Source organism: Colletotrichum aenigma (assembly GCF_013390185.1).
Source record: "Colletotrichum aenigma strain Cg56 chromosome Unknown KSG_Cg56_contig09, whole genome shotgun sequence".
Lineage (NCBI taxonomy): Eukaryota > Fungi > Ascomycota > Sordariomycetes > Glomerellales > Glomerellaceae > Colletotrichum > Colletotrichum aenigma.
Genome location: NW_023500915.1, coordinates 2,730,721 through 3,272,881, shown reverse-complemented (window position 1 = coordinate 3,272,881; position 542,161 = coordinate 2,730,721). Strand labels below are relative to the sequence as shown.

The window sequence follows — 542,161 nt, the reverse complement described above, 5'->3', positions numbered from 1 at the left end:
GTACAGGCCTACGAGGCGAGGACCCCTGGAAGCGCGGCCTTCGTGTGGAAGAGCATTTACAAGGAGGTTGGCAGGATTAGGGAAGAGGTAAGACCGAAGCTCATGATTTTAGAAGCACGCCTGACTGAGAACTTTTGGGTGATAGTACGATTCCTTCAGTCGCGAAGAGCTCGTATCAGCTGGGCAAGCTATGACAATATACGTACTGTTGCAAGTGAAGGACCAAGACTCCATCCCCCACAACGATATTGACCTCCTAGTATCAACCCCTGTTGTGAGAAGCTCGCGTTTCCTGGAGTTAGAATATGCATGCTGATGTATAAGAACAGCTATTGGCAAGGAAGCTTTATTTTCAGATGGATTATACCTCCAATTTCATCAACGGCGCCAGCCTTGACCGGCGAGAATGGGCGCTGAGGGAGAGTGTTCGCAGGTTCGTCTTCGATATATCATCGTAGATGCATATTGCTAACTGTAGGTTGTCACAGAAACGTCTGTCTGAACTTTGGGTTCGAGCTGCTCGTCGACGCAGACTTCAGCGGAGGGAAAGCAGCTACCTGTGGTTATGACAAGGTGGCAGTCCCGACAGGAAGGTATCTTTGGGAGCCTGTGTCAAATGTCGAGTGGTCTGCGCGCTACAAGAAGATGGAAGCAGAGATTCGGAAGAAGCCCTTGAGTATCCAAGATTTGCGACGGGTGAGACGTGCTACGGGGAACGGAACTGGAACCGAGGTGGAGGAAGGGGAGATGACATCTCGTGTGTCCGACTGGTGTGATGGGTTAGATGAGTTTGGGATGTTGGTGTGGATGGCGGTGATGATGGAGTGAATGGGATGCAGCGCTGCCTTTGGGTCTCTACGCTGGGAGAAGACGTTGGGTGCGTTGATAGACTGATGTGTATCGTGAATGTCGAAAGTCTTCAAAACGACTTTACGATCAAGTCTCAACACACAAGCCGGTAGTCGGTTACTATTTCAATATAATTGAGTGACCGTTGGCAGAAGATTATGCTGGTATTTATTATCCTGATTGCCATGTTGATGATCTCGAATCGGCATGCAAATATCACCAGCCGTTCACCGTAGTGAGGGCTGTGCATGTTAGCTGCATGGTTACGTTACGGCGCCTGGGTGGCTTGCAGGTGATAACCATAGTACAGCTTCTTGAGTGGTCAGCATGCTGAGGGAACTTTCCTCACTTCAGTCACTCTTCCCCTCACAAACGTCCCAATCCCATCGTCAAGTTCAACTTTTAGCCTGACCTCTTCATTCGACCATCTCTAACATCATACACTGTTCGACCATGAGGGCGCAGACACCACGTGGCTTTCCCATGTCTATGGGCGTCGCAAACGCAGAAAACGTAGGGGAAATTTCCAATTATGAAAATACAGAAGGTCCAATACGAAAACCTAATACTTCTTCGGCATCTTCAACTTTGAGGGCCAGACCCTCTCGTGGCGCTCTGAGATACTGGCCCCTAAGACAGGACAAGCGGGAGATTAGACATCTACTTGTCGATACCATGGAATTTGCTGTTAACACAGTTCATGTGTCTATGGAAATCGTATCATTGGATGACCAACCCGAATACAATGCGTTGTCTTATGTTCGGGGTCCTTCGTCACCGCCCCGGGGAGAGCGCAGAAAGCTTTACGTCGATGGCCACATGCTCGACGTAACTCAAACACTGTTCCAAGCTCTTCGATCCATCCGAAGCTACCCAAAGACACATTCACGACGCATTTGGGTCGATGCTGTCTGTATCAACCAACAAGATCACCAGGAAAAGTCTTGGCAAATGTTGTTGATGGCCAGCATCTACAGGCTCGCCTCCACGACATATATATTCACGAACGATAATCTTCAAGGTATCCGAGCTGCATCGCAACTTGATGCCCGAAAGTTCCGAGCAGACATGAACCACTTCCAGAGAACTGCTGGCGACCAGAATGCAGACAGACCTCAGCCCGAATTGAAACAAGACAACATTCATGTCGTTGTTTGGCGTGACAGCTCTCAAACATCGAAACGCTGGAGGGCTATTAAGTTGCTTCTCAGTCACCCTTGGTGGGGACGGAGATGGGTGATACAAGAAGCCTTCTTCTCCAGAAATCCGGTTCTCATTTGCGGTCCAGCCTCAGACTTATTACCGTTGGACAAGATCGCCCAAATAGCTGTCTGGCACCAGAGATTTGCCTCGTCAGCCCATACAGTGCCTGAGTTCATTCGAATGCTTTTCGACTCGTGCCCTTTCTATCCGCTCCTCAGGGAGTGGAAATCATATCGAACAGACTCTGACGTCTATAGGGCTCCTCTTCCAAGATGGATGACACTAGCAAAGGGCTTCACACAGAGTCTATCCAGAGACATAGTCTTTGGTCTGTTATCCTTGGCATCACCTGAAGACCAGTTGAGGGTCAAGCCTGACTTGACTACTATCATTCAGACGAAACTGTGTTCACGTCCATTTTTGCGTATCTAACGAAGACTTACGGCATAAACCCGGTCCGATTTTGATAATTATAGTTTAACAAGCCTCTTTCTTCATGGTGTGGTATTTGGGGACCGAGGTATCAAGCGCAGGCAGGTTCGATATTGCATTTCGCAGCCCGTCGGGGCAGGAAATCGTTCAAAGTCGGAGCTAGAACGAAACGAGTTGCTCGGTTTTTGGAGGACCATGCGGCAGCTGGGCGTGGAGAAAGAAACGAGAGGGTCGAGGGTGCAGGGCCCATAGATAACTCGGTCCTGGGGCATCGAGGTATCTACTTTGACGAAGTCGCTGTAGCGATACCGAGCGGTATCACCGCAAAGACCATTCGCACCTCGAGCATGGCCTCTATTGAAGAGAGCTTTCAACTTGCCATTCGGTGTTGGCAAAAACGTTGGTCTGGCCTCAAGAATGACCCATACGGCAGTGGCAACGACTTTCCTTGGGATCTCTGTAGAACGTTATTAGGGGACTGGACGGAGGTGCTGACGGACGAGGAGTGGTTGGCCCACTATCAACTATGGTTGAAGGGAGTTAGCTGCTGGCAGGCGCCAAAGTGCAAAAGAGGCTTACTTTGGAGCCCGTAGATGCCCTGAGACTGGGTTGAATGATATGGTGGGAAGGGAAGACTGCTTTTATAGGAGCTCGAGGATCTGCTGCTACAACCGGTCTCTCACGATCACAGTATGAGGCTTGCGCCACTCGACACCAGGGTAGGGGATACAATTTCGGTGTTCTACGGGTCTTTGATACCCCTGGTTCTGAGACGAAATGGCGATGGTGAGATGTATAGTTTGGTCGGCGAGACCTACGTTCACGGCATCATGTATGGGGAGGCGGTTGAAACCAAGGACGAGAGTTGCCCCGAGCGAGAATTTCTATTGACCTGATTGTATTCACGCCGGTGTCGCGTTATATATCGAATTAATCAAGAGTAATACAGCACGTTGCCTTCAAATAGCCTCCGTGCCGTTCTCGTCACAACGCATCTATCAACAGTGATGCCCTCGGCATCCTGGCGTGTGTGAGCCTCTACGTCCATTATACCACTGCCGTGCTCGATGCGCAAAGTTCGACCTGTGCCGTGACTCTGAGATAAAATGTCGTCCGTAAGCCCTTTTGTAACAACTCCGGCAATCATGTCTGATGGACTCGGTGTCCTCCTGGGCGTGGGAATTCCTTCTGTAAGTACCGTGGCCTGGTGGTCTGCGAGGCGATGCGCCACGGTTCCTTCCATGATCATGGCGCTTGCCAAAGTAACTCCTCCTGTAAGCTGTAGACTCGGATGTGGTTTTCCCATGCTGTATGCCTGAACTCGTATATCTGCCGTCTGCTTGAATAAGCCGCCCGAGGTAGGTGGTGACAGATAGGCGAGCTTCGGCGTCCCCCTGACCTGACTGGCTCGCTCGAGATTATCAGCAAGACCCATGAGAACGGCGCCTTGCCATCTAATTGCCTCCGCAACCTCCAAAGACAGGGGTGAGTCTGGCGGCTCGATGGTGAGTTGGGCCGGGAGAGTCTGAGAGTCGACCAACACGAAAGGGTTCGCGGAGTCTATCAACGTTGCTTCAACTACAAACAGTCCGAGAGCAGGAACCTCCTCGACAAGGATACTCTCAGCACGACGCCCACTGGGGAAGAGCTTCCCGGTCATGCTTCCCACCGGCTCGATAAAAGCAACCTTGATCTCGCTTCCAGGACCCTTGACTCCTGGAATGAGACAGTCGCCATCCTCTTCTACGTTGCCATCCTCATCAACGTAGACCGTTTCCACAATGACCTTCGAGGTGTTGGTGTTGAATATTCTCACATCGACGGACCTAGCGCCCGGCAGCGGTGTGACCAATCTCTCTTGAACTGCAAACGGCCCGACTCCGGAGCAGATGTTTCCGCAATTGCCGCTGAGGTCGACAGTCTCGCTGCCCACGGCAACTTGTACGAAGGTGTACTCGACGTCGACGCCTGGTCTGTCCGATGGGGCGACGACTGCAACTTTGGAGGTGACGCTGGTCCCGCCGCCTACACCGTCGATCTGGCGAGCGTCGTTGTTCTTGGAACCCATGGCTGCAAGCAGGGGCGTGGCCCAGTCATCTAATGAGGGCGGCAGATGTGAGCGGTGGATGAAGAGCCCCTTTGACGTCCCGGCTCGCATCAGGACCGCCGGGAGCGAGTGCCTGACTCGGCGTTTCGACATTGCTGGCGTTACTGCCATGATTGCGATGGGGAATGGTGTCGGATTATGATGCGACAGCTGGTGAATGTATCTTCGTATTGCGGTATGTTTTTGTAAGACTTTTGATCGTGAAAGCATTTGGAAACAGTCTTCAGAGATCTGAGACCCAGGTTGAGGATCTTAGGGGCGTTGAAGTGAAAGCACTAGGGGTCTCTAAGGCGCAACAAGACGGAAAGAGTTCATAAATGCTTTTCATTACCATCACTCGATGATAAGTGACGACATTTTTATGAATATGCTGTTAAAGACTGTGAATATCGTCAGGTGTGCATGGGCGGCAAACCCGCGGGAGTCATGCTCACCCGCGGGACTGATCTTGCACTTCCGGCCGGGCTCCCGGAACCACAACGGACAGGGGTCCGACACCGCATCGGACGGGTAGTAGTAGCACGACTGAATACTTGATGTGATGATGTGACGTATTGTTCATCAGAAAAAGCTATCAAGAGCGGATCCATTGAATCCAAAGAGCAAGTCATCGAATGAGGCAGCGCCGGCATCAGCCTCTGGCAGCCCCTGAATCCATGACGGGTTGCCGATGCCACTCCCCGAGTCCCCGCCGGAATGCTGAGTACTCATAGCTTGAGGCATTATCTGGAGTTGCGCCTCTGTTTGTCCCATTTCCGTCGGCACTGAGTTGATATCTTGTCCGCGGACGAAGCTCTGTATGATACCATCAATGTCAGACCAGCCCATTGACGGGGATCCGTCCTCCAACGATGGTGGATGTGGTCTTTGATGCACCACGCGGCCACGTTCCCCAAGGCCACTCGTTTGTCTTCTTCCGGGACGATTCCGCGCACTCTCCGGGCTGGTGTCCGCCATATCGGAGACCTGGCTATTGCTAACTTGGATATTGCCATTATCGTGAGAAAGGCCAACGCCCAATCTTGTCATTAGACCTTCAACTATTGCTTTAGCCCTTCTGACAGCCCAATTTGTTTCTTGGTTCTCTCTGAAGGCGGCCATACACGTCTCCAAGCACTCGCGAGCTCCCGACTCAATGCTACGCTTTGCCGCAATGCGAACATGAATGGTTGCTGCCACGTACGTAGCATATAATATCAGATAAGGTGCATGCCGTACCGAGAATACCTTGTCGTACACTCGGAGCACGCCTACTATGCTATCGGCGGCCGAGGCACATGTAATAAACGAGTTTATTGATAGGAAGCGAGACGTATTGTAAAGATGACCGTCAGCAACAAAAGGACGGTGCAAGAGGATCGTGAGGACATGGTACATTGCACTTGCGGATTATTAGACTGCAAATCATTTGATTCGGGTGTCGGTGAAACGAACTGACTTACTGTAGGCTGAGCACATGCGGGGGAGGAACTCTGGTGCTGCTTTTGGGGTCGAATATTAGGTGGGCTGGCAGGGCATCTTTCCACGCTGCGAGCTTTGAGCTGAGATTCTCAAGCATGGTAGATAGCTCTTGGGGGCTTTTGTCAAAAGCTCGCTCTGTGTAGATGCAACTCAAAATGTCGCTCATGACAACTGACAGCCTACACAGATGGGTGAAGGTCGATACACTGTAGGCAGGCGAACCAGGATAGCTGTTGTTCTGAGCTGAGTAGGCGAACGGCGCCCAATTCTCGAACTCTTCGAAGGTGTCGAGAAACTTGATGGGAACTAGAGTGTCAGACTCTTTCAACGAAGCAGGGCGACCTTGATAGAGGCTTTGGATCTTGTCGACAACTGGAGAACGAATTAATTGCCAAACAATGCATACCAAGAATAACAGTATCATACCAAAAGCTCCCCAGAAGACCCTACGCCGTATTTCGAGATCCTCATCAGAGAATTTCCGTGTGATACCAAGACCCGGCGCATCTACATGCATACCCAAGTCGATGATCATGCGAAACGCCAGCCCTGCGTATAACCAAGCAGCGCTTCTCTCATCACCGAGCGCAAACAGCGAGTTTGTCATAACCAGCAACGCTTGAATTGTGGTTATGTCACTACTGTCCAGCGCATCGCCGAGTAATTTGCGGACGCGCTCGCGGAATGCCCAGCCGGCCGTCCGCACATCGTTGGGGTCCCTTCGGACCTCTCGACGAGGGCTGAACTTGGACGCACCAAAGTAGATGGCATTCAGCAGTATCTTCGAGAAGTAAGGCCCGCCACACGCCATGTCTCTCATGAAAGCCGGACGGTACGTCAGCAGGAACGAGTGATGCTGGCGGTTCCAATGCAGAGAGAGTAGATGCATCCCCAACTCGGGATCTACACCGTCAAAGTCTAGCGTACCAGCGCGGTAGTTGAAGTCCTCGAGTTGACCTAACGTCAAGTCAACACCCAATGATCACCCTCAAGAGTATCATCAACCCACGTTGTTTGGCTGCCTCGGCGACTAGTCCTTTTTCTATCCATTCGTCCGGCATCCGCGGGCGCAAGTCCGCGACAGACGTCCTCTCCTGCAGGCTTTCCTCAAAAAGGGCACTGGTACGGCCATGGTAACTCGAAACACCGTTGGCAGAGACCACAATACGTGACACACCTGCTCGATGGGAGGGAGTCTGGTCTACCCGTGTTTCCTCCCGCTGGGTTTGCTGACCTCGACCCGGCAGGCTTGCTGGAGCTTCCACATTGCCAGGTACATGTGATGGCGTATCTTGACGGGTCTCGCCGCCGCTGTCATCTTGGCGTTCTGGCCCCGATGGAGGATGGGACCATTGCCGGGAATCCCTCGGTGTAGTCCGCCGCCGGCGCTCGGTCTGACGACGAGCCGAAGTCGAGGCAGGAGGCGGATTGTTAGGAGGGGCAGACAAGGGTTCGTAGACACAATCCTTGCCGTAAGTATTACAATTGGCACATGTGGGCTGCTCGTTATTGCACTTGATCTGAACGGAACACGTTAGCCGTGGGAACGACAATCATAGCGGAGAAGTACTGGGTGAGACTCCGCGGGTGACGAACTTTGCGACGTCGACAGAATGTGCAGGCCTCTACAGCCCGCCTACGAGGACGGCCCGAGACTGTGATATTGTCCCCGAGCGGTGCCATTAAAAAACGATTGGAATCGGAGAAAGGAATGAGATAAAAATGACAGCTCCCGTGGGTGAAAGATAGATTGGCGGATAGTAATTGACCTCGGCATTGTGAGGGAAACGGAAAGATTGCCTCCCGCACGGGTAGTCACAGACGGGAACGTCGTTCCCGTCGACCCCACAGAAGCGGCAAGGTTCGTGATTGGTCAGACTACCCACTCGAGCCCCTAACCCTGCACGTTCAACCGCGGGAATCCAGGATGAAGACAGACCGTGTATGCCTAAGTAACCGCAAGCCAAGTTTCCAAACATTGGAAGTGATGTGAATCGTAGGTTCCATTGGGAATGCCATCTTTTCAAAGTTCACAAACCAGCCCCTTCAACTCATTGTCGTCGGCTAGGCGTGATTCCCCTATATCTTTTTACAGAGGTAGTACGCAGAATACGTTGCCCGTTTCTTGTAACTGAGAAATTCAAGATACGAAGCCAGAAGGTATATGACCAATCATGACGGCACTCACAACGCCTCAATCGCCAGGTATGGGAATGTCAATATCGAACAATACCTCTCTTAGGCAACCGGCCCTCAATGCTCCCAACGCTGGTAAGAAGCACAAGATTTCACCAGGTGTTTCTCTTATTTCTGGCGGTATTGCTGGAGGTGTTGAAGCGGCCACAACCGTGAGTCGCTCCATTTCTGAGCCTCTGGGGAAACGATTCTGATGACGGAGGAAGTATCCTTTTGAGTTCGCAAAAACAACAGCTCAGCTTTACGCGACAAGATCTAAAAACCCATTCGCGGTCATTACTCAAGTCGCCAAGCAAGACGGTTTTAGAGCTATCTATACTAGATGCTCGACCTTGATTATTGTACGAATGGCTCTTCCATAAACCTCAGATGACTTTCGCTGACCACCTTCGCTAATCACTTCATAGGGCACAACCTTCAAAGCTGGGGTTCGGTTCCTATCTTTTGACTCCATCCGCAATGCGTTGATGGACGAGAAGGGAAAGTTGACGCCGGCGAGGGGCATCTTGGCTGGCATGATCGCAGGATGCGTTGAAAGCGTCGTTGCAGTGACTCCCACAGAGCGTGTCAAAACTGCGCTGTAAGTGATATCTGAGTTTCAACACCATAACGAAAATGCCGAAACGCGACTGCTAACCGCAAGTTTTTGAAGAATTGACGATGCTAAATCGTCCACAAGAAAGTACTCCGGCGGAACGCACGCTCTATTCTTTATGGTACGCCAGCATGGTGTCGGTGAAGTTTACCGCGGTTTGTTGTCAACGACATTGAAACAATCAGCAACTTCGGCAGTGCGAATGGGATCTTACAATATTTTGAGAGAGTTTACCAAACAGAGCAATTTTCCGAACAATGGTCTGGTGACTTTCGGTTCTGGTGCTGTTGCAGGGACAATCACGGTGTATGCGACCCAACCGTTTGACACGATCAAGACTATGTCGCAGTCTGCCAAGGGGGCTAGTACGACCGAGGCATTCCGGTTGGTGCTGGCGTAAAGAGGTGTTCGAGGTTTTTGGAGCGGAAGCACAATGAGACTTGGACGTCTGGTTTTGAGTGGAGGAATCGTGTTCACCGTGTATGAAAAGGTTGCTAGTCTTTTGCTGCAATAACCACTAAGCTAGCTCCGCCAGTACAGTCGTGAAAAGCACGAAATCGCCGAGTTCATGTTCTCTATTGTACTTTGTCATCAATGGATCATTATTCGTACGTAGGTCTGAGATGCATTTGCCACTGTCCAGCATTATATCACGTAAACCTGGTTTGAGCTATAGCGAGAAGTAAAGGATCCCTTCCAGGCATAGCAATTATCTAGAATAGAAATATAATTTTGACTTGAAAAGCGACGCGAATATCTGAGGAATCGAAGATTAAGCGAAGATCCTCTGGTGTTATTTTCATGTTGCTTCTAGACCTGACTGAACTAGACATTTTGGATGCTTAAGCATCTCCAGCGAAACTGTTAACTACCAGACCGACAACTTGCTAAGCCGCCGCTGCCGTCCTTTATTACTGCCTGCGCTGCCCTTCCTCCCCACGCTATCTTTCTTACCTCCGCTCAAATTACGTCGATCAGGACGTCCTTATCCATTACACTAAGTTATCCTTAACTCACCTTACTCACCCTGCTTGCGTATCTAATGCCACCTTAGGGCGGCAGGTCTCCTAGACGCACCTAAATGTCAGAGTAGCGCTCCTGAATCAGTGGACTGTCTTCGTCTGTCTCTTCTCAACCATCCTACCAAACGTTTCCGGTAGCGCGAAGGAATGAGGGGTCGCGGATAACCCCGGTCTCTCCCTCCCGCGGGAACGCAACAAACCCGCTGTGGAGATCCCCTCTCACTCACCAGCGCATCCCAGCAGTATCCCAGGTTCGTCAGTTTCGTTGGCAATGCTAGGTAATCCAAACGCGGGGTTGGTCTGGAGTCCCCAGATGCCAAGATCCAAGACATCTTGGTTAACACTGAAAGGGCAAGGCTATGTGGAGTTCAGATTGCTTTGCTTTGGCGCAAGTTGCACAGATATAAGAGTGAGACCCTTATCATGGAGGGGGAGTTGTGAGGTGTTGGGAAGACACAGCTCTTTAGTGTCACTGACAACATTTTCCCATCACTCCCAGATCTCTCATGGCCATGGCTTCCAATGGAGGGCACAACGACAGTGGCATCGGCAAAGATGTCGTCAGATGTGATGAGATTGAACGCTCGTCTGCTGACAAGTCGGAGCCAAATCGGCAGTTCTCTCCAGAAGAGATCCAGAGTCGATTCGACCTTCTTCGCGACTTGAGAAACGCCGAGATGGAGCAGTTGAACAAGAGCGTGGTGAAGAAAGTTGACTGGCGCATGATGCCGACCATCACATTGAGTAAGGCGTTTTGATCAGCCTCATATCTGAATCTGTTTACTAATGGAACCCCTCTAGTGTTTCTCATGAGGCAAGTATAATGATCCGATATCGACATTCGAGAGCGAGCAAATGTGCTTTGAAGACCGACTAACACAGAATCTAGTTACCTCGACAGGATCAACGTCTCTAATGCGAGATTGGCCGGAATGCAGGAAGATCTGCATATGTCAGGTACCATGTGGAATTTGGGGATTTCCACCTTCTACATCGGCTATCTCATTGGCCAACTGCCAGGCAACTTGTGGCTGGCCAAGTCCAATCCCAGATGGTTTCTCCCCTCAATCATGCTCTTGTGGGGATCAGCAACGATCTGCACACCAGCTCTGAAGAAGTCAGCCAGTCCCTGGAGATCAGCATCATTGCAGTTGTACATTTGCTGACTCTCTGAACAGCGGCGCAAGTTTCGCAGCCCTTCGCTTCCTCACAGGGTTGTGCGAGGCCCCTTTCTTCCCAGGAATTACACTTCGTAAGTGATCCCTGTCAGGGCCGAGGAATCTGAAGGAGGTTGACATCGGTAGTGACGTCGTCTTGGTACAACAAGCACGAGAGCCCCATGCGCATGGCCGTCTGGCATGCGGGAAACACCATCTCCAACATCATCTCAGGCTTTCTCGCGGCAGGAATTCTCACCACAATGGACGGAGTCAGAAATCTCCACTCGTGGCAGTGGTTCTTTCTCATCGAGGTAATCGCGACATTCGTCATCGGCTTGTCAGCTTTCTTTCTTCTGCCCGACTGGCCGCAAAACACCCGCTTCCTCGCGCCCGCTGAGCGAGAGATGGCACAATATAGGATTTTGTGCTCCAACGGCGGCCAAGAAGAGACCGTAGGTGGAACCTGGGATGGTCTGAAGGATGCGGTCAGAGATCCGTTTACTTGGATCTTCTGCCTCATGCACTTTGCTCTCGTCACAGCACAGTCTTTCAAGGACTTCTTCCCATCCGTAAGTCTTGCACACTCACTTTGATGAACAACGAACACTTACATGAAGGATGCAGATTGTAAAAACCTTCGACTTTGGCGAGTTGACAACATACCTCATCCAAGCACCCCCCTACGCGTTCTCCTTCATATTCGCCTGCGTTTGCGCCTGGTCCTCGGGTCGTAATCAAGAGTCTTTCTGGCACGTCGTCCTGTCAATCATCGGCAGCGCTGTCGGCATCTCTGTCCTCATATCGACAATGAACATTGGCGCCCGCTACTTTGGCCTGTTCTTACTCATCTCGGGTACCTACAACGGCCTCAACCTGCAACTTTCTTGGGAGACGTCCGTCGTACCTGCTCCGAGAAGCAAGAAGGCCGCGCTGATTGCCATTGCAAACTGCATCAGCCAGACGAGCCACTGGTTCAGCCCGTACTTTTGGCCGCGCTCGCAGGAGCCTTTTTACCGCCTCGGGGGTGGCTTAGTGCTGGTCGGCTGTCTCTTAGTCGTCACCTCGGCTGGGCTGGCAAAGCGGCGCGCGATCAAGCTGAACAAGAAGCTGGACGAGGCCGAGGGGTATTCTGAGCATTCTGGGGTTGAGAGAGGTTGGCGATATGTCTACTGAGCCATAGTGTTAGGAGAGGGTGGGATGATGCAACGATGCAACAATTGCATTTGTATCAAAATCCCCATGGGACTAGAGAAACAGCCAACAGAGAAGAGAGGTTCGGTCATAGTAACACTAAATGGATGGATGTGCACGTGTCAAGTAATCAATTCCATTAATATCGATCACGAGAGAGTGCACAGAAAGCCGTCTGCGTTGCGAGCGTGTATTCCTAAAGCGGCGGCGACTTACACGTGAGGTTGATAATAAGTATAGTCCCAACGTCTCTATACAGCGATATACAGCGAGGCGAATAGAACAGGCGAAGAAGACATAAATGTTAGAATCTAACAGGAGAGAGAATCAAATCAACCAAGATTTAGTGGGCAAATTGGCAAAATGCAAAAAGAAACTCCTCGACGGGGAATTGAACCCCGGTCCCCGGCGAATCGTGTTACTGACAAGCCGATATCCTCACCACTAGACTATCGAGGATTTGCTAATGTCTGGCATGTCGCAAAACACACTCATGAGCCGTAGCGCAAACACAGCCGCCAACCTTCGCCATGTCTTCTCGAATTGCTGTCGCAATTTTTTTTTATTTTGTTTAATTCTGGGGGGTTGATCAATTTCTTGCTCCTCAGTAGTGAAAACTCGTTCTAACTCAGCGTTTTTGGATGTTCAACCACTCTATTCGCAATTATGGGGCTTCGGTTTGCGCCATCTTGGTCATCTATGTTCGTCCATCATCATATACAATCTTGGGAAATATTAACAGTTCGCAGTCTAGTCGCAACATAAGGCCGGCTTTTATTCAAGCTTCCTCTTCATCCCTTGGTTTCTCTCGCGCACCTTCAATCACCTTGGCTTCCTCCACCTCCAGCCCGGTCTTGGTCTCCGTGTGAGTCTGCCGCAGCTCAATCTGCCTGATAAAAAACGTCGAGATGAACCCGACGCCCGACGCGACGCAGAAGAAGATCCACATCTTGCTGATGCTGTCCGTCACGGCCGTCCTCACGACATCCTGCTGCGCCGCCGAGAGCGTCTCAAACAACCCATGCGCAGCAATGGTCGACCCGCTGCCGATCTTGGCCGCCACGTCCTCTGGGATGCCTGCGCCGACGAGCGACGCCGCGTGCCGGCCCATAACACCCTGGAAAATGACCTGACCGACGACGACGCCGATGCCGAGCGCGATGTGCCGCACGAACGCGAACGTCGCGGTCCCGACGGCGAGGTCCTGCTGCCGCACGAGCGCTTGCAGGGCGATCAGCAGCGCCTGCAGGTTCGGCGCGATGCCAAGCGCGGCGACGATCTGGAAGAGCACGAGCTTCGGCCAGTCGCGCCGCGAGGGGAAGGTGATGAAGAGCCCGAAGGAGAGCGTCGTGAGCGCCATCGCTACGCGGATGATCTCGTTGTACCGGCCCGTCTTCTTGATCGTGACGCCCACGGCGATGGTGCAGAATGCGAGCGGGAGTGCCGTGGCGAGAAGCCATACGCCGGACTGGATCGGGCTGGCCCCAAGGACGGTCTGGAAGTACAGCGGGAGGAAGAACGCTATCGCTGCGAAGCCGATGCCGTGGCAGAAGCAGGCGACGTAGCAGAAGACGACTGAGACTTCGCTGAAGAGAGACCGTGGCATTAAGGGGTACTTTGCCAGGAACTTCTCCACCAGCGCAAAGACACCGAAGCCAACGCAGCCGAAGACTATGAGGCAGATGACCGTCGGGCTGCCCCAGGGGTTCCTCAGCCCGCCGAACTGCAGCCCCAGCAGGAGCATCAACGTCGCTCCCGTGAAAGTGATGGATCCGAGCCAGTCAATGGCCATCAGCCCCTTCACGAGTGGCGTCTTGGGCGTGTGGATCTTGAGGAAAAAGACGAGGATGAGCAGCGAGACGCCCGAGATGGGGAGGTTTATCCAGAAACACCACGTCCACGAGATGTTCTCCGTCAGCCCGCCCCCGATCAGCGGCCCAATCCCGCTTGCGAGCCCCCAGACGGCGCCGATCATGCCGAAGTACGCCCCGCGCTCCCGCGGGCTGAAGAGGTCGCCGATGGTGATGTTCACCAGCGCCATCAGCCCGCCGCCGCCGAGCCCCTGCACCGCGCGCCCGGCGACGAGCATCGTCAGCGTGCCCGCGAGCGCGCCCACCAGGCTCCCGACCATGAAGACGATGTTGGCGATGATGAGGATCGGCTTGCGCCCGAAGATGTCGCTGACCTTGCCCCAGAAGGGTACGGAGGCGGCGTTGGCGAGGAGGTACGCGGCGCCGATCCACGCGAAGCCGGAGTCGGAGGCGCCGACGGCGCTGGATATCGTCGGCAGGGCGGTCGTGATGATGACGGCGTCGAGGGCGGCGAGGAACACGGCCATACAGAGCGCCAGCATGAGGATCGTCGTCTGGGCCTTGCTGCGCGCCGGCGCCGGCTTGGTTACGGTGGCTTCATCGGCGGTGGTGATGCTGCCTTCTTCGCCGTTGTCGTCGGTGCTGCTTCCCCTCTTCTGCTGCCCGATGTTTCCTTCCTCCTCTCCTCCATCTCGGCTTTGGGGGAGCGGTCCATCGTCTGAGGGGGGGTTGTCGACTTCGCCTGCCATGGTGAGCAACGAGAGACCTTGTCGAGTTGGGAGCACGGCATGCTGTCCCTTCTCTGAGCAACCACGCGGGACAGGACTGATATACTTACTACCTTGGCCGTACCTCTCCCCTCCCCTCCCTCCCTTTGGAAGAATGACCAAGAATAGGAAGGCAACACATCACACAGCGGCCGCCGTTAACCATGGGTCTTTTCGCAAGGGGTGGGTATCAACGAGCTGCGGCGCAGAAGTAAGATACAGCTCGACATCCACAATACAGCCTACAGATACATCCAACCGTCCAAGTCGACATCGCCTCTTCTCGGGACCGTCTCCGATGAAGAGATCGTCTTTGACCCCAGCACCCTCAGACTCGTGGACGTTTCTCTCTCTTCGGTACGACCCCGCCAGAACGATGCTGCCAATTCGTAGTGATAGTAATCAGTCGCAGGGGGTGTGTTGTTGGAGGTCATCTCTCTCGGCCTCTGGCATGTGGCAGATGTGGCTGCACCGCGTGTCGTGTCTACGGTTCACGGCGCATATGCGGGAGGAGGAGCCACATTTTCCGCCCCCCTTCTTGGCCGAGCTGTGCCGCATGCACCGCAGATTGGGGGGGAGAGGGGAGGCTCACGGGATCCGGGGGTTGTGGTTGGTCGGTGTACGAGCGCAACACGACCCCGGGACGGCCCTCTCTTCCCTGCCCTGCTGCCCCCCAGTCCCCACGCCTCTCCGTTGCGTCTGCTTTGGGGGCGGGCCAATTAGTCGGCCATCCTTGTTATCGACGACATGGGGTTTTCAATCCTGGACAGGATGTCTAAGTGGACGACGACGACGACCGGGATGGAGAGATTCGGATTGTGCTGCCGAAAACCAGCCAGCAGGGAGTGAGTGGGTGATGCAAGCAAGGAGGTTGACGAATGTGCACACCGGTACGGAGGAGAATGCTGATTAGTGACAAAAGAACTTTCGTATTTGAATGGAACCCAGAGACAGAATTGGAAAGACGTTCCTGCCAATCGGGACCGAGACTGGCGCATGCCGTTTTCGTGGGCTGATAGGACCCCTGTTCCAACGTCGATTAAAAAAAAGATCCAACGTCAACTCTGAGCCAACGGCATGAGCAAATCGCTTGGCAGCCAAGTAAGCGGAAGGAAGGGAGAGCGAAGAAAAGGCTGAGCTGTGCCTCTCTGGAAAACTTCCATCACAAGGTTTCACACCCTGACGCAACGTCGGACGAGGAAGGGGAGGAGAGGGTGATATGACGCCCACTCTGATCGCGTCACAGGAGCACAGCGCAAGTGAATAATCAAGCTGCAAGGAACGGCGATAGGAGAGACGTAAGTAATATCGTGAGAGAGCCATAAGATGGACGAGGGGTAGAGGAAACGGAGCACGACGTAAGTGTGGTCATTCCCAGCTTTGGGGAAGGCTGAGCTCTGCGTTTCTGATAGGCACGATCATGCGGATTGCCGACTTCAGGGCCTCAAACAAATGTCCAGTAACGAATGGCCCCGAATTCTTTTCGCCGCAGGACGCGACGGAGGGCTGAACAGGCCGCGCCATGCGTAACGGAGGCGATGTTGATGTCGTGGGACCGCAGACAGACGCCGTCATCGTTTCGAAGTTTGTGTGGTGACATGGCATTTACCCGGCCCAGCGGGCGAACCACCAAGAAATGGTTCTTGTGGTGCACAATGCTCTTTCGTCTATTATGTCTGCATTTAGATTTCTCCCCGTCCTTCTGGAATGTTTAGTCTTGGAGTGTGGAAGAGAGAAGGGGGCTTGAAGGCGTTCATGAATTCATCTACATGGAACCTCCTCGTATTCGTGCCCTCGAGGTTCGCCTGCTGCGACGATCTAGTCGTTGACGTGCGCCATGTGGTGCTCGTGGCACTGGGTTACACGCCACATTTCTTCCTCGGGCCTAGGCGCGTGCGATCCTCGTGGTGTTTCTGTCCTACCGACGTCAATAACAACAGGGGAAGAGGAATGAATCAAAACGTTTCACACTTTGTTTCTCCTCTACTGAGCACGCACCGTGCCGCGCTGAGCTTACTTAGCACAATAGGAGCTGACAAGGATGAAGGAAGGGTAGCCATGACTTTTGGAACCTCACGTAGGCAGGATAATACCAGAAAAAGAAGTGACCAAACATATGGGTTCTCCCTCACCATTATCTGTCCATGAATGAGCCGAATAAGACAAACAACGTTGTATATTCGTAATAAATAGAATCGAAATAATTCGCAAAGCGCGCCCACGAGGCAAGCCTGGGCGATAGCGCAGTAGCATTGTCGCTGGCATTTGCCTCGGTTCAACACGCAGTCCCAGCGATGGCGCAGCGGCACTTTCGCGGCCGAGTTGGCGAAGATCTCGAAAGACGGCGTATCTAAACACGTATGGGGTATCATCGAAAATGCAAAAACCAAAAACAGAAAACCAAATATGGAGGACATCTCCACACCTTCTCCTCGGTATGCTTCCTCTCTTCCTCTTCTTTTTTTTTGGTTTCCCATGAGACGGACCGAAAAGAGCGATAGCGCAGCAGCATTGTCGCCGGTCAAGAAGTTTCTTCGTCTCCAGTCCAATACGCCATTTCCCAGCGATGGCGTAGAAGCACTGTCGCCGTCGAGGATAATCCAGCCTCGTTTCCCGTCGCTTTGTTTTGATCGCCGTTGCGAAGGGGTGAACTCGCGCCCGATCCTCGGATGAAAAGCGGATCCAAACATTAGATGGGTGATATATATAGTGTAAGTGTGTTGAGCAGAACGAGCAATAAGATGGGTCGAAATATTAAGTATGTTGGGCAAGGTTGAACTGCCGAGAATGTATGGGCGCCTTGGTTGCTTGTCGAGTGTGGTTCACGGCAGTGTGTTGAATCTGGAGGTCGTCAGGTAGCGCGGACCTCATGCGAACCTGGCGCATACCGCTGGAAGCATCTACGCTTCCTGACGCTGGCCAAAGAGCTTGCCAAGACCGCGCTCCCGAGCCTCACGTCTCGCGGCGCCGTCCTGGATCTCGCTGGAGGAGTCGGAAGAGATCTTGTTCGCGGGCGGGTTGCCAAAGATCTTCAACAGGACCAACATGGCGAAGCTGCTGACGATGCTGGCGCATAGGATGCCAATCATGGCGTAGTTGCTGCGGCGGTACTGGTAGCGCCCCTTGGCGGCGTCCTCTGGCCAGCCCGTGTACAAGGCGTACGTCGTGACGATGCTTCCCAGGTTTCCAAGGCCTGACACCAGGGCGGAGGCGGCGGCGACGCCGACTTCGCCGTGGCGGCGCTGGAAGATCTCGTTTGTCCAGGTCATGCAGTTGGGGACGGTCGGGCCGAGACCGAAGCCGACCATCAGGAGGCCGCCGTAGCGAGCCCAGCCGTTGTCGAGGGCGAAGGTGACCATCAGAAGCCCAGCGATCTGGATGCAGACGGCAGCCGAGAAGATGAATGGCCTGTGGCGGTGGAAGCGGTCGGAGATTGGCATGATGAGAAGAATCGCGATCAAGTCCATCTTCTGCATGTTAGCTTATGTCTAATGGACTGCGAAAGGTGATACATACGATCCAGATGGGAGCAAAGAGCAAGCTGACTTCGATGCTGGATGCTGTGGGCACGATCGAGCGGATGATGACGGATCCATAGAGCTGAGTGCCGATACCGACGCCGACGACTCCAAAGTACATCATGGTCAACGGCCAGAGACGCCAGTCAATCAGAACTCGGAAGAGATCTCCGACAGTCCACGGCCTCGGGTGGTACACCCGGCGAAGCTCGGAGTAATGAACGATGGCGTCGTGGCCGGACAGAGCCTCGGGCGTGGGCGGAATCCATTTCAACCACTTTGAGCGCTCCCGCTTCTGGCCTGGAGGCAGAGGGCGGTCAGGGAGCCACCAGAGCAGGGAGAAGCCAAGAACAATGGCAACGAGGCCGTAGATGAGGAACATCCAGCGGAAACCGACGAGACCACCCATGCCGTCCATGACCTGGAAGCCCGCAGAAACGAGACCGACCACAGCAGCCGAAAGCTGGGCAGCGGTGAAGTACATGCCGATTCTCTTGCCGGTGCGAGACGGCGGGTAGAACAAGGTGAGGTAGTAGGACATACCGGGCCACATGCCAGCAATGACGACGCCGAGCAGGAACCGGAGGAGCCTGATCCGTTAGTCTCTGGACTTTGAGGGTTATCAATCACAATACATACTTGACACTCCATGCGCTCTGAACGGCGGCGAAGCAGGTTCCGACGATGCCAGTCGCGATGACGATACGGGCCATCCATACTCTAGGGTTCAGTCTGGCCATGACCAGATTTGAGGGGCAGTCAAAGATGACATAGGCCACGTAGAACAGAGCCAGAGCGGTTGAGGTATCCTTGGCGGTAAGTCCCAGAACCGACATCAAGTCGTGCCCTTGAGCCGAGTTCATCGTCTGCGCAATGCCGATGTTGGACCTGATGGCTGAGCATAGAAAGTAGAGCGACCAGAAGGCTGCGCGTGTTAGCGCGAGTGTGTCGCCAAGATTGCGCAGAGACTTTTACCTGGGATGATGCGAAGGTCAAGCTTCCTGGATATTGGTCAGCGTCGTCGACGGCGAGGCAACTTGCCCTGGTGAACACCCACCTGTAGACCTTCTCGACTGTCTCGGCGTCGTACTCCTCGTGCTCCTCCTGGTTCGAAGGGCCGGCCAACGGTCCCGTGGTGGACGCCGCAGCGCTGAACTCATTGGGGGTTTTATTGTCGTAGGCGTCGCGCGCCTCGTCATCGTACTCGTGAGCCATACTCGACTACGGAGCAATGGAAGTGCGTGCAACGAGTCTTTTCTGGCCACTTTTCTGATGCTTGATGTCGAAATGATACCAATGAGCTCGATCGCAGCGGTTTCCGAGGCGTGCTTCTGGGAAACGCAGGGGTTGCACGAGGGGCAGGACGTTCAGCGACTGGAGTGTAGAGGAGGAGTTGAGGTCGGGTGGGCGGATATCACAGGCATTTAAGATCTTTTTTTGCGCCGAGACCCTTGGAGACTCACCGGCGCTGATAGTGGACACTTCCAAGACAGCTACCAGAGCTCTTTTTTTTCTTCAGGTGGCCCTCGGCGAGATGCACTAGCAGATCTGGGACTGGCAAGATCGAAAAAGGGAACGATTTCTCAAGCTAGAGGGGCTGTTTGGGACCGTTGGTCGGTACACCGGCCGTTTCGCCCAACAGAATGTGCCGCTCCACTGCGGTAGGATTGAATGTACCTGAGACTTTTTTCTTGCGCGGTGGGATCGTCGGTGGACGCTTCGGCGCTGCCCACATTTCCGAGCCTCAGCAAGCTCCGGACTCGGTCACTAGGGTGAGCCCAGGTGTGACACCGTCCGACCGGGCTAGAGTAGGCGCAAGATTGAAAGAACCCGTTCATGGAGCTTTCTCAGTGTCTTGCTAAGCTTGAAATGCATTAGCCGCCAGAGCCATCATCGTGTGACTAGCGATGGTAGGAGGAGGGACGCTGTCATTCCGGCTTTCTTCGGCCGCGAGGATTCGAGAGTGAAGGGCCCATTGCGGAAACAGTTTGCAAAATTGAGAGATCTCGAAAGAAGCAGGTCCTAGTTACAAAGACGAGATTTTGCACCTGTGTAATCAAAAGAGAGCGCAGCCGGGTAGTGATGACATGCCGGTCTTGAAGATCAGCTCCAATTACAATTGAGCGTAAATTGGTGGGGTAAATATCATAGGGCACGGCTTGCGCCTATCTGACGTCGCAGGCTGGAGTCGCGGTATAGGAAACACTTCTTCCTAAAGACTACTCAATCACAGATAAGCCGTTCAACCGATTACACTTCTTGCCGTTGAGTCTTCTTTCTGATTTCCGATACCAAATAATAGATGCTTGTTTATGGGGACCATAAGGCATCAACAAGTCTGCCTCAGGAGCTGAAGACGGCAGTCATTTCCTTGTCCTTCTCCTCACTCCCGAACCCCACTTTCGGTCTCATGTCACCGCCGCTCTCACATTCTCTCCTTGTTTACCTTTGGCTGATGATGGTGACTACCAGCTCTTCACGCCCAGTCAACGAGCATCATGATGCAGTCGACCTCCCGTGGGAACATCTCAAAGTCCGGTACCTTTTCACAGTCTGAGTCAAGTGGATGATATCCTAGGACTTGCAGGCTTCGCGGTGCTCTGGAAACCATCTTGTCATCCGCCAACGTCAGCAGTCTATCTCACTCCGCAGGACTTTATACTCGATAAAAAGGATCAACTACTCGGTGGCCACACCGAAGCCTTGAGGAACAGCCTATCACGTTGGAACTAGATTAGGAATTTGGCGGGGTAGTTACCCTCCTTGATCCATCGCATCATCCCAACCCCTCAACCTAGTCATCGGTCAGGGCAAGCAAGAGGCATCCTATTCGGTCAGTCACCGATAGGGGACACAGGGTTCGGGCGGCCCAAGTCTTTGGTTCGCGGACGGTCTAGACGGCAAGGGTCTCCGCACAGCGTCCACACCATGGAGAAGTCCAGGAGGGGCATAAGGCAGTGATGCCTGATTTTGGCGAGCTACGAGATCAAGTCGAGCCCAGGAGCCTATAACGCAAGTGCGAGCTGGAGCGCCAGAGAGAATGTAAACAAACCTACGTGTAAGCGGGTTCACAACAGGTCCAATAGGCTGGTGACAGCAGTCAAGGCCCACGTGCCTGCTGTGACATATCACCTGTGCTCTGTGAGGGTGATACGAGTTCACTTCTGCACATCATTCTGCCAAGAACAACGAAGCTGCCTATGCTCGACGAGATCTCGAAATGGACACTCGCAGGCCGGTACTGACGAGGAGCTCGACCGGTCCCCAGTTTCCGGTGAGAAGCCCCTTGTCGCTTTGCAGGCCTCATCCAGGCAACTCAGCCAACATCGTTGGCCCCCAAAAGCTGGCTCTTTCGACGGCCTCAACGCGGCTGTGAATGTAGACTTGAGTGTCGGTTCCGCTTTAGTGCGGCTCAGGTCCGAGCATTACCAATGGAACTTTGGCGTTTGGCCATGGGATCTCGTAGGATTTCGGAGTAAGCAGACCAGGTGAGTGATTTGGCCTTGATCAGCTCTGGGCATAGACTAACTGGATTCCGACACAACAGTAGGTAGGGAATTCACAACTGTACCAGCAACTCACCCGAGGCAGTCACGAGACTTTCCATTTCGAATAGAAGAGGACAGGGATTACGCCTAAAGGCTGGCTGGCAGCCTTGAGGCCTACAGGCTACGGCCAACAATACGTTGCCCTGTGAGTCAGACTCGCATCTCTTGTCTGCCAACGTGCCCAAGATGGGTAAGGGTTTCGGAGAGGTAACGGACGAGTCACCTTGCGTTGCCGCCTGATTTCAGGTCGAACAACATAAAAGACTAAAAAGGTTTGAAGAACCCCGAGCAGCATAGCATCCTGAGCTAAGAGCCCAAAGCAATATTTGCAGTGCAACATACATATCCGCACTCGATCGCGTCCTGTACTACCATGTAAGTGAATGGGTTCCCTCACATGCTTGACAACGGAGCATCGCTGCGCTTCTGCCTCGCAACCCGCAATCCGGAGGAGTCATCCTGCCCAAAGTGGGTCGTGGTCCGTTCTCTCCGTGCCTCTCTGTGGCTGGGTGGCAACCTCGGACAAGGGTCACGTGGCGTGTGCTGGCTTATTAATGCAGGCAGGCTGTGGCTGGTGCGCCGCATCTGTTAGCTCTTTCGCTCTGCCGCCAGAATTTTCAGGCCAAACTAACTTTTCTGCCTTCCTTAGCATCGGAGCTCTCTCTCACCCATCAATCCAAGCTACGAAAGCCGACGCGCGTGTCATCGCAAAGTACGCAAAGTACGACCCTAATATCCTGAGCGCCGCCATATCGCGCCTTCCTGTTCCTTTCTTCCATCATCTTCTACCCTTTGCGTCTTTATTGCAGATTTCCTGCCGAGGACTCCCGGGAAGTCGCGACCTTCTCTTCGTCACCAAACCGCCCCCCGGTCACACCTTTTTTCCCCCGACCATCGAACCGCATTCTTCTAGACAACAACCCCCAGATATCAGTCAAGCTGGACATCGCAGCGCGCTTCCCGCTCAATATGTCCGTCGTCTACGAGCCTAGAAACTTCATGCACGACGGGTCATACCCTCCCATCGGAGACCCAGACCACGACCATAATGACCCGACAGCGCAGTACCAGGCGTCCGACGTCCCGGAGCTTGCCTCCTACAACCCCACAACGTCGATGCTGGGAGACGACCGCTCTCTAATGCCTGATGGCCTTGGCGACACTACCATCGATGTTCCAGATGCCACGCGACTCGACCTCTCCGCGCCGCCGAGTCTCGCCTCGCTCCCTTCGAACTTGCCTCCCGCTATGCCTGACCCGCTGCCCTCGAACAACACCGTCGTCACACCCCACAAGGACGAGGCCGAGGCGTCAACCCCATCATCGAGGGTCAAGTGCATACCAAAGCCCGAGCGCGAGGTCACCAAGCAGGCAGATGGCAAGTTCTATTGCACGTTCCCGGGATGTACGGAGGAGACACAGGTCTTCACCCGGAAGTGCGAATGGAGGTAAGTCTGAATCGGCCTCGGCCCCCATACCTTGAGAGCTCCGCTAACATACTTTGAACTGCAGCAAGCACATGGACAAGCACGAGCGACCCTACCGATGCGCCGCCGAAGGCTGCGAAAAGCTGCCTGGATTCACTTACTCCGGAGGCCTCCTGCGTCACGAGCGCGAAGTCCACGGCAAGCATGGCGGACCCAAGAATACTGTCAACTGCCCCCACCCGAATTGCAAACGTCACACCGGCAAAGGCTTCTCAAGACAAGAGAACTTGAACGAACATTTGCGCCGGGTACATACCAGTGATGGTTCCAGCACCGTTCAGGACGACGTGCAGACTGGCAGCGACGGCGACAGCGAGAAGGGTCTCATGGGTAGCCTCGTCAACATGGGTGGCAGTAACAAGCGCAAGCGCTCGCGCAAGAGCTCGGATGCTGGCTTTGAGGAGCTGCGCGAGGAGATCAAGCGCGTGCGCATGGAGAACGAGGATCTGCGCCAGCAGCTCGAGAGACACAACCAGCACAGCTTCGCCATGATGTCGCAAATTGCGGAATTGCAAGAGGCGCTGCGCACGAATCTCGACGCCGCTGGGCTCACTGCTCCCACTGCCACGATGTTGTAGGGCCCTCATCTGGCCCTGGGAGCAGCGACGACTTCGCCTCAACCCACGCCTCCGCCCGCGCCCGGAAACGCGGCCACTTCTTTGCAATTCTCCCCGAACTTCCCGACACGGCCTTACGACCAAATCTCCCCTTACCCCGGCAGCTCCGATATTTTCTAGGCTGCCACCTTTTAGTCACCCTTGTTACACCACATACATCACGCACCACACACGCACACACACATCTCTACACCTGACGAAACAAGCATCGATGAGGCGTTCTGGGAGGGGTCGAGTTGCCCTTTTTGATTCACACTCATACCTGGTCTTCTTTTTTATTAGGGCGGAGTCATTCGCCGTGTATACTTCCGCGCAGGCTTTTTCTTTTTCTTCCGACGAAAGGGATAATTGTTCACCAAAGACGAAAGAGGCAAATCAGGCGTTTTACGGGAAACTCGGTCTTTTTTTTCTCTGGTGGCGAAGCACAAGAACGATGACGACTACTACTACTATTACTGCTTTCTGAGATATCCCCCTTCCCAACTTTCTCTCTTTTCTTCTTCCGCATACCCTTCTCTTCGCAGAGCGTAAAAGAAGAAAAACAAAATACCTCTTTTCATGACGGCGGCAAATGGTAGAATGTACATTTTTGGGTTTCTTCACCCTAACCCTCCCACTATTACTTAAAAACTCTTGTCTCCCCCTCTCTTCTCCCACTCCTACAATCCCCTTTTTTTGTAATTCTATTGGTTTATATCTGTTGTTGTAGTTGAAAGCTCTTAGACTGGGAAAAACCAAAACTTGATGATATCCCAAACCATAAATTTACATGAACATCCTCCTCTTCTCCGTACAACATAACTTCTTCTGGAGGTGACTGGAATGTGATTTGTAATGTGGTGTTGAAGCTAATAATCGCGCCCTGGGCATGCATATGTAATCCTTCCAAACCGTAAGTCCTTCTAATTTGTACATCGTATCCGTACCTTCTCTTTTAGGGAGATCTCAGAGTGATGACGTACCCCCCGGAGAGGGTGCTTTACGCGTACCGATGCCGCGCACGTCGTGAGCGTGAACCATGAACATGGGGGTAAGGAGGCTAAAAAGACGCGTCGTCACATGCACATGTTTTCTAGAAACGTCCAAGACCCCGGGCCTTACACCAGGCAGCAGGCCAACATCGCAGGTTCGATCTGCGCGGGGATCCGAAGAGGGTCGCTCTCGCGCCCTGTTTCTGTTTAACTCTTTTTTCTGAAAGAGACATTTTCTTCTTCTCTCCCCGGGGTAGACGGGCTGCAGAACGGGATGCAAGGGGGATGTCAGCGATCTTCGCCAGGACGGGCTCAGTCATTGGAGGAGAGGACGGGGTGAGTAAGAAGCCAAGTCTGCCACATCCGCGGGTCTGCATTCTTTCCCCCCTCCTCCTTGTTTTCTCGTGGGATTGCAGCGAAAAAGAGCAGGGGACCGGTATGTTTTGTTTTGGATATCGTGGTCTAGCCTGAATGTTGTACATGAGGGTGGTCTCAAAACGGGGGAATTTAGTCAAGTCTACAGATATGAAAAAGCGCGATTTGCAGGACAACGTCTAGACCTCAAAAACCTCGCCGAGACCCTCGGAGCCGCCCCGCCGGTTCTCGACGAGGTCCAGCCTCCAACCCTCCCAGTTCGTTAGCGTGCGCTTAATCTCCTTGATGCGCTCAAGTCGCGCCTTCGCATCGTCCTCTTGCGCGCGGCGGAACGCATCCTCGTCAAAGTCCATGTCATCGTCCTCGAGGAACTCGTCGTCTCCAGTGCCGGTGAGCGCGTTGATGCCGCTCTGGAAGAAGTCGCCGATGCCGCCGTGGGTGGGCTGCTTGCGGTGTGCAGAGGGCGAGGTGCCACGGCTGTTGCTCAGGCTGACGTTCTCGAACCCGGGGCTCTGAGGACCCGGCTGCATCTCACGGCGCTTCTCCTGCCAGTGTCCATGGCGGAGGTCGTAAACCTCCTTCTCGAGATCCCGTACCTTCTTCTCAAGACGCAGACGCTCCTCGTTCTCGAGCTCATCGACGCCGTCATCGTCAAGACCGCCGCCGCCCTCGGTCGACTTACGACTGCGCAGGCGCGTGTTCTCGCTCTCAAGGCTCTCGACGCGGGCCTTAAGCTCGCTGACCTCCTTCTCCGCGCGCTCCTTCTCCTTGCGCAGAGTCTGGGTACGCGAGTCCTGTTCCTTGTGAAGGGTCGTCAGAGTCGTCACCTTCTTCTCGAAGCCATCGGCCTTCTTCTCGGCCTCGAGGCGCGCATCGATAGCATCAGCGAGCTCGTGCTCGAGCGTGCGGAGTTTCGTCTCGGCGGATGTGCGCTCGCTGCCTTCCCGAACAGCCTTCTCGGCGGTGCGGTCGAGGTTCTTGCGCAGGTCTGCCAGCTCGTTCTGGGCTTGAGCGGCGGCCTTTTCGGAGCGGGCAAGCTTGTCTTCGAGGGCGGCGATTTGTTCGCGCTCGGAGGAGGTACCGCTTGCTTGGCGGTCGACTTGGGCGCGCAGCTTAGAGATCTCGATTTCCATGGACTCGATCGTCGAGGTCTTGGACGCCAGCTGGGCTTCGAGTACGGCGGGGGGCGAAGACATGGAAACGGAAGGTGATGAGCCGTGACGGCCCCCGGAGCGGGAGGCCTGTTGCTGCAGTTGAGAGTTTTGGCGTTGAAGAGCCTCGATCTCGGATTTCTTATTGTGATTGTCAGATGACTGGTACAAAGATCTCGGGAGGTTGTAACACAACTTACCAGCTTCTCAACCTGGCTTTCCGCCCCATTGCTCCCCCCCTCGGTCTCGCGCAAGTCCGCCAACTCCTCCTCGGCCTTCTTCCATCTCTTCTCGGAGTCTGTTGATTCCTTTGTAAGACGCTTGTTCTCCTTCTCAAGCTCCTCTATGCGAGCGACTTGCTTCCGGTAGATGTCGGTTGCGGTTTCGCCCTCGGGACCCTGTGCTCCCGGTGAAAGGGGGCCTGTGGAAATAGAGCCTTGTCTGAAGGAAGCTGACCTGAGCTTCGATTGTTGAGCTAGTGATGGCTGGGAGGCGGTTGGAGATGTAGGCTGCTCGGCGACGGCTTCAGACGCCTCCTTTTCCTCCGCCTTCTCGTCCTCGTTGGCGGTCTCGGCGGGCGTGGTGGGTTCGGGTTCGGCTTCGTCTGCCTTGGAAGCACTGGGCTCTGCCGCGGTCGCTTCTCCCTTCTCCTTCTTTGTGGTGCCGGCCTTCTTGGTCTTCTTCTTCTTCAACTCCTCTACCTGCAAGAAGGTCAGCAAGGTGGGGGTGCAATGGAACGTTGGCCGCCGCATACCCTCTTCTTGGCTGCGGCCAGCTTCGCCGCCTTGTCATCGTCGGCCATGATGACTTTTGGAGTGTTAAGACTTGTCGGTAGTTTGTGAGGAAAGGTTGCCGGTTCTCGTGCTGCGAGGGAGCTGTCAAAGCACGTCGTCGAATGTCGGATGAGGAATGCGATGGTCGCAAATTGGACGGTTTGGACGGTTTGGCCTGCTGCAGGAGCTTGCTTAGCTGTCCACTCGTGTCAGGAACAAGCCACATTCCATGGCTTGTGGTGCAGTGGTGCCCGGCAGGGGCCTTCCCCAATGACGGAGGCGGACAAAGGCTACAGCTGCCAGGCGTCGAGAATGTACGCTAAAGTTACAGGGGACAACGTTCTTGTGTTTGAGAAACACCACCACAACTTGCGAACATCAACAACACGTCGACTTTCCCTGCTTCCGAGAAGTCAACAAGCTCGATGCAAGCAAGGAATTTCCAGCGTTATCGCCCACTTCACGCTCAATGGAGCCGAAATAGCGATACACAACGGCTCATGAATAGAAATGAGAGCCCAGACTGCAGATATCCACATAAACACCAATGTCAACGCGCAATGCTTTCGTTGCCACCAGCGACCTTCACCGTTGACCACCAGTCGATCCAAAATATTGACGAGGCTCCAACATTGGGACCAATGGCCAACCTCAAGAGATAAGACGTGCCAGCGGGCCAAGCGGATCGCAACAAATGCATACGCAGTACTGCAGCGAACTGCCTCCTGTCACATCTCACGGCGGTCCATTCCCTATTTTAGCCGTGACTTGATTGGCAAAGTCCCCGTCGTTTCGGCTGCACTAGAATCCAGCTGGCACTTGCCAGCAGCCTGATATGGACTGCTACGAATAGACGCATCCGCAGAATGGACCTCTCGAACCAAGGGCGCTCACTGCCTGGGTAGCCTACCAACAAGGGAACGCAACAGTAACAGACAAGGATCTCTCTCGTTCGTCAGAAGTCAGAACACCCCGGGACAAGGCGACTTAGCTCATTCAGGATCGTCGGAGCTGCCGCAGCAACACCCTTTTGAACTCTATGCAGCTCAGACGGTCCAGAGACCGTGGTATACTAAGAAGCTGACATACCACCCAAACCAAATGCTCATCTTACTCTCCTTCAACCCCCCAGCGCGCGCTGGAGGAGGGTCCATCACAACACTAGGTCGTTGACGGCAGGAGTTCGTCATGGGCCAGTGCGTATCGAGAACCGGTGGCGGGGGCGACGGCGATGGCAAAAACAACACAAGTCCTGCGAGCTCCAGCAAACCTGAACCCCGCTGTCTGGCGTCTGGCTGTCCGAGAACCTGCGATCCGTCTTCAAGGTCGCGATACTGCACACAACATGCCCAACTGTGCAGGAGGCAGGGATGTTCGAAGCTACGATATCGAAAGGGTCCATACTGTCAAGAACACCTGCGTGAGTTGTTCCCACTCCCACCAGCCCACTTCTCAAGGTTTACATCGCTGACCTCTGGAGGCAGATACGTGTCGTGCGTCTAGGTGTTCAAATGACCAAGCCAAATTGATGGATGCATGGTTTACCAATAACTTTTGTCTTGAGCACCAAGGCGAAGAGGTCCTACGCGCTTATTTCTACGGCGATTCCGTACTGCCCGAACCGGCGTCTGGGGCGCAGGTCGTCGCCCATCAACCACGCGCTCGCAAGCGTCGCTCGCGACAGAGATCGAAGTCTGATCCTGTTCCAGTCCCAATCCCAGAGACCCCCGACAGCTCAGAAGAATCCTCAGACGACGAAGTCCCCCCGGCTACTGGCCACCGATCATCAACAGTGCTCCCGACCGTGGGAGAGGAGAGTGACGACAGTGATGGCCCGCAACGAGCCACCACCCCAAAGCCTGCAGAGGAGCAGAGGGACGACACGCCGCCTGCAACCCCTCGCCGCAGCCAAAAGACGGTCCACTTTGCGGACTCACCTCCGCGGCCCTCCTCCCCTGAGAAACGCCCAGCTGTGAGCGCCGACGTCTGGGCAGCAGAGCCCAGGAACCAGTCGCCTCCTCAACTTCGATCCTCAAGACGCCGCCGTCGTGTTGATAACAGGCACGCACCGCCTAGGGCTTCAAGCAACTCGGTGATCGCATCGTCCCATGGCCGCGAGAAGCGCTACCACCCCAGCACCCCCAAAACAGCCGACGTGAAGCGATCCCCGAGAACAAGGTCCAATCGCTGAGCAAAACGAAACCCAGGCCCCCCCTTAGCGCAAGCGAGCTACAACCCCCAGCCCAGCCAGCCGTTGCGTCACGGCATAACATAAGCCAGCTGTCTCAACCAAAACTCACTATCATACGATGGCGGAATCCCTATCAATTTTCTGCACCTTCAGTGGGGGCCGCGGCCTAAAGACGTAAGATAATGCCCGCGTCAAAGATACAGTGGTAATTATCTCTCAACGGGCGGTAGAATCGGTTCCACCTTTTGGCGTCGGGCACGGCATTTGGCGGGGTAATGGCGGGGTACGGCGCGAACAGGGCGCTACAAACCACCTCATGGCCGAACTGTACCATCCTCAATCCTCAATCCCGCGCAAAACCGCACATTCTCGCCAGCTTCACCCAACATCTCTCTCGCCTCAACCTGCGATATCTCACTGGCCTTTCACTATCTCACACGTACCTACTACGATAGTCTGCGGTCTTCGATCCCATACGCCCTCCGTTCAGCGACCGACACAATGGCCTCTCTACCTGCACAACATCCGTCTCTAGCGCTACACCTAACAGACCGCGCCCTCAACCCGATCCTCACCTCGGCGCACTCCCAATCCCAGCTTGAGGCCCTCACATCGCTGACGACGACCTCCCTCACCGCGCACGCCGCCGCAACCCGCTTCTCCCTCGGCCCCGCCCAGCGCATCATCGTCGAGCACGGCCCCGGCAGCCCCGTCGTCCTCTCCTCCTTCCTCAACGGCGCCGACGCCCTCCCCAACGGCGGCGAGACCTCCGCTGCTGCCTCAGCCGCTGCCGCCGCCGCCGCGACCAGCAACAATACTCCTACCGCGTCGAGACCCACCACCTCGGGGCCTTCTTCCGCGACGGCCGCGACGCCGGGCGGCGCTGCCCAGGGTGCTGCTGATACCAAGACGAACGACGCAGAGAACGCCGCCCCGATGCTCGTTGGCGTCGTGGTTGCTGCGACAGGCGAGGAGGCCATGGAGGCCCGTCGTGCCGCGGGACGTTTGGAGAGGGTGGGACGCGAGTTCCAGAGGGAATGGGCCGCTGAAGAAGGGACTGCTGCTGCGGAGGGGAGTCAGTGAAAGCCCATGCAGGCCTTGCGAGATTTCTAAATCTGTGGTCGGGAGAGGAGCGAAAGAAAACGGCTCCCAAAGTTGACAGCGCAATCTGGCGCGCACGATGGCCGGGCGGGCAGGATGATGGATGGCATTTGGTTTTGACGAGGATATGAGGGAAACGAGACCATGCGTCACATGAAGGGTCCGGCACGGAACGAACCATCAGGGTCACAGGATAGGCGTTCGGGCAGGCAGGCATTTTTGCGCGTTAATCATAATCTTTGATTTTGACGGTCTCTATATACCGAGCTTCATTTTACCCGTAACGTCCATCGCCGCGTTAAAAAAAAAAAAAAAAAAGGGAACCATCTCGCCAATTAACCAATTTCTACCCATTTATATAACCGCTTTAAATGATCTGCTGGAAAGCACGGTTGACAGGAGAGCGGACGTTGGGAACGCTCTTCCAGAAGTCGACGGTGGCAACCGCACGCTTGGAGATGCCCTCGGGGGTGAACTCGAACTTCTGCAGAGATTGTTAGCAAAGATTGTAAAAAATAGCCACGATGAGAGCAACTTGCCTTGTAGACGTCCTTATAAGGTCCGGAAGCACCGAAGCGGTTGATACCGAACTGCTCGTGAGAGAAGCGCTCCCAGCCGAGAGTGCTCATGACCTCAACGGACATGATGGGGTGGCCGTCGGGAAGGACGGAGAGCTTGTACTCCTTGGACTGGGCCTCGAAGACCTCAGTGCAGGGCATGGAGACGACACGGGCAGTGAGGTTGTGCTTCTCCTTGAGGTACTTGACGGCATCAACGCAGATGCAGACCTCGGAACCGGTGGAGACGAGGGTGACGTCGGCGTTCTCGGCCTCGTGCAGGACGTAACCACCCTTGATGGCCTTCTCGATGACGGAGCCCTCAAGCTGGGGCAGGTTCTGGCGAGAGAGGGCGATGATGGAGGGAGTGTGCTTGGAGGTCAGGGCAACGTAGTAGGCGGCAGAGGTCTCGTTACCATCGGCAGGGCGCCAGACCATGTTGTTGGGGAGGGCACGGAAGTGGGCGAGGGTCTCGATAGGCTGGTGAGTAGGGCCGTCCTCACCAAGACCGATGGAGTCGTGGGTGGCAACCCAGATGGCGCGAACCTGGGAGAGGGCGGTAAGACGGACGGCACCGGCGGCGTAGGAGACGAAGTTGAGGAAGGTACCGCCGTAGGGGAGGATGGTGCCGTAGGCAGCGAGACCGTTCATGATGGCACCCATGGCGTGCTCACGGACACCGTAGCGGATGTAGCGACCAGAGTAGTCACCAAGGCCGGTGGAGGGGGCCTGGAAGTCGACGGCGGCCTTCCAGCGGGTCAGGTTGGAGCCAGTCAAGTCGGCAGAACCACCGACAAGCTCGGGAATGACGCTCTCGATCTTGGCCAGGACAGTCTCGGAAAGCTTGCGAGAAGCGATGGCGGGGTCGGCGGGGGTGTAGACGGGCAGAGCCTTCTCCCAGCCCTCGGGGAGCTCGCCGGTGAGACGGCGGTGGAGGTCCTTGGCCTCGTTGGGGTACTTCTCGGCGTACGAGTTGAGGAGCTTGTTCCACTCCTGCTCGGCAGCAGCACCCTCGGCGGCGTGCGCGTTGTACTGGTCGTAGACCTCCTGGGGAACGACGAAAGACTGCTCGGGGTTGAAGCCGAACTTCTCCTTGAGCTGCTTGATGTCGTCAGCCTTGAGGGGAGAGCCGTGGACACCGTGGGTGCCCTGCTGGAGGGAGCCGAAACCAATGATGGTCTTGAGCTGGATGAGGGTGGGCTTGTCCTTGGACTTCTGAGCCTGGGCAATGGCCTTCTCGATGCTGTCGAGGTCGCTGTTGCCGTCCTCGACGGTGAGGACCTCCCAGCCGAAGGCCTCGTAGCGCTTGACAACGTCCTCAGTGAAGGCGACGTTGGTGTCACCGTCAATGGAGATGTGGTTGTCGTCCCAGATGGCAATCAGGTTGCCGAGCTGGAGGTGACCAGCCAGGGAGGAGGCCTCACCGGAGACACCCTCCATCAAGCAACCATCACCGAGGAAGCAGTATGTGTAGTTGTCGGAAACGGTGAAGTTGTCCTTGTTGTAGACGGCGGCGGTGTGAGCCTGGGCGATGGCCAGACCAACAGCGTTGCAGATACCCTGACCGAGAGGGCCAGTGGTGACCTCAACACCGGGGGTGTCGTGAGCCTCGGGGTGGCCGGGGGTGATGCTGTCGACCGTCTTCGGAGGGGTAAGCAATTGCTTGGGCATTGAACGTCACTAGATACTTACGCGGAACTTCTTCAGGTCGTCGATGGAGACGCCGTAGCCGAAGAGGTGGAGGAGGGCATACTGGAGCATGCAGCCGTGTCCGTTGCTGAGGGATTGGTCAGCCCATGGGTCCGGCGGAGATGTGAGCTCGGAGATCGAGCGAGGGACTTACGAGAGGACAAAGCGATCACGGTTCGCCCACTTGGGGTTCTTGGGGTTGAACTTCATGAACTTGTTGAACAGAACGTGGGCGACCGGCGCCATACCCCTGGAGACGGCTTGTCAGTTTTCTGTTCGGGGTTCTCATCAAAAGCGCGCATCGTGGGGGAGCACATACATGGGCGCACCGGGGTGGCCGGAGTTGCTGTTGAAGGTGGCATCGACCTGGAGTGAACATTGTCAGCCGTAGCTCCGGTGAAGCTGCTTCTCGCGATGGCGATTGCGTGGTTGCGAGCAGTCCTCATCATGCCACCGCCAATGGGCTGGCAATGGCGGGGTCGAGAGACAAATCTCAACAACAACGGTGGCGGGGTAAAATCTGGCGGGGAGGATGAAACTCACGGCCAACAGGCGGATCGTGTTGATCGCCTTCCAGTCTTGCTCGGTGTAACCCATGGTGTCTGATTTCTGCGTTCTTCCAAGAGAGAAACTCGGTCAAGGAGGAAGAGGAGATGGATGGGAAAAGGTAGGAAAAAGTTGGGAGGCAGCGGTAGAAATACAAACGGGACGTCTGAGAGAGGAGACGGAGAAGGGGCGGTGGTATGTGTCTACTGCATGCACCTCAGTGTTTGGCCGCAAGGCAATTATTGAGCACCTGGTGGGGACCTTGACGTGGGAGTGGACAGTGGAACATGGAGGGGTGAGGTACATTGACTGCACCTGTGCTTGATGGAGGGGGATGGAGGGGCAACACCTCAGACGGGCAGACAGAGACAGAGACAGAAACAGACCACCCACTGCCGCTGCCTCCCTCACACCAGACGTGGGCTGGACGTGCAGGCTACCGTGGAATGTGTTCCGAAGTATTCTCTCCATGTTTTGGTGTGTTGACTTCTTCCATCTCAGGCAAGGCAGTGCGCCATACAGCACCTTCCATTACCTTACTTACTGATGTGTTCCGCGGGAGGCACCTCACGTAAGTGCCCTACTTGGCAAGGTATCGTCAAAGGTAAGCTCGAGCCACAGCATCGGAAAGAGCTTCGTTCGCTGTGGAAGGAGACCTACGACGGCAGCCAGAGGTACATCTCGTCTACAGCTAACGTCATACCACGACGGGGTACCTTGAGCTCTGTCGACTGTCACCAGCTAGCTTCCTAGCCTCTAGGTACCTTAAGGCAGGTAGGAAGGTAGGTGCGTTGCACGGCGGCGGGATGCCCGGCGGCATACCGCCCCCCGGTGCCGCTTTCCCCCATCCCATGGAACTCGCCCTCGACGTCCATTGATGCACCTTACTCTTTCCGCTCCCAATCTCCCGGCTCAACCCAATATTCCCAGGGCAGAAACTGGCATCACCACCAGGGCGAAAAAGTCACGCATATCACGTTCTTCCAGAAGCACCCCCATACAATCTTCACATGAAGTGGGGGTGGGGTACACTTGGCCTGTCGTGTTTTTTTTTGACGCTGTTCCCCAATTTTCCGGTCTTGTCCTTGGCCGGCAGGACGGCGGTGCAGGCTTCAGCTCGTCTCAACCATCTTGAACGCTGTGGACTGACCTTGCCTGGATGCGTCTGTATGAAATGCTGGCAGTTCTTGCCCCTCTCCCAGGTCTTCCGTGGCTGGCCCAGCCCACCGCCATTGGTGGCTTTCGCCCAAGTCACCGTCCAAAAGTGGTGTACTTCACCCGCCGACGACAGCGAATTTCGAATTCCAATTCACCCGGCAACCCCTGCGAGGCAAAAATGCCTGGCCCAAATTCAACCTCCCGTCTGCGCTCTCGGTGCTTATGCCGACTGACCCTACCGACGTCGGTCTGACACCTAGAAAGGCAATCCCACCTCGACGAATCATACCGCCATCGCCCGCTGTAGGGCATCTTTCTCAGTCAGCAACCACCAGACGTATCACATTTTTAACAGTGACGTCGTTTTCGACATTCGCAAGAGTCAGTTCATGTCGATGAGCTTCACTCGATGCCACCGTTGACTCGTGCGAACGACCAACGGCTCCGATGGATCGTCATCCAGAAAAACTGTCGTCATAATGCCCACAACGCGTCGCCTGGGTCCCCCTTCGGCATCTCTCCTCTGGCAACTTCGGCTTCGCCTTGACTAATCCATGGAGCACTGGAGACGTTCGAACGTGCCTGGATCATCGATATCGATTCTGTTTGGGTATCTCCGGCCCACACCGGAGTGAGCTGGAGCAAGCACGCTGGAGTCTGCAAGGCCGATGCCCCTCCGCCTCCCGCCAGTAGGCTCCGTCTATTTATTCACTCACGATGCTGCCGCGTCGGCCATAGGCCCAGAGACCTCCGGACTTTAAGCCTCGTCTGAGGTACACCGTCGCCCAGGGAGAGCCAAGCGCCGAAAATACTCTTCTGCGAGACCTTTGCCAGGACCTCCCAGCGCTTCCCGGGCCCCTTGCTGCGACCTGCCTCTCGCTCGCGCTGTTTCAAGCGGGCGACGCGGATAAGCTCTGGCCCCTCCCCATCACCACGCCCGCCTATGTAGCATCCCCTGGTCGAATCTCGTGCTGAGATCCAGTCATGTTAGTGGACCCTGACTGCATAATGACACCTTCGTGTCCCTCTGGCTGAGTCTTGGCCCCTCTGATTTTTTTCCCTCGTCTGAGGTCGCAGCCTTTCCTAGTGAGGGATCCAACGACCCCTCCATACAGGCCGCGCCTCGCGTCCCAAGATGCGCGACATCCGTGGCATGGCCAAGAATGAGGGCAGGATTTCAAGTCTCGACAGAAACTCTGTTCCTGAGTGACGGCAAACGGTGGCCAAACGCCGAAGAATATTCTTCTTCGCTGGACACCCGCGCCATTCATACAAGTGCATGTATGCAACAGCCGACGGTGCATCAACTGCAGAGATAGAAGAGAGGGGGAAAAAAAAAAGAATTCAAACCCCGGCGTGTATCAGAACGCGGAACTCGGGGACGGCAGAATGCACGCCGTGACCGTTTAAAATGCGCGATGCCACAAGGCCTTTTTCAACCGTTTTCTGCCTGGCTGCTCACCTGCCCCGAGACTTTTTTACTTCTCTTGACTGAGAGAGGCTGGCTATCCTCCAATTCTCAACAGCTGTGCTCCGGCGCCGGTGAGCACGGGTCACCCGCCTGGGATACAGCCAGTTTCGTATTTATCCGCACAAATCAAGGCGGCCCCAGGCCCAAGCTCCCGCTTCCCTGCGGATGACATCAAGCCTCTCCACCCGCATATCCGCCACTCCAGCCGACAATGTATCCGTCGCCGGGTTGAGATTCAGCGGAGGAAGCTGCGAAAAGTTCTTCAGTTCGGGATAGAATATCGAGAGCCGCGCTTGCATCATCTCAGGGGCCTTTGGTTATCGAACTCGGCCTCACTTTTCGAGATTCGGGCCTACTCCTCAACTGCCGGCGTCTGCGTACGGAAGCATTCCGAGGCATGAATTGACGTCGTCAAAGATCGACTGCATGCTCTGCCACGAATCACATCAGCGCTGATACTAATGCCAGGTCCATTTGTCAAGTCGCCTCATGATTGTCGATTTTTCGTAGTATGTCAGTGCATCACGAGGCTTCACTCGGTCTCAGTTGGTGAGAGTGAGCTCTCATGCGTATTCTCACCATACACTAGTGTCTGTCACTCAACCACAGGTGAAAACGGGCGGTGTGGATCCTGCCCGATTGAGTTTTCGCCTCACCCAGACCACAACCACCATCAGCTTCACAAACTTCAAGATAGCTTCCACCATAGCCAGAATTCAATTTCACATTCAGCACCACGGAGTTCATTTCAGCCTCGCCCGTGAACTACGCCTCTCACAACCTCCAGCCTCGCGTTCGTCTCGTCTCACGACACAACCACCCATTACCCCGCCACAAACCCCTCCACCCCTCCCAATCTCAACATCACAAGCATATCAAAATGCCGAGAGAAAAGAACATGTCCAGGGACAACATGTCCATGCCCAAAAAGCAGGCCAAAAAGCCCTCCAAACCACAAAAGCAAAAACCAAAGCAGCCACCCAAACAGCAGCCCACACAATCCTCATCCTCATCCTCTGCCGCCGCCGCCGCCGTCCCCTCGCTGCCCGTTCCTCTCCAGCAACGCCTCCTCGACACCTTCAACGCAGCCTTCTCCCCCGTCCTCGCCTCCCCGTCCTTCCCCGCCCTCCTCCAGGAGGTCAAGGCCGCCCTCTACGCCCGCGACTTCGACGCCGCCTTCGCCAACGCCGCCCCGGACTCCCTCGACGCCTACGCCGCCCGCTGGAGCCCCACGCGCGCGCTGGGCTACGCCGGCGTGCTGCTCGCCGTCGGGGAGTATTTGGAAGAGGCGCATCTCATCCGGGACGGTGCCGGCTCCGATGATGGGGCCGCCGCCGCCGCCGAGTCGGAGGAGGAGGAACCCGCCGACGGCAAGCCGGAAACCCAAGCCCAGGCCCAAAGGACGATAAAGATGCTCTCCATCGGCGGCGGCGCGGCCGAGATAGCCTCCTTCGGCGCCTACCTCTCCACGCACGCCCCGTCTCTCGCGGGACACGTCCACCTCCTCGACTCGGCGCCGTGGGGCCCCGTGGTGACCAAGCTGCAACACGCGCTCGCCACGCCGCCGCCGCTCTCGAAGTACGCCAACGCGGCGGCGAGAGCCTCCAACGCGGCGCTGCTCCCCGCGTCGCACCTCACAGCGACCTTCACGCAGCGCGACGTGCTGTCCATGTCACGCGACGAACTGGGCTCCGCGCTCGGCAACGACGTATTATTGGTCACATTACTATTCACCCTCAACGAGCTCTACACCTCTGCGGGCATAGGCAAGACGACCGCGTTCCTGCTGAACTTGAGCGCCACGATCCCCTCGGGGAGTCTGCTGCTGGTCGTCGACAGTCCCGGGAGCTACTCGGAAGCCGCCGTGGGGAAGGAGTCCAAGAAGTACCCCATGCAGTGGCTGCTCGACCACACGCTCCGCAAGGACGATAAGCCCGTGGAGGGGTGTCTGTGGGTGAAGGTGGAGTCGCACGACTCCGTGTGGTTCCGGCTGGCCGAGGGCCTGCGCTACCCCATCTCTTTGGAAAACATGCGCTATCAAATGCACCTCTACCGCGCCACAAGGCCCTGAACGCCGGCGAAACAAAAGGGATAAAAAAGGAAGGGCGGACATCTATGAATGAAAAGGAAAAAAATGCTTCTATGCCCATACAAGTCTTTTGATGGAGTAGCTCAGGTGGTCTAAAAGCCCAGTGCTCTGTCTCGCTTCCTCCAAGGAAATGATGTCGCCTTTCTCGATGATGCTCTCGGTGCCGGGCCTCTCTTTGCCCGGCTGGCTGAGGAATGCCAAGCGCTCGACTTCGGCGCAGATGCTGACGACCTGCTGGATCTCGCTCATCTTCGGCCCATCCCCGGTGACCGCCGCGGAGGACTGGGAGTACGGCGCCTTGAAGGCGACCTTTCGGATCGGCGGGGCCTTGGGGCGACCGCCGCCGAGGAGACTGCTCAAGGCAGACTGTGCAGGTTGTGCTGCGTGAGGATGCTGGTGCTCCTCGGTGCTCGAAGTCTTGCTGCGCTTGACGCCCAAGTTGGAAAACGTTCTGGTGTTGGTCCTGGTGACGTCGTTCTTGCCGGGTTGGTACGACACCACGAAGCCGACGTTCTTCGTCTCGTCCGTCTGGCCCGGGGAGACGGTCGAGATGATGTACGTGCCAAATTTGATGCCTACGACGTGCGCGAGGTCGATGCGCTCAAAGGAGGAGACCTTGTCGAGGTTCCAATCGAAGCGGCAGAGGTACAGAGCGGCGTCGGTCAGGAGAAGGACAACCTCTTCGAAGGGAAGAGATCGCAGATTGTCGGATGTGTGAGGGCTGAAGAGAACCCAGCCGCCCATGAACTCTTCGCTCTCGTCTGAGATGACACGTCTTTGGGAGAGCTCGATGGCTTGTTCTCGCATCTTTAGCATGGAAACGGCGGGGTCCTTGGTCATCATCTCGGCTTCGAATTCCTGGAAGACCATGGAATTGACGTTGCCGAGCAGGAAATCGATGGCAGCTTGGCTAAAGTAGTCATTGACCATGCTGGGCTGTGTTAGCGAGCGAAAGATAAAAAACGAATAGAGCTTACCCGTTGTAAAAGCGTGTCATTGAAAGACCAAGATCATTAAGAGCTCCGCCGAGGTTCCTCTTCTTCGTCCTCGTGTAATCGCCCTTCATAGCGGCTGTTGATGCGTACTGTTTCGAAATGGCGTCTCCGTTGTCTGCCCACAGCGTGTTGAACCAAGGGGTCTGCTGGTCAACTTGGGCAGCAAGATCATATCCTTCCGCCTTGAGCTGACTCTCCAACATGTACTTGCCGAACGAGCTCTGGCAGACATTTGTTCTATCCAGGCAGTCCATGCAATTGGTGCGAAGAACGCCCTGCTGTTTTGTAGAAATCTTGCCGGCTTCTTCGACGGTGCTGCCGAAATTGTCCAACTTGTCGCGGAGATCATCGAGAAGCAGACTGACGTTCTCGAATTTCATTCCACGGCACGCAGCATGGAAATCGAACCATTCAAAGGGAACCGCGGCATTCTCACCCGTGAAGACTTCCTCGTTCAGCCTTTCCAGCGTCTTCTCGTACTGGCCTCCGAGCGTCGACTCCACGCCGTGCTTTTCCACCAAGTTGACGATCTGCAAGCCGCCGTACTCCGTCGTCAAACGCTCGAAATGCTTCTTGGCTGCGGCATAGTTTGCTTCGGGTGAGTGCTGAATGAGGGGCGCAGGCTTCAGGGAGTATGGCGACTGAGTAAAGAATAGTGGAATACTACCGCGAATCTGAAGGAACGAGTAAATCTTTGAAGACTTGTCCCAGGTTGTGCTGGACAGAATCTGCTCTGTCTCGACGGCGTTCGCGACATATCCCTGCTCGTCGATGCCGCGTCTGAGATATCGCAAACCAGCTCTTTGCGTAGACCGGCGTGAGATCACGGTCAGGAGGAACTTCTTCTCAGTAGGGCGAAGATCGATAGAGTTCCGGACGGTTTCCGTCGGCGGAGAAGTTGGTTCGGAGCTGGGCTGTCGGATTGTTGACATCTCTACAGAGTCTCCAAGACTATTGTCTGTCTGCGGGGGACTGCTGTCCACTACAAAGTGCCGCTGGCCAACGAAGCCCTGCATTAGGGGTAGCAGAAGTGACTCTTCGGCTTTCATGAAAGGCCTCAGAGTATTCTTGTTCCAAAAGAACATGGGGTCGACGCGGGTGTGCAAAGGCACTTCGTCAGACTGCAACCTCGAGTCATTTGCCCATCGCCGAGTGATGTCGACATCGTACGAGAAGTAGAAGCTACGCGATGACCCAAAGAAGATCTGGGTCATTCTGAGGAGCTTTGGAAGCAAAGTCGACGTCGGCACGGGTTCGTCGGAGTCGTTTATGGCTGAACTAGAGGCCGCATTGGCAGCGGCAGCATGATCGACGGAGCGACGAACCTGGTCCGCAGTGCCGCTCCATCCTGCATTCCTTTTCTGATCTTGAGTCCATCCACTCTTACTGAACCATCTCTGCGCGAACCTTCCGTAGCTACCTCTTCTGCCAATAACATCCTTTGCGACAGTGCTTTTAACAGGGTCGGCTCCATTCTTGGTCGGCGCATGATCCTCGACTTCGTCACCGCTGGCAGGGAGCTCGACGAAGTCGTCGCTGTCGCTATCGTCGGCGTCCTTATCCGTCTTCCTCTCCTCGAGGTGAAGTGCCGTCTGTGCGATCGCATCGCTAGCGTCCTTCTGGGAGGCGCAAGGGGTGAGGGCAACTTCGGTGACGACGTAAATCGGGCAGCCACAAATCTGCGCAACCTGCTGTCGTCGAGTGATCGTGATCAGGTAGCTGAGTCTCGAGACCGTGATCAGTCCTGTTCATCGGCCATGGTCAGCTTCGGGTTTGCGCAGCTGGAGCTGTGGCTGGGGAGCTCGGGGCACAAACCTATAACGCCGAAGGCCTCAAACGAGGAATTTGGCTGGGAAAGATCGGGGATCTGCTCACGATTTGCAGGGGTTATTGCAGAGTCGCCATATCTGATCCTGACCGGTTGCGCGGGGCGTTGTCCTTTGGTCACGAATGGCTGGATTATCAGGCCGTCAACCGCAGCGCAGATGATGATCTTGCGTGCGATACCGGGCATTGTGCGATGCGGGACCACACAAGGCGTGTGCGCGCCGGAAGACGAATGAAATTATTCTAGGGAAAAGACGAGGCCGGTAAAACTGTATGCAAAAGAGCCATGGACAGGGAGTAGTGCGAATTATTTGTCGGATTGGACGGATATTCAAACATTAACAGTGTTGGTCTGTAGGTGGGTTGGCGAGCATATCGCATGCAGGGGCAGAATGAGACGTTTTGGGTGCTGCGAACTGCTGATGATGTCGCCCAAATGGAACATGTAGCTATGACATGGGTGGTGGGCCGCGGGGTAACGTCAGTCTGCAGTTGCCCAGCGCGAGTCCAGGTCACGCCCGAGACACCGGTCCGATGAGTGGCTCAATGAGGTGGTTCGTCAGGTCAGGCCAGGTGCATCTGGTCCAGCGCTGTGTCTTCCAATGGACCATCGTCTGCTAGTGCTGGTAGGGTCGTTGCTGCGTTCTGAGCCGTCATTCGCTCGTGCGCAACTCAGCACATTTGCACTGGAGCTTCAAGCTTTCCGTCCAAATGTCCCCATTTCTTCAGCTGAGGCATTGGACGCAGGCGGGCAGCCTCCGTCCCTCCCAACTCAAGCTTTCCCACTAGCTCATCCCGACTCATTTCACTTGTAGCTGCATATTCAGGGCACATTGCATTTCAAGTTTTTGACGATCTCGATTGACGCTTGTCCGCGGTTTGTGCATGGACTAACCATGCACTAGACCTCAAGAATAACTAGTCGACGCCTATCAACAATTGAGACTATTTTTCAAGTATTCAGGCTGCTGCAGCTTGACATTGGACTAAAGATTTCTGTCCGTCTCAACCACTAACATCCAAACTGTTTCCAGCGCGTGTCCAGTCAAACATCAACGCCGCCCATTATTCTTTGTGATGGGTATCTTAGATGGCGAGTCTCTCGACCTTGTCCTTCAAAGCGCGGATGGGGCCGGCAAGCTCGCTGCCCTCGTTGGAGGTGATGGAGGCAGCAATGACGGCGCGGGAGACACCGCAGGCACGGCCAAGGGCGGTCTTGGACTTGACGTAAACGTAGGGGACGTTCTTGTCCTCAGCCAGGAGAGGCAGGTGAAGAACAATGCTGAGGGGGTTGGTATCACTGGCGAGGACGATAAGCTCGGAGACACCACGGTTGAGGGTCTTGGTGGCCTCGTTGGCTGTAGGAAGAAGTCAGCAGCTGTTTGGCGAGGACTAAGGATGAGGCGCAGATGGCGGCTTCAGAGAGACGGGAGGAGTCAAGGGAGCGAGACGGCTCGGGGACAAAACTTACCGCCCTTCTTCAGCTGGCGGTAGTGGGTGCACTGCTGAACCATGTCCAGAATCTCCTGCTGGAGAGCATCGTCGGCCAAGGGCCAGGCAGCGGACTCAGACATTGTTGCGGTGAGTGTCGAGAGATGTCTGCGAGAGAAAGTCAGAGTCTGTTGGTACAATCCCAAGCAGGAGAGTTCGAGTGCTGCGTACCAAAAGATATAAGGTGCAGGGTTCCTTGCGGTGGCTCGCCCTGGTCGTGAGGTCGAAATTCGTGATGAACGCGATGAAGAGATATCCAAAACTTTTTTCCTCCGAAAAGCGTAAGAAAAAAAAATTCCCACTTCCCCAAGCTTAACGGCAATTGCCGTTGGGGAGTGGATCTTGATGCGACAGGAGTGGAGGTCATCGGAACGCAGGTTCTGCCGTGCACCGCCTCATTCCATCAGGTGCCTCTCCTGACTTACGTAAGTGCCCGGAGCTGTCAACGCGCCGCAAAACCTTGCAACCAACCAGAAGGCCAACCTGGAAACCAGATCTTAACACAGCACACCTCATCTCGAGCCGTCGCCGAAGCAGCAGTCGAACCTCGCCCGTCCCAACCAGCCATCACCGCAATCGTCCGCAACCCACTCTTCGCCGCATCTCCTTCAGTTCCCGACCCTCTCTTCAACTTTTTCTTTCGACTACTTCGTCTTCGACGTCAATTAAACCGCCAAGATGCCTTCCGAGCTTTGGTACGTCAACAACACAGCCCGTGTTGCCCCCGTCCCGACGACAGCTCCCTATCCATCACTCAGAGCTCCCAACTCCATCCATCTCGCGCCCCAAACTCCCCATCTAGCTTCATCATGTCTGTTTAAAGCTCATATGCTAACGCGATCATGTCACAGCCCCGTCTATGCGGTTCGTCATCCCTGTGCCTCCTCGAGTCAACGATCCATGACGTCGCCTCCCCCCTGCCTCCATTCGAATGAGCCATTTGGGCATCGCCGATACATCGCGTCCGACAATCATCGCTAACTTGTCATTAGCCCTTCTTCGGTGCCATGGGCTGCACCGTCGCCATCGTCTTCACCTGCCTGGGTGCCTCTTACGGTACCGCAAAGTCCGGTGTCGGTATTTCGGCTATGGGTGTCCTGCGCCCTGACCTGATTGTCAAGAGTACGCGAATCCGCATCCATCGAGTCGTCGTCCACGACGCGCCCAACGCATGTAGACTGTTACTGACATTTCGCGACAGACATTGTCCCCGTCATTATGGCTGGTATCATTGCCATTTACGGTCTCGTCGTGTCCGTCCTTATCTCCGATGGTCTCCAGCAGGAGATGTCTCTCTACACTGGTTTCATCCAGTTCGGCGCTGGTCTCGCTGTCGGTCTGGCCGGTCTTGCTGCCGGTTTCGCCATCGGTATTGTTGGTGACGCTGGTGTCCGTGGAACTGCTCAACAGCCTCGTCTCTTCGTCGGCATGATTCTGATTCTCATTTTCGCCGAAGTCTTGGGTATGCGACGCCCCTTGCTTTCTGAATCGATACCTGGTTACTAACGAACGTGCTCCAGGTCTCTACGGCTTGATTGTTGCCCTTCTCATGAACTCCAAGGCCAGCCAGGACGTCACCTGCTAAACGACGACAAACCCAACGACGAAAATGCTCGGTTGAACGGTTGACAAGATGTACTTAAGCCACAACTAGCACGGGCATGAAATTGCCACATCATGGGCAAAGACAAGATTATCATCAGCAGGCGCGTCGAAATACTCGAATCGAATCAGGTTTTATGGCATAGGCGTGGAAAACGGTCAAAGGTCACGAGATGCCAATGTTTTGTTTGGACGGTCGGGGAAACGCTTTCCCCGTCGGATGTCAAACTTATATGTACTATTGTGCCATCACAGGTATGCTATCCATTTCTGGGGGCGGTTGCTCAGCATAGACGGTGGTGGGGATGGAATTGTAGTCTAGGTTGCGATAATGCTTTCTTGCGTCTACTCTGATTATTGGTCCTCTGCTAGTGATGTCTGTGTCAGTGTTCCCCGCAGTGATGTTGTGGTAAGCTCAACCAGACGACTGTTTGGGGTGTATGACGTCTTGGAATTTGCGGCGAACCTCGACCCCGAAAGCAGCACACCAAACCAAACAATTATGCCAGGTCGGAAGGAAAACAAGCACCCGTGCCAGGTCAACTCATTGGGGTTTTTCTTCTAACAATATTACTTGGTATGGGGACCACTAGATTCTTGAGGGGGACTTCTCAACGTCCTTGGATTAGGTAAACTGGCGTTTGTCCTCGTTCATCATGTGTAGTATTTTTGCCATGGCATTGCAGTAGCTACAACATGTGACGAGGCAAGGTCTCTCTGGATTCGCATATTCTCCTCTTCTTGTAGAAGGAAGTTTTGAGAGATTTGTCGATCACAGGCAGAAAACAGCAAAGTCCGGGAGCAGCAAGTGGTGGTTACAACAATAGTATGCTCGCTTAGGAATGAATCAAACCAAGTGAAGTCCTGATTAAAGTCGTATAGACTCTTGTGATTCTTGAGTGGGATTTTCGCTGTGCTCAAGCTTCTCTTTTGATGGGGGGATTTCGAGGTCAAAATGACTGAGAGCGATGGATATCATGATGATGACGGCGATGGAACACTCCTTTTTTTTCGTTACCTGCTCGCTATGAACGAACTCACCTGCCCACGTCACGTCCATCCGGCCTTTCGAAACACCTGACCTCTCTAGTTCTTTGCCTCCGTCGTGGGCTCTGCCGTGGCAGCCGCAGCCGCAGCAGCGGGAGCCTCCTTCTTGGGCAGCAGGCCGCGCAGGGACAGGTCGTAGACGACGTCCTCGACACGCTTGACGTCGTACTTGACCGCGTCGACGCGCTTCCTCAGGATGTCGTTCTTGAGGTTGAGGAGCTGGAAGCCGGCGAAGAGGTCCTTGACGAAGACGCTGATCTCGACGGGCATGGCGAAGTCGCCCATGGTGACGGCGTTGGTGGCGAGGCGGGAGAGCTCCTGCGTCACGTCGGTGAGGGCGAGGAGGTACTCCTCGATGGTGAGATGGAAGGCGTCGCGGTCCTTGAGGTTGACGGGGACTGTTGGGGGCGGTCAGCTGTCGTTGGGATAGGTGTTGTGGGATGGGTAGGAGGCGAGGAGAGTGTTCTTGGTACGCACCCTTGAAGATCTCGCCGACCTCCTCGAGGCTGAGGAGGCGGGCGACGGGGCCGGGCTTGCCGTCGGCGGTGAGGCCACCGAGCCAGCCGCAGAGGAGGACGGTGAAGATTGCGTTCTGGACTTGACGGTTCCACTTCTGGTTGTACCTGTTTAGATGTCAGTGACGTGCCTGGCTGAAGGGACTGGATGGGAAGCGGCTTACTTGTAGTAAGGGTACTTGGAGGCAATCTCCTGCAGCTCGCCGATGACCTCGACCTCCTTCTGGATGCCCGTTTGGACGTCCGTGAGCAAGGGACCATCTGGAGGCGTCCGTCAGTCTGTGTGGCCATAAAGGTTGGTACCGTGTACTGAGGACTCACATTGCTCGCGCGGGGTGGCATGAACGCGGGACAGCAGGCCCTGGACGTAGGAGATGGCCCTGTCAAGCTTCTGGACCGTCTGGCTCATCTGATCCCTAACCAGCTGGTCCTCGTCGATCTTATTCTTGAGGTGCTCGAAGATCTGGGGGTCGAGCAGACGGGAGGCGGGGACCTCGCCCATGTTGGTGTCGTTGTCCATGGCTGGCGTGGTGTCAGTACGCTGGGATGGGCTTCTACAGAATAGCCACCGTTGGGAGCAACGATGAAAGGATTAGATTGAGAGGCAGCAACTTCACGAAGAGGGACGGTAGATGCGAGAGATGGTGGTGAGATTGTTGTCGTTGGTGGATTGTGTCTGCCCCGTTATTTTGCACTTGCCATAACGAAGCCCAAAAAAAATCAGAGTTTTCAACTCACCTCGATACTGAATGTTTTCGCTTGACCAGTCGGATATGCCAACAGAGCAGAAATCAATCGACAATTCTTGGGCCGTCACCTGGAAATATGTGATGCGAATCCTGGGATGAGATTCTTACAATTCAGACGTCGTGCAAGGATGGGCAGGCGGTCACTGCAGGCGAGTGGAGGGGCGGCGGGAGAGACAAGGATCAGCATCGAGCAGACGGGGTGCGGTTCAATTCTTGGGATATTTTGTTTGCAGCAAATAACACAACATCTCAGCAATTCAATAACGCAAAAAATCACCAAACTTCGAAAGGGAGCAGAGGAAACCTTCTTCACAGGCCTGGACGGAACCAGACACAGCAATGAAAGTCGAGAGGGGTTCGCGTCTCCTGGAGGCAGTGAAATACCAGGGACACGGTGGGCATGAGGGCATACGGCAAGCCGCAGAGGCCACTCTCCCGAGAGATCAAAAATAAGAATAATCACGATTGACCTCCGTGGAGGTCTTTCAGAGATTAAACTGAAAAGAACAGATACTACACTTGATCTAAGCCAAAAGGCAATAGAGAGCTAAGGAGAAGAAGAGGAGAAAAGGTTGAAAATGGGCGGACGGTGGGAGGTGTTTTATGCCTTTGCTGGGTGGCCTGTGCGGAGCCCCCGATCAGCTAGGGTACGTACTCCAGGCAGCAGTGAGGCCATTTTTTTGCGGGAAGAAGTGTACAGGTACGTAGCTCACCCGGCGAGCACCTTCTGCTGATTGGACGGTAAATCATCACGAGGTTGAGAACGAGAAGGTGCTCCCTCTGTTTGCTTGCCTGGCTGGGTATGCCGACCAGCCAGAAGTTTCCATCACGTGCCATCAGGTCAGGTGCGGCTCGAGGCAGCTGCCTTTTCTGGCTTTCGAACTCCAGATTGGCCTCACTTCTGAGATGGAAAGCAAGAGAGGAAGGCAGGCACTTCAGTGTCGAACCTGTGAGGCTCTACGTAGGTACTTTGACCTTGAGTGGTGACGAGGCGTCACTCCTCAAGGCATCTGTAGATTTATCATCCCTCCGGATGGTTGCTCCTGATACAAAGGTGCATTCGCCCCATTCGCGCGGTCGGAATCTTGCCATAGAGTAAACAAGAAACAGGGAACAACACAAAAGCAGTACAGTATCTTGTTAGAAGCCTGGATCTGCCGAAGCCCTCCCAAGTGTGAGCGTCTCTGAAGCACATCCTCTATGGGATATAAAAGATCTGGCAATATTTACGGCAAGATCAAGCTGGGATCCGTCAGCAGACCGACTTTTGAAAATACCGTGATCGACCTCGACGGCTTGCATGGCTGCATAGGTAATGCGCAAGCCAGCAGGCATGCTTGCTTTTCTTGATGTTGGTCCAACGGGGACATCATAATCTCACTTGCACCTTCCGTGGCTCGCCGTGCCGTACCATTTGGTTGGCGCGGTGGAGAAGTGAGAAAGTACCAGTGACTAAGGCACCATCCGGAAGGACGAGACTTGTTTCTTCCTTTCCGGGCAAGCATTGCGTTTCGCCGGCTGGAGAAGGAACTGCTCCTGATCTTCCAAGGAGCATCCCATCCATCTACATGACGGAGACGCGGACATTTCCAAAACCGCCCCCCATCTTCAATGTCCGAGAATCCCACATGTCCAAGGGCCCGTCAGGTGCATGCCATGCAGGCGTCGTCTAGCAAAGGCTGGGGAAATCTCATTACCGTCCCCGGCATGGTTGATCGAAATGGGCATTTAATAGCTTAGCTAATGATAGAGGTAATCTCGACGGCCAACCTCGGACACTGCAATGGCGCTGGGCGGCTACTGCACGGTGCACCTGCAAGCTTCGTCTAGCAGTTCCGGCAGCGGGGTCGCCAACCAGGATCCCAATTCAAGCAAAATCAAGCTTCCCATTGGCCTGCAACCTAGACGAGACCTGCAGATGCGGGCCCTTGCACCGAGGAACCTCCCGAGGTTGGCTAGAGTAGGTACTTCGCATCTTGCGTACAGCTACACCAACAGGCCAGGTACCTCAATTTCAACTTTGTTCGTGACCCTTGACTACCGGCAGAAAGGGGCAAACACAAATGTCAACAAAATTTTGAGAGAGCACCAACCGGCGCCCAATCGAGTGCGAGGACACGCTTGCGATTTTTCCTGTCACTTGCGCCGTCCCGTCTCCAGCTTGACGTCCCGTCTTGCACGCCACGCCACGTTGACACTTTTCGTGCGCTCGTCCTCGCCCGGTCGTACTCGGATTCCCATCCTGACCGCCTCCACCAGACGCTTCCCTCCCTTCCTTCCAATGCCTCGGACGACTTGTCGATAACACACCAATTTGATCCCCGAACCCTGGCTGCCCACGCTTCAAGATCCTCGACCGTCACACGGACTGGTACGGCAGCTACACGAAAGGTGCATAACCCCACGTCCAGCTTTCCTGCACAGATATAAGAAAGCTTTCAACATGTCGGGCCGCTACTCCCTGCGCCAGACTCCCAGGTCAGTCTATTTACTTTCCATCTCGTCTCTGCATTTGAGGTTGTCGGCGGAAGTAATTGGGCCCATCGCAACCGTCCCATAAGACTCGAAATAGCAGTTGCGTACCGCCTTCCACTCGAAGTCAATACTCTGCACACTGAACCCGCCAAGCTCCAGTTCACTAACAGGTTGTTCAGGAAGAAGGAGCTCTTTGAGGGTATGGTTGAGACCCCTCGACGTGTCTCCTCCCGCCGCAAGTCACCCGAGAACGAACCCACGGCAGACACCACCGAATCGAAGATGCCCGCCCGTACTCCCCGCCGACGCGCTACCGGCAAGTTTCGCGAGGAGCTTGACGACGAGATGGTCACCGACAAGTCCGTCTTGAACGGCAAGGCTGAGGTAGAGGAGCCTTTGGCCAACGGTTATTCCAACGGACACGCGAACGGACACACCAATGGACACGTGAAGGAGGAGTCCGTCAACGGTCACGCTACCAACGGGCATGTTGAGGAGAAGAAGCCCGAGCTTTTCACGAACGGCGACGTCGCTCCTCCTACGAAGGAGAACGCTCAGCGTGTCTATCAGGAGGGGGAGATCATTGACGGCTGGAAGGTTGGCACCGACCCCAAGATTGACACTTCGGGCGAGTTCGAGTTTGGTGGCAGCCTAGGCACCTTGTCCCTGATGATTGGTTTCCCTCTTCTCATGTGGTACATGTGGATCGGAGCCACCTACTATGATGGCGGTGTGCCGCGCCCTCGGGATGGAGAGTCACTGGGAGAGTTCTTCCGCCATCTTGCCAACCTCGTCTACACTGGAGCGTTCCCCTCTCTTCGTGCCTGGCGCATCTACTGGACCTTCTTCATCTTTGAGGGCGCATGCTACTGCCTCTTGCCCGGCGTCTGGGCTTGGGGCAAGCCTCTCGCTCACGAGGGTGGCAAGCAGCTGAAGTACTTCTGCAACGCCTACGTCAGTTGGTACTCCACTATTGCTGTCATGGCAGTGCTGCACTTTGGTGGTCTTTTTCCCATCTACACCTTCATCGATGAGTTTGGACCTCTGATGACGGTGGCTATTCTGAGCGGATACCTTGTGTCTTTCTTCGCTTACTTCTCTGCTCTGTGGAGGGGGGCTCAGCACCGCATGACCGGCTACCCCATCTACGACTTCTTCCTTGGTGCCGAGCTGAACCCCCGCATGTTTGGCATCCTCGACTTCAAGATGTTCTTCGAGGTCCGCATCCCTTGGTTCATCCTCTTCGGACTCAGCTGCGGTGCTGCTGCCCGACAGTACGAGAGATACGGATACATTTCTGGCGAGGTTCTTTTCCTCGTCTTGGCCCACTACCTCTACGCCAACGCTTGCGCCAAGGGTGAGCAGTTGATCGTGCCCACCTGGTAAGTTTTCTGATACATCTAACGCGACCATGTCTAACAATATCCAAGGGACATGTACTACGAGAAGTGGGGCTTCATGCTCATCTTCTGGAACCTTGCCGGTGTCCCTCTCTCCTACTGCCACTGCACCATCTTCCTCGCCAACCACCACCCCGACGAGTACAAGTGGAACCCCATTGCGCTCACCGTCCTGTTCATCGCGTACCTGTTCGTCTACTGGGTCTGGGACACGACCAACAGCCAGAAGAACAGCTTCCGTGCGCAGGAGCGTGGACAGCTCATCAACCGCAGGACTTTCCCCCAGCTTCCCTGGAGGGTCGTCAAGAACCCCAAGACCATTACCTCGGCCAAGGGCGATGTCATTCTCGCCGATGGCATGTACGGATACGCCCGCAAGATCCACTACACTTGTGATGCTTTCTTTGCTATCTGCTGGGGATTGATCACCGGTTTCAAGTAAGTAGAAGCGTATGCAAGAGGGCTTTAATAGTGCTAACAACATTATAGGAGCCCCTTCCCCTGGTTCTACCCCGTCTTCTTTTGCGGCATGATTGCCCACCGCGCCGCCCGTGACATCCACCGCTGCCGCCAAAAGTACGGCGATGCCTGGACCGAGTACGAGCGCCAGGTGCCTTACCTCTTCATCCCCGTAAGTAATTACATCCTGCTCTCAGATGCAAATTACTAACCCATCGCAGTGGGTCATCTAAGCCAACAGCTGTCCATCCATCTTCACAGGATGGTAAATCGAGACTTCGGCCGCATGGCCATTTCTGTACATATATACTTCGTCACCTACTGGTGCATCTACCTTTGTTAATAATGGGGTAATCGGAGCAGGTCGGCCAGGACAGGAAAACTGCCGGCGAAATACCTTGCCATTTCGGCATAAAAGCGTTTTAATCACGGTGACGGCGATGTTTCTTCGAAGACGATGCTGTTGCTGCTTCTCATGTATATACGGATCACGATAATTGCTCACTGTGTCAATGAAGATATTAATGTAAGAGATTCGCATTGGGCCGATTGAGTTGAAGCGATATGAATTAATAGTGTCTATGGATGCCCGGTCCTTAACTTTTAATCTATGTCTTCCCTATTGCCTTGGATCTGTCCGTTACCCCTAGCAATATCTCCAGGTTTCGGACGAGTCTAGATGAGCAATGGGTTCTTGAGCTTTGGGTGGCTGAAGTGTTGAAGCGTCTGACCAGATGTTGGCCAACTTCTATTTGGTCTTAATTGCAGGTTGATCATTGAATCTTCCAAGTGCCTCTGTAAGTTACTCTGTTTACGTCTTTGTCTAAAGTTTTCGGTGCAACCATGTGGAAATATTCTGGTTCTTGTGGCCGTAGTCAGCATCATTTCAGTGAGTGACCTGGTCTTCAACGCCGAAAAACAAGTTCTGTAGATGATACAGAGCCAATCAAAATCGGTGCTTTGTTGCCTGAATAGTACGGAGAAGATGATAAATATTTGAGCTAAAGAGATTCGTGAGACGCAATCATATGTGATAGTTAGGGGGTGTTGCTTCGCCCGTGGCATTGGAATGTTTTGCTGTAGTGTTCGCAGGTCGATCTGGGGACATGATCGTCTAAAGAATCGTATCTGGAGACATCGTTGCCTAGAGAGTCGTGGTTATGTTCAAGCGAAGCTTATTTTTTAACTCTAGCCACTGCCATGTTGACGAGGCAATATTTAGCGACTCAGAGGGAACTTGAACCGAGCGAGAGTAAATGATGCGTTGCCACGTCTAAGATGAGACTGGGATGTGCTGGTGGTGATCATTCTTAAGACATTGGAAGTATCGATGTACACCTGATGGGCAGTATCCTCGGTTGGTCATGCGGGAAGTAGAGATCTGAGCTGCATTCTTTACTCAAGAGATGTCGACATACTGGACATCTCAGCGTCTAGTAATACAACCCGCTTCGCGTGAATGAATACCAACTTGAAAGCGGGGCAAGGTATTGGCTTCGTATACTTCTAATACACCCCGACTGCTGAAGAAGGATAGAGAACCAAAAGCCCTCCGTGTGACGCTCAGGTTGCTTGCGGCTGCTGCCAATCATCAGGCGTTTGGCTGATTCGAGACTTGACTTCTAAGCTAGAAATCAGCATAGATGCAACGGTTCCATTTTCATAAACGAAGGGAAGCTGGAAATTGTCTGAGACTTCAATAACTACGAATGCCTTTCCCTGTAACCATCTCTCTACCACTTTCCTGACTGGAGAGACGCTATGGTGTATTCTACGTGCGCTTCTAATTTCAGTATAAAGCGCAAACTTGTGTCATGTAGGTAAGGTATTAGGGCGATGATCATAGTCTCCTCGAGAAATTTGACAAGTAAAAAGGGGCATTCAAACATGACGCAACGCATCAGGGCATTGGGTGTCTATCCCCTAAGAAGAGCTCTGCTCAGAAGCGACGCAGTGCCCCGATGGATTGATCCGCATAATACTGCAAAAATAGAAATGGAAGGCGATGATTAATGACTTATTGAGGTACTATATTGAATCCTTATACTAGTATTATTAGGCGTTTGGACATCTACCGTTCGATCGGTATGAACTGATGACAGTTATTCACAATCATTTCAGGCCTCCAATTTTGCAAACGGTTTATGGCTGCAAAAACAACTATGAATGATGAACTTCACATCGGATATGGGTTTTATCATGGCTAGGTACGGCACGCAGTTGCTCAAATTTGCAGATCAACCACCCCCTTAAGCTAGCGATCCAGAAGAACGAGTGCAAGGGAAATAAGGCATCTCGACAGGAGTGTCGATGTGAGTGTCAGATTCATGTTCAAGTATTTTCGAATCCCATTGGTGCTAAGAGAGGTCAGCATGGGTTTGTTCTATTCATGCACTCTGGGGTGGTCAAAGGATTCAGGATTCGGCGGCCCACGAAAACAGTACTCCAATCAACAAACGCTACTTCCCTTCTTTTTCCAAGACTCAGTCTCACCTCGAGTAACCGATCTGCGGCCATACTTTAATCCCTGTATCTACTGACCAACGAGGGCCCTACTTAACTGCAGGCAGCAAAATAAGATCCCTAGCTCACACGCTTAGCTCCAAAGCTGACCTTGGGCTGCATCCACTAGGCGCATTCTGATTCTCCTAGTGTCCTGCGTGAAGTATGTAAACTCAGCAGACTCTCCTCTCCGGCTTGCCATACAATTGTGCTTGTGGATTTTTGAAGTCCAAAGGTGCTCAATCAAAAGATGGCAACACGTGAGGGCCATTTTTTGGCTGACGATGACAGACGAGCCAGCTCCAGAAGCTCTGTACACTCTGAAACATCTGGGGTCACCCTTAACAATGCCGACTCAGGTCGCGATGTGGCGGTGACGGACGACATTGGCCATCTCCAGCCAAAAAACTTCCCGTCAGCAAGAGCTTACATGAGCGTGCCAACTGAAGAACCACAAAGACATTCTTCAAATCACCGCCAGGCTGCAGCGGAAAAAGATGACAATGAGTCAAAGAAGATCGGGAACTCAAATCAGCCATTGGGCAATCTCAATGTCCTCCGGCTGTGGAAGTACGAGTTCCTGGCAATAATTGTGTCGGTCCTGGCCTTCATAGCCATGATGATCCTCTTGAAAGTGTCCGACGGAAAGCCGCAGCCACAATTTGCGTATTCCATCAACCTAACCACGACCATTGCTATTTTTACTACTCTCCTGAGAGCTGCGATGGTTTTCGTTGTTGCTGAAGGTGAAACCAAATGTTCGAACCTCCGATAATGTTCACTAATAGATGATAGTTATCGGACAATGCAAGTGGCTTTGGATGGATCAGCCGCGTCCTTTGCGACATATCGAGCATTTTGACAATGCTGGAAGAGGTATCTGGGGATCGGTAAGACTTCTTTTTCTGACTCTCAAGCCGTAAGTTATGACACCTCTCATCAACTACAAAGTTTTGTAACTGACACTGGAGTATTAAAGGAAGCTCACTGTCTTGGCCTCGCTCATTGTGATCACTTCATATGCTGTCGGCCCGTTCGTCCAGCAAGCGGTCAAGACGTATCCTTGTCCTATAGACGGGAAGGGGATTGCGAAGATATCAATTGCCGAACGCGTCATACGATCAGACGCCTATGTCGGGGCCCAAGTGGGCGGCACTGGAGATCGTGCCGTCATCAAAAACCTCAGGGTCGCTCCGGAACTGCAGATAACTGCCCTGAATGGTCTGCTGGCCGACACTCCGACTGGCTCCGTGAACCTCTTTCAATGCGACTCTGGGAACTGTACGTTTCCTCTCAGAGGGCAAGGAGTTACTCATACTTCACTCGGTCTTTGTAGCACTTGCACCGATGTGAGATCCAAATTGCTGGAATCTCGACACATCTCGAACTTCTCCCACGTGTTTGAGACAGACCGCGATTACCGATTCGACAACCGCTCCGACTTTGGGATCAGCACCTTTTTCAAGTCTGGTATCTTCAACATGACGACGGAACGGACGAACCCTTATAGGACCACGGAAGACTACGAAAATACCGAGACGTCCATCCTGTCGTTTACTGCAAAAGGCTGTGCTCGTACAAAGGATCCAAATCACGGATCCCTGACCAGGTATTGCGAGCACAACTACGAAAACACGCCGGGTCTTTTCCCAGAGTTCGACATTGTGGCGGCGAACTGCAGCTTACACCCATGCCTTCGCCGCTACAACGCCAACGTGGTGAATGGTGTCTTGAACGAGAAGCTTGTCTCCACAGCACCGGCCGGTGCAACAAATATCTCATACGTCCAAGCAAACATAGCGGACGAAGTCAGAAATACGCATGTGTTTCGGAACTTCTCCTACGTTGCCATGAGCGAGCCTTGCATTATCAAAGACATATGGTACGACTCGTCCAACATCAGCCAAGCACCGCGCGACGGCGTGAAATGGACATCATGGGGTCCAGGAGATACTCTTCATGAAGCGCCATCCGAGTGTCTGGTACTCATGGATCCCACCGAGCTCCTTGGTATCAGGCGATTCTTTCTGCAGACGCTCAAAGGATCTTGCGCCAAGACAACTTCGGGTTCCAACAGACCGACTTCGAGCCTTGAAGACGGCAGGATAAACTGTGAAGGGGGCTTCTGGGTCGATGCATTCTTCAACAACGGAAACGCCACATTCGACGACATCTCCACCGCCTTTGACAACATGGCGACGGCTCTGACGAACCGCATGCGCGCGAAAGGACGTGAGTTCCTCACAGAAGCGCGGAGCTTCACGAGTGGGACTGCTGTCGAAATGTCCATCTGCATGCGCGTTGACTGGCCATGGCTGGTGTATCCGGGTGTCCTGCTGGTTCTGACATCTATTATCCTTGCGGCGACATACGCACAGAGTTGTCGGGATAGAGGTTGGCGTCCGATTTGGAAATCATCGATCCTGCCTCTCTTGTTCTATAGGGCAGAGACGCAGCACACTTATCTGGATAAGCAGCGGGATAGCTTGGATGCGACACAGGCTTTGCCTCTGATGCAACTGGCTGAGCTCGAGACAATAGCTGATGCAACGAAGGCTCGGTTCTGCAGCGGCCGGGATATAGCTGGCTTCATTGTCGACAAAACGTCTCCTGAGGCCGCCTAAGTTGCAAGGGACCTTTATTTGATGGAGGTCAAATTAGAGATGGATCATAGCGAGGAAAGATTGCCGCTGGAATCATAGTTGCAAGTTGTGCCTAAACTATATGGTTTTGACAACAATTGGGATGATTGCTCTCGTATGATATGTGCGTTTTATCATGGTCACGGCTTTGCGACGAGAGTATCCACTCGAACCCCAAATTTGTTAGGTTTCATCCTGTTCTGAACTGCTTCTCTCCAGAAGTCCTTGTCCTCGTCAGTATTGACCCGCAACGAGCCTGGATAGAAGATGTCCACCAGAACCAACCCCATGGAGGGATAGTCTTTCTCGACCTTTTTAATGACAGGGTGTACCCTCCTGTCACGAATCGAACAAGAAGCGATCAACGTACACCAAGTGTGCTCTCCCATGCCTGAAACAGTTATGAGCAGCATAACCCAAAGAAGAGTCAAGACCACAGTTATGGTTCTTGTTTCAAGCGTTGGCTTGAACACGCGCGTAGCGCAAGCCAGGATTTTGAGATCGAGCCCAACTTTCGACTGGCGATTGTTCTCGATGAGAACTACGTGACGACTGCCGTTGCCTTGGGTAATGGCAACTGTTGCACCTCCATCACTGGGACAGGCCCATTTCTCCTGCCGCCACTGGGGCAGCGAACTTCCTACGACGGCCAAAAGAGTGCCGGCGGCCGTAACGAGGAAGATCGACCGATCCCTGTAGACGATCCACGGTACTAAGGAGACGGCGAGTTGGATAAGAATGACCACACAGCCGGAGTACCAGACGAAGTCAAGACAGGGGACGCTATGTGCGGCCTTTGGTTCAGAGTCAACCGTGTAGACTGAAACTCTCAAGGCTTCCCAGGCAGGCTCCTTTCATCTGCGGCGATTTCTCGCTGCTAGCTTCTGGGTTTGCAACATGCTTCTGTTCATGATGCATCTCTTCGGCCACTTTGTAGGTCAAGTCTCGAAGCAGACAACCCGGGACTCAGCTTGATGAATTCCGGAGGTGGGTGCTGTCGGCGCCAACAACCATGACACCATCTACGTCCGGTGCTGGCATGAGTGTACCACCTAATACATCCTGTTAGCTTGATTTTTTAACGACATCCACCCAGGCGGTTGGAAACCCCGCCCACGCGCATCTCGAGACTCACCGCCAAGGGCATCCAGCAGGGCGCTTGCTCCATACGCCACCCAACCGAAGGTAAACGCGACGGGAGTGATTCGGCGGCCGGTCTGAGCGGCTACCGCCTTCTTTACGATTCTTCAAGATTTCGGGGCCGAGGAGAAGGAGCACGGAAAGGATGTCGGCTGGGTTCCTCCACTGGAAACGCAAAGCCCGTGCCGCAGCATCGTTGAGCACCTCGCGCTTGACGGGGATGGAACTCGCTAGCGAGTAAAACCATATGGGCGCCATTTGAACCATGATGAGAGGTTGGAAGGAATGAAGAAAATGGGAATCAATTTGAGCTTTCCTAATGTTGCTAACTTCCAGGTGGATACTTCATGCAGCTGCAGTCAGAACCCCTCCTTGTTCCCCATCTTCGGGGAATGGACGACAATATAGATGAAATGGGGCAGGAGGCCTTACTACAACATATACTGAATACAAACTCATATCACTGCAAGCATCAATTATGGGCGGGTAAGCATGGTCTGACATGTGTTAGCCGAACTTGTGCTACACCTTGCCGGGCCACACTTTAGGGAACTTTCGCGCGAAGTCATAGGCTTTCTCCTCGCAAGTCAGACAGAAGAAAAGCCAGACGCTGTAAAATGTAATTGGAAGAACTCCGCGCCCGCATGCACTGTCATCCAATGACGGGAATCCGTGTGGACATGCATGATGGTAAGGGTGGCGGACCAACGGGAGAAGCCCAATGGCGATACGCCCCGTTGATACAAGTCAAACAACAAATGGCCTTCATTCTGGCCGGATCCATGGTCGAGACCAATCGGATTCGACTGAGACTTTCATGCATAGCCAGCCACAACACAGCCATTCTTGTTGAATTCAGCAAAGCGCTTTTTCATCACGCATATGATGTTCAATTCCAGATTTGTGAAGGGGGATTCTGACATCTGCCTGGGATTCTGATTCAATATCATCATTCAGTTCCAAAGAATAAGGCGGCAATTTATTATACGTGAATACAGAAACGAGAAGAACAGAGATAAATTCTATTGGCTGAGGTGATTCTTTGAAAATGCTCACCGAAAAGTTTCCGGTGAAAGTTTCCACTCTGGGTCACCACTTCCCGTTTCCATCAATCGTTGTTCTCTAGAAGCTGCTTATGAGCAAGAGCAATACTGTGCAATCTCATTCCTCGCCCGGAGTCATTCCCTTCCTCTGAGAAGTCTGGAAGCATTTCCATCAAGTCGGCTGTAGCGCGCTCGAGATGCTCTTTTGCATCTTCTGAGATGCGTACCTGCTCAGAATCGCTCGCCGAAAGAGACCTGATACGTAGGGTTACACCAAGGCAAAGTGCAGTGACGCAGCAAACTAAGTGCTTCTTCCGGAATAGCACATTGAACTTTTTGAGAGCGCTTCTGAGAGTCTTCTCGGTGTTAACAGCTTCCTGTTCACCCGGGCTAGGTAAGTCGTCTTCAGGCATCCCCAGGCTGTAGTCGATGGTTGCCTTCGCGGCGTTCCCTTTAAGTCTATCCCTTTCTGCAAAGCGGAGAGACCTCATGAAATATTCCCTTGGCTTGTCGAGTGGCTCGTCATCGCCGCTCTCCTGGTCGATGGACAACAAGATGAGAGCGCCAAGGGCACTGCCTTTGACGAAATAATCACCGTCCCTGTCCTCAGGCCTGTCACCGCGGGTTTGCTGCTTGTTCTTGACCACCTCTTTTTTAACGCTCCCTTGGGATCTCGTTCCGTTTTGATTCAAAGGCTTCTGGCTTCTCGTCCTCTTATTCATCATCTCCAAAGTCCTCGTAAAGAATGACCCGGCGTCAGAGGAGTTCTCGGATAACATCGATACCAGGCCGCGTTGATAGGTCAGCATCGCCCCGGAATATCTAGGAATCAAATGAGCCTGGGAAGACAAATCGTCCTCGGTAAGACTCTCAAACAAACCAATAGCGCTGTTGTATGCTTTCTCGGCCTTGTTCCATTCTCGCTCGCGCAGATAGTGATCGCCAAGAGACCAAAGACCGTTGATGATAGCGTGTGTTGACTTCGTCTTCGCCTTCGTCCACCTTCAGTCGCAGTTGATCGGCCAGCTCCGGGTCGAGATCATTCTTGGATAGTTCGAGCAGATATTGAGCTGCCTTCTGGTTTGCTTTGGCGATTGAGTCGATTAGCTGTTCCTGGAGCGATCTTTCGTCAACAGAACTTGACTGTAGGACCCTCAAGAAACTTTCATCATCCCCTAGCCATTCGTCGTAGTCATGTGTACTTTCGGAACTAAGCCAGGCCGCAGGATAAGGCTTTTGTTGGGGCTCGTAGTCTTCCACATCAACAACAACCTTCTCGTCGGAGATGGAATCTTTAGGATACTCGGAAGACACATCGCCAAAGTCTTCCAATTCCGTCGACTCATCAGGATCCAACTTGCTTCCCATGATGATCTGCGAATAACGCCAGTCAGACTCCTCGAGGGCTTGAGTTTCCCAGACAGTGCCGACATAGTCGCACAGCAAGGTCTGCTCTTCATTGTGGTCCGGTCTCTGCCCGAGCCTCTTCACAAGCAGAGCTGGCTCTCCTTGTTGTAACGAAGCCATGGGACGCAAAAGAAAGCAGCGCTGTATATGAGATTTCTGGAGCGCGAGACGGACTTTGACACGCGACGAAGGATCTCTGCCAAACAGGTGGACTGCCTTGTCGTCATCCTTCTTCAGCTCCCGACAACGCCACTGGCCGGATATCGCTCCATCTTCCGTGACATCCAGTAGTGAGAGGAAATCAGACATAGTGCGGCTCTCAACGTCGATGGGTGTTGCAGCTGGCATGTTGAAAATGGTTGATGGGCACCACGACCATGGGCCACTGTTTTTCATGGTGGCTTCGCCATGGAACAAGCAGAGCGAAGGAACCTTCCCAAGATATTTCAGGATGTCCCGTGTGATTTCACCCTCTTGCCCTGAAAAGTTGCAGTGTGGAACATCAGCCAGAAGTGCAGCAATTTTCGTCTTTTCGAGCGGGCGGGAAGTGAATGATGTCGCCAATATCGTTGACAGGCTCTCGCAAGCGCTTGATCCAGCTCGTAGCCAGCCAATGGGCGGGGCTTGTCGTGGACGGGGAGAACTCCAAGATATCCTTGTCAAGATCATACGGGACGATCTCGCCATCCTTTCTGAACAGCACCTTGACCTGCTTGGACATCTGCAGCTCCAACGCAGTCCAACCGCGAGAGAACCAGTTCGACAATACCAGCGCAACGCACGGGCTTCCGTCGTTCTTGAACTCGGTGCGAGTGAGCTCCTTGTCGTATACGATAGTGCATTTCGCATTGGCGTAGTTCTTGTGTAAGGATTTGAGAGCCTTGTCATACTGCTTATTGCCTTCCGGCACGGATACAGCATCCCACCAGATGGCTTTCCGGTCCTCGCCTTCCCAGACTTTGTTGACCTTGTCTTCCCAGAATTCCCAGAGACAGGAGTTGATCATGCGAGCGCTTGAGTCTGGGTCTTCCCCCTTCTTTGACGAGAGACCCACGCCTGTCCCGTCCGACCAGACGTGGGAGATCGCGACGTAGTCATCGTGCGGGTGAGCAAGCTGAACTTTGTTGTCAGATATGTTTTCCTCGCCGCCAAGCCAGGCCGTGGAATGACCTTCGTCGATGGCCTTGTCGATATTGTCCATGTCGAACTCCAATTTGGAGCAACTTTGATGTTCCACAGGCGCATGCATTTGCTGTGTCTTCGTACTGCCCATGATAGCCTGCTGGCAGAACTTTGGCGTGCAGTTCTCGTGGGCTTTCTTTTCTTTGTCGTCAACAAGACTCTTCATCGACCCCAAGAAATTCATAATGGTTGGCAGATCCGCATCCTTTCGGTCGCAGGCTTCGAGGAAATTCGATACTCGGAACTTGCAGAATCTGGTGTTGTCCAGTTGGTCGAATGCTTTCTTAGGCCTCTCGAGTCCATCGCCAGTGCTGTTGGACATCAAATCCGATACCCAACGACCGAACTTGTCTAGTCCAACTGAGAAGTTGTACTGGACCGAAACCATCCAATAGAGCAAGTCCAAAACCTGATCCAGAAGTTTGACTTGCTCATCCGCATCCTCCTCGTCCTCCCCATCCTCGGCGTTATCGAGGTGGTTTTGGAAATGAGTCTTCCTGTAGCATGGGCGTGAGCACTCTGCCAGAGCCATTGCAAGTCCCGCAACAGCGCTGGCAATATGTGTATGCCCAATAGCAGACTTCTCAGTCCAGTCCTTGCGATGATTCTCCTGACAGGACATAGCAGTGATCGCCCATTCCCTTAGAGATGGCCACCCTGGTAACCTGGGGGCACGGCTACCCATCCTCTCACGCAGCCTTGTGCACCTTGCGTTCGTGCAAGGACGTACGGCGGCGTATATGCACACATGAGCGACCTGAGACAAGAAGCCCATTCCATCGGCAGCGAGTGCTCGGTAGAAGTTGGGTTCCTTGGCCCACAGGGAAACATCGTTCGGGCGAAGATTCGCGCACTTATAGTCGACATCGTCCGCGTCGTCTGCGTCACCACGTAGGAGTGAATCTTCGAGACCGACTCGAAAATACTCGATTTTCGATACCTCGTTCAACCGGCTGGTGCATCCGCGGCAAAGCTCCGAATCTGACTCAGCGCCAGTGCAACTAGGGCCATCGTCGTAGTCGCCAGACGAATCCCGCAGAAATCTGAGATAGGATCGGGCTCCCGGATAGTTCTTCAGACGCAGGCGTTTAGCATCGTCGGACTCCGAGTGGCCTCCGTAGTCTCTCGAGAGAGCGTCGAGGTTATCAATGGACCAGTACTCTAAGAGCTTGAAGAAGTGGTCCTGTGGGCTGGCCATCTTTTCAAAGACTTTTCGGTGAAGGATCAGAACGATGAGTTCAACAGCTGGCAGCAGAGATGATGATAATTCGTAGTCTGGTGGGTTGGATGACAATCTCAAAGGCTCTGGAACCTCTGGAGGTTGAATGCCTCGCCAGAGCCAACATGTGAGCGACATTTTCCAAATCAGAACGACCCCATGAATATGTTCCGTCGCATCAATCCACACCATGGTTTGAGCATCTTCCTCTTTGGCCGACATCGCCGACAAGGCTCTAGCGTTGGACCTTGGCAGTGGGCCCTCGTGAGGCTTTGCTAGACATGCAACAAGACATGCTCCCAGTGAACACTTCTTGGAGACTTTAATCCAATTGAGTGCTGACAGTGGGTATTAAGACATCCGCAGTTTCTATTGGGTGCCTGATTGAATTCTGTAGATAAGCTGCAGACTGATCGAACCACTGGGCTGTGGCCGTGTAGGAGTTGTTGTTGGAGGCCTGCTCCAACATGCAGAAACACTCCACGCAAAAAAACCTCCCCGGGCACCGTTGCCTGGAGGCTGCAAAGGTCGAGCGGAACAGTTGCCTAGCCTGTGAGAATAAGTACGGAGAACGCAGTATGTTTTCTTCAGCAAGTTTGCATGCTTTAAGGCATACTCGCACACTCTTAAGTAGCTAGGTACATGTTCCTCGGGTGCTTTATGATGAAATTACATCGATATATCTGAGTTGTTATCCATCCCACGAATAAATCGAGAAGGGGAAAGACCCAATGAATCAAAGTGTGAAAGAAAACTACAAGAAAGAAGGACCTTATGTATGAAAATGAACTGTCCAGTGGAGCGTGCAAATGCTATTGTGAAGAGTTCTATCACCAACTTGGTGTAGATTACCATCTAGCCCGAACTCGTTGTAAAATTTACAGCTTATGAAACAGGGTTTAGCTCCACAACATATCCCATGTGAGATTACCGAAGAGAACAGAAAAATGGTGGATAAAAAGAAGAGTTTCTTTTGACTATGGGTGCTGATTTCACAGTGGCCAGTCGTGACCACGATAGCCACTAAAGTATGAATCCAGTCACTCAGGCACAGAGCAGAACTGATGAACAACGGACCCCCATCCGCGGACAATCTTGCGGTATACAGAGAAACGACTCAAGTTTATTGACTTGACCAGAGAACGGGAAGGCTCAACTGTCCCAGAAATCAAAGACAGTAGGCAGATGGGACCTCGACAAACCTTTGCGCACCACCATAAGGACGCACGTGGCTTCCAAATGATCAACCGCAGGTGACACAATAACTTTCACTGAGATGGAAGAACGGCCTTGATGAAGTTTGGTGGCTTGATATACCTGCATGTGTCTCAAAAAAGAGGTTACGCACAAGTGTCAGGTCTGCCTAATCGAATCCTACCGGAATCAACGTTACTTCAATCCATTCTTCGCACTCGCATGCTCATATGGATGTATGTTCAATGATGGCTTTCAACTGCGGCGTGTTATTACTGCAGTCCCACCAGGTAGTGCTTAAACATTGCTCTCGGCTGGGTCATTGACCGCTTCACCGAAGGCGTCAGCGTTTTTTAAGATGTCCTCACGAGGGTGAAATGGTCTAGTTCACTCAAATGACTAGACCATTTCAAAAACCCCTGTTGCCATAACCTGTCAAACTCTTCCCAGCATTTGAGACGTACCACAACTTGAGACTTCCACCTAAGGTAAGCTCTCCAAACCCCTCCTCTCCCCAAGATCTCGTATGTCTCAGACCACCGTCATGACAAGAGGAGATCACCTCAAAAAGGTGGTGCGGAAAGAACTTGATGAAGCTCGCCATCGTTTTCCCAGCCAGTAAGAGTCGGCCCGGTCATGTTCGAAGCGAACGGCTCAGGAAAATGTCAACTGTCAACCTGGCCCGTGTCTCAGGCGCCCCGATCACGATGCCACAAATCCTTCCCGACATTTCAGCTCGGCTTACACAGCCCCCCACAAACACCACACCACCACATCTCCCCGCCGCCAGAAGCAACCTCATCTTTCTATCCCGGCCGCAAAAGAATCACCCGGAATCTTACCCCTCCAAATAGTCCCCCCAACCGAGACCTACCCCTCCTGCTCACCGGAAGCTCCATCTTCCAGGCCTCCGTCAACCTCCCGCGTTTGCTGTCTCACCCTCGCTGCTCGATCCATGGGCACAAATGTCCTCAACGACTTGATGGCGGCGTGCATCTCACGGAACCCATTCGTTCGTGTCAATGCAAGGCCTCAAAAGTCCACGCAGCCACCGCCAGAATAATCCATTTCCCCAAACCCCATCAAGCCACGCAGGCAAGCAGCAGCACGCGATAGGCCGCATAAGCTCCTTCTCACCGCCCCCCTCCCATTGGCCACAAAGCTCACTTTCAGCTCCAGAGCTGAGCCTCCTCCACACGAGCTCGTCATCTGCACGTAGGCTTTTCCCGCTCAAGCTCGCCGGCCCCTCATTCGCCGGCATAGGGCTGACTCTACCCAGCTGCCCCGGGCGTCGTGGTTACACCGGCCCAGAAAAGTCTCCGGCTCCCATCACACCGCACGGCGCGGCACTTGGAGCTAGGCTAAGCTCTAGCTTGCGCGGGGAAGAGGGGAGGAGGGGCTGCAGGGCTGATCCGGAAAGATACCCGGCGGCGTGGGATAGGGCCGAGGCTCGTATGGGCGAAAAAAGCCTCCTTGAGCTAAGGGCATTATGTGTGTATTCGTGTGTTCAGTTTTGGCGGGTTCATGTCGGTGAGAGCGGTGCAATGTGCTTCCGTGATGCTATTTTGAGAAGGTCGTCTTTGCAGAACGCCGACTTTGTTTGCCGCATGATGACTTTGCCTCTGGAATATGCCCCAGCTGGGAAAGCCATGATGCTCCCACTCGGCGACCTAACGTTCTTTCTTCGGTAAAGTACCGGTCACGATGCTTGACTCGACGGCGAGGACCATGATGGCGCTGGAAGTTGTTATAAAAGGCACGACAACACACCTTCCTCAACTCCACCCATCTCATCACCAGTCCCATCACCAACTCCCAAGCCCTTTGCCTCAAAAGTCCCCAATCTCATATCCTCCATACACACTTCTCAACCCCCCAAACAGCCCACAATGTTCTCCAAGCTCCTCATCACCCTCCTCGCCGCAACCTCCGCCCTCGCGGCCCCCGCCCCCCTCTCGGAGCGCCAAACCGGCAGCCCCTACTTCACCCCCTCCGCCGTCTTCCAATACAACGTCCGCGACGGCGCAATCTACCCGGCCTCCTGGGGCTACGTCTCCAAGTACCCCCAGAACGCCGGCAACGACTTCACCACCCTGCTGACCTTCACCTACCCGGCCGCCGCCGCCGGCAAGAAGTGCCAGTTCGCCTTCTTCGCCGACGCCAACACCTACGCCGGCGGCAGCCGCCAGCTCGACGTCTTCACCTCGCTCAAGCCCGCGCCCGCGGGCGGCGCCGGCGGCTGGGGCGCGGGAGGCCCGGGCAACCAGCGCAACGCCAACATCGGGCGGGTATCGATTGTCGACGGCGGGTATGCGACCTGGGACGCGACGTATGGCGCGTACCTGTCGACGCCGTCGGACTGCAAGCCTGCGGGCACGGTGGAGGGGCTGGAGCTGGTTGGGGTGAATGATAACGATTATGTGTCGTTCCCGCCTACCGCTGCCCGGATTCTGTACAACTAGGTGGCTGTGTGAGAGCGTGGTAGGGGAGAAGAGCGTTGAAGGGGGCCGGTGTTTGTGAAAGTCTGTTCGATTCTTCATCGCTCATTCAAGGTAGTTTCTGATATGTAATTGTTGGGTAGGGGTGGACTTGGCGTTTTTGGGTAAAGCGATGCGAGTTGAATCACGGTCCTTGAGCATCGGCAGATGGGGGGAAACTTGGCATCCTTAGAAAGCTTTCATTCCTTCCAAGTTCTTCAGAGGACCCAATACGAACTAACATGGCATTCCCATTAACATCGAGTCCCTCGGCATCTACTTGCTGTTAGAATCAATGCTTGATGAATCGTGCCAGAACATACACTTGCCGCTTTTATGAGAAGCATCCAGCAGGAACCTGGTCCTCTTGAGATATCCATGCTTTCCGCACGCTTGACCAACGAAGCTCACATCATACCCCCCACGCGTTGACCATGCCCTTCAGAGCCTTGCAATCAAGCTTATGCGTCTTCCAATCCTTCGTTTGACACTCCTACACCCATCACGTTAGCAAAACCATCCCTTCTCACCCCACTCCCCTCGCCATCATCAAACTCACCTTCCCACAGTACCTTACAACACCGCACCCCGTACAACTCTTCACCTCCCCGCCCGCCTTCCCGCACCCAGCACACATCTCCCCCGCCGCCGCGCCTCCTCCTCCTCCCTCCCCTTCCCCCTCGCCACCCTCCCTCACCGCCCTCCCCAGCTCAAAGACCCTCTCCAGCGCCGCCGGCACATACTTCACCCCGGTGCCCCTCCCCTCCGCGACCCTCACGAACCCCTTCTTCCCCTCCCTCGGCGCCGTCCGGCACGCGCGCGGCACAACGATCGTCCAGCCCGTCTTCACCGGCCGCAGGTCGATCCCGCGGTCCTCGAACGTGATGGCGAACTCGTCCCCCGCGCGGTCCGCGACCACCACCGTCGGCTTCGTGATGGTCATGTTCTGCTTCACCTGCGCGACGAGGAACCACTCCTCCCGCGCGTCCATGCCGGGCGCGGCGCCGTCTTCCTCGATCGGGAGGCCGTCAAAGGCCGGGAAGGTTGTCGTCTTTGTCAGGTCCGGGATCGGCATTGCGGGCGGTGTTTCCTCCCTGGGATGGAGGTGGAGGTCGGCTAGGATTTAAGGGATTTGGAATGAACAGGCAGACGGAAGGACCGCAATGGAGAAATAACTCTGCCCGGCTATTGAAACGAATTTGTGCTGTCGCTTAGATGCAACCGCTCGTAAAATTAGACAAGCTTTCCAGGCGTCAGTCTAGCTGAGAAAGATGCAATATCTGAATGGTGTGAGTGAGAGTGAGAGTGAGAGATTGATGAAACGAACTGGGCCACCCTCAATGAGACTCGCTGAATGTGGTTGGCTGCGCGCCAGTGGAGTGGAGTGTGGGATGTTTAGAGGAGGACACCCACCACATTTAGGAGAGGGGAATTGAGGCCAAGAAACAAGCCGGCAAAAGCTCGGGTGGAAGAGAGAAGGTCTTTCGCCAGAAGGCGCTTGGCGGCTTCAAGAGCCTCACTGAAACGGCTGCCGCCACAGGATAAGACGACAGATGACGAGATGACGTACGCTGTAACCCCGGGGAAACATGGCCTAGAAGACCCCCGGGATTGTTCGACTGCAGAGGGTTTGTGTGTGCAGATGTCAGGCTCGCCGTCTGGGCCTTCCGCTTGTCGACATCGGATGAAGATGGCGTCATGGCGCTGGCAATAATTCAATGCACTCGGTTTCAAGAAAATTTGGAAAACACATGCTTGAAGGCTGTCTCTGACTAGACCACAAAACGTTTGTGTGCTGGTAATAATCGTCTCAGTGACGATATGTCTATTCTAGGAAACTATGTGTTGTGTAGCAGTTTATGAAGAATTCTTTTGTGAATTTTTATATAACTAAAAGGAATATAAAGACCTTTTTTTCCTCTACCCTAACTTAAACTAATCTTTTTAACTACTATATCTTTAAATAAAAGTAATAATAGTAATTAGCTTTTAGAGCTATTTACTATACTTCTTATTAAATATCCTATTAATCTTTTTTTTATTATTTTTATTTTTTAAGTTTTTAGTAATTATTTTAAATCTCTATTTAATTTAATAAAGACTTAGTTTTAAAGGGTTTTTAAAAATCTAATATGTATTATAAAGAAATATAGAGATATTATATTATTATTCTTAGTTATAAAAGTTTAACTAAACTATTATTAAATATATAGTAAACTAGTTTTTTTTTAAAATATTTAATATTACCAATAATAAAAATTATATTAATTAAATAAGAAATATATACAAAACTTATTTTAGAAAGTTTTAAATTTAAACTATAATATAATAAAAAGTTATTTTTATTTAGCTAAGTAGTTTAAAAATCCTTTATATATACTTTATAAGTTAGCTATAGAAGTTATACTATAATTTTCTATATATTTCCCTATTAGAGTTATATAGTAGTTAATAAGGTGTACCTCTAGGCGGCAAACTATAAAGAAGAAAAGTTAGAAGGGAAGAAAGATATATTGTTTAGCATAGCTACATTATAGACTACTAGGAATTCCGCGATCACGGGCTACCCAATGCCCATCGTCGGGGAGCACTGGGTGACTTGACGACGGTTGCGCCCGTGTCCATCCACAGTGCATATACAAAAAAGGAGCAACGCCAAATATCCAATCGACAACCCTGGCCTTCCCTGGCCTGCGCCGGTACATCCCTAGAGAACAGGCGCCGAATTGATACCGGCGACCTGCCAGCAGAGCCGTGGCAATGCTGCATGCGAAATAACAAATATCAAGTCGTTATATGCTGCAAATCCATTATGCCCCAAAGCTCATCCATCCGAATGTACCCGCGGCAGACGCCAGGACCAAAAAGGTCAGGATGCCGGCGCCGGCCTTATCTCCCGTCGTGATGGGGGTGTTGTGGATGCCCAGGTCGGTGTTCGAGTTGCTGCCGGCATTCGGGTCACCTTGGGACGTACCTCCAGTGCTGTTCGATACGGGCGGCTTGGCCTGTCCAATGAGAAGCGATGACACGGCGCCGAGGACGTTCATCTGCTGGCCGGCACCAATCGTGCCGTCGTAGGTACCCGTGCTCCATTTGAAGCCACAGGTGCGCTGGTTGGCCTGTCCCGTGCACTGCTTCACTGCAGCGTCTGCTGAAGTTTGGAGGACAGGGAGGATTTTGTCGGCGGTGTAGGGTGCAATCTGGGTGACGATGGCCATCCAGCGGGCGACGTAACCCTTGAAACTCAACATGTCGGTGGTGCAGGTGTTGTGCTCCTCGCAGGCAATCTCGAAAGCGATGTTGTTTGGGAAAAACACATTAATGGTACCCTGGATGAGACCGTCGAGACGGGTCTTCCACTTTGCGTCTCCGTCCGTCTGGGCTTGTAAGTATATGCTATCTGAGATTCTGGGCGCAGTCGATACTTACAAAGTTGTACATGTGGGCGGCTCCGAGCATGTAAACACCGTTGTTGTAGGAGAACTGGGCCTTGTTGATATCCGTGCAGTTGTGCTCGACGTGGCCACCGTCGTAAATGTTGTAGTCAGCGTCGATGAATCCGACAGATTCTACCCAGTCCCAGGTCTTCTCGGCCCAGTCCGAGTAAGTGGTGTTCTTGGTGTAGCGAGCCAATCTGGCACCGATGTTAAAGAAGCAGCCGTTTGCAATACCTAGATTGGGTCAGTTCCGTGGTCATCCAAGGACATCCGGATCGTCTCACTGTTCTTGTAGTTATATCCGTTATTGGAGAGGGGAATCTGCCAGCGCAAACCACCGCCGCACGTGTTATCGTGTCTGTCAGGGCTGGCCATAGTGTTGAAGACGGCTTGGGCGAGGGCGAGCCACTGGGGCTGGTCGGTCGGCGGGTTGGGAAAGTTATTCTCGGCGGCGGTCATGGCGGACATGCCCCAGAACCCTTGATCGTCATTACCCAGGGATGCCGTGTAGTTGGGAGGCATGTAGTCGCGGTTGGGCCCGACCTGGTGCAGCATGGCCTGCATGACGACATCGTTGTAGGAGGAATCGCCCGTCAGATGCCAGTAGTCAATCATGGTTCCCCAAAGCGCACCACCCTCCCACCAGTAGTAATCACCCGCGGGCGGCGGACCAGGCAAGATACCGGGCGTGTGGCCGGTCTCGTTTCCGTCGTAAAACTTCATCAGGTCGTAGGCGATGTCTCTGGCCGTGTTCTTGATGTCGTCTGCATACAGTGTTAGTAAGGCCGTGGGGAAGATCGTCGTGGCTGGGTCGGTCGTGGGGACGGCAGGGAGTGCGTACCGTTGGAAGCGATGGAGTAGGCGGCGTTGGCGATACCAATGCCGGTGGAGAGGAAAAGGGCGCCGGCCGCGCTGGCGATGAAGGAGCTGGAAGACTTCATGGCGAGGATGTTCGTCGAATGACGTGTGGTTGAAGCGAGCGACTGGGAGAAAGGGAAAGGAAAAATGCCGGGTTGGGAGGTTCGGGTTTCCCTAGGAGTTCGGCGCGGTCGGTACTAAATTCGTATCATGCGAAGAAATGGAACGATTCGGTCGAGGGCGGGTTTGAGAAAGCGTTCGTTTCGACGTCGAGTATGGACGGCGAATGTGGAGGTGGAGTTGAGAAGACGCAAAACGAGGGTCAGGTTGGGGCAAAGCAGGAGATGAACCGGGAAGTTGAAGTGAAAGGAAGGCGAAGAGAGGGTCGGGAGCAGCAGGTCGGAAGGGAAAGAGAATGAATGAATGGCAGAGTGACAGCGAAGGGGTGGTGCTAGTGCAAGGCACCTTGGTGTAAAGGTAGAGACGGGACTTGGAGATCGGGCAAGTGCAAGCTGCAGGGAAGGTACCGGTACGGGGGCAATGACTGGCAGATGGGTGGTAGGGCCGGGGTCTGGAAGTCTCTTTTACGAATGGATTATGAGCAAGGTGGTCCTGTCATGTCACCACCGGGGCACTTACTTGAATTACCACACCACGGGGGCCAGAGGGGAGGGGGCACAGCAGAGGGAGACTTTTCTGTTCTTACCCAACATACAGGAAATATCAGGCCAACAGCAGCAGCAGCGCAGCAGCAGCAGCAGAGAGCAGGCACGGCAGCAGGAATGCGTGTGGTCCGTCTCAGCGATGAACAATAGGCGCAGTGGCTTGCGACGGTGTCCTCGATAGTGTCCTCTGCCGACGGGTCAACGGACTCAAGTGGGCGCAAAACAATACCTAACCCGAGACTTTTTGCCTGCTAATTTCTCTGGCCGCAGTATGTATTTGAGTATGCGAAAACCACAAGCTTCAGTCACATCAACGTCTCCCTGTGCTTGATGGGCCTGTGCTCAGCTCACGCAGCCAACAGCCCAGCCATCTTTCCACACTACTGTACATGCCACGCAGTGCCCAGACGCGCCAAGTCGCCAGCGAGGAAAACAAGCAAATTCCAAGTTTTCCAGCGTTCTTGTCCCGCGGTCTTGGCGATCCAAGGACAGGGTCAGCAACAAGGGGTCGTGGGTGGGTGGTGCTGAGGAGATGGGCGGTGCACGGCTTGTGCATGCCGAGCAATTCTGTCTTGGCTGATCTTCTGCGGGAGTGTTCTGCGAATATCCTTCAGTCTCCCATTGTTTCTGCAGGCTGGGACACAAACTCAATTAGAAATGGAGGGACCAGAGCGAGCACCCAATCCATCCGGTCTCGTATTCCAGCCGAGAAGACTGCGCGTAATACCTCACAGGTGCTGTGCCCCCTGAGCGTGAGACGGAGCGAACAACACCTGGCAAAGGAGAAGCCGATGGCCGGGCGAGGGAGCGACGGCGTGCCACCAACGGCCTCCCATCCGTGGCAGGACAACCCCTGACGAAAGTCACGAGTATTATCACGTGTAGGTCCTCAAACCAATCAGCTACCTAGATATCACCCAGTCGCCCTTCCTTTTCTGATTAAATATGGGGCCAGGTGGTGTCTGCTGGAAATAAAGTGACTGGCTCTCCGTTTATGCGCTCACATTCGTCCCGCTGCCAGGCCGCGTTACCGCCGTCACATCACGGTCCAACTCCTCAGCGCCCTGCGATCGACAGTTTTGCGGTCACCAAGCCTGTAAACCCAACCTTCGTGCTTCGTCATCCGACCAGTGGCGGTTATACTTTGGTTTTGTTACCCAGTTTTTTAGTATTCTAGAAAGAGATTTTTTTTTTACTAATAAGCTTTAAGGTATTAATAGATATACTACTATTTAGCCTCATCTCTTAAGGTTACAAATAACCTTAAAAATAAGGATTAGTATAGCTATAAAACTAGCTAAGTTAGTAGGAATTTTAATACTATATTAACCCTTCTATAATAATATCTTTATTAATCTCTTCTAAAATAGTTTAACTTAACTCTATTAACGTTTATAATATAGAGATAGCTATAGCTAGCTATTTATATAATCCTAACTTCTAATAATATCTTTATTTCTATATATATCTTATTAAGAGTAGTATTAGTTTTAAATAAATAAATAAACTAGTTTTAATAAATAATAAAATAAACTATTATTAAAGAGTTTAGCTTAATTTATTAAGCTATATATAGTTTCTAAAAAGTTTAATAATAAACTAGCTATATATTACTTATATATAATAAGCTTTTAAAGTTATATTAATAGTAATTAATAACAATACTTTATATTAAGTTTTGGATATTACGTTAGTAGAGATATTAGTAATATTAATATCATAGATAGCTTTATTAACTAAGGTATAGTAGTATTAAGTATAAGAAGATTTACAGTAATATAGCTACTATAAATATCCTATTAATTAGTCTTAAAAAGTCTCTTTTTTAAACTACGTAGCTTATATAACGCAGTTACCTGGGGCTAAGGCCCGCAGGCATAGTGGCGGTTACACCATTCTGCACGAAACACAAGACAGAAGAGCCCCGAAGAAAAAGAAAAAGTCAAGCTTTCCTGTGCTCCTCCTTGGGTCCTTGGTTTTGCTTGGCTCTGCTAGCTCCCTTGCCCCGTTCCTCGTGCTGCCCATGTCGCGCCCACTGCTTGTGTGCTTCCCTCCCGCGATCTACGCGCCTGGGCATTCCCTTGGCGCTCTCGCTGTCCGCAGCCGCCGGGACCATCACCATCCACCTAGGAACTCAAGAGACCACCTCATCTCCGATATTGACTGCACCCAGCGCGGCCTCAGCTGAGCGGGCCATTTTATCGCCTCTCTTCGCATGCTCCCCCCTCATCCGCCTGATAGAAACCGTCCGCGCATGCGAATCTTCATCGCATTTCTGTCCGCATGCCCCCAGACGGGATGACGGAGTAATACCGTCAGCAGCCAGGCCCGTCAAATCGCCATTTGTCCCAGCGTCCGAAGGCCTCCGTTTGCATCCACGCGTCTAAGCCCCTCCAAAGCAGCCAACCGCCCAAAGGAGCAAAAAAGGGGTCCTCCTTCGGCTCGTTCCTGAACCAAGCAACAAGTTCTGATCTTGGTACGGATACACAAAAAAAAAGGGGGAACACCTTAAGTTTGTTTTGCGGGCTTCATCCACTGCATCTTGGCAAAAGGGGACTTGTGCGTACGCGGCCTCCCGGTAAGGCTGAACATCTTCTCGAATCTCAATGTCAAATCAGACTGCCAAGCAGCCAAGAGTTCGCCATGCGTGCGCTCCCGTCGTCGCTGTCGCCTTCGAGATGCTTGTATTCGCCCTGGATCAGCACGGTGCCCTTTGGCAATAACAGCTCCCTCTCTCTGGAGCTTCTGTAGACGAGTGGTCCACGGTTCTCTGCATTGCCCCCCGAGGTCCTGATCTCCACCATCCAATCCCAAGCACCCCCTGAAAGTGCTCCGCACGGGGACGGAGCGGCCATTCTGCTGGTTCTCGTTCACGTTCATCACAAGTATTTCGCAGTGAAAGGTTCTCTCCAGTGTACGCATCCAGTCCCGGATAGCTGCCGAGACGCGGTGGCTATCTAGAGAAGAAAATAAGGCACACGAGCCTTAAGAAACAGCACCGTGGAGTTTTCTCGCGGGTCCTGGCTCTGGCGGGACTGATTCCAGTCGAAGCGAAAATTTGGGCACTCCACTTCTACTACTTCAGTAGTCCAGCGAGTTTCTCAATCATCCAATCAACCAAATGGCCTCATTGGCTAAGTGGTATAGCGCCTCACTAGTAATGAGGAGATCGCCTGTTCGATTCAGGCATGAGGCAACTCAGGAGGGTTAAGTTCCCCTATTGGATCATCTCTTTTTTTTTTTTTTTTCCGCCATTCTTTGATACCTTTGATATCTATTAGATCGTCTTTGGTGCCCTCCAGACGCTCTCGTGTCATCCGCAACACACCCCGTCCCTCTCAGACGGCCGCCGGCATCCGTTCCCCGCACGCCGAGCGGACGGTCCGGAGAATGATAGCCGGACGCGAACGCGCCTACACCGAAACGCCGTATTTTTCCAGCCGGTCGCACAACACAAAAGCAAATAGATTTTCCTACACACCCGATAGGCTACATCTTGTTGCTCTGTACTTGGCAGCAGCAGTACGCATCCCGAGCCTCTGTGTAAAGACCAGGGGTATGCCATCGTGGTAAGTGTTTTCCGGTTGGTCATGTCCGGTCCCATTGATAAAGCTTTCTCGCCCGTGTGAACTTAATACAAGCACTGGGAGAGCTGGTAGTAGCTGTGTTTTTAATGCTCCAAGACTGTTGTATTGTGAAGCCATCATATTTTGCATCTTGAATCATAGCATCCTGCGTATATTGTGGTAATTAGAGAGCTGCCCTCAGTCGACCCTTGGGATCGCTCACTCAATTGCCTCGAACTCGTACTCACACTCACATCTCACTCAACTATCCCCTCATCACGTCTCGCTTGCCTTCAAAATGGTCCATCTCAAGTCCAAACCAGACTACACCCCCCTAACCCCATCATTCCGCCCCCTCCCAAAGAACGGCCACCTCGCCACCCTCGAGCCCGAGTTCGCCCACGTTCTCAAAGCCGCAGACGCCGCCGTGGCGCCCTTCTGGCAGCCCGAGCTCTCGCTCCACGAGTTCCGGCAGGCCTGGCTCAGCCCGCCTCCCGCGCCCAAAGGGACCCCACAGGAGGGCGTCGACGTGCTGGCCGAGACGCGGAAGATTCCCGCGCGCGATGGCGCTGAGGTTGAGATCAAGATCTGGAGGAGCAAGAACGCTGTTGGGAAGGCAGTGCTTGGGATGAGGTTCCACGGCGGCGGGTGGGTTGTCGGGGGACACATGACGGAGGAGCCTGAGAATCTGATGTTGGCGGGGTTGGGGAATGTCGTTGTCGTGAGCGTGGACTACCGGACGTGAGTTTTTGAACTTCTCTCAAACGATGACTTCCAAAGACAGCCTCTGAATCGCCTACTGACATACTTGTAGAGCCCCCGAGCACAAATTCCCCCTCCCCCTAAACGACTGCCTCGACGCCACGAAATGGGTAAACCCCTCTCACCAGTCCTCCATCCCACCCAGCAAACTTGCAGACTAACCATCGCCAGTGCAAATCCAACGCCTCAACCCTCGGCATCGACCCCGAAAAGATCCTCCTCCTCGGCTCCAGCGGCGGCGCGAACATCGCCATCGTCACGGCCCTGCGCATGCGCGAGGAGCACGTCTCGGGGCTGCTAGGCCAGGTCCTCGCCTTCCCAGTGACCTGCCACCCGGCGCTCATGCCCAGCGACAGGTACGAGCTCGCGAGCTACGCGCAGTGCCACGACGCCGCCATCGTCGACGCGCGCAAGATGGAGTTCTTCTGGGACGCGTACCTGCCCGGCCCGCCGGGGGGTGTCGAGCCGCGGGCATGGCATTCGCCGTTGTTGGCGGAGGAGGGCGGGTTGAAGGGGCTTCCTCCTGTTTGTAAGTCCTCTCTGCTTCTCATTCAAAGAACGCTAGGAGTAGGTGCTGACTCTGATGTGACACCGTCAGTGATGCAAGTCGCGGGAGCTGATCCGCTGCGCGACGAGGCCATCGCGTTTGCGGAGCGCCTGCAGGAGGAGGGGGTGCCGACGGAGCTGCACACGTACCAAGGCATGCCGCATTGTTTCTACATGTTTGAGGGGCACCAGTCGACGGCGGAGTATTACAGCCGGGTCATTGGTTTTGTCAAGAAGATTGCGGGGGACGTGGCAACGCGGGCGAGGTTGTAGATCTCGAGCTTCATCAATAGACACGGCTAACTCGTTTCAAGTGACAATTGGGTATAATATTCCGTGCGTTTCAGTGTCTCGACTCCCTGTGTTCCACGCAATTTATCTCTGCGCTCCCAAGTGGTACGATGGGATGTTGAAGATTAGAAGCCAATGAAAAGGTTGAAGGCGACACACTCCACACTGTCGGAAGTTTGACTCATGAATCCAGTATGATTGAGTGGTGTATTTTCCACGTTTTAACCTATTTCAGAGTAAAAATACCCCGAAAAATAACGACTCCCGCAACGCCTGTGTCTAAGTGCACATACCCACAACTCAAGCAGCATGATGTTCCCTCTTTGTCTCCGTCTTCACAAGCTTATACAAGATATCAGTTCTCAAAGTGTACTTTGTACCTTGAATGACATCGTCGCCAGAGTGGTACAGCCGGTTATGCTGGAAAATGAGAACCCTTCCCGCCTTGGGGTCTACGTCCACCTTCCTTCTCTCATCATTTGACAGGAACGACGTGGCGCCCCCCACCAGGTCCGCCTTTTCTTTTCCAACCTCGGCAACAGAGTCGTTGAGATACAGATGGACGGTATAGTGCGTCCTATACACCGTCCCGTCTTCCATCTCCTCACTGTAAGGACCGTCGCAGTGAGCTGGCCCCTTGTTAGTCACAATCAGACCCCTCATCGCCGAAGAGGACCCAAAACTTACGTCTGAAAAACTGCCCCTTTCCATATTTCAAAAACCTCATCCGCTTATTAAACCGATCAAACACCCAATCCGTCTCGAACCCCCTATCCGGCCTCGCAACCCCCTCAAACGCCGCCAGCTCCTCCCTTAGCCCCTCCGCCAGCGCGCACCGCGCCCACAGCCGGTCGACGACCTCCTGCTCGTCCCAGATGATGCGGTCGCTGTTGCGGTACTCGGGCTCCAGGATCTCCCAGCCCTGCGCCATGCTGACCAGCGCGGGCTGCCACGGCTTGTCCGCGGTGACGGCGCTGGCCTCGGCGAGCGCGAGCAGCTGCGCGCACTCGGCGCGCGTCAGCACATTGTCGAGCACGACGGCGTAGCGGCCCTCGTTCTCGGGGAGCTGCGTCTTGGACCAGTCGATGCGGGTGAGCGCCACGGGCGGGGCGCCCGGCGGCGGGGCGGCGAGGAAGTCTGCGGGGACCGGCACGGGGTTGGAGGTGTAGAAGGTCCGGACGGGCTGGGGGCCGCGTTTCGGGGGCGGGGTCCGCTTTTTGCGGCTGCCTGGGAGGAGGGAGCTGAGCGACATTGTGGCGGGTTGTGTGCTCAGACGGCACACGGTTTGCTTTGGGGTGTTTTTGTGTCTGGGGAATGAGATAGGTGTCAACATGGGTAGTATCGAGACTGGTGTTGGGTTGAAAGAGCGGCAATCTGGGCGCCGCGGCGATGGGTATTTACACGCGGTGAGGAATCTCACTGCCTGGAGTTGGCGTCTGGGCGTAGCGGGAGCCTGGCCGTGGCGGTGTCGGATTGGCCTCAGCCGGAGCGGGTTGAACGGCATGCTAGGTTGTCCTTGTGTGGAATCGGCGCCAAGCTAGAGGGAAATCTTGAGTTTTGTACTTGGGTGTCATGTTGGAATTTCTGGAGGCTAAGTCTTTGATTTTGCCACGGGTCAAATGACGGGAAGATTCAACAACCTTGATGATTTGAGGAAGAATAATTGCAGCCTAAGGACGGTGGTTGCGGGTGAGAACGGTGCCGAAGGGAGTTTCAGGGTCTGTTCCGACAGGCTCAGGCTCCGAGGACGCTAAAGGTTCCGCTAAGCTTTTACTGCGCCCAGGCAGCCACTGCCTGGGTCTGCCCCAGGAGTTGCCTGTCAGATCTATGACTATTGACCTATTGTTACACGTGTACCATTCCCATCTGATTGAAGCCTCTTATGCGGTCGTGAGAATTAAAATGCGTCTCATGGTAAGCTGACTTGGCTGTCAAGTGGCCAACTAGTCTGGTAGCAATTTGTCTTGGTGGCCACATATGCAGTCACCTTAAGGCCATGGCCAAAAGAGAAAGGAAATTATTCGACGGCCTCAAAATCCTCTTGACTTAAGGATCTACTAGTAGCTAATTCCAAGTGCACTGTAGTCTGTGTACCGTAATGTTGACAGACTACGCTTATCCGTTCTGCTTTGCGTCTTTGTGGATATGGCGACGATTGTGGCCGCAATTTACGACCACGAACTCGACAACATTATTGCTCCTCTTGTACCATCCATCTGTAATGGCGGTTTAATTAGACGAGGAAATATGTCAAGAGTAATGTAATGATTAGCTCGTTCCACAAGCATTTATCCTAGGCTTCAAGTTGATGCTCACCGACATAGTCCAGAGAAACATAACAACCTCGCCATCTCAAAGGCGAAATGCCATGCCTCATAATCTCACCGAATCCTCACAATTTAATTAAAGAGTCGTAGGCATATATACCATCACCGTGTGATGGGACGACCATAAGATTGCTTGATGTCCAGTCAACAAGGCACGTTCTCCTAACCACAGCATCTCACGTGTATCCACTAACACCACACGTCCAACAATCAATATCCCAAGCCCAAAGGCCACTTCCAGGTGCTGAAGTAAAAGCTTGGTCAAAAGTGAAGTTGTAAAACAGACAAGTCCCCGTGCTAGGGTCCCACGAGAACGACCGGCACCGCGGCGGCTTGCGCGCATCGGTGCACAGCTCATGGCACCCAGCCAGGCCGTCCTCGGGTCCGTCTCCGCTCTCGAACCTCCCCCAGCTCTTGACATCGCCCTCGCCCGTGAACCTGGCCTCAACCTCGCACTTAGCCGTGGGCGACAGACAGGTCTCAACGACTGTTGTCGCGGACGTCGTCCGCGTGGGGACCTCGTCGATGGGGCCGAGCTCGCCGCACTCCCAGCACTCCTTGTCCCAGATCCAGTAGCCGCTGTCTGCCTGGGGCCGGGCGACTTCGGAGGCGGGTTTGTTGTGGATCAGGCACCTGCCGTTGGCGAAGAAGGAGAAGGCTTTGCACTCGCCCCAGGTGCGCTTTGCGTTGCAGAACTCGAGGCACTGTTCCGGGCTTGCGAGACCGTATTTGTTGCCGAAGGCGCCGCCGCTCCATTGGACTTGGACGCCCCACATTGCGCCAGGGGAGAGGCACGGGGAAGACGTCGTGGCTGGGGGTGCGGTTGTGGAGGCGTTGGCACTGGCTAGAGCCAGGCTGGTTACAAGAGCGATATAGTTCATGTCGACCATTTTAGACGTTGATGGTGTACTGTGTACTCAGCAACTAAGAAACAAAGCGAGGAGTTTGAATCAAGTCACTTATATAGTTTACCCTGCCATAGAGGGAACGGTCCAGCGGGGAGCTATGTTTGCTGTCTTCGTAAATTTCAGGCCATGGTGGCGGAAGGATATGCAGTAGCGTGGTCCGTTAGCCAGTGAAGACTATGCGAGTATGATCAATACATGCGAGTTGCTTCGTATTATTTCTCGGCATGCTGTAGTGTTAGGCGAAGGATTTGCAACAAAGTTCCTCAATTCGCCCGATTAGTTGGCCCATGAGCACTCAATGTTTGCTCGTATGATCATGTTCACAATACGATGCGGGTTCTGAAAACCTTTGGAGTAAGAACGATGCCATAATCGTAAGTCTGTATGAGAATGTCGAATAAAATCTGAGGGTGCGTAATGTGAGTAGTTTTCAATAACATGAGTGAGAATTATGCGAAGGTGACATGAGAGAAGAACATTTTAGCAAATTACTCAAGGACATGACGGGCTTGTGTGCATGATTCATTGTTAGTGATGTGTGTATCAAACTGTAAAAGAAATATAGTATGCAATCTGTACGCCACCTGGGCAGGCTGTCATGAACACCGATATCAAAGGTCTTCATCCTCGATCTCGTACTCCGAGTAATCAGCATCATCATCTTCCTCCTCTTCATCAGACCCATCGGAGTCATCGGAGTCCTGAGCAGGGTAATGTTCAGGAGGCAGAATATCTCGCTTTTTGAGATCTTCTTCACTCATCGGCCCTGGAACATATCGCCAGGTGTCTGTCACGACAACATATTCCATCGTATCCCCATCTCCGTGATGATACCACTTCGTGCCTCCAAGAGCACTCTTCCCATGCCACCTCCACTCCACCAGCTTCGTACCTTCAGCGCTCAAATGGCCGCCCTCCTCCGAGTCCCCAACACTCAGTTTCCACTTCTTGTTCCTCTCCACGATCTTCATCATCGCATCCTTTTTCCGAGTGATGGTCTCGTACTCCACCTTGAGCTCTCTAAGCCCAGGAGGCCCGCTGAACCGCCGCAGCCAACCTTCCTTCATTCGCAGAGGAGTATCGCTCTCCCAGTACCACCAGTCAGAGTAGCGAATTGTGATTGTGAGCTTCTCTGGGTTAAAGTTTGGCTGGTGAAAGAGGCGATGCAGCTCAGTCCCATTTTCAAATCTGAACATTTGCATGAAGAAGCGGACTTTCTTGAGGTCTTGAGATTGTTGAGGCGTGAGCTTGCGGAAGAAGGATAGGCATGAATTCATGCCTGTCCGGCCCTCTGGACCACGGTCTAGATGCAGATACCCTATTAGTGTCATGAATCCTACATGGAATTGAGACTGACCAAACCAGAAAGCCCATTCAAGCTCTCTCAAGAAGGCCTTTTGACCTTCAAAGTAAGCTGCTTTACATGTTTGCAGGAGGGCGCTACTACTCTTCCGCGGACCCGAAAATCCCGGGCGATACCAGTACGAGTCTTCTGGATAGGCGTTCTCGCTGTCTTCGTATTGAACGAGCGCAAGAGCGAAGATTTCGTTGCGAATCTCACCAGGCAGAGTGCTGAAGAGTGGGCACTGCAGCTGGGGATTGCACGCTGTCGCTTGTACGTCGGTCGTTGCTGCGGTGTCCATGATTCGAATGATGACGCAATTGCAACTAGATGCGCTATTGAGCTAGAGACATAAAAAGCAGAAGTCTCGATGCGGAATGAAATAGTCTGATGTTGTGACACAAAGGCGGGGTTGGGCGCCTCTGCTGCCTGCTGCTGCCTGCTAACCAGGCGGAGTGACTGGAGATGTGGCGTCCATCCGCTCGCCCAACATCTTGCGGCCCAAGATTGGCCCGCTCTGAAGGAATTGGCCAATCGTCACATGACACTGGCTTGCCATTAATTGGTCTATTGAATCTCTCAAGTCTGCAAAGTCGAGTTTGCTTAGTTCTCCATGGTTGATAAAGCTTAACAAATAAACGAGCGGCGCAAATTATTTCAATGCTCCCCCAGAAGCGCCTGACTGCATTTTCTTCGTTCCCTCAAGGCTCGTCCGCCTTGGGAAATGGTTCCAACAAACGGTCATCATCCTCATCGGTACCATCCGATGCTGGAAGTGTCTGTCAGCAGAGATGAGAGAGAACGATTTTACCAGGTTTGACTTACCAAGCTGATCAATCCAAAACGATGCAATGCTAACACCGAATTCACACCCGTTCACTTTCAAAGAGCGGGAAATCTTCCCTTCAGACAACACCTCATCATCCAGAAGCAAGCATGATCGCTTCTTCCACGCTTCAGAAGTACCCGCTGGTTGGACGAGTACCAGGCGTTTGTGGGGCACTGTCGGAAACGTACGGTTCCTGAAGCCACGAGCATCGCGCACAAAGTCGCGGTAGCCGTGCGGATTGTCCTTGAATTCGAAGGTCAAGCAGAACAGTTTACCGTCCTTGAGCAAATCATCTTTGGTCTCAGAAAGTAGGGGCAGGGTCTTCTTGGTCCCTGGCGCAATTCGAATTCTCCAGACTGGCTCGTGTCCTGAGGTTGATATGCACGGCGTAAAGAAGCCAGCCGAAGTGCGAAGAACGGAGAGGAAATGAGGTTGAAAATGAGGTTGGTATCGGTTTCTTCTAGTACGGATGGTAACAGCAGACCCATCACGCAGCTGTGACGGGGAAACAAAAGTGTCAGAAGTCGGCGCAATACCGCAGGGCGTTCACAGAGGATGGTACTCACATGACCCGCGTCACGATTCTTGATAGTCCAGATTCCAAAGTCCGGGTTCTTTCCCCAACGGGCATGATCGTAAGACATCACTTGAGGCCCCGAGAATCTGTTCGGAGGTGTCAGCATCCGGCAAGATTTGATATTTCGTGTTGAAGATTTTCACTTACCTATTGGGCACAATGGCCTGTTCACCAACACTGTCAAGTTGGACTGCTACCGAATCATCGTGAACGAGGTACTGATCTTGGTCATCTGCTTTGGTTCTCAACCGCAGTTGAGCAAATAGTTCACCACTCGAGGTGACGTCAATGTGATCAGACATGTGCTCTACCGATTTGGCGCTGGAGAAGAGCTTAACGACATCTCCCAGCTCTGACACTTCACATCCGGCCATGGACTCCACGATGCTTTTCAAGTCGGCTCGCTGCAAAGGATTAGCCGCTTGATCTCCAGAAACCAGCAATTATTTCCGCGGTAAGGAGTAACACACTTCGATAACCCTCCAATTTTCGTGATTAGTCACCGATTGACACCAGCGCTGAGGACTTTGCGTGTGTTAGCAACGCTACAGAATAGCGGGATGTCCAGGTTGATGCACCTGGATGCTAGAATGGTGTTGCCGCCGATGGCTTCGAATACCACCTGCTCACTATCATTCCTGCTACCATAGCTGTTGCTTTGATCTGTATCCTGCGATTCCTGACGAGTGTAGCCGGCCCCGGCATCTATGGGCTACAATGAAAAGGATGTTAGATTCAGCAATAAGTGTCGTTGAAAAGAGGTTAACTTGCCGAAGAGATTGCGAGGCCAATCGTTCGCTTGAAATCTTGCTTCGACTTTTCCTGCAAGGTCTGCTCGCTGGCTTCTCGAGTTTGTGTTGAAGTCAACATTCCGCCGATGGTTACCTCATGTGCGAAGAATTCACCTGCACATTGAGTCAGCCGTAGACTCAGACACAGATCGTAAGCGAAGGGCTCAGGGCACAAACCAAATGTCATCTGGAATTTACGGATATTCACGAGGGTGTTGTCTTTCTCGACCTTTTTGAGCTCCTTCATAAGTTGAGGAGTCGGCTCAAGGTCGTCAGGGGTTAGGAATAGTGTGGCTCGTGGCAGCTAGATCGATAGATCAGTATGTTGGCCGTTACTGCATCCACGCTTTCGGCAAAAGCACAGAGTCACGTACCTTGTACTGTCCAACCAACGTCTTGTTTGACTTCGTCTTCCCCTTCTCTTGTCCTTTCTGCATCTGCAAGAGAGTGTTTGCACTCATGCCAATGCTCACTTTGGAATAGCCACCGTTCAATTTCGCATCAACCGACGATTTGGCGAAGCTGTTTTGCACCATGGACTCTCTTACACCTTCTTCAACGTCAATCACATCGATTTTGCTGCCGTCGTTGACGCAATAGTTCGGGATGGCACCGCCGTCAGGTGTCTATTTGGCCGCCGAGCGCTTGAATCAGCCTATCGAGAGCCATCAAAGACAATAAGTAGAACATGGAACAATTACAACAAAATCCTCAAATATTGATGCATATGAGATCAATCTTAGAGATCGCAACATACCTGGTAATTGTTGAGCCCCTTTCTCAAAATGAAAGCTGCATTGCACCATGTCAGCGCTAGTCCGTTTATGCCTGAATGTGGTATTACCTGGTTTTGGAGCCATTTTGATCTGGTGAGTCTGGGGATCGGTGTACCAGCCATGCATGACATTGCAGTTCTTCATGATAATGTTCCAATCCTTTACCTCGAGAGTCGATGGGGAACTGTTGTCGATTTGAACCAAGTCAGATCAAGCTTGAATTATATTCATTTTTCAGCGCAAAGTGAGGGCGACGAAGACTCACATAATCTTCTTTGTCATCTCTACCTTGAGCATGTCTTGAGTGATTGAGCTTGGTCTGGATTTCAAGTCAAGGTAGGAGCTGGAGGGTGAACCAAACATGGCCCCGGGATTCTAGGGAAAAGTCAGTATCATGACCGCATAAGTACAGCATAAATATTGACACACATCGTTCTTTTGCATTTTGACCCAATTGGAAACTCTGGAAAATGCTCAACAGCAATACGCTGGGACGAGTAAGTGAACAGGGCAAACTCGATCTTCTTCGAGCGGGCAAATGATGACTTTGACAGTTCATGCAGTAATTAAGTATCACCAAGGAAAGCTTAGACTACGAGAAGAAAATGTTAATGTTTTCGTTCACGCGGTGTTGAGATGGCTGAGCTGAAGAGTGCGTTCGGAATGAGACACATGGTCTCATCCGCTTTTGTATATTCCGCCGTTGTGTAGGTGTTTGGCCTAGGCTTCGATAGGACGCCACAAGAACAGTTGGTCTCACGGATGCAGAAATCTTCTGTCTCAGAAAAGGGATCATGTCCCACGTGGCTTGAAACATCGCCAAATTTAGAGTTTCCAATGAAATATATAATGCGATATGGAAAAGTGGAATGCCGAACTCGATTCACCACGCGCAAGCAGACAATCCGACCACGAATTTCGCAACAAATTTGCTTCGATCATGGCTGTTGGTTCCAAGTCTCCCCTGGCATCCTTCCTCCAAAGGGAGGCAGAGAAATGGCGGGGACACCAAGTGGTCGTGTGGAAATGTGACAAGGGAGAAATCGAATTCTCCTGCGACACTCTACATGCTCACTTTGACCAAGGAGGAATGAAGCCCCATAACATGTGGGGTAAGGGCAGTCACAACTACGGACTGTGTGTCATCCTACATGGTACTTTCCGTTACATCAACTCCTCGGTTAACAAAGACAAGTAAGTTATTCAGGAGAGTCTGAGAACTTCGACAGTTTGGTAACGATTTGCCCACAGTCACAGCCTTTGGGTTTTATCAAATTCAACACAGCCAGATGCGTGCAAGTTTAACGAAGAGAAGGGCGTCTCCTTCGCAGCACAGTAAGAGTCGCCATTTCTTGTTTCGGCGACCCCGTGTAACTTGTTAACCATCATATTACATTAGGCCTCGACTGAATTCAACTTCGTGGATGAAGTATCTTAGCGATGAGTTACCACTTGACAAGGTGACACTCCCAGGAACCCGTTACAGCTGTGCTTCTGCCTCAAATATCGAAGACGCAGATGTGCACATTGAGCCCGAAAACGAGATCCTCATTGGGAAAATCAAAGAAATGCACAAACACCACGACGATTCGATTTCCCAGCAGCTGAATAAGGGGATACGACTACTTGACATCTGTTGCGGAGTCGACAATTTCGTTTCACACGGGCCTTTGACCATCGCAAATACGTACGTGGAAGATGCCTTGGATGCCGTCAAGAAATTCGTGAAGAAACAAGATACAGAGACCGTCGTCGTGTCGCTCAATTGGTCATCCTCCTGCGTTAAAGTCCTGGATTCTGCCAAACCTTGGCGGGGAGGGGGGTCATCAACTCATGACGATACAATCCCGCCCGGCTTCCGCGAGTACATTAAGGCGATCACCAAAGACGACGTTTACTACACTGGAAACACCTGGCCGAAGCTCAGCACCGCTCGCGGCAAGGTGGTGATTGCCTGCGGGTGGAAGACCGGTGATCACGACCATGGGGACCACTGGGGAGTGCATTATCAGCCACCAAAATGGCAGTTGGCTCGTTTCTCTACGCCATACGTACTTGACGAACTTATCGGCGAGAGATGGGAAAAGATTCAAAACGAGCTTCACACATCCCCGGGCAAGCATCAGGCTGTCGTTCTTGCCGCCTCACTGCAGCATGATCCAAACACGGAGACCGGATGGATTGAGCCACGCAAGACAGCCGCTGGTCTCCAAGAAATGTTGAGAAAACACATCGAAGAACGGAGGAAGAAGATATGCGGGCTATGGGTCCATGGCGACTTCATGGAGAAAGACACGATTATGGCGATAGCCAAGCTCAACTGGGAAGGCTTCAAGAAGAATGAGCGGCGATTCCAGTTGGGCATATCTCCTTCTCAGGCCCAGCAGGCACTTAGAAAGGCCATCTAGGCACTGTAGCAAATCCTCGAAGGACTCTAGCACAAGGCCACATACTTTTACCGCTCGAAATTCCAATCACAACTTTACAAGTTCGCTTGATGAGTATCGTTCGCACTCTGTATCGGGAGCTCCACGGATACTAACTTCGGTCTCATGATATCCGTAGTCACACTTGGGATCTTGGGCATGAATGAGATTGGGAAATTTCGGGATGCAGGCTGCCCATCTAGGCGACCCCTTTGTGAAACCACCATCAAGTCGCACTCGAGAAGGGAAAGGGCCTGGCGTATTCATTCGTTTCTTCCCGACCGCCTGTCTCGGCTCTTGAGTTTATGAGTGAGACATGGCACGAGATCAACGTCGTGCGCGGAATTTGCTTCCCACGCAGCCGACATGAGACACGGCTTGCTGGAACAACAAGACGCGAGGCGGATTGTGGCAACATAGGAAGCATCTTATTGTTCTTGGCATTGCCGATTGGAGGATTCAGTAATATGTCTTTTCTGGGCGCAGGGATTGCAGTAAATAGTTTGGCTCAAAGCCACAGGTTTCCCTCCCGCTTGCCACTGTGATCCGCAAACAGAACGCCACCTTCCGTTCCGCCTCCGAAACCTCTCACGTCCAATGAATGACGGGCTTGATAACCTTCAAAGTGATCAGCTGGCTGAATCATGTATGAAATCTGATTGTACTTACATGGCCGGTGTGCATATCATGAATTGCTTGGTTGAGCTCAGAGGCCGGATACGTCTTGCATAGCCTGTCAATGGGGAACTTCCCCTCTTGGTGCATTGAAATCAACTTTGGAATGAAGTCTGGGGGGTATGAGTCGCCTTCAATGACACCAATGAGTCGCTTGTTTGCCAACAAGAACGCCTGTGCGTCAATCTTGATGTCAGCCGCTGGCGGTGGCACGCCGACAAGTACTGCAGTACCAAGAGGCCTGACGCATGCAATCATGTCCTCAATGACCTTCAGAACGCCGGTGCAGTCGATCGCATACATGGGACCTCCGTCGGTAGCCTTCTGGATGTCACGAACGATATCTGAGCTCTCTTTCGAATTGAAGGTGTGATTAGCTCCAAGCTCCTTGGCTAGCTCGAGACGGCCGGGTACGATGTCGATGGCAATGATCTGGCCCACCTCCAAGTACTTCGCCGCCATCAGAGCAGCGAGACCGACGCTTCCCAGGCCGAAGACGACAATGGAGTCCGTCTTCTTTGGCTTGATCATATTCAAGACAGTTCCGGCGCCGGTCTGGAGCCCGCATCCGAGCGGGGCGTAAACCTCCATGCTTGCCGCTGCCGAATTCGGGCAACGGACGACTGATTGCCCGTTGACGACAGACATCTTGCAGAAAGACGAGTGCCCGAAGAACTGACTTCTCACTGAACGACCGTCGGCGAGCCTTCCGGGGGTACTCTTATCGCTGCGGACGGATCCAATGTTGAGTTTCGAAGATTCTGGGCAAAGAGCCGTGTGGCCACTCGCGCAGGTGTCACACGCGTTGCAGCTTGTAAAGGACAGTAGGACATTATCGCCCAAAGCCAGATCCTTGATGTTGACGTCTTTGCCGATTCCGCGAACGATACCAGCTCCCTCATGGCCGAAGATGGCTGGGAACTCAATCATGGGCAAGCCTCCCTTCTGGGTCACGACGTCTGTGTGGCCTAGAGCATAGATGATGAGACCACTAATTGCTACCTTGCAATGTGAGAGAGAATCTCAACTTACAGACGCCACTGTACTTCATCTCTACCAAAACCTCGTTGGGTCGGATCTCGTCGAGTATAACTGGAACCAGCTTGAAGTCTGCGTTGACCTCCTCCACGACATACCCGACTGTCTCAATGTTCTTTTGGTCACTACCGTTCGAAGCATTGTTGGCCGTCTGCCCGACAGCACGCTCGATATGTTCAACATGCTCAACATGCTCGGAGTTGGCGTCGGCCTTCAAGCCACCACGTGGTACTCCAACTTGCGTCGCGGGAATGGTAGCCATTTTGTCAAGTCAGGTACTGAGAAGTAAGGTAGAATGGTTCAAAACGACGAAGCGGATGTTGATATTTGGTCCTATTTAAACGATATGAAGTACGGAACAAAATTGCAGCAGCGGAATAGTAACGCCGACCGACAGGCGGCCGCCTTATCGCCACGTCTGTCTTGGCCCATAGACCTGATGCTGGTCCAAACGTTGGAACTCTCTCCAACCCCTCTGACGCGGTTTTCGGTCTCGGAAACCCCATGCCAGTGGATACCTGGGGTCCCGGTTTGCAGCTCGAGAGGCCGGGTAGACCCAGCGCGAGAGTTTCCGGTTTTGCGGGGGATGCGGGGAAGGATAGTCAACGGCTAAGATCACGGCATGAGAGTTTGGAAGCATAAGGCGCAGAAGAAGACAATTGGACGAGATCTGTGCCACCGACTATGGGAAAGCATTAACCGTCCGGTCTTTATGTGGGTTGGGACGACTTTCAGGTTGTTGCGAAGGGGGACAACTCGACGGAACAGGGGCTCGGAAGTTTGGAATCGGAATGCAGCGCCGCAGAGGTCGGAAATGGGGCGGAAACTTTTAAAACATTGTATATCTGACCAAATTAAATCATTTTCCATCTCTTTGACTATTGTCATAAAGAACTAACGAGAGCGAATGTCCTGCAGGTGACCGCATAGCCGCATCTTCCAACCGATACCCGTACTGCCGAGACTGGGGTCCGGGTCTACCGGATAGCTAGGAGGACTTGGCCAATGCACATACCGCGGCCGATGTAACGAATCGTCATCATCAGCAGGACTATTGGTCCTCAGCCATCGTAGGTAAGCGTCACTACCTCGGCGGAGAGTTACAGTCATGTCAGGCGGATCAGCTGTACTTATGGACCCGAGCTGATAGACTAGCATAATATGATTGTTACAAGCAAGTGAGGAGAATAGCACGACCAACGGACCGAGGTGCCGTTCGGGTAGTAAAGTGAGTCGGAGTCCTTCAGAATTCTGTATGACGCAAACCTGCAATCCTGCACTGCATCGTCGTAGCCCGGTGTTTATCGTCATCGCATCTGAAGTATCGTGACGCTCGGAATTACCAAAAGAAGACCTTGTGTCGCAAAACTCCATGCAAAGCCTGAAACATCCGTCAGTACCTGTAAACGATGAACCAAAGAGCCCATAGGTTACCTTACCTAGAGTTTCTACCCAATCATTGATGAATCAAGGGACGAGGAATGCCGAAACCTGCAAGACATGTAAGGTATGTACATATCTGTTTAATCCAAGGATGTGCCGGCGATGAAACAATACTACTGCCACCACAACGGCAACCTCCCAGATGCATGTCAAAGGATGTTACGTGCTTACATTGTAGAGAACTCCGTACAAGGATATTACTTCCAGAATACGGTCTGGATACGCCGTGATTGCGTACGTAACCACTAATACGTTTCCCATCTGCAATCCTGCAGCAACTGCGCAGTGAGTCAGTGGGGATTTCCACAGCGGGTAGACGGGCTTTGCCATTCTAACAGATAAATAAGGCGAGCTCGCCCACCATAAAATGCCAATGACGATCAATTGATAGTCCCCACAAGATACATCCTCCCGTGCCGAGTAGAGCTGCAGGGTGAGCAAGCCACAGGTACATAGCAGGTGTCATGATGTCGTTGTTGCTTTTTGAAAGCCGTGAGGCGAGATTGTCGAGCATTCGACCAGAGCATACGATTTCTATGGTGACAGTGCCGGAGATGAGACCGAGCCAAAGCAGGCCTTGAGTTTGAGTGCTGTATTGCGCATATGCCACGGGCCCCATTGTGAGAATAGACACGACCCTGAAAGAACTCTGTCAGTAGAAGGTCACCAAGATGAGGACAAACTCTGTAGAAGTCCGTGTGTTGCAGTATTACTTACCACTAATACTGGAAGAATATGTAGGGGATGATGGCACACATGAGTCGAGGTTGTGTCAAAAGTTTCATGAATCGAATGGCTGTCATGCAAGCCCGCCTCTTAGATCCGACTTGAGGCTGCTGTACTTTCTGCAAAATCATGAGTATAATCAAGAAGCCGAGTTGCGAATAAGCTTACCCAGAACCTCAAACTCTTTGTTCTTTTGCTACCTTCCAATTCTCTGTCCGGTGTGACACCATCAGATATCAAGTCCCGTGGATAGAATGTTTCTGGCAAGAGGAAAGCCTCCAGCAGCAGGAGAACGCCGTATGCAATTGCGACGTGGTACTGAACCCACAAAATCCCAGCACCAGCAACAAACCCTCCCACTATTTCCAGAGTCAGATCTACTCTTCCGTTAAACTCCAATCAAAACTCACGAAAGGCACCAATCATCCCTCCTACATCGATCGACAAGATCCAAAGACCAGTCTTAAACCCTCTCTCGTGTTCGTACGTGATATCTTGAACAATAGCAAATCCTACGTTAAGCGCTGGTCCGGCGCCGATTCCTTGAAGAAGGCGGAGCACCAGATATGCCCCATAGGGCAAATCGGCAGTCGTTGTGCAGCCGGTGGCTACCAGAGCGATTAAAGTAGTGCCCAGCAGAGCAGGGCGACGACCCCAGATATCCGATAACCCTGCAAAGAGCAAGATCCCGATGGCAAGACCCAGAGCAGGGACGCCTAAAGACCAATTAATCTTGGTATAACTGATATTGAAATGCTCTTGGAGCAGTGGAAGTGATGCCACCGGTGCGGTTGTCAGGTAAATGGACAAGAAGCCGGCGTAACAAACAATGACTAAGATAAGTGCCTTTTCGGACTTTGACCAGTTCAGGGGATCTAACGGGTCCGAATTCGGTTGCGGGACCAGAGGTAGGCCGCGTAGGTCAACCAAGACTGCTCATCCAGATGCCGGGACGGCCGGCGTGGGAACATGACCATCCACACTCTCCCTCTGAAGGGCTTCACTCATCTGACTATCGTCCTTCATAGCCTTGCTGGGGTCGTCGTGTGTTGTCTTGGGGTCTTGAAGTTTCGACATCGTAGAGTATGCTCAGATAGTATGGAGACCGATGTCATTGAGAAAGAATTTATGGGTGATATTTGATTCATATCAGGAGACTTGCGAAAGCCATCATGGCCTTCTCCCACCCTCTAGTCTCTAGCCATCCCGCGTATTTTGCTATCAGAAATGATGCATGCCCTCAATAAGCTGCCAACATTCTACGTAACCAGTGCCGGCAAATGGCATCCGCATATCTCTCCTCGCGATAAAGAGATATGCTATCTCTGAAGGACGCTCGCGAATAGCCGGCCTGCTTCGTCCCACACGCTCGATGTCGGACGTTTGTGATAACTAGCTGTGGCCGGTGGCCAGCGGATTATGCTGATCCGCATGAGCGGAAAATTGGCTTTTTTGAGGATTTTATCCATGGACTAGGTGCACAACATTAGTGGAAAGCAGCATGCGCATCCCATGTTAATGGATGCGTACATGGCCGGATAGACGACGAGCTGGTGCATCATGACTGAATTGGATTCTTCCTAAATAGGCAAGTTTTCCGCCCCGCCCCCCCCCCCCCCCCCGGTCCATGACAAGGGGCGACGTGAACACAGCGCCATGTGCTCAGAGAACTATTCGAACAAGCAGCGGCGGATGATTTTTGAGTTTTTGACCTAGCGTCTTTCGTGTGACAGCAGCTGATTCAAATTTGGTTAGTTCAAGCTCCCAGTTCAGCTCAAGACAGTGCAACGAAAATATTTTACAACAAACGTTCAACTATGAGGAACAAACAATACCAAGGCCAGCGTCTTTTCAGAATCCATGAAACTCCTGCTGACTTGACATATGAGTTTTACAGAGCCAGGAGCGATGCCCCCCCCCCCCCCCCCCCCCCCCCCCGATCAACACGCAAACAACCCTACTGAGCGAACAACACTCCTACGACCAAGATCATCAACATCTTCGTCGAACCCAACCGGCAGGTGTGAATATGGCCTACTACAAGAAAGCAAGACTGTGTTCCAAGAGGCCGTTCTTTTGCTTAAGTTGTCGTTGCCGGTAATTGCAGCATACCTCTTGCAAAACTCGTTCCAAACCGTTTCAATGATGCTCGTTGGGCGACTCTATCCCGAGAGTCTATCAGTCGCCGCCTTCTCATACATGTTCAGTACATGCACTGGATGGCTCGTCGGAATGGGTGGTTTGACTGCTGTCGATACCCTTGCTTCGACCGCTTTCACTGGCCGCGACAAGCACTATACAGGCATCCTCTTACAAAGAGCCACGATTGTTCTCACATTGTTCTCCATTCCGGTAGCACTTATCTGGGTGTATGTCGAGCCTCTATTTGTCGCTCTTGGTCAAGACAATTCACTTTCACATGATTCGGCCAGGTTCCTGACGCATCTGATTCCTGGTGGTCTTGGATACATCCACTTCGAAATACTCAAGAAGTACTTGCAAGCTCAAGGAATCGTGCAGCCAACAACCTACGTCCTCCTGGTCACCTCTCCCATTAGTGCTGGTCTGAACTACTGGTTTATCAAGTTTTCAGGCTTCGGTGTGATGGGAGCTCCTTTGGCAACTGGCGTCGGTTATTGGCTGTCTTTCTTTGGCCTTCTCGCTTACGCATGCTTCGTCGAGGGATCCGAGTGCTGGAACCTGCCAGCCTTTGCCCGCCTTGCATTCCTCGGGTTTGTCCACTTGGGCACGGAGTTCTGGGCATTCGAGATTGTTGCTCTCGTTGCCGGGCGCCTTGGCCCGCTGCCGCTGGCTTCCCAAAGCGTTCTCATGACCGCAGATCAAGTACTCGTTACCATACCGTTTGGCATCGGCGTGGCGACCAGTATCAGAGTTGGTGGGCTGCTTGGCCTCAGAGACAAAACCGCTGGCATCAGATCCGTCAAAGTCGCGATATTCTTGACTCTATCGGTGGCTGCTTCCGTCATGATTTTGTTGATTATCAGCAGATCTCGATTTGCTGCTATCTTCACACCCGATGAGACAGTGATATCATACACAGCAAGGGTAGTGCCAAGGGTGGCTTTGTTCCAAATATTCGATGGGCTCAACGGGAGCTGTGGAGGGTCGCTTCGTGGGATGGGAAAACAGAACGTTAGCGCCAGTATCAACGCTATGGCATACTACGTTGTCGCGCTGCCGCTTGGTACTTGGATGGCCTTTTCAGGATGGGAACTTTCGGGACTCTGGATAGGACAGACTATAGGCATGATTCTAGTCGCAGGCTTGGAGCTTGCTGCGATTCTTTCTAGCAACTGGGATGATGAGATCAAGAAAGCATTCCAGAGGATACGTGCCTAGTTAGTCATATTCCATCACGAAGATTGCTTGTAACTTTGTCAGGAACTATTGCTCGGGTTGATTACTGACTGAATGTATGTAACTAAGACCCTGTTTGAGCCGAATTACCTCTTTTGCTATATAAGGGCGTTGTGTATGGTCTTTGAGACGCTGGAGACCACTCTGTTCTTCAGCTTTCGGCAAACATTGGGCCTCTGTCCTACGACACTCATTGTGTTGATTGCCCTGGTGTGCCCTCGAAATGATCAACACCAGACCACTATCCCACAGGCGTTTGTGACAGTACACTCGGCTTCTCATGTTATTTGGGCACATGCATTACCCAGTCGAAATCATGGTCGGTAGCTCTCCGATCCCCGGGTTCTTCTGGTGGGGCTTGCGGATAACTTTCCTGTCGTGGTTAGTTTCCACCTATTCCTACGATGAAAACATCAGCCATAAGACACAACTTCCATGAATTTCGAAGCCAACGAAAGAAATTTTCATCCTCTTCAAGATATTTTCATCTACTCAGAAAAGCAATGTTTAGAACGTTTTACTATTGCTCCTTGGTGGCTGGATCACTCGCCTATGCGGTGCAAAGACCGCTGCAGGGCAATGACGACGCCGCGATACCCCAAAACTACGAATATGTACGGTTTTCTACTAAGAGCGGAACTCAGGAACATTGCTGACTTACTGAAGGACAACTCTGCTTTTGCGGGTATTATAACCTATAGGCTGTTACCTCACCTCCCTTACCTTAAGGATAGGCTGTAAACTATCTATAGATATCTATATAGGTACATACCTATATAATCTATAGGTATAGAGAGGTATTTAAGTAAGTACTAAATTAATATAAATAATAAGTAAGGCTTTCTTATTCAAGTATTAAGTATACAAATAAAATAGAAACTATAATTTAAATTCTAAATAATAATCTATTTTATAAATATAATATATTAAAGGAAACTCAAAGAGAAATTAACATCTAAATTAAAATATTAAAATTGTATAAGAAGTGAATTATATTATTATAATATATTATTTATTTCTAATAATAAGAGATTATTTTAATTCATTATTTAATTACTTTTTTATTCTCTAATTATTTCTCTAATTTAATAATAATAAAAGGTTTTTATAAATTTATAAATTTTATTATAATATTTATAAATTAAACAATAATACTTAGAAAACTAAATTAAATTTATTTATAACATTTAAGATTTAGCTAAATAGTTTATTAAATTTTATATTTAAAGATTTGAATTCTATTAAGTTTTAAATATTATTATTATTGTTTAACATATTAATAATATTTTAAATATATTTAATAATAAAATTATAGATAATAACATAAAAATCTTTAATGTTAAGAATTTGAAATTAAAATATTTAATAAATTAACTTTTTTTATTTAGTTTATAAAGTATACAATCTTCTAAAACAAAACCTCAAAGTAAAAGAATAAATATTAATTTTAATATTTATTATAAATTAAAAAGAAAACTTAAAAAGAAATTATTTTAAGTTTTATATTAAAATATTTATAGTAAAAAATATATTAACTAAAGCTAAATATTTGTTTAAAAAGAATAAAATTTAAAATAATATAAAAATAGTTATAGGTTATGTTATAAAGATTATAATATTTTAGATTTTATCTTAATATTTTCTAAACAATTAAAATTAATTAATTAATAAAATAGGTTTATATAGATTTAGTTACATGTTTTCAAAAAATCATAATATAATATTTATAATTTTTAAGGAATTATAAATAATGTTATTTATTTTCTAAAATAAAGTATCTATTTATTTCTAAAAAACATATTAATATAGTAATTATAAAAGAATTATTATATTAATTATTATAATAAGTCATTATAATTATAATGAATATGAAAGATTATTATAATACTACGTATTAGAAATATAATAATGTATTTATTTCTTAAAGTTTTAAAATATTCAAATTATGAAATTATGCATAAATCTATAAATTTTATTTGAACTAGTTTGAAAATTCTATAAAATAGTTTTATAATAATTCTTAATATAAATTTAAATAAACTTTATTCTAGTTATATTTTATAATAAAATAAAATAAGCTGAATTATTATTTACTAAGTCTAATATTAGTAAAGAAAGAAATAATAAAGATACATACAAAAACTATTATTATTTTTATAATAATTAGTATTTCTTTAGTTTTATTATTATTATTTATATTATTTTTTAAAAAACTAATATCTAGAGTAAATTCTTATTATTATTAAATTTCCTAATAGTTTCTAAATATTTTATTCAATAATTATCATAGATGTTTATAATTAATTATATAAATAATATTAATAGATTAAGTTTTATTTAAAATGTAAATAATAACAAAGAAATATATAGAGATATTAAGAATAACTTAAGTTTAATATTCTTTTATATTTTTTAGCTTAAATAAATAATTATTAATATAATTTATAAATTAAATTTAAATTTAAATCTAAAGTTTAAAAATATAGATTAATATTAATAGGTTTAAATTTTGATATATTCTTATATTAATAATTGGATATTTAGAGTCCTTTTTAAAGGTTTTTATTTTTATTATGTTTCTAAAAGTTTGAAAACTATACAAATTACATTAAATTAGTATTAAATTTAAGTATAAAATAATAAATCTAAAGAAAACGATAATAATAAAAAATAGAAAGTGAGAAATAAAATAGCTTATTTTAATAATAATTATTACAATTATTAAAATACTTTTTGTTTTAACTTAGCTTTTTAAGTTTAAAATTGTATTTAAATATTAATTAGTAGAAGCTTTATTATCTAACTGATTTTTAAAATTATTATTCTATAGAATAAAAATAACTTATTATTTTATTAAGGTTTATTATAATAATATAATATTCTTAGTAATTTATTTATTATTAATATATATTATACATTATATAAAACTATTTATTATAACTATATAAATAATTGTAAAATAATCATATAGTTTTTAAACTATAAAATTAACAATATAAATAAGATATTAAATATAACCCCATAGAACTTAAGTAAGATTTTAAGTTTAAAATTAAAACTATTATCTATAGAAATACAATTAAATTTAAATATTTTTTATTAACAGCTTCTAAAGAATGTGAATAATTATACTAATTATATTCTCTATAATATAGTTTTTTAAAATATTAAATATAAAAGAAAATATAATAATATGTTTAGTTTTTACTTATAAAATCAGCTATAATATTAAGTAATATATATTTTTAACTTAATTTTATTTATATATTAATTATTAGAGATATCTTTAAATTAGAAATAATTCTATTAAAAGCTTTTATTTAAATAGCTAAAGCTTTAGCTTTGAGATTTTTAATTATTATTATAAAGAATAATAATATCTATTTTTAGTTTATAAAGCTAATAAAAAATTTGAAAATTAACTTTTAAACAGAGTTAAAGGATATAATATTATTAAGAAAATAATAGAGAACTATTTTATTTAATTAAATAGATTTATTCCTTTTTTAATAAGCTAGAAAATAGAATATAATTATTATAAAAATGATTATAGTAATTATATTAATAATTATTATAATAGTTAATATAAATAGTTTAGATAGGTTTTATAATTTATAGATAAATTATCTCTCTATTATGTTATGTTTTAAAAGATACTAAAATATTATATTATATTTTAATGTATATTAGCTTATAATAATAGTTATTTATTAAATTAGGTTTAAAACCAGTTATATTAAGATAAATAAAAAGAGTAATATATATTATATAGATAGAATAGAGAATATTATATTAGAATTCCATTTAAAACATTTAGCTTAAATATTTATTTATTTATAACCTTTAGTAAAAGTCTCGTTTACTTTTTTTAAGTATATATTAAAGCTAAATAAAGGCTAAAAGCTTTTAATATTATTTTTTATTTCCTATCTATAATATTAAATTTATTACTATTATTTAATAAAATAATTTTTTTTTAAAAAGAATAATTAAGCTACTATAAATAAGCTTACATTTAATAAAAACGTCTATAGAAAAAAGGGAAGATATAGCTTTACAAGGGTTATTTATAGTATATAAATTAGTAATATACTTTATTTATACAAATAAAGAAAAAAAGAAACTAAATTAAAAAGAATTATTATAATAAATTATTGTAAGTATGGAATATTATAATACTTAGTAGTAAATCTAAATAATTATTAATTAATTTATAAATATAATTAGATTATAAATACTTATTATAAGAACAATAAAGTATATATTATCTTAATTCTCTAGTAAGTTTTAATAATAATATTATTATTGTAACTATTACAGAGGATTTTATTAATATTAGCTTTATCAAGTTAGCCTTCAAAAGATAATAAAATGTTTAAGACCTCTATATATCTATAAATAGAGTTATAATAGTATTGTTTTAGTTTAAATATAATAAAAGAAGTTATGAATAAACTTAAATTATTAACCTTCTTAATAGTAAAAACTATTATAAAAACTAAAAATAATAGATTATTATAGCTAATAAAGACAAATATAAAAAAGAAGTTTATAAGTAATATTATAGTTTTATTAAACAAATAGAAAATATAGAAAATACTATAAAAAGATATTATTATTAATAAAAAGTAGTTACATTATTTTTATTTAAATAATAAATAAATAAATAACTACATATAAATAAAGGCTAATAATTAATATAAGTAACATAAATATTTTAAGAGATAAAACAATCATAGAAAATAATAGATAATATAATTTCAAAGTAGCTATTAATATAGCTTGTAAAACAAATATTATGATTTAATTATTTAGATCTATAGTTCTAATTAAAAACAATATATATTATATAAATAGTTATAAAATTATATTTAATTATAATATTTACAAGTATGTAGTTATTATTAAAAAATGTAGTTATTTATATAAATAAGTATAAATCTATATATTATTTATATAATAAAAGTTATATTATAACTTAAAAACATAGATTTCATAAAATAGTTCATAAAATTGTATAAGTTGAAAAGAGATATAGATATAAAATTAAATATCTTAACATAAATTATTATAATAAGTTATTATAATAAATTATTATAGAAGGTTATTATGATATAATATTAGCTTTGTTATAAAGGAAATATTAAATTATAATAAATTCAAAGTTTTAATATGAATCTTTTATGTAAGCTAAAATATAGTATTTAATTTAAAAATATTTAAACCTTTTTTTATAATTTCTTTAAAGAGAAATTTAAAAGAAAATAAATAAAAGAAAAGGTAAATATTAAAATCTTTTTATTCTATTAAATAAAAATCTTGAATAAAAATATCTCTAGATAAATTAGAATTAATATTAGCTATAATTGATAACTATTTTAGCAAAAGTTGAAAGGTTTTATATAATTAAGTAAGATATTATTTACTTTATTTTAGATTTTAATAAAACTAAAAAGTTTAATTTAGTTTATATTTATTTTAGTATAAATTATTTTAATAATATTTTAAATCTATTTATAAACTAAAATACTTTATAAATATTAATAGATGTAAGTTAAACTACTAATTATATATTTTAATAAGTTTCTATGCTAAATATAAATTATATTAAAAAATCTAATTTATATTAGCTTAGGTTTTATATAACTTAATATTAATATATCTAATTACTCTACATTTTAACAAGAGGCTTTTAAGCTTTTAAAATGCAGCTTTTTTAATATTAATACGCTAAAAGTATTATAGAATATAAATAAAAAAGATTCTTTTATTTATAAGAGACTCTTAAACTAAAAAAAGTTATTTTTTAAGTCAAATAATATTTTTAGTTTTAAAAGCTTTTTTAGTTCTAATAAAAAAGCAATAAGAAATAAATAACTTATTATATAAACCTTCTAGGATATTTAGCTAATTTAAATAGAAGATAAAAAAAGCTATATATTATGTTTACTTAAATAATATATTAATATTAAAAAGCTAAATATAAAAAAGAGAAAATATATGTATATTTTTATATTACTCTATTTAGGATTACTTATTATATTAATAATAGTTTTAGCTATAAAATTAGCTAATAAGATTATATTAATTATTATTATATTTATTACTCTATTTTACAGGCTATAATTAATCTTATATATTTTAATATCTAAAATTTTAGAATTGATATCTTAAAATACTATAGATAAATTTAAAGAGAGAGCTATAATATTGTATAAATTAATAAAATAAAGAAGATTTCCAATAAAATAAATAGTAAATATAACAATAATTCGTCTCTATTATAGATATTTTAAAGCTTAATATATACTTAAAGAGATAGAAATAGAAATAATACTTGATATTATAAAAATTATAGCTATAAGTTTAATAATTATAAGTAGACTCAAAATAAATAGTAACTTAAATATTTCTAAATTAAATATTAAAAAGTATTATTATTAAGAAATATTAAAGCCATATTAAGACATTATATAAATTACTTAAATAAATACATTTATACTTTAGTATATATCTATTTTATTATAAGCTTTATATATATTTTTCTCTTAAGTTAAAATACGAAATCTTAATTTAAAATAAGTTTCTTCAATTTTATTTTTAATATATAATAACTTTATTACTAGCTATTTCTATTTTATATAAAATTATTTTTAGTTAAACTAGCATTTTATAAGCGTTCGTTTTGCTTTTTAAGTTTATAAATTCTAAAAATAGTTTATTACTATTCTTTTCAATTAGATCTAACTAGCTAATGTAGAAAATAATTATTATAAATATTTAAGAAATTATTATAATAATATTATAAATATACTTTTTACTATTTAAGTTAATCTACTATCTTTCTGAATATATCTAATATTATAGTAGATATATAATACTTATAAATAATAGATTATTTAGAGTTTTTAATATTATAAAAATAAAGAATAAAAACAAAGAGAGTATTTACATATATTAACTTAACATAATTTTAAAATAAATATTAATAAAATAACTTGAAGAGAGAAAGAAATATATAAAGTAAAACATAAAAAGAAATCATAACTATTGTATATATTAATGATAAAATATATTATAAAGATTTATTTTTTTAAATAAAGAACTATTTTTAACTTATTAATTCTCTTTATCTTTATTATACTTATACTCTATATAATTTATCATAGTTTTACTTATATTGTTTTATTTTTATATTTAAACTTTATCTAACTACTAATTCTTTTTAATTGCTATTAAGATTTAATTTCTAAAATATATTATTTATTATTATTTAAAACTCATTTCAAAATTAAAATAAACAAAATAGTTATATTTTATGATAAAAGAAAAGCTAATATGGTTCATCAGTCAGCTAGCCAGACCAGTCAGCTGGACGTTTTTTTCCCACGTACATAACAACATCTAGTATTTCTTAACCACAACATATTAAATCAACTATTAGTTGTCGCTATCAGAATATCCTGAGGGTTCGACATCTTTGGAACAGGTTCGCGCGTTATGCCCAGTCTCACCATATATACCACAGCGTCTCCAAGCTGGCTGGGCTCTCTTTGATGGACCCCCCTCGTCGTCCTCTTGAGGTGCTGGACGTTTCCCTCTGTTTCCCTTCAAGCAAAACCTGAGATTCCTCTATACTAAGTACCCCTCTAAGCTGGACTTACGTTCTTTTAGCCCTCTAGCGCTTAGTAAGTACTATATTTGCATCCTTAAAGGTATAAAACTGATCAGTCAAAATAGTGATTAAGTGTGCTATTACTTATACACCCTTTAATAATTACTTAACTATAGTAATAATTAGTGTTAATAAGCTTCTTTAATAAGTAGAGATATAACCTTTAATAAAGTTAGACTGTGAGATAGTTTGTTATAGGTTAGAGGGTGTTTATAACTGCTAAGGTGGAGGTGTTAAAAGGTTAGCTATAGGAGGTGTAGGCGTCTATAAATATATATTAAGCTTTTTGATGATATGGTCTAGGTCCTATAGTGAAATTCCAGCGCCTTAGAAAGCAGACCTGATGTTTTCCTTATTAAAAACCTTATTATAGGCCTAGTAGAAGGTAATAAAGAACTCAGACTTAGTGATATGATTTATAGAGGCCCTAATGAATTAGTTGATTTTATCACTATATATACGTTTTAAAGGCGAATAAAGGGTAATATCTAATAGCTGTAGTAGATGCAATAACTATGCAGGTATACTAATAGTTATAATATTATTCTACTTATAGTAATTATTAAATTCAGCTGATAAATAGCTCTTATAGCTGTTAATAATAAGCATCTAATAGACACCCTTTATTTAGTTCTTAATATATTTATTAAAGTGTTTAATCTAGTTAAGACCTATCTAATTATCTATCTATCTATTAGCAGTAGGTTTAATCACCTAGTTACCTAGAAAACCTAATTCTATAGTCTAACTAGCAAGGTGATATACACCCTTAAAAATTATAAATAGAGGGATGTACTACCCACCTAAATTAATATATTTAATAACTATAGCTTATTCACAGTTGCTAGGCTGGACAGACTTTGCTTTGCTGCGTTAATTAGCATATGTAATGTTACGACCCGTTATGTATGGATAACAGTTGACCGACCCACTTGGGCGTCGGGCGGCTAGGACAGGACATTTGTACTGCAGGATCACGGGAACAACAGGAACTCACTCGGTAACAGAAGAACTATGGTCCAAGTCACGTGATGATAAGATAACGATCATATTGGATCAATATGATCCAACACGACTTAGGGGCCAAACGATCATTCTGGATCAGAATGATCCAGATCGACCTAAGGTACAAAGGAACATATTCAGAATTAGGCTTGTATATAATGACCCTGAGCCTGGCTTATGGTCAGACTTCCATAGCTCTTCAGCAATCAACTTAGTATTCATCCTCACGGATACTCTCAGCTTACCTTCACTGCGAATCACTTATTAAGTCTAAGACTGATCACCTTGGCCTCTGAAGAACCGATCTACTACAGCCTACGACCTACAACCTACGACTACAACCCAGTGTACTGTTAGAACGTATCAATCCCCAGCTTCTGTTAGCAGACCCTACTGTCGGATAGCTGACCGTAACATATAACTACTATTAACGCAGTCATTATGCCTATTATAAAGCTAGTTTCATCAAAATTATATAGGTCCCCCTCTTAGATGCTATACTTAGCTATTATGTTGCATAATAGCATAAACCACTTTGATATAACCTTAGGATCTTCTTAAAAAGCCTTTTAATAATTATATAGATAATTAAACTTGGTTTTTAGAGCAGGCTGTAAGTCCACAAACTGCTTAGCCTATTGCTTGCTAACAGGCTTGCTATTACAGGCTTGCAGCAGGAGATTAGCTATATCTTCTACACTACTGAGGTAGAAAGGAAATCGTCTGGAATCCTATTTAATAATATATTAGAGAAGTGTTTTCTCTTTAATCAGATTAAGTTTATATTATTAGGGTTAAGCTTATTTATATTGCAGTCAGTTGTTTATTCTATCAGCTCAGGTGCTCTTTAGGATACCATAGGTCTTTGCAGCATACAAAATGCTTAAGTTATTACCTGTAGCATATATGAATCAGATCGCTTTAATTATAAGAATGACTTTGTCTTTTTAGGTGTAGATTAGCATTATGGTTGTTGAGATTTTATATGTTAAAGGTTTAAGTGATTTGGACGTAAGAGTGTTTAGAAAAAAACGTCCGGCTGACTGGTCCGGCCGGCTGACTGACAAACCATGTCAATAAAAGTATTTTTATACATTTAGCCTCTATTTAATCTAAAGTTATTAATAATTTAAATGTTAATAAGGAGAATTAAAATTAAAATATATTAACTTTAAAAATAATATTATAAGAAATCTTTATATTAATAATAATAAAAATACTTTTAATTTAGAGGAAATAGATTTTAAAAGCTTCTTTTTTATTAACTTAGCTATAAGAAACTGTCACGGGCTAGAGCCCGGATTGATATCTCCGGCTTTGCCGGAGCAATTACCGAGATCCGGCTCCGTTGGACCCACTACTCTGCCGCGTTACACCGCCTAACCCGGTCTGCTTCACCGCTGTTAGGTGCCTACTCTTGTAAAGTCCTTTCTTCCTTCTTCAGCTTAGAATAGTCAATCAACGGCACCTCTACGTTGAACAAGCCTAGGGGCCAGCCCCTTACAGAAACCTTTTAGAAGAAGATATTACTTTATTTAAGTATAATTATAAAGATATTATTTTTTAGAATAGTAATATAAATAATATTATTTTACAAAACTTAAATTAATAAAATATTACCTTTTAAAATATAAATTTGTAAAATATGCCTTTTTAAAATATTATTCTAAAAGACCTTAATTAATAAATAAATAACTAAGAAGATATCATCCTCTAAAATAATAATTTTAAAAATACTAACTTAGAGAATGTAAACTAAAAAAGTAATACTTTTAAAATTAATAATTATATTGATATTTCTATTAAAATAATAGCTTATACAAATCTATTTTTGCAAATATCTTTTATAATTCTATAAATAATAATAATCATATCGTTATTTCTTTATAATAAAAGAAATATATTTCGTTTTTTAAGAAAAAGGTTAAAAAGATATTTAATAATTATAATTTAAATAAATAATTCTTTTTAAAAGAATAATAATAAAATAAATAGTATAATTTAAATAAAATAATAGAATATTAGAAATGAAATAGCTTTAATAAAAAAACCTAGTTTTTATTTTAAATAGGAAGTAAATATAATGATAAAAAATAAAAAATAAATACAAAAGTCTAGCATAATTTATTTATTTATTATAAATAGATTGTTATAAATAGATTATTATAAATTAATTATTATAAATTAAGTTAACTATTTATTTACTAAGTATTTTACTATTAGACTTCACTATGTATAATTTATAAGTATAAATAAAGTTTTAATTTGTATTTAGCTTTATTTCTATTTATATACTTAGGAAACCTATTTACTTATACTCTAAGTATACCTATAACCTAACCTATTTAGGTGGGTACCTATAGGTATCTATAGTATAGGTAATTTGAAGCCTACTTAAGGATGAGTCCGTTGCTTTCAATGTTGCCACTGTCGGTACGTATTTTAATAAATGGCCCCTTCTATTTTATAATCAGATGTATGGTTAACTTCCGTGTTAGGAATCCCTTTCGATAGCGGTGTTACCTATCGACCAGGAGCTCGATTTGGCCCTTCGGCAATTAGAAAAGCCTCTCGGCACCTGACTCTGGCGTTAGTAACTCGCGTTCCTAGAGACAGTCAATTGATCGAGCTAACAGGTCACTAGAGGAGGCTACAATGTGTAGGTTCCGCCAATATTTGCCTATTCATCTCCCTGAATCCGTGAACAGAGCTCAGCGCGTGAATCCTCTCAAATTCTGGGGACGGGCCCTCGATTGCGGCGATATTCAAGCTTCACCGTAAGGAGTAATAACACACCAAAATGATGCTTATATTGAGTCTGACATCAAACCAGCCATGGCAGAGAGATTGCAATGGAAGACATTGAAAAGGGGTACACGAGCCTCCTCCAACGCCCGGCCTACACGAAATCGACAGCTTCTAGACCCAACCCTCTTAAAACGATCCCTCGACTTCTTACACTGGGCGGTGATCATACAATTCTTCTGCCTATTCTCCGAAGCATTCACAAAGTCTACGGACCCGTCAGCGTCACTCACTTCGATTCCCATCTGGACTCGTGGAACCCAACGGCAGGGGCGCCTTCAGATGCTGCACAGATCACACATGGCAGTTTCTTCTACTGGGCAAACCAGGAGGGGCTGATTTCCAATTCGAGCAATATGCATGCTAGCCTTCGTACGAATCTGTCAGGACTTGGAGACTATGATGAGGACGAGCTGTGTGGTTTTGCGCGTATCGAGGCTCGCGAGATTGACGATATCGGCACCCGCGGTATCATCAAGAAGATCATCGAGCGTGTCGGCACCAACAGGCCGGCTTATTTGTCCATTGATATTGACACACTCGACCCTGCCTTTGCTCCAGCGGCGGGCACTCCCGAGACTGGAGGTTGGTCGACTCGGGAGCTTCGCGCAATCATTCGAGGGCTCTCTGACATCAACATCATTGGTGCGGATGTCGTTGAAGTGTCTCCAGTGTATGACACAAATGCTGAGGTCACATCGATTGCGGCCGCAGATTTGGTTTATGAGATCATGAGCATCTTTGTGAGGAAAGGTCCGATGAGAATGGCTGATGAGTAAAGATCTCTTCAAAAGCTAAGTCAAAGCACCCACTTTCCGGCCACCCCTGCATTCCGGCCACCCAAAAAATGCCGCCCAGCCACCCACTTTCTAGATAACCTCCTACTTCTAACTACTATAACATTTCCTATTTTTATCCAAATCCCATCATTTCTTCAGGATACCTTTTTTATTACTTAATGGTCCAGTGTACCGAAAATGAGATCAATCAAGCCCTTGCCGATATGGCAAATAGCATATCGGCCCGCAATGCCTCCAGGCGATGGGGAGTACCACGATCAACACTTCAAGACCGGATTAAAGGCGTCCAACACAGAGCAGCTGCCTTTGAGGACCTCCAGCGGCTATCCCATACCTAGGAGGCTAAGCTAGCTAGCTGGGTGCAAATCCAGGCTGACCTTAGGCTCCCACCAACCTATCAATAAGTAAAGGAGTTCGCCCAGCGCATCCTCTATGCTATGGGGGATACCCAACCCCTAGGCAAGCGATGGATGGATGGATTCCTGCGAAGAAACCCATCTATTAAGGTCCAGAGAAGTCGCTCAATTGATTCAAGGCGTGTTAATAGGGCATCTACTGAGGTTATCAGGCAATAGTTCAAACATCTCGCGATGCCTCGCATTACAGCCATCAAACCAGCCAACCGATATAATATGGATGAGACTGGCATTCTTGAGGGCAAGGGGGATAATAGGCTGGTGCTGGGAAGGGCTGCCACGAAGTCAGTTAGGAAAAAGCAGCCTGGATCACGAGCCTGGGTATCTATCATCGAGTGTATCTCTGCTGTTGGCAAGTCACTGCATCCACTGGTTATATATAAGGGCAAAAAGGTCTAACAGCAGTGGTTTCCACTAGACCTTAGCCTATACGATGGATAGGAGTTTACAGCAACAGAGAATGGATGGACTACTGATAATACTGCTATTGAGTGGCTGCAAAGAGTCTTCCTCCCTCAGACTAGGCCCTCTCAACCTGATCAGGCCAGACTGCTTATCCTAGATAGACATAGGAGCCATACGACAATGGATTTTATGTGGGAATGCTATACCAACAACGTCTATCTATTATTCCTACCGCCACATACCTCCCATATGCTCCAGCCACTTGATCAGGCAGTCTTCAGCCCTGTGAAGGCAGCCTATCGTAAGGAGCTTGGTTACCTCACCCAGTGGAACGATTCAACTATTATCGGCAAGAGGAACTTCATATCATGCTATCAGAAGGCTCAGCTTGCTGGTCTGACAGAAAGCAATATAAAGAGTGGCTGGAAATACACTGGGTTATGGCCTGTTTCTGCTGCAAAGCCACTTATAAGCTCCCTACTACTACCTAAGGCATTATTAGCATCACTAGCACCGTCAACACCACTCAACAAGAAGACTAAGGGTGCCTTTGATGCCCAGAAAGTCCAGGATAACGAGGAATAGGTATCTGCTTCCTCTGCTGTTAAGTGGTCCACGCCAAGGAAGATGAAGGACCTTAGGGACCAACTAAATCTGTATAGTCAACTGGAACAAAGTATCGCCACATAACGCCAGCTCTTCAGAAAGGTGAAGAAAGGCTTCCAAGAGCAGTCCATGGAGTTGGCTACCGCCCAGCATCAAATACAGCTTCTCCAGGCCCAAGTCAACAACAGCATCACTAGGAAGAGGAAGGCTGTTCATATCGACCCAAATACGACGTTCGCAACCATCAGCGACGTACGGCGGGCCCAGATTGAGGCTGGCGATGTCGTCGATAATACAGATGAATCCAGCGCCTCTGATTACCCTAGTGAGGCCGAAAGCTGTATAATAGTAGCAGCGATGCCCAGTCGATAGTTGATTAATAAAGTGGTGGTTGTTGTGATGGCATTATTTTTGGGTGGCCGGAATGCAGGGGTGGCCGGAAAGTGGGTGCTTTGACTTATTCGTAGATCAACCCTTGCTGTTTGATTACACTATTGTCATTCTGTCTGGACTGTACAACGCTAGAATAAGAGTGTTCGAACCAGAAGCAAGATGCAGATGCCTGTAAGAAGGCTTTTGCGCTGAACAATACACTTAACAATGTGTTCCGATAGTTGTAACTTGTTACTTGTGAATGATGTACTCTATTTATGTGAAAATTGGTCGGAATGGACCATTACTGACAGCTTGTTCAACGACCTCATAAGCTTCACTTGCACAGTGACAGGTTTAAGAAGCGAAGGCAACCTCCTTTCCTGTTGAATTGCTCAGTGCGAAGCATTTAAAAGTGACATAAAATTACAATGCTTTTGTAGGCTTTCTCTCTGTCCATTTATCCTAGAATAAGGAATCGATGCAAAAGTCCGATTCCACTATTGCATTGTCGTTAGTATCTTGACTCAACCACGGTTCGGTCCACTCACATTTGTAGAACCAGTCGGGCCACCTGCTTCCTGGGTCAAGGTCTCGTACTTGCCACACATGCTCCAACGAGAGGCATACGTCCTTTCGATTGTACGTAAGACCCCTTGGTGTACGTAGCCGTTCAAGAATTCTTCTCCTCCCTTCACCTTCGACTGCTTCGCAGCCTGCAATGAAAAGTGGAAACAAAACGGCATGGGAAACACGAGATGTGACAGGAATCTTCCCAATTTCGGACACGATAACCTGCACCTTCTTGCGTACCAGAGGAGCTGTAAATGGCATGCCTTTAAGGCGCGCATAGAAGAGTAGGAATGCTGCTGCGTGCATGGCCTCGTTCAGAGACCGCAGTTCCTTGGGGTCTGTGGTGCCTGTTTTGGAAAGATCCAGATCAGCTTCTCTAGCGGTAAGAAGTTCTTCTTCTAGCTTTATCATTTCCATTCCCATTGATGCATCCGATATGTAATTATTAACGGTCGAGCGAGACTTCTGAATGTCGAGAAGCCTAGCCAGGCGAAGAAGGGGGTTGACTAGACGAGGAGAGAATGCGTATATTGGGTGGTTTGTCCAGTCACGGAAGGAAGGTAGATAGTTGTGCTCAACCTCTTCTCTTCGCATCTCCAAACCACGGTAGATCTTATCGCTCACCGGTTTCCGAGAAATTTGAAATGAGCACACGGTAGATATAATACTCCATCGTAGCATGGAGAGTATCAGCTGGATGAACGGTGCGAGAAGATGTGAGGAGGATTGTGGGCGTCTAAAATAGCCGACAGCAAGTGTGCTTGCGTAATGTAAATATTCTTCGGAGTCATCCTGACCAAAGTGATGTAGGAATATTCCGCATGCAACGATTGAGAACGGAGACCAGCTTTGTGCCCCAATTGATGGCAGTTCGGATTTCAGGGCAACAGAAGCTCTTCTTGAGCAATCCCTAACGAGTTGGTGGAACTCGTCGCCACTTCTGTTGGTGTTGTACTGAAACGCATCAAAACAGAAGATCGCAGACCGTAAACTTTCGTTCGAAATCGCCATTCGTGGGATAATGGCTATAAATGGGTCTTGAGATCCTTGGAACCTAGATAGATTTTGCTCGTCGAGGCACAGAAATCCATCCTTTGTGATGTGCAGGAAATACTGCCAGAGGAAACGCCTCTCAGGCGATGAGAGCATATCCGGGGGCCAAGGCATCGGACAGTGAGTCATTGATAATGACATTTGGAAAGATTCCTGGTGGGCCCCAGCTATGGCGTTATAAGAACCCAAGCCTGAATTGGTTTCAAGATCATTTGGGACGGAGTCCAAGGCTTGGGTGAAGGTTGGAGACTCCAAGAGCTGTGGCTCCAATTGTATGTCGTCGAAGACGGAAACTAATTCGTTGTTTGAAGTCAGCTCTCTATTTGATTCCGCACTCGGAACAGCATTGTCGTCTGTGAAGAATGCCTCAGAGTGATGATCGTCGGTGTCGACGTCCTGAATGCCAGGAAAGCTGCGGCCCAGAATCCCACTGCCGCCTGTGTGGGGAGTCGGAAGCCAGAGATCGCCGGCGAGATCACCAGTTGAAGCTTCATCGTAACCAGCCACCGGAAGGGCCCTAGACGAAGGACGGGCTGTGAAGCCAGAATTTGGGCTGAGGCTCTCGAATCTTCCGTCGCTGGTAGCATGTGTTCGCGTGCTTGGTTCCTGGTCCTCAGGCTCTCCGGGTGTCCATATCTTGAACACTTCCAGGTCACAAGCTAGTTGAGATTTCAAGCACTGTGAACATTTGGGGCGCTTTTTATCGCACTAGACAATTTTTACATTAGCTCTGGTTTTGACGCATAGATAATGACTGTGTCATCGCCCAGTGACGGATCATTCCGCCAGGTGAAACGTACCCTTCGCTTCTTCCGAACGCACTGCACACATGCCCCTCTGGTCCGTTTGCTATGCCTAGTTGGCATAATTGATGAACGGAATGCGAAAAATGACGAATTATGGCACTTTCAGGCGTGGTCCGGGGAGAGGTTGCTGAAGAAAAGACTGCGACTCCGTTGGCTGTTGGGGCTACAATCAGAGGAAAGAAGTTTATCTCGGCCCGGAAGGCCAAGGTTCCTAGATAAGCTTAGGTAACACGCCCCGGTCCGAATGCCGCATCTACTTGAGTCCAAGATCTGGGCAACTCGCAGCTTTACTATTTCTACAAACTAAATGATGGCTTGCGTAATAAATTTATGAAATTGTGAAACACTTTGCAAATTACGGTCATAGACCACGGATACATACAGTGTGGGATTCGGTCTCCTCATCTCATATGAGTTGTAAAATAATATAATGAATTCCTGTCTCAAAAAACCCCGTCGCAATTCAAAAGGCACCCTCGGTCTCTTCGGAACCTTCGATATAATCATAACATGGCAACTCTCCCAAAGCCTCTCTCAGAATTTTGAAACCTTGGAGGAGATCAGCGTCAGGGATGGTCAAAGCAACGCCCAGGCGAATGCGACCATTGGGACCGGGGAAGCCAAGGAGGCCTTTGCTGGCGCACAGCAATGAAAACCGCCGAGGAGTGATTTCCTCAGGTCGAGTTTCGTACTCAGTGTCAAGCAAAATGTTGAAGTCAGCGCCGAAAGCTGGACAATACCGCAGCCACGGGAATTCCATGTCGATTTCTCCGAGACCCATTTGGCGTGAATATCTCGGGCCCGCCGTTGCAGGTTTTCTTCTTCGTAAACCTGCAATGGAAGAAAACCTGCAATGCAGTGGTCACAGCTGTGACAGCCATCGAAGACATTGAAAAAGTGCTGACCGATTGGTATGGCTTCATTTTGTTCATGACTTCATCTGGGCCGAACACAAATGAGGTTGGCCACACGCCTCCAGAGATGGACTTTCCCATGGTCACCATGTCCGGTTTGTGCTCAGGTCCCATCCAGTCAGAGCTCAAGAACCTGCCGGTCTTGCAGGAACCCACACGAACTTCGTCTGCGATGAAGAGGATGTTGTACTGCTTGCACAGCTTTCGAACGCCAATGCAAAATTCAATCTCTTCCTCCATAGACCTTGGGACTGTGAGTCAAACTGATCGAACGTGTGTTAAGTATATGTGTGGAAGATGACTCACCTGGCAAGTTCATGAAGTGGCTCCATGATGACTGCAGCGATGCGTTGATGCATCTGCTCAAATATCTCTGCATAGTCTTCAACGTGAAGGTAGCTAAGAACCTTGCCTGTTTGGGGATTGATGTTCGTCATGTTCTTGCTGAATGTCGCGAATTCTGATCTGCACGTTATTACAATTATACGGTGAAGCGCTGATATGATGTAATGGCCTACCTCCCCAACCAGCCTCCGGCTCCATGAGAGGCCACACCCCGGAAAGTGTATCATGGTAGTTATCTGAAGTTCCGAGTACAAGGACCTTTTTCGGGTCGATCTGCTTGATGTCAACTCCCCATCCGCGCGCCAACCTGCAAGCCGCATCTGTAGCTTCGGAGCTGGATTTCATGGCCAACACTTTTTGATGGCCAACACTTTTTGATAGCCAAACTTATCACATAAGCGTTTGGCTAGATGGGGCCATCCCTCCGCTTGGCCAGCAGTGTTGGCGAGTGTGACTAAGTGCAAGTCAGCATAAGATGATCAGGAACGTAGCTAAAGTATGGTGTTCACTTTTCTTAGCTGAGTTTACTTGCGCTCCCAAAAGCCTTGGGTGGCATTGCCCAAGGTTGCTGGCACTAAATCCACAGATGAAGTCAATTAGCTCCCGCCCATCAGAATCCTTGAGCTGAAGTCAGTATCAAGAGCAAGGGCCCTTAGGTCTGGGGAAAATCTTACACGAAGTCGAGAACCTTGCCCAGAGACTAGGTACACTGGCAAGGAGTTGATCCCTCCAACGCTGTAGCGCTTGTTAACCTCATCTAGTGCACGGCCAGACGCCGGCAGTGAGAGGGAGAGTTTCGTTGTTGCCACGCTGTTCGGCATGATTGACACACTTCTCTACTGCATTCGCCGGAAAGAAACAAATTGAGGTGATGGGTAAATGTTGTATTGAAAACGAGGCCAAGATATCTGCACCCAATAATGTCCCTTCTCAAACTGGCCTCATTTGATCAAGAGGGCCTCAGATGCAAATGTCGTAAGTCCTAAGCGGGAAAGTTTACCACCAGCATCTCGTAAACCGCACTCAGCGTCCCTTTGTTGCGAAATAGTAATATGTAGACGGTGAAACGTAATGTTACCTCAGCCGACGGCCAAAACTTTGATAAACTTGAATTACGACTGTAGGTGGCTTCGGAGACGCGCAGATGTTTGCCGCGTTGAGAATGCCGTCATCTCGGAAAGGGGGCTTGCGAGTGGCGCGAAAGTCCACAGCAGCCATTGTATTTAAGGACAATTTCCCACATCACGGTCTCGACTCAAAAACGCACGACTTGATTGGCACAAACTAAAAATCTCAAGACAGCTGATATCATAATCGTCTCACTTGCGGAAAAGCTGCCTCTTTTCAATGGTCGCCACTGTCACACGGTCCCAGCACGAGGATGCATCGATACTGCGGCGGAAAAGTTGCCTAAAACGGACTGGACGTGCTCCATCTTTCTCCGCCAGTGTGCTCCATCACGGCAAATTGAACCGAATTACGACTCATGCCGAACAGTCAATCTATGAGCGCCATCTTCTATCCACGTATCTTCTCTTGGAACTAAGATAAGAAAATCGCATACGTTTTCTTCTGGTCGAAGGTGCGGGGGTCGGTGCTCTCGGATTCCATCTCACATCCCGCGGTGCCCGCTCTCAAGTTCTCACAGGTACGCAGATAGCACTTAGTGACAGCGACGAAGATTTGGCTAGCTACACAGCAGATAGCAGCAATCAGAACGGTCCTCATCTCCTTAAAAGCCTCTTTTTTGGACTGCTCGAACCTTTCCTTTGGATCTGAGGTCTACATCATCAAATTTATTCCGTCATCACAGCAAACACTATGCCGCAGGGCCTGATGACCCTGCAACTTATCGCGGTTTCTCAGGACCAGATCATGCTCATCGCATGTACCTTGGTCGTCGTGCTATGGATCTGGAGTCTCCGTCTCCAAGCGACAATCAAGATTCCAGGCCCCTGGCACCTGAAATTCACCGGCATATTCGTCAAATACCATGAACTATTCGGTCATAAGAGAAGGTGGATCCACAATCTTCATCTTCGGTACGGCCCTGTGGTTCAAATCGCATCAAACGAAGTTTCTTTCGCAAGCTACACTGCAGCAAAACAAATTTACAGCACTGGAAATAAAGATTTCCGAAAGACGGAGTTGTACTCTCTGTTCGAGCAAGACGGTCACATGTGAGTGCCAACCGCGGGGGTTCCTCTTGTCCATTCATGATCTGACTTCTAAAGCAACCTGTTCACTGCCCTTGATCATGACAGCGTATGAAGATCTCTGTTGGGCCGGAGACAACGTGCTCTATAGCTAACTTGACCGATTGTAGCACAGCGCCATACGGCGTCATCTCGCTGATCGGTACTCAAACTCATCGGTTCTTCGGCCTCAAATTACCGAGATGATAGATGAGCGAGCCAAAACCTTTGTGGCGGTGTGTGCGGCATCAGACACAGTGGACATCTATGTGGGTTTCCTGAGGTCACCTGCTTGATCTGCCTGCTGACTATCTGTAGTTCTACTTGCATGCATACGCTCTTGATTGTGTGACTGGAATGTTATTTCATCCTCACAGAACAGACTCCCTAGTCGATCCTGGCGACAAGCAGATGGTCCAGCTGCTGTCTTACTCCAATACCCGTGAAGGTATATCCAACCAACGCTTATTTGAGCCAGGGTGCATTTTGCGATATGTTCTAGTCACTAACATGTTCTGTAGTAACATTTTCAACCCATTACCTCCCGCTACTGGCGCCACTTTGGGCAGCCCTGTTTCCCAAGTTTCCGGACCTGGAACGGGGAAGTAGTATGGTGCGGAAATTTGTGCAAAGCTCATTGGAAACCGGAGATCATTCTGATTTCACCGTCGCAAGAAAGCTTCTAGAGTCAAGCCAAATCAGCAGGCCTCTGGCTGAAGCTGAGTGTCTCGATCACATTGGCGCCGGAATCGAGACCACAGGCGATACTCTGTGCTGGCTCATGTGGGAATTGTCTCAACCCAAACATCAGAACAAAGTCGGAAGACTTCACCACGAGCTTGCTGAAGCAGGTGTTGGAGGATCTCTTGAAGGTCTGCCATACCTCAACGCCGTCATCCAGGAAGGCCTGCGTCTGTTCGCCCCGGGGACGCTACCTCTTCCACGCTATGCGCCAAAAGAAGGCGCTTTCGTCGATGGATACTTTATCCCCAAGAATACTATTGTGGAGTGTAACTCTTATAGCATGCACCGTTTGGATGAGAGCACATTCCCGAACGCAGACGAGTTAATTCCCGAGAGATGGCTGGATCCCGAAGGTAAGACTGATCGACAACGGCTATTCTTCGCCTTTGGGCTTGGCCCGCGGACCTGCATAGGTCGACAGTAAGTTTGACTATTTCAAATCTTTCAGCTTTCAGATGAGCATAAGCGAGAACGATACAGATTGCTGACATGGTGTACGTTTTGTAGTCTTGCTGTGGCCGAGATGAGAGCTTGCTTGAGCGCAGTCTATTCCAAGTATCGTACCAGACCGGCCACGGATATGCGTTCAAGCATGGAGATGGATGACCAAGTCCTGACATCCCGTCCACAAGATTTGTGCTGCAAGATTCAGTTTGTGCCTTGGGGACCCGGAGCTTGATGTGTTGAAGTGTCTTCGTTGTGCAATGCAGACACGAGGTCTCAATAGATATACTCTCCAGCAGCTCGATCGTTTGCCTCATAGTGGAGCTTATTTAAGTATAATATCGCCCCCAAATAAATTTTAAGAGATCGTTTGTTGGTTTCCCGCATTGTCAAGCTCCGCGGAAACTTGCTTTCTCATCAGACTTGAGTACAATTATTAGCATTACATTTTGACGACGCGCAGCTTTTATCTATCGTCATGTCTCGTTAATCATTAAAACCGCCCAAGCAAGATATCCGAACCCATCCAAAGTAAACCCATACACTCAGCCAGCATTCCAGTACATGTCAATCTCCTTGATCCTGAAGACCGCGTCTTGGGACGGCGGCCCCGCACTCCAGTACTTATCGCCGTCGGCCCAGTTATTGAATACCCAAGTGCCAGCCACTGATGGAACGTTCTTCGTCGAAGTCCAGACCAACTTCCCGTCGACGTAGAACATGGTCTTACCAGGCACCCAATCCAAGCGGTACTCGTGCTCAGTAGTCGTCGGATTGGCTGGCAATGCGACGGGGACCGTCGTCTTCAGGCCACTGCCATCCACCGCTTGGTTTGAAAGCCATAAGTAACGCGTTCCAGATTTGGATTTGGCAGTTCTGGCTGCATCAGTGTTGCTGTTCGATTGGCCATTTGATAGAAACTCAATGTCTGTCTCTTGAGTATCTGACTGGTAGAAGAACATTCCTAGGCCGTTGTCAGGATGCGGCTTGAAAAAGCTGGAAGGATTGAATCTTACCGTTGCAGACTCCAGCCGGCTCAGAGAGAATAGCAACTGTCCGAACAGATGCGTACTTGATTTTTGATGTCGTCGTTACTTCGGCCGATCGGAATGATTTGTTTTTTACCCAAAGTTGTAGGTATCCATTGCCAACAATCACATTCGCGGGGGAATAGAAGTATGTGTCAACTGGGTAGTTGCTCGCTTTTAGGCCGGCGGGAAGAGAGGTAGCCTTGCTGAAATCGTAGTATGAGTTCTTCTGGAAACCGTATTTGCCGTCGACCATCCACATTCCTTTCGTATATACGCCTCGCGCGGACCGTTGCGCAGTGGCCAGGCCTGAGACAAGTAAGGCGACAAAAATCGATAATGATGGATGCATGGTGTGTTTGGGGGCTTGTGTCGATTGAGAGTGAGCCTCCTCCATCAATGCCCACTGCCGACTCCATCATATATACCGTTTGACGCCCTCAACACATGTTCTTGGAAGCGGCCGGTGATCGTCCTAGGCAGATTTCTTGGTCCGCGGCGTGGCGCCCTCCCGTACGGGCCAGACGCTCTTAGAGTCCCGCGGCAGTGGCCAATGGCTATAGCTTCACGGCTGAGACATTCGCAATACGCCAGACGAAATCGAGACATGCCCGGAGATTTTGTCTGCCCGGCCGTTTTCGGAGTGTACTTAGCCCCAAAGCGGCACTCCAACGACGCTTTCACCACAAACGGCCAGGAAAGCTCCTTTCATTCAACAGCCGGGAGCTTGGCCAGGCTGGTGATTTTCAGGGTAGACGACTGGGCATGGGTGGCTCAGCATGCTTGCGGCTCACGGCATTTCCAGTCCGACCAAGCGAGCTGCAAATTTTCGCTTTCACCGGGAGCCATACAAGATGAGCACTCAACACCGTCGATCCAGAGACCAGCCTAGTCCATGCTTCGTCATTCGGCCGCAAGAAGACCTAGATTGCGTCAATTTGTGAATGTGCCAAGAGCGTAACATAAAGGAAGAAATCAGGGTCCAAGAAGACCTTACATCTAGATTCATCACGCTGTCGATCCGGCTCCGTCTCTTCAACGGTAGATGTCATGTCGCAATTTGATATTTTCAAGAATGTGACAGCGCCTCTTTAATCAAACGGCACGTCATGGTGTCCCAAGCCTCGTCTACTGCCCGGGTGATGTGACAATGCAGGACCTGGAAATTTGCATCAGGTAATATTGGTGGATAAACCCGCCCATGGAGTCCGGATGGATAAGCCACATGGTAAGTGAGCCGCGAACCACACCTCCTTGGTCTTTGGTGGTGTCTGGCCCAAGAAATTCGGTCTCGGTTGGCCACGATGCGGGTCGTACAAGTCGCATGCTGGGGAAGCAATCCACAACTCATTCGGGTTATCCACTATCCTCGATAGTCTAGTGGTGAGGATATCGGCTTGTCATTAACACGATTCGCCGGGGACCGGGGTTCAATTCCCCGTCGAGGAGATTTTCTTTTGCTTTTGTGTCTTTCAGAGTTGAGCACCTCTTTGACGGTTGTTTGTAACCGTCTTTATTACCCATTCTACACTGACGGTTTATTCCCACGGCTTACACGCCGCACAGCTTCTGATGTGCAGCATTTCATCTGTACAGCGATGACCTGAAGTTGCAGTTACTGCTTGGATTGTGTTGGCGGTCCTTTTTATATTATTATGATTGGCTTGCGACGCAGACGAAGCGACAAAACGAAGCGCTGGACTGTCGTTTCGGCGTCGCGTTTTCGGCGTCCTCAGATGTGCTCATTTGATCCGCAACGAAGACAGGACAGCGAATGGCAGGATGAATGCGATAAGTCAACAGAATCCGTATTCCGGGTGCATCAACATTCCAACAAGTGCCATGGCCCAGCCACCACCGGAGCGGAGAGGAGTGACGGGGGGGCACGGGCCCAGATTCGGTTGGGATTCCGTAGCCGAGCGGACCCGGCGTCCGGGGTTAGTACCGAGGAAAACGAAGAATGACTTGCAACAACGAAGAAAGGTAACGAACAGACTTTTGGCTCAGCACCGCAGGTCTTAGTATAGTTCTCTAAGTCTATTCCGAAAAAAAACGGAGAAACACACTTTCTCTAGGGTGTCTAAGTCATAGATTACCCCGGATTTCGTTGTCTTTTAGGGCAATCCCATGTAACCATTTTTAATGGTTTCCTCAACGCTCCAAGGCTTTTGCAACGCTGGGGGCATAGTTTGACAAGCTCACGGGAAGTTGAATATTTTTGGAAGCATGCTGCAGCTTTTGAAGAAGCTGTATTGATACCCTTTAAAATCTGAGGCTTGAATGAGCTAGCTCTGAGAGCCATGAGCGAGCAGGGTGCGCTAACTAGGTCTCTGCTTAGCTCCGGAGACTATCAATCAGCCACCGCTTTATCGTACCTACGTTCAGACCATGGAACTCGTCTGGATCGTCAGAAGAAGGCAGTGTGATCCTGCAGGTAAGCTGATGTGATGTCTGAGGACATTTGAACAGCCTCACTGAGTCCATCAATCCGCCTGACACAACCCGTTACTGATTATATCTCACGAGACATCACCACGACGCATGCATATAAAAGCGTCTACTTCCCCGCATAACACGAACAGGTTTTTGAATCGGCATCAGTCTTCATATTTCTTCACATTCACTCAGCTTTCTCTCCTATCTTTTCGCTGTTCTCTACTTATCTCGTCGCTCTACGCCAGCACACAAACCCTATTGCAATCCACGGTACCTCCAAAAAAAATGAAGTTCTTCGCCGCAGTCACTATCATTCCCAGCATTGTCTCTGCGCTGACCATTTGTGCGGCTCCGCCCCCGGCTCCAGGAAACAACTGGGACGTGTACGCTCAGGATACAGCTCAGCTCAAGTCTCGTGGACTTTGCCGCGCTTATGTTGGCAGGGACAAACCCGCCAAAGCCGTCTGGGGCGCCAACATGTGCGCCGACTTTTGCGCACCGGCGCGGCAGCTGGCCCAGGACCAGAAGGTGTTCAGCATCATTTGCATCGGCTCCGGACCTCCCCAGGGAGACTTCCCTGACCCTGAGGGCTACCGTTACGATCTCGGACAGTGCAAATGCAACGACCCTGTTATCAACTGGATTACCGAAACTGTCGTTGTCGAAGGTCTTCCCGCCCTTGGCTTGGTCACCTGCTCTGTTTTCAAAATTGCTGTGACGGAGACTTTCGATCTTCGTACGGGTGTTGCTCGCGGCGCACTTGGAACATGCACGCAGACCTTGGCCAAGGTGGCGAAAGCACTCGTCAAGGCTGGAAAAGGATCGTCGGAGGCTTACGTTAAAGAGCACCTTGCGGCTGGTGATGCGTGCGATTTCAGCGCTGCTAAGCTATTCAACGACTTCGGCAAGCTCACAGACTACAACATTGCCAACGTCATGTAGATGGGACATCGGTGGTTGGCGACAGGCAACCCTCGACCTCATTGCGGGAAATACGTTCAACAGTCTACGGCATATTTCACTCGAGAAGCGGCACAGAAACTCGTGTTTTACTACTCATTGTTGTTTCATTGATCTTTTGGTTTCTGTCAGCAGTTTTTAGATGGAAACTTTTGGTCGCAACCGAACGAGACTTGTTTGGAAATTCCCGCATTGAATTTTATCGCCAGCACACCTAGACAGTACGTTTACCTTGCAAATACAAATAAAGATGATCTATATTGATACACAAGAAAACAAACTCGCCATCTGAAGTGTCTGGATACTGTTGTGGTTCGCGAAGTGACAAGCAATCCAAACGACTTACTTGTTATAGAGTCAAGACAAAGTCCAACTGTTACATACTATCTCTTGAGACAGCGACCTCCCTGTAAGACGCATCGCCGCCTTCGATGAACATCGACCCGGTGTGGTTATTGTAGGTCAAGTCGGCGAAAGCCTCAACGATTCCAGCAACCACCTCCGCCGCTCTTCCAAACTCCAAAGTTCCCAACTCGGCCTGCAACAGCGCCTTAGCTGTCTCCGGCAGACTGATGTTCAGAGAGGCAATGAGAGTCGGAAAGTCCGTGAAGCTTGCGTGGACGGTTCCGGAGACGCTCAAGTCGGCCTTCTTGCCGCGCAGAACACTGTAGAACTGGTCCCAAGTGGGGTCTTCGGCGGCGTGCCTGGGTCTTCCCACAAGTGCAAAGGGCCGGTGCAGCCCTTCTTCGAGGACGGGGCTCAGAAGCTTGCCGTCGAGGTCAACACCTCCCAGAATGCGAGGGTCTGTCAACATCGCTGCGGCTGCGGTGGCGCCGCCGAGGGAGTGACCGAACATGATGGCGCGGTCGAGGTCGATGCCTACGACGTGAGTCGTGGAGAGATGGGAAAGAACGAAAGATGTGTCTTGAGCCCGGATCTATTTCATTATAAGTATCTATTCGACTGAATTCGCGAATTTGGATGCACTACCTTGGTGAGGAATTCCAGCTGTGTTGTATTATCGGTGTCCAGGTTCACTGCCGTGTAGACGGTGCCGTCGGGAAACTCGACATATGACGGGTCGTATGGATGATCGATGGTAACAACCGCCAAGCCGCGACTTGCAACTTCCCGTGCCATGGCGCCGTACAGCAATCGAGGATTGCCCCACCCAGGTGAGAACAATACCAGAGGAAACTTGGAGCGGGTTTGTTGGCAAGCCCGACTCTTTGTCTTGCAAAACTCCATCTCAAAGGAGGAAAACGTGCCGTTGGGAAGACCAACATCAGTCCCAAGCTGATCGTAAGCCTGGGCGACCAGCGGCGTCATGTATGGCACCCTTTCCCGGCCAGAACACGGGGTCTTGGCCTCGTCGACAGGAAGGAAGGTCGAGATCATGACTTGGCGGGCGTGTGAGTTGTTGCTGGGCGCGTATGGGTCCATCCGGGAGTGGTCGGTGAGGCCCTGGACAGACATGGAGACGGCATAAGGCCCGGTTGGCGGCGCCACGAGGACAGCCTGTGCAGATGAGGCCAGGAGCCAAAGGATGTAAGTGTTGAACATGGTTGTGAAGCTTGAGATTCAGGAAACGATTTTTGCTGGGCTTTTGGCGATGTTTGAGATGAGTTCGAGTTGTTGATTAACTTTCGAATTTGGACCGCGAATTCGAATCATCTTATACACGATACTTGCCAACTCGCGATGCCTTACGGATGTCATTTCGCACGATTGCTTCCCATAGTGGGCAAGCGGAGTGGAGTTTGATGGGCTGAGAAGACCCCTGCTAGCGACTGAGAAGCGGTTCACCGTTCACCTCTTCAATCTCTCTTTCAGCTGAAGGTATCTCTGTGATGTGATTGGCGAATAATACCCATTTCCGCCCTGTTCGTTGTTAGCGCCGCCCGATTGCTTCCATTTTAGGCTTGGTGTATCGACACAGCCCTCCACTTCTAGACGCATGTCTCTGTAGCTCCCAATGACTACTTCATGCCAGGCACTCTTCAACGTGGCTTACTTCCCAGACAAACGGCTTGTTTCCATCTACAGAGGAGAGCATTGATACGGAAAATTCATTTGATAGAGATTTACCTAAACAGGTGCTGTTCTCGCGGTTGATGTCTCTAGGTCCATTCGATCGTCGGACCCGGAGGTCTCGCTGCGTTGCGTGCGCCACAAGTCACTCCAAGGTAGGTGGCCTATGCATCGCCAACAAGCTACCTGCGCAGCTTTTTTTTTCTAATCCACTGACTGCTTCCAGTGCTCCGGCTTTAGTCCTTGCACAAGATGTCAGAAACGGGGACTCGAATGCCTCTTTGCAGCGTCACCTCCTGAAGGAAAGGGTGCCGTCATCAGGCTAGAGAGGGGGAAGATCCACACGCCCAAGGACTTTCGGCCTTCGGCAGCAATGCGCCCTCAAAAGCCTATTCCAGATGTCACAACCAGTTATCTGTTCTATTTTGACATGTTTGTACGAGCAAATAGTTTCACCGGACGAGAGCCATCTTTCATTATTGACATCCAACGGTTGACAAAATCATCTGCCAATGTGGTCCCTCACGCGAGTCGCTCGCTGTTCGATGCTATGCTCGCTCTCGGCGCCATGCAAGCCCACTCTCTGGGCGCTATGGCACACAACAACAACCTAGGATTCGCCTTGCGGTCGTACCAGCAGTCTCTTTTTGAACTGCGCAGTGCCGTCTCCAACTTTTCTCCGACGCGGAGAGACTCCATAGCCTGGTCTACTTTCTTTCTTGGCTTATTCGAGGTGAGTGAGACTCGGGAATTGTCAATCTTGGTCCGGGACAGGTGCTGACCGTATCTATAGCTGCTGCAAGACGCCTCGGGACAAAAGTGGCTTCAACACATGGTCTTTGGCACGGCACAAGCACAAGCCCTTGTTGCCAGCGGTCCTGCGGCGTGTAAGTCGGGCACGATGAGGACGTTCTTCGTCCAGGCGCGCACGTTCGAAGCATGCAGGTCAATCATTTTCAATCAGCCCAGTTTCCTGGCAGATCCGGAATGGATTAGCCTGACGAACTGCCTCTCGACCAATTTGGATGAGATTCTCAAGTTAGTAGTGCTAAGTTCTAATTTGCGTGTTCGGTAAGTTTCGCCAGACTTTAGCAGGTAAGAGACTGATGCATGAATATTAAGGACGGTCGAATTCACGCGCAAGGCCTTCCCAGTTCAGGCAACGTCGGACGTCCATCTGAGCGAGGGCCTGGAGTTGGCGACTGAGGGTTTCAGCTTGCGAGAAGCACTTGATTCTTGGGAGTTTACCGCGTCGTTTCTTCCGGAATCAACAGACGAGAGGCTGCTGTCAATTGCATATCACTCAGCCACCAGCATCTATCTGTCAGGGAATTACGATTATGACCTGGCACACTGGCAGGGCCTGGGCGTTGCGGTGCCGATATTGAGTGCAAGTCGGATTGAAGAGCACTTTGACGCCATCGTCGCGACAGTCATCGAGGCTTTGAAGGGGTCTAGTCTGTCGCCGTTGCTGTTCTTGTTTCCGCTGAGGGTTGCTGGGGCACGTGCGAAGCAGCGTCAGCAGCGAGAGGCTGTCATTAAACTATTGCAAAGGATTCGACGCAACTTTATCGTGGCAGATGCGATGCTGGAAGATCTGAGAGAATTGTGGAATCGGACTATTGGCTAAATGTAGTGCCATGTATTGGGGCGACGAGGATTGGAATGTCGAATCCTAATGTATTTCCGATCAAACATCATGTTGTGTTACTTCTTACTTGCATCCCAACTGGAACGGGACTCTGCGTTTCTCAGGCTGGGAAGGGAGGACTCCCAGGATTGAAGAAAATAAGACTAGGTGACAACGGCCGATTTGAAGACAGGTTCTTCAGAGCTCTCACAGGAAATAGGAGAACCTTTGGTGGCAGAGTCTGTCACAAATATCGAGTGGTCTTTGGTATTGTGGAATGCGTACTTCCTGCACAGTAGTACACGTACACGTATGGGGTCAGGGCGATTTCTCACGTTAAGTAATGCATAATGTTTAACTCGACGTTGGTTTAATCTCTGTAGTTAGCGATTTCAGCTCAGATAAGTACAAAGAAGCATAGTACGCACGAAAACCTGACCGAAGAAATACACAAACAGGGATCAGGAGCTCTGTTCCAGTTGTAATTGGGGCTTTGTCAAGCGAGGAAGGCGAGCCTGCGTGGGCGCTGATAGGTGATTGCTACATAGAGGGATTGATGGAAGGGGAATAATATATGGATGTCGTGAGAGAGCATAATCTTTCTCATCAAGAAATTAACTTGAAATAGGAAGCAGACTATCTTATCTCTTTCCAGCTTTCGTCTTCTTTGCTTGGCTTTTTATGCATAGTTTCCTACAGCAGATTACCTTCTACTAGCACATCCCATTGACTCCAAGTCACATACAAAGGCTAGAATGGGCTGGGCTTCACATAGGAAACATTTTTTCCCACAAGTCAATTAAAGATGGCAGAAAACTTACCAGGATTATTATACTTTCCTCTTTGATAACCGCAGGTGTTTGAAGCTCGAGAGCGGTGACGATGAGCTTCTCAGACTGCCGTCCGCATCAACCGACATGTGAAGGCCGCGAAACGAGTCCGGTGGAGACCCAGCTACAGGGGGCCGTGATCCAGCGCAACAACGACCGCAATGTCGTCATCCCTCCTCTATCTTCGTGTCGGTCAAAATGCATTTCGCTCCGTCGCGGTATTCGACAGACCGCGAGTTCGCCAAAATGCATCGCCGCCCGAGAATAAGGCAGGCACATCGGAACTCCCGGCCCACGTCCACCTTCAAAAACTCCCGGCCTCGACAACCGACAATCTGCAACACAAAGTCGCGAACGGCTCCGAGTCGGAACCCACGGCTGGGTCACCACCCCACCCCCATCCCCGGTTAGCGCACGCCCCGCTGGCCACCACGGCATTTGGCCCCGGGAAAACAAAAAGGAGGGAAAGGGCGCTGGAGGAGGGGCGAAAGTACGAGGGGGGAGCTTTTCTTTCGCGACCGCACGGTGTGCCCGTACATTTCCGAGGGAAGCCGGCGGGGCAACAGTTCAGTTACCGACCTGTGGTTTCAACGTAGGTTTTGCGTGTGCTTTTTTTGGGTTCTGTCGTCTGATGGAGTGTGCAATTGGAATCTCACAGATTGCGCATCGTTTGGCTCAGTCTTCGTAAATGATTGTATACACCGTAGAGGCTCGCCGTTCGGGCTGGTGCTCTCCGACAGTCTCCGTCGCGACAGAGGTAACACCATCCATGCAAATGCCCCCCCCCCCCCCCCACCATCCCTCCTCCAGGGAACACCCGCGCCCGCGAGCCGAGGATGTTGGTGTCGTCAGTCCGGAAATCCCGCCCAGCTGTACACACGCACAGGTGTCACTGTCACATTGCAATCAATCACACTTTCAACGCCGCTTTGAACAGAATTTTGGGATCTATTTTGTGTGGGCTGCGCCGACGCCATTTGGTCGTCGCGCATGGGGGGGGGGGAATATACAACAACAACTGTGTCTTCAATCAAACAATGCCTCCTCCGATGCTCGGAGCAAGATGCCCAAAATATGCCAAAAAAAAAAAAAAAAAAAAAAAAAAGTAACGTGAAATCATCATTCTAAGCACCGGCCGTAGATGAATACATCGCCCCATATCCCTTTTCTTGGTGGGAATATTCGATTACTTAAAACTTGTTCTGGTTCGCGTTCTGCTTGAACATGGTCGCGTCGGGCTTGTACTTCTTGGACACCAGGCGCACGTCGTACTCGACATCCAAGACAGCACCGTTGGGCTCGTCCTTGACGGGGACGAAGTCGAGCAGCAGGTCGGGCTTGACGGCGCTGACGGTGTCGGTCTCGAGGTAGGGGTCGTCGCGCGGGTACAGCTGGGCCGTGACACCAATATAATCGTCGTGGGTGACCATCATGTGGATGTGGGCGGGGCGGTAGGGGTGGCGGCCCATGATCTTGAGCAGGTCGGCCGAGGGGCCGGTGGTGTCGATGGCGTACTCGGTGGGCTTGAGGCAGTAGAACCAGAAGCGGCCGTCGGCGTCGGTGCGGAACTTGCCGCGCAGGTTGTGGCGGGTCTGGTTCTCCGGGTCGAAGACGTCGTACTTGCCGTTGGTGGAGGCCTGCCACATGTCGAAGACGGCGTTGGGGATGCCCTTGCCCGTCTCGGCGTCGTAGATGCGGCCGTGGAACTTTGTGAGCTGGGCCTTGTTGTCGTTGGGCATGTTCTGCACGACGGAGGCGCCGAGGTCGCGGAAGGGGGTCTCGGGGGACCAGAAGGGGCCGAGGATGGTGGAGGAGGTGGGCTGCGCGCCGGACTCTGTGACGACGTGGTTGTTGATCTCGTCGACGAGGCTGTTGAGGAGTGATTAGACTTGATTTTTTATTTATGAAGAAGTGACGGAAAGACTTACGACTCAATACCCAGAATGTCCATGACTCTCCAGGCCTCGTTGCGGTTCTTCTTGTAGGCCTGGCCGATGGAGTTGATGTAGTTGACGCCGAGCACCCACTCGTCCTGCTTCAGCTCGACCTCCCTGCAGAAGTCGTGCATGTGCCTGATGAGGGAGGTGAGGATTTCCCTGTGGCGGGGCAGGGTCTCGGGGGCCATGAGGTCGATGACATGTTGTGTGAAGTTGGGGTCGAACTTGCTGTTGTTGTCGTTCTGGTTGCTGGTCTTGACGCCATTGGTGCCGTTGGCACCGTTGGTGTGGCCGTTGGTGTGGGCTCCGTTGACGCCGTTTGTTGCCATTGTGACGGTCGTTGTGTATGTGTATGAGAAGAGGGGGGAGAGGCTGTGAGGAGGGGGTATCAAGAATGATAGTTTTACAGATTGCTTCGCGATTACGGTAAAGGGCGAAGGACAGGTAGCACGGGGCTTAGGTTGTAGAGGATGGTGATGTCTAGGGAAGAGAGAAGGGGCACGATGGACATGACACAAAGGGGGACCCTGAAGTTAAGTATGAATCTCAGGGACGCGGGAGCAGTAGGGATGAAAGAATGGACCAGGACCCGAGGGCACGAGTCGTCGTATGATGGGCGGCAAGAGAAATCGGCAAATTGACCAAAGGCGCAATCACGATTGGGGAGGGGACCTTGGGGCTGGGCACCCATCCGTAGGGGCAGGCACGTACCAAGACCGGACCTGGGGGACCTGGGGTAAAACTTTAGCTCGTGGAATGGCTTTTCGCCTCCGCCGCCGCCTTTCTTTGCGCTCACTGTGTCTGAGAGTGAAAGAAGGACAACTTTTGGGCAAAACATATTACCGGACTGCGCTGCCGTGGAAAAGTAATGTTCCCAGCGTCGCACAGTCCAAGTGCGGGGTATACGTCAGGTACGTACCTTCAAGTGTAGATGCGGGGGGGGTGGTCCACTGTAATTCACTGGAAAGGCAGCAGATGCGCGGCGCTGAGTGGTTGGATTCCTGACTGAGTGGCCTGTGCGGCGGCGCGTGGTGCAGGTATTATATTTTGGAGATGCGCCATTGGACGCCGCCCGTGGGGAAGGGGCTGCCTCCGGGCTCGGGGGTCGGTAATGGATCACGGCTTGAGGCTGCTTGCTTGCTGTCTGCTGCTCGCGTCTTCGCGTGTTACCTCACCCAAGGACGTGGGTCTCGCTTACTCATCACCATGCCCTCACCAACGTGACCTTCAAAAAATACCCAAAAAGAGTTTCGGGACGGATTCCTGGCACTTGCACATCGGATGTTTGCATTCTTCAAGCCCCCGTCCATCGTGCCACCCGTGGATCCATGGGGAAGATTGATATCCAAAAAGTTGGGGGAGCGGAGGTGAGGGGGGGAGTTACATGCTTCCGGCAAGACCCAACGGCTTGGTGCACACCACACCACCGGTTCGACGACACGGTCGGAGGATTGGAATCGTACGTCATGTTGGTCGCGCGTTGACATCCATGGCACGAGGTGCAGCCAGCCTATTGCGCCGTGTCTATCGCATTTCGCCTTTCGTCTATTGGCTTGAGCTACCTCTCCAGTGTTGGTGATGGAAGTGTGGCTGAAGGTGGCTTGGTAGGGCAGTCACTGTCGACTTCTCATCTTCTAAGCCAGAAATTGGACTTGTCTGTCAAGCGAAGTCATATTCACAACGGTTGGCTGATGTTCATTGTATGAATTGCTATCAAATCTAACCTACCACATCTTGGTCAATACTTCACAGTCGCCGTGTTCGCCTCCGGCATCGGCTGGAACTCATTCACCCACTTGTTCCTCGGCTTGCTCAACGTACTCTTCCCGCGACGCAGGAAATTCCCATCGCCCATCTTCCCCAGCAGTCCCCCATCGTCCCTGTCCCAAACCACCTTGCCCCTCAAGATGGTATACCGCGGCCAGTTCTCGAACTTCATCCCCTCAAACGGCGAGTAATCAATGTCGTGGTGCAGCATATCGTTCTCCAGCTCGAACGCCTCCATCTTCGCCACCTCCACTCCCCCAGCCGTGGCAGCCACCTGCTCAGCCGTCGGGTACCAAATCACAAAATCCGCATCATACCCCGCCGCAATGGCCCCCTTCCTATCCCCCAACCCATAAAGCTTCGCCGGGTTCGTCGCCGTCACCTCCACAAACTTCTGCGGCGTCACCCGCCCCGCCATCACGCCCCCCTGGAACAGCACCGGCAGCCGCGTCTCCAGCCCCGGTAGCCCGTTCGGCACCTTGTCGTACCTCATCCCCCCGTCCGCCGCCAGCCCCGCCTTCTTCCCGCTCGGGTGGTCGTACTTGCTCGGCGCGTGGTCCGAGCTGAAGGTCGTGAACGTCCCGTTGACGATGCCCGTCCACATCGCCTCCAGGTCCATCGCGTCCTCGCGCAGCGGCGGGCTGCAGATGTGCTTCGCCCCCGAGAAGGCGTCGTGCGCCGGGTGGTTCGGCCGCAGCGCGTCCGCCGTGAGGTACAGGTAGTGCGGGCACGTCTCCGCGTGGATCGGCAGCAGCCGCGTCTGCGCGGCGCGCACGTGGCCCGCCGCCGTCTTGGACGACATGTGCACGATCAGGATCGGCACGTCGGACAGCTCCGCGAGCGAGATGACGCGGTACACGGCCTCGTCCTCGGCGATGTTGGGCCGGCTGATGGCGTGGTAGTACGGCGCCGTGAGCGCCTGCTCCGCCAGCCGCGTCGTGATCCAGGAGATCATGTCGCTGTTCTCGGCGTGAACCATCGTCGTCATGCCGAGTGCGCGCGTCGCCATCATCACGTCGAGGATCTCGCCGTCGCGGAGCTTGAGGGGCTCGTACGTCATGTAGAGCTTGACGGAGGAGATGCCCTCGCGCACGTAGTGGGGCAGCTCGTCGCGCAGGATGGAGGGCGTCGGGTTGGTGAGGATCAGGTGGAAGCCGTAGTCGCAGTAGGACTTGCCCGTGGCGCGGCCGTGGTAGTCCTCCACGACGGGGTGGATGGACTCTTGGGTGCGGGACTGCGTAGCGAAGGCGATGACGGTGGTGGTGCCGCCTGCGATGGCGGAGCGTGTGCCGGTTTCGAAGTTGTCTCCTGTGGGAGAGTTGTCCTAGGTGTATGATGAGCGAGAGGCATGAAAGTTGCGGGTGTTTTTGAGACTTACCTGGTCGAGATGAACGTGGGAGTCCACGCCGCCGGGCATGACGAACGCATGCTGTGCGTCGATAGTGGTCTTGGCCGAGAAGATGGACTTCAAGTCCTGGCCTACTGCGAGGATCTTGCCGTCGCGGACGACGATGTCTTGACGGGCGTGTACATCGGAAGCCGTGACCTGGTGTCTTGTCAGTCTTTGTCCTGGTGTTGAGTGATTGTGATGTGGGCACTTACAACCGTGGCATTCTCAATGATGAGATCGACCTCCATGATAAAATGTAGTTATGTTTGGCTCTTAGGCACTCACTGCAAGGGTCTTGAAGTGAGGATTCTGTGAGAATCCGAGCTTTCTTCGCCTAGAAACCAATGTGGCCTTGCTTGTCAAAATTGACTGGGAATGGCTTCACTCTCAATGACAAAAAGTCTCACAGTAATCAATGATTCATGGTGTCCGGCGAGCAGCAAGATAACAAGCACCTTGGCCGCGCTGCGACGATAGGCGAACCTAAGATAAAGATAGGCTCGACAGACCGATACGCGGTTGGCTGACGGCCGGCCTATCAACCTTATCGGGCGGACAGGGGTGCGAGGGAGCTCTCCCCGGAGACAGATCGGACGACGCATCGCCGTGTAAATGCACGTGAGGGGTAAATGTGGTTGCAATTAGCAATAGCCGTCTGCAAAGACAAGCCTCTGTATCGTGGTATTCAACAGGATAATAAGAGTGGTGATTGAGCCGTTTGCTGAGCAGGACCAGCGGCCTTTACACGAGACTGGCAGAAGCCACTCACACACAGTAATACACACATTCGCAATGGCATCACCAAGGACACTGCGCGTGGCCGCGGCCCAGATGGGCGCCACGCACTACGGCGACGAGCGTAGCAAGACGCTCCACCGCATGATCAAGCTCCTCGAAGCCGCCGCCGCCAAGGGCGCGCAGGTCGTGCTCTTCCCCGAGGCCGCCTTCACCACCTTCTTCCCGCGGCACCTCATCAACGACCCCGTCGAGCTCGACGCCTTCTTCGAAAAGGGCGACGTCTCAACGCAGCCGCAGACAAAACCGCTCTTCGACAAGGCGCACCAGCTCGGCGTCGACATCTCTGTCGGCTTCGCCGAGAAGGCCGACGACGGGCAGACGTTCAACTCGTGCATTTACTACCACGCCAAGAGCGGCTCCATCCTCTCAAAGTACAGGAAGATCCACCTCCCCGGCGACTTCGAGCCGTTCGCGGACCCGGAGGCGACAAACCAGCTGGAGAAGCGTTACTTCAAGCCGGGCGACCTGGGCTTCAACGCCTTCCGCGTCCCGGACCTCGTCGCCTCGCCGCCGGAGCGCGGGGACCCCATCTTCGGCATGATGATCTGCAACGACCGGCGCTGGGCCGAGAGCTGGCGCACGCTGGGCCTGCAGGGCGTCGAGGTCGTGCTGTGCGGGTACAACACGGCCGGCTTCGCGCCGCACCTGTGGGGGTCGAGCGCCGACATGGACCCGGAGGTGGCGCGCGAGAAGGCCGTGTTCCACCACAAGCTGGTGATGCAGGCGCACAGCTACACAAACGCGTGCTTCAGCGTGAGCGCCGCGCGGTGCGGCATGGATGATGGGAAGTACGACCTCATCGGCGGCAGCTGCATCACCGGGCCCGAGGGCGAGATCATCGCGGAGGCGTCCACGACGGAAGACGAGGTGGTGTATGCGGAGATCAACCTGGACGAGTGCCGCCCGGGCAAGGAGCGTACGTTTGACTTTGCCCGTCACCGGCGAGTGGAGCACTACAGCCGGATCACGGAGCAGACCGGCGTCGTGGAGCCTCCGAAGCTAGGGGCCCAGGCGGTGAACGGCGTCACCAACGGGCTTACGGTCAAGGACAAAAAGATCCGCATCCTGCTCGTCAACCCGAACAGCACAAGGGCGATGACGGACGCCTGCGTCGCCATGGTCGAGAGCCAGCTTCCCCCCGACGTGGTCGTCACCGGCTTCACCGCGCCGCGGCCGTCGCCCTCGGCGATCGAGGGCATGTTCGACAACGTAATGTCCGCCGCGGCCGCCGCCCGCGCAGTGCTTCCCCTCGCAGCGACGCACGACGCCGTGCTGGTCGCGTGCTACTCCGACCACGCCCTCATCCGCATGCTGCGCGAGGAGCTCCCGCGGCAGCCCGTCATCGGGATCATGGAGGCGTCGCTCTTCGCCGCGCGCACGCTCGGCGGCCGCTTCGGCCTCGTCGCCGTCAGCGAGCGGTCCAAGGTGCTGCACGAGGACAGCATCCACAACTACGGCTTCTCGACCTCGTGCGCGGGCGTGCTCTCATGCAAGCTCGGCGTGCTGGACCTGCACGAGAAGAGCCAGGACGAGGTGATGGGCATCATGGCGAACGTCGGCAAGAGGCTGGTGGAGGAGAACGGGGCGGACGTGTTGTTGCTGGGGTGCGCTGGTATGACGCCTCTCAAGGGCGCAGTGGAGGAGGCTGTTGGCGATAAAGTGCAAGTCGTTGATGGCGTGTTGGCTGGTGTGCATCACCTGGTGGGTATGGTGAGGATGGGCGGCGCGACGGCGAAGAGAGGTGTGTACAAAAGCTCCGCCGCGGGTCGCAAAGCCCGTGGTCAGAATTGGATTTAAGCGTCTGTAGTTGGAAATGACAATGAAGATGCCCAAATGGCAACAGCATTGGGATAGTGATCACCAATGCCCCAAAAACCCGCTTCCCAAATTCGGGATGTGACCGCAAACTCGGTACACGTATAACAGCTCGCCCTATGTGGTTGCGTCAATGATCGATTCCCAAGTACGTATTCCTGAGACTTTCATACGTACTCATGATCCTGGGTCTGCAGCAAGATCTATGGATGTGAGCGAGTCCATGTCATCCGCAAACCAACTCGTGAAGTTGTGTGCGAAGTTATCCACAGCATAGAGATCTTCCAGATCAGTAGTTGTCTCTGGTAGCATGTATTCCGAGCACAAAGCTTGACCATCGAGCCTCATATGCCCCGCTGAGCTTCCTTCTGGAGCGCCAAGAGATGCAGCAAAGGCCTTCGGGGTCAGTAGAAAACACTTTTTGAACTGCCGGTGAAGGTGCGCGCTGGTGATACCCAGCTTCCGGGCCATGCTCTCCACGGTCCACTTGACATTATCGGCCGCCGCGGCCACAATCATGGCATGTGCGCGGTGTGCAATCCTGCGGCCGCTATTGTCCCTGCTCCAGCTATCATTGCACGGCTCGCACCGCTTGCATGGTCGGTACCCGGATTGCGAGGCATGCTGCAGGTCGTTGAAGAAGATGACGTTGCCCCGTCGAGCGACGCGACCAGAGCAGGTCGGCCGGCAAAAGATCTGGGTCGACTTGACGCCGTAGAAGAAGGATGACTTGGCGGAGAGGTCGCTGCGAGAGACTAGAAGCCACCGAGCAGAGTCGCTGATCTTGTTGGCTTGAGAGGCCATTGACAGGGGCGGTTGATGACGATGGTTGCAAGTCATGAGGGAAAAGGGTGAGGAAGGTTTGGCATCGGAATTTGGCTTGGCTCGGTGGGTCACGTGTCTGAATTCGGTCTCGGCCCCACTAACCGAGGTACGTGATTGGACATTTCGAGGTTGCTCTTTCGAGCGGATGACATGATTGGTCAGTTTGTGATCACAGCTCCTTCACTTTTTGAAGGGTGTAAGTCAGGTACAAAATGCGTGCCTCTTCTTTTCAAGGTGGTCATATTTAACTCTGGTGTAAACAACGTGAAAAACTTTCATCTACTAAATCCACTAATTATTCCAACTTTTCCACACTAGTTAACGTTTGACAAGACCATGGACAATCCTGCTGCTGCAAGTGCGTTCGGCACTCTTGGGGCAGTGCTCCGGTCGCTTCAGGTAAGAATCAACTTTCTTCCCGTGGCTTCTCAATTTTTTTTTTTTTTTTTTTTTCATTTGGGGACATCTCTCCTGACGATTATTCAAGCTCTTGCATCAAATTTGGAAAAACTGGAGGCGGCACGATAGCCAGTCCTTATCGTCGACGTTTTTCCTCTCATGGGCTATCGCCGGAGTGCCTCTCGGCGTGTACAACATCGCCGACGACTTCAATATTGCCCTCCAGATACAGCCCAACATCTTGATCTTTCTCAGGCTCTGGACTTGGTCTCAATGCAAATACTATGGCGAGAACTGGGGCATCAAAAAATCGTCCCATTTGTCACCGGCCTCGCCATCGTTCTGGCCGGCGCTGAGTATGGACTCGTATACGCACTCCGCCTGGCCCGCGAGCGCGGGCAGATTTGGCCATCAATTCTCATGGCTATTGTAGCAGCGATTTTGTTGGCTGGTGGTGTGCTCAGACACTATGTCCAGATGTTGAGGACCCGATCGGACGCTGGAGTGTCTCTGAAGTTTGCGACTCTCGATTTGAGTGGAGATGTTGCGTCGCTTTTGTCGGTGATCTTCCAGAAGACACTAAAAATCTATGGACTCGTTATTTATGGATCTGAGTTGGCTATTTGGATTGGGCTGATAGGCCTGGCTCTCTATTATCGGCAAGTCGGCCAAGGCGAACCCAGCAAAACAACCGGGGCTGATCCAGTGGTGGAAGACAGGCAACACTCAGACTACAGAACGGAACAAAGTGCATCAGACTGGGTAGAGCTATACCGAGGCAACACTAGAGATTCCTGGCTTGGTTAGAATACCCAGCAATCATCTGCCAAGTCCCAACATCCCGCCCTCTTCGTCACAATTGAGGTCTCTGGGCGCCTAGTCAGCCGGGTTGCGAGAAACATCCAATCTATTGATTAAATCGTCACACGTAAAATAGCACAATAACTTGACTAACCCTTCTTTTCGAGTGCAATTGAATAATAAGCAAGATCTGGACAACCGAAAAGCGATAATTTCTCTAGTCATTCAACTTACTACGGGGGTTGGTTCACCGGCGGCCAATCGGCAAACGGCCCGTTATCAGCAAACAGAGCTCTTGGATCCAGCTTCCCCGGCCGCGCGGGGAACTCAAGCGACACGATAGCTACGCGCATGAACCGATTCACCTAGACGTGCCGTAACTTTCTTCAACAAGCACATCATGGAGACCGCCGCTCACACCCGTACAAGGTCGTTCGGTAACCGCAACCGCCACCCCTGCGACTTCTGCCGATACAAGCGCGCGGCCTGTCTGCTGCCCGGGCCCCCGCCCTGCGAGCTCTGCCGGCGGCAGGGCAAAGAGTGCACATTTGTCGAAGGGCCGAACAAGAGGCGGCGCGTTGCGGAGCGGGCTCACAGTCCTTCCGACGATGGCCTGGAGAGTCCGACGTACCACATCCGGGCTCCGTCGGACACGGATATGAGGTCTCAATCTGGGGAGATGAGTTCGCCGTTAAATGAGATGCACTTCATCGCCGATGGGGCAGAATCAACGAGTCTGGTCTCCCTGACCGGGTCCCAACGGGAGTGTCCAGATGTGTTGTTACCGGCATCACTTGACGCTAAACTCAACCATAACGCGCAAGTCATCGGCCTCAGCGGCGAATCGGACCCGTACTTACTTCAGCTTTACCAGTTTGACGAGAAGGATGAGTGCGAATTTCAGCAATTGCGCATCCGGAACATGGGTATGGATGATGGGGTCCCTGTTCAGTTCATGCTGCAGAATAATTCGTTAGCAAGCAGAGCACAGCCAGGAGATTTTGGAGCCAGCGAATCAGATATCAGAAATGAGGTCCTCAACATGGTTTCTGAGGACGTCGGTAGGAGACTTCTAAACTTGTAAGTTTCCCTGAGGACATTTTCTTCATTGTTCTTCTTCATTAACCAAAAACTGCAGGTTCTGGCGCTATGTGCAGCCATATTTCCCCATCCTGTCGGTGGAATACATCATGCATGATAACAACGGGGACCCATCAACGTTGCCTACATCCCTGGCAGCAGCCATCTACGGACATGCACTTCCCTTTTGTGTTTTCGACGACAAACTCTGCGTCGACGTATACACGCCCCCTTCGGCCGACCGTCTGTTCAAGCTTGCATGGATGGCTGCGCTCTCTCAGTTCCACACACCATCGCTTGCCACCGTGCAGACCATGCTTCTTCTTATACAACGACGCCCAACAAACAGACATGTGGCTGATACGCCGTTCAAATGGGTTATGCTCGCTGACACAGTAGCTCTTGCGCAATGGCTTGGTCTCAACCTGGACCCAAGTGAGTGGTCAATACCGCCGTGGGAGAAGCGCCTCCGTCGACGGCTGGCATGGGCGGTGTACGTGCAAGACCGGTGGTTAAGTCTGAACTTTGGTCGCAGTTCACACATCCAAGACTGCGACTGGGATGTTTCTTCTCTGGGGCCTGAGGACTTTGGAAGCCTCTCGGGGATTGAAGATGAACCTGCGATATCCAAGCACTTTCTACACCTGGCGTCGTTGACCGAGATTGTATCAAAGATTCAGCTGAACATGTTGTACGTCTGTTTCATCCCCCACAACCAGGATGTAGTTAGTGCTGACTTTACAAGCTCCGTCAAAGCCACAAGGGCCTTATCAAAGTCACTGGAAGCAAGTTTCGAAGTTGCTAGGCCGCTGCGAATTGAGCTCGCTCAGTGGTCCCAGGACCATCCTGATGTGGGTGAACAGCCCTCGCCAGCTTTACCTCATTATGGGCTCGACGGCAACGGCAGCCTCAGACTTGCATATATCACGGCAAAGGTTGCCGTTTTCAAGGCGTTATTGCGACCAAAGAGTCACGAGGCCCCTGCAGAAGCCCGCGCTGCGTTGCGTACCGGCGCTATGGCCGTCGCCAAGGAGATGTACGATTTCCTTGCCAAGCTGGGGCCTCATCACCTGGAAGCCTTCTGGCATTCGTGTAAGCAGTCTACTCCCTCGTTGGCAGTCAATGATTCGTGCTGACCCGGGTAGACTCGCGTGTCAACTTCGCCATTGCCAGCAATTTCATAGTTCTCCTCTTCGCCCTATCGCCGACGTTGGCAGATGCTGAAGACGCTCTCACGCTTTTGACTCAATGGCGAAGTTTGTTGCGCATCAAATCGAGAAGCTGCGATTTGCTGAACCTCAGTCTGCTACGACTAGACGCAACGTTTGTTGCAGGACTGGGGAAGCTCATTGAATTGACTCCTGCGGCTGCTGAGGCAGTCCTGAACCGGAAGCTTTGAGGAAGGCGACAATGCGCATACGGGCACTATCTCTCCGCCCAGTTTTGCTAAAACAATGTCATCTTCAAATAGCGTGTAAAGCGTGTATTTATTTCTAATCAACTCAGCAAAAAGTCGCTTGAACACAGCATCATGCCGTCTCAGACACTATACTGCTTGGCTTCCATGCTCTTCTCCGGCTCCGTAGGCTCCTCCTTTGGAGGTTGTCCCTCGATGGACAGCTCATCCACCTTCTCGTCAACCTTGAAGGGCCGAATCTTCCAGCACGCCCAATACGTGAAACCAGCGATAAGTGTGCTCACCAGCCAACTCAGGCTATACAAGTAGGTCGCTCCTTTCGGAACCCCCTTGGCACCACAAGCAGCCGCCAGGCCCGGCATATTGGGCACAATGGCAAAGACGAAGGCAATGATAGCACGCGGGTTAACTCCAAAGGTGTAGAAGTGGGTTCCCCGTGGATCGTACAGAGATGAGACTTTCATCTGGCGACCGCGGCAGATCCAGAAGTCGGTGACGATAACTCCTGCAATGGCCCCCAGGAAGAGGGAGTAGCCACCAAGGAACGAAGAGAAAGACTTTGCGCTGGACTCGAAGTCAGAACAGTCCTGCTACTGGGGGATGTTACTGCTTACCTGTACTGAATGTTCCACGGCACAGCACACACTCCAAGGATAGCGCATACATACGCCCCACGTCGGTTGTTCACGTATTTCGGGAACCAAAGCGACAAGTCGTTGCTGAATGACACACTGTTGGCGCTGATGTTTGTACCAATCACGGCAAAAGCCCAGCAAAGTCCTGCGAAGAACTGCGCAGCGCGGTTGTTCCAGAGACGGGCAACCTCCAACGGGTTCCAAGTGACCTCGCCGTAGATGACTTCAGAAGCACTGCTAACGGTAGCTCCCAAGACGCCACACATGGTGACAAGCACGATGAGCCCGACAGCCTGGGTCCAGAACACCTGGCGGGGTTCCTTGGCGTATCGTGTGAAATCGGGCATGTTCAATGCAAGGGTCGCCTTGGGGCCGATCGCGCTTGTGACGCACTGGAAGAAGACCACGATGGCAGGCGTGCCGTCTTTGATCACGGTTGGCTTTGAGAATGTCGGGCCGAAGCCCTTTGCTGTGGTGTTTTAACAAGATAGAGTATACAGGAGCGAGGCTCATAGAAACTTACCAGCAACGAGAGCCCAAATGAAAAGAGTCAATCCGAAGATCGGCATGATGACCGTCTTCGCCATGAACATGTATCTCAAGCTGCTCACATGAAGCCAAAGCAGCGGGAGTTGGACGATGATGAAGAGGAAGAAGCACAATAGCTCAGCGCTAGTAACGTGGGCGCTCGCCGGCAGGTGGTTGGGGAAGTTGTTGAAGGAGGGCCAGATCGCAGCGATCATAACTTGAAGGCACTGACCGCCCTGGAAAGACTGTGTTCCGAACCAAATACAAGCGACGACACCACGGACGAATACAGCAGCGTGCGCACCTCGCAGACCGAATGATGCTCGAGTGAAGACGGGGAAGTTGATACCGAAGACACAGCCGACGTATCCATCCAGCATCGCGGGGATGCATACCAAGACATGGCCGATGAACACCGCGAGAATAGCGAGGCCTGGGTTGAGGCCCTTCGTGACCGATGTCGAAGACACTGTATCCGACACGGCGCCGTTAGTGACAGACAGGAGGAAGTGCTGGCGTAAAATGACGTTTGACATACCTTGGTACATGGAAATGGAGAAGGCTTCAGCAATCCAGAAACCCAACAAGCTAGGCCAGCCCCAGGTGCGCTCCGGCGAACCCATCGGGATCGGGTCCATGTCCTTGTTGGACAGCCGGCCGCCCTCCGTGCCGAGTTCGGCGCTCTCGGAGCGGAGCTCCAAACGCTGCCGGATCCCCATGATGTGACGTTGATCCTGCTCAATTGAAATTGCTAAGAGAAAGTCAAATTGGGGCAGGAGCAGAAGCGACGTGTCTAAGCGTGCGGATACTCGCGGCAGTTATTCGATTCTTTTTTTTCTGCTCGTTACATTCCGGCGTTCTTTGTTCATTTCTACAGAACTGCTTATCGAAACTGGTCTCGGCTATCGCCCGTGGCAGCTTTGTGTTCCCCGGTCATGTCATACCATGACATGAAGATAGGCTTGATAAGTGCCGGGGCGCTATCAGCATGCCTGAAAATTATCGCCTCAGCCATTGGCCTATCTTGGTGTTCCTTGCTGCAACCCAGCAAACGTTGATAGCCCGGACATAATCTTATCAATCGGGTGGTTTCCGCGGTCGTGCTGCACGCGGGGATTCCGCAGGGGATCACGAAACATGTGGTTTACTCAGCAGAAAGTCAAATGGGAAGCTTCATCATGACCTCGATGTTCCTAAGGAAGCTCCTCTCGTCTGCGTGAGGACGACAGGTTTAGCATCAATTCACACCAATCCAACATGGCGCCAATCGCGACGTCCGACCTGAAGACATCGATGCCGATCCTGGCTGACCCGACCGTGTTTCCCGCCCCTGATTCAGACGAGAGACTGCGGCAACTTTGGTACATGCACGGAGATCCGCACAGCACCAAGTATGAATCAATCGATTCATCTCGACTTCCACAAAGTGAAGGCTGACGGTACTGAAACCAGGTTCTCAAATCCAAACTTGACGAGTATTGCCAAGTTGGTCGAGCACAACGCCGCCACCCAGCCCTCTCAGCCAGCCTTCATCTACCCTATCAAAGACACTTTCAGTGTACTTGACTGGTCTCAGGTCCACCAGCTCTGTCGCCAAGCAGCGGCGCAATATTCACGACGCTTCCGTAAAGAGCTGGAAGCCTCGAACGACACGCGCCAGCAGCCCACGATAGCGCTTCTAGGAACCGGTAATTCAATTGAGTACCTGATCACGCAAGTCGCATTGAATTATCTGCACATACGATCTTTGCTTCTCAGCAACAAGAATGCGCCGGATACCAGAGACTATTTGCTGCGAGTATGCGATGCGGTGGCAGTCATCACCGACAAGGCGAATGAGGCGTCACTCTTCGGCGACCCAGGCTGCACATCGACAGTCGTTGAATTGATCACCCTTGCTGAGTTGCAGCAAAGCGATGGAGCGATCTCAGAAGACTTTATGGTGTTTGAGACGAGCGACGAGTGGAACTTGCAATCGATGATCATCCATTCGTCGGGTTCTACCGGGGTGCCAAAGCCAATTATCCACACAAACAGAAGTCTATGCCAGATCGCGAGAATATACCGCCGCCTCCCGGAATACTTCATCGAGAACTGGTATCTCTGCTTTCCACTGTGAGTCCTTCATTTTGCCCGATATGCCACGGAACCTCTAACACAGTCCTTAGATTTCATGTCGCTGGTTTGTCGACCGTTCTGTCGGGTATTCCTTACGGACTTCCAACGACCATGCCGCCTGAAAAATGGCCACCGGCTCCAAGTTCTATCCTAGCAGCGTGGAGAATTCTCGAATCCCTGGGTTATCCTGTGGACTGCACCCATTGCGCACCCTCGGTCATCGATGATCTGTACGAGTACATCAACCTTACCACCAAAGACTTTACACCACTTGTAAAGCTCAAGGTCTTGCAGCCTGGTGGCGCCCCGCTGTCGCCCAGCATGGTTGCGAAACTACAGGCGCTCGGAGTCAATGTGAAGACCACCTACGGAACCACGGAAATCGGACCACCAATGCGCACCATCCCACATACAAGAGAAAATCCAGACGTATATCGCTTCCGTAATCTCTACCCAGGCTCTCCTCTGGTGCGCATGGAACCTCTCGGCGACGGACTTTTCGAGTGTGTTGTTTACAAAGGCTTTCCGCTCGCGGCAGAGCTCTGGTTAGATAATGCGGCATCGAATCCTTATCGCACAGGAGACATGTTCCTCGAAGATCCGCCGGCAAGCGGGTATTTTGTCCTCCAGGGACGCCGGGATGATATTCTTATCCATTCCAACGGCGAGAAGACTCATGCCTCTGCTCTGGCTATGGCTCTTGAAGAAGACAAGACAAGCATCATCGCAAAGACGGCGGTTTACGGGACTGGAAAGTCCTGCCCTTCTGTTATTGTCGAGGTAGACTGGCAAGCTGTCGATAGTAGAGGGTCTAGCGTCGACATAGAGAACGAGGTATGGAAAGTGGTCGCAGGGTGTAACGAAAAGTCCGCAGCCTTCTCCAAAATTCCTCGGGAGCTGGTTCTCGTTCTCGACAAACGAGAGACTTTGCCGGTCACACCCAAAGGGAACGTCCGACGAAAAAACGCTTGGGATTTGTATGGGGATCGGGTCGAAAATCTGTACAGCAAACTCTTTGGCGACGACTCCGGCTCGACAACCGACCCCAACGGTGTTGCTGGTTCTCCAACGATAGAGACAATCCAGAAGGCAGCATCTGAGGTGTTTGGGCTTCCACTGGAGGAAATCGAAGAGAACCGGAACTGGTACGAACTCGGGCTCGATTCCATCCAGGCAGTGTCGTTACGTACTAGGCTGGTCAAGTCCTTCGGAAGCTTCCCACTCATGTTCATATTCGAATACCCGACGGCAAAGAGTCTGTTGGGCTTTCTTCAGCGTCCTAAAGACGACGGCTTGGACACTAAAGCCATGGTCACGACCCAACATCATGATTGGATTCGATCTGCCATCAACCGGATGAACCAGGAGATGAACGGGTGGACGATACAAAATGCCGAAGGCCGTGGAGCAGCACCCGGGGGCCAGGATGTGATCTATCTTACAGGGGCCAATGGGTCTTTGGGTAGCGCGCTGTTGGAAGTACTGGTGCAAATTCCCTCCATCAAGAAGGTGTACTGTGCAGTGCGAGGTCGCGGTCCACAAGAAAAGGTTGTCCAGTCGTTAAAATCGAGAGGTTACACCGAAGAAGTATGGAAGAGCACAAAGATCCATGTTGTCAACTACGATATGAAGGACGCAAGGCTGGGTTTGGATCCAGAAACATACGAGAAAGTTGAGGCTGAGGTAACGGTGGTGATGCACAACGCCTGGAAACTCGACTTTAACCAGCCGGTGCAGCAATTTGACGATGACTGTTTACGAGGTACGACTCAGTCTGCCCAGGAACGCGAATTATGCTGACAGCTTACCAGGTACCATGCATTTGATGGCTTTCTGCCTAAAAGGACCGAAGAAAATGTTTGCATTCATGAGTAGCGTCGCCGCGGCCATGGGCAGCAAGACCACTGGAGTGATCCCAGAACTACCATTGGGGCCGGATCCCGAGAGCGCACTCCAGACAGGCTACGCACAATCCAAATTCATCATCGAGCAGATTACCCAGAACTATGCGTCTGCATTCAACGTACCCGTTCAAATTCTTCGGGTAGGTCAGCTGAGCGGGCATTCCCAGCTGGGAACCTGGAACCATACTGAGATGTGGCCAATCATGATGATGACTGCGCTCGATCTGCTGTCAGCGATGCCGGTCTTGCAGACGACGGTGGACTGGCTTCCGGTGGACGTATGTGCGGAAGCTATCAAGGAAGTTGTTCTCTCGTCGACGGCTGAAGGATCTTATGTTGTCACCAACCTGACAAATCCGAGCACTATCTCTTGGGAAGGGTTGCTCTCCTGTTTGGATGAAGCTTCTGGGCGGAGTCTCGAGCGAATCGAAATGAAGGAATGGGTCTCCAGGTTGGAAGCAGTGGCCGATTCCTCAACCTCCAACGGGCACGATATACCGGCGTTGAAACTCCTCGGGTTCTTCCAAGCTATGGCCGAAGGGGGTGGAAACGGTGAAGGGATACAGTTTGAATCATCTAAGGTAGCACGAGGCAAAGGGGTAACGACCAACATGGTTCGAAAATGGTTGGAAACTTAGAAGCAATCCGATTACCTGAAGATGTAGACTTCATCTAAAATAGCAACTCGAAAACGGGTCGAAGATCATCGATATTGATTGATTTGAGGGCTAAATGTCACCACAAACAAGACACTTTGTGCTTTGTCTCGAATGCTCATCTCGCCTGTGCTTACATGGAAAGAAGACTCTGGACTCTATTGACTCGAGGCTTAAGGCGCCCACATGACAGCTCGAGTGCAAATTTCCGGAAGTTGAAGGCGAGCGATTGCGCGTAAGATACAAAGTACGTGATAATTAAGTGAGGGGCTAACGGATACTTGCGGCAACCTGTCAGATCGATCGTTATGCGGATCGTCTGGGGAAGTAGTACTACGTCCCCGTCTACCCCACATACTCCACGTGCGGCTTGATGAACTTCGGTCGTCCGGGTGGTTTGCCTATAGTAATGATGACAATGATAACTTCAGTGCTAGCATCTCCGGGTAAAGATAAACATAGAAACATTCGCTCTAAAAAACAAAATCTTTTCATTCCTCGTTTGATCAGACCAGGCAGTCCTTTCACCCACCAGATTTCAACATGTCTTCCGTGTCTGTGTCAGCCAAGCCAGGTACGGTAGTCCTGGCGGTTGCTATCACTGCGGTCGCGCTTGTGATAGCAGTGCAAATATACGAGCGGATAAGACTGGACCAAAAGTACAAGTTCCCTGGCCGCATACCTGGCATTCCTATCTTTGGAAATTCTTTCCAAATCCCTGCCATACAGCAAGGACCATGGGCGAAGGAAAAAGCAGAACAATACGGCGAGATGTGAGTCTGTTACTGGGATATCCAAAGTGGTTGATCCATAGAAAGCACCACAGCGGATGACTGACACTTCGTGATAGGTTTACCTGCAAGTTTGGAGGTTCGACTTGGGTGTTCCTCAATTCCTCGCGAACAGTACATGATCTGCTAGAGCGTCGCGCGGCAATCTACAGCTCTCGGCCGGACTTTCCCATGACCCAAGACATTATATCTCGGGGATCCCGCATAGTCCTGATGCCGTACAATGGCCAATGGCGGACCCTCAGGAAGATCATGCACAATGTCCTGATGGCACGTCAAGAAGACGTCTTTAAGCCTTTTCAAGACTTGGAATCGAAGCATCTCTTGTGGGACTATCTGGAGAAACCGGAAAGATGGTGGTCGGCTAATGCTCGATACGCAAGCTCTGTTATCATGAGTGTCGTGTTCGGTCGGCGAACTGTACTGGGTGATCCCGAGGTTGAAGAGCTCTTTGAGACGATTGAGCTATTCCTGGAGAACCAGCAGCCTGGTGTAAATCTCGTCGACGGTTTCCCCATTTTCAAGAAGCTCCCCCAGTTCTTGCAGTGGTGGCGTCCACGTGGTGATGCAATCTTTCGCAAGACGTACAAGTAAGTCTCTATGCTTGTTGAATGACTAGCGCGAGGTGACTGACTAGCTTGTGTCGCCAGGGTTTATGAGAGACAACTTGCAAAGACGAAAGCGAAACTTCAAGACGGAACGCAACGCCAATGCTTCGCCACCGATTTTATCAAGAGCGAGGAATACCGTAACATGTCACAAAAACAGCAGCTCTTCACCTTTGGCTCCCTCATGGAAGCTGGCAGCGACACTTCACGTGTTAGCATTGGTCAAATCATAGCTGCGGCGGCCACATATCCCGACTGGGTCGTTAAAGCGCGCGAGCACCTCGACAAAGTTTGTGGGGCCAATGCAGAGCGTCTTCCAGAGTGGAACGATATGCAAGATCTAAAGTACATATCTGCCGTGGTCAAGGAAGGATTCCGATGGAGGCCGAACATCGCAGAGATAGGCGCCCCTCATATGCTGACCAGAGATGATGAATACGAAGGCTACAAATTTCCAGCTGGGACGGTCTTCACGTGGAATGCATGGGCGATTGCACTGAACGAGAAAGAATACAAGGACCCGGAGCGCTTTTACCCCGAAAGATTCTTGGACGATGACGTCGAGAACGTCCTAAAGGGACATTGGAGCTTCGGGCCAGGTTAGTGAAGTTCTGCTCTTTGATGGCTGTAGTATATGCTGAGTAACTTTCACTTAGGTCGCAGAGTATGTGCTGGTTGGAAGGTTGGCGAGATGAACGTGTGGATTGCGGCCGCGCGGTTGCTGTACTGCTTCGACTTTGAGCAGATTCCAGGGCAGAGTATCGACACCATGGCTATTCCACAAATTACGAAGAACAAGGCACCATTCAGTGTCAAAGTCAGTGCGAGAAGTCAGACGCACGCCGATCTCATGAGGATGGAGTGCTCGGAATCGGTGAATGTAGTCTATTGATTCGACGTAAATACATTACCCCAGTTATCAGCACCATCACGAATGCATGAACTTAATCCTTATTTCTATCCCAACCATTGGAAAATCTGCCTCTTGACCTAAATCTGTGAGTCCCTTCACTTCCTATAGGTACTCGTCGTGATGTGAGCTCAAGCTGTGGCAATGGACACTACCTTCGGTCATCATGGCCACTGCGATGCAATGGGTCGAAAGCCTGATGTGCAAAAGCATCAATGGCAACTTAGAGGGGAAGGGAACTGCTACCAGTCGTGAGATATCCCTATGAAAAGCAGAATGGCCACTGAAATTCCTACAACCATCATGACAGGCAGATATTTGCTTTCAAATGCGAAAAGTTGCATGCCAGGTTCTTCATATATCATTAAACCATGAATAACACAGGTCCGCTCCAGCCTAAGGCTCTACCGCGCCGTTGGCATTGAAATGCTTCGAAAAGTCGTGAGTGATAGTGTTGATGCCACCAACGAGCGCCTTGATCTTGTCAGGGTCGTTGCCAGCCGCGTTCATAGCTCTGAGGAACTCATCCCTCCCCACCAGCGAATTTGGATCACTGTCGTACATGCGTACCAAGTTCGAGCTCGACACAGGGTCAATGAACTGCAGGTACTTCTCGCGCCGAACCTGGGAGTAGATGTCCAGGATGCTGTCATTGGCTTTGCCCTCATGAACGCCGACCAAACAGTCTACCAGGCCGCCCACGTCTACAATGCCACCGGTAAGACCTAGGCCGCCGAAAGGATTGCATACTGTGTGGCATGTTAGCATTGCGACCCGAAGTATCATTGGACAAGAAGCACTTACGATGAGCAGCGTCTGCAGCGAGCACGAAAGGTCCGACTCGCATTGATTCTGCAAGGCGTTGATGAACTTTGTAGGGGCTGAAATTGACGATGCGGTAATCCTGCGGGGAGGGGTTGCCAGGCAGCATCTTTCTCCATTTTTCCTCTTGTGCGGCAAGCAGCTCGTCTTTGCTAAGTGCAGCGGATACACCATAGCTGACGCGCCAGATTCCATCCTTGGAGATTCTCGATGCCATGTACCAGTGCTCTGGGTCTACGATAAAGTTCGCGTCCTCGTAGCCAAATTTGTGGAAGTCGTAGTACACCTCGTAAGCCATAATTAGCTCACTTTCACTTCACATGGAAACCTCCCCCCAAAGACTAACATTTGTTGCCACGACCTGTGTATCCCAAGTTTTGCCCGGGAATTCCCAGTCGCCGAACAGTTTCCTTCTAATTATGCTATTGGCACCGTCGCACCCGACCACGTATTTGGCTCGGAGGTCTTTGTTACCGCTCGAAGTCTTCGCGGTGATGACGCCTACGCCACTGTCGTCGCGGATGTCAACAACTTCATAGTCCCACAGTATCTTAGCATTGGGTTGTTTCTCCAGATGCGAAAGCAGGATACGACCAAGCTGATCTAGTGGTAGGCAGACGAGTCTGTTGGGATCCTCTGGCAATACGGTGTGGTCCAGAGCACCGAGCACCTTGTTTCCGAAGGTCCTGTACGTGAGTTTGTTCGGGTAGAAGCCTTGATGGGCCACATCTTCCATGACGCCTGCGCGATGCAGGACCTCAACCGCAGGTCCGGCATAATGGGTGGCTCTCGGCTGCTTGTCCAGCGTCTTTGTCTTCTCAACCAGTGTGACCGATACGTTGTTGCGAGCAAGGAGTAAGCTCAGAAGAAGACCTGACGGCCCTGCGCCAACCACGATGACATATGGGTCGTTCGATGCCATGTTGGCGAATTTCCGGGATCGTCTCGTGTGCTTCGTTCTGTAATGGATAAAGTACCTAAGGATGACTCTAGGTGTAGAAGAGTAACAAGTTGTTTGGAATTAGGTCCAAAAGGAAATCTGGAACAATACGAACTACATGCTGTCTATAATCAGGTGCGATCAACATGCATCTGAGTGAGTCGGGACAGCCTGACACGTACGAGCCCCCACAAGGAGTAACCCGCGAGAGATGGCAAGCTAGAGAGGGAATTTGGTGGTGCTTGTACTCCATTGCTCATCGGTCCCTACTGATGTCGTCTGAAGACTGTTTCGCACTCCCACATTGTTTCGAGCCCAATTGCGCAGTACATTCCATCGTTCGTGGATGGCCAACCTCTTCCCCCACATCAAGACCGCACCCCACACAATCAAACACCACCCCACATCAGCACTTCAAAGTCTACCCCGCGAAGTGCAGACCCAACTCCTGATCCCCATTACAGTATTTCTGGTTCTCATTTGTGTCATGTTTCTTTTCACTTATCTACGCTGAAAGCGCTAAAACCTTTTGGTCCAATTGCTGGGTTAGTTGTCTGTAGAGTTTTAACGGAAAAGTTGACGTAAGTCGAGATCCCTCGAGATCTGCATCTGAGTGAGCTCTCGTAAGCCTGAGCTGGCCCTAAATCTTTTTGCCATCTTGTAGTTGAAGGTGAACTCCCTTAGGCTTATCGTTTAAGGGCTAAGAGGCCTAGAATCGGAGTCCAGCTTCGGATCACACACATATATTGCTGATAGAGACTCCGGCACTTATCACGGCGGCCCAGTAATGATCTTTCTGACATCACCAAGAGAACATAGCATCTACCCGCAGCACCATTTGAACATAGCATCCCACTGCAAAACAACAGACAGGCTTACTTGCTTGTGCTACTCCACAGGAAACACACACTTAACTCTGGTCCTGAAAACCTTGATGTCCATATCGTCGCATTCGATTTTCAGCTGCTCGCTCCGGCGGCATTTGAACTCTGGAACTCCATCACACGAAAGCCAACCCACCACTTCTTCGATGCCGTCGTCCGTGTACTTGCAATTCTTCTTTCCAAAAATGTCTTTATCGGCCTTGAAGCTGGGCGGCCGCCCGTCCTCCCCCTGCTCGGACGCACGGAACCAGCTCTGGACCTCATCGCCCACCTTCGTCGCCTTGCAGACGTTAAAATCGGAGTATATCGGCACCGCGAACATCTCCCAAAAGGGTATCCAGCCCACGGCTCCTCCCTCGCCGCTCGTCCATTCTTTGAGGTAGATTTGCACGCTCTCCAATGGCAGCGTGGCTGGTAACCGGTCCAGGGTTCGCGCCGTGGTGACCGCAGTCCTGTGCATTGATGCTCTGAATTTGGACGGGGCGGGGACTCCTGGTTTAGTGATGGGTGTGATGCCTGAGCCGTCAGACGTCGTGGGTCCGCTGCTGGTTGCTGGCGGGTTCTTTGATGTTGGCGAAGCGGAGGATGTCACGGAGTGGCGGGGAGTTCCTGTCGACGAGATTGGCTTCGACGTGGTCTTGGACGATTTCGACATGACCGAGAAAGATTTTGAAGAGGGTGAGGAAATCTTCGAAGACGCTGAAGATGACTGAAACTGCGTCAATGTCGTTTCGCTGGTTGCCACTGTCGTAGCATTCGCCGTAAAAGGTGCCAGAGTCGTGACATTCAGAGACAATGATGTCGTTGAGAGCGGCACCGACTCATTTCTCCGAGATGTGGTAGATAGTACCGGCGGCATCGAGGTAGTTGGATGAGAAGTCGCTGATGCGCTGCCACCGACTGAATTTGTATCATTCCGGCTCGGTCGGCGACATGCTTGTCTGCGTAATCGAGCGCCAGTGGCCGGGGAGCCTTGAAACACCTGGTCACTCTCCGGACGCCATTTCTTTTCCCCCTGATGCCCGAGAACATCAACAAATAACCGAACCTGAGCCTCTTGGTCACAGGAAGGCGCTGGTTTGTATTGGAGAAGAATCTTACCGCGGGGCGTATCGACAATGCTGTCCTGAAGCCCCTCGGCAAAAGCAAACGCATCACCAAGAGCCTCGAGCCTGCTCCATTCGGCATACGGCAGCATTGCAGGAGGATAATCGATCGTCTTGATAGGAATGTCGACGAAGATTCCCGTCAAGATCTGTTTGACTCTGTTGACTCTGTCTGGCGCATATCTAAGACGGCCCGCCATGACGTCAGGGGCCAGAATCTCTTCATCTGGTATGACTCTGGGCCCGTCACGGTCGATTATCCAAATGTTCGGCCGCACTCTGGGCGTTATGATGAAGGCGACAATATCCTCGAAGTCGTCTTCCTCTGCGTCGGAGTCCTGGTCCCCGAGTATGATGCCTCGCTTGCCCTCTTCGGGATGGTCTCTGACATTGTCAATGCCGTATTGAGCCCATTCATGCATTGGGTCGCCTTCCGGGCGCCCGTAGTAACAGAATCTCATAAGGTCGTCCATGTGTCTATCGCTGTTCCAGGATCCTTGATAGAAATGGCAAACGAAGGCGCCCAGGCGTGAGACCAGGATGATCGCATCGCAGCCGACCATCTGGTCAATGGCCAGCGATTGTACCTCGTCCTCAAAAATAAGAAATTCGGTCGATACAGGCAGCTCCGAGTAATAATACTCTTGCGCTGCTTCTTCACCTTCATCGGTATCGTTGAATATGGGATAGGGCCCTCGAGCAGGACCCGGGCCTTGCTTGAGGAGCTTCGGTGCGAAGCCTTCACCTCGCGGCTGACTTCTTGCCTCTCGGAGCTGAGCAGGCATAAACTCGGCATATCCGTTGGGATAGTCGTCGGGATCAACCCACTCGCCATGAGCTGGGTTTCCGCGCTTTCCTTCTCTCGAGACAATGCCCGATTCGGAGTGGATTGGCAGACACCGCCACCGCAAACCTGTGGAGAGCAAGGCGGATAATATGGTATCTGAGCGCTGGCAACGGTCGTGGTCACTGTCGTCGCTGTGTTTGTGACGCTGCAGCCGGTGATCGTTGTGTAGGTGCTGCTAAGACATGTAGTTTGAGCCGTCGTCAGGAGGGCGGCCCTGTCTCCACGAACGTCTGGAAAGTAATGATGATATCAAAATCAGATCTCTCAATGGGGGTTTAAGGGATGCAGACTTACCCTGGATCACAGAGCAATACACCGTCTGGTGAGTAGCAGTCGCAGTAACGGTGCATGAAGAAGATGACGAAGACGAAGACGTTGACGAGGTCTTTTCTGTTGACTTTTGTGTGCTCTCCGGGTCGTCGGGTTCGTCGTCGGGTTTGTCATCGTCGTTGCCGTCGCCTCCACCACCACCACCTCCGCCCTTTTTGTCTTCGCCCGAGGGGCAGTTTCCAATCTTGAACCATAGGATCTGAATGCAAATGTCGGGTAAGTTAAGTGTCACTTTGATCTTTGGTGGGAATTGGATGCCCGGAAAGCACCCAAAGCAGACGACCGGCACTGGAATTGGATCCGGGTCTGTGGGGTTCTTCTTCTTCGGCTTCACAAGAAGGACTGCGGATATTAGCGAGGAAGGCGTTCATTAAGTTGTAGCATTATACCTGGCACGATCTCTTGGTTGCTGCTTCCGGCTTTGGTAGTCGTGATGATAGTTGGAGTGGTTATACTGAAGTCGCTAAGGGTCACGAAAGAGGCACCCGTCGGTGTTTGCGTTATTGTGATCCCAGCGTCTTCCATGGAAGATGAGCGAGTTGAGACCCATGGCACAGTCCACATATACTCAGAACTTTCTGTTGATATATGTGGAGATAAGGGAGATGATGAATTCTGGGGAAGACTAATAATGTCTTTTGTAGATGACGGCAAGGATGTCGCCAATGGGACCGTCCGAGGATAGCTAGAAGTACTGAGCGACACTGGTGGAGATGATGAGCTTTGGAAACCGGTAGTAACGTTACTGGTGGACGACGACGGAGCTGTCATCAAAGGAGATGTCCATTGCGTACGAGAACTGTTCGTCCAAGCCGTCTGAGAGAGGAGCCTCGATGGAGTCTGGAAGTGCGAAGTGTTCGCCCAAGTAGTCTCGGAGAGAAACTTCGATGGAGTTTGGAAGTGGGGACTGTTCGTTAAAGTCGTTTGAGACAACAGGGTCGATGAATTTTGTAAGTGACCAAAATCGGGACTGCCTGTTGTATTTCGAGAAGCCTCCGCTAGCACCAAAATCTGAGCAAGGGCGAAGAACAGTCCGAAGATCGTGATAATTGATTTGAACTGTGAGAAAATATCGCTGCTTATTTTACAAGCGCAAAATGACGATGTCAATTATTTTTGTACGTGCCTTATCTGATGCGTGTAGTACATTTCAGGAGGCGCGAGCGTCTTCGTCCCGAACGACTACGGAGGGCGGTTTATATTTACGGAATGGACACAGCATCCTCTCGATTTCGAGCTGAGGTCAAGATACGAACTCTTGTGCTACCCTCTCATGAATTTGTTTGTGGCCAATGACGTTGGTATATCGTAGAAGACGCTCTCTGTACGAGTTCTTCACAGGAGATCGAGTACCGGGAATTTACTGATACATCACGTTTTGGTAAATGATACCTGTCGACGACGGCTGCAGTTTGGCAAAAAAAGTCCCACAACAGAAAAATGGTTCTTTGTTACCTTTGTTGGCTCGCCGATCTGAAGAGTCCCGTGCCTACAACAGGTTACGCATTTTCCACTTCAGTCAACCCCTGCGGTAGGCTTATGCACTTCAAAGCTCAGGCTATCACAAGTCTTTGCAATCAGTTTGAGAAGGAGTGTATGTAAAGATTAGTAGTTAGTCCTTTGTGAGCTTAAGAAAACATTTTCAAACCCGTTGCTCGGAGCGTTGTAACGTAACTTCTTACTGAAAATTGTGATACTTCTCAACATCCTACAAGCAACATGCAATTGAATTAATACTATGGGCGTCATCTTGACATGCGCTTCCCAAGTTTCAAGGCCGAGGCTCGCTACCAATATGAAGATCCAATACCGTACTCATTCATTAAGATAATTCTTTCATGATTCAGGGCTGCTATAGATATCATAAGCTGCGGCTCTCGTGAACTATTGTGGTCGTAATAATAATTAGAGTCGCTGTACTGAAGTCACTAAGGGTCAATAAAAGTACATCCGTTGGTGTGTAGGTGATTGTGGTCCCGGAGTCCTCGGCGGAAGATCGCCACCTGAGTCAGTATGTTCCCGGTTCCAAGAACTACCTTATTATACTTTAATTCGGTTGAAACCTTCAAAAATACCGCGTACTCGGTCTCTAATAAATCTGAATCTATGTAAGGTTTATTATGACTCGCAGTTAACGCTAGCAAGAAATAAAATCCAGGCGGCTCTGTTGCCAACACCAGACAGCCGCAAGCTGCATAGACTATTTAAAGGAGGGAATATGTACCGTCTTCTTCAAGGAGCATCTTCATTCACCCACCGCAATTGACATATCGCCTCCAGCCGACCACAATACATTCTGAACCATGATTTCTCAAACTCTTATTTGCTTAGCCGCTGCTTTGGCAGCTATGACCCAGCCTGCCCTAGGGTTGCCCACTGAGCAACTTGACGCCCGGCAGACTGTGTGTTCGCTGAACGAGAATACTTGGACAGCTACCATGACTGGGACATGCTCTATCGATGGAGGCCCCGCTATAGCTTGTGATATGAGAACCGATCTCAAGAATCTCGTCGTAGAGAAAAATACGATGTTAAGCGCCACAGGTCTGGGCAACAACCAATTCGAATGCAAAGGATACCAGAAAGTAAGTACAGGTGTCGCCCATAGTTCACGTCGTCGGCTTACATAGCTACTTAGTGGCAATGCTGCTCTTCTTAGGGTATACCACTCAGCCCGGACACGAGATTGAAGAAATTGTATCAGAGCTTCGGGTGATGGTCACTGTTCCTGTATATTAAAGGGAGTAAATCAACTTCAAAGGAATTGACTTCGGTAATACGGATCGAGGCCTAGAATAATGCAACCAATTTCAGAAAACTGTTCATCCTCAGTATGTATGCGCTGTCCAAGGTACAAGAAAGGGGCTCAGTGCTAGTGCGAAGATCAGAGGCGCTTTATTGAGGATGATTCTTTGATGATTCAGGGCTGCTACAGGTATCACGAGCTATGACTGTTATGAACTCATGCGTACATCCATGCCCATAGAATCAAACCGCCCTGCCTCCATCAACCTCCATGTTAATGCCAGTGATGAACTTGCCTTCGTCAGAAGCCAAGAATAAGCAGGTGTTCGCGACGTCTTCAGATTCGCATAGACGCCCTAGTGGGACGTTGCCAATAAAGTTCTTCCTATTCTCCGGTGTATCCGGCATCCCTGCGAAGTGCTCGAACCTGGTCGTGTCAGCATCCCGTCCATCGAAATCGAATAAGGAAAGAAAAAAGGGAAGAGAAAAAGAAACTCACAATCCAGTGCCGCTCAGAAGAGGACAAATGGAATTGACGCGGATTTGATGAGGGCCGTACTCGGCCGCAAGTCCTTTCGTGGCCTGATGAGCAACATGTAAATTAGCAACCCTGTGGATCTCAACAAAGACCAACACCAACGTACGTTTGACACCGCGCCCTTGGAAGCATTATACCACACCAATCCAGGTCGAGGTCTGACCGACCCAATTGAAGAGATGTTGAGCACGACGCCGCCACTGCCCTGCTTGATAAGTCGGGGCATCAGGGCATTCGTACCCAGGAAGATGCCCTTGACGTTGACGTTGAAAACCCTGTCGAATTCGGCCTCGGTTACCTCTGCCGTTGGCTACACAAGGATTAGATTTAGCATATTCTGTTTCACCCAAGCTACTTTCAGAGGGGGAAATGAGACGCAGCCGATAACCACCCACCTTGTTTTTGTAAGTGGTGCCTGCGTTGTTGACCAAGATGTCGATACGTCCGTATCGTTCCTGCGCGGTGTCCAACAACTTCTCCCACTCCCCGGCATCCGTGACGTTTGCCTTGCAGAAGGATATCGCGTCAGGCGCGTCGCTTGCTACTCTCTGTCCGTCGGCCTCGTTGATATCCGAAATGAGAACCTTGGCGCCCTCCAATGCGAATCTGCGAGCAATTGCTTCACCGAATCCATGCCCACCTCCTATGGAAAGTTGTCAGTCAAACCCTTGAGCCCGAAGCGAACGGCGTACCAGTGATGACTGCAACCTTGCCAGCTAGTCTTGGCCCTTTCGAAGACGACATGATGTCTATGCCAAGTGTTTGTGACGATGGAATGCTGTCGGTGCCGCGCTATGTTCTCGATCACGTAGCTGATGTGAAGTTTGGATATTCAGGGTTATCGACTGGTCATCCGAAGAAAGTTAGCACTCGCACCATGCCCGTCACGACGCGTTTGCTCATCACTATTTAAGGGTCTTTTGCCGGTCATTCCTAGTGCTTTGACTGCCACACGCTGTGTGTCATTGCATCATACCGAGGCGGGGGAGTGCGGGGGACTTGCAGCCCGGGCAACGAATTCCGCGTTACAGTTCGGCTACATGCGCCTCGGCGACTTGGAGCTTGGCGTTTTATTGGAGATTGGAGTTGCGAAAACTTACCGTTTTGCTGCAGATCGACGTCTTAGTGCACAGTTAGGTCCCAGAAGCTGCATCGTGCAGCTAGCACACGGGAAAGGGGGTTCGGATGTCTCAGTGTGGCTGTAGAACCTCGGCCTGAAAGCTTGGCAGTAAGCATCAATGAACTTGAAGTTGATGAGGAGTGGGATTGCAGTGAGTTGTGGCGGAGAGAAGAATCGAGCTGAGACGCACCAGAACAGATGGAGGCAGTCGCACGTGCATACAAGACAGACATCGCAGTAACTCTGGGTAAACAACCATTATGGTATCCTGATTTATGCCTTCATCAACTCTCTATGATCTTGACATTATCTTTCCTCACATCGTCTTGGGCCATATGGCTGGTATTTTCAACATCCTTTCCATGGAGTATCGATGGTCGCACGTCGAAGCCATCGTCGAAAAGCATACCCAACTCTTCCAGAGAGTATCCTTTGGTCTCGGGGAAAGTGAAGTAAATGAGAGCCAAGCCAAGAAATAACATGCCAAGGTAGAAAATGAAGTAGTAGTACCCGATTCTTTCTAACGCAACAGGGTTGACGTACTGATTGACCGTCAGCATGACCTGGCTTGACAGCACTTGCAGCGCCAGGCCCTTGCTGCGGATACTGTACGGAAGAATTTCTGGAGTGTAGCAGTACAGCAACGGGTTGCATGCAATGTTGAAAGCGGCATTGTATAAGAAGAGAAATACAACCGTCCCGTAGGCTGCGGCCTGAGAGCCGTGGTTCGCATACATGGCGCTTGTAATGGTCAGGGGCACGTTGGCAAAGATCATTCCAATGAATGAGATAAGCCATAGCTTTCGACGGCCGATTTTGTCCGCCAGAAACGCTCCGGTAACAGAGCAGATAAGATTCCATATGGCCATGCCACCGTTAATGCCGGTCTGCTGGGTTGTATTTGTGATGCCGACAGAGTCCAGTATGGGAGAGAAGTAGTACGAAATGACACCTTGACCGTTCCAAAGTGTGAGAACTGACACTGAGAGACAGATTCCGAGGCGTCGTCTGTTGGCCTTAGACTTGAGAAGGTTAGACCAGGTGTACATCTTGCTTTGCTCCTCTAGATTCAGAGCTGTTGCAATCTCGTGCATCTCGAGCTCGATCACAGGGTCTCTCTCGTTGCCGTTGGCATGGTACTTGATCAGAAACTCCTTCGCCTCATTTTGGCGCCCTCGAGAGCAAAGCCAACGAGGCGACTCTGGAATGAAGATGGTGGCAATCATGAGGAGAAACGGGAAGGTACTCTGAACAATCGAAGGGATCCGCCATGACCATTCCGAAGACAGATGACCGGTTCCGAATGTTAACCATGATGCGATGATGGATCCTAGATACCAGAGCACGTTGAACTGATCTCGTCAGCATGATCAGTAGCCATGCATCAGAAGATCCGCTTACCATCGATGCCATCTTTCCACGCAACCGCGGGTGGGCCAACTCAGTCAACAGATTGGGTCCAGCCGTGGTGGTGAAAGACAGACCAACGCCAAGCACAGCGCGACCTCCGATAAACACGCTTCGGTTGGGCGAGGCAGCTTGCATGATTGATCCGACAACTCCCAGGAACGATCCAATTTGAATGGCAAAACGCCGGCCGTAGCGGTCTGCCGGTGCCGCTGCAAGGAGCGCACCGAAGAAGCCGCCTATAAAGACCACGCATGTGATGAGGCCCAAAATCTCAGCAGATGGGTTGCCCATGGCTGTGCATCTGTGTTTAGCAACATGAGAGACGATGAACAGCGAAGCGGCAGCTTACCATCTTGCCAGGGCTGCAGCGCCTGGAAAGAGCCGACAATAACCTCATCGTAGCCGACAGTGATCTGCGCGGCCAAAATACATGTCTGCCAGAAGATGAGCTTTCTGAGGCCTTGGTCCTTCCACCAGGGCAATGTGTGGGTGTTCGTGAGATCTAGCAAGCCAGGCTCGGCTGTGGCCGTCGGAAGGTTTGCCATGAATGCGGAGAAGAAATGGGGAATACTTGAGATGGCGTGACAATATCATTGATTTGGCTGGTAGATGCCGCACAAGGACCATCTTTATAGATCGTTACGAAGCTCAGGTAATTATTGATGGAGATGCATTATCATCTGCAGAGCTCCAATTGGTCAGTCTGTCGAGAACTCGCCCGTGACTCGCCCGGCCTCTGCGATAACGTCGCGTGGAAAGAACCCCAAAGAACATGGGATTTCGCCCGTGAGTCGTCCGGCCTGGAGACAATCTATTCCCAATTCAGGCTATGGAAAATGCTACCCGGTCTTTCATATGACACACAAGATTGGTTGAATGGATGCGATGCGTATCTTCAATCTGTTGGGGATACATAAAGCGGCCGGCAGTGGCATTCTGCTCCAACCCCGCAAGTCTGTGTCTACCATCAGCTAGCTACCTTACCTACCTCTCCAATTCCGGGTCCACCCTAACATCGTCAAAATGGGCAGCATTAGTTACGAAACCGAGCCTCAACTCGATACCTCTCCGAATTTTGGGGACTGGAGAGACCAGCTGATCAACGACGGCTATGTCGTATTGAAGGGCGTTATCTCACCAGAAAGAACAGGATACTATCTTGATGGTCTCTTCGACTGGCTCGAAACGTTTCCTTACGGCTTCCGGAAAGACGACCCCTCCACCTGGGGTCCGCAAAATCTTCCGGCACATATCAAGTTTGTTCCTAACATAAGCCATTGACTGGAGGCTAGTGCTGATTCAAATACAGGGGTGGAATGTATCATGCGTATTCAGTGGCCCACGAGAAGTTCTTCTGGGAAGCTCGCATGTAAGCTAAAGTGAATCATCGCTGGGGAAAATTGCTAATGACTGACTCGTCACTGTAGGGAGCCTACCATTCTCGATGCCTACGCCAAGCTCTGGCAGACCAAAGACCTTCTCGTCTCCTTCGACGGTGCAAACTTGACTCTTCCTGCGAAAGATCGAGAACCCATCGGTGCTTGGCCACACGTCGATCAAAGTCCTCTCCGTAAGGGACTACAGTGCGTCCAAGGGATACTCAATCTTGCCCCGAATGGTCCCAAGGACGGAGGTCTAATTGTCCTGAAGGGGTCCAGTGCACTCAGCGAGGCCTTCTTCAAGACCCACGACACGGAGCGAGAGACTTGGGGCCCGGCCGACTGGTTCGGCTTTACCCCGAAAGAGGTTGACTGGTTCAAGGAAAGAGGTTGCGAGGCGATCAAAGTATGCGCCGAGCCCGGCGATCTGATCCTGTGGGACTCCAGAACCGTTCACTACAATTGCCTCCCAGAGAGTGAAGCAGTCCGCTCTGTTTTGTGTAAGACCCAAAGTTTGAGCCAGCTCTATCGGTATTTAACTTACTGACCTCCGCTCTAATAGACATGTGCTACTCTCCCGCTTCGTATGCGAGTACCGAAGACTTGAAGATGAAAGCGAAACTGTTCAAGGACCGTAAGGGGACCGTGAGTCACATCGAGCAACCCAATTTCGAGAAGTTTTGTCTAACAGAAGTTTTACCAGACTCATTGGCCTCACGCGAACATCTTCCGGGACGAGAGAAAGGTGATCAGACTTGGGGAGCAAGAAACCTACAAAAGAGACAGACCTTCTCAGGAGCCTGTGGAAACTGAGAAATTACTGAAGCTTGCGGGAGTTCTGCCCTATGCCTCCTGATGAAATTCAAAATCACAGACTTGTAGCGAGGTTGGATTTGGAGATCAATTAATCCTATTAATGGCTTTTCATCGTGAGTCGAGATGTAGTTATAGAAGATGCTTTTGCCTGAAGTTTTGAAAGCTGGAAAATTCGGCATTCATATTCATGTACCTGAGGATATGTCTGAAAGCTTGCGCATGGCACTGGTCGTCTTGTCCCGGACTCGGCCATGCCAGCGAGGTTGGGCAGCACACCGATCATGAGTTTGAGGTGAATGCTATGACAGGACCAACATTGTAGGCGCTAAGTACAGTGCCATGAAGTTCAACAAACAATAAGTTAATGATGCTGAGTCATCTCCTTTAAGAACTTTACTGCTTTCTCGGCGACGAGGTTCTGGGCCTGGACTCTCTCCAGGAAATCCAGACCTTGTTGTATTTCAGTGGAGAAGTCCTCCTCCGTATGCAGAGATTCGAGCGCTAGGACCGCTGATGCAGCGAAGATATTCATGGTGATTGCCCTTGAAGATGTCAGCACTTTCTTTTGAACTTGGACTTTCTTGAAATCTGACCAGGGTCGCAGTTTGGATGCATCCACAGTCTCCCTAAGTGTCGAGTGAATCAGCCCTCGAGCCGAGGACATGCAGATAGCTCGCGTCCGAGCCCCGTCAGTCGAACCGTCTAGCCAATGTTCTTGAAGCTGACTGCTGATTGCCATTCGATAGTAAAGAAGAACCTTTGCCAAGCTCTTCTTCTGCCACGGGATGAAGGGATATTGGCGATCTCGTTCTTCGGTCAAAGTCGTCGGTTTCTCATCGAATTGGAGATAGGAGGGTAGGTCGGTGATGAGGTTTGCCAGCTGCTCATCCGCATCGAAGACGAACCGTGCCACATCTTCTGTTCCCCACTCGCGTAGTCTGAGCATATAGCGAAGTTGGTAATAGATTTTGGAGACTTGTGCCATGGCGATATGGTATCTCACAGGTCGGGGCTTGGATCTCGAAAGTCTCGACCCTCCAGATGCGGTTTCAAGCTCTTCATCATCAACCTCGTCTGGTAGCTTACATGTAAAGTCCATCTCGTGCAAACAGGGAACTCGATGGGGGATTGGTAACCATTCACATATCGCCAAGGTCCACCAAAGCCTCCGCCGTATCTGCTGCTCGCAAAAGGATTCGTCTGGATTGCTTTCGTCTGAGCCCAGTCCCAGCTGTTCGGCTTGACGTATCGCAACTGCCCACATATTTTGATGACGGTGCACGTCCCCCACGTTATTGAATACAATGTGAAGAATGGCAATCGCCTGAGGAGTGCGCACGTCTTGTCTTTTCGTGTAGTCGGCCCTATCGAGGAACAGCAACGCCGAATCATACCAGTTTCGGAGAAGGCCAGTGAAAGTTACACCAGCCGGTCGCTGGTTGATGGTTTCGTTTTCATCCGTAAACATGAGCGTGGAGGCCAGGACGCTAAAGTAGATTGCCATCCACGCAGGATCCATGTCTGAAAGAGACTGGTTGGCTCGCAACCGATCGAAAAGCTCTTCATGTTCGCGCCGGAACTTGGGGATGAACAGTGCAAAATGAAGCCAAAATGTCCACTGAAACGCATTCTCTACCATGCTCCGACTGAAAGTTTCAGAAGGTAGAATGATTTCTTTCAAGTCGAACACAGTTCGTGGCTGTGAAGACATCCCAATCTCGTCGAACAAGCGCCGCTCTACTTCCTCGATACGATTTCTTCCGTTCAGCTGGAATCTCATTGATGAATGGGCGTTTCCGCCTTGAAAGTAGTTGACTTTTGTCTGTGGACCTTCGCTGCCGAGTAAAGCGCGGAGCACCGCGTTCTCTCGCTGCAGGTCAGCATAACTCCGATTTCCCGGGCGGTCAGACCCTGTGTTCTCGACTAAAGCACCCTTTACTCGAACAATCTCGCGTTTGCAACCGGCTGCTTGCCCCCTGTCCACGCATTGCTGGCAAGGAAGTCTCTTATCACACCTGACTTTTCGTTTGGCGCAAGCTGTGCACGACCTCGGGGCTCTTTGAGTGGCGCGAGCAGCCGGCGGCATGTCTTCGTGTAGAGTAGATGAGATACAAGAAGCCCAATTAATTTCAACATGTGCTTTACGTTGATGGAAGAGTTATGCGACGACATGGGACTATCCGTGTGAAGGTGTTTAATCGAAGAGCGCGTGATCATAACAACCCCCTCACGCTCCCGCGTCTTCCGTGCTTTGCAGCTGGCACCAATTGGCAAGTTATTGGCAAATGAACCATGCACAGATGCGCGTCGGAATGGCGTTAGTTGATGGTATCCATGGATCTGCTAACATCCACGATACCAGGTTGGATCTCAGTCGCTCTCTTCGGAATCCCAGGCACCAAAGTATTCAATTATATCCTTCTTTGCCTTCTTCTTGTCCCATTCCATTCCAACTTCCGGCCCAGTGCCTGGCCATCCCGCATTTCTAAGAATTCGTTGACGCACAGCTTGATCTGGAGAAGGCTCGGGATGCTGGAGCATATCAATCCGGCCTGGGCGTTCCAGCCTGGGCATCAGGTTCATTCGTCTCCATTGCTCTTTGCACAGATCGAAGAAGGTTTGGATTCTGAAGGCTTCAGACTTGGCGCCACTTCTCCAATCGTTGTCGCCGAAAATGTCCTCTGCCTCTTCCTCGTCATCACTGTTCTCGTGATCTCCTAATGTCCCTTGTTCGTGAACCTCCTCCGCATCCCAGTCGACATAAGGATTTGACACATCACCCTCAAAATCGGGCTCACAGCGTGGAAAGTTTCCACCATTCATAGTCAGAATGATGAGCCCGTAGGTGGTGTCAAGATAAACCTTGAACCCATACTCTTCGCCTATGGCGAAGAGTATCATCCCACGAGGGAATCCGTCCTCATCAACGGCAGTGTCTGGGATCTTGTTCTGTTCGACTTCCTTCAAATCTTGCGACTCGCGACGCTGCTCTTCGCTGTCTGCATGGATCATTTCGTACAGAAACGAGTTGATGAAGCACCGTGGATTGGTGATGTTCAAGATTTCAATGGTGTCGTCGGTGAAGTATGGAATATGACGCATGAGGTCGATGACGGCATCGGTTTTGCCAAGACTAGCGAACGATTCCCGAGTAATTTGAGGCCACCCGCCAGGCGGCGGATACTCCAATGATGTTTCATCTCTGTGTAGTCTTGCGATCAACTCATAATAGGATGTAATGGCAGCTACAGCCGCGCGGTGTGAGTAAGAGTAGGTCTCACTAGGAGAGGTTGCAGGCTCTACCTGGGACGCGGGTCTGATGGGAAGCATTGATAAACCTTTGCTTTGGAGGGGGTTTCTTACAATGAAATTGAGAGAGATAGAGTAAACTTCATGCAATGCATATGTAATGGGACTGTGAGGTGCTCTGTAAACTTCTGAACGTCTTAAGGCTTTGAGCGCGAGTCCAATATTTTGCTCATCTTTTTGGCACACTGTTGGCACGGAAGAGCAGGATGCGGGCTGAGACTTCTGCGCGGCTAGGGGTAGATGCGGACCTCTAGGCAGGGGGCAGAGCGTCATTGACCTGCATATGTCGGTGAAATGGATATCCGTCGACCCCAATTACCACACCGATTGTCCCCTTTTCTCCATTCTAGTCACCCAACCAACGACGTGGGGGTTAGAGTGGACGCAATAGACAGCCGCCAGCGAGGTGATGGTTCCCAGTTGGGGAATGGGTTTACCCAACGTTGGCGCTTCAATTTTTGCACGGCGCAGCAGTTTGAGCAATAAAAGAAAGAAACGCCGGCGGTTAGGCTATGAATAGCGAAAAGTTCTCTCGGCCAACGTAGAGTTGCATGGTCGGTTCAGCTTTCATCGCAAGGCCGGAAATGCGACGTGTTGAAATGAACACTAATTTTAGATAGCCCAAACACAGGATGAACTGATCTTTATTGAGGGCAGTCGTAATTGTAATCAGCAACAGAATTCTCATGGCGACTTTAATCACTTATCATTCCGGAGAATGTTTGCCAAGTACGTGTTGGGTGAGGTCTGTGACTTGCTTATGACTTCACCCGTTGCAGACATGGCATGTCCAAGTAAAAGATGATCGCGACCGATCGGTGGGAATCTCCGATCCGTTGGCGTCTAATGACTAATGGTACATGGCACAAAAGTGCCTCTGCGCAGTTCTCTTTGCGCTTTAAGAAAGATCCCTCGTCTATCCCTGTATCAGTTAAGAGCAGGTAGTATGGCATAACCTCTGCACTATCTAAAATATGTCAAGCCCGAATCCCGAAAACTTGACCACAGTCATTGGCGCACGTCGTTGAATCCTGCTCACTAGATTTCGCTGTGTCTTCGGGGAAGACTGCTTTCCGTTGTCATTTTGGGCGTCAGCGAATCCTGGAAACATCCGCCTCACCATTCGCGACCGCCCAACCGGTAAGGTTTGCACTCCGGCGTCAAGCCAACGCACATCTACTTTTCGTGATGTTGGGTAAGGCCAAGACTGCAATCAAGAAAGCTGATGTGATAAGCCCCCAATGCTGACGAGGAGTGGCTTTTGGGGGCCCGAAGATTCATTAATGTTGTTGGCACTTCACCTTACCCTGAATGCTTTCCTTCTGCATGAACACGATATGTGAAGTGAACAGATGCAATGACATAAATGTTCAATTGATGGCCCTGCTATGATGATGGTATCTCATGAATTATCCAAGGAACGACCTCTTCTACATTCTACTCTCTCTTGTCAATATTTTAAAATCTATTGTTAGAATCTGTCAAAACGAGCTTTGCAAAGCCACCTAGTTGAAGATGAAGACATTTCTCCCTGTTTTGTTTATTTTTGTCAGTTGTCTCAGTATTGCTACTGTGGCGACTCCCAGACTGGATCTCGTTCGCCGTGACGAGAACGACAAAACGTACTTAGCAGCATACGAAACGAACGGCCAATGTTTCCATTACTTCACCGAGAAACAGAATTGTTACGGTCAGCTATCCGACAGTAGGGTCTGCTAACAGAAGCTGGGGATTGATACGTTCTAACAGTATACTGGGTCGTGGTCGTAGGTTGTAGTTCGTAGGCTGTAGTAGATCGGTTCTTCAGAGGCTAAGGTGATCAGTCTTAGACTCAACAAGTGATTCGCAGTGAAGGTAAGCTGAGAGTATCTGTGAGGATGAATACTAAGTTGATTGCTGAAGAGCTATAGAAGTCTGACCATAAGCTAGGCTTAGGGTCATACTATATATAAGTTCCAAATAGTGTTCTTTGTCTATCCCAGAGTGATCACCTAAGTGCTTAAGGTGATTGCGATCAGTTGGCAAGACCAACTGATCACTGAGCGTTCCCTCCTGTACTCCACTGATCGTTTTCTTATCTTATCGTCACGTGACTTGTACCATAGTTCTTCTGTTCCGAGTGAGTCCCTGTTGTTCCCGTGATCCTGCGGTACAAATGTCCTGTTCTAGCCGCCCGATGCCCGAGTGGGTCGTTCAACTGTTATCCTTGTTTACGGGTCGTAACAAGAATCTGGATAAATCCAAAGCTCCTTGTAAGGTATATTGCAAGAGCCATGGAGGTACGGATGGCAATTATGGAGTAAGCAATATTCTGTCCTGAAAACGTCACCTATCAACACAGTTTCTCCAACACGTTCCTCTCTTTCTCCACGTTTTTGTTCGAAATTCGGTATCGTCATTTTTTGACATCTGAGTAATGGAACCGCCTTCCAAGGCGTGGCTCCGGACAAGATACAGCCGCAATACCGAGACGACGATGGAAACCCTTGGGCCCCGGGAAAGTGTTTCTGTGATCTTGAAATTGCAAAAGCCCTTCTAGACGTGGTAATGGAGGGTTTAGCAGAGCTGGAACAGCCAATATGTCTCGTCATGCTCTCGGTTCTCAAATCGATCCTGGACGTCGGTATCGACTTCGCTCCGACTGGTAATTTTCTGAAAGCAGCAAAGGCGGCAGTGCAGGGCGCAAAAACGTTCTCTGAGAACGGGCTAGAAGTAGGCTCATTCTTCGGCAACTGGGTTGGCCCTGCCTGCGGCAAGCAAGATTGGAGCTTTGATATGTTCGGTGCTTTACTGAACATGCCTGACTCTATGGGGACAAGCACCGGCTGCCACAAGAAAGTGAAGGCGGATTGTAAGAAACCGCAGCACAAGCCAGACCCACCCAAACCAGTTAAACCCACAGAGAAGGTGTCGGCTACGCCAGCAGAAAAGACGACACAGGCCCCAACGAGTACCTCGAACGAAGCATGTCAGCTCAGGGCGAGACAGGCGAACACAAATCAGGGGGTTTGGGAGGGCAAGCTCGGCGATCCTCGGACTACAACAGAAGATTGCGGGCAGCGAAAGCAGGTTTTGATAACGACAACGGAGAAGGATATTGGTTATTATGAAACGAAAATAACTGGTATCAAATGCAAAAAGGAATGGGAGCAAGCATGCTATCACTATTCGTGGGGCCCCCTGGTCTTGGAGACTTATTGCCAGAGAATTCAGCTAATTTCGGACAACAGATCAATGATGGACATCCACAAAGCGACCAAGTCCGTGACTGAGTGGACCTGCGGAGCAATAGCCAACACTGGTTTCGATGGTGGAGCTACTGCAACTTGGGGTGTGGCGGCGATCAAGAGCCTTGAAAAGAAGGAAGAACACTGGGTTTGGCCTTGGGCAAATGGATGGGTTCCGCGGGTCCTTCGAGTAGATGCCAAAGGTAAGCCCAAGCGGGACAAATATGGACACGAGATGGCCGATGGGTGCGACAGAGACGAGTGGCCTCCTCGCAACTTTTGGCCCGGTGACGATGTAGCCCATCCCAAAGGCATGACGCAAAGAGTTCGGTTCAACCCCTTCCAACACAACAGAGGAGCCGGCAATCTGTGGGGTAACTTTTGTCCCAAGCATGATGCGGTATCTACAAAAGGCAACAGAAAGGGCAAGAAAACATACTACGTGAGAGACAACCTCATCAGTACTGTCAAGGAAAAGGTGTAAGTTATCACTGGAAAGGACAAGACAATGAGTAAGTTCTTCCACTATCAACAATTCTTTTAGTGGCTTCTCTAATTCATTCTTCTTGGTAGCTCGCATTACGACAGTGTCTGTCCAGACTCCCAGAGCGATTTTCTCCATAGACGACTGGGATGGATTGAAAATGGACACGGACTGGTACGGTTTGAAGGAGAACCCTTGTTGGCCAAAGGACCTGGTTCCAGATGACCCAGGCTGGGTCCTTAACACAGCGGATGAGTTTTACAGCCAAGGCCAGCACCCCGACTTGGCAAAACACACCAAAAGTTACAGGGGGTTGCCCGACCTTCAGGTGTTGAAGATTTTGTTGTTGTTGTTGTTGTTGTTCTATTTAACGCCGTGGCGGCAAAGGCGCAGCCGCCCTTGCGGCCGACCTCCCGAGGGGTATATGGCGTGGAGGGCCACAGGCTCAAGCTATATACTCTACAGTACACGCCTCTTCCAAACGTCCTCCAAATCTTGCCTATAGGCTGCTACGTGTTCTATCCGTCCCTAGTTCCCGCTGGTTCCCTAGTTCCATTATACTCGTCAGTTCCTCTACGAGGAGGGGGTTCGTTACTAAGGCCTAGGTTCAGGCCTAGGCCCTAGTACCGCGGGCAGATCTTCTGGAAGAAGTCTGTCACGCAGAGAAAGGCCCAGAAGCCTTCATGATCAGTGGTTAGCCCCTTGTAGTACCGATCAAGAGATCCTATTGGTCCTATAGGCTCCTGTGGACTAGAAGGGTGGAGGGTGGGCCACTGAAGCCTCCTCACTAAGGTCTTTCGGCAGTAGACTAGGTGGTCTACCTCCTTTGCCTCCCCACAGGAGCAGGTAAGCAGTGCTTCTGTATGGTTAAAGCGTTGATGGTATTGTTCGAAGTCTCCATGGCCTGACCGGGCTGCTAGGAGATGATGGAGTATAGCCCGTGGTAGGGCTAGTTCAGGAGGGCAGGCGAGGGAAGCCTTAAGCCCTAGTTGGGTGTAGCGGGGTGTTGCCTCTTGCTTCCACCATTTTCTATACTGGCGGCATATGCGTTCTCTAGCTAGCCGTTTGATCCCTGACAGGGTGGCTAGTTGGCCCCTAGGGGCTGGCAGGGTTGTGCCCTCCTTGGCTAGGCTGTCTGCTTCCTCGTTCCCTTTGATGCCTTGGTGCCCTGGGGACCAATGGGTTCGTATGTCATACATCCTAGCTGCCTCTTGGATCTCAAGGAAGGCAGCTTGTGAGGAGTCTGGGACCCTGCCTCGGATCCCCTGGATAACGCTGGTATTATCGATACAGATGTGTATAGGCTGGCCCTGGGAGGTAAGGAGGGCTCGTCGGAGCCCTGCCCTCGCCCCCTCAGCCTCCCCATCAAACACTTCTGCTAAGCCGAGGCGGCCGCAGCCCTGGGCTATACGCTTGTTCTTACGGTATATAACAAAGCCAAACCCTGTGGCGCCATTAGGGGCTTTAGAGCCGTCTGAGTAGATAATAGTATGCTTCTCTGGTACAGTCTTAAGCCAGGCCTGGAAGATCCTCGCTGCTATTTCCTTCGTCTTTGTGGCTATAGGGTTATAGGACCCTGGGAGGTATTGCGGCTGTAGGAGTGCTGGCCTTGGACACTTGGGTAAGAGGCCAGCTGTTCTTTGGAGCCTGGTCTGCTGCCGCCCTGGCTGCAGAAGCCTTGGGACTAAGGGATGTTGTTGGTCAACCTTCTGTAGGCGTGTAGCAAAGCGTAGTCGCGCTGCCTCTAGGGCTACCTCTGCTGTAGGTAGGCCAGCATCTCGGATGAGGGCACTGGTTGGTGTGGTCCTCCAGACAGGTAGGATAGCCCTTGCTGCTGCTGTGATAACTTTTCCAACTCTACAGGCTAGGCCCTTCTGTCCTGTGCCAACTGTAGCTATCTGTAGAGTAATGCTACTGCTAGTATTGGTGCTGCTGTTCAGGGCTGGTCTGGTCAGGCCTGCATACCAGGTCTCCGCTCCATATAGGGCTATTGGGAGGGCGCAAGCAAGAACTGCTTTTCGAACTGCAACTGCTGGGAGCCCCCCTTTAGTGTTTGTTAGGTGCCGTAGGAAATAGGCTACCTTCTTTGCTGCTGCTACCTTTATTGCTACATGGTGTTGGAAGGTGAGTCTCCTATCAAACCAGACCCCTAGCCATCTTATAGGCTTAGTTGAGGCCTTAATAGTTAGGCCTCTCGCTTGGATATCTGGTAGGTCTGTTGTCTGTTTATGTTTTCTGCTGAAGTGGATTGCCTCACACTTAGCTGGGTCAAAGGCGACTTTATTTTCCGTTCCCCAGCTGAGGATACTAGTGATCTCCTGGCCTAGGGCTGTAGCATTCCCTTCTAGCGAGGGGCTAGTAGCTACTAAGCCTATATCGTCTGCATAGCCAAACCGTAGCTTCTGATCGTCAGCTAGGATATCAGCTATATAGAGCAGGAAGAGGATAGGTGACAGCGGAGAGCCTTGCGGTAGTCCACAGGAAAGAGGGAAGTCCTCAGTAGTAGTATCCTCTAGCCTGACGCAGGCTGTTCGGCTGGAGGTGAAGGTGTAGACCAGTCTGATCAGGCTGCTAGGCCAGCCCTGCTGTCGTAGCCTGACAATAAGTCGGTTTCGTAAGACGGAATCAAACGCCCCCTTGACGTCCATTGTTGCTAGCGTCGCAGTAAGCCCTGTATCTAGAGCCCTCTCAATCTCATGGGTTAGACAGGTTGTGAGGTCAACTGCAGCCCTCCCTGGTAGGGCTCCAACCTGCTGTGGGCTGGCAGCCCCTTCTAGGATAGTAAGGTAGGCCATCCTTTTTGCTATCAGCCGCTCTAAGCCTTTGCCTAAGCAGGATAACAGGGATATCGGGCGCCAAGACCCAGTCTTAGAGAAGTCTGTTTTCCCCGGCTTCTGGATCATAACAACCTCTGCTTTGCGGAAGGGTCTAGGGAAGTAGCCTACCTGTACGCAGGCCTGGAAGAGCTGCTGTATAGGCCTAGCTACTAAACCCCAGGTGCATTGTAGTAACTTTGTAGTAATCCTATCAGTCCCAGGGGTTGTAGTCTCTGTTAGAGTAGCCTGGCGTACTTCCTCCATACTAACTGTATCCTGCCAGGGTATAAGACGCCTTGCGACTACTGGAATAGCAAAGGGGTTCCCAGGTAAGTCGTCTGCAGCACTAAATCGCTCTAATAAGGCCTTTCGAAGGGCCTGAGCCTTATCGAGGCTATTGCTGATCGTCCGTCCTTCTACTATGAGAGGTGGGGCTTTAACTGCTAAGCTAGACTTCCGCCAGCCTAAGATTTTATACAGGTCTTGGTCTGTCTTAACCTCTTCAATCTTAGCTATCCAGTAGGCGCGTTTTGCCCTTCTGACGGTTGTCAGGAAGACTTTCTGCTCCTCTAGGACAGGGGGAGGTATAACTAGCCCTGGTTCTTGGGCCTGTTGGCGCCTAGCCTTAATAGCAGCTCGGTGGGCTTCTGAGCAGTCTTCTGTCCACCAGGGGGCTCCCCTGCCCTGGTTAGTCCGTCTCTTACCTACAGCTTGAACGGCTGTGTGGAAGAGACTAACCAGTTGGGCAGCTAGAGTGTCCAGCTCCGCTGGGCTTAGGTGTTCCCCTGGGGTAGGCAGGGCTGCAGCCCCAGCCTTTACTAGGTCGATAAATCGGGGTAGGGCTGACTCTGGGACTGAGAGGTGGCTAGTCTGGCGTCCCTGTTCCTGGGCCTTGCCTATAGGGATAATTGTTGTAATAGCTTGGTGGTCAGCCCCTGGGTGTAGGTGTGGGCTAATATAAGCTTCGGCAAAGGGGATATTTGAGAAGGTCAGGTCGAGGGTATGCCCATGAGTATGGGTAGGGGCCCCAACTTCTCCAATAAACGACAGATCATAGACTTCAGCCCACTCTGCAATATCGTCGCCCTGGTTCCGGCTAGGGGTCCCAGGTTCCCAAGAGGAGTGGCGGGCATTAAGGTCCCCAGCGATAAGGGCTCTCTCTGGCGGTTGATAATCTAAAAGGAGGCTGGTTGCTTGGTTTATAGGCTCATCTGGCGGCCTATATATATTCATAATAGTGAGGTCGCCAGCTTTCACCCATAAGATATCTCTTGATTGGGTAGGTCTTTGTTGCTGTATCTGCAGCCTTAGACCTTTACGTGTGTAGGTCATAACCCTAGGCCTTGTGTCTCTGCTGTTCCAGAAGTCGACTGGTACATAGGAGTTAAAGCCTGGGTGTGTGTTAATCTGCATCTTATCTCTATAGCCTACCCAGGGTTCCTGTATCAGGACTATGTCGATCTGATCTGCCCAGCAGAGCTCCAAGAGAGCTGTATGGGCTGGGCTCCTCTTCCCCACATTACACTGGGCAACTCGTAGTACCTGTGGGGTAGCTGGCCTGAGCCTATAGCTCTGAGTCGAGGTCGAGGTGGGTGTAGGCATTAACAACATTATAGTCAGGCTTCTGGGCTACCCTCTGGCTCCTGCTGCTGCTTGGGAGTGGATGGATAGGGCGGTTAGTTAGGGGGGGGAGGGCTTCAGAGTCTTCAGCCTCATCCTCATCCATATTGTTTCTCCCAGCTACACTAGCAGTATCTGCAACAACAATTGAGGGGTCGAGGGCGCTTGGATGCCAGTTGTTGCTCTTGTGTAGCGCTTGGCTTAGCCCTGGCTTGCTGTGTGCTGCCTGGGGCGCAGGCCTGGCTAGCTAGGAGATCATCAGACGCCTTCTCTCCAGCTATCCGGATACCTCGCAGTTCCTTCCGGGTTGGGATAATTAGGTTTCCATTAACCAGCAGAGGCCTAGCTGGGCAGTCTGCATGGCTTGCTGGGAAGGGACCATAGCAGTTAGCACACTTAGACCTAGCTAAGCAGCTCCCAGCCTCATGAGTATCTAGCGGTTTGCTGCAGTTCTCGCAGAGGGGTTTCCGGGTGCAGTAGCGGTTTGAGTGAAAGCCCTGGCAGCCAGGGGAGTGTTGTTTGGGGGTCTGCTTCCTCGGGGGAAGCAGACGGGCAGGGCCTGACTGTCCAAACAGGCGGAAGCCTCCCTTAACCCCTTGAGGGAGGGCGATAATCAGGCTTTGTGTAGCTGTGGCTAGATCGGGGCTATCTCGGGTTGGGCGCCAGGAGAGGAGTCTTTGCTTTGTCTTTAGGAAAACCTCTTCCTCTATTTCAGATTCTATGCTAACCCTACTGCCATCAAGGCTGGTAAAGTAGAGGGGGCAGAATGGGACGATATACTGATGCCACTTAGTAGGTATCTCAACCTTCTCAGCTGTAAGGCAGTTTTTGATCTTAAGGGCTCTCTGAAGAAGTAAGGTTTGGATCTCCTTGTTTTGGGGCTGAAGTGAGAAGCCTGTAGCAGTATGGCGGACCTCAACTAGGTCTTGCGGCTGTAAGTTAAGCTCCTTTGTTACCACCATCTTAACTGAGTGAGGGGCTAGGGTTCTGGAGGTAGGTATATGTTCTGCCGGGAGCCGAACTAGTAGGCGGAGGTCCTGGGTCTGTTTAGGCTGGCGTATGCAGCTGGTGGCCCGCCGGCCTGTTACTGGGTTCGGCCTGGGGCCGGAGCCGGAGCCGGGGCCGGGGCCGGGGCCGGGGCCGCTAGCGGTAGAGTCACTAGCTGCCTGGGCATACGTTTTTCCCGTGCCGGGGCCGGGGGTGGGTCCAGAGATTTCTGCGGTCGCAAACCGGGTAAAGGTATCGATGAGGTCCTGGGCTGTAGCCTTTAGTCGTGCTGGGGCCGTCCCAATGAGGGCATCTAGGCCTTTGGCGAGGAGGTCTAGGGCCTCATCTCGGAGGGCCCGACCCTCTCGAGCCTGCTGGAGGGCGGCGGCGGCCGATCGTGGCCCCCTTCCCAAGGGCCGGATAGGGGGGGGCGTGAGGCCCCTCGGTCGTGGAGGTAGGGAGGTAGGGGGAGGGGGGGTCCGGGGGAGGCTATGTATAGAGGATGAGAGGCCTCTAGGGGCCTGCGAAGGGCCCGCGGCTGGCTGCGAGGCCATCGCGGGCGAGGGTTCTAGTTGTATGGGATGGATTTGGTAGTGTTAGTGTTGATGTGGCGGACCCGGCGCGGCACTAACAGTGGGTGCCGGTGGGGTTGTATGTAGGAGGGAAGTCGTTCAGGTGTTGAAGAATGCCTTAGCAAAACATGGCGGAAGTCCCCCACACCCGTTCAGCGCGGTCGACCTCAACGTGTGGGACACGAAGAAAAAGATCAAGATGGGCGATAAGGAGGGCGAAATTCCGAAAGAATACCGTGGCGTGCTTCCCGGAAACCCCAAACCTAAGAAACGGAGGATATTGTTCGAAGAGAGTCGCCGAGACAATGGGACCGACTTTGAGCAGGATGATGAGCCTTTTGACAGAGATGAAGATGAAGATGCATTCGAAGAATGGGAGAATTGGAAAGAGTACGAACGTCTTCTGAGGAGGGCTCATTTTGAGCTGGCTTCGAGGACTACGCCTCAGAGGACGGAAGCAGAGGCAACTCCTGCGGGGCAAGGTAACGCCACACCCACTCCTGCCGCACAAGGCTCTGCAGTCGCGAATGAGTGGCCTTTGCCCACAAATTAGATCTTCCCTGTCACGGTATTGAATATCGGTTGATGTGCCATCCAACAACTGAATTGGAAGCTGTCGCGATGGATAGGATGGGGGCATGAGGGCATGGGCTCACCCATCTTGTGATAGATTTAGAAGCAGGAGAAACGGTATTCAGAGATGTTATGTCAATCATTTATACGAAGAGCTTAGGGTCGCGCGCATTAGAAGTCATGAGAAGGCAACAAATGTCCTGTATTCAACTTGATTTGTCCCCACCTTTATGCATTCACCAAGGACAAAGCACTAAGAGACGCTGCAAACTTCCCTGGAACGAAACTTATAGTCTTCCAACGTCTGATTTTGGCAATTTCTCTCTCGTTTTAGTCGGTGTGTCTTATCTACTATTCTTCTTTGATTGCTCTGCAAACCGTTGGTCTTGGTTGTCACTAGGTTGACCCTGAACCAAGGAGTACCGCGAACCTGCAAACGCCCTTTTTATGAATTCCCCAGCAAGATCTCATTGGTCATTTATGGAGAAGTTGAGATCGTTGTGGGTGGGTTTTTTATCTTACTTCGTCTGTGAGGTTTTTTTTTCTTCCTTTAAGCGCTGCGATATGTCTGTAATTTTGATCGGAAGGGTCGGAAATTCATTCGTGATGCGTGCATGTAGCCGTCATAGTTAGCCGAGCCCGGCTGGAGCCGGACGGGCCTAGCGACCGTTCGGTTATCTTCCCCTTGACCTATTAGCGGCCCCCCCTCGATGACGCACGAGATCATGCCACCTCCATTGCTGTCGGTTATCTTACCTGCACTACTTCGGTCAACAATAGCACTCGTCCAGTATCCCCCAATCGGCAACCCAAGGCTACTTTGTCAATCGCAGCCGTGCTTGAGTGTTTTACAGCGCAACAGATTGGCGCTTTTTGTGGCCATGTTTTCCCCGAGCTTGACATCGAAGCTCTGGAGAAGCCAAGTCCAGGTGAGTGTACGGTGCTTTTGAAGCGTGCATCATTTGCTGGGCTTTGGGAGAATCCGAGGCTGACGTTCCTTCTCCCTCTTAGGTTCTCTCACGGCAGCAATTGAGACGTCTGACTTTACATGAACCCCAAGCTCGGAGCATTCTGGCGGAGGTTCGTAGTAAACCAAAGTGCACACCATTCAAAGTTTACTGCTCATACATTCATTTCAGTTTGACGTACCGGTACCAAGAGGCAGACTCGCAACAACTCCAGCTGAAGTGGAATCAATATACTCAGAGCTAGGTAACATTCACAAGCATTATTTCGGTGACTGAGCTGACTTGACTGTTTAAGGTGTACCATGCATCATCAAGGCCCAACTCCCCCAGACCTATCAGGCTCAGGGTGTCTTTGAAGATGGCCTTACAGGGAGATTCAAGAGAGCCCGGAGTTCTGAGGAGGCAATAGACATGTCCAAAAGCATGCTCGGGCGCCGTTTCAGGACAACAGAGACGGGCGACGGTCTCCTTGTTGAAAAGGTTTACGTCACCGAGATGATTAAAAGCCGTTGTAAATGGCACCTGACAATCACATTTGACCGAGAAAGGTACTGTCCAGTCATTATCGCATCGCGAACTGGCGGGGAAGCCTTAGATCAAGAACAGCCCGAGAGATTGCGTACAACCAAGTTCGGACTGACTGAAGGGATCACTTCAGAAGTTGTCGACGAAGTCTCTAAAGTCCTCCATGCAAGTCCCGCAGAGAAGGAGAACCTGAGAAGCGTCCTTCGGGGGTTGTGCCAGGTTTTCAAGAGCAAAGACGTAACTTCGCTCGAAGTTTACCCTATCATCAACGCCATCGATGAGACGATTACCTGTGTCGACACCAAGATTACCATAGACGATGCAGCTAGTAAGAGACAGGAGGACATATTTGCTCTGAGAGATCGGGCGCATGACGTTCCTGAAGAGGCGGAGGCCGAGAAATACGGCTTGGTATACGTCAAGATGGACGGTAACATCGGCAACGTGGTAAACGGTGCTGGGCTCGCGATGGCCACCAACGACGCCATCGCTCTTCATGGCGGTGCCAGCGCAAACTTCCTGGACGCCGGTGGCCAAGCGACTAAGGAGACGATGGTGAAGGCATTTGAGATCATCCTGCGGGATACCAGAGTCAAGACGATTCTGGTCAACATTTACGGCGGTAAATTGAAGCAAATTCTTGTCGAGCGTTCATGTGACTAATCAAGACTCCCCAAGGAATCACTCGAGGTGACATGATTGCGGAGTCGATCATTGGCGCCGCGACCGAGTTGGGTCCATTGAAGGTGCCCATGGTCGTGCGGCTTCAGGGTACCAACTCCGAGCTGGGCCTGAAGATGGTAAGTCAGAAGAAATTCCAAAGCGATCGCTGCGTTCCTAACAAATTCCTGCAGCTGGAAGACGCGAAACTGGGACTGCACACGGAGGCAGATTTCGGCAAGGCAGCGCAGAAGGCCGTAGAGCTGGCTAGATCCGCAACGTAGATTTTGGCGATGGCAGAGCCAGGGAAACAAGTCCTGTCTGAGATGGCTAGAATTTGACACATGTTCTCCAATTGTCCGCAGCGGGCGCCGACGTTTTTGTCTTGAAAAGTTTTACAGTCTTGCATTCAACCACCTCATGGCGTTCCTAGCCGCGACGCGGCTATGCAGGCTGCCGTCCGATGTGACTTCGACGGTGGCTTCGCGGTAACACGCTCACATCCGAGTAGTCCCAGTCGAAAAATCTCTCATCAATCCCACGAGGTCTTTGAGTGTCCAAAAATTGTTCATGACGTGGAGTGGCAGGCCACAGAACTAATGCCAGCTTATCATCTGGGCATCACCATGCACGCGCATGATATCGCGTCGTCGCGAGGTGGCCGGCGACTCGGATTGCGACTGATGGTCAGTGGCGTTAAAACTCTTCCAACACTAATGCTTCTCAGCCTCCAACCTGCCTGAGACGTCGGAATTGAGTTGGCTGGCGGCCGGACCTCGACCCTCTTTTGGATGGTGTACCACACAACTGCCAGCGGGAACAAGGACTCGACCGGTTATGTTGTGCAGCCGGGAGGGCATCCCGGCTTTTAGCTCCCGGTGGCTCGAAGGAGGGGGCCAGCTGAACTTCTAAGTGAGGGGTTAGATAAGTCGCCAGTCGTCCAGAAGTTGATGACAACATGGCCCTAGACATGCTAAATGCAAGCGAGGTGAGATAATCAGCTGTGGTGATTGGTCTGGAACACCAGGCAGGAACATCGAACGGGAAACATGTGTGGAAAAAGCAATTTCGAATGGTAAGGGAAGAATAAGAAAGGGTTTCCCCTCTGATGGCCATGCTTGTGCATGTTTGGCTCCCCTGCAGCTTACCCATGGCATTTCGCCACCATTTTGCCCGGAGACCCATTTCTCATGCAAGTCGACTCCTCTCGATAACATGGTCAATGGCTGTGAATGCCTCTGATTCTGGGGAACCTTGAAAACAGACAGGACAGGGTCAACTGAAGGAGACATGGTAGCATCCTCAGGTAGGCCAAGATGGGAATCCTTGCGGCAAATCCCACGTTCATCCGATCAGAACATTCCCGATGGCATCGTGATGCGAGTTCCGCGAACCGAGCTTCATCAATGCAACCCCCAAATGACGATGCGGATCTGATTTCTAACTAATTGACATATCACACTGCGTTCCTTGCATCTGCTCATACTTCCCATCCGACTAAAGCACGACGTAGTCCAGCCGTCACACCTTAGCCTCCGAGTCCAGGCTGGGCGCCGGTCGGCTGCTGCGGCGCAAACAATCTTCCCTATTCCCTTTCTGGAACAATCGCGTAGCCCGCAGTCCCCCTGTCGAGCATGCACGTCGCCTGCACGCTGAGTCGATAAGCAGTGCAAACTCGCAATGGAAAAAGCAACAAACATACAGGACGCACTGCCCACGAGCTGCACCGGTCAGAGACCTCTTTAGGCGAGCATTTGCCCTGGGAAACCGCGAATAAGCAAACATGGTCGAACCAGGGCCTGTTGGCATCTCTGCGAGATTGAAAATGGAACCGCGTTGCCTGATTTTCCCATGGGCTTCTGGAAAGAGCCGTTCCACCGTCCTCCCGCGACATCCACATCAGGGTCGTGAACCGTGATCCTCATCCATCGACGCCGCGGACTCGACAATATGGCGGCGGCAACAACAACGACAGCGGTGCCGTTGGCATCGGTCTCGACCAACGCGACGATTGGGGACGGAACCGCGACGATTCCGCTGGAGAGGCAGAGCCAGATCAGTGTCGTCGCGGTATCCATTGTGTTCATCATCGTGCCTACGATGGCCCTGATCTTGCGGCTGATGGCGAGGCGCATGGCACACAGGGCTTTGGATGCGAGCGATTACTGCATAATCGTGGCATGTGTACGTGTTTCTGGGTGCTTGATGGAGCTTTCCTGGAGCTGACTTGGGGGTTGATATGATAGGTCTTCTCACACGCGCTGCAACTCGTCTCGATATTCAGTGTCACCCAGGGTGGAGTTGGGTACCTCTTCCGAGAGATCATCCCCAAATATGGACGGGGTCCCATCATCAAGTTTCTCCAAGTACGTCGCACAGGCCCAGAGCACGTCCATGAGAAGGTCCCTTCACTAACGTCTTTGCTTTTCTTCTTCAGCTCCTTGTTGTTCAGCAAATCCTATGGGCTGTCAGCCTCAGTCTGTGCAAGATTGCCATCCTTCTTCTCTACACCAAACTCTTCTCCACACGACGCATGATCTTAGCCGCGAGGATCATGGCAGGATTCACCTTCATCTGGACCGCCGTGGCTGTATTGGTGGCCTTCTTCATCTGCCGACCCTTATCCGATAATTGGCTTCTCGACCTCAAGAATCGAAACTGCGGCAACCAACCTGCGGCAGATGGAACCCTGGGGGTAGTGAACTTGATGACGGATATCATCGTCCTGATCATGCCTGTGTCTTACCTGTGGCGACTCAAACTGGAGACGTACCGAAAGGTTGCTCTCATTGCGACCTTCTCGCTAGGAGTTTTGTGAGTCTTGTCGTTGATGGAAATCTCCCATGCTCATGAGCTGACCAAATCCCGCCTTCACAGCACGTGCATTGTATCAGCTCTTCGCTTGTATTACCTTGCACACCTAAAGTACACCGACGTCACTTTCGGCATTCCCAATGCACTCATCTTCAGTGCTCTTGAGCCCGGCGTCGGTATCACTTTGGCTTGCATACCATTCCTGAGGCCGTTGCTCGGCCGGTCGCAATATTCACCAAAGGGGACCGCACAGTACTACACCACGGCAGGAGGATCGGATCCCACTTCGAGACGTATTTCGGGCAGGGATGGTTTCGCGCTCGTAACTGATGCTGAAAACTCATCATCATACCAACTTCAACAGTACGGGCAAGGGGACTCCATGCCCTCAATGCCCAGCAAGGCGCACACATGCATGGGCAGCAGCATCCAAGATCGTTATTGATCTAGATGAGTTTCAGGGAGTTCACAGCCTCCACTGATGTACGATTGATGATAAAAGCAACATGATGAAATGTAATGATAACTATTCAATCAAAGCAACTGGCTCAGTGACGTCCTCCGGCAACTTGCTCCACCTGCTAGTGTAGACTCTTCCATCTTTGATAACAGCCAAGACATTTTTCTCGGGCTCATCCAGAATGGATACATCATCTAATGGGTTCTCATTCAAGATCAAAAGGTCCGCAGCAAACCCTTCCTTAACCTGACCCAGGAAGTTCTCCTGCCGAAGCATCCTAGCTGAATTGACAGTTGCAGACTGTAGCACTTGCTTGTCGCTAAGTGCTTGTTGTCGAATACCAAACTCCCTGCTCTGCTCAGCCTGCAAGGGGCCGAGAAGATCCGACCCGTGGCAGATGGTGACCCCAGCTTCGGCAGCAATGCGCAGAGACTGCAAACCTTTCTCGAGTACTTCCTGATTCTTGCGCTGGTTCTCGGGGGGTAGGAAGCCGGCATACTTGTCGGATGCCATAGCGTCATATGTGATCAGGGTAGGGGTCAGCCAGACCTTGTTCTCAGCCATGAACTCTGCCGTCTCCTGGTCGATAAAGTTGCCGTGTTCGATGCCAGTGACGCCGTTCTCGACTGCATGGCGAATCGCGCGGGGTGTATAGGCATGGGCCGTCACCCAAGTTCCGTAACTCCTTGCTACTTCGCTGATAGCCTTGATCTCGTCGGCGGTAAATTGCGTATTCTCGATCCTATCTGTAGGAGAGGCCACGCCTCCACCAACCATGATTTTGATAAAGTCTGCGCCGGTTCGGAGTTGCTCCCTTGTCGCTCTGATGCATTCCGGTACTCCGTCAACCACGCTGGACAGACCGGCAGTGCTCCCGCAGCATAACTGCGAATGATCGTGGGCGCCTCGGCGATCGCCATGACCTCCTGTCTGAGAGAGAGCTTGATTGGCGATGAAGAGCCTCGGGCCAGGAAACACGCCATCCTGAATAGCTTCCTTCAACGCCAGAGTCGCGCCACCCGTATCGCGGACTGTTGTGAAGCCCTTACTGAGGATGCGGCCGACGACGAAGGATTGCCGTAGATGAGAGACCGTGTCATCCATGTTGAAGCCCCCGTTGAGACCAGCCTCCCCGGGGACAGAGCTGACGTGCACATGGCAGTCAATCAGCCCAGGGGAGAGATACTTCCCCTTCAAATCGACCACAATTGCGCCGTGCCATTTAGCGTAATCCGCATCTCCGGCACTGACACTCTCGACAAGTCCATCTGATATCTTGACGGTCGCATTCTCGATGATAGTACCCTGCGCGGTGTCGACAACGTTGGCATTTAAGAAGAGGTAGGTTTGTTGCCGGGGGAGCTTCCAGGGTTTGATAAGCTTCTCCGGAATCGCGGTTTCGGCTTCCGGTCGCCGGGTGGAAACGCCGGGCGCGGGCCCGATCATGACGGGGGCTTTGCGGAGTGTCATTGAATCAATTGGGTTGTTCGGCCTCATTCGCGGTCATCAAAGGGACCAGCACTATATGTTACGCGTTGTCGAGTTGATGTTTGAGAGTGAGTTGATCGGTGAGGGGAATCGACGTGCATAGGCCGCCGATAAGCCCGGGTATCAGGCACCCGCCCGGTGCGGTGTCGGCAGCTCAAATCCCCTGGAGGATCAGTGCGTCAATTCACCTTCCTAATCAGGCATTGCAATGAGCGGCCTTAGAATGTTGAAGCTATTGCGACTGTGATGGTGTAAATGATCACTTTAGTTTTGTCATGTTTTATCCTTTTACTACGCTCAATCGACAGCCTATTTTCGTTTGTACCTATGCCCTGCTCGTGCACTACGTAAGGACCTCAGATTGCCCTCACCAAAACTCATCTTACTGCAAGATGCGTAAGTCGACGGCCTAAAGACTCATTCTTGCGGGCATGATTATTCCCGCCGAGTTACCATGTCCCGTATACTTATCGAGCCGTCTTTACTCAAGTAGGGGTACAGAGGCTTCTGGCTAAGTCTCCCAATACCGTAACTTGAACTACAACATCCGATAGCCCCGCATACAAGTATTTGTCGGAATTCGGCTAGCGTTTAGATGAGGTCGATATCAGATATATTCAGCTGTTACCTAGATGCCTTGAACACCGAGATGGAATATCTTTCATACCTACTAGATAGACAATCCGCTATGGGAAGGCACTGAGACGACATGCCATCGTCGTCTCCGCTGCTTCAAAGTTTTCCGGGTTTCTCAAATTGGAATCTTTCTCGGCGTTTCTCGTTTGCGAGCATGAACGGCAGTTACTTGGATCGGCGTCCGGTTAGATAATTGAATAGGATACGTCTGCAAAGTTATTTAAATGAGTCCAAACACAGGTAGGTAATTGGTATCCAGTAGTGCCTTCAGAAAGATGACTAAGTAAGTAGCTCAAATCCGACAGGGATGCAGCAGTTCAAACATTTGTCTTATCTTTTCCTTCGCAACTGTCCTCCACGATTTCCCACACCAGTCCATCCAATGGCGCAAACTCTCCTTCCCCCATCTCTCTTCGCGATGGTGTGCTCTGCCAATTCAGGCCTCTTCAGGCCCTCTAATTTGCCAAACCCGCCCGAACTGTGGGCGACCCTTGCTCCAAACTGGTTTAGAATGACCCCGCATCCCGAGCACGTCAGTTCCCTCCCGGTGGAGAAACTGGGGATGCCGGACCATATTACCCTCGGTCTGTTCCGGGCTCCGCGTCCCGTGCGGCCTGGACTGGTGATGAGATGCGGTCCTGCCTCCCCGCCCAGCGCCTGAAGAACTGCCAGTCTGACTCTTCTTCAATCCACATCATCGGACCGCCGAGCAGAAGAGACGAGATGCCGAGCCCGGAGCCGGGCGCCGATGCGACGTGGCCGCCCAGGCCGCGTTGTCTTACATACAAACGCCGGAAGGTAAGCTTTGAATTGTATCCCTTGCCAACTTGAACATCAACTGAACCGTTCACCAGGTAAAATGTACTGGCGGTCCTGAGCCGTGCGAAAACTGCCGCCATCTGAGACTCGGCTGCACCTTCAACTACCCGGAGTCGGCCGTCTCCTCAGAGCCCGGGGATCCCCACAACTTACTGGCGCCCACGGAGACCCTCACCGAGGCCGGGACCAGACGCCGGCGCATCGCCAACGCATGCGCCCAGTGTCGCGCCCAGAAGGCAAAGTGCTCCGGTCACCGCCCTCAGTGCTTCCACTGCAACCGGCGGAACCTCACCTGCGTCTACCCATCCTCGCCGTCACGACGAAAGAGTCGACATACGAATGGTCAACCACAGCAGTCTGCGTCCCCCGAGTCATCCAGTACATGCACGCTGAGCCAGGGTGCTTCATATGAAGCTGAGTCGACGCTGCAGCAGTACATGAAGACGCCGTCGCTCAACACCTCCCTTGAGCAGACGCTGCTGAGCACAGATGTCATCCGTCAACATCTCGAAGTCTTCTTTGACCACGTTTACCCATTGGGATACGACTTCTTCCACCGGCCGTCGATGATGGAAGAGTTCTATGCTGGCAAGCTTCCCCCGATAATTTGCACTTCTGTCTGTGCCGCGGCGGCAATCTTTGTGTCACGATCCCGAGAGTCGCGAGTACTATCTATCCAATGGGCAAAGGAAGTTGACGGCTACATCTTTGCCAACCTGAACGTTTTCAAGATTCTCAACATCCAGCTTATGGCTCTGTCAAAGTTTCAAAATTTCGCGTACAGACAGTTCGGCAAGGTGTGGCTCCTAATCAGCACCGCGGCGAGGTTATGTGTGTCGTTCCAGCTGAATGACGAAAGGCCGCTGCCGGGGCTAGAGCCTATGTCATGATTCTATTCAGCCTCCGATGCGAAGTTCTCAGGTATTTCCACCTCTGCATGACTTCCGTGTATCACTCAAAGAATCTAATAAATCACAGATCAACAAAAGCAATCGTCCTCCAAAGCCGCTCCGACTCGTCCCCCGCCGCAGTCGCCAAAGGCCTGACAACCCTCAAATCCCTCCAGTCCCAGCTCGCAAACTTCCTCGCCCACATGCCCTCCCACATCCAGCCCAGCGAGCTCAACATGTTTTCCCACTAGACGACTCCCGAGTTCTCGGCGTATATCACACTGAACTCGTGGTACCTCCAAACCTGCTGCGACCTCTACCGCACCTGCCTCCCCGGCCACGCCCGCGAGTCCGCCGCGCCGGCCTTCACATCCAAAGCGCCTCCAGAGTTCGTCTCAACCTGGCGCGCCCTCGCTGTTTCCCATGCCCTCCGCATGGCTCGTCTCTGGGAACATCTTCAGGCGTTGCGGTCTAATGGCGCGCTGCACTCAAAGCAGACGCGTCTACCCATTGGCTTAGGGTACGGCAACATGGTTCATCAATGCACCAAGACGCTTCTCACGGCAAGGAGATACAGTTTATACGATAACCTAGTGGACCCCATTACAGACACACCAGTCACACTGGACGATGACACTGTCGAGGCATTATGCAACAGCAACCTCGCCCTACTCGACGACATGTCCAACATCGCGCCCATCATCGCCGTCCTCCAGCAAGACGTCAAAAGAATGATCGAAACCGAGACCAAAAACCGGCACACCGCACCCGAGAGCCCCGAGGAAGCAGCCCCGATCAGCAGCGAGGTCCAGCGCAACACGCTGCTGAGCAGGTACCACCCCCTCTCGCAGAGCTTCGACGCCAACGCGAAGACGGTCGACGAGGTCGCGATCCAGCACTCTGACTCGCCGCAACTCTCCACGCGTTCACTGCACGGAGACGTGCCCATGGCGGATAGAGATCACTATCAGATGCAGGCGCCCAGCGATATGTACCAAGCATCGACGGCACACCCGATAGGCCTGGGCCAGATTGACTCAAGCCCCGACGGGCCGATGACGTGGTCCGGCTTCGCAGAAAATCAGTTGGCGCAGGATTACTACGTTGCGCCGTCGCAGTTTGACATGAGCGGCGAGCTCAGCTGGTTCTTGTCAAGCTACCTCGACCCGGATCCGAGCACGGGGCCCGGACACGGAGGAGTCTCGACCGCTGGGTAAACTCCCACGATGCAGCTCCCATCAAGCAATCCTCTTCTTTTAAGGTGCCGTCGCGGACTCTTTCCAATAAGCAGCAACCACCTTCCACTGTCCGGAGATATCCAGATACAAAAATCGAGTCGTCTGCAAGTGAGCACGCAAGACGGGGCCAAGATGGTGTTCACCCCCCAAAAGTGGACCCCCACCGCATCTCGCCGGATCTCGCTCGCAGCAATGAACCACCTCCTCGCCCTTACCCGCCGAGTTCCGCCACGCTATACCCCAGATGCGCGATGTTGCCATCTCCACCGCGTAACTTCTCAGGCATTAGCAAGCAAATCCTTGGCCTGTGTTCCTCGGATTCATCGTCACGACATGTTTCCATGGGCTTGCCGACCTACACCAGGGGTCTGGGATACGTTTCCCGCATGAACATGCCGGAGGCGTCTCTTCAAAGGGCGCAACGAGTCAACGACACATAACCTCCCCAACCTCCAGACCCTCACTCTTAACACGCCGCCGTTGAGACCCCTTCCCAAAGTCACAACTTCCACCTCGCCACAATGGGCATCTCCTCAATAACACAGCACTTCAACGCCCGCCTCGCCGCCTCCGTGCTGCTCATCGCCCTCTCCCAGTTCAACTATGGCTTCGACAACCAGGCCTTCACCTCCACCCAGGCCATGGACGCTTTCGAGCGGCAGTTCGGCGAGTACAACCCCGTCACGAAGACGTACGCGATCCCGACGTACTTCCTCTCGCTGCTCAACAGCCTCAACTACATCGACTTCGCCATCGGGCTGGTCGTCGGCAGCTTAATCAGCGCGCGCTTCGGGCGCCGCACGACCATGTTTGTAATGAGCGTCTACGCGCTGATCAGTGCGACGGTTGTGGTCACTTCGACGAGGAAAGAGCAGATTTTGGTGGGGCGGATATTGAACTGTAAGTGTGCCCTTTCAACATATGTAAAAAAGTCTTGGGAAGCTGACGAATGGGAAGATGTCTACGTTGGGTTCGAGTTTTCTGTTGTCCCGGTATACCAGTCTGAAATCGTGCCTGCCCCTGTGAGAGGTATGGTAGTTGGGACGTACCAACTCGCCATCGGTGTAAGTCGAAACCCGGGGTCCGAAGCAACATGATTCTGACATCGAAGCACAGCTCGGCGGCCTCGTCATCAACTCCATCTGCCGCGGCACCTCCCAGTTCCAAGACAGCCGCGCCTACAGAATCCCCTTCGGCCTCTTCTACGTCATCCCCACAATCGTAATCTGCCTGATCTGGTTCATCCCCGAGGTCCGCCTCCCACCCTCCCCTCCACCACCAAACTCCACGCAACTAACACCCCCCCAGTCCCCCCACTGGCTCCTCATCCGCGACCGCACCGAAGAAGCCAAAACAGCCCACCACGCCCTCCGCGCCGGCACCATGCCCGACGCCGCCATCGCCCTCGAGTTCGCCAAGATCCAGCAGTCCCTCGCTGACGAGCCCGAGCAGGGCCGCACCCGCGAGCTCTTCCAAGACGTCAACCGCAAGCGCACCGCCATCGCCGTCGGCATGTCCTTCTTCCAGCAGGCCACCGGCCAGGCGTTCGCGAGCCAGTACGGCGCGGTGTGGGTCCAGTCGCTCGGCACGCTGAACCCGTTCGACGTCACGCTCGGCTCGTCCGCGCTGATGAGCGGCATGATTATCCTGTGTCTGTTCCTGACAGACAGAGTCGGACGACGGTATGGCTCTTCGCAGATGGATACTCCAAGACTGCATATCTGACTTTCTCACATCGGAAAATACTGCTCCTCGGCTCCTTCATCCAAGCCGCCGCCCTCTTCACCATGGCCGGCCTGGGCGTGCACACCCCGATCCCGACCTCGTACAAATCCGGCATGGTCGGCATGCTCCTCCTTTTCGGCTCCGGCTTCGGCCTCGGCTGGGGGCCGCTGACCTACGTCGTCGTCACCGAGATCCCCGCTCTGCGCCTACGCGACCGCTCGCAGCGCGCCTCCTCGCTCGTCAACATCTTCATGAACTTTCTCGTCAACTTCACGCTGCCGTACCTGCTCAACAAGCCGTACGCCGGCCTGCAGAGCAAGGTCGGCTTCATCTTTGGCAGCATCGCCGTGTGCTCCGCGCTGTTTGTGTTTCTGTGCGTGCCCGAGTGCAAGGGCCGCAGTCTGGAGGAGATTAGTCGCATGTTCCACGAGGGCGTGCCCGTACGGCGGTTTGCGGAGCATCCGAAGTTCGAGGTGGAGGTGGCTGCGGCGAAGGGAGTGGAGGAGGAGGATGGAGTTGAGCAGCAGACTGTCACTGCGAAGTCGGGTTCGGTGGTTTGAGAGATAGTGTACTAGCATAAGAAACGGCCTGATGAGGGCTCATGGTATTCAACATGGCGTTTGCTAAGGTAGAAAAGCTTGCAGCCAGATGTGTTAATCAACATATTTATGCTTCGACGCCATCCGCTTGTTTGGTCCGCGCTATGTAAAGGCCCCCAAATGGATTCATAAATGGCAGCTGAAAAGGCTGCCCACGTCCTCTTCGTCCAGTATCTTAGTTGACTGGATCCGCTGGTTCACGAATGCTCATCTCAGTACCTCGTCATGGGCGACAGACTGCAACATCAGAGAGAGCGGGCGCGGCGCTTCATGTCGCATCTGGGAACCTGGGGAAGTTACACAACCCCGCCTCCAAAGTGGATACGCGGGGGTCACGAGGTGGTTGACCCCATCTTCCCCCAAAGATGCCCCGGTTTCTGCGGTCCTAAGTAGGTGATGCGGTGAGAAAAATGCATCCGAGTTCCGACATGTGTGTTCCGAAGCCCTGTCGACAGGTCAACTATATGGCCTGTCGAGATGTCCTCGATGGTTCAATCACCAGCAGCGGCGGTCCTAGAGCCATCGCCATTGCCATTGTGACGGAGATCCCACTGTCCTGGGCTAGGCTGATGCTCAGAGCCAGCGCCGGATTTCTTCTTCCGTGTCGGTACCGCATGCTCATGCCCAATTCTCGGGGCTGATGCCAATATTACCCACACTCCACCTGTCCAAATCCATGTTCCCATCCTCATCACGCTCCTTCTCGTCAATTGGCCTAGCAAACTCGGTCAAGAACCGTAGCATCCAGCGGTCCATGCGGTAGCTCGTGTTCATGCTCTTGCGACATAGCTCGTGGAAAGTCTTGAGGCGGACGAAGCACACCTCGAGCCCGGGCCAGTACACCCGCAAGGCCACAAGGGTGTTGAAGTGGCGCTCCAGGGTAGCCCGCGCGTTGGCGATCTCGGCCTCGTCGGTCTCGAAAAGCAGTGTGTGGATGAAGATGGACGATGTGATGACGATGATGTGGCCCAGCATGTTAAATTTGGCGTCACAGCCAGGCGTGGTGTTGGCGAGGTCGATGATGCGTGACATGGAGACGGCGTTCTCTTTGCATTTCCGGGCAAAGATCTGGGCGGTCGGGGAGGCGGGAAAGCGCTGGACCTCATCTAGATACTGATAGAAGAGCAACTGACTGTAGTGGTAGTGACCCGTGTGCACAGCGATGAAGATACGGCCCAGGCCTTGGGCGGCGAAAGAATGCAGGTTGCTTGGGGTATCACGGAGATTTGGGGGAAGCTCAAGCTCCCAGGCTTCAAGTTCCTGCGCGAGGGTTGAGACAGTCTCGTCTATGTTTGTTACCGCGGAGTCTGATGTGAGTGACTTGATGGCGTCATTGACCTTTAGCAGGATGCTGTTGAGCTTGATCATCTGGGCTATGAGCGAGTCTTCCCGGTTTGGCGACAGGATGAAGTCGAAGTGGTTGTTGTTCGCACGGGTCATGTTGAGGAAGGTTGACTCGTTCATCGGTAACGGGACGTTCATTCGTCGTTCCATGAGACGAGGAAGGTTGACACCAGTTGATGACCAGACATCGATCATGCAGAGCGACCAGTAGACTACGGGTGTAAGCAACCGAAACAGGCTCAACGTACGCACGAGTTACGGTATGTACCTCTGATATGAATCTCCCTTTGCAACGGGTCCGGCGTGGGCAGGCTTGGGAGGTCGAGATAGTTGGCTATCCTACATGCTGCTGAGTAGAAGACGCTTTCTGCGCCTGCCTCTCCCTCTACAATGGAATAAGCACCAAGCAAGACACATGCCTGTATGCTGGTGAGAGATACATCTCGAAGGTTGAGCAGCATGTTGCACTCGTTGGCAAAGAGCTCTCCCCTCGATATGGGAGCAATGCCATTGAAGATAGGATTTGAGGAGAACCTTAGGTAGTTGGGTAAGGATTCGCTGGGGTAAACGGTCTCGATCATGACATACCTTGCTGACAGCGCCATCATGCCATAGACAAGCGCCAGAGGAGCAGTCCCCTCGTGCAGATCCAGCATGAAGCTGGGCCGGTGGAAGAGGGAGTGGAGACAGTCGTGAATGTACTTGAAGTACAGCTCCACCAGCTCGAAGCATAGAGCCTTGTCGGAAACAGCAGCGACCGGAGTGATGCCAGTGGGGCTGGCGACGATGATCTCGGTGACAGAGGGCGTCGTCGGCGTCGCGATAGACAGCGGGCTGACGGGCACGGCTTTGGGCTGGATGATGGAGCCGGCGCGTGAACAGGCGATGTTCTGGGTTGCGCAGTAGGTGCACTGGCCGCCGCCGATGGGCACCTCGCATTTGCGCCGTCGAGCGCTGCGATGCCGTCGGTGAGCGATGCGATCATCTCCAAAGTCGGATGAGGCCGGGAAAGGGGGGAGGAGAGAAAGAGAAGGATTCCCGGGGAGGATTCGGCTGACGACTTACCGACACGCCGAGCACGCTGTCGAGTATCTCATCGTCGGGGGCTGGGCTGTGGTCGCAAGGGATAAACGGAGGAGATTCGTGATGAGAGAGAGAGAGCCAGATCCTGATGGCGAATCGATGGTCCAGTCGAGTCGCGTCCACCGCGTCCTTGATATGTCTCTGGTCCGATGTGAAGTTCGCTCCTCAAGCAAAGGCCGTTCGAGTCGACGTTCAGAATAAGGCGATCAAAAACAGCAAGTCACACGCACGTTTCCTAGCTCCTTCCTTCCCTCTTTCCCTCCTCCCCCCCCAAGCAGGTGCAGGCCAGGCCACTCCTGCAGCGGGCAAATTGGCACTGGCCCGGTACGGCCTCTTTCCCCCGCTTTTCAACCCCCATTGGAGCATCCCCAGTGGCTCGGCTAACGGTGGACGCCCCTCATATATGGGTCTTCTCCGCATGCCTGGGCCGTACGGAGGTTCTGTCTAGCCGGATCCGGTTAGCCCACGAGTGGATCCCCGATGGATTTGCGGAGCGACGAGCCGAAGGCTTTCTTCTGGCCGATGCCCTCCACGAGTGTCCCCCTCCCCAAAAGCTCCTGGTCCTAAACTGCACATCCAGTGGTTCAATGTCACGCTCCCCGTACCTGCAATACCGCGCCCGCATAACTCTCCGGATTCATGGCCCGTCCATCGTTGGTCCAGTTTGATAAACTCGGTATGGGTGAATGCGACTCTGCCAGTCTTGGACACACCTCCGCCCAATCAAGCTCTGAGCCCACCCCCGAGTCCTCCAGGAGACTGTCGAAATGAGGGGTCCTGAAGCCTAATTTTCGCTGGTGGAGGGTTGCGCCGCGCCAGTAGACTATCCTGGTTCGTCCGAAATGCCCGCCGATCGTCTCGTTCCTGTCATACCAGGCCTGCTCCAGGATGCATCGATGAGGAAACTCGCTCAAGTTCGACTGACCTCATGCAGCAGCAGACGAAAGCCTCTGCATGTCTCAAAACGCTGATTCCGCATCGTCTCCGTCGTCTCCGAAGGGCCGTGTTCCTGACCCCAGACGGATGCTCCCGCAACCTTACAATCTCTCGTCTTGCCACGCGGAAAACTAGTGAACCACCCCGTGTCGCGCTCCGGATCGATGCAACCTGGCCGCATGTCTAGAGCGATACAGCTGCAAGTTTCAGCGTCTTCTCTCCAGATATGACGCCACTCCACCGTTCTGCCTGCTGTTCTTGGCCACGGTGTTGTCTTCGAACTTCTATAATTGGCCCTCGTTGCGACCTTTGTGACCAAAAACAACGAACCTGGATGCAAACTTTCGGCCGAAGCAAGAGGTTATCGAGGCATGTGATCATGTGTTGTTCTCCCCAAGCCCTTGATACATCAGTCTGCTGCCTTCTTTCTTGCTCGAGGTTGCAACTCTAGTATGAATGCATCGCATCAGCTTGCGCCCATGTTGAGGATCGACCGAAAGCCGAGGGCATCAGGCCATCAAGAGGCTGGACGAACAGTTGAATGAGAATTGTCTCGGACGAAAACCTGACCTCTGAGTAAATTGTAAGTTAGCTACTTATAAAGCACATCTGGAAAGAACTGAATCTTCATGACGTGTAGCACACAGGTCTCCCCAATGACACCGCACATCATCTTGGATCTGCGGGAACTTGTATTTGACCTACTGAGGTGGTCCTTCGTAGGCTGCCGAAGAAATATAGCAGAAAGCCGGTTTCCTTCCTGTGCAGCCGCCTGACGACGCCGATTCCTGCCGAATGCTGAGGCCAGAGTCGAATTACAGATAAATCCACGTCCTCGTGGAGGCTAGCACCTGATCTGCCCAGTCCTCGTGAGAATACAGCCGAGAGGATTATCAAAGTCGACGCAGTCCATGGGGCGGTATTAAATATGATGACATGGAAAGATCTCGGTGGTACCCTTCGGCCCAAGGTCGCTTGCGTCGGAAATGATGTATTGCCAGGCGGGTTTCCTCAAAAGACATGGGCATAAAACGTACAGCTTCATTCAAAAGACATGATGAAAACGTTCAGAAGCATGCACCCACGCAAAACTCGCTATGAATGTCGAAAACTTTGGAAATCATCCTCGATTCGCAGCCCACGGCCAAAACACTGCTATTATGTACTCTGATTCCAATCCCGATTCCCGCCAGCGTGGAGACGGTCAGGTCGTGATTTCCGCCAGTCCCGTCGAAGCAAAACCGCTAGTGGCGGGAATCCGACCGCTGAGAATGCGGGGAGATCTGCGGGAATGGCACGGCCGTCTTCCACTCAATCGGTGCCGTTGGTTCATCTCACATGCAGGGGTTCCAGATTCTTACAAACAAAGGGTTTGACTGACGACAGGAGCACCACGAGGAACGTTTTTTTTCTGTTGTTTTGCAATTCTTTGATTTTTGCTTAATAGCTGGTACGATACAATGTGGCCCGGCAGTTGTTTTCGCGCCTGTCAATGAACCTCTTGGTTTCTGGTTTGAAGTTGTATGTGTGAGAAGCCCATGCGTGCACCCAATGAAACTTTACGGTCTACTACAAGGTCTGATTCCCGACCTTCTCAGAACTATCCAAACCTAATGTGACTAATATCACGAGATTCCCCCCATTTCTGAAAGGACATGCTGATATCCGTAATGGAATGGCGGTGGATCATCTTGAGATTCGTCCCCGACCACAGCACTAGAACGCTAGCCCCATCTTCGAACCAAAACCAAGTGGGACAGCGAGCCCTCATCTCACGCACTTCGCTGATTGAGTGGGATCATATTCCCATTGGTGCTATTGTTGATCAGCAACCAGCGTCCAACGCCCCAGAAGCCTCATTGGCTAAGTGGTATAGCGCCTCACTAGTAATGAGGAGATCGCCTGTTCGATTCAGGCATGAGGCAACTCAGAGGGTTTAAACCCCTCACGGACCATTTTCTTTTTGTCTTTTTTTTCTCTCAGTTTCTCGTTCTTTTTCGTTTTAATAGGTGTTGGGCGTGCACTCGGCTTTTGACAACCGACAGCCGTCAATCAACACCAATGCAGAATGAAGTTGGGATTGTTTATTGCTAGTACATCTACTAATAGGCTAGGGATAACAATGGATTTTTTTTCCGTGCCATAAACAATCTCCCAATCATCAGACCACTCCTCGAAGAATCAACGGCCATCACCTCTGCGACACAGCGGCCAGGCCAAAGCTCCCAGTGACGAACACAACATCGTCGACCCCAGGAAAAGAATCAACGGCTGGAAGTGGCCAAGTCCGTATTCATTCTTATTCACCCTACCCGCCATGAGGGCCGCAGAGATGGGATGTAATACCCCAGGGCCTCGAGGAGATTAACGAACGCGAAGCAGTAGAACAGCGGCTTCTTGAAGAACCCAAAGTCGTCTTTGCGGAGGGTGCCTTGCCTGGAAACTGGCAAGCGCCCCTTGAGGAGCGGTATCACAGGCAAGATGGTGACGAATTGGACAACCGCCATTGCCCGGAGCGTTGTCTGGTAGCCGTACTTCGCCAGCAGTCACTCCAGAAGAAAGGGAAGGCCCACACCACTGCATCCAGCGCCAGTCGACATGATACCGAAAGCAAACCCCCGTCGATGGACAAACCACTCATTCAGCATGCGCAGGACGGGGTAGTACAGCAGGGTAAACGCGAAGCCGTAGAGGACGCCCTGCGTGGCAATCAAGCCGGGCACTGATGACATGAACGATGCGACAGCGAGTGAAACGCAGCAGCCCAGCAAGCCGACGACAATCATGTGTCGCTGCCACGCCTGAAAGCGCGCCACCAGAGGTGTTGCCATCGGGCCGCCGAGGAAGTAGACGCTCGTCGCTACGGTGCCGATCACGGCGATATTGGAGTCTTGCTGGAAACTTGGATGTTTGGTGTAGTAGTCCTGGAACACGCCGTATGACAGCGGAAATCCTTCGCAGATACGTGAGCAGAACGACCCATTTGAATGACTGAAAGTCACGTACCCCATAACACCGCCTCGACAATGAAGGAACCAAACAGGAACTTCCAGGCAAGCGTGCCTTTATCTGCGGGGGGCAAGGATTGAGCGGAGGTATCATCGTTGGTGATCGCTGGATCTTGGGCTACGCCTTGAAGCTCAACACTCTGTGTTTCAGAAGGCTTTGTGGTGAAGAACGTCAATGTACGGGGTTGCGAGGCAGAAGTGCGAATGAACTGCGATATAGAAGCAGTAAGTTAGCCACAAAGATGCATGTATGATCAATAGCACAGGGTCAGCCTTTTATGTAAATGTACCCCGCTCATTAGATCTTCCATGCGGGATTATTTCCGAAGCTGCATTTCCGCAAGCTTGGCAAAAGCCGGCCAACTTGTCATATTCTGAAGTAGCTGTGGGCTGCATTGAAACGCTGCAGGTTCGTGAACCACACCCATCTGTGCCGTACTTCACTCTTTCTTGACAAGTATCAGGTTTTTTAGCACAGGTTTGGCTTCTAGTTACGGCCAGACGCCTATTTCTCGCGATTCGAAATGTGCGAGTTCGCCGTTCTCCTGCGCCCAAAGACCATGTACGTAAAAGTCCGAAAGCGATATGACAACAGTTCAAAATTATTTTATTTCTGTTTTCTCTCAATCTTCCTCAGAACTCTAGCAGGGTTTCCAGCAACTACATGGTAAGGCGGGACGTCCTGAATAATGTCAGTCCTCGTCAATATCAGTAATCTCTTCCTCGAATGAAACCTACCTTAGTAACCACGCTTCCTGCTCCCACTACACAGCCATTGCCGATCGTCACTCCGGGAAGGATGACGACGTTTCCCGCCAGCCAGCAGTCATCTCCGATCGTGATAGGCTTTCCATATTCTGGGCCATTCGTGCCATCCCGCAGGTCCGGGTCCAGTGGGTGAGTCCCGCTGTAGAGGGAGACGTTTGGGCCAAACATGGTTCGGGACCCAATGGATACAAGGCACGTATCGATTATCGTGCAGTTGAAGTTGATGAAGACATTCACGCCAACTTTGATGTTGGTTCCATAATCGATGTTGATGGGCCTCTCAATCCAGGGATAATTCTGCAATACTTGGTCATCTTCTTCAGTCGATGCGCCAGGGGCAGGGAGAGGGGTGTCGTCATTCGTTATCCTGCCCAGTCGTTATTGAATAAGGCACTCGACGGAAGGAAGGGTAAAAGAAAAAAGAAGACGCTAGCCGCTCACTCTTTCCAATGATGTGCTATTTCTCGCCTGGTCAAGTCGCCTGCCCTGTTGAACCGGCCGACTGCTTCGCCACAGCGTCGTCTGGCTGCCACAAGATTGGGGGTGAAAGCATAGTACAGCTCGCCCCGCTCCATGCGGGCGAGGTTATCCGCCTCGTCAACGTTGGGGACCATGGTAAAATTGAATTATCCGTTGGAAAGAAAACCCGCAAGAAGCCCTCAAAAAACTGGAAATTGAGAGGAACACCTATTTGAAAAGATTGGGGAAAGACTTAGTTCTTAAGCTTCATGTGAAGACCTCACAGAACACTTACAACTGCAGCAGGGGAGACTGTGGCCCTGAAGCTAATCCCTTTTCAGCTTTAACTATGCGCCGGTACGTACCGGGCTAACGCGACAACTTTCCTTTCGCTTTATCCGAAGCCTGTGAGGAGCGTTTTCCGTAAACAACGCAAATTTGTATTCCTACCTAACTTACTGCTTCAACCTAGCCAGCCGATCTCGGCTGCGTCCACAATTACTGGCCGCATCAATCACGCAAGTCCAAATCTCTGACTTCTTTTTCTGGCGTCTCTCAATAGACCAGCCCCTACGCCCTGTGGACCCCGGCTCTCATAGACTGCCAACGAGGGCCCACCGAGTTTCCAGTCTCATCAGTGCGACACAACTTCTCCGGGTCAGAAGTCCAACGCAACCAATTCGTTAGCATGAGCAACCACCAGACGTCGATTCCAAATTCAGAAAGCCCGTCACAAGTACCTGCTAAGCCAAGTCAACGGTCAAAGACCGGCTGCCAGCAATGTCGCCAACGCAAGAGAAAATGTGACGAAACCCACCCACGCTGTACATCATGCATGAAACGAGGGCTCTCCTGCAACTGGCAGCCTCCCAAACGTTGTAGCCAGCAGATCGCTCGCCGCCGCCATGCATTCAACAAAGACTTTGCGGTCCAGTCAGAGATGCGCTCTCTGATCACCGTGTTCGCCCTCCCACCGGCATCTGTGCAAGACCGACTGATGTCGCATTTCCGCGCAGAGAGTCCCCGTTGGCTCTCGGCGAGTGGTGGCGAAAGAAGCGAAGACTATTTGGGACTCATCATCCCAGTTGCGATTCGGAATCCCGTCGTTCTTAATTGCATCCTGGCGTTGGCTGCGGGCGACATGTGCAAGTATGAGCCGGCGAGCTCCAACTTGCTGGGCCTTACGCATGGCTTCTACGGCCAGGCGGTGGCTGGAATCAACGCAGCTCTGAGTAAGCAGAATGATCGGTCTGAAAATACTGCCGTTTCATCGCATCCTAGCGACGGCCATGAAGCCTCTCCGAGAGACGACGTAGTACTTGCAATCATCCTCCTCTGTGTTCATGAGGTGAGACTCAGCTTGCGGATAGTAAATTAGCAACCAAAATCACTAACCCCGCGTAGGCTGTCAACTACACTCATAGTGATAGGCTCATACCCCATGTCAATGCAGTGGCAGCTCTGTGTTCTGGCAGTTGCCATGACGCGAAGACAGATTCTCCTTTGCGAGCAATCACTATTGAGATATTTTGCTACTTTGCTGCCTTGATATCATTCTCTCACGGCCGAGAGCTTAAACTCGACTTGGCATCTCATATTTTCAACTCACCCACTGTTTGGGGCAACGGGTTCCACGGAACTTTGCTAGTAAATCGATGCCGCGAAATCTTTTCAACCATTCTTAAGGTATCTGTTCTCATCAAAGACGCTTCCTTAGTCTCGGCAGTTCCTTACCCTGTTGCCTTCGAGCTTCGAAAGTTTGAAAGCCAACTTCTGAGCTTATCAACCGACGCGGAACCCGGTGCCGCAAAAACACACGAAGACACAACTTCAGAGCTGTACCGGCTCGCCTGTCTTGCGCATATCAAGCTACTTCTTACGCCAACACTCAGCCATCGCTCTCTGGAAATTCAGCTTCTTGTAAGGCGGTTTGTCGTGGAGCTCAGCCGTCTCCCATCCGAGTCTCCGGCGAACAATATCCTATGCTGGCCACTGGTTGTCATTGGCCTTTGCTCAGTGATGGCGGCCCACCGTCGAGGCATTGGAGGGAGACTGAGGAGAATGCACGAGACTTCGTGGAGGTCCGATATTGTGAGCAGAAGTGCCGAATTCCTGTCCCAGAGATGGAAAGAGGATATTCCATGTGATCATGAATGCAGGGAAGAACAGTCTCCTAATCTAGTTCAGTGCGCATGCAGCAGGCCACGCCGCATCCCAAATGTTGCGAGGCGGCACTTTGATGTACCAATAGTACTACTCTAATGACAGATGTCGATTCTTTCCGCTCAAGAGAAACTGACAAACGGGAAGCCATTCAGATCCTTTAGTTACCTGTGAATCATGGAAGCATCTCTCTATCGACGGGTACATGTTGCTGAAGAATCATCCATGCGTTTTGCTTACAACTTCTGGAATTCTCGCTTGTGTAACTGCTACATGGAAATTCCTTTATAATAAGGGTAGAACCGGGCAGTTATTCCGGACGCTTGGGTACTTACATATACTGCGAAGCTACTGGACTGGACACTGACCGAGGTGCTTTGACTGTTTCTTCCCTACTGTGAAAGCCCCTACTGGGTGGCCTCGAAACTTGCTCAACATAATTAGAGTAGAACACATGTGGAAAAGGTCCGCTTGCCATATGCTGGTGTCATAATCGCGATTCCTCAGCCAAGCCAAAGCATAAGGTCGGTAGGTTTTCCAGCCCTTAATTTACATGGCTTTTCGCTACTATCATGCGCTGTGTACAAGACTCCGTCATTTTGCAAATAAAAAAGTGGCAATATTATTGTACTAGAGATTAAAATCGGCTTTCTAACGTAATGCAACAGGTATGATAACAAAAGCACAGCCTTTTTGAGTCTGTTTTCGTGTAGCTGATTGACGTATAAGCATCGCGGGTATATCGTTCTCAATTCGAATTGCGCATAATCCATCGTGTCGTCCACTCATTGACCGGACCGTGCCGGCAAAACCATGTCGTTGAGTCGCCCATAACCTGAGTAATTCCACCAAAAACAAAGGAGGCCTCTGCAGCCCCGCACCCGCGGTGTTAAGACCGAACCCGACGCATCATGTCCCGCATCTTCCATCCATGTATCGGCGCCTTCATCAATATCCATGCCGGGTAAATCATCAAGAGCCGGCGGTGTGGTTCTGCGGGGTACGGCTGCGGTGACAGCTCATGCCTGTTGAAGCCAAAAGACTATGTCCATTGCTGTTGGGCCCTGCTCAGGATACCCTGTGAATCACTCCATAATGGGCTCCCCTCTCCTGAGTCGCCATCCTTCTCTGACCAGCCAGAAAGACGCCATGACGGGCGTCGTCAAAAGAGCGAGCAGACCACCGAGGACGCCCTTGAAGATTTGCGGCGCCCATTGCTTTTGGAAATGCCAGTCCCAGTCACTGCCTGTTCCTCGCTTGCCAATGGCGACCAAGATGCCAACAGAAGGCGCCCACAGCAGGAAAAACGACACGACAAAGATCAGGCCGATGCGAATGAGCTGATCGACGAGGAACGCGGGCCACTTCTTGGAGCGTGCCGGAACAACTTGCCCACCATCTTCGATCGGAGCCAAAAGCATGAGCCATCGCCAGAGAGGACGAACAGGCTCTCTGTAAAAGCCAATGGGACGGATGGCGCCGTTCTTCAGATCGTGCTCGACAAGAATAAGCTCAATGAACCACGTAATCATAGTTTGGACGAGGATGGTGACCACTGCATCTCCGGCGAGGGTGTTGGGCAGTTGGAATAGGCGGATAGGATGTGTTGCCAAGTTTTGGAATGTGTACATGCCTGCGAGTCAATCGTTAGCTGGCTTTTTTCCTCTTTAGCGCCTGCACTTCCGCTGTTGGGTATTCCAACGGTTTGGAGGTGCAGAGTTGAACTCACCATAGGCGATGCCAAAGTTTATGCCTCCAGACAGGATAGCGGCGCCGACGCCGTCAAGTCCAAAAATGTAGAACGCTTGATGAGCCGTGAATCGCAGGGTGGGTTGTTTCTCGTGGTGGCTGTTTGGCCGGCCCTCAATGGCGGTCTCGACATCGCCCACGCGTCCTCCACTTTCCTCGACAGCATTCCCCTGTGATGCCTTCTGCTCCGAACTCTCCTCCACTGTCTGTTTCCAAAATCGCATGTTGGCTGTTGGTCCAAAGTTTCAGGCTCCGGCCCAGATCTTGTTCGAAGAGTCAAGAAAAAGAAGATGTTGCGATGTCGTCGAACCAGGACGCGTCGTTCAGCAAACCATGCTTTCTGAAATCGGATAGTTGGTGTGGAAGAATATCACTAAAGACAGAAAGGAGGGCTTCGGTGATGATGGGTTCCAGGGTTCGGCAGCCTTTTTTCTTTTAACAAAAAAGGGGTCCTGGATGAGGCTGACCCATGATCGCCGCTAATTTCCGGAACGACCGGGGAGCGTCGTCGAATTTTTTGCATGTCCCTGCTGTTGCTCGGTCAGTGGACTGTGAGATGGGCATAATGGATGCCCAAAAGCAAGCGATCAGTCAAGCGACATGCTAAAATCCACTAGTTTGTTGTTGAGTGGTGAATCCGCAAGTACAAAAACAGGCCCGTGATCACTCGCCACCGCTTCTTGAAGTGGGATAAGTCAGCGCACAGACTGCGCTGCAAGATCGGAAGAGCCGGGGTTGCTACATAATTCGACAGTTGATTTGCCATCTAGAGTCATAGGGCAGATGCAGGTGGACACGCCTGTCTTACCGTTCTATGCATGATCGATCGACCTTATCGCAAACATACCCGTCTTGCATGATGCTTATGTCGAGGCATGTTTCCTCTTCTGGATATTCGAATCCTCTAGAGACGTCAGTTTCGTAATGGAGGGGCGGAATCCGAGCTTGAGTTTCGGTCAAAACGTGGCTGTGCATCTTCGATAACATGCAGAGCTGGTTTAGAGTTGTTCATGCGAACACGGGGCCTGGGACAAGATTCGAAAGACAGAGACTGGAAGAACCAGAATCAAATGCCACGATGGCCCCAGTTCCCCCAGTTGCAAAGACGTATGCGAACGCGGGAGCCACATCTGCCAGCGCATACGGATCGACAGATGCCCGCCACCACAAGCTTTCTAGACGGGTTCCCCATGTGTGTCGGGGTGGGCGGCCCCGCTTGGACTGACTGATCGCCTCCGGTCCCGATGGGGGCCATCCCGGATGCAACGGCTGAAATGGATCTCTTCCGCGCCCACCGTCCGTTGCCAACACCGCCTTCAACATGGATTTTCCTACGATGTTGAACCCTTCGAGAACCATCTTCCACCAATCACACATGCAGTACATGGAACGAGAGACAACGGGTCCACGATCCAGAAGGCCCAGTCCCGTTCCAAAGCGCATCAACCGCCCTTTTTTGCGTCTCATGTCCAATGTGAGGGGAAACGAGTGGTTGGGCCAGGCTTTACCCCTCTCTCTATCCCTTGGAAAGAAAGGCGATGCAGACCCATCAAATATGCTGTTTAAAGCACCTGACATCGAATGAAAATGCCAAACAAACCAGGAAACCAGGCCTACATGAGATCAATGACTCGTCAATCCGTGAAACAACCGTCTTGTCGGGCATACATATATGTGGCTGGTCGTACCCGCTCGCGCCCCTGATCCCCCGCCCCCAGCTTTCGTTCCACCAAGGCCGAGCAGCTGTGACATAAGAGGCGAAAAAAACGATCCAAACGTGCCAGGCGCACTGAGAAAAGAACGGAAACGGTCACTCTGATTGTGAAGACGCGTCGCCGAGCGCAACAACGAAGCTTCTCACCCGCGAAAGGCTGAAATGCTGGACGGTTACCTCTGCGACCCGGACGAAAAGACGAGAGGAACAGCCATGGATATTGACGAGAAAAGCGCTGCCTTTTCAGAGGCACAGATGTGCGCGACTGTGAGCAATGTCTGACCCGTTTCCTGCGCGCTCAGGCTGACTCTTTCGCCGTCTTAGCCGCCCAACACCAGGAGACACACCATCAACACCGCGATGACTACGACAATCATACCAGAACCCACACCTCCCGTCCCCGATGCCCAGCGCAGATTTTCCTGGCTCCCGCGGTCGGCAACGCCGTCCCTTCGCAGCCCCACCTTCCGCCGACGCACGGCGAGCCCTTTTGACGATGATGACTACTCGTATTCCGGCAGCAACCCCTTCAGCGAGGACTTCAGACAACTGAACGAGTCCCCCGAAGGAGATCCCTTCCGAGATGAGAACCCATTTGAAGACGGGGAGTACGAGCTACCTCCGGGACCGAAGCGAGAGGGAACTTGGACGAAGTTCAAGAAGGCGATGAGTCCGAAGCGGGCGATCAGTAAATGGAAATATCGAAAGGTTAAACCTGGTGCAAACAGGACAGAAAGCCCAGATCAAGACGAAGAAGTGGACCAAAGGGATCCGCACGGATAGGTCTCTTGATTTCGGTTTCTTATGCTTTTTCTTTTCTTCCACGGGGCGCACTATGATTTACTGGGATTTTGGGAAAGGGGTATCAAAACTTACGCGACGAGAGCGAGCCGGGGTCTTGCTCTTCCACACATACACACGATACCAGCAACAACAGATTTTGGATGGTCTACGTTGTCTTTATTTTCCGAGGACTTTGTAGTTGATATCCCGAGAGCAGCGCTCTCTCAGCACATTTCAATATGAACATTTCAAATGCAATCGTCTATGCTTACAGGCGACCCTAAAAGCAGATCAGCGATGCCGAGTACTTCGCCATCAGATACTATGAGATCCATACTCTCTCCCGTACAGAGATCGTGTGTAAATGTCATCTGACGTTGTGGCAAGACTGTCTCTGTAAGAGTGCATATCTTTCAAAGAATCCTCTCTCAGTAAAGTTTTGGCTTTGGTCCTAATGAACATCAGACCTGTCAATGTCAGAGTGAGGGTGCGCATCCGCATGAAAAAGTCAATTCAATCCGAACCGTAATCATCAAAACGTCAACCTAAGAGCTCTTTCAAAGTCTTACGTTTGTCCAAAGTGCCACGTTTTCTGACGTTTGGTTTTCCTTCCGACATCAAACGGGCCTATCGCTAGCCAAAGCATTCCCAGATTTTTCTCTGTCAACGATTTGGTTTCTGATATCAAGCTTGCATAAATGAGACGTTGGGAGACGTGCATGCGCTCAGGCGAAATCGCGAGTTACCTACTATAAGGGGCCGACAGAACTTTTCAGCATTTATGCCCTTGGAGCCTGTTCGCCAAACTGCTTGAACGCCAAGGAAGCTTCAGACCTCGGCAGTTTCCGACAGGTCAAAATGCAATATTCATGCGATGGAGTCCCGTGGTTCCTCCAAAACGGGGCGGGCAGGTGACGAGATGATACCCCTTAACGGAAGCTATCATGGTTTAATCGAAAGGTCAGATTATGGATAGCCCGAGAGCTGGTGCTGAATTATGCTGCGACCCTTTATCTCAACGTCCAGGACACAACTACGGTATTATGCATTTCTCTTAACGATGATATGCGGCTATATCCGCTATGACTTGGGCTTTAGAGGCGGAACGGGCCATTCGTAATCTCTTTTGACCGTAACCCGAAAGTTCCACTCCCCGGCTCCGACGACCTCAGTTGTCTCCCCTTCTATTCCCGGAAGGACCACCTCCATCGTGACACCGTGTGGGACTGAAACCTTGAGTTGTAGCGTCTCTGTCTTATCCTTTTCCTTCAAAGTACGCCATGAGCAGGAAACGGTACCGTGACGACTAAAGATGGGCAGCCGATGCATGGGTGAATTCGGCTCCGAGCACCGGCGCCACCCGACAGCGAGTCCAGCCCGGTTCAAGCCTTTGGAGTCCCGCCACCCTCTCATACAGAAACTTCGCGATGGCTCCAAAGTCGTAGTGGTTGAAGGATGTCATCTCGCTGGGATTGATGCTCCCGTCGGGCAACATGGAATCCCATCTCTCCCAAACCGTGGTTGCACCCATGGTAATGGGATAAAGCCAAGAAGGGCACTCCTTCTCCAACAGCATGCTGTATGCGACCTGGGTATGACCTGTAGAAAAGAGGGCTTCACACAGATATGAGGTCCCCGCGAAGTCAGTGGCAATCTTGAAGTTGTTCTTCCTTACAAGTTCAACAAGTCTCGCTCCGGCTGTGATTCGTTGTTGGGGATTGAGAATGTCAAGACAAATTGCCAGAGCGTATGCTGCTTGCGTATCTGATACGATGCGGCCGTTCTGGGTAACGTACTCAAGATGGAACTCTGTCTTCGCGGCGTCGGCTTCTTTCTCAAATTCGGCTTGTTTGTCTTTGTGTCTCAAGATTGCGGAGATTCGGGCCATGAGATTCAGGCTTTGGATCAGGAACATGTTGGCAACCATCTTGGCATCAGTGGGCGATTTCCAAGGTGCGTCGGGGGGTGCCGCTGGATCAAGCCAATCCTAAGCGAAGTGGTCAGTCTTGGGTTCAAGTTGTCATAAGTCTGGCGTTCAAAGGAACATACCCCAAGCTGGAAGACGGAAGTATCCCATAGGTGTGTCGCTCCGGACTTGTTTCTGGGCAACACCCTCATCCAGGTCAACATACTGTTGTACTGCTGCGCCAAGATGGTCTCATCGCCAGTCTCCTGGTACAGTGCCCATGGACCGAGGATAGTCACGTCGTGCCATATCGCACACGGAACTCTCCTGCACCAGATCGGATCCGGCAATGTTGCGTTAGGGCTCACCATTGGAGGAACACCGCCAAGGACTCCTTGGTCATACTCGACGTCGATGAGCCAATTCTTCAACATGCCAAAACAGTCGTAAATGAGAGAGGCAGTGGGCGCAAACAAGGCCAGATCGCCAGACCAGCCGAGCCGCTCATCGCGCTGTGGACAATCAGTTGGCACTGAAAGGAAGTTTCCCCGCATGCCCCAGGTAATGTTCTCATATAGCTTGTTGAGCATGTCATCGGAACATGAGAACAATCCAACAGGTTTCATATCGGTATGGCACACAACTGCCTCGACAGAGGTCATGACATCGTGATCGCCGGTCCATCCATCAATTTGGGCATATCTGAAACCGTGAAAGGTGAATCGCGGCTCATACTGTTCACCCTCAGCGCTGCCCTTGAGGATGTACTCGTCGACAGCTTTGCAGATCCTCAATGGACGAGTTCCAAGTTCTCCGTGCTCCAGAACTTCAGAATGCGAGAGCTTGATAACATGGCCTCGCGAGCCGCTGATGTTCGTTAACTTAAGATAGCCAACTAGATTCTGGCCAAAATCGACAATGGTTTTCCCCGTAGGTGTGGTGATTTGATCCACAGGCTTGATAACCTCAACTCTTCTGACGGGCTCGCCAAGTCCAGCGACCAATTTGGTTGACTCGGGTAAGAATGGCAACGCAAAAACAGGCTCCCAGCGGGACATATCGAAGTCTGTAGTGGTTATCGGGTCGGACCATTTCTCGATCTCCAAAGTCGCATCATATTTCTCCCCGTCGTATATCTCAGCAAGCCTAATGGGGCCCCTAGTGACACGCCAGGAGCCATCGGTACCGATGTACTCAACGCGACCATCAGAAAACGTGATCTCGAGTTGCGAAACGAGTGCTGTATGAGGGCCCCAGATGTTGCGATGCCCACCCTCGAAGCCGATCCTGCCAGAAAACCACCCTTCTACAACTCTGACCCCCATGCAGTTTTCTGAACTACTGACGTTCAGTAGATTAGTGACATCGTAGGTCTGATATTGCAGTCTTCCGTCGTATGAGGTCCAACCAGGAGCCAGGAAATAATCACCGACTCTCCGGCCATTGATCTCTGCTTCGTAAACTCCTTGAGCAGTGATGTACAGGCGAGCTTGAGCTACGCGCCCTTCAATAACGAACTCTTTGCGGAACAGTTATTCGGGATCCGGCGCGGACGTCCCAGGGCCCCAAGGTGCAGCAATGCGCTCGCAGTGCCAGTCTGCGCGATCGAGGAGACCAACCTCAAGATGACATGCTTCACTCCAGTCGGTACAATTTCCTTCCTGGTCCCAGATCCTAACGCGGACAGAGACCTTTTGTCGAGACTGCAACGGCTTCGAAAAGGGCCAAGGGACAAGAAACCGCTGAGCCGAGACGATTTTGACTGTCGTAACTCGAGGTGTCTGGATAGTCGCTAAATGTTCTGACAGCTCGATTTCGTATGATCGCTGGGTGAACTCAGACGCTGCGTTCTGAATTTTCCAAGAGATACGGGGAGTCGTCTCTTGAACCCCAATATTATTCGGTGCGTGATAGTGTTCAAACTGAGCATCGGTTACAATAGCCATAATGAGAGGCAGGACGAAATAAGATATAAGTCAAAGCACCCACTTTCCGGCCACCCCTGCATTCCGGCCACCCAAAAAATGCCGCCCAGCCACCCACTTTCTAGATAACCCCCTACTTCTAACTACTATAACATTTCCTATTTTTATCCAAATCCCATCATTTCTTCAGGATACCTTTTTTATTACTTAATGGTCCAGTGTACCGAAAATGAGATCAATCAAGCCCTTGCCGATATGGCAAATAGCATATCGGCCCGCAATGCCTCCAGGCGATGGGGAGTACCACGATCAACACTTCAAGACCGGATTAAAGGCGTCCAACACAGAGCAGCTGCCTTTGAGGACCTCCAGCGGCTATCCCATACCTAGGAGGCTAAGCTAGCTAGCTGGGTGCAAATCCAGGCTGACCTTAGGCTCCCACCAACCTATCAATAAGTAAAGGAGTTCGCCCAGCGCATCCTCTATGCTATGGGGGATACCCAACCCCTAGGCAAGCGATAGATGGATGGATTCCTGCGAAGAAACCTATCTATTAAGGTCCAGAGAAGTCGCTCAATTGGTTCAAGGCGTGTTAATAGGGCATCTACTGAGGTTATCAGGCAATAGTTCAAACATCTCGCGATGCCTCGCATTACAGCCATCAAACCAGCCAACCGATATAATATGGATGAGACTGGCATTCTTGAGGGCAAGGGGGATAATAGGCTGGTGCTGGGAAGGGCTGCCACGAAGTCAGTTAGGAAAAAGCAGCCTGGATCACAAGCCTAGGTATCTATCATCGAGTGTATCTCTGCTGTTAGCAAGGCACTGCATCCACTGGTTATATATAAGGGCAAAAAGGTCTAACAGCAGTGGTTTCCACTAGACCTTGGCCTATACGATGGATAGGAGTTTACAGCAACAGAGAATGGATGGACTACTGATAATACTGCTATTGAGTGGCTGCAAAGAGTCTTCCTCCCTCAGACTAGGCCCTCTCAACCTGATCAGGCCAGACTGCTTATCCTAGATGGACATAGGAGCTATACGACAACGGATTTTATGTGGGAATGCTATACCAACAACGTCCATCTATTATTCCTACCGCCACATACCTCCCATGTGCTCCAGCCACTTGATCAGGCAGTCTTCAGCCCTGTGAAGGCAGCCTATCGTAAGGAGCTTGGTTACCTCACCCAGTGGAACGATTCAACTATCATCGGCAAGAGGAACTTCATATCATGCTATCAGAAGGCTCAGCTTGCTGGTCTGACAGAAAGCAATATAAAGAGTGGCTGGAAATACACTAGGTTGTGGCCTGTTTCTGCTGCAAAGCCACTTATAAGCTCCCTACTACTACCCAAGGCATTATTAGCATCACTAGCACCGTCAACACCACTCAACAAGAAGGCTAAGGGTGCCTTTGATGCCTAGAAAGTCCAGGATAACGAGGAATAGGTATCTGCTTCCTCTGCTGTTAAGTGGTCCACGCCAAGGAAGATGAAGGACCTTGGGGACCAACTAAATCTGTATAGTCAACTGGAACAAAGTATCGCCACATAACGCCAGCTCTTCAGAAAGGTGAAGAAAGGCTTCCAAGAGCAGTCCATGGAGTTGGCTACCGCCCAGCATCAAATACAGCTTCTCCAGGCCCAAGTTAACAACAGCATCACTAGGAAGAGGAAGGCTGTTCATATCGACCCAAATACGACGTTTGCAACCATCAGCGACATACGGCGGGCCCAGATTAAGGCTGGCGATGTCGTCGATAATACAGATGAATCCAGCGCCTCTGATTACCCTAGTGAGGCCGAAAGCTGTATAATAGTAGCAGCGATGCCCAGTCGATAGTTGATTAATAAAGTGGTGGTTGTTGTGATGGCATTATTTTTGGGTGGCCGGAATGCAGGGGTGGCCGGAAAGTGGGTGCTTTGACTTAATGATGCTTGGAAGATGTTCAGATTATACCGATGCGCACAATCTGCCTTGCAGTATAGTATGTAAATGTCGGTATCTACTAACAAAGGTCGCCTTCTTGACCTCACCATTGATCCCCGTGTGAATATCCCCTTTGCAATACCGCTCAAGTCCTTCGGGATAGCTTGGAGCGACCTACGTCCAGGAACTTGCGTCAATACGAAGGGCTGGCCATCCGACACGGAGAGGTGACAACAAGAGGGGTTGGTGGTCACGCTAATGCCGAGGAGGTGTATCCACCCGTATTCGTACATACGTACATCGTATTGATGCGGGGCCACTCCTTGAGGAACACAGAACGGGATGATCAAAATTGCCAAGTCGCCCCAACGACTAACGCCCGCCGATTCGTGCCGTTTCGGAAGTAAAAGGGAAACAAGAAACTGGTCATAGTTATTTCTTAGAATCATTCGGGTCAGCGTCGGGGCCGAATAGACGCGAGTGGCGATAAATGCCGCTTCACTTGGTAATCCAGGTTGAGATTCACTGCATGACTTGATGCAGCAAATCCTTCATATGACAAGTTTTAGTTCGCCGCGGACATCATAGTTTGATTTGTTTTCACAAGTTGGTTGATCGAATTGGCAAAAATGGCGAACGAAGCCGCCATGTTCCAGGCCGGGGATCTGGTTGCCTATAGTCAAACCACTGGTCACGACCTGCCCGTCCAAGAGCTTCGCTTGCCTGCCGAATTCACTTGGGGGACTGCCACCGCAGCCTTCCAAGTCGAGGGTGCTGTTAACCAGGACGGCAAGGGTAGATCCATCTGGGATACCTACACTCATCTGGAGCCATCGCGAACCAATGGCCAGAACGCCGACGTTGCCTGCGATCATTACAACCGTGCAGATGAGGATGTGGCCCTTATGGAAGCTCTTGGTGTGGACGTTTACCGCTTTTCCCTGGCCTGGACTCGCATAATACCATCCGGAGGTCGGAATGACGCCGTCAACGAGAAGGGCATTGCTTTCTACAACAACCTCATCGACAAACTTCTAGCCCATAACATTGAGCCAGTGGTTACTCTATATCACTGGGATCTACCTCAGGAGCTCTATGATCGTTATGGAGGCCTCCTCGATACGGCCGAATTCAAGGCTGATTTTGAGAATTATGCGCGCCTCTGCTTCGCTCGCTTTGGCGACAGGGTAAAGAAATGGGTTACGTTTAACGAGCCGTACATCATCTCGATCTTCGCCCACCACAACGGTGTTCTTGCACCCGGTCGGTGTGCAGCGACTGGCGCCGATACTAAGACGGGGCCTTGGAGAGTCGGGCATACCATTATCATATCCCATGCCTCAGTCGTTCAGATTTATGCCAAAGAGTTCCAGTCTGATCAAAAGGGTATCATATCCATCGTGCTCAACGGCCATTTCTATGAGCCATTCGACGCCGAGAGTCAGCTTCATAGAGACGCGGCGCAACGCCGGATGGAATTCTACATTGGCTGGTTTGGAGACCCAGTGTTCCTCGGCCGGGATTATCCAGACTCCATGAGGCGGTATCTTGGCGATCGGCTGCCCGAGTTCACGCCCGAAGAACAAGAGCTACTCCGGGAGACAGCTTCCACCAACGCGTTCTATGGCATGAATCACTACTCAACCAAGTACGCTCGCGCCTTGACCACTCTTCCAGCCGACGATGATTGGACCGGCAATATAGAAGAGTCTTCGGTGAACGCGCAGGGCGTAGAAATAGGACCGGTATCTGGTGTACAGTGGTTGCGTCTTGCGCCCGAAGGCTTCCGCAAGCTGCTCAATTGGGTTTGGGACCGCTATCGACTCCCTGTGATTATCACTGAAAACGGATGCCCTTGTCCGGGTGAGGATGACGTTTCCATTGCGGTTGAGGATGAATTTCGTCAACGTTATTTCGGACTTTATCTCGACGCCATCTCACGCGCGATCTACGAAGACGGAGTGCGTGTGGAGGGGTATTATGCGTGGACTTTGATGGACAATTTTGGTAAGTTTCTTCCATCCAGAATTTCCCTTTGCCTTTAGTGAATTGTGACTGACATTGTTGCCAGAATGGTCTGCTGGATTCGGCCCACGCTTTGGCATCGTGCACACGGATTTCAACACACTGCAGCGAACGCCGAAGATGTCGGCATTTTACTTGAGAGACACTTTCAAAAGACGCAGAGAGGATATCTCATGATTCATGCATGCTGCATCAGCTCGATAGCCACGTTCACATCAATAGATATCTTTCTATCAGAATGTCCCAAAAGGTCTATCAATCATCAATGAATTGAACACGCCGCTTCTCCGCTTCTTAGTCCCGATCCGGACACGGAGCCCAACGGAGGGTCATGGCGGCCGTTTCTAGCCCGCATCGAGGCAGGTCAGACTGATAGGCAACATAGACACCGCCCCGAACATATCCGTGCAGTTGAACGAGTGCGAAAACCGGCATGCTGTGTGTCAACAATCAGGCAAAATAGGCATCAGTTTCAGAGTTTAGACGTGAACTTCTGGGCCTCGTGAGCTCTTTTAACCACGCATGGAGTGGATTCTGGTGCCTGATCCTGACCAAGGCAATTTCGGTGAATTATCGAGCTGTAACGCACTGAATTTATCGATGTACTTTCACTTCTAATGCTGACTCATAGAACCTCACGTGCTCTCCGAATCACTGGCAAACTAAGCATCAATGCCGCTGACAAGTTACATCGGCCTGCAGCTATCGCTGTTACGAATTCTCAGGCATCGCGGTCACTGTATGAAACTTCTATGGTTATTTAAGCCGTCAGCCGCACCTCGAGACACTTCATAAGCCGTCTATTTCAGCTTTGATAAAACTCTCACTTTGAAACCTCACCAGTACCGGCTCAATATTTCTTAGTGTTTTTGCTACCAGATTACCACTTGGAGCTGGCCAGAACACAGAATCATGGAGAAAGTACCTTGCTCCTTTGACACGGAAGGCAGCTCCTTTTCGGACACTCGGACGTTCAGAGAGATGGACAGCCAATCATGGGGCATGGACTCACTTTTTCCAGGTTACAGCATCGCCGTGGAGCTTTTCAAGCGACACCTGGGATTCGACTTGTCCTCGTATGTTCCCTTCATTCTTATTCTGGGAATGACTGGGTTTGCCTGGACGTACATCGGGGAGCACGCCCGCAGAATCATAAATACTTGCTTCATGTCTACTGCAGAGATTCGACCGGATGACGAAATTTACGTAAGCTTATCTCATTTCATTTTGCATTTCGAAAAGTATTTATTGCTAAACATGAACGCAGAACGTGATCATGTCCTGGGTTGCCAGCCAACCATTCTGGTCCAACTCAAGGCATTTCATTGTCAACATGGACCTCAACTCGTCGGTATGGTCTCCGTGGGCGTGGAGAGACGACCTTGAGGATAGCATTGTATCGCCACGGAACGATAAATTCCAGCCAAAGCCTCTGGCATACACGCCCAGCTTTGGCGCACACCTGTTCTGGTACAAAGGGTGGCCGATTTTCTTCAGGCGGTACAGGGACAACCAGCGATCGAGTTCCTCGAATGTGAAATGTGAGACGATTAGTCTCTGGTGTTTTGGATACAGTCCGGCTATCCTGAAAGATCTCCTTGACGAGGCTCACAAGGAGTATCTTAGGATGGACGATGACAAGACTATGATCTACCGCGCAAACCTGCAGCCACGCTTTGGGCCCACATGGCAGCGATGCATGGCAAGGGAGCCAAGACACTTTTCGACAATTGTCACTCAGGCCGGTCTGAAAGAGTCCATCACCGACGACATCACAGACTATTTGTCGCCAGAGACTCGGATGTGGTACACGGACTGTGGCATTCCATGGAGGCGAGGATACCTGTTCGCTGGTCCCCCAGGTACCGGAAAGTCGTCTTTCGCATTTGCTCTTGCGGGTCACTTCAAGCTTCGCATATACACCGTCAGCCTAAGTTCATCAAACGCATCTGAAGAGAACTTGGCGTCGCTATTTACCAAACTCCCGCAGGTCTGCATCGTCCTCTTTGAGGACATTGACGCTGCCGGTCTCACTTCAACCAGAGACCCTGCTGCCGGGAAGGACGAGCGCAAGTCTTCTGGTAACGGAAAGCTGTCCTTGTCTGGACTTCTGAACTTGCTAGACGGTGTTGGCAGTCAGGAAGGTCGCATCCTGATCATGTCGACCAACCACGTCGAGAACTTAGACAAAGCGCTTATCAGGCCTGGCCGCGTAGACATGACTGTTCACTTCACAACCGCGGATACCCAGATTACAGCAGCAATTTTCCGAACTGTTTTCGCGTCATTGAACAAAACAGTCACGGGAGAAAAGCCCAGCCATGGTGAACAAAGGTCTCGGGAAGCTTCTTCCCGAATTCAGGAACTTTCGAAGCAGTTTGCCGCCAAGATACCTTCGGGCGAATTCAGTCCGGCTGAGGTCCAGGGGTATTTGATTAAGCACAAAAAGCAACCGGAAATTGCTATTTCTGGTGCCGAGGACTGGGTGCAAGCTATGAGACTAGAGAAGGTGGCTGTGAAAACCTCCGCAGCTGTCCCTGATAAGGGGGAGGAGGAAAACAGTGCCCAGAACATGGGCGAAGATAGTTCCGATGGGGATTCGAATGCCTGAAGATAGTGGGGAGTTGTCCCCTTGAGCAGCCGCTCCATATAGTTGCCTAGTTTAGATCATTCTATAGTACATTCTCAGTCGTCGTTAAGCAGAAGCATTGTGGAGTTTCCCATCATATTCCCGGCCAACAGAGGTCTAAGGAAGCCCAGACACAGCCACTCCGTCAGGGTGGTACTAGATTCGGACTCTGGCCTAACTAAGATATGTCCCCAGTCGTCCTTGGACTCAGACATGCAGCATTATTTCTGTTGTAGTCTTTTATTGCTGAAGTAGTCGTGCAGGTTGCACTCGGTTGTTGATGGCTGCGTACTGACCCAAGTCAAGAAAGGCCACCTACTCTTTGATCCTACCGATCTGCATCGTCACGGGCGCCAAAAGGAGACTTTCTTTTTCTTCCGGATTCAATTTTGATCCCATTCGTGTCACCAAAAATATCAGCGATCTTAGTAGGAGGTTGCACTTCCCCGCATTTCATTTCGCCAGATCTTGATCTCAATCTACCGTATTCCCGTATATCGTACGTATACCGTAACCCCAGTTTTCCTCGGCACATACGGGGCCTCCGACGGGCCCGACGTCGATCTTCAAAACGGATGGAGGAAAACCTTCAACAGCACTAGTATTAGCTTCCTATAAGTATGAGCAGAACAGTTCGTTGGCAAAATCTAGATATCTAGCTCCGACACGCCTAGTCCAGTCCATAACAAAGCTCGCGGTCGCAGCTATCTCACTCCATCATGTTGTCGGCACATCTGGTCGTGGGATTGAGCGCCTGTCTTGTCGCTGCGCAGTCCATTCCATCGCCTCCTGCACCCGAAGCATTCCAGATCTTGGAACTCCCTCTGCCACCAGTTGCACCTACCGCGGATGAAGGTGCCTGCACAACCGACATCAACCCTCATGGCACTGGCTGCATTGCCAAGGCGGTAGGCGAGTTCCAAGCTGGAGATTTTACTCCTGACGGCAACCATATCATCGCCAACGTGGAATTTGTCGGGGCCGCCACTGGAAGCATCTACACTGGCGAGCAGCTCATCGTCATCAAGACCGACGGCACAAACTTCACCAACGGCGATCCCTGGAAGTGCATCAGTTGCGGTATACCTACAGCCAACGCCATTTCTCTGGATGCTCAACGAGACTATCCTCATGTCTTTCGTAGCGGCACCAAGGCACTCTGGGGTCACAACATTCTCGACTGCGGGGGTGAACTCCTTCAAAGCAATACTTGCACCCCTAACAACACCCATATTTACCCGATTCACTGGAACACCGCGGCCGATGGGTCAGGTAAGGGTGGGAGCCCACGCGAACTCCGTCTGCATCCGGACGATGCCCACATGGGCTGGAGCTCTTTCACCAATGACGGCGGACAGTTCGCCTACTTTGGTCGCCTTGAGTTCAACGCCGCACCCACTGTTGGCGAACCCCTTGCTCCGCGATACGACTTGGTAGACGTAAACCTCCTCGTCGACCCAACTCGCTTCGAACCTTACACTGTCAACGGAACCGAGCTGACTATCCATGATGACTCCATCAACGTCGGCGAGCTCCGCGGTTTCAGCGGTAACGGCGAGGAGGTCACTTACATCGCCAACCCGCGCGAGTCGACAAACATCGACCTTTTCGCGGTGCACCTCGAGACGGGCGCTGTCCGAAGACTGACCAGCCACCCCGAGTACGCCGACCCCATGGCCTTCTCAGCCGACAATGACTGGTTCATCGCAATGGACACCCGCGGTTCTAATCGCCAGATGTGGATGTCGGGCATGCGCGGCGTTCCTCCCCTCATTGACCTCGTCGCAGTGACGGTTGCATCGTCCACGCGCAACAATGGCCCACGCCGCTTCTTCCAGCCCATTCTGATCGACCGCTATGGCGATCGCGGGGATTACTACGGTCAGCAGGTCAACGCTGCAGGTGACGGCAGCAATGGCGCCATCAACGATCCCAACTGGAATGGCAGAGCTGACCCGGCTTTCTCACTCCACGGCACCAAGATCGTCTACTGGCAGGCCCTCGTCGTGTCCCCGTCATGTGGCGGGGAGAACCCCCTGCCCTGCCCCGAGTCCACTGCACAGGGCGGACGAGAGTACCGCATCATGCTGGCCCACCGCACCGGCCGCGAGGCCACCACGCCTGCGCCGGTGTACAAGGTCCCCGACGAGATTCCCTGGGCCACCCCTTTCCCACCAGGCTCAACTGTTCCAGCACAGTTCACAGTGCCCCCTGGAAACTATACCCTCAAAGGCAAAGTCTCCGGCGTTGCTGATGTGAGCATCACCCCGGATGCGAACAGCGTGAGCGGCTTGGGCAGCGTGGCGGTCAACTACACGAACTTCTCAGACGACGGCGATCACATCCTGAACGGACACGAGGACGTGACGGTCAAGATTTTGCTGCCGAACTTCTGGGCCAACCAGGTTGACTGGGTATCTGACATTGTTCAGACAGGTGTTGTGAATGCGACCAAGTCGACGGGACCCGGCGAGTTTCATTTGATCATTGATGCAGAGCTCAACGTGTTCAACGCTAACGGCACTTTGACTACGACTATTGATGGTGTGGAATACAAGCAGCCTGCAAATGGAACATGAAATCGGTTTCCGCGATTCTTCGATCGTAGATGACTCTTCCAATCTCCTATCATAGGTGGAATCTTGTAAATACGTACGCATTCATCAATACACTTCATCATACCAGTCATATGTGACTCTTATATCGATGTTCCCTGTTCCAGAATCACGAAACTGATATTCTTTTACCTCCTCGCCCGCCTCGTCGTCACTTTGTATTGCTCACCATGCATCTTCTAACGTGACAGTTTTGAACGAACTCACAGGAGAGTATTGTGATTCTCCGTCTAACCGTACCCAGCCTGCCTCCAGAGCAACCTACGGTACAAGTTGTTCTTTAGCGTCTCTATTGTTTTTGATTTTTATCTTTTTCTTTGCGCCTCTTCCTCGCATCGCTCACGAGGCTTCGGCCAAATGTCTACCGAAAGGAGCTTTCTGACACGCCAGACCTCCATGCCAACAATGCGAGGCTATCAGTTACTTTCCCAAACTAATTCTGTTGGGAAAGTTTCACCGTCATCACATATAAGTAGCTTGTTAGTTATACCACCAACGTTCGGGGTCTAAGTCGAGGCCGAGGGCCAATGAGAAGCGTCTGTGTACGGGATACGGCGTACGCGAGAGGCGTATGTTCCTTCCGGCAAGTGGAGTATCTGTGTGTGGTGCTTTGTTAACCTCGATGTAGAGACTGCCCCCTTGCCAACAAGTAGAGGCCGGGCATGATTGTAGACAGACCCCTCAATAACGAAATCCTTTTGGTTGGCACATTCCCCCTCGATAGAGTCTAGCCAACAGCCCATATGTTCCCCATACTCTAGTCGCTTGCGGGGTCCCCACCCCCAGATCGCCCATGGTATAGCCTCGGGGTTGGAAAGAATCCGGGGATAGTGGCCACAGGACCGACGTCAAGGCTCTCTCGTAAACAAGCAAATGTCGGACGATTTGGCACCACCAAGCCGGAACAGCTGATCAGAATGAACTTCCATGACGGCCCGGACGCACGCCTCCTCGGCGCATTTCGGCGGTTTCGCACTAAGGCAGGCCGACGAGCATCGTCCAAGACAGACATAAATATCACCAAGTCAGCTTCCACAGAATCCGGAGGATTCCATAGCGCATCTGCAGGTACTTCTTGAAATATTGTCGTTCGACATGACGTCCTCCCGCCCGAACACGGAGAAACCGACAGATGCGGTGGACTACATCGAAGACCCAACGGATAACGGCTTCAAGAAGGGAGATGCTGCCGTCGACGCCGCCCTTCGAGGCCAAACCGTCTCCGGCTACGAGTCGCTGACCATCTGGGAGACTGCAAAACTCTTCAAAGTCGCAACCATCTCATGCTTCGCCGCGGCCTTCAGCGCAGCCACCGATGGCTATCAAATCGGGCAAGCTCCCCTTTTCACCCGCACCACACCCAAACTTCAACCCGCTAACATCCAACGTAACAAGAATGAACGCTGGCATCGTCGCCAACAAAGGCTTCGTCCGCCAATTCGCCACCCTCACCGACCCCACCGGCAAGCCCTACCTCGACGCCCCGATCCTCTCCGGCTGGAGCTCCATCATGTCCGTCGGCCAGGTCCTCGGCATGACCACGATCCCCTTCATATCCTCCCGTCTCGGCCGCAAAGCCGCCATGTACACCCTCTGGCTCGTCCTCGCCGAGAGCCTCGCGCGCAGCTGGCCCGTCTGGCTCGTCGGCAAGCTGCTCGCGGGCATAGGTGTCGGGTGTCTGCAGTCGACGATGCCCATCTACATCGTCGAGGTTGCGCCCGTCCGAATTCGGGGCGGGTTGTTGATGTGTTACTCCTTGTGGCGGACCGTAGGTACCTTCTGCGCGCATGTAGCGCTGCAGAGTCTGAATAAGAAGGATGCGTATAACTATCTGAAGCCGATTTACACGCAGTGGGCGCAGATTGGGCTGATGCTTCTCATTTTCGTATTTCTGCCCGAGTCCCCTGCGTGGTGCGTCACAAGCGGTCATGAAGAGCGTGCGAAGAAGTGTCTCGTCTGGTTAAACCGCGGCGTCGAGGGTTTCAATCTCGAACAGCAGTACCAGGCCCTCCTCATGACACTCGAGCACGAACGGGCCGTGGCGGCGGCGCAGAGAAGGGAGAAGTGGCATGCGATCTTCCGGGGCACCGACGGCATCAGAACGCTGGTCTCGCTGTGGACCAACATGTCACAGCAGTTCATCGGGCTGATCCTCTTTGCGACGTTTGGGACGTACTTTTTCCAACAGGCCGGGCTGCAGGACCCATTCCTGATCAAGGCCATCACTTCGTCGATCAACATCGTCACTATTATCGTCACAATCTTCTCGGCTGATCGGCTGGGGAGGCGGTGGATCGGTTGCGGGGGCATCACGGTTTGTTGGTTGTCGTGCGTGGTCATCGGCATCATGGGTGTCGTCAGGGAGACTAACGCGACGACATATGTTTTTGTGCTGTTCGCCTGCTTCTGGAGTGAGTGTCCCGGAGATCTTGATATTCGAATTCAGTCTAAGCTTTTTTGTGCTGACACCGGATTCGACCCCACTAGACATCGGCATGACGGCCAGCGGCGCGGCCGGGAGGGGCTTCATCGGTGAGATCTCATCCCAGAGACTCCGCCCGTACACGGCCGGCTTCGGCGCCGCCTGCAGCTGCGTCATCGGCATCGTGATGAACGTGCTGGTCCCGTACATGGTCAACGCCGACAAGTGGAACTGGGGGTATAAGACGGGCTGGTTCTACGCCGGGGTCGGGCTGCCCTTCACCATCGGCATGTGGCTGCTCATTCCGGACACAGCTGGGTAAGTTTGACCTAAGTTCTCAAATCCTGAAGTTGAAAGTCACATGCTGATGACTGCGTCTTAGACGTTCTGCCGCCGAGCTGGACGAGTTGTTCGAGCGCAAGATCAAGCCATGGCGGTTCCACAAGACGCAGACGGCCACGCAGAACCTGGTCAACTTGCAGAAGTCGGAGCAACAGTAATTGCATGATTGCTCCAGTTCTCGTATCGTACCGAGCTTCTCGGACTTCAACTCTTAATCAAGTTCTCACACAAACCATGTTTGTCATTTGTCCAAAGCGCTCACTCGCATTACTACGTCTCCCAGCCCACTCTCAACCGCCACCTCGGCGGGGACCGTTGTTGCCGGCTTCCGGCTGCCGAAATTACCGCCAGGCAGTGCCCCGTGAGGCCGTGATGCCGACTTTGCCGGCCGCGATAAGTTTATGGCCTTCTTTGCTCCCCAATCCCCCTATTCGACCGACATTGCGCAATCGCTAGAAGGCAATAGTATGGTGGAATATTGACTTGCAGAAGGCCCGCCAAGAAATAACCTTCGTGGACCGTTCTGATCATGCATAATCAGTAGTCTGAAAGCTTCTTACTCTATTGAAGGTTATCGCGTACCGTGGGCAAAGCTTAGCTCAACGTTGTGGTCTGCGATTCCGGAGTGCATCGGGTATGCAATGCGTGTTGCCGTTGTGCTCGTCTCGTGTCTGTCATTGTGGCTGCAGACAACAAGCTTCATGTCAGCAGGCTCGTTCTTGAGGAACCAGCGGCGCTGGCTACGAAAACTAAAAGACCCTGCCACCGCATGTTTCCTGCCCAATCGGTCCATTCGGCGATTGTCGTGAATCGATTAAGACTCGCACCACGACTGAGCAACTCATGCCGCTTACCCACATTGGGTATTCCGACATGAAGCCACCGACACGCCTACGAATGTTGAACAGGCTGTGAGACTGGGTCAAAGAATTGTTTCACCGTTCGATTCAGCGAAAGACAGAACATCCCGAAGGCAATCAATCTATCGCCGCAGGACCGGGCGCTTACCGCAGGGGGCGCGGGAGATGTTCCCATTTCCTCCAGTCACTTATATTGAAACATCACCGCGACCACCTGAATCCGACAGGCGCCTCTTAATTAGTAAAATCGGCTTCCCGTTGCCGTCCTCCGCGGACACGCACCGCGAGAAGCTTCTAGCTGTTTTCGTGTAAACTATCCCGAACACGCATTTCCTGCACGTCCTGGGTAATTTTCACCCGCGATCACCAAGAAATCGGCGGTGGGGTGAAGGGGCAGATGCGGAGGCCAAGCTTTTGTGTCATGTAGCGGGCAGACGACGTAAACAAGGGGCAGCGCATGCACGCACAGGAACAGCAACACCGCAGAAGTGATCGGGGGAAGCCGACCACACTGCACCACCAATCCGTGCCGATGGCCCGATACCTTCCAGCAGGCCTCGCTTGCCCACCCCGGCCTCCGTCGCAGATATAGCGGTCAGAAGCCGAGTGTTCTTCCATCCCGGGAAGGGAAAAAACAGGTCGAATGGATCCCGGTATCGAGTCATATCGTGCTGGTGGGGAGGGGAGGGGGGCCGTGGGCCCGGGTTGCTGGGCCGCATGCACAAAGGTGAATGGGTGTCCACAGTTCGGATGAGAGGTCTTGATGTTCGTAAAAAGAATCGAAGATGCGAGTTGGCGCGATGATGGCATGAAATGTCTGCCGTAGTCTAGACAAGGGACAAATTGTATGGAAATCCCTACTCACGGCGCGTAAGCTATTGGATGGACCGTAGAAACATGTTGTTGCAACAGAAGCTTGTAAACCTTTGAGATATGAACGGGCGCATACAGTGAAGCAATATCTGACTACCTAAGTACAAATCTCTAAGCAAGTTGCTAGCATATGAGAGGATTGAGCCTTCATGTATAACACCTCACCATCACTAGTACACTGAAAAGCAGGTACTGGGTAGTAGTAAACCGCTGTAGAGTGACCTATTCGTACCTAAAAGTCTAAACCTACTAAAAACACACAGCCAAGAAGCAAATCCGACCAAAACTAACAAATATTCATACACGGACAGAGAATCCCTTACATCCACCCACCCCTTGCCCGCCCGCGGCCGCCACCAGTCGGCACAATGCTCACCCTGCCATACTTATCCACCACCGGCGCCGTGCCCGCCGCGCAGAAGTACCCGCGACTAGAATCATGCTCCCTATCAAACCCCTCCGGGCCCCAGCGCGCCTCCATCTCCTCGCGGGTCTTGTTCTTCGGCTTGCCGTCGCGGATTCGCAGCTTCTCGAAGAACACGTACGCCGCGTAGAAGACGCTGCTCGTGTTGCCCGCGGTGGGGCCCTTCTTGGCCAGGAAGTTGGTTAGCAGGTTGCCCGCGATCTTGTGCTCCGAGTCGGCGCCGTACGCGGCTTTCACGCAGGCGCGCAGGAAGGCCGCCTTGGTGACGCCCGGCTTGCGCAGGTGCGCGTTGATCTTGGTGCGGACGGTCTGGCAGCTGTCGTAGATGGGGACGGACATGTCGTCGTCGCCCGGGAGGGCGATGCCGGAGAGGTCGGGGAGGGGGTCGTCGTCCTTCTTCTTCTTCGTGGTGGTGGCCTTCTTGGGCGCGGGCGCGTCGCAGGCGTCGTCGACGGCGTCGGACTTGCGCTTGCGGGACTGGGGAGCTGGCTGTGAGGGGAGTGGTTCACGATGTTAGTCGTGGTGTGCGATGATGTCACTGGGCGCTTCGCGGGTTCTAGACGCGTCTCATTTCTAGGTGTATGAGTGAGTAAGACGGCTTGCTTAGCCGCTGAGGCGTGCAGACTTGCATAACCGCTGGGTTACATGCTAAATTTCTATAATGATCTGATGATGATTTTGATTGATGCAGGTAAGATGCAAAGAGATATTCGCGGTTGCGTACCTTTGCGGCATCAGCAGCACTGTTGGGCGCCCTTACGCGATTCGCGTCGGCCTAGGCCAGCGGCGTTGCGGCAGCAGCTTTCTTGGGCGGCATGACGGATGAGATTAATTATGGGACGGGTTCAATTGGGGATGTAAGACGGGAAGAGTCCCGTGATTCGGCTCCGGTGGTACGGCAACGAGTTGGTGAGTTGATTCTGGAAAGGCAACGATGTCTGTGTGTGTGTTCACAAGAAAGGGACCCCCATCGTCACGTTACGAACAGGCCGGAAAGCGGTACGAAAATGCGACAGAAGACCAGACGCGTCGAGGGGTCTCGAATGCGGTAAGTGGCTCCCGACGTGGGAGCCGGTTCAACTGACCGCAACGTCATCGGTAAACAAGGCTTTCCCCCTGTGTACTCTGTACTGTGCCTGTGTACGTACAACTTCACAGCACTCTACAGATCAATCATGTTGTGTGCTTGCTCCCCCTTGTAAGCTACTCTCAAGGATTCTCAATGGTGGACTCATGGAAAACACCAGAAAAGGCCTGAAAGGGTAAAAAGCTCGGGACAATGTGGGAGGTCACGGCTGGGAGCCCTGGTTCCCGCACCATAACCTGAGGGAACTGCAAATTTGCTCCATCAGGCTGCTGTGCGTCTCAATTGCCGTCCTGAGAGAGGCAAGGAAAAAGATGGCGATGCCGTGCAGGCGGAATAGATTGCGAGATAGATTGGCCCAGGAGGTGTTCGCTGCCAAGAGTTGATGAGTTGAGGGTCCCCGAGGGTGGAGGAGTCGGTTTCAGGGCGTGCAAAATCTGGGTCAGGGGCTGCTTGCCTGCGCTCTCTGCCTCTCTCAGAGCATTCAGCGCCTTGGGATGTGGGCATGTCGGTGAGGTGTCCCCCTGCATTTGGACTCTTCCTTACGGATACCCCTGAACAGTTCTTCCCCTGCCTCTCTCCACAGCGGACATGACGACCCAAAGGAACGGCCACAGGGCAGGCATCGTCAGGGAAGCCCAGAGGCCATCATCCATGGGTTCAGGGATGACATCCCCCCTAACCCACGGTCCGATGAATCTTCCATAGCTGAACTCAGGGCAGATTGCAGCGCGGAAAGAAGGTGTTGGTCCGGGCAGGCACAGAGTTGCGGCTGCTGGGCGATCCCCAAAATTTCTGCCCCCAAGGATGGGTCCCGTCAGCTTTACCCCCGAACCACACTCTGAACATGATGAAAGAGAACAGTCACCACCACCACCACCACCACTTTCTCTGCAGAGAGCGGCACAAATCACGCACAAGTCTCTGCTTAGCCCTTGAACCCCGTGCAGCAACGATCGAGACCGCTGCCACACAGAGTTGCGGATAGATTAACCTACAGCTCCCCTTCCGAGGCTAAGCAATAGCGCCAGGCCACCGTCCGCATCAGCATCCCGAACCTGGCAGCTCGTACGAATACGTACGGACACCTGCATCTTCATTGAGGCACAGCAAGTGAGGCATCGATGCCACGAGTTCGCCCCCCTTCGACTCCATCTTCATCCCGCCTACCAAGTAACCAGCGTCTCCATTGAATCTCCTCAACCATGGTCGAACCCATCAGGCCAAGACGGCAGCCGGTATTGCTCAGCCAGGGCTCTGGCTCTGGCTCTGGCTCTCCATCATAGCACCAACGGCTTCCGCATCGAGCCTCTTGGCCAGATCCGCTGCTTCGAGAACAGACGCTCTTGGATTTGGGGGCATTGAGCGAACGCCAAGCGCTGCCGTGATCCTTTCAGCCTGGGCAAACAAGGCCCAGAAAAGCCCCAAGGAAATGAAAAAATACAACACTGTCAGCACATCCTCATCCGGACGGAGGAGCAGTCCCCTCAGTTCATCTCACGAACCACAGACGTGGCGTCTCTCCACCCGGCGTTTGCTTCTTCTGGTTTGCTCCCTTTTATTGGCAATGTACCCGCCCGCCTTCTCGGACTCGTCACTCGTCCCCTTCCCAGTCGTGTCAAAATCCTGCAAAAGTTCTCCAGTCAAATCGGATATCGGCTTCACTGGAACCATCTAGACCAGGCACACATACAGGTGGGTGGCCAACTTGGCAGGGCTCAGTGAATCCTCCCAGTCATCCATCAGTCAGGCTGCACTCTGCAGGCATCCAGGCGTCAATCATCCCGCTGCCAAACCGGGCACCGCCCTGTACGAGTTTTCCATGGCAGTGCGGCGTGTGCTGACATGCAGGAGCAGCAGCATCAGACAGAAGCAAACATGGACTGAGAGGCCGCTGAAGCGCTGAGATGAACCGCCCAAACTGCAGTCATCCTTGGCCGCATTCACCTTTCTCATCCCAGCTCAGCCTTCCGCTGCCAATATCACTTCATCTCCTCTGCTCATAGTGGCCTCCGCTTGCTTGGCCGTTGTTTGTTATTGTTGATCCGGGAAGCCATGCTCTGAGTCCGCCTCTTTCTCTTTCTTGGTGTACAGTCCGCTTCAACCTGCCGTGCATCGGTCTCTGAGTCCGGCCATCGTCGCCTAGATTATCGAGGGCCTGATCACCATAACCGTTGCAACTATGATTTTCCCTCCGCCTTACCTCCCCCCTTTTTACGCTGCAACTCCAAGCCACCACCGCGCCATTGCCGTGCGCCGCCGAAGCGAACGACAAGTCCGCCTGCCGCGTAGCATCTCACCATTCTGGGCCGCCTTAAAGCTGGGCCCGGCTAGTATGTAGGTATCTCCTCGGCGTGCCTACACTACCGGGCTGGACTGCGACCTAAACCCTGCACGTCGGGATGCTACCCAGGTCGTCACCACCTTTCATTTACGCTGAAACGGCTTGATTTCGCGATAGCTGCCCAGCATGGCCAGTGTCCCCGCTTGTTTTCCCGCCCTGTGGCCTATGGGCATCTTTCCAGCCGCCATGGCCTCGTCTCGGCCGTAGCTACGATCCCAGATCCCGGCCCCGTTCATCCCAACCCCACTACCTCCCCCTCCTTGTCGTTCTGGAAATGCAGGGGCTCCCGTCTCCTGGCTTTCAACGACGAACCCCGCTTCGAGACATTCTTTACACCAACCCACTGCATCACCACGGCTCCTCACTGCACACCAAGGAGAGACGAAAACTGTGCCTGTCACTCTGCCCACCGCCTTGCGCCGCTGGACCACCTGGATTTGCGCAGGGGCTCCTTGGAAGCCATGGCACTCCCCTGGGAGGGGAGCCAACCTCCGTGATCATTGATGGACGGAGATGGGGCCGCGGTGGTGTCCTGCCAGCATGTATGTCGACATGGGATGAGCGATGGCGCCGTCTCCTGATGGTCCCGCTCGAAATTGTCCTGCAGCCACGCTTACGCAGGCGGCCGGTCCCACGGACGACAACGACGACGACCTACGAACGGGGAGGGTAGGCAGGCAGACGCTAGGTATTGGCGCCTGTGGATTGTGGTTTCTGTGGTTCCCTCTTCCTCATCTCGAGATATAAGTCTCCCGTGTCGTCGCCCTCAACATTCGCTTCTCTCCTTCTCCTCCTCACCCATCAGGCTCATCCGCTGCTTTCCATTCCCACACTCTTTCCCTGCTTTTACAGCACCTTTCTTTCATTTTTGAAAATCATTCACTCACTTCATTGACTGAAGTTCACTGTTCGACTTGAAGTCTTTCCACTCACTCACTCCACATCAACCATCCCAACTTTTGGAAACCCCAGCCAACCAAACACAACCACCAAGATGCCTTCCTTCAAGACCTCCGCCGTTGTCTCCGCCCTCGCCGGCGCCGCCTCCGTCCTCGGCCACGGCCACGTCAACTACTTCACCGTCGACGGTAAGGAGTTCCAGGGCTACGACGTCACCTCCTACCCCTACATGGCCAGCCCCCCCGAGGTCTACGGATGGTCCGCGACCAACACCGACAACGGCTTCGTTGACCCCTCCTCCTACGCCTCCGGCGACATCATCTGCCACAAGGGCGCCAAGAACGCCGCTCTGACCGCCACCGCCGCCGCCGGCGCCACCGTCAAGTTCTTCTGGAACACCTGGCCCGAGTCTCACAAGGGCCCCGTCATCGACTACCTCGCCCCCTGCGGTGACGACTGCGCTACCGTCGACAAGGCCACCCTCGAGTTCTTCAAGATCGGCCAGAAGGGTCTCGAGGATGCCGGCAACAACCAGTGGGCCAGCGACGAGCTCATCGCCAACAACAACACCTGGTCCATCAAGATTCCCGAGGACGTCAAGCCTGGCAAGTACGTCTGGCGCCACGAGATCATCGCCCTGCACTCCGCCGGCCAGGAGAACGGCGCCCAGAACTACCCCCAGTGCTTCAACATCGAGATCACCGGCTCCGGCTCCGAGGCCCCCGCCGGCACCCTCGGCACTGCCCTCTACAAGGCCACCGACGCCGGCATCCTCATCTCCATCTACAACTCCCTCAAGTCCTACGTCATCCCCGGCCCTGAGCTCGACTCCAAGTTCGCCACCGACGGCTCTTCCTCCGGCGGCTCCACCGGCGCTGTTTCCTCTGCTGCCCCTGCCGCCACCACCTCCGCTGCCGCCGCCGCTTCCTCCGCCCCGGCTGCTGTTACCTCCGCCCCCGCGGCTGCCACCACCTCCGCTGCCGCTGAGGCCGTCTCCTCTGCCCCGGCTGCCACCTCTGCCGCCGCTGCCCAGCCCACCGCCAAGCCTTCTTGCGAGGAGAAGCGCCGCCGCCGCCTCGCGCGCCGCATGGCTCGCCAGCACAACGTCGTCCGCAACTAAATTTGCTCTCTCTGAGGCAGACTTAGACACGGCGGTATGAGACAAACAATGGTTTGTTGGCTTTTTTCAAATGTACATATAGACAACACCTGTTGGGAAGCTTTTTTGGACAGCAATGTGGAACTGTGGAAAAATACGGCTTCAAGCCGTCCTTCTCTCTCACTGCGGCGGTGCCGGGTGAGATGTATCTAGATGAATGGGAAGGGGTGGGCTGAATAGATTGGTCGTCCTGACATTACTTCACCTTTCTGTGATCTTTTCGATGATGTGATCCTGCAATTGTGACACTGTTCGGAGACTTTGCGTGACCATCCCGCAGTCGCTGATCCTCCAAGCTGCTCCACAACAATAGTTGGCATCATATCACTACCGAAACGTGAGCGTAGACTCCCCTTAGTAAGACAGGATAATAGGTGAGAGAACAGTACTTAGGTAGGTTGAATATTCGCCAGCATCTTCGGATTATCCTTCGCTTGGCAGCAATCAAGCCGTAACGCCCTTATTTCCCATCCCGTTTCGATCCGTGCACGAGGGGAAAGTGTTGAAAGGATCCCGTAGCCAACGAAATCAAAGCCGTTACAAGCACCGGCAGCATTCCGTCGTCCGAACCCCATGACTCGGGTCGTTTCTCCGTCCGGCTTTGCCGACCGCCGGGAGTCATGAGTTGCCCCATGCACTTAATGGCTTCCCCCGTTATATGATTCAACACGGCAAAGGAGGAAGCTTGACTTTTCCAATTGAGTTGGCATGGATATATACTACGACGTTTGACGGGACTCCCCTCCGCACCGACGCAAGCCACACATGGCGTTCGCTCTTAGCCTCACCAGCCACAGCTACTTATCAAGCCGTAAAGCCACACATGAATAGGATGCCTATGTGGCTGTTGCTCGGTATCGTATCAAAATCTCCTGCACTCATCATTGGCTCTCCCACGCGATCCTCGCTTATCGCCCGGCATGAAAGAGGTTGCATGTCTTTTAGACATTGGTATTGATCAAGTCTTCGACCGCGGGAGACCAATCGCGGGGGGGGGGGCGGCAGATCTTGGATTAGTTCTCTGGAATGCTGGGATTGATACAAGCGAGGTGTGGCACGGCATTTGGTGCCTGGATAGAAGACATGATCATCTCTGTGTCACCCTTCGAGGTCGTCATCGAACCGAACCGCTCTCGTGGATCTGGGGACATGCAGAATCTGCAGACGTCGATGAAGGTCTGTGAAACATGATTCTTTCACATCTAAGCTGAGAAACAGTAGTAAACGTTGTTCAAGCCTCCAAAACGGCGCGCGACCGTGCCACGAGGGTGATCATCCCATCCGAAACCTTCGCCCAAGCCATGCGTGGAGATTGGACCATCACCAAACAACACGCCACGATAAGCCATCAAACGCCTTCTTCCTAAATGTGTAAATTTGACGATTAAACATAAGTGCTAGATCATCTCATCCTGTGTCTATTTTTGCTGTAACTATCAGTCCTAAGTGTTGGCCTCATGCAAGCAAAAGCTGAGGGCATTTCCAGAATCTCATCCAAGCCCCGCAAATCTGCAGGACGTGTAGCAGCCTTTCTGCTTCGAGGCAACCAAATGCATCTGCAACATGCTTCCCGGGGGTGCAGCGGCATCTTATCAGGCTCTGCACGTCTTGGTCGTCATCACTCTTCTTTCCAACGGTAGTCCCAGCTTTTGAAGGCAGCAGATAAGACTATGATGGGCTGCTGTGCTGCAGATGCGACGGTCCTTATCTCTTGGCGGGTCCCCCCTTGTCTCCCCCGGGAACAACAACAATCCCTTCCCCTCCCGGGTTGCCTTATCTACGGCAGCTCTGCGACCACTCAAGAGGCACAATTGCCATCATCCAGAGCCATTTTTGTCCAGTAGGATGTTCGGACAGGCTTATTCAAACGGATTTACTAACAGGCGTCTGGGGCAGTCATTGGGCAGCTCGCAATGCAGGAAAAAGCTTGTCTGTTTTTGCGCACATCTCCCTTTCGCGTGGGAGGACGGGATGAGCTGGGGTGAAGGTGTCGGAGGTTGTCCTTACTGGCTTACCATGCAGTGAGGATCATCCAGATAAGAAAGTTGCATGTGAATTGATATATGTCTGTCGCTGTCCCGGTTATTTGGATTCAAAGTTCGCGAGCTGCTTGCGGTGACTTTGTGTGATTCTGAGATACCCCTTTTTCCGGCGACTTGGCTTTTTGGTTTCTTCCAGTCGCTCAATCGCATCTTCGCATTGTTTGAAACCATTCTTGAAGGCAAAGGCGACTCGAGATGGCCGACTACATCACCGAAAAGGAGAAGACGATCCCTCCGCCATCCGGGGAGCACGGAGTCGGCAAAGCGACGCAGGAGGTCACAATCACAAAGGACGGCTTCAGCGTCCACCCACAGCCCGTCCAAGATGACCCTCTCGACCCATTGAATTGGTCCGCCTTCCAGAAGAACAGCATCCTCGCTATTGTGATGGCTCTGTAAGTTCCTCACGCCTGAGACATTGGCCGGTTCGCGACAGAGCTAATACGACCCAATCTCACAGCTATTTCATGTTCACCTACATCACAACAACAACGGTGCCCTCCTTCCCCGAGCTCCAGGAGCAATACTCCCTCACCCTCGAGATGGTCAACTGGACCGTCGCCATCCCCGCCCTCGGCCTCGCCATCGGGCCCCTGATCTGGTCCTCGCCCGCCGACATCATCGGCCGCCGGCCCATCTTCATCCTCGGCACCCTCGTCGCCTTTGCATCCACCATCGGCGCCGCGAAGGCCAGTACCTACGGCGGCTACATGGCCGCGCGCCTCTTCCAGGGCCTCGGCGTCAGCCCCGCCGCGACCGTCGGCCTCGCCATCATCAACGACATGTTCTTCGAGCACGAGCGCGGGCAGAAGGTCGGCCTGTGGGTGCTGGCCATCGACCTCGGCCTACTCGCCGGGCCGCTCATCGGCGGTTTTATTGATCTTGTCGACCACTACTGGATCCAGTGGCTGACGGCCATCTTCTTCGCCGTCATCCTGGCCGCGGAGCTGGCCTTCCTGCCCGAGACGCTCTACCCGCGCGACTACATGCTCTCCAAGACAAAGGGGCTCGTGCCGGCGACGGGTGTGGTGGATGAGAAAGCTTTGGAGACCGGCACCATGGGCGCCGATGCGGTCGAGATCCAGAGGACGAAGAAGCTGGCGTTCATCAACGTCAAGCCCGTGCCTGCGATGAAGCACCCCAAGTCGTGGGACTCGATCATCCGCTTCGGAAAGCTGTTCAAGTTCCCCGTCGTCCCCATCTCGACCGGCGTGTACTGCTTCGGGTGGTATTGGTGGGTGTTGTCCGTCATCACGATGATTCCCGTGGCGTATGTAGACTACTCTCCGCAGACTCAGGGGTAAGTTATTTTCTGTTGCAGGTCCTTGTCACTCATTAATGCATATCTAACACATTGTCGTCTAGTCTCTTTTTCATCGGTCTCATTGTCGGAACCCTCATCTCCGAGATTTTCTTCTCCGGCAAGCTCAGCGACTGGCTTGTCATCAAGCTCGCCAAGCGCAACGACGGCATCAAGACGGCCGAGATGCGTCTCTGGCTCGCGTACCCCGCCGCCCTCCTGACAGCCATCGGCCTCATCATCTGGGGCGTCAGCATCGACAAGGGGTATCACTGGATGGTCGGTCAGGTCGCCTTTGCCTTGTGTAAGTCACCGCAGTTTCGAAGAAGCTACATGTGCATGTTGCTAACATTTTCTGTCTTCAAAGTCGGCGCAGGAATCCAGATGGGCAACACCGCAATCTGCTCATACGTCGTCGACGCGTACCCGCTCCAGAGCATGGCGGTCATCACCTTCTACGCCGTCCTGCTTAACTTCAGCGCTTTCGTCGACCCCTTCTTCATCGCGCCGTGGGTCGATGGCGTGGGATACTCCTGGACGTTTGCGGGACACGGTATTATCACGATATTCTTCTCCATCCCCGCGCTGGCGGCACTGCACTGGTTCGGCGGGTCTATTAGGCAGCGATGCGGCGAGCCGGACTGGGTGAACCCGGAATATGACCATGATATTGTGCGGGAGACGTGAGGATGGAATTTAAAGATGATTTAAAATAGAGAGATAGATACTAAATGTAACCAAGAGCGATGATTGAGTGAGAACAATAACGATTGTGATGATCAAAATAGATTGAGTTGTCGCGTCTCTTGGAAAGAAAATGCCCGAAGAGCCTGAAAGGCCCGCGAGTCAACCCCGCGCGTCGTTTCAAGGTTTCGGCCAAAGCATGATGACCTTCCATACCTGGGCTCTTATAATCTGACCAGAAGAAACATCTTCAGCTTGAAGGCAGACACAGGCGACAGGGAAATTCCTCAAAAAGTCGTTCAAGATGGCCTCGACAGTCTTTCATGTTCGTGAGCATGCCATCTCATGCCCGAGACTCCCGAAAGCCAACGAGGTCGGACCTGCGTTCGTCCGATTAGCAGTCAAGCAGTACTCGCCGCGAACGGTCTCATCAGCTCACCGGGTAGCTGTCACGATTGTTGCTGCACATGCGAATGGATTTCCAAAGGTGAACACATCATACGTACGACCGCTCGACTCAGAAGCTCGATGCTAAAAGCACCAGGAACTCTATGAGCCCATGTGGTGTCATCTGGAACATCGACTAAGCGCTCGGGGAATTGGTATCCACTCAATTTGGATGGCAGATTCCGCCTTCCAGGGCAAGAGTCTCTCATTAAATGAGGCCTGGCAATTTTCGGATCGTGGGTTGCTCCCCGTCATCATAACAAGCACCATAGATTAACACGGTTGCATCAAGTCTCGTGGCAAAACCATTCTGAAGACCTACTTCAGCTAATCACACACTTCCGGAACCAGATGAAGCAGCCCATCATTGGGGTAGGGCATAGTATGGGAGGCTGTCATATGTAAGTCATCGAACACAGGCTCCTACGCGATTGATTTGAGGCTAAAGGGTTGACAGAGCTACAATGTCTGTCATCAGCCGCCGTATATTCTCGTCAATGATACTGTTGGATCCTGCAATCAGCCCACCGGAGGTGGGTCTCGATGGGCTCGGCTTTGATTATATGACCCTTAGGCGAAGAACCCATTGGCCGAATCGGGAGGCAGCTGAGAAGTCTGTCAGAAAGATGTTCAGCACCTGGGACCCCAAAGTCATCGACCTATTCATGGAATTCGCCATCAAGAACAACGATAACACCGCGTCCAAGGGACCAAGCAATACAAAGTCAGTGCCACTGGTTACGGAACAGTATCACGAGCTCATCAACTACCTCAAGCCAACCTTCATCCACGGCGATAACACAAAAGAGCCAGAACTTGTCTATCAAACCGGCCTTGTCGACATGTTCCACATGCTGGTTCACATTACCTGCAGCACCTTCTTTCTTTGCGGCGGCAGAGACACTCCAAGCGATAATGATATCAGGGATTACTGGCAGACCCGAACCTGCGCTCTGCATTACGCAAAACAGCCCGGAGAGAGGAGACGCGTTGACGTCAAGGTTTTACCTGAACTGGGTCATTTCCTCGCCATGGAAGACCCCAAGACTTGCGCTGAAGTGATGGCTAGTTGGATGGCTGTTGAGTCCGATACATGGCTGCAGTTGGAACGAGCAAAGGGAGGAGGTATCGACGGGTTGAGTGTTAATGAGAAGAAAGCTTTGGCTCACAACTGGATGGAGTCTCTGCGGGCTAAGCTCTGACGCAGTAGGTTCATAGAAAACTACTAGAACTCATCTAGGCTCAACTTGTAGATCGTGAACTTTCAACGGACTGCGGTCAATTGGTTCATGTGCAATTTCATGTGCAGACAGACAACTAAGAAGCCTTTCAGAAATTGCGAATTCCCGCCTCGACGCTCTCCTTCAATGGCGTCCAGCCCTTCTGTCCAAAGTACGTCTGCAACAGCTTCTCGGCCTCAGCCAGCGGTAGCACCTGAGTCAGGTCATGCCCATCGTTCGCGTACTTTTCCGGGATCAGCTTGTTGTCTGGTCTGAGCTCACGCAGGACGTCAATGAAATCAGACACGTTGACCGGGCGAGCGGCGGCGAAGATCCTCTTGGACTTGACAGACTCGGCGAGCAAAGCGACGATGTGAAGACGCGCAACATCACCGGCGTCAACGTAGGGTTCTGAGGTTTGTCAGCGTGCAGGTTCGAAACGCCACGGCAAGCCATCACTTACGAGGCATGAAGGCCTTCAGGGGGGCGTGGTTGCCTGTTAGCACGTCGGCGGCCATTTTCATGGTTGAACCAGACATTTGGGGATGCATGATTTCTCCAGTCTATTAACGTCAGCTACCAGACCTTTCGGCGAGTTTGCAGTGGTGTAGAGGACTGACGGTGAAGTTCGGAAGGATGGTGTTGAAGACGTAGCCTGGCTTGTGCTCCTCAACCCACTTCCAGGCAGCTTTCTCACCCTCTGCCTTGGAAGCTGCATAGACCATGAAAGGCATACGGTTGGCAGGAGTGTTCGGATCCCAGGCTGCCTTGATCGCACGCTCATTATAAGTCTTCTCATCAACAACGACACCAGTCTCATTCGCCTCGGGAGTAGAGGCTGCAAAGGCAGACGAAGTGAGAACGACCCGCTTGATGCTATCATGCTTGGCCGCAGCTGAAAGTGCAGTCTCTGTGGCCTTCACAACGAAGGGAATAACCTTCTGAGGGTCGTTGCTCAAAGAAAGATCTGAAGCCTGAGGTCTATGTAAGTAGATGAAGGTAATTTGTGGTGAAATTCTTACGACAAGCACGACACCGGCAGTGCCAGCCATGGCATGACCGAGGGCTTCCTCATCCTCCAGATGCGGCACGACGACCTGTTCAAAGACACCCTCACCATACTTACCGAACAGCTCCCTCAGCCACGGCTTTTCAGCGCGAACCGTACCGCGAACATGATAGCCTAGCTTCAGTAGGTTATCGATGACATGCGCTCCAATGTATCCGTTCGCTCCGGTGACGAGGATGAGCGAGCCTTTGGGCAGTGCTGTGAGATCTGACATGGTGATTGACTGATGTGGGGCTCTGTATGGTAAAATGTGATGAGTGCTGGAAGGGGTTCCAACAGGGACTGAAGATAGTGCGTGAGAATATATGGACTTTTGTACCGGTGTCGGCGTTTACTTTGAGCAACTCGTAAACGGCGACGGCAATTCCTTGGCTTCAATCCCACTGCTTGTGACAGGTTCCTTACAGTGGGTGTGGCCCAAGGAAACCCCATCGATTACTAGCATTTCCAAAATTTCCACCGCGGGGTGGATTTCTGTACACGCCGCGACCCCTCTTGGAACTTTGGTGTGTAGTGTTGCTACTGCGATAGTCTCTGTGACAACCTGGTCAGGGTTCCATATATGACGTATTCGTGACGCCCACAAATTCTCATCTTGTGAAGTTGTCCACAAGACTTGAGAAGGGAACTGAAGATTACAAAACAGAACTCGGTCTGTCTCATAGTCATAGCTGGACTCAAGGGATAGGAAGCTCAACTTTGAGCGGGAGAACTCTAGCTCTGGTTGTATTCAAAGCTTCAATGTCCGAGACATTCCCGGAAGCCCCGGTCATTGGGGTGGAGACAGGCGGCTACCCTCGGTGCAAGTCAGGCGATGACTTCTCGCGAGACGCGAGACGCGAGGAAGAGGCACGAAACCCCGTAGTCGTTGATATTGCTAAACTCCACAATGCTCCGTATTCAGACGAAGGAATTGTCATCTTGTGGAAAGGTTGCTGTTTGGTGCTCCATAAGGTAGATAGTCCTTCTGCTCACGAACCTTCTCATTGTTCAAGCAGTGGAGAAAATGATGACATGCCTGGAAAAGAAGAAACCGCCTGCAAGAAGACTCGTCATTGTGACCACTGGGATAGTCATATGCCACCGCAAAGAACCTCCTTTTGTACAATAGGAGAGACGGTAACAAAACGATGCAATCGCATTTTTTTAAAGCTTGTGATAGCTTCACTTGAGGAACCCAAATTTCTTATGCTGTTGCCTTCATTATGCATCGCTACCGCACCCTGCTATTTTGATAACTAATATCAGTCTTTTTGGGCCCTTAGGCCACATAGTTCTGGTCTTTTAGCAAGATTTGGACCCCGTCCACTGTCGGAAAGACTATAAGCAGATAACAAAGTGCAAATAGTCAGAAAGCTTGGCATGCAGAGTACTCCGATTCCCTGGCTATCTGCTGATCTTAGTGTCCCTTCGGGTCCTGAGACCACGTATCTAGGGGTTTGTTCTTTGCCTTTTCCTTCGTAATCTAGCGAGTTGGCCTTCTATTAGCCTCTTTTCTGACACGCCTCTTATGTTGAACCCGCTCCTTGCCTCGCCGTATTCTACCAGCAATTCTGCAATCTTCAAATTGCCGCCTCTTACAGCACTTTGAAACGCGGTTCCGAAAGGACCAAAGAGGTCCTTGTCACTTGCACCAAACCCGAGGAGTATTTGAACAATGTCCTTATGTCCTCTGTAGCTTGCAGTTTGAAGAGCAGTCTCGATCCCATGAGTCGTGTTGGGGCTTCCGCCACTTTCGAGAAGTAACTTCAGAATTTCTTCGCGGCTCTCGGTGGCCGCGGAAAAAACCGACTTTCCAGTCCCTACGCCACTTTTTAAAAGTAGCTTGACAATTTCGACATGCCCCTTCTCAGTCGCAATAGACAAAGCTTGCGTTTTGCGGCCCGCAGCGTCGGTATCAGTATCCTTCGCAAGCAAGATCTCCACCAACCCATAGAGGCCGTTGTAACTTGCAGACCTCCAATCCTGGGCGGTAAAAGTCGCATACGAGGAACCATCAAGAAGTGCCCTTACTACAGCGTTATGGCCGCCTTTGAATGCGTCGTATATCCACTCGCCTTCGATGCAGCGCGTGATATTAGCCTCCTCACACTTCTGAAGAATCATTTGCAGGATTTTGACATGGCCTTCTGCACAGGCAGCCTTGACTGCCTCGCTCCACCACTCCCAATCGTTGGCAGCAGTGATCTTCCGAATCAGAGGTCGGAAAAGCTCTTCGTCCCCTCTGGACGATGCACACACAACGGCAGTTCTGTCTACCTTTGCACCTCTCGCTAGGAGGACGTGGAAAGTATCATCGTGGTGATGCTGTATAGCTGCCGCGAGGAGACTTTCATCTTCTCGGGCACTCAAGAGAATGGCATCTTTGTCCAGCAGTAGCTCAATCGCCCAGGTAAGTCCTTTTTGTGCCATGCGATATAGCGCTGAAGAATTCCCTGCGGAGGGTTCGCAGAGTATATGAAAAATCTCGCAGTCGATGAACTTCTTAACCTGGGTTTCGACCTGTGAGGTGTTGGCGTGAAAGGCGTGTCTCATCCAGTAGTCTGCAGCGTACTGTGCAAACGGATATCTCATCTTGGTGAAGATGTTTAATGCAACCCCGCGAAAAGGTTTGTAGTGATACCAGGGCGGCGCGGGTTCAAGGTAGTAAACTGCGTCTTTGTCTTTGTAAAAGTTCAAGTCTTTGATATATGTGGGCGAGACGAGCTTCACTTCTGACAAATATGCAAGACAGACTTCTGTGATCGAGGTAGCGGCCTTCGCTAACGATGTCGCAAAATGGGCAGAAACATCTTGCGACAACCGATCAGAAATTAGGTATTCCTTCACGGTAGCATGCGCGAGCTGGATCTCCATATCTCCCCGGTGTTCGTTAGTATAGCCGATGACTACCAAGCCGGAGCAATATCCCGTGATCTCCTCCGGTATCGGCATTCTGTTGTTAGGGTTGAACCCAGGCTTCTCCTTAAGCTCTACCGCCAGTAGATCAACAGCTTCTTTGACTCAAAGTGGTCGCTCGGAAAAGGCAAGAAATTGCAAAAGTCGTATGGACTGTTCTTCCGAGCGTTTCGGGATTCTTTTAAGAATCGCTGCGTACGTATTTGCTAGATCATCCGGCAGAGCATTTAGCTCTCTCCGTAGAGTAGCAGGGTCCTGGCAGTGTTGGAGAGCGTCAAGTTGCAAAGCAACCCATCGAAAACTCCAATTCAGTGTCAGCGGTACAGATCAAAATATAGATGGGGCCTGCCTTACACGCCGTTAGCCTTTGCCACCAAGTTGTCCTCGATCTCTTTCTGAATACTCTCATAGCCCTTCCGACGCCATCGTTCGAAGGTTCCGCGCGTACTGAGTGTTTCGTGGACATACGTACGTATATCCTTTCCAACCAGCTCACCACCCAAAGTCATTCGACTATTGGTCGAATCCTCCAAGTAAAATCGAGTCTTGTGTTCCCCGCGACATGTGAGAAGGAGACGGATGGATAGTGGAGATTCAAGTAGGCCCTTTACCCAAGGCATTACCCCTTGACCTTTTAAGCCCATCCCTGCCTCGCATTCATCAAGTGCATCAAGTACCATCCAAATTTCTGCAGTGCACCGAACCATGCTCTCAAAAGCCTTGCAAAGAGACCGTGTGCTAGGCTAGGCTGCCTTGCGCCGTCTTTGTGACTGTGAAACAGTGACTTCAATTCTGTCCTAGCGTCCTCACTTTGGCTGCACAATTGACCTATGAGCGACCTGATTGCACCGTCAAGCGACTTTCGGCGATTGTCAGTAACGGCGAAATTAAAGAAGACGAGCGGATGGCTTTGGTGCATTGAGCCATGGAGCAAGTCGTCGATGATAGTTGAACAAAGGGTGGTTTTGCCGCAGCCAGGCTTGCCGTGAACCCAAACAGAGAATTTTGAGCTTTCCTTCCAGGATGCATACGTTTCGCTGTCGAGAAACCATTTCCCCGTGCCGTCTTGGCGATGTTCCAATGTAGAGTTGTGGGTTTCCCACACATCGCAAGGAGAAAGCCAGTCCTTGATGTTCTGTGAAAGCTTCTTGTTGTTTAGATGTTGAACACCTTGATTTGCTTCTTTGGCGTTTGATGTAAGCTGCGATATGTTCTCCAGCACTATGACAAATGTTAGACATGAAGCATCTACCTGATAAATTGATCTTCACTAACTTTCATCAACGACCTGTTTCAAATTCGGAGACTTCGCGACATCCACGGCGTCGATGACCTGAAGAAGCTCCTTTGAAAATGCTGCTGCTGTTGCTGCTGCGTAGTTTTGCCATCGATTATTCTTGTGACCGTCTGCGTAGTCGCAAATCCCCCGAATAACTAGACAGGGGAAAGTGTTCATCAGTCCGGCTGCTTCCATCTCGAAGCAGATGCATTTTTCATCGATTTGCCTTGATATTTCATCGCGGCATAGACTATTCTTTATGACCGAATTTCCCGAAGCGATTATACCATAATGAACTACCGGATCGGTGGAGCGTCGTTCTTTTCGGGTCACTTCGCCTGCGCGGTCACAGAAAACGCAATTGCCAGTTTCCAGTCCGGCTTCCTCGGCATTCCTATTCTCGACCGATGGACTCTGAATAGGTTTGCTTAATCCTGCAGCCGTATTGGTCTCCGCGGACATCTCCACGTGTGGAACAGACGATTCGAAGAGGCGGTCGTTGTGCGAGCCTTGGTATACAAAGGCAGGATCGTCATCGTCCGGCTCCGCCAATCTCGGGGAGCGACGAAGCATTTGTTCGAGAATATAGGGAAGTTCAGAGCCTTTCCGACGCCGCTTAGCTTTGAGCTTTTTTAACCCTGTGAGAAGGACCGTAGGAGGTGGAGCAAGAGATCCAACGTGCTGAAAAGTACCGTCTTGTCGCTTCTTTCCTAAGTCATACTGAAAGACTCCCGAGCTTTGGTCAGTTGGCTGACTAACAACGACGTCCCCAAGGCGTATATCGATATTCTTCTGGAGCTTGGGGATTCCAGCGCCAATGCCGACCATAAGACCTATCCGAAGATGCGGTAAAGAGCTAAGCAGACTGTATGCGGTAGTCGCTGCAGAAACAAGGCCGTATCTTCCCTCGGGCAATGAGGCGATGACAACGTTATGAACACCCATGCGGCCCCATGTGTAGCAATTATCGTCTCTTTCATGCTGGACGAAGTTTAAGGGGTTCCCATGTTCTTCGTCGAGCATCGCTTCTACAGCTGTAAGTTCGTTGGCAAGCGCAGTAATGAAGCCTACGGAATATTCCGTAGGATTCGAAAGCTGTTTAGGACGATCCATGATGAGTGTGACCGTTCTTCAATGAAGTAAGAGTGTTCGCAATTATGCGTGTGTGTTGGGAAGATGGGTAGCATCCCAGCCGTAATCTCTTCGCCTGCGTAAACCTCGGGTCTACCTGTGCCACACAGTCACAAGCAGTTGGATGATAGCGGGCACCAATGCGAGGCGAGCACCGCAAATCACCCCGCAATGATGCCTGATTTTTCTTGGCGGCAGGGGAAGGCTGGAAATTGGCTATCGCGGCCGTTCGACAGCCCAATGGGAAGTGAGTGCCATGAGCATGGAATGACTTCAATGTTTCTAGCTGTGTCGACCAATTACACCGAGATATGGCTGTGGACGTCTCTGTTCTCTGAAAATTCTAGACTATCAAAGAGAAATAAACAGAAGCCATCGAAGGAAGTTCCTCCCAGATGACATGTTTCTTCCCTGGTTATTGCAATGCTGCATTTCAACTGAGAGCTTGTCGCAGTGAAAGCCCGATGGCCAAGAGATGGTTGGTTCCATACTCCCAAAATTGAGCGTGGATCTGTACTTCATCCAAGGGGAATCGTTCCAGTCCTCATAGTGCTATTGGACGGCTGTTAATGACTCCGCTGATCACTCATGCTATTTTGACGCCGAGCCATGGATGCGATATCGCCCGAGCCTGGCTCGCTCTCGTCCACAAAGCCACATTTCTCGTACAATGGCGCGCCGTCTTTACTTGCATCCACATACGCTCCAACCTTGTTCTCGTCGGCAAGCTTACAGCCCCACTGAACCAGCATGGATCCGCAGCCACGTCTCTGATAGTCCGGGTGCGTTGCGACTGTGTCTAAATCTAGGGGAAGCATCAGATGGATGGATGCGCAGTAGTCTTCCTGGCAAAAATCACATACAGCAATGTTTTTCATCTCCCATGACACGGTGCCTTTCATTTTCTTCTCTCTGGAAAAAGACATCGCAGACCTCACCGGGCATATCGTCAGCCCAGGGTGGATATCGTCGCCCACGATCCTCCGGCATTGATAGGTCCCATTTCGCGTAGGCAGCTATTCGCGGTCGTCCATTGGCGTCTAAGTTTTCGGGGTCAATCACTTTGATGTAGCGCTGAAAAGGCTTGTTGAGGATGTCGTGATGGTTTGCGTCGTCCCACCACTTGCGCACGCCTGGCGTGTCCGGCCAGAGACGCCTCAGCTCGGGGTCTGTGAAAGCGGCGAACCAGACCTCAGTCAATGCCGGGACATCTTCCACGGTTGCTGGCTCGAGTCTAAGATTGCTAGGAGACATTGGGCGGCTTGCAGTGCAAATGAAATGTTGGCCGATAAGTGCGTTGGTAAGGTGTTGATCAGGATGAAGGAATATGGATGCGGGGATCCGGCTCTCTAACTGGCCGGGGCTGATGTTATTGCACCTGTACACCGGAGCCTTTAGTCATCCGGTGAACCCGGACCGGGGCCGAACAGTGGGGTCAAGAATCGCCGAGGCCGGTGCAGCCGGTATTTGGGGCGATACTCGGTAATTTAGCCATAATTCGTTGATTCGATAGTGCCACGAGAGTGTTAGAATCATTTGGTGGAAATATCCGGATGCTGTCAACCTGTCTCGTGTTCAAGAGCGGCAGGGACAGACGTATGCCCAGCCCACCTTGCAGGAACAGATTCTCCGCCTCACGTCAGCATCATCTCCTGAGAGTGGCTTCTGATGGAAGTCTGCTCATCCTAGCCGTCATATTTCGTCATCATGCGCTACCCAAATAACGTTAATCGTGTTAAGCATTTTGACAGCAATGTCACAGGTAGCCGCAAGTTTACATGAGATGACAAAGCCCCAACACGGGAGTTTTACTGTCATAGGGCTGATGTCTTGCTAGGGAAAGACCAATAGTTCAAGAGAAAACGTGGCGCGGTTGAGTCCAGTCCCTCTTTCGACGGTTTAGGCTTGGGAAAGGATTAAAGTGTGAGATGGGGGCCGCAAAGCCACCCAATGGCGCCTATGGGCACATTCGAAGGAATGGAATCCGTAAAGACGGCCAATCAGGCCTGGCTGATCCCTTGTCAGTTGCCGTCGTGCAGTGGCATCACTTTGACCCTTGAACATACTTTACTAACTTAGCCTAGCAGGCACCCTACATGTAGTCAAGGACGCGGAGGATGCGGGACAGCCCTACGCATAGCGCTACAGGAACTCGGCGGTACTCGTATTCCTTCGGCTGTGGAAGCCGCAGGCCCACAGGACTCGGTCGGTAATGCCATTGGCCTTCTTTCTCGGAAGTAGAATAAAGCTCTCACCACACGAAATGCCATTAAACCCGCAAGCGAGAGAGGGTTATATGCGGCAAGGTTGACTACAAGTCGGGGGCGCATGGTTGCGGCGGTTAGCGTTCTCCAGGGCAGATTCCTCTTATGGACCTGTGGACTTCCAACGGGATGAGACCGCAAGTCACCCCGAACGCCTTCTGGGCCTTTTAGCCACACCATACAGACTGCCGTGGACATCTCGGCCGAGTTGTGACTGAACGGCCGGCCAAGGATACTGAAGTCGTTCCAGCCCTAGGGGGACTTAAAGGCTGCCCGCTTCGGCTTCCGCATCAATGCCATACGCATGTAGCAATGGCGTTCCCGTCTTTAAGCGGTCTGCGGCTAGAGTTGGTGTGCACTGTCTGACACTCTAGAGCAACTAAACCGATGAGGATCGGGTCACCCGATGATTGGACAACTGTTGCAGTGGTTTTGCTATTTGTTTCTTGAGCAGTTACGGACCCCAAAAAATCCTAGAAGTCTCGAACATGCGTGAAACTATTTCTCAATGGCATCCATTTTGCAGTTGCTGTCCAATTTCTGATACTCTGCCTACAAGTGTAGTTACACACTTGACCTCAGAGGATCTCGCTTATGATGCCGGGTCCTTTTGTCGGTCGCGCCTCCCAAAAATGAAGCGAGAGCGAAACGACATCATGCGTTTTTGAACAGCGAAGCATGGTTATTAACCTTAGTCATATGCAAGATTTATTTAGATTGTATGACTGATCCGGAAAAGCCACCCTACTGGCCAGCCCTAGCAATCACGGGATATGATTCTGGATTCTACCAGACTTCCATGGTCGAAGCTGCCTAAAACCTATTCCGCAACCTGCGGAGTCCCATTGAGCCCGGTTTTATCGAGGTGCTGTGCATGCTGCGTTTATTTCTACTAATCAGCGAGAAGGAAGGGGCTGATCAGTCGAATGGGAGTGGCTGAGATCCCGATGGAGGTGCCGAGGTTGCATGGTTTAACGGCTGACAGTGGAACACGCGCATGAGGTGCGAATCCAGCCCGGTAGGGATTGCACCGTTGATGCACCCGTCATGTCGGATGATGGAATTTCACGCCAAACTACGTGCACTCTTGCTTCACTGGGCGCGCCATATGGGCTCTCTAAACCATGTGGCTTATGGTCGTTGGCAGGCGCATGGGTTCCTTCAACGACAGGGTGCAAGCCGGGTGGGATGAACCACAGAGATGGTGTTATTCCTCTGCAAGGTAAGTACTAGGTAGCGTTCAGAATCTTGGCGTCGTGACGAGTGAAAAAGCAGCATTGGCGATATGGACCGAGTGGACCTTGCCAGGCAAACATACGCGTGTAATTATGGGTTATCAAGCGGAATCGGTCTTCTACCAGGTTCTTCAAGTCCTTGGCCTACGGACATGTGCGTACGGTCGTTTCATTCAGTTGGTTGTATGCGGCCCAATACGTGATGTGCAACGGTAAAGATCGTTTATTCAGCCACTGACCGCCCTCATTTCTGTGGCGCCGCTAACTCTAAGTCAGGTATCTAAGATCGAGTACCACCCAAGAGTTGATCGCGGCGAGCTAGTGTATGCACTTCGAGGAAACCTGCCTCCAGAAATGCAACGGCCCCGCCAGTGAAGGCAAAACTGATTGGCTCTGTCGGATATATCCCTTGTCAACCCCACCGCCCCCAACGGAATGTCTCTGCCCCTTCGGAGGGCTTATGCGGGCGGAGGGTGGTGTTCTGCAAAATGCCCTCCACATGAACGACAGGGCTGCGCTGATGTTTTCCTAGGCGAATGCTGAGCTACGATTTCGATTGGTTAAGATGGGCGAACCAGCGTAGACACCGCTCCGGAGAGGTCTGGACGTGCTGGCGATACCGCAATCTCCGGCTGTCATTTTTATATCTAGACATCGAGGAACTTGGAGAATCGTAATCGTGCAGACTCCACTGGTTCTTCGCGCCCAGAAAGGCAAAAGGAGGTTGCGAGGTCACCAATCGCTCACACATCAGACCCTAAAGGCTCGTTCGGACTCAACCGTCGTTGGCGCACATCCACAAACTTCTTGAACCAATGGCTAGGAAGGGAAGTCGCAAGGTGCGGACTGGGTGCTTGACTTGCAAGTGAGTCGTATCATGAGCAACTGGCGTATGTCCACCAATGTCTTTTGTGCTAATTACATGTATGCAGGATACGCAAGATCAAGTGTGACGAGGGCAAGCCTTTCTGCAACCGCTGTACCAGCACAGGTCGAAAGTGCGACGGATATGCAGTTGAACCAGCATCGGTGCTTCGATGGCAACGGCCTCAAACACTCCAGATCGACTCATCCACCAACGGTGAAGAAGCCAGGGCGTTACAGTACTACTGCGAACATGTCGCACCCTTTATCGCCGGCCCGACCGACCCTTATTACTGGACCCATCTGGTCGTGCAGTTCGTGAACCGCGAGCCTGCTGTTAAACACTCGGTCATCGCCATCGGGTTATTATACGGTAACATGGATGGCGGCACTAATACCCATCTAGACGGAGTGGCACTGAGCCATTACAACGCCGCAATTTTCGAACTCAACTCACTTCAAAACGACAACAACGGGCTAGTGCTGGTGGTTTGTCTACTTTTTGTCTGTATCGAGTTGTTACAATCCAATACGGAAGCTGCCGTTAGACATTGCAATCACGGCCTTGCGATGCTGGAAAGTTCGTGCTCAAAACCGGTTGTACGGGATCACTTACTACCGATATTTCGACGGCTTAATATGCTTCCATCGTTCCCAGGAACGAGCGACTTCAACAATGCCGGTGCGATGATTTGCAGGTGTCCGGTGCCAGCTTCTTTCGACAGCTTCGCGCACGCACAAGCCACGATAGACGACCTTTATAACCAAACGATACAGCTTATACGGCTAGGGGACGAGTATCGAGTAGGCGCGTTGCGACATCAGACACCGCTGAGAGAATTACTGGAGCGGCAAAGGGGAATTCAATCATCACTAAACCAATGGCGCGGGTTATGGGAGGATTTGGACGTGAGGTCAAAATCCCCAAGCACCCGAATAAGAGGCGGGCCAAGAGTTCACGCACTCTTAAAATACGAGCTGTCTCATATTTGGACCGACATGGCCTTTTCAGCAAATGAGGCGGGCTTTGACCAGCACTTGGAACGATTCCGGCAGATCACCGAACAAACCACTAAGTTTGCTGAGTCGCAAGTCAACTGCCAACCGACACATTTTCTGTTTGAAGCGGGATACACGCCCTCATTATTCTTTATCGCAACGAAATGCCGCGCGCTGGATGTACGTCTTGAGGCTCTTCGACTACTGTCGACACTTGGATCACCCCGAGAAGCGGTGTGGGATAAGGGCGAGTTATTTTGTATCGCCCGACGGCTCATTGAGCTTGAGCATAACGTGGGCCTGGACTCATTTGGCTTTCTCCAGTACATGGGGCCGGAATCGTGTCTTGGGCTCCCACGCGACGAAGTGAGAATCAGACATTTTGTTCCGGAGAAGAGCACGCTTTGGGACAGCTCTATCACTGGGGGTGACATGGGCGGCAACTTCAAAGTGAGATTCTTCATGAGAACACCCGAGGACGCCTTATATGTTCACGAAGAGGTCCTCGGGTGTGAATACGTTCCGGACTTGTCGCCTTTTGAAGGACAACATGAGTCCTTTTCAAGCAGCCCACAGAGCATACAAGGGTGGGAAGAGATTTCTATCTTTTGATAGCCTTGAGAAACTTACAATAACCATCGGATCTGACTTTTACGTTGGTACATAGCGAGCGTTCATTTTTCATCTATGAGGGAGACAAGGGGATCGCAATTAGATATAGAACACGTGTGATGTCTGCATCGAAGTACACACAACACACTTTACCTGAGTAATGACACGATGAGCCTGTAGAACTTCGCATTTATCACTAACTCCCTTCGCCACAACAAATTTTGCTCCATTCGCGGAAGGACGAACTTTAGTCAGGATATAAATTGCTGAGAAGATGTTGAATGCTTTGGTGGTTGCCTCGCTGTGCATCGAGCTTGGTCCATCTCGACAACATGCCAAGAACTGCTGAACAGGGAAGTCCGATGCCAAGAGATCGCCAACTTCCTTCGGCCCGCAACACCCTTGTTTGAGTTAGCTAAGGCACTGAAGGTTCTTTCAACCAAAGGCGAAACTTTCGTTGAATTGTCGAGTCTTGCAATTTTAAAATTTCCAAACTTTTCTTGGTGTTGCGTAGATTTTTACTCGACCAGGCGTCTCCTTTTCACAAAAGGAGTTTGATACAATGCTCCCCTGCTCTTTAGTGAAGGGACCTGAAGTCTCAGGCTGCTGCAATCTGTGCCTAAGTCAGGAAAGGTTGAAAAGCCTCAGCTTGGTCTTGCGAGTGAAAGGTTCATGGGGTAAGTATGGACAAGGGGCTTTGATCAAAGATGAAGAACTTGAGTCTGGGAGACCCAGGCAACAGGCGCAGACATTGCGCTCACGCCATTCTTCAATCTATTTTTGAAGACTTCATGTATGAATCGACAGCTCGCAGCGTATCAGAATGTTCACAAGTTCAAGTCCAATCTCTGGTCCAGAGTAAGTGGATGGGCGTTTGCTCCTTAATGTAAAACATTTACCCTCGTAACAACATGATGTCCAGACTCCAATGCCTGGTTCTCGCATAGGCTCCTCTTATTATTATTCGTGGAATCGTGGACATAGATCCGAACGGGAACAGAACAGGAGGGTTGCATCGTATTTGGCGCTATTGAATTAAGGTATTCGTCCCAACTACTGTTTTCCTCATCTAAGTCTCAAGACGCGGGGGAAGCCTCCGACACAGCCTCAATTCGGCACTGGCGTATGTACTCCAATGTGCAACATGGTGCTGACGAAACAAACGTTCACTTGCGAGGCAGGAGAAACTCGGATGAAGACCTGTCAAGCATACCCTAGCTTGCTCTCAGCAAGATGTTTCGTGGAAGTGCGCATCAGACGATCCACCCGCACTCCTTTTCCTTGCGCTCGATATGAGAATGCTACGAGGCTCGTTGGGTCTGACTCGCCGACTTATCCGAACCCCTGCATTGTGGTTCTTTGCAGGCGAGCTCTCCCAGGAACGGCCCAGGCCCGAATTCCCCTTGTGGCAGCTAAGCGTCTTTGTGATCGACTGCCAGTCTAGCCACCCCGCAATCTCCGTGCCGATCCACCTCGAACAAATTGTCGGGCGACACCAGCGCAATGGTACCACATGGGCAATTTAATCCGCCAACGAGAAATCGACTTCTCGAGAACGGCTCGGTTGCAGAAATATGAGCCCTTGGTGCCGTGAGTTGCCGTGCCGGGGTCTCCCCCAGCTGGCGTGCTCTCTAAGTTAAACTTCCAGAGCTCGGGATTGGTTGTTCTATCGGGTTTAATCTACGAGCTTGTCTCGTGCGTGCCGTCGACCGCCCCCGCCAATGAAGCCTAGGCACACCCAGCAAGCGTTCCGCGGCCTCCTCATCCATGATTCCAACATGAAGGACGAACGCTAGAAGTTGGAACGATGCCGTCGCTACCGCTTTCGCGTCCATCCACACGAGAGCCTTGTGGACCCTGAAAGGAGAAATACATAAAGGACGCCAAGCCTCGATCAATGTGACCGGTAGATCATTCTCCAAGTTCGGATCAGACTTGAGACGAACCGACGAACACTTACATTCTTTTGTTTTTTGCCCAATATGAAGTCCTTTTTCACCGTCCTCACCTTCGTTACGGCGGCGCTGGCCGCCAGCCGCACCTCCGCCCCCTCGGGCTGCGTTGTTGTCAAGAAGTCCCCCAGCAACGGCCAGTTCAGCACCATCCAGAAGGCCGTCGACTCCCTCTCAACGACCTCTTCCAGCAAGCAGTGCATCTTTATCGACCAGGGCACTTACAGCGAGCAGGTCCTGGTACCTGCCCGCACGGCTCAGCTTACCATCTACGGCTACACCGCCGACACGTCAAGCTACTCTGGCAACAAGGTCACCATCACCGCCAAGAAGAGCCAAGCTGATGGCCTGACGGATGACGAGACCGGCACCCTACGCGTTAAGGCGAAGAACTTCAAGTTGTACAACGTCAACGTCGTCAATGCCTATGGTCAGGGTAGCCAGGCCATCGCCCTGAGCTCCTACGCCGACAGCGGTTTCTACGGATGCCAGTTCACCGGATTCCAGGACACTATCCTCACCCAGCAGGGCAACCAGCTGTACTCCAAGTGCCTCATTCAGGGTGCTACTGATGTCATTTTCGGCCAGAAGTCCATGGCTTGGTTCGAGAAGTGTGATCTCCGTGCCGTCTCTGCCAAACTTGGCTACTTCACTGGTAAGACTTAGCTACCAACTCATGATACTGATTATGCATGTCTAACATTTCGCAGCCAACGGCGCCGCTAGCTCTTCTGCCAAGTCCGAATACGTCTTCAACAGCTGCACCGTTGCCGCTGCCTCCGGTGCCACTGTTCCCGATGGAGCTTTCTACCTCGGCCGTCCTTGGGGTGCGTACGCTCAGGTCGTCTACCAGAAGACCACCATGACTGGCATCATCAACTCCAAGGGCTGGTCTGTCTGGAGCACCAGCGACGCCCGCACTGGCGACGTCTTGTTCGGCGAGTACAGCGACACTGGCATCGGCTCCCAGGGATCCCGCGCCACCTTCTCCAAGAAGCTCAGCTCCGCTGTCGCCATCTCCAGCATCCTCGGCTCGAGCTACGCCAGTGCTGGTTACTACGACGCTTCTTACATGTAAAACAAACAAAAGCTCACAAGGGCTCTCAATCAGGATTGGGTTATCGGGCTGGCATTTGGAGAGGCAGAGCCCCATTGAACATACTCCGGCACCTTACAATATTCTTCGTACATATTATTCCATCGAATATAACTTCCATCTCATTTGTGGATTTCAATTATTCTACCTAACTCACTTCGCCACAATGATTGCCCCAATTCAGCAGGAAAGCGTTCGACGCGCGTGCAGCACAGATCTCGCGATCATGGCATGACGAATCCTCAAAAAACTCAAATGTGACTTGCGCGTCCAACTCTTTCTCGAAAATGCGAGGCGCTCGTTAGAATTGTTCGTTTCTTCTTGGGCTGCCCCTGTCGGCCTAGGTCCGTGGTGAAACAACACAAAATGAGGCTTAGTTTCAAGTACATTCAGCGGGTTCTCTGGCCCAAAGGCCCGGGCCACGGAGCATTCAAGTTGTCAGTTAGCTTGGCGGCCCAGATGCCAAGAACGGGGTTAGCCTGCTGTATTGGCCCAGCATGGGTGGTGAGGAGTAAAAAGTGATGGCTAAGCTTTTGGGACCACACGTTTGTCGATCGGATGTCGATGCCGATTGAACCCACTCGTTCTCCGGGGATGACTCCGCTCTTGCCCCTTAAGTTGCTGCAATCATGATGGATACGATTTCAGATCAGGTGCTTCTGTTGCACAATGCGAGACGTGAGTCTCTTGTGAGTAAATGAGAAAAGACTTTTTTTCCACTTCAGGGACATTTATGCAGCGAAGTGTTCTGCCGCCCTATTGTTTCACAGGATTTGGTAAAGTGGTCAGTCATCTCGAGGGCTCATGGTTAACGACTTTAACTTCATGTTGTTCTATCTGCGACAACATGGAGTTGACTGGGGTCTTTAGCCCAATCACCTCTGCGATGCGCAGTTGGCAGATGGTAACTTGGTCCCTTCAAGTCAATTATGCTTGGGTCTTCAGCATCCATGAACCTCGAGCGGTTTTTATGGGAGATGAAACTTCATTTGGACAAAGACAAAACGACTCATCGTGACTCTTATTGAAGAATACGAAAGACCTCAAAGGCCCGCTGCAATGAAACAAATAATTGAAGTCTTCGACAAAGATGTGAGAAGTTTCACAGATGCTCTGACTAACCAGCGACCGTAGCCCGTTGACTCTGCTGTGACCTGCTGACTAGAATCGACCTTTCCTTTCGATCAAACTTGAGACCGTAGCATAAATTTCAGAACGTAATCCAACGAAATGTATTCGCATATAAACCTCGCGGCTCTTCGCAACTCATGGTCAAGTCCCATCTACAAAGCGCATTTTCTACACCCCTCCACCTCAGACACAAGCCCATCCAACTATGTCTTCGCCAGAACAAGCGTCTCCCAAGAGCGAAAGCGACTCCATGAGAACCTTTGGTCTCTCTCAGCCCACCTCGTATCGCAAGGTCTGTGTCAGATGCGGAAGATGGGGCTACTTCGCGAGCGACAAGGAAGTAACAAAATCGCGTACCAGCACCGCGCGCGTTCCTGTTCTCCAAACACCTTGCTGCCAGAACATCTTCTGCACTGACTGCATCCTCTCCACCATTGGCGATGGATTGTGGGATGAAATTTGGCGGCCCCAAGAGTCTGTATACGGCATCCCGATTAGCTGTCCGGCCCGTTCTTGCGAAGCTCGGCGGTTGTGTCTAAATCTCCAGACCTTGATTGAGTTCCTACTTGGGTGTGGCATCAGAAAAAGAACCCTTATCGGCTCAATTACACGCTTTCGTTATGCATTTGAAGCTCAACGGTCTATTCACAACAGGATCCCCGATATGAATGAATGGCAGGGCAAAGCTGGCAGCGACTTTCACAAACAACTCGCCCTAGCAGGACACATGTGGCCATGTGATGGGACGTGGCCGCGTGGCACCATGATGCACGTAGCCCGGTTTTCGTTTCGTGGTGGCGAGCCGATACCTGTGTTTCTAGGTTTGTTCAAAGACAAGGTAAAGCGGAAGCCATGCGTGGTCTGCGACGGAGAATTCATGGAAACCTCCAGCGGCGAGGTCTTGAATGTCGTCTTCTATATGTTCGGGGACACCCAACGAACTCGGCGCACTGGAAAGTCGGGGTTCCCGCCTCGCAGCGTCTTTCTTGACTGCCACTCTCAACACAAACTCAATTGCTGCTTCCGATGCCATGACTTCAATATTGCGGCAAAACTAGATGATAACCAGGAGGTAACTTGTCCTGAAGAGGGCTGCAAAAACATGTTGACTCCTTCACAAGTCGAAGCAGTTGCACGGCCAGACACACTTGCGCGTTATGACAAAATCCAGCTCCAGAAAGGCTTGGGCACCATGCCGTGCTTTCGATGGTGTGTCAACGAGCACTGCAGTGCCGGTCAGGATAACGACCTTGAAGGCTGCCCATCAGAGTATAAATTCTTCATCGAATGCAACGCCTGCGGTTTACCAATGTGTTTCCTTCACGGCCGAGTTTGGCACTTCGGTCAAACCTGCGAAGAATACGACATAGCCAACGACCTTGTGGGAGGAAGAGATCCAGAAACAGACCGCTGGCTGCTGGAGCATGCCAAACCGTGCCCGGGCTGCCAGATCCCCGTGGAGAAGAACGGCGGATGCTTCCACATGACGTGCAAATCGTGCAAAATGGAGTTTTGCTGGGTTTGCCTGGCTGACTGGAAGAATATTCGCCGATTCGTGGATGGACGAATGACGTACGATGTGTCGGGGCACAACTCTGAATGTGACTTTCGACGCACCCACGTGCAGCCACACTTGGCTGTTGGGAACAACATTGGCGACGCTATTCGAGATGCCGAGGAGCTTTTCTGGTTGATGCCACAGTGATTTGGACGGTTAGGTCTGTTTCGGTACCTATTTAGAAAAGTTGGCTCAGCGATGAAACAAGGTGGTTGTCGTTTTTTCTCGTAACACGAAGTGGCTGGGATCCGTGGCGATGATGGATTTTGGTTTTCCTTCTGTTTGGTTAGATGAGTCTTATTAGCGAGTGAGTACAACAAGTGTATTTGAGTCGTTTAGGAGGTACTTTGACTGCAAATTGATCGGCGTTTTTGGAGGCATTTTGCTGTAACATGATCTTGTCACTGGGGAGGAAGTCGATCGCATGTGCTTGCAGATATCAAGGTAACGAACGCCCCAAGCTTCTTCGCAAGGGGAACAGGTCGTCCATGTAGGCTTACAGAGTTGTGACTACTAAAATGTCGATGTTGCTGCTGATAGCCTAAGTGCGTACCTAGGTATGTAATAACAAAAGCTGGTTGTAGTTGCAACTTGTTAATTCTTGCATGGCGCCGAAAGCGATGAATCTATGCAAGACTGCGGACGAGCGAATACTTCGAATGATTTAATTCTGTAGGGCTGATCGGATGATCTGCGGCAATCACGGGCGGCCGGTATTGAGCTTCTGGCCGGACACACTTCTCGGCCGGAGTTTGCCTGGCTGCCGTGGAGCTTCCACGGCGAGAATCGCCAAACCTGACCAATGTGTCAAGTCGACTCATTGATCCTGGTTTTTGCTTACGGCTGTCCCCCCAAGGAGCCGTGGGATGAGTCAAGATCAGGAAAGTGGGAATTCACCAGCTGCATGAACTTCGCGTCGCGGATTAGCAAATCCTTTAACCCTCTCTCTTGCTCCGTTGGCCGTGTCCCGTCTTTTCACGGGGGAGGATCTGAAATTCAGGCCGGGTGGCTGTGGTGCTTAACGCCGGGCGGGATAGTGGCTCAACCTTGTTCATGCGTTCGGTCGGCATTTTTTGCAGGCCCGAAAACGTTCTTCGGCGGGCCACACCGCTGAAGCCAACCCATCTTTCGGGACCGACTTATCATCAGGCACCCGAATTGGATGAAGACGATGGCATCATCGCGAAACCGAGTCTATTGAATCCGGATCAGAAGGAAGGTGTGGGAAAGGCAAGGGGGAGCATTCCGTGTGTCTGTTTGTAATCCAGGCTCTGTCTCGGGCGCATTTGATGTTGTCTACTCCGATGCGTGTCGAGAGCGGGTGAGTGCGTCTTGGTTCATTTGTCTCTCTGTTCCAGCTCTGTTTGAGCAAGCATCACGAAGGCCAACGGCAGAGGCTGAACAGCAACAAGCATTGGGCTCGAGATGAAGCAAATAATGACGGGGAGAAGCCAACGGACTTAAGGTTAATTTGAATTCAGATGACACTTGCAGCTTCATGATCTGGAGAAAGCATCCGCTCTCCGAGTGATTGCGGGTCCAATCAACTGTCGACTGTGACAGCGATGCTAGCGGCTGATTAATTCGTGAGGGAGGCCGGCGTTAAGAAAGAGACAGCTCAGCGGGCAGTCAGAATAGGGGAGAAGAATCGGGGGGCACGGCGAGTAGCTAATGAAATATGTCCGGACAATCGGCGAACACAAACACCGATCCGCCGTGTGGCGCCGTGCCCTTCGCCAACGAACAAGGACCAGGGGGCCCCCTAGTCGACCCGTCAACGCATCGGAAGACTTTTCGACCACACCTGCCCACTTCTCGTTGCGGATTCTTCCTTGCCCAAGGTCGCAAAAGGAGGCCACGAGGGCTTCGGCCAACGCCCTCGGACGTAAAGTCCGAGATGTGCGAGCAGCGAAGAATATTCGATAATGCTCAATCACATTCCTTGGACGGTGACAGGCAGCAGCCCGGGTTGATGACGAATGTGTCCTAAAATGTTCCCGTGTCCGATGGAAGAGCTATCGTCCCCGTAGACCGACCGCCAGCTCGGCCGGCCTCCGCGTTTTTCGTTATCAAACTAATAATTGGGTACTTTTTAATCTAGGGACCACCGCACCGGGATGGGGACAGACATGGGACCTTTATTTTCGCAAGATCTCTTAAGAGCACGAATCACCCCATGGATCAGATCTGCTCTGTCATCCGGTACTTCATCGACTTCATCAACTCACTCCGCATCCAAAAGTAACAGAGCCTGTTAAGCTTCTGCATCAAGAACCAACATCACACCACCTACTGTCGAGCGCTTCGTGCCTAAACACAGCCCAGCAACACACATCTCACCATGTCAACACAGCCGTTACCGGCGAGGACGCCATTTTTCCAATGGCCTGCAGGGCAACGAAAGGGGGCCATGATCCCTATGGTCATGTCCTCCATCATGCTCCTCCTCCTCGTTCTTGCGAACATGTCATACCTCTTCGGCACCAGCTTCGATCAAGCAAAGCGCACACATGCCATCAAGATCCTCGCCATCGACTACGATGAGGGCGCCATCGGTACCTCCGTCTCAAAGGCATCGCAAAGCCTCCAAGCCGCCAACTTCCCTACCATCGAGTTCGGCTCCGTATCCGAGTACTCAACTCCCGCATCAGTAAGGAACGCGGTCTGCAAGGGAGACTACTGGGGCGCGATCTACGTCTCCTCGGGCGCATCCGCGAAGCTCGCTAGCGCCATCAACGGCACATCCACAACCTACAACCCCGCCGACTCGATTACATACACGTACAACCAGGCTCGGTACCCGGCACAGGCGGACTCGCTCATTGCCTCCAACATCGTCAAGGTGGTTGGCATGGCGCGGAGCTTCTACTACCAGACTCCTAACGGCACCGCCGCTCTCCGATCTCTCAACGCCAGCAACCCGGCCGCTATTGCCGCCTACCTCAACCCTATCCAGTCGACTGCAGACCTCATCCAGCCCACGACTCAGGGCCCTCGCGTCTTCTTCAACACTGTCAACATCATCATCCCAACTTTGGCTCAGTTCTTCTACATTCTCGCACTCAACGGCATCGGCCTGAGCACCGGTATCCTTGCCAAGGCCCGTGTCCGTGACGTCTGGCTGATGCGCTTCGGCATCGGCAAGATCTACGGTTTCCTCACCGCACTCACCGTCTCCGGCTACCTCTGGGCCTTCCGCGAGTCATGGGACGTCGGAAGCTTCCAGTTCGGCAAGACCCTGCTCGTTTTCTGGCTGTACATGGATGTTCAGTGGCAGGTTCTCGAGTCGTTCGTCGGATCCTTCGTGCCCATGCAATTCATGCCCTTCTTTGTTCTGACCTGGATCATCACCAACATTGCAAGCACCGTCGCCCCATTCGAGCTTATGCCCGGCTTCTACCGCATCGGCTACGCGCTGCCAGCGCACGAGGCCTACTCGATGATGGTGTTGGCCTGGTCTGGATGCGCTGACCAGACACGCGTTGCTCTGCCGGTTCTCTTTGCCTGGTGGATCGCCGGCCACGTCTTGGCTGTCTTCTCCATTCGCAAGCGCTGTGCAGATGCAGGCAAGATGGCCGGTGCGACCGCCGTCAAGGCCCCGGCACAGGAGCAGGAGCAGGCACAAGACCTTCCGATCCCTCCGCGCTCAGCAAGCACCGAGCTGACGCTCCGATCCGATGAGGAACAGGTCAGAAACGAGAAGTGAGAGGCTTCTGAAACTTGGTGCAGTAAGGCGGAGGATGTAATGCAGCAGCGACAGGAAGCTTGATACCCAGGCCGTTGGCCTATGTGTTTTTACGGTTGATCAGACGTTGAAGAAGCGTGATGATATGGTTTCAGTGCGGCTCTCCCACCTCGTTAGACTCGAATTAGACAGGCATCATGCATGAACCATGTAGCATTGGGCCGCCAACATAATAAACTCTCCTCAAGACAATCCGCTCTTACATCGTGTGCCTGTGATTCTCCTTTCAGAGTTTTTCCGACTAACATGAGAGTGATCCTAGCAAGATTTTGATACACGCGGTTAAGAGGAGAGAGTTGGGGTCTTCTTTAGCACTATTTCTATCTCATTCATGCGAGATCGCGTTGGTTAATGTACGTGCAGCTTCAGATCGCGAGAGGACCCTGAAGCACGCTCAAAGCAGCAAACAACTCATTATCGCCGGATTTGCGAGCAATGATCTGGATGTCGATCGGGGCCCCTTCATAGTCCGTTTCCTCCCAAAACTGTCTCGCTCGCTTACAATCCTCACTCAGGGGAATTGCATCAGCTGGTGCGTAACATTCTTCTCCTTTCTTCAACGCCTTGATCGGTGTAGGCACTACAACACCAGGATAGTCGACATAGTTCCAGAACGACTCATATTTCCAAACCAAAGCTCCATCATGCGGGCACGCGGGTCCCACATAGGCCGGGCTGATCAGGACATCGACGTCCTGCGCCATCCAGTGCTCGGCGAACTCGCACCTGAACTTGTCCCGAGAAACCCGTTGCTGGAGAATGCCGGCGGCATCGAGGTCCAGGTTCATGGCTTCTGCAGCTTCAAGGGTCCCCTTGGTCAGTAGCATTGCGGGCTCGCCTGTGGCAGCCATTGCTCCCTTGATCATCTTCCCACCATCCAGAACCAAGATACGCTGGACGCTATCCATAGCATCGGCGGCCCTGAAGGGGACGAAGTCTTTTATTTCGAACGCGGGAGATTTGGCTAGCTGCTTACAGGCCCAGTTCAAGGCGCGGGTAACCGGAGGCTGCGGCACCACAAGTCCATCGTTCATCATGAAACCAACTTTCAAAGGTTTCGTCTTTTGTGGTGTCCCTAACCCAGTCCATGGGATTGGAATCAGTCTGGGGTCTTCCAAGTGGGGGTCGGCGTCTTTCAACACCGACACAAATAAGTCCATGTCCCTGAGCGATGTAGCCAACGGACCAGTCGAACCACCAAGCACATTGAGTTCACCGGCATAACCGTAGTCCCCAAAGAAGTCCCTCATAGGGAGATAGTAGGAAGTAGCCTTGAAGCCGTAGATACCGCAGAAAGCGGCTGGGGTTCTGATGCTGCCTCCAATGTCTGTACTGATAGCCAGCAGGGTTCCTCGCAGAGCCACCAATGCGGCTCCGCCACCGGTCGACCCGCCTGCTGACAGGTCGATGTTGTGTAGATTGAGAGTGCGACCGAGAGGAGACACAGTCTCCAGATGCATGATACCCTTGGGCTGGAGCGTCTTGCAGTGGAACACATCTCCCGCCTTGCGCAGAATGGAGATCATCTGGCAATCCTTCTTGGCCTTATGCCGCGTAACGACGAAGCCAAGAGATGTGTAGTGACCTGCCAGTGGGATCATCTCCTTGACGGCAATCGGCACACCGTGGAGTGGTCCAACCGTCTTGCCCGTCCTCTCCAAGTAATCGTCGAGGGCCTTGGCCTGCTCCAGAGCCTCATCCATGAACTATTCTGACAAGCAGCAGGTGAGCTGGTGCGCGATGATTGCCTTCTTCGAGTAAGCCGAGGCAACGGCCACAGCCGTGAACTTCTTGGCTGCGATGGCTTCGGCCAACGCGACGGCATTGTAGTTTTCGGTGATGTCAATCTCTGCGGACGAGATAATGCCGCTCTTTCTCGGCAGGGCGACGACGTTCTTCGGTGGACTGGCGATGATGGCCGGTGAGATGTGCAGTTCTTTAGGGACTTTTGCAGCGAACTCTTCTAGAATGGCCGCGCGGGTAACCTCGAATTCCGGGGTGCCCGAGACATTGGGGAGTCTCTCGATTACTGGCAAAAGCTTGGATGACATGGTGGATTTGACGATGTCTCAGGCTGACATGAGGAGTACAGCTTGAAGGTGAGGGCGTGTGGTATCTAGACCGACTGCAGTCAGCGGGCAGACGGCCGCATTATATCTTGGCCGGAATCTTGGCTCATGAACGATTGTTACTCGGCGTTACCATCATCATCTCGAATTCAAATTCGTTGCACCAATGACGTCTTTGCTCGGCGCATGTGGTTGAGACGATGCGGGGGTCTTGGGGCCAAAGATCTTCCTCTCGCAGGATTACTGCATTGGGATGTCCGATACAAGCCGAGTCGGTTAAGCGTCTGATCCAATTGACATCACAAATAATCCCGATAAAGTCACGCACACAAATGATCGCGTTAATGGGGGTTGCGGGGTCATATGTGCTTACATGTCCATGCTTACAGAGCATCTTACGATATTAGGGTGCTTTGAAAGCAAAGTCGGCTCCGGAGCGCCGAAGCCGGAGCAGTCGGCCGGTTGAGGCCAGCCTCCGCCGACTGCCTATGTGCACTTGCGATCACAAACTGAATAAACAAATAGAGTTGCATAATTAGAGGCCTCAGACACTATTTGGCCTCAATTGAGTGCACTCTAGTGATGCATTAGTTGCTGAAAGTTTGAAGGTCCTTGTGACTCAGGCCTCGAGGCGCATCTATTCTTTGATGGAGCTATGCATCCTTGCAGAAGCTCTGATGTCCCCCAAGAGGCAACAGATCTTTCAAAAGAACAGACACAACATCACGTAATTCACGTTACCGATTCTTCTCCGGACACATACCAAAATCAAGATAACTTGAAGCGGTGGAATGTAGCTTGCATCGAGGCATAGATAGATTTACCTACTTCAACGCGGACCCAATCAAGTCGTCAATAGTTCAACTAATGAAGCACATGCATTTTTCTGCTTCATGGTGAGGCGACTCCTCGGCCGGTCGCAAGTGAGAAGGTGTTGTCAGGGTAAGACTGCTTTTAGTCCAGAATGAACTGAGCATTCAGAAACCTCTATGGCCACCTATGGGAGCATATGAAGAGAGCGCGAATCGCCAGGGGGCAGGCATCTCCCTCTTCACACTACCACAACCCATTACACCAAAATGCGAGCCATCCTGGCCCTCGAATATTTCCCCGTGAGAGTCATACGGCAGTCAACAAGGTGCGCCTCCAGGCGGCAAACTGCGAAGAAGAAAACGTGGAAGGAAAGAAAGAACTGAGCATTCAGTGGGGACCCCTGCGACACTCATTGCCAAGCATGTTCAGTTTGCGGAAACATGTCAGATACCCGCGAGTGGGTCAGCCACGTGCAGCATCTTAAAGGAAACATGAGATGATGCGACAGGTAGTTCTGGGTAGGTCTGAAGGACTTGACTAGAGCCTGCCGGAAAAGGGGGAATGCGAAGTAATTTTGGCTGCCAGGAATTCCAGCGGGATGCCGTCAATGACACGAACAGCTGTGTAATAGCAGACTTCAGCAGAGTTGACGGAAGCATTGAGTGATGAATGTTACGTTCATGTTATACTAGAGCTGCGCCCTACGCAGCTGAAAGGCCAATATGGTGTAGTAATATTCCTCGAGACAGGGAGTCCTTGATCAACCACAGTGATGCCCGCGGCAGACGGGAACGGCACCCGCGGGCCACGAACGGTGTCCGAGTTTGGACGTCTTTGTTTCCAATGCATCTCGCCCACTTCCAGTTCTAGCTTCCACCGTTAAAGCCGCTAGACAACCGCCCTTCTGCCAACCCATTTGGTAATCCTAGGTTTTCTGGCATCATTTTCGTCTCACTTCCCCTGTCCGTAGTTCATCTCAGCATCGACAAGCATCGCATTCTCAACCATGGATGCCTATGTAGTGCACTAGTAGCGATAGCTCCACATCCGAGGATGCCGAATTGAGTGGTAAAACCTATTTTCCGATATGGGATGAGAGCAATATCGACCGGAAGTTAAGGCGGACCGATGCTTCTCGGGCTGCCGCTGTGTAAGAGCAAGGTAGGAGCTGTCTAAGATGACGTCTCTAGGGCTACCGATTGTCTGATCATCCATTCAAAAAGCTATCTAATCAGCGCGTCTTGTCTGGCGCAATTTGTATGATGTTAGTTTGGCGAAACTGGGGGAGCGGATGATGTCAACGGGCATCTGGAGCGTGGGGGGTTTTAGTCTAGGTTAGCCCTTGTCGGCCAAAAGCTTCTGTTTCGAGCCAGATACGGTACAGCCAATCACCTTCTTTCCCAAGGCTCCCATGTTTACGCACAATAACTTGAGGACGATCTCAGTCATTTACAAGACAGCAACCATTGTGGGCCAACCCTCTCGTATCTACAGCGGTGCTGTGTCTTTAGTGTTCTATTAATATTCTCAGCGGGCTGTGTTTCAATCATTTCTTTGGCATGATCTCCGTGCAGTACCATCCCTTCGGCTGAAGCAATCTCGAACCAGCTTCTAAACCTGTAGCACGACACTTTTGACCGTCTCACCCATTGAGATGTACAGTTATTTCGGTGCTAGTGTTTTGAAACTTTGCCCCATGCGGGTAAGCATGTCAAGTTGCCAAAGAAGAACATATGTTGGCGGGTAGATCATCTCGGAAGCTCCAGCGTCTCCAAAGTATAAGAGTCACACGCCTTCTCGTGTCAACTACCTCAGTCCTCACTATCTAGCAACAACATTCTCCGAAATCACTCCAAGAACATCTTCAACAATTCCAAAAACAAAGAAAGTCTCTACGAAATATCACACTCCTCAAATCCAACCGTCCAAATGCGTTTCTCCGCCGCCATCTGCCTTTTCCTGGCCTCGTCGGCCTTGGTATGAAATGTTCACAAACCTTAACGGCGGCTCCAACTCTAACAAAAGCACTTAGGCCCAGTCGTCCAAACACTCAACGACGCACTCTGCAGCCAGTAAAACCGCTTCGGCCGCCGCCACCACTGGCCACAAGACTACCAGTAGCCGTGCTGCTGGACCGAAGGAGACTGCTGCAATTGCTTTGGGAGCCCTGCTCGGGGGTGTGGGCGTTGTCGCAAACATGTGAAGAAGGGAGGATGGTTTGCGCTTGCGCTCACTGCCCTGATGTCTACAGCGTTTATATATCGTCACGTCTGCACAAAAAGCTTCGATTCCTTTTTACTTCTTCTGGTGACGCTTTTGCTTTTTCTTTAGCAGCAGTCTAGTTTGATTTAGAACATACCACAATCATGAAGTTGATCCCTGGATGGTCATAAAGCGCTCCTTCTTAAGGGCTGTCAGCAAACAATCCTGACTGACGGCTCTGGCTGGATCATTGGTAGTCTGGTTTCTTCTTCAGCTCGAAAAACAGCCAGTTCCACGCAAGTATATTTCTCCATCGCTAATTCCAGACAGGGACAAGCATGTCTCCCAGAACTTCCTATCTGGTTCGACTTAATCTCAGGAAGATGATGTTGAACACCGGCCATATACAGCTACCCACCGAGGGCCGTGAGCCGGGGCTAGCTCGGAACCCGACTGTGGAACCTGGCCGCGGAACCCGATCACAACGCGACCAGCGTTCCCCCTTTCTGTAGTCTAGAACCCACGTGGCGCAGTCAATGCAACCTTCTTATTCTTGCTTGATCACCTATCACGCCATCTCGCACGCTATATCCTCCGGGTTGACGCACTTTAACCGGTAGCTTGTGTATCTTCAGTGCATCCCATGGCCATCGTGACACGATGAAGACACTGGCAATTACCATTCTTGACATTGTTTACCCAATTTTGACATGCGCCGATGTTATCTGTTTGATTTTGGAATTAGGGCCCCAATTTGGGCGTAGGCGGGTAGTCAACTCGGAGCACAGCATCAGGCTTACCCTTTGACGGCTTGAGAAAGCTTCTTGCACGTATTTGGGTTGAAGCTTCCAACTTTCTTGGTTCATAGATTTGAGATACCTATGAAAGATGATGCTGCATTCATCCAAAGCGGCGGTTAATAAGTGGCTCAAGTGGGGTCGAGATGTTAACAAGAGCCTCATCAATTTCTGTTCTTTGCCCTGCGGAGATGCGATCCCCGCATGTGGCGGCTGTGAACCCTTCCAAAGCTATACTGCGTGACCCTCTCACAACTACTAGCCCTTGCCCTTCTTGAAAAAGAAGGAAGCACGACACACTTACTCGAAGGGCCATGCGGCTTACTCGCATCTTATCTCACACTGCATAAGATAGCGTTTGAGCCAGTCTACCAGTTGATGCTCTTTCTCAAGTACCGTGCGAGTATTGCTTTCATACCCTTGATTCTAGCCTGAGAGTTTCAACGTAAGCCCAAAGGCACGCCATGACGCAGTCAAAGACCAGCTTGAAGTTGGCCACATGCTGTAGGACGCCTGGTACATGTTTTGGCAGTGAGCTGTCAAGAAAGAATTACGAGATCACAGAGATTGAGGCCAAATCTTCGCAGCCTTGTATGAACCTCCGCTGTTACCTCAAGAGAGCCTACACGATACATTTCACAGCAATCCTGGATGAGCTATCGTGGCTCTGCGGGGTCTATACACAAGCCACACACACGACCCCTTTATGATGACTCAGAGACACGTTTACCTCAATGCCGGTCCTTTTGTTATTTTGCTGCCTACCCGTGTCTCAACAATCCTAAGGTAAGCCACTGTCGCGTTGCTCGACAGGAGTCCAGAACTGCATTTTGGCGTCTAGCGCCGCCAACGACGGCGCGTTGGCACCACGGCGGCGGCTCATTTGACGCAAACGTTCTTTTGACGGCATGCAAATGCCCGCCCGAAGCGTGCCGACCGGGAAAGACATGCAGGGGACTTTTATCTTCAACTATTTCGTCAAGCCACAGCCAACATTCATAACGAACCACCACCTCTCCTCCACCCCCTCCTTCAATGGAATGATTCAGTAAGCGAGGCCTACACTGACCGGAAATAATATCAACCGCGGCATTCTTTCATGTTCGGGGGATCATTGCACCTCGGAAACTGAGTTGCTGTGGTTGTTGTGGCAAATGCATATCGACGTTGACCGGTCAGCTTACTAGGTGAGGCTTCTCTCGTTGTCTCGTTGGACGTGACCCCGAAAGTCCGCCTTACAGCAGCCCAGCCCTCCTCCGTCGGCGTTGGGAGGAATTGTGGGGAACGATCTTTCTAGGTTCTTGTAAAACACGCATTACTCGTTTTGGGCAGATCTACGTGCTCGTCCTGGGCTTCGTAGCAGTTTTAGGGCGCCCGGGTAGTCCCCAATTAGAGTTCGCAGAGAGAGGCAAGGAACTCTAGGACTAAGCCTACTAATCTTCGCGTGTGCCTGGCCTCTGATCCACAGATTCGGCCCCCAGGACCCAACGGTCTGGGGATTGGTGCTGGAACAATGAGTAAGACGCTTCATTCAGCCTCCTTGTCAAGGTGCGAGCTGCTGACGGGGCGGACGAATGAGAACGCTGGATCGTGTCTTGGCCACCACATGAACCTACAATTTCCTATTTCGGTATTTGGTCTTTTCCCCAAACCTCGGTTGCGAACTTACGCCAGTATAAACGTACCATTACCCTTTTTGGAAGTCGAGGCTCAACTAACCAAGCAGATGGGTCGCATCGTATTATGTCTTCTCTCAAGGTGATTCCAGAAGCCCGGTTAGAGGTCGAAAAGACGCGTGTCAGCCTCACAAATACGGGGGAAGCCGATTTACAGTCTCTTTTACAGGTTCCAGGGATACCAGTTCAGTTGGCCATTTCGCCGTCCATGCCTATGATTGGACAATTATTCCGACGAGGGAAGTCCGCCCGGGCTACACTAACATCAAATTCATAGTGATTCACTGGTGCCTAAGATACGCCGATGAGCATCCTCTCATCTTGTTGAAACCACCACGGGACGTTGGCTAACATCCCACGCTTCCCACGAGCCACATCAGGCGGTGCCGATATCGTTACCCCCTGCTGCCATGCCATCCTTACGGCCGCACTTAACATACCGACACACCATAGTTGCATCTACAGTGTGCCGGTGACACTATCGTACTGGTGAGCCTGCGGCTTCTCATTGGCCTCAAGACAAGGAGAAAGGACCGATATATCGGGAAAGGCGCCCTTGGTTTCATGCGAGGTCTGGTAGGGCTGAGGGAGTCCTTGCCGTTGCCACCTTATTCCCAAAAAGCGCATGTATATGTTGTTGATTGGGAGCCAAGGATACCCCCTGGTGTAGCCGTGCGTGCTGCTTCGACCTATCAACCTCCTGACAGCCTTCCCTGCCTGGAATTTGTTCTCCTAGGACATCGTGTATCAACAACACTTTGAACGGTGACATCGGAGAAGGCCCACGCCGGCCTGCCGTTCTCGCGATATATAAGTCTGCGACGAAAGCCCTCAAGTTGATTTCGTTCATCGGCTATATCATCTCTCAGTCTATCAACACATCAATCCTTTCAACACCGCCATCCGCATCACTTACTCCCAAATTTTCATCAATAACACCATCACATCAATACAATGCCTGCTCCTCTCGTTCCCGCCGGTGCTGTCGCTGCTCTCTCCGACCCCTCGAAGGTCTGCCACTGCGATGCGGCTACTTTGGCTGCACAGTCGCCATCGAGCCCGAACTGCACGAAGTGTCTACTGCCGAAGCCTGCTGCTAAGTAGATTCGATTGACTGTTGCGATAAAGTAGTGGTAAGTCATTTAAAGAGATAACAATCAAGTCCAAGGATATGAACTTTCAGTAGCATTTCACTGACTCCAAATATAAGATCCCCCCATATCCGATTCGAATAGACCGACTGCATTCGACGAAAGCATGCGCTGCTGGGATGACAATGCCAGGATCATGATACGCATACGATTCAACTTTCTTATGTTGGGTGGGACCTTCGACTTCCAGGTCGGGCGGTTGGTTTGACACAGGATTGGAGTCAAGGGAAATCCATACATGTACACGGGGAGGGCTCTCGGTTCTAGAATGGTGTTGTCGGTTTTGTCATTTCTGTGGGATCTATAGGTCCCGTCCACTCTTTCTACTATCCATGGATCAGCTTTTCAGATGCGCGCAAATTGAAACCTGAATTTCGCAAGCAGCTGATGTTCTATTGATGGTACATTTGTTAACTCTGGCTCCATGAAAGCCATGGCTAATTGTCTTCAATACGACGATATAAAACAACAAGATATCCATGAAGCATATCACTCGAAATTAGACTATAGTGATGGCGGGCAAACGACTTGGACTGTTGAAGTCGGTGCGAGTTAAAGTGAACACAACTCTAATTCGTTTTCGAGAAAGGGTGCACCAGCTGTAGGCCTTTCTCATTCTTAACGGGTCAGAAAAGTTTAGCGAGCATGATAGCCGAATGCATTACATTCTGAACTGAAGGTAAGGAAAACAGAAATACAGGTCAATGAGTCAAAAAAGCAAAAGAGAATCTCCTCGACGGGGAATTGAACCCCGGTCCCCGGCGAATCGTGTGAATGACAAGCCGATATCCTCACCACTAGACTATCGAGGATTTGCTAATATCAGAACTGTGGCATTGCGCTCCTATGTACCCCACACCTCGCCCACCAAATCCTGGGCGCCCTTGTCATTGCCCACTTTAACAGTTTACCGCTCAAAGCATGCATCTTTCTTTCTTCCCTTCTAACTTTTTTCTTCGCAGTTTGCATCTTTCCAAGTTCTCTGGAGCTGACTCGGGCGCTTCTCAAACACAAACATTAACGCAACACTATTGGATCTAATTGACCAGCCCTGCCTTCTGTCCAACTTCACACCACGCTATCCCCAAACTATGCTAGCGCCATTCCTTCCAGTGGCTGCGCCGCTGCGCGACAGCGCATACCCAGGACGGCGGCCGCCCTCATCTGACATCATTCCCGCCCCGGGATTTGCAGCCATAGCCGCAATACATAATTCAGCTGCCTAGACAGAGGCACGCGACTGGGCAAAGATACTACAAAGTCACGGTCGCTTCTCGAGTCTTAAGCGCTGCAACTACCGCAAGCGACAAGCAGATTTCTTGAGCTTAGCCACATTCTATCTCTGGGCATTGCACGCGCCAAGCTCCCTCACCTGAAGCAACAACCACAAATCACACGGACTTTCCGACTTGAAGCGCAGTCTTGAGAAGATCACACAAACTTCGACCATTAAATTTTCCAATGGAGGCAATCGTTCTTGAGTGTCAAAAGCTGCAGTCAAGACTGGCTCCAGCTGGCGAGACTGTTCGCCATTTCATCGCCGCGTATCCTGACGGTCAAGTTCAGCTTTCGCCATTATTGGAGGAGCTTCTGAGCTTGCCCAATGTGGTAGTAAAGCTTGAGCAGAATGCGTCGGGTTGTGAGGCGGATGACGATCTTTTATCCAAGATTAGTCGGATTCCTAAGCTCTGCGTCGATAACATTACACAAATCGAATCACTTCTTCGCATCTCATCCCGACTTTATCGCCATGAGATGGCGAGCTTATCAGAGCAGGTTGCTGCTTTGGGCTCACTGCTCGCAACAGAACGCCGAGCGCTAAATCTAGCTGTGAATGCCCTCGATTTGTGAGTTGTCTTTGGGTACCTGTTAGACACCGTATGTTGATCGATCCAGGGTCCAAGGGCTACAGCGAGCTGAACGGAACGGCGAATCACCTCCATATGCCACAAACCCCATTCTTCAGGACATCTCATCGATACAAACCTTGCTGGGTCAAGAGACGTCGTCAGATAGCATAACCAGGTTGCTTCGAGAGCTCGAAATCCAAGACAGAGAGTCTGCTGGTTTTCAACAACTTCATACTACCACAATCAGTGGCTTCCTCAATACGCTCAAATCATTTGTTGAGCAGCAGTCGGGGGCCATGTCAACCCTTCAAGTTGCGCGAAGATCGATCGCAGGCAGCGCTATCTCTAACACGAGCCCGCCTCCAGAGCTCGATTTGAGCTACCTCGCTCCCACGCTTCTGGAACCGCCCCCCTCAAACGTCAATTTTAAACACATTGGGAAAATTGTGATGAACCTTGAGAAAGAGCCCCTGGATATCAAGTTCATGCCAGGCAATCCGGTGACTTTCGCAACTGCAAGCTTCCACAGGGACGTTGTCCTCTTCAACGCCACGACTGCGGACCGCCGGAAAGAGATCAAGGTCAAGGGTGTCCATATGATCTTCTCTCCGATGGGCGACCTTATGGCCATAACAGTAGAACACATGGACGAACTCCCTCACAAGCAGAAGCCCATCCCCATCACGCACGACTTCGTTCGGTTCAAGAAGCCGGCGCTCTACGTGCTCGACACTCCTCGCGGAACGGGCATGACGAGCAGACGTTTCTTCTTGCAATGGCATGGCATTCGTGCTTTCTCGTTCAACCCAGAGGGCTCATTGTTAGCGATCAAGGGAGTTCGACATCGTGTTGAACTCATTAGTAGCGCAAAGGGCCTGGGCTATGGCATCGTCAGGAGTCACACAGACGAAGTAACACACGCAGAGTTCACAGCCGACGGCGAAAGACTCGTGACGATGTCCAAAGATGGTACCATGCGAGTCACGAATATTCGCACTCTTCATAGCGTCGCGAAACTGGAGATGGACAGCTGGAGGAACCCACTTCAGCTGGCCGTTTCTCCCTCAGGAGTAGTGGCCTCAATATGGGGGCGGACGGTGACAATCTGGGACTATCAAACGGGGGTAATGAGCAGCTACAACTTCGAGACGGCGCGTGGTAGTGAAGGTTGGCCCTTGGCTATCTCACCTGACTTTCGATGGGTTGCGAGTCGGACGGACGAGGGGGCCGACGTGACCGCCCTTGCTACGGGTAAGGTCGCCTACTCAGCAAGGCTCGAGACTGGGTTTGTGACCTCGGCAGCTTTCTCAAATGATAGTAAATACTTGGTATTCGGCAGATGTACAAATGGGCATCATGGACGGGCTGACTCTGGCATTCTGAACATGTGGGAGATTGTGGTCTGAGTTGATTAGGACAAAGACCATTGTTTTCATGTGCTTGCATTGGATCTGAGATACCAATTGATGTACATAAATCGAACGTCTATTTGACTTGAATGCCCCGCTCGGTGATATGCCTAGTTCCTCTAGTTTCTTCAAGTAGAGCTCGATCGCTCAGTCAACTCGACACATTTTCAGCTTCTTCCACTGATAGAATGCGAATTTCCTTAACTTTTGTTATCAGCCTCATGATTTTTCCAGGTATCAGCTGATAAAGATGAATTTCACACATCAAGGTGTAGCCCATGTCGTGAACCCAGCAGTGAGCAGGGCACCTATCATCTCGCGACTTCTGGTTTCGCTGTGTGCATAACGCACTTGGGAGGCTCTCCATGCGCCTTGATTCCCATTGGAGCACAATATTGCTGTTTGAGATGATGATTTTGGCCCTTTACAAGGTCGATGTGAGAAAAAATAGTCGTACATGGACACCTTTGGTTTTTGTCGGACTGAGAGTCTAATGGATCATTGTGGAGCGCCAGAACGGCTGCCATGACAACTCTCAGAGTTGCCATATATGCGTTTGAGATTATTTGATAGTAAAGATTGTGAAATGACTTGAATGAATAGTGTGTCTGAACCCAAGGTACTGTTCATTCGGCAGACATGTTCCAGTTGGATTACCAGCCGGTGCCGTGACAGTCCTCCGTATTTAACCACATTGCCTGAACACAGCCCAGTGTATATCCCTTCTAATCTATTTCACAATCCTTTGTGAGGATGCCCATAGTCTCACACGGATCGACCAAGTTCAAGCGACAGGATGTTGCCGAGAATTCACAAGTCAGGCAGCCGTATTTTCAGGCCGAATACTCAGAGATGCGTGCATCCTCCAGTCCTGAACGGCACACCGCGCCTTCGATGGAGACAACCAACACGTTGAAGATGTGACCAATAATGAGGTGAGCCGGTTTTACGGGACTTACATCAATGGGACCGTCGGAACGTGAAGGGTAAAGCTCGAAGTCCGGATGTGTCTCACTCATCTTGGTGGCTTGAATGCCAAGTGTCGAATCAGGAAAAGCGGTATATCTCCCGAGAACACTCCTGCTTCATGCATCCTATTCGCCGATTTGAGCGATGTCTACCGTTTCTTGGTTCTGCAGGGTCCTTTCTCCTCACCTGGTCATTGGTCGCTCAAAGAGCTTTGCCACACTGGACAGCAGAAGTGGTGGTTTAGCGCCAACCAACAGTCCACCTTGAGACATCAGCAGTAGAAATCATTATGAATGCCTGATGCATCATACGCACCAGGTTTACGGATCGACAGAGGTCGCATGCACATGGCCCGGTCGCCAAGTGTGAGACGTACGTTTAGTTGTCTTGCTCTCATAAGCATGCGGCGTCGACTCATCATGAGGTGCCGAGGGCCGGCTGAGCCACATCTTAGATGGGCCGAGAAGGATGTACACTGCTGAACCTGTTGATAAGATCATGCATGGCGGTAGGCTGACGTTGATAGAAGGAAGTCTAAGAGTAAACTTGAGAAGACTGTCAACGTGTGAAGAGCCTAAGGATGCCGGCGGAGATGTCTCCAGATCCGGTCGGACCCGTCAGTTTCTACAGAAAATCATCATGATTCACGCCGATTTGACTGAGCGCCAGTTTTGTGGCGCGATGTGAAGTTCTTTTGCCAAAAGCCTAATGATTGGACTCTCGGCTCATTTGCGCATCCATCATAGGCATTCTCAGTGTGAGCAAAATCGGGAAAGACGTTTGATCAGTAAATATTCTCTCATGTTTGACGGGCAGTCTTGTCTATCAACGATCTTGCGAGTGTACGTTTTCATCCTTCAATGTGTCTTTCACTCACGCGGAATCCTTTGCCGCTCATGGCGGGGACGGGCTGTTGGCATTCACATTCGAATGACACAATGCAATGTTTCATCTTTTCGCAACCATAGATGAAGGAGAAAATCATTCCATGAACTGTCAAAAGCTTGGCGACGGCTCAATCTGGCTTCATCGGCCATCACCACACTTAAGACACAGGGTGTGTAAAGCTTAACTCAACCGCCGCCCGGCCCGAAGGGATATTGTTCAGGAGCTTACATCCACTAAAGGTAATTTACACACCACACTCCTCGCGGCACAGGTTTCCCCGTTGGACGTTCAGGGCCCCTATGATTGGAGGAACTTTAGGGATCGCTTCCTGTCAAGTGACAGTGCTACAGGGATCCGCCCAGAACAGGGGCCAACTTCTCTTTTCAGTCTCCAGTTCGTACTAATCTAGCACATTGTTCCTGTTGACGGGATATCTTTGTTTCTTGTTTATACCCCAGAATGCACCATCTAGACCCGATGCAGAACATCCGGCGGTGTATCCATCTACCGTCGGCATCCTTAGCCGTGGGCGCCACCCCTTCAATAGGCAGCCGAGTCTACTAAAGCTCAGGTCTTGGCCATGACTGGTAGCGAAGACACGAGAGCCATCCGCAGCCAACTTCTCCTACCATGGTGCGTCTTTTGGTTACTGCCGTTGCTTACGCAGCCGGCGCTGTCGCGCTCGAGGCATCTTCGTCACTGCGAGAACGAAACGGAGGCGCCATAGTCCAGAGAGCATCATGCACTGTAAGTACGACGTTCCGGTTGAATTGTGAACACGCTATCGGCAAGACCAACGTGAGCTGACGATCATCGTCTACCAAGCCCACCACTTCCGGCTCCTCCTCCAAAGACGATGTGCCATCCATCGTAGCCGCAATACAGAAATGCGGAAACGGTGGTACCATCCTGATCCCGAAAGGGACGACTTATACGATTGGCTCAACTCTCGACTTCGCCGGATGCAGCAACTGCGACTTCCAGCTCGAGGGCACCCTGAAGGTCTCTGAGAACTTCACCTACTGGAACGGCAAACAGTCCATCATCAACGTCAAGAAAATCACAGGTGGCAAGATTCGCAGTCTTACTGGATCCGGAGTAATCGACGGCAACGGCCAAGGCTCGTGGGACAAGTTTGCCTCAGACAGCACATACGACAGGCCAACCCTGCTCTACATCACCGGGTCATCGAACATCCAAGTCTCGGGCATTGCCGTCAAGAACCCTCCCTCCTTCGGTCTCTCGGCCGCCGGCGGTTCGACGAACGTCAATTTCCGCGACATCTCCCTGTCCGCGGTGTCAACGTCCACCAACCTGCCTAAGAACACCGATGGATTCGACATCGGCCCCGCCACGAACGTCAACCTCCAGAACATCACGGTCGTCAACGACGACGACTGCGTCGCGCTCAAGTCCGGAGCTAACGGCGTCGAGATCAGGGACATCACCTGTTCCGGCAGTCACGGTCTGAGCATCGGAAGCCTGGGCAAGACGGCAGGTAGCACAGACTTCGTCAAGAATGTTTTCGTCGGCAACGCCGTCATGAAAGCCTCTACTAAGGCCGCTGGGATCAAAGTATACCCCGGCGGAAGCACGCACGGGATCGCGACTGTCAGCAACATTACCTGGGACGGGGTCGTTGTCGACAACAGCGACTATGCTTTTCAGCTACAGACCTGCTACGGCGAGACCGCGGACTTCTGCAAGTCGAATCCCCCGACTGCCCAAATCACCGACATCTTTGTGAAGAATTTCTCCGGGACCACGTCGACAAAGTACAAGGGCGGGACAGCAAATATCGACTGCCCGGCCAAAGGATCCTGCAAGATTGCGTTCAGCAACTGGAAAGTGAAGCCAGCTAGCGGTAGTGCTACTGTCGCTTGTGCCAATTCTAGTGGAATTAGTGGTGTAACCTGCTCTTCTGGAGCCTCTGGGTAGACAGCATAGATGATGATGGTGCTTTAGGTCGTGGTCAACGTCCAGCGATTGCCGCTTTTGTTGCACTGGCCTCGTTTTGTGAGAAGTGAACCACCTCGTCTGTTCGACGTCTGTTCCCAAGAAATGTCGAAGTCAAAGCCGACTATCTAAGTTGAAACCCGCCTAATTTGACTGTGTCTGCGCGTTTATGTTTCCTGCATACCTGGGTATCTGAGTGCTTCATTAAAGCCGGTAGTAGGAGTGATAATAATGATCCATGGATAAAGTAGTGGCGATGACGAGTATAACGATAGTACCTAGTAATGGCGAAGATGGGCGACAACGATGATTGCGATATTAGAATAGTATTGGCGGTAAGGACGACTAGGATAGTAACAACGACAACAGCAAGGAAATTTCACCACAGGAAAAGTAGTCGCTCTGGGACAGGAGGAATAGGCGGCCTCTAAATTTATTATGAAGTGAGATGTAAATCGTTTTTTCAGGGTTATTAAGTGACAGACACAGGCGTTCACTACAAATGGGAACAAAAACGTAACCTATGCCTGGGTCTTGTATTATCTCACAGATATATAATGAAAGTAGCAGATCAGCCATCTTTCTTATCAATTCACGTGGAGATATTGCGCAGATTAAATGCGTTGATTGTCAGATGATATGAAAAATGAAGTAAGCATCAATTGAGAGAGTAAGATAGGTAAAGTCTAATGGGGTAATGTTGAAACGAAGAGAAACACGAAGAGTGATATCCAATCGCAGAACTAACAGGAAAAGCAGTCTGATATCATAGCCCCCTTCCATGTACACGGAAAAACTTCAGTTGCCCGTCCCATTCTCCGCATTTCGTACACATTAACAAAAGGAATTAAGTGGTATTGCCGTCAGCACCATGTCGATTCAGTTTACACATTAAGAGAAGAAGGTTGTGCAATCGTCTTAAGCCTTGTTCTTGCCATCCCAGAGGATGATGCCAACAGACTCCTCCCAGCCGCGACCGGCAGCAATCTCCATGACCGTGCGGCCGGCCTCGTCCCTGGCCTCGAGGTCGACACCGCACGCCTCCACAAGGATCTTGAGGATCTTGGCGTCGCCGTTCTCGACGGCCTGCATGATGGCGTTCCAGCCGCGGTACATCTTGTTCGCGTCCGCACCGTTGCGGAGGAGCATCTCGAGGATGTCGGTGTCGTCGCCGCGGCAGCGGCGGACGGCCTTGACGATGGGCAGGTGCTCGCCGGGCGCGTTGATGTCGGCGCCGGCCTCGTGGATGAGGAAGCTGGTCATCTCCTTGTTGTCCTCGCGGATGGCGCTGGTCAGCGGGGAGAAGACGCCGCCGTTCTTGTCCTCGACGGAGACACCGGCCTTGAGCAGCAGCTTGACGCTGTCGAGCTGGTTGGCGACGACGGCGCGCTCCATGAGGCCCTTGAAGGAGCGCGGGTCGGGGACCGCGGGGAGGAGCTTCTTGAGGACGTCTGGGCGCTGGACGGACATGACGATGGGCCAGTCGCAGCCACGCACGTTGGGGTCGGCGCCGTGGGCGAGGAGCTCGTCGAGCATCTCCATGCGGTTCTCGCGGATGGCGGTGGTGATGGGCGTGTTACCGTCGTCGCCCTTGTCGTTGGGGCTGACGCCCTGGTCGAGGAGCCACATGAGCGCCTCCATGTTGTTGACACGGACGGCCATCTCGATGATGCCCTTGGGGTTGTGCAGGTCGTTGCCGGCGGCGACGAGGCGAGGGAGGAAGTGGGTGCGGAAGTGAGTGACGCACTTGAAGGCGGGGTACTCGGCGGAGTTGAGGTTGGGATCCGCGCCGCTCTCGAGGAGGAGCTCGAAGATGTCGGCGCGGTTGTCACGGATAGACGTGCACAACGGCGTGTAGATGCCGTCCTTCTTGAGGTTGGGGGAGACGCCGGCGGCGAGGAGGACGCGGACGGACTCGATGTTGTTGATGCTGACAGCGAGCTCCATGTTGCCCGGCGTCTTCTTGTTGTCGGCGCCGCGGGCAAGGAGGACCTTGAGACACGGTGCCTGGTAAGTCGCCGGCCAGAGCATGTGCTTGGGACCGGGCAAGTTGGGGTTGGCACCGTGGTCCAGGAGGGCAGTGAGGAGATCGACTCTGGCGGACTGGATGGCCTCGAACAGGGCAGTCTTGCCTTCCCTGTTCTTGACGTTGGGATCCGAGCCGTAGTCAAGCATGAGGTCGACCAGCTTCTTTGGCGTGCTCTTGTTCATCGAGCAGATGAGGACGGTGTTTCCGTTGGCCATGATGTGGTTCGGGTCACCGCCGTACGTGAGGAGGAGATGAACAAAGTCAATCTTGCCGTCAATGACGGAGATGGCCAGGGGAGACTCTTGCGAAGAGCCAGCAGAGAGGTTGGGGTCAGCACCATACTTGAGAAGCATCTTGGCCATCTCGACAGAGTTCATCTCAACGGCAGCAAAGAGAGGCGTGATGCCATCCTTGTCAGGAGAGTTGGGGTCAGCGCCGAAGAGCAGAAGGAGACGCACGCTCTCGTGGTCCTGGCACAGGACCGAGTCGACGAGAACGTGGTTTTCGGCACCCGTGTCTGGTGATACGCCGCGGTCAAGAAGTTGCTCGACGAGCTTGTGGTTCTTGCCCTGGACGGCAGAAATAAGAGAGGTCTTGAGCGCTGGGTTGCCGTTGGCGTTATGGCGCGGTGTCCAGCGCGGCATCGTCATGGGGTCTGCCTTGAGGCGGACAACCTTGGCCGGGATGCTGTCGGCGATGTTTTGCAACTCGCCGATGAGAGTCTCAGTGCCCGATGAGGACGGTGAGAGTGTGTTATCAGAGTCGCGGAGAGGCCGCCTGTCTGAGATACGGCTGGGCGCATCGTATGTATCAGAGATGGTGAGGTCATCCCGGTTTGACCTCCTGTCCATGTTGATTCTTGTGGAGTGTACACCAGATCCGTGCAGTGACGGCGGAGATTGGAGGTTGTGTAGTGAAACTGGGGATTGAAGGTCGTAATGACCGTGCTCTGAGATGGTAATGTCATCGCGGCCTATCCTCCTGTCGGGGATCCTCGTTGAGGCGCCGTGATCCGACGCGCTGTGATGACTCCTGTTGGAGATGGATGTGCGACGACGCGGGTCCGGTGATAACCTGGTCTCTTGCATGACAAAGTCTGCTGACATCTTCTCGACGAGAGAAGGAGGAGGGAGGTGAGGTGCTTGAGAGGGGAGAGCGGGCAGGGGAGGCAGGGGAGGCGAAGTCTCGTCAGAGTGGTCCGGCGGGGTATGTTGGACCTCAAACGACTTGGACTTGGCTATCCGGACGGTCGAGTGAGACTGGCTGATGCGATCGAGGGCCGCGGCGAGGCCAGCGTAGCCGTTCCCAACAGCCTCGTCCGTCTTGGAGTTTCCGAGAGACCACTGGAAGACGAGCGCGCTCATCCTCAGCGCGTCCCTAGCCTTGCGTATCGACTCCCTCATCCTGAAGATCTCCTTGTCGGCGAACATCATGCGCCAGCCGCGCTGGATCTTGCCCATGGCACCCTTCTTCTCGTACTCGAGGAACTCAAACATCATGTGGTCGAGGACCTGGAAGTCGCTGTTGGTCTGGCGGAACTTGGTGTCGAGCTCCTTGATCATGTCGGCGGGGAACTCCTGGTGGACCCGGGACGCCTCCGAGAGGCCGGCCTCGATGGACCATAGTATGCGGCAGATGTCGAGGAAGTCATTGGCGAGGTCGCGGAAGCCATGAGGTTGATGCTTGACGTTGGTGAGAAACTCAAGCATGCGGACCGAGATGTTGTTGCCAAGCAGGGTCGCGCGTGTGCAGAGGTCCAGGACGGACTCCTTAGGCTTCGGCTTCCCATACATCGCGGCGGTCATGGTACCTCTTCTAGTGGGATGAGCCGCCCTCGGCTGAACAGACATGAAGGGGTGTCTTCAGACGCAAGAGGAGGGGAGAGAAAGTAAGCTGCAAGGGGCGGGGCCGTTCTATGGTCAGCTGGTAGACGGGATAGTCAAGGAGCTAGATGTCTACAGGAACGCCAAATGGCGGAAGCAAGCTGACAGAGGTTGAAAGGTAGGTGAATGAATGCAACAAAAACCAGATCTCTCGGATCAAGAGCCAGCGTGGGAATCGGGGGCTGTTTATCTGTTTGTTGCAGCCGTGGTTCTCGCGGCTGGATCGACCCCCCCAGCTGGGCAGCGGAAAGGCAGAGACCCTCCTTTGCAATTCGCAAGGAGCTCTCGGACAGGTCGAGGTCTAGTCGGCGGCCGTCGATAGAGGCAAGACTCAAGCGGCAAGCCACCGCCCACGCCAAATGGGGCTCATGGGGACGAACAGGCATTGTCCCGGCTCGAAGACCTGAATCGCGATTGCACCTAAGAGGGACAAACACAGGCGTATGTTGGCCTACATTGGATGGGATGGCAAAGCCGTAGTGCCAGGTACAAGGGAGGTTCCAAGGACTAAGTCAACGCTAGACGTGTTAACCCCAGAGACGGCCTGCGCTAGGGTGGCCGCTTTGACACAAAGGACCGGAAATTCAGACAGCAAGCCGGCCAGCCTGACTAGATCCAGACGAGACAAGAGGCAGAGGCGGCTGCGCAAAGACAGGTAGACTGACATCTGCCACCACTGGTTGGCACTGGGGCCCAGCGTTTGGGCCCTTGGATATGGGGGTAACGGGACATGGTTGGATGGCTCGAACTATCCAGGGGAAGACGGACGACTCTTTTCTGCTTGAGGAGTTTGACACGGGAACCAGGCGAGGGAGAGAGAGAGAGATGGGAGGAAGGGGAAGCAGCCCCCCAAGTATGACAAACTCGTTCCGAAGAAAAGCAGAGAGCGTTCTGTGGCCCCAATGGCTGCAGCGTTTGTTACTTGTCCATGTCTCATTAGCGCTGGTGGCGGGGAGAGCTGAGAACGGTCTCGGCCACGTGAGGGAGAGTCTTGGCTCAGATTCCGGGTTGCTCATGTCTCTCTGCCCCCCCGGCTGGCTGTCTGCGCTCCGTTCTCAGCCCCATCTTGCGGGTTCGAATGTTCTCCTCCTGAAGGCTCCATTGGACCCAGTCACACGCGGCAGCGAGACCTGACAGCCGATTCTGCTTGCTTATTTTTTGCTTGTCATTTTTCTTTCTTTTTTGCTGTTCCTCGCTTGAGTCGCTTCGGATGTCTCGCATTCTGAGAAGTGACCGATCTGAGTTTGCGCATCTTTCCGGGGCAGGATTGCGGGCCACCGTCGGCGGATGCCGATCAGGCCGCCCCTCCATCGGCCATTGTCCTTTGTGCTGTTGAACTGAGGAGTAGGGGGGCGAGGGCCGCATCGATACAGTCTTCGGCAGTGAGAGTTGGCGACGTCATGTAATCGCCGTCCCAAAGGCTGATACTCGGCAGCAGCACCGAAAGAAGCAGAGCCAAGACAATTGACAGCAATATTTTTGCTTCTCATCCACGGGAGATCTCGTTGTGGTTGACTGCAACGCTGGACGGGCACTGACATGAATCAGAGAACGGCGAGCTCTGTGCACGCGGCCGTCTTGCGCATCAGGCTGCAGGGGGGTCTGTTCGTTTTCTCGGTACATGGATTCTGGTGTCATCTGGTGTCATCTGGGCCCTCAAGGCTGGTAATATCAGATCAGTTTCCTGGTCAGTCGCGGTAGTCTAGACCAACTAGAGCGCGGGTCGTTGGAGATTTTTGCACCAGACAGATAGAGAAAAATTTCCTGCGACGAATAGCGGGACCGAACGTTCGTGATGGCATATCTGGGCGTCTGGGCAGCAGCTAGCAGCTTTTCAGATTTCTTAGCTGCATGTGTTAGCTATCAAATCACTCGTGTCACCCTTGTTAGCTCAGCTCCGCGATCACACAGCGTTGCCCGTCATCAATGCATTGGCACGATAGTCTTGCAGAGACGAGCTTCAGCTGACGTTGACGATGTTGGCCGTACCTGGGTGTCCGTCAGGGGGCCAGGCAGGCATTCGACGCCGTGGCAGAATTTTAGCTGCTTTCCATCGCGTCTCCGACCCTGGACGGCGGGGAATAGCTACGACATGCCCCGTTCCAATAGGCGCGGGGGAGGAATTGGCAAAGGGTCGTGGAGGGGGATGTGGTTAACCGTGCGTCTTGATCGACGCGAATGCTACCGCAGTAGTAATCAGTGGCCCACAACTTATTTTCCCTGGACGGGAGTTCTTTCGAATATCTCTCTGTCTTACCCGTGCCTGTACCTGTATCTATCTGTGTGATATGTGTGTCTGTGTCCCCGCAAGGATGTGATGACTGCGTGGATGGCAGTGGTTCACGGCGAGCGGGCTTCCAACGGGAGAACGGGAGAGTGGAGGGGAGCTTGGCCGGTCCATCCAAGACATCGATGCTCCCTGCGGCGCTCTGCGTGTCGTCAGGATTTCCCATTCGCGATGCCAAATTCTGCTAGAGAATGGACAATCCGACTCCACCATTATGTGAGCTCGGTTAGAGCCCAGGTCTCGCGTTGCGTGCTCATTTCAGTTCATGGTTGGCTGGCCCAGGAAGGCCAGAATGCTAACTACGCCAAAGTTCATGTGGAAAAGGCTCTTGTTGTACGTGTTCGTGCTGCTGGTTGGTCTGTTGCTTGGAGCTGCTGGCGACCGTAGCGGCCGTAGATGTTGCACCCCTGGCGCCGCAACATCTGCAATTCCCACCAACACACTCGAAGGAAGGGAACAGACCGGGCTGGATGAGCCGCCGCGTGGTCTCGGCGGACGATGAAAACCAGATGGTGGAGGGGAAGATGGGGGGGGCAAGATTGGTACCGTAACGCTGGGTAGTGGGTGAGGGGGAAGAGGAGATGGTGAATGGCAGCCAAACAGTACAGTTGAATGACATACAAATTTCCAGAGAGACAAGCAGGCAACAAGCACAGTCGCAAAGCCACGAAAAGCCTCAAGTCCAGCACAGATAGGGTCGTGGAGGTCTCCCCGAACGCCTCCTGTGTCCTATCGGAGTCTCGGGGTACCACACCAATGGATCCCGCGCCAACGCTATGCCATCCCAAATACTTTGCCCGTCTGCCCGTGCCCATCTCGTCCGGTCTGGCTTCAGTTGTCTCTTTATCTCCGTAGCCTCTCAGGAGTTGCGACGGGCCCAACTGCCACTTCGCCTGAGCAAATAGCGTCGATATTAGACTTCGGCCGGGCCGGGTCCACGCGTCTACACCATCTTTTCTTCGTACGAATGCCTCGGTATCCAGGTCCAGCCAGTAGTAATAGCCCGATTGGATGATTCAGTACGAAGCGCGGTACGAAGTGGCAGAGAGCAGCACATCAGCAAGAGACAGAGAAGGCTGCCGGGGGCGTGCAGCCTGCATGCTTCCGGCGTTGTCTAATGCATATTGCATGCAGCTGTTTGCCCTTACGTGCGGATTGCTGTCTCTCAGTCTGGCCAGTCGGGTTCTGGAAACCCCCAGATGCAGAGGCTTTTTGGCGTTTGCTCTAATCACCACTGCCGAGTTATCGTTCGCCATCCGGCACTGCTACCCCCATACCCATGGAATTGCACGATATGCTAGGTCGGGGTTTCTCGCATTCAGCTGAGAAATCCAATTTCGTTTTCCCTACAAACCCTGCTTAGCTATCGATTAGCCACGTGGAAATGGCCCCTGCCCCTATTTTTTTTTGCCTCTGTCTCCTCCGGTGTCTTCGGCCTTTTGGTCTCTTTCGTCTAACTGCTTTCTTCACTGAAGCCGTCGAGCCCAATCTCACCATTTGCGCCTCTGCGTGGCTCATCCCCGTAGGCATTCCCGTCTTCCCATCGTCTCGGGCGATGCGCTTTGAGCATTTGGATCTCGTGCGTCCCGGCAATTGGAATTCGCCAACTGTCTGGTCCCCGCCTTGGCGGAATTATCTCCAGCGGAGCAGAGCCGTCTCGTGCCATCGTCCTTCGTGGGTATCCATTCCCAAAGGATCAGTCAACGATTGCCTTTGATCCAACTCCTCCGTCTTGCGCCCGTCTCTCGTTCTGCCCGTACCGCGCCCAGAAACAGCGGTTCCCAGCGGGAAGTGATCGATCTCGAAGGATCCACTGATCGACACCTTATAAAGGACTGAGACAGACGCCTCGAGAGGCCAGACGCCTCGCCGTAGGTATTACAGAACTGCAGAACCCTTCTGACCCATTGACCTTTTTTTCGCCTATTGATCCCTCGCGGGATCCGCTGTTCTGGAGGCTTATCTTCCGCTGCATTCGCTGCCTCATCTTCCTCCTCCCCGCACCGTCCGCCCTCACCAACGTCGCAGCGCCGGCGTATCACACTGAACGTGTGAGATGAACCACTCACGTTACAAGACGTTTAAGAGAGGGTACACGGTCGGTACACTAAGTAAGGAATAACTGTCGTACAGCAGCACACGAAGTGTCTGAAGGATTTGAATACGGATGCAACTCAAGCAACACCGCATCGACCTCCCCCTGACAAGAATTTGGAGAAGTATTCCAGAAATAACATTATGCTACAAAGTAAAGTTTTCTTGGTGCATGGGGTACTCCAACCCCTGATCTCATGGGAGCAGTTGACCCGTCGGCAGAATGTAAAGCTGTTGACAAGGTGACTTCATCATCATCGTGTCACTCAGACTGGTATCACCGCACTCGACGCCTTGCGCGCGCACATATACACATTCATATCCTTACACCCCAAGAATTACATCCGCCGCCTTCTCGCTCACCATGTACACCGGGATCGCAATGTAGAAACCAGGGATCTTGGGGAACACGGAAGCGTCCACCACCCGCAACCCGTCCACGCCCCTCACCTTGAACTTGGAGTCCAGCACAGCCATCGAGTCGTCGTCGGTCCCAATCGGACAGGTGCAGCTGGCGTGGTGTCCCCAGGCCTCGTTCCTGATGAACTCAGGCAGGTCCGCGTCCGTCACGTTGGGCCCGGGCCAGACCTCGGTGAAACCCCCAGTCAAGGGCACCACGCTTTCGAACATCTTGCGCGAAAGCTTCATGCCCTCCACGACGGCCTGGATGTCTTTGGCGCCGTCCGCGTCGTTCTGGAAGGAGTTGAAGTCGATCTGCGGCATATCTCTGGGGTTCGCCGAACGCAGCTTCACGGTGCCCGCGCGGTTGCGGCTGTGTGCCTTGAGCGTGATCCACGACCAGTGGCGCGCGTCCTTGGTGCCGTCCGCGGAGTACCCGGGGTAGTACCCAGGGAAGGCCACAGGCGCGCCGGCGATAAAGAGGTCGGGGTCCCCCTCCGCAACGGTTGACTTCTTGACGACGCCCAGGGAGATACCGTTGGACCCGTAGATGCCCGGCGAGCTGCCGCTAGCGGTGCCCTCCTCCCACCTCTTCAGGCAGGGATCGTTGGCGGTGCCGTCGCGGATGAAGGTGCAGTCCTCGGTGATCTGAAAGTCGGTGGGCGTCTCGCCTATGACGGTGGTCTCGTAGCGGTCCTGCAGGTTGGTGCCGACGCCAGGCAGATCGACGACGACGGGGATGTCGAAAGAGGCAAGCTCGTCCTTGGGGCCGACGCCGCTGAGCTTGAGCAGCTGCGGGGTGTTGAAGGCGCCGGCGGCGACGATGACCTCGGCGGTGGCGTTGACGGATCCGGCGGTGCCCTCGTCGCTTCCGGCTCGCGGGTCTGCACGGTACAGGCTCTGGCCCGTGACGAAGTCGACGCCCACGGCCCGCGGCTTCGTTCCGCTCTGGTCGAAACGCACCTTGGTCACGAGGGTGTTGAGCTTCAGGTCGAGGTGGTACTTTCGTGTACCGTCTGTGTTCTTTGCGTTGGCGGTGTCGAGGACGAACTCGCGGGGCCCGACTCGCCTGCCGCTGTCGACGGAGATGGGGACCTGGTAGAGGCCCTCGGCGGCGTCGCGGCCGGACGAGTCGACGTTGAGGTCGCGGAGGAGGACCTCGCCGAGACCTTGGATGGTGGAGAAGATGAGGCCGATCAGGCTCTTGCCCATGGCAGAGGCGGCGGAGAGGATAACGGTGAGAAGCTTAATGTCCTTGATAACAAGTCCCAAGTCCGTCACGCTGGTCGTAAGCCAGCCGCTGAAACCGTGGCCGACGATGCCATTAGGCAGATACTCGGCGTTCTCAAGGCGCTTGAAGTATTGGCGCATGTTCGAGGCACTCCAGGAGCTGTCGCCGGTCAAGCTCGCGATGCCGTCCCAGTCAGACTTGTGCGGGTACACAGAAATCAAAGCATTGTGAGATCCGCAGCCTCCCAGCGTGCCGGCCCGAGGGTAGAGGATACCGAGGGGCTCAGCACCGGCGGGCGGGGTGAGGCCGACGTAGAGCTCTCCGGAAGACGTGCGATACGTCATCTTGGAGTCCTTCTTCTGGGCCTCGAGGTCGCTGAAGTGGTTGACATAGTAGTCCCATCGCATCGCATCGTACTCCGTCGACTGGAGGTTAAGCGCGGGCACCTTGTACGGGATGGAGTCGCCCTGGTCGTCGCCGGCGTCAATCAGCAACACCTTCTTACCGGCAATCGCAAGCCGGGCGGCGAGCGGCCCACCACCGGGGCCGGACCCGACAATCACGTAGTCGTACGAGGTATCCGTAGACTGACGCGCGTAAAGCTGCTGGCTCGGACTGGCGATGAAAGAAAGACTCGTTAGCGCGATGTCGTGCGTTGCAGATTAAGTAGTCCAAAACTCACACAGCAGAAGCTGTGGCCACGATGTAGCCCAGCAGCGCGTTCGTGACATGGTGACCCCAACGCATCTTGCCTGGAAGCTTTGAGCCGGTCTCTGAGAGGGTCGCAGTACCAAGCAACTCAAAAGAAGACCATTCTCAAAAGTTTGCGAACGTCGGCAACTCGTCTTCTTTATTAAAATGCTCCATGAAGAACCCCTCTTCAGCTGGCAAGCTGCGAATGTGCTCAATTACCACAAAAGCAACATGAGACCCGTGACTCTCCCTTGACTTTGATTAAACTTGCCGCCCCTCGTCGCTTCTTCTCCATCCACAATGCGACCTGCTTCTTTGCAATATGCATATGTCTTGCTTGTCCAAATTGGCCATCGCTATGTATGGTAGCATGGACACCACTTCACGATGAACTCAGCCTGCCGCCGTCGGCCGAGGGAACGATTGGGGAAGGACGCGGAGCACGCAACGGGGATGGCGATGCTCAAATTTGTGGGAACACGAGCGGGAGGCCGATTTGGCATTCAGATTGTTCAGGGGAGCGTTGCGAAAGAACGCAGCGGTCCGGTAGACGCGATCTTGGCATTACTATCTTGCGGGACCTCTTCATATTGAGTTGCCCTAACTCCCTGAATCATGGTTGGGATCGGGAAGGTTGGCCGATGCATCTCGGACCGCCGAGCTCGACGGCGAGCGGCTTCCCATGTTGTGCGGGGGGATAGCTCAGCCTTGGAGGGAGACATCGGGCGCTGGACTGCAGATGCGAACACAAAGGGGCAGACAACCGAGAGTGGCTTTTCATGCGTTGCAGTCCAAGCTCCCCATCAACTCTACAAACTACCCGTCATAGCTCCCACTCTATCGATGTGTGAAGGATGATACGGACAATGTCGAACAGGTTTGGCAAAAGCCCATCTCCATCGAAGAAAAAGGGGGCAAGCATTGTTTGGCTCGAGAGGCCAGGAACACGGCGCGCGACTCATGACCCCCCCCTGGGCTGATCTTCTGTTTGTCACACTCAGCTGCCCACCCGGCTGACTGAGAATTCGCGCCCCATGCATTTCCCCCCAAGACCTGTCATCCCCTCTGTCACTGGATCTGGTTAGTACCATTCACGCTGCCAAAGAAAAGCTGAAAGCCCGCTGAGTTCGTCCCATTCCCGTTGCAGCACCACGTGTGGCTCACCACACCAACGATGGCAACGATGCAGTTGTTACACACAGGCTAGACGCCTCGAGAGCCAACACAGCCATTCTTAGCCTTTGCTTAAGCCTCATCATCGAGAATGTTGTATGCTTCGCTGCGCGCTTTCTTCAATGTCCGTTGCAGATGCTTCTTTAATCAACGGAGCCTGGGTCGGAGGATGGACAAGCTCATTGGTTTCCAAACGAAGGGGCTCTAGCAGCGATTCTAGTCGCGATCCCTCGCACGTATTGATAGAATGAAGCCTCTTTTGCCACATGGCAATGAGACACATCAGCCACGGCGTCCTGTCCAATGAAGAATGAATGGAAGCGTCATTTGTCCTGCTCGTCTGGTACCAAGAACCTGGTGGCCGAACTGTTCAATCCGTATCCGTACAGCCGTTCTAGAGTCGGTTTCTCCCGCATTGTCCGCTTTCGTCCACGCAATACGCAACACTCGGCCTATCGCGCTGAGTGGCACTTTCGCTTCGAACTTTGATCCGTCGAGGTTTTTATGTAGCGCTGCCTGCTGTGTCCGGGGCCATGTTGTCTCTTGAGGATTTTCTCTTTCCTTTTTTCTTTTTTCTTTTGTTTTGCTATTTGAAATATCCGCATCGCCCTCCAAGCCTTGCTGTTGCGGCCGACAGGTTTAAGTCTGTCAGTGTAAGGGTGCGTCCAAGATGCATTTGGTGCGGGTTGCTGCGGGCGTCCTGCTGCTGGCGGCCCACGCCGCCGGCCAGTCCACACCAAAGTTGAATTCCTCGGCGATCACCACGCTCCTCGCTGGGACCCCGGCCTGCGCTGTAAGTATCTGTCTCTCTTGAGTCGATGATTCCATGTCTTTCCAAATATCGCCGAAAGGGGATCTTCACCCACCAGCCACATCTTGGCATTTGCATCGCCGCATGCTCACCAGACCTAGATGCTATGCTTCGCCCAGGGGTTCCAAGCAGGGAACTGTACGATGGCCGGTCTCACAGACTGTGTCTGTACCAACATTCCCCTGCAAGCCGGGGTGTCTGCATGTGTGCAGACGTCTTGCATCTTCGACCAGCAAGTCGGTTCGTGTTATCCTGTACTGCCCCATCAATGAAGACCATCGACTAACACTCGCCAAGCCACCGCTGAGATATCGCAACAACTATGCCGTGGGTACCCAATACCAGAGCGTCGACGATTTTCAAAAGTCTTCTCCATTGTCCTACCTTCCATAAGCGCCGCGACGGTGGCTCTTCGGTGTGTCGCGAGATGGACGGTCACGAACCAGCTCTGGTGGGATGACTGGACAGCCTTGATGGGCTTGGTGCGTTGCGAACTTGTCTACTATCGAGACTCGCCTCTGACTTGAATGCAGTTCTTTCTCATAGTGACAGCAGTACTGGGCTACTATAGTGAGCATTCTCACTACCCCAGATGAGACTCAAAGCTAATGATCATAGATGCCGGCCTCGGCTTTGGTATTCATTATTGGGATGTTGAGCCAGGGAAAGGAAAGACCATCTTACAGGTGAGCTACGATCCTCAACCGTCGTTCTCCCCCCACTTACGTATTCACATTCGGTGACAGATATTCTACGTTCTGCAAATGCTCTACATATTCGTACTGTAAGTCATTCCAATATCAGCGACTGGGGTCGACCTCCTAATAACAATGATTCAGCATCTCCGCGAAGTCATCGATATGCTGTTTTTACTCTCGGGTATTCACCAACAACAAGCGATTCCGGCGGGTCACAACAGGGGTTACGGTATTCCTCCTAACACATGGCCTCATGTTCTTCTTCCTCGTTACATTCCAATGCCTCCCCATTGAAGCCATATGGAACCGACGAATCGAAGGCCGCTGTCTCGATTACGCAGCGCTCGGCTATGGAGGTGCTGCCGTCAGCATCTTTGAAGACCTAATCCTATTCATCATTCCCATCCCAGAGCTCATGAAGCTACAGCTGTGCAGGAAGAAGAAGCTCGCCCTTGTCTTCATGTTTAGCGTGGCGTCATTGTGAGTATCTTCCAGTCGTTGCGTGGTGGCACCAGCTAACAACAATGCGCAGTGCTTGTATCGCCAGCATGATCCGCCTCAAATACATGGTTTCATATGCCAACACCTACGACGCGACATGTAAGATCCTACGGAACACATTGATGAGCCCCATTCTAATCCAGCCGAATTAGGGGACAACGTTGACATTGTTCTGTGGTCTTCCATTGAACTCAACGCGGCAATCATCTGCGGCAGTCTTCCTGCGTTACGGCCTCTATTCAAGAAGATTCCCGGCATTCTCACCACTGTCAAAACGACTCTGCAGAGCGGATACCACAGAAATTCGCGGGATCCGTCTGGAACAGCAAATTCGAACGCCTCGCATCATTCCATTGCACTGTCGTCTGAGGCCTCGCCACGGAAGCCGATTCAACCCAGGAAATTTAGGAGTGGTTCAACTGCAAAGGATACACATGTAACGACAGATACCAGGGTTGACGCGACAAGTACAGATGGTTCGGAGCGGCATGAGTGGATGGACAAGTCGACGTTGTGCTAGATACCTATTGATTTATTTTTTATGTCAATTACTATGTGTTGCGATACCCTCAATCTGAGCCGCAGCCTCACCGCCTATCACGTGACGTGTGGTATTTCATAAGCTATATATATAGATATTAGCCTATAATATAAAGCACCCTTCTAAATAGTTACTCTTATAATACACTTTTATTTCTTAACAACCTATATATTTATAACTTATAAAAGTTATAAGTTTAGCTTTATCAATAGCTAAGATTACCTCTTTATTATAAGTTATATATAAGAAACCTATTTTTATCCTTTTTACTAACTTCTTTATTATTTTTATCTATTACATTCTCCATTAATAATAAAATTTCTTTCATAAGAGATATTCTTATATTAAAAAGTAATTAACCTATATAATATATTTATTTTAAGTTCTATATATATTTAAGAAGCTCTTAAAACTACATTAACTTAGACATAAGTAATTATATTAGCTTTTTATAAATAACTATAGTTTTAAAAGATTCTAAATTTATTATTAAGTATTAAACCTTTTTAAATATAAAATATTAAGAAAACTACAATAAATAAATAAAATAGTATTTAAAAAAAGCTAAATATTTAATAAAAGCTATCAAAACTATATTAGAAAATATCTATCTAATTATAAAAACTTTAAAACAAAAGAAAAATAAACACTATTTCAAATGAAATGAGAGAATTATTTTCCTTTTTAAAGTCTCTATAGATATTTTAAATTACTATTTATAACAATATTAAATTAGAATGTAATATAATAGTAAAAAATCATACAATAACTTCTTTAGACTAATAAATCTTTTTAATATACTATTTTAACCTCAAAATATAAATTAATAAATAGTTTTAAACTTTATTTTAATTAACATTAAATCAGCTATTTTAAATAATAAATCTTAATTAGAAATAACTCTACAAATTTTTAGATATAAAATTAAAGAAATAACTTATATTTATTACATTAATAATTATTAATGTAATTTCAAAAAACTATTTTTATTTATTTGAAAAAGCTAATTTTAATATTAGCTTTTGTATGTAGTACATAAAATAATATTATTACTATATAGAGGTAAAAAAAACTTAATATTTTAGAAATCTAAAGAGAATTAATATTATAAACTTTCCTTAAAGTAATTAAATATTAATTTATGTTAAATTAAATTTATATTTAGTTTATATAACATATTATAAATATTAGTCTAAGGTGTCTAATATATATTTTGGAGTAATCTCAAATTATCTTTTTAGTTTTAGTTTATAAATATTTATTTATTAAGAGGTTTTAAAAATTAAATATACTTTTTACTATTTTAAAAAAGAAGTTTAATAACCTCTCTAATATACATCTTAATAGCTATTTATGCAGGGAAAAATATTTTTAAACCACTAAAATATATAGATATTTAAGAGATATTTATAAAAACTTCTACAAGTTTTATTAGATCTCTATAAATAATAATAAAACTTAAGAAATCTTTTTAAACTTAATTAAAATAAACAGATGGATATTAAGATTATAATTATATATAAAAATAGATTTTAAACTAAATTAGTAATATTAATTATAGAAAAAAGTAGTTTATATAATGAGAAAAAGCTAATAATATAGAAATTATAGTAGAAAAACTAGTTATAATAATAAATCTAAGTAAAAGTTAAATATTAAATTCTTATTTAATATTATAGTTATATTAATCAATCTATAAATCTTTTTTAAAATAATTATATTAGAAATATATTTATTTAATATTTCTACTTTACTACATATCTTTTTATATAATGTAATTTATAGTAACTATAATACTATATAACATGGTTCATCAGTCAGCCGGCTGGACCAGTCAGCTGGACGTTTTTTCCCGCGTACACAACAACATCTAGTATTTCTCAACCACAACGTATTAAATCAACTATTAGTTGTCGCTATCAGAATCTCCTGAGGGTTTAACATCTTTGGAACAGGTTCGCGCGTTATGCCTAGTCTCACCATACATACCACAGCGTCTCCAAGCTGGCTAGGCTCTCTTTGATGGACCCCCCTCGTCGTCCTCTTGAGGTGCTGGACGTTTCCCTTTTTGTTTCCCTTTAAGTAAAACCTGAGATTCCTCTATACTAAGTGCCCCTTTAAGCTAGACTAACGTTCTTTTAGCCCTCTGGCGCTTAGTAAGTGCTATATTTACATCCTTAAGGGTATAAAGCTAATTAGTTAAAATAGTGATTAAGTGTGCTATTACCTGTGCACCCTTTGATAATTGCTTAACTATAGTAATAATTAGTATTAGTAAGCTTCTTTAATAAGTAGAGATATAACTTTTGATAAAGTTAGACTATGAGATAGTTTATTATAGGTTAGAGGGCGTTTATAACTGCTAAGGTGGTGGTGTTAAAGGGTTAGCTATAGGAGGTGTAAGCATCTGTAAATATATATCAAGCTTTTTGATAATATGGTCTGGGTCCTATGGTGAAATTCCAGCGCCTTAGAAAGCAGACCTGATGTTTTCCTCATTAAAAATCTTATTATAGGCCTAGTGGAAGGCAATAAAGAACTCAGACTTAGTAATATAATTTATAGAGGCTTTGATGAATTAGTTGATTTTATCACTATATATGCGTTTTAAAGGCAAATAAAGGGTAATATCTAATAGCTGTAGTAGATATAATAAATATGCAGGCATACTAACGGTTATAATATTGTTCTGCTTGCAGTAATTATTGAACTCAGCTGATAAATAGCTTTTGTAGCTGTTGATAATAAGCATCTAATAGACGCCCTTCATTTGGTTCTTAGTGTGTTTATTAAAGTGTTTAATCTAGTTAAGACCTATCTGATTATCCGTCTATCTATTAGCAGTAGGTTTGATCACCTAGTTGCCCAGAAAACCTGATTCCATGGTCTAACTGGTAAGGTGATATACGCCCTTGACGATCATAAACGGAGGGATGCACCACCCGCCCGAATTGATATATTTAATAACTGTAGCCTATTCATAATTGCTAGGCTGGACAGACTTTGCTTTGCTGCGTCGATCAGCATATGTTACCACTATTGACGTGGTGATTATGCCTATCATAAAGCCAGTTTCATCAAAATTATATAGGTCCCCCTCTTAGATGCCATACTCAGCTATCATATTGCATAATAGCGCAAACCACTTTAATATAACCTTAGGATCTTCTTAAAGAGCCCTTTAATAATCATATAGATAATTAAACTTAGTTTTCAGAGCAGGCTGTGAGTCCACAAACCGCCTGGCCTATCGCTTGCTAATAGGCTTGCTATTACACGCTTGCAGCAGGAGATTAGCTATATCTTCCATACTGCTGAGGCGTAAAGGAAGTCCTTTAGAATCCTATTTAATAACATATTAGAGAAGTGTTTTCTCTTTAATTAGATTGAGTTTATATCGTTAGGGTTAGGCAGGTTCACATCAGGGTCGATCGTTCATTCTATGGCGTATAGAACTTTCAGGGACACTGTAAGTCTTCGCAGCATGCAACACACTTAGCTTTCGGCCGGCGGCGCGGGCTGATCGGATGGCCTCGATGGCTAGAAGTATCTTGTCTTCTTGTGTGTAAATTGGCATGATGGTTGCAGAGTAATTACGCGTTGAAGCTTTAAGTGGTTTGGTGCAAACCGCGTTTGGGAAAAAGTTCGTTACTGACTGATATTTGTTGCTGACTGATAAACCACGTTATAATAACTCTTATTATAAAAACGTTTTATATTATAATAGCTTTAGCTATTTAATTTGATTTTGAAACATAATAGCTTAAAGTAAATAGTATTTCTTAAGTATAGAGAAAGATTTAAATAAGTGTTTAATTTATTCTTAGCTTTTAGAAAGTTTTAAATAGAAAAAGAATTTATAAAGCTTAATAAAGCTTTATATAGCTTTAAAGATATATCTCTCCTCTAATATAAATATTTCTTAGTAATTTTAAAAAAACTAGAGTTTATTTTAAATTCAAAAAAGTATATCTTTTTTAAGATCCTAAATATTAAGTTTTGGTTTATTTTACATAGATAATACTTTTATTTTATATTATTAAAATCATTTTTCTTTAAATAAAATAAATTATTAATAAACTAAAAACTAAATATAAATTTAGTAATTAAAATATTATTAAATATTATCTTAATATTTGAATAATTAGAAACTATATAACTTAAAAAGTCTATTTAATGTATAACTTATATATTAAGAAAGTTATTAAATATTTTAATCCTTTAAAAAGAATATATCTTATAATTTTATTACTTCTTAAAGAACTTAAAAAGAATACAAAATAAACTTTGTCTACATATATAAAAAGGTATGAAAAAAGAATTAGTTCTATATTTTATTTAGCAATAATCATATATCTAAATATAGTTTTTATAGCTATATATGTCTTATATTCTTTTATAAACCTTTTATTAGCTTATATAATAATAATTAACTAAACAATTTAATACCTCTATGAAATATATCTTTTTACGTTTTATTTTAGAGATATAAGAAATATATAAACTCTTTAGATTATACATAATATTTTATTCGCTAATAATAAAAGAATATAGAAATCAGCTTAAAAATATATTACATTTCTCTTTAGAGGTATAATATATTAAAAAGCTATATATCAAAATATTATTATAATATCTATAATAAGAATAAAGCTTCTAAGCTTAAAACTATTAAAAACTAATAATAATATTTAAGAAACTCTTCTAAAATATAGCGTTAAGTATAAAAAAGAATATTTAGAAGCTTAATTATAATAATTAATAAATAGTTTAATTTATAGTTAGTAATAAAAAATATATTACAATCTATCTCTACTATATAGATATCTACAATATATAGTTATAATAAAAGTTCTAAAAAAGTAGTTTTAATATAACCTATATATTTATAAATTTAATATTTATTAATAGTTTTGTAAAAAACCTTTCTAGAAATAAGTTTAAATATTTTTACATATTACTAAACTTAATAAATATATATATATTTATTATAAAGAATACAAAGTAAAAATATTAAAGAATAAAATAATATAATAGCTAAAAGGTTTATATTTAGGTTTTTAGCTAAGAAGCTTAATTTAGTTTATAAAAGCTTAAAAATAAGTCTTAAATATTTTAAAAATAAATATTATTTTAAGCTAAAGCTTCAAATATATATAGAAACCTCTTAAACTTAATAATAAAGCTTACCTTTAATAAATATAAATAATAATAATAAGTATATCTAACTAGTTTTATTGATATTAAGTTAAAATAGCTATAAAAAGTTTACTAGTTATAATAAAACTAAAAGAAACTCTCTATTTACTATTAAATAAAGAGAAGATAATAAAAATAATATTAAAAGTAGTAAGTATAATAAAAAAAGTAATAAATATAATAAGTATAATAGAAGCTAAAAGAGGAGTAAATATAAAAATAGAAGTAACTAGAAATATAAAAGTAAGTATAATAAAAATAGTTGTCTTAATAATGCTATTTTAAGTGAAAATAAGAGTATGTTAAATTTCAGGTTTTTAGTAATTAAGATTTTATATTTAAAGTTAGAAAAAGATTAAAAAAACTGTTTTAAAATACAAAAAACACTTTTAAAATTAAGAAATATGTTTTTAAAATATTATATTTATAGCTTAATTAATAGAATTAAGTTTAATAACTTTTTAGAAATAATAACTAAAAAGTATTACAATAAGTATTAAAACGATATAAAAATAACTATAAGAGGTAAGAATATATAAGATATATTAATTCTTTTTATAATACTTTATATTAGAAATATTAATAGCTATAAATATAAAATTATAATAGTAACCTTAAGGTTTATTTATAAAACTAGACCTAAAATACTTTTTATAAAAGACCTTATAATAGAGTGGTTTTCAAAAAGCTATTTTAAATAATTAATATAACGTCTTTAATATTTAAAACTACTCTAAATAATATATATATATAAAATATTAGATTTATTTTTATTTTTAACATCTTTAATAATAAAATAGAGAGGATAAGGAGGGGAAAATATAGAGAAGCTAAAAAGTAAAATAGACTCCTTATTATTATTATTATTATTAGAGATAGAAGGGGAGCTAATCATAATAGCAATAATATTAATAATAGCCTTTTTATATTTATACGCCTTATATATAAACAGTAGCTTTTCTTTTCTTAATGAATATTATAAATTTTGATTTATAAAACAGTTAGTAAAAATTCTAGTAATTATATTAAATAACCTAATAATTATTTTTATAATATATAAATATTATAATAAGTAATTTAGGATTTATAAGATTTAATTTTAATAGAATATAAAAAGTCTTAAAAAGAATTTAATTATAAAAAAGTATAAAAGGCTTTATTTACCTCTACTATTTATACTTAATAGTTTATACTAATTACATTTAGAAATTTTATTAATTCTAAATATATTTATAACCTATTTTAATAACTAAATAACCTCATTAAATACTCTTATATTTTATAAATATAACTGTAAATATAAATTTTCTTTATTTATTTATTTTATTATTTTAAAAGCTATTTTTGTATGTTTTATATAATAAATTTAAATAGGTTTTAAATATATAGTAGTAAGAAATAAGGTTTTTAGCTATTTATAACATTTAAAGGAGTGTGTTAAAATACCTTTAATCTAAACTATAGCCTTATTACCTATTATATAACGTGTTGTATTATATAAGCTATATAGATAGATATTAGCCTATAATATAAACCACCCTTTTAAATAGTTACTGCTATAATACACCTTTATTTCCTAATAACCTATATGCCTATAACTCGCAAGACTATATACTTATTCAGTTTTGATTTCAAGCCTAATGAACACAAAAAAAGTCACTCGAACTGAGCAAGCAAAGGAGCATTGCTATCTAGTGAGAACATAATTCCTCTTGCTAACTTATAAACTACATAACTATAATAATTATCATGATTTTCGTCGTCATCGTTGTCTTCGTCTTCATTATCATCGTTTTCGCCTTAGGTTTTGTTACCGTTGTCGTCATTCTTCTTATCGTTATATATTTGTCATAGAAATGATTATTCCTATTGTCCTATTATCCCATCTACCCGGTAAGCTGGAAACAGGCGCCCGGATAGCAAAAGTCAAGCACGAATACCTGCGCGAGCCCAGGTGCCCTTTCGTTCTGGTTCCGGTGGGGCGGCGTTAACCCCTGGATCGGGGATATCTCCGATGCGTAGTTGACGCCGGAAGAGAGCCAAGCCCGGTGGAGAGCAAAATGGAGAGCCGAGGAGCTGAAAACCGATGACTTTTGTTGAATGGAAAAAAATTGATCACTTGATTGCTTTGGCCAGAATTCAGGCATCGTATGGCATTACGGAAGCCGGTGGGATGCAACACTGTGATACGGTCTGGCGTAGAATTGACATTTTGTACATGATATCACTTGTGTTTGTACTTAAATGGAGCATTTATCAGTATACAACGTTCTGAAAGTCACACGTTTTCGCATTCTCTCTCTGAGAACTTTCTTACCCAAAGTTGCGACAATGAGAGCTCTTTCTATCCTTTTCAATCTCGCAGCTTTGGCAGCTAGCTCAATTGCGGCGGCCATATCATCGAGACAGAGCGCGGGATCAGCTACAGTTGATGTCTCTAAAACGACAGGTGAAGCCACCTTCCTTGGGTCCGGCTTCATATATGGCTTCCCGGACAATGGACAGGATGCCGACAACTCGATTCCGGACCACTTCCTCACCGATATCAAATTCAGGACGTGCCGCGCTGGCGGTGCTCAGATCGCTGCTTCCGGCTGGGCTATCGGAGGTGAAGAAGGGTACCGTGGCCGCTTAGATTCAACGCTTTCTAACTATCGTACCACTCGCAAGTACAATGCGGACTTCATCCTTCTCCCCCACGACATCTGGGGCTCTCAGGGCGGTTCGTCTGCTGACTTTCCCTTCCCGGGCGATAACGGGGATTGGTCTGAAATGGAAGCCTTCATCCGCCGTCTCATTTCTGACGTGAGAGCCAACAACATGCTCGACGGTCTAGTGTTTGATCTCTGGAACGAACCTGATCTCGAAGGCTTCTGGAATCGTCCCTGGTCTCAATATGTGGAGTATTATGTTCGAGCTTCTCAGCTGCTGAGGTCCGTTTACACCTGCATCTTAAGCATTCTTTGTCAATTGACGTGCTTGAAACAGGAATGAGATGCCCGAAGCAAAAATCAGCGGGCCATCGTCAGCTCATTCGCCAAGCCAAGACAGCGCCAACTGGCGAGCCTGGATGCAAGCTGTCGCTCAAGGCAACGTGGCCCCGGACATCTATTCATGGCATCAGATCGGGGCATGGGAGCGAGAACCCGATACAACTGTGCCTGCCCTTCGCGCTCTCCTAGCCGAGTATGGGCTCCCGGAGAGGCCAATCGACGTCAACGAGTACGCCTGGCCGGATGAACAAAACCCTGCTAACTCGGCTTACTACCTTGCACAATTGGAGCGCCACAACATTCGCGGGCTGCGCGCCAACTGGGAGGGCGGCGAGAATCTGCACAACTACTTGGGCAACCTGGTTGCGAAGAACGATCAGGGCTACTACCCCAACGGAGAATGGCAACTCTACAAGTACTATGGGAACATGGTTGGAGAGCGGGTGGTGACAGCCGCGTCCTCCGACCTGAAGTTTGATGCTTTCGCCGTTTCATCGAACGGGTACTTGAAGATCCTCGCTGGTACTAGAACTATTCAAAACCGCTATGATATCGTCGTCAAGGGCTTAGCTGAAATTGGACTCCCTGCGCAGGGTAACTTGGACGTCCACAGGTATCAATTTGACTGGGGCGGTACCCAAGGACTTGTTTACGATGCCCTTGACCTCGGCTCATTCACGTACAGCTACTCTGATGGCGAGGTGAGTTTTGACTCTTACGAGCAGATAAGAGCTTTTCGATATTAACATGTTTTTAATAGTTTACCATTCCAAACGACCCACCAACTGCTGCAACGGCATTTGCGTATGAGATCAAGCTCACCTAAAGCTTGGTATATCGTCTCAAGAACAGAATTGAAAGGGAACATACGCCGGGCTTTCACATGGTTTTCCCTTCTAGCTTCATACTTTGGCACAGCCTGTTACTGTAACATGCTGCCTGCGATCACACCTTGTATTACCCCCTGGATTAGCCAAAGAGGTTACGCTCCCTCCATAGATTTCCCCGTCAGATTCATACGGCAGTCAACAAGGTGCGCCTCCAGGAGGCAAACTGCGAAGGAAAAGTTAGAAGGGAAGAAGGATCACACCTTGTAGATATATAGTTCCACTCGTTCGTTAAAGAGAATCCAATGTATCGTGTGCCTAGCTGCGAAGGACAATGGTGATACGGAATCGTCGCATCTTTCAATCTTGAAGACGTTCAGAAGTAGTCGCGCAAGCAAGGAACCCAAGGCTAAGCCACGTATGCCGACGACGAACTTCACGAACACGAGGACTAGCGTTTGCAATCCGTGCGGCATCGAATGCAGACTAGCCGCTCGTGTCTGGCGAACCAAAGCGCTCGTCGACCTGCGAGTTGCTGAGAGTCACATTCGAGTCAAGCGCGAAAACCTCCTGGTCTAAAAAGTCGCGAACGCCATCTTCCCACTTGGTCTTCTGGGCGAAGAAGTTGATGAGCTTCCTGGACTTGTCAATCCCGTCACGGGCACCGATGATGTTGTTAAAAGTGTCGAGGTCCCTCGGCACCCGCTTCAGCCTCGATCCGTCGTAGTGAGAATGTCGGCCCGACTGGTTCGCATATGTGTGGAATGTGATTACCGGCCCGAGCTTTGCGTGCTTTCCGGGCTTGAATCGGCGATACCCTGTGATGAGTCGTTAGTCATTGGTCTGATGGAAGTAGCCACAGCTGAAAGATTCCTGATAGCAATCGCATTGATGCTGAAAAGCGTACCTTCTTCATCATTTGCGTCCAGATCCTCTGGGTTCTTGAGCCTTCTCAGCGTGTGCCCAAGTGCATATGAGTCCTGGATCATGTGAAGGCAGTTTCCGAGGGCTCGCTTGGGAATATCGGCATGTTGATAGGACGGAGTTGTGCCCAGAAACAGTTGCTTTATGCTCATGTCATCCGAGGGAATCGAGCTGGCATTAAATCGGTCGGGAAACCTCGTGTCAAGCCTGTCGGCTGCCGTCACATCCTGGCCTATCGCAAGTTTGTACATGATCTCCAGCCAATCAATCATGTTCTTCTTGGTGACATTAGGGTCTTCATTGGCCTGCGAACCCATGGCATGAAGGAACTGAAGGTCACCGAAGTGACTCCGCTTCGTGAGTCCAGATTCCTCGCCGGTCAAGAACTCCCCAAGAAAGTCCGTGGCGGCGCTTATCTGGTTGTTCTTTTCCTTCGAGTCGACGAACAAAAGGCAAGTTGGGTCGTCGTTCCAGATGAGCCCTCGCATATATTCCCATTGGTCCGCGTTGAGACTTTTATACTCAGTTACCTCGGGGAAAGGGTGCTTGGATCCGATGAAAGCAGCGATGGCCATGTCCTCGTGCATCGACTCCCTGAATCCTTCAACGCCGACCTCATAGCTCAAGTGCAAGTCTTTCCCATTCTCGATCACCATGTCGGTGTTACTGAGTTGAGAATATAAATCCGTAGATGAAACGCCCTGCAGCACTAGGCACCACGCAGCGGGCAGTGTGGAACGCATCATGAAGTTGTAGGAATCTGGATGTTTTGCTTCATGAGGCATGGGCGCACGACTTGGCACCAGCAGCCGCGTCTTAAGTATGTCGCCAGGGCTGTGGTAGGCATCCCGATTTTCAATATTGAGAATTGAAAATCGGCCTGGATAACATTCAAAAAAGCCACAGAAGACTACGAGAATGTATTCTGATACGACACTCCCCCCTGTTTAGGGTATGCAGCGTATAGAAAGTTTAGGGCTATGTACGGCGCCCGCATAGGAGGCTTTTTATTTAATGTACTACGAATCTGCGCAAAGGTGTAATTTGAGTGCTGACTATTGAATTTGAAGATGGGTAAGTTAGGAGTAAGGCAGTAAATTGTTTTGACGGTTGAGGTGCACGACGCGCATTCGTCGACTGTCATTCGGTGAACGGTACATGCGGCGTCGCAAGTAGGCGAAGCCGGTAATATCGCCTGTGTTCATTAAGACAGCAGATCAAGCCACAGCCCAATGGTTTGGTTTCCACGTGCAACTCCAATGAAGCCGTCGGCAAAAGATCACATTTTAAAACTTTCCCCCATCTCGAAAGCTAATTTGAATGGACACTGTGTACCTATGGCTATTTCCTCACAGCCCGCTCACCAAATTTTGTTATTGCCGCCCTGGAGCTGTCCCAACGATGATAACACGACTTGCCATGGTCTTGGGACTGAAGCAAACGTACGTGTAGGTTCTGTTGGAATCAACTGTAGTGGAAATCCTTGAAGATCAGATGAGAATTAACTCGCATCAATATCCGCAGCAGTACTTCGCAGTATCATCATCGTTTTCAGACACCCAATAGCCCACAGCCACCCATTTCACTGACACTGCGCAATTCTAAAAGAGTTGGGGTAAAGGAGGATGACTAGATATCAACATAGAGGCTTTTGTTGTTTCCTGATAGCATGGAGTTGTGAAAACCGATTATCTTGAACACCTTCCATCCGCGTCTGGGAACGGGGTCAGCAGATTAGAAGCAATGCAGGCTCTACCATGTCCCGACGAGCCCTGGAAATATGCGTATATCCTGTCTTATCTGAGTATTTAATAGTTGGTATTCGCCCTAACCGGCAGTTGAAGGGCACCTGTCCGATGGCCTCGGAGTTCTGGTGTTGGTTGAAAATAATCTAGGAGCACCTACCTTCGAAACGTGTAGCTCATCCGCTAATTACAGGAGTCTGTGTGAGGCTTTCACTCACAATCAAATTGGCAGGGCGGAATAGGATGTACTTCCTTTATCGACTAATCCATTTCCACCGCTGTAGTGTCGAACAGCGAACGGCCTGAACGGGAATGTCAAAGAAAGATGACGAGGGATGTGGGATTGCCGCTTGCGCAATTCGATTCGGATATTACGGGACGTAGAATACGTGCACTGCTGAGGTGAGACTGATGGCCTCCCCTTACTCAAAGACGCTGGTTAGATTGGGTAAGGGTCGTTGGTTTCGAAATAAGCAAGTGACATGATCCGTTGGTATCGGACATGGCGCCCGACTCCGAAAGATGGATCACTCAGAACAGCGAGTTGACAGGGGTTGATCCCAAATAATTCAACACGACTCGTTCCACCGCAGAAAAAAATCCCCTTCCCAGGTTATCGGATTTTGAGTCGGCGGTTCTGCGCATGCGCCCTGGACCTGGTCGTCCCCTTGATGTGTCAATTCCTGAATTCCGAATGATCATAAAACGAGTCTGGAGTCAGTATGTTGACAAGATAATTCCTTATCAATCGTTGAACAGGAGACTACCGGTACATCAAAAACGTCCATTTTTCGCAGATCTACCGCTTTATTCTTAATTTGTGGCCTGTGTCGCCTAATGATTTCCATGTGAATGACCTCGCGGCGATCGACGTCATCCCGTCATCCTGCAGGAGGCGGTAAGGCGGGGATCTGGAGGGTTCAAAGGAACCTAATTCAAACCTCAACAAATACCACTCTCTTTCATCCAATACTTTACACACCTTTACTGTAATCCGACGTTGTAATATCGCGAATGCCAGAAACATCCAACGGCGCCGCGTGCGATTCGCAAGCGGAGCACCCGAGCATTCCCCTCGTCGATCTGGACGGTCTCAGAAGCGCGCAAGCGCAAACAGCGCGGCAGGCGGGCAAAGCGCTAGTCGACGCATTCAAGACTTTCGGCTTCGCGTATGTCAGAAATCATGGGCTGCCGCAGGACACCGTGGACGCCGCGTTCCAGTGGGTTTGTCTCTCCCGACTCATGTCTGTGCATGATATCACAACTCACAATTCCATCCAGAGCGCCAAGTTCTTCTCGTTGCCCCAGGCAGAGAAGGAAAAAGCACCGCATCCCCCAGAGGGATGGTGGCACCGGGGGTACTCGGGCTTAGGCCGAGAAAAGGTCACGCAAATGGTGTTTGACGCCGACGAAATCAGCGAGCGTCGCAAGATCCCCGACTTCAAGGAATCATACGAGATTGGCCGCGAGGATGATGATCATCTCCCCAACATTTGGATTCCCGACGAGTTGCTACCCGGCTTTCGGGCGTTTTTCAACAGCTTCTACGAGGACTGTTACCAGCTGGAACTCCACCTGCTCCGGGGAATGGCGCTGGGAATGGGATTAGACGAGGCCTTTTTCCAGGGGTACCACGTGAACAAGGACAACCAGATTCGGCTCCTCCATTATCCACCGGCCGAGGAAAAGTTGCTTCGCGCGGGAAAGGTCGAGCGGTTGGGTGCGCACACTGATTTTGGGTCCATGACATTGCTCTTCCAGGACGAGGTTGGAGGGCTGGAGGTAGAAGATCCTAACGAAGCGGGACATTTCGTCCCAGTGCCGTATATACCTAGGACGATCGTCGTCAACATTGGCGACTTCATGCAGCGGTGGAGCAACGACACGCTCAGGTCGACGATGCATCGTGTCCGGGCGCCGCCGCTGGAAACGGATGTGAGCGGCAGTCGAGTCACACGGGCGCGTTATTCCATCCCGTACTTCATCGGCGCCGACTCAGAAAAGACTGTTGATTGCGTTCCTGGCTGTTTTGGGCCCGAGCGACCCAAGAAGTATGACCCGATCAACAGCCGGGAGTACATCGAGATGCGCCTGAATGCAACGTACTGAGAAAAGGCGGGAAAATTCCCACGTGTATTCGTTCCATGTGTTTTTCTTGGGCGGACATAATGGAGTCCAGAATTCCATCGATCCATCAGAGAATCCCAACCGAACACGTCTGGTTGGCGGTATCCTCATTGCCAAAGCTGCATGCCGTGGAGAACACTTGCATGCCCCTCAACATGCCTGTTTGTGCGTGGCCAGAGTCCCGCTGAAGAATGCCGTGATGTCCACTTGAATGGCCAAACTCTCGTCGATCTCCGTCCCCTGTGCCCCTGGTTTGGTGACGAGCGCCGAACATGGTAGTATTCAAATGTTTTGGTCCGCGGACTTGGCGCTCCATGACACGTCGAAAACCTGCAAAACCCCAAGCTGACACCACCGGCAGATAGGCCACCACCCACCGCCGAAAGGCGGCTGGCTGGATCCCCAGTCCGGGATGGCGGATGCGGTGAGCCAGGCGACCGAGGGGCTCGTTCAGAAGGCGAGAATGCGCACGACCGCGCGTTATCCGCTGTGGGGATGTCCTATGGAGGTTCCCTGATATAGGATGGACAGGGACCGGGGATCATTCTCGTGACCCGTGGGAACACGTTCCACACTCTTTCGTCCCGTCGAAGCCTTATTTTCTCCTTTTCTCCGCTTGGTAGGGAACGGCAGACGACGAAGCATAGCATCGCGACGAAACGACGACGGAGCATCATCAAAAATGTGCCCCGAACAGGACGAGGATCAAGCGACCGCGGCCGCTCAGCAGCAGCAGGACACGGCGGCCGCCGCTGGTATCTTGCCGGCTGAGCACTGGGTGCAGGCGGCACGAGTCAGTCGACCTGGCGGTCCGACCGCGTTCCCAAACTTGGTACCGGAGATGATTGACGGCGTGCTAGGAGGTTGCTAATGACGGCGACAACGACTCGGCGCTAGGCGACGACAACGCCAGCTCTACTGCGTCGATCACCTCTACCATTCTCGAGTACCGAAAGATTCACGGACGCACGTTTCACGGCGAGGTCGGAAATGCCCAGTACTGGTCAGATGCTCTGAGTCCGGTTGCGGTCTGTCATGTCACTAACACTAGTTGTAGGGGGAGCAACGACGAGCAGCAGAATGAGTGCTGGGACATCAAGTGAGATGAAGAAGTCATACTGAACCTGACAGGGGACTGACATGCGGCAGCCATCATCTTTTGACACTCTCTTGCGGCGATAAGCTTCACTTGGCACCGATAGACAAGAGCAAGCTGACCAAAGCCCTCGATGTTGGAACTGGAACTGGTGAGCATGCAAGGGTTCGACTTACATCAGACTGAAGCTGATTCACTGTTTGAACGCAGGCATCTGGGCTATGTAAGGATTCGATATTATGCGATGCCAGTCAATCTCTAACATTGCTCAGTGACTTCGCCGATGAGAACCCGGAATGCGAGGTTATCGGAACCGACATCTCGCCCATTCAGCCAACATGGGTTCCTCCTAACTGCAAGTTGTAAGTGCGAGAGCCTTTCGTCTCATCGCATACCCACTAACACTGAAATAGCGAGATCGAGGATTGCACTCGCGAGTGGACTTTTGCTCCTGGTACCTTCGACTACATCCACATCCGTTTCCTCGTCGGAAGTATCGCGGATTGGCCAGAGCTGTTCAAGCAGGCCTACGCGGCTCTCAAGCCAGGTGGTTACCTCGAGAGTTTCGAAGTCTCTCCCGCCATCATGAGTGACGATGACACCGTTCCGGAGACTAGTGCGCTGGGTCAGTGGGGCAAGTTTTTCGAGGAGGGTGGCCGGAAGATGGGCCGGACGTTCCGCGTTCTTGACGAGAACCTTCAAAAGACGTCCATGGAGGGAGCTGGTTTCGAGAACATTACCGAGTGGAACAATAAGGTACGATATATCACTCTTTCGATAAATGGCGGCACTGACGAGAGACCAATGAAGGCACCCATTGGCAACTGGCCTAAGGATCCAGTGAAGAGAGAAATTGGTGAATGGGCGCAGTTGACGCTTCTCTCCGATATTGAAGGCTATGTCCTCTTCATGGCTAACGTCATGTCAACTTGGAGCAGGGAGGAGATTCAAATCTACGCCGCTCAGCTCCGTCGCGAGATTAGGTCTGGTAAGCTGCATGGATACTACCGTCAGAGGTGTGTTTGGGGACGGAAGCCCCTCGATCCCACCCCGGCACCAGAGCAGTAGAGAACGATTTCAATTGCAGCTGCATCCATTAGCATCGGCAAGCCTGCAGTAATATCATAGTTCGGTCTTTCATTCAGACACGACACAGCCGTACCTTACGATAGGTACTAGGTAGTCAACGTGAATGCAGAATTGTCCATGATGAGTCCTACTCAACCCGCGTGTTGGAAAAGCTTGCCGTTTAGCTTGAGGTGAGGTAGTTCAAAGGCTAGTAATCTTAGTAAAAGATGGAGATCAGCCGGGTCAACGGTCTCATCCACGTTGATGATAGTCTAAGAACTTACACGAGACGAGTATGGAAGAGAAGAACGCGCCTAAATAGACCTTCTGAGGCAGAAACATAGGCCAAGGCCAAAGGTGAATTAGTAAGAACAACGTTAGTCAACCTTGTGCGTTCCTCGACTCTGTACAATTGTGATTTAATTGCACTTCCTGAAAATGCACTTCATGGCGTTGATGAATGTTCCTTTCCGGGTCTAACCCCGCTTCCCAGTCCTTCTATTGCACATAAGGCAGCCCTTGGTTCTATTATCTCAAGAATGCAACCTCTCGCAACTTGCTACAAGTCGGCACAACTGGCTTGAAAGAAATGGGGAGGTTGCAGATCCTTCTATGTGATTGTCCACCGCGACAGCTCCGTTCGGTCCCAAATCTACTTGGTTGAAATGGATATGAAAGAATACGCTGTTACTGCTGCTTTACGGGTGATCACCTCCTGATTTTCGTGACATACCCGGTCAAAGACATGGGGTACTACAAGTCTCCACGGCGTACGGAACAAATGCAAGTGGTGAGCAAGTGGTGAGTAAGTGCTGTCGACAGAGGACCCGGGGACGAGGAAATCCTCAGTCACTGCGGGGTAGTTTGTCTGCATGGTTGTATTGGCCGCAGGAAGGCAGCCAACAGGCGACCAACACACCCCTTTTGAAAAGTATCAGTGACGACCTTTGCGAGTTACGGAATCAGGCTGAACAAGCACCCCGTGTCATAAGCCTCATTCCCGTAAACAGCATTAACAGCTGTGGAAAACCTGCAACACATGGTTGCGTACATAAGCCACGCTGCGCTTAAGTAAACAATAGATACATTGGAAATTGCTTCAGGGAAGCGATTTCCACACAGCCCCAAAGTCCGTTGGCCTGCAGAAGAAATGAAGAGGCGGTCCCGTGAATGATAATCCCCATGAGACTATTTTTGACGCTCGAATCTTGTCCTCGACTACTCGATATTACGTCTCACATACTTGACAGAACCATTTATGGTAAAGTAATCGACTTTGACAACTATATCGATGAAAAAGATGGCTGGTTCGTCTCATGTGTCACTCGCCCCATGCGGCACATGTCTACGAATTCTCATCTGACGATTGGCCTGGTGGCGGAGGAGGCTATTAGATTGGGCTTTCGAGGTTATCCATGGGCCTCGAATCCCCTGATCACTACAGTTCATCGTAAGAGCCTTCGGGGCCTTTTGGGGCTTGAATTTGCCGAGTGAGCTCCCGTCGAGATTAAGACAGAAATTCTTCAAGTCTTTGGTCATCCGTCGGGCTTCCGATGCGAATCCTTTCTTCCGCTTGTGTTTTCCCCTTACGATAGAGGTCTTTAGCATCAGTGATCAACCTCTACGAAAAGTGAACAAACACGATGCCCGCCAATGCCACACCAATATCAGCCGCTGGAGCCATAACTGAGCGAGACAAGACCTGTAATAACTTCGTGGTTGCTCAAAAGGTATCGTGACAGAAGTCCATGGTGAAGACAACTGACGCCAGGCAGCGACTTCAGAAGCGGGGTAAGGTAGCAGTCGTGGCCTTGAAGATAATTGACGCAGGCTGTCTGCAGGCTCTGCTTATGCCTGATATGATTTGCTCTGTCCGACACTCCACTGCAGCGGCACATTGCCGCTTGCAATCGGAGGTGAAACAAATCTCTCGGAGGTGAGACAAATCTCCTCCAAGCCAACAGCAGTCGACAATTGGCATCCAATCAAGAAATGAGCCATGGCAAAATGCCAGCAAGCAAGAATCTTTTGGCCATCGATTTACAGTATTCTGAAGTGTTTGTGCGACAAGAACCTTGTCTCCGAAATCCAGCCAATTCTCGACGCCGTCAAAAATGGAACAATCCCCCCCTACAGCAGCGAAGTCCAGAAGCTGGCGGCAAAGGTTAAGAAAACTGGCAGCGCCTTGACTCTTCACCAATGGATTGGTCATACACAGCTCATCTCTCCACCAGGCCTTCTGCGGCAGTATTTCAATCTTGCTTTGGCCGTCGCCTTTCTACGTGAATCGAGACACCAGGCTTCTCAACGATCTCCGCAAGGAATTGAATCGATATGGTCTCTTGTTCAAGGGGTATTATCAGAGACGTCGATTATCAGTAAAGTCCATCACAACTTCGAGGGATTTGTTTCAATCACTCTTTGGCCCATAGTAAAAGACGGCGATGCTCACGAATCGGCTCAGCTTGGGATGTGGCTCCCCGGATTTCAACGAGAAAACGGAGGAACACCCGTCATCTTTTCGCACCGACAGTTTGCTCAAAGCTGGGTCCTGCTTGGACAGGCACGGGACTACCAATATCGAATCCAGTAGGCACAACCAGCTACAGCAACACATGTCAGGCATGAGCTCTCTTCAGGCGACACCAATAGCACAAGAAACGAAAAGGCAGATGGGACATCTCGAAACATCGCCACATACATCAATACAGGGGAGCTGGTCCAGGCGAATGAGATACGGTCAGAAGTCCACTCGCGCCACATGACCTACAGGAAAGACGTCGGAGCTTTCCACAGATTGGATGTCGACCTGAATGAGATGTACGTAGCATTCTAGTTTTACGACTCTTCACAGGCAATCAGGAGAGCGATCCAGAAGCCACCACACCTGCCACGATTGCAGCAGCAATTGAAGCGTTCCGGAGCTGGGAATGGTTCTATCAACAAGGCCTAGCACATACCCGTGGAAATGAACTGGAGGAGGCGCTGCTTGCTCATCGCAGTGCTTTGCAAGAGCCAGCGAGTACCTCGAAGAAGTAGTCAAGAATATGCCGTCCAACGAAAGCCGGATCAAAGCACTTGCAGAGCTGGCGGTAGTATATCGTCATTTAGACAAATTAAACGACGCCAAACGGACTTGCGAAGAACAGTATGAATCTGCCAAAATCTTGGGCTCGAGCTGGAAACAGAGCGTGCAATTGGTAATCTTGGCATGGTTAACTACCAACTTTTCCTGCTAAACCATGATGAGGAGTACTTGGCTGTCGCCATAAAGCAGTTTGAAGAACGGGTCGACATATGCCGACGGCTGAGAGCTTCAACAGACAGTCAGGAAGATTCCCGTCAAAAAGCAGCTAAGGCTCAGACCGCTACAGCACATGAGGCTATCGCATTCCACTGTCTATCGCTCTGTTACACTGTGCAAGGTCACCTCGATAAGGCGATTGGCGCAGCTTGGGATGGTCAAAAGCTGGCCGTCCAGTCGGGCGATCCCAGTAAGATTGCATTGTCTAGGCTGTACTACGGCAGAGCGCTACTCTTGGATGGCTAAAAAGAAAAGGCTCTTGCTCAAGTCAATCCTTCCGATGGATATACGCCGGTTGCAGCCCTCTGGGAAGAGCCTTGCGAAGAGTACCGAGGTTACGTACGGGAAATGATCGATGCTGGAGCGGATTTGACGTTACGAGACAGATCTGGCTACTCAGCACTGGACTTCGCAGTCTATAGTGGTGATGAGCTAACATAGGATATTCTGATCGAGGCGCTGAATCGACAGCTCAACCACGACGAGGTCCAGCAGCACCCATCAGAATCTGCGCTGGAATCTGCTATTCGCAAGGGCTACCGGGAGCTTTTGCAGGAGATTTTACGACCAGTTTTGCTGGAAGCAGACAAACGGTCCAGCATAACAAGACTGCGACAGGTGTACGCGAAGGCTCTTGCTACGGATGAAGAGAAAGCACTCCATTTCGACGCGTTCAAATATGTACGTTTCGCCGACTTTGCTAGACACGGCAAGCTGCCCAAATCTAGCGAGAACCTGACACGCCGCTTCGGGGATGATGGTGATGAAGAGCTTTATGTGATTTTCATGTCGTACACATGGTCCAAACAGAAGGGTGTTGGCGGATTCTCTCCCGACGATATGGGGAATACCAAGTATCATCAAATGATGAGCGCTTTGAAGAATTTCCTTCTGGAACATCCGGACGTGAATCCAAAGACCGTTTGTGTATGGCTCGTAAGTATCCTCTCCAAATAGCTTGCTTCCAAGCCCATTTCGGGTCTCACTGACTGTCTACAGGACTGGGCCTGTATCGACCAGGACAACAGAGGCATACAGACACGCGGTGTGGCAGCACTACCCATGTGTGTTGCACAGTGTAACGCCATGATCAGTATTACCGAGGATAACTACTACGAACGGGCATAGTGCTGTGTTGAAGTCATCACCATACGAGCTCTAGAAAGATCGTATCATGCCCATGGATGGTATGAGTTCGGGTATGACGCATGTTAAGAGAGGAATATACTTCGAGATGGGAGAGTCACAGAGGCGCTAAGTGTGGCCTCAGCGAAGGTCACCGTGAAGAGCGATCGTCCCAAACTAGAGTTTCTTGAGAGGCAGGCGAAGCTTCTCGATATCACAACTGACGCGTGAACATGTTGTTGGGGTTGGTTCTCCTAGTGATGGAATAGTTCAGCAAGTCGGGATCAGGCGCCATTGGGTTGTTCATATGCTCTGAGCGAGGATCATGAGATAACGAAGAATAGGACTGGGAATATTAACAAAGACTATTGATGACTCCAATGTGAGAAGAGATGGAAATTGGACAGGGCGATACCCACAGGTTGGAATAATGCGTCGCCCAGCAACACTGAGTCTTATTACGTGTTCCAGAGCCGCGTTAGCCACAGTCATGTCTCCATTTAATCTCCATTTGTATCTGCAAGAGACGAGTGTGATAACATGGTAGGCTGACGAATGAAAGAAAGGAAAATCACGACCGGCTTTTGGCTGAGGGATGATGTAACCACATATTGGCCAGTTGGCTTAGCTGCTGCTTGGAAGGCAGCCAGGCCTGCGAAATCACACAATGAGCAGTTTGCTTTGTTGTTCTGGAAACTCTTCATGGGCTTCACAATATTGATCTGGAATCTTCTCACAACCAGGTGTCATGTTCTCCAAACTTTCTTTCATGATGGGCGATAATGGGGGAACTGTCACTATAAAGGGACAGTATAATGTGCATACCCTCGCAACCCAGGACAATATCGCCAATCACTAGGACTAGTCACTTGGCAATGGCAGCAATATGTACCAAGAATGCCTCTTATCGACTATTCAGGAGCTCGGGGCCCCTCAAAAGGAAGAGCGTGTACTTGGCCTATGGAGATTATTATGGCCTAGATGGTTGCTGCCGCATTTGTCCATTCGAGTATTCCGCCCTCGCCAAACGCAAAATCATTCTCGATTTGCGAGAAGAGAAACTGATTGGCCTCTTCAGTAGACCACGACCAAGGCGTGTCTGACGCGAGCAAAGTATCAAGTCCATCCATGTCGCCACCAGATTCATGTACTGGAGAGCCTCCTGTGTCCAACGTTCTGTCGTCTTGGCGACTGCTCACCTGACACTTGTCTGCAGCACCAGTCACGCCTGAGTCATCCTGCATCTGGAGTCTCGCCGCTGTGGACCGATCCAGGTACTTGAAAAATAGCTGTAGCACCCAATTTGTGACCTCCCATGTCTTCTGCAGTTCCTGTAAGCCTAGAAGACACAACTTGGCTCTATGTTCGAGAATAGCGCGGCCAGTACCCCGGGATGTTCGAAGGTTAACGGTATGTATACAGAGGGTATTGAAGAGGTTCGTAATGACGTGGATCTGGCCATGTCGCAAGTTTCCTTCAAGGAGCATATCCTCAATGATCCTTGAGTTGCGAGCAGCAGCTTGGAGAGCGACTTGTCCGTCAACTTCTCGGCTTTCCTCTGCACTACCGATGCAACCTGACCTGTACAGAAGGATCAGAAGATTGTTATATGCAAGATGTAGCATATTGCAGTGAAACCCCGGTGGATCTCCAAGATCATCTGTACCAGTACGCATTGCGGCAGGTAGACTCTGCCTCCATCGAACAAGATCATCCTTCATCTGTGAACGGTCATTCGTGCTGAGTGACTTGCTAGGGAGATATCCACAGTGCACAATCTTTCCTAAAACTCGAGAGAGCTGAGACATGCCTATGACATATGCAGTGTACTCTTGTGCTTTGGGTACTGATAATGACAGACTGAAGGCATGTTCGAAGTCCGGTTCGCTCAGGGGCTCGATGTCGCAGTCTTCATCCCTGATTCGGTTTGGGAGGCCTAGGGCAGCAGCACATTGTCGTTCCCTGATGTAAATCGACCACCACAGCCGCCGCCGAAGCTTTTCCGTATTTGCATCTGATGATTTTGTAGGCGCCGATCGATGCAAGGCTTTCGTCTGGGCGAGACTGATGGCGGCACCGAGCCAATGGCGCGCATCTTTCTCAAGCAGAGCACCGGCTCGCCAGAAGCTCAACAGAAATAAAGACTGAGTGACTGTGAACTTCTTTGGCTCGAAGTCGACGTCGTAGATGTCTTTTGCCCTATTGTAGAACACGTACTTCGCCATGTGGCGGCTTCCAAGACCAACTGTCGGCAAGTCATCCTCTTCACAGTGGATGACCGCGATGAAGAGCATGGCCTGCAGAAGAAGGGGAGATAGAGTTTCCCTCTCATGCTGGTCCCATACATTCTGTTCATCTACAATTGGGAAGCAGGGGTGGAACCACCTGAAGTATGCTCGAAGCAACGCCTCCACAGCCAGCTTCGGCGGAAACGAAAAGACGCCTTCAGCCTTGAGGGACCGTATGCGAGCCTGTCTTCTCTCAACTTCCCAAGGCGGAATCATGTTCTCGGCCCTAACAGCATTCGGCACCGAGTGGAGAAACCTCAGGTTTTCAGGCGGCGAGACACCGGCTCCTGCTGGAGTGGGATACCCATGAGTGACGTACCGTATGGACGTCGACTCTCCCAGGAAGACTGATGTTTCTTCTTCCTGCCTGCCATCGATTGTGTCCGGGACTGTTTGCGGCTCGGGCTCACGCACCGTGATGGTACTGTCAGCTTCGAATACTTCGAAAGAATCTTCCCGGTCGCGGTTCTGCGATAGTGCAGCAAGCACTTGAGATGCAGCGACGTGCTCGTCCGCATCATCGATCGTGGAGACGGTGTCGAAAGTGTCGTCTGCGAAAGCCGGCGATGGGCTCGTGTGTGCAGAAGAGACATTGACATCCGGTCCGGGACGCCGCCGGGAGGGCCGCGGATGTTTGCCGCGGCGTGACACTCGGAGCTCACACGGCACGTTTGCGGCGGCGCAATTCCGACACGGGACTCTCTCGGTTACATCGCACTTGACCCGTCTGGCATTGCAGGCGAGACAAGCTTGCCGAGCCCTCTTACGTGGGGTTGGAGCCATTGCCGACACACCTCATTACCGATCGCACCACCTGAAGTTGGGAAAATAAACAGTCGCCGAGCGATTGCGTCCTCACAGAGCAGCCTGAAACCTATGTGTTGATCCAAGACATCAGAGTATCTGGAATTCCCGCTCGATGTGAATCTGGCTGGTGTTTGTAAAAGTGTCATGTAGCCGACAGAAGCCCCGCTGGTGTTGGGGCGGGGGAAATAACACGGCCAGACCATGACATCACCAAAAGCGCCATCTCGGTTATATGGCACTCTATGTAGCCGAGGTCCTACCCTAGTTCCGACAACAGTGATCCGATAATCCTTGGGGCGATGTAGCTTCAGCTTCACGAGGCAAAGGACCTGCGATATCAATTAGCCTCAGTAGATCCGGCTTTCTCAATTTTCTGAATGATCTTGTGTTTGCGTGATTCATTCCTTCTGAGGCTATCGATCTTTTCTCCGCAAGCATGTTCACCCGACAATGGCTAAAGGTGGCCAAGGCGCCCCAGCAAGCACCGCAATTTGGCAATGTCCGCATGAGGTTTTCAACGTCGAGCGCGAATCAAAGGTCATATGAGGAAGATACGATTGAAACCATGAGAATAGACGGGAACACGAGAGTCATCTACCAAGGTAGAGACCCATTGAACGTTAAGAGAGAATAGGCCGAATGCTAATGCCTGGCTCAGGGTTTACGGGAAGAGCTGTGAGTTGGTTACACGTCTCTTGTCCTATTTAGCACAACGAGCTGACACTGCTAAGGCCACTTTGAATGCAAAAGACACAATAGAATATGGCACGAACGTTGTCGGTGGCGTCTCGCCTGGAAAGGGTGGAAAAGATCATCTAGGATTGCCCGTGTTCGATACAGTTAAAGAGGTAAGCTACTCAATGCCCGCCAATGGCTGTTCGTTTACGAGAAGTTATTCCTCAGGCTATGGACAAAGTGAAACCTCACGCAAGTGCCGTGTTTGTTCCGGCTCAATTTGCAGCAAGTGCCATCACTGAGGCAATCGAGGCTGAAATACCCCTTGTCGTATCCGTCGCGGAGCACATACCCGTCCACGACATGGCTCGAGTTCAGGAGATTCTGCGGACGCAGACAAAGACTCGCTTAGTTGGTCCTAATTGCCCAGGAATCATCGCTCCAAACCAGTGTCGTATTGGCATTATGCCATACAAGCAGTACTCCAGAGGAACAGTCGGAATTGTTTCGAAGAGCGGTACTCTGAGTTATGAGGCTGTGGGCGCGACGACAAAGGCAGGGTTGGGGCAGAGCATCGTTGTAGGGATGGGGGGAGACATGATGCCGGGAACGACGTTGCTGGACGGGCTGAGGTTGTTCTTCGAGCATGAAGAGACGAAGGGCATCATTGTCATTGGGGAAATTGGCGGCGAAGCCGAGCTCAGAGCAGCGGAGGCTATCAAGGAGTATAGGAGGAAATCACGTAGTCCGAAGCCAATCATCGCCATGGTTGCGGGAAGAACAGCTCCACAGGGCAAGACGATGGGGCATGCAGGAGCTCTGTTGACGCCAAGGGATGTGCCGGCTGACATCAAGGCAAAAGCACTGGCAGAAGCTGGGGCTCTTGTAGTTCCGCACACAGGAGTCATGGGAGATGAGATGAAGAAGCTTTTGAAGCTTTAAAAATCGACCTACAATGGCTCACTAGGACCGGTTTTACAATGTGACGTTTATTTTCTAATAATCGTTCCCGATCACCGCGTAACTTGAACATGTTGTCCTCCGAGACCCTTACCGAAGCCCCAGCAGCAACTCGGTACATGGTAGTATTACGCAACTAGCTGGGGTTGACGCCGCAACGAGCGCTCTTCCACAACAACCCGTTGGAGCTTCTCGATGCAATACAGGTCCCAGTGCCATCCTGGAAGCGGGCATACGTGGACGCACCACCACAGTTATATCCATCATAGAGAGAGCACCCCCCTGAACTCTTGGCACCGCTGCCCTTCCAAACATTGGCGACGTTCAAGCTTCCACTATTGCCTGGCATGTTCAGTGCGAAACAGTCAGACGCAGATCCCCCGTTGACATTTTCGCCAGCTCGAGGGGAGCGTGTCCACCAAGCTGCCATTTCGCTAGTATAGGCAGAGCAGCCTGAGTTGGAGTAGAAGTTGACTTGCACAGCTTTTCCGGATTCGTAACTGGCAGATGCAGGGTGGATGAGGTGTACGGCCGTTGCCGCGCAAACGCCATGGATGGAAGAAAAGTGCATCTTGGGGTTCGCGTGGGAGTGAGTGAAGACGTATCGGGAGTTGGTGAGATTGACGGTGTGCGTTAGTTAGATTTGGTATAATAGGTATGATAGTAGAGAATAATGCTTTAAGAACGTGGAACGTTTTGTTATTTGAGTTGCTCAACTGGCAATTATGGTGTGAGAAAGGGCCTCCTTATATAGGTCCAGTTCCCAACCAAGACCACGCAAGGACGAACCTCAAGTTCAACTATTGAGTATACCTTCCTATCTCGGAAGACGATCTAAGTCCAATCTGACTAAGGCGGTGTTCCTGAGTAAGGATATCTTGGCAAGCACGAGTAGGTGACTGCCTAGGTCAAAAATGGGCCCAGCCACCAATGGCGCTTATTCATCGTCAAGCAACACATCAACCACGTCCACCAATGCGGAGCGCAGTTGGTGAAGCAAAATGACTTAGTTCTGCATATTGTAATTGCAAGTGGAATCGGAACTCCATCGACATTGGGGGGCCAAAAATGGGAAATGAATGGTGTGGCACTATCTGAGGATGCGGATGATCTTGATTGCTACACCTGATGGTGTAGAATACTACTCTGCAGGCTTTATGGACTGGTTGTCTCTGAACACATTGGTGGGATCATAATCTCCCTTGATCCATTCTAGCCTTCTAAGATTGCTCCCATAGTAAAGCTTTGGCGCTTCGTCCCCGGATATCTGAGAGTCGGGGTAGTTTGCATACATGCCCCACTGCCCACTCTGAAGTCCGTTTGTAATGCTCTGCCTAAATCCCTGCAGGAGTGCAAAACCAGTCGATGGATAGGCCTGGCTTTGAGAGACACTGTCCTTAAGCTGAAAGAGAAGCATTTTGTCTCTGTGAGCGTAGGCTGCGTCGACCGGTTTCGAAATGGCGGAGAGGTTGCCTCCGTGAAGGTTCATGTGGATGTACCAGGAACGGCTGACAGAAAAGCCTGATTTATCAATCGCGTTGACCAGAGATTGGAAATTTGTTTTTGATAAGGCTAGCGTCGTGAGGCTCGAGGCGTAGGAGTTGTCGTGCTAACCCTATCAGTGATGAATACCGTTGGTCATGGAAAACAACTCACCTCGTTATAGCTGCCGGCAGTAATGTCAATATCAGTAACGCCAGCATAATGCTTGATAAACTCGATCCAGCCGACTGTCTTAGAGCTGGAAACCTTCACCCCCAGTCTCATTAATAAGGGCTGGATTGCCGTCTTGAAAGCTGCATCGTCTCCGACGAAACCACCGTTGAGGTAGCACCCATCGTTGTTGAAGCTTACAGATAGGGTTAGCTCTGCTGGCATCTCTTTGGCAAATTCCTGTGCATCCAAAAGCTGTTGGGGAAGCTTCTGCGTGTCCCATACGACGTCGATGTCAAAGTATGTCATCTTCTCCGGTGCGACAAACGTGTTTAGTTCAAGCTCGACCACGATGACCATCGACGAACCGGCGCCACGAATGCCCCAGAATAAGTTTGGTCTTTCGGTTGCGGAGCAGCGCGTGATAGTTCCATTGGCGAGAACTACAGTTGCTGCCTTGATCCAGTCCATAGCAAAGCCGTACTTCCGAGAGACCATGCCGTGACCTCCATGTAGAGCGTGACCTCCGATACCGACACTGAGTTTACGTATGAGTCTACCAGTACAAGAAGCCGCGCGAAGCATCAAAACGCAGGGTGACTTACGCTGGACATGTGCCATGAGAAATGGCTCTCTTTCCATTGTTGTAAAGCTCAGTCGCGACGTGGCCCAACCTCGCTCCGGCTTGGACTTTGGCAGTTCCGTCGCTTGCGACAGTTACCGAATACATGCGGTCCATATTGATCACCAGGTGGCCATCCTCTCCGCCAAAGCCGGAAGAGGTGTAGCTATGTCCGCCGCTCTTAGCATTGACGTGGACTCCATACTTTGCACCGCAGGATACCGCCGAGGATACTTGCGCAACAGTTGTAGGGACAGCAACAAGAATCGGCTTGACAGGAATGCGAAGATTGTAAGGGGTGAGGGGGGAGCCGATGGGGACGGAAGCAGTCTGAAGACAGGCTGTCAGATCCTCTAACGTAGTAGCGGCGATCGCAAGGGATGTGTGGAGCGCGAACAATAATGATAAGACGCGCATTTTCACCATAGGTTGCCAGTTAAATAAGCCGCCTACCTTAGGATGCGCTCAGTGTTGAAAAGTCTGAGAAAGTTCAACAGGAAACCCTTTTATGGTAACTGATTGCAACTCCACAGATGCGGTACGCGAGCTCGCTGACCTTCTGATGTTTGCATTAGGCCAGTCCGTTTCATAGACGTCGGGCAACAGGCTTTCTGCGTCACCTCCGCCAACCACAAGTATCAGCCGATGCCTGCAGTGGCTTTACACTACTGCTAGCATTGATTTCGTGTATTGGCTACTCTTCCCAGCACAGCTGAACCTGCGGAGAACAATCCTTCCGCTCTTTCACTCACCATGCATGTTGACCACCCCTGCACGTCAGCTCGTGTATGCGTGTCTCACCATCCATTTACCCGGCTGAGGTGCCAACTTGCCCCACACTTACTTCCGTATTACTGGGCTGTTGCCAAAGTACTCGATGGGATTATGCCATTTTGCGGTAGGTGGCGTTACCTCATTGATGTCCTTGCGGATAGAAAACCCACAGTCCCCTCTCATTGAATTGCCAAGGACCGTTGTAGTTGATCCCGAAACACATAGCAACATCTACACGCTTATATGCTTCGCGCTCTAGACATTTGAGCTCGAGGGGCGGCGTGGTCGAGCAACAGTAGGACAGCGGTTTGTCCCATCTTTTGTCAATAGTATGTCAGAAAGCTTCCTCACGAAAGTAATACTCAATTTCTCATTCTTTGCCCATTTGTTCTAGTTAATGTAGCTATCTTCTCTTTCAGCTCGGAGATCTTCCCAAAGGGCCTCGATAGCAGCAACAACGGTGTCTGGGAGTGGGCCGTTTCTAATTGCCCTGATGTTACTATTTACAAAGTCAGAATTAGATCATAAAAGCCTCCGGATCTGCAGATGTCGAAGCATACCTCTCAATTTGAGATTCCTTGCTGGCCCCCAAGATGATGCCGTCACCTTGCCCAAGTGCCGAATGATAATAAGCCCACCGCAATGCCGCTTCGATAGACGTGATTCCAACGTCTTTGATAGCGGCATTTAGCTTCCGCTGGGCATTATGTAGCGACTCTTTGTCCCACAAGGCTGACATGTACTTGGCAATTCGGCCATCGCCACTGAATCGCGTGCCTTCCGTAGAGCCAGATGTAAGGCTTCCAGAGAGAAATCCCGCGGCAATGACTCTGAAAGCGTTGAAGACAATGCCATGCTCACGAAGAATGGGAATCAAATGCTTTTCCATGCCTCGGCTGACGAGCGAGTACTCGCCTTGGTAGACCGTAGGTTTTACGAACCCATGCTTATCGCACACCTCGATGAAGGCAGTGAGTTGACTGGCAGTGAAGTTTGACACTCCAAGCTACATTTAGGGTAGAAACTGTTAGTTGAACTCCAAATGTGGCAATGAATCTTCATATCGAGGTCCATAGGTAATTCAACTTACCTGAGCAAACTTTCCCTGTTTGTGAAGTTCATCAAGCGTTGAGGCCTGCTCTTCAATGGGCGTTTGGGAATCAGGGAAATGAATATGAAGAGTATTGATCTGCGATCGATGTCAGACCCTTGACTTCAAATCGCAGGCTGATAGCATTGAAAGTCTGCCTTTTCATACCTTTGGAATATTCAATCGCCGAAGGCTGTCGCTGACACTGTGTTCGATGTTTTGTTTCGACAGCTCCCCCTTGTGATCAGCTGACATTGCAAGAATCTTGGTATCGACCTGGAAGCCTTGCTGAATAGCCTTGGTTCCCCCAATCAATTCCTCCGATCTACCCTGAGCCTCGGCCGGGTACCGGCCTGCCGTATCCAGCACATGGACATGATGTTCTTTCAGCAGATCCAGACACGACTGCACCTGCTCGACATTGGTAAATTGTCACCAAAGCTTGCAGTGCCGAAGATTAGCTGCGGAGTTGAGGCTGGAGACATGGTTATGGATGGATCTCTGTTGCTGATTGGGAGTCTAAGGAAAAAGCAGTACGACCGAAACTGGCGGAGGATTTTTGGGGACTATGTCAGACATATGTATTAATTATCCCACCAGCTGTGCACGCAGCTTATGTAACGTCGGGCCGAAGTTCGCAATTGTCCCAACTCGCCTTGTCACGGTTTGGGTAAGAGTGCCTCATAGGGCTTATGGCTGTGGATGATGACGTATTCAGATTCAAGTAAGAGCTACAAAAGTAAAAGATAGGTCGACGTTCCACCACGACCCACACGAAGATACCCGTAAGCTACCTTGTCAGACAAACCTCCGTGTGATTTTTCATGGCCGCTATCGTCGGAAGCTTAGGCGGCATGAAGGAATGTTTCGAAATCCTTCAGAACCCGATTTGGTAAGTCGTATCGGCTGGTTGTCCACGACGTGAGATCACGTCCTTGGCTGTGCCCAACTACGTTTCCGTACTGATCGATTGGAGGAGGAAGACCAGGAACTGAGGAAGAGGGGAAATGTGGGCAGAGGCAAAAAGATAATCTCGACGGTGGGTATCTTGACGAGTAGTTACGGTCAGATTGAGACCTTTTTTTCACCTGAAGGTTTGTTACAGATATGCTTTTCGTCTAGATGCATTTTAATCGTTCCATTTCTAGACATGCAGCGGCATGTCTGACCAAGGCAGGATCTCAACCTCCGGTATGTGATCGAAGCTATCTACAATCATCGAAAACTCCCACTTCGGAGGCTTGGTCTCCACTGCCTGTACTGAGAGACGGACACCATACTCAGTCCTTAGAATACGGGCCAAAGCAGGATGTTGTCTGGGAATTGGCGACCTCCTCAAAGCATGAAACATTTCCTTACGGCTCATGTCTCTTCCATGGAGTCTCAAATTAATGAGATCCAGCGGCATCTGATAAGGGCCATATTCGACAAGTGTGTACGTCAGGTAGTCTTGGTCAAGGGGACCGAAGAACACAAACATGAACTCCATGATTTGTGGCGGAATGCCGTCGATAGGGTCCTCAACCTTCACTTCGATGAGCATAGATCCACGTGGACCATCGCGCCCAGTCATGAATACTCCAGTCCCATCGTCCCAGTCAGACCAAGGCCAACATCGGATAACTCTGACTCCCGGCGGCCAATAAAATCGTAGTTCCCTGTACCGATCCAGAGGGCCCCACATGGAAAGATCATTGAGAATGTAGGCGTTGGGACAGTATCGATCAACGTCCAGACGCTTGGTCCGCTTGTTCATTCTGACGAGCGACAGTGGGTTTTGTCTGACAAATAGACCTGAATCAATCTTTTTCAACATGACGCCTAAGTCGTCGTGAAAGAACATGTTCCGTTTTCTGGTGGATTCCCCGTGAGTGCGAGCGACGGGAAGAACGTAAGAGTAATTTCCCTTATGTCGCGTCCACACCAGCTGGAGTCTGCAGGTTATTTTGATGCCAGCATTTGTGACAGTAACATCGCCCTCTGTCTGTCGTTTCAAAGGTGTGATCTTCAGCTTTGACCCGACGAGAGGATCTCTTATGGCGAATTCGCTCGGGGACTCCGCAAATATACCGCAGGTGATATTCTTGTGATCTTGCCACGTGCGACGGACAACGGGTACATACTCCCAGGCAAATATGGATAGGTAGTTTGTAGTTTTGATGATTTCTTGTTGAAGTCGCAGGAAAGCCCTCTTCCCCTCTCCGTACAGCATTGGCATATTGACTCCAAAAAATCCAAGTAGGCAGTATGCCAAGTCTTCTGGTCTGGTCGTCTCTCTCCCAGATGCCCATGACATTCTTTCAGCCACACTGAAGTCGTTCAGGTCCTGAGACACAGATAGAATGTCATGGTTGATGGATGTTATTTCTGAAAGTAACCTCGCCATACCAGCTTTCACTCCAATGCGTAGCCAGTTCCGAGAAAAGAATTGGACCACTCGTGGAGCTATCAGCTCCTGCAATGTCCAGCCGCGTTTGAACCAGCGCTGTTCTTTCAATGCCTCGTCGCTGGCGCCATCGCGAAGGTCCGAAAGATAGACATAACAGACGGCGGCATCTTCGTACCATTTGTACATTGAGTTGATGGCCTCGGAAAGCTCCGTACTGTTGGTCTTGTCGATACAGCACGTGTCAACCCAAGCGTACCGGTAACCGTCAGCAGCACCGAGCTCGCATGTTTGCCTGATTTTCTGAAAACCCTTCATCTCGTTCCTTATGCTAGGCTTGTCCCAATCCTGAAAGGTGACTTCTTCATCCTCCCAAGTATGCGAGAGAATAACATAAGGCTCGATGGATGCGCCAAAGCGCTCAACGATATCCATCGTTTCCGTGTCAATCAGTCTCATAGCTGGACGCTCAGTCGCCAAGGACTAAGTAGGTCAGGTGCGGTTGTCCTAAATATGAGGGAATTTATGATGGCAGCAAAGATCATTAGGTTGACAGCTGTGTTTCAAATCAAGTCGGACTTTCGAGAGGATACAAGGAGAGGTCGTTCGAGGTCGTTTGGGGTCAGTAAAACTTTCCCAACGCAAATTGACGAAGCGGGGCTTCTACAAGATGCTTTTGGCGCCTGGTATGATTCGGTCTTTTACGTCGGCCAGCGCGGCAATCTGCACACCTTCCAACGACCAATTACATATTCCATAACTAACCCACTTTCGCATAAACTTCAGCAATTCTCTCTTTATGGGCTCCTGCTAAGGCAGTACAATAACTTTACTTCTAACGGGGACAATCGATGCCGTTGGGTCGGACATAAATGTATTGACGTTTCACCGTTTCTTTCTACCAGTCTTTCTCTCGCATGTATCCAGAGACTGCTGCCTAATGTTGCCATGACGACTGGAGATATCTATTTGCCTTGGACGCCCTTGTCTTTGCGGCACATTCAGGTCACTCCAACATGCCACTTTGCAGGTATAAAATGCCGACCTTTACACGCAATTGTACAATTGGATAAAAGACATATCTGCGTCTTCTCGTCCGAAAATGATGTATCCAAAGGTTGGCCATGTTCTGTTCTGCATCGGGACTATTGTCACGTTCATTACGACACTGGTGCACGGGATTACCCCCATAACGTCCCACACCCACTTCTCGGCCACCCCCACATTTCGGCCACTCACTTTTGATGCCCTCACATTTATACACATCAACTTCAACTAAAATTTATATGTATTATGATGCCACGACGATGCAACTTTCGCTGTCACTAGGGTTTTCTGACTCGCTGGATTCATCTGTGCTACTTTCAAGTTCGCCCGCCTCGATTTGAGCCCTCCGAATAGCCTCAATATCGGCAAACTTCGAATTTGGGCTCATCTTAACCTTCTTCCGTTTCCTGGCCCTACTGGCATCAACCTCTGCCTGTAGTGCCTCAATCTTTCGTTGGGCTACTGCCAGTTGGTATGCCTTCTCATCAAAGCCCTTCTGAACCTTCCGAAAAAGCAGGCGCTGCGTATGCTCATCGTTATCCAGCTTGCTGAATAGGCTGAACTGATCCTGAAGCTCATCCCTCTTCTGAGGGGTTGACCAAGGGACTGCTGATGTATCTACCGCCCACTTTTCGCTTGTTTTACCATCAGAGAGCCCTTTGCAGACCTGACCAGCTGGTTTAGCAGGGGTTGATGTGTTCTCAAGCAGCAGAGGGCTCATGAGGGGTTTAGCCATACTGACAGGCCACAAACCAGTCCATTTCCAGCCACTGATGATGTTCTTGCTTGTCAGGGCTGCCTTACGCGCCTTACCATAGCATACAACGAAATTTCTCTTGCCTACAACTGTACCAGCATCCCATTCAGCTAGTAATCCAAGCTCCTTCTTGTATGCTGCCTTGAGGGGCCCAAAAACCGACTGATCAAGTGGCTGAAGGACGTGTGACGTGTGTGCTGGCAAGAACAGCAAGTGTATCTTGTTCCTGAAGCATGTATACATAAAAGCAGTAGTCTCATGGCTTCTATGACCATCCAAGATCAATAATCTGACCTCTGAGGGGTCCCCTGGCTGGGTTGAAGGGATGAAGACCTCTGTTAACCACTTAACAGCTGTAGAGTCTGAAGTCCACCCGTTTTCTGTAGCTGTGAACTTCCAGGATTCGTATGGCGTCAGATCTAGAGGAAACCACTGCTGCTGGACATTCTTGCCCTTATATATAACAAGTGGAGGCAGTGCCTTGCCAGTTGCAGAGATACACTCGATCAGAGATGTCCAAGCACGCGATCCAGGCTGTTTCTTGCGGATAGAACGAGTTTCTGATGATCCAAGAACAAGCCCATTTGATCCTCTGCCTTCTAGAATACCAGTCTCATCCATATTGTATCGATTAGAGGCCTTGATGGCTATGATCTCAGGTATGGCGAGGTGCTTAAACCATTGCCTGATTACATTAGTTGAAGCTCTATTGATACGCTGAGAATCGATTGGTCTGCTTCTTTGGACCCTTACAGATGGGTTTCTCTTAATAAAAGACTGCACCCAGTTCTTTCCAAGAGGCTGGGAGTCTCCATGGACCTGTAGGATGCGTTCAGCAAAGTCCTTGAGTTGTTGATGGGTTGGAGGCAGGCCTAGGGCAGCCTGAATTCGAACCCATTCAGCCAGGTGGCTTTCCTGGGTTGGATAAAGCCTTTGCAGATCAGAAAAGGCAATATCTCTTGCCTGGGTGCCATGGATTCGAGATTGGAGAGTTGTTCTTGGAACACCATACTGTAATGAAGCTTTTCGTAGGCTAGCACCAGCTGCGATAGCCTCAAGTGCCCGAGAAATTTCATCTTCTGTATACTGACGCATTCGGTAGTTATTATGCTTCACAGAAATAATGGTGATGATTGAGTGAAAATTGGTAAATCTATTCAAGTTTGAAAATGGCGCTGAGTATTTTCGATGAGGCATTTTAGGGTGGCCGAAATGTGGGGGTGGCCGAGAAGTGGGTGTGGGACGTTACCCTCTTTGCTCGCGAGCACCGGAACATGCCAACCGCACACATGGGCCAATCCTACGACCCCTAGCCACCCTGCTGTCACAATCTCCAGGCCATGCCCAACTCACACGACGATTCACGATATCAGAGGAGGTGATACTCAGCCCGGGGAGATCAACTGTCGCTCTTTGGGTGACACTTACGAGAAAGTTGGCCCCGAAACATGTCAGGAGCTTGCAGACGACTTCGGAATCTCGCTTGAGAAATTTCTTTTCTTGAATCCGTCTCTGAATCGCGACTGCAAGCACATACTTCCATGTGCAACGTACTGCACTGCTGGATGTGAGTAGACATATACTACATGTATTGGCGAACTACGACATGCTCAACGATTCTGTCACAGTCATCGAACCCAAAAGAGCGTGGGACGGGGTTTGCGGCCCGTCGCGTCCGGGCGTCACCTGCGTTGGTACGGACGGGCAATGCTGCAACTCGGAGACTTGGAGATGTGGCGAGAGAGAGTAAGTGGCTCGTCTTGCTGCTCCAATTATAAGCGATCAAAGTCTTTCGTCAAGAGTTGCCGTGGCTAACGTATTTACACAATATTCAGCATTGACTGTGCACCTGGTACTTGCTGGGAAGGCATCTGCTGGGGCCACAAAGTGTACACCACAGATGGAACCTGTGGGTATGCAAATGGGAACCGCAAGTGCGCTGGCAAACAAGGAACATGTTGTAGCATCGACGGTCGCTGTGGAAGATACGATGATTTCTGCGGTGCAGGAATCTGCCAGTCGGGGGACTGCGAAAGCCAGCAACCACATCTTGATGTATTCCTCATGAGCAGCCAGGTTTGCAAGCCTTGAGAGACATCCTCGATGAGGCTTAGCCAAGATTTCCCCCAAGACTAGCCTTCCATTCCGCCAACGCAGGTCCTCAACCACCCAGTCGCAAACAGCACTCTAGTTCCTGTGTAGGCGTGGTCCTGTGTAGGCGTGGTACGAGAGGGTGGCGTGAGAGATAGGCTGACCCTCTCTTGCTCTTTCGAGTAAATAGGTACCAAACATTAAGCGGTGACCGTTGACTCGCCAATCGTTAATACACATCCGGGGTTTCCAATGGAAACGTTTAGATGCCAACTTCATTGTTAGATTGACAAATGTGGGGCGTCGCGCGATGCGATCACCATCCAATTCAAATGAGGGGTAATCAATGTGATAACAAGTACCCCGCTATTGTGAGAAGCTTGAAGTCTGTCACGCACTCCTCGTGAAACTCAACCGACATGAGTTTCAGCAGAAATAACCTTAAATCAACGAGCGATCCTTCGACAAACGCTCACGGTAAAAGAGAAAAACCAATCGATGTGAATGGCTTGAGTGGGGTTGGGGGAACGTAATGCCTTCTGTGCAGCCGAGTGGCTAAACAAATATCCGGGGGGCGCTTTACTCACGATTAGAAATCCATACAGACGTCATAGAAGCCAACTACGTAATTCACACGCAAGCGACGACAGCTATATCACGATTCCAAACATCTCAGAGCTACCAGACGAAATCTTGGACCCAGCGTTTTCCTTTCACCAGACCACCAACAACAATGCCTGCCAAAATCTTCCTTACGGGAGCCACAGGCTACATCGGCGGCGACACTCTCTACCAGTTGTACCAGAAGCACTCAGACTTTGAGTATGCACTGCTTATTCGGACTGAAGAAAAGGCAAAGAAGGTGCAGGAAAGGTTTCCTAAAGCCAGGATTGTCATCGGGGGCCTTGATGATTCCGAGATTCTGGAGCGCGAGGCAGCATGGGCTGACATCGTAATCCGTGAGTTTCACCTTGTTCCGAGATCCTAGCCAGCAACCCACTAACTTCATCCCAGACACTGCCGATTCGTCGGATCACTCAGGCGCGGCGGAGGCTATCGCAAGAGGCCTTGTGTCTGGTCACTCGCCATCCAGGCCTGGGTTCTGGCTGCACACGGGCGGCACGGGCATTCTCACCTATTTCGACTCAGAAGTCAAGAAGACGTATGGAGAGCACGACGACAAGGTCTTTAACGACTATGATGGTGTCGATGAGGTCGTAAACCTGCCGGCCGCCGCTTTCCACCGTAATGTGGACGAGATCGTCCTCAACACCGGCATCAAACACGCCGACTCCGTCAAGACTGCCATTGTCTGCCCGCCCACTATTTACGGCGAGGGGCGAGGCCCAGTGTCGGGGCGTGGTCGTCAAGTGTACGAGCTGGCTACTTTCGTGCTCAAAGAGGGATACAGCCCCCGCATCGGTCAGGGCCTTGCGCGGTGGAACAACGTCCATGTCCACGACCTCAGCGTAGTTTTCGAGTTGCTGGTTGAGGCCGCGCTCGACCCATCTCGCAAGGATGACAAGGAGATCTGGGGAGCACACGGTTACTTCTTCACTGAGAATGGCGAGCACGTCTGGGGTGATTTGGCAACGCTCGTCGGAAAGGAAGCCCACAAGCAGGGTTTCATCAAGGGAGGAGAGCCGGAGGTGCGAGGTCTGTCTTACGACGAGGCAGTTAAGTCATCTGCTGGATTCGAGGCAGCGAGCTGGGGCCTGAACTCCCGAGCTGCTGCCATCCGAGCTAAGAAGGTTCTTGGATGGAAGCCACAGGAAAAGAGTCTCCAAGATGAAGTGATTACTATTGTCAAGTCCGAGGCGACTAGGCTGAAGCTCTAGACGGGGAAATGATGGGGTATGATTATTACTCATAGTATCGGCGTATTTTCTAAATTTTGCTTCCCGTTCGGATATTTCCATTGCAATCGGCGAGTCCCATCTAAGAGCCGAACCTTAAAGAAGTTGAATGACAAGCCCTCTTGATGACATGATTGTGCTCCCGAGTCTCATTTGCTTTTCCCATTGCCATCAATGAGTACCTGACATGATAGTTTTGTATGGCAAGATGTCTGGCGCTTGAAACCGAGACATGTTCGGAGTAACTTTGTCCATGTACGGCTGGATTCGAGTTATGATTGGCCACGAGTGAAGCCGTTGTGCAATGAGTAAAGCGGTGTGTTGGTGCCATGCAGGATCTATCCATGGATCAGAGAATGGGGTGGCTGAGGTCAGCATCCAACATGCCAGGCACAGCCCCCGCATAGTTATTAGGCACACATGATTTGATGTCTTCTCCCCGCGCCCAGTCATATATCCACCAACTTCCCAACGACGGAGTGAATGTGGCGGCTGTGATCCACATGAGTTTCCAACCATGGCAAACGAATTCAACGCGTCCTACTTCTGTTTTACCCAGGCCCGCTGCAGACTTTGCCAATTCCCTGTGCACAGAGGCGACGTTATTATAGCAGGTGCGTGGCTAGCTGCTGTACTGAGCTCGAATGCTAATGGTGAAATACTTAATTAGCTGTCGAAGAAGGCTTCGCTACCGAGTTCAAACTGCCACACTTCGGAGACTTCTGGGACCGAGGGCTTCACATCAAATTTCACACTTGCTTCCTCAAGAAGTGTAGAGTTCGTGAAGAGGCGACCGTGTGCTATCATGTTGATTGCTATCGTGACCGCTTGTACTCAATTACGCCGATATTCCTGGCCGGAACTGAGTTCTCCTTCACCCCTTTTCCCGAGGAGGAACGGCGACGGGCTGAATTCAACCGGCAGATTCTGGCTTGCAAATTGGAGCAGATGGACTTTGGGGCCCAACTTCTTCCATACGAGTTGTGGTTGATTGTTGCCCGGCATCTAGTCCGGTGGTGCGCTCTCCATATGTTGGAGTGCCAGGTGCGTACAGCTGATAAAGTTGGCGATTCTGTCCTTGACTTGAATCAATCTGTGTTCGCATCCTACATAAAAATCGATGGTCGATACTACATCAAGAGACTGCAAAACACACCCGATTCAAGAAGTGGCAGTGGATGCTGCCTTCTACTTCCGACTCGAAACTCAAGAGAGAAGGACATGAATATTTTCGTCGCAGAAGATCATATCGGAATTCGTCGACTGGCTTTTGTTTCAACACAAAATCTGGAGGAATGGTGTCGCATCCAATCTAGTGTGCCCGGCGCCTGGTGGAAGAACATTTCTCAGGGAGTTATGCCCTCTGCCATCACCATCAACGGCGATGTTCGTATGCACTATGAATTTTCCAGTCGCATACTAACCGATCACAGGGTCTAAAAGTGAGAAGTATCCAGAGCAGCCAAATGCAAGACTTGGCTTTGGTCGGCTGGCCGGCCCCTCTTTCATCACTTCCACTCGTCGTCAAACTAGCGACATTGGAACCACCCCGTGATCCTCCAGATGGGCTTCGCATGGACTTCTTCGATTGCAACGCACCTGACACGGTCGGATACTCGGTGGCGCTCAAGGGACGCGCAATTGCTGGCGTTGTTGCCCACAAAAAAGGTGACGCAGACGTCCAACGCGTGTACGAGAAAACCTGTCCCACGGACTGCTACTGGCAGTTTATGCCTATGAATCAAGGGGAGTATCTTACCGATATTTGCAGGCTAATCGCGCCGCCTTTTGCAACGGGACAGGACGTTACTGGAATGACTGTGAGGGAAATGCCCTTTCTTTACCACTAAGGCTGACCAGTTCATTCTAGTTCACAACCAATCGTGACCGGACTGTCTTCTTCGGAATCTACGGACTAAACGATGGGAAATATAAACGCGTTTGGAAGCTCTCACATAACCCGTGTCGACTATACTACAATGACCGGGACGGCTTCTTCCGCCGAAGCTTCGTCGATTTCGTTGGTGTTCAGCAGACCAGCGGCGATCCGGCCAAGCTCAGCCAAGAGAATCTACCTGCTCCTGTGGTTTCTATCTCGAACTTTCCACGAACTATCCCAAACACACTTCGCTTTTACTCCTCATGCTCTATGTGCCACTTGACTGAGGTTCAAACTTGTGGCTTTGCGACTGGCTCGCATCGAGCAATCTTAGGAATGCTTCTTCGCTATGCAGATGGCCACCGCGAATGTGTCAGCTTTTTCCGTCACGACATGATTTTAGAGAGGATTTCGGTTGGAGAGAGGGACAGTTCATATTTCTGTGTCAAACAGACCGAGCAAAGCGATCCCTATGCATATGTTGCGGTGGTGACATGTGAGGCACCAGAAGATCAAGCAACAGCTCGCTGGCTTCAGGTCACTCAATCTGGCATCTTGGAATGGTGGCACTCCGCTGAGGGCGCTGCTTTGTATTACAACGGTCATCGTCTGGGTGTCGTTTACCCTGGGTTTGAACAAATTTGCGAATTTCGCGTTGAATCACCATAGAGCGTCAAGTACTAGGTACTGGTATCAATACAAAGCATATTTGGTTAAACGTATTTCCTATCATATGGACCTTTAGTCTTACAGCACTACCTCCTGGGGCTGACACCTTTCACATCGCCGCTGTCCACAGCTTGGGCAGCTGAACAGTTGGGCAGTCATACCACTGTCGCCACATTGACACTTAGGTTGTTAGTGGGATAATGACTTTCAGATAAATTAGACTTACACAAGCCCACACCCAATGTCTACTTCGAAGTTTCCGGGGGTTTGGAACTGGGCGAGCAGTAGCGATTTTGGGTCTTGAGCTTTCAGATGCCGTGTCTCCGTGAGGCTCGGGGGTTACTTCTCGGCGGCCTTCAGGGGCCATTTCTCGATGGATGTCTCGATCATGAGAAGTCGAGAATTCTCCATTGCTTTCTTTCGATTCTCCATAGTGCTCGAGCAGGTATGACGTATCAAGATCTTCTAGTATATCCCCTGCTGTGAGTAATATTGCCAACGGTTCGCTCGGATATACAGCCACAACCAAGCCGCACAGCGATGTGTGTCTAATTACCCATGTACCAGACGTGCCTTGGGCTATAATAAGGTCAGAACTGGCACACGTAGATGGGAGTGATACATAAGTAACCTAGGCTGCAGATGGTGTGTACTGACCTAGTGGATCGGAGAGCTTTATCCTGCGGACTTTCATTTGCCGATCTCGGTATCTCCAATATGATATGCCCCCCATCAAGTACGCCGCTTCCGTTTGTGTTGGGCTCAGAACTATTTCGACCGTCCCAGGCACCAACTGCTGATTGCCCATATATCCTGTTAATCCATTGATCCGAAGCCCATCTGCCGACACGTGAGTGTTGCTATATCCATCGCCGTTGCGCGCCGCTAGTAGTGCATAGTCACTGACGGGAGGATTTGCTTGTCCGTTCCGTTGGGGTGGATATAGCACATCAGCCAGATAGTTAAGAGCATACAGCCCATCCAGCCTCTCCCAATCGCGTACACACGCGGTATCTCTTTCCCCAATATGCCGCGAGACAGCAGAGTCGGGCCCATAGTCAAGCGTAGAGTCTGAGCGAGGAGATGACGAAGAAGACATCGTATCCGAGGACGGCATCTCGTCAATAGACATTGGGGATGTTTCGCACATCGCCCTATGTTTCGGGAGATCGTCGATATCCGACCAAAGTGAGATCCGGTCCATCAGTCCATGAGCAGTCGTCAACATCATGGCCATCACCTTCTGGCCTGTGTAGTGTAATGGGTGTGTGACTTGAATGAGCCCTCCAACACGGGATAATTGTTGATGAACAATTTCGCCCGCATATACATATGTAGCGCAGCAAAGCAACCCACAAGCCGATCGGTATCGCCGGTGAACCTCTTCAATGCCAATATGGTAGATGATGTGACCGCCATTACAAGGTACCCCTTGTCCGAATTGGATCATACTCGTGAGATCCTCAATAGGAACGAGGGATTCCAACGTCGCAGCCATAGGCCAGCCAACATGAACTTCTGTTGGCCTCCCGGTGAAACTTTCGTGCCATGATAAGGCTTTCAAAGCTTTTCGAATATGCTTCACGCACCAGTCGCTTCCGCATAGAATCCACACGCACGGCCACAAAGTGACCGATGGTGCGCCTCGTTTGCGACGTCCTGACATGCGAAGTTCCACGTTGTATTCTCGTAAATCTGGACATCAGTCTTTGAAAAATGTCTTCTTGGCTTGTTCGCCCGTCATTCGATTAGCAGTTGGGCGTAAGTCTTTCTCCAGACGGGCCCTGAAGCCATCCCACCCATCCTGATAATGCCGAGGCACGCAGACCTTTGGCTCAAAACCTACCCAGATATCGTCTGTAAACAGGTAAACTTCATCTTTTGAAGATACTTCGATCGTGACTGATGCTCCACATGTGCTTGTGACAAATGATGATGCGAGGGAGTCTAGTGTTGCGGTATTGTTCGTGCTTTCTTGCTGAGTAGATACTAAAGAGGGCTCGTCTTCCACCGTCGAATCCTGTGCAACACTGTTACTGGCACTTATGCTCTGAATTCTCTCGTTGGTTCTGATTGTTGAAATGTTCGATGCGGCGGGGTCTCTGCCTTGTGAGGGTTTTGCAGGGCGCCACAGGTTGAACGAGTTGACCGACCTCGCTTGGCTATTGTCCCGGTCTAGATTGATTAGCCAGCTCGACAAACTTCGTAACTTTCGATCCATTTCCAAGAAATGATTCAAGAAGCACTTCACTCTTTTCACACAGAGACTAGACTATTTTATTGCTCTTACGCCGTGATGCCTGCTGATGCACCAGCAGATGACGAAGTCGAGGCTGCGATCTCGATCACCAAGCCGTATGACCCAATGGCAGTACTGTATGCATCGTCGCCAGTTAGCAATTGGCTACTATTCATGTAGGCAGCCATGCATGCTCGAATGTGGCTTGTCAGTCAATTGGCTCCTAGTGACGTTTGACGCAATACCAGAAGTAAGGCGGTCTGCTGGGCTCCCTCAATACATGTACGTAGCAAACAGCAAATCAGCAGCTTTCTTAGCATAGAACTGAACTCTGCCGGTCAGCGCCCAGGTCAAAGCCCACCCCCCCCCGCACTCAATACCATCGCATGGACAGATGCTCTACTAAGCGGTGTCACCACCATTTACCACTCATTGGTTGCATGATCTTGCGCCACCAACAGTTCCCTAATGCCTTTCAAAAACTCATCTTACCAAAAGCCTCCGCGAGGCAACGACGCCGATGTCAATTTATGCAAGGATATTTGGCCAGCAATTGCTACCCCCCCCCCCCCCCAATTTCTTGTATGATGCAGACCAATACGCCATGCTCGCCGCTTATGCCAGAGAAGAGTCAGCTCGGTTTGCCCGCGTTCCGAAGCGAGCCTTGCGTAGCGAAACCAATACCATTGGCACGATGATACGCTTTCTACTGTCATCCACTGAGAAAAGCCGAGGCGAGATTTTCCCGGAAGCTGAGTCAGGCCTAGAACAGAACGAACAGGCAAGATTTAGCTTGAAAGCCGTCTGCCTCGCAGCCTCACTGTGTTCTATGACAAAAGTAGACTCAACACAAAGTGTGGCTCGACGTACACATCCGCTCTCCAGAGAATTGCCTTCTTCCGCAGAACGTTGTATGTGAGGCTCTCGACACACTAAACCTCTTGTTTCCTCACAGCGATGCTTCGACCAGGTCGTTTGTCGAAGAACAAGGCATGGCGTTCCACGGCTTGGGATTCTGCGGGAGGGATCAGAGGACGAACTTGAAACACTATCCCCTCTGGGGACAAAATATCCAGGAGCTTCTTCAGATCATCGACGGACCAGCCAGTGGGTTACGCCAGCTTCTGCCTCGAAAGGACCGCCGGAATCTTGTTGAGTCGATTAACCTATGGATCGCTGCATTCGTGACTGGGCTTGCTATAATCAGCTTCATTTTCGGTCTCATTGCGGTTGTATATGCAAAAGAGTCCCTGGATGTTTCGAGAGAGTCACTAGAGTTGACCAAGCTCCAGTACGAATTCTCCGTCGCTCAGGCATGCTTAGATCCCGAACAAGCTCCACGGCTCTTGCACTACTGCCTTGACAATCAATGAGTGGACGGTCGGTCTGGTGACGAACAATGAGCATGAATCACAGAAGCAATGGTGCTCATAATGCAGCAAGTAACCTGGCGCCTGGTACTAAGGAGTGCAGTGCAAGGACCGTTGCCATCTCTACAGCTCCAGGAATAGGTGATAGAAGAAAGAGACGTGGCAATGGAACACAGATGAACAACAAACGGCCAAAACGACGACCAGGGGCGTGTTGAACAACGCTGCATCTCGAGTTTCAAGCGAAGGATACGGGAAAGAACACATACACGAGCAAATAGATATCTTTTTCAATATTCATGGCTCATTAGATACTCTCTGCGTCAAAGTTCTCAAGGAATATATGAATTTCAACCCCAACGCGCACCCAACGCGTTATACAAAGTCTGATTCACAGGCAACACACTCCCATGCCTCAACCCAATCGGGAACCCCGTCCGCGAACTCGCGCTCCACCCGCTATTAATCGCCACATTCCCCGTCTCATACGGCCGGTACCCATCCTCGCCGTAGAAGTCCAGCAACACGTGCGCCTTGCCCGCGACCTGATTGTCCCAGTAGCTCGCCGGGCCCTCGACGCCGCTCTGGATGATCGCGGACGACCCGCCCGGGCGAGTCCACGTGCCGAACAGCCCCGTGGTCGAGACCTCGACGAAGACGGTCTTGAGCGACTCGTCCTTGAGGAAGCGAACGAAGGACTTGCCGTCGGTGCCCGTCGGCAGGATGTTGAGGTCGATGATGTTGGTGGGGGATTTGTCGATGTAGGTCGCGGGCGCGGAGAAGGTCTTGAAGTCGGAGGTGTAGGCGTAGCGGATCACGATGGGGCCCGGGGCGCCGGTGTGGTTAGGGTCTGAGGAGGGGTACTGCGCGGCGTGGTGTTAGATTACGGGGGATTCAATGGCAAGCCGACGGCCGTGAGGGGCAGACTTACGAATTTGGAGGCCCAGTGCACGAGGTACTGGCCCTTGCTGGGGTCCCAGATGGCCTCCGGGGCCCAGACCATGCCGGCGCTGGAGTTCTCGACGACGACGAGGCGCTCGCCGCTCCAGTTCACGAGATCGGTCGACTCCCAGACGAAGATGCCCTTGGAGCCCTGTCGTTGGGCGGCGTCCCATGTCGTCTGAACTTTCGTGTTAGACTGACCCAACATTGGATGAACACCATCAGATGACAGAAAAGAGATCCCAACGTACCTTGCCAATGTCCAAATCAGTTCCAACAATGTACCACTTCTTCCCCTTCTCCGCGCCGCCGCCCTCCACAATCGCAGGGTCGCGCACGCCCCCGGTGCCCTTGGTGGGCTTGATCACCGGCGAGCCAGAGTTGAGCGCGCGGAAGGAGACGGCGTTGTTGCCGTTGCTGAGGTACATGTAGACGTACGGGTCGGCGCCGAGGAAGAACGCGCCGAGGTATCCGGTCAGACTGGGATCCGCGCGGGGGGCGAGGTCGCTGAAGTCAAGGGACTGGATCGGGGAGGCCAGGGCTGCTGTTGCGGCCAGGCCAGCGCCGAGAAGGGCTTTGAGAGAGGGCATCGTTGTGGGGAACTGAGGGTATCACGAGGACGCTGGAGAGAAAAGGAATGAAGGGTTCAACGGGATGGGAGCGAAGGTGAGTGCTTATGAGCACCGCGTGAACGACCCCGCAGCTCTGGGGATATCAAGTCGTCACGCCTGCACACGTCGTCATGGAGACTCGACTGCTCCGCCGAGGCGTGCTGTTGGGCGGGTATCGCGACATTGCAACGCGAGTAGCGTCGTGCTCGGAGGGAGCCACGGATTGGAACGCATGGCACTGGAGGTGGGAAGGTTCAGGTTGGAGACCTCCGCCGAGGCTAAAATGGACCACCATTCATACGCTTCGAGTGGATGCCCAGCCACTAAGAGTGCGATTTTCCCGTGATGGAAGAAATGCTCTTCGCTCATCTCACACGTGGCGGGGGCCTCGGAGCCGGGATGTAGGCAGTTTGTGAGGTTGCAGCCGCCTTCTCTAATTTGCTTGGCTAGTCAGTCACGAGGGTCCATTTGGGCAGGATAAAATGACTTGAGTGTGTCAGTCCACCGGAGCAGAACCTCATTTCTGCAAAAGACATCGTCGAGAAAATGGAAGGTAGCGGTAAACAAGGCAAAAGAGCAAAACAAGGCCGCACATCCGGCCCCCTCCGAGGTTTCGCTCGGTACCTGACAGGCACCGGACCACCTGTTTGACAGCACAGATCACCAAGAACAGGGAAACGCAGGCATGGTCCCAACCTTATGAAGAGGGGCCGCGCGAGGGGAAACTGGGGAACTCCCAGGTGCCGGGAGATCTTTCGCCAGATGCGACGTCAGGTGCGCTGTGCCTGTGTGGGGTTCGCGCACCTCGCGGGGCACATCATTGGTGCGCATGTTTGATGAGGACGGGCCGAGGGAGGGAGCTATGTCATTGAGATGGTCACAGAAACGGACAAGTCGGGATAAGCTTGAGGTGGGTGGATATTTATACGAGATATGTTCCCAGAGGTTCGTTTTAAATATGTACGAGGAAGATGAAGAAAGTATGTACATGAAAAGATAAATGAAGTCCACGTGCGATCTGCTTGACTCGCATACCTCACCACTGATAAAGTTACAAGCACTGTCGATTGTGTCAGCAATGTTCTTTAAAATGGGCATGTTCCCCTCGTTCTTATCGTCGGTGGATTGAGAAGGTCCAGAAAAGGCGACATACCTGAGAATAGTAGGAGTCCTTGAAAGTGCACTTCAAGCCCGTGGCGCACTGGAAGCTCCCATTCCATGTCGAACCACCGCACTGGTCGTACAGCGCACCAGCCTTGGCCGTCGCAAGGGCGAGGATTTTCGCAGCAGCATGCTCCGCTGCGACGACAATGTAGGACGAGGGGTTGGTTGTCACCATGCCTGGGAAGATGGACGCATCTGCAACGAAGAGGTTGTCTGTGCCCCAGACCTTGGTGTTGAGGTCAACGACGGCATCGCCGCCATTGCGGCCATCGCCAGTGCCAAGCTTGTTAGTGCCTACACGATGGTTATTATCGTCAAGACTCATTGACATCGAGGGCAACGGATAGCACTATGGGCAGGCTTACCGATCCAATGGTTCGCACGACGGTTGGAGTACGATACCAGCATGTTGTTGACGTAGTTCCTTGCCGTCGTTCCCGGCTCGGGGAACAGCCAGGTCAGGTTGGCGACATTCTTGAGGGAAGCTTGAAGGTTTTCGATGCCCTTGATAACGGCCTCGACGTCGTTTTGGTCGCGAAGGTAGGGTACGGTAGAGACGACAGTACCGAGGTTGCCCTGGATTGTCATTCTGCCACGGGAGGTTGCACCACGTCCGAGATATTGACTGATCGTGATGGACTCTGTGGGGAAAGTCAGCTATCATGCCGATCGAGTGAGCAGGGTGGGAGGACTTACTTCCATTGGGAGCTCCCAGACTGCCCTCCATGCGGGCAGTGTACTGAAGCTGGCGAGTGATTCCGTCGGCACCCTTGAGTTCCTCGAAGAAGCTGTCATTGCGTTAGCGGCCGTCTCAAGTTTCACGACGGGCAACCTACAGAGGCCCAATGTTGGGCGCCGACTGAGCGAGGATACCACTCCTCTTGTTGAGGTACAGGTTCTTGTCAGTAACGTTGGGGTCGTCGTACGCCTCATAGAAGTCATAAAACTCCACAGCAGGGTGCGAGACCACCAGATCAGTCTGTCGCCGGTCAGTTTCCTTCAAATTCCAACGTTGTCAGTCAACTCACATTGGTGTGGTCCTCAAGGTTGTAGCCCACAGGAAGTGTGATCCATGAGCTGTTCGAGATCATCGTTGGTCCATCCGTGGAGCTCTTGACGACGTCAAGCTGGTCATTTGGTCCGATTCCGCTGCGCAACAGCAACTTCGCACTGCCAAAGGTACCGGCTGACAGGATCACTCGGCCAGTAACCGCGGTTACGTTGACGGTGCCTTGGTATCCCCCACTGAGGTATGGCTCAACCTCAACACCAGTGATGTGGCCGCCAGTACGGACTACACGCTTCACGGCGGTGTTCATCCACAGCTTGAAGTTGGAGCGCTTGCTTGCGGACACGAGATACGTCGCCATCGGCCCACCGCGTTCGCCTCCTGAATACATGTACGGCGTCTTGCCGAAAGTGCGGTTCTTGGAGTTGGGGTTCGCGTTCAGGTCGAGCTCAGTCCAACCGCCAGACTTGAGACCGGCCGAAATAATATCGCGGCCTGCCGTGAGGTAGACCTTGCCGTCCTGAGACGGTGTAGTGGTCCCCGGAATGCGGGAAAATACCCGCGATGTTGCAGCAGCTACGTCAGATGACTTCCAGCCAGTGGGGAAATTGTAGTCCCAATCCAGTGAGTATGGCTGGGAAAGGTTAGCGACATATGGCAATGGGCAAGAGGGGTAAACCGACCTTCCACCAAAGCGCAGCGTTGATGGCTGTTCCACCACCAAGGACGCAGCCCGCCATTTGGTCAGTGTCCTGACAGGCGATACCGGCTGAGTTCTCCCAGATCTCGTTGCAAAGTCCAGGCACATCGAAGCGGGTGAGGTTGGTGCCAGCAAGCCAAGTAGGCTTCATAGTGCCACCCCATCTGCCGGAAGATGGAGGACCCTTCTCGATGAGCAGCACGCTCTTGCCGGCTTCACTCAGCTTGTCAGCCAAAGGAATACCGCCAGCTCCAGCACCAATCACGATGTAGTCGTAAGACTGAGAGGGGACAGGGACACCAGTAGGACCTGGGGCCGCAGTCGACGTCGCAGTCGGAACGGACGTGGATGTGCTTCCTCCACCGCAGCTACCTGTGACAGTCTTGGTGGCCAGGGCAGCCCAGGCAGAGTACGATGGGTTAGCAATGTCGCTGTTGAGCGAGGTCCCGTGGATGTTCTGGTTCTCGTGTTGTGCAAGAACGATGTTGGCCGGGCAGGTTGGGTTGGTCGGGCTGCTGAACGCCTGTGCCCAGCCAAGAACCATGGAGCCAGCCGAGGTACTGACGCTACCAGTAGCACCGTTGTGGTTCCATTGGAAGCAGTTCTGGCAGCGGTAGATGAGGGTGTAGTGGGTGGCATTGATGGTCGAGGAGATCTGGGTGAGCTTGGCGTCACCGGCGTAGACGGCCGGCATGTCGTAGCCAGTTGCCCAGCGGAAGGAGGTGAGGATTTCGTTGCCGTTGGGCCACGCCATCACAAGGAGCTTGTTCGTCATCGTACCGCCGAGGGAGATACCGCACCAACCGGTACCTTGACCATTCTTGGAAGCGCATTGCTGTTCACTTTGTAAGCATCGAGTAGGGCGTATTTCAGAAACGGCGATAACATACAAGATAGCCAACGTATTCGTTGGCATCCACCGTGAGTGCATTTTGAGGTAGGGCGAAACCGTACGTCAGGCCGCCGGCAGTCTGGGCAGTCGTAGCAGACCATGTGCTGAAAATGATCCCGGTTGTAGGGTCGGTGTAGGTTGTTGGAGTCGAGGCCTGAGCTGCAACTCCTTTTAGGACTAAGTGATGATGTTAGCGGAAGCCTTGGTTGGGAGGCTCGGTCACGTACGCGGCGAGGCCGCCAAGAGGGCTGCCAGAGCACCGTTGCGACCGAAGAACTTCATGGTGTCGGACGTCAACGTCAACAAAGGTCTAGCAACCAAAGCCGGAATTGACTCTCTGCAACTCCCAGATGGGAGAGGCAATATTTAAAGGGGCGAAATCTTCTCAACATCTGCCAAGCCTTCCCCCTGCCCATCATATCACCTTGCCTCCCTCTTCTCCTATGCGACTTTCTTCTTTCAGCCAGATGAGATGTCCCAATGTTGGCACCGCTGCCACATGACCACAGAATCCCGCAATCTGGCTCGTCCAGTCACGGTTGATTTGATTGTGGATGGAATGCATGGTATGCGAGTCCGCCGATAGGAGGAAATGTTTGTCTGATCCATGGAGGGAGTGCGGTCGAAGACGTGGTGGTGGGGTTGAAAGTCTGCCAACGGAATGTAACATTGCTGATTGCCTTTGTTGGTCAAGCCTCATGACCGGGGGTGATCCAGGATAGCTAATCTACCAGAGGCATGAGGAGAAACAGCAAATCAGATGAAGGGGGATGGCATTAGACGCGGGACGGGAGTTTGCACATGAGACGAACTAATGCTGATAAAAAAGAAACATGCGCAGCAAGGAGAACTCTTGCATCTGGATTTTTTGAACACAGCTCGAAACTCTGGACTCGGAACGGCATAGTACCCAAAACTCTGGATCCCAAGATGCAATGTCTCGGGACTGTTGGAGTGAGGTTGAAAAAGGCGTGCAGCGCATGGCCGCCATGTCCAGGAACGGGAACGCGGAGGCAGACGAAGGCGCTACCCCACGTTGCGCGCCGGCAATTCGAGCCGCGCTTCCCAATCGAACGGGGCCTCCTGGCCGTCAGCTGGGGTCCCTTGGGCTGCACGCGAGGAGCTGGATGCAACCCCGACAGCTTTCAACCAGCATCACTCATGGGCGTGAGGTCTCCGATGCGTTCGTTTGTCTGCCGGGTCCCTGCAGTGGATGTGAAGGCGTATTCCGGGCCAAGACTCCAAGCGTCGAGACAAACGCCGGGCAGCTTGTGATAGATTGCGGGGGCCATTCAGAAGAAAGCGTCTTTGCGAAAACCCAGGGGTTTGGGCGGCGTAGTGTCTGGTATTGAGAGTCAAGTCTCGGCCACGCCCGTCGAGGGGGAAAGCCAACCGGAAGTCGAGCGAATTATTGTCGGAGCATTTTTCAGCTCTGAATCTTGACTGTTGGATATGTCGGGCGTGGATTGTGGCAATCCCTGATGGTCAGGTTGGTGAAGCGCCGGTTGAATGGGTGTGTTGGTGCCCAGAAAGGAGACATTAAGGCACGGAACGCGGGTATTCTGGGCGCAGAGAGTCTTCATCTCGGCTGGCCGCGATGCGACGTTGCGGTACTGCCTCGACCGAAGCCAAGCACGCAAGACAGTCGGTGATTGGAGAGACCAAGCCTTGACGGCCTCGTGGAGGTGACACACGCCCAACTTGTAGATTGCTCGGTGCCTGGGACGATGACAAACGGATGACACCAGACACACTGGCGGCGCGACAGGGCGGGTGCTTGCTGGTGAGCCGCAATAAGCAAGCGGGAGTGAGTTCCGAGGCTGGAATTGTCTTGCTGGGGTGTTCGTGACGAGAGAGAGGAGGATCTTTTGTCTCTGGTTTGTTGGGTCGAGACAGGGCGAAAGGGAGCAGAAGCCAATGATGGTCGGTCCGTTCATTGGATTCCGGGCCTGGTGAACGCTCCCGTAGGATCGGCCGTCGTTAGTCGTCGACGTGATCTCTTGGTCCGAGTCGGTAAGGGCTACCAGAGATGCGGCAATCGATGGCTGTTCATTGACTCAGGGCTCCTAGGCGGTAGCCAAGAGTGAGGATGCCGAGATCCGAGTCTAACGATGGTCGGTAAGTCGTACTTTAGCGTTCGAGGACAAACAAGTTGATGATTGTGGTGATGAGAGGTTGAAGTTTGGCTGAAGTTTGGCACAGGCAAAGGGCGGGAAATAGGGAAGGCGAGGTGCTGTACCTTATTTCAATCGCTGGTAGGTGCTTCCCCCCACAAACATTCCTTCCTTTAGCGGAACGTAGGCCGAACCTTCCTCCATCCGATCTGAATGCCACCCACTAACAGCATCATCATCATCATTATTAAATGGGAGTGTCCCCCGTTCCCACGATTTTGCATACCTTATGCAGATTAAGTGCAAAAACAAAAATAATGATCAGTGGGAGGCTTGAACTCCCGGCCTTGGCATTACTGAATATCTAAGATGAGATATTAGTACCACGCTCTAACCAACTGAGCTAACCGACCAGATGGGTGCCGTGATTGGCTGTTAATCAGTATTCTAGCCTATCAACCGTTTGGCTGCTCTCCAAATATCATCTCCGTTTTTAAATATCTTATTCACAGTCAAAAGTCACCTAAGGGGAAGGTTGTAGAATTTCAGAACTGGTTTATGAGATTGAATGAAAATTGCAATGGTATTGTAAAACTTAATGAGTGGGTGAAAGAAGATCAGTAAATGAGCCCAAGTCTATGTGTCGCTGATGCCCGCTATGCCAAACTCCGTGCTGATGCATGCGGTCTCCGAGGAAAGCCACCTGAAATGAAAAAGAAACGCTTGCTCTATCCCTTTCGACCCCTTCTTCGCTTGACCTCCAACCCCGTCTAAGAGTCGAAAATCGCACCGTAGGCAGGAATGCCCCTGCTCTCAAGCCCGTATACGACTTTCCTCGTCACCTTTTGGTTGGAAATGATGACCACCGCCTCACAAGGACCCATGTTCTTGCCGCCGGCGTTCTCAATCTGCGCAATACCCGCTTGGCGCCGGCTGCTCTCCCAGATGCGGTACGTAATCGCAACCAGGTCGGGACGGCCCGTCTTCTTGGTATCGATGATGACGGCGTTCGGGTCGGCCTTGTAGATGGTGTCGATCACCGCCTGCCCGTACGTCTCGGCAGGGCGCTGCGTGGACCAGATGATGCGCACCGGGTGATCGGGCTTCTGCACAAACAGACTCAGACACGGACCGATGCCGGAGCCGGTGGCAATCACGATACAGGGCTCGAAGAGGCCGGCCACGCGGAGCACGCCGTACTGCGGGACGCCGCGGGTCCAGATCTTCTTGGGCGGGTTCTTGATGATCTTGTCTGTCCAGTCGCCGGCATTCGACACGAGCACCGAGAAGCCCTTCTTGCCGGCGTTGCTGAGTCCTTTGACTTGGCCCTTCTCGGCGTCGGCGGCGGTCGGAGCGGCGGGGTTCGGGATGACGGCGAAGGCGTGCGTCTCGCGGAGCGGCGCGTCGGTGAGGCGGACGGCCTGGCCGTAGTGCACGTCGGCGTAGTCGAAGTTGAGCTTGACGACGTGGGCGGACATGGCCTCGGCCTCGACGTCGCGCAGGCGCAGGCGGGTCCAGGGGTAGGCGACGAGCGCGGTGATGACGATGAGCATCCAGAAGGACGGGGTCATGACGACGGAGGCGGCGTAGGGGATGTTGGCGGCGTCGCTGGAGTCCTCGGCGAGCATCATGACGAGCGCCCAGAAGAGGAGGACGACGGACCACCCGAGGAAGCGGTGGGTGCCCTCGAACCAGTTGTGCAGGAGCACACGGGCGCGCGGGTGGGCGAAGGCGATGATCAGGAAGAGGAGGAGGCCGATGAGGTAGCTGTCGAGGAGGATGTAGGCGCGCAGGGCGGTGCTGGGGCGGTCCATCTCGGCGGTGAGGACGACGAGGAAGAGGACGAACCAGAAGAAGGAGGCGACGCCGCAGCCGGAGTGAATGCCGCCGTAGGAGTAGACCTTTGCGAAGGCGCGGCGGACGCACAAGGGAGTCTTGGCGGGGAAGAGGACGAAGACCTTGAACAATGCGTTGACGGTGTGCTCGTTGCGGATGAAGAGGGCCGCGAGGATGTTGGCGGAGACGGCTGTGGCGCAGGTCTGGAGAGTCAGGGCGGCGCCGGTGAGGACGGAGTTGAGGATGACGAAGATGAGGCACGCGATGTTGGCGAGGAAGGCGAGGGTGAAGATGCGGCGGTAGACGGAGCCAAAGTTCCAGCGCAGATACCGGTAAGCCCGGTTGCCTTTCTTATCGGGAACGGTAATCTCGTCTTCATCGTCGTCGGAATCGTGGGTTGAAGCGACGGACGTCGGGGCTTCGTAAACAGGGTCCGGAACAACGAGAGTGTGCGTTGAAGAGTTGCGGCTGTTCATCGGGAAGAAGGCCCTCGCAGGTGGTGTAAGAGAAAGCTCAGGGTTGACTTGGTGCACTTCTTCGACTGGAAGAGTGATTGAGGAAGCCATGGCGGAATTGGAAGACATGGTCGGCGAGGGTAAGGGAAGAACTGATGGCTCTGTTAGTACAGTGGCTCGATGGTCCTCTTCATGCATAGGACAACTTACAAGCAGGACAGCTCAAAGTCAACGGAAGAGGACGACGAGAAGAGGTCGGAACAGGAGATGACGAAGTGATGGGAGATAAGGAAATAAGCCAAAGATATAGAGAAGACAAAAGAAATAAGGAAATAAGAGAAAAAGGAAAAGAGATAGGAAAAAGAGATTAGGAAATGGTGTTCTTGGATTTTTTGATTCTGGTGCGATGGGGAAAAGAAGATCACCAAGGGAGACCGGCCCTGATGGCCTGATATAGACCCCCTTCTTGATGCTAAAGGGCGAATGCCTTCATGACCCGTCACATGAGGTGCCCACCGGTAGATGCTATAGGTGAGCGCCACGCCTGAAGAATAGTCTCCGCAGCCAAAATAGAACCCGGCGACGTTGGGTTGGGCCCACCGTCCCAGGCACGAGGACCCCGGCCTTGCCCCGGCGCCCATCGACGGGTACAGCTAAACTTGGACGAGGGAGGTCGAAAAGCCGGGGAGACACTCTAGTCACGTGGCGTAGTGGGAGAAAAAAAGGTACGCTTGAAAGGCACGGTTGCGTCGACGGCTGAAAGGTCCCGTCGGAATGGGTGCGGCCAAGCCGGTAGTCTCACAAAAATAGAGGGGAGGTGGTTGGGTGTGAGATGGATGGATGGGGTGGGAGGTTCAGTTCAGAAAGCCGGAGGGAGTGCGCTCGAAAGGGGATTGGCTGCCGAGACTAGGGTGTGTTCATCCAATGCAGCGTGCTTTTTCCTTCAGCAGCAGAATATACGGGCGAGGCCGGGCCAACGTGGCGCGCAGAGGTTATCTTGGCCCTGCATCGTGGTTTGCAGAAGTCGATCGGGAGTCATGGCTTCCGTGGCTTGGCTGTTGAAAGAAAGAAGACCACATGCAGGCGGGATGTTGGGTGTGCATGTGTTAGTGTGCAGCCAACCCAGCTCTCTGGAGACGGATTCTTCCGATCGGGCAAGCGCACGGCGTCTTCATGGTTTCTTTAGGCATCAGATCTGTGAGATGGATTGGTCAGGATGTGGATTCATGATTGCTTTTTTGACCGAATAGTTCGGATCGGAGTCAAAGATGCGATCCCGGGGCTGAATATTGTTGCTTCTTGGCCGAGACGGGCAGCCTCAAAAAGGGCATTGCTCGCGGTTCCGCGGTTCAAAGCACAATCATTGCGGGGCATCTTGCCGGTGAGTACATCAGAGCGGCTCGGACCTGAGAAAGAAAAGAAAATGGAAAAGATGGATACCGTGAGACATCGCCTTCAGATCCGGTCCTTCGGAGACATTGAGACAGCGCTGTTGGTGAGGCGGATTGACAGCCAGCTAAACCGGCTCAATCCCCGTGGTAATAGCCTCGATAAGGTGAACTCATCTGTCTCTGCTAGACATGTCACCGTAGTGCCTGATTTACTAACGGAGACATTGGGGTGGAACCCTATCATTTTCCCGTCTCCCGCCCTTGACGTGCTAGCCGTGGAGCGTCATGGCAGACACCGAAGTGACAGACACCGAACGACAGCCTCTGGCATGGAGAGAGAGCGCTAGGTCGCTTCTCGAAGTTGTGGCTGGATGGCTTCATGCGCGTGCTCGGCGCAGACTGGGCGGCGCTGGCGTATCTCGAACCCCCTCGATAGCATCGGGGGGATACGATGGGATCATGGTATGGGAGACTATGGGAAGACTGCTGTTTGTCGTGCGATTCAGATGTGATAGGCTGGCCGGAATGCTCATATCTCGAACCTCGGTGCCCCGCAGTGGTAGTCGTATGTGGCCTGTCAAGCTGAATGTCTGAAACACCCAGCATCGAGGGAGAGCAGAAGAGGAGCTCTCTTGCTGCCCGACGATGACGACTGCGAATCCAGACGTCTAGCTGATAAGACACAAGACGTTGTCCCGGGTGTTGCTGGGGTTCCAAAAATGGCCGCAATGATGGGATCGTGAAATCATGCGCCGAGCTAATGCAAGTCCAAGGTATTGATAGTAAGAGAGAACGATGGAGATATTTCGAAGCATGAAGAAGCATGTAGCAAAGCGGAAGCCAGTAAGCCTCTTGCGGGGAGACTTGACCTCCACGAGTCAGGCGCTCTCAAGCTTCCGCCAGGTTACGTGACATCGTCTGGTACACCCCGCGGCGCCTTTGTCCTCCCAAACCGAGGGTTGGTTGCTGGCGCCACGGCCGAGCTGGAGGGCCAATCGACGCCGGTCGCTACATGATCTAGGACATGCGCTACCGGCACTAGCGCGGGAAGAAGAGACATAAACAGAAACATGAGATAGCCACATAGCTTAAGAATCCATCTCGTGTGTGCGTCGGGAGACATTCACCGAAGAAGAGACAGTTGTGGGAGCTGTCAAAAAATAAAAAAGTGCCCGGGCCAGGAATGCCAACGCCGGCCAGGTCTCAAGGGATTGCCGAGGACTCGCGAACCTGTCACTTGGCGTCTAGGGATGGACGGCTAGGGCCAGCACGGTATGCTCCGTTTCTCTGTGTAAGACAAGTCGGCGATATTATCGACGACACCGTCGTGAATGTGTTTTGGGGGGCCCTGCTGCTGCCTGTGATGTTTCTAGCCGGGGAAACCTGGGAGTTGGGGCCGGCGCTTGTTGCTGTAGGGCGAACGGGCGACCGCTTGGCCGGGACACAATATTTGCTGCAACCGAGGAACGTTGTGGATTCCGCGCGGAGGCTGCTCCGGGCGATCATCGATGATCAATGACCTGACAATCGGGACAGGTCTCACGGTCTCGAATTTTCGAGGCGTGAAGACGGGGCTGTCGCCTGCGTTGTTCCTGGAGACCCCGTCCTCTTCGTCCCTGATGATGATCTGTCGATCCTGTCATGCTCCCTTGGATGTTAACCGTTATTAGGGAGAGTGGATGACAAGACGGGAGGGGACGGGAGGCATTGAGGAAGGGGGAAAGCAGAAAAATATACCTATTTCGGGCAGAATCTCCAATTTTAACTCTGCCTTTAATGACATGATTGGTGGAAGTCATCGATGTGGTTGCAGCACCAGTCGTCTTACTGCAGAGTCCGAGATCCTGTCGCTATTTTTCTCCAGCACTGGGCAGTCTTTTGCTAAAGGCACACGCGAAACATGGATCACCGTCGATATAAAGTTGTAACCTGTTTAATTAGATGATGGTTGCGCATTCTTGCGTTGAAAATACCCAACACAGATTGTGAACCGAGGCTGACCGATCCCTGGAACACGACTTTGTACTGCGACCCGCGCTAATACAGTCCGTTGCACTGACAGCGTCCGCCCCCCCTTTTTTTCCCCGCTTATACAAAAACATGAAAAAAAGCCTATTTTACGCTATAACGTATATTTTTCTATATTATATATAAAATATACTAAATCTATTACTAGTACTTTAACTACTATTAATTACTATAGTTATAATAGTATTTAAATATATAACTATATAATAGAAATATAAAGTATATATCTAATACTTTTATAGTAGTTAATTTATATATAGAGATATTACTAACTTAATTAGTTATTTTATTTTTATATTAATTAATTAATAAAAAGTTTAACGTACTTTACCAGTCAGCCGCGCATATCAGTCAGCCGCGCATATCAGTCAGCCGCGCATATCAGTCAGCCGCGCATATCAGTCAGCCGCGCATATCAGTCAGCCGCGCATATCAGTCAGCCGCGCACGTTTTCCATGACGCGCTTTGTTCCCAGCCACTTAAACCTTTGACGCATAATATCTCAACAACCGCAATGCCGATTTACACCCAAGAAGATAAGATCATTCTTACTTTTAAGGCGATCTGATCAACACATGCTCTAGGTCATAAACTTAATATGCGAGGCGCTATAAAGATATATAATATCCACAAAAGTACCTTATGCAACAGAATCAATAATTAACTACACTATAACTATATCCAGCCCTAACGATATAAACTCAATCTGATTAAAGAGAAAACACTTCTCTAATATATTATTAAGCAGGATTCTAAAGGATTTCCCTTATAACTTACTAGTGTGGAAGATATAGTGAATCTCTTGCTGTAGATATAGAATAGGATGCCTATTAGGAAGTATTAAGCTAAGAGGTTTATTAACTTACAGCTAACTCTAAAGACTATATCTAATTATCTATATAATTATTAAAAAGCATTTTAAGAGGACCTAGAGGTTATTTTGAAGTGGTTTATGTTATTAGGCAATATAATAGCTAAATATAGTATTAATAGTAAGGATCTATATAACTTTAATAAAACTAGCTTTATAATAGGCGTTATTACTAGTTTAATAGTTATTATATATGCTGATAGATATAGAAAAGCGAAATCTATCCAGCTTAGCAACTATAAATAGGCTATAGTTATTAAGTGTATTAATTTAAGGGGATAATATATCCCACCTTTTATAATTATTTAAGGGTCTTATCACCTTACTAACTAATTAATAGAATCAGGCTTTCTAAGCGACTAAGTGATTAAACTAACTACTAATAGATAGACTGATAATAAGACTAGCCTAGACTAGATTAAGCAATTTAAAAAGCATATTTAGGCTTGTATAAAAGGTGTCTATTAGATACTTATAGTTAATAGATATAAAAGCTATTTATCAGCTGAATTTAATAAATACTATAAGCAGAACAATATTATAACTATTAGTATACCTCTGCATTTATCTTACTTACTCTAGCTATTAGATATTACGCTATGCTCACCTTTAAAATATATATATAGGGATGAAATCAACCTATTTATTAAATCCTCTATTAACTATATTATAAAGTTTAAGTTCTTTATTACCTTCTATAAGGCCTATAATAAGATCTTTGTAAATAAAAATATTAAATCTACCTTCTATAGAGCTAATATTTTACTATACGACCTAAATTATATAATTAAGAAACTTAATATATATATATAGAAGCCCACACCTCCTGCAACTAATCCCTTAACACCACCAGCCTAGCAGTTATAAACACCCTCTACCTAACATAAAGCGCTTTCACAGTTAAACTTTATTAAAACTCAGATCTCAGCTTATTAGAGAAGCTCTCTAACACTAATAATTAAGGTAGTTAACTAGCTAATAAAAGGTGCATAAGTAATAACACACTTAATCATAATTTTAATAGATTAGGTGCACACACTTTAGGATGCTAATATAGCGCTTACTAAGCGCTAGAGAGCAAAAAAGATATACATCCAGCTTAGAGGAGCACTTATTATAGCAGAATCTCAGGTTATCCTAGAAGAAAAGGGTAAAGGGAAACATCTAACGCCTCAAGAAGGTGAAGATAGGGGTCTGTTGAAGAAGGGTTAGTCAGCTTAATAGCGTTATAGTGTGTGCGGCAAGACAGGCCATAATATGCAAATATGTTCTAAAGATATAGAATCGTCTAGTGAATTAGATGCTGATGAGAGCTAATTGATTTTCTACGTTCTGGTTGTAAAAACTTATATGATGTTTGAAAGATGAGGAAAAGTGTGCGGCTGACTGATATATGCGGCTGACTGGTAAAGTATGTTATTTTATTTTTATAAGAGATTAAAATAATGTTTACTAAAGAATAAAAAAAGATTTACTATATAACTTTATATATTTATCTAATATGTACTTTATATAGCTTTGAATAATATAAACATATATTAAAAAGCTTAATATAAGTTTTTTAGAGTAAATAGCTTTAGTAGTTAATAGGAGTAATAACTCTCTTAATAACTTAGCTTATTTATAATTAAATTTTTATTACTATATAGATTATATTTAATTATTAATTATCTATTATTAGTCAAGATATATCTAGTTATAGTTTATTATATTGGATATATTAAAAGAATATTAAGTAATAATAATAATATAATAATACTTAAAATATTAAATTTATAGCTATTAATGATTATAATAATATTACTATTCAAAAACTAAAAAACTTATAAATTAATAAATATTACTAGCTATATTAAATAGAACATTTGATAATATAAATCATAATAAAATATTATTAATAAAATATAAAAATATAAGAAGTATCATTAGAGTTAGTAAAAGATAGAGATATAATATTATATAAGACTTCTTAAACTACTATAATATTATAATACTTTATTTCTTAAAAAGATGTAAGATTTCTTATTTAAAGCTTTTACAATCTAAATTAGTTATTTTATAATTAATTAATAGTTAAACTTATTTAGCTAAATAAATAAGAAGTTTATAATTATTATTACTTAGTAAAATAATAAATTATAATAACGTGGTTCATCAGTCAGCCGGCCGGACCAGTCAGCCGGACGTTTTTTTCTAAACACTCTTATGTCCAAATCACTTAAACCTTTGACGCATAAAATCTCAACAACCATAATGCCAATCTACACCTAAGAAGACAAAGTCATTCTTGCGATTAAAGCGATCTGATCGACACGCGCTGCAGGTAATAACTTAAGCATTTCGCGTGCTGCAAAGACCTACAGTATCCTAAAGAGCACCATAGCTGATAGAATGAACAACTAACTGCGATGCGAATAAGCTTAACCCTAATAATATAAACTTAATCTAATTAAAGAGAAAACGCTTCTCTAATATATTATTAAATAGGATTCTAGAGGATTTCCTTTCTGCCTCAGCAGTATAGAAGATATAGCTAATCTCCTGCTGTAAGCCTGTAATAGTAAGCCTGTTAGTAAGCAATAGGCTAAGCGGTTTGTGGACTTACAGCCTGCTCTGAAAACTAAGTTTAATTGTCTATGTGATTATTAAAAGGCTCTTTGAGAAGATCCTGAGGTTATATTAAAGTGGTTTATGCTATTATGCAATATAATAGCTAAGTATAGCATCTAAGAGGGGGATTTATATAATTTTAATAAAACTAGCTTTATGACAGGCATAACTATTATGTTAATAGTGGTTATATATGCTGATTAATATAGCAAAGCAAACTCTATCTAGCCTAGCAACTATAAATAAGCTATAGTTATTAATTATATTAATTTAGGTGGGTGGTGCATCCCTCTGTTTATAATTATTAAAAGCATATATCACCTTACTAGTTAGACTATAGAATTAGGTTTTCTAGGCAACTAAGTGATTAAACTTATTACTAATAAATAGATAGATAATTAGATAGGTCTTAAGTAGATTAAACACTTTAATAAACACACTAAGAACTAAATAAAAGGTGTCTATTAGATGCTTATTATTAACAGCTATAAAAGCTATTTATTAGCTAAATTTAATAATTACTATAAGCAGAGTAATATTATAACTATTAGTATACCTATATATTTATTATATCTACTATAGCTATTAGATATTACCCTTTATTCACCTTTAAAACGCATATATAATAATAAAATCAACTAATTTATTAGAGCCTCTATAAATTATATCACTAAGTCTAAATTCTTTGTTACCTTTTATTTGGCCTATAATAAGACTTTTAATAAAGAAAATATTAGGTCTGCTTTCTAAAGCGCTAGAATCTCACTATAAGACCTAAACCATATTATTAAAAAGCTTAATATATATTTATAGACGTTTACACCTCTTATAGCTAACCTTTTAACACCTCCACCTTAGTAGTTATAAATACCTTCTAACCTATAATAAATTATCTTATAGTCTAACTTTATTAAAAGTTATATCTCTACTTATTAAAGAAGCTTATTAATACTAATTATTACTATAATTAAGTAATTATCAAAAGGTGTATAAGTAATAGCATACTTAATTACTATTTTAACTAATCAGCTTTATACCCTTAAGGATGCAAATATAGCACTTACTAAGCGCTAGAGGGCTAAAAGAACGCAGGTCCAACCTAGAGGGGCACTTAGTATAGAGGAATCTCAGGTTTTGCTTAAAGAGAAACAAAAAGGGAAACATCCAGCACCTCAAGAGAACGACAAGGGGGGTCCATCAAAGAGAGCCCAGCCAGCTTAGAGACGCTGTGGTATATGTGGTGAGACTGGGCATAACGCGCAAACCTGTTCCAAAGATATCGAACCCTCAGGAGATTCTGAGAGCAACAACTAATAGTTGATTTAATGCGTTGTGGTTGAGAAATACTAGATGTTATTATGTACGTGGGAAAAGAACGTCCAGCTGACTGGTGCAGCTGGCTGACTGATGAACTATGTTAAGTTTAATTATAAATATATTAAAAGATATAAAATATATTATTATCTATTATTTTTATGAATAGTTTATATATATTAGTTTTACTTGTATAGTAGCTAAAATATATTATTGATACTTATAATGATTTATAATTTATAATATACTATTATAGTTAGAGACTTTAATTACAACTAACTAAGAAATATTAAAATAAGTTATATTATTTATAGATCTAAAATTATAATAATGTTATTATTTTTATATATATAAAATAGTAGTATTAAATCTATAGCTATAAGTAGACTTTTTTATAGTTAAATATATTATATAAAACATTATATATGTAGTTAAAATTTATACTATTTTTACCATATTACTTTTCTTCTTTATTTTCTTCTAAATAATATATTTCTATTAACAATATATTACTTAAGATTTTAACGTAATTAGTTTTATTATTTAGTTTTATTTTATTTTATTTAATCTATAATTATATAAGTAATATTATAATACTAATAATAGTAATAATAAAATAAAACTAACGAGTTTTAAAATATTTATAAAGTTATCTATATTTAATAATAAATAGCTCTATATATATTTACTTTATTAACTAATTTTAATTAATATCTTATAGATATCTTATTTAATAGATTAATATAGTATTAAAGCGTTAATATATTAAGATAACTTTAACTCATTTAAAACTAATATTATAGAGTTTCTATTTAGTACTACTATTATCTTCTTTCATAATTTAGTAACTATATATTTTTATATAAATATCTCTTTCTAGCTCTTAATAGTATAAATAAAGTTTAAAATAAGAAACAATATTAGAGAAAGTATTACATTATTTTCTATAATAAGTTCTATTATTTATAAAAGATTTAATTAAGTTTCTAAATTCTTTAGTAAGATTATGAATAAAACTTTATTTAGTAAACTAAATATTTAATAACTTATAAATTACTTATAAACTATTATTTATCAATTTTAACTTCTATATGTTCTTTTTAAACTTCTTATTAATACTATGTAGGTTATTATAGATAGATATAAATTATTTCATAAAGCTAGTCTTTTAATTTAAAGCTTTTCAAAGTAAATTTAATATTATTAGTAAAGATAAATAAATTAAATGTATAATATTTAGTTAATAAATATTTAGAAAGTTTATTAATAGAAGAGTTAGTAATAAATATTATAAAATACTTATATATAGCTAACATATTAATAGTAGTAATATTAATAATAATAGCTATGTATATAAATTAAGATATTAAAAATAATAATCAAATACCTTTATATTATTATATTTATTAATAATAGCGTTGTTACTAATATTAGGTAAGCTAAATCTTAACCTTAATAGTAGAAATATAATATTTCTAGCCTGCTATTCTATTATTATTATTATTTCTTAATTATTATTAATTTTAATAATATTCGTTTTTCTTTTATTTTAATATTTTTAATTTTTAATAAACTAATTATAAAATATTTTATTAAATAGTTCTCTTAGTAATTCTATATTATAAATAATATTGCATTTATTTAGAATAGCTTTTATTTGTTTCTCTATATAGTAAGATTTAATCCTATAATACTTTTAGTTTAATATATAATATTAGTTAAACTTCTTATGATTCAATTATTTTTATATTTATAATATTTTAAATAGATATATATATAAAGAAGTTATTTATGTACATATATGTTTTAATACTTGATACTCATAAGATTATTAAGTTTATAATCAATTACGTTTTACATATTAATTAAAATATTTATTTGACTACTTTTTTAAAATATTTATATATTAAATATTATTCTATTAGAGATTAATATAACATTATACTATTACTTAATAATAAAATAAACTTTATTTCTCTTTCTAGTTTATTTAAAAGAAGAAATAATATTAATTTATAAAATATGTAGCTAAATAACCTTTCTAATAAATAAATATATTTAAATAAAAGTTAATGTTAATTTAGATATATTAATTAACGTTTTTTAAATAATAATAATAATCATATTAGCTTTATTTAAATTATATAAATAAAGTATTTCTATTTTAAGTTAAATGTTACTATTTATGTTTTAGTTTTTCTTATTTATATTTAATATATTAACAAAACTAAATCTATTATATATAATACTTTTAATAAATAAATTAAAAGTAAATAAATTATTGTTTTTAAAGATTAAGCTATAAGTAATTTAAATCTATGGAAAAATTAGTTTATTATTTAGATATTCTTTTTTTTTTCAAATATATTAGAAAATAATATAAACATATTATTAATATTATAATAAGAAACAATAAGTATATTATTTATCAATTAAGTAGGTTAATAAGAAGTTAAATTAACTAAAATTAAATTTAGTTAAAGTAATTATATTAATAAAAATAAAATATTTTAAAAATAGATCTTTTATAACAAATTTCTTTTTACTTCTTCTATATTATTATTATATTTGAATAAAAACATATTTTCAAAGCTTTTTATAATAATAGGGAAGTTATATATATATATTGTCTTTATAATATAGACTTAAAAATTATTAAATTATAAATTTTAAAATTAGTTTTAATAAGAATAATTTTAATAGTAGTTTCTCTAGTAACGTCTTTAGTAATAATAACTTAATCAATTTTCTTAATAAATATAATAATTCTAATTAATAATAAAATAGAATATTAAAGAGGACTTTTAATAGTATTTTGTATTAGTTATTATATATATTATTATTTCTATATATTTTTAGTAATAAGTAATAAATAATACTTAAATAAGTTATTATCTACTTACTAAAGGATATAGTAATATTTAAAAAGTATTATAACGTTATTAGATTATAAGATTTAATAAAAATAGATCAATTAAAGCTATTAAAATAGGTTAATTATTATACTATAAATATCTATATAGTATTAAGTAAATTTATATATATATATATATAGGGATCATGTATATATAATTTCAGTAGAAAGGGGGGGGTGGACGCTATTAGTATAACACTCTGTATATTAGTCGACATAACAGTGTATCTATGAAGATAGGAATAACTTGCGACTGGTTGAATGCGCATCTTTCCGTGCCTCAGGATAAACAAGTGGTCAGATATCACGCCATTCCGATCGATCAAACTTCCATTCTGCATCGTGCTGTTTCTGGAAGAAGGAATTATTTTTACTGTAATTTCATCATGAGAAGACAATGCATCCCCCGATTCCCCCACCAACCCCGCTTCGCATTTCTTCTCCTCCGCCTTACTATTCTCTCTCTGCGTCTCCTTGTCTCTGTCATATGCTCATGAATGTTCATCCCAGGATCATTAAGATTATGTACATTTCAGACCTGCATCACTTAGACAATGCTGTCCGTCTCATAATAAGGATCGTCGGGCAAGTAGGGAAACTTGCGAACGACAACATCACCCTTGTACTCCCATAGGTCCACCTGCGTGGGCTCGTAATCCAAGCCGCAAGCATCGGTCTCGGCTCCGAAGGTCAACACGTCCGTGGTGTTACCGTCGTGGTAGTTGATGCGGACCATATTGACCGTCTCGACGTTGGGGCCGACCTCGAAGTAGTTGGCCGGCATGAACTGGATACCCGAGTGCGCCGTGGTGAAGACCGTGGTGGGCAGATCGCCGGTGTGCGGGACGTGGTGCATGCCGAGGTTGAGCCACAGCACCAGGTCCGTCTGGTTCAGACTCTCGCCGTCAAAGAAGTCGTTGAAGTTCACGGGCGGGTTCTCGACGTCCTGGTTGTTGTACGGGTGGCTGCTGCGGGGCTCGGTGTCCTTGCGGACCGAGACCATGATGTCCTGCTCAGCCCAGCGGGCAGCGTTCTTGAGGACGTTGGAGTCCTTCACCGTCAGGTGCGCGAGACCGGTGTAAGGCAGGATGCGGTAGGCGCGGTACTCACCGTGCCTGTTCTTGACCTCCTGGTTGAGGACGAAGAGCTGGTCCTGGTTATTGTAGCTCCAGTCGAAGCGGCCCTGGTCCTCGTTCTCGATGAACTCGCGCTCGATCTTCATGGTGTTGAGGGCCTTGCCCTTGGACCACGGGTAGACCTGAGTGGTGGGCACCTGGTGCATGCGCTGGACGCTGTTCTCCGTGCCAAAGATGTCGAAGTCGGCCTTGAAGTTAAGGACGTGGTCGTGCATAGAGCCGGACAGGTTGTCGTGGATCTTGAAGCCGTAGCCCTCGTTCTTGGCGTAGAAGGCAGCCTGGATGTAGCCGGAGGCGCGGACCTCGACGGCGACAGACCCGTCGAGGAAGAAGGAGTAGCTGAACATGTAGTCGTAGTTTCCGACAGTGGACACGGAGCGAACGGTGAAGTAGACGTTCTTGGTGGCGGTGACGTACTCCTGCGAACTGTGGCGAGCCATCGGGTAGTCGGCGTCGTACTCGAAGAGGCAAATGCTGTTCAGGTGGGTGTGGGTTGTCTCGGAGACGTAGAAGGAGGAGTTCAGGTAGGTGGCGTATGACGGGCAGTCGTATCCCTTGAGAAGCTCGAAGGCGAAGGGGCCGAATCCGTAGTACGTGTCGAGGTAGGCAACGTGAGACTGGGTAGGGTCGCTGCCGGCGTAGTGAGCCAAGGCCTCCTGAAGGCCAAGCTCGTACAGAATTCTCTGGCCCTTGTAGCGGATGTCATAGAGGGCCATGCCGGTATCGCGCGTGAAGCCGACGTAAAAGCTCCAGCCCATCCATTCGACGTACTTCCTGTCGGGGTCCACGGAGTATCTGGCACCTTGGGGGGCGACTGAGGTGGGCGGAGCGTTGGTGTCAAGAGGGAGGATCTCGCCCTGCTGGTCGGTCGCAGACCAGTCTCCAGCCCAGTTGCCGCCAAGCTTCTCGACCTTTCCGCTCCAGTAAGCATTGCGGAACTCCTCAGTGGTCTCGTAGAAGATGCCGTTGTAGTACCATCCCTCGACAGTCCATTGCGAAGGGTCGCGGCCGGTGACGTCTGACATGAAGAACAGACCCATGGGCATCATGGACTCGACGTCGAAGATTGTGTTGGGGATGCTCCAGAACGTGTCCCAGCGCTGGACACGACCATCGTCCTGGTAGTAAGGGTCAATACCCCAGATGGTGAGGGTGTCGTTGTCGAGGCCGAGAGCAGTAGCGTTCCACAGATCCAGGGTGATGTCCGCGACAGTCTTGCTGACGTCGTAGAGCCAATCTTGGGCCAGATCATCATCGGAATCAAGGTTGCGGACGCGGCCACTGGTCTTGCGGGTGTACGGATAGTCGAGACGCTCCCACTTGGTTGTGCCGTTAGTGACAGGAAGAGGGCCGACGATGATGTCCTGGTACTCCGGGTCTTCGGAAGCGCTGAAGTCGATCAAGACGTGGGCATAGCGGGCGGGGGCCGCAGCACTGCCGTCAATGTATGCCAGTGCTTCGGACTTGTTGGGGGCCATGAGCTCCACAAGAACACTACTGATGTTAGTCTACGTCCCGGACAGCTGGAATCTGGTTCACTTACATGGTGTTATCCCATGAGGTAGCGTTCTCGCTCTGTGTGAGGTTCAGCTCCGTTTGAGCGAACAGCCATTCTGTGACGCCGGCGGCCTCGGGGCCGGTCAAGCCGCTCCAGATGTTCTCCTTCGGGGCGTCAACGTCATTGGGGTCGTGAACAACGCAGTCCGCAGGCTCGGAGCTGTTGCTGAGCTGGCGTTTGCTCATAGCATGGGCAAGGGCCTTGCGGCCATGACCTTTGGCGCGCTGCTGAGCCCATGAGGCCTTAGGGAGGCCATTCACTTTAGGGATGATATTAGAGCCGAGTAGGAGCAAGGCTCCCAGACCGAAGGTGCGGGTGAGCGAAGAGAACCCCATCTTCTCTGAAGTGCAGTTGTCTTGTCAGGCAGAATAGAAGACTCAAAGAGGCGCTTGAAGCTCTGAGCAACCGAGCATTTTCATCAGACTGATGTTGGCCTTTATGTACGGAAGAGTCTTTGGAGTCTGTCGGCAAGACATCCGGCGATGATGTCGCAATATTGCCCAACCCCGACACCGGTGATGGAGTCGTATCAACGACAATCTAGAATACCTCCATTAGACCATCGAGTGACAGCGGGTTTCATGTCACAGCCAACATCCTCTTGACTAACCTTGAATGGTAGACCGAGCCGCCAACCAGCGGGAGCCTCGTCTGCAGAACTCGGTTCAAGACAACGCCGTTCCGACAGACATTGAGATGCGAGCTTTGTGACCGGGCTTGCTATCATGCAGGAACCTTTGTGATGTACCCCACCCACAAGCGGGATGATCGCACAGAGTTGCTGAATTCAGTTCCGTCCCGTGGTAGACAAGCCGGGGGATGCTGATATCGCGGGCCGCGGCCAGCGGGACTTTCGGTCGCAGTTCATCCCAAATTCCAGCAGTAAGATGATGATGTGCTGCTAAAGACGAGTGTCTAGCGAATCTTGGCCGTTGGTTTGCCTGCCACCAGCACGGCTGTCGAGATCAACTGGGTGCGTTGTTGCGGAGCATCGATTGATAAGACCAAGGCCAAACTTGGATAGTAGGTCCGAGAAGAAACATTCGACCAATCGACTGGATTCTTCTCGCAAGCCGTGAAGAAACGGATTATCGATTCGTTATCTTGGGGCCCAGTCCTGCGGGTTCTCTCCCAGGGCCGGTCCTTGCTCATCGGGTGGATGGACGGCTCCAGCATTGCCGGCCATGCGGAGAGGCTGGGCATGTGGGGTCATCAGAATATGCCTGTTGCGGGGAGGATGATAAATCGTAGAAGGGATGAAAGAAAATGGAAGAAATAATGACGACGAATGACGACGACGGCCAACGATAATAATGACGAAAATGACGATAACAGCGTTAAGACTACCTAGTTATAGAGTATAGGCCTACAAGAAAATTAAGTGCTCTAGCATAGGAATCTGGAGCGGTCTCGTAGGGAATTGCCAGTGATTGCTGTGACTTGCGCATGCAATTCCTGACTGGTTTCTTCGGTTCAACCCCACGTGGTTGGCAGCGGCCATCGATCCCATGACGGCCGAAGCCGTTGGAACGCCTCTTGAACGATAGGTAAGGTTATCCTTGAGATGAAGCATACGTAATGCCGAAGAGACTAAGTTGACGTCGCAGTCAGCTTATCTTCCGTTCTTATCTCGGACTACCTAGCCAACCGGCAAACCAGGCATGCCAGATGCGCGCTGGACCATGTGCGCCAAAATTCGCGCGGGGGAGGAAGGCGAATTAAACGTTGTGGTGACTATCTGAGTTCCACTTGTTAATAAGTCTAATCCAATCTAGCGGTTCAAACAATTGAATCAGGACTTGCCAGATGAACTTCAATGAAGAAATTCAAATAATAATGAAGTGCCGTAGATTCGGGGGCGACCGCCAACCCAGCCCCACTTCCCACTTCCCGGCCGGATCCCGGGGTATGGATCATGATAAGCTCGCATACGTGCTGATAGGTAAACAGCCAGGCTCTCGCTGCCGAACATGCAGTTCAACTGCTAGCCATGCTGGCTTGAGAGCTGGATCTGGAAACAAGCTTCGCCTATCGAAGCCCTTGTCAGTGGTTGTGCGGGGTTTTCGGCCAACTTCGACTCCCATGCCCGACGGTCTGCCGTGACGTCGGCGTGGGGTTGATCTTTGGGCTCGACAGCTCGCATGCTTTTTCAATGCAAGAGAACGACCAACGTACAGACAGAAATGACATTTCCGAATCTGGCAGTTGGATTGACCAATTTTCCAAGTCCCGTGGCGTCGGACTCTCTCCGAAATCGGTGAAAACCGCTCCGTGTAGTCAATCGCCGTGATAAGATCAAGATTCTTCTTTGTGTTGAGAAGGAATCCCCTCAACGTTCAAACGGACCATTGTCTTTGCTAATTATGCGTCTTATTTTCGATTTCGTCACGGAGTCTGGTAGTATTTTCTCGCTGAGGACAAGACTTCACCGGTCTTACATCGTACACATGTAAGCAGTCTTCAGCAGCAACAGACCAAACGGCCGCATATCCTTTCTCTAGTGAGTTATCAGTAAGTAGATTTAGATAGATAGGGTAAGATTAACAGACATCTGAAAACATTGTCAGTATCTTCAGTGGTGCGTCTTTGCGTAGGGCGTTTGATTCAAAAGACTTTTACTCTGGCAGCAAAGGATGTTGAAGACATCAATCACTTATGGCTGTCTTCCTGAATATATATAAACCGCCGTTCTCTTAGCAGTCACATAGGAGCATTCCCTAATCTCATGTTTCAAGATGCAGTTCAGCGGGCGCAATGAGGCACTACATGAATGGCCACCCATCATGCTGGACCAATGAACAGTAGGCATCTTGCTGTCGTGGATCAAACTCAGCAGTCCGCTCGTAGCATGTCCCCAGAATAGGGGTCTTTGCGGGCGTCTCCTTCTATTCTCCAAGGGTGATTCGTCGAAGGCTCGGAGTGACACTGTTCTCGAGCGCCCGCACAGCTGCGCGTCAACCAGCGAGACGGGGATTGGACGTATAGCGTTGCCCTAACTCCAGAGAGTGAAGCGATACGCAGTCGTGACCTGAATTATCAGCTATGAGGTGTATTGCAACATTGCCCGTCAAATAATGAATGCCACATTCTGTTGTAGATTTGCTGCGGGGTCAGTGTACTACTCGGACGAACCTACTTAGACTTGGGTTTTCCTACGAGACCACTTATTATCTCTGTGCTAAAAAGACAAGTTCTCTCGCATACTCGCTATTACCTTCAACGCTGTTATCGCTGCCATTTTTGCTATCTCTAAACGCTCATATCGTTATTACTATAATACTTGGTCTTGTGATTACTGAATAGTCATCCTCGCTCTCGTTCTAATCCAAGTAAAGCTTAAAATCTATCATGTGAATAGGAAACATAGCGGCGTAGACACTAGGAAGTGAGATGGTCTCCACCCCACACGCAAACCTGTTACGCTTAGATTTATCAGTACCATTACTCGTGTTTGTGTCGAGAGGCAAGATAAAAGACGGCGCCTGCCACGAAGATTAGAACGAATCCCAAACCAATTCCAACTCCCCATGCAGCTTGCGCATCTTCCTTCAGCGCATCCGCGCCTTTGAACAACAGGATCCAGCCGGCTTCTTTCTTACTTAGCTCCGTCGACGCACAGTAGCAGCTGTCGAAGAAGCCAATAAGCTCCCATATAGAGATCAGCAGAAGCCATACAGTATTAGCCACAAGCAAGAAGCATCCTAGTAGCCGCAAAACAACCGCCAAAGCTTTGCAGATGTGTGCTCCTAACCCAAGCTCATTCTCTCGTCGCTCCACGAAACGTGTCCTCTCATATTCTCGCATGGTCACGTGAGAAAGTGCCGCAGAGACAAGTAGGGATACGCATGCTGCAGTTGATAGTATGCCGTAGATGAGGTAGCTACCCGATCTGCAACCCAGACCCTTTACGACCGTCTCGAAGGCCAGTATGAATGCAAGCATTGTGGTACCCCACTGGACCAAGATGCCCATGAGTATCGAGAAAGCAACGTTTTTCCAAAAGATAGGCTTTGCCCCAGAGAGCTCCTCCAAATTTGAGTACTCGTACAAATGACGGCGAGGGCTAATGGTGCTGTTGATGTGTGTTGGGTTAGCTTGGGATCCTGCCGGAGAAGACTGTGAATCAGCTTGAGATCCTGCAGGTTGCTGTGGACCAGCTGAAGTCATATTTTGCGGACGAATTGCATCCTCAAATGCGATCAGAAGATTATTGGCGAAGTTGATCCAGGTCAGCGTACGGGCGTAATTGAAGGCTGGTCCTTCTTGCTTCTGGAATCCAGCGACATTGAATATTATCCAGATGTCTGGAGGTGTACGGCGACTGTCATCATTTCCATTTCCCGAGTTCCGTGCGTTGACGGATGACGATGGTGGATCAGCCAGGAAATCACCTGCAACTTCAATTCCAGGTCGATAGCCACCATGCCCAGTCTCATTGTCGAGCGCCGTTTGCATGGTGTTTGCTTTGTTCTGTGTGCCCACAAGGATCCAGCCCCAGATGACAGGAACCTAGATTGTTTTTGCAATTAGCACTGGCCTTTTTCGACCTCAACTATCCTTACAGGTAAGTAAAAGCTTGCATACCAGCCAGATCCAGAGAGATCCAGAGGAAAGAATCAGGGCTTCCTCAGTATTGCCCACTTTTGTTTGCAGTGATCCTACCGCCGTGAAAATCCAAGCTATGATTGCTACAGACATCTGAGCCACAAGTGATAGCGTCACCCCTCGTCGAGTAGACTCTAAGTAGTATCGAGCTTGTTCCCCCCACCGCTTGTGTTCGTTCAGGAAGACTTGTCTGGCCAGCGACTGTTCTGTCTGTCTGAGACGAGTGGGTGTTTGTTGTGCAACTTCAGCGATTACCACAGCAGCATCTGCTCTTTCTGACACGTTTCCCCTGTCTTCCCCTAAATACACTCTATGACGTCTTCGAAGGCTCCTGAATGCCTTATGAATCCACGTCTTATTCAGGATCGTGATCATGAGTGAGATGGTCATTAGCATGGGACTTCCAAGCCCAACGCAGACACTCAAGATGTCAGAGTCGATGCCCCCTGTCTCGTAAGGCAGCTGCGCCGTAAGGGCCAGCCATGGAAGAAGATAGCTCGTTGATCCGGCAGCGAAACGATTGAAATTGGTGGCCTGATAATTCAGTATGATAACGTTGGCGATTGTCTCATAGTAACTGTGGCAGACAGGGATAGATGTTGAAGCTCACCATTTTGATGTGTCCGCGGCTGCAATAGTCCCTGCAAAGAGACAGACTGACCCCCCAAGAATCATTGATGATTCTTTTATTATCTTCTACATGAAATAGCCTGTTGCCATGTATGTCCATGATGAGGCCTTCTGCAATATTCTCTTGACTTGTCGCGTTGTTTTTGATCCACTCATCGTGAATCTTGTGGGTGCACTTAGAGTACCAATTGTCAGCACCGCTAGTATCTTTAGTTGGTACAATCTTTCTATCCAAGAAACTCCCAATATCATCGAAGTAACGTGTTGCGTTCTGGTCGAGTGAAAACATGGCTTTGTGTTGGTCTATGTGACACGTGTGCAGCGGTATCTAGGATCGGGTTTCGACTGATATTGGAAGCTGGAGGAGTGACCGGCCTGGCAGAGCTGCCTGCGTAAATTCTGAGGTCGAATTGCATCAGTTTACATAGTTTGTCAAACCATGGGGGATGGACTGGTTGGGCGTGACCATTTGAAATCCTTTCCAGCCTCGCCCGCGCCAGCCCGGGTGGCGGCCTCCTCTGGTCAGCCTAGCACTGCCCAAATCAATATTCAAGATACGAGGTTTGGCTGCCACATTCTGGGTGAGGGTCTTTGTAAGGTAAGGCTTCATTGGTTACCCAGGGGACCTTTCGTTGATAAGAGCTGAGGGGAATCATGCAGGCTCCCGCTGTGTAACACCGTGCAGACATCGAAGTTGCCACCAGGCTGTTCGAGGGGTCCCAATGCTAAACAGAATACGGAAGTCATCAGCTCGTTATCTCTCACTGCCTCAAACTTTCACCCCCATGTGACTGTCAATCTTGATTGACTAGACCTTATTGAGAAGTACTTCGCAGGTGTGCCTAAAAGATCTCGGTGACAGTCGTGAATTGAGCCTCTCAATTCTCTTCACCACAACCTCAGGCCTCCATGGCGCAGTGATTTGGCGTCCAATCAGCCACACCATAGGGCCACAATCATCAAATGTCTTCAACTCTACACTTCAGTTCAAGGGGCACAAATGTGCTTCCTATATCTCCGACTATGGGGCGCCGGTAAGAACAGGTTAATTTTCATTGTTTCTCTAGCCTTCGATAGGAATACTATTGCGAAGGCAAATCTTTCCCTGTTGGAATTTCAATGAATGCGAATAGGTGTTCGGATAGATAATCTTGGGGGTAACAAACATCTAGGTAAGTCCCCTTGTCGTATAAACAAACAATTACCATCTAAGTGCGGTGGATGGGATAGAAAGCCGTTGTTACTCTTGCCCTTGACGAAACAGTCCATAAATTGCTTTGTCAGACGTTGAACTTCGGGCGAGTAGAAAACGTCCCATTTGCCTCCGCGATGTGTGTAGATCCATTTGTGGCGTGATCGAGCCCGAATGAAAGCCCGGAAGGAACCTTGTGTGTGAAGGCAATGGTCCGAGAATGACCCACATACTAGCATGGGAAGTTCGATGTCATCAATCGGAGCGGCTTTCTCCCGCCAGTATGAGTTCATCAATGGATGCTTTTCGAGCATCCCGGCAACGCTTGCGCCGCTGTCTTTGATAAAATCGGCCGCGGAGCCGGTAAGGGCAGGTTTGACCTCTGTGTGCCACCAAAATGTGAGAAGCCCTGCATCTTCAATGCCTCCTGGGCAGATCGAGTCCCGATAGGGATCGCTGAGTCCCTGCAGCACTTCTCAACCGCGAAAGGAACTCGGGACGATTAAGTTTCCCAGAAAGGTACTCGGACCAGATAGCCGCCCGAAGCTCACTGAAGAGGAGCGCTGGAATGGCGCTTTGCCACTGAGTGGGTGGGCTCCCACGAGGAGATTCGTTATTTCAGACAGGCTACTCAACCATGCAATGAGAATCCGTGGGCTTCTGTAGCCTTGAAAGAGGTGACATCAGTATTGCTACAACTATTTGCAGCGGGATTGCTAGTCAATATTGGAGGAAATAGACTGTTATGCAGAGGACACCCTCAAGAGAAACCCCTGTTTTAGGGCGCGATGTAGCTGTGCATCAGGCATGTCGCCTACCACGTACCGAACAAATGACGCGCTGGCCACTTCTGTCCATCAATTGACTGTTCAAACTTGCGGGTGATGTTGACAAAATACAGGGGGGCAATAGGCATCGGAACGACGGACATCGGAACGACGGACATCGGAATAACACACAGCGGAACAATGGACAGCGGAACAACACGACAGTCTTCCCGTTCAGGGGCCAGGGCGCCCTTCGCTATACGGAAGAAAGATTGATTGTAGACGAGGGAGGGGGGCGACTCAGCTCCGTGACGGTCAGACTGTGGGACCCTCTGCAGACTTCAATAAAATCTTTCCATTCTTGGCGGCCCCATCTGGCCCGGCTGTAGATGGTTAAAGATGAAAGAGCATTACACAATGTCTTGTTGGCATCCCATGAACACTTCCCTGCGCTGGGGTCATCGACTGCGATCGGTGCTCTCATCGAAATTCCTTGACCAGCAAGTTATGTGCCATTGTACCTTCTTGGACAGAAGAGCACTGAACCCCGGCGCTCAACTTGTTCATATTATTCTTCCCCGGGCTCTGAAATCACCCAGGGGCTTTGAATCCTATCAGTCGTTTTCAACTACCAAACAAGATTTCATTCTTTCATCAGGTTCATTTGATGTCTGATAAAACGGCACAAGATGGTAGTGCCCTCTAGCAGATTTCACACGTTTCCGTAGGCGGAGGCCAGCACGGATCAGCTACAGCGCTCCTGGAATTCAGAGAAAAATGCTACACAGACGTCTGATAATCTTGACTAATGATTGAATATGATTATGCTGTAAGGCACGCTATGAGAAATCAACACGCGAATTGCTTGCTAGATAGACAGACCTTAGGTTGATCATCTCGGCATCCCACACCAGTATCCCGCCGCGGGCCGCCGTGCGATAGGCTCCGATCGGCGCCGCTGCCGAAGTGGAGAACCGGCCCCCGCCTGCAATCCTGCATCGGACTTTTACGCATAAAAGTGCGACTTATTCCATTTACTTCCCTCCTCTTTGATATCGGCCCTTTCCCTCGAAGATACCTGCGCTCAATCGCTGTCTTTGTCTAGATTTGGGATCCCAGGCCAAATATGCCGCGGGCACAAGCTTCCATATGAACGAACTCACGCTAATATCTGACATACACTGGCTGCGGGGTCTGAAAGTTAATTCAACTGATGAACTGTACCGGTTACCATGTCGTGACGTCCCCTGAAAACGGCATTTGGAGACCGAATTTCCCCTCCCGCGGAGAACATCCGTCGAGACAAATAGGGAGAGGGGTGCCGCGGAAGACGCCGTTATGAGACATCGTCTATCACCCCTCATGCAGGGCGCCGATAAGAGCTCTCACGTCATTTCCCTGCCACATTAGCTACCCCTCCTCTCCCTTCCGAATCGCAGCTTGCATCTTTCCCAGCATCAAACACCAAGTCCACCATCCGGCCGGACCAGTAGCCAAGGGGGAGCCTCGTCCATCTGTCCACGCGGTAGAAAGACTGTCGGGAAACTCTACTACACTGATCACTGCTCGACCTGGTGGTCTTTCTTCCGCGAGCATGGATCCCGCAAAGCTGACTGGCCAGGCTCTCCTCAGCCACACCATCCAGACGACCCCCATCATTGACAACCACGCCCATCCTCTGCTGGATCTCGAGGCCATTGGCCGCTACCCTCTTTTGTCAATCACTACCGAAGCCCATGGAGACGCAATCCACGCTTCATTGACCAGTCTCGCGCATCTGCGCGCTGTCAAACAGCTGGCCAAGGTGCTCCGTTGCGAGCCTAGTTGGGAGGCGGTGGTCAATGCCATTGAAGCTAAGCGCATTGAGGACTACGATGCATGGGTTGAGGAATGTCTAAATGGCATCGAGTCCGTTCTTGTCGACGACGGGCTGGACGGCGAGAATGCTGTCTATCCTTATACCTACTTCAGCAGTCTCACTCGCAGCCCTGCTAAGAGAATCGTGCGGATCGAAAAGATCGCTGCTGACATCTTCAACGAGCACCTTCCAGCCGACGAAGGTACAACTCGCACGGCGGAGGACTCCAACGCCGTCTTCGACAAGGCGCTGAAGGCGTTTGACAGCAGCATCTTGGAAGCTATCGCGGATCCAGAGGTCGTCGGCTTTAAGTCCGTCATCTGCTATCGCACCGGCCTCGCAATTCCGAGAAAGCCAGATGCTGCCTTCGCCCGCAAGGCCTTCGAGTGCATTTACGCCACTCACACGAAGGGCACCGACAACGCGTTCACTCGGGTCAATCACCCCGGTCTCAATGAGTACCTGGTCCACCGGCTTGCATGCCTCATCAGAAACACCGAAGGCTCGGGCAAGAAACCCATCCAATTCCACACGGGATTGGGCGACAACGACATCAGTCTTACTTCGGCCTCCCCTACGCACCTTCAGGAATTCATCCGCCAGTATCCCACGGTGCCGATTGTCCTGCTACATGCAAGCTACCCGTACACGAGAGAGGCTGGGTACCTAGCCTGCGTTTACGCCAACGTCTATGCGGATATCGGTGAAATCTTCCCGTTTCTTAGTCGTGATGGCCAGGAAACTGCACTCCGTCAAATACTAGAGTTGTGCCCCTGGTCCAAGATCATCTGGAGCACTGACGGACACTGGTTTCCCGAGACCTACCTCTTGGCCGTTTTGCAAGTCAAAGAGGTGATGGAAAAAGTCAGTACCAACTACACGCTACTATGTAAGAAGATATGAATGCTGACTTAGCCCAGGTCTTGTGCGAGTACGCTCGGAAAGGCCACATGACTTGGCGAGAGGCGACTCAGCTGGTGAAAGACGTTCTCTTCAACAACTCGAACCACATCTACCACCTGGGATTCTCCTTCAGCCCCGAAGAAAGCCATATGAATCCTCGACGTCTGTCTAGTAGAAGTGACCTGGATATTCTCGAGGCATTTCTGGACGGCAAGAAGCCACCGCAATACCTTCGCATCTACTGGAATGATATGACCGCTACCCCACGCGTTCGGGCCGTACCCATGCGAAAGGTCCTATCGGTAATGAATGAAGATGGAGACTTCTCAATCAGCATTACCAAGGCCAGTCTCGGTCTGCTCCAGAACGATATGGTCGTCGCTGGGGCTTCCGGCACAGGAGAATACCGGCTGCATCCAGACTTCACATCCCTCCAGGAGGGCCCCCGCGATGGCCACATCAGCGTGTTCGGAGATTTCAGAGAGCAGGATGGCTCGGTCGTACCCTTGTGCCTGAGGTCGTTGCTTCAACGAGTGGTCGAGAATGCGGCACGCAGGGGTCTCACCTTCCACGTTGGATTCGAGATTGAGCTACTTCTTCTTGAGCGGATTGACGGTCCGGAGAAGTATCGAACATTGAGGAACGATGGACATGCCTGGTCAACCTCCCGAATGATGGACCATCCCGTATTTGTCAAGGTTATCGAGCGGGCAGTCGCCGAGCTGGACTCGAAAGGAATCTATATCGAGCAAATCCACCCCGAAAGCGCCGCCGGTCAGTTCGAAGTCGTTCTCCCTCGAGCTCCCCCCTTAGAGGCCGTAGATACCCTCCTATACGTCCGAGAGGTCATATCAGGCATTGCTCAGTCAGAGGGCTACAGAATGTCCCTACATCCAAAGCCTTACCCGAAATCCTGTGGTAACGCGGCTCATGTGCACATGTCCATCACCTCCCCCAACGGCTCAAAGCCTGAGACCTATGGACCCTTCTACGCCGGCATCCTCAAGCATCTCCGCGCCATCGCGGCGCTGACATACAGCAACCCCGTCAGTTACGAACGTGTCCAGGACGGCTGCTGGGCCGGTGGGCGGTGGGTGACCTGGGGCACTCAGAACAGAGAAACACCCCTGCGCAAGTGCGAGGACAGCCACTGGGAAGTCAAGTGCCTGGACGGACTCGCAAACCCCTACCTCGCAATTGCTGCCCTGTTGGGTGCTGGCGCGTACGGCGTCGTGAAGGGCGAGAAGCTGACCTGGGGAGACTGCGAGGTCGACCCTGCCTCCCTAACGAAGAATGATCGCAAGGAGTTGGGCGTGGAGCAGATGCTTCCTGCCGGGCTGCCTGAAGCTCTCAAGGAGTTGAAGGGTGACGACGTCATGAATGAGCTGCTTGGCGAAGAGCTCATTGAGAGGTATGCGACTGTCAAGGAGGAGGAGATGAAGTTCTTGGAGTCTCTGAGCGTTGATGAGAGACGTTTGTGGATACTAGAGAGATACTAAGGGGAAGGTAAGAATGATGTCAGAACGGCGACAGTTAAAAAACGGTTTCAAATCAGACAGCCCTGGAAAGAATAAATCCAATTCAGTACTGGCTTCATCCCCTCTACTTGCTCTCTTTGAGGATGGTCTGCATAGCCTTAACATACTCGTCGACCTCTTTTGCGCCGATGAGTGTAAGGTCTCTTCTCCTCCCTTCAAATACGATGTGTGGAACAGCATCCACGCCATCCATGGCAGCCGTGCGGATCATGTTCCTCGTGTCAATCTTGCCCTCCGTCTGATCTTCGACAACCTCTTTCGCTTCTGCCTCTGGAATCCCCGCCTCTACGCAGGCGTCGACCAGCACTCCCTTCGCACCTTGGTCCTTCTCCTGTTCAAAGTACCGACTGTACAGGGCTTCCACCAAACGGTTGGCGGTCTCCGCATCTTTGGCCTCTTGGAAGTGCTGGATCACGCGATGCGCATTGAAAGTGTTCGACATTGTCCCGCCCCAGGAGAAAGAAATGCCAACGGCTGTTCCAAGCTCGGACATTGTGGCCTCATAGACTGACTGCTTAATGTCGGAAGCATCGTGCTTGGTAGTCACATACCACTGGCGCTTATCCTGGGGCTCAGTCGGGAAGTCCGGGTAGAGTTGGTAGGGGCGGAAGACGAGCGTGAAGGAGACGTCGTTAGCTGTGGGTGAGGCGGCGATTTCCTCGAGGGCTTTGCCCAGTCTGTATGAGTTGACATGTTAGCATCGTTGATGCGGCTTAAAGTATCAACAGCCAAAGTGTTGCCGGGCGGATACTGCCTGTCGGTCACTGCTGCAGACGCCATCGCGCTCAATGCTGCCCTCCCCGTCCTCCTCCGCCGACAACGATAAAGTTGGAAAGATGGGGCGCTCGTGATCTTCTGTAAGAATCATCTCAGTCTCACCTTTTCTTTGCGATGTATGTCCTTAGATAGAGATTCGTCAGCAGATAAAATCGAGCACAAAGACGCATTCGTGTCGCCAACTCACCAAGGACATATTGTGTCAAAGGTGAAGGTTATCTGATACTTGTACATGTTGAAGAACTTCTGTAAATTGACGGTTGGTAGTGAGTTTGCATGTGCTTGGCTGAGTCCAGTTCAAAATCTCAGCAGATGATCGGCTCGGGTCTATGACAAATGCCGCTTGCTAACTTGTCATGACCCCGCACCGCCGTGAAGATTACATTCACGTGGTTGATTACATCAATACCTCGTGAACCAACACCATCATGTATTTGGAGCGGCAGAGATACTTCCAGACGAAGCGTTGGATAATAATTGATTTTTGTAAAGCCATCCTTTAATCTTCTCAAGTAAATACAGGTATCGATGCTTGTTTTTATCCCCCGCGCCCGCTCACGTCCCCCGGCCTTTGTGTATCTAAAGATTATTCCGGGAACTTTCCTCGGCTCTAATTCGCTGACCGCCAGTCTTCGATTTTCATAAAGCCATATTCACGGCGATGCGTGCTGCTTTTTACACATGATTAAATCGATTGAGGCTTCACGATAAGATCCGCCGACTTCGGGAACTTTCAACTCAAGATTGAGGACTGCTCCGCGCGTAGGCTGGGAAGGAAGCTCGAAGAGAGGGAATTACCCCCATTAATTTCCTAGTCAAGGCCTGTTGCCCGGAACAGTGGGTCACTAAGCTACTGGGAAGTAAAGTCGAAGCGAGGAAACTATTTGCACTAGAATTGAACTGTGCTAACTCAAAAGATAAGAGCCACGATAGTAGCGATGGGGCATCACGATAGGGGACAATAAAAGCCTTTGACTCGGCCCTACGGGTTTCATTGAATTATTATCGCAAGTCAGTTGAAATTGTCGGTAAGTAAGCTTCCATCTCTCAGAGACATACATCAGCTGTTAGCCAACATGCAGGGCGCACGCTGAATCAGTTCTACCTTCAAGCTGTCTCTGCACCCAGATAGCAACCCCAGGCCTCCAACACCATGGGTGCAAGTACCGTCTTCATCAATGGCCGTATTCTAGCCAAAGGTGGAACTGGCCTTGAAGCCCAGCCCACTTTCGCGGATAGTATGCTTGTCCAAGATGGCAAAGTCGTCACCATCGGCCCTCAAAGTGAGGTTCTACCGAAAGACGCCACGGGGTTTGAGGTCCGAAATCTTCAGCAGCGTACGGTGCTTCCTGGGTTCATTGATGGACATATGCACCTCCTGCTATTGGGCCAGTCACTACGGAAGCTCGACCTGGTTCGTTGCAAAACAATAGACGACATCCGATCAACTATCAAAGCTTATGCAGCAGCTAATCCGGACGTGCCAACAATTCTCTGCAAGAACTGGATGCATTCCATGACGCCGGGCGGGGTGAGCGCTGCACTCCTAGACGATATTGATCCGCGACCCATCTTTATCGATGCGAGCTCTCAGCACTCTTGCTGGTGCAACTCTGCGGCGCTGGAGAAATTGGGAGCGGCTGAGATGGCGGATCCCCCTGGCGGGAGCATTCATCGGGACGCACAGGGCAAGCCTACCGGAGTCCTCGACGAGGGTGCAATGATGTCTGTCATTTGGCCGTTCCAAGCCGCATCAGCCCCGAAACGCGAGCGCATTGAAGCAATCAGGGCAGCCATCAGAGAGTATAACGCCGCCGGTTACACCGGTGTGGTGGAGATGGCCATGGATGAAGAGGCGTGGGATGCACTTGTCACCTTGAAAGAAGAGGAGCCGGATCTTTCCATTCGTGTTGCGTCCTACTGGCTGATAAAGCCAACTGCAGATATCGAAGCCAGCTCAAGGCAAGTCCAACGTGCTATTGAGCTGAGTAGGACATTCAACTCCAGCAACGATCCAGATCTCCGCATCGTCGGCGTCAAGGTTATTTGCGACGGCATCATCGACGCGTGCACGGCATATCTCTCAGAACCCTACGCGCCAGCCGGTCTCCCGCCGCCGATCTGGGAGCCGGAACATGTGGAGGCTGTCGTCAAGAAGGCAGACGCTGGAGGACTCCAAGTCGCGCTGCATGCTATCGGCGATGCAGCCATTAAAATGGCCATCGATGCGATTGAGAAGAATGGAACGCCAGGACGGCGGCATCGGATCGAGCATTTGGAACTTGCATCGCCAGAAGACGCTCAGCGACTGGGCAACTTGGGCCTGACAGCCTCTATACACCCAGTGCATGCCGACCCTTTGATTTTGACGGAGTGGCCGAGACTTCTGGGAGAAGACCGCTGTAAACGGGCCTTTGCGTATCGCGAATTCGCAGACGCGGGCGCTTTGATGGCGATTGGGAGCGACAGCCCTACATCGCCGTGGGCTCCAATGCATAATCTCTATGTTGCATCTACTAGACGCTCGTCGAGGGACCCGAGCTATGAAAAGGTGGTCAACGAGCACTTCAAGCTGGGGTTGTGCGAATCAGTGGTTGCTGCGACTTGGGGCGCTGCTTGTAGCGTGTTTGCCGAGGAGAGAGTTGGCAGCTTGGCTGTGGGTAAGCTGGCGGACTTCATTGTCATGGACATGGAGTGGGATGCCGCTCGCCTGTTGAATGCGAAGGTTGAAGAGACTTGGTTTGGAGGAAACAAAGTCTGGGATTGTAAGAATGAACGTTGATAAGTCGTGAAATGATGATTCAGAGATCCGACCTGCTTTGATCAGGAAACAGTGCGGTCACGGTGACCATGTCTATCAACAAGAGGTCGGTCATGTTCAGCGGATGTTCAACGCATCTTCAGCGCTCTGCTGCAGCAAGACCAAACACTTCTCCGGTTGTCGAAAGATTGGCGTCTGCCCTGCTCATAGCCTGGAATCTGCTAACGAATATTCAAATGAACATTTCCTCGGAGGCTATTACAACCCATCGGAGAACAACATAATTGGTTCTGATTCCGAATGACGCGATGTAAGGGTCGGCAGTCGTGCAAGCTGGGCGCGACCATTATCAATGAGCTGACGGCCGACCACCCCGCCAGCCCGCAAACTCTCTCGGAAGCGCTCACCTTACGTAAATGTCTCATCGGTCTCCGAGCTCTCTCTGTCACACTCTCATTCGCAGGCGATCTCCGTCTTACTCACTCCTCGAATTGGTCTCACTGCGATTATCTTGTTTGAAGCCTAGAGAAGAACGGCCAACAGCTTGTTCTTGGTCTTATTCGCCATCTCGTAAGCTCTAGTACACCGACCATGTTAAGAAATCGAATTGCTGCATCGATCCTCTTCAAAAGACCCACCCCAGCGGCCTCAGCTCCATTCTATTGCGTGAGGAGCTTCAGTTATAGCCCAACCATCATGTCTCGGAATGGCGACCGCGAAGGCGGCAGTGAGTGATAACACAGCCCTTCTTGTCTTCACCTCAATATGCTAACAGCTCACAGAAAAGCCCCTCAACTTCGGCATAGTCGTCTTCCCGGCCTTCCAAGCGCTTGACGTCTTTGGGCCCCTAGACGCGCTGAATCTCTTATCGCGCTCGTACGAAATGAACCTGTCCGTCATCGCGGAGACGCTGGACCCCGTCTCGACGAATCAGATCCCAGGCGCACAGCAACAGCCCGGCGCCATTCCCGCCACCGGTCCCGCGGTGCCAGCGGCCAACTCCGATTTCGGCCAGACCATCTTACCCACGCATACCTTCAAGACGGCCCCGCCACTGGACGTGCTCATTGTTCCCGGAGGCCAAGGTACGCGGTACGCCGGCATCCGTGCCTCCATCGACTTTATCAAGGATAGGTTCCCCGAGTTGCAGTATTTGATTACGGTTTGCACTGGCGCAGGCGTGGCTGCGCGTGCGGGAGTGCTGGACGGGAAGAGGGCAACGACGAATAAGCTGTCATGGGAGCAGACTATTGCGCTGCGGCCGGAGGTGAACTGGGTGCACAAGGCGCGGTGGGTGGAAGATGGTAATATCTGGACGTCGTCCGGTATCAGCGCGGGTATCGATGTTACTTTTGCGTGGATTGCTGCTGTGTACGGGCAGGATCTCGCGAAGAACATCGCGGATAGGATGGAGTACACGCCCGCTGAGGACTCAAACTGGGATCCATTCGCAGATCGCTGGGGCACCAAGAAGGCGTAATCTTGTGGTTTGGATTTTGACGCTTTCGCGTAACTGCAAGGACCAAAATGAGAAAATATCAGTAGAAGACGCTATTATTACGAAGAATTTCGTTCAACAAATTGACAGCGGCTTCCAAACTCTCTCTAGCACATCTCAGAGAAGTTCGTGTGAAACCAACAGCTACAGCCGACAAACCTTCGGGAAGGTCACGCACCCGTTGTCGCCCAAAAAAGGAAGATAAGATTGGGAATTAGAAAACGACCCTTCAAATCTCCCGCCCCAGCACGGCGAGCACAGCGGGGCCCTGTCGCTATCAATAACTGGTACGTCAAGTCATGTCTTCTTTCACAAAGAACGAGCTCAATACAAGTGAACAACGAGTTCTAGCACAGACAGCCAGTACTAACCAGACCGTCTGGTAAGAATTGAGTTATAAGTGCTGACTTTGCTATTGATAGGGAGGGCGCTGCAAACGAGGTCCAGCTGAGAACCAAAGCAGTTGGCGGCTCCGGTTCTTTTCTGTTGGCCAACGCAATGAAGCAGGCTGCCAACGGGACTAACACATTGACCCCATTGAACGGGTAAGTACGAATGATGACGCCGTATCGGAACTTAAAACTGATCAGTTCAAAACTCGCGAAGATACAACATGGAGGCCAGTACCCAGTCGGTGACCTATGATGACAGTGGAACGCCCATGATTCCCGACCCTCTCGAGACTCAATGTGTGCCGCAATACTCCATTCAGGGCCACGCAGCTATCATCGATGGCTGGGTTGCCAACACAGACCAGCAGCCGTCTGTGTTCGATATCAACTTATCCGCTGGCGAGCAGTCTTCTTACGAAGACCTGAGCTTTACTTAGGCACAGGGGAATGCGTCTTTCAGCCGGTTCTCCGTGTTTAACTTCTATGACAATAGCGGCGGAAGAGTCGAGTACTCAAATTTTGACATGAGCTCGCACGCCAACAACTACAAGACAACCCCCATCGCACCCGGGAGCTGGTCAGTGCAGCAAATGCTCCTCTCACCTTTCTTCACAAGTCACCATCTAATGGGGCTTTTAGGAATGTCGACGTCAACGGCCTGATGGCTCAGGTGGCGGGCAGACCCCCGGCAATATTCCAGAAGGTGCGTCCTACGCAAATACTGGTCGCCTCGGGCATTAGCATGGAAATCATATTCGACGGCGATGCCAAGACGGCATTCGACCAAGACTATGAGGAGACGGTTCAGGGCGGGGGCAGCATTACCATTTTCGGTTTCCGCATCGGCGCCTCTGGCTCCTCCTCGGCAGAGAACCCCTCTCACGAGAGCACCTGGGATTCCAGCACGGGTACCCTCACTATCCTGTCGGAGAACTCTTGCGCGTCTGCCAACTTGCTGGCCGTGATGGGCAAAATTGTCGGCGCCTAGATATGGCTATTGACTTCCGTATTGCCCGGTATACAGGACCGACGCCTATACTTTCATCGCGATGATTAAGGATCAATGTTGCAGGGTCAGACTGTTGTAGCTCGAGGTCTATCTGTATAACCTAACTAAAATCATTCACTCATACTTTTGCGGACACTGTTTTTCCGTGACGAGGGTATGTGCTACCAAGAGCCAGCTCAGTAGATGAAGTAATTGCAGCACATAATGTACCTAGTATTGTGTAATTACCATGACAATCAGAAGATTACTGGGCCGAAGATGTCATCGATCGTCGGCTCATCCTCTCGTCCGATGACATTGACTCCGAGCTCCATCCCCTCCATAAACGGCATTTCCATACCATGAGTTGGAACAAATTGGGTCGGTTCCAGAGGAACTTTCGCTTCCCACGTACCCTCAACATGTTCCAGGTCGTAGCCCCGTTCCTCCGACGAAGATTCGACTGCGACCCGATCCTCTGCATCATGCTCGCTGGACGAATCCTGAGCGTTCAGCAAGAATGCCAGCTTGGTAAGGTCTGTTTCATCCTCAGGAAATCTGACTGGCGTAGGCAGCCCAGTCTCATCGCGGGACAAGATACACCCAGGGTTTGAGACTATACCGTGAATTGAAGGACTCCCACGCTCAGAAGTCGCAGGTTCTTCAAAGTTCCAGCGTTCGCCGTTACGAATCATGGCATACAACTTTTGAATAGTAATAGCAAGACTCTGCTGTGTAATTTCGAGGACTTCAACGTAGCTGGTGAAATTGTGTTAGCTAGCCGCAAAGTACGTCGAGGAAAACTTCAACTCACCCATCAGGAGGCTTTTTGGAACTATTTCGGCGTTCATAAGGTACATATATGGTCCCACTATCAACGCAGCGAGAGCAAGGCAAAAGGCCATCGCACTAAAACTTGGTAAGATAGTACATACCTAACTCCAGCTACATGGCAGCCCACCCTGGTCTTTGTAACCTTGCACCTACTGCATGCTCTGGATACCCTCATCTGTCTGCGACGCCCTGAAACGTTCTCTAGGGAGCTTTCGGAAGCAACTGGGGACGACAGGTGCGGACTATCTGCTCGCAAAGCTAATGCACCGCGGGGGTGGGTTGAAGTGGGTGCAGAACGGATACTGCGACAAGACCGCCGGGCCATTGCGACTGTTGTTGGTTTGGTCGGAAGCGTGATGTTGCAGGCTTGTAGAGCATGGAATTCGTTTTGTTCGTGAGAACAAGCTAGAACGATACAAGGCGGGATGAGGTAGAAATATTGGGAGTTATAAGTAGTGTGTACTTGGCGAAAAGGGGCCGCGGCGGCAGGTGCGCATTTGGTTACGACCAGGGGCTCGGTGCTTTTCCTTCCTGATCTGCAGACAGTCGTATAACTGGATTTCGCAGTGACAGGATTGCGGAGCTTTTGGTTATGCTCAACATTTTCGACAGGGACGATGGGATTTCATCAACCGGTGGGAACGATGACGAGAGAGCACAAACCTCAGCAGTCATTCGAACGTGTCGATGACGGCTTCGGGCACCTTGCCGCAAGCACTGTTTGCATCAACGCTTTTCTTTACGATTCTGAACCCCAACAGTCGTCATAAAAGTTTGGAGAGATAGTGGCTGGATGAGGCAGATCATTGGGTTGGGGAGCCTAAGTTGGTAACTTCATATCATGACAAACGGAATTATTACTTGCAGTGGATATATCCTTTAATGCACATTATGATGAGAATATCAATGCCGCACCTCTCTCGTCAATATGAAAATTACTACGCGTTTGAAGGGTTACGGCACTGTATTCTTTTCTGTTCCGATCGCCTGTCGTCCGTTTCTCATACCTTTGCCTCCCTCAGGCTGGAGACTAGTTGGCCGGCCGCAACGTCCTCGGCAACAGATCTTGTCATTTTCTAACAGAGCTATTTCTACGGACTCAGCAACCTGGTCATTGGTCAGATTACTACGAGGCCTTGGTTGAAGAGCATGCTAAACTACGTCACAAAAAGGATTAAGAGAACGACCTGTTTGAGGGTTCATTGGAGGCGGATGAAAGCTTCCCAAATGGGCAACTCCCTCGTGATTCTGACGTATTGGACTATATGACAAAGTAAACATTGACACTAAATGTCAACTGTATTAAAGATCCCTGGATGCACATGCTGCTCACCATACAACATATCCTAACCCAAACTTCACTAACACACCAAACCAACCCCTCGCCTAGCGGCGCTATTTCAATAAAGGGAAACCATAACAATGAGAGAAAGTTGTATTCTCAGTATTCCTACGGAGCTACTTTACGCTATCTTCGGAATGCTTGAACCCATCGACAGCGTCTGTATGGGATTGGCCGCCAGAAAGTTATACATGGTCCACCGAAGTCTGTTTGGTTCGGTGCCCCTCAACGTCAATCGGGGAGCTTTCTGCGTTAGTTCGCTTAGCTCAAACCCTTCTCTCCTTCTCCCAGAGGCTCTTCGTCAACTCTCCTGCCCGAAGTGCGAAGGCCAGCGATGTGAGTTTCATCACCACATCAAAGAATGGATGGGCTCGGGTCTAGAATACTGTGCCGTTTCGCAGATTTTCCGCCCAAAAGCGCCTCGAAATGCTGTTCGTTGGTGTTTTAGAAATATTCCTAAGCAGACAAAGAGATGTGGGCGGCACGACGGAAGAAGGGGATGGAAGGAGGGGATGGAAGGGTCAGGCGCTTGATGTCGCTGGGAGGAAACAGCAATGGATAGACATGTAGTGCCAGAAAGCTGGCCGGCGAAGACATTCGTGATATTATTTGTCATTATTTTCATTGATTATATTCACCTTGTGTGCCAGCGTAATAATACAACCATCAAACACCAACCAAGAACATAAATACAAATCATCTTGCTGCTCCGGGCGGCGAGTTTCCACCCCCAAGCTCAATGAGTAGGGCCGTCGTAGGGAGCTCGGATGGTTGTCTTGAGTATCCGGGTGGCATCCTCTGCGAGTACAATTCCTTTCTCTCGCCACTGTTTAGCTCGACCATGTTAGCCATGTTGCTGGCACCACTAGACTTGGCAGCCTTCCTCCTCCTGAGCCAGATGAACCAGGTCAGCCCTAGAACCATTACCGCAGCAACGCTTTCGCCAACGGCGCCCCCAATTATCCCAGCATTGCTTGAAGCATTACCACTATCCGCGGCAGATGTGGACGCAGAGGGAGTCTGAGTTGGTGCCGTGGTTGCCGATGTTGTAGATTCCGAGGTTGTTGTTGCCGATGTTGTCGTTCTCGATGTTTTCGCAACAACTTGTCCGTTCACAATACGCATTCCCAGCCCAGCTTCGCAGCATGATCGCGCCTGTTCGTAATAACCACAACAGTACGTCTGCTCATCCCCTTCCCCGTCATTGCAGCCTGCCACTGCCTGATCCATTTCGTTCATCGGAAGTTGATCAATGCCTATCACAAGAACAATGGGTTACTAATGCTCAGTATTCCAAAAATAAGACTCTTTCAAAGTCCCGCCCTCGAAAGGGTTCCGCGAGGCTCAGGAAAACAATGTTACCTACCAGTTTCGTTTTGGGAGATGCAAAGCTTTAAATATCCTGGGGATTCCCAGGTCTGGTCCGTACAGCTCCCCCGCCAAAGTACATTGCTAGAAGGCTCCCAACAAAGGCCAGAGCGTTGGCATCTGTCCTTGTTGTGTGTGTTGCAGCACATGCTAACACCATCCTTTTCGCATGGATCGTACTCATTGTCGCCAATGTTGCTGAGGCTATGGCGATCGATGCCGTTGGGAACGTAGCATGCGCCCTTGGCATTTGCAACTATTGCAAAGAAAGCAACGAGGACGATGACCGGAAACATGATGACAGAAATGATAAAGATAGACCCAAAAGTGCACTTGAAAGATTTCGAGGCAGCCAATATTTTGGAATGGGCAAGAGGGAATAAGCGCAAGCAGTCAGTCTTACCCTAAGGTCGTTGAGGGGTGAAGGGAAGTTGGAAACTCGCTGGTCAGCCATCTGCACGCGTGGACTGGTTGTACAAATACAAGCCTAAGGTCCCACAATAGGCAGTAATTGAGGTGACATGCCTCTCCTTTCGCAAACAGAAATATCGCCAAGTCCTGCAGGTCAGAATGATGATGCCGATCTGGGATTTTTTGGCAGTCAGAGAAAGAGAGAAAACTTACCACTCTCGAGAAATGAAGGACCAGAACGGGGATATGATAGGATGGAAGTTGGTCGTTGGAGCCTGCCTCGCACCCACAAGCAGAAATCAGGAGACGAATCGGGGCGCTTATCTACACAAGGCTCGCAACCTGATCTCGGATTTTGATTCTAAATCAAGCTTAATTGCAGTGGCTGAGGCAGACCCTGGTTATATGCTACTTTCTGTGTCCCGCTTCTTTCCAGGCTGCCTGCTTGCCTGTGTTACAGTGCATGGTTGATTGATGAAGCCTGATTTTTGGTTGGGATTATACTAATCGCACCAAACTTCGACGGTTGATAAAAGCTTCGCATGACAACTGCGTAGTTTTGTCTCTACCCCACAAAATTCCACGTTTCACCTCCTTTCCACAGCCCCTTGCCATCCCAATTCGTCGAAAGGTCCCTGAGTCTCGATCCTGTAACTCGAGTAGCAAAACGTACAGGCTACCCTCATCACCTTTTCTTTCCCTTGCTGGCATAGAGAATAAGGTTGACGTCGAGTTTTGCTGATCGAAATCTGAATGATAAGTGTCCAGCATTACGTGAGGCTGGGTTCTCTCGCAGTAGAATCGGACAGAATGCTGACATTTGTGCCGTTGACGACCATTTCCCAGTCCGCCGTGGTGCATGTAGGAGAAGATCGATAAGGTATTAGTTTCAACGTCTTCAATTCGCCCCATATCCTCAGCCAGCCGCCTCTTATGAAGCCTGTTGTATCTGGTGTAGCATATTCGAGGTCGTAGTCTTCGACTGCAATCATCACATCTGTCTCCGGTACGTCTGGAAGTCCGGGATTAACCTTGCCGGATGTCGATGCCCAAGACCAGCTCGGCGCTTTGTATGTAACTGGTGTCCGATCGCAAGTATCCACGAAATCTGCATGAGCCCGGTCCTCGATGTCGAACCGGTGTGTGGATACAGACACCGACCAAATGAGCTCCCGATCTAGGTACTTGGGCCACATTCCGGCAACATACTCGTCTCCTAGGGTTTTCATGACATTCTTCGCAATTGCGGAAAGAGCAACTAGCTTGTCTTGCTGAAACGTGAGCTTGCAGGATGTGTTTGTCTTCACTATCTCAGCCCAATAAAGGTAGACGTTGAGACCGTCGTTGGAAGTGGATTGGTTGCGAATCCCGAATTCTTCCAAACTAATCGAGGACGGCCGAAGGTTGACAGGCAAGTCGTCAGGATAACTCTCGGCAGTCTCTGTGCAAAGACACTCCCACATTACTTGGCGTTCCCCAAAATGTAATATTCGAGGCGACAAGAGCCTTTCCTGTAACACCCATGCTCTTTCGTTGATTGGAGTCTGAGATACTTCATTATCCCAGAACCTGTAATCTACCACAAGGTGTCGGACAAGTTGTCCTTCAAGGGGCAAGTCGACCATCTGAGGTGTCAAGCTTCTTAGGTTTCGATTGTGAAACATGGAGCTGTGACCATTTGGGGCGTGTGTTGCTGATATGTTGCAGTATGACTTTCCATAAACTTCCCCCATCCGCGTTGATTCCAAGTTCCAATCAGCAAGTACATCACCTTCCTGAACAATGCATAACGAGTCGATCCAAAGGTATTGAACCCCCAACTGCCGAGTGACCCAAACTGCGTCTTGGTACAACACTGGCAAATCTCCTAGTGGGAACCCTCTGGTCAGACACTCGTAGTTTCCCGCAGTCAGACGCAAACAGTCTACAGAACCCCAACAATGGCTCAAAGTCATGTACGGCCCGTGAAGCTTTGAATTGTTGGTATCGATGATCCGGCATTGCAAGCCTGAGTTGTCTGAAGAACCGCAGTCGAGAAGACGAGTCGGATACCACTGAGTGTCTGTTGGACTTGCCTTGGGGCACAATTCGTGGCTTGTTATGCACTTATTGATCCATCTTTTTGCAGTGGCAATAGTTTCGGGAGACTTGGTGCTCTCGCAGTGTGAATCAGCAGAAAGACACGCTGGGGTATCTAAGTAGTCATCAGCGACGCTTGCATAAAAGTCACTTCCAGGCCAATAGCACACCATGGAATGGCTTCAGCAAAAATGACAGACGCCAGTACGGTCTTGGCTTTGATGGAGACAGTGTGCTGACAGGTCCTGCGTCGAAGGCAACCTCCCACAGGAAGCATTTGGGGTGATTGAATTGCGCCCCATCCGAGATTGAAACGACTGTAAGGGGAATGGCGATATCACATGTCTCGACTTTCTCGAAACCAGGGTTTGTTGCAAGGGCATTTTCAGGTTGGCCATCGGAAAACGCAGATACCAGCTGTCTTTCTTCGGGGTCTAGCACGGCCCATAGTCTGTTGCAAGCATAGCGCCCGCAATCGACAGACCTCTTGAGGCTTCTGCTGCTCAGGTGGTGAGGCCTTTTTTGCACTTCCGGAATGAGACTGGTGTACAAGTCTGGCTTCGCGAGACAATCTTGACAGACCGGACAGACCAGACTCATTGCGTCGACGTATGAAGTCTTTCGCTGCGGAAAGCAAGACTGAGAAATCGTGATTACATATAATGAGCGACGAATGGCGAGAAGAGGGGTTCAAACTCATATTGACCAATTGATTAGCATCATCAGAATTGTATTGGCTGGAAACTACCGAGGATGCTGCAGGTCGAAATATGTTGGCCCCGATCACTGGGCGAACAAAATGCATCGTTGGTTGGTGAGTATGTTTGCCTTGCACCCTAATAATGTTTCCTATTGGCGATTGAGTCAAATTGTTGGATCCAGAATTGCCTGAAAGAACACACGAAGCATCATAGACGCCTCGAAGATAATATCCGGCATACTCGGATGCCAGACCTCAGCAGGTAAGTGTTGTTGTTGTTGTTGTTGTTGTCTGCTTTACAATTTATTCCCCATATTCACATGGACTGCCTTAATTTGCGAATACGCCTCAAGGCCAGCCTCTCCAAGCTCCCGTCCAATACCACTCTGCTTCACACCTCCAAAGGGCACCCTAGGATCACAATCCTGGCTGCTGTTCACCCACACCATACCGGATTCGATCTCAGAGGCTACTCTGTGCGCCTTCTCGAGGTTTGTGGTAAACACCGCGGCACCAAGGCCATAGACGCTGTCATTAGCAGTAGCAATCGCCTCTGCCTCTTCCGCAAACTTCTGGATCACGACAACAGGGCCGAAAATCTCCTCCTTCCAGATCCTCATATCACTCTTCACATCTGTGAAGACGGTTGGGGCAACATAGTAGCCCTTAGGAAGATGCGCTGGCCTTTCCCCTCCAGTCTTGATCGTCGCGCCCTCCTCTCGGCCAATCTTGATGTATGAAAGGATGCGCTCGTGCTGCTGCTTCGAAACTTGAGGGCCCTGGTATGTTGTCTCATCCCATTGGTGGCCGACCTTGCTGGTCTTCTCGACCTCTTCAACGAACTTTGCAACAAACGTATCATAGACGTCTTGCTGGACCAGGATCCTGGAGGTAGCAGTGCAAATTTGGCCCTGGTTGGACATGATTCCCAGATGGGACCACTTCACAGCCTGCTCCATATCGGCATCGTTGAAAACCAACAACGGCGACTTTCCGCCCGTTTCTAATGTGATGTTCTTCAGCGTTGCTGCTGCCATCTTCATGATGTTGGTCGCTGTTCCTGTCGACCCCGTGAAGGCGACCTTATCGACCAGGGGATGCTGGACAAGGGCGGCGCCGGCGTCCTTACCGAGACCGTTAACGAAATTCACCACACCCGGGGGAAATCCGGCTTCTTTGATGAGACGGCCGAGGATGAGAATACTCAGAGGCGTTTGTTCGGCTGCCTTGAGAACGACGGTATTACCGCATGCTAGCGCGGGGCCCAACTTCCATCTAAGAGTTTTTAGCTTCGGGCACAATATCGCATGCGAGTTTGACTCACGTCGCCATGGAGAGCGGGTAGTTCCACGGGATGATCTGGCCGACGACTCCAACAGGTTGTCGGACAGTATACGCAAACTTGTTCGGGACGCTGATGGTCTGACCAAAGATCTTGTCGCACCAACCGCCGTAGTAACGGATAACTCCAACTGCTTCAACGAGGTCGTTGGTCAGAGCCTCGGTGTACGTCTTGCCTGTAATGCGATTTGGTAAGAAGATGATGACCAAGACTTCCGTATTGGCGCCGGTTTTGACTCACCATTGTCCCATGCATCGACTGTCGCGAAAAGCTCCTTGTTCTCTTCAACTAGATCGGCCAGGCGGGCCATGAGTATGCCTCTGTCTGAGGCGGGCAACTCTTTCCATGACGGATTCTTGAGGGCTGCCGCTGCGGCTTTGACGGCCTTATCGACATCATCAGCAGAGGCGGCGTGGACGGATGCGATAACCTCTTCTGTTCTGAAGCAGTGTGTCAGGTTGTTATCCTGAAATGTTTCTTTCCCGAAGATTGGTTGTTGCACTCACGCGGGGTCAATAGCGTCAATCTTTTGGCCGTTCGAAGATGGCACGAATTCGTTGTTGATAAAAAGGCCGGTTGGCTGGGTCCACTTGCGGCCGTTGGGAGCCGTGAGGCCGACAGAGAGATCTGCCATTTTTGCGACTGTTGGAAAAGGAGGGGATGGGCTGTGTTGCGTGTGGTCGGCGGATTTGCTCTTCGGTATCAATATTTCAAGGCAAGTCAAGAGAAAAAGAAGCGGTGGAGGTGAACAGCCTGTGAAACCAACTGTGAGATATTCAAGACAAGCTCTTCATTTCAGATATGTTGTGGTCAGATCCAAGCTACGATTTGTCTTATCGACGACCGAACTCGGCCTCAGCAGACGTCCTTTACTCCGACTTGTGACGCACTTTCACCTCAGCATCGGCGTGGCCTGCCGGGGTGCTGAGAAGAGCACACAACACACTGCCCCTCCCCCGCAGTGGAGAGTTCAACTCATATCAATTTAGATTCCAGTCAGAATTGACGTGTGCATGAATGGTCCCTAGAATGCCAGATTCACCTTCCATATCTGTACTGCATATGGCTCCCCGATTTTATTCCTCATCCAAATTTGTAAACATGTCTCGGACACCAAGCTCGTCGCGGACACCTTCCTGATAGATGCCCCCATGATGGTGAGGGGCACCAAGCAGCCCAAGTTGAAATGAGGGGCATTAACCCCACCATCATTGGCGATAAGAGGTATGATAATGGGCGTGGTCCCTGAATTACCTCTCCATTTGCGGACAGGGTAGCTCCAGGTCATGAGAAATCAGAGACTGTAGTCCAGCTGAATGGTGATGGTGTCAGACTTGACTATTTGCGCCACTTGAGTGTGTTGTGTGTGATACGGAAATGACTTGATTTTTATCTATCTACAAGCTTTAGATTTGTGCAGCAAATGACATTGTTCAGAGGTTGCTTCGCTGTACCTCGGCCTCGCGCTCCACCGCCTTAGGAATTTCGTCTAGCAGATTCTCGCCCGCAGGCGCCCAGCCGAGCACCTCCTTGCCCCTGACCGCCTCGCTACGCGCATTGGTTCCAAAGAGTACAGCTCCGTGAGGGAGCAGAGTGTTTGCGTCTTCGGGGCTGAGGACCTCAACATCGTCTGAGGGGATGAGTCCCTTCTTCGCGGCGGCCGTAGCGACAAGCTTCGAGATCTCGCCAAATGACTGGACACAAGCACAATTAGTAACGGCACGAGTAGCAACAGAACGACAGAACTTACGATCTCGCCCAAGCCAGTGAGATACAGACCGTTCTCCTTCCAGACCTGCGCATCGGCCTTGCCCTCAACAGCCTTCTCGACCAACTTGACAAAAAGCTGGCTGACATCCTCAACGTGCACATTGCCCCAGCGGCTCAGGCCCTTGCCGACCTGGATGCCTCGCTTGCGCTCCAGTGTTGTCTTGGCCAGCGCAGGGACTTGGACGCTGCGCTTGTTGCCGGGACCGAGGCCTTGACCGTAAATGATAGGCGGGAAGACCAGCGCAGTGTTGATCTTCGATTCTTCGGCCGCGACCTTGAGGATGTAGTTGTCGACGGCGCGACTCGGGTGGCGCTGGATGATGGAGCGGATATCGGCGATGCCAGTGAGATCGTTGAAGACAAGGTCGCTGCCGTCGCCGGGGGCGCGGCTCTTGTCTGCCAGCTCGGCCGCGGCGAGAGCGCTGGCACCAGAAACTTGGACCCAGTGTGCTACAAGGATACCAAAATCAGCATGGGTTCAATTGAGTCCATTCAGTGGCGACAAGAATAAAGAAGTTTGCTCACATGGCTTCTGGCTAGAGGCGAGGGCCTTGTGAATAGTCTCGACGCTCTTCAGGTGGCCAGTTGAGGCCAGGTCTGGGGAGTCATCGTTAGCAAGCCGAACAACGCATCAGACCCATCGCCTGCTAAAACTCACGAAGAATAACATCGGCGTTGGAGGCTTCGCGAGCCAGGATATCGGCGCTATCCAAGTCTCCCTCTACAACCTCTACATCCTTAAATGTGCCGGTAATAATCTTGCCCTTTGCGCTGTCGCGCACCAGTGCTCTGATAGCATATTCAGGGTGCGACTTGGTCAACAGCGACAGGACAGTGCCGCCAATGTAGCCTGTGGCTCCGGTCCTGGTCCTCTGGTTAGCGTTTACTCGCACTTACATGGGGGGTTTTGAGTCAGTCTGTCGGTGATTCCTGGAGGGCTGCTTACAGGAAGATCTTTGACATTGCGTCGTTTTCGTAGCAGACAGGTTCAGAAACTTGAGTAGCGAACAGCAATTGAGGGTGAAACCGCATAAGGAGAGTTTGAGTTATGTACCTTGCTTGAAGCTCTGTGTCCTAGCATGTGCAATTGGATATATATGGCGTCGACGAGCACCTCGGGCTCGCCTTCCAAACATGGGGTAGTACAGAGGGTCCAGATTACCAATGCAGTAGCTGTCTACGCGCCCTGTCGAATTACACAATCCACTATTTCATTGCGTCACGGCCAACATCGTTGTTTTCACACCAATTGTTCACGATGATTCTGTTCGGCTGGTCCAGTTCAACATCTTCCAAGGTGGTTTTGTCATTCAAGAACTATCCATCATGGCTTTGATTATTTCAGCGCCAAGTTTTCACCCAAATTTTCGATCTTATGGTCCCATTCCCACGGCCTACTGGGCCTACGATAGCCGCTTGAACACGCTCTCCAACACTTCCAGGAAAATATCGGCTGTTTTCGAAGTTAGCATGGTTCTCTCCAACTCAGTGATGGCCGTCTATCTTACCGTGATTCTTCTGGAACACCAGCATTGGCCTAAGGCGAATGGCGGCGTCACCGCTGCCGCCCATGTTAACACCTTTAGCTTTGGCGAGCGCCAGCACCTCTTCTCTCCTGGGGGCATCCCAAGCGATGAAGGTGCCACGGTCTTTACCACGGAGGTTCTGGACGTGGTGCGGGTATTTGCTGGCCAGCTTCTCCAACTCGCCAAACAGATATCCTCCAACCTTTGCAGTGTGCTCAACTAGGCCATTCTTCTGGATTTCTCCGTAAATAGCCTTGAACAGCAGCGCTCGGACAGGGTCGCCCATCCAAGTGTTGAATTGACGGTAAGGCTTATCCGGCCTCAAACCAGCATCACCAAAGTAGAAACCTGCAGCCTGGGCCTTCTTGGAAAAGGTCACCATATCCGGCGGCGAAGACAAGTTCCAGTGCTCATGAGCCCAGAATTTTCCAGTCGCTCCGACACCAGTCTGCACCTCATCAACAATCAGCAAGACGCCCTTGCGCTTCGTAAGCTCTCTGAGACCCTGGAAGAAAGCTGGCGAGGCATGGTTGTCGCCGCCCTCTGATTGAACAGGCTCGACGACGACTGCCGCAACTGTCTGCTTGGCCTCCTCCAACAAATGCTCTGTCTCTTCGAGGCATCTCTTCTCTTCAGCTGCGTTCTCTGCAGCGAACTGATCCAAAGGATACTTTAACTGAGGAAAAGGTGCAACGGGCCAATCGAATGCTGGTACGTCGAGCTTGTGGATAGGCTTGCTTCGCGTCGTCGACAAGCTACCAAACAGGCGACCATGAAAGCCCTTCTGGAACGACATAATGGAGTACTTCTTGGCGCCAGGTGCTTGGTTCACCATGACGGACTCCAGCTCAGCAGCACTGAAGTCGGCCCCACCACGCTCTTGTGTTCCTTTCCAGATGCAGGCCGCCTTGCACGCTGTCTCGTTCGCATCGGAGCCGGTTGTGGCAGTAAAGACCTGGTTGAGGCCTTTGGGGGCGGCTTTCAGGATGCTGGTCTCCAATAACTCCGCATAGTCTGTTGAAGGAAAGCTTCCAAGTGCCGGTCTGCTGGCGATTGCTCGGATCATCGCGGGGCTCGTCGACGCCTTGTTGAGTTCTGGGTTGTTGTAGCCGAGAGGGATTGAAGCGATCTGTGCGAAACTGCAAACCGATTCTGGTCAGAGCAAGGCCGCCGGTAGGCAAAGTAGGCAGACTTACACGTCCAAAAATCGGTTGCCATCGGCATCCACCAGGCTTCAGTTGGTTCGACTTAGCAAGATGTCATCCACAGCATACATGGGGTTGGCTCACTAGTTTCCAATGGACTTCTCATAGTCGACAAGTGTATTTGCGCTGCGAGTGTCAAAGACTTGCTCCAGCTTCGCAAGTCCTTCCTTCACCTTAGGCCCAGGCACCGAGGAAGTGACAACTCTAGGCTCAGAGGGCTCGCCTTGGAAGGCAGCAGGAGCTTGGTTGCATGCCGCGGCAGAAAACCTGCGAACACTGCTTTTCTGCTGAGGGCAACGCCGAGTGGCAGCTGCTAGGGTAAGCGGGCGGGAATGTCGGAGACTGGCCATCATGACTATGCCGTTCATATGCTGGTATTCGAATATTAGAAACAACTCAGCAAATCAGGAGCTCCTCCGGATCTGATCTCTGGGTTCAAGAAAGCTTTTGAGCCACCTGTGGACTTACACGAGCTGTTCCGGAACTCAGCTCGTCGCGCAAGCATGCCCATCAAATGGTGGGTCTTCTCGGCACTTTCTTCTTCTCATTCTGGGCTGTGAAAGAAGGGCCATAACTTCAACGGCATTCCCGATCAGTCACGAAGCATTCCCATGACTAAAGTCCTGGGGAAATCGATGTTCGGGTCGCTGTTCCGGCATCATCCTAGACCGAGAAAGTCCGGTCCGGCCCCATGAAGTGGCTTCCCCACATCCGCTAGCGCCGATAAGTACGTCGCGGAAACCTTCCTCGTTTTCAAAAGCAAGGGAAAAGGAGCCAAATCTGGTATCTTGACTCTTCTCACTTCACACAACTGCCCCGTGATCGCTGCAACACGCTCTTGGCTTGTCTCCAGAAAGCGACTCCGCCAATATCGAAACCCCGCGATACGACGACATCTTGACTCCGCCATTTTCCCTGCTGACTTTCCTTCAAGTGACGACAGGAAGCCTTGGAATCAGGCCAGTCGGGAATACAAGCCTGAAATGCTCCTTGCCTCTGCCTCCCGAGAACAGCCAGCACGCAATGCGACTATCTACCGTTTCTGTCTCTCGCTTTGCCCTGCCTTAGCTCATCGACAATGCCTGCTACGACCAGAAGCAGAGGGCCCAGTAATTCCAGGGCGGCCACCCGGAAGAACCAGCAGAGCCAGAAGCCATCTAGGGGAAAACCACAGTCAACAGCCGCAAGCAATAACGCAAAGAGGGTCCCGCGCTCGAGGACGTTTACTGGTTGCCGTACCTGCAGAAGCCGACACCTCAAGTGCGACGAGGCCCGCCCGATATGTTCCTCCTGCCGCCGTCTGAATCTCGTTTGCGAAGGCTACGACGGCCAGCTCTTGTGGGTTCCGGATCCGCTGTGCTCGGCCTCGGGCGACCAGAAGCATGCCTCCTCCTCGCACCGTGGCACGTCGTACCGATACCCGCTCTTCACCGAGGATGAACGCAACTCCATGGCCGTCGAGATTGTCGAGAGCATGGGTGATCGCTCGGCTGGTGATATTGTTCTCGACCTCGACGAGAAGAGCGTTCACGGCGTGGACGAGGTGTGCTTAGACGGTCCCTTTGGTGTTTTCAGAGCATTCGAAGGCGATTCCATCACGAATTCGGACACGTCCGCTTCCCCTCTCCAGCAACAGTCGGAGAGCTCTCCGACTTCATCACTAGCAGAAGCCTTGCCCAATCTCGTTAGCGGCGAACTGCTGGACGATGACGTTGAAGAAGTGGTGATTGAGCCATGGTCCGTTCACGACGACCATATCGCGATAGAACCGTCGTTTCTGCCTGGACATTTCGACGCTTTCGGTACAGACGCCATGATGAACCTCGGCCAACCATGGATGCATGGTGAAGGCACAGGAAGCCTCAGTCATGTGATGTCGATGGACGGTTCTTTTTCGGCACTGGACTTGCTTTTCTCTCCCACTTCACCGCGGACTCCTGCTATGGCCCATATAGACCAACCCCATAGTCATCACACACACCATCAACAAGAACCGAACCAACTTCAACTGCCAGATCAACAGCAGCAAGACACTGACCACGTGCAAGAGGATAGCAACAACCCTACCAGCCCACCATCGGACATGAACCTACCAATACCGCGCAAGGTTTCCACGCCGTTCACTAACAACCTGCCCGGCGTTACGCCATGCCTACCAACACATGCCGCCTCCCTCTTACGGTACTACAAGTCCATCGACTCATTATCATCTGTCAAGGGCATGAGAATATCACCGTGGCAACTTTGGCTTCTGCCTTGCGCATTAGAAACCTTTGCTGAGCTTTCTCTTTGGAACACTACCACCCATACCAGGCATAGCATTCTCTGTACATTACTGGCTAGGAGCGCTTTTCACTTGCACAGGTCGCTCAAGACGGATGAGAAAGCAGCATCACAATGGCTGGAGGTCGGTCTGGACTACCAGAAGAGCGCACAATCGCATCTGAAGATGGCACTACAAAGCGAGTCGGACGAGACCAGTCAAGCCAAGTACAATGAGATTCTTATGGCTATCCTTGCCACGGCCATGGTTTCGGTCAGTATAGCATCCGCTCCCGCCGTGGTTGGCTTCTTGTTCTAACAATTGCATAGGTACTCTATAATGGCTCTCGCGCGGTCAAAATCTTCCTCCTCGACGCCGAACGACTCATCCGTCTCCGGGGCCTTTCGATGCCCAGGTCCTTTAACATTCGTGTCCTACACCACGTCTACACACACCTGCGTGTAATCGCAGAAAGTACGGATATATCTAGCGACAACGCTCCGAAGACAGGCCAAGCCCTATCAGCCCAGGCTCAGGCGCAAGCAGCAACCGAGATGGCCGTCTCGCTCCGCAAGTTCCGTATTGCAGAAGACTCTCTCGGTGCCGACCTGGACATCTCTCGCGAGAAGCCTGCAGAAGTCGGGTACGCAGACATTCACCTCGACATTTCGGGCCATTGGCCTGTCACGATGTATCCTGATATCTATGGCGTACCCGAGTCCCTGATGACGCTACTGTCTCAGACCATCAGCTTCGCCAATGAGAAGGCCAAATTGGAGGCCATCGCACTATACGACCCTCGTGTCTCGGCAGGCTTGTCGAGGCATGTCAAGATGCTGGAGCAACACATCTGGTCGTGGTCTCTTGATTCTTCCGATAATCAAAGCGGTCCCAGCAGACCTCGGGAGCTCATGAACAGGGACGCCAGGCTCGTTGATCATCCCATCATCAAGTCCCTGACGCTAGCGATGCATCAGGCGTTGATAATCTACTTCTACCGCAGGGTGTACAACATGAGCGCCATGGTCATCCAAGACGCCGTGCGCAAGACTCTGGATTACATACAGCCCTGTCTAGAGGAGACGGCTGACGACCATGACTTCGCTACCAGCATCGGATGGGCTGGGTTCATTGCGGCCTGCGAAGCTACGACGCCTGATCTTCAGGAGCGAGGAAAGCTGATTTTGGAGTCTATTGATGCCCAAGGCGTCATTTTTGGGGCGGACAAGCCGAGCGTGTTGGCTCAAAGCGTATGGGATAAAAGGAAAGAGACAGGGGATTGGACTTTGAGTTGGCCAGATTTGATGCAAAGCAGCATGACTAGATGATACAGCGTGGGTTTGATGGTGCAAAATCTGCTTACAGAAAAGCTTTCCCTCGACTGAAGGCTTCATGCCACCCTCCATATTTGGTGGGTCCAGCAGTAGGTCAGAGTGCTGATGGAGAATGGATGACCATCACCCCATGAAATAACTGCACTCGCACCGGTGAAGAAATTTACTGCAACAAACTGTGCAATTGCAGTGAACCTTTGCATCATTTCCATTGTCTCCGCGGCATCGCGCTGATATTATTGAATGGAGCCGGTCATATTTCGGCTTCCGCGGAGGACCGGACCGGAACGGGCGGATTGATGCACTCGCCGAAGCTCCGGTTTCTGATCCTTGGCCTGTCCGTCTCCGGCTCTCCTTAAATATCAAAGGCTGTTCGTCTATCTCGTCGGGAACTAGCTCCGTGAACAGCTGCACTTGCTTGGCATTCTTCATCATCTCATCGTCATATCCGGAATGGCATCCGACTCCGATTATTCGCCGGCGCAGCTACTTGAGCATGCCCGTACTGATGTACGACTCCCCGTAGCAGAGCCGTTCCTTTCGGCTGTTCTCTCTAGCCCCCCTTTCATAAACGTCACTGGTACATTCAACACCCGGGACGTTGGATTGGTTCCTGGTAGTCCTATTCGGAAAGGCTATGTGTTTCGCTCTGGGGCTCTCGAGAATCTTGATGATGTCGGCAAACAGCAAATCGCAGGTCAAGTCGGCATCAAGAGAATATTCGATTTGAGAACGAGACATGAGCGGGAAAAGTATCCCGAACCAGATGTCCCTGGTTGTGACATAATGTGGATCCCAAATTCATTCAGCAACACCATCGATATCAACGACTTTGTTAGTGGGGGCGGCGAAGAAGGCTACTGCAAGATGTACATGGACATCATGGAAATCTACGCGCCAACTTTAAAGATCGTTCTCGAACACGTCAGAGATCGTCCACAGGAACCATTTCTTTTCCACTGCGCGCGTGAGTTGCTGCCCCTCGTGTCTCCGTCATCCTTCAATCATCACTGACCCATAACTACTCCAAAGTTGGCCGGGATAGGACTGGCATTCTCGCAGGCTTCCTATTGTCCCTGGCTGGCGCCAACGCAGAGACAATCGCCCTGGACTACATGCTATCCCGGATTGGTTCAGAGCCCGTCCGTGAGCTATTGCTTCAGCGAGCGGTAGAAGACAACAACTGCGACTTCGATGTTCCTGTTTTCCACAACCTTTGCAGCCTCCGATTATCTACCTGGCAGTTGTTCATGACGCAGGTAGAAGCCAAGTACGGAGGCTTTGAGAAGTACGCCATGGTCACACTTGGATTTTCTCGGGAGGAAATAGAACGAATCGTGGGTCACTTGAGAGCATAGACAACGGCCTATCCCAGCCTCGGCTGTGTGACGGACTGTCTTGAAAGTCCTCGGCCATACATAGTCAATCTTATCAAACCCAGCAGCTTGGCGCTAGCTATCAAATGTCACTGCGTGTGTAAAAGACTTTAAAATTAAGGGCCATCGCATGCGTTCATTACTAGGGATGAGTGGCCCCTACTGCGGCACACGCAAGTAAAACCCGAGATATACGACCACCTCGGATGGGTTACAGGCCAAATACCCACCAAGCTAGGCCGACATTGGTCAGGCAGGATTGCGAAGCTAGAAAATGTCGGAGCGCCGCCCCCATCAAAGACCGTTATTCCGGGCGATATACCTTCTATAGTAAATCTATCCTGCGGTGTGGCTCTTTGCGAGTGTGTCATCTGGTTGAAGCCTGGCATTGAATTTCAGGATGGCTTACCCGCCAGTATCGCACTTGGACAGCTGTGAGCTTGTGAATAGGCAAGACCATTAGATCCGGCTTTTCGACCACATCGGGACAATATATGCGCCAGTGCTAGCTGCTCATCTGGAGAACATGGGGTCTTTAAACGACGTAGTTTCGTCGCGCAACTCCAGAGGCCTAGGAGAATGTCACAAATTGATTTATCGAAGATTTTATCGTTAGATAGACGCACAGATAGTGCCTCATGATATTCGCTCTGCTGTTTCATCCTCGCTCGCTTGAGTAGACCTGAATTTTCCACGTCCTGCCACAGTGCTGCTGCTTTATGCAACCCACTCACAAGCGAGATTCTTTGTGTAAGATGCGAAGCCGCATAGTTTAACGTCAGTCAAGATATAAAGCTGCTTGATTTTCTTCGTAAAGTGAGAGTACATGTACACCACTTCGCTCTTTACGTTCGCTTCATCACAGCCTTTACTATTTGGGTCTTGTGCCCATCCGCTCTTTTCGTCTCCGTATGTCACTTGTCTTTTCTGCGCCATGCTGAAATCTCTTTCCTTTCTCGGCCTGTTCGCTAGCGTTGTGGCGGGCCACGGTGTCGTTGACAGCTTCAAAACTGACGGTGTGGAGCACCCCGGCTATCAGCTCATCTACTACTATGACAAGAAGAATGGCAAGGAGCTTCCCGAGCTAGCTGCCTGGTCCGCTGAGAATCTTGATAGTGGCTTTGTTGCGCCCGAGAACTACACGTCTCCCGACATTGTTTGCCAGAAGAATGGTGCGCCCGCCAACTCCACTGTCAAAGTGTCTGCTGGCGGAACCGTCGAGTTTCACTGGACACGATGGGCTCACTTTGGGCCTATGATGACCTATGTTGCTAGGTGTCCATCTGATGACTGCAGCAATGTTGACAAGACGGCGCTCGAATTTGCCAAGATAGACGAGGCTGGCATCAATTTTGATACGCAGGAATGGGCTGCAAGGGCTATGGTCAACAACAACAACACTTGGGTCACAACTGTTCCGAAATCGCTTGCCTCAAGCCTCTGGCTTTCGGCCGTAAACCATGTGACTAGGCGTTGGTTAGTCTACATGTTTCCGTGACCAACGCCAATGCGACAGGGCTTGCCATGGGGTTAAAGAGATTAACTTACTAGTTGAAGTACGGCATTGCACTTTTGTTTCGCAATTCTTTGCGCATTCCAGCAATGAAGACAAGGAGCTCCTCGTAAGTCCATCCCAGAATCTCACTGAGCGGCCTGAGGGCCCATCCTTCGAGTCCCTGGTCGACATACAGACCTGCATATTCTCCGACCTCCTTCCAGTAGGGATCGCTGGCCCATGGTCCGACAGGAACCCTCCACTTCTTGTGCACGATATCGACAAAGCCTGCTCTTCTCATACAAGTTTCCATGATGATCGGGTTCTGACCATCATCTTGGGCGACACGAAAAGTCTTACCAATAATATCACCAGCTTGCCAGAATAGCGGGGCCCATTGTTTGAAGACGTGCTTGGGATCTTTTTCGATCTCTTCGTTCTGCGAGCGGACTTGGCTGTCCGCCTCGACGCTCTCAAACCAACCGCCAGGCTTCAGATGCCGGAAAGCCTGGTCGTAGAGCTTTTGCCAGTTATCGATGCCACCAAAGAGACCTCGGGCATGAACGAAGTCGAACTCATCAGGCCTAAAGGTCCAATCAAGCTGAGCATCATCAATGAAGAATTGACAGTTTGGCGGAACCCAGCCTGGTTGGATTGGCGATATATCGATTCCGATGACGTCAAAGTCCTCATTCTCCTCTGCAACGTCACTAGCCACGATGGTCATCAGCATCAAATCCACAAAATAAGCGAGTTGGTACAAGGTGAAGAACATACATAGCCCAGATTCCTGTTCCAGTCCCAACGTCTAGAACTTTCTGTAGGCCATTAGTAAAGGAACGCAGTACAACCTCAACGAACATCAGTCACTAGCTACGATGAGTTCTAGCTACACGATGGAGGAAATAAGAGTAACTCACCAGGCTTCTGCCTTGGATAGGAGCGCCAAATAGATGATTGTCCATAAGCAACATCATGAAATGATGTCTTTTTGCTATGTCAGTTCCAGCCAAATAGCGTATCGACGAAGCTCGCATGATATCTCTGTGATCACTCACGTAATGTCAAAGCCCTCGATTTGCTGCTCGTCATTTGGCGCCCTGGGTCGATTAGAGAGCCGACAGTATAATGGAACCGAGCGAAGGCCGTTGGCTTGCACTCACCAATAATCAATGGTGTTGGAAGTCTGGAATGTTCTTCCGCGAATAGTGCGGTACTCCCGAATGCTAGAACTTAGAGACGATGTTGATTGATGCAAACTAAAAATGGAAGTACCACGGATGTCAGCCTCTGGGTCTGGCTACGACCTCCGAGTGGGCAAGAACTCGTACCTCCCTGCATCTGAATATCCATCGTCTGGAGTCTCAACAGGTTCCTGGACTTGGAGCGCTGGTTCCTTGAGTGATATCAGCCGACGAAAGCAACACCGAAATGAATTCTTTGGGGTGTGGATGACGAGTGGTGCTTACAATCTGAGCCGGTTCGTCAGCCATTGTAGTTATAAGATCCGCCCTTGGTGAGGTTCGAATCTGGGCAGGCAGCTGGGAAAATGTTTCGAGTGAGAAAGGGGGAAGGGGAAAAACGAAGGAACACAAGAGGGGGGGCAACCAGAAAAGAAAACATCAGGCCAAGCGCGAAAGAATGCCGGGTCGGATACAGGCACGTGGAACGATAGCAACAGCAGGCCTGGTACATTCTAGGACCAACAAAGCAATCCAAGCCCGCTCATGCATCAAGGATGCAGAGCGAACCCCGCAGAGATCTTGTCACGGAAAGTGTAGCCTTGTCCTGGCTTTCTGTTCGCCCGTATATACTTATTGGGCATCATTTTGACCCCAGATGATTGTTTCAGGGAATCTCCATACCAATATCCAGGCGTCATCTGATTGACTGGAAGCGAGAGTCAGAAACATCTTCAGCGATGGCCCGTAAAAGCGGCCTTGGTCGCAGTGTGCTGTCAGCGTGTGACTGATCATACGACAGACGAGAATTTGCGGGGGCTTTCCGCATAGACGAGATGGCAACGTACGTTGCAGGTCCACATTGAAGTGACTAGACAAGCACGTTGGTTGGCTATTGGAAAGCGAGTGTGCCGCTCGCCGGTCTCCAGACAAATCATATGTGAGCACCCACGCAAAAGTCCGACGTCAACAGGGGTCGGCACGACTTCCCCGTCTGCAAGGCTGCAAGGTTCGTAAATTTCGTGAGATGGTGGAGGAGACAGATCGTGGCTCAAGATGGTATCCATTGGTCTTTATCGCCTTGCTGGTGACTGGTATTCTATTTGGTCATCCAAAATTTCTCATGCTTATACAATCATGAAGGAATCAACAAACCTATTACCTCAATTGCAGCGACCAGTGTTTTATCTGCATACAAATCGCCACGTGTCCAGGTTGAGGGTGAAGACGATTGCTTTAATCCAATAGCCTGCCGACATTCCAACAGAGTTTCATCCGGCGCCCAACCCTGACTCAGTTGACATTGGAAGAAGGAAGATGAAGCTTGATCATTCACCCATCACTCAAGTCAGGTCAAGTTGCACCAAAAGGAATTAAATCAACTTTCATTATATTGTGAAATATATTGCCGCTTATGCCACAACATCAACGCTGGCGTTCTTCAACAAATCAGCCAACTCCTTCCGTGGCTCGCCCTCGAGGAGCGCAAACGGCTTGCGCAGGCCACCAGTCTTCCACCCACGGAGCTCCATACCCGTCTTCACTGCCGAAGCATAGTTGTGCGATTCCAAGAACTTGCAGATGGGGAAGATCTTCGTCCACAGCTCCCTGCCCTTCCTCAGGTCCGCATCCTCGGCGACAGCCTGCCACAGCTGGCTAGACAACTCAGGAATGATGTTGGTCGCGCCCCACACCGACCCTTTGGCGCCGGCAGCGAGGCCGTAGAAGGTAAGAGTATCCCAGCCGTTGAAGGCGGTGATGCGGGAGTTGGTGGCAGTGCTGAAGATCAGCTCCGTGAGAGCGGGGCCGTTTCCAGAGGTATCCTTCAAGTGAGTGACGCCAACCTCGGACAGGGACGCGATTTCGGAAGGAGATAGTGTGACGCCGCTGGCGGAGGGGATGTTGTAGTAGACGATGGGAAGCTTTGAAGCTTGGTGGATCTCGCTGAGAAGCTCGCGGAGCTGAGCCAGGTTGGGGGCGTCGTAGAAGGGGGGAACGACCATAAGGGCAGTAGCACCGACGGAGGCGGCGTGGACGGCGTGGTCGACGGCGCGGACGGTGGAGAGGTCGCCAATGCCGGCGACGACGGGCACGCGGCCGGCAGCGGACTTAACGGTCTGTTCGATCAGGATCTTGCGCTCGTCGGCGTCTAGTGCGGTGAACTCGCCGGTGCTGCCTCCGGGAACAAGACCGTGGACACCCTTGGCGATGAGGCGCTGGATATGTTCGTCGAGCAGCTTGGTGTCGATAGACTTCTGGTCGGGGGCGAAAGGGGTGGCGAGGGCCACGAGGACGCCCTTCAGCTCTTGAGACGCCATATTGGACTGGTTCAAGCTTTGGTCCTAAGTTGTGAAAATGATAGCACAAGACGAAAATGTGGTTTCAGATGACAGAGTAGCGGTTCAGCTTTGGACTGGGTTGGTCGTAAGGAGAAGGATGTAGAAGTGTTCCAGGTTGGAGTGTAGCACTGCGCAGATGCCAATGTCATATATTGAGCTGACGAAGTGGGTTATCTAATACGAACCTTTGACTGACATTGGATGGTTGACAAAAGCCTTCGGGATGTCTTGCTCTTTGCAAGAGTCAGCTGCACTAGCCAACGAGCCCCTCCTCAAAGCAGCTGGCCGGCATCGCAATGCGTTTGAACTCGAGCAGACCTGCCTTTCCTACCGCAATTCCTGCTCGATCAAACTAAGAAATTGGGGTCCGAATGACGATAGAGGAGGGGTAGCTGGAGGCACACGAGACGGCGACGCGGGGCAAGTGGGTCCCGGGATCGGAGGCGCCTCCGCGATGATGATCTTCGATGATAGCGCGGGGTAAGCCCGGCGGCGATGTGGGTCCCCGTCGCGGAGACCTTCCTCCAGAAACTGGCCACCCCAAAGTCGCGAACCTTGCCTTCATATGGCACGAAACAGTGAGAGCAACAATGGTGCACCTTGATGGTACAGGGATTTGAATCTGAAAGTCAAAATCGCTTTGTAGTGGCCCGTGACCTACAGTGCCATCTCGGGAGCAATCCCAGCTTATTGTCCCCACTGTCTAAGGTCTGGCGCGTTGCATGTAAGAACCATCAGGCAAGATTCTTCCGCATGTGCACCCTTTCCATACGGATAGAGATCAAGCTATGTAACTAAATCATCTGACTTTCATCATTGGCTTCATTTCCTTGCCTAAGTCTATCCATGCGTTCTTTCCTGTGATCGGGAATGGTCATGTACGATTGAATTGGCATCTTGTCCTGAATGATGTTCACGATTGAGCCGGTCTGCAATCAACACTGCTACTGGTCGTTCAAATATTATGTGACCAGATCAAGAACTGTTTCCGGTAAAAGTACAATCAAGGTTGAATTATGAAGTAGTATCTATGCTGAACTCGCTACACCCAATGTGACCATCGCGCCTAAAGCTTTGCCAGAACTCCACTGCCGTTCAAGTACGCCACATGACCCCTCGAAATCTCCTCAATGGTCCGCGTTCTGTGCGACACGATAATTAGCATGGCTGCATATTGGAAAGGAGGAGTGTACTTACCCTGCAAGGGCCATCGCAATCTTGAGCTCGTACTGAAGAATCTTCAGCGCAAGCTCGCAACCCTCCTGGCCGTTGTAAGCCAGACCCCAAATGGGGATTCTTCCCACGAAGCAGTGAGACGCGCCAAGCGCGAGCGCCTTGAAGATATCGGTTCCGCGTCGGATACCGCCGTCGACCGCGATGGGAATCTTGCCCGCGGCCACAGGTGCGCAAATTCTCAACGCATCGAGGGTGGCTGGAACGCCGTCAAGTTGTCGGCCGCCGTGGTTCGAGATGACAATGCCATCAATGCCGTATCGGATGGCCATCGCTACGTCGTCGGGGTTGTACACTGGTGAACGTTGTGATTAGCTTGTGGTATCGGCTGCCATCGCATTGCCGAGTACTCACCACCCTTCAACCAAATCTGGAGGTTTGTGTGCTGCTTCAACCACGGGATCGCGCTATCCCAGTCAAGAGAGGGATCTGAAACAGTTAGCAATGCCGGCCATGATTTCTTTTAGCACTCATCCCTACCGAAGTCATGCTTGGAAACAGCCTGCTCATCCTTGATCGCGCCGCTCAATTCGCTCTTTCCGTCAGATAGGAGATTAGGCCATTCAACGCCATCTGGCAGGGTAAAGTTGTTGCGGTACTCGTTCAAGCGGCGGCCAAGGAGTGGTGTATCGACAGAAAGGAAGATGGCCTTGTATCCGGAAGCTTTCACAAGATGTCAGCATGTCACCGCCTCGCTTCCCACTCATGAATGTGAGAGGATGTCAACATACCCTCTGCTCTCTTCAGTATTTGGATTGTCGTCTCGCGGTCTCTAAGCACACACAGCTGCATGACATAGGGATTTCCCAGCCCTTGCGCGGCCACATTTTCCATGGACTCCGTCGCATATGAGGAAAGGGCCATGCAGATGTTCATCTTCGCCGCGGCCCGTGATGTCGCGACCTCGCCGTCTGGGTGCGCCAGCTTGTGCATCGCTGCCGGGCTGAAACCGAGGGGAAATAAAACCTTTCGAAGGACGATTAGCAGAGCTTCTTGCAGAGTTCTGGGTGGAGGCGACAAAGTAATACCTTGGTACCGAAAATCGTTGTGGAAAGGTCGATGTTGTCGACGTTGACGAGGATCCGAGGAAGGATCTTGTAACGGTTGTATGCCTCTTCGTTGTCCTTCAGGCTATTGCATACGAATCAATGTCTACTTCGCTCAAAAACATCTCATTCTCCAACTTACGTGACAAGATCCATGGCGCCTTCGTTGTAGTAGTCCCTGTACATCTTAGGCAGCTTCTTGCTTCCCAACTCCATCAGATCGCGGATGGTATGGACCTTGGGATCCCATGTTGCGCCGCGGTTCGCCATCTTGGTATGAGGTCGTGTGATCGATGAAATGTACAGAGATGAAGAAATTTGCGAAGTCAAGTGTGTAGTGGTATCAAATAGCTACAGAAGAATCCTGTCATCAAAGAGGAGTATGCGAGGCAAGTTCACGATGAGCAGCAGCGGAGCTACAGAGCTTCAATAAATTTACTTTACCCCAATCCCCACGACCTTGAACCATCCATCATTGACCTTCCTGCCTCGGTGGCGGTGTGTATTCCGCATTCCCGAAATCGGGGTCCTGCTCCAGATCCCTCCCCCCCCCCCCCCCCTTGGGGTTCACACATGCAGGGTGTCATCAGTCGCGTGCCGCCTGAGAAACTCGGCCGAGCAGCTGTCTCACTCTCAGCGAATAATGTGGCAGTGATTTCGACGTTTGGAGCTCGCCGAATTTGGCAAGTAGCTTTGCAGATACCAGATCCAGGCTGCATGGCTTATCTGAGACCCGTGGGGGTGGTGCCAGCTGATTTGGAGTAGCTCGCGGACGCTTGCCCAAACTACAACCAGGCATGTTGACTAGACCCTGCTTCGAGGCTCATTCAATCGAGCGGGCCTATCAATGGCCGCCAGAATGAGTGAAAGCTTCAGCAAGCTTCTCATCCCGACTTAGTTTAGGGAAAGCGAACGGAGCTCAAGCTTACGGCCTGCATGTGCATGAAAGCTGTTGTGGGGTCTAGATGTGTGATCCACTTTATGTTCGAATTGAGAGAGTCGCAAGTCGAAGCGCCAAAAGCGTGAGACTAGCCTCGGCGAGACCTTACTCTCGAATCGATATTGTTCTTGTATTTTAGTACGTAATGCGTGATTCTGTTTGGGGCACCCCGCCGATGTAATGGCCGCTGAGCTTCCTGATTTGAGACGCCCCTACGCGACTGACGGAAGAGCTTCCGACTTCTGAATCTACCAAATGCTTGCATCTTTAATGATATATCAGTTGTGATCGGGAGCTCTTCCGATTGTCTCGTTGTCACTAAATTGTTGGATTCAGACACAATACGATCTTGAGAGCTTCGCCAGAGGCCGGCTTAATGTCGTCGAAGCCACACACCGTCATTGCCTTGTGCTTGACTGTCTCCTACTCCAAAGATCTCATCAAACGACATCAATACGCCTTGCCTCTTGGACAACATCCCGCATCAAGCCCGAAAGCCCCGTAATAACACGAAGTTCCATCGGCGTCTTCGCCTCCACGACGAGCAAATCGGATGATGGCCACGATCCCGCTACCACCACTGTCGTGACACCATAGAACATCGACGAAGAGCCTAGCCCTAAGTTGGAATACACCACGATGTCCCAGGATGGGTTAATACTGGTACACTGCGCCGTCGGTAAAACATATTCAACTTGATGAACCTGAATCGAAGGGATGGATCAAACTGGAATAGGACAGCACTTCTGCCGATATATGAGGAGCTGTGCTCAGATGCCTTCATTCAGCCTGAATGACTGTGGTAAGGCAACGTCTTTGATGTGGCCAAGCTCATGAAGATCCGCCGCATTCACGAGTGTATGGGTATTTCTGCTGCTATCTGCCCATTCAGTGAGTCATTCTACAATTTCACGAACCTCCCGTCGACCGCTTCAAGATCAATTTATCTGACGCCTTCTATCTTCAGGCTTTTCAGTCATGATTCCCGTCGACACGAGCCATCACCGGGAACATCCTCATCCTCAAAGCCACCGAGCGAAACCTCGGCGCCGCCGACATGACCCTCGCCGAAGTAGCTGAGGCAGCCTAAGATCGAAAAGGCTTCGTTGACAGCCCCGTTGGACGCGGATTCCATCTATCAAAGTATCTCAATGGCAATTTGCTTGGCATACAGTCATCATCGGCGTCAAGCCACGCATGAAGGAGGGCATCCAGGGACCTATTACAGTGGTTCCGGAAAGCTCTCATGTTGGCGACGACTACCCAGATCGTTAACGAGAAACTTCGGTGACAAGGTCACAAGACTAGTACTGTGACAAGCCTATTCTGAACTTCTACATTCAGAAAAGCTCGCGAGTCTATGGAAGCTGTTGACGAACACGCTATCAATCCCATCATTGTGAAGCTCACGCGAGTTAGAAGGTAAACATGAATTAGAATACAGACAAAAGCAATCAAATTACTGACTCTTACAAACCCCTTCTCAATGACTCCGGCGTCAGCTGTTGAACCTCAAAGTACTTCACTTTCACGGTGCCGCGCCAGTCGATTTATTGTTTGTGGGATGCCGCCTGCTCTTTGCGGACTTCGGACTTTTCCTGCACCATCTCGCCGAACGGCGTTGGTGACAAAACAACCAAGCCCCTTTTCTAGCAGTGTTTGTATTGCGCGATTGGTCTGCACCTCCTTCGCCTCGGTCGTCTTGGTAGCTGAAGTTGACCTTCCTGTGGAGTTGTTATCTACGCAGGCCATTCCAGCCTTCTTGTACTGTCCCATGGCCTGCGCAGAGAGCCTCCAGCTTTTGTTCTTCTTCTTCCCGCGAACATCCACAGAGATGGACTTGTCAAACTTTTTCAATGGCCAGTCAGCACGATTCCAAAGATCCAAGCACAGCTTTGCCCACACATACGCATCATTCAATGATTTGCGTAGCCAAGAACTGAATGAAGTATCAAGTCACAGTCTGTATCACGTACATCAGTCCTTTAGCAACTCCAGCATGATACATCTGGGGAACCGAACGCTTGGTTCTGGTTGACGTGCGCAAACGCGGGGGGAACCCATGTTGGCCCCGTAAAAAGGGAAAGTCAACACGACAACAGCCCTTGGTTTCCCTAATCAAGACTAGCTCTTGCAATTAGTTGCGTATCCATAGACCAGATTACAAGCTTGTTACTGCAGATAGCAAAGATATCCATGGATCTGGATTCCGCGCCCAGGCCCGTTTGAAGATAGAGAGACATGCGTGTCGCCTGACACCTTCAGCTTGATGCCATCACTAATACCAATATGGTCGAGAATCACACCACGGCTTTGATCAATGAAACTTCATGCCGGAATGGAATGTGGCTGGATAGTACGCTGAGCGTAGATTGCGACATTAACAAGATATAAAAGCCAAATATGCTTCCCTTGAAGCATTTATGTCCTCTCTGCTACCCAAACCTCATCCAATTCAACCCTGTTCATTCCTAGTCTCTCGCAATAATCAACAAAACAATGTCAGATTCACCATCACATCCCTCAATGTCGGAGAAAAAGACGGCCATTTCGGACCCAGCCCTCAAGCCAGTTGGATCCGTCCTCGAGGGCCAGGGCGAACAACATGGCACAACACAAAGAGGCCTCAAGTCGCGCCATGCCCAGATGATTGCCCTCGGCGGCACCATTGGCACAGGTCTCTTCGTCGGCATCGGCCAGGCCCTACACATGGGCGGCCCCCTCTTCGTCCTCATCGCCTACATCTGCATCACCCTCCTCCTCTACGGCGTCGCCACCGCCACAAGCGAAATGTCCTCCTACCTTCCCGTGCCCGGCTCTTCCGTCGCCTGCTACGGTAACCGCTTCTTCTCCCGCTCCCTGGGCTTCACCCTCGGCTGGGTCTACTGGTACATCTTCTCCATCACCGTCCCCGCCGAGATCACCGCGACCTACATCGTCATAAACTACTGGTCGCCGCCCCTGCACATCGCCGTCTGGCTGACCCTCATCGGCCTCGTCATGGTCGGCCTCAACTGCTTCCCCGTCAAGGTCTACGGCGAGGCCGAGTTCTCGTTCGCGAGCATCAAGGTCTTCGGCATCATCGGCCTCCTCATGCTCTCCGTCGTCCTCTTCTTCGGCGGCGGGCCCTCCCACCAGCCGCTCTGGTTCTCCAACTGGTCCGACCCGGGGCCCGTCAAGGAGTACATCGTCTCCGGCAACTCGGGCCGCCTCGTCGCCTTCCTCGCCACGATCACCTTCTCCGTCTACGCCTTCGCCTTCGCGCCCGAGCTCCTCGTCGTCACGGGCGGCGAGATGGACAGCCCCCGCCGCAACATCCCCACCGCACACGCCGCTACTTCTACCGCCTCATCACCTTCTACATCCTCGGCGCCCTCGCCGTCGGCATCATCGTGAACTCGGAGAACCCGAACCTCCTCAGCGGCGGCAAGGGCGCCGGCGCCTCCCCCTGGGCCATCGGCATCCGCGACGCCGGCATCCGCGGCCTCGACTCAGTCGTCAACGTCGTCATCGTCCTCTTCGCCTGGTCCGCCGGCAACTCCTACCTCTACCTCGCCAGCCGTGCCCTCTACTCCATGGCCCTCGCCGGCAACGCCCCGCGCATCTTCACGCGCTGCACAAAGTCAGGCGTGCCCTACTACGCCACCGCCGCGAGCGCCTCCCTCTCGCTGCTCGCGTACCTCAACGTCGCCTCCACCGGCGCCACCGTGTTCAACTGGTTTGTCAACCTCATCAACACCGGCGGCTACCAGAGCTGGATCTGCTGCTGCATCGTCTACCTGCGCTACCGCAAGGCGGCCGACGCGCAGGGTGTCGCAGACGTGCCCTTCCGCTCGCGGTTTCAGCCGTACCTCGACATCGTCAGCATCTGCGGGTTTGGGTTGTTGCTCGTGGTGAATGGGTTCAAGGTGTTTCTGGACGGGCAGTGGGACACCTCGTTGTTCCTGACGTCGTACATTGGCGTTGTCATCTTCTTTGCGCTGTACTTTGGGCACAAGTTCACCGTGGGCAGGGGCGATGCGTGGGTGCGGGATCCGATGGACGTGGATCTGGTGAGCGGGCTGGACGAGGTTCTCGCGCAGGAGACGCCTGCGCCGCCGAGGACGAAGTGGTATCAGAAATTGAGGGTGTTGTTCGAGTAAATGGGAGAAGTGAAGGGGTATTTTGTATGCTACCAGCCATCGAGGTATCTAGGAAATTGAGAAAAAGGAGGCCGGATTCTATCCGTACACTTTCCCCCAGCTTCCGAGTCGTTGAAACGGCTCATAACTTACCGTGCAATATCTCCATGCTTATCTCGATGCCGTTTTCTTTGGGGGCTTCGCCCAGGATTGTCCTATGGTCTGCTAATCTGGGCACAGGGGGCTTTTCCGGTACCGGTCGACCGGATATCCGATAGAACCGACTTACCCATGAGCATATAAGGCGTTTGCTGAATTGTGTCCGCCGCTCATAACCGTCTCCTTACTTTACCTCCACCGTAAAATTCATACCAAAATCATGCAGCGATATTTTATCCGTTCATTCTCTACGTTTAGGATGGCCACTTCTACCCTCAGCATCGACAAATCCTCCTCCGCGAGCTTCCGAGTCAAACCAACCGACCTTTCCAGCGCCATATCAAGGGACCCCCAAGACGAATTCCCCTCGGTCTTCGCGACCTCCCGCCTCGTTGCTCTGATGGAGATCGCGAGCGCCCGGATGCTCAAGCCGTATCTGGAGCCCGGCCAGCTGTCTGTAGGGGTGACTATTGATGTCTCACACACCGCCTGCACGCCTTACGATGCCTTGGTGACTGTCGAGGTCATATACAGAGGCAAGGAAGGGAAGGGAAGCTGTTCGTGTTTGATGTTGTGGCCTCGGACGAGGGCGGCGAGGTTGTTGCGGCGGTGCATAAACGGGCTGTCGTTGACGCGCAAAGACTTCTGGCTGGGGCCAAGAAGAGGGTTGCCGATTCGCCTTCACAGGCGATGTGACAGTTGTCATAGTACCTGCTAGAAGTAATGAACATGACCTTTCTTTTCTAATGGCTACATGGAGATAGAAACTGCATTGAGAGCATGTTACATGACGAGAGATGTCCGCTCTTCCTGCCCCCCGTATGAATATTTTGGCTCATGAAAACAACACAATCGCGCTGGGAGGAACAGAAATCTGTGACAATATGATAGATCTTACTATCTGGACGGACACTTTCAGCAAGCTGTCTGGGCGGATACTTTCGGCTCAGTCGACGGATACTTTCAGATCACTTGGCGGATACTATCGACCAACTGCGGATTCTTTGCTAACGGAGGGGTACCTAAGAGATGTTGACTTGCATCACTGCTCTTTTCATACATCAGATATAGAGCTGCTCCGTAAGTCTTACTGCTCAACGATGCCCGCTTAGACAGCCCAGTTCGGTATAATTACATAGAACGATATGTAAACTATCGACTATTATATTGAAATAAAAGGTGAAAATGATGGAGAAAGATTTAAGTCCGTTGGCGTTCTTGGCTTTAACGATCCAGTAGGGAGTAGATGGATAGTGCTCGCTGTTGGGCTCTGTTCAAGGGCAGATGTGACAGTCACCACACCACACATCAACTGCGTACGAGGTTAAGCAACGTTGAAATGAGCGCAAACAAATATATTACTTTTATTTAATCAAACGTGATCTTGGTACCGGTGTGCTTGGCCGCAGCACCCGTCAGTCTCGCAACCATCAGATCGTCCTGCGCCTTGAGCTCTCCCGCCGGCTTGGCAGGACGAGGCTTCCTCTCCCGCACCTCTCCCTCCGCATCACGGCCCTCCTGCTGCTCCCTCTTGGGCGCGCCCTTGCCGAAGCGCTTCTTGTACCGCGTCTGGTCGTCCTCCGCCAGCTCAATCTTGAGCGGACGGCCGAGCAGCTTGTTCACCCACCACTTCCTCGTCTTGACCTTCTGCTCCTCGGCCGGCTTCTTCTTCTGCTTCTTCTCCTCTCCCTCCTCCTCGTCATCATCTCCGTCCTTCATCTCCTCGTCGCCCTCCTCGTCCTTGCTCTTCTCCTCGACAAAGTCCTCCTCCGTCTCGATCTCCTCCTTGATCTTGACGAACCCCTTGACAGCCCACCCCGCCGACTCGGGCTCTCTGAACTTGACCCATCCGTACCCCTTGCACTTGCCCGAGTCCTCAAACGTCGCGACCTTGACCCAGTCGATCTGCCCGCACTTCTCAAAGTGCTGCTGCACGTCCTCCTCTGTCGTCTTGAAGCTCAGGTTGCCCACAAAGATCTTGCTGCTCGTCGGCACCTCCTCCTTCACCGCCGCCTTACCCCCAGCACCACCGCCCTCCGCCGCCGTCTCCGCCTCCTTCTTCGGCCGCCCCTCAAACGACCGCGCGTCTTTGATCAGCAGCTTGCGGTGCCCCAGCTCCGCCTCCGTCAGCGCGAGCGCCGCGATCTTGGGCGCCACGTCGTCAAAGTCGACGTACGCGAAGCCCTTGTTGTTCGGCTTCTCGCGGCCTGCGACCTTGGTCGTCGGCATGTGCAGCCGCGTGATGCTGCTCTCGGTGATCATCTCGCCCGAGTTGGCGATGAGCCACTTGCGCAGCTCGTCCGCCGTCACGAAGAAGGGCAGGTTGCCGACCCAGACGCCGTGCTCGGAGCGCTTCGCGGCCTCCGCCTTGTCCTCCTTCTCCTTCTTCTTCTTGGCCTCGCGCTCGTCGTCGCTGTCGAGCTTGGGCGGCAGCTTCTTGCCCTTCTTGAGCGCGCGCTTGGCGCGCTTCGAGGGCGGCTCCGGGGCCTCGAGGTCGACTTCGATCTCCTCGACGTTGGCGGCGGAGGACTTGCGCTTCTTGGACGGCTTGTCGGCGGTGTCGTCATTGTCAGATGAAGCGGCGGCGGCGGCTTCGTCTTCGTCGTCGGTCTTCTTGGACTTGGACTTTGACTTCTTCTTGGGCTCGGGGGAGGCGGCGTCGGCGACCTCCTCTTCGACGACTTCCACCTTGGTCTTCTTGGACTTCTTCTTGGGTTCAGGCGCGTCGGCGACTTCTTCGGTAACCTCTTCCTTGACCTTCTTGGACTTCTTCTTCGGTTCCGGGGATGCGGCGGCGACATCTTCGACGGCGACCTCGTCCTTGACCTCCTTGGTCTTGGACTTGGACCGCTTCTTGGATTCGGAAGTGGCCATTGTGGATGGTTTGTGAGGTGCGCAAAGGCCTGGAAGTCCCGGTGTGTTCGAGAAGCTTCAATGGCGATCGGTCTGTTGCAGGTCGCGCGACTGAGAATCTCGACCGTGGGGACCCTTTGCCAATGGACTGTCCCGAAATTTTTTTTGTTCTTTCAATTGAGACTGATAACCGATAAGGCGATAAAGAGTGGTAGGTTGGTGGCCCGTTCACCGAGACTGACCTTTGTGGGTCCCCAGGCTGGCCGGGCGGATGTAGCGGTACCGGTGCCAGGTGCATGTACAGGTATCTACCTCTGCATCTTGCTGTGGCTGCAGAGAACTGACTCTGTTTAATGGTTTAGTGCCAAGCCAGATCCAAGTTCCCATGATGGCTGGGCGATTCCGCCCAAACCACGACTGGTCTTTTTTTTTTCCTTCTCTTCATTCCTGAGTGCAGAGCCCTGAGTAAGCTCCGAGGGAATGGTTCCAACCGAGCGAAAGGAAGAAATGATTACTGAGACCTGCGGGTTTTACAGTTGAGACCATGATGTCGTGGATGGCTGCATCCCTTTGGCCTGGGCATCCATCCTCACTCACACTGGACTTGTTTTGATTCAGCTGCTGCTGCAGGTTATCAACCGCAATAACATACCAGGGTTGTTTTACAGTACGTAGTGCGGAAGATGAGCATAAAAACGAGACATCCCGAGGCAACAAAGCGCAATGTAACGTAAGAACGAGATGAGTTAAGTCAGAATTAAGCACTTGGCCCTCCAAGGTCGGTGAGGGGGCATCCACTCGGCAGCCGGGGGTTCCAGGTCTCCCTTTTCAGGGACAGGATCCGAAGTGCTCGCCGGTTGCCGCTCGGAGGTCTCTGTCAAGTGACGGTGCAATGTAGCCGATTGGGAAAGGCAGCCGGAGCAGGCCGGGACACGTCGGCAAGCCGGGCGGCGCTTCAAGGCTTGCCAAGGCCGCGTCCCAGCCATCTCTATTGCAGTTGGCATCCGTAGGCCGACACGGCAGCAACTCTCCCCAGCTGAGGGGCACACCGTATCCGTTCACGGCGGCGGGCAGGACGGCAGCTGAGAAAGAAGGCGGGAGAAGGAGAGTGACAGTCGAATGAAAAAGCGAAGAAAAAGCGCCTGTGCAGAGACAGGAACAGGCTAATGCAGCTAGGAGCTGAACCCCACATGGAGCACCACCATCAAGCCACCACTAAGGAGGCGCCAGCGCCGTCGCCTTGGAGCCCTCCGTCATCCACTCACGTGCGGCCATTTTCTGACGAATGAGACCCGCCAACCGCCTGGCGAAACCTCCAGCGCCAGCCAACCGCCGCCCCGGTTCCGCGGTACGTACCTTTTGTCGCCAAAAGTACCGCTACCTCTGCAGGTGTACACGATGGACCTCTGCAGCGCTGCACCCTTGCCTTCCCTTCCCGCCCTTGCTGTTTCGGCATTGTAGGGCATCCTCATCAGTCACGCTCGCTGCAGTGGTGGATGCCCACCCCCCCTTGACCGCCTCTGCCTCTGCCTCTGGTTAATATTACAGGCGGCCTGCAGCAGCCTCCATCCACTGACACAGCTGCAGTGCAGATTCTGGGTGGATGCGTCCAACGGGATCCAGCCAACGCACGTTGCTTGGGTGTGGATGGGGTTTGGCAAGGGTCGTGGCCCACAGGTCACCGTCACCACCTTATCCGTCCAGGTATGTAGCCTGGGTACGGGTACGTTGGGCCCCCGTCTCTAGCCTAACAAGCACCATTGTGGAAGGCCAAGTCCGCTGTATTCTCACGCAAACCAACCGAGAAACCAGACGAAAAAAGGTAAAGGGCCCTTTTTTCCCACTCCTCCTCCACCTCGCTCGCCCTCTTCCACTGCTTTGCTTTCGCTTCCGTTGCTCCATCTCCATCGCTCCCCTTGACACTCCTCCCAGGCCTTTGCCCCCCAAACAAATCCTCCTTCTTTCCCCTCACCAGTCACAACCACAACAACATTCACACGACTTCATACAATCGCCAGCACCGCTTCTGATCGCTTTGCCTGCCTCGCCGTCTCGTCGCTTTCAATCAGCAGAAGCTGGCATTCTAGACGTTCCTGGACTGTTGTCGTCGTCGCTTGTCTGGTCGCAACCGTCGTCGTCATCCAGACTCAAAAACCCGCCGACACCCGACCGACCGATCGTTCGCACTCATTCCGACCATGAATGTGCTGCTCTCGCCACAACCGCCCCTATTCCAACATCCCCACGACGCAAACCGCATCTCTCCCTCTCGCTCTTGTCAGTATTTTCCCGCTGCCTGCGTTTGAGTGCTTTTCCCCCCTTGCGCTGCTTCAGAAACGGCCCAGGCTTCGCCGTGCATCCCGACCCGACGCTAACCCGAAAACAGTGAGCCCATTTCACAACATGGCCACCAGCCGCAAGCGCAAGGCCGATGAAGATGGCGACGAGATGTCCCTCTCCCCCAGAAGCTCCCCTTCCGCCTCGGCGAGACAGCTCGCCCGACCGTCGAAAAAGGTCCGCTCCAACGAGCTCATCGGCCGCCCTCTCACGCTCCCCCGACTCCTCGAGACTTTGGATCCTACCCAGCTGCGCACCGTCCTCGAGCGCATCTGCGAGCGCCACCCTGAAATCGGCCACGAGGTTGTCACCGGCGCCCCCCGACCGACGGTTGACGCCGCCCACGGCGTCCTGCGGGAGTACCAGGAGAAGATGAAGGCCGCGATACCCTACGGCGAAACCAGCCCCGACTACACCTACTACCGTGTCAAGGCGCCACTCACAGCCCTGATCGACGCCCTCCTCGACTTCACTCCCCAGTACCTGCCACCCAACGAGACCCAGACCACTGTCTCGTTGCAATATCTGGACGGCGCCACAAAGATTATCCACCAACTCCCCGACTGGGAGCCCCAACAGTACCGCCACCACAAGGAGAGCGCATATGACGAGATCTCCAAGGCCTGGGCTCTGGTCGTCAACGAGGCCGCCAAGCGCGGAGGCGGCCTCAGCCTGCACACCGGCGGATGGGACGAGACCCTGGCGAAGCACCACGAAATCTCTGGCGGACGCATGGGCACGGCAATGAACGCGATGGCGGCGGGAGTGAGCTGGATGGCCACCAACTCGGCGAACGGAGGAGGACAACCCGCAAATTCGACATCGGACCCGAACTCGATTCTCAACCAACTCATGTCTGGAACGTATGGAGCGCCTGTGCGTGTTGGACCCTGGTAAAGGCGAGGAGGACGTAATTGGCGATGCATGACGGGCCACGACAGGACCAGATCGGCCCACGGTCGATCGCTTCACTGAACATATCACGACGACTATAACGACGGCTTCTTGGTCATTTCCGACTTCATTTTTCTCTTTCCTCACTTCATTCAGCATGGGACGGCAAAGGGCATAGACTTTTGGTTTCCGTGGACAAATTCATGTCAAAGGCTGGGATTGGGCGGCGTTTTGTCATTTTTCCTGATTGATGATATCCCTTTCCTATCGCATACCGCGCAGTCGTTCCCACGCAAGGGACGTTGGGTCCGTTTCATGACGGTACAACCTCTTCCTGCGAACACATTGGGTCTGACGAGGAAATCGAGTCACACATTCCACGTGTAGGTAGTTTTGGCATTTTGGAGGATGTCACAAAGCACAGGGGTGGAGGAAGCATCGGGGGTGGCAAGCAATCAACAAACACTCCCATTTGGGGAGTTTTCTGTCCAAACACATACATAATTATCGTTCTCTCTCAATAGGACTGTCGCAATTTGGTGAGCTGTGTCAACAGCACCCAGTCATGTGGTGCAGTTCTCGACTCGTGCAGGGCAGCGGGCCTGTTTCATCGGCGTGAGCAAGCTGCCGTACTTACCTATGTATTCATCGATTGAGGCAAGTCAAGGCAGTATGAAAAATTAAGAGTATTAGCACGTACATGGACACCAGCAACCAAAAGTGTGTTCCCTGGTTTGTGAGTGGGCTAAAAGGATGCATCTGTTTCAACTGCCCACGGCATCGCTGACACGAATCACACGATGGGCAGCCGTCCGTCCATCCATCCACCACTCACCCGTGTACGGTGACTTTTGTGTAAACTGGGCCAAACTTTCCAGCAAGCTAGGTAGGTAGAACAAGGTAGCCCCGTTGCTCCACGCGGCAGCCTTCTTTTTCCACAACCAGTGCATCCGATAATTTCTCACGAGTTGGCTTTCCGGGGTTCTACGATGGGTTTTGTCCCTTCTTCTGACGCAAACCCCCTCCCTCCGTGCGTGCCTGATCATCATCAACCTATTACCAGTAACCAGGTCTTGCCTGTTGTCCGGTCTTTACGTGGTAAGTATCTTGAAGAAGGTTTCCGTGTTCCTTCGTTATTTCATTCTCCCCAATCGATCGCGCAGCTCCATCTCGCCGAAGATGGAATGAAATAAGCAGCAAGCAAAGCGTCACTTGACCCCGCGGTTCGTGCGCTGGAGCCAGGCCTGAAACCCGTGTCGAATGCACGTCTCTCGCCCGTCGTGATGAGATTGGGTTGGCATTCGGGGAAGGGCACCGAGGAAAGGGCTTCTCCCAACGACTTCCCTCCGGACCGTCAAGGGTGCTCCAGGGAAGCTTTGGCGGGGTAGGTTTTGTGGAGGTCCACTGGCCTTGCCGTTCACTGTTCGGACGACAGGCGCCAGCGCCGCGGCGAACTCTCAGGTACCGTGAGCGGGTAGAGTACCTGCCGCTTCAGCGCCCCGGGCCTGGGGGAAGCCTTATTGGTGTCCCGTCCCGCCAGGGTTGGTGGGGTCCAGGCACCGGGCAGGGGCTTATCTAATCATTTACCTTGTGTGCTCTTGGCACCATACGTCACGTGAAGACCCGGCCCCGACGCGTGAACTGAACGCGCCACCCATCTGCAGTCACAACAGCTCGAAGCCAGGCAGCAAGAGCACCCATCAACCTCACAACCCCTCTTCACGCTTGCCAAAGGTCTCAATTGTCTGCCCTCGAGCTGCACTCAGCACCGTGTCGTATATTGCATGCATAGGGACAATCGAAGCACACGTTCGATAAGATGCCCGCGTACGTTCATCTCGACGTCCCCCAAAGCGTGTCGCGACCACTAAACTGACATTCCCTGCACCGCAGCCCGGGCGACCAGCACAGCACCTGGGAGAACCCCTTCGAGGAGCCCCAGAAGCGCATGAGCGAATACACGGCCCAGGAGATCGCCACGCTCCAGAGCCGCCTCGAGAAGCAGCTCGGCCCCGAGTACATCTCCGCGCGCGCAGGCCCCTCGGGCCAGAAGGTGCACTACATCGCCGCCGAGAAGTGCATCGCCCTCGCCAACGAGGTCTTCGGCTTCAACGGCTGGTCCTCGTCCATCCAGAACATCCAGGTCGACTTCGTCGACGAGCACCCGCAGACCATGAAGATCAGCCTCGGCCTGTCCGTCATCATGCGCGTCACGCTGCGCGACGGGACCTACCACGAGGACATTGGCTACGGCCACATTGAGAACTGCAAGGGCAAGGCGGCGGCGTTCGAGAAGGCCAAGAAGGAGGGCACGACGGACGCGCTGAAGAGGGCGCTGAGGAACTTTGGCAACGTGCTGGGCAACTGCATATACGACAAGGACTACCTGTCCAAGGTGACCAAGATGAAGGTCGCGCCGACAAAATTCAACGAGGGCGAGCTGCACAGGCACTCGGACTTTGCGGCCAAGAAGGAGGAGAAGGCTGCCTTGCCGCCACCGCCGCCGGTCGTTAAGCAGGAGACGACGGCGGATTCGCTCGAGGATCTTTTGGAAGGTAGGATATGTCTACTATTCCGATTCAGGACCAAGCACTGACAGATTCCAGACTTTGATGAGGCAGACTTCGCGGTTGTTGAGGGGGAGCATCCAGACGAAGTAGTTCTCCCACCGGCAGTAAACAACACAGCAAATAGCAGACCTGCAAGCGTCGCGCCAGCACCACCCGTACCTCAGCACATGCAGACCTCCAACAACAGACCTCTGGGCAGAAGCACTTCAGCAGGAAACCTGGGCCGAGCTCCCCAGACACCAAACCAAGCACACTCACGTCCTCAACCGCAAGCAGCCTACGGAAATCGCCCTCAACCACCTAACCAACCACGCGCACCCACGAATCCTACCGCCCCGTCAGCTCCCGCAGCCCCGCCGGCGAATGGCAATATGACGACCCCAGGCGGCGGCGGCGGTGCCAACCCCGCCGAGCCAATAGCCTTCTTCTCCGCACGTGCCGTACAGCAAATCCCCGATTCTGCTCTGCAGGGGACCAACACTGACGCTCCTCTCATGATGCCAGCCGGGCAACAAGCCTTCAATCCCAAGGCAGAGAGCCCATCCATACGCAAAACCCCCGGCATAGACCACAACTCCTCGAAGCCCCTTTCCCGCAACGGAACGCACGTCCCGCCCACCTCGACACAGCAAGCAGAGACGCCAGCAAAGGGATCCGGATTCACGCCTGTTAGGCCCGCGGGTGCCGGCCCGGCGCCGAATCCGCAGTTCAGTCAGGCCCGACGTATCGGTGCCCCCGGTGGCGCGGGTAGTCCCCTCGCCAACCGCGGCTCGTACCGACCGCCGACGATGAAGAGGCCGCTTCAGCAGGATGGCGGGGCCGGACGCCCTGCTCTGGCGGATGTGTCGAATAATGGCGATGTTAGCACGGTATCTGGCGGTGGGCCTGGGCTTGATCCTAAGCGGCAGAAGATGTCATAGAGGGTTTCGAAGGAGGATAGTCATTAGATTTGGGGCTTTTGAGTTTTGATGTGCGGAGCTCAGGCGTCGGGTAATTATAGGGGCATATCGTACGGAGTTTTGAGACGGCCGTGCTGTCGGAACGGGGCTGTTAGGTTCAGCGGTAGAAAGATGTGGAATCATGAACTGTTTTCTTGGTCGATGACATTATTATCTGAGTTTCGATGCTGTGCTGTGTTGATGGTGCGTGCGAAAGGAGACCGATTGGGATATCGGGCAGACCGCTCACGAGCTGTCAAGCCCGTATGATCGTCATATGGTCAGCTCCAGGGTTCCGGACAGACTGAAAGGAAGGTTGTTGCCGTGGTGCTCGACCTGTCGTGGGAAACAGCCCGGTTGAGTATATAACGCATCTCTTATGCTGGCTACATGCTCCTCTCTTGACAGCAATCAGCGACACGGTATGGAAAATGACAATCCGGAGGCATCCTTGTCAGTGCCTGGTGTTAAGACATCCTATTCAGAATTTGGTTGGCTGATGATGAGCGACGTTGCAGACTTTCTGTTTGTCTACTATTTGCGGCCTCGTCTTTTCTCGTTTCTGTTGATTCTTGGGTGTTTGGTGAGTATTCGGGGTTTATTATGTGTGCCAAGTCGATTGTAGAGTGTCGTCAGTCATCACCGGGGAAGACTTGGGTTCTTAGCACTAGGACAGGGTTTTACCCGTTGTCTAGCGAAAACATATTGTAAGGAAGATGATGAAGGCCTTGATTTGCGTTTGAACCTTTCTGTTGAATGGCTACACTATATCTAAATAGTATGGCGGTGAGAGAGTGCTTCATCTGTTGTCAATTAGCCCCCGCGCAAACGCGAAACAGTACCGCCTCTTTTGACGCAAGAAGCAACAGACGACTGTTGATGACCTGCTTTTGCTTTCCGTCATATCCGCTCTTCATGGAAGGGTGTGACAAGCATAAACAAAACATGGCAGGTAACAAAGTGTTCATAATCAATGTCGTCCCTGGCTAATCTCATGTCGCAAAGACTCATCGGATTCCAATGCCTCCGTCTGCGATGATTCAGTTTCAGATCAGCTGAAGGGTCATATTGCCCCAAGAACGGAAATTGATGAACTCCTGGCTAAGTGGTTACCTTAGAAAGAATGCGAGACAGAGGCGACTCAGAACATGGCTGGCTGAGCTGACCATCCGTCGAGCTGGCGGTCGGTGTTGTGTGGGCACATCTCGGGACATGTATCGTTTGATGGCCCCTGGCCAATATCACAGGGTTTGAGCAGGAATTTTGAAGCTCGCCGACGGAAGTCTCGATTCCACGCAAGCTCGAACTTCGTATCTACCAGCAGGTTGATGTCTTTCCTGGAGACCAATAGTCGCTGAGAATATCTAGCCGCAACAAGGAATCGCCGTTTACACATAAGGCATTATTCTCAGTTGACTAGACAGCATCAAGACATACGCCTGGCTGAGATTCAGAGCTGAAGTTTGTGATTATGCGGCCAAGGACACCAAGTTTGTGCCAGCGGGATGAAAGAGACATCCGGGTTGATCCAGAAGATTCACCTCGGGACGGCCCTGTTTTCCACGAGTCATCAAGGGAGACTTTCTGGAATTCCTCATTAGGAATGAAGGATGAGATGTGACCTTGGACCGCCAGCTTTGGTCTCCAGTGTCTTGAAATGTCAAACCTGCCCCTCCCAACTCGTCTCGGGCGTCCCAGGGAGACTGGTATATATATACAGATTCAATTCAGTTGAACGGACTCAGGCTTACACACAAGGATCCCTTCACCCTCCAATATCTTTCTCTTTGCAGCAGGCTTTCAATCGCACCAGTTCTCCCGCCATCATGAGTGACAAAGACATAACTCCCGAACAGGCCATCAACCTGATGGCGAATGTCAGCACCAAGCTGAGAGAATGTATTCTCCAGTCTCTCCCATGTGCTTTGGAGCAATTTGTCACCATTTCCATTCCGGGTCAGATTATCGACACCAAGGTTGGAGGAAGGTGAAGCTTTACATTCTCACACCTGGATCGTCATGTGCTGATACTGGTATGATACCAGCTTTGTCTCCGAGAACGAAAGTGCGATGAGCTTAGATCGAAACGAAGAGGTTCGCGTCAATGAAGCTCGACTTGTCGACTCTATGGTTCCACTGGACAAAATGATGGTGAGCTTCGTCTTTGATCATCGGTCTCCTGAGGCACTGAGATAGAGACTGTGTAGCTCGGTCCAACCGGAAAGAGCGTCGTGCGTAGTTACTACAGCGCCCTGGATACGCTTGTTCCACGAAGAACAGACATTGGCTCGACTGAAGTCAATTTCGACAGTGGATATCCTGCCAAGAGTCAAGACAACAGAACTTTGACTGATTGATGTGTAGATCTAGACAGGGGGACGAAGTACGGTCAAGCCATGACGTTCCTGCGCGCCGATCTTCCAACGTCTATGAAGTCTCCCTCCTCCGACCAAGTAATCGAGTTGAAAAAAAAAAGTCAAGAAGCTCGGAGGGAAGGAGACCATTGTCGATCGATATGTTGCGAAACAGACATCTTGGGCCGAGGCGCGATCCAAACTCGACGAAGCAAGGAACGATGCAAAGGGTGTGGAAGATCTTGTTTCCGTTGTCAGTTTCATGAATACTGACAATATTTCAGATGCAAGAATGAATCGACAAGACCAACAGAGTGCAGCTCAGTACAGTGAGCGACAAAAGAATATCAAGAGGGTACGTTGCATCACCTGCACACCCCGCAACATGTACTGACGATTGCTAGGCCCAAGCAGAGACGCATGCTAAGTGGATGGACTGGGTCGTCAATGGCGACAAATTCCGTGTTGACTATGCGTTTGGTAAGACGTGTTCTGCCCATCACTCGATCAAGTAGCTAACAAGCTTTCAGCGTTAGTGGATCGTGACTCCGTTATGGCTAGAATCGAAAGGGCCAAAGTAAGTTGTTGGTAGTTGCCGTGTACAGGCCCAAAACAGATGGCTCAAGCAATTTTAGGAAGCTACCAGAGACGCCATGATCCATGCTATTGATGGCACTGAATGGGCTGAAGTGGTTTTGGAGCCCAAGAATTGGTATGATTCCTTTCCGTGCGCCGATTTCGAAGCTGACTCTCTTGGAAGGGCGTATCTTTGTCAGGCGAAGGCAAGGGACTTTCGCAACAGGAACCCTATTGATCCGGATATTCTGCACTTGAAACTAGACAGCCTGAAGCGCATGAGGCAGTCTTACGAGGTGTACAACAAGGTGAGGTGCTTGACGACTTCCTCTAAAATGCTTAGAATTAACATTCCATAGACGTTGCTTGCTCGCCTAAATAGTAGCGCCAATGTTTCAGAATCGGCGCCCCAGGCCAATGGCTCCAGAACTTCTGATCATAAGGACGACAAGCCAGCGGACGGACGATGGCAAAGCGGAGCCAACTTCAATCCCCAAGGGGGCAGCAGCCTCGAGCCCCCCTGGTGCGTTGAGCCCCGGGATCTCTGAGAAGGACAACAAGCCAGCGGACGACGGTAAAGCGGAACCATCTTCGACCCTCAAGGATGCAACAGTCCCGAAGGCTGAGCCAAATGGAAAGATCAAGACCATGGAACAAAACGAAAAGTCAGCAGAGCAAAAGCTTCATGAAAAGACTGCTGATCTCTATGACCTTGAGAAGAAAGTTGCTGCGGCTGGCGATGACTCTAAACAGCTAGCAGATGCAAGGAAGGCACTTGAAGATGGAAAGACGGAATGGATCAAATTGAAGATGGAGCTGCAGGCGGCTCGCACGCAGAAGACGCTCGCAGACATGGCGTCAGGCGGCACGAAGAACATGTGCACGTCCATACAATCCCATATCAAGAGACTGGACGAGCAGATCACCAGCATTGAGACAAAGCTGCAGGGGTCAGGGGTGCCAGCCCGTAACCTTCCTTCTGCCATCGTGGACATTGATGATAATCGCAACATCATCCACGTCGACGAATCGGAGTTCCGCAGCGCAACGCACAACGCTTCGCAGCAGGACTCTAATGGTGCCGATATCTGGACCAAAATTGCCTTCAACATAGACGCCAAGAGTGACAGCAACGCTGGCAATGCATCCGCCGTCTCTGGGGGGGCTCAGCTCAGCGTGGGCGGTTGGTGGGCGTCAGTGCAGGCCGACTCCAGCTTCAGCAAATCTAGCAAGCATCTCACCAAGACCATGTCGGAATGTTCTGTGGACGGGTCTTTCTCTGCGATGCTCGTGACCATCCGCCGGCCCTGGCTGCATGCGGAAATCTTCGACGACTTTGACCTCGATACTCCCCAAGATATTAAGCTGAGCCCCGGGGCACGGAAGATGAAGCAATGAGTCGAAACCGGCGATGACGAGATTGGTAAGGATAAGAAGTCCGAGTATGGGAAGTTCCCTGCGTATCCGACCAGCTTCATCGTTGCTTCCGACACGGTCCTAGAGTTCAGGAGCACTGCAACAAAAAGTCAGGAGATGATGAAGGCCCTTTCGACTGATAGCTCTGTCAAGGCTAGCTACGGGCCCTGGGGCCTCTCGGGAGGAGCGGCACTGAAGACGGACAACTCCGAATCGGGGCAGAAGATGGAGGTGCGCGATGGTGCGCTTAGGATCGTCAGACTGGGAGCTTGTTCTACCCCACGCCCAGTAAATCGACTATTTTGACTACCCTAGGCTATGTATTGTTCATGCATGTGAAACCGAATCTTTCCGGATTGCTTTCCCTTTCTTATCATAACCGCAAAAGCAGACTTAAGGGTTTTGCAATGAATGCGTACGGTTTCATCTCTGTAATTTATACAGTAAAAGCCACGAATCGTCGAAGTGCTAGGAATCTCGTACAGAAACGAATGCGAAATCTATGGCTGTGCCAGCTTTCGACACACTTACAGTCACATCATCCCGTCATGCTGCTTCACGCCCTCCAAAGCCTTCAAGTACCCCAAGCGGTCGACGACATAAAACTCGGAGTCCATCGCGCCCAAGTTGACGAATTCGGAGTCCAGGCTTCCTGCCTTGATGGCAAGAACAGAGATGGACGCGTCGGGAACGCCGTGGGTGGACGCGCCGCAGTTGTCGCAGAAGTGGCTGTGGTATAGCTTGCCGGAGTCGCCGAGGTGAGGATAAGATCTGGTGATGCCTAAACTTGCATGTCAAATGAGTACATTGAGAAAGTTGAGAGTTGAGGCGGATTATCGGGCACACTCTTACCTTGGGTTATCTTGAAGGCGCCACGGGGGATGATGATGTTGACGCTGAAGGCGCTTGCAGTCCGCTTTTGACTTCATTTTAGACTCGGTCGTAGTCTATGTTTGAAGGTGGTCTTACTTTCTGGCAAGGCTTGCAATGACAGACGGCTTTGGTAGCGTTGTTCACTGACATGATGAGCTTTGAGATCGGAATGGCACTCTCAGGTGTAACTCACATTCCGCGGTGTACCTGACGGCACCGCAAATACAGCCTCCGGTGACAGCCATCGTTTTTCCGACACTTGAAATATGAGACTAAAAGGCGTGAAAGCTTGAAGTCTCTAATCTTATGGGAGGTTTGGCTGAACAAAACTGGGATAGGCGAAAGTAGACTGATGGCAGGTTGCAAACTTTTCTCGGTTTCTCACAGCCGTAATGCAGTATTTAAGTCACTCTACAAGTGCAAAAGCTTTTATTCTACCTTGTATTGTTAATGAATGTTGTTGTTGTCTGTAAGGTCTCAGTGCCATTGTGGGCTCGGGGTTTACTTTAATGAGCGAAGCCCATCCGATGACAAACACCTTGTTTAAGCCAACCTGTCTCCACTCAATAAGATCACACATGTGTCTCTCAGTCTCCTTCGATTAGATAATTCAACAGGCCTTGCCATAGTATTGCACTAAATTTGTACGATGAAGTCGGTATAACGCCTTTCTGTCAGCTCCCAATAGCTTAGGTCACCACTGTGCGTCCGGTGATGCTCATCACGCTACCAAGCGTGATATGATGTGGCCTTTCTTCCCCTGCGCTCCTCCCACATCTCTTCGAGTATTGGAACAAGATTAGTTGTAGTAATCTGCAGGGAACCCACGACCTCTCTATTTCCGGACTTGCCTTGCTGCATGTAGACGCTGCTAACAATCCTTCTGGCCAACGTCTCGACGTCACGACCACTGGCCCACCCCGTTGTGAGGCTGAGACATTCAAACAGCCCGTGGACAATCTCCGATGAGTCGTCTTCTTCCACAATGCCGATCTTGAGCTTATGAAGCTGATTCTTCAGATACTGAAGACATGGGTGTGGAGCCATGGGCTCAAATGTGATATGTTCTGGGAATCTGCTTCGCAAACCCGGGTTGGTTAGCAGTAAGCATTCCATCTTGTGGGTGTACCCGGCCAAGATTATGACCATATTGTTTCTGTATCGCGGCTGTGTCATGGCATCGACCAGCTCTCCGACGGCTTCCATGTGAAAGCTGGAGCCACCTCTACTGCTGGCGCCTGTAGCTAAAGGGTAGGCCTCGTCAATGAATAGAACTTTTCCGAGGCCGGTCTCAAGGGTATTGCAGACTTTGGGACCAGTTTGCCCCAGATATTCTCCAATAATATCGGTAACCGAGCAGCTCACAACCTCGTCTGTGGAAAGCAGGCCCATGTCGTAGTATAGGCGTCCGATCTTTCGAGCCGTCGATGTTTTACCAGTTCCTGGTGGACCCTTTAAAATGAAGGCCCACGGAATGTGAGGCCTAGGATCAATATCATGTAGCCGCATGCCGTCAACTAGGAGCTGGTAACCTTCGAACTTTTCGACGATCTTTCTGAATCCGACGAAGTCTTCAAAGAGGGCTGCTCTGTTTTCCTCGGCCCGTGAAGCCCGATCCCACTGTGGGTCAATATCGGCAGGTTCGATAGCAAATTGCACCGATGCTTGGCCGTAAGAAAGTCGGGATCTGATTCTCGCATTGAGACGGATCTTTGCCTGGTTGAGTAGATTCTCGACATCTCCCGCATTTCCGGACTTTGGGTTGATGCGCATGCGGCTGATGACTTGCCGAGCCACCATCCTGGCCTCCTGTGTCATCTCGAGGTCACACTGTTCAGCTTTCAGATCCATGATCTGGCACAGTTCGCCCTCGCTATAAGGGTCAAACTGCAACGCCGTTTCCTTGGGGAAACGTCTCTGAAGCCCTGGGTTGCTGTTGTTGAACAGCTGAACCATCTCATGTTCGTATCCGACAAGTATGATGCATCTGTCCTCTGGATCTGCCGATACGTTTGCAACAATAGTGTCGAGCACAGCGACGCGAAACGTATCAGTCTCTGATCCAGGGTACAACATGTGGGCGTCGTCGATGATTAACACATTCCCCTTAGCTTGGTTCAGAATATCCAGCGTATTCTGCTCGGATTCCCCAATCAACCGGCCAATCAAGTGAGATGGATTGCATACCATGACCTCCTTCCCAGTAACAAGCCCGAGATCGATGAGGACTTGGCCGTATAATTCAGCGACGGTAGTTTTCCCTACTCCAGGGGGTCCGAGAAACAATCTGTTTAGACCGACCTTTAGCGGCTTCCGTCCCAGAAGCTCACGTTGATAATTGATCTGAGCAAAGTCGATGACATCGCCGCACTCGCTCTTGACTTTTTTGAGTCCTATCATGCTTTGTAGCTTCTTCCACGAAGCATTGTGTAATCTCGCGTCTTTCGGCTCCGGTCCTAGGAGATCTTCCGCTATGAATACCGTTTCTTGCTCACCGATTGGATCAATCGCTTTTGGGTTGTCGCTGGTGTCTGTCTCGGTATTTCTTTGCCGACACGATACCTGGGAATCGGGAACCAAAGAATTGCCGAACCACCGCATTTATTCCCCTTGAAGTCGAAGTAACCGCCTTTTTCTCGCCTGGTTCAACTCCCACTGCAAGTGATAAACGTTCGAGAACCATTCGGACCATTCAGACTCTCGTGCTCGTGCCACTCGATGCACGAAGGCGCGCACACTACCATCCTTGAATCCCCCTTTAACCGAGAACCCTACTTTCTGCATCATACGCACGGAAAGTTGATGCAGTTCATCATCATTATAGTCTGAGATAGTCAGTGGAGCTGGCAGCATCTGTAAAGCCTCCTCACTATCCTCAATAGCTTCTAGAAGGGGCTTCATCCTGGAGGAGATGATCACGACAGACTCTTCCATATTTTCAATGGCGTTGCTAGCAACCCGTGAATAACAGAAGTTATCTGAGTCAACACCAGAAATGTCGTAGAAAATAACCTACTCATGGTCAGTTTTGAGTGAAGAATCTCTACATTTCTAACATACTGTCGGTTTGTTTCGCGGGTAACAGCCATCATCGTAATCGTAATTGTCATCGCCATTTCGATCATAAAGCTCTGACGTCCTGGAAAATGTTTTATTGGCCACAGCCCCAATGGAAAAAAGGAACTGCGCGTAAAGTTGTGCAATGGACTTCTTGCCTTCCGTGGTAGGTCAGTTTTATGGCCGGTTTCTTCTATTTGGGAAGACTTACCTGTTCCATCTTTCCCATGCAGAACTAGGTGAAGTCGCAACTTGTGTCCGGCGTGGGCTTGCTTGCCGGCCTTGAACTTGGCCTTGACAGCAAGAAAATGAGCTTTCACGTTTTCAAGACCAACCATAGTCATGAGTTGGTCAAGGTATACGTTCCTTTCATTTTCATCTCGCTTCTGTTTCAGCCACTCCAGTCTCGACGGCGAATTGTCGTCGACTTCCTCTGCCTTCATACTGCTGACAACGAATTCGACCCATTTAGATACATATTTGGGCCATAAAGACGCATCGTTGGTACGATCACAATCGGAGCAATCTTTGGAACCGTCCTGGGAGTCATCGTTACGTTGGCTCCAATCTGACTCCTGTTGGTCCCACGCTGTCTCCGGTTCCTGATCCGATGTCCCAATTGTGACAATTTCAGGCGGAGTGTCGCAAGTGTTCTCCTTATCGCTTTGAACTTCCGTGTCAATTTCTAGTATTTCCGTGTTTTCCTTCTGCTCTTCGTTATTGGGGAACATCGTGTTGGGGTTAAAGAGGGTGCGCGAACTGGAAGTGGTGGAAGTGGTGGAAGTGGTGGAAGTGGTGGAAGTGATGGGTTCACTTTGTCCTGATGAATGGGACCCATCGACTTATGAATGCAAAGCAGAGACAGGGCTTTTCAATGTGTTGTCGTAGGTTGACTCACAACCCTGCTGGTCCGCCAGCAAAAGGACTAAGTGAGGACATCAAGGCAGCTAGCGGAACTGGGCAGGCATCGCATGAGGCTCGCCACGATTGTGCAACGTGACCTGCATGTAAATCGTGACGCAATCCGACATGGCAACGACAAGTAATCTCTTCTCATTGTTGAATATGTGGTCATATCTGGAAGCATCAGAGGCTGCATGTCCTTCGTGCCTGTGATCGGTCAGAGGTGATAGGTAGAAATAACGCGGTCCTCCACTCCCATGAAACTGAAAGAGCATTTTAGTTCTTGAACTTGATCACCGTTGATATGACCAACGCCAGGAAAATGTGCGGTTGTCCCTGAATGCGTTGAATGGCAAGTGATCTTTGGAGACAGGTCGTCCTAATTGTTAGCTTGTTCACTCTTCTCACCTTGAGGGTTCTGTTTATCGAGATGAGGGACACCTCTATGGGAAGCGTACTACTGCCAAGCTGCTCCGGAAATTGCTTGACTGGATTCTATTGGCTTTTACTAATACTAGAACCACTTTCTTCGTTCATCATTCAGGAGTATTTATCTTGACGCAAACTCAGACCCAAAGGGTTCAGGATGACCCTGCAACTTTCTCCGCTGGCTTCTGCGCATTAATCACCCACCTCATTGTCATTAGCATCATGGATTCAGCAAACAAACTAAGCCTTTTACTAGACAGATATCATGGGAAGAATGGGTTGAAGTGAACAAGATAAAGTTTGACTTACAGTGGAGTGTAATGGTGGAAACTTCTGTCGTTCATGTCTTTGCGCACTTCAGACAGAAGAGTCTGGACCTCTGAGTAGCTCCAGTTGAGAGCCCTGGTCAACGCTGCGATAGTCCATGCCTCAAGGCCCTCCGAAAGGCCCTCCGAAGCATTAGCAAAAGTCCATTCTCTTATCTCTTTACAATGCGAATCTTTGGCCCACGGAAAGACGGGCCACTAACGGGACGATCTTCATATCAACAAAATAGGCCTCCTTGAGCTTGGGCACAAGACTTGGGACGTGAACGAATGGACGCCCAAGGATCTTGCAACACTCGTCAAGCTTGTCCGCCCACTGCAACATCGCATGCTCCGGTGTTAGTGATTCGTCGTCAGATTGGGTACGCGCGTGACCTTCAAACAATTCGATGTAGCCACCGGCGAGGCCACTAGAGAGAACAGGTCAATCATGGAACCTGTTGAGCTGTCTCAAAGGCACTAACTTGTAGACTTTCTCAAGATATTCAGGCCAGTCTGAGATGCTAGATGTCATGCCACGAATGTAGGCGTAGTCAAAAGTTTTAACATTCGGTGGAACACTGACAACATGGTGAGCAGATGAACTCTATCGGAATGAGAATCAGGCAATATAATTGATTTCGTACCGGAGTAAGGTCAACGCCTAGGACCTACGTATCATTAGCATTCAGTCCTTCTACTAGAGGCTAACTTGCTTCAGCCTCGGGGTGCTCATCGGCGAACTCAATTGCCCAAAGGCCTGTGTCGGTTCTAATGTCAAGAGCGCGCTTCACACCTCAATATTTCTAGTTTGGGGGAGCAAGACTAAGCTTGTGATCCAAGGTCAAAAGATAGAGGTTATGTTGCAAGTCTGTGTTATGGATGAGAAAGATTGTTGAGAATGTGAAGATACAACTAACCTAGTCTTTCAATCTCTCTCTCTCTCTCATCATTGGATCAGAAATGCGAAATTTTGGGGCGCCTACTCCCGTCCTTGTACTTGTGATAAGTTCTTCCGTTCTCCAGGCGGTGATCAGCGCTGCCGCAAGTGCAAGTCACTTGGCAAGTAATACAAGCCAATCGGCTAAGTTGACGCCATCGCCACTACTTAAGTAAGCAATTTCACACCCCTCAATTAAATTGTTAGACTTGATGTCTTATATATAAATAGCTAACTAATAGAAGGCTATAATCCAGCCCTAGCCCCACTTATATAGGTATATGAGGGCGTGAGGGTATGTGAGGGCATACGTGAGGGCATATCATAGGCAGGGTAGGGGGAATTGACTTGCCTAACTTACAAGTTAGCCAATAATCAAAGCCTAGGAGGAAAGAATACCAAGTTGACAAGTATGGGGGTCAAAATTGACTTGCTTGCACTTGCGGCAGCGCTGGCGGTGATGGAGAATAGAACTAGACAAGCTCGTACCTACTAAATGATGCCACAGACTGAGAAGCGTTAGAAGAGTTTTTGGTTTATTAGATAACGCGGCGCTCAGGGGTTTGTTTACTGGTGCTCTGTCCGAGGCATCGTCATTTGTGACCTACGGTGCAGAGTCAGCGCTATGTTTAATGCTCGTCTATCCGGATTCCCTTAAGTCGTCGTTTCGAGGTTCAGCTTCGAGAGCGGGGCCAGCAGGCGCAGGGCTCCCGGCATCCTTTGCAGTGGTCTGATTGTCGGCCATTGCGGAACGAAATGATGAGAATGTAGACTGATCATATACTACGTAATCAGGCGAGGAGCTCAGGCTATTTATATTTACATCGAATAAGGGAAGCTTACCCCTCTTCTTGGCTCATTAGTGACAGGGGGAAATTTAATTGTTCGTTGCTGTTGGTTCCAACAACGAAAGGAGTTGTCGTGTCTGCAACATTAAAGTGGAACGAACTGGAGGCTGTTGGTGCAGCCGTTCTACCTAGGTGCCATTTGGACCAACGGATATACGATTGAGAGTTGATGATAATGAGATAATAGAAGTTACATTGCCTAAAGGTTCTTCCGATCTTCCACTCATCTACCTTCTGTTGGTCGCAAATCCTCACAGTTCAAGTTTTGAAGAGTATATCACATGTTATTTAGGAACGGACCAAAGCGCATGTTATCAGCGCCTTTCAGATGGAACGATAATCAGTCAACAACTAAGGTTAGATATGTGCCTCTTCATGCGTGGAACTTATGCTTCTGTAAGTCCGATACAACCTAGTGTTATTGATGATTGAGGGCTACCTAATTAGCTGCGGTCCACTCGTCTTCAAATAAGTTGATTGCCATCAGTAATGAGAAAACAGAGCTTTCTGGTGGGCTAAATAAAGACTTAAGAGTGAAATTTCCAGCTGCCTTATGCACTCTCTTTATTCCGAGGATTGACGAGAAACTCTCACATCTATTTAATACGGTGCCGTCTAACCTAATCTGATTGTCGCCTCCATTTCATATTTCTGAAGCCAGATGCTCTTCCCCGCCATGTCGACTACATTTCGCGAACTTTGATAACAACCGACATAGAAGCACTCGTCGGCAGAAACTCGAAGTTACGAATAAGCTAGATTTGTCAATGTTAGGCGACTGTACTCCGAGTTATTTTTTCAGAATGATTCGAGAACTTACCGTGACAAAGATCTTGTTCAGCTCTATCATGGCCACCGCCTTGCCCGCACACTGCCACCTGCCGGCACCAAAAACCAGCTCGGTTCGTTTCTTCCATTCTCTAACCGTGGTGGCGTCAGCTTCGAGCCATCTCTGGGGTCGGAATATGTGGGCGTCCTCTCCGAACAGCTGTGTATCGTGCGTCACTGACCACGTGTCGTGTGCAACTCTTGTACCAGGAGGCAAAAACGTGCCCTGGTGTACATCGCCTTCAGGCCCGACCTGTTTCATGAGCAAGCCAGTGAATGGTGGATGAACACGGAGGGACTCGTAAATGACTGCCTAAGAAGATCGGTGTCAGCGCGAAGCAGAGGAGCTTGATTACATCTATCAGCTCGGCATGTGCGGCCTGGGTTTACCTGAAGAAAGGGAAGTTTCAGAGCCTCTATGTTAGTGATTGGCTCAGAGACTGTTCCGTTTGAAATCGCTGTCATAACTTCCTCTTCAAGACTTTTGAAGTTGGAAGGATTGCTCAGTAGGTATTGCATTGTCCACTTGATGGCCTTTGCGGCTGTATCTGAACCAGCGACCATTGGAAACATGATTTCAGACTGCGCGGAGCGTTGGTCAAGCCCACGGCGAATGAAAGATCCCTATTCAATTTGTAAACGATCTACAATGAAATCCGATGTTTTCTTAGATTGGCTTACAAGTAGGTCGGGCTCGTCCTTTGCATCCGGAGCGAAGCGTTTCACAACGTGCTGCTGGGCAAGTCTGTAGGCGACACCGGTTAACATGATAATGATCTCCCAAGCCGCAGGGTTGCGCCTTGGACTTTAACCATCTAGTTCACAGAAAGCCAGTTGACTTACCCCATAATCTTTCCGAAACCACTCGAATCCGTCGGCTTTGGGCCCAAGAGTCTCAGCACGAGATCCGACGTGAAGATCATCTGAAGCGCGGGAATGTCCGTGAAGAATTGCAGCACATCTATAGCGATATTCGACGTTCTGATAAGGCCAAAGACATCCGTGTCTTTCTGCAGAAGTCCGATAGGCCGACCAAACGACATCCTCGACCGCGCATCCATGGCGTAGTAGTCTGCAAGGCGGCCGAAATCGACAGACTCTGAATCCGAGGGCTTAGAGACCTGGTCCTTTTCGCCTGTTTCAGGAATGTTGGCAGCCTTTGACCTCGACGTGTACTTAAGGCGGATCAAATCGACCAGTTCCGCGATTCCCGAGTCAATACTGGCCTCTAGTCCTGGAATGTCCTTTCCCACGTAACCTGGAGAAAGTTTCGTCCTTAAAGAGTGATGAGCAGACTTGTCAAGCACGCTGCCCATCATATCGTGGTATGGGTCTAGCCGAGTCGCCTTGTACCAGCTGCTGCGCTCATAAGTGGACTTCGCTGCTGACATGCGCCTAATAAGCTCCGGATCGGACGTGATCACATCGTTAGGACCTATACGAACGAGCTTGCCGTATTGCGCCGTGAGCCTGGCGTATTCAGAATACGCGCGGGAGCCATGACAGCGTATTCTGAACATCGGCCAGTACGAGAAAGAACATGGGAATGGGCCAGGTAGATGCCATAAGCGACTCCATGACCTCACGATGGCAATGAGGAAGTATGATACGATGGCAACATAGAACAGTCGGCTAGTAAATACCAAAGATGAGAAGTGTGCTGTTGAAGATGTCAAAAAAGTCATTTTTTGGATGTTGATGAGACCAGAATTGAGGATGTCAAAGGGAACCAAAACAGATGGAGATGTGTGGAAAGGATCAAGGCCTCTTCTGAGGTCTTGCGAGGTGAAGAACGTGCGCGCAGATTGTAAGATGGGCTTGGGAATGAGCAAGCGCAACTGCCAGATCCTGATGACCGAAGCATTCCATGAAAGAAAGCGCCCGATTTAACATCTCTTACGAGCTGCTGCAAGGGGCTAGGAAGACACTTACCGTCGTAACTTGTAAGAATGAGAATCCGCTGAATCCTTGTCAGCAAGGCTTTGGTTGGTGGACTTCGGGGAAGTAGTTCTGTTAGTAACAATTGGACCAATGCACACACAGTATGCAGGTGGTCAGCGGATTCTCATTCTGTCAAGTCGTGACGGTATTCTGGCCTATGCAGGGAGTCAACGAGAAATATTGGCACTAGGAGATTTGGCGCCATTTTAATGATACACTTTTGGAAAATACTTCGGTGATCTCGCTAACGCATTACAGTAGGTAATGGGGCAGACATGATGGAAGGCATGGGGCGCTCTCCATGACGCTAGACCGAGATCTATGTCAGGCCATGTGGATTGTCGCAAGCGCATCCATCTTTCACTTCCGCAATCCAGGGTCAAAGTAGGGGTTCTTTTGATAACATTCAATGTCACAATTACCGATTTTAAGTTTCTACTGTGTGGGACTTGCCTCCCCAGCAACTGCGGGTTCGGGATCACGAACTGGGGATAGAAGAGTGTCGAGTCAGGACTCAGTGAACGAGAATCAATTTATTCGTATGCGCTCATGGCCAATCAACTAACCATTCAAACAATTCCATGTTTTGCTGATATTAATAGAGCGGTGAGTGAAACACTCGTACGGGTCGAGGACTAATCCTAGGAACTCTCAATGCATGGGTGTCACCGGTGTCGCCGGTGTAAACGATGCCGCTTGTGACATAAACTTCACGTTTTACAACATGTGTGTAAGCATCTGTCACTCTCTCAGTAAATTCACTCTTCAAAATTTCAAAACAACCTGCATAACCTCCGAACATCAGAAGACCAAACATGGCTGCCCCAGTGTCAGCATCACTTGATCTCAGCGTAGCCGATGGTCCGCCTCTCGATCTTTCAGGAGTTCCTGACGCCTGGGATGGCTTGCTTATGGCTATGAAAAGCCACCCAAACGAGTTGGCCTTGGTGTGTTCTCATCAGCCGCATGATCTGTTTGGCTTTTCTAGTCTTGGCCCTTCTGCCTCTGGAGACACAAGTCCCGAGAATGAATCTCAGTCGTATCTTCGCTGGACTTTTCAAAATCTTGCTCAAGCTATCCACAAGCTTGTGGTGGCCAAAAGGTCCATAGTCGCAGATGCTGATCTACTGGAAGAACTCGGCCCGGGAACCCCGGTGGTAACATTTCTCCAGAATGGTGCGGACTTTGTACTTGCGGCTTGGGCGTCTGTTGCAACAGGCTGCACCTTGACCCCCTTGAATCCACTGTCACTCAAGAATCGCGATGAAGCAGCTCACATGCTCAGAACAGCTTTGAGTCTTGCCCCCATTGATCATGGCCTGAGGTTTGTCTACGCTGCCAACTCAGATGTGGCCAGAGATATTGATGAGCTGGGTATTGACAACAACATTTTTGGACCCCACGTTGTCAAGATACTGGCTTCGGGGTCCAAAATGAGAGAAGGCTGGCTTCGCCTTGATGATTTGATGTTGTCTATCGATGGCAATGGCAGAAGTGATTTGTGCCACTCCAACCCAATTCTTGGCCTTGAAGGCAAGGATCATGCCCAGGCCGGCATCGTTCTCTTGTATGTTAACCTAAAACTGACAGTCGTCTCAAAACTTTGGCGGTGCTGATTTTTTGAGTAGCACTAGCGGTTCAACAAGCAGGCCCAAGGGCTTATTCTGCCACCACACGGTCTTGAACACTTACACGAACAGCCGACTCCTACTTTCACCGTCTCACATTCTCCCACGACTTGGCTCGAGAGTATGCAGTATTCTTCCGAATAACCATGGAAACGGCTGGACCTGTATTCAAACCGCACACGGCCGCGGTGCGGCCTTGGTCTTCCCCAGCCCGGCGTTCTCGACCCCGGAAGCATTGCTATCTACCTTTCGCCAAGAACAGATCACGCACACGCTGTTGGTTCCGACTCTGATCCACGCTTTGGTTGCAGCTATGAAAAAGGATCAGCCCCCGCTTGGATCACTTATCAGCGTCACCTTTGGCGGAACGATTTTGACCAGGCAGGAAGTGCTCGCGACAACCAAAGTTCTCGGGGCTAAAGTTGTCGAAAATGCTTATGGTTGCACCGAAGGCGCCCTCACCAGCACCGGCAGTGTGATTGTTTCTGACGCAGGTCCTGATAGTTCTTCCTCCGGTTCGGAAGAGATGTCTGTGGGAAAGCCGCCGATGGGCCACGGTATCAAGATCATAGATCCTGCCACGGGCTGTGTTGTTCCACGAAACGTTACAGGAGAGATCCACGGATATGGTCCTATGATATACCGTGAAGGGCGATGGGGATATATCCAGCATGAAGAACAGAAGGCATTTTACACTGAGAAGGAGACAGGCAGAGTGTGGTTTCGGACCGGAGACATGGGAAGAATGGACGAAAACGGAGATCTCTTCATTACCGGACGTTACAAAGACATGTACGTGCCAATCTATTCACTTCCGCCACCTCGGCTATCCTGTTCTAGCTAACCGTTGCTTTGCAGGATTATCCGCGGCGGCGAAAACATTTCCCCCGCCGCTATCGAGGCTATTTTGATGAAGAACTTTGCCCTCCGGCCTCTCAATCCACAAGTGTAAGTTTTCTGATTTCAGCGCGCTTCTATTTCAGTTGAATGCCGCAGACATTGCTGACACGAGGTGCCCTTCAGTGTCGGCATCAGGGACACCATCGCCGGAGAGGTTCCCGCTGTGGTGATCAAAGGTGATCAACAAGCTACTGCGGTCGAAAAGGCAGTCCGTGAAACCGTGCTCCAGAATATGACCACGATGCATGTTCCGGATCTGGTTATCAATCTCAAGGATCTCGATCTAGCAGACTTTCCCAGAACGACGTCGGGTAAGATCCAGAAGTTCAAGCTGAAGCAGGCTGTAGCAGCCCATCTTGACACGCAGGCTACTTCTGGGGCAGCAAGCACATTTTCCGGGCTCGAACAGCATGACGAAGAGCAGGTCAAAGCTATTTGGACGACGGCTCTCGGGCTGGGTAATACATCTCAGCTGGACGTCAACATGTCTCTTGGGCAGCACATAGACAGCATAACCATGATGCGCGTCCGCGACAAAATTAGAAAGCAAACAGGTATAGCGCTTCCATTGGCAGCCATGGCTCAAGCATCGACTGTTGCGGAGCAGATTGAACTTCTGCGCAGCCTGTCAGCCGATCATAAGACAACGTCAACGATGAAGGACGCAAATTTGGCGCATCTCACCAACCAACAAAGAAGGATGGCAGCTGCCGACGACAGGATTGCAACACAAAGACCTCTTTCAGCAGAAGACTTGGAGGACATCGCCCCCGAACCGGCACTGTTCGACTTCATCAAAGATCGGGTTCTGGGAGCCATCTCGCCATGCGGCTTCGGGTGGGAAGATGTTGAGAACATCTGCCCTGCGTATGACTCGAATGCCGTGCAATCTCAGTGCGGTTTCTATGATACCATCAACTTCAACATGGCTATCAGCACCAAGCAGAAGACAACTAAAAAGGTATGTCATCACCATCTATTTCTACATCTCAAGACACTAATAGAACGTTTTTTTGCTTAGCAACTTCGCACTGCCATAGAAGCAGCTTTGCTCAATCAACCCATCATGTGCTCTTTAATGGTCTGGGATCCGGCCTGGCGCGATGCCAATCCCAAGACAAAAGAGGCATTCCACGTCATCATGCGCCCGTCGGCAAAGTATTTCGACTTGGCCATACAAGACGGCGGTTCCGTACGCTGCTTGAAAGATCTTGAGGAGATCGCACTCGGAAATGCTGCTGAGGCCCATCGATTCCCAGCACCGCAACAGAACACGTTTCCCGGGCCGCTTTATCGAGTTATGCTCTTCGACGTAGAAGAGACCGGCACTGCGGCAATGGTCACATCCGCAAACCACTCTATCAGTGATCATTCTGCGGGACAGTTATTCCACGACGACCTCGACCGAGCCGTCGCTATGGCAGCTTCAGGCGGTTTGACTGCTGCAAGCATTCAAGCACAGCTGCGAGAGTACAAGGACTACAAGCCGTATTTGGACTTATGCCACGCTCTGCGCACCTCTCCGCGGGCTATGGCGGCTGTAGATTGGCATGTCGATCGTCTTGCCTCTCTGCCCAAACATGTTGATGCTGGGGCATTGTGGCCAAGTCCGACCTCCTGGATACAAGTTTCAATAGATGATCATTATCGAGAAAGCCATCAACTGCAGCACAGCTTCTCCATGCCAGCCCTGAAAGCAGACCCCACGGACTCCACGACCGTATCTACATCCACCATTGTCAAAGCCGCATTGGCCTTAGCAAGCGCGAGTCGGAGTGGCTACACGACGACGGAAGCCGCAACAGGGCGCAAATCGAGGGTGGCCGTATTCTCTAGCGTCGAAGCCGCGAGATTACACTACAACCCCTTCCTGCCGCAGTCCGTCACAGACACCGACATGCCACGCCGCGGAGAGGAGCACGATAGGTCTCTGCAGTGGGAGGCCGGCGACGTGGCAGGCCCTACAGTGCAAATAGTATGCAACGTGGTGGAGATGCCGAGATGTGGCAGCGAGCGGGAGACAGTTTCCGAATTCCTGCGTAGAATGCAGCGAGAGCAGGAGCTTCAGACCAGACACGCGTCCGCACCTTGGCGGGCTATCATGGACAAGCTCGAAGACCCCAACGCCGAGAACAGGCCCTGGCCGCTTCTGCCTCTGATTCATGGCTCACTTATGTTCAACTGGGCCCCTGGACTCGGTGAGAGCGCGCCCCTGTCACCGTCTTCCACGGAGGATGCTAGGCTCTCCCACTTCGAAAACATGGACATGTTGAAGTCGGTGCAAAAGCCACGAGTCGGACTCGTGGTCTCTGCGGGCTCCAGTAGTCGTGGCTGTGGAGCAGTAGACGAGAGTGCTGTGACCACCGTGTTCTTGCATCTCAGGGGTGCTGGGCTCGAGTGGAGCTCTGAAGACGGTATGAGCTCTTTCGCCGGGGAGACAGAGGCAATGGCTCAATGGTTGTCGGCTGAGGAGAACCAGGGGCTCCTCATTCACAACGCATTCGGTCTTGAGTGAATTATCGGAAGTCATCACCCATGTACACGATATTATCCACTTGAAGTTTTAGTTTTCAATTATCCATATTTGTGGGCCCATGCAAGAGCCATGTCAGCCGAACTTGTCAAATGGATCAAGTCCTTCTGAAATGAATCAATCCAGAAAAGCCTTGCCGGCCGGCAATCGATTCAGGTCTTTGAAGTACGAAGTCCCAAGCACAAACGAGAGGAAACATCTGGAACTGGCAACACGGATCCATCAATTGTTCACGCTGCTGAAAGGCATCAAATGCGAGATTCCTGGGGTTCGTCTCCAGGCAGCAAGTGATTTGTTCGCCAATCGTTGCAAAGGAGCAGGAACGCTCGACAGAGATGATGGTGAGGTTCTTAAATTGTAATGTGATGTTTCTTTCCTATTTGGCCCTACGCAGCATGATGCGGATGTATCCTTCCATTCTGGTTGGTTTCAATGACCTGAGTCCCACCAACGAGAGACTGTCTCCCCTTCGATCGCAACAGTAACATGTGTGATATTGAATCAGATGGCTGTCTATGCTCTATTACAATTGTATCCGAAACTCTGTTCAGCTGACGCTCAGTCGTCCTCGACAATCAACTCCCTCTCGGGGTTAAGAGTGGGCGGGAATAGCTGTGGCACCTTGTTGACCCACATCTGCGACCCTGCTTGAGTGGCCTGCGCTTCGAAGGCAGCGCATCGAATGAGAGAATCGACTGCAGCAGGCGGGTTGTAGCTTTCCTCGTTGTACCTGTTCAAGGTATAGTCGTCGAACACAATGGTGCCTCCAACCTCGAGCATGCCCCAGGCGAGGACGGCGTCGTGCAAGACATCAAGAGCGACGTGAGATCCGTCGATGTAGATGAAGTCAAAACGAGCACCTTGGTGCTTGAGTGTTGGGAGGGCGTCAAGGCTGGACCGCTTGATGACGGTAAGCTTGGCGACATGACGGCATTTCGCGACGTTGGATCGGAAGCGCTTCTCCAAAGAGGGGATGTCGTAAGCATCGAACTCTTTGTATGTGTCATTCTGGAACTCCATGCTTCCACCGAAGGTATCGACGGCGGTAAATGTCGACTCCGGATGATTCATGAGGTTGTCGAGGATCCACGTAGCGGAACCGCCCTCGAAGGACCCAACTTCCAAAACTCTCAGCTTTTTCCCACGGAGAGAGCCGGTGCGCTGTTCCCAGTGCTCGATCGTCCTGTCGAACCATCGATGCTGAAAGTTGAATCTGCTGCGGTCCATCTGCTGAGTAGCAGTGATAGTTGTGGTCGACATGTTGACGAGTTTGTTTGTCCTGAAAGAGAAAGGAGTATGGTATGCGTGACAGGGTCTGCTTTGAAAGAGATTGACAATTTGGACAGAAGGACTGAAGCGTGACGGACTGGTCTCAGATGCCGTGGCTTCATCGTCAAAGGTTGCTTAATATATCGAAAATCGCCCATCGCCTTCAACTGGAACCCTGCCACCGCTTGTAAGCTACCCTCTGGATGTTCCGCCAAATCAAGGGTCCAACGATTCGTATCTTCGACTTATCTTGCATTCATATATTTAGAGTTTAGTGTTCTCCACCGCGGCTTCAAGTGCCGACACACCCTAGACCACTCCATAAGCTGTGAGAACTGAATCATACGTAGCTCCCTGGAGACTTCAGTCGGGTATTATTCGTCCGTGGGATTGGGACGACATACCTCGGACTCCTGTAATGCTGTGTTCAGAAACTCAAAACAGTATATCGTATCAACTTATCGAGGTCAGAATCCGCTCCCCCCCCATCCACCGGGGATGGATTGGTCGAACTGTTACTAACAGAACTACTTCCCAAAGCTGGCCTATCAAAGCCTTGTATACAAGGGGTGAGCGGATTCTGAGGTGAGAAAGTTGATACGGTTCATTGATTGGAGGAGAAGATTAAGCACAGGATCCTTCGGGTTCTCCGGTACAAAGTTTGTAAGATCAGACTTCCACAACATCAACAGCAACAGTGGAAGCTCTCCCTGTTCGTTGCGGTGTCACGAGATGCAGCTTATAAAACGACCCCGAATTCCCATGCTCAATCCTTTCATGACTCGTTCACTCACCGCCTAGTTCTTGAACGGTGACGCGGAAACTCTACTTAATTGCGCCCTCAGGTTACGTCCGCGGGTCGCTTTTGTCTCGACACCTTGCGGACAGCTCGGAATAGCATCTCAGCTCAGTCTCACAGTACGGCCTTTCTGGCTACCTACACGGACTGATATTCGTTGTGGAGATCTATGGAGATTAAAGACAGCGTTTTCCGCTCGAGTTCCTGTTGGTGAGAGTTGACATACACTGTTGAAGTGAAAGACGTTGACATGACTGAATCATTGACAGTCACGCCCGCCATGGAGGGGCTCCGGCACCATCTATCATGTCTCATTCCGACGTTTCTCAAGTGCATCAATTACACCCAACCTACGAAGCCGAGTAAAGACGCCCTCCGAGAGGCCATTCTCTCAAGAGGTCGTGAGGCGGGCGTGTATGTCAATCCGGACGATGGCTCGAGAATGAGATTCGAGGCTGGGTTGGCTGTAGCTGCGGTATGTTGATTATACATCTCAGCTGAGAAACCTGTTCAAGCTAACGTTCTGCGCAGGAGATGTACCCCCTTCACCCTTTCGATATTCAGGTTCACATTGGTCTCTTCACCTGGCTTGGGTTCATCATTGATGACCTCAACGCCGAGCTAGGCCCAAACCTGGAAAACTTCCAGTCACGATTCTCACGGGGGGATCTGCAGCCCTGCAGCATCCTAGAGTGCTTTGCCGACGTCCTGAGATCGACAACCGACTACTATGATCCTGTTGTTGCTAACCTGATCGTACTCTCCGCGCTGGCTTTTGTCAACTCCAATGCCATCGAGATTCGCCGAGACTATCAGGCTATCGTCCCTTCGATGGAGGCTCCCAGCTGGCCCTACTATTTCAGGGACAAGGAGGGCCTGCCTGAAGTTTACACGTATTTCTGCTTCTACAGAGACATGTGTCCTGATATATCCCGCTTCATGCCGGCGGCGCCAGAGATGGGGAAGTTTATCAACTTAACGAACGACATTTTATCGTATGTGATATCATTACCACGAATTGCAGCAGTACTGACAGATAGAAAACAGATTCTACAAGGAGGAGAAGGCTGGAGAGGTCAGAAATTACATACACAAGAGCGCACTCAGTTCCGGCCGTAGTCCTCTCGAAGTACTAGAATCAACGATTTCAGAAAGTGCACTTGCTTACACCCGAACTGAGGCAATTTTGAGGGATAGTCATCCCTATGATGAGTTATGGCATGCATATGCAATGGGATATATAGCGATGCACTTCAATACCCGTCGATACTATCTTTCAGAAATAACATTGTAGAAATGGCATCTTTCTTTATCTAACGATGCTTCCCTTCCCCCTGTGAAAAGTGGGTACGATCAAATACGCGTATCTCGGTGACCAGATACGGGGTTACAACCGCGTCCAAGTGGCTAGATATTGGGTATCGATATCGGTCTTAAGATGCTTCGCTCCGTTCGAAACTCTTCCAACGTAGCCCACATAGCCCACATTGCCATATATGTCGTGGTGTCTCGTCAGCACGATGAGGAGATTCGGAGCGAAGTTAAGCTTGAATCCACACTTCGGTAGCAGGCTTGGCGATGGTCTTACAAAATCTACAAGTTTTAAATACCTCGCCGTTGGCCCTCGTAGACCGTGAAAATGAACAAGTACTCTCTATCCTTCAACCAGTAGTTCAAACCATCAAGTCTTTCACCGCAACCAAGATGACCAGAGTCCTGCTCACTGGTGGTAGTGGCTTCATCGCTACTCACATCCTTCGGCTGCTCCTAGAGAGAGGGTAAGTAACAATTGCCCATCGCGGTCTCCAACGCCGCCAATCTCACACGATATTTCGCTCTAGACATTCAGTGGTCACTACTGTCCGTAATCAAGCCAAAGCCGACGCCATCAGGGCCTCGAATCCCGGCTTCGGTCCCGAAAGGCTAGACTTTGCCATCGTCCCAGATGTGGCTCAACCTGATGCCTTTGACGAAGCTGTCAAGTCCGATGCTCCTTTTGAGGCCGTAATTCACACCGCCAGCCCATTCACGTTCAATGTGACGGACATCCAGGCCGACCTGCTTGACCCAGCCATCAACGGGACGACGGGTATACTTCGTGGGATCAAGGACGGCGCTCCATCCGTGAAGCGAGTGGTTATCACGTCGTCTTTTGGTTCTATGATGGATATCTCCAAGGGCCTGTGGCCCGACCACACCTACGACGAGAAGGACTGGAACCCAATAACGCTCGAGCAAGCCTTAGAGAACCCGGGGTTCGGCTACTCTGGTACGGGATCAGTCCACCTTAAGCAACCAACGCTTTTCCAAGCTCGACTAACGTTGTTCTTGTGCCGCAACAGCAAGCAAGACCTTCGCTGAGAAGGCCACCTGGAGTTTTGCAGAGAACGAGTCTCCAGGCTTCACCCTATCAACCATCAACCCTCCGCTCGTGTTTGGCCCGGCCGTGCAGGAGCTGGCTTCGCTTGACGCGCTCAACACCTCGAATCAGTTCATCAGGAGCTTCATTATTGGTGCCGCGAAGAAGGAAATTTCCCCTACAACGGTAAGTAAACTTGCCCATCGTCATGCCATCCGAGCCCAAAAGCGGTCGGCGTACACGAATATGAAACTCATCAGAACGACCTGGCACGCAGAACCCCATTTTCGCAGACGTTCGCGACGTAGCTTTCGCTCACGTCATGGCCATGGAGAAGGAAGAGGCAGGAAACCAGCGCTTCTTCATCACTGGGGGCTACTGCTCCAACCGCCAGATCATCGACATCATCCGCAAGAACTTCCCCGAGTACAAGTCTGCACTCCCTTCGAAGTGCACTAAGGGTGGAGGTTAGTTTCTCTTATTTTAACCGAACATTAAAGGACTTCAAGGACTAAGAACAGAGACGCAGAACTGCCGGACAAGGTTTACAAGTTGAACAACCACAGAAGCATCGATGTTCTCGGAATCAAGTACAGGAGCTTCGAGGAATGCGTGGTGGACACTGTTCGGTCGTTTGGTACCGTCGACAAATAGATGGCATGGGCATGGTACACGGAGGCTTCGAGAAGACCGTTTTTCGTTTATGTTGTTTAACGTGCGGTGGCCTCGAAAATTGTTTGGCTCAAACAGCGAATGCGGTACAGGTTGATGCGTCACCTCAGCTACAAAGATGACGAACTACAGCACATAGGACGAGACCTTGGACACGCTTCTCCGTGAAAACTTGTCGTTCAATAAGTAAGTTAATCGTCTCATAGGTTAAGAAACCAAAACGAGCTGTAATTCGCCCGAAGCTTTTACAACATAATAGTTCGGTGGAAGAGACACTGTAGCTCAACGTAAATCCAAAGCCGGGAAGCCATGGACAGAAGTCGGCCAATGGACAAGATCATTTTGCAGAACCTGAGGCAATGCTACAGGTAACAAACAACACGTTGTGTCAAAATCAACCTAATGACGATGAAAAAGTGTCCAAGAAGATGCATAATGATTATCATCGCACTTGATTGGAATGTTATGTGAGTTTACAGTGTTCTCATTGAGTGCTTGCATGCGCCAAGCAATGAATAGTGGCTAAGATACAGTGACATAACTCGTCCATTAAACTCCTGCCCGTGCTCCGCCTATTGGAGTGAAAAATCATTGAAATCGCTTGCTTTACATGTTGTCAAGACGCTCCTTGGCGGACTGCTTGGCCTCGTCGGAGACGTTGGGGTTCTTCATGGTACTGTGAGGATGACACAGTCAGCAAAAGGTTGTCAAAAGTAATTCTGACAAAGACTTACGCCTTGAGGCCACCGGCGACGTTGCCAGGGTTCTTCTCCTCGTTGTCACCAGCCTTGGGGACATCGCCGCCGTTGAACTCGTTCTCCAGGACGGCCTTGGAGTTCTTCTTGCTCTCCTCGGAGGTGTTGGGATTGTTGATGTTAGCCTTGTGGCCGCCGGCGATCTGAGCTTCGGTAGGCATGTTGGTGGTTTGGTGGGGTTGATTGATTGTTTGAAAAGTGGTTGTTGAGCTGTGAAGCTTGATAGTTGTGAATGCTGAAGTTGTGTGTGTGATGATGAAAGGAAATCGGGAATGGGGTTGCAGGAATGATCCCTTCTTATACAGCTTCGCAGACGTCTGGACTAACGTGTTGACATATGGAGCTTGGGTGATGTGCTTCTGGAAAGACAAAGCTCAGCTCAGCTGAGGCAGAGCCAAAGCCACCAACCCCTCGGCAAGCTTACATCACAGCTAGTAACAGCACATGGGGCAAGGGCTGGGGGGAGGAATTCGATGTAATGATGGCATCATTGACTCTAAACGCCGCGTCTAACCTGCGTCTCTCGCATGAGATGCTAGTCACAAACGGGCTGGAGAGCGTGGGCCGGCCGGCATACAGCCGCAGCTACCGGGCCAACGCCCGAGCGGGGAAGGAAAACCTGCCAAGAATCCATGATACCGCTTCTCTTTGGCATCTTTCTCGATGATCGGCTGTCTTCCAGGATGCCCTTTGTGAAGTCATGACGTGTCACGCAGGTACAGCCAACGCCCCGAGCTTTTCATCTTCCAGATCGAGATGATGGGACAAGTCGGTGCGTGCTTCGCCCGTCTTCCTACTTCCAATGGCTCCTGAATCGTTTCTTATTCCTGCAAAAGCTACGCGGGGTCGCCATATGGGGAGACTCAAAGCGTTGGTGACGGCGCAAGCGTGCCTGGCAGGCAGCTCTCCGCAAGGGGCAAGGACCGGCGCAAGGGGAACGAACGAAATGTGGGGTTTAGGGGCCGGTTAGGCGAAAGCTATTTGAGAAAGCTACGGCGACCCGAGCTGTCGGCGTGCTTGATGGTTAAGGTGGTGGGAGGTCTCAGTTAGGGACAACGCTTCGCCAGCCCTACGATCTCTTAGGATGCGGTTCCTGTCACGGTAACGGAAGTGCACACGCGCGCTAGGCTGGTCCAAGGGGACTTCAGACTCGTGCCAACCGTCCGTGGCATATCCCGATCGATCGACCGATGAGGTCGGCGAAGGAGGGGAAGGAGGGGCAGGAGACAAGGCTCCGGGACCAATTAGCCATCTGTGGTCCGATGGGAAAGGGAAGGCTTGTGCGGACTGGAAACGCGATGCGGTGCTACTAATGCATTGGATCGAGCCGATATGCCAGATGCTGTTTCCGGGAGGAGCGGCCTAGAAGATCTAGTTTGAGGATGGACAGGGCGCGAGGCGTCTGGGCGGGCTTTGGCTCACGTTGCTGTCTGCGTTTTGAAAAGGTATGCGATTGCGTCGATTTGTCGCCGTCATTGTTGGCTGTGATCTGCGGAATAAGAAAGGAAAAGTTCATGCTCCGCGTAGCGTGCCTGGAGCAAAAGCTCCTGGGCGGGGGACTGGCCTGGCAGGCTCTGATGCCATGGAGATCACAACGGTGCAAATGCTAATTGAGCAACTCTAGAGTTCTGAACCACTTGTTTGGTCGAGGAATTGTGTAATGCCCACCTCATGCCATTGCACTCAATAGCAAACCCAGCACCGACAAAACCTATTCACGATATGATGTGTAGAGAAGTCCAGCAAGATGGGACGACTTGCCCCTGCGCCATCCAGCTGACCTGCAAGCACAAACCATCAATCATCAAACGCCATCAGCCCCGCGGCCCGCGACATGGCTAAATCCAATCTCAGATCGAAATCTCAGATGGGAATCTGAAAGAGAGTGTGACGCACGGGCGATCCCTGGGACAGCCGCCATGCCCAAATCATACGGTAATGACATGATTGGTATTGCGGGGTAGAATGGCACAAGGAGGAGGTGGACGGCGACAAACAAGGACAGAGATGGTGCCCGGGGGGGGGGGGGGGGGGGGCTACGCAGATGCAACATGCTTACGCGCGGTGCATTGAGTTTCGCAACAATCCCATGTTGTGCTGCTGTGACGGCGGGCGGCCCGGGAGACGGACATGTCGTCGATGCGGCTCATGCCGGTCGTGGGTTGGCAGCCCCACTAGCTCGCAGCGACTGATGATTCATCGTAGACCTCAAAGGAAGTCATGATGTCAACGACAGGCCAGCGTCTGGGGTAACGGGGCACAGACAATTGCTGCCGCTGTCTGAAGCACGCTCTGGGGAAGGGGAGAATGTGGAAAATGCTTTGGGAAAGGATCATCAGGGGAGACTGAGATGCGGGATTGGGGAGGTCGGGAAGGGTAGATATTGAGAAGCCCATCCTCTCCCCAACCATTATCACTTCTCCTCTCACCGACTAACACTTCTTGGATTTTCTGTCCGGTGCTTTCTCATCTCCGCCCAATGGGCCCTCGACGCGGCATAGAAATACACTAGCGGCTTCGGCCAGCCAGCCTGGTCGACGGACGCCCATGGGCTCGGGTTGCATCAGCACCAATCACTCTGTTCCCTGGGTGCATGTACATGTGTATCGAAGGTCGATACGAGCATTACACCAACTGCCGAGTGACGCAGCAACTTCACAGTTCGAGTCGGGGGATCTAGTCGTACGTAGCCGTTTGCCTGTGCCCTGATGCCGCTAGTTAGTGTCCCACGATCCGGTGCGAATCGGTCAGTCATTGGACATCGCCAAATCATTTGAGATGAGATGACCCCAGCCGCAGCCGCACAAATTCAGGCCTTGCAAGGCTAAGTAGTCCATCAGTGGAAGACAAGGTATGCTGTGAATTGGCGCCAAGAAGCGCGAGAGTCCAGACCGAAAAAGCAATGAACAGTTCTGCCGTGATGATGCGCTTGCCATGGCCCCGCTTGGTGACTCCCACCGGCGTCTGGTGATATCATGCTAGACACAAGACATAGAGGCAGACCTTATCTCTCACAGGCCCCGTCAGCCGCGAGACGCCATCACTCGCAAGCGGCGCCTGTTTCGTCTTGTGCCCATGCTGTCCTGCTACTGGTCGATTTGCGATGACTTATTATGCAAGCCACACGTGCGCGCATCCAGCTCGTGCTTCAAATCCACGCTTGTCGTCTCGCTAATGCAGTCAATATCAAACCGCCAGATACCGTCACGCAAGCCGGCAAAAGTTGTTTGATGAGTAGTACGCGGCTATCATTGAAAAGATTGATAGCGAGAGGCCTCTTCACCCCATTTCGGAAAGAAACCAAATACAAGCTTCGGGTGATCCGCGATAGGGCCAGAAAAAAAAACGTTCAATAGTTTGATAACCTGCCCCCGCGCTGAAGATGACAGCATCACCGTCGGTGAAAAAAAAAGCCCAGCCGCTCGGCTACGTCCGCCGTGGAGCGCATCCCACAGCCAATCAGACCCCCCGCCGCGCCTGTCAGGGAGCACAAGCCTCAACACAGCCACGCGGCCAGTGGGGCTGTCGAACTGTACCGCACGGCGGGGACCCTCCGCCTCCACCGGGCCCGCGTCGCGCGCAAAGCCTCCACACCATCTTACCCGCGCTTCCGACTTCACTCCATCACGAACACCATCCCGGGACCTCGGACTTAAAGGAAAACCCACTCATCAATTCTCACAAACCCTTCCCGAGGCAGCCTCACCCCCAGCCCTTCAGCTCGTGCAACCCTACCACTCCCCCAAACCCCCGGTCATAAGGCTGGACTCTACTGGGCTGGCTAAGCTGAACCTCCCCAGCACCCCCCCTGAAAGCAAGAAGGGGAAGCAAAAGCAAAACCCAAAGAAACATGACATCACCAGACCCCGACCAACAACAGCCCGCGGCCATCAACTACGTCGCGGGGTTCCTCCTCGTCGGCCTCGCGTGGGGCTTCACTACCCCCTTCATCCGCCGCGCCGCCAAGGACCACCACCCCGCGCCGCACCCGATCCTCGAGAGCGACGCCGTGAAAGCCAGCTGGCTCCGCAGCCGCCTCTACGGCGCCTTCTTCGGCGTCCTCGACCTGCTCCGCAACCCGCGCTACGCCGCCCCGCTGCTGATCAACCTCACCGGCAGCGTGTGGTTCTTCCTGCTCATCGGACAGGCTGGTGGGTGTTGTCTCTTCTTCTCTGGCGTGGGTGATGCCGAAAGAGAGTGAGTTGCTAATGTGGAGGGGGGAAATAGAATTGAGCTTGACCGTTCCCATCGTCAATACCCTAGCCTTCCTCTTCACCGTGATTGGCGAGTGGTGGGTTGAGAAGAAAGTCATCAGTCGAGGTAAGTCGTTTGTTCGTTCCTTCCTGCCCACACCCCAAAGGCAGTTCGTCTCCAGCGCGTGTGGATTGGTTGCGCACAATGCTGAAACAAGTCTTTTTTATCCGCACCACAGATACAATGCTAGGAATGGTCCTCTCCCTTTCCGGGATAGCGTTGTGTGTCCACAGCAAGACCAGATAGAGATAGTGACAGATTTCACCATCCCCAGATATCGTGTTCGCTTGGTGCGCTGGTCCTTGTCTGGTCAAGCGTCGTGCTGTTGGTCTTCAGGCCCCAGAGGGTGTGAGAGAAACAGAGGATGGCCCGCAACTGCGGGACCCCGGCACCCCAGATGCACGTACGCACGTGTCTCTCCTTGAGGATCGTTGCCGCGTGCCTCGTGTCTCGGGCATCTGCGCTGCGGAATGTCGGGCAGGTCTCTGGTGGATTTTGGGGGCCGCGCATCATGCCAAACAATGCCGAGCTTGTATAGATCCAAAAATGAATGTTTGATACTGAAGATTTGGAACCCGAAACGGGGAGCGAAACATCCTCTAAATGTCTTGGTTGTCTTTTTTTGCGCCTGGCAAAATGTGTTTGTCTGAATGTGATTCTCTTCTAAGTATTCTGCCAATTCTTCTCCTGCACGTGTCTCGCCCGCAATGTCTCTGGGGTTCCGCGGTACCGCCCTAGACCCCTTTCGTGCCGCAAGCGCAATACCAGTCGCCTTGTCTTGAAGAGAATGTCTAGTGATATCTTGATGAAATGGAAAAAGAGATGAAATTCTTTTGAGATAGGACCAAGGAAACCCATTATCGCTCTTCTCGTGTATTATGTTTGGTATCCTCCATGCGCCGTTTATACAAAATTAGAAACCCCCGGATGCCAGCTAGAGAGGAAGGCGTCTCATGACCTCATCAAACATTCATCTTCGTCAATTTCGCAACAACACGTGGGGTTTAGTTGACATCCGCGATACGCATGCCTTACGGTCGTCGCGCGCGAAGCCAGCGCTGCACGCTCCGAAGGCTAGGGTCCTCAGCCGTCCAGCGGCCCATCGTGCGGTCCGACATCTGCAGCTCGTTGTATATGGTTTCATCGGTAATCGCAGAGAGCTCCTGTATGAATCCGCCAGTATTAGTCTGGCATTCCGACCTGGGAACTGGCAACAACCGTTCTCCATGATATCAATCTCCCCAGAAACAGTGGACAAGGTGGAAAGCAAACAACATCACGTACAACTCTCAGCTGCTGGTCGCATGCCCTAAGGTGTGACTGGTTCCTGTTGGTCGGTCTGCCGCCTTGAAGGATGCCGTCCCGGTTGTTCACCCACCGCTGCGCAGCAGCCTGGCGGAGGTAGATCTTTTGGCATTCGTGCCGTCTGGCGAACGAGTCGAGGAGGCATCTGTAGAGTCCCAGGGTCAGTACTTGATGCGCGCATGTCGCGATCGATGGGCAACAGCGACTGACTGCTTCAACTCCGCTTTCTCCTGCTCAAGCGGCCCGCCGCTGGCCTGCGGAACACTGGTGTCGGCGGCACAGTTGAGGACGTGCTGCCCGTCAAGGGAGCACTGGCGCAAAGCTGCCCACCCCTCGGTGTAATAGTCCTCCATATTGGGAGGATCTGTAGGCGCCGCAGCGATGTAGTATTGGAGAGTCCGAAAGTCGGAGAGGACCTCGGCGACTCGTATGGTCCGGTACTCGTTGACTAGGAGCAGGTCAGAGACGCAACCATTGAATCGCCCGGCGCAAGGAGGCGGGCCTCCAAACTTCTTTGATGGTGGACTTACACCCGTCCATAGCAGCGAATTGGGCGAGCAATCGTAGAGTTTGGTGATTAAAAGTAGTTTGAGAAGAGTCAAAGTGACCCGGTATAATAGAAGAGTCGTAAGAGAAAGGCGCCGGTGAGGTGAACGAGAGACTGTTGTAGATGAAGTTGCTGCTTGATCCCGTGTCATTGAAGACTGATCAAACGCCACGCCGCTCGGCTTTTGTACATTCTCGACGGCCTCCCACGAAAGACAAACAAGAGACGAAGGGAAGGTAGAGGAAGAATGAATCACGAAAATTACGGATTGGAAGATGAGAGTCAACGAGACCCAAGGCAGGCATGCTCCGTCACGAAACCGCAATCTCAAGCTTTTGCCCGGCCTACCAGGGAATAGGGTAGGGTAGGGTATGATAGCTGGCAGCCCGCAACGGCAGCAGTAGCAGTAGCATTCTTTGCCTATGGGGGGAGTGAAAGTCCCGAACGGCGGAGGAGCCCCATAGGGCATGCATGAGCTCATTCGACATGCTTGACCAATGGTGGTTCATGTCCTTCGTCTGAAGACACCTTGGCCCCCGGTTCGCTGATAGTCCCGGCCGACGAATCGGAGAAAAAAGAAGGGCGGCGACGGGGACCTGGCAGTTGGGATGGCGTTGCGAGCTCAAAGCTAGACTGACCCCAGCCGAGCTGGTGGCGCGCGCGGCCGCCCCTGGTTCCCGGCGCGAGGAGGAGGTAGGTGGGCGGTGGTGGTGGGTGTCGTAGGTAAGAGAGACACACATTTTGCCGTGGGATACTGATTAGGTGGTTGACTGGGGTTGACCGTTCTTCTCTTCGGGAGGCCTGGCGATGATGCAACTCGCGTGCTCGATGCCTGTAGGGCTTCGATGGTCTGGTCTGCTGGCTGTCGCCTGCAGGGCTGTCATATTGATTGATGTGCTGTAGGGGCCAGGGCCACATCAAGCCAAGGGGTTGAGAAGGCCCGGAATGGACCTCAGTCGCTCGACAGATGCCCTTGAGGCTGCGCGGGATGTGAGGACCAAGCCCGAGAACGAGGGTGTGGGTTGTGTGTGAGTCGTTTGTTGAGTAGTCGGGTGCGTGTGGTAAGGCAACGCTCGTTCGCGATGGTGGGCATAGAGCAGAACTGTGAACCATCTCAGAGACACAGAAGACCGACCCAAAGGTGGACTACTGTAAGGTATTTTGCCCTGCTAGCCGTGATGGGTATGGTCCTGGGTGTGGACATTGGACCAGGGACCGGGGGAGAAAAGATGGGATGACGCAGACAGCAGAAGGAGAAGAAGAAGTCTCTGATAGGCAAAGTTCGGCTGGCCGGTCGGTCTGAGGTCGGTCTGGCCCAAGCAGGCAGTCCGCCCCAGGCCAGAGTGCGAGCCCGCGGTGACGGTCCCACGGTATTCTGCGTAGGTCGGTGGTCTCGCAGTGTGAAATGTCCACGTCGTTTTCCCCAGGGCTGGCAGCAGGGATGAAGAATAAGGTAAGGTCGGTGGATCTTCAGCTGACTCCACACCACTCTTGGCGGCCGGATCGGGAAACGGGCTGGAGACAGTGACAGGGCTCTGGCAGGCTCTGGCAGGCTCTTCCACTGCAGGTGCTGTGGCTTCACCGCGCCTGTGGCCAATGAGCACCGTTATCCTCGACGTCTGCCCACGTTTGGCACGTTTTATTCCAGCTGAACGCACCGCCGCTCCATCCGTTAAAAACTGCCACCTGCATTGGACCGAGCGAGCCATGCCTATCTCGCTCGCTCGCTCCCTTGTCCTTACCACTTTCTCTCCATGCACTGTCCAAATCCTCAACGACAACCACCCATTCCCTAGCAATAAGTAGCCGCAAGACGCCGGCTGCATGGGCTCTGTCCCGTTGCGTCCTAGCAGAAGGCAGACTCGAGAATTTCTCCCGGTGGGGATTCGATTGCTGTGAAGCAGACTGGACGGAGCGTCTCGAAGGGCTGATCCATCCAGCTCATGTCTTGGACGCCATTCCCGTGCTTCATTCGCTCCCACACCCGTGGGCTCGTGTTTGAAGTGCAATGCACAAACCTAACACCGCGATGGTCAAACCCTAGTCCCCAACAGTGGGGGCCGACAGCGAGGAAAGGGACCTTAGCTGTTCGCAGTAAGGCCGCCCTCAAATGTTCGCGTGTCAGGACTCGCCGTGAGAGCCGTGTCAGTTCAGCCTTCTTGTGGCCGCGGTGGCTTGAACTCCACATGCCCGCTGCCCGTTGCTTGCTTTTCTTGCTCCAAGATACCACGACCGTAATGCCAGTCGTCGCCCTGTGGAAAGCCGTCTCACCAGTCGTCTTACTTACTCGGCGAAACTCTGCGCCCGTGATCCGGGGGGCTCCCAAAAGATGCCTACCGATGTGAATGCCTTCAACCCACGGAAACAGCCCCGTGTCTGCTGTCTCGAATCTCCCTAACATTCGGCATCCGAGACACCAACCGTCAACTCATCTCTCTGCTGCCTTCTGTCAAGCCACAGACGTGCTTCTTCTCATACCTGCCGTCCCTCAGCATTCAGCCAGGCCGCATAGGGCTACTCGGCCGGACAATGCTTGAATCTCATTGGATTGATCATGGCAACGTCTTTTGCATGTCTTGATCTATATCAAATTGTAGGCTGGCTAGTAGTACAATCGTGTGCGGGGGGTCTGGCTTCGTGAGACTACCAGCTCGACTCTCGTCTACACATCCCGCGGCGGCCAGGCGCGATCTGGTCTGTTGGCGGAATCGACGTCGCCAGCGGACTTCTTCATCGGACGCACCGACCCTATCCAGCTTCCACTAGCCGGGTCTCGTCTCTTCCACCTTAGTCCTTCTCCGCGATCGCTTGTAACCGCTCATCGATCTCGTCCTCGGTCAGCGTACGGAAACCGGGGTCGGTCCCCTCCTGGCCGTCTGCACGGGGGCCTCCCACAATACCGATCTCGATCTCGCCCTTCTTGAAGTCCATGCTGAGGACGGTGCTGAGCGTCGTAATGGCAAGCTCAGTAACCTCCCTCCAGTCGCCGGGGGCGTGGTCCTTGTTGCGCAGCTTCTTCTCAAGGTGGTTGAGGGCCTCCTGCTGCTTGGGCCCGGCGGCGGTGCCCTTGTAGCCAATGTAGTATCCGGCAGGATCGCACTTGAACAGCTGAGGTCCAAACTCCGAGTCCAATGAGATCAGTGTCGTCGCAACGCCGTACGGGCGCATGTAGGCCTTTATCACTTGTCAGTTCCACACTCCTGCCATTTACTTTTCAGCCGTGCTTACTCTTTGTGTGTAGACCTGGCTGATGTTGGCCAGTCTCTTGGCCAGAGCATCGGCGGGCATCTCGTAGCCGTACTTGTAGCGGAACTCGGCCGCCTCACCCTGGGCACGCTGGGAGAAGGCACGGGCATCGGCAATAGAACCGGTCATCACGCAGCCGACGGATGGGGAGATCTGGAAGATGTGGGAGACGGAGGCGGGGTCGATGAGCTTATCCTGTTCATTGGGTCAGTCCCTCGCCCGACAGCTGCACCCCCGCTAGCGGTCTCAACATACAGGAACCTTCTTCTGGGAGAGGACAACGGCGCAGTCCTTGCCCCTAACACCTATCGACATGATGTTCGCAGCTGTGATGGCCTTGAAGGCATATTCTGTTCGCAATCGTCTCGTCAGCTGGGCGATTCGAGGCCGTGGTTGGAGGCCCCGCTCGATGGCATCACCGCAGGGAGGGGCAATCGATCGGGCTGCGGGCGGAGGATGAATACATACCGACTTGGTACAATCTTCCCTGCTCGGAGAAGATTGTGATGTGTCGGTCGTAAGCTGAGCCACCTGGGGTAAGAAGCCTCGTTAGCTGTGATTGACGACCGAAGGGCTGAGGTCACCGGGGTAGCGGTGGCTGTCCCAGTACGCACCCGACATCTTGGCGGTGTTTCTAGGTCAACGTAGGTCGAATTGCGTTCAGTAAGATCGTGCTCGACGGTGGTGAGCTGTGGCAGGTCGGTGGCAGGGTGAAGATGGACGAAATGGCGGTTCGACGTTGGTGGTTGAGCTCTGACGAAGCTCTTGGGATATCGACGCGTTTGCAGGAGCTTGCCTAGAGCAGGCGAGGCAACGTACCGGGAAGCTCCAGTGGGAAGGCTGAGTGGATGCCTTGGATTGGTCCAAGCAACTGTGGGTAAAGCCTGAGGCAACAAGCAGACGACGCAACGCTTACATAAGTAAGAGACCTGGTACGTGCACACTGAAAAGCTGCAGTGCAGGGATACAGCGGGGCACCCCTGGCACTGCGGGAACGACAACGCATCCTGCTGCCAAAAAAATGGCAGGGCAGCCTCCAAAGGAAAAAAAAATATCGAGGGACCATTCCCGACTTTCACCCTCCAGTCTCGAGCACCACACGTCGCGCCCAATCGGACTGCCGCACACGAGGCCATCGCATTCCAATCTAATAGGCCAAGCACACGTGGAGAGCATTGAAGCGGCCCAATTCTGCATTTTCTGTACCCTCCTCAAACCCAGCAGGCGCAACCGCAGACACCAAATTGCGATCCAGCGATCCTCTCTCCCCTCCCTCCCTCGCCTTTCCGGGACGCAGAAAAAAAAACGAAGAGGGTGTGCCCGCTGCTGCCCGTCATGTCCGCAAAAGTACCGGCCTGGAAACGATTGGGCCTCAAGCTCAAGTCCGGCCCAGAGATTGGCGGCCCTGCTGCCGAGGGATCGAAGCCCAACGGTCACCAGCAACACCACGACGCCCGGAACGCCAACGGCGCGGCGGACGCCGCCAGCGCCGCCGCCAAAAGGAAACGTCCCGAGCACTCGTCCGTTCCCCCTGCGTTCAGCTCCCCCCTCAAAAGGACCCGCACCGACGACCATCACCATGCTGCTGCCACTCCCCCGACCCTGAGGAAGCAGAAGTCCGTCACCTTCACCGAAGACACGAAGAACCCCACCGCCGCCGCCGAGTCGACAAAGAAGAAGAACAAGAGCAAGAAGCCGGCCAAGCCCGCGACGCAGCAGCCGCAGGCCGACATCAAGCCCTCCCTCGAGTACCTCCGCGCCTGGAAGCACGCCCGCGCGAACTGGAAGTTCAACAAGAACTACCAGTCCATCCTCATGAAGCGCGTCTTCCACACCGAGGCCATCCCCTCGGCCGACATCGACACCTTCTACGAGTACATCCAGGACCTCAAGGGCTACACGCGAACGCGGCTGCGCGAGACGGCGGACGAGGTCAGGAAGGAGGACGCCGCCCAGGGCAAGGCCGCCTTCCCCGACGGCACGCCGGACGCGGACTCGAAGCAGTCCGAGTACGAGAAGGTCCTGGCCGGGCTGAAGCAGCTCGGCGCCGAGGATGGCGGTAGTAATGGCAAGAGGAAGCGTTTCGACGAGAGCGGCTTCGTGGCGGAGTCGAGCGACGTCGCCATCACGCAGCGTGTGATCAAGCGCATGCGCGCCGAGACGATACTGGAGGAGCTCGCGGAGAGCGAGGACAGCGATGCCATGACCATTGACACGGAGGAGGCGCCGCCAAAGGCTGCTGCTGCTGCTGCTGTTCAGGGAGAGACGGTCGACAAGAGGGTGAAGCTCAACGACGGCACGAAGCAGAGTGCATCTCGCCGTCGTAAGCAGCGCACGGCCAACGTCGACAGCAGCTCTGACGAGTCTTCCGATGACGACTCTGACGACGACTCGAGCAGCGACAGCGACTCGTCGGACGATGACTCTGACGAGTCCGAGGTGCAGCGCCAGGCTGCGCAGCGGGATGCCGAGGAGACCTCCAGCAGCTCGTCGTCCTCGTCCGAGGAGGAAGACGACGACGACAGCAGCGACGATGACAGCTCGGAAGAGGAGGAGGTTACTACTACGAAGAAGAAGTCTGCCGGCAAGAGGTGATAAAGCAGGCAGACGCAAGCCAGATACATGTACAACCTTTGACGTCTTCACACTCGCATGGCTGGGAAACCAGACTAGATGGATCTTTTTGTATTTTTTTGTTCTTGGGGCAGACTGATACCCATGACTCAGGCATATAACTTGGTGAACCCAGCCTCAGGCGGCTGCAGCCAGTTCTTCTCATCATACTTCGTGCCCTCGCCCTCGATGACGTGAAACGTGTAGATAATCCGCCCCTTTTGGCTCAGGTTCTTCTCGCTCTTGTGCAGCAAGTTGCCGTGGATAAGCACCAGGTCGCCAGCCTTCACCTCGCCAGGCACATACGCCCCCTTTCCCTCCTCGCTCTGCGCAGCATACTTATCCCCGGGCGGGAACCGCGGCCCCTGGTTCTCCACCATCTCCGTGCCCTTGTCCCCGGCCTTCCTCACCAACCGGTTCGCCACGGGCGCCCAGCGGTGGCTGCCCGGCAAGAAGCTCAAGCACCCGTTCTCCAGCGTCGCGTCCTCGAGCGCGTACCAGAACCCCACGGCCGACGGCGGGTCCGTGTACAGGAACGTCGAGTCCTGGTGCGGCGGCACGGCACCCCCGATCTCGGGCTGCTTGCAGATGACCATGCTCTGCAGGCAGCGGGGGTCCTTGAAGCCGAGGCTGCGCGCGACGGCGGCCGGCTTCCCCCGGACGGCGGCGGTCGAGGCCGGGTCCGAGACGGCGGCGAAGGGCGGGGAGAGCACGTGCAGGTAGTGGCCGATCTTGTTGATGGCGCGGGCCTTGGGCTTGGCGAGGTTGCCGGCGTCGTCGAAGGCGTCCTCCTCGAAGAAGAAGCGCACCTTGTCGCCCGAGGTGAGGAAGTAGTCGTCGCCGACGTGGTCTGCCTTCTCGCCGGTGGAGAAGCGCGTCATGGGGTGGTCGGCGAGGGAGAAGTTGTCGAGGAGCGAGTGGGTCTCGGTGAGCAGGCCCCGGACGGTTTCCGGGGAGAGGGCGCCCGGGATGATGAGGTAGCCGTCGCGGTTGAAGGAGGCGAGCTGGGAGGGTGTGAGGCCCTCTTCTTGCGCGGAGACGGTCATTGTGGGATGAGTCAACCGGGTTGTTGGTCCGCTGGTTTGTGAGGGAGAGGGAGATGGTCTAAGGCCTTGGGTTGAGCTCCAGGAAGATGTAAAGCTTGAAGGTGTGCGGATGAGATTAAAGAGGCTTGTTGGGAGCTGAAAGGCTCATATAAGTTAGGCCATGGCGCGCCGTTGGATGTTTGACAATTTGGGAGGTGTGAATGCGGGGACCGGCCGGCCCCGCACTTGCCCCCAAGCGCTTATCTCTATCGCCTCACTGTCGTCACTCTTGTCCAGCAGAATACGCGAGCTTGAGCTGCATCGTGGATTCATGCTTCCAAACAAAGATTGAACTTATATATTTCGTATGTAAATTATTCGGCAGCGCATGAACCAGATGCGAGCCACTCATCGCTCTCATCATAGCCGCTGGCCAAAACAAGGAAAGAACAACTCCCCAATTGGCGAAAAGTAGTATGCAAACTCCGTTTCCCTTTATGCCTGCAAGAAATGAAAATTGAGCCTCCAGCATGTTTCGGGCATTCAGCATCCAGATCCTATGGATTACGGCAGCGGGTCGTTGAGGAACTCGTAGCCCTCCTCCGGTGGGAGAACAAATGCGGAAATGCCCAGTCCCAAAGCGCAAAGAACGGAGACGGATGCGCTGACGGTGCAGAGAATCCACGATGTGTCGAGACCCCAGCCAGGGACGCGGAACTGCTCGTCATTGTCGAAGAGGTACGCCTGGTATACTCGTCAGCCTCGTTGCCCCGAGCCATATCATTGCCGAGCTGCCTTAGACTTACCACAATGCCCATCAAAGTGAATTCAATAGCCGCGACAAAAATCAGAAGCCCGCCGAGGATCTTCCAGCCCGTCTCGCGCTTGTACTTGCCTCCGCTCATGATGACGAGGAAGGTGACCAAAGACGCGAGGTGCATGATTGTCGAGAAGGAGGCAAGGAAGCCTACAGAACGCCACATGGAGCAGAAATATCTCTCGCCATCTTTACTACACAACTCGTCGGTCGGGAAGACTTTGCACGCCGGGCCAGGCCCGACGTTGGAGCAGATCTTGTGCAGTCCAATGTGTTTTGAGAACTCGTTGCCGTCGGTAGCGGTGACGGAGTAAGAAACCCAGTGCGGCAATATAATGGACGTAACGATCATCGCCGTCGCTGGCAGGGCAGGACGTTAGCCATCGTAAATCGAAGATGCATGTTGTTGTTGCCGATTGATGTGCTTGAAGCAATCCCCAGGCGCCACCATCGCGCCCAGCTTAGAGCTTCAGAAACGGGCGATGACGACGATGCAAAGGTGGATACCCCGACCGTCGCCCTCCCGTTTTGCCTGCCCTGGGGGCCCGGCGAAAGAAAGATACAGTGTTAGGTACTTACCGGCGACAAAAGCCACGAGGGCGGAGCTGTAAACAGAGACTCGTGTCATTTACGCAGTCGGCAAGGTGTCGTATTTTGGGACAAAATTCGCCTTTCTTCCCTCCTCTCTGCCTGGCAAGATTGGTATGAGGCAGGAAGAAAAAGATGCCAAGTTGGTCCCGTGGGAAAGAAGGAGGCAACTCGATGGGAAACATGCAAGTCTTGGGGGGGGGGGGGGTTGCCTATCAATAGCTGGTGGTGGGCAGACTGGCTGCAGTTATGACGCTACCTGCTTCCCCAAACCGGTAAGCCGCCCAGTCAGTGGTCGAGGCTTGTGGCCGTACGCGTGTGGTGCAGGTGGGTTTGGTAACATGAGAAGGGACGGGGGCTGGATGATGCACCGGGGGCGGGAGGCAGAGGTACAATGCTTTCGTCCCAGAAATGGTGATGCTCACACCAAAACGTGAGGCGTCCGGATGTACCTTGCTCGTCTCTGGCCTCCTGTCGCAGTGTGGCAGGCACAGAGGGAGGCAGGCAACTGCCAGGCAGGGCAGGTAGCTACGACCTTTGCAGCACCAGCCAACCACTCTCGTCCAGCGTAGGTACTCGTCCGTCGTCTCGTCTCGCTGATCGCCCACTGACCACCGACCACCACCACTACCACCATCTTCTCTCTGTCCGGCGGTCACTTCTCACGCACCGTTGCTGCAACCGCCTGCGTCCTGACCAAGATTACCTCGCCCTAGCGTTGACTCGAAATTGTTAGGACGGCCTTTCATCTTCACCTTGGCCTTCACCGCTCGCCCGGCACGGACCAAATTCCGAGATGGGCATCTTGCATCTTGCATTTATCCCACCTCAATTCGCGCATCGCTTGCCGCCGGCAGATGGGAAGTGCGTCTTCTAGATGCGACGAATCATTACACTGGAGAGACGAATTCGAGAGAGAGAGAAAGAGAGAGAGAGAGAGAGAGAGAGAGAGAGGACACGAATTGGAGAGGCTGGAGCGGAATCATCAAGAAGATTGTCGGCGACGTGGCCATAATTCAACTGCCTAGCCGTGCTAACCGCTTTCCAAACCACCAAGGCAGCTCTGTCAGACGCTTAAAGCAGATCGTGGGGGGAAAAATCAAGACCGTTATCAGCGTCGCCTCTCTGGGCCAACCATCCAATAGGCGCCTAGCTAGTGCCCTCGCAGCCCACAAACGCGATGCCGTTGGCTCCCGTGTGTGTGATCTGGCCTGTAAGAACGCACTTTTCGTTGATGATAACTCGGTCTGCTCCTGGCTTGCCTACAATCACGAGAAACCTGTCAGCTCAAGCCTCACTTTTTCTTCTCAAATCATGGAGATAGCGCTGCATCGCGGGGGGGAGGGGAGCGGCCAGCCCTGCCGCTAATGCGACTTGGCGAGCTGCGACTAATAGCTTGCACAAGCACCCACGCCCGGATCGCCGATCTCATCACCACCCACGCAAACCGACAAATGCCATTTCCACTGAATCGCTTACCGCCCTTGTAGACACCACTTGTCTTCATCGGAAACTCGACAAAGGGACCCTCGACTCCGTTGAAGTCGAACCCCTCCTGGTTTCGGTACGTGTGCGGATAGCTCGAGCTGCCCGCCGTCGTGCCATCCTCCACGTGCTGGCAAGCCGCATCCGCCGCCGATCTCACCTCGGTCAGCGTGTACTCGGTCTGCCCGCATGAGATTTCGGTGTCGTTGGCCCGCGGCAGCATCCGGACATACCCAGGTCGCTGTCTCGGGAATGCATAGCCTGTGAGGCTCAGAGCCGCGATGATGGCTGCGCCAAGATGCATCTTGATGAGTGGTTCTGAGGCAAAAGAGTGACAAGGGAGATGATGCGGACAAGGAAAGCAGTCAATCTCAAGAAGTATGGCGACTACCACAGCAGAGAACGACGTTTGGATTGCTGCCTCTCGCGTCAATTCTGTCATCTGGAGATGACCCTTTGCGCTCTTTTGAACGATTTCTCTCCAAGGTCCAAACCTCTGGTCACCAGCGCGGTTTGGTTCTCCTGAGTGCGACAGTGACAGACTTGCACAGCGCAACTGTGATACCGGAACATGGTTGGCTCTCGCTAGCACAGCTCCAGCGATCCTTATTCTCGCTCTCGTGTCAACTGCCGTGCATGGCCATGCGGTGTTCGGATCCAGAAGTCGTGTTGCTCATGGCTCTTTTTATTGGCTTGACAGCTGCTCCTGCACAATCTCACACTGGCTAATGGGAGATGGAGTTGCGAGTACTCGGAGAACGGCAAACGTTGATCCCACCAGAGAGGGTTGAACGAATGCAACGCGACTCAGGAAACAAAACACCAAAAGTTTATGAATCACGACAGCTGTGCAGCTCGAGTGTTGTGAAGCCAATTCAGCGACATTCGAAGCGGATCTCAAGCGGAGGTCGGGCCTTTTGCGGTCTTGTTGACACCTGCGGCCAGGGTCTTTAGGGTCTTCGGCGATCGTACTCTGTACACCCATGAAATTTCAACCGAAATCTCCGCTGAAATCCGATCCGATCTTCACAACAACCTTAGCCGGCTACGAAAAACAAAATAAACGCCAGTTTTATCTGCCTGAGCCGTGTTGACGGCGGTCAAGGAAATTCCCCTGGAGTAGCATCTGGCCAGGGCAGTCCAGGATGGTCGATTTTGACGTCTGCCAAACGCACGCATCATCGCCTTGTTTGGCCGCATCGATGTCTAACGCATGCTCAAAAAAAAACATCGATGGATCATAGACTCGCGGAACCCCACCGGATGGACAGGGTTCGGGCTGCTTGTGATTTCGACCTCCTGCCTATCTGCTGCTTGGGAGGAACACACACGCCGCACGCTGTCTATCGCGCCCGTATCTTTGTTCGGTCTGGCTCATGGTTCTCGAAGCCAGCTGCCAATGAGCCCCCTTGAATGACTCGATTTCCCGGAACCGGTGGAAGCGCCATCTACGTCCACAAAGCATGAGGCTTGTACTTTTCCAAGCTTTCTCATGGAACTCGAGACTATCCGCCTCGGATCTGATTACCAACCGTCCCTGCCTCGGGGATCCAGTCAGGGCGCCAGGCTCGATCACGCCAGAGGCAGGGCATACAGAGCCATCCCTTCCACGCGCGACATGCCGCACCAAGAGATGGGTTTATCGGCCAGTCATGGCATCCGGATCGGGGAGAGCTACCCACAATGCGTGAAGCTAAGCCAAGGGTAGCCCCGAGTGGAGGGGCAGCAATTAAGGTGAGTTTGGGAAGCTCGCTCGCTTTTCGCGCAGGGTCCTCGGTATCTCTACATATCTTACGTATTTGACCTGCTTTTTCTGCTCTTTAACTCAACTCGCGCGCGCGCTTCGGACAAATTCTCATTAAACCCCGGCCGTCGCAATCTTTCTCAACGTCATGGAATCTGGTTACATCTTTGCTCATCTTTCCAGCTGCTCCCCGCGACTTAATCTCAGGTGAACTGGTCCTTTATTTGTGTGGTCCCGCGCAGCTGTCCTCGCCTGCATATTCCCCCACCAGAGAGCAAAGTTTCAAAGGGACGAGGCGCATTGCGAATTTCAGTTTACGGCGACACTTTGACTCTGCTCGATTGATAACGATAACGAAACCCGCGAACTACTTTTGGACGACGACGTGCGATCGGATCGTCAAGTGCTTCACCTCAAGCTGTGCTTACTGTCCGCAATCCAACATCATAATCATGGGAGACTCTCGTTACACCGAGCACCGGCCGGTGCAAACCAGCGCCGTCTACGTGCTGGGCGCTCCTCACTGCGAATCGATGCCGCCCCCTTCGCCGCCTTCACCACCAGTGTCACCTCCGGAGGACGAATTCCTTGAAGAATTAGAAGAGCTGAGCTTGGGATCGCCCGATGAGATGCTCGAGACAGAAGAGAATTCGGTCACAGTACAAGATCGTCTTCATGCCGCGACACACGTACTTAAGACAGAAGCAGCAGCCTTGCGCTCAGTCGCCGCGCTGTACGAGACAGATCCAGTTGCCCGGGACGGCTTCAATCGCACGGTCGCAGCAATCACACGGCACAAGGGCGAGAAGGGTAAGCTTGTGATCACAGGCGTGGGCAAATCCGGACATATTGCCAACAAGCTGGTCGCAACTTTCAACAGCCTCTCCATTGCGTCCGTCTTTTTGAACCCAATCGACGCCCTACACGGCGACCTTGGCATAGTGCAAAAACACGATATCCTCATGTTCATTACCTTCTCCGGCAAGACTTCAGAGCTTTTCAACCTGCTGCCTCACCTGGACAAGCCTTCTTCCCTAATCATACTCACGGGACACACCCGGCCGGACACGTGTGAGCTCATCAAGTTGAGGCCGGACACCATTCTCCTCCCGGCACCCATTCACGAAAGCGAAACGGCGTCGTTTGGTGTATCCGCACCCACGACATCTACGACCGTTGCTTTGGCTGTGGGTGATGCGCTCGCCATTGCTGCGGGTCAGGAGCTGCATCCCAGCATGTCGCAAGTGTTCTCGAAGAATCACCCGGGAGGCGCTATTGGCGCTGCGTTTAGGAAACCGCAGACCATCTTGGACCTTGCCGTTCCCTGGACGGACATCCCGGACTTGGTAGGCTTGTGTACAGACAGCGTCGGCGCGGACCTCTTCCGGGCAGCGTACGACTCGTCCTCGGGCTGGGTCCGCATAGGCAACGACGTTGCGTCCCCGGGCCGGATCAGGAAACTGGCGACAGATGACTTTACGCGGTGCCTAAAGGAGATTCCGGGGCTGATGGTGCCCCGAGCGGAGATGCTATCCATCTCGTCGGAGACGACGATACGGCGGGCGGTGAACTTTGTGAGGAACATGCAAGGAGCGGCCGACGATGGCGAGTACGTCTGCCGCGCGGACTCTATACTGGCTGTGCTTGATCAGGGAGATATGGTTGGCGTTTTGGAGGTCGGAAAGCTTCTGGAATGGAAGGACTGAAAGATATATTGGGAGACAACTCTTGCTGGGCGACTGGCTGTTATGGGGGGGTTTGAAGACACGGTACTCGAACAGAGGATATTATGAAAGCTTGTAGCGAAGAGCTCATGCCGGGGGAGGCACATTTTGGAATTTTTACATCGCACGGCCTTTGAGCCGCAGACGATAAACGTCGATAGAGCATTTGGGGGAGGAATGCGAAAGGACCCGAACTGAGTCCGACGAAATGCAAAGCCGCGCGTGTTGAAGCTGGCTATCACCAATTCTCCACTACAGAGAACACAGAACCTGAACTTGGAAGGAAAAGCATGTGAATCGCGATGTTGGGCTGGGCTGGTTTGCTTCCGTTGGCGCCCAAAGCTCCCTTTCAATTCCTGTGATGACGAGCTCTTTAGCCCGGGTCTTGTACAGGCAAGATCCCTCCCGCGAAGCAGCCACTCTGCTTCCCTCATGAACAACGCATAAACGCCGCCCGTCGGGCCGCCACCGTTCGGGCTTTCTCCAAAAGATACTTGTGGTTGGGGCCATACACTCATCCAAGTCCATGGCGACTAGGTAACCCATAAGGCTGAAAGATATCGGGGAACGGAATCCGACGGCGGTGTGGGAAAGTTTGAACCCCAAATTCCACAGTCGCCGATGGGGGGCCCCCGCCTCGGGCATCGTGTAGGAACCTGAAGGGGGGGTCCGTCTCCATCTTTCACAGTGCGGTGGACTTTGGCAAGCTTCTGGATATTTGTTATGGATTCTTAAGCAAGTGGAAAGCGGGCTGGGTTGGAATCATGGAGTTTGGTCGTGAGGATTGCGTGGCATGCGGTGTCCGGCGCATCGGGAGCCCGTGGATGTCGTATGCAAAGTCCTCGGGCCGGGCGAGGAGACGTGGGCATGCTGCATGCAAGGTGGACATGAATCTGCCCACCACCCGGAGCCGGCGCCGGCTTGCCGGGGCCGCACCGGGTGTAGAGATACGTGGCCCCGGGCTTGGCGACTATCATGCTTGATGCCGTGGTTTGCGCAATAGAATCAGGTGGTTCATAGAATGTGGTGTTCGATTTCATTTTATCTGCCCAGAGGCGGTGCGGATTTGAACCAGGATGCTGTCGGTCGTCGTGATACCGGACGCTCGTGGGCCTTTAGAAAGTAGGCAGAAACTAATCTGAGTCTTCTCGTCTGCGTCCTTAGCTACTATGTCTCACTTCTCTGTTACTGTCACCATCTATCGTCATCGGTATTACCGTCTCTGCAGTAATCTTGCCCGCCTCCCTTGTCTTGATCACATCACAGGCTCTATTTCGCCATTAGTTGTTCGTGCAGACTTCTTCTGTTTAGTTCACACATCCGAGTCAGAGCATCTCGTTCAACAATTCTGGAACACTGGAATGTTAGTAGGCGCTCGCCTTCTTTTTCAATAGATTGTTGCGGCCAGCGGCGCCGACTGTAAATCTCCTTCTTCCACAGCAACTGTGCTGTTGTCTGGGATGGTTGCCATGGAGAGATGCGCCTAGTAGCAAGCGGCGGCGGGTGGGGGGCGGTTGCTCGAGAAGAGAAAGGGAAGGAGACAAGATGAACTAATTAGAGACGCGCGCCATGGTCTCGGAATGCGGACACTGTGCTGAGGCTTTTTCATTCCCTCTCGCGCTCGAAAGTTCAACAACGGACTATGCTGAAAAAGGGTCTCGATCCCAAGCGCTAGGAAGGGCTTGACCGTTGAGACGTGGCGCTAGAATCCGTGTGGCTGGTTATGGTTGCTTCTTTTTTCGATTAATGGTGAGACTTGGAGGGATGGTGTCACTTGGGGTGTTTCGGTGTACCTCCAGCAAGTGACGACGACGCTGATGGCAGGAACGGCATAGATGAGAAGGTTAGTGATAGAGGGCTTTTCCCGGGCCTGGATGCGGCCTTGGTCGCAGAGTGTCAGATGAACACGGACTCGGAAGAGACGAGAAAAGTTCGTCTTCGTCATGAACTTGCATCGGAATGCAAGTTGTGTGTCTTGGGAAGTCTTGAAGGAATGCGGGAAGACGTACGTCCAACACGTAATCCCTTCGCCGCGGAGACGGGTAAGACCGAACGGCAAGGCGTGCATTGTCTGGGAGCGGCCCCTTGTGCATATGAGAGTGTGCCTTGTTAGGCACTTTTTGACGTCGGCTTCTGTTGGATGGACTTGGGAATCCACAATGACGATCTATCGCGATTGACTTAGTAAACGAAAGGAAGCTTAAATGATTGGGATTGTGTGTTTTTGCTTCTATTTTTGTTGGTTTGCTGGCGGGGCAGGTCGACGTCAGCTCTTTTTTCTGCACAGCTTGGCGGTGGGGCAGGTCGGACCTGTTGATGGGAATGGCCGGTTTGCGTGAGAAGCATGCCAGCAACGTCAATGAGCAAACGTCTATCAAATGAATAGACGGAATACACAATTCTGCCAACCTCGCTCGGACGAACCGTCTGATTAGAATACACTTTGTCGTTCCCGAAGCATTCACAAACTTGGTGAATACTAGAGCAGTGCACTATCGTGTGAGCCCGGCCGGCGTGTTGTGTCATTCAAGGCGGGGTTCCAAAGGTCTAGAAACCGGCGATCGGGTCGCGTCAAGTTGATTGGGGGCAGCGTTTTCGGGATCATGACATGAAGAACCGTCGAGAAAAGGGCTTTGATTGGCTCATGGTGTTGTCTTCGCTTCCCAAGTCTGCTTCGACGATTCTCATTGGGGCGGCGGCAAAGCTGGGGCGCGTCACCCATTGAGGCTCAGTCTTCGGGATGATGTGCATATCCCCCGTTGGCCCCATCGGTGTTTTCACCAATGCCTTGCAGCTGCGGATTGGACGGCGCCTTTTCGTTTTCTGAACGGAAACACGCCAATGCGCCTTTCCAGCGAGCAGATTGGACCGGCAAAGAAATGATTCGAGGGACTTTGGGCTCGTCCACGTCCGCGAAGGTTTCGTAGCTTGTTTATTTGAAGGTTTTGCCCGGTTCGAGTCTTGTCAGCTCGACAGGGAACATGGCACAAGCGGATAGTCGGCGCCAAGGCATCTGTCCCTTCGAGAAGTGGTCGTTCGGGCCCGATGCGTTGTTCCCCAACCTCCAATCGTCTGATTGAGCGGGAAAGTCAAAAAGTGACAGCTCCGACCGCCTTCTTGACGGCTTTGATCGCTCGGTTAGGTTGTCAATGTCCGTTTCGGCGAGGTTGAAGAAGTCGCTGAATGTACGGTCAAGACTGCTTTGGCAGTGTCCGTGGAACTGCAATGCAGCATAGGCATTTACCGAGAGCCAAGCGAGTCACGTCGACGAACCGCAATCAGACACGTCCAGACTCTGCCCATCCCGCAGTGACAGGTAGAGTGAGCCGAAGTGGCTCAGTTGTGAGATAGCTTGTAGGGCTCCCCGGACGGTGGAGTTTTGGCGAGGAGCGGGAAGAGGAGCCTTTAGGGTGCAGACATGGTTTCTTGTGGCCTCACTTTCGCAAGCGAGCAAGATTGACCGCGATACGGATGCGCAGTCGGGTTTCTGGGAGATGAAAGAGTTGAAAAAAAGGTTTGCCGGGCTGGAAGGGACCGGCTTCGAGAACCCCTGCAAGGCGCAACTCAGGGCGATGAACCCCTGCTGCGGACTGCGGCGGCGGGACGTCAACCTCTCTTTTTGCTGCTGGGGCCTTGCTTGCCCTGCCCTGGCCTGGCTGTCCTGTCCTGCCCGCCCTGGGTCAGGGTTCTTCAAGGGACAGCGGGAGGGCGCGATGTTGGCTTGGATGCTGGATCTGGGTTGGATGGGTGGGCAAGCGAGCGAGCGGGTGGTGAGATTGCGATGAGAGAGACGGACCAGCCTCTCCTATTACCTCAGTTTGACGCTCGATAACTGATGCGGATGGCATGAATGGGCGGTCGTCTCATCGGACTCTGCGAGTGCCCTGTTTCTGGCATTTGTTTGGATGCCTGGGAGGGTGGTTTTTGGGGGGAGTGACAAAAGTGACAGGCCACGGCAGGTGTCTCGCGTTTCCCAGCCCGACCGACCAGCCACAGCATATTCCCCAATCCAGGTGCTCGGTGGAGACAAGGTGGGGTCCTGCCGCCCCTCATTCGCCCAGCCACCACACGCGCGGCCTGGGGATGGCCCCTGCACGCAGCACAATGTACAGTGCGGCTTCTGTCTTTTTGGCGCTTGGCCTGTTTTAGCGGCACTCTACTCGGTTCGTACCTGCTGAGTTTCTCTCCCTCAGCGCCGGGAGGGGAAGAGGGAGAGAAAAAAAAACTACGAGGCAGGTAAGGCGCGCCATCGCTGATCGAGGTTAGCTGGACCTGTCGTCCGTTGCAACAGAGCTAGGAGATACCTGCAGCCAGTTGGAGGACACCTGCGAGGCCCAGGTACCAAGCTCTTGCCTGCACCGGTTTTTCCAGGTACGCAGTACGGATCCTGGGTAAGGTACCTGACCTGAGCCAGACAGGTTCCGCACCCCACTCCAACTGGACTCCAATTGCTACCTAGGTACATGTTGCTGCATGCACGTCTGCTTCTGCTTCTGCTTCTGCTGCTCCTCCAGCTGCTGCATGCCCGTCGCCGCCGCCTGCCCTGCGCCAGCCAAAAAACAATCATCATTCATCATCTGCCTCCTCCCACCCGCTGCTGCTACGCTCCCGACCTTACCTTGCCTTGCCTTGCCTTGCCTCACGCTGCGCTGCGTTGCTTGGCTCGTTCTTGCTTAGCTTTACTCTTCCTGATCTGATCTGACCGGGTGTCTGTCTGTCTTTCTTCCTCTCACACACACACGCACGCACAAACTCACACACTCTCTCTTCTCCCTCACCCTCACTTCCTCTCTTGCATCCCCCCTCTCACCCCGTCATCGTCGCCGTTTGCCATTCATTCCTCGGCTCAGACGCGGACTCGGGTGCTGGCTTCCTGCCTTCTTTCTCTCCATCGCCAACATCGTCCTTGTCTTACCCGTTGGTTGTGTCCTTGCCCTATCGTCATATTTCTCTCGCCTGGAGCCCTCCATTGTTTTGATACCCGTCTTCTCAAGAAAAAAAAGACGAACCGAGCCGCCAATGTAAACGAGCTCTCTCTCTATATCTCAGAGTTGCCAGCATTTTCCTATCTCTATCAGCATCCGCATCACTGTGTGGCTTGCCAGCAGCTTCACTTTTTGTTGTTTTTCGTCGCCTTGTCAACACGAAACGGCATCCGAATTGACCCATCGAACAACACCTTACAACACAACAGATACAGCAAACACAAAACATGTTAGCGTCCAAGGCGAAAGCATCGCACCCACTCAATGGGATGCACACGGCCGGCATCTTTGCCGACCCCAGCGTCGATGGTCCATTGATCGGCACCCTGGTCGCTATCGTCGACCGCGCAAAGAACTTGCCCAACCGCAAGACCATGGGGAAGCAGGACCCCTACTGTGCAGCACGCCTCGGCAAGGAAGCGAAGAAGACGACGACAGATATTCGCGGAGGACAGACACCCAAATGGTACCGACACTTTCCCCCGAACCCATTCATGGCCCCCCGACAATAACTAACATACTACTCTGCAGGGACCAAGAGCTTCGATTCGCCGTCCACGATTCCCCAGACTACTACCAGCTCAAGGTGTCGGTGTTTCACGACGATAAGAAGACGGACCTCATTGGAGAGACATGGGTCGACCTCAGGGATATCATTGTTCCCGGCGGAGGACAGAACGACTTGTGGCGCAACTTGACCTTCAAGGGCAAGTATGCCGGAGAGATTCGCATGGAGATCACATACTACGATATCCGGCCAAAGCCCGAGAAGCCCGTAGCGAAGCCGAAGCCTGTCGAGGCCGAGCCGATTGAGACGTACGCATCCCACGGAACCATTCCTCGAAAGCAGATCAAGAGACGTCCGCTTCCCTCCGATCCTTTCACGGGCGAGGCTCCCGCCGCCCCGTCACCAGAACAAGCCCCGACCCCGCCTCGCGCTGGTGGCCCTCGAGGACCCAAGGAGATGAGCGCACCGTCGTCGCCAGCGCCAGCGCCAGAACCGAGAGAACAGCCGAGTCTGTCAGGCTCCCGACCGATGCCCACGAAGAAGCCCGCGCCTGCACAAATACCGGCGCCGTCGCCATTGCAGGCTATCGAGTACCACGCTTCTCCTGCTTCTCGCAGCCAGCCAGAGCTACCTGCGCCTACATCACCCGCTGCCCTACCTCACCCCGCCGAGGTGACACCTCAGCACACTCCCACGAGGCACGAGCGCTACGATAGCCCCACTTCGCAGCACGACGAGAGAGACTACAGCCCGAGATATGCTTCCCAAGAAATCGTCGATCGAGCCCACTACCGTCAAGGCTCGGAGCCACCGCCCCGCGATTCGTACCTTCTCGAGGACTCCAGAAACTCTCCCGCAGCCGAGGGTGATAGGCCGCCGCCGCCTCCTGCTCACCGCAGCAGAGGAAACTCCCAGGATATGGTCTTGAGGGGCTCGTTCGACACGCCGCCGAAATCGGCAAATGCGGCCATGAGACAGGATGTCCTCCGAAACGAGGCGCACCGCATGTCGTTTTCTACGGCAGCATACCCTGGACGACCGCAGTACCGTGGATTCGACTCTGCTCCAGAGGTCAGACACGCTCTGCCAGCTCCGGAGGATCACTTCCAGGAGCAGTCTCACCCCCGACACCACTCCTATGATGGACATGCTGAGTACAGGTCCATGCAGCCGACGGTTGAGGATGTTCCAGAATCGCCTACACCTGCGAACAAGACTACCGCTCGAAGAACCTCGCGCGTCCCTCCGTATGACGAACTGGGTTTTGGCCAGGATCAGAAGCCAGCGCCGCCTCCACCTCAAGCATTGGCCGTTGGCCCTAGACAACCCGCTCGAGCACCTCAATACCAAGAACAAACACACGATCAGGGATACGATCAAGTGCCAAGTCCGGCGCCGTTGAACATTGGCGGCAGAGGCAGTGCAGGATCTCGCCAGCGCGGCCAGTCGCCTAATCCCGCCTACGACAGGGGCAACGAGATGATTTCATCAGGTCCTTACAGCACATCGCCGCAGCCAGACTATCAACCTCAGGGCAACGAGCTTGTTTTTGCGGGCCGCGGTTCAGCATCTCCAGGTCGCTTCAGCACCTCCCCCCAGCCGGAGTACCAGCAGGACTATCAGCAGGACTACCGGCAGCAGCCGGAGTACCAACCTAGAGGTGATGAGTTGGTGCTTGCTGGAAGAGGGAATGCTTCACCTGCTCACTACAGCACTTCACCGCAGCCATACGTTCGAGGCGACGAGATGGTCCGACATCAGCCGGTGTCTCCCATGTCTATGCGTGACACGAGAGGTGATGAAATGGTTCGTCACCAAGTGTCGCCCATCGCTACGAGGGATATCAGAGGTGATGAGATGGTGCGCCAACATCAGTCTCCCATTGCCTCCAGAGACTTCGCACCCAGCCCCCAAGACTACCACTCTCGCAGCCAGAACTCTTATGTATCGCAGCGATCCGAGCTCTCGGGAACCGAGATAAAGGCAACGACCATGCCCTCTGTCCCTGCTTCCTTGGTGCCAGGAGTCGATCCCGGTCTCACACAAGATGTCACCGATCGCATTTACGAGGACCGACGTCAGACAAGGCGTTACACAACCGAGAGTATCACGACGCCGACACGTGGTAGGCAGCACCCCGGATACAACGACCAGACCTACATCCCGCCGCGACACGACAATCGGCAGTCTGTGGCTTACAGTGGTGATATGCATAGAGGACGCGGTCCTTCACCTGCGCCCCCGCATCAAAGCATGAGAGGACGAGGTCCCTCACCGCAGCCCTACGCTCATGACATGAGAGGAAGAGGTGCCTCCCCTCAGCCTTATGCTCAGGATATGAGAGGCAGAGGCGCATCCCCCCAGCCCTACGCTCAGGATATGCGCGGCCGTGGCGCCTCTCCGAACCCCTACGCCCACGACACGAGGGGACGAGGTGTGTCGCCTAACCCCCACCACGATATGAGGGCACGCGGCGTTTCGCCCAATCCCCACCACGATATGAGACGCGGCATTTCTGTCAGTCCTCATCCTCAACATCGCGCCCGTGGTCTTTCACCGATACCGCCGCCGCAGTCCAGACGAGGAATGTCCCCCAACCCGTCTCACACGATCAAGCGCAAGTCGGTCAGTCCGGCGCCGCCCCCGGATCATCGCAGATTGTCTGGCGTTCCCTTCGGTCCCGACTCATATGATGCGCTCAACCCGACATTGTCCGCCACCGGCAGCGATATCTCCAGACCCGACCCGGATGAGAAGATCATCACCCACGATGGCCGTGAGATTGATCCTTCCGATCACCTGCCCATGGACACTTGGGCGCCGGAGCCTGAGCCGAAGGGTCCGAAGACCCCAGCCACAGCATCCGTACGTTCCAGAGTCTCCATGGCTCCTCAACCTGCGCCTACGAGCGGTCGTCGTCAGCTTCGTATAGCCGCCCGGCCGCAATCCCAGGTCTCGCCCGTCTCCTACGACTCGGATCGGTACAACACCCCGCCCGCTCCGAACAGCGGTGCCCGGAACCGGTTGCAGAAGAAGACGCAACGCATGTCTGCTCTTCCTTCCACCTCGCCAGCGGGATCCAGTCCCCTGGCGCCCATCTCTTCGCACAACTACCAGGATCACGGCAGCGACTTCACGCCGCCTCGCATGTCACGCGCGAGCACGTGGGACTACCCCAGTGAGAACCACGCTCCTCAATACGGCAGCTCCCCCGGCGGCATGCGCGGCGGCCCCCCGATCCCGGCGAAGATCCCTCTGCCCATCATGAGCGGAGCCAACAACGCTAGCGAGAGCGAGTGGGCTCTCATGCAGGAGATGAGCCGCATTGACATTGGTGCTGGCCGCTCCAGACGTCATCGTTACTAGTTCAGCATATCACAGCCTTCAGCATTGGTAGCGACGGATTCATGAGTTCACGTGTCAATTTTCTCACGACGGACTTGTTATTGTAATTGTACTATATAATGGTTGCGGGGTTTTGTGTTTCTGGATCGGGATTTCTTTTGGTGGAATGAATTGGGAAAACATGGCTTGGGTTACGGGAGATGATGGGCGGCGGAACTTGTATGGTAATGCTGCAGACAGCCAGAATTCCATCTTTTCACATTCATCTTTTGGCTACATGTGACTCTTCGATTCGGTTCCGGCGTTTGTTGACCATAAATAGTTTGATCCTGTAGGGCTGACTCGTTCCTCATCGCCTCCTTTTACGCCGTCAAAGCGATGGTCGTTCAAAATGCCAAGCCCCACAGGTCAACTACGTTCTCCCTGGCCTCAGAGACGGTCGCTCCGTGCGGGCTGTATGTATGCATTGATCGAGTCAATCCCGTCATTTACGAACGAAGATTCTGAGAACATTTCATAAGGAGAGAAAACCTTTTTTTCAATCATGTCTTATATGCCACTGGACAGTACACGGTACACCCCGCAAACGTTTGAGCTATACGATGAACATGAGTTCGGATGTAACCTTATTCTCCCTCCCCACTTACACAGAAATCAATCTTAATTGAGAGTCGGTTATTCCGACGTCAGCCTCTGTATAGAATGAGATAGTTTGGGTCTTTCGTGTCCTATGAATCCGTAATAAAAAGATGGCGAGCTTGTGTTCACATAATTATGCCTGAGTTGCCCCTGCTTTGTGACTACTCTGGTTACTGATCCTGCTGTGATAAAGTGCTGCTCTTTTCACGATGTCCAGCGTAATGTTTGTTTCTAGGCTGCGTAGCCTGTCTTTACTGCTCCTCCTCCTCCTCCTCCTCTAGGCTGTCTGCTTTATTGCGTCTCCCACGCTCCCGCCCGCGCTCGCCAAGTGCGTGGGTGCGTTCCCCGACTTCCCTGCTGACTATGACGGCTGCGTTAAGAAGGGGGAGTACCTCTGGACCCTGATGCTGGTGGATAACGCGGGGGCTGCGGCGGTGAATGGTGGCGTGTTGGTGGTGAGCCTGTACTAGGACCCTGCGGGCATGGTGTAGTGGGGATGGAGTTTGGATACGTGGTGGTACCCTTACGATGGCGGGCTGAAGTTGAGTAATCTGAAGTTTCTCAGTGAGGTGATGAGTGACATGATGTTTCCTGTGGATGAGAAGAACGGGGTGGTGCAGCCGAAGAGTCTGGCGGATAAGCCCGGCCCGGCGGAGGGGTTTGAGTTTGACGCGGATCGGGGGTCGAGTGTGTTGAATATTCGGTTTACGATTAAGGATGCGTAGGCGGGTGGTTTGCTAAAGCGTTCAGCGGGTTCTTTGCGATAATCATTATAGATACAGAGCTATGCGCCAGCTCTCGTCTGGTGTTTGCTGTACAATGGGTCTTCATCCGCCTGGTGGTCAGTTCTGGCCCGCGAGAGGATCTCGGTTTGATGAGAGCGCTTGAGGTATTGGGACATTCCTTTCTTGTCTGTAACCCGTTTTGATGGCTGTTCTTGTGCCTCTTCCCATCTATGATGAGGCACGTCAGGAAGTTGGGATGTCAACAAGTTGGGATGTCAACAAGTTGGGATGTCAACAAATTGGGACTGATGGATTTGGATAACTGATACCGCAGGTGGGAGACTCGTCTCGTGGTAGAAGTCCAATTATCTGGAGCGGAAATGGCCAAAACATTATTCAGACTGTGACTGCTGCTGTTGCGCGAGGAAGCAGAGCCTCAACACAAACGCGCGACGCCTGTATATTGACGTGGTAGCAAAGAAGATGACTTCCAACCTCCACATAACAGGTTCAACGCCCAAAGAAGCAAATATTCTTCCGTTTGTAGCCTAAGATGAATACGATGACCGAGACCGAATCTCTTCGCCCAAAGGAGCAGATATCAGCACTCATAAACGCAGGCAGTGCGCCGCTTTGATTTCTTCTCCTCAAGGCTCGTGAAACCTCATGTGAGGCAAGCGGACAAAGTATTGCGGGTCAACAGGAGAATCGGCGTGAGTCACAATAGGAGAACACGGAAAAGTCGGCGACTGGCTGAGAGAAGAATACGAATGTATTGTAACGACGTTTCAGAGCCTCCTATCCTGTGTTTAATAACTTGACAGTGATATTTCGGAGCCTGCAGTTTGTGATTCTGCGCCAGCTTTCACGAGTTGTCATCTGATCCCTACGAGCTGCAGTCGAGTACAACTCCTTTCGGACCTTGATCTTCTGGTACATTCCCGCCATTCATCAACTGTTGGACCAAAAACAACCAGCCACACTATGCGATCCTCCAATGTTCTCGTCGTCATCGGCAGCGGCGGCATGGGCATTCCCGTCGCGCGTCGCCTCGGCGTCGGCAAACGGATTCTCCTCGCGGACTTCTTGACCGACAACCTCACCATTGCGCAGAAAACCTTGACCAACGAGGGATACTCCACACAAACCGCTCTTCTGGACGTCGCAAACTACGCGTCTGTTACGGAACTTGCGCAGGAAGCAGCCAAGATGGGTTTCGTAGAAACTATCGTCCACACCGCGGGGGTCGGCCCCTCCGCAGGCTCTGCTCGTCGAGTATACGAGATCGATCTCCTGGGCACAGTCAACGTCATCGACGCGTTCCTGCCCGTCGTGCAGGCCGGCTCGAACCTGGTATGCATCTCGAGCATGGCAGGACACCTATGCCCGCCTCTGAGCGCCGAATTGGAGCACCATCTCGCCACGGCATCCCGGGAAGACGTCTTGGACCATCCGGATCTGAAAATCGATTATTCCAGCAGTCGGGGCGCTGCAACGGCGTATGGCATCGCCAAACGGGCGAATCTGGTTCGCGTACAGGCGTCTGCTTCTGCGTGGGGCCGCAAAGGTGCTATGATCAATTCCGTGAGTCCGGGCGTGGTTTCCACGGAAGCCGGTCGCAAGGAGATCGAGGGACCGGCGGGAAAGTTTGTGGAGTCGTCTCCGGCGGGAAGAGCGGGCACCCCTGAAGACATCGTTAATGCCGTTGCGTTCTTGGTCAATGCCGCGTCTTGCTTCATTACTGGGACTGATATTTTGGTAGGCGGCGGCGTCACGGCGTCGGTGAGATGGAAAGAGGTGTAGTGACCGCCAATCGAGGAGTGGAATTCTTCGCGACGATGCTCAGATCAACGGGGACGGCGTGCTATATAGCAGCCGCAGCACGCTTGAAATGAAAGCGATGCTTAATACCTGCACAAACTATTACAGAAACATCATATTGAATCGTGAATGACGTATCAGAACGAGGTCTTGTCATGCGGAGCATGTAAATCATCACTTTGATGATAAGGTCGTCTGAGCGATAGAGGTTACTTGTGGCGCGAGCTTGACCTAACGCCGCCGGTCAGAGCTACGAGAAGCAATGAGAAGCGACTCAGAAGTGGCTGTGGCAGCATATATGTTACCGCCGTTGGAATCAACGGTAACCTGCACAGATCCCAAGATAAAAAGACGATTTAAAGTCTCGTCACCCCTATCCGTTCAGAAGCATCTAAACCATTCTTATTTTTTACTTGCAAGGGGTCAAATTGTGAATTCACACCTGTTTCCCAGCTTATGCTCTGTCGACTCTCTTCTCTCTTGTAAACTTAACACTGATTGATCCCTTTCCTCGATAGACAGGCCAGAGCCCACAGACGTTGTCATTTTTGCCCAAAGAGGTTAAAAATGTACGCAGACCTCATGAAACCTTCCTTTCTGAAAGACGGGGTCTCCCGCAACCGAGAGGTCTTGGAAGTAAATCTAGAATGAAAGTGATGCTCCTCTTGCACTGCTCGAAACGATGATTGCTAGCACTGAGAGTTGGGAAAAGCTTTTGTCGATCTAGCCTGGCAGACTGTCGTTTATTACAGAATCATACTGCCGTCACAACCAAACATGAACTTGGCACTATTGATTATCTCGGTGCGCAATTGTGGCACAGCAGCCTCTTGGAGTCGCACAAACAAACACAGGCAGTCGCATCCCATGCACGCAACGGACACAGCCTTATATTGATGTCCAAATCTGGCAAGCTTGTCAGCAGTGAACCAGCATAGTGGTACTGTAGCCGATGAGTGGATATCGTCAAAGGTCATGATAGGGCCAGACACGGCAAGAGCGGTGTTTTGAGGTCGCAGTGAGGGCCAAATCATGCATGTGGCTTAATGAGGAATGAGTTGCGGCGCCCAATCCGAGTATGCACTGGGCGAGAGGTCTTGGCGAAAACGACAGCCTGATGCTCGAAGAATTACGGCATATGTCCCGCTTTCCAACTCTGACACGTCAACTGTCTGCTCCCTCTCGAGATTTCTCCTGTTGTCTAGCCGTTCATTCTCGCCAGAGAGAAAGCTCTATACAGATACCAATCTCCATCAAAGCAAGCGACCCTTCACTTTTGCACGCTTCTCTCAGATCCCCCGATTGCCCAGACAAGATGTCTGCTAGCAGGAAGCTGCTACTCTTCTTCATCTTGTTGTTTGCAAGAGCCGTGTCGGCAGATGGTGGAGATGACTTTGCCAACAATCTCTTTTCGGATCTGGAACCGTAAGTCTGCCGAATTCGTTCTTTTGGGTGGTCTAATCTAAAAAGTTGCCTTTGCTCAGACTGCTGGCGCTCTTTGGAGAACGAGTGACTATGCAATTCATGAGTGGCTCTATGGGTTGGGCCGATAACATCATTCTTGCGATGGCTCCTCTTGGTATTATTACTGCTATTGTAGGAGCAATTCGAGTTGGTGCCCCGTCTTGGCTTAAGGCGGTGATTGGCAGAGCTCGTGAGAATCTCGCCGTAGCTGAAGCTGAACTCATGTCGTCAACCTCGCAAGAAGTCTGCGAGCTGTGGAATGGACAAGAGGTTGTGAGGTGTATGGGATCGCCTTCGGTCACCGAGTTCATCTGTTTGTTGCCGGCCACCGAGAAGGACAGTCAGAGAAATCCTGAAATAAAGGTGGACAAAGATTTAAGCGCATTGGACGATCATGACAAAGATCTTGAACGTGTCGGTAAGAAATCTTTCTTCGCTACATGGCAGGGCTCTTACTTTCCTCTCAGACTTGAACATAAACGCCGATATTGATCGATGGCGAGCTTCACGAAGCCACCCCAGCGACAAAGACTCAGAAGACACTACAACGCAATGGTCCGACAACACAATCATAATCAAACGGAATGTGTCTCTAGACGCCCCGAATATTTCACTGAATACGCATCGTCAATCGTCGCGAAGCGAGTTACGCGTTGTTGCAGCTTTTGGAACGATCCTTCAACTTAGTGTCCTTGTATATTCTGGATTCGCTACCTATCATCCGACCTTGAAGTTCCCGAAAGACGATAGTCCAATTGCTGGCTACGCGTACCCTTGTGCTGCGGCCGGAACATTCATTCTAGTAGTTGGGATGATGTTATGCGGCCACGTTGTGGAAAGTAGCACGGCGGAGAAACGATTTCAGGCGAAACCAGGGACGAACAAAAGGGTTCGAATGGTTTGGCTACAACAAACAAAGACCGTCAGCGACCAGGTTTTTGGATCCTTCGCGATATATGCAAAGGATGATCAAACGTTCATCACGACATCGAGGCGATCCCAACAGGATGAGCTGGAACATTCCCAGTCCGCGACAGACAAGGTAGAGCGTTCGACCTCAGACGACTTAGATCAGACCTCTATATCTCGGTCAAGCCTGCCAACGACGGATGGTAAAAGTGCTTCCATAAATATCCAGTTCAAGGCTGTCCTTGGAACTATGACCACACTTACGGGGTTTGTCTTACAATTCGTCGGTTTACGAGGACTACATTGGTTAGCCTCGATTGCTCAACTTGGTGCCGTCTTCCTGATGGTCTGTCTGAAGGCATGGGTTCGTCGTGGACTAGCAACACCTCCTAAAGCCATGTCTTTGCCACCCGGATACGAGCTTGACTGGTTTGCAAAGACATTAGGAAATGTTGATCAAGCGCCTTGGAACGACGATGCAAAACCTGGCACCGGACTTGTTCGGAAACTGAATCAACTTTCCAGAACCGTTAACAGGAAGTCTGATGGGCTTGAAATTACACAAATTAGTACGAATAGTGCCATAAAGACTTTGGAGGGGGGGTTCGACAGTTCATGGAGAATCGCGAATACTGGGGGTGCACATTTGGGGCGCCAGCAACGGAGCAAGAGCCAAGTCGATACACACAGAGAGGAGCACAGTCAAGATAATTCCGACGCCACCGTACCAATGGTTTCGAATGCCCAGACAGTGCTGAACATTCGGAAAGATCTTGGTCATTTGGCCAAATGGAGCGGACCGGCTTCTGCGGAGGCTGTATCTCTCGCCAGGGCAATCGAGATTACGATGAACACCTTGATTGGCTCTAAGCCTATTGAATCTGATTCTATCGATTCAGCTTCTGCCGGTCCAGCTTCTGTAAACGTTCCGCCTAATTATTTCATGGACGTTCCTCCTATCATCACGTCTCCCCATGACCATTCGCCTATTGGTCTTGATTCTCCTCTTACCTTCTATTGGTCTCTTGACGCTTGTTATGGTGGTTTCAACCACCACCCAGTCAACTTCCAACTACAGCGACAGGCCGATGGGAAATGGAAAGCGTTTGCAAATGAATACGAGGCAGTGTTGTCACTATGGCTATCCTCTGTCAATGATGAAAAGCAAAAAACAGCGAAGCTACCCAAAATTGGGGAGCGACCGGGGGACAAAATGAACAGGGAAGACGACGCTCGGTTACGCATGGAGGATTCGAACGGAGAGCTAGGCCTTCGCCTCTTGGGGCCATATACTGCAGCCCTCCATCAAGACCTCCGGTGGTGGGTGCCGAAGGACTTGCTTCGCATCTTTGAAGTTCAAGAACACGAACGATCTCAAGAGCCTCAAGAACACCGATTTCATCAAAATGATAATGAAGAACATCTTTTCGAAATAGAAACCCGCAGAGTCATTGGCTATGGTCAGCAGAAAGTGTGCATGCAAGACGCGAAGGATGAAATCAAGAAGAATCAAAACTCATTTCAATTCAGTCGGAAAGATTTGCCTGAGGACACCACAGACGAAGATGATGACGAAGTTGCCGAGGATGATATTACAAATACCGTTCTTGCGACAGAGTCACACTCCTCCATGCCGATGATTTTTTCCCAGCACATCTTTTCAGCATTCATGTATGCTGTAGCAGGCATGAGCAAGGAAACGGAACTCTTCCAAGATCCTGCCGACGTACAACCCAACACTAGTGGCAACAGCACTTGGAAATCTTTCACGCTCCAGAACACAACTCTATCTGCAATGGTTCGGGAGATTGAGAGCTCTGGCCTTGGAAGCCTTGCAGATATGTACATTAGCGTCATATCGCCGCTGAGCGAAAAGAACAAACTTCCACCGTCTGACGACGTCATTATTGAAATGGCAAGAGATCAAGCCAAACAGCATGAGCAGCTACAACATTGGGAGGAGGCTACTAAGATATACATGTGGCTTTTCCGAACAGCAAATACCTTCAAAGGACGAGGCATGTTCACCAAGGCCACTGCCGTTTTGATGGAGTATCTGAGACAAGTTTCCTCCACTATCAATCTGTCCGAAGGAGAAGACCCTGTGATCCTCACGCCTCTGGAGAAGGCGAAAAAGAGTATTGAGAAAGAGCTGAACAGGTCTGCTGACCATCAAACTCTATCGAATCTCATGGACTTGTATGCAAAACAGGGCCCTGATTGGAAATGCGCTGAAATTTGCCGACGCATAATTCAAGCAAGCTCCAAGGTGGGCAATAAACATCTAAAATACTTTAACTTCACGGCTCTGCACCAGCAAGTCCTCAGTCAAGACTATGTAAACGTTTATAGCACTCAGCGTTTGGATCTGATCGCCAAAGACATTCACCATTGGACACCTCTTCATTATGCTGCCAGAATACGCTCCTGGTATGTGGTTGAAAGTTTGCTTGATAGGGGAGCTGATGTCGACTCCATCGACCTGAATGGATATACACCATTGCATTACGCCTGTCAATTCAGCATGGAAATGGATAGAGATGCTGATGACAGGGAATTGACAATTGATAACCTCATCCGTGAAGGCGCCGACGTCAACTTTCAGGGCAGAGATGGAAAGACGTCACTACACTATGCATCGATGGAGGGAAACGAGGGCATAATGAGCGCGTTAATTGAGGCCGGAGTGAGGGTAGACATCCCAGACGCCTCAGGAAACACACCACTACTCTGGGCAGCACGCAAGGGGGGGATTAGTAGCACCCAGAATCTGTGGGAGGTTGCAAACAAAAGGCTACGAGATAATGACGGAAGAACAGCCTTACACCTGGCAGCCTTATCTGGATCAGCCGATACAGCTGAGTGGCTTATCACCAAAGCAGAGGCTGACAAAGAGGCTAGGGATCGCTGGAAGTTCCGACCTCTACACTGGGCGGCGTTAAACGGTCATGAAGAGGTTGTGGATCTGCTCATCAATGAGGGTGCAGCAAAGGATGTCAAAACCTCATCCGGATTTACACCACTACACTGTGCGGCTAGAAATGGGTATACCCACGTCATGGCGCTGCTTCTTAAGCATGGCCTAGGAATCAACGACAAATGCGAGGAAGGTAGCACAGCCCTGCATAGCGCAGCTGAAGGCGGACATGAGGAAGCTGTAGCGCTTCTTATCCAGCAGGGTGCAGACAAGGATGCGCAACTTACAGACGAATATGCCATTGGCATCACACCACTACACCTAGCAGCTGAGGAAGGACATGAGAAAGTTGTAGCACTACTTATTCAGCATGGTGCAAACCCAGATGTTAAAGATAGCAACGGGGCAACACCACTACACAAAGCCAGTAAGGGAGGACATGAGGACATCGTGAAACTACTCATTGGGGTAGGGGTTGATATTGAGGCCCAATGCACGTCTGATGCTTATGATGCATTTAGAGGATTAGGAACATTTTACCCCCTTCACCTTGCTGCAGGTTATGGGCATGCGAACATCGTGAGGATTCTCATAGATGCAGGGGCTAAGACGGACGTTTTGGACAAAGAGGAACCAAGTCGCCTGGCTGTGGCTGTCATAGGTGGTCACGCCGAAACTGCAAAGCAACTCATTGAGAACGGGTCCGATGTCCATGAACAGAGGAACCAGAGGATACATGGCTCGACGTGGATTGGCAGCAGAACACTACTACACTTGGCTGTTAAAAACGGGGATGTGGAAACTGTGGAGCTACTCATTGAAAATCGAGTGGACAAGCAAGTTAAGGATACCTTTGGCGAAATAGCGCGACAAATAGCCTCTCGGCAAAAGCAGAGAGCAGTTAGAAAGAGAGGGCTTGAAATATGGATAGGACTCACGAAGATTAGGCGCAGTGTCAAGGACTTCGACCAAATTATTTCACTTTTAGAATAGCAGAATAGAACATGTAAGGTCATCAGACAAATCCAATTTGACAGAAGCCATCTCAACTGGCAAGTTGTCAGAAGGTAAACAACCTGGTCTTGAGGTAAAATACGGCTGGGCCACAGTGATTGGGATTTAAATAGTTATTAATGCTTTATATTGCTAATTGAGCATTCTCTCGTTGCCTCATGTTCATTATCAATCCGGAAGAGACCGTCGACGTCTCACTAGTACTAAAATAGAAGGTATAGATGTCATAGGGCGACATGATCATAATGCTGGGGCGCCCGAGGCACAAACCCAAACACGATGTATCATGGCTATCACAGCACATAAAATTCTCACTAACCCCTAAGCCTCTTCATCTAGAGCTATGCTATCTGGGCAGATGCCTGGTACTGTCTAGGCTATTGGATTGTTTGAGGATAAGGTCGGCATCTTATGATAACGGCTCTTATGATTCCATGCCGTCCCCTTTCAACATGGGAAGAACTGCATCTGAAGTCAAACATACGAAGGATGAGGACACAACATACAAGTATGAACACAACGTAAATTACAAGTCTATACGTCTATACCCGCTTATCAAAATGCATCATCATCACATACCAGGGGCCGAAAACTCCGCGCCCTTGAGCCCAAACACCCTCTTCAAGCTCAACCACAGCTCAAACGCACCCAGCTTGAACTCGACCCTCAGGAAGCCAACCCACGCGGACGCCAACCGGAACGCGTTCGGCGGCCACAGCAACGACCCGCGCGCCCGCAGGTCCTCCAGCTGCTCCTCGAAGACGGTGCGCGTGCAGTACCGCGCGAGGATCATGAAGGAGCGGATGGGGCCCTGGCGGGTGCGCAGGTTCTCGTCGAGGCTGCGGGTGAGGTCGTTGGTCTTGAGGATGAGCAGGATGATGCGGGGCACCTGGCCGAGCAGCTGGACGAGGTCGGCGAGCAGGCCCTCCTGCAGCGCGTCGCCCATCTCCTTCTTCTCGTCGGCGGTGCGCGTCTGCAGCACGGAGCCCTCGCTGTTGAGCACGCTCCAGTCGCGGCCGGTGATGGCGGAGGCGAAGAGCGGGAACTGCTCGTCGTTGATGTTGGCGACCTCTTTGGCGTACTTGCGCATGCGCTTCATGTCGCCGTCGATGACGGCGAGCCACATCTTGGCGTAGGAGCGCTGCAGGTCGCGGGGGATGTCGCGGTAGAGGCCGTGGTCGTAGAGGATGATGTCGAAATTGTGGCCGCCGCGGAGGCCGCGCCGGGACTCGTTCTTGCGGATGGCGAGGTTGCCGCCGTGGGGGTCGCAGTGCAGAGGCGCGTTGTGGCCGAAGATCATTTCGTTGAAGATGCGGGCGAGGCAGGCGGAGACCTCGTCGCGGTCGATGCCGTTGGCGTCGAGGTACTCGAGGTCGTCCAGGCGGTGGCCGGATACCCGCTGCATGACGAGGATACGCTCCTTTGACCAGAGAACTTCGGGGATGACGAGGGGGTGCTCGGGGAGTTTGGCAAAGTGGTCTCTAGTGCGGTTGGCGTTGTGCTCCTCTTCTCTGAAATCCAATTCCTTCGGCAGGGAGACGTCCATCTCGGAGGAGAGCCATTCGAGGTCGTATTCGGGGAAGAAGCGCTTGAGGGTCGAGAAGGTGAATCGTGTCAGGGCGAGGTCGAGGGGAGCCCACTGGCCGACGCCAGGGTGCTGCACTTTGACGGCCACCTGCACGCCGTCCTCCTTGACAGTTGCCGTGTGTACCTGAGCCAGAGATGCCGCGCCGATGGGCTCGTTCGAGAATTCCGAGAAGTAGTCCCATAGCTCCTTGCCAGTATCCTTCCGGAACATTTCCTCGATCGACTCGAACGAAGACACGGGGCACTTGTCTTGCAGCGGAATGAAGGTGTTTGTCCATTCAGGCGGGAGTAGGTAGTTCATGGCACTCTATCTCGGTGTTAGCGGTGGTATCGCAACGCTTTGCATGTGAAGGAGGCCGTACCAGGTGCTGGCCTAGCTTGATGAAGATACCGCCATTCTTCTCCAGAACCTTGAGTGTCCTATCGGCGCATCGCTGGTGGCAATCCTTGAGGATTTTCGACTGTAACTCGGGGTCTTCGATCTTTTCTTGCTGATTCAGAGTCGTTCGGTAACTGCGCTTCCATCAGTACGCTGCGTGGCGGAACATCGTCGAGAGCAGACCTACTCGTTGATGCAAACCGCCAATGCAGAAGCAACCCTCCCGGCACGCTCTGCTCCCTCATAACCGTATTTGATGTCGTCCCCGAACGCAAGCACACTCGCTCCCGCTGCACCGCCTCCCGAAGCAAGAAGCAGCACTCTGCTGCCCCTCTGGCCTCCCTTCGGAGGCGCCCTGCCAGCCGAGGCCCTTGACGATGTCGACGAGAACCCGCGGGTGTTGCCTCTGGCGAACGACTGCTTGCTAGGCTGCGCCGACGGGCCAGCGCGACAGCCGGAGCACGTCCATGGTTGTCGAGTGGTGAGCCGGCGCAACGGGGACGAGAAAACGGAGAAGGCTTTCATCTGGACGCTGGCCCGCTGCCGCCAATGGTGTGACAATCGCAAGTGCAGTACTCGGCGACTGTCATTCTACGTTGGTCGTGTGTGTACTGTTATTTTTTGTTTTTCTCCTGGTGGCCAATTGTCGGTGTCGAGGTCGTGTGTTCGCTTTCTCAACAGTCGCTACAGATTGTGGAGCAGCCAAGGGGGATTGAGTTGTTCAACAGAGGGTCCCAGAACTAGTCGGAAATCACGTCGTCAGTCGACCTCGCAGCGACTTTTTTTTTTCCTTCGCTGAATTTCCCTCTCTCACTGTTTGCCATTGCGCCTCCGGCCCACGGCGGTCGTTGGGGTAGGGTGGCGCCTGTATCTTTCCCCCATGCGGCGCCGTTTTTTCATTCGCTCCGCTTGGTAGACCCCTGCCTCGGGGTCCGTTCGGGAACCGCCGGGAGACAGAGAAGGCCTGGCCAGGCGCGCCAGGACCGCAGGCGAACTGCATGAGGTCACACTGCCCGATTGGGGGAACGTTCTTCGTTAAGTGGACTTCACGTGTCAAACACTCAAGCCACACGCATCGTGCGCCACGACGACAAGGTACTATGTATCTGACCGCGTCCGAGTCGCGTCCGGATATCAATTAAGCAATTACAACAACCAACGCGCGAGCTCTCACCCACCTTGCCGTGCCACTTGCGGACTACTACACGACACACCGGACTTTTATACAACACCACCACTTTGTCTCATCTGCCCAGCACCTCCGATCTACGACTTGCTCTCGACCAGCTCCCATTCATGCAACCAGACAAAACGCCAGAAAGGAAAACCACCACTAGCACCATGTTTTCCGTCGCGGGGCCCGTAGTATTCAGCGAGCGGACGCCATGGGACTTTAGACCCGCCGTCCCGTCGCCTCTGTCCTCATCACCCATTCGCGCGTCCTCGCCACTCTCTCCGATCAGCGACAACACCGTCCGCCAGACCCAGTCGTCGCCCATCCCCGCGCCAAAGTTCAAGTACGCATCGCGACAGACGAGGCCGAACCCGGTGCTCCGGAGACGCGAGGACGTGCAGGAGAACCGCCGCAAAGCTTTCCTCCAGAATGTCAGGCAGCGCCAGGATGACAAGACGTACCAGAGGCGGGACATGGAGGGAACAGTGAGTATTTCGCGATGGCTATCGAATTGGATTTGCGGGGCTGACATGCGCGACAGCTTCTAAAGTCAGACTGGGACCGCGACATGCGGCAACGGTACTACTTCAAGCAGCTTGAGGGAGACGCGATGTACTCCGAAGCGGACATTGAGGACGCGGCGACTCTGTCCCAGAACCAGAAGCAGCAGGTACCCGATGACGTCGATGACATGATGGTCGACGCGATCGCACAGGAAGAGCAAGATGAGCTCGACGCGTTGCTCTCGTCTTACAGCCAGTCTTCAGACACTCAGCAACCAGCCAAGTCAGACCCTTACAACCTATCAGACGACGAAGACTACGACGAGCTGTTCATGAGCCTGGTGTCACAAGAAAGCGCAGTACCGGATGCATCATCCCAGGAAATGGACATGTCCTGAAAAGCTGGTGTCAAAGTTTGGCCGAATTATCAGCAGGCCGGTTTGCATTGTGGAGTTTGGGTTTAGGCAGATAATTGCTTGGGGAAAATGGTTGCTTTTGGCGTTGGGCCAACTGCCCGGATGGCGTTGGCATTTTACTGGCTCTTGTACGGTTACAGAGTCACGATTATCATGAACGAGTCTGGTGAAAATAAAAGGTATATCCTGGATTTCCGCAGCGAGCTTCCTATTATTGCGGATTACAACTCTCGTCTGCGTTGAATGCTTCCTGTGCTGATGGCATATCTCCAACCAAGTCCGAAGGTGGCGATCCGGCGGCTTGCATCTACTTTGTGTCAGCGGCGTGGGCTCCAACTTGGGCCCTTTGAGATCGCTTACCTTCTGCATCCGGTCGACGATGTATTCTCTGTCCGCCGCGTTTCCATCTGCGTATGTCTTCTCCTCAAACTTGGCGACAATCTCCTTTACCAAAGCCTGCTGCTCCTCATAACGCTTCAGGTCTTCTGCGGGGGTCTTCTCGCGGTTCTTCTCCAGCCACTCAGGGAACTTGTCGTTCAGCTCCTTCATAGGCTCGTACAAGATCTCTTTGTTGGTAAGCTGCTCCATCATGCCCATGAGCATCTTGGAGAACTCTTCTTCGCTGCCCGCGCCATCCATGTTGCCGTCGCCAAGCTGCTTCATCATTTCCGCAAGGAAGTCCTCGGTAGACGATTCTGCGGCAGCAGCTGTGGCCTGGTCACCGGATGCCTGCATGCGCTCCATAGTCTTCCTGATCGTCTCCTGGAAAGAGCCGTCCGCGATGGGATCTGCGGCGGCGGCGGCGGCGGCTGCTGCTGCTGCTGGTTTACTCGCGGAGGATGTTGATGGTTTGGGTTGCTGCGCCGCCGACGCCGATGCCGTCGCTGATGCTGGTGGTTGAGGAGCAGAGTCTACCTCTTGTGCGGCTGCGTTAATCTGCTTAAACATGTCGTCGAATTGTGCTTGCATTTCCGGCTAGTGATGTTAGTCGGCGCGGTCAAGAAATGCTCGTCGATTGCCATACGTTTTTCTCCAGCTCCCCGATCAGGTCTGCCATGCCAGCTTGGAGCTGCTTGGCAAAGTCGTCAGAGGAGAGCATGTCTTCCAGGGTCTTGTCATCCGCCTCGCTTGCGACAGCAGCAGGTCTTCCAGGACCAGCGGCAGTAGGCGCAATTTTCTGTTCGGGCTTCTTGGGTTCAACGTTCACCGCCGCGAAGTCGTCGAGCATGTCTGGCCAAGTCAGTACATCATCTACCCATCGTAATATTCGCGGCCTCGTAGCGCACCATCTAGGTCGTCCAGGTCGTCCTCATCGGGATCCGGGACATCCTCCATAACGTCGACCGGCTTCTTCTCCTCGACCGGAGGCGCAGTGGTCTTCACCTCCTCGGGCTTGTTGGCCGTCCCGGCCGAATCACCGTCCTTTTCCATCGTTGCAATGCGCCTTGGCAAGTTTGGAAGGGTAATATGAGATGTGCGACGAAAGGCAAACGCAAGTATGTTCGAGTCCTCGGATGCTCAAATAAACAGGCCCGCCTTGCCGGGAACACAGATGCGGTCGGGACAAAGAGTAGTACGGAGCGCACGCAGGTTGCAGCGAAGACGAAAGCCCGGATCTGAGGTTGCTGCAGGCAACACAACCAACCGCACAAAGGCTGGAGCAGGACAGGCTTGACTGTCGCACGGGGGCTGGGATGATGGCTTTGTACGTGCAGAAAGGCGGACTGTCAGATGAAAGCCGAGGAATCGGGCCTGAAGCTCCTTGTCTTGCATCTGGGCAGTTCCATTTGCCCCACGTCAGATTCCCAGCACCCCGCGCTACCCTCCTACCGACCGCCGACCGCCGTGGCCCAAGGTGCACTGCTCAGGCGGGGTCCTTCCTATTCGTCCAGTAATCTTCCGCTTCGCGCCCCCTGCCGCCCCTCTCCAGGTGTCCCGAGCTTCTGCGGAAGGCACGTCCATTTGCTGAAGGTGCCGTAAGGTCGCAGTTTCCCGCTGGCAGCAACGCGAGGTACGTACCTGCGAGCGACCCCGAAAAAATTCCACCGCCCTCCAGGTTGGCGCATTCGCTGAGGCGTGTGAAGCGAGGCGGCCTTGCCTTACGGTTAATCGTGGACGCCTTCTTGCCCAGCAGACTCAGCTTCAGTCATTCCAACAAGCCCCGAAGCCCACCTCAAGCGCAGCCTTGTCGCCTACAAAACGTCCAAGATCCAGCGGTTTCCCCATCGTCGGAAATCCCGCTTGACGTTCTCGGCTATTGTCACCAAACGCACGCGATCCAAGCGTCGTAACGAACGCAGCCGAGCCGACACACATCCTCGCGGCTAAGCAAGACAACTGCTACGAGCAACGACGCGAAAACACCATCACGATGTCTTTGTGCCAGAACAGACTTCAGGAGGAGCGGTACGGATCTTTATCCGACACATGGCACGCTCTCCGCTAACGTGTCTCAGCAAGCAGTGGCGGAAGGACCACCCCTTCGGCTTCTTTGCAAAGCCGCAGCGCAACGCTCAGGGTACTCTTGACCTGAAGGTGTGGGAGTGCGGCATCCCGGGCAAGGAGAAGACGATTTGGGAGGGCGGCTTGTTCAAGCTGACGATCACATTCCCCGAGGGTATGTACCTGATGCCAAGCGCACCTGTCATTCGTCGGAACAGCCTTCACTAACCTCAATGCTCGTGAATAGAGTATCCCACGAAGCCTCCCAAGTGTAAGTCGTTCATCTCTCTGTGTTTTGAGATGACAAGCTGACAAGCACGGCACAGGTAAATTCGTTCCCCCTCTGTTCCACCCGAATGTCTACCCCTCCGGCACCGTTTGCCTGTCGATTTTGAATGAAGAGGAGGCCTGGAAGCCCGCGATTACGGTCAAGCAGATTTTGCTTGGTATCCAGAACCTTCTGGACGATCCCAACCCTGAGTCGCCCGCTCAGGCGGAGGCTTACAGTCTCTTCAAGAAGGATAAGGCCGAATACGAAAAGAGAATCAAGCGCGTTGTGCGGGAAAACCCTGCGCCCTAGATGGGGTTCAGGATACGACGATTAAAGCTACGAGATCTCAATGTCGTGCCCGAGAGCACGACTTCGGCGTTTGGGAAATACCAGTCGGTTTGCTTCTCTGCTTTTGGGCGGGTCGATGACGCAGCGATGGATTTGAGGATTCCAAAGATGAGGAGAGTCGATACAGGAATAGCCTAGACATTTGGTCTGCCATAGAGCCCACGAAGAAAACGATTCATCGCGCAAGGTCGAGCTCACGTGCTTTTGCCATTCGTGGATTTGAGCCAGCATGGAGAAACACACGGTGACTCTTTCGAAGGTGGATATCTCTCCATCGGTCCGTGGTGGGAGGTGCATCATATTACCGCAGCCAACCGACATGGTGGATATGGCTAAGCGGAACTAACAAACCCGGACTCCTAGGAGGGCAAGGGAGGTCGAGATTCGGAGGAGAATGCCTCCACCACAGCTTGCTTGGCAAGGTACCTGGAACCCTGACGGCGGTGACGAGTAAGGCTGTTAGAGTCAATAGGAGCGGGCGCATTACCAAACAGTCGATACACACTTCCGACACGCTCGCGTTGGGTTGCTGCGAATACACTGTTGTCAGGCCGCGGATGTTCTCTTTCTGCATTGGCGCTCTAGCCAACTTGCGGCGAGCCCCCGTCCGCTGTCGCTCGCGTGGCAGCATGCTGGAAAGTGTTGCCGTCGCCGTGGCACCATCCGACAGATGTGGTTCCCTATGTCAAGTCGCAGAGCCACACCGACCCGCGGTTCCTGTTGGTCGGTCGAGTGTCTTATCAGTCGGACAGGTTAGGTAATGCGCAGACTGGCGGGCTGTGAGTGGCCAGCGCTGCAATTGTCGCAGAAGCCGAGATCGGCCCAGGGTACAGCTGCGTTACACTAGCGCAGCGTCTGAGATTAGCGTATCGTGGCTATTGCTCTGTCGATACTTCAGCCAGCGCGCTCTCGCGCTCTGCGGCCGGAGGCTTAACGAAGTGCCTCATCTTATCGGCTTGCGTACCGTCAGTCAGGGCTCAACGGGGCGCTGGCCGGTGGCCGCAGGCTGGGAAGTTAAAGTGTCAAGGTGCTAGGGGCAAGGGATGTCATTGTATCAGAAGAGGCCTGGGGCCGTTGCGGGAAACCGAGCAATTAGAGCAGAAAATAAAAAATAAAAAAAAAACTGGGTGAAGCGCAAGAAGAGTCATAATTGTTCTTCCCGCTCCCACACTCCTCCGCCCGGCCGCCTCCCACCTCTCTGCTCCGTATTTATTTCTCCCGGGACGCTTCTCTTGCCTCGAGCTTGCAATCTCTCTCCCGACAACCAAAACCTCATACTCAATCGCAGCTCGAGACCGCAAACATGTGTGGAATCTTCGCCTGTCATCGGTACGTCCAGCCAAGCACGCAGCATGCGCGATCGTCCCTACATCGGCGCGATGGAGGGGCAATTGAGCTCCCCTCCAAAAAATTCCCAGGACCCCGCCATGATTTTCTAAAGGGCGCGACTGACTGATTTGCGCGCAGTCACCCCGACGTCCAAAAATTCAAGCCGACGGCCCTGAAGCTGGCCAAGGCGTGAGTAGTTACCTTTCCAGACCCCCGGTGCCTCAATTGACTTTTTTCCCGTGCAGTATCCGTCACCGTGGCCCCGACTGGAGTGAGTTCTGAGTCACCACGCGATAGTCGTCTACGAAGCGCAATAAAAACTGACCAATAACCCCCAATGCAGGCGGTAACGTTATTGCCAACAAGACGAGTAGGTCAATCGCAATCGCAGCTGTTCGTAGCCACCCAATTGACCAATTCCCGCAGTCCTGTGCCATGAGCGTCTCAGCATTGTCGGCGTCGAGTCCGGCGCCCAGCCCCTTACCAACGACGATGAGAGCATCATCCTCGCCGTCAACGGAGAGATCTACAACCATCGTCTGATCCGTAAGGCCCTGAAGCACAAGTACCACTTCAAGACCGGCTCCGACTGTGAAGTCGTCATCCCCTTGGTGAGTCAACCATGCGCACACGCTTCAACAACCTCGCAGACAGCCTTGCCTAACAAACCATCATAGTACGAGGAGTACGATATCGACGCCCCTAAACACCTCGACGGCATGTTCTCGTGGGTTCTGTACGACAAGAAGAAGGACCGCACAGTTGCTGCCCGCGACCCTATCGGTATCACCACTCTGTACCAGGGCTGGTCCTCAAAAGAGCCCGATGCCGTTTACTTTGCTTCCGAGCTGAAGTGCCTGCACTCCGTCTGCGACAAGATCGAGGCCTTCCCCCCTGGTCACGTTTTCGACTCTGCCACCGGCAAGACCACAAGATATTTCGAGCCTTCCTGGTGGGACCCCGCCAAGGTTCCCGACACCCCCGTCGACCTCACGGCCATCCGCGAGTCCCTCGAGAAGTCAGTCAGAAAGAGACTGATGGCTGAGGTTCCTTACGGTGTGCTCCTCTCTGGTGGTCTGGACTCCAGCTTGGTCGCTTCTATCGCCCAAAGAGAGACTCTCCGCTTGAAGCAGGCGGCCCTCGACGCCAACGGCGGCACGCTGCCCACCGAGAACCCCGAGACTGGCGATGGTATGGTCGGTATCGACGACGACAACAAGCTGTCAACAGTCACCTACCTGCCCCAGCTCAACTCCTTCTCAATTGGTCTGCCTGGATCCCCCGACAACAAGGCTGCTCTCGAGGTGGCCAAGTTCCTCGGCACCAAGCACCACGTCATGACCTTCACCATCGAGGACGGTCTCAACGCCCTGTCCGATGTCATCTACCACCTCGAGACATACGACGTCACAACCATCCGCGCCTCTACCCCGATGTACCTCCTTTCCCGTAAGATCAAGGCCATGGGCATCAAGATGGTGCTCAGTGGTGAGGGCAGTGACGAGATCTTTGGCGGTTACCTCTACTTCCACGCCGCCCCCGACAGGAAGGCCTTCCACGAGGAGACCGTCCGCCGTGTCAAGAACCTGCACCTTGCCGACTGCCTGCGTGCCAACAAGTCGACATCCGCCTGGGGTCTTGAGGCTCGTGTGCCGTTCTTGGACAAGCAGGTGAGTAATAGTGAGATGTTCCCGACTAAAGACCATGTATGCTGACAGCTGTTTGCCCGCAGTTCCTCGAGACGTGCATGAACATCGACCCCGCGGACAAGATGATCACCAAGGAGAAGATTGAGAAGTACATCCTGCGCAAGGCGTTCGACACCTCGGACGACCCGTCGGCGCAGCCGTACCTGCCCGAGAACATCCTCTGGAGACAGAAGGAGCAGTTCTCGGACGGTGTCGGATACGGGTGGATCGACGCGCTCAAGGACAACGCCGAGATCCAGGTCACGGACGAGATGATGAAGAACCCCAAGCCCGAGTGGGGCGACGACATCCCCGACACTAAGGAGGCGTAAGTTCCCGGCAGAATGACCACAACCATGATGGTGAGAGAAGGACGAAAGCTGACCTTGGATGACTTTTGACAGCTACTGGTACCGTCTTATGTTCGACGAGCACTTCCCGCCGCATTGCGCTTCCACCGTCATGCGCTGGACCCCCACTTGGTCCAAGCAGACGGACCCCAGTGGCAGGTGAGTCGCGCACACACATATGAAATTCCCCATACAGAGGGGGGAGCCTTTTGCCAGTTTGCTGACCCGTCGCATAACAGAGCCATTTCCATTCACCAGCAAAAGTACAACGAGGCATAAAGGGGCATTTAAGGCAGTAGGGAGATACCTGTATCCTAGCAATTTTTGTCAATGCGGGCGGGTAAGGTAGAGGCGTCCAGGTCCAGGGCTGGGTTAGTATGTAGACCTCAACAAAGAAATTTAGAGTCACAAACGGTCCATGTTGTTGTTGATGCCATTCCGACGACCGCGGTGCTGTTGGTTTGCGGCTGCTCCAGTGCTGTCGTCGCCATTTCGATCTTGCCTAGCCAGGGGCGCTTAGGCAGGGGCCGCAAACTCCCTTGAGGGGTCTGCGCTGAAGGACCTTGCCCGTCACAGGTCGATTTTCTGGGGTCGTAATCGAGGCATCCTAGAAGGTTCCCCAACCCGATGTCCCGCGTCAGGAACCACTTTGGTCGGGCTGCCACGCTGCTTCGTGTGCAACAGTGATTGATCGATCATCCGGCATGAGACCCTCAATCAGGCGGGGATGATTGGCCTTGGGCGATCCGTACCTGAGTGACTCAGCAATTCCTTCCAGATTGCGGTGAGACCAGAGGAAACCCAAGAGCAGCAGGCAGGCGAGGTACGCGCAGCACAAGGAAATACGGATGTAAGTCATGGAGGGGGGGAAGAAGCGCTGTCAGCCTCTTCTGCCTGGGTGAGCATTCCGTTTGTTTTGGAAAGAGTAAGTGACCATATTGCCTTCACAGACAGATTCCAGCCAAAATATTAGCCTCTTCTCCTAGAAATAAAATAGTTCATAATTCCCCCTCCTTCCCAATTACCTCACACAAACATCGCAGCCAACCAAGCATCACAGCCGGTCGCATTAAACATCTTGACACCCCCGCCAGCAACATCCACTCCTCGCTGCTACGAACTCCCGCGGCTGGCCTTGCAATCCCAACAAACCAATAACACATCCCCCACGTGTCTCCTGATTGGGCATAGCGCCTCTCCATAACCACGAAGCTCCTCCGGACCGACTTGAGCCGGGAATCCCCGTCAACCAATTGATGCAACCAAAACATTTTCTCGAACAGCTCCGCCCCCCAGCAGCAGCACATCTCCTGAAAGGACACCTGCAACCCGCCTTTTCACTCGTCGCATCTTTGTCACCTTTTGCGCTTCCCATCGTCAACTCAATTTTTTCCCCCAAGAAAAGTCCTCTTCTCAGAAATCAGCCACCATGTCTGTTCCTAACTTCGGAGATATCGCCAAGTCGTCCAACGACGTATGCGCCCTTCCCTTTCTTTTTGCTCTCCCCCGTTGATCGGGTATTCGCGGGCGTCCGGCGGGTAAAAACACACAGAAAGCTTTCTGGACTCTGTGCTTGGCCGAGGTCGCTCGCGACAAAGAAACCACTCAGCTAACATTGGCCTCCCATAGCTCCTGAACAAGGACTTCTACCACCTCTCTGCCACCACCTTCGAGCTCAAGAGCAACACCCCCAACAACGTTGCCTTCAAGGTCACCGGCAAGACCTCCCACGAGAAGAGCACCAACGGAGCTGTAAGTCGCGCTTTTGCCCCCTCGCCAACGCATCCAATGGGCCCCGCTAACCAGACCTCCCACCATCAAGATCGAGGGCAAATACTCCGACAAGGCTACCGGTACAGCAACCACCCACCGTCGTTTAGAGCGCTTTAACGTGTCCTTCGGTCCAATATACGGGCCGTTACACGGCAGCCCAGTTTCTATCAGCGCGGGCTTTCAACCTGGTTTTGCAAATTTACTAATGTTCTACCGTCGCGCAGGCCTCACCCTTACCCAGACATGGAACACCGCCGCCGCCCTCGACACCAAGGTCGAGCTCGCTGACAGCCTCGCCAAGGGCCTGAAGGCTGAGGGTGTCTTCTCCTTCCTCCCCTCTCCCGCCGCCGAGAAGCCCGCCAACAAGGGTGCCAAGTTCAACCTTACCTTCAAGCAGTCCAACTTCCACTCCCGTGCCTTCTTCGACCTCCTCAAGGGCCCCAAGGCCAACATCGACGCTGTCGTCGGCCACGAGGGCTTCCTGGCTGGTGCCTCTGCCGGCTACGACGTCAACAAGGCCACCGTCACCGGCTACGCCGCTGCCGTCGGCTACCAGGCCCCCTCTTACTCCGCTGCCATCACTGCCAGCGACAACCTGAGCGTTTTCGCCGCTTCTTACTACCACAAGGTCAACAGCCAGGTTGAGGCTGGTGCCAAGGCTACCTGGAACTCCAAGGCCGGCAACAACGTCGGCCTCGAGGTTGCCTCCAAGTACCGCATCGACCCCGTCTCTTTCGCCAAGGTTCGTTGCCCCCCACCCCCGCGCTGATGTGGGTACCAGTCTCTGACAAAGCTCCGCGTACAGTTCAAGGTCAACAACAACGGTGTTGCCGCCCTTGCCTACAACGTCCTCCTCCGCGAGGGTGTTACCCTGGGTCTTGGTGCCTCTTTTGATACCCAGAAGCTCGACCAGGCTACCCACAAGCTCGGCGCCAGCTTCACCTTCGAGGGCTAAGCTCTGTACGCTATAAAACGTGTATTCTTGAGGAAAATTTTTGAGTCCAATTCTCGGCCGCATTTCTTATTCGGGAGGCTCCTGTCTAGTGTATATCAACTGGGGAGTAATCGAGTTTGATCGACCGGGGACCCAGCGTGTCTTCAATTATGCTTGTGAAAATGTTTCCAATTCGTGAGATTCATGTCTATGGGGGGACTCTTATGTGTCTAACACCTCCCCTCTTCCCCATCTATGCCTTCTTGTCCTTCTTCCGCGGCCCAACAAATATCATGTACGGGACAAGAAACGCAAAAAGCATCATCCCCGCCACGCTCAAGAAGGCACCGACGGATGTCTCCTGGTGTCCCACAGTCACCTCCTGCCCCATGATCCTATGCGCCCGCCTCGAATCCTGCCTCGCCTGCGTCTGCGTGTGTCCCCGGCTGTCAAAGTGCCGCACGTCCGCGCTGCGCTTATGCGCGTAGGGGTCCTGCCCGAAGCCCATGCCGGGCCTCTCGGGCTCGGTGCCCGTCGCGTCCGAGGCAGTGTTGCTCTCGTGCGCGGCGCGGCGCTTCGCCGAGTGCTCGCCCCAGCCGCCGGAGCGGTAGAAGCTCGGCGGCGGGCCGCGGAAGGTCGTGCGGCGGCGGGAGAGGCCCGAGGCCGGGCGCCCGCCGGCGGGGCCGGTGCTGCTGCTGTGGTAGGAGCCGCGGCGGGCGCCGTGGTGGTGATGGGAGGAGGGGAGGGAGCGATCGTAGGCGGAGCGCTTCGCGGGGGTGCCGAGGACGGAGTAGGCTTCTGCTATTGCGTGGAATTTGCGGGTTGCGGAGGGGTCGTTTGGGTTGTGGTCTGGGTGGTGGGTTTTGGAGAGGGCGTAGAAGGATCTGTGGTGTTGTTTGTTAGCTAGCTTTATAGGACGTTCGATTGCGATTGAAAGGGTGGCAGGTCCGAGGGCGAGGAGGACACGGGGAGCTTGAGAGCTAGGAAGCTGTGGTGGGATCGTGGCCGGGGGAGCTCTACTTTTTTATCTCGGCGGGCGAGGCATCGTGGGCGACTTTGAGTGTCTCGTAGTGGTTCACGGCGGCGGCGTCATTTCGCAAGCTGCGCGACGTCGTGAAGGCGCGGGCGGCGCACGCTCGGAGGTGTGGTTGTGCTCGGTGCTGGTGTTCAGGTGTGATCGCGCCGGCGGAGCGGAGGGGACGGGCCGCTGCGGGATTGAGCCGGCGGAGGAGCATGTCCTCATGCTATTTTTCGGGCTCCGGCCGTCTTGGTTTACGTGGGTTCGGAAATTGAGAAGACAGATTGTGTCATTTGAATGGGAATAGATCGCTAGGAAAAGACTGAGGGAGGGGAGTTGGGAGGTGAGGTGCGGAAGAGAAACGGATGCGTCAAGGGTCGCACGCGAGCTGATGGACCCTTGGATGGGCAAGCGTGGTGACGAAATGGATGGTCGGTTGGTCGGTCGGGATCGGAGGTTGGTTGGTTGGGTGGAGTTGTGCAAGGGAAGTTGTGCGGATGGTGGGGGATTTATGCAGGTGGGGGACTTTGTGCATGTTGACTGTGAGCATTTTGGGAAAGACTGAAGAAGACTTGCTTTGCTCAACTTTCGATTGGCACTCGTTATGTTGCTTTTACTGGACTTGGTTTGACAAGGCGCCTCAGTTTAAACACTTTGATTTCATTCTTAAAAAGACAGATCGAAGACGAGGCAATTGGTGAAAGGACCCATCCTGCTGTTTCTCACACCTATAGTACCTACTATGTAACAACATCAACTCTCTACTCTCTCATTCTAAGCTGAACCACAAAGTCTTCGTTATAAGCAATGCCACCCACAACGACAATCCTGCCCTCATTCTTCATATCAAAATCAAAGCGACGAACAGTCTAACAAGAAATTAGCACACAACCCCGTACCACACATCAAGAAACTTACCTCGGGCAACAGCTTGTACATCTCCATGTACGCAACATCCTTCCCCAGACAAACCCTCGGTCCAATCCCGAATGCAAAAATGCAAGCCTCCATCTCGCTAATCGCCTCTTTCGTGTTACCCCCAACCTCACCCTCCAACCACCTCTCCGGCCGGAACGCCTCCGGATCCGGCCCGTACAGCCGCGGATCCCGCTGCACGACCCACGCATTGGCCGTGATTTCCGCCCCGGCCGGCACCCATGTCCCGTCCACGATCTTGCCCCCGGCCGGCGCCACCCGGGCGAAGAGGTTCGTCGCGGACGGGTGCAGCCGGATCGCCTCCTTGATGCACGCCACGAAAAAGGGCAGATGCGTCCGCGTCTCTTCGTACTGAATCGTCGGGCTGAGGTGGCCCGCCTGTTCGGCAGCCGATATCTCGGCGCGGGCGCGGGCGAGGGCCAAAGGATGGGTGAGGAGGAAGCGAAGAGTGCTGCCCAGGGCTGTGCCTGTCGTGTCGGCGCCGGCCTGAATGAGCAGCGTGACATGGGCGCGCTTCTGCGAGGACGTGAGGGGCTTGCCGTCGATGCGGGCTTCAAGGGCTCTGTGGTTTCCTGGTGTTAGACAACAGACTTCACACCCCATCTCAGTCTCCTCTGCAGTAAGGGAACTCACAGCTGCATAAAATCAGGTTTCTCCTGCGTGAACGCCTCCTCCTCCATCCGCCGCTCCCTCTCCGAGACCTGCCTGTCGGCCTGCGCCATGAGGTAGCCCATGCCGACGTCGTCGCTCGTGCTCGGGAGGAAGAAGTGGCCCCACCAGACGCGGGTGACGCGGTCGCGCAGCCAGCGGAAGCGATTGACGAAGCCGAAGGAGACGAGGCCGCGGCGCCAGCTGGCGAGCATGTTGCGCTCGTCGCGGGAGTTCGTGACGAAGCCCCAGGGGTCGGTGAAGGAGACCATTGTCATGATGTCGGCGGCGAATTCGCTTTTTCTCGAGAATTAGCACGCGGAGGAAGTCAGATGGCTGAAACAAGGTGGTTGCTTACGCTACTTTATCGGAGAGGATTACGGGCTCGTTTTTGCGGGCAAAGTCGGACATGCGACTGATGAAGAGCTGGATGTGGGAGTCGAAGCGCGGTTCCCAGTTGTTTTTGAGGCCGCCGATGGACCACTGAAATTGAGGTTAGTGGATGGAGAACTGAAGTGACATTTGATGGAGAGGACAGCACCTGAGGCCCTCCAAGAGCTTTCCTAAGGGACTTGTGGACGTTTCCATCGAGGGTCGAGAACAAGTGCGGCGGGCCAAGGGAGCCTGTGCCGTAGAACATGGACTTATTGTTGCATTTTGGATCCCAGTAAATATCCTTAAGGGCGGCTGACTGAGGAAACAGAAGAAGGGTTGGTGCGACACGGATTGGCTTGTCCGCTTGTGGATGGTTAGTTGAGGTGGGCTTCAAGGGCGAAGTTTACACTAACTTCCGTATTGTTTTGACAGCCAAAGCATCCATTGCGGCTCATATTTCATGACGGAGATGAGAGCATGAATTAGAGAGAAGGATGCTGCATACCACGGTCCATGGTACTTGGAGAGCGGGTGGAAGTAGAGATTATAGACTACGCGAAGAATGAGAGCTGCGGAAATGGCGAGCAGGCCAATTTCGAGGATCGAGCCTGGGGATGGTATGGGAATGCTTGCAAGAGCCATCTTGGTTCTAGGCAGACTTGTGGCCTCGAGTTTCCGATCAAGGGCAACATCTCAAGCCAGAGGAAACAGTCCCTCTTCTATATACCTTTGCAAGGCTCGGCGGCGGCAACCGCGAATCTTTTGTGCTCTCCTGATCGTCCATCATGCGGGGTATCGCCAGACAACTCCCAATACCAAGAGAAGCCCCCGCGAGCACCCTTCCAATGATACATTCTCCAACAGAGACACGCAGTCAGCACAGCGTACCATCACCTTCGCCGTGTTGACATCTCATTGCTCGACATCGCGAGTGTGGGTGGAAGACCACCATCCCTCACGCTGTTTGTCATACACATCCACGGCCGCGGTACGGGAAGGGCGGCGAATCCGACTTCACCGATTACCCAGCACGACATGCACGGCATACTAAAAAGCGGGCGCGGATCTGCCCGCGATGGCTTTGCGGAATTGTTAGTGTTTCTCCCCTCCATTTCGCGGCTTTTACCCGGGCGCTGGGCAAACAATGTCTCTCCCGTATCAAGGCAGCCGGTGTCGATCTCATGCACGCCTCGGACCCGATTAGTGCTGACGCGCTGCAGATGCGTACAACTTTGTTTGCACGTACATGACGGAGGGCGGGTCACTTTTGTGACTTGCCTGTTTGGTCGTTGAGGGCATTTGTATCATGCGTTGCGGCGGATGTGAGCTTGGTCGGTTTCTCAGCATTGGAGATGGAGTTGAGGCATTCAGTATGGGTAGATTGGTTGCTCCTCCATTGAGGACTTTGATGTTAATCATCAAGGCTAATAAGCTGTTGGCGATGTGAAAGAAGTCTAACCGTTCGGGTGAGATCTTAGTAAGCCCGTAGCTCGGAAACATTTCGTCGACTTTTGATGTCATCCTGTTGAGTCTCCAAGACCGAGCCATCGCACTATTGAGTATACCTAGTCTCGAATATTAAGAACAACTTTCTCTTCCATCCTTTCACGGATTCTCATCAGATGTCAGAAGCGGAACTTTCACCATAGGCTTCGAAGAAAAACGTTTTGACAAGCACAGAGAAGATCGTCAACATGGACTCAATCCCTTCCAAAATTCTCCAAATCTCCCCTACAATCTCCTACAAGTACTACATCTCGAAACCATCTAAACTATCAATTCCAATAGTCCTCTTTCTCCATGGCTTTCCATCCAGTGCTGCCGACTTCGCCCCTCAACTCACCCACCTCATCTCCCTCGGCTACGGCATCCTCGCACCTGATCTCTTAGGTTATGGCGGGACATCCAAGCCTCATGGACCGCAAGAATACGTCTGGCGCACGATGAGCGCACATATTGTCGCCATCCTTGACGCCGAGTCCCTAGAGGCTGTAGTCGCCGTCGGTCATGACCTCGGATCATGGTTTCTCAGCAGACTTTACCACTTTTACCCGTCCCGGTTTCTGGGTCTGGTTTTCCTGGACGTCGGATATGCTGCGCCAGGCCAAAAGTTTGACGTCGAAATGATCAACCGAATTACGAAAGAGATGACAGGAGAGGAACGCTTTCGGTACTGGGATCTGTTCACGGACGAAGAAGGGGTGGAGTTGATGGATCGGAATGTTGAGAGCGTCGTGTCGCTGATGCATGCCTCCCCTGAAGTCATGGCTGCGAATCTTGGACCCAAAGATAAGGCGAGAGAGTGGGTTGCTGCCGGGCGTATTGCGCAGAGTCACTTCTTCGGTGACGAAACAAGCAGCTACTTTGAGGATAAAGTGGCCGTGTTCAGAGAGGGTGGCTGGACTGGGCCGACAAATTGGTACAAGGCTCTGAGAGAGAATATGTCATGGGAGGACGAAAAGAATATGAAGAAGGAGCTTGAAGTTTCAGTGTTGGTCGTGGGATGTGGGAGGGATGAGATGACGGTGGGTGGGTTGCAGGACCAAATGACAAGGCCGTGGGCAAAGGGCGGATACAGGTTCGAGGTGCTTGATACAGGGCACTGGGTTATGCTTGAGGACGAGAAAGGGACGAATAGGCTATTGGTCGATTTTCTCCAAAGTCTGTGATGCGGTCCAGTGTTGTGTCAGCAGAATACATCTAAATTGGCTGATACTGCCACCGCTAAAAACATCCACCGTCGATGAGGTCGGTCAGTATTCTTGGATGATCGGCACAGGTTTCAGCGACCCTAATAACCAGACGTCCTACTATGCGGCGTACAACCGAACTTATGTGGTAGTGACTGTCTTTGGCCACGGCGCCGACGTTAGCAACGTCGCCGGCCCTGTGGCAGAATTGGCCTGCTTGCGTCCTACCTGGAGTGCTTTGCCGACACCTACGATGACGAGAAAGGCGGCTAGCACCTCAGATGCCAGCAAATCACTTCTGCTGTCCCTGTCGTGACCACCAGTTCTCAGTCAACCTCTTCGCCTTCGGCGGTGGCAACTCCTACTTCTGTACTCCGATGCCCACGCGATCAGGTGTTCAAGGGTGTCCGGCATCAGACCTGAACAAGGACAGTTACGATTTTGAGTACTTGATAAACTTGTGCGCCTTTACGTGTAGCCACGGATGCTGTCCTGATGGTGCCTGTCAAGTCTGCTGAGAAGGGGGAGTGATGGAGGTGTTTGAAGACGGTTAGGCCGCTAGACAGTGCTGTAGATCAGAATAGCGTCATGGTGTTTTATTGAGAATATTGTGTCTAGTTCGTCTTGACTCACAGACATTGTTGTAGAATCTCACATTCGTAGAGAAGGCGACTTTGATAAGCGCAATTAGTCCATATGATATGAACATGAAAGATCGTTGGCACAATGCAGGGGTTGATGGAAAGTGATCAGGGTTGTTTGCGCTACAGTCCGTTGCGTTGACAGCGTCCGCCCCCTAATTTTCGGCCTGAAAAAGGTAAAAAAAAGGGGCTTTTTACTAGAAAACCACTAAATTGCTCTAAACTTTATATATTAATAACTCTATATATATATAATACGTACAGCTAAAAGTTTGATTAATTAGTCTACTACTTAAAGGCTATTTAATAATATAATTTTTATTACTAACTATGTATTATATATATATATATATATAATTATTAGTATATAAAGTTAAAAGTAATTTTAAAGAGTTTTTAAAGTAGATATTATAAATACTACGTATAAAGGGTTTTTTTTTTTTTTTTTTAATATTACGTTCAATATCTATTAACTTAAAAACCCTTTAAATTACTTTAAACTTTATATTTTAATAACTCTATACGTACATAATACGTATAAATAAATAAAAAATTATCATAATTACTTAATTTAAAGCTATTAATTAATATATTTTTTATTATCGCGTATTATATACGTATAGAGTTATTAAGGTATAAAGTCTAGGGGGGTTTAGGGGAGTTTTAGGCTAGCAGAAAATTTTCCTTCCAGGTCAAAGTCGGGGGCGGACGCTGTCAACGCAACGGACTGTAGCAAGACACACCTGCCCGAATTTCTAGGGTGACCCGCAGATACAAACAGTCACTTACTCACACTCTCTCCAGTAGCTCCAACACATGGGCGGATACTAAAAAGGACTCGTCCATCCGCCGAGTCCTTGACTGGACCATGTTTCTCCTCTTCATGTTCAAGACATGCTATTAGTGCCTCCGACTGAGATAACTGATTTCATTTGAGGGGATGGACGATGCCTTCATAATACGGCCGCCGCCGGGCGACGACCATCGAGACGCACTCCGTGGTCACCGGCTGCCGACTAATCTTAGCCACTGGGTCTCGGCGTGCTTGATACACGGTATTCGGCACAATGAAGCTTTTGCAACGTCGGAAGTCCAGAGGCTCTGCTCAGAATCGCAAAATAAAGCCTTTTCTCGCGCCCGCAACGCTCGGCTTATTATGAGCAACACCATCCCTAACATGGCATCTGACGACGACAAGCCGTATTGCATTTGGTATCCAGACGTGGCTAGTGAAGAAACGTACCGTCAATTGGCAAAGCGTTACCCCGACATGCGGTATGTGGTCGGCCGGGCCTGTGCCGTAGCTGGCTATGCCGGCCTCTACGACGAACTCCGTCTCCTGCCTGAAATCTCTATCGCGCAAGAGGCCAGAGACAATATCTCTAACGAAGGATCTAAAGCCATATTCGACAGCATAATGCGCCAGCCTGTCTGCTACGCGATTCTCGACGACTACTCCCGGTATTCCCACCCCGACAGGCCAACGTCGCCCGCGTTTATGAATGGCGACACAGCTGTGAGGTCCTCGTTGGACGTCCGACTCGGGCTAGACAAGTACCAGGACTGGGGTAAGCACTACTTCAACATCGCCGAAGACTACAACATCGACGAAACCTCATCGGAAAAGACCAACAATGAGGAACTCGCCCCTGAGCACATTGCGTTGTTCTACACGCCTCTCCTCTCGCACCTGCCGACCACCAACAAGGATGCTTTGATCCTCATGGCGGCTTATGAGGGGAGTATTGAACGATATGTCCGTCTCCGCCGGCCGAAAATGCTCCACGACGAACACGCGGCCGTCCTTCGCGGCATCTACCACAACACCACCTTTGCCAAATGGTGGTATCTTCAGGAAATCGATCCAAGTAACCGCTCCATCAGGACCGCTGCCCTGGCGCGCTTCATCATGGTCAACGACCTGTCACACGTCACACACTCCAGCCCCAGCAAACACCAAGTGCCCGCGATGATCTGGTGGCCCCTGATTCCAGAGGAAGAGACGCTGAAGGAGCTCGTCCGCCGCCGGCCTGATATGAAGTTGCAAGTGGCCATGGCATGCATCGCGGGCGACTACAGGGCTCTCTGGGAGGATCTCGCGCCGCCCCCGAGCTCGGAGCTCTGGGACCAGGCGCGGCAGGCACAGACTCGCAGCTGGCCAAACAGCCCCAACAGAAACTACTACGTCGACTACCTGGAGCAACATGCCAAGGAACTGAGGTGCGATATTGTGAACTTGGGAACAAACTCCGAATGTGAGGACGCGGCTGTCCGCAATAAGGAGCCGACGACGACGTGGCTCGACTCCGGGATCTATGCCCATGATTTTGCGCTGATGGACTCTAATCCCGACGAGGACGTTTATTCGACCACGGGTCAGGCTAATGCGGCTAGTTGGGAGTTGTTGATATGCTCAAGCGAGGAGATGAGGCGGCGGGCGCGGGAGGAGAACGGTCTTAGACTGTACGACGACTAGGAACTTCTAACTAGAGTTTCTAGATAACTAAGCATCATTTTTACAAGTCGCTATTTCGTGAATGCTTATTAATCTATATTCTCTTAGCAGTCAATATCTGTAACTTAGGCAGGTCTGTATATAGGAAACCTTTACTACATCAAAGCTTTACTAGTAGTTAGATCGATTGCACCTGCTAAATTTATTGCAAACTAATAAGTCTTAGTTCGATCTTCAGATAGAACAGGAGGGCAGATATGTGGTTATCGGGGGCCTGGGAACCAGTGAGGGCTAAGCGGCTTGTCTACGCTTGAGAGACTAGGTTACGCGGAAGTGAGACTGTTAGATTTCAAGGTTGAACTGCGGACGGAATTGCCCTGGATTTGTACTGATATTCCAACGGTAATAGGCGTCCCCTGCAGGAAGAACGGGACCACGATAGCATGTTTTCAAATCAGAACAATGTCTTGAAGCCCGCGCTCTTCGAACATGTATCCAGGTTGATACACCCCATCCCGCTCCAGAAGACCGAGGCATTCATGTATGTTGCGTTCATCAGCCGTTCGAAATGAGATGTGAAAGCATCCTGAGCGACGAAATGTGGCTTGGTCTCCTGTCCCAGGGACTAATTGTAGCAAGAGACCAACTATCCCCTTGTGATTCCATGTTCTCTTCAAGGGTAGCAGATGAGTGGAGTCGTTCAACCGCCACGCCTGATCATGCGCAATATTCTCAACCAACTCGGGACTCAGGGAGTTCTTGTCCTGCCATGAGGAAAAGCTGCTGACTGCTTTCGATTTGTAGGCTCTCCAGAAGCCAGTGCTGGCAAGCATATCTGTGCTGACTTTTCTCAATGGCCCACGGATGGCAAGACCCCGTACAGCGGACGTTTCAAGCGAATCCAACTGGAGGTCAGAGTTGAAGCCAACAGTGTCAGAAAGTACTCTGAGGGAGATGCAACTCAGCTTAGTGTCTGTGGTGTTAAACTCGGGCTTCAAGCTGTAAATCCATGTCTCGAGTTCCCCGCATAAAGAAGCCCACGACCAAGACGGAACTAGTTGCGTTGTTGGAAAGCGTCTTATCTGGCGGAGAGCGTATCTTCTGGGGGTCCACAGCAACGAGTTTACAAGATCTTTCTCCCAGAAACCCGCAACGAAGTTATCGTCTATGAGCTCGCCCACAGTATGCGCTAAACCGGCCGCAGCGGCCAAGCGGTCTTTTTCGAAGGCGATGTAAGTGCCGGCGTAGTGGTTCGTAAAGTCTCTCCAGAACGAGTGCACAGATTCCTCGTCATCTTTCTTCAACGACCGTATGTTGCCCTCTGGAGTAGGACCTTGATACCACTCAGCGCAATCATCTAACGGAAAAGTTTCGTTGGCTATGAGCTGATTACATTCCCACCAGATCTTTCCTGGTGTGTAATGAAGGATGCTGGGTGACAGAGCTTGTTCTTGGGCGACCCACGCTGGGGAATTGTGGTCGTTGAAAGTGATATGTTTTTGGTAGTCGATGAGATCAATATCCATATAAAACCCATTGAACCGGAGCTCCTTCAACTTCCAGTCGGGTCTCGTATCGTCAACTAGAAGGCAATCGACATGCCATAGACGATTCGCAAATGGCAATAGGGGTCGCTCCCCGAACAGCCCGGTTTCGCCACTTTGGTAACTGGTTGCCGCGATATTGCATGCCGCGTATCGATAAAAGTCCCCCATTATCTTCGATTCATTAATCCAATCCTCCTTCGAATCTTGAATGATGCAAAGAGAATCTATCCAGATATGCTGGATTCCAAGCTCGTAAGTAACGTCCAGTGCGTCTTTGAATGTATTCGATAGCTCATGGACGGGCACCTCCTTTTGAAATGCTTCGTAGGTAACACTTGTCATTTTCAGAAAGTCGCCGTTTCCCCAGCAATGACTCAACGTCGCATATGGAGTAGATATTGGTAACTCCTTTGTCTGGCAGAGTTTGGCTGAAACGGTATATGAACCGTGTGGTCTCCAGACATGAAGCAGACGGGTCGGCAGAACGCGTGAATCCAGCTTCCAAGTCCGACTCGAACACTGTTCATACCAGCTACGCGCAAGTTCCATACTCATTGCAGATCTTGCACTCGTTGTCTTGGGGGTAGGGTCTGGCACTGTTCAGCTTTAATCGTGATAGGTCACAGAATCATAGCGCGTACCTTGGAAGAACTCCGGCCCAAGACTCGATTTCCAGTTGGTTAAAGAGTTAAAAGTCATGGATGCAAGCAAGTCAGGACGAGCATGCGGTGGGCTACATCGAGCGCCTGTCACCTTATGCCCTTCGCTGTCGAAGAGGTAGAACGATAGCGAAATTTCGTGGCCAGTCAGCCTGATATCGTCTGCAATCTTCATGTTGCATTGGATAGAACAAGCATCGCTTACACCAATCGTCATTTCGGATTCATCTACGAATTCATCGAAACTCTGCAAAAGACTTTCACAGAGATGGCACCCGGCGCTCACAGATCTTCGCAAAGACGATATGGAATGATGATATGGGCGCAAGTCTGTGTGCAGTTCTTCGTCGTTGAATCTCATGGCGATTCTTCCTCTGGGAAATTCGCGGCAGACCGAGCACAACTTTGACACCACTTGACCTAAAGCGAGCACCAACGGTGCCGGTAGGTCTGTTTCGGACTCATTTCTATGACCGTCGGAAGACGTCGGTTTGGAGTAGCCATTATCTTTTGTTTCCAAGGCGACACCTGATGTTTGAAATGGTGCCGTGAGCTCGTCGTTTTGCATATTGAAGGAGATTCCTGGGAAGAGGTGGCAGTGTCAGCTCAGTATACGCAGTTGCGAATTCGCAGTTGCGGTAAGCATAGTATCTGGGTCAGAAGAAGCGACTTTGGCTAAAGTGTCGCATTCGTTGTCTGCAACTTGGTTAGAAACATCAAAATCCCCTCAATCGGATTCAACTCGGCTTTGGGTCGTTGAAAGAGATTGCTTTATGCATCAGGATGGGGCCAGAAACGACGGGGACTGCAACTTGATCGGCGGGTGCATAACCAACACCCGGCGAGCGAGCGTTGGTTTTTCTTGGTCGGTCCTTATTCTCTGACCACACCGGCAAAGTGAGATAGATGGTACATGGGGGAAATCATGATACTCTTGCAGTCACAGGAAATTGCAAAGGAGAATCAAAGAAACTCTGGTCAAATCGATTTTATTTTCTTTCCATGCAAATACAATTGTTCAAAAGAGTCTTTCGAAAAGAAGGTGAAACTCGCCATATGCCAGACCCAGCACCAGTCTCTGAAGGTCTCACAATGGGTATCATGGCGCCCCAGTACAAGAACAGAAGAATACAAGCTATGTTGCGTCCATGCATTTAGAGATGCTTAGTGACGCTTGGCCTTGCGCTTGCAGCCAGCCTTGGAGCCTCCAGAAGTAGAGGGAGTGGCAGAGACAGGAGCAGAAGAGACAGAGCTGGCAGTAGGAGCACCACTGGGACCAGCACCGCTGGGAGCAGCGCCGCTGGGGAAGGTGCCGTTGGGAGGGCCGCCAGCTCCTCCGGGGCCACCGCCAGAGTTTCCAGAGGAGGTGTCGACACCGCCGCCGGCATAGTAGTGAGCGGCGGCGCTGGCAGAGCTGGAGTAGTCGGCAGTGGTGTTGATACCAACGGTGATCCAGGCCAGGACGCCTTGAGAAATGTCGTCGCCGAGGAGAACATACTGGACGAACGGGTCGTAGTCATCGGTGGCCTCGCCGAAAGCAATGTCATCGGCAGAGTTAAGAGTCAACTCCTGCTGGTTGGTGCTGTAAGGGGTGACGGCCTCAACTTCGGAAATGAGGGACTGATCGAAGAAGAGCTGGCCGACATGGTTGGTGGTACCGTCGACATAGGTATCGTTGTCGAGGACGGTAGCGCCGGAAGTGCTCTTGACGTGAATGTGAGTAGCACGGCCAGTGTAATGACCCGGGAACATTGTATCAAACTCAACGACACCATCGTCATCGGTCTGCTGAACACCGCGACCGAAGGTGGAGTTAAGACCACCCTGGCCGGTGGCGGAGACACCGGAGTAGACGCCGGTAGCGTTGCAGTGCCAAGCGTCGATCAGGATCTCGGGCACTCCAGCACAGGTAGCGACATCGACAAATTGGACATCGAGATGCAGAGGCACACCAGACTGGCCATCGGTCATCTCGCTGCGGATGAGCTCGCCAGCAACCCAGTAGGGACCAATAGTGGTCTCAGGCACGACGACACAGCTAGCGTTCTGAGCGAAGAGGGTAGCAGGGTCGGTATCCAGAGTGTACCCCGCTGAAGAGGCGTGGTCAATGGCTGCCCAGGTGTTCAGATTCTCCTCAGTGCGGCGGCGGATAGGGGCTGTAAGTCGAGTTGTTAGTATTCGCGAACTTGATTTTGAATCTGTGATAGAGCGGTTGAGCCTTACCATTGGCAGCAATGGATCGCTCGGCGCGAAGCTCCTTGAGCTTGGCATCGCGACGCTGGATGGCACGCTGCTTGAGGGCGACATCGGCAGCAGAGCCGGCACAGGCGTTGAGAGCCCGGCGGTTGTTGGCGGCAACGGAGCGGCGAAGAGCCATCTCACGCTTGTGGACCTGCGGGTCATGCTCCTCACCCGGGTGAGCAACAACACCGGTCAGGAGGAGAGAGGCCGCCACGGCGACGCGGGTCATGGCAACCATGGTAATTTGGGTTGTAAGATAAATGTCGAAAAAGAGAAGCCGAAAAAGAATGTTAACAACTCGAGTGAGACGAAATTGTAGAGCAACCGATAAGAAGCGAAGGAAGACTGGTGGTGGTGAGAAAAGAAGAAGAGAAGTTCATCCACTGCTTCTCATCGTACTTATGTACACCAGCTCTGCAAGGGAAGACATCGCCATGATGATTTGCCTCCCGACTACCAATTCGAGCTGGCAGGGCGAGTATGCTCCGGCAATCTTTTGCAAACTGCGTACGTAGCGGTGACTCGTCATCATCTTTGTGCCACAACATGGGTTCTGGCGTCGGCATAGACTGTAAACGGGTGCGATTGAGGCTGTAGTCAAATGCCAAGCCCCGGTATGTGGGAGCTTAGGCGGCGGAGGGTGTACCTTAGTGTGACTCCCGTACTTTGCGGGGAAGCACCGGCGAATCAGAGCGGCCTTAATTAAATCACCTGCACGTCCGAATGGTTCGGACTTTTTAAGGAGTAATTAAGCCAGGGGTTAAAGATAAAATCAAGCGTAATGCCTTGTGGGGTCTATGGATAGCATCTCCTGTGCTCCTCCACCGTAGCGCGCCTTCTGGACCAATTGTCTCGGGTGACGAGTAAACGCTATCCAGAATAGACGTTTTCTACGGAGACGCAGACAGGTTTGTACGGTCCAGCCGTGTCTTGCATCATGGCTATCGACACACAGGGTGGTGGACCAACCTCGGGTGTCGAAGCTAGGGGTAGCACAAGTACCCAGCCGGGCTTAGCTTCTGTCTTGTACGCGTACGCCAGCAGCCCGAGAGCAGCTCGCCGTTCTTTCTAAGCCAATTTACCATCGTGAGAATGTTTTCCCTCATTGAAATGTTGGGGCCTCTGCCACTTCTCGTGTCATTCGGTGCGTATGACGGAATGAAAGGATCATTGACCTGATCTGTAGTGCGACGACCAATGAATTCATGTTTTGCATTGATCTCCGTTGCTCCCACTTCACGAAACTGTTTGCAGTTCTTGGGAGCTGTTCATAGCGGGCGAATTCATAGAAACTCATTATACGCTGTGCCAGAAGCCGAATAACGAGTGCGTATGAGATCGATACCGGGCCAGCATTTGTCATCCCAGAGGCCTGAGCAGAACGTTATTGGGACCGGAAATCGAACCAGTCCAGGGCCGCTGGCGACGTTATTGAGAATTTTTAAATTATTCCAATTATGTATAGAGTGAGCTATTACCAATAATCCTCTGGTGACTAGGAAACAAGGTCGATGATATGTTCAAGGAAGAAAAGCCACCTTTAGTATCAAGCAAGAAGATTAGGCCTCACATGGTGTCTTGAGAACGAAGGCGAGATCTTTGGTCGCATCACGATATTCGCTAGATTTTTTAGAGTCTTTGAAGACTTAAGGTATTGGTTTGTCGTGCTGAGAACCAAAGATTAAAGAAGGGATGGGTTGACGGAGAGCAGTCGACAGAAAGAAAAGCCGCCACATGCGAAGAAAGCCTCTTGACCAAAGAGGTTAACTACAAAGGCCCTCAAATCTATACTTCAAAAGTGTTATTTTCAACTTTTACGTAGAATCGTCACTTTTGATTCTATTTCTCGGGTCTCTAAGCTTTCTTTTCCTATTCCACTTTCTGTTTCTCTTACTTCTCCTAATATAGTAAGCTATAATAAGTACCCAAAGCTGTATCTCTACTCCCATGTCTTTGGCTGAAATAAAATGCAGTCAAACACCAGACTCACAACAAAAATGTTCACCTGGCCCACTTTGCCATTTGAGATCCGCCAGGCCATTCTCGAGCTCGTCATCAGTCATCAGAATCCAAAGCGCGACCTTGGCGAGCAACCAGACGGAAGAGGCACTGCTATATTCGCAACGGTCTGCACGGGATGGCAGTCTTTCTTCGAAGCAAAACATTTTGGGATGCTGTTATTGACTCAGCAATGCCTCTCAGACTTCAAGAGAATTGTTCAGGGTCGAAGGAGAAAACTGGTCAATCATATCTGGCCTCGCATCGAGCTTAACCCTTACGACTACAGATCGTGCTTGCTAATGGAAGATCCCCTGGACGAGATCAGCAATCGGGCGGTCTTTACAGATGCTCTCAAAGTGCTTTTTGGATGTCTAAGCACCTGGAATGACTCCAGTGACCGAAGCGACAGAGGTTTGACGCTAGAGTTATCTGTGTACTCCCCGAGTGACGCAGAACACTTTTTCAAAGAGTACGACTTTACGCACAATCCCTACTCAGATGCGTCAGGGAACTTCCAGGCAACTTTAGCCGACAGAACGCATCCCAAGTTCCACGACCTCAATCACCTGTGGGAATCTGGCCGACGCGTAAGTGATGACCAAAGAGTGTTTTCAAATTGCCTCCGCATTCATGGTCTAAAAGGTCTCTGTATCGTCCCACTAAATTATGACGATAGTCCGCCGTTTTCTGCTAAGAGATGGTTACCAGAAGTAGGCATTGTTACCAAATTACTCATCAGGAGGCAAAATTACCGACTGATCCATCCTGATGGTCTCGGCCAAATCCTCGAGAGATTGAAAGGGCTCCAAGATGTCGTATGCGAAACCCCGCAAATCCCTTCGCACCAGACTCTGGCCAGATTCGACAGCCGTAAGTCCCATTGTTCATGTCTGTTTTCTTGTCTACAGAGGCATTCCCTGCTTGACTCTAAGTCACGCAAAGTCCAATCTCTTGCTGCTGACTGATGACGCAATGCAGGGTATTGTCACATATTCAGGGATTGGATACCGACCACTTTGAAGCATTTGGCACTTTTTGAAGACTTTGACGGGAATTTCTTTTTCTGTCTCAAATACTTATTAGAAGATTACGCAACTCGGCTCAAAAATCGGGAACTTGGTCTAGCTCTGATGTCTGCGAGCAAAGATTTGGAGAGCCTGGCCGCGCCCTTCATCGTCGACGCTGAGGACTTTCTTTATCCATTCAGGCCTAGAGATAACTTAGACCCCGCTGATCAGAGAGCCGGCATTCAGGACTCCTGGGACTGTCTCGAAACGTTGGCGCTCACGTCGCAAACATCATCAGCACGTCAATCCCGGAGCAAGGTCAATGATCTTCTTCATGCTGCCGCCAATGCAGCTCGGAGAATGCCCAAGCTACGTGTCCTGGAGATCTGGTATGGTCAAGGCACAGAAGAAGGCTGCATTTTCCGTTACAATCGTAACAGCGGTAAGATCTTCGTTTTGAGTAATGTTAATCTTCTTCTGCGAATGTGGAACAAAACTTGCCAGACCGAGATCAAGGCTAACACTTGATAGGGAGCATTACTTGGCAAAGTACGTGGCCGTTCGGTTTTGCCCCTCTGGATCTCAGTTCATGGGCCGAGACGATTAAACAATACTCTGGCGACCGTCTCCAATATGGTGACATGGTACAGGTCGAGGAAATGGGGCTGAATTATACACATTTCCCTGCGTCTGTTTTGCGCAGTCTATGGTTGAAGGACCTGGCTCTTCATCGGGTATCCTTGCGTCAACTGGAGATAATGGGAGATCAGCCATGATATTGAGAGCAGGCAATGCTTTACAGCAGTCAAGCGCAGGAACAATGCATACAAGGTTTCATTCTACAGATTATGAGTTGGAGGCCTGGAACAAGGGCATTATTCGAGCCATTGCAGGGCGGAAGAGTAGCGTATAAAGCCTGATGCGCGACGACGGGGCATAGAATTCAACGCTCTGAGGGAGACCGTTTGCCTGCAGCCTACATAAAGGACCACAGTCACTCTGCAGTCATCTATGCCATTACTATTATGCTTGAATACATTTCAGTCGACAGCGGTCCAAAATACCAAGCTCAAGACGACGAGGTCTACAAGTTAGCTCTGCAGTGTATGCTCGCAACATCGTGGATCGTGGCAAATGTTAAGTCGCATTCTAGTCAGAAAGCAGAACACAACGCAGACGACTAAACACATTCGCCGCCTGTTCTAAAGTGAAAACTATCATTAGAAGCCTTCTATTTACCATTTTCTTCTCCCCATCGCCAACTAAACCACCCACCCAGACCGACTTCCCAAAGACCTTCGCTGAAGATTGTATTTAAACTGGCATCGAAAGCTTTGAAAGACGTCAATTGATAACGATGGCCCTACGGTCCATCTCTTGAGACATTATGAGCCAACGGCTCGCTGGAAAACGGTCTACATCAAGTTAAAAAGGACATAATCACCCATACCCAATAGTCCACTCAAAATCTAACCACCGCCGTCCAGCATCTTTACGCCTTTCTCTCTTATTCCGGGCCTTCGCGCCAGCGGACAGATTGCCTGACTTTCCTGGTACAAAAGTAGTAGGCGGATGCGACTTCTTCAACTCGCGTGAGACCGCTCATCTGCCGTCTGGGGAGGGGGCAAGATGCATGGGTTTCCATTATCTATCTCGGCCACGGTCAGTGGCATCCATTGTGGAAGAGTATGATATCTCTTGAGGCTCCGCTATAGACCTGTTCCCGAAGTCCTTTTGGTGTCGATGGGAAATATGTGAAGCGCAGGCGAAATGAGACCGCCTGCATTACTTCTCTGTTTATGAGAAGCGCACCATAGCTGTCCGCCAAGTTGACTCGGCTGAGGTAGTTGAAGGCTTCATGGTCTGCTATGCGGGTGCAGTAGCTTGTCGTTATCATTTTCTCTGCGATCTTGGTTATCTCTCGTCGTCGTCGTCGTTTCTCTTGATCTTTTCCTCTCAAATAGCCAACAGCATACGTCCGATAGCAAACTCCTCTGTAAGTGACCACACAACATCACAGTATCACAACTCCTGCTTTCAGATTACACACTCACTCGAGAAGAACTGCTGAAATGCTTAAACACAGACCTGGAGGGTATTCAATCTATCAACAAACGACCTCCCAAAAAAGGAGGCCATTCTACACCACACAAATTACTTTTCTTCTTACTCTTTTTTGGTTCATCCCCCCTTTTCCCCTCCTTCGATCCGCCCCAACGCCATCGCAATGCATCAGTGACCAAGAAGTCAGAATCAAACAAGAGGGTGTCTGGTCCTTTCCCACGGGAACCGCATAATCCACTCCCCTTTTCCCTATCTCCTTCATCTTTTCAGCCATACAAACCGGTTCCCTTCTCAACATCTCTTCCTCGAGTCGGAAACATCGACAGACAAAGACCCCTCAACCTCAAGCAGCCCCCATCATCAAACTCTCCACCATCCCCACCGTCTGACACGCCAACTGCGCCTTCTCAACCTCATGCCTCACCCGCCTCTGCAACATCCTAAACCCCTCCCACAGCTCCGCGCTCGCCTCTGCATACTCTGCATACAGCTCCACCAGCAACAGCCCAACCTCCACACAGACACCCACATACCGCGGGTCGATGATATGATCACACGTCCACTTCAGCACCGGCGCGACCGTCGCCTCGTTCCTGCCCTCCAGCGCCTCCCGCGTCGCCGACCGGTGCCGCAGCGCCATCAACAGCGTCAACACGCCCAACGGCGAGTACTCCTTGTTCCCCTGCGCGTCCAGCGCCACGTCCAGCGCCGCGCCGTACCGCCCGTGCCGCAGCGCCTTCTGCCACGCGTTCTCCTTGCTCCGGCTGACCCTCGCGTCCTGCGCCACAATCACCTCCGCCTGGCCCTCCCCCAGCGCCTCGAGCCGCCGCATCGCCGACTGCTTGCGCTTCTTCCCCTTGACGATCTTGTCGTGCTCGTCGAGCGTGCCCGCCAGCAGCGCCGCCATCTCGCGCTCGCGCTCCTTCTGCCGCGCCGCCTCCGGGCCCGTCAGCCGCGTGCGCACCGACAGCACGCCCGACTGCATGCCCACGACGAGGTGGCGGTCCGCGTGCTCCGCCGCGTTCGACGCCGCGAGCACGCGCAGCGAGAGGATCGGCGACGGGTACTTGGTGCTCGACACCACGTTCCAGCCCGTCGTCTCAAACACCTTGACGTGGCCGTCGAGGCCGCCCGTCACGAGGCGCGAGCCGCCGGACGCGAGGCCGAGCGACGTGACCGTCTTCTGGTGGTTTGCGATCTGGTGCACGGGGCGAGCGGCGACGAGGTCGAGCACCGAGACGGTCGGCCCGGACGCCGCGAGCAGGGTCGTGCCGTTCGCCGCGAGCGGGAGGACGGCCTCGACGGGCGCCGCGTGCTTGAAGGTCATGACGGCGGCGTTGCTGCGCCCGCCTATCCTGGGGTCCCAGATCTTGACGGTCGCGTCGTAGGAGCCGGACACGATCGTGTTGGTGCCGTTCATGAACTCGGCGCAGCGGACGTAGTCCTGGTGGCCGACGAGGGTGTGCGTGGGGTCGTTGGTGACGAGGTCCCACAGGCGCACCGTCCGGTCGTCCGAGGCGGAGAGCAGCGTGGTGAGCTCCGTGTCGCTGAAGCGGGTGGCCCAGACGGGCTGCTTGTGGGTGTTCCACGTCTTGAGGATGCTGCGGGAGGAGGTGTCGAAGACCTGCATGCGGCCGGTGTCCTCGGCGGCGACGAGGACGCGGCCGTCGCGGCGCAGAGAGCCGGAGCGCGCGACGTCGGCGAAGCGGGTGATTGTCTTTTCGAGCTTGCGGGTGCGCGAGGAGTAGAGCTGCACGCGGGTGCCGGTGGTCACGGCGAAGAGGCCGTCGGAGGAGGTCGAGGAGATGTGCGTGATGGGGTACGACGTCGGCGAGGGGATCTGCAGCTGGTTCTTGAAGGACTTCCAGTAGCGCTGCTCGGCCGTCACCGGGGACGGGCCCGAGGGCAGCTTCACCTGCGGGAGGGGTCCCACGGTAGCTGCCATTTTGGTTGTGTTTGTTGGGTCTAGATAATGTGTGTGTTTTGGTCGTGCGAAGAGAGGGTGTAGGGGCGCGATTGGGGTGGTGGTTGCCTGCAGCGCAAGAAAATGAAGGTATCGTCGTGATGGACGCTGGTAAATATTTTTTTGGAGGTTGAAAGCTTCTGGTAAGGAAAAAAAAAAGATCTGAATTGAGAATTTCTTTGAACGCTAGGCTGATCTGAGACTAGCGTGCACCCCACCTTGCCGATAAGATAAGCCGCGGGGCCGGGGAGCTCAGGTCCGTTGGAATTCCTCAAAGAAAGCTCATGGCAAATTCAAGGTTAAGCTCATGGGAAAGGGACAGAATTCCATGGCCTGCACGATGAAATAAGTGTAACAGAAACCACGATGCTCGTGTTCTAGTCAGAGTAAACATTGACTCCTCAAACCAGCAATACTCTTTGCGAGCCCTCTAGAGTCTTACTGCAGCAGTCTCTCCGTAAGCCTCAAGCTCCCCTCTCACCCAAGCTCAACGACACCATCATGGCAACCTCATCCCCTTCATCTCTCCCACCAAAGAGCCCGTCACCTGCCATCGTCGACACAAACGCAAGACTGCCAAGAATCAAGACCTCCCATTCTGACCCAAGAACATCAAAACAAACCGTGCAACCAACCCCGCGGTTCAAAAGGTAGTCCTACCCAGCTTACCTTTCCCTCGCCACTCTTGGCAAACAAGGCGCCGCCTCAAAACCACATCCCGCAAACTCGGCAAATACACACCCCCCCACCTCTCTCTACAAGGCAACATCTCACCGAACCACACTTCACACCCTTCACCTGTCCAAAAACTCTCGCCCACAAAACCTGCATCCCAGAACCATATCCAAACGCCCCCATGGATTACCAAAAAAGCTTTCCTCTCGCCTGCTCACCGCCTCGATTCTCATGTACAAATTGCGGTGCAACCACATGTCATGTCAGCCGCCTGCGTCTTCGCTGTCTCACATCACAACAAACTTCAGACGGCCCCATGAGATCACCGTACATACAGCGAGGCACGCCGTACAGACTGCGCAAACCTCCGAAAAACGGAGGGGCGCCCCCGTCTGATCCAATGTTGCACCACCTTGCGCGCGGGCTGGGCATCAAAAAAGTCTAAACACCCAAAAACTTTAAATAGGATAAACAGCTGTTTCTCCAAACGTTTTCATTTACACACCGACAAAACGGCCGTCTTGGCCGAAACTCACGATGTGTCCGTACGGGCGTCGCAAAACGCCCACTGAACGGTTCGCACGGCACGGTCAGACGGTGGAAAGCCCTACGGTGCTGTCGCGCGTCTCACCGCAACGCGGTCGAATGACGTCGCCAAGCACGTGGGCGACGTAAGAGTATGCAAGTAGGGACGAGTAGTCGCGAAAAATTGTTTGAACCTTCTTTAATTCTCATTGACCCATAATAACCTTAGTCTGATCTATGTAACACGCTGATAAAAGCATATTCAAAACGAGGCGAAGTCTTGAATCGGGTATACCATCCTCTCTCTTAGTCATCTCCTTTAGTTGTCGACGGAGCCGTAAATGGTCTCCATCAGAATACCTGAGATGATAATTAGCATCGGAAAGTGATGTTGGTGTTGATTGGGCTGTAGACTTACCAGTAATCCTGTAGGGGTCGGCGTTGGAAGCGGGACGACGGTCCTCGAAGTAACCGTAGCCCTTGGCGGCGCATTCCCTGGGGATACGGATGGAAGCACCACGGTTGGCAACTCCGTAAGAGAACTGGTCGATAGCTCCCGTCTCGTGACGGCCAGTGAGACGCTTCTCGTTGCCCTCGCCGTAGACGGCAATGTGCTCCTTGTGGCGGCCCTCAAGCTTCTTGATGGCTGCCTCGATGTGCTTCATGCCACCCTCAACACGCATCTCCTTGGTGGAGAAGTTGCTGTGCAGACCGGCACCGTTCCAGTCACCGGGGATAGGCTTAGGGTCAACGGAGACCTTGGCGCCGAACTCCTCCGCAATACGGGCGAGCAGGAAGCGAGCGAGCCACAGGTGGTCACCCATCTCAATGCCGACGCAAGGGCCGACCTGGAACTCCCACTGGGCGGGCATGACCTCGGCGTTGGTACCAGAGATCTTGACGCCAGAGTACAAGCAGGCCTTGTAGTGAGCGTCGACGATATCACGCTGGACAACCTTGCCGGTACCAACACCGCAGTAGTAGGGGCCCTGAGGGGCGGGGAAACCGTTAGCAGGCCAGCCGAAGGGGCGGTTGCTGAGGTCGAGGAGAGTGTACTCCTGCTCGAGACCGAACCAGGGCTCGTGGGCGGCGTGAGCCTCCATGAGCTTGGCGCACTCATGTCTGTAGTTGTACTTGTTGGGGGTGCCGTCGGCGTTCCAGCACTCGGAGAGGACGAGAATGTTGGGAGATCCACGGAAGGGGTCGGGGAAGACGGCGACGGGCTTCAGGTAGACGTCAGAGTTGTCACCGGGGGCCTGGCCGGTGGAGGAACCGTCAAAGTTCCACATAGGAAGGTCTTCGGGGGTGTACTCCTTCTCCTTGAGTGTCTGTAGGCACACATTGTCAGTATCGATGTTGTGAATGTGGCGTTATGATGCAAGTCTGGGCATGGTAGATGCTCGGCGCGTGGCCAACTTTGGCCGGCAAGGCTGACATCATGCGATGCGCCTTGTCGTCGAACTGACGATGCTCAAGCGGGGAGCTCCAGTCGCTCATTCGGGGCTTTTGGGTCTCGGGCCCATCGCCAGTGGGGTCGTGACCACTATCACGTCGCGCCGGCGGCTGGCCAACCGGCAAAAAGGATGCGCCCCGACGGCGAGCGGACAAAGACGCCTCTAGACTTTTTTGTTTGCAAGACCTGCAATACCCGAGATGCCGCGTTGAACCCTGCAGCTGGAGGCAAGGCGAGACCTCGGAGTCGCTGCACCAGCCAGGTGGGGCGGGGGTCCTTGCAGAACCGAGTCGTGTGCGAATCCTGTCAGCCAGCAGCCCCGGCTACTGGCAATAACCAGAAGCCCAGCCGAGCAGAGCTGGGCAGGTACGTACAACGACCGCCAACCCAACACCCAACACAGCATCCGCGGGGCAGGCGGTGGTTTGACCCCCGCCAAGCCCCAGTGCTTGCCGTCGCCGCAACCTGCTGCAGCAGCCCGCCTAAATCTCAGTCCGGGGCAGACTCGGAGAGACCCCGAGGCAATGATTCCTCAAAACACGGGGCCGCTTCCCCAGCTTTGTTGCGCCCGCCGCCGCAGGCCGTGAGAGGGCATTAACCGGCTCAGCTGCAACGCGTGGCGGGCCAACGCTGGAAGAGGCGTATCCTTTTGTTCGTGTAAAGAATTCTCCGGCTGCAGCAGTGCGGGCGATTTTGCGGGCGGCGAACCGAGCCAACGCCCGGCGGGTGTGACAAAATGGGGGGGAAAAAAGACTGAGACGCGGCTTATCGGGAAAAAAGACATACCCTTGACTTGGAGCGGGTCTCGCCGTCAGCATCGATCCAGATGTACTCGGCCATGATCTGGCCCTTCTGGTCAAGCTTCAGGTACTTGGCCAGCTACACAGGTAGTCAGCATATTTTGTTCTCGTGTAGATCGAAGCCGATGATGGGATCAGCGTAGGCGGGTGGCTCTCACGGTGTTGGGGTTGGAAACCGTAGCAGCTTCTGTCGCCTGTTGAGGAAGTCATGTTAGCGCAGATTCCATGTCGGATATTCTTCCGCAACACCGCATCGCCCAGCGAGGGGCAGATCGACCGGGTCGCAATAGGAATGACGTGGGGTTTTCTGCGCAGAAAACTGCAGCAGCAGCAGGACTCACCATTTTTGCGGTTTGGGTGTGTGTAAAAGTTTAAAAAAGGAAGAAGTTGGATGACAAGCTCAACGGGTCAATTGAGGATCGAGGAAAGGTTCAAGCAGGTAGATCTATAGATCTAACAAACAGGAAGACGAGAGGATACAGAATAGAGGATGGGTGAAAAGTAAAGAGCTGCGATAAGGGAACAGACGCCGGGGCGGTTGAGGGTTTTATGTTTTCGGTGGCCGTGTCCGGGAGGAAGGCATGGGCTGGGCGACTTGGACAAGGTGACTGGCGGCGATGCCTTTGAACCCAGCTATCTTGGGCGGGATATTGCGTACTGCGTACCTTTGCCGTACCGACTGAAGGTGAACGTACCCGATCCCGCCAGGTACCATCAGGATACTTGGGATGACCGCATCCTGCCTCGTCTGGCCTTTGACGCGCGTGGTACAGAAGCGTACTGGGCAGGCCGGCTGGGTATTCGTACCTTACCGTCCAGAAACTGGGTAGGTTCCTGCCGCCTCTGTCCAGCGGTCGAGGTACCTCCCTCACACACTGAGGTGCTAATGGACATGCCCCCAGCAGGTCCAGGTCTCGTCTCCAGCAGCAGCCCAGTACTGGGTGTCCACTGCCCACACTTTCCCTCAGCCCAAGATAAGGCCTGCCCATCGCGGCTGCAGGGGTGTGGCTGGTTCTGCCTGCTGGTATCGATTGCGTGTGGGGTGGAGGGGTGGGTGTGGTGGGGTGTGGACCCGGAAACAGCAGCCCTGTGATTCGCTCGCCAGCGCTGAGTTTGGGGGACCACAGATACATGCTACCTGTGGACGTGCCTTCACAGTGTTCCCAGGGTCTCAGAGACAGCGACATGACTGACTTTTTCCCGGCTTCAGGACCGTACTGGCCTCATCAATTTGCACCGTCCGTCATCGTGCCTTTGAAGCGACGTACCGGAAAATGTACCACAGTGTCCCCCTCCCCGTCCAAGGCCCCGTCGGCCCTGTCCTGCACCAACGGCCGTCATGTCTCCAAGAGAAACGGAAATGCGACGGGCGGATCATTCACCCCTAAGGGTATCGTCGACTTCATCGTCGCCATGCAGCGAGCTCCTCTTTGCGCCTCCATCGAGGTGGTTTTGTTCTGTCAACCCTAGTCCCCAAGAGTCAGAACCGCTGATAGGAAAATAAAATCCAAAACCACAGCCAAGGGTTGATGAAATTTTCGTGAAGCGTGTGACGATGACTTCGACATGCGCGCACAAGGGGGGTTGGAAGAAGGGCCCGAGGGGAGCCAGTCAGCTATCGCCGGAGGCAACCCGCCTACTGCAGCGAGGTACCTTCATACCTAAGGTAGGTAGGTAATGTGCCTTTTTACGCAAAAATACGCAGCACGCAGCGCAGCACTTGTTGACGAGAGCCAGCAGCAGAACCTGACCTCAGCCAACAATGAAGAAAGAAAGCAACAGTGTCACAGACTGTCGTACTGCAAGTATTCGGTACCGTGTCACTGCCAAGCGCAACCCTTCCCGCGCCTCGAGGCCCCTCCAAAAGCGCCGTCCATCAACGCGGGGTACGTACCGGTACATCCACGCCTGCCTCGTCTCGCTCCACTGGGCTTGTTTCTATCCTTGGATCACCTCAGTTGCTGAGGTGCTCGTGTGTCGAATGCTCGCTGTTGCTCTCGCCCGCCCGCTGGAAAGCTCTTTGGCCGTCGCCTTCGCCGTCGCTTGTCGCTGTCGCCTGCCCGTAGCTCCTCGGATCAAGGTGTGGTCGTGGTGGTGGCTGTGGCACCGGCCGTTCAGGCTCAATTCGAAGGCTCCAAAACCAAAGGTGACCTGACTGAGTTATTCCTGGGTCTGTCTCACTGACAGTCCGCGGTCAGTTTCCCCATCGTTCCAGAATCCAGACCGCCCATCGCCTGCCTGCCTGCGAGCGGCAGCCGCAGCCTACTGGAACTTTGGCTCCCAGAAACGGCCGCTCATGAGTAAGAATTTTCCAGCACGCACTTGCATGCGCTTTGCTTGTTCGCGTTCCTGTGTTTCGTCCCATGCCCGTCTCCAGTCTTAATCTCCAGCAGATCTCATCTCGCCATTCCAGCTTCCAGACAAATCTCTAGTCAGGTCTTCCCGAGACAGCTTCCCAAACTTTAGCCTTTGTAGACAATGTTCGGCATGTACACAAAACGGACAACCGGCTCCGTCATCTCGGCCATTCCCCCGCGCTCAAGGCAGGACTAGACAGCCCTTGACCCTCGTCTGGCGGTTGTGAATACCCCGAGAGAGGAAGAGACCGTCGCTTGCACCTATGAAGGTTCCGCGCCGACGATCGCCTGGCTGTATTGCGACAACCTGCATATTCCTGGCGCTGAATTCTCGGGGCATTGTGCGCTACCACTTGTTTTTGGGGGGTTTCGTGAGGTACCGAGACTTGACTTCGTCCTTGGCCACGACCTTGACCTTGACGCCCCCCCCGCCAGAGGACCCTAGAAGACGAGACATCGTGGCCCAGCCACTCACAATCTCATCTTACCAGCACCGATATCGAATCGTCTCTTCATCGCACAAATCCTCTTATCCCGCCGCCTGGCGCAACTGTCGCCGCGGCGCACGCCGTGGTGCGCTAATTCTCCTTCCTCATCAATCTCCCACCCTTGCCATGGCTATGCCTGCTGGCGGCACAGGTAATCATCCTCTAGGAGTTGCTTGCTTCGTGCCGTCTCTTGTTGGTCAGATTGGAAGCTCCGGCCTCGCCCACCGACCGAGTGCGCGGCGTGTCGTTCCACCCAATATTGACCGCGTCCCGGCAGTGATATCGAGATAACCCTCTGAACGTTGACTGTCTTGCAGTTTGTGCGTCTCCGTTTGTGCGCCTGTAACCCCTCGGTGGAGTGAAAAACCTGACCCTGAATGCGTTTAAAGGTATCTGTACTTGTATGCGCATCTTGTGGCATCCCAATCAGGACCATTAAAACCCGTCGGTCACATCTCCCGCTCAAAGCCATCGACACAAGTCGACCCATTTGTGATGCGGCGGCGAGGGGCAAAGGTGGGGTCGGTGTTGCTCCGGGCCAGACGTAGACACTCCGGAATCCAGACGTTAGATCTGGAAGTGTGGTCAGTGCGATGGCTTCTTTTGTCGGTATCCTGTGAGAGAAGCCGAGTTTACAACACGTCTCGAGTCATTTGGGGGGTTCAAGGGAACCCCGTATTGCGCGCTCACTCCGACAGCGGGAGGGCCATCTTCCCCAAACCTTCGGAAATCACTAGCAGCAGATAGGCCTTCCGGCCAATATTCGAGCTTCTTTTCGTCAGCGAACCCCCAAACTTGGTCTCCACGAAGCGACGACCATGTCAAGCTATCTTCGGAGGCAGCGCCAGTCCGCATGGGTATGGCCCTGCTGCCCTGCCGTGGCCCGTCTCCTGCAAGCCTTGAGTGAAATATCTGGCTGATATGCAGCCCCAAACGTCCAAGAGACTGCAGCATGCACAAAGCTGGAGTCGCCCAGCGCTCTAGGGGAAACCGCTGATTTGATGCTGCTGACCATATGGTCACCGAAGTAGATCAGGTCACCTTTTTGTTGCTCAAGTTCCTCGACAGGATCGAGATGCCGACCTGTCGTTGGTGATGTCGAGTCTCCAGTCAGTCATATCAACCACACATGCCCCTCCGATACGGCGATATCAAGATGGGCTCCCACTCCCCCGCAAATCAGCACGCGACAGGGTTAGACCCGTACATCGTGCGCGGCGGTATCTGTACCGCAGCACTCGCGGATAGACAATTACCCCCAACATTGTCATCCCAACATGCGCCTTGTGTCCGTCAACATCATCGGGCATCGTGTATCCTGGGATGCCGCTTGCCGTTGCCGCTCCCAGACGAAGTTCAAGTAAAACTTTGATGATTCCATTATGGAACTCGTTCTCCAGATGTGACCTGCAGGAGACCTCCATCCCGGGTGTCTCCAAACCATCAAGTGTGGGACGCTAGTGGATGGATGGCGCATTTTGCATTGCTGGCTTATCGTTGGGCGCTGATTGGTCGGAGCCCAAGTGCAGAATAATTGAATTCTCTCAAGAGCTGTTTCGGTTCCGTCTTCTCCTTAAAGACAGACATTAATCGCTCAAGAGGTCCTGATTGCTCGTTACGCTGTCGACTGCTAAGCATATTTACCTCTCTTGTCATTCGCAACTCCAGGTGACCTGCCACGATGCGCAGCTTCACGGGGTGTCGTTGGCCTCGGTGAAGTGTGTGACTGACCTGAGCTTACTTGGTGGAGAGCCGCAGTTGTGACATGGGGTCACTGCGAACCAGAAGTGCAGGCAAAGGTACCACCCATTTCGCCGCAGAAAAAGGGTTGTCCACGGGCTAGTGCCGCAATGTTGGATTCTGGAAAATGTGGATGGAGCAGCCGTGTTGGGTTGGGCGCCGGCCCGGCGGGGAGGGGGTGAGAGTGGAATCGTGGATGGATGGATGGGATGTTGGCCGTCAGTTTGATTGACCAGCACTGCAGAATCTGCCACTCTTCCCAGGGTCGCCGCGACCGGGCATGGAGCGGCAACGGCACCTCAGCGGCAGCGCTTTTGCGGACGGCTGGACGGCTGCCCCGACCGGACAAAAACGCGGTGTCCGTATCCCACACCGGCAATCGCCTCGACCGCCCCATACCGACCGATCCTTTCCTGCGGCCTCCTTGAACGTCAGTTCTGGGCTTGCTGGATGCGCAGCGCTTTCAACAACGACTGCTTTGTGTTGCGGCATTCTTTTTTCTTCCTTATCTCGAACGCATGCGAAAATTCGTCATTTCCCATCGTCCGAACTCTCCTGAACAACGAGGATTCGCCGGTCTCATCGCTGAGTGGTCGGCGTTGACACACAGTTATTGTCTGATTGGTCGGCGCCCACCCGCCACGATCGGGACTTGGCTGAACACTGCCGGGGCACCTGGGCGAGGGCATGCCAGGGACCCGATCGAGTCTCTCACGAGATCACAATGACGTCTTTGGGATAGTCGATTGGGTCCTCGACGATCCAGAAGAGCGGCGATAACATCATGGCGACGGGTGTGACCTCGTGCAGGACCCAGAACGGCTGATGGAGGCAATTCGGAGGGCCTCGGCCGGGGGCATCGAGACCGCTTCCGTGACGTCGGCCGCGGTGTACGGTACGGCAAGCGTCGGACAGGATTCGATTGAACGTGGAGACAAAGTTGTCACAAATTCGGGGACTCGTGTCGCTGGAACTAGCTGGGAGTCTTCTTTCAGGGGAATGCATCTCGGCGCGGCAAGCGCCACATGGAGAGACCGAAGGCAGGCATGCGCAAGCGTTGTTGGCTCAGGCGGCTTGGAGCTCAGAGGTCAGACTCATTGTCCAGGCTCGGGTCCGGCTGCGAGCCCACAGCAGGGCGCAGTCGACATCGTCAACTGAGGTGGGTTGAGTCAGACTCGTGTTCAGCCGGCGGCGGCTCTTGTTTATTTTCGGACCATTGTCCCGGGAAGAGCGGTGGGCGGACACTGCGATAAGGTAAGGTAAGGCTCGTCAGGAGGGTGTTCTGGATCTCCTAGGCACTGACCGGACTGGGGCTGCGTCTGACTTGTGATTCCGAGAGGGTGTTGCATTTGGAGAAAACAGTGGACTGTCGCCAGTGCGCAGCTCTTTATATGCACACTGTGGGAGAAATAGGGGTTGGCTGGGTGAATGGAAGCTGAAGCGGCAAGTGCAGCCTCCCGTACGCTTCGACGTCGCTGCTCCCTGCAGGAACTGCAGTGAACAGGTCACATGATGTTTTGGTATCGAGGAAGCTGCAATGGAACATTTTCGGATCGGAAAGCACGATCATGCTCCTGCCTCCTACTTGCCTCGCGCTTTTTGTGTGCATGGACTGGACCTTCCGCGTGGATCGGAGTGACACTGCCCGGAAACACTGAGCTTGCCATCTTCACGTTGTGACTGCCACTCTGCTGCCTTACATTGTCATGATCCCATCCCGCCTTCGATGTCGCTGCAACTGGTCACATAGTTACAGATCATCACCGGCTCCAGCAATGAATTGGACGGAGGGGGCTTTGGCTCGCCATTCGAGAGGCCCAAGATGGAAGCCAGACGTCGCTCGCCAGCAGGAATACTTCGCAAAGGCCCGGGCTGGCAGACGCGAGACCTCAAAGCCCGATATCAACTCTATCTCGTTCTTCCAACGCCACCCTCCCAATTCTCCAGCCCAACCTCAGAAAAGCTCCCAAGCGCATCACGCGCACTCGACGCCGCACGTTCAAAGTCAGCTGGGCCATCAGAGCAGCCAAAGACGACCTGGTTACCGGAGGGACTCGCAGCAACTGCAGCTTGGAGATTTCCATGACGGTGGCTTTGTCAGCGCCCGGTCTCATGCAACCGTGAAGCAGAGTGCCAAGAGACAGCGCATAACAGATCCTGACGACGCCTTCGAGGCCAAGAGGCGCAGGCTCCTGGAACTTTCAGACTGGGCAGGTCTCAACATGCAAAAAACACTTTCCATGGACTTCCCAGTTCACGAAAATCGGGCTGGCCAGATGTGGAACTTTCACAAGAAACAAGACACGAGAGGTTATGGCCCTTTCATGGACAGAAATGGACATCCAGCACCGGCATCGAGAATACGCCTGCTTTCAAAACAGGGCAGCACGCACCGTGGAACTCCCAGCATACACATCAGAATCGGGAGCGACGTTCAGAATGGAGGATCAAGCCAATACACTATCAGCAGCCCTTGCAAGAGACTCTCCGGGAACAGGTCTACGTCGAAAAACAAACGTCGATCAGGCTATGAATCGTCGGCTGGGTCTTAGGAAGCCTCGCGACGTCAGGCTGATCAGCCTGCAATGCAGAGACATTCTTCAGCCCATGACCGCCAGTCAGCCGTGCACGGGCTACGAAAGAATCGCGACTACCAGGACCATGGCCATGTCGCTATTGATGGGCTTCCGCAGCCATCTGCTTCGAGACACTTTCGACGAGAGGGCAGTAGCCTACGAGTCGAGACCACGCCGTCCGTCGTGCATCAGCCAGTACCACGCAGAGTTAGTCAACTATTACTAAAGGACAGATCTGGTGTTCATATATCCGAGATCGAAAGCACTGCCGGGGAGATTGGGCAACGTCCTGCACCAGCCGTTGCTCCCTCAGAGATGAGAGAGGATCAGCGTTGGCAGAACATGCTCAAAGCGATGGAGGGGTATTCCGAGAATGTTGAAGAACAGCACCTTGACAAGTCTGGCGCCTATCCGCAAATCAGTCCTGGCATCAGCGAGTTACTACGCACGAGCACATCGTCAGTTTCAAGCATGAAAACGGGGGAGGGGCATGAGGCGAGATATTACGGCGACTCAATGAGCAACGATTCCGAAAGCACAAAGCCAGAAACGAGAGACCAAGTTATCTACGGACCCAGATTCGATTATCCACCTATGAGTATTTCTTCCGACACCCGACAGCCAGAATCCTGCCAGGAATCGAGTGAGGCAAATGACCAGGCGCCTGTAGCTATCGAAAATGCACCGCAAAGCCACCATACGCCGGATTCTTCCGGTTCTTTAATGCGGTCATCACCTCCCATGCAGCTTGCGACGGATCCGAGTTCGTCTCTCTGTGCCTATCCTGAAGATAACCTTGATGAGCAGCCTGCGGATGGAGAGCCACGCATTACCATACGCGCTTGTTCATCTGATGAAGACCTAAGCGACTTTGCACCCCATGCTAAAGGCTTGGACAGAGACCGCGAGATCCGGGACGGCCAGTTGGCCAGCGAGAGGAAGTTGAACCTCGATGGCACTGCACAGTCTGACGAACTCGAGAAGCCTATGTTTGCTTCCCAGATCATCCAGCCGGAAGAGAACGAACCTCCGCCAGTGGTTGACAAAGCGCAAAAGGAAGCAGAAGACGAGGCTGCATGGATGAACTTCATATTTGACGGTGACATCGACGATGCTGAAAAGGCTGTGTTTCAAGAGGCGGCGCAAGAGGCAGCGCGAGTCATACGGCCTTCCAGCAGTGTTTCCGAGATCCCGATCGATAATTCAACCACTTCGAGCTCAAGTTACTATGCGGAGACAGTGGCGACCTGTGGCACGTCAACGTTCCGGGCAGCAAACGGCAATGTCTTCTCCTCGAGGTTCTCTCCCGATCCACACTTCGGCCATCCTGCCAAAAGGACCCCGTTTCCTCCAAAGTTCTCCTCGGATCCTGACTTGAAACTGTCGAGTGCTGTTGCGGAAAGGAAGCACCAGACATATCACGATCACTCAGAGACTTACCGACACAGTATGCCATATAACGAGACATCAATGAGAGGGGCTTCATCACAGCCCGGCTACTCTTCACGCACCACCATTGACAACATGACTGATGGCGATGCTTCACAACTAACGATAGACAATGCCTCAATTATCGCCCAACCCCCTCAATCAGAGGCGAGCGAGGAAGCTGCTTTCACATTTACACAGCCCAAGAATTTCGTTGGCAGTCGAGTTACCTCAGCAGCCCCAATGTCGATGACATTGTGCGGCAACAAGTCAAGCGCACCAAAGAAACCCAACAAAGGACGTAAGAAAAAGGGCCATCCGCAGGCAAAGAGGTCTCACCAACACAGAGATGGCAGCGCTTTTATTCGGGCTCTTCCCAATTACAACGATGATCCGATTGATGGTTCAGATGATTAATGAGGTGGATATCATGGTATCTTGGAGGGGCATCAGATTCGATTTTGGGACGCATGGCGTATCATGGCACTATGAAAGGCAGAGACGAACTTGCGTGACATCCTTTGACATTCGTGGAATATCGACCGCTTTTGGAACCAGGCCCTATCTATTCTAGACGAACTATTACATGTGCAATGCAAGAAGAACCTTTGCAATGGAACAAACAATCCCCGGAACATGTGCTTTTCTTCGGAGTCCATGCACGCCCGGCATTGTGCCCAGCGGCACCGTCTGTCTTCTCCGTCAGTCTTCTCCGTCCGTCTTCTCCGTCTTCGTCGTCTTCTCCCCACCCCGTCCGGGTAGTATTCAGCATATAATACAGCCCTGCTGGATATTCCAACTACGTCGCAAACATCACACACCCCCTTTTTATATGTTCTCTTGCGCATAGGTCGTCGGATCCTGCCCGCCGCCAAGTCTGACGCGTAATCCAGCACTACCACAGGCTTTTGCCTTGCATCCAGCTGCCCCCAGCAAGCTCTTGGATGGTCTTCGTAATGTACACGTCGACCTGCTTGAGCTGGAGTTAGATCGCCCAGGGGGTGAGCAACCCACGAGCCGCTACCGATGACATGCGTATCCGAGAGGGCTCGCGTGGGCATAACAGTCTACTTACGTACGAAGACTTTTCACGATTGGTAGTAGTGCGAGGGCCAGTGCATGTGGAAGAGCCAAGAAAGCTGATGTTTGAACAAGTCTATGTAACTGAGCACCGAGAAGTACATACATCGAAATTCTGCAGAAGAAAAAAAAAGAACCATCCCAACAACCAAGAAAAACCAGATCCCTTGAACCAAACCCCTTGTGATGACAGCAGACTTCAGCGCCAGGCCGATGTCGAAGCGACAACGCGGAACACAACCCCTGTTTTTCGTCGGTGGCCTTGCAACGGGAGACGCCTCCCGCAGGTCCAGCCCGACTTTCGTTTTTTGGTCTCATGAAATCATGCGGTCTATCTTTTTTTCAATGCGTGTGGTCATGACCGGTAAGCCGAGCGCCTGGCTTAGAAGAAGCCGAAGGCGCGGCCGTGGCGGCGCTGGTGGTGGGCAACGGCGGCCTCGCGCTTCTCCTCGGAGGAGCGCTTCTTGGCGGCGGGGGCCTCGGTGGGGACGACGGAGACGGTCGCGGTGAGGACGGAGGTGACGGCAGTGGGGCAGCTGGATGCGGTCACTGTCACCGTGACCGCGGACGGGCAGCTGCCGCCGTTGCCGGAGCCAGAGCCGCCAGAACCGGAACCAGAGCCGCCGGAGCCAGAACCAGAACCAGAACCGCCGGAGCCAGAGCCGGAGCCAGAGCCGGAGCCAGAGCCGGAGCCAGAGCCACCGGAGCCGGAACCACCAGAGCCGGCGCCAGCGCTAGGGAGAGCGGACGCGATGGTGGTCGCAATGGCGCCGGTCTGGGAGGGGCTGATGGTCACGACACCAGTCTTGTCTCCAAGGGTCACGGTGATGACAGAGACTTGGCCAGCGGGAGGAGCAGTGGGAGCGGGGGCGGTCACGTACACCGTGGTGACCTTGGGAGGCAGCCCGCTCTCAGCGGGAAGAGTAGAGACAACGGCGGAGGTGACCGGGGCGGTGCCGGAGGGGCCTGCGGTCGGCTGGAGGGTGATGGTGACCAGAGACACGACGGGAGAGCCCGAGGGAGGAGCGAGGGTCATCGAGATGACAGATGTAACCGGCTCGGAGGCGGCGGGGGCAGAGGGAGCAGCGGCGGGAACAGTGGCGGTGACGTAAACAGTCGAAACCACAGGCTCTCCTCCAGGGGTGATGGCGGGAAGAGTAGAGACGACGGCGGAGGTAACGACGGAACCTTGGTCAGAGACGCCGGGCTCGTTGGTGGGAGCGGGAGGCTGGCCAGTGACGAAGATCGTAGTGACCTTGGGGGGCTGTCCGCTCTCAGCAGGGAGAGTAGAGACGACAGCGGAGGTGGCAGCGGAGCCGACAGCCTCAGAAGCGGCGCCACCCTCGATAGTCTTGGTGATGTACACAGTCGACACAATCTGTCCGCCCGTGGCATCGGGAACAGTGGTAACGACGGCGGAGGTGGTAACGACAGCAGAGCTGGCCACAGCATCGGCAGAGCTAACGGCGGTACCCTCGGGGGCAGAAGGAGGGCCACCAGCAGAGCGAGTGACGAAAATAGTGCTCACAACGGGCTCGCCTCCGGGGGTGACGGCGGGAAGAGTGCTGACAACGGCAGAGGTAACGACGGAGCCCTGGTCGGAGACAGGAGGTTGGGGCTCGTTGGAAGGCGCGGGTCCGCCAGCAGAGCGAGTGACATAGATGGTGGAAACGATCTGGCCTCCAGTGGCGTCAGGAACGGTGGTGACGACGGCAGAGGTCGTGAGGGAACCGACAGCCTCAGAGGCAGAGCCAACAGCCTCAGAAGCAGCAGGGACCTCAGCAGAGCGAGTGACGAAAATCGTAGAGACAACCTGGCCGCCGGTGGCGTCGGGGACGGTGGTAACGACAGCAGAGGTGGTGAGAGCGACGGAGCTAGCGACAGCGTCGGCAGAGCTGACAGCGGTACCCTCAGGGCCAGAGGGCGGAACACCACCAGCAGAGCGAGTGACGAAAATGGTGGAGACGACTTGGCCTCCGGTGGCATCAGGAACGGTCGTCTCGATGGCAGTGGTCTCAACGGCGGCAGTGGTCTCGGGGACGGCGGCAGTCTGAGAGGGAGCGGCAGTCAAGGAGACGAAGGTGACACCGCCGGTACCGACAGTGGCGCCAGCATCAGGAGGCAGAGTGGTGGTCGCGATAACGGAGCCACCATCAACGGGGGGAACAGTGCCGGAGGGAGGAACGACAACGGTCTGGGTCAGGGTGACAGGGACGGAAACAGTGACAGTCGTCTGCTCATTGGCGGCGTTGTTGCAAGCGACAAGCTGGGTCTGGCACTGGGTAACGGCGAAGTTCTGTCCGGCGACGCTCTGGCACTGGGTGAACTGCATGTTGCAAGCGGCCTTGCAAGCAGACTGGAACTGGCCAAACTGCTGGCCTCCGACCTGGAAACCGCCCTGCTCGCCTTGCTGAACAGCAGGAGGAGCGCCACCGAGACCAGAGATGAAGTTGAAGAAGGTTTGCTGGGAGATGATGATGATCTTGGGCTGCTCAATGATGGTCACAGGATTGGCCGTGACGGTGCGTTCGGTGGTGATAACATCGGTGACAGTGACATTGTTGTCGTTCGTGGAGGTAACGGTGGCGACCTCGGTGAGGGTCGTGACGGCAGGGACCGCCGGGGCCGATGTGTTGAGGAAGATGCCGGTGGGCGCAGCGGAGGAGACCGCATCACCGGTACCGGTCGAGATGCGCGGCGGGATGCTGATGCTGCTGAGGATCGGCGACGGCTCAGCTTGACGCTTCTGCTTGGCGAGGCCAAGCTCTGCCAGCAGGCAGACGAGAACGGCGGATTTGAGCAACATGGCGAATGATCGTGAGAAGTCGAAGAAGAGCGGTTTGCTAAGTGGTTGAAAGTTGGATCGGTTTGATGGGAAGGAATGGACTGAAGCAAGGGCCCTTCAAGGGTTTGACGGGCGACTAGCACCTGGAAGAGAATGACAAAGTTCAAAAAACTGAACGGGAAAAGAAAGAACTGGCAAGAATGTACCAAATGATGGAGAGCTGAGGCTGCTGAGGCAAGAAAGAAACCTCGTCGAGAAACGGGAAGGACGACCATCTTTAAAAGCATATGGCTCCCAGTCCAGCCGGAGGAGGCTCTCCCATGCCAAGGGCCGTCGACCCTTCGATGGATCGGGCATGCCTCCTGACCCAAGCCTGCTGGCCTGCTAGCTAGCTGTAGGACGGGTCAGCCATCGCTTTGGGTTAGCCATCGTGAGACGTTCGGGCAGAGAGCGGGCAGGCGGCGGGGCCGGGGTAGGGGGATGAGCTTATCGTCGTCTGGTGTTTACGATTCCAAGAGAGGGGTGGTGGAGGGGAGTGGAGGCGCGAGACTGGGGGCGCGAACGGAGTTTTTGCCCTGGCAGGATCGATTGAGGGATTGGTAGAGCAGGCTGGTGGTTTGGCGTACATGAGTGTTTCCCGAACAGTCGATGTGAAGGCTGAAGGCGGTGGTGGCTGGAATGACGGGGGTCGACGGAGGAGGTCCAAGGATGAGCGGGGATGTGCCCCAATGTCTGTGGGTTCCTCGGCGGAGAGGGTGCGTAAAAGGCATAGTCAGGCCGAATGGCAGGGCCTATATCAGACTTAGCAGAATGCGTGTCTCCTCTGCAGTTGCGGTGGTGTTGGAGCGGAGCTCAATAAGTGAGTTTATGGGACGGTGAAGAGATGCAGTGCAGAATGCAACGGTGACTGTAGATCCAAATGTTGAATCGAAGCCACAACGACGACGACTTCGATCGTGTTGACTGCATGCACGGTTGGCATTTGCAACTTTGCAAATGATCGTCCCGTAGCGTTCCCGTAAAGATCGACGACCGTCAACCGCTCTCTCTCATGCCGTCCCTTTCTCCTCCCTTTTTTTCTCCGAGCCGTGTCTGTAGAAACTCCACCCCAAAGAGACTAAATCCAACAGTCCAAACAAGGCAGGCAGAGACCTCGTGTGGTCGGGAGAAACGGTGGCGAAATGTGGGCTTGCTGGAAAAGCAAACATGGGATCAGGGAAGGAGAACCCAAGCAAAGACTTCTTTCTTTGGCCAGGGGAAGCGGTTCAGCGTCTGATGTTGTGATCCAATAGCATCAAGCTTGAAAGAAAGCTCTGCGGGCATGCGCATAGCAGTCCAAGGAGGCGGCCTGGCAGCAGGAGATGTCGAATGGAGGCTCAGGGGCAGCGGGGTGGAGGAGGTGAGGTTCACTTTGAGTGCCCAGAAGAAGGGGGTTCGATGGTTCAGGAACCAACTGACGTCGGGATGGTGCCGGTCGGGGATGCGCATGATTTTCGAGATCAGTGAGGATCACTCGGAGAATTACAGCCAATCGGGAGACACTTTGCAGGGCGCCAGTGAGGTCCGCTCTGTAGTCTTGATTATCTAATGCCCGTCAGAGACCCACTTGGCGAGTTTGAAGATGGCAGCGGCCTTCTTGCCCTTCTTGCCCGTCGCAGCTGCTTTCTCTTCATCCCAAACATGGTTCGCCCCCTTGACCCGGCTGTTCCTGTTTCAGCTGATCTTCCAAAGGGGAAACTCAGCCTCGTCCCAACTCCCCTTTCTGTGGCTTCTCGCCTGCAGCGTTCCAGCGAACACGGCGAACTGGCCCAGGCCCCTTGTCTCTTGCTTGGTCGACATCCACCCCGAGCCACCTTGCGATCCCCGTTCCTCGATTTTTTCACCCAACAACCCCAGATCACGTGTTGGCTCTCCTCCCCTCTCCTCCCCCCTTCTCCTGAATCCAGGCCGCGGTTTTTCTCGGCCGGTCAACGAAGGCTGCTCCAATCCTTCCACGGCCGTCCGATTCTTCCATCTGATGTCATGTCGTCCGAAGCCCTGGTCCCTGAACCCCTGCACTGGTTTCACAAAGGCTAATTGCAGGAGTCGTCTTTCGTGCAGACTTGGGACGACTGTGGACTGCACGCCACCCAGCCCTTCCCTTCCCTTCGTGATTTCTCCGATTGTCATAACACCGATCCTGAGGAATAGCATAGTCGTCCCGCCGGGGCGAGGTCATATCCAAGAGTCGCACCCAATGACCTGCTCTCAAGCCTCTTCTCTCTCTGGTGTCTTAAGGGCATGGTTCGTTGTTTTGCGGCATATGTTCGCGGAGATTATCCATTGCAACCTCTCCCATGAACCCCCTCACGCCGAAACTTGGCTCATCGACCGCGCGGGCAGCCAGACGAACTTTCTGCCCTCCCAACCCAGCTCTCTTATGATCAGCGCCATGCTGCTATGATCCGCGACACGTCAGTGAATAAGGTCTGGCTTGTGCGACCCATGCGGGAGATCGCAGCAGCACCCCGATCCACCACCCACCAGCAGCACAGCACCCTCGGTTTCGACGGTCTTCCCTTGTCTAAACAGTTGATTGTTTAAAATTGCGGAAGGGGCCATCAAGCATTTGGATGAGACTGCTCTTGTAGCATCATCCCCGAAGAGGTATGTAGCTCACCAACGGTATAGACTCTTCTCGGCCTCCGCGAGAGGGCGTGGACTACGAATCCCTTCTCTTGGCGCTCCATCACATCGACTTCTCATGGTGAACAACACCTGAAGTTTTCTTTCTTCTTCTTCTTCTTCCTGAGGATACGACTTCTGCCGGGCTCTCGGCGAGTCCCCATCCGTGGAGCCGCCTCTCACCGCGTCGGCAACCTGGCAACTCGTCGACCTCCTCAAAATGCATGCATACCGAAGCGCCCATGGGTCTCTTTCACTATTGCTTTTCATTTGAGGTTATTGCCTTTAGAGTGCCAGTCGAACCAAAGCTGCATGTTCTCTCATGTCACTCCTAAAAGACAACCCGCTGCCGCCGACACAGGGTTACATCTTGCTGTCGCCCCCCCCCCCCCCCCCCCCCCCTCGGTCGTCCGCGCTAGTGCTCAGGACTCAGGACTCACTCCCCCGCCAATATCTGCCCAATAGCTTGGATGAACTACACTGGACCTTCAGACAAACTCTGCTTCATCTGAACCTGCAAATACCCTGATGGCAATGGTGTTAGCGGACTGCAAGCTGCAGGGTCCCATGGTGTTGGCTGGGCTCGTGGTGCAACGGGAGAGAAAGCACCGCCTCGAAGGCACCAAATCCCCTTCCTTCACTTCCATCACCTCATCCACCTCAGGCCGTTTTGTTCCAGCCCGTTTGTGGAAACGAGACGGCGGCGCCTAGCCCAAACGTCATGCGACCGCTACCGTCAGATTTAGCAGCACGGGAGATTCGTCCAGACCGCGGGACCGAATGAACGCGACGCCCTTGGAGCCATCAGTCAGCCCTTCAGGAAAGCCACACTTTGATTTGAGGACGATCCCATCCTCTGGCTGGATGGAAGGTGTCTCGCCCTGCTGCCAACGCTCGGGGAGTTTATCGATAGAGCATAAACTAAGAACTAGGGTCGCCGCTGCGCCCTCCGACGATCCGGTCTGGAACAGTTTTCTTCTTCGTGTGAGGGGGGTTTCCGGGGTTTACCTACACAGCCTGCCTCTCCTGCATCGCTACTTCCCTTCCCGTCCCACCGGATACGTCATGTTGGAGGGTTGATGTCGTGATCATCATTTTACATGGCCGGCACTGAAGAACTGCGATGCCGCTTGGTGTTTGAACTGATACAAGCCACAGGTTCTCGAAATGGCTCATCTCATTGGAGTTCTTACATCTGGGGTGAGCGTTCTGGTGCGTTATTTCTTATTCAGTGTCAGCCACCCTCTGGCGCTTGAGTCAAGTATCACGATCTTCCTTGCTACCCTCGCCTTCCTTGTTATCCTCAGTTTCCTTGTTGCCCCTGCTGTCACCGTCGTCTCCATCGTTGCCGCCGTCGCCATTGTCCTCGGTCTCGCCGTCGTGCTTTCTCTGCTCCGCTATTGCTGCAGCTAGCACTGCCATTCTTCCATAGAGCATCGCGGATCAGTGTCAACGGTTTACTGTTCAAGATATTTCCAATCTCCGTTGAACGCTAGAAAACCTCTCGACAACCTGCCCGTGCAATAGATGCACAACCCAACCTGCTGCCAAGTAGCCACAATTGTAGTTACAGAGACGGTCCTCTCCGCGGCCATCCTTAGTCACAAGACAAATCGCGACATGGCCAACAACTCAATCATGAATCACCACCGTCGTGGGTTCTGGCCGCTTCGGCATGTGGGTGGTCCCTGCCTGACATGTATCTCGGGGGCCTGCGTCGACCACACCGAATTTGCCTAGACGGGGGGGGGGGGGGGTCGACGTATATCGCTCATCGCAGGCTAAGCATAAGAAGCATACCAATGCTTGTCGATGACTTTAACATGAAACTGCCGAATTCTGCGGTCCACCTGAAGCTAGCATTTTCTCATGATGACTCTACAGAGGAGCAGGAGAAAGGCTGTGGGCTTGGCAGCAGCACAGCCTCTGCAACTTTTTAGGATCGACTTCAAAATCGGAGCGCCCAGAAACACCTCACATACATGCGGTATCTTGCACCAGAACTTGGGAAGGGTTTTTTCCGGGTTGCCCAGATGTGTGGGATTCAGGATTGCTCCCGGAACGGTCGCAGTCTAAGACAATCATGGCCATTGTACGTGCGTCGGAACCCTTCGTTCGCTGGAAGAAGTATGCATCCTTCAAGCGGACGGAATGACAGTCTCAATCAAAGCTTTGTAGCTTAACTTCGCGGTTCTTGCTCCCAGCCTACAGGCCCAATCTGATGGCCGGCACGGGCAGCCATCTATTCCAAGGTAGCATCGCAAAGTCACAACAACTATCCAAGGGCCATTGGAAGTCCTCATTCGCAAGGGACTGGCCTTTAAAACAAGCGTATCAGTGTTCATGAGCCACCAGTGCATTTGCCTAGTGTTGATGAAGCAGCACGTTGGTGCTGCCGATCTGACACTGCGCAGATATCCTCACACGTGTTGAATTTTGAATCAAGTCCTGGCTTCCTATCGAGGCTCAGGTTTGAACTCAAAAAGAACTCGGGGGTGTTTGAGACAGAAAGTCTAACTCGATGACATCGTACTAACTGGATATCTCTCGTCGATAACTAACGTGTGGCTACATACGGATGATAGACTCTGTTCAGACGGGACAGGGAAGAATACATTCATCAGATTCATATTGAAATTATTCACCGAAGTGACGCCTATTTGAAAACCAATGATGCGCTCGATTTCTCATTCCAAAAGCCAATAAAGGTGGCAGTTGCAATGTCTGGCATTTTAAGATACGATGAACTTCCTTCACAGGTTTTACCGAAGACTGCCGCCAAAAGTGTAGACTTGACGATGAAGCAACATCGTTAGAATACGTTCATAATACATCAACAACAAACGAGGCGCGCGCGGCAATGAAGGACAGACGCAGACGAAAATCAGGTCGGTCAAGAATGTGTGCAGTAATGCTTAGAAAATATCGTTTCATGACTTCACTGGCATGATATTGAATTTCACGGGAACGGCATGGAAAAAGGTTGTTGCCGTGATGAACAACAGACCAACTCAACGGATCGATTCGTAAGTTTAGACTGCTAGATGCCCCAGAGGTAGCTGGAAACTTTGCCCCGATGGTATTGGAGCTCTTGCATGATACCATAAAGCAGGCAGTTCAGCGAAGGCAGAGAAGTTAGGCAAAAAATATTCCAGTCTCGTTTCTCGACGAATCGCATCTCCTCCTTCAGCGTAATAGTTGGCGTCTTGTTTGACACAGAGAGTTTCATTTTCGTCCAACTTCACTCTCTGCCTCTTATTTAGCAACTGTAAGTTTTGCCTCGTGCCGCATTGGAGTCCTTCACAGTGGTTTTCACCGATTACTGTCGGAGAATTATTCACATCGGCCGAAATATTTCATCATTTCGTCGCAGTATACAGGGCTATACGTGTAAGACGACATAAAAGTAGCGTTTATCGTCTCTCATTGAAAGACTCAAGTTGATAGCATGACGCCCGCTGACTGCTTTTTCAGAAGGCACTTCAGGCGTTTACTTGGAGATGTGACATCGGTCGCCATCTTGATTCATCACATGTAAAATGAATAACATGACGGAACTGAAGGAAGGAAGATGTCAGATATTTTAGTTTAAGGGACCGTATCCTAATGATCGGGCAAGATGATAGTTTTCTTGACGTGGATGGCTGTCCACTGAATATATCCGTCCCACTCTACGAGAAAATCCGATGCAATTGTGAGTGAGAATCTCATTTCAGAAGAACTGGCTACTTCAATTTATACAGACTTCTGTTGAATGGCTGCCCTGGGCTCAGTCGCCGATTTAGAAAGCATAACATGTGTCCTACGACCCTCACCGAGGATGAAGAGATGAAGACCCGAGAGAGGCAAGTATAGAGAAGTTGCCCGCCCTTACTATTTTCTCTGGATGGGAAGACTTACATACTCAGATGACAGTCGTAAGTGCCGGAATTTGCTGCTCCTCAGTGTCCAGCGGCTTCTTATTCAGCACCGCTTAAGCCACGAAGACAGCGGAGAGGGACACGATGTTTGCAGAGCTGAGCAGAATGCACATTCTTAAGAGTCTAAAAACAGTGAAATTCACAGAAATTACTTTTTAAAAGTCTTCTGACCTTATCAAGTTGAATTTCTGGCGAACAACTAGCACGCTATGCCCAGCTTGTGTCGACGATTGAGGCCGGCTAATCCGCACTTACACGCGGCGCTCGGCCGTCAAGGTCTCCACAACAAGATGCGGGTCCTGCATGAGCTCTCAATCTGCGTCTATCGTCAACGCAGAGCGCGATCCACTATCCTCGATAGTCTAGTGGTGAGGATATCGGCTTGTCACTAACACGATTCGCCGGGGACCGGGGTTCAATTCCCCGTCGAGGAGTTTCTCTTTTGCTTTTTGCCCGTTTTACTTCAGCGAATTGCAATGACATCTCGACGCGCGCAAAGGGTCATGTGCATTTCGATCACCTCGCAATTTCCAATTTCAAATGAAGTGAAAAAAGCCTTGTGGTGTGGTGTGGTGTCTTTGCATTGCGACTTACACAATGGCCGCTTTAAGAAGCAAGATTCTTTTTCTTTTGCCTAGGCGATCGATCCTCAAGCAATGTTTTGGGCGTGTCAGTAAGTTGCGACGCGTTCCTAAGGGCTAGAAACTCATACAGCGCCGTCGCGCCATCTCATCATGTATGTCGTGGGCTCTCGCAACCATACCGTAGTCATGCCCCTCTGTCTTCGCAGTATTCCCGTCAGATGTGCCATGATTGATTGGGGCTATCGAGAGGCTCCGCCGCTGTTTGTAAGAAGCAACTTGTTTGTGGTCATCAATACGCTTTCCGTTGAGAATATGACCGTAGCATTGAACCCAGAGGTTCAGTATCATCTGAGAATCAACGTCACCCATACTGTTGATTTGTTCAGATGAGGCAAAATATGCTGGAAGCTCCTCAAAACATCAGGCTCTTATCCCCTGGCATGAGCAGAAGGCCTGACGATAAAAAGCGCACACGATGGAGTCAGTCTGGTCATTGTCAACAACAATGTGCTGTTTCGGTTTTGGGTTTCTAAAAGCTCAGTGGGCACGTGGCAGAAGGAAAGCTGTCCTCCAACGAGTAATTTGGTGATGCTGGTGCAATCAATGCTTGCCTACCATACAAGATTGTGATGGTGTTCTTCACTACCGTCCCTGGGTCATCTTCTGTGTAACACCATATATAACACGGCATTGAGCCATATTCATACACAGAATTCTACTAACTAATACCTCTTCTTCGCAAGAAGCTTCTTGAATATTTCCAGCACTCGATCTGATCCGATCAACTTGCAGCTGGAGTATAAGAAGGAAGATAGTGACTGCCCAGCGATTGAAAGTCTTAGACGACCCCTTACGAGCCTTTTCCACAGCTGAAGCTAGGAAACGGGGAGAATCGCCAGCGCTGAGGAATAAGTAAATTGTCATCAGAGGGAACATGTACCAGGGATTGGCCGCAGCTTCCGCCAATTCGCGCGCCAAGATCTCGACCACTTCGGTAAAGAGGCGCGGGCCAAGGAGAAGGAGTAACATGGCCTTGTTTATGCCACTGCATCCTCGCGCATGGTTTTGTAACAACAATGCGGTGTTACGTGAGAGGATTCTGATACCATTCAATCTCCTTGGCCTGACACTTACGTCGACGAAGATGACGGGCTTCCCAAAGCAGTCTTGGATTTCGGTCCTCACGTTGTAAGTGCCACCTGCAGTGGAGACCGTTTGCTCAAATCGATCTGCTATTCCCAATATTCTCTGCAGACCTTCGGCGTTGTCATCACTGATATCTCGCTGCCGTCGGATCTCTGGACGGTTTGAAGCGTGATCCTTCAACCAACGATCGACTTCCCGTTCCTCGAGTTTGAGAAGACCACAAAAATGCAAGGCCAACTTGCCACTTGTGGTTGCTTGTCTTCTCAATGCGACAAGGAGGACAAGTCTCGTTGTGCCGAAGAAGCGGTTGCCCAGCAATAGGGCACCTGCTGTCGACTTGTCGGCGCGACCGTCGTTCTCTAAAATGGTTTGTGAATATGGTCCTAGGCTGCCATTTTGACTCCATCGGTGTAGGACCTTGAAATCCTTGGGCAGACCTCGTAGTATAACAGTGTATCCTGTGTTCGTCTCCTGCCGCATGGTGTAATCCCCGTTTTTGAGAGCGTAGAGTTCTGTTGGCCGAGTTTTCACCAGAAGCTGATAGTCGGCGAGTTTCATAGGAAGCCTAGCCCGTACGTAGAATCCTCGTCAAACTCAAAGGCAGGGCCACCACGCTGGCCGGCGCGTACTTGTCCTGGCACTGCAGGAACGCACACGGACAGTCTGGGTTTGGTCCTAGTGGTAGCTCCAATCTCAACCCTTTGTTTGTGATGAGTGAGTGAAGGGTAGGTTTGCCAATGTTGACTGGTACTATGTTTTGACAAGTTGAGAAGGCGTACGGAGAGGCGGCCAAAGTCCAGCAAATGGGGGCTGACGGTGGTAGTCCAACAGCCAGTGATCACCATTACCGCCAGCCTGTTCCGTACTAAATCCCTCAAAGTTCCAGGCCAATATAGACTGGTCATCTGAATTCATCATAATCTGCTCTTGGAGACGGAGGAATGCCTTGGGGCCTTCACCGTAGAGTAGTGGCATGTTGATGTTGAATATGCCTAGGAGGCAATAGGCAATGTCCTCCACGCGGGTCGTTTGTCTATTCGACGCCTAACTCATCCTTTGTGCGATGCTTGCCGAGTCGAGTCTTGCTCTTGGAGATCTGCCAGATGACGTGAAGATGCTGCCTGCCGCAAATCCATGACTTTCTTCCCCCGCAAGCGTGTGCAGAAATTCCGTGTCTATGCCAGTGATGCTGCTGACAAGACATGCCATTTCATCCCTTGTGGCAAGCCGCGTCCAATAGCCATATATGAAGACAAGTTTCGATGGCGCAAGAAGTTCTTGTAGAGTCCATCCCCGAGTGAACCATCGGCTATTGTGAAGGGCGTCTTCCTGCCCTTTATTGTCTAGGCCAGATGGAACATCCGCAAGATAAGTGTAGCACACTTGTGATTGCTCGTACCAGCTCATCATAGAATTGATAGCTTCGGTAAGCTCTGCACTGCTAGTCTTGTCGATGCAGCACGTGTCAATCCATACATGCCCAAGCTGGTCTTTAAGAGCCCATTGAACCGTTCTCTCTATCTTGGCCCAGCCTGACTTGTTGCGAGCTTTGTTGTTTGAGAACTCCTGAAACGTGACTTCTTGCCCATCTACCCAAGTGTGTGAGAGGATGGCATACTTGGGAATTGCTTCGCCAAAGAACTCTTCCAGTTCAAGTGTATGTACGTTGACAAGTCGCATCTTTAGGGTCTTAGTGGACAAAAGTAAACAGAGCGAAGTAGAGAATTGTCAGAATCAGACTGAGGTTTGGGTCAGACCAAAGGCACAAGGGACATGAGAAGTTGAAGTAACCCTCAAAGGCTAAGCCTGCAAAAAGGCCCTGGCCATAAGACACTACCCTTCAATTTCAGACTCTCTCAGCATGGCAACTGGCGCTTGATTTGGATGAGAATAACTATCAAGCCAGCCCCACAGAGAAAATAATAGCTTGTTCATACAACAGAAGTACTGTTCAACGACAGACTCTTTGGGATAATTAGCTGAACGATGTCGGCCAATGAAGATAACGCCAGTTTCAAGCCACGACGCAGACCGGACGCAGGCAGCTGGAGCCTCACTGAGGCTGTGAGGCCTCGGGGTCTCTGGAAGCAATGGTCAGCGACTGGCAAATCAGACAACGGTGGCCAGGCTGCAGGTCGCAGGTAAGTGCCGGCTGTACTAAGTGCTGCATGCAGTGCAGGAAAACCAGACGGGTGGGCAGCGCGTTGTTGCCGCTTCTTCTGAATGGTAAGCAAACCTTGAAAAGCCGTCCTTAATGCAGGCAATTAAGAGAGGAATTCCTGGCAGATCTCCGGGAACCAGAACCACCCAGCGCGCAGAACAACTTGGAAGTTGGCTGCGGCTGTCGTGGCCGCAACGAACAGGGCGCATCCCAACATGCGATGACTCTGAAGTCGGACGTAAGTTCGAATAGTCTTCCATCTGCATCTCTGCAACTGTGTCTTCGCCATGGACCACGAGGACAGCGCAGCAGCCGCAGCAGGTGGCTTGGTGGAGCTGTGTTCTTCGCGCTTCCCGAGGGGTTCCAGCGGCGGAATCTGGACATGCAGGCAGGCGGTTTTATTGGGCGCATCTGCGAGTGCCCCTCTGTACCATGACGACACCAAGCTGCGACGGAGCGGGGCGCATCTTCCCGGGGTTCAAACAGTGCGATGCATCTCTGAAGCGTGCCGCCGCGGGAGCCGTCTGAACTGTCAAATCGTTAGCTTGGCCTCTTCCAGAAGAAATGAGCACAGGCCTAAGCCGCCAGAATATGATCCAGGAATGGAGTCAAGACTCGACTCGGTCGGTTTGAAGAAGCAGTGAGTTGCGAGCCTCTCGAGCACAATGGCGGGGTGATTCTCTGAGACTCTGACCAGCTGTCATGAGCGACAGGGATGGGGGCGGATGACAAGGCCGGTCGGGGTGTCACGACCTGTCACTGCCCTGGACCGCCCACCCTCTCAGCATCGGATGGCGTGCCGCAGTAAATCTGCCTGGTCACAAGGCTGCCTTGGCCGTGAGTTTCGATGCCGGGGATGCTGCTGTTCTTTTTTGTTGGGGAAGGTTGCTGACGGATGGGCGAGAGAGGTGTTATTTGCATGTCTCGCCCGTGGTCAGTTTCGGTGATGGCAGTTGGACGACATGGACTAGCGTTGGGTGCTTTTTCTTCCCAAGGTGGATTCGGGTTGGTCAGTACAAATGACGTAACGGTTTTGCGTCGCGAGCATTCGACTCTCCGTCGAGGCTGTCGGGGGGGGGAGATGATAAATGACGGTCAGCAGCCAGGCTAGGCAGGCTACGTGAGCTAGAAGATGGGCAGGTACTGTTAATAGCGTGTCTGTTGAAGCAAGGAGTCGACGCAATAGTGCAGAAATGCGACTTTGGCTGGCAAAGAAAGGCGGGAGCGAACCAAGAAAAGAGGTGAGTGTTTGGAGTTGGGTGAAGGGTGGATGGAAATAGCCCAGCTAGAACACGGTTGAACATGGGTTGCGGGTGGTTGGAGCAGCAGCGACATGGAATACCCTTCCAGATGCAGCCTTTTAGTCGCATCGACCACGGGCAAACCTTGGCCGGACGGCGAGAACAGGCGGGATGGGAAGGAAGGGAAGGAAGGGAAGGAAGGAGGGCACCGGCCTGGTGTTTGAAGCCCTGGTCCGGGCCTTCCTTTGGGTGCCTCAGACAGCCGAGTCCATGAGTGAGTGAGTGAGTGTGTGAGTGTGAGGTAGGTAGGTGTTCCCGTCACCGAGGACCTTCCTACTGCAGTGTGTCCTGGACGTGGAGATGGGATGGACTCGTGGAGGGGGAGCAGAGCGAGCACTGGAGGGCCCTAAAAGGAGGGGCCGCACGCTGGACGCTGGACGGGAGGCCGTGGGCAGTCCAGGTCCAGGTCCAGGTCCAAGGTCCACCTTCTCAGTCCAACTCGACCGGCATCACGCTGCTGCGCCTGGTGTTCTGCCCCTCCCTCCACTTCTTCGCTTCGCTTCCGTCCGTCCCTCTTCCCTCCCCCCTCCCCCTCCTCTTTCTCGCTCTTGAACACCATCCATCATCGTTTCTTTCTCCTTCTCCCGGGCACTTCCCTCCATTTCCACCCAGAACCGCACACACACCCAAAAGCTGCCGACTGTTTGTTCAGACAGCTTGCACTCACCCAACCGGAAACGTTGGTGTCGCACCAGCCATCCCATTAAATTGATCGGCTACGTACCCTGCTCCAACTAAAGAGCCTACCGAGCAGCGAGCAACGACTACATATGTACATCACCTAGCCCATCACCCCCCTCCGTCATCATCGTACATTCTTTGTTCAACCACGCCTGCAACCGCCCATAGCGAACTGTTTCGCCGTTAAATCTCGCCTGCCGTCTTCCGAAACCACCGCTGCTAGCTTCCGATTTCTCGTCCATCGCATCGCATTTAGCGATGGCTGGAGTTTATAGAGAGTCGACCCGCGTCTACCGGGACCGAGCCGACTCAACTTCATCCGATGAAGGCGGATACAAGAAGAGAACAACTGTCCGCCGTTACAAAGTCGCCCCTAGCCGTGTTGAAACCCTTGAGAGGATCGAACGCGAGCGTGTAGAGCTTGACGACGACGATCGCCGATCACGATATTCCAACTATCCCCCTCCTCTGCGTACTTCCGGCGAATTTCCCTACGCCGAGCGCCCCCGCTCTGCCTTTGATTCCCGGAGCCAGGTTGTCGAACGTCAAGTTATTGAGCGCGAGCGCGAGGTCGATCCCTACAGAAGCGACTCTCGCAGCGTCATCTACGAGAAGGACTACGAGCGGGAGCGCCGCTTCGACGACAACCGCAGCGTCATCGAAGTTGAGCGTGATCGCGATTGGGACCGTCGCTCTAACCGCCCGTGGGATCACCACCACCACCACCATCATCACCATGGCGACACCGAAGTCGTCGTGGATAAGCGCGTAGAGCGTCGTGAGGATGGCGATGTTCAGGTTGAGAAGCGTATCGAGGAGTACCGAGACGATCATGGCGGCGCGGAGGTCGAAAAGTATCGTAAGGAGACCGAATATTACTCCCCCGTCAGCCCCCCGCCCATCCCCCAGCCCGTCATCATTCGACAGAAGGCTCCTGAGCCCCAGCAGATCATTGTCCAGGAGGCTCCTCCGCCAGTTCCTATTGTTCTTCCCCGCCAAGAACCCAATATCGTCGTCTTGAGAGAGCGCGAACAACCAATGGTCCGCCGTGACCCCCGAGAGGATGAGTACTATTACCGCCGTGAGACCAAGACTGTCGGCCGCCACCGGGACGATCGCGAGTACTACTATGACCGCCGGGGACGTGGCTACGCCAGTGATGAGGAAGACTACCACTACAAGAAAACAATCATTCGACGTGAGAGAAGCAACAGTTCCGACCACCACCACAAGCGCCACCTTGCCGAGGGTGCCCTTGCCGGAGCTGGTATTGCTGCTCTCGCTGCAAGCCGCAGAGACAGCCACGGTGAGCTCCCCGTCAATCGTGGAAGCAAAGTGCTCGCTGGTGCCGCGCTCGGAGGTCTGGGCACTGAGATCATCCGGCGTGCGCGCAGCGCGTACGAAGAAAATTATGGCGATGACTACTATGACCGTCACCACGGATCTCGATCTAGATCACGCAGCCGCAGCTCCAGGATCAAAACTGGTCTTGGCATCGCCGCTGCTGCTCTCGCGGTAGCCGGTGCCGCCAAGTACATGCAGAGCAACAAGATTGAAAAGGAAGAGGCCACCCGCGGCCGAAGCCGTGGCAGAGGCTACTCTGTCTCTAGCTACTCGGTATCTCGATCCCGTAGCCGCAGCCGCAAGAGCCGCAGCCGTTCTGTCGCCAAGGCTGCCGCCGCAACCGCCGCCGCCGCTGGTTTGGTGAAGCACTTCCGTGATAAGTCCAAGTCGAAGTCCCGTAGCCGATCGCGGTCCAAGTCTCGTCTCAGAACCGGCGCAGAAATTGCAGCGGCCGGCTTAGCCGGAGGCGTCGCCAGCAAGATCTACAAGAATCGCAAGGACAAGAAGGAGCGCGAGATTGAGCGCGAACTGAGCGATGAGGAATATGAGGAGGATCTCCGGCGGGAGCGGCGACGCTCACGTCGCCGGTCGCGCAGCAGGTCCCAGGCCCGCTCTCTATACTCGGAGCCGCGCAACGCTGATACCGAGCTAGGCTTAGTTGAGTACGGAACAGCTCCGCTGCCGTCCGAGCCGCCCTACCCGCCGGATGACGGGTATGAGTCTGCAGCGAACGAGAGGCGACGACGTCGACACCGGGATGGACGCGATGACCCCGAGCCGGCGCAGAAGAGAAGCAAGAGTCGATTGAGGGACATGGCGGCGGCAGCGGTTGGGACAGGGGCCGCTGCTATAGGTATCAAGCAGTATCAGAAAAAGAAGGAGAAGGAAGAGGACGATAGGAGATCGAGGGAAAAGAGCGCACGATCCCGTTCCCGTGATAGGTCAATCTCGCGCGATAGAGCTTATTCACGGGACCGGGCTTCAAGGGACCAAGTTTCAAGAGACCGTGCCTCCAGCGGAGAACGGCCACGAAACAGGGAACGCGAGCGGGACCGCAGAAGTGAGTTTTGAAGTTGAACGCATGTGGGTGGCCAATGTCACTGACAAGCAGACAGGATACGAAGATGATGCTCGAGCCGGGCATTACGATGACTACAGCCGTCCGCCGTCGCCGCCACACGCGTCGGGCGGCTCGTACTACCCAACTGCGACTGGTGCTGCTGCGGGCTTCACTCAACACCCAAACATTTCGACAACGAACTTGCGGGACCAATACCCGCCGTACCCTCAAGATTACGGGCCACCGATGGGACCGTCTCCACCTATGGCCACGGGCGGCGCTAGTGGATATCCTCCGCCTCCGCCCGCGGGAGGTCCTCCCCCGGCAGGCGGCCCGCCGCCCGGAACGAGGTTCGGCCCTGACCATGTGAGTGAAGACATATCTCGTAGCGCCTCACCGCAAGATGCCCAGCCAGTCTCTCTGGGTCCTGAGGGTGGGTCGATCTGATCGTTATCTCATTTGTATCTTTACTGCTCTTGTGACGTGGACTGACAGATTACAGATGGTGTAAAATGGCGAGAGCGTGCTAAGAAATTCATCCCGCCCGAGGCCCTTTCTCGGTCTCGTTCTCACTCACAGCCCCGCTCGCGGTCTGCGTCTCCGTCATCTTCTTCTGTCTCCAGCGCAGAGTCGGTCAAGCGTCCACACTCTGCTTCAAAATCGGTCACGTTCATCCCTTTGTCTCCTAAATCGTCACAGACCATGCATCGGCATCGTAGGGAACAAGAGGTGGCTGCGGCTGAAGAGGAGGACAAGGAGAAGCAGCCACCTTCTCTGAGTGAGGAGCAATTAGCAACCATCCGGCCTGTCCTCAACCGCCGACGCTCCTCGTCGGACCCCTCCGCCAATCATCCACTCATCCGCCAGAAGAGGCGTGGCATGGAATTCCCTGTGATGGACTCCGATAGTGAAGTAGAGGTGCTTCCCGATCGCTTTGACTCTCATGGACGTCCTCTGAACGGTAGCACAGGCGCAATGAGATGGCGGCAAGGCAACTTTGAATCGCGGCCCCGCAACGGCAACGGCTGGCACACGAGCGGCGCATGGGCCGTCGGCGGCACGGATGACGACTCAGTCCAAAAGATCGCGAGCAACATTGAAGGCATGATTAGCGGGCATGGCAGCTGGAAGAGTCTCTTGAAGGACGTGGTTGGCGTTGTGCAGGAGGTGCAGCATGGAGGACAGCGGAGGATAGAAGACGATACGAGCGAAGATGAGGATCACGACCGAAGACGAAGGAGAAGGAGGAGGAGGAGCGGATAACGACTTATGACGTTGCGACTTTTCCCTTATCTTTTCCTTGTATGACATTCATATGTTTGGATCTAGACACGATATGATGGCCGATGTAACGACTCATGACTTTGCTTCAACACTTAACGAACGAGACGGTTGTTAGACATGGATACGTCACAGCAAATGGACTATTTGAATCCTTGAAACGCCCCTTGAATGACGAACAATTTGATGGAGCAAACGCCTCGATTAAGCAAACAAACTGAATAGGCAACCTTCCGAATGGCAAGCAGTCTCAACCCACACTCTGAAAGACATTCAGTCTCAATGGCAAACATTCCGAAAAAGGGACTTGACATTACGGCCGTCTATTGTTCTATCACACACACATCGTCTACGTCTCATCATAACTCGTCGTGCACAGGGGGCTTCTCCGGCCTTCCGCTGTCCTTGTGCAAGTCGACGGCAATCTTGCCGCGCCACTTTTGGAACACGCTCCACATCTCATTCTCCATCCCGCTCTCCATCTGGTCCGGCAGCACCACCACGTAGTCCACAAACAGGTTGCCAAACTCCGTCTTGTGGTAGACGCTGTCGCCGTCCTCGTGGAACTTTGGCATGCCCTCGCCCTGCACCGTCTCCACATGTCCCGGCTGCACAACCTGGCCCCTCTCCCTCCCCAGCTTGACCACATGCCCGTCGAGGTGCGTCAGGTTGCGCGTCCAGTCTCCCATCCACGCCTCGCGCAGCGACAGCACCTCCGTCCAGTACAGGTCATCCCCCTTGCGTCTGAAGAACGTGCCGTCGACCTTGTCGGGGTTATCAGTGCCCAGCTCGGGCTCCTTCTCCGCCAGCGTGACGACGAGGTTTCCGGCGACGTAGTCCGGGCTCGCGTCGGCCTCGTTCTCGTACACGATCTGGCTGTCCCTGCCCGCGCCGCGGGCGACCGTGAGCTGCACCGTCGTGGGCTTGCGCACCACGCGCGCGCCGCCGCACGTGTGGCACTTGTGCTTGATGCTCTGGCCGCGGCCGCCGCAGGCGTCGCACTGCATCTGGACCTGCTGGTACATGCCCGGCGCGAGCTGGTGCTTGACGATGCGCACGCCGCGGCCGCCGCAGACGCCGCACGTGTCGACGGTGCCGTCGGCGGAGCCGGTGCCGTCGCAGTCCTCGCAGATGTGCTGCTTGTCCCACTGGAACTCGGTGTTGATGCCGTTGTAGAAGTCGCGCAGGGCGATGCCGATGCGCACGTTGACGTCCTGGCCGCGGCGCTGGCCGTGGCCGCCAAAGTGGCCGCCGCCGCCGAAGAAGCGCGAGAAGACGTCGAAGGGGTCGTGGCGGTGGAAGCCGCCGCCGCCCTGCTGCTGCTGCTTGAGGCCCTCGTGGCCGTACTGGTCGTAGATCTTGCGAGTCTCCGGGTCGATGAGGGCCTCGTAGGCTTCCGAGACTTCGACGAACTTGTCCTTTGCGGTGTCGTCGCCGCTGTTCGTGGAAGAGAGAGGTTAGCTTGGCTGGGTTCTGGGAATAGGAGGGGAGAGGGAGGTAGCGTACGGGTTCTTATCGGGGTGGTATTTCTTGCTGAGTTTGCGGTAGGCGGATTTAATCTCGCGGTCGGAGGCGGACTTGTTGATGCCCAGGACCTTGTAGTAGTCCTCGACGCAGAGGGCGACTTGGACGAGGCATAGGAGCAGCAGCAGCAGCGCTGCCCCTCGGAAGAGGAACATCGTGGGTGTACTTCGAGGGCGTATTAGTGGCCGAAAGGTTAAAAAAGTGTAATGGCTTGAAATAAAAATCACACCGTTCGCGGTAGTGAGGTCGCCCGATTTTTCCAAGTCCTTGAAGGAGTGACTCAAAGGAAGGAAAGGACTTGTCGTGTGAGAGGAAGGGGGGAGGTGGGTTATGGAGAAGTAAGACTCTGAAAGATATCAAAGAAGGAGAGCGCAATTGAACAGCTGCTTGAAATGCAAGTTCCAACGTGTTAAGAAGGGGGAGCTGGGAGGTACGATAAGAAATGTTATCAGAGATTATTGATTGGATGGCTGCTCAATGCAGCCTGCCCCACACACGAAATGTGGAGACTTTGAGTTCAGACGACTTGCAGCGCGACAGAGAAGTCAGAAACGTCCAAGTTGAGGCCAATCCCATATGGCTTTTCTTTCATAGGCTGTTTGTCATCTGCGATTTGATTTTCGCTCCATCCTCGGCGCAATTTCCAATTCCAGGACACAAACACACCTCTCGAAGTAACAAAATCGCCGGCCAGAAGCCTAGCAAATCGACCGCGACCATGGCGTCAAAGAAGTACGCCTTCCTCCCGATGGAGGACGACGAGGTCGGCCCCACGAAAGTCGTCAAGGAGAAGAAGAAGCACAAGTCGCGCCACCGCGACCGGTCACGCGAGAGAGATAGAGACCGCGACCGCAGCGAACGGATGTCCCGCCGCCGCTCTCGCTCACGATCACCGGCCCGCCCGTCGAAACAGTATCGCAAACGAGACACAGACAACGACGACAGGTGGGCGGACGAGGAGCCGCCATCGGAGGTGGAAGAAGAGGTCGACGACGAGCCCGAGTTTCAGGAGTCGGCGTCGAAGCGCGTCAAGCTCAGCCACGATGACCGAGATCGCGAACGAGACCGCGAACGGGATGAGGATTTGTCAGACGGTGCGCGCGAGGAGCTGGAGCGACAGCGCGATATTGAGGAGCGCGAGGCGTTTGCGAAACGGTTGAAGGACAAGGACGATAAGAGGAGCAAGGGCTCGGATAGCAGGAGGCTGCCGGACGCGGCGGACCGCAAGGCGACGATGGAGGACTTGAGGATGAAGAGTCGGCAGACGTATCTCGGGAAGCGAGAGGCCGAGAAGCTTGCTCTGCTGCGGAAACAGGTCGCTGAAGAGACGGCAGAGCTCAGGAGTGGCGCGAGGCTTTCAGAGAAGGAGAAGGCCGAGTTCGCCAAGAACCGCGAGATTCTGAGGCTAGCGGAGGAGAGGTTGAAGATTGACGACCACAAGGATGGGTACTACATCCCCGAGGACTACATCACGGAGAAGGGAAAGATCGACAGAAAGAGGAAGGAGGATGCCATGTACAAGCGATACGTGGAGAAGGACGAGTACGGCCAGGAGAAGTTTGTGACAGAACACGAGGAGTGGGAAAGGGAGCAGGCGACCAAGGCCAAGGCGCAAATCCAGAGGTCTGAGAGGGAGAATGACGACTATGCCTATGTGTTGGATGAGGAGCAGTATATCCAGTGGAATCTGGGTTCGAGTTTGCCCGGCGAAGGCAAGCTGACCAAGGAGCAGCAGTTCCTTGCGGCGCAGATTGAGGCAGCTGAGAAGAAGCAGCTCTCGATCCAGGAGACGAGGAAGAGCTTGCCGATTTACGCCTACCGAGACGATTTCCTCGCGGCGATGGAAAAGTATCAGATTCTGGTTATTGTCGGAGAGACGGGTTCCGGAAAGACGACACAATTGCCGCAATACCTGCACGAAGCAGGATATACGAAGAACGGGCTAAAGGTCGGATGCACGCAGCCTCGTCGTGTCGCAGCAATGAGTGTTGCAGCACGTGTGGCGGATGAAGTAGGCGTCAAGGTAGGTCAGGAAGTAGGATACTCGATCCGTTTCGAGGACAACACCAGCGACAAGACCATTCTCAAGTACATGACCGACGGCATGTTGCTAAGAGAGTTCATGACTGAGCCTGATCTCGCCGGATACTCCGCCATCATGATTGACGAAGCCCACGAGAGAACGGTACACACTGATATTCTACTGGCTCTGGTCAAGGACCTGGCGAGAGAACGACCCGACCTCAAACTCCTCATCTCATCGGCCACGATGAACGCCGAAAAGTTTGCTGCGTATTTCGACGACGCGCCTATCTACAACATCCCCGGCAGACGATACCCCGTCGACATCTACTACACCCCCGCCCCTGAAGCGAACTACCTCGCAGCAGCCATCACAACAGTCTTCCAGATTCACACCACACAAGGAAAAGGCGACATCCTCGTCTTCCTCACGGGTCAAGACGAAATCGACGCGGCAGAGCAGCAAATCGCCGACACGGCGAAGAAGCTAGGCTCCCGCATCAAGGAGCTAGTTATCTGCCCCATCTACGCCAACCTCCCCTCCGAGCTGCAGGCCAAAATCTTCGAACCGACACCCGAGGGCGCGCGCAAGGTGGTTCTCGCGACGAACATTGCCGAAACATCGCTGACAATCGACGGCATCGTCTACGTCATCGACCCGGGCTTCGTCAAGGAAAACGTCTACAACCCGGCCACCGGCATGGAGAACCTCGTCGTGACGCCGTGCTCCCGCGCCTCCGCGAACCAACGCTCCGGCCGCGCAGGTCGTGTCGGCCCCGGCAAGTGCTTCCGCCTCTACACAAAGTTCGCCTACATGAACGAGATGGACGAGTCGCCCATGCCCGAGATCCAGCGCACGAACCTCAACGGCGTCGTCCTCCAGCTGAAATCCCTCGGCATCAACGAGCTGCTCGACTTCGAGTTCATGGACCCGCCGCCGACTGAGGCCCTCATCGGCGCCCTCAACAACCTCTTCGCCCTCCAGGCCCTCAACCACAAGGGCGAGCTCACCAAGATGGGCCGCCAGATGGCCGAGTTCCCCACGGACCCCATGCTCGCCAAGGCCGTCCTCGCCGCTGACAAGGAAGGGTGCGTCGAAGAGGTCCTCTCCGTCGTCTCCATGCTCTCCGAGGCGTCCGCCCTCTTCTTCCGCCCCAAGGACAAGAAGATCCACGCCGACTCCGCCCGCGCCCGCTTCACAATCAAGGACGGCGGCGACCACCTCACCCTCCTCAACATCTGGAACCAGTGGGTCGACGCCGACTTCTCCCCCATATGGTCCCGCGAGAACTTCCTCCAGCAGCGCTCCCTCACCCGCGCCCGCGACGTCCGCGACCAGCTCGCCAAGCTCTGCGAGCGCGTCGAGGTCTCCCCGTCCACCTGCGGCTCCTCCAACCTCACACCCATCAAGCGCGCCCTCGCCGCCGGCTTCTTCCCCAACGCCGCCCGCCTCCAGCGCTCCGGCGACTCGTACCGCACCGTCAAGAAGAACGCCACCGTCTACGTGCACCCGTCCTCCGTCCTCATGGGCGTCGACCCGCCCATCCGCATGCTCGTGTACTTTGAGCTCGTGCAGACCACCAAGGAGTACATGCGCAGCTGCATGCCCATCGAGGCTAAGTGGCTCGCGGAGCTGGCGCCGCATTTCTACAAAAAGGGAGACGTCGAGGCGTTGGAGGAGAAGAAGATGCCCAAGAGCCGGAGCTACGACCGGTAGTCATTTTCTCGTGGTCAGTGGCATATAGATGGGTTTATATCAGGCATGGCAAGGGTCCGCGGTGCGAGGATATTTAAAAGGCATAAATTGAATATCATATCTGGATGACCACATTCACTTCCCATGGGACACATTTTCCCCTTTGTTTATTGTTCTGAAAGACGGGATCTGATGAATCACGCCATTGCTGAAGAAATCACCATCGATTGCAACAGAACATGCGAACGTCTAATTTTCCTGTGCCTGCGCGGCTATATGCTGTGTACTTGATCTCTCATCGAAGACCAAGCCGCAATGACGACGATAACGACGACGAGGGTAACGTAGAGTAAAGCCACAAGAAAAGTAGCCCCTCTAGTCCATGAAAACAAGGCGATCTCTACAACATTTGCAATCTCAAGAACCCAGCCACGGCGGCGCTCTCATCAGATAAAAATAAGCCGCCGCTATTGCCCACAGTTCCGTCGATAACCGTCTCGACTAACCCCCCTAGACTGACATGTCAAATGAACAGAGGCCGCGCCGCGCCGTCCCACATCACCCACGCAAAATCTAGACAAGCGCTAGAAGCGTCTTTCACATGCTACACCAGCCAATAGCCCCGCGCCTCACGAGATCAAAGTCACATTTCCAGAAACCCAGAATGACGGGAAGTAGTTCGAGTTCGCTTCAAACAATCTTAAAGTTTTGCATTGCTTTCGTCAAGGGAGGCCACATGAAACTTCCCACACTACGTGAATCCAAGCGCTTTAGGAGCAGAAAACATTTCCTCCTCCCCAAAACTGTCCCAACTACGCCCTTTCCCATCACATTCTGAGCGACAGAGTTGAATTCCCTCTTTAGCGCAACTCCATATAATTTCCTTGGACGAGGTTGAAACGAAGTGAATAAGTCGGGAAACAAAAAAGCAGCAATTTGACAGTGTCCCCCCCATCCCCCAAATAGTTCAATGAGACAGCCGCCCCGGTTGATATGGCTGCTCGCTTGTGTAGGAAGAAGAAAAGCGTTTGCGTGAAAGCGAGAAAAAAGTAATTCGCAGGAAAGAACTTCCACTTTGGTATCAATGGTTTCTCCGTTTGCCTCCGACTCCGTACCAGTAAATTTGTAGTGTTTTGCAGCGCTTCGTCATCTTTTGTTTTCCCTTCGTCGATTGATGCGTTCTTTTTAACGTGACGTCCCCTCAATCGGGCTCGTGGGCGAGCTCCGGACCCCGCTTAGATCCGTGCTTCCCGTGTGTCTGAGCACCTGCGACATGGTCTCAATATTGAGGTCGCCGCTCATGTTCAGGTTGTGATGCGATGAGATGGGGCTTCCAACGGGCTTGCGCGCCGGGGACATTTCCAGTCCCTTGATGGACCCGGGGTTGCTCGTCGGCGGGGAGGTGGCCGGCTGCGACGAGACAGGCGAGCGGATGGGAGACGGCGACCTGGCGTTGACTGATGACAGCGAGGTCAGACCCGCGACATGGATCGACTCCCGAGAGCCTGCAGCACCCGCATGTCCGCCCTGCTCGGCTTGCACGACATCGGCAAAGGAAATGAAGCTGAGACGGCGAACGTCGGCGTTGTCGAGCGAGTTGTAGTTCGATGCGTCATCGCGGTCGGCGAATGCGCGCAATTCTTCGGTCCAGGATGCGGCCATTGAGTCGGAGGCGTGCAGGGTGCCGCCGTTGGCGCCCGTGACGGCGGCAGCGGCGGGCTGGTGCTGAGCGTGGGTGACGATTTCGACGCTGTCCGGGTCGAGGTGGTCGTCCGTGATGGCTTCCGAGGATGCATCGAGGACCGGCGGGATGTGGTTCTCTGTCTGGATGTGCGACGGGATGGCGGGCGATTGCGGCTTGATTGACATGTTGTCGACGTCGCGCTCGAAGATCTGAGAGCCCGCTGGTGATGGCAGACGCGGAGAGCTGGAGATGCCACGACCTGGAGACGAAGGGTGCACGGTGGTTGACCTGGCAGACGCTCTGGAGGGGTCCCTTGACAAGGAAGGATTGCTGGTGACGGTCGAGGCAGGAGGCTTGGCGGATGACGACTTGTTGGAGGCGTTCGAGTCCTCCTTCTTCTTGCCGATTCCAAAGAGTCCCTTCACCTTACTCTTCACGTCCTTTTTGGAGGCATCAGATGCCGGCTCGTTGTGGCTCGAGGGGCGCGGTGTCGCATCACCACCTAATGTGTCGACAGCGGCGGCGGCGATGGGGTTCTGGGGGGAGATGCTAGCTCCCGTGGCGGCAGCAGTGACCGGAGCTGGTTCCACTAGACTCATCGTGAAATGTGGTTGATTTTATGGCGATAGATTTGTTGGTGCAGAGGTGGTGGTGGTGATTGTTGGAAGTTTAATGTCTTGTAGTTGGGTTTGCTGATAAGGCGCAAATGTAAATCACTGGCGGGAGTGACCAAGGTTCATGGAGAATGTTCCAAGCAGGGACCCTGACGTTTTGACGTTATTATGTAGGCCGGGGAGGAGAGGGGGAGCAGGAACGGATTCTGGGACGGGACAGGAAAACAGGTGGTGGGGGGACAATAGATTGGCTTGGTGACCCTGTGACCCTGACGTCGATTCCCGCGATTCGCCCTTTTTGGGTCACAGCAAGGGAAGGGGAAAGTGGAAGGGGTTCGACTTGGGGGTGTGTACAAGTGCGGTGATTGTCGCAGGAGCGGGCATCAGCATCAGCGAGGGTCCAGCGGCAGAGATGCCTCCCTGGCAATAGATCCGACACTTGATACTTTTGACACGCTTCAGAACGGGGGCGGGTGATATTATCGAGATGCACATACCAGAGGGGTAAAGAAGGATGCGGACGACGACAGGAAAAGGCCGCGACTGGATGCCTTCGTATGGCCTGCCTGCAATGGGCGCAGCTCCCCTGCGTGCAGGCTTGGAATTGGAAGGGGACTAGCCGATCGAGAATGGGATGATTTACACGGGCGTTCGTTGGTTCGTGAACGTGTGAGAAAGAGGAGAGACAAAGTCAGGTGTCACTTTCGGCGGTGCCGGTTTTGGTGTGTTCCGTCTCTGTCTAATTGTCTCTGATGGGACGGTCGGTCGGGAATCGCAGTGGCTAGCTTGTCTGTCGCAAATCGCAGAGAGGGAAGAAAAAAAAATTGACCCGGTCTTTGGGTCTTGAATGAGGCGAGGAATGAGGGGCCGAAGATATGGCAGGGCGGCAGCAGTGAGGTACGATGGACGATGGAGGATGGACGGGATACCGAAGAGTGGAAAAATTCGCGCTGCTGTTGCAGGTCCCTTGAAATGCAGCAGCAGCGACTGCTGTGTCTTCAGTGCGGGTGTCTTGTGGTCCTGTGTGCTGACTGACGAAGCTGGAGACGCGGGTGACGCAACAGTGGAAGCAACTCGCAAGCAGATTGGCGGTTGGTGTTGCGTGCCCCTGCTTGCAGCGAGCGTGCCGTGTGGGTTGGCCGGTCCAGGTCTGTCTGGTTCTGGGTCGTTGATGGGCGGCCCTGGCCTAGACTGGTGACTTGTGGTTCTCGAGTGGTGCCGTGCCTTGCTGCTGCTGGTCTGGAGACTGGACGGGTCGAGGTGGTGGTCCCTTGCTGTTCCTCTCCAGGGTGAGTGGATGAAAATAGTAGGCGAGGTCACGGGTGCGGTCGCTCGGCTGTTTGTTCTAAGCAAGACATGCACGAGATAAATGCTTGTGTTTGCGTTGGAGAGACGGAAAGATTGTTGCAGAGAGCTTTCGAAGGAGAGGGAAGCGAAATGATCCAAGAGGGCAGGAAGGGGGGACACGAGCGAGCTATTATTCCAGTCAGGAGGAGCTTTGATCTGTCAGGTCGCGCTTGTCACTCCTTCCTGTCTATCTGTAGTGTTTAATTTTTTGTTAAGTAGCAGCTACCTTCCCTGCCTCATCACCTCCCCCTACCTTCCGGTGCGTAGGTTCGTACCTGTCACAGTCAGGTCCTCCACTGCCAACGAAGGAAGGGTCCGTAGTCGGGCTGTTTCTTCTTGCTGGCGTGTTCCTTCTGAGGCGTTGAGCTAGGTGCCTGTCACTAAGGCAGGTGGGCAGGTAGCAGAATCGTCCGTCCGGTAGGGTCACCCGTCATCCTTCAACCCGTCACCGCACGCAACGCACGCAACGCACGCCCTGGCAGCAGTGCAGTCAGTGGCAGCTTGTGAAGAAGGAAAAAGGGGGCCCATCACGCACCCCGTAATGTTGTTTAGAGTTCGGGCATTGACGTGATGCGCAGGCCAGTGACATGCTCACCTCTGCCAACCCTCACTGCCCGTCAAGTATCTTGGTCCAAGTTGCCAAGTACAACCCTCTCAAAAAGTCCCCCCTCCACTCTCTCCGCGGCCTCGTCCACATCCAGAACAAAGATGCCTTACCACAGAGAGCCTCCCCGTCCAAAGTCTCCGTATCCGATGCCCAACACATATGCATCTGCTCGAGGGCGATCCGACATCCCGCAGGTGCCAGGCCATAGCTCAGGCACCTCGTCGTCGCCCGTCCTCATCGTGCCCAAAGTTAGCCTTTGGGCAGGTACAGCTAGCCGACTGCCAGATATTCCCTCGTCGACTTAGTCACCCCGATGCCTCCGAGCCCGGGAAGGGGCTCAGGGGTGCTCAACTTTCGCTCTTCATCGCCTAGCCTCCAAACGAACCTATCTCATGACTATCTCGGGTAGATTTTCTCGACTTCCAGTTGTTCCGTTCACCAGAGCCCAAGTTCCTGACACCTGCAGCCCCCTTTCGTGCTTCGTATTCATCTCATCACCTCTGGCACTTACAGCACGCCGACGAATGGATACGCGGGGAAGCGAACGACCTCGAGCGCCCTGCGTCGCTGGCGTGTATCGAGTCCAGGCGGGCGGCTTCTGCGTGGGCTGATTGTCCGTGTGTTTTCTCGGCCGGCCGGCCGCCGCCTCGCAATCGGGCTCGAAACGCGTCCTCAACTTGCTTTTTGGGACGCGTCTCTCAATGTTCTAATTTGTTCCCTTTTCGCATACCTCATTTCCCTTTCTTTGCTTCTGCCAACCCGGCATGAACTTTGCGCTCGTGTGAGAACTTCTGTCTTGCCCCGTCAGTCGCCAAGTGACGCATGCATCCTTTTGGCTAGCTCCACGATTTGGACCCTGGCCTGTGACCCCTCCTTTCTTGTTATGCGAAAAGTCCAAATAGAAATCTAATGGTACACAGAGATTCAATGTCTTAGACAACAACGCGCGAGACCGCGTTTCCTCGGGGTTCTATTGTTCTCATGCTCCGTCGACGCTATTGATTCATAACATCATGCCTCGGGAAACACCCGTCTTTCCCGTCGATATCAACCCCATAGTGGAGAGAGCTCGCAAGCCAGAAATGGCGGATGGTGATTTGTTCGTGTCGGCGGCCTTTTTCATCTGAACAGGGGACGCCCCTCTGAGTCGTTTATTCGATGGAAGCTTCGTTTTACGGGGCCCCTTGGGAGGCTCTCGAAGGTTTCTTTGCTCCAGACTCACATGGTACGGGCTCGATTTACCTCAGACGGGGATTCGGGTTGTTTCCCAAAAGGTTGGAACAGCCACATCATCTCCGGGTCTTTAGGCGGGTTGCTTGAGAGATGCTATGCTGCGCGAGTCAACAGACAGCCATCCCTGGGGGCAGCTCGATGCCTCTCCTCTCTGCTGCCAACTTCAAAGCTTCCCCTTCCCTGTTTTCTCTGGCCTTGTTTCCCTTTCCCCTTCCCCCCAACGAGATCCCTTCCTACTTTGGCTTTACCGCTATTGTTGCCTATCTACCGTCAGCCTCGGTCCCGCGTCGTCCCCACGGGATCACAGTCACAATCACACATATCGATGTGTCTACCTACCTACTATGTGACGGTGAGAAGATAGGGCGGTTCTATGGGGCACCACATTGCGACATCCAACGCTGCTGGAAATGCCGCCCGACAACTGCAATGACGGAACCCACCTCCCACGCCCTCCTCTTGCCCAGAACCAGGACCCTTTCCGGGCTGCGCTGCGCTCCCAGCATTGCCTGCGCCCCTCCCCGCAAATCCCTGTGTTAATCGG

At 51.7% G+C, this 542,161-nt stretch overlaps 163 protein-coding genes across 163 annotated transcripts in view; 81 read left to right on the top strand and 82 right to left on the bottom strand.

Annotated features, from left to right (window-relative positions):
* Window positions 1–828, top strand: part of CGCA056_v013543 (uncharacterized protein) — a gene marked incomplete at both ends in the record, with an annotated part of 1,257 nt that extends 429 nt beyond the window's left edge. The window contains 4 exons of the mRNA XM_037328787.1: window positions 1–87; window positions 146–274; window positions 330–433; window positions 489–828. The exon at window positions 1–87 is cut by the window's left edge and continues 429 nt beyond it. Of these exons, the coding sequence (XP_037172873.1) occupies window positions 1–87; window positions 146–274; window positions 330–433; window positions 489–828 (660 nt within the window). The remainder of the gene's footprint in view (window positions 88–145; window positions 275–329; window positions 434–488) is intronic.
* A 2,590-nt stretch (window positions 829–3,418) lies between these two features.
* yraM (putative isomerase YraM) lies at window positions 3,419–4,702 on the bottom strand (the record flags this gene model as incomplete). The annotated part of the gene is made up of 1 exon (XM_037328786.1): window positions 3,419–4,702. One exon carries the CDS (start codon window positions 4,700–4,702, stop codon window positions 3,419–3,421), a length of 1,284 nt encoding a protein of 427 aa, XP_037172815.1.
* A 1,327-nt stretch (window positions 4,703–6,029) lies between these two features.
* nirA-1 (Nitrogen assimilation transcription factor nirA) lies at window positions 6,030–7,113 on the bottom strand (the record flags this gene model as incomplete). Its single annotated transcript, XM_037328785.1, has 3 exons — window positions 6,030–6,424; window positions 6,479–7,009; window positions 7,062–7,113. The coding sequence occupies 3 exons, from the start codon at window positions 7,111–7,113 to the stop codon at window positions 6,030–6,032; spliced, it is 978 nt and encodes a 325-aa protein (XP_037173617.1).
* A 1,113-nt stretch (window positions 7,114–8,226) lies between these two features.
* Window positions 8,227–8,898, top strand: CTP1 (Tricarboxylate transport protein; the record flags this gene model as incomplete). The annotated part of the gene is made up of 4 exons (XM_037328784.1): window positions 8,227–8,400; window positions 8,455–8,589; window positions 8,656–8,828; window positions 8,892–8,898. 4 exons carry the CDS (start codon window positions 8,227–8,229, stop codon window positions 8,896–8,898), a joined length of 489 nt encoding a protein of 162 aa, XP_037173266.1.
* A 1,479-nt stretch (window positions 8,899–10,377) lies between these two features.
* On the top strand, window positions 10,378–12,198 carry CGCA056_v013539 (putative transporter; the record flags this gene model as incomplete). The annotated part of the gene is made up of 5 exons (XM_037328783.1): window positions 10,378–10,609; window positions 10,748–10,982; window positions 11,044–11,117; window positions 11,170–11,594; window positions 11,650–12,198. 5 exons carry the CDS (start codon window positions 10,378–10,380, stop codon window positions 12,196–12,198), a joined length of 1,515 nt encoding a protein of 504 aa, XP_037173130.1.
* A 796-nt stretch (window positions 12,199–12,994) lies between these two features.
* On the bottom strand, window positions 12,995–14,776 carry dotC-1 (Efflux pump dotC; the record flags this gene model as incomplete). Its single annotated transcript, XM_037328782.1, has 1 exon — window positions 12,995–14,776. One exon carries the CDS (start codon window positions 14,774–14,776, stop codon window positions 12,995–12,997), a length of 1,782 nt encoding a protein of 593 aa, XP_037173574.1.
* A 2,918-nt stretch (window positions 14,777–17,694) lies between these two features.
* vht1 (Vitamin H transporter 1) lies at window positions 17,695–19,527 on the bottom strand (the record flags this gene model as incomplete). The annotated part of the gene is made up of 5 exons (XM_037328781.1): window positions 17,695–18,264; window positions 18,311–18,902; window positions 18,952–19,237; window positions 19,288–19,313; window positions 19,370–19,527. The coding sequence occupies 5 exons, from the start codon at window positions 19,525–19,527 to the stop codon at window positions 17,695–17,697; spliced, it is 1,632 nt and encodes a 543-aa protein (XP_037173613.1).
* A 3,302-nt stretch (window positions 19,528–22,829) lies between these two features.
* Window positions 22,830–23,925, top strand: ACE2-1 (Cell wall transcription factor ACE2; the record flags this gene model as incomplete). Its single annotated transcript, XM_037328780.1, has 2 exons — window positions 22,830–23,308; window positions 23,373–23,925. 2 exons carry the CDS (start codon window positions 22,830–22,832, stop codon window positions 23,923–23,925), a joined length of 1,032 nt encoding a protein of 343 aa, XP_037173615.1.
* Window positions 23,926–25,489: 1,564 nt separating this feature from the next.
* Window positions 25,490–27,263, bottom strand: CGCA056_v013535 (uncharacterized protein; the record flags this gene model as incomplete). Its single annotated transcript, XM_037328779.1, has 3 exons — window positions 25,490–26,602; window positions 26,662–27,162; window positions 27,216–27,263. 3 exons carry the CDS (start codon window positions 27,261–27,263, stop codon window positions 25,490–25,492), a joined length of 1,662 nt encoding a protein of 553 aa, XP_037172970.1.
* A 1,316-nt stretch (window positions 27,264–28,579) lies between these two features.
* CGCA056_v013534 (uncharacterized protein) lies at window positions 28,580–29,425 on the top strand (the record flags this gene model as incomplete). The annotated part of the gene is made up of 2 exons (XM_037328778.1): window positions 28,580–28,654; window positions 28,715–29,425. The coding sequence occupies 2 exons, from the start codon at window positions 28,580–28,582 to the stop codon at window positions 29,423–29,425; spliced, it is 786 nt and encodes a 261-aa protein (XP_037172971.1).
* Window positions 29,426–29,926: 501 nt separating this feature from the next.
* CGCA056_v013533 (uncharacterized protein) lies at window positions 29,927–30,508 on the top strand (the record flags this gene model as incomplete). The annotated part of the gene is made up of 1 exon (XM_037328777.1): window positions 29,927–30,508. One exon carries the CDS (start codon window positions 29,927–29,929, stop codon window positions 30,506–30,508), a length of 582 nt encoding a protein of 193 aa, XP_037173620.1.
* Window positions 30,509–30,893: 385 nt separating this feature from the next.
* TKL1 (Transketolase) lies at window positions 30,894–33,369 on the bottom strand (the record flags this gene model as incomplete). Its single annotated transcript, XM_037328776.1, has 6 exons — window positions 30,894–31,010; window positions 31,075–32,724; window positions 32,776–32,860; window positions 32,927–33,022; window positions 33,092–33,138; window positions 33,316–33,369. The coding sequence occupies 6 exons, from the start codon at window positions 33,367–33,369 to the stop codon at window positions 30,894–30,896; spliced, it is 2,049 nt and encodes a 682-aa protein (XP_037173395.1).
* Window positions 33,370–34,955: 1,586 nt separating this feature from the next.
* CGCA056_v013531 (uncharacterized protein) lies at window positions 34,956–35,451 on the top strand (the record flags this gene model as incomplete). Its single annotated transcript, XM_037328775.1, has 3 exons — window positions 34,956–34,988; window positions 35,045–35,107; window positions 35,215–35,451. 3 exons carry the CDS (start codon window positions 34,956–34,958, stop codon window positions 35,449–35,451), a joined length of 333 nt encoding a protein of 110 aa, XP_037172973.1.
* A 1,376-nt stretch (window positions 35,452–36,827) lies between these two features.
* Window positions 36,828–38,018, top strand: BMT6 (25S rRNA (uridine(2843)-N(3))-methyltransferase; the record flags this gene model as incomplete). Its single annotated transcript, XM_037328774.1, has 1 exon — window positions 36,828–38,018. The coding sequence occupies one exon, from the start codon at window positions 36,828–36,830 to the stop codon at window positions 38,016–38,018; it is 1,191 nt and encodes a 396-aa protein (XP_037173622.1).
* A 69-nt stretch (window positions 38,019–38,087) lies between these two features.
* On the bottom strand, window positions 38,088–41,045 carry INPP5F (Phosphatidylinositide phosphatase SAC2; the record flags this gene model as incomplete). Its single annotated transcript, XM_037328773.1, has 3 exons — window positions 38,088–38,967; window positions 39,014–40,775; window positions 40,847–41,045. 3 exons carry the CDS (start codon window positions 41,043–41,045, stop codon window positions 38,088–38,090), a joined length of 2,841 nt encoding a protein of 946 aa, XP_037173543.1.
* An 899-nt stretch (window positions 41,046–41,944) lies between these two features.
* Window positions 41,945–42,432, bottom strand: CGCA056_v013528 (13 kDa ribonucleoprotein-associated protein; the record flags this gene model as incomplete). Its single annotated transcript, XM_037328772.1, has 2 exons — window positions 41,945–42,216; window positions 42,330–42,432. 2 exons carry the CDS (start codon window positions 42,430–42,432, stop codon window positions 41,945–41,947), a joined length of 375 nt encoding a protein of 124 aa, XP_037173542.1.
* Window positions 42,433–43,027: 595 nt separating this feature from the next.
* On the top strand, window positions 43,028–43,934 carry vma-3 (V-type proton ATPase 16 kDa proteolipid subunit; the record flags this gene model as incomplete). The annotated part of the gene is made up of 5 exons (XM_037328771.1): window positions 43,028–43,044; window positions 43,201–43,213; window positions 43,342–43,471; window positions 43,551–43,811; window positions 43,870–43,934. 5 exons carry the CDS (start codon window positions 43,028–43,030, stop codon window positions 43,932–43,934), a joined length of 486 nt encoding a protein of 161 aa, XP_037173036.1.
* A 1,103-nt stretch (window positions 43,935–45,037) lies between these two features.
* tsn1 (Translin-1) lies at window positions 45,038–46,033 on the bottom strand (the record flags this gene model as incomplete). Its single annotated transcript, XM_037328770.1, has 4 exons — window positions 45,038–45,396; window positions 45,476–45,621; window positions 45,678–45,774; window positions 45,835–46,033. The coding sequence occupies 4 exons, from the start codon at window positions 46,031–46,033 to the stop codon at window positions 45,038–45,040; spliced, it is 801 nt and encodes a 266-aa protein (XP_037172682.1).
* A 2,672-nt stretch (window positions 46,034–48,705) lies between these two features.
* Window positions 48,706–50,829, top strand: sts1-1 (Delta(24(24(1)))-sterol reductase; the record flags this gene model as incomplete). Its single annotated transcript, XM_037328769.1, has 5 exons — window positions 48,706–48,740; window positions 48,917–50,119; window positions 50,168–50,575; window positions 50,627–50,768; window positions 50,818–50,829. The coding sequence occupies 5 exons, from the start codon at window positions 48,706–48,708 to the stop codon at window positions 50,827–50,829; spliced, it is 1,800 nt and encodes a 599-aa protein (XP_037172673.1).
* A 2,519-nt stretch (window positions 50,830–53,348) lies between these two features.
* Window positions 53,349–55,722, top strand: CGCA056_v013524 (uncharacterized protein; the record flags this gene model as incomplete). Its single annotated transcript, XM_037328768.1, has 3 exons — window positions 53,349–53,844; window positions 53,894–54,017; window positions 54,078–55,722. The coding sequence occupies 3 exons, from the start codon at window positions 53,349–53,351 to the stop codon at window positions 55,720–55,722; spliced, it is 2,265 nt and encodes a 754-aa protein (XP_037173035.1).
* Window positions 55,723–56,706: 984 nt separating this feature from the next.
* On the bottom strand, window positions 56,707–57,147 carry CGCA056_v013523 (uncharacterized protein; the record flags this gene model as incomplete). Its single annotated transcript, XM_037328767.1, has 2 exons — window positions 56,707–56,792; window positions 56,982–57,147. The coding sequence occupies 2 exons, from the start codon at window positions 57,145–57,147 to the stop codon at window positions 56,707–56,709; spliced, it is 252 nt and encodes an 83-aa protein (XP_037172701.1).
* Window positions 57,148–59,832: 2,685 nt separating this feature from the next.
* Window positions 59,833–61,710, bottom strand: CGCA056_v013522 (uncharacterized protein; the record flags this gene model as incomplete). Its single annotated transcript, XM_037328766.1, has 1 exon — window positions 59,833–61,710. One exon carries the CDS (start codon window positions 61,708–61,710, stop codon window positions 59,833–59,835), a length of 1,878 nt encoding a protein of 625 aa, XP_037173050.1.
* Window positions 61,711–64,814: 3,104 nt separating this feature from the next.
* CGCA056_v013521 (uncharacterized protein) lies at window positions 64,815–65,387 on the top strand (the record flags this gene model as incomplete). Its single annotated transcript, XM_037328765.1, has 1 exon — window positions 64,815–65,387. The coding sequence occupies one exon, from the start codon at window positions 64,815–64,817 to the stop codon at window positions 65,385–65,387; it is 573 nt and encodes a 190-aa protein (XP_037173048.1).
* A 2,825-nt stretch (window positions 65,388–68,212) lies between these two features.
* Window positions 68,213–69,780, bottom strand: DCW1-1 (Mannan endo-1,6-alpha-mannosidase DCW1; the record flags this gene model as incomplete). Its single annotated transcript, XM_037328764.1, has 4 exons — window positions 68,213–68,779; window positions 68,832–69,073; window positions 69,124–69,603; window positions 69,681–69,780. The coding sequence occupies 4 exons, from the start codon at window positions 69,778–69,780 to the stop codon at window positions 68,213–68,215; spliced, it is 1,389 nt and encodes a 462-aa protein (XP_037173046.1).
* Window positions 69,781–74,226: 4,446 nt separating this feature from the next.
* On the top strand, window positions 74,227–75,509 carry CGCA056_v013519 (AB hydrolase superfamily protein; the record flags this gene model as incomplete). Its single annotated transcript, XM_037328763.1, has 4 exons — window positions 74,227–74,669; window positions 74,743–74,800; window positions 74,862–75,219; window positions 75,289–75,509. 4 exons carry the CDS (start codon window positions 74,227–74,229, stop codon window positions 75,507–75,509), a joined length of 1,080 nt encoding a protein of 359 aa, XP_037173575.1.
* Window positions 75,510–75,827: 318 nt separating this feature from the next.
* Window positions 75,828–76,779, bottom strand: CGCA056_v013518 (uncharacterized protein; the record flags this gene model as incomplete). Its single annotated transcript, XM_037328762.1, has 2 exons — window positions 75,828–76,156; window positions 76,215–76,779. 2 exons carry the CDS (start codon window positions 76,777–76,779, stop codon window positions 75,828–75,830), a joined length of 894 nt encoding a protein of 297 aa, XP_037173577.1.
* A 1,251-nt stretch (window positions 76,780–78,030) lies between these two features.
* Window positions 78,031–78,744, bottom strand: CGCA056_v013517 (uncharacterized protein; the record flags this gene model as incomplete). Its single annotated transcript, XM_037328761.1, has 1 exon — window positions 78,031–78,744. The coding sequence occupies one exon, from the start codon at window positions 78,742–78,744 to the stop codon at window positions 78,031–78,033; it is 714 nt and encodes a 237-aa protein (XP_037173572.1).
* A 629-nt stretch (window positions 78,745–79,373) lies between these two features.
* Window positions 79,374–80,405, bottom strand: CGCA056_v013516 (uncharacterized protein; the record flags this gene model as incomplete). The annotated part of the gene is made up of 1 exon (XM_037328760.1): window positions 79,374–80,405. The coding sequence occupies one exon, from the start codon at window positions 80,403–80,405 to the stop codon at window positions 79,374–79,376; it is 1,032 nt and encodes a 343-aa protein (XP_037173573.1).
* A 400-nt stretch (window positions 80,406–80,805) lies between these two features.
* CGCA056_v013515 (uncharacterized protein) lies at window positions 80,806–83,521 on the bottom strand (the record flags this gene model as incomplete). The annotated part of the gene is made up of 14 exons (XM_037328759.1): window positions 80,806–80,873; window positions 80,930–81,073; window positions 81,122–81,428; window positions 81,500–81,596; window positions 81,658–81,914; window positions 81,981–82,035; window positions 82,089–82,215; window positions 82,278–82,415; window positions 82,479–82,605; window positions 82,676–82,927; window positions 83,059–83,093; window positions 83,146–83,261; window positions 83,343–83,452; window positions 83,507–83,521. The coding sequence occupies 14 exons, from the start codon at window positions 83,519–83,521 to the stop codon at window positions 80,806–80,808; spliced, it is 1,848 nt and encodes a 615-aa protein (XP_037173561.1).
* A 496-nt stretch (window positions 83,522–84,017) lies between these two features.
* Window positions 84,018–85,485, top strand: CGCA056_v013514 (uncharacterized protein; the record flags this gene model as incomplete). The annotated part of the gene is made up of 3 exons (XM_037328758.1): window positions 84,018–84,271; window positions 84,329–84,412; window positions 84,477–85,485. 3 exons carry the CDS (start codon window positions 84,018–84,020, stop codon window positions 85,483–85,485), a joined length of 1,347 nt encoding a protein of 448 aa, XP_037173192.1.
* A 606-nt stretch (window positions 85,486–86,091) lies between these two features.
* xylB-2 (Aryl-alcohol dehydrogenase) lies at window positions 86,092–87,478 on the bottom strand (the record flags this gene model as incomplete). The annotated part of the gene is made up of 3 exons (XM_037328757.1): window positions 86,092–86,121; window positions 86,173–87,146; window positions 87,211–87,478. The coding sequence occupies 3 exons, from the start codon at window positions 87,476–87,478 to the stop codon at window positions 86,092–86,094; spliced, it is 1,272 nt and encodes a 423-aa protein (XP_037173010.1).
* Window positions 87,479–104,295: 16,817 nt separating this feature from the next.
* On the top strand, window positions 104,296–105,027 carry CGCA056_v013512 (putative agmatinase 1; the record flags this gene model as incomplete). The annotated part of the gene is made up of 1 exon (XM_037328756.1): window positions 104,296–105,027. The coding sequence occupies one exon, from the start codon at window positions 104,296–104,298 to the stop codon at window positions 105,025–105,027; it is 732 nt and encodes a 243-aa protein (XP_037173011.1).
* A 7,332-nt stretch (window positions 105,028–112,359) lies between these two features.
* stcB-1 (putative sterigmatocystin biosynthesis P450 monooxygenase STCB) lies at window positions 112,360–113,942 on the top strand (the record flags this gene model as incomplete). Its single annotated transcript, XM_037328755.1, has 6 exons — window positions 112,360–112,718; window positions 112,773–112,803; window positions 112,865–113,002; window positions 113,052–113,181; window positions 113,255–113,830; window positions 113,938–113,942. The coding sequence occupies 6 exons, from the start codon at window positions 112,360–112,362 to the stop codon at window positions 113,940–113,942; spliced, it is 1,239 nt and encodes a 412-aa protein (XP_037173008.1).
* Window positions 113,943–114,466: 524 nt separating this feature from the next.
* CGCA056_v013510 (uncharacterized protein) lies at window positions 114,467–115,211 on the bottom strand (the record flags this gene model as incomplete). The annotated part of the gene is made up of 2 exons (XM_037328754.1): window positions 114,467–114,885; window positions 114,938–115,211. The coding sequence occupies 2 exons, from the start codon at window positions 115,209–115,211 to the stop codon at window positions 114,467–114,469; spliced, it is 693 nt and encodes a 230-aa protein (XP_037173560.1).
* A 2,459-nt stretch (window positions 115,212–117,670) lies between these two features.
* Window positions 117,671–118,327, top strand: CGCA056_v013509 (uncharacterized protein; the record flags this gene model as incomplete). The annotated part of the gene is made up of 1 exon (XM_037328753.1): window positions 117,671–118,327. One exon carries the CDS (start codon window positions 117,671–117,673, stop codon window positions 118,325–118,327), a length of 657 nt encoding a protein of 218 aa, XP_037173448.1.
* Window positions 118,328–118,721: 394 nt separating this feature from the next.
* CGCA056_v013508 (putative 1-alkyl-2-acetylglycerophosphocholine esterase) lies at window positions 118,722–119,908 on the bottom strand (the record flags this gene model as incomplete). Its single annotated transcript, XM_037328752.1, has 2 exons — window positions 118,722–119,282; window positions 119,336–119,908. 2 exons carry the CDS (start codon window positions 119,906–119,908, stop codon window positions 118,722–118,724), a joined length of 1,134 nt encoding a protein of 377 aa, XP_037173446.1.
* An 841-nt stretch (window positions 119,909–120,749) lies between these two features.
* Window positions 120,750–122,006, top strand: CGCA056_v013507 (uncharacterized protein; the record flags this gene model as incomplete). Its single annotated transcript, XM_037328751.1, has 3 exons — window positions 120,750–121,109; window positions 121,170–121,414; window positions 121,499–122,006. The coding sequence occupies 3 exons, from the start codon at window positions 120,750–120,752 to the stop codon at window positions 122,004–122,006; spliced, it is 1,113 nt and encodes a 370-aa protein (XP_037173593.1).
* A 2,020-nt stretch (window positions 122,007–124,026) lies between these two features.
* On the bottom strand, window positions 124,027–125,102 carry HQD2-0 (Catechol 1,2-dioxygenase; the record flags this gene model as incomplete). The annotated part of the gene is made up of 2 exons (XM_037328750.1): window positions 124,027–124,705; window positions 124,765–125,102. 2 exons carry the CDS (start codon window positions 125,100–125,102, stop codon window positions 124,027–124,029), a joined length of 1,017 nt encoding a protein of 338 aa, XP_037173592.1.
* Window positions 125,103–126,511: 1,409 nt separating this feature from the next.
* On the bottom strand, window positions 126,512–128,178 carry PYD2-1 (Dihydropyrimidinase; the record flags this gene model as incomplete). The annotated part of the gene is made up of 3 exons (XM_037328749.1): window positions 126,512–127,864; window positions 127,919–128,086; window positions 128,143–128,178. 3 exons carry the CDS (start codon window positions 128,176–128,178, stop codon window positions 126,512–126,514), a joined length of 1,557 nt encoding a protein of 518 aa, XP_037173594.1.
* Window positions 128,179–128,722: 544 nt separating this feature from the next.
* On the top strand, window positions 128,723–130,525 carry DCAS (N-carbamoyl-D-amino acid hydrolase; the record flags this gene model as incomplete). Its single annotated transcript, XM_037328748.1, has 1 exon — window positions 128,723–130,525. One exon carries the CDS (start codon window positions 128,723–128,725, stop codon window positions 130,523–130,525), a length of 1,803 nt encoding a protein of 600 aa, XP_037173449.1.
* A 195-nt stretch (window positions 130,526–130,720) lies between these two features.
* ada (Bifunctional transcriptional activator/DNA repair enzyme Ada) lies at window positions 130,721–131,347 on the bottom strand (the record flags this gene model as incomplete). The annotated part of the gene is made up of 1 exon (XM_037328747.1): window positions 130,721–131,347. The coding sequence occupies one exon, from the start codon at window positions 131,345–131,347 to the stop codon at window positions 130,721–130,723; it is 627 nt and encodes a 208-aa protein (XP_037173451.1).
* Window positions 131,348–132,968: 1,621 nt separating this feature from the next.
* On the top strand, window positions 132,969–135,047 carry CGCA056_v013502 (Transcriptional activator protein DAL81; the record flags this gene model as incomplete). Its single annotated transcript, XM_037328746.1, has 4 exons — window positions 132,969–133,648; window positions 133,707–134,339; window positions 134,394–134,740; window positions 134,794–135,047. 4 exons carry the CDS (start codon window positions 132,969–132,971, stop codon window positions 135,045–135,047), a joined length of 1,914 nt encoding a protein of 637 aa, XP_037173595.1.
* A 140-nt stretch (window positions 135,048–135,187) lies between these two features.
* CGCA056_v013501 (putative permease) lies at window positions 135,188–136,947 on the bottom strand (the record flags this gene model as incomplete). The annotated part of the gene is made up of 4 exons (XM_037328745.1): window positions 135,188–135,629; window positions 135,680–136,169; window positions 136,224–136,697; window positions 136,767–136,947. The coding sequence occupies 4 exons, from the start codon at window positions 136,945–136,947 to the stop codon at window positions 135,188–135,190; spliced, it is 1,587 nt and encodes a 528-aa protein (XP_037173597.1).
* Window positions 136,948–137,485: 538 nt separating this feature from the next.
* Window positions 137,486–140,888, top strand: nps9-1 (Adenylate-forming reductase Nps9; the record flags this gene model as incomplete). Its single annotated transcript, XM_037328744.1, has 4 exons — window positions 137,486–137,619; window positions 137,681–138,343; window positions 138,397–140,108; window positions 140,158–140,888. The coding sequence occupies 4 exons, from the start codon at window positions 137,486–137,488 to the stop codon at window positions 140,886–140,888; spliced, it is 3,240 nt and encodes a 1,079-aa protein (XP_037173596.1).
* A 561-nt stretch (window positions 140,889–141,449) lies between these two features.
* Window positions 141,450–143,197, top strand: patI-1 (Cytochrome P450 monooxygenase patI; the record flags this gene model as incomplete). Its single annotated transcript, XM_037328743.1, has 5 exons — window positions 141,450–141,679; window positions 141,757–142,287; window positions 142,348–142,904; window positions 142,962–143,126; window positions 143,190–143,197. 5 exons carry the CDS (start codon window positions 141,450–141,452, stop codon window positions 143,195–143,197), a joined length of 1,491 nt encoding a protein of 496 aa, XP_037172646.1.
* A 414-nt stretch (window positions 143,198–143,611) lies between these two features.
* On the bottom strand, window positions 143,612–144,959 carry terC-2 (FAD-dependent monooxygenase terC; the record flags this gene model as incomplete). Its single annotated transcript, XM_037328742.1, has 3 exons — window positions 143,612–143,964; window positions 144,020–144,323; window positions 144,384–144,959. 3 exons carry the CDS (start codon window positions 144,957–144,959, stop codon window positions 143,612–143,614), a joined length of 1,233 nt encoding a protein of 410 aa, XP_037172645.1.
* A 1,426-nt stretch (window positions 144,960–146,385) lies between these two features.
* On the bottom strand, window positions 146,386–148,669 carry CGCA056_v013497 (uncharacterized protein; the record flags this gene model as incomplete). Its single annotated transcript, XM_037328741.1, has 4 exons — window positions 146,386–146,681; window positions 146,963–147,880; window positions 148,109–148,486; window positions 148,534–148,669. The coding sequence occupies 4 exons, from the start codon at window positions 148,667–148,669 to the stop codon at window positions 146,386–146,388; spliced, it is 1,728 nt and encodes a 575-aa protein (XP_037173295.1).
* A 1,823-nt stretch (window positions 148,670–150,492) lies between these two features.
* Window positions 150,493–150,803, top strand: CGCA056_v013496 (uncharacterized protein; the record flags this gene model as incomplete). Its single annotated transcript, XM_037328740.1, has 2 exons — window positions 150,493–150,729; window positions 150,783–150,803. The coding sequence occupies 2 exons, from the start codon at window positions 150,493–150,495 to the stop codon at window positions 150,801–150,803; spliced, it is 258 nt and encodes an 85-aa protein (XP_037172649.1).
* A 329-nt stretch (window positions 150,804–151,132) lies between these two features.
* Window positions 151,133–152,171, bottom strand: CGCA056_v013495 (4-formylbenzenesulfonate dehydrogenase TsaC1/TsaC2; the record flags this gene model as incomplete). Its single annotated transcript, XM_037328739.1, has 5 exons — window positions 151,133–151,316; window positions 151,389–151,471; window positions 151,534–151,737; window positions 151,823–152,070; window positions 152,120–152,171. 5 exons carry the CDS (start codon window positions 152,169–152,171, stop codon window positions 151,133–151,135), a joined length of 771 nt encoding a protein of 256 aa, XP_037172648.1.
* Window positions 152,172–152,831: 660 nt separating this feature from the next.
* CGCA056_v013494 (Lactose permease) lies at window positions 152,832–154,502 on the bottom strand (the record flags this gene model as incomplete). The annotated part of the gene is made up of 3 exons (XM_037328738.1): window positions 152,832–153,899; window positions 153,949–154,250; window positions 154,307–154,502. The coding sequence occupies 3 exons, from the start codon at window positions 154,500–154,502 to the stop codon at window positions 152,832–152,834; spliced, it is 1,566 nt and encodes a 521-aa protein (XP_037172647.1).
* A 478-nt stretch (window positions 154,503–154,980) lies between these two features.
* On the top strand, window positions 154,981–156,192 carry CGCA056_v013493 (uncharacterized protein; the record flags this gene model as incomplete). Its single annotated transcript, XM_037328737.1, has 5 exons — window positions 154,981–155,213; window positions 155,267–155,326; window positions 155,385–155,836; window positions 155,899–155,981; window positions 156,040–156,192. 5 exons carry the CDS (start codon window positions 154,981–154,983, stop codon window positions 156,190–156,192), a joined length of 981 nt encoding a protein of 326 aa, XP_037172652.1.
* A 321-nt stretch (window positions 156,193–156,513) lies between these two features.
* Window positions 156,514–157,137, bottom strand: CGCA056_v013492 (uncharacterized protein; the record flags this gene model as incomplete). Its single annotated transcript, XM_037328736.1, has 2 exons — window positions 156,514–156,694; window positions 156,746–157,137. 2 exons carry the CDS (start codon window positions 157,135–157,137, stop codon window positions 156,514–156,516), a joined length of 573 nt encoding a protein of 190 aa, XP_037172651.1.
* Window positions 157,138–158,522: 1,385 nt separating this feature from the next.
* CGCA056_v013491 (uncharacterized protein) lies at window positions 158,523–159,053 on the bottom strand (the record flags this gene model as incomplete). Its single annotated transcript, XM_037328735.1, has 1 exon — window positions 158,523–159,053. The coding sequence occupies one exon, from the start codon at window positions 159,051–159,053 to the stop codon at window positions 158,523–158,525; it is 531 nt and encodes a 176-aa protein (XP_037173296.1).
* A 2,997-nt stretch (window positions 159,054–162,050) lies between these two features.
* On the top strand, window positions 162,051–163,172 carry CGCA056_v013490 (uncharacterized protein; the record flags this gene model as incomplete). The annotated part of the gene is made up of 3 exons (XM_037328734.1): window positions 162,051–162,312; window positions 162,369–162,429; window positions 162,692–163,172. The coding sequence occupies 3 exons, from the start codon at window positions 162,051–162,053 to the stop codon at window positions 163,170–163,172; spliced, it is 804 nt and encodes a 267-aa protein (XP_037172650.1).
* A 620-nt stretch (window positions 163,173–163,792) lies between these two features.
* Window positions 163,793–165,820, bottom strand: RTase-5 (putative RNA-directed DNA polymerase from transposon BS; the record flags this gene model as incomplete). The annotated part of the gene is made up of 1 exon (XM_037328733.1): window positions 163,793–165,820. One exon carries the CDS (start codon window positions 165,818–165,820, stop codon window positions 163,793–163,795), a length of 2,028 nt encoding a protein of 675 aa, XP_037173183.1.
* Window positions 165,821–169,366: 3,546 nt separating this feature from the next.
* CGCA056_v013488 (Succinate--CoA ligase [ADP-forming] subunit beta) lies at window positions 169,367–172,177 on the top strand (the record flags this gene model as incomplete). The annotated part of the gene is made up of 4 exons (XM_037328732.1): window positions 169,367–169,649; window positions 171,004–171,855; window positions 171,912–172,033; window positions 172,088–172,177. 4 exons carry the CDS (start codon window positions 169,367–169,369, stop codon window positions 172,175–172,177), a joined length of 1,347 nt encoding a protein of 448 aa, XP_037173184.1.
* A 1,666-nt stretch (window positions 172,178–173,843) lies between these two features.
* Window positions 173,844–175,152, top strand: CGCA056_v013487 (uncharacterized protein; the record flags this gene model as incomplete). Its single annotated transcript, XM_037328731.1, has 4 exons — window positions 173,844–174,077; window positions 174,140–174,259; window positions 174,331–174,707; window positions 174,771–175,152. 4 exons carry the CDS (start codon window positions 173,844–173,846, stop codon window positions 175,150–175,152), a joined length of 1,113 nt encoding a protein of 370 aa, XP_037173185.1.
* Window positions 175,153–175,233: 81 nt separating this feature from the next.
* CGCA056_v013486 (Uncharacterized protein) lies at window positions 175,234–176,613 on the bottom strand (the record flags this gene model as incomplete). Its single annotated transcript, XM_037328730.1, has 1 exon — window positions 175,234–176,613. The coding sequence occupies one exon, from the start codon at window positions 176,611–176,613 to the stop codon at window positions 175,234–175,236; it is 1,380 nt and encodes a 459-aa protein (XP_037173186.1).
* Window positions 176,614–178,014: 1,401 nt separating this feature from the next.
* On the top strand, window positions 178,015–179,251 carry CGCA056_v013485 (putative transcriptional regulatory protein; the record flags this gene model as incomplete). The annotated part of the gene is made up of 4 exons (XM_037328729.1): window positions 178,015–178,089; window positions 178,146–178,907; window positions 178,970–179,031; window positions 179,089–179,251. The coding sequence occupies 4 exons, from the start codon at window positions 178,015–178,017 to the stop codon at window positions 179,249–179,251; spliced, it is 1,062 nt and encodes a 353-aa protein (XP_037173187.1).
* Window positions 179,252–180,759: 1,508 nt separating this feature from the next.
* On the top strand, window positions 180,760–182,523 carry ght1-0 (High-affinity glucose transporter ght1; the record flags this gene model as incomplete). The annotated part of the gene is made up of 5 exons (XM_037328728.1): window positions 180,760–181,138; window positions 181,196–181,302; window positions 181,355–181,489; window positions 181,547–181,889; window positions 181,937–182,523. The coding sequence occupies 5 exons, from the start codon at window positions 180,760–180,762 to the stop codon at window positions 182,521–182,523; spliced, it is 1,551 nt and encodes a 516-aa protein (XP_037173188.1).
* Window positions 182,524–183,180: 657 nt separating this feature from the next.
* CGCA056_v013483 (putative transcriptional regulatory protein) lies at window positions 183,181–185,003 on the bottom strand (the record flags this gene model as incomplete). The annotated part of the gene is made up of 3 exons (XM_037328727.1): window positions 183,181–184,118; window positions 184,175–184,860; window positions 184,972–185,003. 3 exons carry the CDS (start codon window positions 185,001–185,003, stop codon window positions 183,181–183,183), a joined length of 1,656 nt encoding a protein of 551 aa, XP_037173202.1.
* A 3,225-nt stretch (window positions 185,004–188,228) lies between these two features.
* CGCA056_v013482 (putative acetyltransferase) lies at window positions 188,229–190,315 on the bottom strand (the record flags this gene model as incomplete). The annotated part of the gene is made up of 6 exons (XM_037328726.1): window positions 188,229–188,447; window positions 188,499–188,878; window positions 188,932–189,142; window positions 189,598–189,615; window positions 189,672–190,068; window positions 190,143–190,315. The coding sequence occupies 6 exons, from the start codon at window positions 190,313–190,315 to the stop codon at window positions 188,229–188,231; spliced, it is 1,398 nt and encodes a 465-aa protein (XP_037173189.1).
* A 3,093-nt stretch (window positions 190,316–193,408) lies between these two features.
* On the bottom strand, window positions 193,409–194,296 carry CGCA056_v013481 (Uncharacterized protein; the record flags this gene model as incomplete). Its single annotated transcript, XM_037328725.1, has 2 exons — window positions 193,409–193,956; window positions 194,053–194,296. 2 exons carry the CDS (start codon window positions 194,294–194,296, stop codon window positions 193,409–193,411), a joined length of 792 nt encoding a protein of 263 aa, XP_037173203.1.
* Window positions 194,297–195,948: 1,652 nt separating this feature from the next.
* Window positions 195,949–196,569, top strand: CGCA056_v013480 (uncharacterized protein; the record flags this gene model as incomplete). The annotated part of the gene is made up of 2 exons (XM_037328724.1): window positions 195,949–196,053; window positions 196,111–196,569. The coding sequence occupies 2 exons, from the start codon at window positions 195,949–195,951 to the stop codon at window positions 196,567–196,569; spliced, it is 564 nt and encodes a 187-aa protein (XP_037173190.1).
* Window positions 196,570–197,875: 1,306 nt separating this feature from the next.
* On the bottom strand, window positions 197,876–200,421 carry bglO-0 (putative beta-glucosidase O; the record flags this gene model as incomplete). Its single annotated transcript, XM_037328723.1, has 3 exons — window positions 197,876–198,556; window positions 198,619–199,970; window positions 200,127–200,421. The coding sequence occupies 3 exons, from the start codon at window positions 200,419–200,421 to the stop codon at window positions 197,876–197,878; spliced, it is 2,328 nt and encodes a 775-aa protein (XP_037173419.1).
* A 2,546-nt stretch (window positions 200,422–202,967) lies between these two features.
* Window positions 202,968–204,540, top strand: BGL1B-0 (Beta-glucosidase 1B; the record flags this gene model as incomplete). The annotated part of the gene is made up of 2 exons (XM_037328722.1): window positions 202,968–204,345; window positions 204,410–204,540. 2 exons carry the CDS (start codon window positions 202,968–202,970, stop codon window positions 204,538–204,540), a joined length of 1,509 nt encoding a protein of 502 aa, XP_037173350.1.
* An 804-nt stretch (window positions 204,541–205,344) lies between these two features.
* On the top strand, window positions 205,345–206,974 carry bcsl1b-1 (putative mitochondrial chaperone BCS1-B; the record flags this gene model as incomplete). The annotated part of the gene is made up of 2 exons (XM_037328721.1): window positions 205,345–205,569; window positions 205,631–206,974. The coding sequence occupies 2 exons, from the start codon at window positions 205,345–205,347 to the stop codon at window positions 206,972–206,974; spliced, it is 1,569 nt and encodes a 522-aa protein (XP_037172912.1).
* A 737-nt stretch (window positions 206,975–207,711) lies between these two features.
* On the top strand, window positions 207,712–209,571 carry CGCA056_v013476 (uncharacterized protein; the record flags this gene model as incomplete). The annotated part of the gene is made up of 1 exon (XM_037328720.1): window positions 207,712–209,571. One exon carries the CDS (start codon window positions 207,712–207,714, stop codon window positions 209,569–209,571), a length of 1,860 nt encoding a protein of 619 aa, XP_037172911.1.
* A 1,131-nt stretch (window positions 209,572–210,702) lies between these two features.
* On the top strand, window positions 210,703–212,529 carry HXT5 (putative glucose transporter HXT5; the record flags this gene model as incomplete). The annotated part of the gene is made up of 4 exons (XM_037328719.1): window positions 210,703–210,994; window positions 211,032–212,018; window positions 212,095–212,347; window positions 212,412–212,529. The coding sequence occupies 4 exons, from the start codon at window positions 210,703–210,705 to the stop codon at window positions 212,527–212,529; spliced, it is 1,650 nt and encodes a 549-aa protein (XP_037173417.1).
* Window positions 212,530–214,423: 1,894 nt separating this feature from the next.
* CGCA056_v013474 (uncharacterized protein) lies at window positions 214,424–216,819 on the bottom strand (the record flags this gene model as incomplete). Its single annotated transcript, XM_037328718.1, has 2 exons — window positions 214,424–215,013; window positions 216,783–216,819. The coding sequence occupies 2 exons, from the start codon at window positions 216,817–216,819 to the stop codon at window positions 214,424–214,426; spliced, it is 627 nt and encodes a 208-aa protein (XP_037172740.1).
* A 2,131-nt stretch (window positions 216,820–218,950) lies between these two features.
* cel61a-1 (Endoglucanase-4) lies at window positions 218,951–219,976 on the top strand (the record flags this gene model as incomplete). The annotated part of the gene is made up of 1 exon (XM_037328717.1): window positions 218,951–219,976. The coding sequence occupies one exon, from the start codon at window positions 218,951–218,953 to the stop codon at window positions 219,974–219,976; it is 1,026 nt and encodes a 341-aa protein (XP_037172738.1).
* Window positions 219,977–222,252: 2,276 nt separating this feature from the next.
* Window positions 222,253–224,044, top strand: CGCA056_v013472 (putative MFS-type transporter; the record flags this gene model as incomplete). The annotated part of the gene is made up of 4 exons (XM_037328716.1): window positions 222,253–222,452; window positions 222,518–223,357; window positions 223,423–223,661; window positions 223,725–224,044. The coding sequence occupies 4 exons, from the start codon at window positions 222,253–222,255 to the stop codon at window positions 224,042–224,044; spliced, it is 1,599 nt and encodes a 532-aa protein (XP_037172908.1).
* Window positions 224,045–224,660: 616 nt separating this feature from the next.
* Window positions 224,661–225,690, top strand: ACTT2-1 (Abhydrolase domain-containing protein ACTT2-1; the record flags this gene model as incomplete). The annotated part of the gene is made up of 3 exons (XM_037328715.1): window positions 224,661–224,724; window positions 224,781–224,889; window positions 224,946–225,690. 3 exons carry the CDS (start codon window positions 224,661–224,663, stop codon window positions 225,688–225,690), a joined length of 918 nt encoding a protein of 305 aa, XP_037172910.1.
* Window positions 225,691–225,817: 127 nt separating this feature from the next.
* Window positions 225,818–226,991, bottom strand: ALD2-1 (Aldehyde reductase 2; the record flags this gene model as incomplete). Its single annotated transcript, XM_037328714.1, has 4 exons — window positions 225,818–226,119; window positions 226,172–226,271; window positions 226,329–226,682; window positions 226,731–226,991. 4 exons carry the CDS (start codon window positions 226,989–226,991, stop codon window positions 225,818–225,820), a joined length of 1,017 nt encoding a protein of 338 aa, XP_037172909.1.
* Window positions 226,992–228,208: 1,217 nt separating this feature from the next.
* On the bottom strand, window positions 228,209–229,711 carry CGCA056_v013469 (Ankyrin repeat domain-containing protein 50; the record flags this gene model as incomplete). The annotated part of the gene is made up of 1 exon (XM_037328713.1): window positions 228,209–229,711. One exon carries the CDS (start codon window positions 229,709–229,711, stop codon window positions 228,209–228,211), a length of 1,503 nt encoding a protein of 500 aa, XP_037173433.1.
* A 792-nt stretch (window positions 229,712–230,503) lies between these two features.
* On the bottom strand, window positions 230,504–232,067 carry CGCA056_v013468 (uncharacterized protein; the record flags this gene model as incomplete). Its single annotated transcript, XM_037328712.1, has 3 exons — window positions 230,504–230,534; window positions 230,707–230,896; window positions 230,951–232,067. The coding sequence occupies 3 exons, from the start codon at window positions 232,065–232,067 to the stop codon at window positions 230,504–230,506; spliced, it is 1,338 nt and encodes a 445-aa protein (XP_037172902.1).
* A 4,332-nt stretch (window positions 232,068–236,399) lies between these two features.
* atnN-2 (Aspercryptin biosynthesis cluster-specific transcription regulator atnN) lies at window positions 236,400–237,139 on the top strand (the record flags this gene model as incomplete). The annotated part of the gene is made up of 3 exons (XM_037328711.1): window positions 236,400–236,449; window positions 236,517–236,937; window positions 236,987–237,139. The coding sequence occupies 3 exons, from the start codon at window positions 236,400–236,402 to the stop codon at window positions 237,137–237,139; spliced, it is 624 nt and encodes a 207-aa protein (XP_037173427.1).
* Window positions 237,140–240,041: 2,902 nt separating this feature from the next.
* pme1-3 (Pectinesterase) lies at window positions 240,042–241,089 on the top strand (the record flags this gene model as incomplete). Its single annotated transcript, XM_037328710.1, has 2 exons — window positions 240,042–240,666; window positions 240,722–241,089. The coding sequence occupies 2 exons, from the start codon at window positions 240,042–240,044 to the stop codon at window positions 241,087–241,089; spliced, it is 993 nt and encodes a 330-aa protein (XP_037173428.1).
* A 5,048-nt stretch (window positions 241,090–246,137) lies between these two features.
* On the top strand, window positions 246,138–247,502 carry CGCA056_v013465 (uncharacterized protein; the record flags this gene model as incomplete). The annotated part of the gene is made up of 1 exon (XM_037328709.1): window positions 246,138–247,502. The coding sequence occupies one exon, from the start codon at window positions 246,138–246,140 to the stop codon at window positions 247,500–247,502; it is 1,365 nt and encodes a 454-aa protein (XP_037173425.1).
* A 4,850-nt stretch (window positions 247,503–252,352) lies between these two features.
* On the top strand, window positions 252,353–252,626 carry CGCA056_v013464 (uncharacterized protein; the record flags this gene model as incomplete). Its single annotated transcript, XM_037328708.1, has 2 exons — window positions 252,353–252,400; window positions 252,456–252,626. The coding sequence occupies 2 exons, from the start codon at window positions 252,353–252,355 to the stop codon at window positions 252,624–252,626; spliced, it is 219 nt and encodes a 72-aa protein (XP_037173426.1).
* A 3,426-nt stretch (window positions 252,627–256,052) lies between these two features.
* On the top strand, window positions 256,053–256,389 carry CGCA056_v013463 (uncharacterized protein; the record flags this gene model as incomplete). Its single annotated transcript, XM_037328707.1, has 2 exons — window positions 256,053–256,171; window positions 256,302–256,389. 2 exons carry the CDS (start codon window positions 256,053–256,055, stop codon window positions 256,387–256,389), a joined length of 207 nt encoding a protein of 68 aa, XP_037173431.1.
* A 1,321-nt stretch (window positions 256,390–257,710) lies between these two features.
* CGCA056_v013462 (Vegetative incompatibility protein HET-E-1) lies at window positions 257,711–259,505 on the top strand (the record flags this gene model as incomplete). Its single annotated transcript, XM_037328706.1, has 2 exons — window positions 257,711–258,096; window positions 258,146–259,505. The coding sequence occupies 2 exons, from the start codon at window positions 257,711–257,713 to the stop codon at window positions 259,503–259,505; spliced, it is 1,746 nt and encodes a 581-aa protein (XP_037173432.1).
* Window positions 259,506–261,995: 2,490 nt separating this feature from the next.
* Window positions 261,996–263,303, top strand: xghA (putative endo-xylogalacturonan hydrolase A; the record flags this gene model as incomplete). The annotated part of the gene is made up of 2 exons (XM_037328705.1): window positions 261,996–262,112; window positions 262,191–263,303. 2 exons carry the CDS (start codon window positions 261,996–261,998, stop codon window positions 263,301–263,303), a joined length of 1,230 nt encoding a protein of 409 aa, XP_037173429.1.
* A 936-nt stretch (window positions 263,304–264,239) lies between these two features.
* Window positions 264,240–267,143, bottom strand: CGCA056_v013460 (putative ankyrin repeat protein; the record flags this gene model as incomplete). The annotated part of the gene is made up of 1 exon (XM_037328704.1): window positions 264,240–267,143. The coding sequence occupies one exon, from the start codon at window positions 267,141–267,143 to the stop codon at window positions 264,240–264,242; it is 2,904 nt and encodes a 967-aa protein (XP_037173430.1).
* A 4,795-nt stretch (window positions 267,144–271,938) lies between these two features.
* betA-2 (Oxygen-dependent choline dehydrogenase) lies at window positions 271,939–273,991 on the bottom strand (the record flags this gene model as incomplete). Its single annotated transcript, XM_037328703.1, has 2 exons — window positions 271,939–273,859; window positions 273,927–273,991. The coding sequence occupies 2 exons, from the start codon at window positions 273,989–273,991 to the stop codon at window positions 271,939–271,941; spliced, it is 1,986 nt and encodes a 661-aa protein (XP_037172859.1).
* Window positions 273,992–275,780: 1,789 nt separating this feature from the next.
* CGCA056_v013458 (Satratoxin biosynthesis SC1 cluster protein 4) lies at window positions 275,781–279,876 on the top strand (the record flags this gene model as incomplete). The annotated part of the gene is made up of 11 exons (XM_037328702.1): window positions 275,781–275,903; window positions 276,023–276,161; window positions 276,219–276,403; window positions 276,455–276,491; window positions 276,540–276,607; window positions 276,668–276,705; window positions 276,761–277,099; window positions 277,152–277,219; window positions 277,273–277,388; window positions 279,804–279,817; window positions 279,870–279,876. The coding sequence occupies 11 exons, from the start codon at window positions 275,781–275,783 to the stop codon at window positions 279,874–279,876; spliced, it is 1,134 nt and encodes a 377-aa protein (XP_037172858.1).
* A 5,315-nt stretch (window positions 279,877–285,191) lies between these two features.
* Window positions 285,192–286,679, top strand: CGCA056_v013457 (uncharacterized protein; the record flags this gene model as incomplete). Its single annotated transcript, XM_037328701.1, has 3 exons — window positions 285,192–285,793; window positions 285,849–286,554; window positions 286,614–286,679. The coding sequence occupies 3 exons, from the start codon at window positions 285,192–285,194 to the stop codon at window positions 286,677–286,679; spliced, it is 1,374 nt and encodes a 457-aa protein (XP_037172869.1).
* A 487-nt stretch (window positions 286,680–287,166) lies between these two features.
* Window positions 287,167–288,260, bottom strand: CGCA056_v013456 (uncharacterized protein; the record flags this gene model as incomplete). Its single annotated transcript, XM_037328700.1, has 2 exons — window positions 287,167–287,498; window positions 287,588–288,260. The coding sequence occupies 2 exons, from the start codon at window positions 288,258–288,260 to the stop codon at window positions 287,167–287,169; spliced, it is 1,005 nt and encodes a 334-aa protein (XP_037173473.1).
* A 2,103-nt stretch (window positions 288,261–290,363) lies between these two features.
* htyE (2-oxoglutarate-dependent dioxygenase htyE) lies at window positions 290,364–291,458 on the top strand (the record flags this gene model as incomplete). Its single annotated transcript, XM_037328699.1, has 2 exons — window positions 290,364–290,573; window positions 290,631–291,458. The coding sequence occupies 2 exons, from the start codon at window positions 290,364–290,366 to the stop codon at window positions 291,456–291,458; spliced, it is 1,038 nt and encodes a 345-aa protein (XP_037173471.1).
* Window positions 291,459–292,158: 700 nt separating this feature from the next.
* CGCA056_v013454 (Secondary metabolism regulator LAE1) lies at window positions 292,159–293,640 on the top strand (the record flags this gene model as incomplete). Its single annotated transcript, XM_037328698.1, has 7 exons — window positions 292,159–292,269; window positions 292,337–292,479; window positions 292,534–292,575; window positions 292,626–292,723; window positions 292,783–292,795; window positions 292,845–292,934; window positions 292,986–293,640. The coding sequence occupies 7 exons, from the start codon at window positions 292,159–292,161 to the stop codon at window positions 293,638–293,640; spliced, it is 1,152 nt and encodes a 383-aa protein (XP_037172866.1).
* A 3,211-nt stretch (window positions 293,641–296,851) lies between these two features.
* CGCA056_v013453 (uncharacterized protein) lies at window positions 296,852–298,072 on the top strand (the record flags this gene model as incomplete). The annotated part of the gene is made up of 4 exons (XM_037328697.1): window positions 296,852–297,134; window positions 297,195–297,283; window positions 297,386–297,880; window positions 297,944–298,072. 4 exons carry the CDS (start codon window positions 296,852–296,854, stop codon window positions 298,070–298,072), a joined length of 996 nt encoding a protein of 331 aa, XP_037172865.1.
* A 974-nt stretch (window positions 298,073–299,046) lies between these two features.
* On the bottom strand, window positions 299,047–301,140 carry CGCA056_v013452 (Cutinase transcription factor 1 alpha; the record flags this gene model as incomplete). Its single annotated transcript, XM_037328696.1, has 1 exon — window positions 299,047–301,140. The coding sequence occupies one exon, from the start codon at window positions 301,138–301,140 to the stop codon at window positions 299,047–299,049; it is 2,094 nt and encodes a 697-aa protein (XP_037173468.1).
* Window positions 301,141–301,600: 460 nt separating this feature from the next.
* On the top strand, window positions 301,601–302,781 carry CGCA056_v013451 (Succinate--CoA ligase [ADP-forming] subunit alpha; the record flags this gene model as incomplete). The annotated part of the gene is made up of 4 exons (XM_037328695.1): window positions 301,601–301,766; window positions 301,823–301,839; window positions 301,896–302,012; window positions 302,068–302,781. The coding sequence occupies 4 exons, from the start codon at window positions 301,601–301,603 to the stop codon at window positions 302,779–302,781; spliced, it is 1,014 nt and encodes a 337-aa protein (XP_037172533.1).
* A 1,159-nt stretch (window positions 302,782–303,940) lies between these two features.
* sorD-1 (FAD-linked oxidoreductase sorD) lies at window positions 303,941–305,491 on the bottom strand (the record flags this gene model as incomplete). Its single annotated transcript, XM_037328694.1, has 3 exons — window positions 303,941–304,408; window positions 304,456–304,990; window positions 305,058–305,491. 3 exons carry the CDS (start codon window positions 305,489–305,491, stop codon window positions 303,941–303,943), a joined length of 1,437 nt encoding a protein of 478 aa, XP_037173466.1.
* A 747-nt stretch (window positions 305,492–306,238) lies between these two features.
* Window positions 306,239–307,193, bottom strand: Akr7a3 (Aflatoxin B1 aldehyde reductase member 3; the record flags this gene model as incomplete). Its single annotated transcript, XM_037328693.1, has 4 exons — window positions 306,239–306,347; window positions 306,409–306,854; window positions 306,939–307,037; window positions 307,107–307,193. The coding sequence occupies 4 exons, from the start codon at window positions 307,191–307,193 to the stop codon at window positions 306,239–306,241; spliced, it is 741 nt and encodes a 246-aa protein (XP_037173383.1).
* Window positions 307,194–308,082: 889 nt separating this feature from the next.
* CGCA056_v013448 (Vegetative incompatibility protein HET-E-1) lies at window positions 308,083–309,759 on the bottom strand (the record flags this gene model as incomplete). Its single annotated transcript, XM_037328692.1, has 1 exon — window positions 308,083–309,759. The coding sequence occupies one exon, from the start codon at window positions 309,757–309,759 to the stop codon at window positions 308,083–308,085; it is 1,677 nt and encodes a 558-aa protein (XP_037173384.1).
* Window positions 309,760–312,669: 2,910 nt separating this feature from the next.
* CGCA056_v013447 (uncharacterized protein) lies at window positions 312,670–313,196 on the top strand (the record flags this gene model as incomplete). Its single annotated transcript, XM_037328691.1, has 3 exons — window positions 312,670–312,695; window positions 312,757–312,878; window positions 312,964–313,196. 3 exons carry the CDS (start codon window positions 312,670–312,672, stop codon window positions 313,194–313,196), a joined length of 381 nt encoding a protein of 126 aa, XP_037173490.1.
* A 756-nt stretch (window positions 313,197–313,952) lies between these two features.
* On the top strand, window positions 313,953–315,057 carry CGCA056_v013446 (Uncharacterized protein; the record flags this gene model as incomplete). Its single annotated transcript, XM_037328690.1, has 2 exons — window positions 313,953–314,178; window positions 314,234–315,057. 2 exons carry the CDS (start codon window positions 313,953–313,955, stop codon window positions 315,055–315,057), a joined length of 1,050 nt encoding a protein of 349 aa, XP_037173491.1.
* A 535-nt stretch (window positions 315,058–315,592) lies between these two features.
* CGCA056_v013445 (uncharacterized protein) lies at window positions 315,593–316,925 on the top strand (the record flags this gene model as incomplete). The annotated part of the gene is made up of 3 exons (XM_037328689.1): window positions 315,593–315,689; window positions 315,746–316,461; window positions 316,509–316,925. 3 exons carry the CDS (start codon window positions 315,593–315,595, stop codon window positions 316,923–316,925), a joined length of 1,230 nt encoding a protein of 409 aa, XP_037173492.1.
* A 2,984-nt stretch (window positions 316,926–319,909) lies between these two features.
* Window positions 319,910–322,764, bottom strand: CGCA056_v013444 (uncharacterized protein; the record flags this gene model as incomplete). Its single annotated transcript, XM_037328688.1, has 4 exons — window positions 319,910–319,997; window positions 321,722–322,095; window positions 322,164–322,352; window positions 322,426–322,764. The coding sequence occupies 4 exons, from the start codon at window positions 322,762–322,764 to the stop codon at window positions 319,910–319,912; spliced, it is 990 nt and encodes a 329-aa protein (XP_037172901.1).
* A 1,072-nt stretch (window positions 322,765–323,836) lies between these two features.
* CDH-1-2 (Cellobiose dehydrogenase) lies at window positions 323,837–326,832 on the bottom strand (the record flags this gene model as incomplete). The annotated part of the gene is made up of 9 exons (XM_037328687.1): window positions 323,837–323,845; window positions 323,939–324,243; window positions 324,315–324,590; window positions 324,646–324,737; window positions 324,786–324,928; window positions 324,978–325,592; window positions 325,642–326,493; window positions 326,549–326,727; window positions 326,778–326,832. 9 exons carry the CDS (start codon window positions 326,830–326,832, stop codon window positions 323,837–323,839), a joined length of 2,526 nt encoding a protein of 841 aa, XP_037173487.1.
* A 2,602-nt stretch (window positions 326,833–329,434) lies between these two features.
* CGCA056_v013442 (Adenylate-forming reductase) lies at window positions 329,435–331,066 on the bottom strand (the record flags this gene model as incomplete). The annotated part of the gene is made up of 1 exon (XM_037328686.1): window positions 329,435–331,066. One exon carries the CDS (start codon window positions 331,064–331,066, stop codon window positions 329,435–329,437), a length of 1,632 nt encoding a protein of 543 aa, XP_037172945.1.
* An 11,564-nt stretch (window positions 331,067–342,630) lies between these two features.
* On the bottom strand, window positions 342,631–345,112 carry AOCY (Primary amine oxidase, lung isozyme; the record flags this gene model as incomplete). The annotated part of the gene is made up of 2 exons (XM_037328685.1): window positions 342,631–344,713; window positions 344,763–345,112. 2 exons carry the CDS (start codon window positions 345,110–345,112, stop codon window positions 342,631–342,633), a joined length of 2,433 nt encoding a protein of 810 aa, XP_037173489.1.
* A 3,106-nt stretch (window positions 345,113–348,218) lies between these two features.
* On the bottom strand, window positions 348,219–349,232 carry CGCA056_v013440 (uncharacterized protein; the record flags this gene model as incomplete). The annotated part of the gene is made up of 1 exon (XM_037328684.1): window positions 348,219–349,232. The coding sequence occupies one exon, from the start codon at window positions 349,230–349,232 to the stop codon at window positions 348,219–348,221; it is 1,014 nt and encodes a 337-aa protein (XP_037172946.1).
* Window positions 349,233–353,565: 4,333 nt separating this feature from the next.
* Window positions 353,566–356,231, top strand: fluG (the record flags this gene model as incomplete). Its single annotated transcript, XM_037328683.1, has 2 exons — window positions 353,566–354,693; window positions 354,750–356,231. The coding sequence occupies 2 exons, from the start codon at window positions 353,566–353,568 to the stop codon at window positions 356,229–356,231; spliced, it is 2,610 nt and encodes an 869-aa protein (XP_037172823.1).
* A 103-nt stretch (window positions 356,232–356,334) lies between these two features.
* CGCA056_v013438 (uncharacterized protein) lies at window positions 356,335–357,281 on the bottom strand (the record flags this gene model as incomplete). Its single annotated transcript, XM_037328682.1, has 3 exons — window positions 356,335–356,947; window positions 357,150–357,170; window positions 357,235–357,281. 3 exons carry the CDS (start codon window positions 357,279–357,281, stop codon window positions 356,335–356,337), a joined length of 681 nt encoding a protein of 226 aa, XP_037172822.1.
* A 919-nt stretch (window positions 357,282–358,200) lies between these two features.
* Window positions 358,201–359,829, top strand: ytcJ-2 (putative amidohydrolase YtcJ; the record flags this gene model as incomplete). Its single annotated transcript, XM_037328681.1, has 1 exon — window positions 358,201–359,829. The coding sequence occupies one exon, from the start codon at window positions 358,201–358,203 to the stop codon at window positions 359,827–359,829; it is 1,629 nt and encodes a 542-aa protein (XP_037173513.1).
* Window positions 359,830–360,504: 675 nt separating this feature from the next.
* inhA-1 (Isonitrile hydratase) lies at window positions 360,505–361,288 on the top strand (the record flags this gene model as incomplete). Its single annotated transcript, XM_037328680.1, has 2 exons — window positions 360,505–360,535; window positions 360,591–361,288. 2 exons carry the CDS (start codon window positions 360,505–360,507, stop codon window positions 361,286–361,288), a joined length of 729 nt encoding a protein of 242 aa, XP_037173509.1.
* Window positions 361,289–362,943: 1,655 nt separating this feature from the next.
* CGCA056_v013435 (uncharacterized protein) lies at window positions 362,944–366,526 on the bottom strand (the record flags this gene model as incomplete). Its single annotated transcript, XM_037328679.1, has 3 exons — window positions 362,944–363,445; window positions 363,501–363,521; window positions 366,411–366,526. 3 exons carry the CDS (start codon window positions 366,524–366,526, stop codon window positions 362,944–362,946), a joined length of 639 nt encoding a protein of 212 aa, XP_037172825.1.
* An 885-nt stretch (window positions 366,527–367,411) lies between these two features.
* Window positions 367,412–368,104, bottom strand: CGCA056_v013434 (uncharacterized protein; the record flags this gene model as incomplete). Its single annotated transcript, XM_037328678.1, has 1 exon — window positions 367,412–368,104. One exon carries the CDS (start codon window positions 368,102–368,104, stop codon window positions 367,412–367,414), a length of 693 nt encoding a protein of 230 aa, XP_037172824.1.
* Window positions 368,105–369,716: 1,612 nt separating this feature from the next.
* CGCA056_v013433 (putative aldehyde dehydrogenase-like protein) lies at window positions 369,717–371,396 on the bottom strand (the record flags this gene model as incomplete). Its single annotated transcript, XM_037328677.1, has 4 exons — window positions 369,717–370,695; window positions 370,745–370,937; window positions 371,003–371,202; window positions 371,269–371,396. The coding sequence occupies 4 exons, from the start codon at window positions 371,394–371,396 to the stop codon at window positions 369,717–369,719; spliced, it is 1,500 nt and encodes a 499-aa protein (XP_037172827.1).
* Window positions 371,397–372,195: 799 nt separating this feature from the next.
* Window positions 372,196–373,495, bottom strand: CGCA056_v013432 (Uncharacterized protein; the record flags this gene model as incomplete). Its single annotated transcript, XM_037328676.1, has 5 exons — window positions 372,196–372,456; window positions 372,513–372,982; window positions 373,058–373,129; window positions 373,191–373,396; window positions 373,479–373,495. 5 exons carry the CDS (start codon window positions 373,493–373,495, stop codon window positions 372,196–372,198), a joined length of 1,026 nt encoding a protein of 341 aa, XP_037172826.1.
* A 440-nt stretch (window positions 373,496–373,935) lies between these two features.
* gatA-2 (4-aminobutyrate aminotransferase) lies at window positions 373,936–375,613 on the bottom strand (the record flags this gene model as incomplete). Its single annotated transcript, XM_037328675.1, has 4 exons — window positions 373,936–373,985; window positions 374,041–375,197; window positions 375,255–375,290; window positions 375,348–375,613. 4 exons carry the CDS (start codon window positions 375,611–375,613, stop codon window positions 373,936–373,938), a joined length of 1,509 nt encoding a protein of 502 aa, XP_037172829.1.
* Window positions 375,614–376,341: 728 nt separating this feature from the next.
* CGCA056_v013430 (Arginine metabolism regulation protein II) lies at window positions 376,342–378,854 on the top strand (the record flags this gene model as incomplete). The annotated part of the gene is made up of 3 exons (XM_037328674.1): window positions 376,342–377,107; window positions 377,312–377,799; window positions 377,856–378,854. The coding sequence occupies 3 exons, from the start codon at window positions 376,342–376,344 to the stop codon at window positions 378,852–378,854; spliced, it is 2,253 nt and encodes a 750-aa protein (XP_037172828.1).
* A 459-nt stretch (window positions 378,855–379,313) lies between these two features.
* iphP-2 (Tyrosine-protein phosphatase) lies at window positions 379,314–380,218 on the top strand (the record flags this gene model as incomplete). Its single annotated transcript, XM_037328673.1, has 2 exons — window positions 379,314–379,827; window positions 379,893–380,218. The coding sequence occupies 2 exons, from the start codon at window positions 379,314–379,316 to the stop codon at window positions 380,216–380,218; spliced, it is 840 nt and encodes a 279-aa protein (XP_037173246.1).
* Window positions 380,219–381,170: 952 nt separating this feature from the next.
* On the top strand, window positions 381,171–381,734 carry cel61b-0 (Endoglucanase-7; the record flags this gene model as incomplete). Its single annotated transcript, XM_037328672.1, has 1 exon — window positions 381,171–381,734. The coding sequence occupies one exon, from the start codon at window positions 381,171–381,173 to the stop codon at window positions 381,732–381,734; it is 564 nt and encodes a 187-aa protein (XP_037172996.1).
* A 49-nt stretch (window positions 381,735–381,783) lies between these two features.
* CGCA056_v013427 (Secondary metabolism regulator LAE1) lies at window positions 381,784–383,224 on the bottom strand (the record flags this gene model as incomplete). The annotated part of the gene is made up of 7 exons (XM_037328671.1): window positions 381,784–382,441; window positions 382,509–382,549; window positions 382,652–382,718; window positions 382,790–382,831; window positions 382,895–382,990; window positions 383,063–383,127; window positions 383,201–383,224. 7 exons carry the CDS (start codon window positions 383,222–383,224, stop codon window positions 381,784–381,786), a joined length of 993 nt encoding a protein of 330 aa, XP_037172994.1.
* Window positions 383,225–384,324: 1,100 nt separating this feature from the next.
* On the bottom strand, window positions 384,325–385,230 carry dapA-0 (4-hydroxy-tetrahydrodipicolinate synthase; the record flags this gene model as incomplete). The annotated part of the gene is made up of 1 exon (XM_037328670.1): window positions 384,325–385,230. The coding sequence occupies one exon, from the start codon at window positions 385,228–385,230 to the stop codon at window positions 384,325–384,327; it is 906 nt and encodes a 301-aa protein (XP_037172532.1).
* Window positions 385,231–386,317: 1,087 nt separating this feature from the next.
* On the bottom strand, window positions 386,318–387,800 carry FUB8-3 (Oxidase FUB9; the record flags this gene model as incomplete). The annotated part of the gene is made up of 7 exons (XM_037328669.1): window positions 386,318–386,393; window positions 386,449–386,779; window positions 386,839–386,913; window positions 386,965–387,147; window positions 387,216–387,450; window positions 387,513–387,615; window positions 387,673–387,800. 7 exons carry the CDS (start codon window positions 387,798–387,800, stop codon window positions 386,318–386,320), a joined length of 1,131 nt encoding a protein of 376 aa, XP_037173216.1.
* Window positions 387,801–390,996: 3,196 nt separating this feature from the next.
* Window positions 390,997–392,612, top strand: prnB-1 (Proline-specific permease; the record flags this gene model as incomplete). Its single annotated transcript, XM_037328668.1, has 2 exons — window positions 390,997–391,749; window positions 391,773–392,612. 2 exons carry the CDS (start codon window positions 390,997–390,999, stop codon window positions 392,610–392,612), a joined length of 1,593 nt encoding a protein of 530 aa, XP_037172992.1.
* A 397-nt stretch (window positions 392,613–393,009) lies between these two features.
* Window positions 393,010–393,468, top strand: flK (Fluoroacetyl-CoA thioesterase; the record flags this gene model as incomplete). Its single annotated transcript, XM_037328667.1, has 1 exon — window positions 393,010–393,468. One exon carries the CDS (start codon window positions 393,010–393,012, stop codon window positions 393,466–393,468), a length of 459 nt encoding a protein of 152 aa, XP_037172990.1.
* Window positions 393,469–394,118: 650 nt separating this feature from the next.
* Window positions 394,119–395,624, bottom strand: NOP13 (Nucleolar protein 13; the record flags this gene model as incomplete). The annotated part of the gene is made up of 1 exon (XM_037328666.1): window positions 394,119–395,624. One exon carries the CDS (start codon window positions 395,622–395,624, stop codon window positions 394,119–394,121), a length of 1,506 nt encoding a protein of 501 aa, XP_037172991.1.
* Window positions 395,625–397,801: 2,177 nt separating this feature from the next.
* STS1 (Tethering factor for nuclear proteasome STS1) lies at window positions 397,802–398,837 on the top strand (the record flags this gene model as incomplete). The annotated part of the gene is made up of 2 exons (XM_037328665.1): window positions 397,802–397,880; window positions 397,990–398,837. 2 exons carry the CDS (start codon window positions 397,802–397,804, stop codon window positions 398,835–398,837), a joined length of 927 nt encoding a protein of 308 aa, XP_037172988.1.
* Window positions 398,838–400,653: 1,816 nt separating this feature from the next.
* RHM52 (DNA repair and recombination protein rhm52) lies at window positions 400,654–402,324 on the top strand (the record flags this gene model as incomplete). Its single annotated transcript, XM_037328664.1, has 3 exons — window positions 400,654–400,661; window positions 400,728–401,389; window positions 401,441–402,324. 3 exons carry the CDS (start codon window positions 400,654–400,656, stop codon window positions 402,322–402,324), a joined length of 1,554 nt encoding a protein of 517 aa, XP_037172989.1.
* Window positions 402,325–407,221: 4,897 nt separating this feature from the next.
* On the bottom strand, window positions 407,222–407,806 carry CGCA056_v013419 (uncharacterized protein; the record flags this gene model as incomplete). Its single annotated transcript, XM_037328663.1, has 4 exons — window positions 407,222–407,469; window positions 407,541–407,604; window positions 407,658–407,704; window positions 407,755–407,806. The coding sequence occupies 4 exons, from the start codon at window positions 407,804–407,806 to the stop codon at window positions 407,222–407,224; spliced, it is 411 nt and encodes a 136-aa protein (XP_037173589.1).
* A 481-nt stretch (window positions 407,807–408,287) lies between these two features.
* Window positions 408,288–411,349, bottom strand: spoVK (Stage V sporulation protein K; the record flags this gene model as incomplete). Its single annotated transcript, XM_037328662.1, has 4 exons — window positions 408,288–410,032; window positions 410,432–410,573; window positions 410,622–410,776; window positions 410,830–411,349. 4 exons carry the CDS (start codon window positions 411,347–411,349, stop codon window positions 408,288–408,290), a joined length of 2,562 nt encoding a protein of 853 aa, XP_037173588.1.
* A 448-nt stretch (window positions 411,350–411,797) lies between these two features.
* On the bottom strand, window positions 411,798–416,391 carry lolP1-3 (Cytochrome P450 monooxygenase lolP1; the record flags this gene model as incomplete). The annotated part of the gene is made up of 9 exons (XM_037328661.1): window positions 411,798–411,900; window positions 412,260–412,399; window positions 412,461–412,686; window positions 412,741–412,836; window positions 414,758–414,798; window positions 414,864–415,184; window positions 415,262–415,495; window positions 415,553–415,670; window positions 415,715–416,391. The coding sequence occupies 9 exons, from the start codon at window positions 416,389–416,391 to the stop codon at window positions 411,798–411,800; spliced, it is 1,956 nt and encodes a 651-aa protein (XP_037173580.1).
* A 1,236-nt stretch (window positions 416,392–417,627) lies between these two features.
* Window positions 417,628–421,855, top strand: ydaB (putative acyl--CoA ligase YdaB; the record flags this gene model as incomplete). The annotated part of the gene is made up of 5 exons (XM_037328660.1): window positions 417,628–418,379; window positions 418,441–419,232; window positions 419,299–419,388; window positions 419,464–420,301; window positions 420,362–421,855. The coding sequence occupies 5 exons, from the start codon at window positions 417,628–417,630 to the stop codon at window positions 421,853–421,855; spliced, it is 3,966 nt and encodes a 1,321-aa protein (XP_037172798.1).
* A 576-nt stretch (window positions 421,856–422,431) lies between these two features.
* Window positions 422,432–423,133, bottom strand: MIMI_R132 (Uncharacterized protein; the record flags this gene model as incomplete). The annotated part of the gene is made up of 1 exon (XM_037328659.1): window positions 422,432–423,133. One exon carries the CDS (start codon window positions 423,131–423,133, stop codon window positions 422,432–422,434), a length of 702 nt encoding a protein of 233 aa, XP_037172797.1.
* A 1,088-nt stretch (window positions 423,134–424,221) lies between these two features.
* On the top strand, window positions 424,222–425,077 carry COP6-1 (Alpha-cuprenene synthase COP6; the record flags this gene model as incomplete). The annotated part of the gene is made up of 4 exons (XM_037328658.1): window positions 424,222–424,416; window positions 424,473–424,936; window positions 424,989–425,016; window positions 425,072–425,077. The coding sequence occupies 4 exons, from the start codon at window positions 424,222–424,224 to the stop codon at window positions 425,075–425,077; spliced, it is 693 nt and encodes a 230-aa protein (XP_037173579.1).
* A 568-nt stretch (window positions 425,078–425,645) lies between these two features.
* On the top strand, window positions 425,646–426,954 carry azaE-2 (Ketoreductase azaE; the record flags this gene model as incomplete). Its single annotated transcript, XM_037328657.1, has 5 exons — window positions 425,646–425,719; window positions 425,783–426,210; window positions 426,284–426,486; window positions 426,578–426,767; window positions 426,830–426,954. 5 exons carry the CDS (start codon window positions 425,646–425,648, stop codon window positions 426,952–426,954), a joined length of 1,020 nt encoding a protein of 339 aa, XP_037173582.1.
* Window positions 426,955–427,578: 624 nt separating this feature from the next.
* On the bottom strand, window positions 427,579–427,888 carry con-6 (Conidiation-specific protein 6; the record flags this gene model as incomplete). Its single annotated transcript, XM_037328656.1, has 2 exons — window positions 427,579–427,648; window positions 427,707–427,888. 2 exons carry the CDS (start codon window positions 427,886–427,888, stop codon window positions 427,579–427,581), a joined length of 252 nt encoding a protein of 83 aa, XP_037172735.1.
* A 3,689-nt stretch (window positions 427,889–431,577) lies between these two features.
* Window positions 431,578–431,928, top strand: CGCA056_v013411 (uncharacterized protein; the record flags this gene model as incomplete). The annotated part of the gene is made up of 1 exon (XM_037328655.1): window positions 431,578–431,928. The coding sequence occupies one exon, from the start codon at window positions 431,578–431,580 to the stop codon at window positions 431,926–431,928; it is 351 nt and encodes a 116-aa protein (XP_037172800.1).
* Window positions 431,929–433,012: 1,084 nt separating this feature from the next.
* Window positions 433,013–433,826, bottom strand: CGCA056_v013410 (uncharacterized protein; the record flags this gene model as incomplete). Its single annotated transcript, XM_037328654.1, has 4 exons — window positions 433,013–433,144; window positions 433,266–433,431; window positions 433,497–433,734; window positions 433,817–433,826. The coding sequence occupies 4 exons, from the start codon at window positions 433,824–433,826 to the stop codon at window positions 433,013–433,015; spliced, it is 546 nt and encodes a 181-aa protein (XP_037173581.1).
* Window positions 433,827–436,620: 2,794 nt separating this feature from the next.
* Psma6 (Proteasome subunit alpha type-6) lies at window positions 436,621–437,700 on the bottom strand (the record flags this gene model as incomplete). Its single annotated transcript, XM_037328653.1, has 5 exons — window positions 436,621–437,007; window positions 437,062–437,274; window positions 437,335–437,429; window positions 437,548–437,610; window positions 437,664–437,700. The coding sequence occupies 5 exons, from the start codon at window positions 437,698–437,700 to the stop codon at window positions 436,621–436,623; spliced, it is 795 nt and encodes a 264-aa protein (XP_037173065.1).
* Window positions 437,701–438,414: 714 nt separating this feature from the next.
* Window positions 438,415–439,674, top strand: CGCA056_v013408 (uncharacterized protein; the record flags this gene model as incomplete). The annotated part of the gene is made up of 1 exon (XM_037328652.1): window positions 438,415–439,674. One exon carries the CDS (start codon window positions 438,415–438,417, stop codon window positions 439,672–439,674), a length of 1,260 nt encoding a protein of 419 aa, XP_037173067.1.
* Window positions 439,675–439,802: 128 nt separating this feature from the next.
* On the bottom strand, window positions 439,803–440,738 carry PHYHD1 (Phytanoyl-CoA dioxygenase domain-containing protein 1; the record flags this gene model as incomplete). Its single annotated transcript, XM_037328651.1, has 1 exon — window positions 439,803–440,738. One exon carries the CDS (start codon window positions 440,736–440,738, stop codon window positions 439,803–439,805), a length of 936 nt encoding a protein of 311 aa, XP_037173054.1.
* A 543-nt stretch (window positions 440,739–441,281) lies between these two features.
* Window positions 441,282–442,162, bottom strand: CGCA056_v013406 (uncharacterized protein; the record flags this gene model as incomplete). The annotated part of the gene is made up of 3 exons (XM_037328650.1): window positions 441,282–441,461; window positions 441,524–441,894; window positions 442,114–442,162. 3 exons carry the CDS (start codon window positions 442,160–442,162, stop codon window positions 441,282–441,284), a joined length of 600 nt encoding a protein of 199 aa, XP_037173092.1.
* Window positions 442,163–443,271: 1,109 nt separating this feature from the next.
* On the bottom strand, window positions 443,272–443,911 carry CGCA056_v013405 (Extracellular guanyl-specific ribonuclease; the record flags this gene model as incomplete). Its single annotated transcript, XM_037328649.1, has 2 exons — window positions 443,272–443,384; window positions 443,602–443,911. 2 exons carry the CDS (start codon window positions 443,909–443,911, stop codon window positions 443,272–443,274), a joined length of 423 nt encoding a protein of 140 aa, XP_037173315.1.
* Window positions 443,912–445,803: 1,892 nt separating this feature from the next.
* On the top strand, window positions 445,804–447,057 carry RP505 (Uncharacterized protein; the record flags this gene model as incomplete). Its single annotated transcript, XM_037328648.1, has 1 exon — window positions 445,804–447,057. The coding sequence occupies one exon, from the start codon at window positions 445,804–445,806 to the stop codon at window positions 447,055–447,057; it is 1,254 nt and encodes a 417-aa protein (XP_037173316.1).
* Window positions 447,058–452,287: 5,230 nt separating this feature from the next.
* Window positions 452,288–455,934, top strand: fic1 (Ingression protein fic1; the record flags this gene model as incomplete). The annotated part of the gene is made up of 2 exons (XM_037328647.1): window positions 452,288–452,526; window positions 452,592–455,934. 2 exons carry the CDS (start codon window positions 452,288–452,290, stop codon window positions 455,932–455,934), a joined length of 3,582 nt encoding a protein of 1,193 aa, XP_037173317.1.
* A 2,327-nt stretch (window positions 455,935–458,261) lies between these two features.
* On the top strand, window positions 458,262–459,080 carry hsdA-0 (3-alpha-hydroxysteroid dehydrogenase/carbonyl reductase; the record flags this gene model as incomplete). The annotated part of the gene is made up of 1 exon (XM_037328646.1): window positions 458,262–459,080. One exon carries the CDS (start codon window positions 458,262–458,264, stop codon window positions 459,078–459,080), a length of 819 nt encoding a protein of 272 aa, XP_037173318.1.
* Window positions 459,081–460,413: 1,333 nt separating this feature from the next.
* On the top strand, window positions 460,414–461,054 carry CGCA056_v013401 (uncharacterized protein; the record flags this gene model as incomplete). Its single annotated transcript, XM_037328645.1, has 2 exons — window positions 460,414–460,523; window positions 460,583–461,054. 2 exons carry the CDS (start codon window positions 460,414–460,416, stop codon window positions 461,052–461,054), a joined length of 582 nt encoding a protein of 193 aa, XP_037173319.1.
* A 4,919-nt stretch (window positions 461,055–465,973) lies between these two features.
* Window positions 465,974–467,893, bottom strand: CGCA056_v013400 (ABC1 family protein MCP2-like protein; the record flags this gene model as incomplete). Its single annotated transcript, XM_037328644.1, has 3 exons — window positions 465,974–467,296; window positions 467,352–467,502; window positions 467,556–467,893. 3 exons carry the CDS (start codon window positions 467,891–467,893, stop codon window positions 465,974–465,976), a joined length of 1,812 nt encoding a protein of 603 aa, XP_037173058.1.
* Window positions 467,894–468,709: 816 nt separating this feature from the next.
* Window positions 468,710–469,443, top strand: CGCA056_v013399 (uncharacterized protein; the record flags this gene model as incomplete). Its single annotated transcript, XM_037328643.1, has 2 exons — window positions 468,710–469,027; window positions 469,084–469,443. The coding sequence occupies 2 exons, from the start codon at window positions 468,710–468,712 to the stop codon at window positions 469,441–469,443; spliced, it is 678 nt and encodes a 225-aa protein (XP_037173094.1).
* Window positions 469,444–469,672: 229 nt separating this feature from the next.
* On the bottom strand, window positions 469,673–470,892 carry PEX19 (Peroxisomal biogenesis factor 19; the record flags this gene model as incomplete). Its single annotated transcript, XM_037328642.1, has 4 exons — window positions 469,673–469,768; window positions 469,822–470,436; window positions 470,486–470,691; window positions 470,748–470,892. 4 exons carry the CDS (start codon window positions 470,890–470,892, stop codon window positions 469,673–469,675), a joined length of 1,062 nt encoding a protein of 353 aa, XP_037172921.1.
* Window positions 470,893–471,832: 940 nt separating this feature from the next.
* On the top strand, window positions 471,833–472,483 carry hus5-0 (SUMO-conjugating enzyme ubc9; the record flags this gene model as incomplete). The annotated part of the gene is made up of 4 exons (XM_037328641.1): window positions 471,833–471,867; window positions 471,918–472,078; window positions 472,151–472,174; window positions 472,230–472,483. The coding sequence occupies 4 exons, from the start codon at window positions 471,833–471,835 to the stop codon at window positions 472,481–472,483; spliced, it is 474 nt and encodes a 157-aa protein (XP_037172914.1).
* Window positions 472,484–473,825: 1,342 nt separating this feature from the next.
* Window positions 473,826–476,168, top strand: ASN1 (Asparagine synthetase [glutamine-hydrolyzing] 1; the record flags this gene model as incomplete). The annotated part of the gene is made up of 9 exons (XM_037328640.1): window positions 473,826–473,851; window positions 473,990–474,040; window positions 474,097–474,122; window positions 474,195–474,221; window positions 474,278–474,462; window positions 474,529–475,521; window positions 475,584–475,867; window positions 475,944–476,048; window positions 476,129–476,168. The coding sequence occupies 9 exons, from the start codon at window positions 473,826–473,828 to the stop codon at window positions 476,166–476,168; spliced, it is 1,737 nt and encodes a 578-aa protein (XP_037172916.1).
* Window positions 476,169–477,318: 1,150 nt separating this feature from the next.
* CGCA056_v013395 (Mitochondrial outer membrane protein porin) lies at window positions 477,319–478,617 on the top strand (the record flags this gene model as incomplete). The annotated part of the gene is made up of 4 exons (XM_037328639.1): window positions 477,319–477,363; window positions 477,519–477,641; window positions 477,712–478,404; window positions 478,468–478,617. The coding sequence occupies 4 exons, from the start codon at window positions 477,319–477,321 to the stop codon at window positions 478,615–478,617; spliced, it is 1,011 nt and encodes a 336-aa protein (XP_037172917.1).
* A 232-nt stretch (window positions 478,618–478,849) lies between these two features.
* dnaJ-1 (Chaperone protein DnaJ) lies at window positions 478,850–479,831 on the bottom strand (the record flags this gene model as incomplete). Its single annotated transcript, XM_037328638.1, has 2 exons — window positions 478,850–479,480; window positions 479,617–479,831. The coding sequence occupies 2 exons, from the start codon at window positions 479,829–479,831 to the stop codon at window positions 478,850–478,852; spliced, it is 846 nt and encodes a 281-aa protein (XP_037173096.1).
* Window positions 479,832–480,375: 544 nt separating this feature from the next.
* gsfF-2 (Cytochrome P450 monooxygenase gsfF) lies at window positions 480,376–482,215 on the bottom strand (the record flags this gene model as incomplete). Its single annotated transcript, XM_037328637.1, has 6 exons — window positions 480,376–480,483; window positions 480,533–481,112; window positions 481,184–481,495; window positions 481,557–481,681; window positions 481,740–481,936; window positions 481,987–482,215. The coding sequence occupies 6 exons, from the start codon at window positions 482,213–482,215 to the stop codon at window positions 480,376–480,378; spliced, it is 1,551 nt and encodes a 516-aa protein (XP_037172657.1).
* Window positions 482,216–483,267: 1,052 nt separating this feature from the next.
* Window positions 483,268–484,242, top strand: EPHX2-0 (Bifunctional epoxide hydrolase 2; the record flags this gene model as incomplete). The annotated part of the gene is made up of 1 exon (XM_037328636.1): window positions 483,268–484,242. The coding sequence occupies one exon, from the start codon at window positions 483,268–483,270 to the stop codon at window positions 484,240–484,242; it is 975 nt and encodes a 324-aa protein (XP_037172658.1).
* Window positions 484,243–486,081: 1,839 nt separating this feature from the next.
* On the top strand, window positions 486,082–487,380 carry CGCA056_v013391 (uncharacterized protein; the record flags this gene model as incomplete). The annotated part of the gene is made up of 1 exon (XM_037328635.1): window positions 486,082–487,380. One exon carries the CDS (start codon window positions 486,082–486,084, stop codon window positions 487,378–487,380), a length of 1,299 nt encoding a protein of 432 aa, XP_037172995.1.
* A 3,349-nt stretch (window positions 487,381–490,729) lies between these two features.
* CGCA056_v013390 (uncharacterized protein) lies at window positions 490,730–492,044 on the bottom strand (the record flags this gene model as incomplete). Its single annotated transcript, XM_037328634.1, has 2 exons — window positions 490,730–491,721; window positions 491,789–492,044. The coding sequence occupies 2 exons, from the start codon at window positions 492,042–492,044 to the stop codon at window positions 490,730–490,732; spliced, it is 1,248 nt and encodes a 415-aa protein (XP_037172913.1).
* Window positions 492,045–497,221: 5,177 nt separating this feature from the next.
* On the bottom strand, window positions 497,222–498,823 carry utp15 (U3 small nucleolar RNA-associated protein 15; the record flags this gene model as incomplete). The annotated part of the gene is made up of 1 exon (XM_037328633.1): window positions 497,222–498,823. One exon carries the CDS (start codon window positions 498,821–498,823, stop codon window positions 497,222–497,224), a length of 1,602 nt encoding a protein of 533 aa, XP_037173440.1.
* Window positions 498,824–500,360: 1,537 nt separating this feature from the next.
* GLN1 (Glutamine synthetase) lies at window positions 500,361–502,638 on the bottom strand (the record flags this gene model as incomplete). The annotated part of the gene is made up of 5 exons (XM_037328632.1): window positions 500,361–500,401; window positions 500,460–501,369; window positions 502,281–502,373; window positions 502,453–502,488; window positions 502,636–502,638. 5 exons carry the CDS (start codon window positions 502,636–502,638, stop codon window positions 500,361–500,363), a joined length of 1,083 nt encoding a protein of 360 aa, XP_037173438.1.
* A 6,680-nt stretch (window positions 502,639–509,318) lies between these two features.
* CGCA056_v013387 (uncharacterized protein) lies at window positions 509,319–511,300 on the top strand (the record flags this gene model as incomplete). Its single annotated transcript, XM_037328631.1, has 2 exons — window positions 509,319–509,662; window positions 509,689–511,300. 2 exons carry the CDS (start codon window positions 509,319–509,321, stop codon window positions 511,298–511,300), a joined length of 1,956 nt encoding a protein of 651 aa, XP_037173231.1.
* A 1,045-nt stretch (window positions 511,301–512,345) lies between these two features.
* CGCA056_v013386 (uncharacterized protein) lies at window positions 512,346–514,769 on the bottom strand (the record flags this gene model as incomplete). The annotated part of the gene is made up of 1 exon (XM_037328630.1): window positions 512,346–514,769. One exon carries the CDS (start codon window positions 514,767–514,769, stop codon window positions 512,346–512,348), a length of 2,424 nt encoding a protein of 807 aa, XP_037173230.1.
* Window positions 514,770–524,106: 9,337 nt separating this feature from the next.
* CGCA056_v013385 (Vegetative incompatibility protein HET-E-1) lies at window positions 524,107–524,742 on the bottom strand (the record flags this gene model as incomplete). The annotated part of the gene is made up of 1 exon (XM_037328629.1): window positions 524,107–524,742. The coding sequence occupies one exon, from the start codon at window positions 524,740–524,742 to the stop codon at window positions 524,107–524,109; it is 636 nt and encodes a 211-aa protein (XP_037173530.1).
* Window positions 524,743–527,463: 2,721 nt separating this feature from the next.
* On the top strand, window positions 527,464–530,872 carry CGCA056_v013384 (uncharacterized protein; the record flags this gene model as incomplete). Its single annotated transcript, XM_037328628.1, has 3 exons — window positions 527,464–529,609; window positions 529,665–530,042; window positions 530,112–530,872. The coding sequence occupies 3 exons, from the start codon at window positions 527,464–527,466 to the stop codon at window positions 530,870–530,872; spliced, it is 3,285 nt and encodes a 1,094-aa protein (XP_037173529.1).
* A 377-nt stretch (window positions 530,873–531,249) lies between these two features.
* Window positions 531,250–532,569, bottom strand: SCJ1 (DnaJ-related protein SCJ1; the record flags this gene model as incomplete). The annotated part of the gene is made up of 2 exons (XM_037328627.1): window positions 531,250–532,327; window positions 532,397–532,569. The coding sequence occupies 2 exons, from the start codon at window positions 532,567–532,569 to the stop codon at window positions 531,250–531,252; spliced, it is 1,251 nt and encodes a 416-aa protein (XP_037173528.1).
* Window positions 532,570–533,132: 563 nt separating this feature from the next.
* Window positions 533,133–536,153, top strand: cdc28 (Pre-mRNA-splicing factor ATP-dependent RNA helicase-like protein cdc28; the record flags this gene model as incomplete). The annotated part of the gene is made up of 1 exon (XM_037328626.1): window positions 533,133–536,153. The coding sequence occupies one exon, from the start codon at window positions 533,133–533,135 to the stop codon at window positions 536,151–536,153; it is 3,021 nt and encodes a 1,006-aa protein (XP_037173516.1).
* A 1,164-nt stretch (window positions 536,154–537,317) lies between these two features.
* On the bottom strand, window positions 537,318–538,415 carry CGCA056_v013381 (uncharacterized protein; the record flags this gene model as incomplete). Its single annotated transcript, XM_037328625.1, has 1 exon — window positions 537,318–538,415. The coding sequence occupies one exon, from the start codon at window positions 538,413–538,415 to the stop codon at window positions 537,318–537,320; it is 1,098 nt and encodes a 365-aa protein (XP_037173137.1).
* Between the last annotated feature and the right edge of the window lie 3,746 nt (window positions 538,416–542,161).